General features: G+C 41.7%; 4 protein-coding genes, 1 non-coding gene and 2 pseudogenes across 6 annotated transcripts; 3 read left to right on the top strand and 4 right to left on the bottom strand.

The window, feature by feature from the left end:
* Positions 1-32,286: 32,286 nt before the first annotated feature.
* Positions 32,287-70,225, bottom strand: LOC130022816 (mitochondrial amidoxime reducing component 2-like). The gene is made up of 5 exons (XM_056113599.1): positions 70,084-70,225; positions 68,804-68,895; positions 53,428-53,481; positions 53,139-53,335; positions 32,287-33,162 (listed from the first exon to the last, which is right to left on the bottom strand). Exons 1-5 carry the CDS (start codon positions 70,223-70,225, stop codon positions 32,340-32,342), a joined length of 1,308 nt encoding a protein of 435 aa, XP_055969574.1. The 3' UTR covers positions 32,287-32,339.
* A 62,173-nt stretch (positions 70,226-132,398) lies between these two features.
* On the top strand, positions 132,399-367,106 carry LYST (lysosomal trafficking regulator). Its single transcript, XM_056113655.1, has 54 exons — positions 132,399-132,457; positions 160,518-160,580; positions 182,822-182,905; positions 189,809-190,007; positions 199,060-199,150; positions 202,014-204,090; positions 206,649-207,654; positions 209,870-210,031; positions 213,129-213,285; positions 216,594-216,820; positions 217,337-217,403; positions 219,688-219,797; positions 221,072-221,498; positions 228,031-228,175; positions 229,844-230,017; positions 238,808-238,968; positions 240,505-240,695; positions 243,464-243,709; positions 245,556-245,729; positions 248,240-248,389; positions 252,306-252,443; positions 255,543-255,741; positions 258,453-258,584; positions 263,412-264,012; positions 264,914-265,091; positions 278,058-278,227; positions 279,857-280,087; positions 283,647-283,813; positions 290,485-290,637; positions 293,456-293,647; positions 296,240-296,418; positions 301,055-301,261; positions 302,683-302,859; positions 303,378-303,454; positions 303,979-304,167; positions 306,352-306,497; positions 306,590-306,686; positions 308,859-308,920; positions 315,145-315,200; positions 317,595-317,747; positions 321,576-321,820; positions 324,386-324,452; positions 326,709-326,865; positions 334,657-334,797; positions 337,121-337,338; positions 341,489-341,719; positions 346,860-347,049; positions 349,581-349,717; positions 353,009-353,107; positions 357,469-357,608; positions 357,854-357,951; positions 363,684-363,840; positions 364,410-364,481; positions 365,091-367,106. Exons 4-54 carry the CDS (start codon positions 189,816-189,818, stop codon positions 365,227-365,229), a joined length of 11,352 nt encoding a protein of 3,783 aa, XP_055969630.1. The 5' UTR covers positions 132,399-132,457; positions 160,518-160,580; positions 182,822-182,905; positions 189,809-189,815; the 3' UTR covers positions 365,230-367,106.
* Positions 230,680-230,781, top strand: LOC130023038 (U6 spliceosomal RNA). The gene has a single exon (XR_008792363.1). It is a non-coding gene; the product is annotated as a U6 spliceosomal RNA (small nuclear RNA).
* LOC130022959 (ubiquitin-40S ribosomal protein S27a-like) lies at positions 247,365-247,914 on the bottom strand. The gene has a single exon (XM_056113654.1). The coding sequence runs from the start codon at positions 247,881-247,883 to the stop codon at positions 247,413-247,415; it is 471 nt and encodes a 156-aa protein (XP_055969629.1). The 5' UTR covers positions 247,884-247,914; the 3' UTR covers positions 247,365-247,412.
* A 16,389-nt stretch (positions 367,107-383,495) lies between the features above and the next one.
* LOC130022945 (ubiquitin-conjugating enzyme E2 B-like) lies at positions 383,496-385,271 on the bottom strand (annotated as a pseudogene).
* A 4,343-nt stretch (positions 385,272-389,614) lies between these two features.
* On the top strand, positions 389,615-452,149 carry GNG4 (G protein subunit gamma 4). Of its 2 annotated transcripts, none has more exons than XM_056113623.1 (4): positions 389,615-389,755; positions 428,836-428,942; positions 431,245-431,353; positions 451,889-452,149. In XM_056113623.1, the coding sequence occupies exons 3-4, from the start codon at positions 431,255-431,257 to the stop codon at positions 452,015-452,017; spliced, it is 228 nt and encodes a 75-aa protein (XP_055969598.1). In that variant the 5' UTR covers positions 389,615-389,755; positions 428,836-428,942; positions 431,245-431,254; the 3' UTR covers positions 452,018-452,149. The 2 variants fall into 2 exon arrangements, with proteins under 2 accessions (XP_055969598.1, XP_055969597.1); XM_056113622.1 differs by lacking the exon at positions 389,615-389,755 and adding an exon at positions 389,890-390,023.
* Positions 452,150-455,968: 3,819 nt separating this feature from the next.
* On the bottom strand, positions 455,969-478,643 carry LOC130022815 (GTP-binding nuclear protein Ran-like; annotated as a pseudogene).
* Positions 478,644-501,256: the final 22,613 nt, after the last annotated feature.

Below are 501,256 nucleotides of genomic sequence, written 5' to 3'. Positions count from 1 at the left end.
AAGGTTCCGTCCCAATGGAAAACCAGCAGGACCGTACTACTGTTCAAGAAGGGAGACATCCATGACATTGGCAACTATCGCCCGATCTGCCTATTGTCTGTCATCTACAAGTTGTTCACTCGAGTCATCCTAAATAGGATTGGCAGAACACTAGATGAAGGACAACCATGCGAGCAAGCAGGGTTCCGCAAAGGATTCAGCACCATCGACCATATCCACACAATAACCAAGCTCATTGAGGTTTCTCGGGAGTTCAAGATGCCGCTCTGTTTAACGTTCATTGATTTAAAGAAGGCCTTTGATTCTGTTGAGACGGAAGCGGTCATTGAAGCCCTAGCCAATCAGGGCATTCAAGCCCAATACATCAGGATCCTCCGTGAGCTGTATTGCGGATTCACTACCAGGATCTCACCATTCTACAAAGAAGTGACCGTTGATGTCAAGAGAGGGGTGCAGCAGGGTGATACCATTTCACCGAAACTCTTCAGTGCCACCCTTGAGAACATCATGCGACGACTGGAATGGGAAGGAATGGGAGTGAAGATAGATGGTCGGCAACTACACCACCTCCGCTTTGCTGATGACATTGTTTTAATAACACCAAACATCAGCCAAGCGGCACAAATGCTGGCCGACTTTGACCGTGAGTGTGGAAAGGTAGGACTAAAGCTGAATCTTACGAAGACAATGTTTATGAGAAACAGCCTTGTTCCTGACGCCCCATTCGCTCTCAATGTAACGACCATCTCCGAATGCAACAGCTATGTGTACCTAGGTTGAGAGGTCAACATGACAAATGACCTGGCACCCGAGCTGCGCAGGAGGAAGAGAGCAGCTTGGAACGCCTTCAAGAACGTCGAAGAAATAGCTAAGAGGATGAAGAACCTCCGGCTCCGGGCACATCTCTTTGATTCCACTGTTTTTCCTGCATTAACATATGCCTCAGAGACCTGGGCCCTACGCAAACAAGATGAGAACGCTATTCAGGTCTCCCAAAGAAGAATAGAAAGAGCTATGCTTGGAATATCACGTTTCACTCAAATGAGAGAAAGAATCCGGAGTTCTGACATCCGTCGACGATCAAGGATCAGGGACGCTGTCTCATTTGCCAAGGTGTCGAAAATCAGATGGGCTGGTCACGTAATGAGATTTAAAGACGACCGTTGGACTAGAGCTGTTACTGATTGGATTCCACGGGATGTCAAAAGACCACGTGGCCGCCCATCTACCAGATGGTCAGACTTCTTCGTCAAGATCATGAACGATCGGTTTGAGGCCCTTCATGTTCCCGGAGCGAACAGATGCCATTGGGCTACACTAGCACGCGACGGGGACAAATGGAGACGTTACTGGCGCCCGCTCGAGCAAATCGACGACTAACGGGAAGTTAAGTGATTAAGTGATAAGTGATGTTGACAAACCCTTGGTCTTGGATCCAGACATATTACTAACTAAGGGTGAGGGAAGTCAGAAGAAGATGATACACTAGGAATACACTGTGGAGGGTCCTGGGCATTTGGGTGACGGTGAGGTTAGGTAGGAGACCACCGAAACCATATACGTTAACACTATTATAAACATGTGGCCTAAACTATTATAATTTTTTTTTACTTAAAGAAAAACCAAGGTTATAAATTCTTGTTACTAGTTGCTACTACCAATCTTTAGGGGGGTCCAGCACGTGAAGGAAATCTTTTAATATTGGATTTGGTAAATGATTTCTTGGGGATGACATTAGCGCTGTAACACTGTCCTCCTGTTGTTCATCGATTTGCTTGAGCAGGCACCAGTAAGACTTATTGTTAATGTTTTTGGCATATCAAATACACCATGGGGAGCTTGCCAGGCTCTGCCGTGCGGGTGGGATAATCTCGGTAGCTTGCCAGGCTCTCCGGGAGGGATGGAGGAATCGAACTCGGGTCGATTCCTGTTGGCTACGTGCGAGGCAAACGCCCTACCCGCTGTGCTATCATTAAAAACATAAAAAAAAAAAAGAAAAATTAGTCTTCATCAAAATTCAAAATGTTTGGGACATTTGGTGGCTGGGGAGATAGTTCACAGGGCTGGAACAGATGTTCTTCTGCAGGCAGAAGCCTTGGGTGCGACTCTGCACACTGCAAGTTCTGCTGAGCACTGCTGGGTGAGTTTAAAAACAAAACAGGATGATGAACCTTTGTACATCAAAGGTTACTCTCGGGAGAGAGAAAAGACCAAGGGCTCCTGGGAGGGGAGAAAAACATATAAGAGGAAACATGAATTTTGCAAAAATATCTATCTTTAAGGCTTACTGGAGCTAGCTTGTTTGAAGAAAGTAAGTCCAGGAGGGAGGAGGTGGGGGCAGAGGAGAGAGCTGGAGCCCCCGGGCCAGGATTTCCAGATGAGCTGCTCCCTGAAGCACTGATTGCACCTCTTTCTTCTGTAGCCAAGAGTGGGGCGTAGCTTAAAGCTGCCGCCCAAAGGAACAGGGTCTTTTCGAAAGAAAAAATTTCCCCCATGTGGTGCCTCTGTTACAACTAAGAGATGGAAGCCTCGAAGATTGTCTTCCTTGTTGCTTAAAGTATACGTGAGGATCAGTGAACTCAGTGTTACAGAGTTACATGACAGCCAGTTCCCCAGCTGGAAAGTTCTAATCTGGGATGGCTCTGAGCAAAGGCAGTTCCAAAAGGAACCTCTAGAGGGCAGAAAAAGCCTCTCAATATCTCTTGGGGAACCGGAGAGGAGGAGATCGAAGCACCCCTACAGGTCCCCCCAAAAGCAAACTGGGTTTTCCCATCTTGCAAATTGTTACACGTGCATGGAACTGGGGGATATCGTGTTAAGCAAAATAAGTCAAAGAAAGACAAATCCTGGATGATCTTTAATATATAGGAAGAACAAGGAAATAGACAGTATCAAATGCTGACAAATCCTTGACTTTTGAGTACAAAATAGATGACCAAGCACTGAAGGGAGAGGGCAAAGAAGAGGCAGAGTAGGAGTGGCAGAGGACAGTGGTGGACCACCTTTGTGGCCTTTGGTGATGGCGAAAGTGCAATAATTGTATACATCAAAGACAAACATTAATATTATGATAGCCATGCTATCTAAACATTAAATGAAAAATTTAAAAATCCACTTTCTAAATAATGAAGAATTTTCTAAATCTAAAATCTAGAGTTTCCCAGAAGTATTCATGCATGTTCAAGCTAATGCAGATTTCCCTCCAAATAACCCATCACTTTTTCTCCCAAAGTGAGCACTCTCTCAATGAATATTTAGGAACACAATGGTATTGCATTCAGAGCTTTGTGGTCCGCATTATGAGGAACAAGACTCCTACTGTATTTAGAGGAGGACAGCAGATTCCAGGAAACACGGGCTTTTTACCAAAAGGCTGAGCCTCCAGTCAGTAGGGATCTGGTTGCTTAGTAGATACTAATACCCTGTGATGCTAAATGATTGTTTCAGATCTGAAGGACTTCCGGAGATGAGAGAAGGGAGATGGCTCAGTAGACATCCTGGGCTTGAGAAGCTTTCATTTGCTGAACTTCAGTGGGAAACGGGGTTCCTTCTCATGAGTCGTGTTCCCCTTGTGCAAGTCAGGAAAGAGACTTGGCTAAGTCCCAGAGACTGTACAAATCCAGGTCTGGCTTCCTCCACAATCCACACTGGACACATCCTCCCATTCATTTCCCTTTTCATGAAATGTTTTGTGGAGAAATTTATGTTTATATAAAAATATATAAAATATTTTATATTTAGATGTTCCACACATTTAACACTCACAAAATTAGAAAGTCAAGATGCAAAATATCACCAGAAACCTTATCAACCAGCTATCATATCATTTACCCAATGATTCTTACCCCAGAAATGTCAACATCCACATGCAGCGTCACGTTTATATATCATACAGAGGGTAGGAAAAAACCTGCTAAATGTAGTTTCAGGATTTTTGTTTCCCATTTAAATAAATGTGCATCTAAACAGCAACTTCAATAACTGCATTGTGCTGTATGCTATGAATAAATAATAAAAATCACTAACTTTCTTATTGAAAACACTTAGAATATTCTGCTGTGGAAAATCATGCCTCATAAGCACCTATGCACTTATAGTAAGGTAATCTCATTCATTTCTCCAGGACAAATTCCAATTTGCCATTATTCAAATTGCCAAGGCTTTTGATAGATTCGGTTCAACCACCCTCCTAAAAGGATGTAGCGATTTATATTCCCATCAGCTTCTGAGAGTTTGAGTGCCCATTCGATGTAACAGTAACTTTGGGAGAGCTCGTCCTTTTTCCTTTTCCATCTTTGTCTATCAGATAGATAAACATGGAGTGGTGTTTACTCAGATTTACACTTTCAGGGCTGGAGAGATAGTGCAGCGGGTTAGGCACTTGCTGTGTATCATCAGCCCTGAGTTCAGTCTCTGGCACCACCAGGTTAGGAGTGATCCCTAAGCACAGAACCAGGGGTAAGCACTGAGCACAGCCACGTGTGGACCCCCAAGTATCTCCCGCAATACTGCATTCTTCTAGCTCAGTCAAACTTTTTAAATATATACTCACTGTAGCACTGTCCTCTCATTGTTCATCAATTTGCTTGAGCGGGCACCAGTGACATCTCTATTGTGAGGCTTGTTGTTACTGTTTTTGGCATATTGAATATGCCATGGGGAGCTTGCCAGGCTCTGTCATGAGGGCGGGATACTCTCAGTAGCTTACCGGGCTCTCCAAGAGGGGCGGGGGAATCGAACCTGGTTCGACCGCGGGCAAGGCAAATGCCCTACCAGCTGTGCTATTGCTCCAGCCAAATATATACTCATCATTTTAATTTGCTTTCATTATTTTTAATCATTCTTCAAGTCCTTTTATTTTTTTAATTAGGACAGATCAAATTACAGGGTGAGGCTGGCAGGGAGGGGTTGGGGGGGCATGTAGTCTGGGGATAAAACACTGATGAATTGCACACCCTAACCCCTAAAACTGTCTCCCGGGTTCTGGATCTTGTAATATTGTAAAGTTAGTAGTCTTTTGTCATAGATACTGCAAATAACATATACCAGGGTCTTGGGGCACCTGTTTTGGTTTGTTTGTTTGTTTGTTTGTTTGTTTTTCACAAAAACAACTTTTTTGTTCTTTTGTTTTTGATCACACTTAGTGATGCTCTGGGATCACTCCTGGTTCTGCACTCAGGGATCACTCTTAGTGGTGCTCAGGGGACAATACAGGGTGCCAGAGATAAAACCTGGGTCATCTGCATGCAAGGCTAGCACCTTACCCATCCGACCCTTCATGTCCTATGGGATCAGTTTCTGTTTATCCAGCTACACCTCAGGTTTCCACAGAGCAACCCAGACTTAGAGGCAATTCAGGTTTTCCATGACAATCTTTCCCCTGATTACCCCAACAACTTTTTCCATCCCACATATTACTCCAACAGTGCTGCTGACATCCCTTCAATCGAGAACTAAGACCTACATTCCTGTCTTTGGTTCTAGGGGGCTGGGTCAGGGTGCTGCCACCACAGAGGGACCCCCACTGTAATTTCTGAAGGAAAGCTGCGCAAGGTGAGACAGCTTCCGGCCAACCAAGACCCTTGAGTCCTACTGGGGAAAAACCTGATTTGAGCAGAAAGCAGCTTGGCAGCCCTGAGACATGACCAGGATTCTTTTAGAAAGAAAATTCAGAAGCCATTTGTGAAGCTTGACACATAGCAGCAATTGGCATGGTTAGCGCTCAGTGGGATTCAGACTTGAGTAACTCATGGGTGAGCATTTGTTGGTCACTCCTTTCTTTTAGCCAGCCCAAGAGCAGGCATCCGGGGGGTGGGGGTGCGGTGTTCTCCAGCTCCTTATTCCCCTGTAGTCACCAAGCATTTGTTTTTCTGTCGGTAGAAGTGGGAAGGACTAGTGTATAAATCCTGGGTCTATGTATTGCAGGCAAGTTCCTTCACCTTTCTGAATCACCCTTTTTTTTTCTGGATTTTTTCAGGGTTGCTGGCTGGCCAAGTGTCACAGGGAGTAGAATTCTAATATTAGCTGCAAATGTGAGGAGCCCCAGACCAGGAACCTCCACATTCTAGAGCTTACTCAGGGCTCAGGGTCTCCCTGAGAATGAAGCAGTTCCTGCTGTTTTCAGTCATACACTTGGCGGATCCCCACAAGTGGCCCTCCACAACACCATTCCTTGTTGGTACTCCAACAGTGAGTACATAAGGTGACAATGTACAGCAAGGTGACAATCCATTTATATTTGCAGGGGGGGGAGGGGAATCTAATGGAATTTGAATAGGGATTGAGATGCATCTGCTAATTGGTTTGAAGAGAATGACCCTCTTTTTTTTTATTTGTTTGTTTGGCTTTTTGGGTGACTGTCAATTATGCTCAGGGGTTACACCCAGCTTGGCACTCAGGAAGTACTCCTGGAAGTATTCGAAAGTACATATGGGATGCTGAGGATCGAACCAGGGTTGGCTGCATGCAAGGCAAATGCCCTACCCACTGTACTATCTCTCTTACCCCTGAGAGTGACCCTCTATTAACAGTGAGGACTCTGATCTATCAATATGGAAATCTCTCTACTTACTTAAGAAGAGCTACAATTTCTGAGCATCAGTTATACTGTGGCCCTTGTCCTAAATCCTGTAACATTTGCATTAGGCTGAGCCCAGAGGGAAAGAAACCTACAAAACCAACAGGGCTAGCATGCTAAAATTCAACGTTTGATGTCTAAAACCGTTTCCACTTCACACAGTTTATTAAAGTGAATTATAGACTCCTAATACAATATAGTTTAATGTGTTTCATTTCAATAGTCAACTTAAGAGAGATGGGTGTTATTCTTGGTAAACCAGATAAATACCAGGAGGTTTAAAACATATGATCACTTAATCTTTGATAAAGGAACAAGAAATGTGAAGTGGAATAAGGAAAGCCTTTTTAACAGATGGTGCTGGCAAAACAGCTACGCGCAAAAAAACTGGGCTCAGATTTCTGCCTAACACCAAGTAAGATCAAAATAATTAAAGACCTCAGCATCAGACCTGAATCCATAAGGTACATTGAAGACAAAGTCAGCAAAACCCTCCATGACATTGAAGCTAATGGTGTCTTCAAAGATGTCACGCCACTGGCTAAGCAAGTGAAAACAGAGATAGACAAATGGGACTATCTTAAAATAAGAAGCTTCTGTACCTCAAAAGAAACGGTGACCAAAATACAGACAGTCTACAGAATGGGAAAAGATATTCGCCGAATACACATCCAGGGCTGGAGCGATAGCACAGCGGGTAGGGCGTTCGCCTTACAAGCGGCCAACATGGCCGACCCGAGTTCGATTCCTCCGCCCCTCTCGGAGAGCCCGGCAAGCTACCGAGAGTATTCGATATGCCAGACACAGTAACAACAAAGTCTCCAATGGAGACGTTACTGGGCCCGCTCGAGCAAATCGACGATCAACGGGAGGGCCTTTACCTTTACCTTTACACATCCAACAAGGGGTTGATATCAAGGATATACAAAGTACTGGTTGAACTCCACAAGAAGAAAACATCCAACCCCATCAGAAAATGGGGCGATGAAATGAACAGTAACATCCTCAAAGATGAAATTCGAATGGCTAAAAGGCACATGAGAAAATGTTCCACATCATTAATCATCAGGGAGATGCAGATCAAAACAACGAGATATTTCACACCACAGAGACTGGCCTACATCCAAAAGAACAAAAGCAACCAGTGTTGGCGAGGATGTGGCAAGAAAGGGACCCTCCTTCACTGCTGGTGGGAATGCCAACTGGTTCAGCCCTTTTGGAAAACAGTATGGACGACTCTCAAAAAGCTAGAAATCGAGCTCCCATTTGACCCAGCAATACCACTCCTGGGAATATACCCCGGAGAGGCAAAAAAGTATAGTCAAAGCGACATCTGCAGTTGTCTGTTCATTGCAGCACTGTTTACAATAGCTAGAATCTGGAAAAAACCTGAGTGCTCGAGAACAGATGACTGATTAAAGAAACTTTGGTACATATACACAATGGAGTACTATGTAGCTGTAAGAAAGGATGAAGTCATGAAATTTACATACAAGTGGTACTACATGGAAAGTATCATGTTAAGCGAAATGAGTCAGAAAGAGCGGGATAGACACAGAAAGATTGCATTCATCTGGGGAACATAAAGCAACAAAATAGGAGACTAACACCCAAGAATAGCCGAGATAAATACCAGGAGGTTTACTCCATGGCTTGGAGGCCAGCTTCACAGGGGTAAAGGCAGCCCAGATGTAGAAGGGAACACCAAACGGGGGGTGTTGGGAGGATCCCCCCAGGATGGGAGAAGCATGCTGAAAGTAGACTCTAGACCGAACATGATTGCCACTCAATGCCTTTTTTGCAAACCACAGCACCCAAAAGGAGAGAGAGAACAAAAGGGAGTGCCCTGCCACAGAGGCAGGGTGGGATGGGGGAATGGGAGGGTGGGAGGGATACTGGGATTAGTGGTGGTGGAGAATGGGCACTGGTGGAGGGATGGGTACTCGATCATTGTACAACGGAAACCCAAGCACAAAAATTTGTAAGTCTACAACTGTGCCTCATGGTGTTTCACTAATAAAAATTTTTAAAAAATTAAAAAATACAAAAAAAAAGAGAGATGGGGGGTGGAGCTGGAGAAGATAGTACAGCAGCTGGGGTGCTTACCTTGCACACAGTCAACCCAGGATGGATCACCGGCATCCCATATGGTACCTGAGCACACCAGGAGCGATCACTGATGGCAGAGCCAGGAGTAATCCCTGAGCATCACCGGTTGTGGCAAAAACAAACAAAACAGGGGGAGAGAGAGAAAGAGACAGACAGACAGACAGACAGACAGACAGAGATATGGTATATGGTATAATAATTTTTTGTACTTATATTATAAGATAATGGCTGGAGCGATAGCACAGCGATAGGACGTTTGCCTTGCACGCAGCCAACATGGCCTACCCGAGTTCGATTCCTCCGCCCCTCTCGGAGAGCCCGGCAAGCTACCGAGAGTATCTAGCCCTCACAGCAGAGCCTGGCAAGCTCCCCGTGATGTATTCGATATGCCAAACACAGTAACAACAAAGTCTCCAATGGAGATATTACTGGGCCCGCTCGAGCAAATCAACGATCAACAGAAGGGCCTTTACCAGTATAAGTCTACTTATTATTTGTCACCATACAGAGTTCCAAATTTTCTTCTATTGTGGTGAAAACCTTTAAGATCTCTCTGGTATCAAAAAAATATTTGATGGGGGTGGTAAAAAGCACTTTTCTTCATGCTGCTGACTCTGGATTGGTCACATATGGGTCCCTGAGCACTGAGCTGATGAAGACAAAACTTGCAGCATCAGGTGGGTATCCCAAACTAAACAAAAACCGATTCCCAGAAACCTTGCAATATGCTTGACAGTACTATTAACTATAACAGTTATTCTGTATAATACATTCAATGTTATTTTGCTTTTATAATAAACTATGTGAAAAATTTTTTAAAAAGTTCGTAAGCATCAGACTTCAAAAATTTCAGAGCAACCATCTGTTCTGATGTGAGTTCCTCAGATAACCTGTTCTGTGTGAGTTCCTCAGATACCCTGCGGCGACTCCCTGACCGAACCTGGGATTCGCAGCCAGCTGTGCTGATGAAGGTGACAAAGAGCAGGCCCTGACCCCGAGCGATATAAAGAGATGATTTGCTCCTATGTGAAGTCTGGCTGTAACTGAAGTTGAGCCTTATCAATGCATGTCTGCAAACCATATTGGGTCTTAAACATAAGTAAAAACTGTAATTAATCTTGCATGATTTTTTTCTTTTTGGGTCACACCCAGCTATGCTCAGGAGTTACTTCTGGCTCTATACTCAGGAATTACTCCTGGTGGTGCTTGGGAAACCATATGGGATGCCAGGGATTGAACTCAGGTTGGCCGCATGCAAGGCAAATGCCCTACTCACTGTACTATCTCTCCAGCCCCAATTTTTCATGATTTTAAGTGACACTTTGGAATGTAATTTCCGAGTACTAATGCAACCTCAGTTTTTGAATCATTGGTCAAATGGGTTAGAGTCCCACAACCCATCATGATCCCTGGGCCCGTCAGGATGAAATAAGCTTTTGTTCTTTTCCCTTTCTGTATCTCAACCCTCTCACTGACTGATGAGAATTCAGGCATAACACCCTGAGCACTTCAGTGACGGATCCCTAAACACAGAGTCAGATGTAAGCCCTGAGCACCAATCAGTTGCAAACCCAAAACAAATATAACCCCCTTCCAAAATAAAAAGAGGCTAGAAAGATGAAGAATTGGTAGTAACAAAAGAGAGACAGGGTGATCTATTAAATATAAAAATATAGCTCAAGTGCAGATATAAGAATACAGGAATCGGGGCTGGAGCAATAGCACAGCGGGTGGTGTGTTTGCCTTGCATGCAGCCGACCAGGGTTTTATTCCCAGCATCCCATATGGCCCCCTGAGCACCACTAGGAGTAATTCCTGAGTGCGGAGCCAGGAGTAATCCCTGTGCATTGCTGGGTGTGACCCAAACATCAAAAAAAAGAGAGAGAGAATACAGAAACCATGGACCTTCACATCCTGTAACTTAGCTTTGTAGAGCCAAAGACACAATGAGTATTTGCACTTTTTTTTTGAGTATTTGCACTAAGAAGAAAAGATATTCTTCACAGTGGTCCTTGCTGGGGAGGGGGACTATGGTGGGTTAACCGTTTGTTCTCCTCATCCTCTATAGCCATGAGAAGGTTTCAACTGTAAGCATTGTTACCTTTATGATGGGAAGAATTTCTAGTTGAGAGTGAGTGATGGGGAAAGAGTTCCCCATATTGCCCATTGCAGAATCTTGAAAGTGGGAAGTTCACACGGGTCACTGATCACTTTTCAGAGCTGCTTTTCCCGGGGCTGCTGTGGGCCTTGCAGCAATTCCTGTTGCAGGGTGAAGGCACCCAGTTAAAGTGACAAAGAGGAAACTGTGGCTGTGATCGAGAGAGCAGGGCAGGGCTCAGGAAGTGCCATCTGACCTTTGCACTCTGATCATGGAAAGTTTCTGGGCACCCCTACCAAAGGTCCAGGAGCATAAGGGGTGCTCCCTGGTGCTGTGTTAGGAGCCCCTGGAGACCATGGAATTGCTGAGACCTTCATTCTAATCTCTCTGTCATTGTCCTCCACCCACAGCCTTCTTCATGCCCCTCCCCCCCACACCACAGCACCAATTCTCGCCTCATTGGAATGCTTCTCACATTGCTCAGAATTGACAGACTTCTCTGTTAGCTTCCCAGAATAGTCTGTGGGCTTTTTGAAGACAAAATCTTTGCCTTGCTCATCTTTGTGCCTAGAAATATATGGGGTACATGATAGAGCTTCCTTAAATACTGGTTATTCAGGAGGAATAAACAGATAAAGTGAATATAATACCTCACCTCCAAATGTGGTGTTCCTACAACTCTACATCCCATTGCCTAGATACGGCCCTGGATATCTATGCTAGTTACAACAGTGTCTGTGTTCATTGGTTTCCCCAGAAGGTTAATGAGAAGCAAAGGTCAAGTCACAGATGGAAAATAAAAAGAAAAACCTGCTGACAAATACACAATACACAATGAAATCTTAAAACTCAATAGTGTTAGGGCATGGATCGAAATCTTCCTTTAACGACAAAGAGACTCAAGAGACTGCAAACAGCAAGCAAGGTTTATTGTAAGACTGGCTAGCCAGGGTGCAACCGCCTACACAGACACGCAGGTCTGGCAGGTTGGGTGAAAGACCCCCGAACTTCTTCAAAGGAGATCTTATATAGGCCTTCACCGACCGTTACAGCAGAGCCCGCGCATTTCATAGCCAATAGATTTGTAATAATAGATACTTTCCTAACCAATCCAATTAAGGGTACATCACTTCTTAGCCTATAGTTTAAAGATCAGCATTTATGTCAGTGCTTAAGAACGTCCTGGGTTTTAGGGCAGTCCTGGGTCTTGCAACATAGCTCTTGTGAAAGACATCCGGTTGTCTGGTCTGACCTCCACCCTTCGAGTACCTGTATCTGAATTTCTTGCTCAGGGGCAGAAAAACCAGTTATTTTGCAATGCAGGTTCCTATTAAGCTAAACTAAATTAATTTTGGTGGTGGTCCATTTTGGGCCTATCCCTCACAATAATAAGAAAACAATTAATTGACGTTTTTGTTTTCTTAAAGGTAGAGACCAGAGAGACAGTATAGTGTGTAAAGTGCGTGCCTTGCTCGTAGCCATCCCAGGTTCAATCCCAGACACCAATCAGGGATACCCTGAGTACCACCAGGGGTGATCCTTGAGCACCAAGTCAGGATTAAACCCTAAGTATCACTGGGTGTGACCCCAAAACAAAACAAATGTTTTTACTTTTGGAAACTGAGCAAAAGATTGAGAAAGAACCAACAAAGTCATGTGATAGGCCGGTAGGATATGGAAAGATGCTCAACATTGTATATAATCAGGGAATTATAACTCAAAATGATGAGACACCATTGCATATCTTTTAGAATGTTCCAAATCCAGAAGCTTGATAACACCAAAGGTTGCCCAAGGTGGGCCCAATCGAAATTTACCTTCACTGTTGTGGGATTGCATCATAGTACAAACACTTTGAAAGATAGTTTGGTGTTTTCTTACAAAATGAAACATACTTTTGTTTTATGTATAAGCCAGGAGTTATTCACCTTGCTATTCATCTAAGGGAACTGGAAACTTATGTCCATCTAAAAATCTATGTGCAGGTTCATAAACAATTTATTGATTGATAATTGCTAGACCTAGGAGGTAACTGAGAGATTAAGTAAGCAACAAAGAAATAAATCATGATACAGGCACACAAAGAAATATTCAGTGCCAAAATAAAAAGATGAGCTACCCAGTCATGAAAAAAGACATATGCAAGTGACTAAGGAAAGACTCTAGAGGTATCTAATTTTCACCATGACATACTGGATAATGTTGCATGATGTTATGGGAAGGAAAAACAATAAAAACAATAAAAATATTCATGATTTTTGGAGAGAGAAGGGCGGAAGATGAATGGTGGAGCATGAAGGGTCTTTCGAGTTTTGTAATGCTCTGTCATCATAAGTGCATGTCACTGCATCTGGACAAAACTCATTAAACAGACCAACACTAAACTCTAATGAAAAATATGACTTTAGCTTTTGGTTTTGTTTTTTCAATATTGCCTCATCCTTGTAAAAATATATCAGACAGATGCAAGATGTTAATTATTGGGGAATCTGGGTATGGGTGTGGGTATGAGTGGGAACTGGGGGACCAGATCTTTTCTGCTCACTTTTTTCCTATAAGCTTAAAACCAAAAAGATACACTGAAAAAGAGCCACAGAGAGAGAACAGTCCTTATGATTCATTATTAGCTGTGGTAGCCCCAGTCCTGAACATTAAAATGTACCAATATAGGATCTCATGAGCACTGGGGTTTCCATTCTAGGAGAGGCACAGGAGTGCAGGAGAACAATATGGAAGGACAGAACTGCCCATACCATGTCCAGTCTATCTTCTCAGGTCGGCTCTGAGTCTGGCTTTGCTCCAAGGCAAGCAACAGAAATGGCATGGACTGAGCAATCCCTCTCAAAGTGCAAGTTACTGCTATAAACAGCATAAACTGTTTACAGCACTCTTGATTTCTCAAGAGGGCAGATGTCTCCTTTGTCTTTCCCTGGGGGCTTCTTGTCACACTCTCAGTGAGAGACTCCCTGGAACAGGGAAGGAACCAGTACCTGCTTTGCTCATTATACTCAGTTGTGTCCCTGCAGAGCTAAATGCAGGGACAATTTTCTTCTGGGCAGTGGGACAGAGCTGGGGTGGGGTGGGGGAGGCAAGAAGCAGGAATTGTTGCCTTCTGAAAATAAACCATTGGCATTTAAAATTGTACACAGGAGAAGTGCCTCTGTGGTGTTAGCATGCTTACCTTGTATGTGGGAGGTCCTGGGTTCAATCCCTGGTACACCCAAACAACAACAACAGGAAATGAAAGAAACTAAATAAGCTAAAAAGTAGAGGCATACATTCTTGGCTTCTAGTCTCAATGCAACAAAGAACAAACTATGTGACACAACAAATAATTTTGTTTTAGGTTGAACGCGTTTTAAAATATTAGTTAAATTTTGGGGAATTAAAATTTTCAACATGATACTCCTGAAATGTTGAAAAACAACTAAAGTAAAATACAAAAATGAAAGGTTTTAAGGATTGGATGTTAAGATGCTGTATGTTAGTAAGACATGGGCCTTTGTGGGTTCAGAGGGGCCGGAGACCAAGTACACCACAGCAGCCCTGACAAATGCTCACAGACTTTGAGCAGCAGAAACAACAGAATTTTTTCTCTCTAACTTCTTTGGTCTGAAGCCTGAGTTTAAGGTAATGCAAATGTTCCTTCTGAGGGTGGTGCAGGAAGGCACTTTACCCCCTCTCTTTCTGAGTGTGTCTGACCTGCTCTCTGTGTATGGACTTGTGTTCAAATGTCCCCCTTTTGTACGGACACCTGTCATCTGGATTAGGACCCACCTGATAATCTCATGTCAACTTGATTACTTCTATACAAATCTTATTTCACTCATCTGGAAAATGTGCTAACTGATACTGCATTTAGAGGGTCATTGTAGAGCTCTGTTTGCAAAGAGCCAGGTGTGCTGAAGGCATTTCATCAGAGATACCCACCCTGAAACTCAGTCTTCCTTCTCAGTGCCTGTTTAGGAGGTTTAAACCCCAGAGATCTTCCAGCTGAGTGATTCCCAAACTTTAGCATGTACCAGAACTCCCTAAAGAGTGTATTCAAACATGAGTGTCTGGGTGTCTCCCCAGGAACCTCTGATTTAGTGTGTCTGGGTAGGGCTTGGAATGTGTTTCTAACAAATTGCAGGTCCTGTTGCTGCTGGCCTGAGGTCCTCACTTTGAGAACTGCTGAGCTGGTTCCAGCTTTGGGAATGTAGAAATGGGAATCCTGAAAGCTCGAGGTTTGCCTCTTGTTCATAGTCCCAGAGTCTAGGGTCCCAGCTCCTGGCCATGACCAAGGGTAAGAAGCAGCAGACAATGCCAGGCCCCCAGGGAGTGGGAGAATGCAGGTGGTGGACTCCAGGCAGAGGATCTCATATGGGACCAAGGTTATGGAGAAAGGAATGACCATGATTGAGCGAAGCAACACCACTGTTTGGGAAAGAGAACTACCTCTCTGTGGGTCTAGCCCCAACTACCCAAGTTTCTGGCCTCAGAAAGTGTGTGAGAAAGTCTAAAGGCAATAAGTATGCATGTATGTGTGTGTATGTGCCTGCATGCATGCGCGCATGTGTGTATATGTGTGTGTATGAAAGAGAGAAAGAGAAAGAGAATTTGTGGGAGTGGATGTATTTGTCTACTCAGACTACCATAACAAAGTACTGACATAGGCAGGTAAACAAGAAAGGGTCCCCGTGACAATGGAATTCCTAGAAAGTAATAAAATCAATAGCCCAAGGCTGCCAAGATCCTACCTGTGAGCTCAGGCCTGATGATAAGGCTCCTAGCGCACCAACAGACTCAGAGGAGGCTGGATCCCCCATCTCCAACCCCACCCCCACCTCCCACTTCTCTCTCAGAGAAGGAACAGGGCCAGGAAAGAAATTTCAAAGAGGACCACCAACCTTTCCCAATTCTAACCCCTTGGAAATCACCCTAGAACAGACTCTTACCTTAGGTAGAAACCACACATGGGGTAGCTTGGGAAAAACCCTGCAAGAGCCATTTTAAGCAAAGGAAGGACACACACATATTCTGCCTGAGCCCATGTGCTGGTTGTGCCCATGTGGCCAAGCACAAGTGGTGTCTGATCACATGTGTTGCCGCATCTCTTCTCCTGAGGTCTGTACTGGGGCTCTCTCTGTCTTTGGAGAAGCCCACATTCTCTCTATTTTTTTAAAAATTTTTATTAATGAAACACCATGAGGTACAGTTGTAGACTTACAAATTTTGTGCTTGGGTTTCAATTATACAATGACCAAATACCCATCCCTCCACCAGTGCCCATTTCCCACCACCACGGATCCCAGTATCCCTCCCACCCTCCATCCCCCCCATCACCCCTGCCTCTGTGGCAGGGCATTCCCTTTTGTTCTCTCTCTCCTATTGGGTGCTGTGGTTTGAAAAAGAGGAATTGACTGGCAATTATGTTCAGTCCATAGTCTACTTTCAGCATGCATCTCCCATCCTGGGAGGATCCTCCCAACACTCTTTATTTGGTGCTCCCTTCTCTATCTGAGCTGCCTTTTCCTCCAGCATGTGCAGCTGGCCTCCAAGCCATGGAGTGAACCTCCTGGTACTTATCCCACATTATCTCTTGAGGGCATTACTCATTGTCCCTTTGCTCTCCCTCCTTCCCATTCCTAAAAGCCTCCAAATAAAATCTGTTCTTACTTCACTGCTTGTCTACTCCTGAAATTCCTTTCTGTGAGATAGGGAAAGACCTGAAAACCCTGGGTAAGGTCTAGGACTGGCTCTCCTTTCCTGCAAAGAACAATTCCTCACTCCATCCTGAGTCCACAGCTCCCAGAGAAATTGGGTGGTAGGGATTAACTGAGCAGATCAAGCGGACATCAGGAGTGGCTTGATGGCCACCTCATGGGGCTGGCGGGGCACTGGCCCATGCCTTGCAGTGGTTCATCTGCAGATTTTATCAGTCCCAGCCTTCCCAGTTGATTCAGGAGTGGCAGAAGCAGGTCGGGACAAAGTGACCATCTTTCTCCTCTCCGCCTCATATAAACCACTTGTGGGAGTCCGTTGACTTCAGTACCCTGGGTTTATTAACTTTAAAACAGAAACGAATTTTCTCACAGATGGGGAGACTAAAAATCTGAAAAGATGGTGTTGCAGACACCTCTGAGATTGCAGCGATCACTTCTGGCTATTTTGTTTCAGGCTCCTTTCTGTGTGTTTGTGACTGAATCCACTCAAAGGGGAAAAGAACCCCCTCTTCACCTCAATATTCTTAATGTCTTTAAAGGCCGAGTTGCCACATAAAGGCACATCCTGAGGTGCTGAGGGCTTCGAAATTCAATCTGTGAATATTAAAGTGACACAATTCAGCCTCTGACAGTGTGCATGTGTGTTTGTATGAGCGTGTGCATAGCAAAATCTGGCAGTCCGGCCATCTGCCCCGCAAGAGTCCTGGCACAACATGTCAATGGCAGGAATAGACCGTCCTTTCTTATCTCTCTGCCCCTTTGGGGTCCAGACTGTCACAACCAAGAACTGCCTCCAGGTGCCACTTAAGTGTGTCAATGGCCTTGACACAGAAACTCAAAAGTGAATCTTGGACTGGATTAGCTCACTACAGAGATGTCTCTGGACCCCAGTCATATACAATTTTATAAGTCCAGGAGTGTGCAGCTGCTTTTTTTGGTTGTGCAACATCTCATGATATTCATAATATGTAATAGAAAAAATTATCTAACATTTTCCTGTGGCAGGCAGGCTTCAGTGGTGGTGGGAAATTTCGAAATAATGGTGGTGGGTGGTGAAATTGGTTCTGAAATATTTAATGTAATCGATTAATGTGAACAATCTCATGAAAATAAAACTTAAAAATTAAAAAAAAGAGTCCTGGCACGTAAAACAAGCTAGCTTTCAGATGTTCACCAACACCCCACAGCTGAATAGAGAGGGGAAGAACTTTCTTTTGTGGGTTGCCCAGAGGAAGAAGCCAACACCAGAGTTTAGACCAGCTGCTTTCTCCACTCCCCACAGCCTTCAGGGGAATACCAGCTTACAGACTGTGGAACAGGCAGGCAATTCTCACCAGAGGGGAAGCAGTTGTCTTTGAAAGACATGTGGCAATCTTTGACAACCTGGTTGAGCAAGGAAAGGCATGCTGTGAACCAGAAATAATTATCACTGGAGCAGGAAGCTTTTTAGGTGTGAAGAAATGTAAATCAAAAAGAGAAAAACATGAGATGTTTGATTAGGTCTCCTTGTCTGCTGAGTTACCTGGGACCTGGGTGTCCTTGTGTCCTGGAGTAGGGGGCTGGAACGCAGAAGGGCTGATGACTCACACACATAGAGGAAAGGGTTTTTGCTCCATGACTCTCTCTCTCTCTCTCTCTCTCTCTCTCACACACACACACACACACACACACACACACACACACACACCACAATACCCTCAAAATCTCTACAAATTGGGGCTGGAGCAATAATAGCACAGCAGGTAGGGCATTTGCCTTGCATGTGGCCAACCCAGGTTCAGTTCCCAGCATCCCATCCTATGTGGTCTCTCGAGCACCGCCAGTAGTAATTCCTGAGTTCAGAGCCAGGAGTAGCCTCTGAGCATTGCTGGGTGTGATCCAAAAAGAAAAAAAAAACTCTGCAAATTTTCCTCCTCTGTGCTCTGTTTTAATGCCCATTGTCCTGCTTCAGCCTGAGGAAAGACTGAAGAACTTTGACTAAAGTATCATGTCATAGATTCACATGACTCTTTAGTTCTCAGGATTCAACACAAAATCCCCCAAAGCCATGCAATGCTCAGCCTCTCTCCAAGCAATGCCCTTCTTCAGAGCATGTGATACCCATCCTTCTAGCCCGTCTCCCTGGCGTCAGGAGCCCAGGCAAAGTTGGAGAAACTCGGCTGTCAGCCAGAGACCTCAGTGCTTGTCTTGCTGCCAGCCTCCTTGCTGGACTCTGCTCAACCCTCCCTCCATCATCGACATCCTCCAGAGGGCTGTGAGGTCCCATTTTCTTTGCATTTTTAGCACTTCACTGTAGCACTGTCCTCCCGTTGTTCATCGATTTGCTGGAGCGGGCCCAGTAACGTCTCCATCATGAGACTTGTTGTTACTGTGTTTGGCATATCAAGTACATCACGGGTAGCTTGCCAGGCTTTGCCGTGCAGGCGAGATACTCTCGGTAGCTTGCCGGGCTCTCCGAGAGGGGCGGAGTAACTGAAGGGCCGGTAGCGTGCAAAGCAAACACCCTACCACTGTGCTCCAGCCCTTGCATTTTTAAAACAAGAAAAAATTTTCTTTAAAGAAAGAGATTCCATCTCGTTGGTGTAGCGTGTTCAAACAGATCAGTTTGTGGGCTTCGAGTCGGATGTGGCAATGGCTAAGTCTGGCCCTTACAAAAGGGGTGCTTTCCATTAGGAATGGATGATTACCCAATAGACAGTGTTCACAGTAACTGAACAAAGACTCGCTGACACAACCTCAACTGTTGGCTCTTTTGGGGCAGCTAGACAATGACTTTGCTTCTGGGTGCCAGAGGCACAAAAGACAGAGCCCAGGGACGCAAGCGCTTTTCTTTTTAATTCCTCTTTCCTTCCCTTTCCGTTGTTGCTGCTGTGATGAGCAGGATTGCACAGTGTGTGTCAGAGACCACACACTTCATTGTGGGCTGGGACCCTAGTGACAATGCTCCTGAATTGAGTTTGTCACATGTGGTGTACTGCTGGGGATCAAACGTCCAGTCTTGGACTGGAGATATAACTCGAAGAGCCCTGGGTCCTTGGTCCTCATAGCACTCCTAGGAATGACTTATGAGGTCCATGGTCCTCATAGCACTCCTGGGAATGACTCCCAAGCACTGAGCTGGAAGTAGCCCTGAAGCATTGCCAGATGTGTCCCAAAAACCAAAAAATAAATAAGTAAAAATCCTCTTCAGGAGGGTGGAAAGATAATACAGGGGTTAAGGTGCTTAACTTTCATGAGGATGACCTAGACCCAATCCCCGACACCCCATATGGTACCTGTGTCCTCAAAGAGTCATCTTTAACCCTGGAGGGTTAAATAAACAAACAAGTAAGCAAACAAAAACTCCTGACCTCGAATTTGCTCTGCAAGGAGCTATTCCTACCTCTTTACCCAGGGAATTTGAAGGGAAGTTCTCTAGACTGGACTCAGGGGGCCATTCTCAGTGTTACTTGACCTGGCTGTGTGGTCCTCATGCTACTTAGGTTGGGGATCCTGGGGCTACCAGGGACACCTCAACAGTACTCATGGCTACCAGGACTAAACCTAATAGTAATGTAGTAGCAGGAGATTGAACTTGGGGCCTCACATATGCAAGACATGTGTGAATACAATAAGTGTGGGTGTGCGATGGGTGTGTTCAGTGGCCCAGAACCTCCTCCCCAGACTGGTCAATGGCAACAGACAAATGAAGGAATTGGGAATGAAGGAACAGGACCACAGTCTGGTTGATAATCAGTGAGCATTTATTTCCTCCTTCTCTTTTACAGCATAGTGATATAAAAATTGTGAAAGTTGTAGGTACACATAGGTGGGGTTGAACATTATCATAACAATAAACAGATGTTTGGACAAACTAGCAGGCTACCGAATGTAACCTGCCCACACGGCAGAGTCTGGCAAACTCCCCGTGGCGTACCCAATATGCCAAATACCAGTAACAATGATGGGTCTCATTCTCCTAACCCTGAAAGAACCTTGTATATGGCACTTTTAAAAAAATCTCTGGGCTAGGATGAAGGAGACATTACTGAGGCCTGCTCTAGGCAATCGACGAACAACAGGATGGTCGTGATCATGAAACAGATGTAAAGCCCTTCCTTCAGGGGAAGTTCTTCTTGGAGATTAATTCTGGACAAAATCTTATCTGGGGCTTCAAAACTCTAGATTACTAGGAGATCTACTCAAGGGCAGGACTCCATCCTTTCTCCTTTTCTTAGCTAGTAATTCATGTAAACAATCATATTAAATTTACTTCTTACTAATATTTCTAGTCATTTTCTATGTACACAGTAAGAGATATATTGAGCCTAAAGATTGGCTCTTCCTGGGGATATCTTGCTATATATTCTGGACTATAATCCTCAGGCCAGTTTAGTCTTTCTTAACCCCAGCAAGGTCTTTATTCAGTTACTTCTTTTTGGGTCATGACAGAGTTTGTTCCATGACCATGCTCTTAACTTATTATACTTCTTATGGCACTTAGCCTGTCCCTTTCTGATGCCAAGGTAGCTTGTGGCTTGCCCTTGCTCCATCCAAGTCCCTTGCCAGGACCCTCTTTTGGAAGTAAGGGCAACTGAGGCTTCAGTCAAGTACATATGATGGATGCACAGGAGTAAATATTATTCAGTGTCAATTAACTCCCATATTACAAAAACATAGCATTAACTGCCTTCCTGTATCTACACGAAAAGGACTTTGCTCTAAAGTCACGGTCATAGTCCTCTCGTTGTTCATCGATTTGCCCGAGCGGGCCCAGTAACGTCTCCATCATGAGACTTGTTGTTACTGTGTTTGGCATATCGAATACATCACCGGTAGCTTGCCAGGCTCTGCCGTGCAGGCGAGATACTCTCGGTAGCTTGCTGGGCTCTCTGAGAGGGGTGGAGGAATCGAATTCGGGTTGCCATGTTGGCTGCGTGCAAGGCAAATGCCCTACCACTGTGCTATTGCTCCAGCCCAAATGATAATTTACAAACAATAATTATCATGTATTGACTTCCTATTCCAATAACCATTATATCCAGATTTAGAAATAACTCTTATGCAAAGAGAAGTTAAGTTACTCTTCCAGCTGCAAAAATACTCCATTTGGGGGCTGCAGCAATAGTACCGCAGGTAGGCGCTTGCTTTTGCAGGAGGCTGGTCCCTGACATCCCATTTTGTCCCCCCCTGAGCAATTCAGGAGTACAGAGCCAGATGTAAGCCCTGAACACCACCAGGTGACAAAAAAGATTGTTTTTTAAAAAATTGCTACATCTGCTATTGTTTGTTCATTGCAGCACTCTTTACAATAGCCAGAATCTGGAAAAAACCTGAGTGCCCAAGAACAGATGACTGGTTAAAGAAACTTTGGTATATTTACACAATGGAGTACTATGTAGCTGTTAGAAAAGAGGAAGCCATGAAATTTACATACAAGTGGTACTACATGGAAAGTATCATGTTAAGTGAAATGACTCAGAAAGAAAGGGATAGACACAGAAAGATTGGGGAACATAAAGGAACAAAATAGGAGACTAACACCCAAGAATGGCCGAGATTAGTACCAGGAATTTTGCTCCATGGCTTGGAGGCCAACCACACATGCTAGTGGAAAAGGGAGCTCAGATAGAGAAGGGAACACCAAATAAAGGTGTTGGGAGGATCCTCCAAGGATGGGAGAAGCATGCTGAGAGTAGACTATAGACCAAACATGATTGTCACCCATTGCCTCTTTTGCAAACCACAACACCCAATAACAGAGAGAGAACAAAAGGAAATGCCCTGCCACAGAGGCAGGGTGGGATGGGGAATGGGGGGTAGGAGGGATACTGGGATCCGTGGTGGTGGGAAATGGGCACTGGTGGAGGGATTGGTATTTGATCATTGTATAATTGAAACCCAAGCACAAAAATTTGTAAGTCTACAACTGTACCTCATGATGTCTCACTAATAAAAAAAAAAGCTACATTTTTCAAGTCAGGATTCAAAAAGCCAGATTTCTTGTTTTTTCAAGCATTCTAAAGTAAGCTATGCAAAGGACATAAAGGAAAGAGAAAAGCAACATCAGATTATTAGTGCCTGATGGAATTGGGTATGCTTGAGGAGCATTGTGGTGGGAATAACTCAATAAACCTATGGTCCCTGCAGAAGGAACAAGGACAAACTAACATTATGCAACAGCATGTAAAACCCTTTGAGACATCTTCGACACAGGGACTTTAAATTTGAATTGGAAAGTAAGTACTGAAACTGGCCATTAATAAAGGGTTTCGGGAAGCTCTGGCTTGCGGGACTGTCAGAGGGTGAACACAAGGCCATAGGCTGAAATGCAGCTGGGCAGTAAGTGCAGGGTCCAGTGCTCATCAGACACTTGTTGACTGAAGTGCTAAAGGAATGAAAGGGAAGATCCACAGGGAGTAAAATGTTTTCCAGGCAGGAAAGGGAGTGCTGGAAAGATGCTAAAGTGCAGAAGTGCTGGAGAGATGCTAATCCTGGCTGCCTTCTGGAGAGAGTCATGGAATGTTTACCAGAGCCTTTGAGGATAGCTTTCAATCAGGATATAACTCATTCTGCTTAAAGTTACTTATTAAGCACTTACTGTATGCCAGGCACTGAGAGGCAGGTAAGTCGTCTCAAGAGTTTTGCTTTTCCACCTCTATGTTATATTCTAAAAGCCATAATTGAGATTCTAGATATGTATTAGTCAGAGTTCTCCAGAGAAATAGAATCAAGAGGATATCTAGAAATAGATGTATAGAATGTGATTTTTCTCCTAACTTCATTGACATATCCTTGGCATACAAATTTTGAAAGTTTAAGGTGCATGGCACATTGATTTAGAGGGATTATTTTTTATTAACAGTGTTAATGTTTTTATCATATTTTATATGCAATCATAGCAGCTGACAAGAGCCCCCAATCTGTCATCTGCAGCCCAGAGGCTCCTGGGAAGTTGGTGGGGTAGTTCTAATCCAAACTTAAAGTAGCCAAGAGGCCTGGTTGCTGAGATTCCAGACCAGATGGAGGAGGATACAGCTGGAGAAGAGAGAATTCACTCTTTCTCCACCTTTTTTGTTCTACTCAGACCCTAAAAGGATTTGTCCCTTACTGTGGTCAGGCGGATCTTTCTAAATGTGGTCCACGCAGACACGCTCAGAATAGCTCACCAACTCCAGTGTGTGTCCAGCCCTTAGTCCTGTCAAATTAACACATAAAATGAATCACAGTAAGACATAAGGAAAATAACTAGAAAGGAAATGGAAAATTATTAGTCATTGATTGCATTGACGTCATAATAGTATGGCTAAATTGGTGCTTATCTTCCTGTCTATGTTACTTTATTTTGGCTTTTAACACCAAAATCAGTTTTTTTTGAAAATTACAGTTTTTATTTGGAGCTTTTGAAGGGAAGGAGGAAGAAAAAGTGGAAGAGAGTGGAGAGTACAATGCTCAAGAGAGAATGCCGTGCTGAAAGTAGACGATAGACCAAACATGACTGCCACTCAATGCCTCTTTTGGAGGCCACAGCATCCAAAAGGAGAGAGAGAACAAAAGGGAATGCCCTGCCACAGAGGCAGGGTGGGATGGGGGGATGGGGGGTGGGAGGGATACTGGGATCTGTGGTGGTGGAAAATGGGCACTGGTGGAGGGATGGGTGTTTGATCATTGGATAATTGAAACCCAAGCACAAAAATTTGTAAATCTACAACTGTACCTCATGGTGTTTCACTAATAAAAATTTTTAAAAAATTTTTTAAAAATTGGGATAGGCTTGTAACCCCTAAGGGAAGACATACAGTTCTATAACTCAGGACCAAACCGCATCTTTGGGGTTTGTGGAGATATAAATAATGGGATAGAATGGGTCTCTAGTGAAAGCCTGACACCTTTGTCACTTCTTCAGAACAACATGCCAGGAACAGAAATTCGTTTTAGAAAAACAGAACCAAGAGAAAGAAATAAAGTCCACTGTGAATAATACTTGGATCTAGATGTGCCTTTAATAAACAGACCAACATATTATTTTATTTAAAGAGAGAGAGAGAGAGAGAGAGAGAGAGAGAGAGAGAGAGAGAGAGAGAGAGAGAGAGAATGCGGGCTTCTCCAAGGGCAGAGAGCGCCCTTACACACACCTTAACATTAGACACAAAAGCATGAAAGTACGCATCTCAAGAGGGAGATGTGGGCAACACATGTGCTCGGGTGCCACATAAGCTCTGCCACAAGGGCACAAACAGCACAGGGGCTCAAGCAGCATATGAGTCCAAAATCATTTTCTAAGAATAGTTTATTGTATGTATTTCCCTTTCTCCTCCTTTGTTGTGATGTTGCAATATTCAGTGCTCGACACTTAGCTGCCAAGCTCCCATGCTCAGCTGCTGTGCTGGCATTGGTTGCTGTGCTCTTTTGGGGTCTCACGCTTGGTCCCAGTGTTCACACTCACTTGGTTTTGTTGGGTCAGAGAATACACTCTTATTGTGCAGGGGATCCCAAAATGCAGTAGTGCTGTGGGGAAGGCACTTGGCATTGTTTTGGGGTTTTGGGGGTGTTTTTGGTGCATGTCAGGAGGTTATCTACAGCATCTGTCACCTACCGTCTTCTGTGGTATTGTGTGGTGACAGTAGTGAAGTGGGGCCCTAGATGTGACATTAGAAGCCGTGGTCTTAAATTCACAATCTTAGGTCAATTACTTAACCTCTCTGCATTTCCATTTCCTCAGCAATGAAATGGCAAAGATTAATCTGTGGTTAACTACTGTTTACCTTTTAAGACACTGGAACTCATTTCAAAGGTGGCCCTGTTTTTGTGTAAAGTTGAAAGGGAAGCCACTTTTTTTTTTTTTGTAGAAATTCCCACCAAAAGCCAGCGAAAAATCAAGCAGCATACCTTGAGAATGGAAAAACACTGCTATATTATGCTTGTTGACCCAGTCGAGCTTGTGTTCCAGAACTAGGTTCAGAACAAAGGAGAGAACCCCATTTTACAGAATATATGATGGGGTGATAGGGGTTGGAACATTTGCAGGTAGCTGGCAGAAGAGGACAGAAGCAGGGATTCCAGAGCAAGTTATTTTGCAAAGCAGAGTCAGTGCCACCTCAAGAGCATAAGCACATTTGACCTACATTCCCAGGTTCCCAAGGTGACAAAACAAAACTAGGACCACCTCAAGGACATTATTTTTTTTAACTTAATTAAATTTAAAAACTTTTTTTATTAGTGAATCACTGTGGAATACAGTTACAGGCTTACAAACTTCCGTGCTTGGTTTCAGTCATACAATGATCGAGTACCCATCCCTCCACCAGTGCCCATTTTGCACCACCAATGTTCCCAGCATCCCTCCCTCCACCCCCACCCTGCCCTGCCTCTGCCTCAAGGGCATTCTTAATGTACTCAATGGTTATCTTCTGTGTCCCAGTCTCAGCTGCCCCTTGGTATCTCCTGCTTTCTGATATTAGCCCGCTTGAAGTTAGCCTGTTTGAAATGTGGGCAGAGGGCTCTTTTCCTCATCACTATAAACCAATATGCCTCCTCCTCCTTCTCTTCTTCTCACAGTAAATTTAAAGGAAAGGGAAAACTCCCAGATGGTTTCTTGAAATACAAACTTCCAATATTTAAGTACCTCCTTGGCTCCAGGATTCTTGACAGGTTGAATGGCTCTAGATCTGTGAACCTCTTAGGTCTAGACAGACTATCTCTGTTACTGTTTGGCTTCCCGGTTAAAACCCATGCTCACTAAATAGTGTCTAGAACGGTTTCCCCAAAATTTCTCAAGGAAACTAAAGCTAGGGTTTGGTTTCCACTTTGATTGAGTAACTTCCTTCCTGGGCACTCAGCCTCTTCACAAAACTTCTCTTTTGACACAGGCAGTCCAATCGCATACAAGGTTGTGACTGCACTTTTGGCGTAAATATGTAAATGCTTTGGCAGAAGGAAGCCGGGCCCATGGTAACTCACTCTGGTTGGAATGTTTATGTGAGTGTGATTGTCCACCTTAAGTGAGAATCAAAGGTCAGGACTGGGTTGAGGGCACAGTTTAAGGACAACACGGAACAAAAAAAAAAAATCTAACAGATATCTGTTAGATTGAAACTGAATTTTGCACATCAAGTCCCAGAGAACTTTTCACATGGAGTCACTTAAAATCTGTTACCTGAAACCTCTCTTCCACATTTTGTCTTCTCTGCAGAACATGGAGCGCTCCTCTCCCCACCTTCCCTCTGCTCCATGCAACTCATCTCCCTGGATAGGAATCTTCAGTCTAGCTGAGCTCTGAGAAGCAACAATTCCAATTTGCTAAGCTGGTTGCCTCAAAGTCACCGGCATTCCCCAGTTCACATTCCTCTGACCTGTTCTTAGTTGTGTCTGGACTAGTTTTGATTGACTGATGGGCTACAGGTGAAGTTTTCAGATTCTCAAACACTTTTCCCTTTTTTGTGGACACCTTGACCTAAACTTTCCAACCACTACATGATGATCATCCCTTTGGCTAAACTTTGACTTCCAGATTACTCTCTCTCTCTCTGTGTAAATATGCATATATTTATATAATGCATTTTGTACATATCCATAAATAGTTTCCAACTTCAGTCTTTTCTCTCCCTAAAAGGAACATCTGTGGTAATAGTCCGTTGAGCCTGTGTGTTTGTAAGCTGTGGAGTTCCTGTTCTCTCCAGAGGGGCAGCTCTCACAGGGGCTCTGGGCCTGCCTAGCCTCTGCCAGAATAGAGGTGGGTACTGCAGCTGGGCGGATGCTATGCTGTTATACTTATCTATGAGGCATTCAAACCCAGAGAGATGAGACCCAATCGTGAATGAGAACCTGGTTATTTATGAGCCACTTGCCTTCTTCCATGGAAGAGGCTGTTCAGGCTATAAATCTTTCTTACACAACCCAGAAGCAGTTAGAGCTCTAAACTCTCATGATTTCCTCTTCCTAGGGAATGTCCCTCCTGTTCACTGAGGCTTTTACACAGATGATTTTCCTCTATCAGATAAGCTTTCACTTGGCCAGCATCTCAGCTTTCAGGTCCATGGAACAGCAGTAAAGACTGTGGCTCTTGGCAGCAGCCTTCCTAGGCCTAAATCCCAACTCCTCAACATACAGACCCTGAGATCTTATATGACTCTTAATCTCCCTGGACCTGCATGTCATATGTGAAATAGGAATTATGATACCTACCAGATTGGATGCCTGAAAGGATCAAATGAATTAGGAGCAATAAAATCTCCACAGGTATAAGCATCACTTTCCTTACCCCTGGGCTCTTACCCCAACATTAATCAAAACAGATTGGGATGTGGTAGGGACTCACAAGCAGTGCTCATGGGATTCAGAGGACACTTCCAATGAAACGCAATGAACCAGGTGAATGCTAGGATACGTAACTGTGATGCTGTTTGGGCTCAGATATGCTGGGTCCACAGGACAACCCCAACTGTGTTGTGAGATCTGCTAGGCCACACCCAGCAGTTCTTAGAGGCTTCCAGCTGGGTTACACACAGCCATACTAAGGGGACTTATGGTACTGTGCTTAAATTCAAGTCCCAGTGCAAGTAGGCATGCCTCTAACCTCTTAGTTATCTTCCCAGCCACTAAAGCAGACTTTTATTTATTTGAGTGTTTTTGGAGGGGAGTCACACCAGCAGTGCTCAGGGCTTACTCCTGGCTCTATGCTCAGGATCACTCCTTATCGGGCTCAAGGACCATGTGGGGTTCTGAGATCAAGCCCATGTCAGCTGCATGCAAGGCAATGCCCTACCAACTGTATTATCTCTCTGGCCCTAGAGCAGATTTTTTAATTTTTCACTTGGGAAAATTTTTAACTTTATAGGAAAGTAGGAAGTACAATGAACTCCATATATATTTCAGATTCATGGGTTATTAATATTTCCCCACATTTGCTTTGTCTTTTTCCCTCTTTACCATTACTGAGTTTTTTGTTTTGTTTTGTTTTGTTTCTGGGTCACGCTTGTGGTGTTGGGGGAGCTATAGCAGTGCCAGGGATCAAATCAAAGAGGACCACACGTAGGCAAGTGATTTACTCCTGTACTATCTCTCCAACCCCTGTTACTGTTAATTTTGCTAAATCATTTGAGGATTTAGTTGTTGTATCTTGGCCTTTGCATCTAAGAACAAGGACATTTTCTTACAGAATCACAATATAATGTTCAGAATCAGTAGGCTTATCATTAATACAAAGTATGATCTACTATGAAGTACATATTCAAATTTTGCCAACCGATGCAATAAATGTCTTCGGAAGAAATTATATTTCCCTGTTCCCGAATCCAACCCCAGCATCCCACATTGCTTTCAGGTGCCAAGTCACATTAGTCTCCCCTTCTGGCCCTCTCTTATATGTGGGCACACAGCATTTACAGAATGCTCCTCCTTGGAGGCTGTCTAATGTATTCTTTGTAGTTAGGTTTACTTTATACATTTTGGCAGAAATACTACATAAGTGAGGTCTTCATAGTCATTATGCCAAAGAAATGTGAAGCTAGTTTTAATCAGTGGGAGAGAACATGAGACTATAAATATCCTGTTCCTTTCTTATTTTCCCCAGAGAGATTTCTAGAACAGACAAGAAAGCCATATATTCTATGACACAAGTGTGTAGATTGCACCTGACTGAACTCTTTCTCTTGTTGCATGCCCCTCTATGCATGTCCTCCTGCCTGGCTTAGGGAACAGGGCCTGCCCTCCCTTCCCACCCATCCCTGCTATCAGAGGTTTGCACAGAGCCAGAATTCTACACTTGCTGATCAGAAATGAAGAAAACTATAGGATCTCGGGCTTTGCTCCTTTTCTTAGAAATAAGCACCTCTACTCTGAGTCGTTCACAATGATTCTGCTTATCAATTGAACAATTGGTGTTCTTTGAAGTCTATGGGGGATTCAGCTTAAAGAACTGTGAATTGTACTATGTGTGAAAATGAAATGAAAGAAGAATATAGGGACTGGGATGGGTAAGGCACTTGCCTGGCATACAGCCTACTCAGATTTGATTTCTAGCTCCCTACATGGTCATCCAAGCCCCATCAGGAGTGTTTCCTGAGTACAGAACCAGGAATAATTACTAAGCACCACTGAGTGTAGCCCAAAAACAAAAGAGAGAGGGAGAGAGATAGAGAGAAAGACAAAGACATAGATAGAGATGGAAAGAGAAAGGGGAGATGAAGGAATAATGAGGAAAGCGATCAAAAGACAAGGAGAGGGAAAGAGACAAAAAGAAGAATGAAGGAAAGAAGGAAGGAAAAGAATGGGATGAAGGGGAGGAAGACATAAGGAAGACAAGGAAATAAAAGTGAGAGAGGGAGGAAAAGGAAGAGAAGTTAAATATGAATATATTTCTCACCTGAGCAACTCGGCTCCCTGTGGTAGTATGGCAATGGGATAGAAATTCATGTAGGTGTTTCTCTCACCAGAGAAAGAGATAAGAAAATGTGGTGTATGCACTTTCATTTATTTCTTTCAACAAATATAAATTAAGAAACTATTGTTTTCACTTTCTAATTGTTGAGAAAACAGCTCTGACTAACTCAGTCCCTCCCTTGTGAAGCTTACATTTAAGTAATGCTAACAGGTCATGAACAAATATCACCTGCCTGCTTACCCATACACATAAACACAAATACACACATGTACATGCATGTTTCAGGGGTGCAGTTTGAGGGCAGGGATGGACCACTACATGAACTGTCAGTAGTAATATACACGATTTACAATCTTATCTCTATACCTTCAAAACATAATCTATTGAAAGAAAATATAGAAGAAAATTGACACAATTACATTTTAAAGCTGTAAAGCACATGCACAAATGATGCTATATGTGTACAAGAATGAATGTGTGTACATGCAGAGATAAAAACACGTATGTAACTATGTACACATCTGGGTATACGCCTACCTTTAAGAACATATAAGTGAATGTGTTACTGCTTGAACAGAATGGAAACTTGTTAAATAAAACACAGGATGAGCTTTGTCTGGGTAGAAAATAAAGTGTCAGGAACTGAATAGTAAGATTATTTCAACTGAATGCACCAAAATCTAAGAAGTATAAAGAAGCTATATTTTGATGGGAAAAAATGAATGCACTTTCCTCTGCTCGACTGGGAGTTGATGAGGAAGGATCAGATTTGCTGTGTCCTAATGGTGGAAACATCATTTAGTAGAGCTTATCAGTACCTTGCCCACAGAATACCAACTGTTTCCATAAACTCAGGCAGGTGTTCTTGGACTAGGCTAGTTGGCACTAGATGTCCAGGAGTATCTGTGCTTCTGGATGAGTACAACCTGCAGCCTGGCCATTTCAGAGAAGCAAGCAATGGGGCTAAGTGTGGTACAGGAGGAGGTGGGCAAGCATGAAGATAGCCCCTCCCAGCCACCTTCCTTTAATCACACAGATCTGGTTTACATTTGAGCTCTGCCATCTATAATGGACACAGGACATTTGCATAAGTTCCTCACCCTCCTTCTCTTCCTAAATCTTACCTCTTTAATCTCCTGGATCTCAATTTCTCCCTCTGTGAAGTGGGAATGGTAACAGCCATCACTTCCAAGGGTGGTTGTAAGTAGCTGTTGGAGTACAAGGAGCTTAGGTTTATCAGGTTGCACCCATCACAGTGCTCCCGAGTCACTCCCATTACTTTGTCTGTCTGTAAACCACTTCTATGCTCTCTTCCCCAACCAATTTGTAAGGTTTCATCCTTCTTAAGACACTGAAGCTGTACTGTAAGTTAATATTGTCTTTCTCCTCTCCTTATGTCTTTTGAGCAGTTTACTTTAATGCAATGTCCTTTTGTATAGATACAGGAAGACAATTAATTAATATCATGCTTTATAGCTTAGGATTTAATTGACTTTGGATATTATTCACTCCCGGGCATCTGCTTTCTCAACTTCAGCCTCAATTGCCCTCACTTCCTAGCACCCCAAGGGCAGGGTCCCGATGAGGGACTGATGGAACCAGGGCAAGCCGGTAAGTTATGTGCTACCCTGGCATCGTGATGGGCCAGGCCAAGGTGCCACGATTCTTAACTATAGGTTAAGAGTTTGATCATAGGCAAATGCTGTCATGATCCAAAAGTAACGATGAGACTAGGACCCTGCTGCTAGGAATAGGAAAGATATCTGGCCTGAGCACTGCAGTCTGAGATTGAGATGGCCCTGGGAGAGCAATTCTATAAGCTCAAAGTATTTCTTACTGTGTCCATACAAAATGATTTATATTATGTATGCTTATATGTGGGCTGGAGCGATAGCACAGCGGTAGGGCATTTGCCTTGCATGCAGCCAACATGGCCGACCCGAGTTCGATTCCTCCGCCCCTCTCGGAGAGCCTGGAAAGTTACCGAGAGCATCTTGCCCGCACGGCAAAGCCTGGCAAGCTACCCGTGATGTATTCAATATGCCAAACACAGTAACAACAAAGTCTCCAATGGAGACATTATTAGGCCCACTTGAGCAAATCGATGAACAATGGGAGGACAGTGATGCTTATATGTTGGTCGGACAAGGAGAGGAGAAACACATCCAGGGAAATCTGTTCTAGTGTGAGTTGATCTGCTAAATGAGAATCTGCCCTAGAAGCAGTTTTCCTTCTTGTCCTCACTAGCTTGGATGAGACTGAACTTTCTCCCCTTCAGACTGCCTTCAGTAAATGATTTCAGTATATTGAGGCAGTTTCCCTTATCTCACAGGAACCTAGCTGGCCTTAGGTATGCAGATCCCAGGTGCTAATCCAGGTCTGGTCTTTGGGATGTAGATGCCTGGCTTTAGGCTGGCTGATTTTGGAGATGTAGATTCCAAAAAGGGGGGAAGACTTGTATATGGACTTCTCAGAGGAATCACACAGCTGCTAGCTCTTCAGGGTCTCCAGAGGCTCCTTCCTGTCAATCACGCCGGTGTCCGGGTCCATGGTGGTCATGATGCACCTGGGACATGACAGGACCTTCCTCATCTCCACGCTGCCAATGACCAGGCCTTCCCAGGTGTCCTCCTCGAAGGCGCCACACCCCATCACCACGATGTTGTGCCAGAAATTATCCATCGTGGCCTTCTTCTCCAGCCGGGAGTTGAGGTCAGCCAGGGAGGCATCCGAGAGAACCATGACTGGGCTGCAGTCTGGGTAAGCCACCTGGTATTTCTCCTTGATATCAGGGAGAATCTCCCTCCCCTTCCTGCCTTTCATGTTCTTTTCGAACTGGACCAGCCGGAAGGCTTCCGTCTTCGGGTAGCTGGTAAACCACTGAGCCACCTCACCGCTGCAGTCCCGGCCCTGGATGTCGAGGCCCAATATCCTGCAGTTCTGAATGGAGTTGGAAGAAGGCAGCTTGCTGGGCAGAACCAGCGGGTCCATGCCTGGGGCACTGAGGACCAGGCGGTCACCCTCAGCCGCGATGGAGACCAACACCAGGCGCGGCTCCTGCTGGGCTGTCACCATGTGTCCATCTTCCTTGATCATCAGCCAGAACCTGTGCAGCAGGTGGCTGCTGCGCAGCCCCAGGGGCGTGCACTCGGCCTCGCTCACCCGCACCCCCTTGCACGACTTGAGCGGGTAGATGCTGAGCTGCGCCACGGGCTTGCCCGGGCGAGCGCGGTGGAGCCGGTGGCGCCCATGGGCAGCTGCATGGTGCAAGTGGGCGGGCAGGGGTGCACGGCAGGCTCCCGGATCCGTCGCGCTGCGGGCCGGCCAGGCGCGGGGATAGGGATGCCAGTTGTGTAAACACACAAAAAATAAAAAGGCCGGAGGTCTATCTCTCCAGCCGCCCGCATTCGGTAGTCTCAGACCGTTTTCCCACTCCATGGAGGTCGATGGCGATGGTCAGGCGAAGGAAGGACATGAGGGCCAGGCTGGTTGGTCTTAGCAGCAGTTTATTACATGGAAGAGATGTATGTCATGGAGGCCCCAGGATCTCTCAAACACGTGTGCCTTTGTTCTCTCAGCTTCTGTCCTCAGCCCCATATTCCCAGGTTATCTGATGCACGTGTACCCCAGGGAGCCTTGAAATCTCCCTTATATAGATCATAGTACCTCTAAAGGGTGCGATATAGTGATGTCATCAAAAGGAGTTACAGAAAGAACACTGAGGCAAAACATACATTGTTTCTTTACATCCCTAGGCCAGTAATCCTGGCCTCACCTTTTATAAACTACAAGCACTTGGATTAGCACAACAAAAACCAGTCTGCTGGAGCTTGGAATCTACATCTCCTGGAGCCAGGCATCTATATCCCAAAGACCAGGCCTGGCTTAGCACCTGGGATCTGCATACCTAAGGCCAGCTAGGTTCCTGTGAGATAAGGGAAACTGCCTCAATATACTGAAATCATTTACTGAAGGCAGTTTGAAGGGGAGAAAGTTCAGTCTCATCCAAGCTAGTGAGGACAAGAAGGAAAACTGCTTCTAGGGCAGATTCTCATTTAGCAGATCAACTCACACTAGAACAGATTTCCCTGGATGTGTTTCTCCTCTCCTTGTGCGACCAACATATAAGCATACATAATATAAATCATTTTGTATGGACACAGTAAGAAATACTTTGAGCTTATAGAATTGCTCTCCCAGGGCCATCTCAATCTCAGACTGCAGTGCTCAGACCAGATATCTTTCCTATTCCTAGCAGCAGGGTCCTAGTCTCATCGTTACTTTTGGATCATGACAGCATTTGCCTATGATCAAACTCTTAACCTATAGTTAAGAATCGTGGCACCTTGGCCTGGCCCATCATGATGCCAGGGTAGCACATAACTTACCGGCTTGCCCTGGTTCCATCAGTCCCTCGTCGGGACCCTGCCCTTGGGGTGCTAGGAAGTGAGGGCAACTGAGGCTTAAGTTGAGAAAGCAGATGCCCGGGAGTGAATAATATCCAAAGCCAATTAAATCCTAAGTTATAAAGCATGATATTAATTCATTGTCTTCCTGTATCTATACAAAAGGACATTGCATTAAAGTAAACTGCTCAAAAGACATAAGGAGAGGAGAAAGACAATATTTGCAGTACAGCTTCAGTGTCTTAAGAAGGATGAAACTTACAAATTGGTTGGGGAAGAGAGCATAGAAGTGGTTTACAGACAGACAAAGTAATGGGAGTGACTCGGGAGCACTGTGATGGGTGCAACCTGATAAACCTAAGCTCCTTGTACTCCAACAAGTAGCCTATGCTCAGACAGCCTTGTAAGTGGCCAGTGCTCATACAACATTCTTGCAGGACCTGGAGCACAGTGCATTCTTTGGAATACTTAAGTTGTTAGCTCCCCTAAAAATACTACCAGACTTGCCTAGTACAAGGACACCTCCCTGCATGTATGGAACAGTTGGTATTCTGTGGGAAAAGTACTGATAACCTCTACCAAATGATGTTTGGACACAGCAAATCTGACCCTTCCTGATCAACTCTCAGCCTCAGAGGCTAGAGGTCACTCAAGAACAGACTCCACTGGGCATGTTCCCAGGAGAAGAAAAATCCACATTGCTCTATTGATCGTCTCTCCGGGAAACTACTGAATTGATTGCTCATGTTTATTTTCCAATGCACTGTGCTCAGGACAACTTCATTTTTCTAGAAACTTGGGACCAATTCACTTAGTAACTGAGCCAAAGCAGCAGAAAAAAGTGTATGTGTGTGTGTGTGTGTGTGTGTGTGTGTGTGTACCTGTGTATGCATACAGTTAAAATAAGCACTTATTTATTTTAAGTGCCTGACGATTTTCCACCTACAGTTTCTATTTTATGGCACCTGCACTCAACTTTTAGCCCATGCTGAACAGGTTGGCCGAGTTTATATATGATATTATAGGATAGCTTTGGCAGGAATTATAAGCACTGTTTTGAAATCTATAGTTATCAGATAGCACCAGGCTGTGGCATGGCAATAATTATAGGACAAACCTGAGTTTCAGCAGGACACAGGGTGGAGCAGTAACTAACTTGTGGTTGAGATTACAGAGCTGTCAAGGCTCCACCTTCTGCATGGTGGGGTGCAGAGGAGAGAATGATGAGGATGAGGGCGGGGGGGGGGCAGAAGCAACAGAGCCGCAGTGGGAGTCAGGCTGCCCCTGCCCCCTCTGCAGTATAAACAAGTGTTACTCTTGGGCTTGACTGCTCAAAGTTCTGTAGAAGATGCTAGACATTCTGCATTCCTCCTGGTCAGGGTCTGTGCCTAATTCATCTTTTTCTCCCAGAAGTTGGCATGGGACTTGACTCAAATTGGCTCTTCAGTAAATGTTTGCAAAGTAGTATGTAGGATTGAGGGAATAAAACTTAAAACAAAAATGTTTCTAACATCTTTACTGGATAAAACAGCAGACTTTTGGAAAGGAAATAGTGTCTTACTGCCATCTTACTGCTTTGATACTTCCCCCCACTTTTCCCCCTAGTTTCTGGACCATATGTGGCTCTGCTCAGAGTTTACTCCTGATTTAGGGATCACTCCTGGCTCAGGGGGCCATAAGGGATGCTTGGGATTGAATCCAGGTCGGCCGCGTGCAAGCCAAACACCCCATCTGCTGTACTATTACTCCAGTTCTACATTTTTTTCCATTTGGAAGGCAAGCACAGAGGATCTTATTCACTGGACTGTTTTAGCCAGATTAGCAATTTCTGGGTGCAGTGTAGACTTTTTCATCTGAAAAATGCTTCTGCCTGCAAAAGAAGTTACCTACAACCTGGACCAGAGGATCTACATGAGAACAAGGAGAGGGAGAGGAATCAGCTAGCTGTTCAGGGAGCCCACAGAGACCACTCACTTTCTCTCCAGGGTTCCCGTTTTTCCTTCCTAGACTCCCTGCAGTTTCAAGAAACACGAAATAAGTTTCTTCTCTCTGGCAGTTTGCTTCTGATTTTTCAAATCATTTCTTTGCTTTTAGAATTTCCAAGTAGCTGCAGATAAACTACAATCCAGCTTAAACTGATGGGAATCTTTTGAAGCTAGAGGGTTAAGCTTTGTATCTGGTAAACTTTTCACACTCAGTTTAATGCTGACTCCCTTATACAGTTGGCTGTGAGTCTCTCTCTCTCTCTCTCTCTCTCTCTCTCTCTCTCTCTCTCTTCTCTCTCTCTCTCTTTCTCTCTCTGCCCCCCCCTCTTAGAATGATAGCTTGAGCACACTGAGTCTTTAAGGTGAAAGAGCAAGGTGATCTGATTTATAACAGTTGATCGGGCAGGGCTAGGCAACCAGCCTGAAGTTACTGGTGGAGGGCACAGATAAAGGAGCATCTTTATTTAGGTAAATTTTTGGTGGCTCAGAAAAATGCTGGAACAGAAAGAGAATGGAAAGAGAATGAAGTTTCCCAATCATTTGCTTCACAACAATGGGAGTCTGCATCATGAGCATCATGCGACTTCAAGTCCTTATTGCTAGAAATCTTTGTGGTTAATACATTCTGTTTTAAGTTCCAAATAGATATTTACTAAATGTTGGCTATTAACCATAAGTGTTTCTGGCTTCATCAGTGAATTGACCTTTTTCCTCCTCCCAGAGAAACTTACTGTGCTTTTGTGAGCATCCTCAATCCCCTGAGTTTATCTTTAACTTTTCTTTTGTGTTTTACACCTCATTGCCACAGTTCCCCAAGTCAGGTCTGATAAGTCAAACTTTCTGGTAACTCTGGTATTTGTATTTATAGTGAATTACTTGCTTTTCTATTTCCTCTATAGCCATTTCATACTTTATCATAGAGCAATGTTCTTGGCTTAAACACAGAAAGACCATTAATGTTATGCTATTAATATTTGGGAGGTGATTGACTGAAATATATCTACTCCTGGGCATCCATCGTAATTATTTGACTCAGGCTTCAGTTGCCATAGTTCCTTACACCCCACAAAGGGAGATCCTGCCTTGGGACTGTGATGGACTCAGGGCTAGTGGTGAAGCTACAAATGGGACAGTCTAGAAAGCAAGAAAGCATGGTCTTGATGCAAGCTGTTATGACTTGTTATGACTTAAGAGACAGGATCCCCCTGGGGAAGAACAAGCTGGACCGGTCTGAGGACTTAGTCTGGGACTTACAGCAAAAGGCTTGCTTGCTCTCGGAGCCCAGAAAACTAAGTTTTGGAATCTACACCTCTCACTGTGTTTATCCAAATAACTGCAGATATTAATAAGAAATAAATTTAATTGTTTAATATGTTCAAGTAAGAGAAAAGAGAAAAGGAATATAGATGTCCCTGAGAGACAGAGCATCTCCTTGAGTTAACCCCGCAAGAGAATTGCCTCTGCCAAAATGCTTTACCTCTGTAAATGATCAATCACACCTATGTGCAGTCTTATACCTTGAACCCCTTCAGATGTTCTATAAGTACACTAGTAGCTCTGCATTATGCAGGCCATTTTTACCCTCAGTTTGTCTCTTTGTCTCTCTGCTGCTGGAGAGGCCTGGGAGGAGGTTTTCGACCACTGAACACATGCACACACGCCACTGAAAACCCACACTGTATGAACTCACAGCCCCGTTCCCTTCCTGCCCAAGCAAGCAGATAAGCCTAGTTCTTCTGTTCTAGTCATAACTTATGATTTATGACCCACTCATCTTTGCCCAGATCCCTAAATGGTCACTCAGAAATCCTGCTCAGTCACGTGCTTAATCACCTGTTTATGTCCCTAACTTTCCCACTGCACTCATAGGGTGGTGACCTTAGACCAGCAATATATCAAGATAGGGCATTTCTTAAGTCAAGAATTTCACAAGTGCGAGGAAGCTCTCAACAAAATGCAAAGACTATATGGAAAACAAAACTAAAATTTAAAATCTGCACACCACAATTACACAAGCATAATTCCCCTTAACCTCCTCCCTCAATTTTTTCTTCTTAGCTGTAGTAGGAGAGAAAGACAATAGTTCTGTTGATATCTCAAATATTGTAAAAGAAAATTTACAATTCCAAAAATGAGTAGTTTGTGGATAAATGAACACCACTTTATAGTTGCCTCAACCCTGAAACTAAAGTCATGATGAAAAACTGGTCAAGAAGAAGTGAAAAGAACGTGGATTTTCAAGTGCAATGTTTATTTTTATGTTTTTGTTTTTGTTTTTTGCTTTTTGACCACACCTTTCAGATACTTCAGGTCTTGTGTTTGGGGTGGCTCAGGCAGAGCTCAGGGGACCATCTGGTGTCAGAGATCGAACCTGGGTTTCTATATGCAAGGCATATGTTCCAGCCCTTTGAGCTATTTCACCTGCCAGAGTGTTTTGTTTTAAAATCTGTTCTCTCTTTTTCCTCAATAAAATTCAAAACCTCTCTGTAAAGTTCAAAGTAGAAGATGGTTTAGTTCAGTGTTCCACAAACTTTTCCATCCATGGTTGTTGTTGTTGTTGCTCTTCTTCTTCTTCTTCTTCTTCTTCTTCTTCTTCTTCTTCTTCTTCTTCTTCTTCTTCTTCTTCTTCTTCTTCTTCTTCTTCTTCTTTCTTCCTGTCACCATGAGATACACCATTACAATGCTGGTCGTGATTGGGTTTTAGTCATACAATGTTCCTACACCCATCTCTCTACCAATGCACATTTCCCACCACCAATTTCCCGAGTAGCCCTTTCATGCCTCTGACCCCTTAAAGCCTGCCTCTATGGCAGGTATGCTTCTTCCTCTTCTTCTTCTTCTTCTTCTTCTTCTTCTTCTTCTTCTTCTTCTTCTTCTTCTTCTTCTTCTTCTTCTTCTTCTTCTTCTCTTCTTCTTCTTCTTCTTTTTCTTCTCTTCTTCTTCTTCTTTTTCTTCTTCTTCTTTTCTTCTTCTTCTACTTCTTCTTCTTCTTCTTCTTCTTCTTCTTCTTCTTCTTCTTCTTCTTCTTCTTCTTCTTCTTCTTCTTCTTCTTCTTCTTCTTCTTCTCTCTCTGTCTCTCTCTCTCCTGCCCCCCTTTTGGGCATTATGGTTTGCAATAAAGGTATGAAGCGGTGAAGCGGTTATCATGTTTGCTCCATTACCTACTTTCAGCACACAGTTCTTATCCAGAGTGATCATTTCTAACTATCATTGCCCTAGTGGTCCCTTCTCTATCCCAGCTGCCTACTCCCCTTGCAGTTAAGGACTAATAAATTGTTGTATATCATCATGGAGACATTAAGTCCCTGTATGAGAAATTACTAACATGTTGTTACAGGTTAAGCCTCTGTGTTTATGTTTCATTAATCAAGAATGGTTGCCTTCTCCAATTTGGTGTGCTACTACTGATTTATCAGTGTTGTAGAGTATGAGATGCAGGAAGTTCAGTATTTTTACCGAACAGTTCCAACTGGAATTGATTTTTTTTAACTGAGTGGTAGCTTTGGGGTGTGGATGTGATTGCCAGGCATCTGGAAGTACAGGAAAGTTGTGAGAGGTAGCCCATCCAAACTCTGAGAAAGCTCGGAAATTTCAGTTACAAATTCTTCATACCTAAATTTTCAGCAGGTTAGTTTCTTGGTGAGGTCCCTCTCAAGATAATGGAGTCTTGCTGGGCAAATTTGGATTGTGGGCTGCCAGGAGCTTGTTTGTGCACACACTAGGCTAACCCAACAGCTCCAGAATGCTCAGATATGTCAGTATTATCCTCTTCTGACCTTGTTTCTTTCTTTTGGTATCCCTGTCCCCAGATGACCACCCTAGTCTTGTGCTTTTTAAAAAATTTTTATAAGTGAGACTTTGTTGTTACTGTGTCTGGCATATCGAATACTCTCGGTAGCTTGCCGGGCTCTCCGAGAGGGGTGGAGGAATCGAACTCGGGTCAGCCATGTTGGCCGCGTGTAAGGCGAACGCCCTACCCGCTGTGCTACCGAGAGTATTCGATATGCCAGACACAGTAACAACAAAGTCTCCAATGGAGACGTTACTGGGCCCGCTCGAGCAAATTAGTGATACACCATGAGGTACAGTTGTAGACTTACAAATTTTTGTGCTTGGGTTTCAATTATACAGTGATCAAATACCCATCCCTCCACCAGTGCCCATTTCCCACCACCACGGATCCCAGTATCCCCCCACCCCCCGTTCCCCCCAGCCCACCCTGCCTCTGTGGCAAGACATTCCATTCTGTTCTCTCTCTCCTATTGGGTGTTTGGTTTGCAAAAGAGGCAATGAGTGGCAATCATGTTTGGTCTATAGTCCACTTTCAGCATGCTTCTCCCATCCTGGGAGGATCCTCCCAACACCCGCCATTTGGTGCTCCCTTCTCTATCTAAGCTGCCTTTTCTCCTAGCATGTGTGGCTGGCCTCCAAGCCATGGAGCAAAATTCCTGGTACTAATATCGGCCATTCTTGGGTGTTAGTCTCCTATTTTGTTACTTTATGTTCCCCAGATGAATGCAATCTTTCTATGTCTATCCCTCTCTTTCTGACTCATTTCGCTTAACATGATACTTTCCATGTAGTACCACTTGTATGTAAATTTCATGACTTTGTCTTTTCTAACAGCTACATAGTACTCCATTCTGTATATGTACCAAAGTTTCTTTAATCAGTCATCTGTTTTCGAGCACTCAGGTTTTTTCCAGATTCTGACTATTGTAAAGAGTGCTGCCATGAACAAACAAGTGCAGATGTCACTTCGACTATACTTTTTTGCCTCTCTGGAATATATTCCCAGGAGTGGTATTGTTGGATCAAATGGGAGCTCAATTTCTAATTTTTTGAGAATTGTCCATACTGTTTTCCAAAAGGGCTGAACCAGTCGGCATTCCCACCAGCAGTGAAGGAGGGTCCCTTTCTCGCCACATCCACGCCAGCACTGGTTGCTTTTGTTCTTTTGGATGTGGGCCAGTATCTGTGGTGTGAAATGATATCTTATTGTGGTTTTAATCTGCATCTCCCTGATGATTAATGATGTGGAGCATTTTCTCATGTGCCTTTTAGCCATTCGGATTTCTTCTTTGAGAAAGTTTCTATTCATTTCATCGTCCCATTTTTTGATGGGGTTGGATGTTTTCTTCTTGTGGAGTTCAACCAGACCAGTACTTTGTATATCCTTGATATCAACCCCTTGTCAGATGTGTATTCGGCGAATATCCTTTCCCATTCTGTAGACTGTCTTTGTATTTTGGTCAATGTTTTTTTGGAGGTGCAGAAGCTTCTTAGTTTAAGATAGTCCCATTTGTCTATCTCTGTTTTCACTTTCTTGGTCAGTGGCGTGACATCTTTGAAGATATTATTAGCTTCAATGTCATGGAGGGTTTTGCCAACTTTTTCTTCAATGTACCTTATGGATTCAGGTCTGATGTTGAGGTCTTTAATCCACTTTGATCTTACTTTTGTACATGGTGTTAGGCAGAGATCTGAGCCCACTTTTTTGCATGTAGCTGTCCAGTTTTGCCAGCACCATTTGTTAAAGAGGCTTTCCTTGCTCCACTTCACTTTTCTTGCCCCCTTATCAAAGATTAGATGATCGTATGCTGGGGGGAAGATGTCAGTATATTCAACCCTGCTCCATTGGTCTACAGCTCAGCCTTTTTTCCAGTACCATGCTGTTTTAATTATTACTGCTTTGTAGTAGTGTTTGAAGTTAGGGAGGTTGATTCCTCCCATTTTCTTTTTCCCAAGAATTGTTTTAGCTATTCGTGGGGGCTTATTGTTCCATATAAATTTCAGGAGTGTTTACTCCAGTTCTTTGAAGAATGTCATGGGTGTCCTAATAGGGATCGCGTTGAATTTGTACAATGCTTTGGGAATTATTGCCGTTCTGACAATGTTGATTCTCCAGATCCATGAACGGGGGCTATTTTTCCATTTCCTCGTGTCCACTTTTATTTCCTGAAGTAGCGTTTTATAGTTTTCTTTGTACAGGTCCTTTGCTTCCTTAGTTACACTGATTCCTAGGTACTTGATTTTCTGGGGCACAATTATGAACGGAATTGTTTTCTTCATGTTACTTTCTTCTCTTTCACTATTTGGTATAGCAAAGCCATGGACTTTGGGGTATTGATTTTATAGCCTGCAACTTTACTATACAAGTCTATTGTTTCTAGGAGTTTCTTGGGAGAGGTTTTAGGGTTCTCTAAGTATAGTATCATATCATCTGCGAATAGTGAGAGTTTGATTTCTTCCTTCCCTACCTGGATGCCCTTAATATCTTTTTCTTGCCTAATCGCTATTGCAAGTACTTCCAGTACTATATTGGACAGCAGTGGAGCGAGTGGACATCCTTATCTCGTCCCTGATCGTAGGGGGATGGCTCTCAGGTTTTCTCCATTGAGGATGATGCTTGCTGTAGGCTTGTGGTAGATGGCTTTAACTATATTGAGGAAAGTCCCCTCTATCCCCATTTTGGTGAGGGTTTTCATCATAAATGGGTGCTGGATCTTGTCAAATGCTTTCTCTGCATCTATTGATTTTTATCTTTTCTTTTGTTGATATGATGGATTATGTTGATTGATTTCCTAGTGTTAAACCATCCTTGCATCCCCGGGATGAATCCCACTTGGTCATGGTGTATGATCTTTTTGATGAGTTGTTGAATTCTATTTGCTAGCATTTTGTTAAGAATCTTCGCATCCGTGTTCATCAGGGATATCAGCCTATAGTTTTCTTTTCTTGTGGTGTCTTTGTTTCCTTTTGGTATTAGAGAGATATGGGCTTCATATAACCTGTTTGGGAGAGTTTCTGTTTTTTTAAATTTCTTGGAAAAGCTTGAGAAGGACTGGCATTAGGTCCTCTTTAAATGTTTGGAAAATTCACTAGTGAATCCATCTGGACCTGGGCTTTTGTTTTTGAGAAGACTTTTGATTACAGTCTCAATTTCCTTGATGTTAATAGGTCTCTTCAGGTACTCTATATCTTCTTGATTCAGCTTTGGAAGTTTATAGGAATCCAGGAATTTATCCATTTCTTCTAGGTTTTCTTGTTTCATTAGCGACCACTCGGAGAGCCCGGCAAGCTACCGAGAGTATTCGATATGCCAGACACAGTAACAACAAAGTCTCCAGTGAAGACGTTACTGGGCCCGCTCAAGCAAATCGACGATCAACGGGAGGGCCTTTATTCTTGTTTCATGGCATACAGACTTTCAAAGTAGTCTCTGATGATCTTTTGGATTTCTTTGGTTTCTGTTGTGATATCCCCCTTCTCATTTCTGATTCGGTTTATTAGGGTTTTCTCTCTCTCTGTTTCTTCATGAGTGTTGCTAGTGGTTTATCTATCTTGTTTATTTTCTTGAAGAACCAGCTCTTGGTTTCATTGATTTTTCTGATTGTTTCTTTGGTTTCCATGTCATTGATTTCTGCTCTAAGTTTTATGATCTCTTTCCTTCTGCCTGATTTAGGCTCTTTCTGTTGATCCTTTTCTAAGGTTTTGAGCTGTGAGGTCACGTTGTTTATGAGCATCCTTTCTATAGACCTAAGATATGCTTGCAGAGCTATAAATTTTCCCCTTAATATGGCTTTCGCTGCATCCCATAAGTTCTGATAGCTCATGTCTTCATTCTCATTTGTTTCCAGATATCTTTTGATTTCGTCCTTGACTTCCTCCCTGACCCACTCATTGTTCAGCATTGAGTTGTTTAATTTACAGGTGTTTGATTTGGTTCTCCGTGTCTGTGTGTGATTCACTTCTATCTTCAGTGCATCATGGTCTGAATAGATTGCTGATACTATTTATATCTTCCTGATTCTGTGGAGGTATGTTTTGTGGCCTAGCACATGGTCTATTTTGGAAAATGTTTTGTGCGCACTGAAGAAGAATGTGTATTCTTTCTTTTGGGAGTGTAAAGTCCTGTATAGGTCTATAAGCCCTTTCTCTTCTATTTCTTCTTTCAAAGCCAATGATTTCTGGCTGAGTTTTGTTCTTGTTGATCTATCCAGAGGTGATAAGGCGATGTTGAAGTCTCCAACTACTATTGTGTTGCTAGCAATATCCTCCTTAAAATCTGTTAGCAGTTGTTTTAAATATTTAGCTGTTCCCTCATTAGGTGCGTATACATTTAAGAGCATGATTTTTTCCTGTTGTACGGATCCCTTGATGAAGAGAAATTAGCCTTTGCTGTTCCTTCTAATCTTTTTCAACGTGAAATTAATGTTGTTGGATACTACTATGGCCACCCCAGCTTTTTTGAAGGAGCTGTTTGCTTGCAGGATTGTTTTCCATCCTGTCACTTTGAGTCTGTGTTTTCTCTGACTGTTGAGATGAGTTTCTTGTAGGCAGCAGAATGTTGGGTTCATCTCTGTATCCGTTTTGCCATTCTGTGTCTCTTAAATGGTGAATTTAGACCGTTGACATTTGAGAGAGATTACTGTTATGGGGTTTTGTGTCATCTTTTTGTAAGGGTCTGTTGTGGTTGTAGGGTTTGTCTTGTCTTTTAGTAACCCCATTTAGCCCTTGTTTTAGGTTTGGTTTTGAGTCTATGAAGTTCCTGAACTGCTGTTTAACTAGAAAATAGTGTACCGTTCCTTCAATTTTGAGTGAGAGTTTAGCCGGATAGAGTATTCTTGGTGAAGCATTCATTTCAGTGAGTTTTTTCACTATATCTTGCCACTCCCTTCAGGCTTGGAGGATTTCCTCTGATAGATCTACTGTGAATCTAAGGGGTTCTCCTTTGTATGTGATTTCTTTCTTTGACCTTGCTGCTTGCAGTATTGTGTCTCTATCGGCAGCATCGCTCATTCTAACTATGATATGTCTTGGAGTGTTTTTGTTAGGGTCTCTTTTAGCTGGCACCCTCCGGGCTCCTTGAATCTGAATGGCTGCATTGTCGAGCTCTGGGAATTTTTCAGCGATGATTTGTTTCACCGTGTCTTTTTCATTGGGATTGTTTCCCTGAGCTTCTGGTAGTCCAATGATTCTAATGTTGTTTGTCTTGGAATAGTCTCCTAGGACTCTGATTCTGTCTCGAGCTATTTTGAGGTCCCTTGCCACTGTTTGTTGTTGCCTGTTGGCTTGGTGCAGCTGATCTTCAAGCTCACTGGTTCTTTCCTCAGCTGTAGTCATTCTATTTTTGAGGGCACAGACTGAGTTTTTTTATTTCATCTATGGAGTCTCATTCGTGACATTTCTGTGCGTAGCTTTCCAATTTCTGCTCTCATTTCTTCCTGTATTTTCTCGATTGTGTGATCCACTGTTTCTTTCATGTCCTCTTTCAATTTACTGGATATCTGTCTGACTGTTTCATTGAGTTGATTGAACATCTTCATGACTTCATATCTGAATTCTTTGTCGGACAGGTCCCTTAGGTGAATTGCACCTACTGAGGCTTCTGGACTCTTTTCATCGTCATCTCCCTGTGGTGGGGATTTGCGTTGCTTCTTCATGTTGGTGTGTATGTGTGGGGACTAGATTTCTTGGTATGAGTAAACTACCTGTGGCTGAGAGAGCGTTGGCCCCCCCAAAACTAAGCCACGCCCACTTCTACAGAAGCCACGCCCACTTCTAAAGTGGCCACACCCCCACGGGAACCTAGTGTGTGGGCGGGGGGAATAAAGACTGGGTGGGGAGAAGACAAGCTCAGCCTGGGGGGTGAAAAGGAAGAGGCAGAGGCTCAGAGCTGCTTTGTCTCCCAAGGTCCGAGAGGACACCTGGGGGCCTTGCAGGGTGAAATCCAAGTCCTGGGTTCGAGAAGCGGCAGATAAACTGACCTGGGTGGGGAGAAGACCCGCTCAGCTTGGGGTACGAAAAGCTAGTCTTGTGCTTTAACCACCTCTGCCAACCATTTACATTATTTTCATTGAAGCTCCCTTGAGGTATCTGGGGATGCACAAGGATCCATATGGCCCCAGGTTGTGAAACTATGATCTTTCTGAACAGTTAAGACCCTGGTCCCATCCCAAGGCACCTGGATTCAAATCCTGGCTCTCCGCTGTCCTTTTCAGTAACTTTGGACAAATTATTTAATACACCTAAGCCTCAAGTACCACAGTTATAAGATGAGAACGCTGCCTGCTTATAAAAAAAAAAAAAAGGCCCTCCCGTTGATCGTCGATTTGCTCGAGTGGGCCCAGTAACGTCTCCATTGGAGACTTTGTTGTTACTGTGTCTGGCATATCGAATACTCTCAGTAGCTTGCCGGGCTCTCCGAGAGGGGCGGAGGAATCGAACTCAGGTCGGCCATGTTGGCTGCTTGTAAGGCAAACGCCCTACCCGCTGTGCTATCGCTCCAGCCCAAAAACAAGGTAGCTGGTATGGAAATTTTTTTTTTTTTTTTTTTGCTTTTTGGGTCACACCCGGCGATGCTCAGGGCTTACTCCTGGCTAATGCACTCAGGAATTGCTCCTGGCAGTGCTCGCACTGGAGTGATAGCACAGCGAGTAAGGCGTTTGCCTTGCACGCAGCCAACATGGCCAACACAGGTTCGATTCCCAGCATCCCATATGGTCCCCCGAGCCTGCTTATAGTTCTAAGGATTTATCAAGTTAATGGATATGACTCTCTTAATGTATATGCCACAATAATCACTCTGAAAAACAAACTAATAAAAACCTTTGTAATATTATTTACAAAATAGAGATAATAATGCCTTCTTTATGGGAAAGAAATGTAAGAGATAAGAAGAGCCACCACCCACCACCCTGAGGCCCTCAGCCATTCTCACATGCCACCCTCCTGAGACTGGTGCATCTGGAACACTGACAGGAGCTTGTCCAGAGTGGAGGAAAACAGGAAGCAGAAATCGTGGGGAGGACATGTGGGAGCACATGGAGGGGCAATACCCACTGTTACCTCCATCTGGGGAGGCATCCACTTGTTATTTCCAGCAGGGCAGCTCAGTGGAATTCTGGTGCCAGATTGGATTCTCTCTCAGATCAGTCTTTGAAGGGTGATGAAAAGGGAGTCCATGGAGACTTCATTCTGTGCCTCTAACCATCTCCTGGCTGAAATCACAAGTTCCCAAGATCAGCTCCCCATGTTTGATGAGTTTTCTAGAGTATCCTGTAGAATTCAGAGATCTGATTTACTCACTAGACCTCTGATGAACTACAGAAATTTAGGAATAGTCCATTGGAAGAGATGCAGAAGGTGAGGTACAGGCAAAGGAGCAGAGTCTCTGTGCCCTCTCCTGGAGATCCAATCTCCCAGCACTGACAAAGGTTCACCATTGCAGAATGTCCACATTCTTTTTTTTCTAGACATTTTTGAGGTACTGTTAACATAAAATGACAAATGGTCTGAGTAATTACTGGTACAGTGTGAGGGAACAGAAAGATGGAGTGTCAGGTGAACTTGTTAATTTAGTTAGTCCCTCTAAATCATACATCAACAAGGAATCTGGTCTAAATAGATAATAGGATGGCTGGGGATAGGAGGCAACAGCAGGCAAAAAGAAGCCCCCAATCACACTCTCTGTCTGTACACACTCACTTATGCAAGAGAGACTGCAGAATAAGGCAGGGCTTACACATCCAAATAGAAGGCAGAATAAGGTAGGGTTCAGGGAACCAGATAGTCAGCAAGAACAGGGAGGGTTCTTATGCTCAGATAGATGGCAGGACAGCAGGGCTTTCATCCAGACACATGTGGCCATGACTGGAGATGTAAGGGGAGCCAAGATGCTGGGAAATTGCAGGAGTTCAGTTGGAAAGAGGCCAAGCCACAAGATTTAAGAGTAGGAAAGTGTACACTGAATAGATAATGGTAAAGGGAACAAAATTTATGATGTACCCTGGACTGGGCATCAAGGGATGGGACAGGGTGAGTGACATAGTACATGAGTAGAAAGAAAAAAGAGTCCTTGACATTGGGACAGGACTTGAATGAGTCTACTTGAACTGTACAAATCAAACTCCAATTTCTTAACCTTCTGAGTTTTATATGCAAATCTTTCATACATTCCCAAGAACCCATTAGCACAAAAAAATGACTTTAACATTACTGGTGCTATATCCATATGAGTTATTAATTCTACTCTGTGGAAAACAGCCATTCATTTAATTCACTTAAAGACTTAATAAATGCTGTGAGCTCTTGTCTCAATATCTGATTTCTCTAATTCAGGCATGTTAGCCTAGTGCAGAAGGTCGACTGTGAAAATGCACTGATGCTTATTTTGGTGACAAAATCCCCTTGGAGGGTATATAAAACTGAGTTACAGTTCTATCAGTGAAGAGCTTCAAGATAACATGGAATTCAAAAATCCTTTTGGTGGTTTTTCTTGTCTGAGAGAAGGCACTAGAAGGTCATGTCCCTGACAGGCCCCGTTGCCAGTTGTCTAAGGGCTCAGTTTCTGTTTCTTTACATGAGAGAAAAACAGACTTTCTGAACCATGTGACTTGACAAATCCCAGAGAAGGAACCTGAGATCTGTACTCAAGCAATTTCAATCCTTGGTCACTGGTGGACAAGGGTCAATCCAACTTTTCTCATCCAGGTGAACTGGAAACTGGATGGAGAAAAATGAATTTATTACATCTTGAGTACATCACCTACCCTCAAGTAAATAATTACTGACTAAAGTTGCTTCAAGCTACCATAAATCTTGTCAGTCTTCTAGAAAAATAAAATAATATGCATGTAAATACTTGCAAATAACTTACCTACATAGGTAAGTTATTTGGAGATTTCAGTCTCATCCCAGTAAACCCTCAAGTCTGCCACCACACAGGCCCTCTCTATATCACTGTATCACTGTCATCCCATTGTTCATCGATTTACTTGAGCAGGTGCCAGTAACGTCTCTATTCATCCCAGGTCTGAGATTTTAGCAGCCTCTCCTTACTCATCTTTCCCAATGATTGGAGGCTCTTTAAAGGTCAGAGGAATGAGACCTGTTATAGTTACTAGTTTTGGCATATCGAATACATCACAAGAATCTTGCCAGGCTCTGCCAGTGCAGGCGGGATACTCTCGGTAGCTTGCCGGGCTCTCCAAGAGGCATATATATAAATTTATATGCCTATATATATAAATATATATAAAGTAAAGTAAAAGTAAAGGCCCTCCCGTTGTTCATCGATTTGCTCAAGCGGGCCCAGTAACATCTCCATTGGAGATTTTGTTGTTACTGTGTTTGGCATATCGAATACATCATGGGTGGCTTGCCAGGCTCTGCCGTGTGGGCGAGATACTCTCGGTAGCTTGCCAGGCTCTCCGAGAGGGGCAGAGGAATCGAACTTGCATCGGCCATGTTGGCTGCGTGCAAGGCAAACGCCCTACCGCTGTGCTATATATATAGGCATATATAAAAATCTATATATTTCTCTCTATGATTTGTTTACTACTGTCTGAATTCCATCAAACATGGTGTGGTAATTATGTAAAATGGGTAGGAAGTGTCTTATGATGTGTCTAGAAAGCGGCCTGGAGCGTGTCGGCGGTTGGGTAGTGGAGGTTGACTGCTGGGGCTGCGTCCCTTGGGGCAGGGAGGGCTCTCAGCTATCCCACTCTGGGGTTCCCCGAGTGAAAAACAGCCTGGTGCGAAATCATATCTATCTATCTATCTATCTATCTATCTATCTATCTATCTATCTATCTACACACATATACATACACATATGGAGAGAAGGAAAGAACGCAAGTAAGAGAGAAAAGAGCAAAGAAAGAAAGTTTAAAAAAGAAAGGAAGGAAGGAAAGAAGGAAGGAAGGAAAAAAAGAACAAGAAAGAAAGAGAATGAGAAAAAAGACAAAACTGCAATTCTGAAATATAGGCTAACTATAGGCATACTTCAATACTTCTGATCACTTCAATTTTTTGTCTCCAGATGGGGGAGAGAACAAAACTTTTTGCTTAGCTTCTTGAATTTAACTGGAGAATGTTTTTCTGCTTGAAATCTAGTCTCAAGAAAAAGTGCTACCAACAATGTGCTTGTCAAGGCTGCAGACTAGGGGGCCGAGAGGAACCTGGGGACATTGGTGGAGGAAAGTCAATGCTGGTGGTAGGATTGATATTAGAACATTGTATGCCTGAAAACCAACTATAGTTATATAAACCATGGTGCCTTAATGAAAAAATTCTTAAAAGTGGGGGGAAAAAAAGAGTTACAACATCACAGCATGAATCCAATTACTGAGTTGCCATTCTGCTTACCTGCCAGCAATTCTGTACGCGACAGAAAGAAAATAGACCCATCAAAACAGACAGATGAGAGTTGATTTCTGGTGTTCAATGATTTGAAAACCCTAGAAAAATCCTGACAGTGGTGAGCTGCACCTCTCCTGCCAGGAACTATTTGTAGTGTGGATGCAGTGTTTGTTCCCCTATATAAATGACTTTCTCCCCTTTAAATGATAGTCAAACTGTGGTCTTTGCCTGGACCCAGTTATGGAAGTTGATAGGAGAACTCCTCTAATTGAATTGTTAGACATGGACTTTGGGGGTGTTTGCTTGTCTTTTGGTCGATTTGTCTGGATCATTTTCTTCATAATCCCAGGGTGTTTTTAGCAGTGAGAATGAAAAACTTGACTTTGACCCACCTTTCATGGATCTTGTCTGGGCTGTTTCACCCAGGGCAGGCATCACATATTCCAATACTAATCCCAGTACCATTACAACTTCTCTCCACCATGGTCTCCAATTTTCCCAATAAACCCTCAAATCTGCTACCACAACAGGCCCTCAGTAATTTATTTCATATTGCTTGTTTTCAATAATTTGCTAAGAGAATAGTCAAAAAATGTTTCCTTAGAAGAAAGTTAGTGAAAATTATTGTCTCTCACCATGGAGACATTAAGTCCTTGTTTAAAAGGTTTGATAAGATGTTGTTACAAGTTAAGCCTTCTGTGTTTGTGTTTTGTTAACTGAGATTGATTACCTTCTTAGTTACATCCCATCCAATCTGGTATGCTACGACTGATTTATCAGTGCTGTAGAGTTTGAGAAATACAGGGAGATGGGGGGAAGTTAGCCCTTCATCAACTCCTTGAAAGACTGGAGATTTCAGTCTCAAAGCCTGCACACCTGAAGTTCTTCAGAGGATTAATTTCTGGGTGAGTCAGCGGAGTCCAGCTTTGGGCATGACGGCTATTGTGGAGTGTTGGAGTTTTAGGCTGCTGTGTCAGTTTGAGCAGGCACGGGGCTGACCCACACCTCCAGTGTGTCTTGTATAACTCAACTATGCACAGGGTGTAAGGAAGAATCCTCTGCAACTTGTTCATCTCTTTCAAGATTGATTTATGAGCCTCTAGATCATAGTTGGTAAATGAACTTACATAGCTCTAGAGGTGGTTTATGAACATGACTGTCGAGGTCCTAAAAGTACAGGGAGATGGGGGGAGGTAACCCATCACAGACTCCATAAAAACATGAAGATTTCAGTCACAAAATCTGCATACCTGAATTTTTCAGTGTTGGAAAATCCACTTTCATGCTAACAATTTTGCTTTGCTTTTGGTTTTAATCAGCTTCCCACCCCTTGGTTCCAGAGAAGCTTTCACATGACCTGCCCTGACTTGACCTGGGCCTGAAGTTGGAGCCTGGCTTCCCTCATTTGATGTTGAAATGTTAATTCAGAGATTGCAGACTTCCCTTCACCTCTTGTTTTTTTTTCCCACTGTGCTTACTTCTGTGTAAATTCTCTGCCACTCCAGCTTGGACTGCCAGAAGCCAAACCTCAGCAGTCCCAGCCTTCAGGGATCTGTGAGCAAATTTTATTCATACAGAAGATTTTGTACCTTTGTTTAAAAAGTTTTTTACATTGAGTCAAAAATATACTTCCTTCTAAAGCCTACACTTTTTCTGATACATGTACTAGATTTCTAATTATTGAGTCAACAAGTCAGTTCATTAAAAAAATAAGCTTCCCAAAATTAAGCATGTCTGTGATAGTAGAAGATATTAAATACTACTTCCTTTGAGTAAAACATCAAGCAATATGTCTAGTTTTTGCTCAGACATTCCTATCCAAACAGCTCCCTCAGACTTTCTTGTGAACCCTCTTCACTAGACCATACCCAAACTCCCAACCTCTCGGTTTTCTTAGACTTATCAGATGCATCTATGTACGGTTCTTGGTGAGATTTCTCTAATCCTATTATCCCTCCCAGGTATCCTTGAGGACTGACAGTTTATTTTGTGGTGACGAAAGTCTTCCTTAAAATCTTTGTTCACTGGTTTCTGCTTTCCTACCCCTCACATTACACGTCATGCTTTACACTTTTCTCAGCTCAGGTTATATTTGTTTTGATCATTCCCTAGGTATGTATACTGCAATTAGTCTCCTGAACAGTAATGCAGCCATTTATAGCAATGCTTTCTTTTCTGAGACCACCGCTTCTAATATCTGTGGTGTTCTTCATGTTCTCTCCTGGTCTCTATCTCTCATGATCTTCCTAGACCTTTGCTCAAAGCAACACCAAGTCCTTTGTAAAACACCCTATTACTACATATATTGCTCTGTGTGTGTGTGTGTGTGTGTGTGTGTGAGACTCATACCGATAATTACAATGAATTTGACCCAGACATGACCACTTGTCCTACATTCGTGTCCTAAGGTCAACTGAAGTTTAGTTACACTGTAGGTTAAGTAACAGTGTCTAAGAGCTGCGTTGTCTGGTGTCAGTTCATTTTCTACTCCAGGGTTCATTAACCTGATGGCTTTTGAACCTGAAAACTCATCAGAATCACTCAAATGATATCCCCGCCCCCCCCCCCCCCGGTATATTCATCTAAGATAGCTAACTAGAGACTTGGAGAAATAGACCCTGCATAATTTAATTAATTTTAAAACCAGAGAGTTTATTGATACCAGTTTCTGAAATCCTTAAGATGAGCCCAATGCTGCAACAACTGCTCCCCTGGGTTCAGGCGTTGTTCCCTCATGAAATCCATGCCTGAACCTTCGGTACACAATTTTCAGGTGTTTCATGTAACTGGTCCCGGTTCCTCCTCTTGGTCTTGTTACTCCAATTATACTTTCTCTTTCACTTGGTGGGTAGCCGCATTTGTCCAAGGAGACTTCTACAGGCAGATCAGCCTTGGAGCCATAGTGGTGGCACAACGTATACTTCTTCAACACTTCCTGAATGATGACATCCTATTTGTCCAAAAAGGACCCTAGCTACTTTAACAGTTCCACAGTTAAAGTAGGACCAAGTTTTAGAATCATTGTTCCAAAGAGCAGCTCACAATCTCCCAGACATAAGCCATGGAAGTGACCTGGGTGAGCATCAGTTCATCACCCTGCCATAGAGCAGGTCAAAATTATTATCCCAATTTCAAGGTTGCGGTCATGAGAACTTAGGAGAGTATGTGAGTTGTCCAAGAGACAATATTAGGGTGCTCAGACCTGAAGACTCTCCTTTTCCACTGTCCCTGGCACTGCTCACACTATGTGTGGCCGGAGAAATCTACCAGTGCTCATCATGAGCTTGCGGTACTGCATTCTAGATGATAACCTTGAAACTTACTAGAGCACACAGGCTACATCCAGTCACATACTGTTTGAAGCTGCTCTAAATCCTCCTGTCCCCATTACAATCCCTACTCTGTGTCTCCAGGGTCTCTGGAACTGTTGGAGAACTGTGAGATGATCTTGTATTTACCTTACTGTCCACTCACATGGGCTCCTTGAAATGATCACTGTGGTATTTTGGGTTTCTGTAGTTTCTGTTGTGATGTCCCCTTCTTCATTTCTGATTCTGTTTATTAGACTTTTTTTTCTCCTTTTCTCTATGAGTCTTGCTAGAGATTCATAGATCTTGTTTATTTTCTCAAAGAATCAGCTCTTGGTTTTATTGTTCTTTGGATTTTTTTTGGCTTTCATCTCATTAATTTCTGCTCTAATTTTTATTGTTTTCTTCCTCCTGTCTGTGTTGGGCTCCTTTTATTGATAATTCTTCAATATCTTAAGCTGTGAGGTTAGGTTACATTATGTGGACTTGCTCTTTCTTCCTGAGGAATGCTTGTAGAGCTTAAACATTCCTCTTCACACAGCTTTTGCCATGTCCTATACATTCTGGTAATCTTTTGATTTCCTCTTTGATTTCCTTTCTAAGTCACTCCTTGTTCAGTAGTTAACTGTTTAATTTCCAGGTGTTTGATTTGATTTTCTGTTTGTGTGTGTGATTCACTTCTATTTTCAGTGTATCATGGTCTGAGAAGATTGTTGATACAATCTCTATTTTCTTAATTTTATGGAGGTATGTTTTATGGCCCAGAATGTGGCCTATCTTGGAGAATGTCCCATGCACACTTGAGAAGAACGTGTATTCAGCATTTTGAAGATGGAGTGTCCTGTGATATATCTACTAAGCCCCTTTCTTCCATTTCTTCCCTCAGATAAAGTATGTCCTTGCTAAGCTTGTTTCTGGTTGATCTATTGAGAGGTGATAAAGCGGTGTTGAGATCTCCAACTAGTGTTGTGTTGCTATTGATGTTTTTCTTCAAGTCTATGAGTAGTTGCTTTAAGTATTTTGCTGGTTCCTCGTTAAGTGCATATACATTTAGGAGTGTGAGTTATTACTGATGTACAGATCAATAAGAAATGACCTTCACTGTCTCTTGTGGCCAGTGTCTCTTTAGTCTGAAATCAATTTGTTCTGATACCAGAATGGCCACCCCCATTTTTTTGAGGGAGTTGTTTGCCTGTAGAATTGTTTTCCATCTTTTCACTTTGAGTCTGTGTTTGCTCAGGCTATTCAGATGTGTTTCTTGTAGGCAGAAAAATGTTGGGTTCAATTTTCTGATCAATTCTGCCACTCTGTGTCTTTTAATTGGTTCATTTAGCCCACTGACGTTGAGAGAGATTATTGTTACGGGGTTTTATCCCATCTTTCTTCCTAAAGTTGGTATATTTGAGGGGCTTGTTGTCTTAACATAGCCCGTTTAGTTGTTTTTATAACCATGGTTTTGAGTCTATGAAGTTCCTGAGTTGTTTGTCTGTGAAGATGTGTGTTGTTCCTTCTGATATGAATGAGAGTCTAGCTGGGTAAAGTATTCTTGATGAAGCATTTATTTCATTGAGTTTTTTCACTATGCTCCTTTATAAGCAGTTTCTTCCTTTGATCTTGATGCTTTCAGTATTTTATCTCTGTTTATGGTTTTTGTCATTCTGATTAGAATGTGTCTTGGAGTATTTTTACTTGGATTTCTTTTAGCTGGCTCCCTTTGGGCCTCCTGAATCTGGGTGCATGTGCTTTTCAGCTCTGGGAATGTCTTAGCAATTATGTCTTTGGCAGTTTCTTCATCAGGGTTTTCTTCCTGTCCCTCTGGGACTCCAGTGATTCTTATCCTCTTGGTTTCATCCCCATTTTCTCTTGACATCTGTTGGTTTATTTTGCGGCTCTTTTCTATTTTCTGCTGTTGTCTGGAGACTCTCTGCACCTCATCTTGGAGCTCACTGATTCTGTCCTCAGCAGCTGTTATCGGCTGCTGAGGCCTTCCAATGAGTTTTTCAAACCACTTACTAGTTTTTTCAGATCTGTCATTTCTGTTTGTAATTTTGTTTGCATTTTCCTCATTTGTGCTCTGAAATCCTCTTGTATTTAATCGCCAGTGTGTTTCATTGTTTCTTTTAGCTCCCTACAGTAGTTCCCTTCTAAATTCCTTGTCAGAGAGGTTATCTAGCTCACTATTACTGATTGGGTCATCTGAGGTAGTTTCTTCACTAACTAAACCTGGTGGGCTTCTGTGTTGCTTTACCATTGTGAACTGTGTGGTTTGGACTTTGGCGCTCAGAGTTACTGTTGTGTTTTTGGTGTAATAGTAATTGAGGTAGAGCTAATGAATTATTGGCCTAAGGGGGTTTTGGTGATCAGGCTGCCCTAGTGAAAGTTTCATATATGAGGCTAATTTATGTTCTTATGGGATATGGAGGGGGAGAATAACTTGTGGACACGTTATCTGTGAATGGCCGAGACTTGAGATACCACACCTACCAGGCCTTTGACCTGGATTGAGAAAGAGATGGAGTCCCTGGAGCTTTGGTCCTAGTGGTCGCAGCACCCTACCTGGTCCCGGACTTGGAGACTTTAAAAACAAAACAAAATGGTACAACTTACCATCTCACAGTTCTGAAGGTCATAAATCTAAAAGCAAGCTGTCAGCAGGGTTTGTTCCTTCTGAAACAGTGTGGAAGAGTGTGTCCCAGGTCTCTGTCAGGCCCTGGTGGTTTGATTACCATGTTTCTATCCCTTGACTTTTAGAAGCATAACCCCAACTTCTGCCTTTGTGTTCACAGGTATTCTCCCTCAGTAGATATTTGTAACCAAATTTCTTTTTTTTTTCCATAGGTACAGCAGGAACACTGAATTGGAGTCTACCCTAATGACTTTATTTTAACCTAGTTACTTCTGTAAAGACCCTTTCTCCAAATAATCACATTTTGCAGTATTGGTGGGTCAGGATACCAACATGAATTTTCAATTCTTTTTTGGAAGGACAAATTTCACCCCATAAAAGCCATAAATGGTTTCAATACTTTTAGCAAGTAACAGAGACTCATTAAATCTCAGAGATTTTTTATTTTATCTGTGAGATCAGAATTAAAAGCACACAAAACAAAATCCCACTTGGCTAAACCTCTACCATCTCAGCAGGCCCACATCCACACCTCACATGGTCTTCTTGCTCATTCAACCTTTCAAGCAACAGTCGTATCTTACCCTCATAACTCTGCCTGCTGATGCTTGTACCCTGATCAGTGCTACTCATCACCACTCATACTGTACACGCTTATACGTCCTGTCACTGGGTGAAGACAGGTAGAGAAGGTAAAGAACAACACCCAGCCTAATCCCTCAGATAATTCCAGGGAAGCTAACTGAAAAGATTCATGCTCAGACCACAGCAACACAATGGGGAAACCTTCTAGAAGTCCACTAAGCTCAATGAGCAAAAATAATAACATAGAAGGCGTTAGCAGTACCAAAGAGCTTTGGAAACTCTGAGAGAGTTTAGTGACACCATATTGAGAATGTCTAATAAGCCAAAAGAAATGATAATACAGGTAGCAAAGCAAAAGAAAGTATGAGAGTTGAACTGAAAAAATGACTATCAGATGAGAGAGAAAAGGAAAATCTGGGAGGAGGTGTAGGTGTCAAAGAGATAGTATAAAAGGTAATGTATTTGTCTTGCATGCAGCTTCATTAATCACAATCCTGGTTGGAATTCCTTCATTTACATGTGGTCCTCTGAGCATCACCAGATATATCTCTTGAGCACAGAGCCAACACTAGCCCTTGAGCACTGCCTAATATGACCAAAAACTCCACCCTCACATTTAAATTGAATATTAAGAAATGCAACAGAAGGTTTGAGTAGCAGAATAAGAACAGTTGAGGAAAATATTGGTAAACTACAAAATGAGATGAGATGTAGAAATCCTCTAGAAATCTACAAAAGATTGGGGGGAAATGTCTAAAAAGAAATGAACAGCATACCAGAGAACTATGGGATAAGTTCAAGAGGAATAATATAAGTTTAAGCAGAGTTGGGGCTAGAGATATAATACAATAGGTGGGACACTTGTCTTGGATGTGACCAATGTGAGTTCTATCCCTATACTCCGTCTAGTCCCTAAGTGCACTAGAAATAATACCTGGGTGTAGAGCCAGGAGTAAACCCTGAGCAGTGCTAGATGTGGCCCAAAAACTAAATCAGAAAAAAAAAAGACTCAGTGGATTTGAAGAACAGGAAGACAAATCTGACAAGGAACCACTAGTTAAAGAATAGATAATAATTTAATATAGTTAAGGGATGCAGTCACTTATATCCAACAGACATGAAGGGTTACAAGCAAATAGAAAAACTCCAAGGCACATTGTAATTATAATGACAAAAGCCAAAAATAGAGACAGAATATTGAAAGCAGAAAAATTGAAAAAGAAATTTGCATACAAAGCATTGCCCATAAAAATCACAGCAGATCTATCAAATGTGAGTCTACAAGCTAGAAGAAAATGATGAGATATAATAATAACAAACAAAAAAATTTCAGTGAAATAAACACCTCATGAAACTTCAACCAGAATATTTTATCCAGCTATATTACCATTCAGATTTGAAGGAATGATGCAAGGATTCGTGGATAAGCAACAGTTTAGGCAGTTCATAGTCTTGAAACCAGTTTTGCAAGAAACATCAGAGGAACTTCTTTAAAAGACAAGACAAATTTCTCAACACTCCATTAAGTATGGCATTTGCTCATGGCTCTTAAGGTTGTCCTCTACTAGATTAAAGAAGATCTGTTTATGAGATCAATATAGTATATATGGGAAGAAGAAAGTGGGCACTCTGGTGATGGCTATAGTATTGGAACTATGTATGCATGAAAAGTGTAATTAACAGGGGCTGTAGCAATAGCACAGTGAGTAGGGCATTTACTTTGCACATGTCTGACCTGGGTTTGGTTACAGCACTCCCAAGCATCACCAGGAGTAACACCTGAGTACAGAGCTAAAAGTAAGCCCTGAGCATGGCCAGGCATGACCCCCAAACAAAACACAACAAAAAAGTACAAGGAACAGCACTGTAAGTCTCATTATGTCAATAATAATGGTAAAATAACAATAAAGCCTAATTTAGGGGTCAAGAAGATAGTACATGAAGCTAACCCCAGTTCAAATCCTGGCATTGCATATGGTTTAAGGAACACTACTAGTAGTGTTCTCTTGTGAGTAGTCAGGAGTAAGCTCTGGGCACTGCTGGATTTGGCCCCAAAATAAAACAAAATTTTTCTAAAATAAAATGTGGGTAAAAGGTGTCCAGGGATGTGACTCAGTGATAGAGCATGTCTTGTGTGTGTGAGATTCTGGGTTCAAACCATAATGCAGCATGGTCCTTCACAATCTCACTGGATGTGGCCCCACACAATAGGAAACTGTGGAAGGCAGCTGACCAGGGAAACAGCACCAAAGCTGAACAATGTCAGTCCAGTCTTTTCTCTAAAGCTGGGGAGAGATTATTGTACTCCAGCTGGTGGACCAGCTGCAGATATTTGCTTTAGGTTCAACTTTTAACAGGCCCTATAAATGAAGAGTTATTTAATGCCCTTGCCAACTCAGTGTTCTATAATGAACAAATTATTTTGTTGATCTTGTTTTGTTTCCTTAGATGAAAGAGAGAACTCGAGTCTCATTCACCACTGATGTGGATGTAAAATGGTGCAGGTTCTTTGGAAAACAGATTTGCAGTTACTTAAACTATCAACGATATGGCCCTATAATCCAACATTTACCTTAAAGCCTCACAGTTTCTTTTTATATGTACCCTCGGTATATACCCTAGAGAAAAGACGTATGTATAAGGGATGGGTTTGCATTCATTAGCTCTAGATTTGATCCCTGGTAATTTATGTTCCTCTGAGTGTTGCTGGAAGTGACCCCACAAAAGCCATATGACTATATAGAAATTTGTGTATGAATGCTTATAGCAGCACTCTCCGTAACTGCCCAAAGGTGGAAACCACCAATTTGCTCCTGAAACAAATGCAATTTTTAAAAAGTTAATTCAATTATAAAAGGGGGGGGATAAAACTAAATGGTTAGGTGAAAGATGCTAGACATAAGACAGACATTACACAGTGTCTGATTCCTTTTTTTTTTTTTTTGGCTTTTTGGGTCACACCCAGTGATGCACAGGGGTTACTCCTGGCTCTGGACTCAGGAATTACCCCTGCCAGTGCTCAGGGGACCATATGGGATGCTGGGAATTGAAGTTGGGTCAGCCACGTGTAAGGCAAATGCCCTACTGGCTGTGCTATTGCTCCAGCCCCTGTGTCTGATTCCTTTTATAGAAATGTTAAGCAACTCTACAGGAACAGAAAGTAGATTAGGGTAGCTGTCAAGGGTTCATCAGGGTTGCTGGGGGAGAAAGAAGAGATGACAACCAAATTCATACAGGAGATCTCTCAGGGGTGAGAAAAAAAATTTTTAAGTGAGAGAGAGGTAATGGTTGCCCAATACTGTGAATGCATTAAATGCCAGAATTATGACCTTTAAAATGGTTAATTGTGTATCATATGAATTTCGCATCAATAAAAATAGATCAAATGTGTGGGAGGAGGAAGGGGAAAGAGAGAGACACACACAATATTATGATGTTGATGTGAGTTGCCTAGTTTAAAGGGTATTGTGACCTTTCTATCACTGAACTCTAACAGTATTCTCTAGTTACGGTGCCCACAGATCTCCTCTGTGGGCTGCACATACCATCATTTCCTTTCCAGCAGCAGCAGTCTTTGACATCTAAAGTCATAAGATGTAGTAAGCAGCTGGCATTCAGTCTTGGGTTGACTGGCTAAAACCCTTTTAACATTTTCTCAATGCAGCATCTCCAGCTCGGAAGCTGAGCCATGCATGTTTCTTTCAGCTCAGTGGCATGCAGCAGACCATAAGAAATGTGAGCCCCCAACACCCAATAAGAGAGGGAGAGAACAAAAGGGAATGACCTGCCACAGAGGCAGGGTGGGATGGGGGGATGGGGGAAGTGGGAGGGATACTGGGATCCATGGTGGTGGGAAATGGGCACTGGTGGAGGGATGGGTATTTGATCATTGTATAATTGAAACCCAAGCACAAAAATGTGTAAGTCTGTAACTGTACCTCATGATGTCTCACTATTAAAAAATTTAAAAAATAAATAAAATAAAAAAATAAATTCCATATTCTGAAAAAAAAAGAAAAAGAAATGTGAGCCCCTCTGAACTATAGTCACCAGTCCACATAGAAGACTCCGTGTATGTGTGTGTTGCGGGGGAAGGAAGGGTGGGGGTTTAAAGAAACACAAAGAAGGGACTGGAGAGTCCATACAGAGGCTAGGACACTTGCCTTGCACACGGTCGACCCAGGTTCAATCCCTAACATCCCATATGGTACCCTTAACCACTGCCAGGAGCAATTCCCGAGTGCAGAGCTGGGTGTAATACCTGAACATGACTGATGTGGCCCTTAAACCAAAAAGTAATAAAAAAGTTAAACTAAAAAATTAAATAGAGAGGCCCAGAGATTAAAGTTGTCCAGAGAAGACATATTGATTGATCAAAACCTGCATTTTTCAGTGGGAGGTTACATGGATATTACAAGGAAGCCACAAGTGAAAATCAACAAAATAGGGAATCACGGTAAGAAAGTAGAGGACAACCAAGATGAGATGGGAAACAGAGGAAGAAAAAAGGTCAGAAGGAGGCATGGTGGGGGGAAAGGTTGCAATACACTGGTCTAGAGAAAGCAGTGGAGAGATTCAACATAAGACTTCACAGCTGAGCTCTGCGGCCATCAGCTACTGGACTACCCTTTAGGCAGGTCTGGAAGAAGGGCTCTGGAAATACTGAGCAGATCATAAAACCAGTTCAGGATGAGAACAGAGTTCAAAAGTCTTAGCTCACAAGTCAGATGTTCATGGGTTTCCTACAACGGCTGATCTTGGCTGCCCATCTGGATTCACATCTCCAGAACCACTCTGCTGAGGGGTTGGTTCTACGGATGGACTTTCCCCACTAACACCCAGCATTGCCTTTAACTAAGGACTGAACCTAAGTCTTGTTACTGAGCACTCAGCTCTATCTGACCATTCCTACAGACAGGGGCTGCTGCTACTTAATTCCAGCAAGGAATAATTTGAAAGGAACCATTGGAACTCTGAGCATAGATTTGCCATTATCAAAGTGGCTTGTGGTGAGTTTCCTTTCAAATGAGAAAGTTTCCACAGCTGAACAGTTGAATATACTTGGTTGACCACCACCACCAGGCTCTGCCATCATGTCCATTACTGTCAGTCAGCTACCTCCAGCAAGCTAGGACACTTGCTCTTGAGTCACCCTACTGATCCCTGGTTGTAGTGTCTTCTTAAATGAGAGAGAAGGAAATGACTATTAAAGGGACAATAGATACACGGCCCTCTTTAGAAGTCCTCCCTGAATAGAACCTGCTCTAATGTAAAACTCTCAGTTCCCTTTGAGTCTAATTATTCTTGCTATTTATTTTTTCTTCCCTTTTTCTTTTCTTCTTCTTCTTCCTGTTGTTATTTTGGTTTAGGGACCACACCCAGTGGTGCTCAGGGCTTATTCTTCACTGTGTACTCAGGGTTCATTCCTGGTGGAGCTCAGGGGACCACATCGAGTCCCAGGGGAGGTGGCAGTGGGGGATCAAACCAGTCTGGCTGCATGCAAAGTAAACACCTTTATCCATTGTACTATCTCTCTGATCCCACTATTCATTTCTTATTTAGATACTTTGATAAATAGTTTTGTTATTTTCCACCCAAGCCTTTCAAAAAAGCGTCATATTTTTATTAAATTAAAATTAAGCATTTTTAGGGACAAAGCACAAGAACTGAGGCAATTTCCTTACATGCGGCAGATAACCTGGTTTGATATGGGTGCAGTCAGGGGCAACCACCTAGCAGGTCCAGACTGCCAGTTGTGGCTAAACATTACCCTATCTTCACAAAATTATATTTTTTCATTTATTTGTATTTAAAAATAAATTTTAAAAATCAGTATTTTTTAAAATGTTGTGAGCCTAGAGTTCTGACCTACTTTTGTCCCCCTGATGGTCATCCTGCCTGAAATATCTTCGGCCCCACCAGTGACAGAATCTGTGCCAGGCTGTGTCTCCAGGGCAGCCGGTTTCCGCCTCCTGATCACACGGCAGGGCAACTCATGCTTCTTAATCAGAGCATCAGATGATTCTGTTGCTGTGGCTGTGCTTTTTATTTTTACAAAGCGTCTCCCCAGGGAGGCCCACTCTGGGCTTCTGGGCCTTTCCTTGGCTCTGCTCCAACCACTTGACTAACTTCCTCTGCCGTAGGCGCTTTATGTCAAGACTTCTCACGAGAGCCTCCTTATCAGAGCCAGAACATCTTTCAGAGCGCTCCACAGATGAAGAACTGGTGCATTTGGGTGCTGTGAACCAAGAACTCTAAAATAAAAGAGCCAAGTTGGACTGGAATTCCATCGTGTCCCCTTCTTAGTGGCTGTGTGACTTTCTGCAAGTTGTCTGGCTTGTCTAACTTCTCCGACTTTCTCTTCTAGATTTCATGAAACAGGAATTATGAACAGGATGCACAGAAGTAACTGAATTCAGGCACCAGAGTAGGAGAGAGGCAATCAGCTCCCAACCATGAAGCTTGATTGTTTGGGGGTCTCCACAGCTCCTAGGTGACCAGAGTATCAGCTGTCAGTCATCTGAGACTCTATCTGCCTCTTGGAGTTCTGGAGAGACTAAAGAGGAAAATGTAGGCACAGTGCCTGAGACGTGGTTAGGCCCTAAAAAATAGTTTATTGACTCTAACTTAAATGAAAACACTATCTGCCTCAAGCTCTTGAAAAGTTCAAATTAACAATATACGTGAAAATACACTTCCGATGACATAATGTATGTTTGATCTTACATAAATGTATGGTTTATGAAAATTTTTACCTATTTTTTCTTTTCTCGGACCTTTTATTTTATTTTTTGGGTTTTTTTTTTTTTTTTTTGCTTTTTGGGTCACACTCGGCGGTGCTCAGGGGTTACTCCTGGCTCATGCACTCAGGAATTGCTCCTGGCGGTGCTCGGGGGACCATATGGGATGCTGGGAATCGAACCTGTGTCGGCCATGTTGGCTGCGTGCAAGGCAAATGCCCTACCCGCTGTGCTATCGCTCCAGCCCCCGGACCTTTTATTTTTATTATTTAATTTTTTTATTTTATAAGTAAAGTAAGTAAAGTAAAGGCCCTCCTGTTGATCATCGATTTGCTCGAGCGGGCCCAGTAACGTCTCCATAGGAGATTTTGTTGTTACTGTGTTTGGCATATCGAATACATCACGGGTGGCTTGCCAGGCTCTGCCGTGCGGGCGAGATACTCTCGGTAGCTTGCCGGGCTCTCTGAGAGGGGCAGAGGAATCGAACTCGGGTCGACCATGTTGGCTGCGTGCAAGGCAAACGCCCTACCGCTGTGCTATCGCTCCAGCCCTAGTTCACAGTACTCGATTACATTTAATATTCAAACACCAATGCCACCACCATTACACCTTCTCACCATCATATTTTGGGTGTTTCCATCCCAGATCCCAAACCCTGCACAAAGCAGAACCAAAATAATATAATTAGTATTGTTTGTTATGAAAAAAACGCTAAAAATGCTACAAAAAAAGTATCCTTAGAGGAAAGAGTGTGAAGATTGTTGTATTTCATCCAGGGGCCATTAAGCCCTTCTATAAGAGATCACTAACATGTTATAGGTTGAGCCTTGTATGATTTTTATATATGAATCTGTAAATAAAATGTATAGATCCCTCTAAGATTGGTTGCCTCTTACTTTGGATCCTATTTAATGTGGGACGGTAATCTTGCAGTGTGGATAGGGTGTGTGGTTTGAAGTATTGTGAGGCCGCATTTGCAGCCGTGCGGCCCAGGAATAGATTCACTTGTGGGTGAGGCTCACTGGAGCATGTGGAAAGCAGCTATGAGCATGGTGGAGGCTGGATTCTGAAGGTTTTTGGCTGCCAGGGCTGGGTCCCTTAGGGTGAGGAGGGGTCTCACCTGACCCCCTCTGGAACGCCTCAAATGAAACAGTCTGGTGCTAGGTCCAGTGGCATGGTTATGGCAAGCATCATGTTATGTTCCCTTCCGGGAGAGAAGGATATGCGATCTGGATGGTGTCCAATGACGAGATTATCTGGCGCCAGCCAGAGGTGGCTTATGGTCTCAGACCTTTAACATCTTAAAAAGAAAACAAGGCAACAAAGCAAAACTTGCAAGACTAGAGTCTTAACCCCCTTGCCATCTCTCGGTCTCTATTGAACCATTTGAAAGTAAGTTGCAGAAAACCTACTTTACACTTAAGTACTTTAACATATTCTTATGTCTCATAAGAATAAAGTTATTCTCCTATGTAAGTATTATTATTAAGGTGTCAGCATATATAGATACGTGTGTATATTATTATATTATTTAGCTTGTAGTCAAAATGTAAATTTTCCCAATTATTTCCTCATTCTCCCTTATAGCTATCTTTTATGCCAGTGCACAATTCCAGATTTTGTTTTGTTTTTTTGTTTGTTTGTTTTTGTTTTTAGTTTTTGGATTACACCCTGCAATGGCTTGCTCTTGGCTCTGTACTCAGGAATCATCCCTGGCAGGCTTGGGGAACCATATGGGATGCCAGGGATCAAATCTGGATCTGCTGTGTGCAAGGCAAATCTGGATCTGCTGTGTGCAAGGCAAGGTCTCTACAACCACTCTGACCTCAGGATACAAGATTTTGCTTGTTTGGTGTCTCTTTAGTTCCCTTTAATGTAGAACCATGGGAACAATGTTGAAGCCCTCAGTTGTAGATAGTTATGAACCACTTGATATATGGCTAATTCAAACTGAGTGTATTACAGATTTAGATGTGTGCATCATGCACATGTTCGCGTTCACACACACACACACACACACACACACAACACCTACCTTGCTTGTAATTATTTAACTTGATTGTATATTGAAGTGATTGTGCATGAAATGTATTGTGATAAAATACATTATTCAAACCAATTTCCCTGTCTCTCTAGCCCTGAATTTGTCTTTTTTACTTTTTAGTAGACTATAGTTAAATCTATGTGACAACAATACAACTTGGATGATTTTGGTGTCTCATCAGAGGTTCCCAGTATCAGTTTGTTGCATAGTGTGTTGGCGGGGGCGGGGGGGGGGGAGGTGGGGAAGAGGAGGGGATTCAAAGTCTCATTATTTCGTTAAAGTGGCATCTTCCAGTTCCCACCAATTTAAAGGTCACTCTTGCCAATTAGAGTCTATAAATAACTTCAGAGATGTTGCTTTGAGATCATGTGAAGATCCTTCTCCAATAAGTTTTGAGCCAATCATTTTAGAACCTTGTGATGGTCTTAGCCGCTAAACATCAGAAGTGTCTCAACTTTTCACTTTAACTCATTGGTTTGACTAATTTCCTTTTTGTTTCCATTATGTGATGCAATATGACCAATTTATCACTTTCTAAATCTCACTGTCTTTCTTGGTGCATAGTGTTCCAGTACATAAAATCTATAATATGTGATTCTTATTGATGATTATTTAAGTAATTTCTCACTTTTTCTATTAAAATATAAATTCCATGAGTATAACCTTGCACTCTATATATTCATTCTCTTCTTTGAGAACTACTCATTGAAGTAATATTGCTGTGTATATTTAATTTTTGACACACATAATGATATTTCTCTCTAGAAACATTGTGCAGTTTGCCATTTCAGTGAGTCAATTCTCTCTCTTTCAACTGAAAATAAGCAATCCCAATAGAAGTTGACACATGAAACAAATATATCTATTTTCTTATACATACAGAACTCCAGATTAAAGGTTCAGTTCATTCTCTTTTCTAGTCAATCTCACTTTTTAAGAATGATGTTAGTTGTAACCAATCGAATGGACCTAGTGTTCACAATTTGAAAAATCTTTGCCTAAGAATTCTTGTTCCACAAAGGCAACCAGTGCTGGCGTGGATGTGGCGAGAAAGGGACCCTCCTTCACTGCTGGTGGGAATGCCAACTGGTTCAGCCCTTTTGAAAAGCAGTATGGATGATTCTCAAAAATTTAGAAATTGAGCTCCCATTTGACCCAGCAATACCGCTCTTGGGAATATATCCCGGAGAGGCAAAAAAGTACAGTCGAAATGACATCTGCACTTGTATGTTCATTGCTGCACAATAGCCAAAATTTGGAAAAAACCCGAGTGCCCAAGAATAGATGATTGGGTAAAGAAAATTTGGTACATCTATACAATGGAATTCTATGCAGCTGTTAGAAAAGATGAAGTAATGGGGCAATGAAATGAACAGAAACTTTCTCAAAGAAGAAATCCGAATGGCAAAAAAGCACATGAGAAAATGGTCTACATCATTAATCATCAGGGAGATGCAGATCAAAACCACAATGAGATACCATCTCACACCTCAGAGACTGGCCCACATTCAAAAGAGCAAAAGCAACCGATGCTGGCGTGGATGTGGCGAGAAAGGGACACTCCTTCACTGTTGGTGGGAATGTCCACTGGTTCAGCCCTTCTGGAAAACAGTATGGACGATTCTCAAAAAATTAGAAATTGAGCTCCCATTTGACCCAGCAATACCACTCCTGGGAATATATCCCAGAGAGGCAAAAATGTATAGTCGAAGTGACATCTGCACTTGTTTGTTCATTGCAGCACTCTTTACAATAGCCAGAAACTGGAAGAAACCTGAGTGCCCAAGAACAGATGACTGGTTAAAGAAACTTTGGTACATCTACACAATGGAGTACTACGTAGCTCTTAGAAAAGATGAAGTCATGAACTTTACATACAAGTGGTACAATATGGAAAGTATCATGCTAAGCGAAATGAGTCAGAAAGAGAGGGATAGACATAGAAAGATTGCATTCATCTGGGGGATATAAAGTAACAAAGTAAGAGATTAATACCCAAGAATAGCTGAGATCAGCACCAGGAGGATTACTCCATAACTTAGAGGCCAGCCGGGTATCCTAGAGGAAAGGGCAGTTCAGATAGAGAAGGGAGCACCAAATAAAGGATGTTTGGAGGATCCTCCCAGGAGGGGAGATGCATGTCGAAAGTAGACTATGGACTGAACATGTTTGCCACTCAATGCCTCTTTTGCAGACCACAACACCCAAAAGGAGAGAGAGAACACAGGGGATTGCCCTGCCACAGAGACAGGGGGGATGGGGGGATGGGGGTGGGAGGGATATTATCCATGGTGGTGGAAAATGGGCACTGGTGGAGGGATGGGTATCTGATCATTGTATAATTGAAACCAAAGCACAAAAAATTGTAAATCTACAACTTTAAAAAAAAATAAAATACAATAAAGGGGGAAAAAAAAAAAGAAAAGATGAAGTCATTAAATTTACATATAAGTGGTTCTACATGGAAAGTATCATAGTAAGTGAAATAAGCCAGAAAGAGAGGAACAGACATAGAAAGACTGCATTCATCTGGGGAATATGAAGTAACAAAATGGGAGTCAAACACCCAAGAATAGTTAAGATAAGTACCAGGAGATCTGCCCCACGGCTTGGAAGCCAGCAGCACATACTGGGGGGAAAGGCAGCTTAGACAGAAAAGGGAACACCAAGTAAAGGATGTTTGAAGGACTTGATCGGATTGCAAGATGTGTGCTGAAAGTAGACTATAGACTGAACATGATGGCTACTCAATACCTCTATTGCAAACTACAACACCCTAAAGGAAAGAGAGAGCAAAATGGAATGCCCTGCCATAGAGGTGGGGTGGGATGGGGGGATGGGGTGGAGGGTTGGCAGGGCTACTGAGATCATTGGTGGTAGATAATGGGCACTGGTGGAGGAATGGGTACTCAATTATTGTATAATTGAAACCCAAGCATAAAAGTTTGTAAGTCTAGAACTGTACCTCATGGTGTTTCACTAAAAAAAAAAAGAAGAAGAACTCTTGTTCCGTTTTGGATTTGCGACTTGGTGACTACCTGGTCCCATGCTGACTTATTTTAGGGAAGGAGAATGGCTGTCTGCTAACTCACCTGTACAGGGTAACAGAACAAACCTTCCCACACATTCTCACTTTAAGCTGCTCATCATGCAGCTTCCATGTCTCTAACACCCCAGTGACAACCGCCTCTTTTTCCTCTTCTTTATCTAAGTGGCAGTGAGATTTTAACAGAGATTTCAGCAATATTGTGTAGTGTAGGCTCTGCTGAGTGACCTGCCTGTCTTGCAAGCAGGGGCTGTGTGTTTGGTCCCTGTCACCATCCTGCATGTAGTTAGCAGGATCCCCATGACACTGCCATTTGGGATCTCAGCACCACAACAAAGTGTGTGATATCTCTGATGTACCTGCAAGCAGGTGTCTGCAGGACCACCACTAATGTGTTTGACTCCCAGTAAGCACCTCAACTAAAGTCTATAAGCATTACAGACAAATTTGTGCAACCTCTGGCCATGAGGTTGTAACATGGGAAGAGAATTAAATGCACTTTTGAAAAAAAGAGAAAAACAAGGATTTTGTCCTCTAACATCTTACATGAACAAAGGAAAACAAACATGAAGAGAGAGTCTTGTTTTCCATATATTAAACACAGCTCCTTGTCTTTGATTCCTTAACTTCTGTTCAGAGACTGATGGCAGCCTCATCACCAAGTCTAGTATCTTGAGTTCTGTAGGATCCATTTTGGTCTGAACACCTGGAACCTTGTTTTCCCATCTTTGGAAAGGTGCCAACATCATGTTGGCAACATAGTAGACACTCCATTGATGGAATAGAAATGGCTAAATGAATAAAATTTATAATTATTTCTTGGGAGACACTAATGTAACTGCAGTATAATTTTTCCTTGTATCATCAATTTTCCTTCTGGGATGCATGGGAGCTTATATACAAAAATCTCCTCATGAGAACTGGGAGATGGCTCAGAGGATTGGAACATGTGCTTCACATGTAGAAACTCCAGGTTTGATCCCTAGTACTGTACAGCCTTGAGCAGTGCAGAAGTGACTTCTGAGCACCAAGCTGGTAGTGTCCCCTCAGCAGTGCAAGGGTGGCCCAAAAACAAACAAAAAGAAAGGGGAGATTACAATAAAACAAAATCTAGAGGCTGAAGGTATAGGACAGCAGATAAAGTATTTGCCTTGCACATAACAGACCCAAACCTGATCCGGGGACCCCATCTAGTCCCCTGAACCCACCAGGAGAGATCCCTGAGCACAGAGCCAGGAATAAGCTATGAACACTGCTGAGTGTGACCCCCAAACAAACAAAAACCAAAATAAATTAAAAACAAAATCTCATGGTCAATGTGTCTTTAGTGAAGGCAGGAGTCCAGTTACAGTGGACTCCCTCTTCCTTATCCAAGGGCTCTGCATCTTTGATGCAAAGAATTGCAGTTTGATATACATAGTTTGTAGTTATATCTATGACAATTATATCTTTGTCGGGGGGAAGGGGCAGCGGTTGGGCCACACTTGACATTGGTTCTCATCTCAGAGATCATTCCTGGCAGAGCTCTGAGGACACTAAGTAAGTGGTGCTGGGGATCAAGCACTGGTCAGCCACATGCAAAGTAAAGACTGTAACTCACTGCACTCTCTCCAGTTATGTCTTTAAGTCATCTAGAAGTATTATAAGCAATCTTAAAATGACTTAAGTATAGATAAAGATGTGCATAGGTTATATGAAAATACTGTGTCATTTAATTAAATTTATTTATTTTGGTTTTGGGCCATACCTGGCAGGGCTTAGGGATTATATTTATGGCTTAGCACTCAAGAATTACTCCTGGTGGTGCTTGGGGAACCATATCAGATGCCGAGGACCAAACCCAGGTCAACCTTATGCAAGGGAAACATCCTACTCACTGTACTATCACTCTGGCCCTTACTGTGCTATTTTAATAAGGGGCACGGGAAGATATAAACTCTGAGAGCTGGAACCAATCCTCTGTGAATGCTAAAGGATGACTCTATTTATAGAAAACAGGAAGTAGCTAAAATATTAAGAGGAGGAAAAAAAGAAGAGTTGAGTGTTCGTGTGGAAGAACTGATACAGAGAGCAAAAACCTGTGAAACTTTGATAAGCAAATATAAAGGGACCTTTAAAACCCAGGGGTCAGAACAAAGTAGTAATTGGCCTTCCTCACATTATCTGAGAGACTTCAGATGTTGCTGTTATATGACTGTGTGCAGGGAGAGTTCAGTGGATATTTGTAAGATGTGACACTGGAAAGTGAACCAATGACAAGAACAGTTAAATAAAAGAAGAAACACAAATCAGCCCAGAAGAAGCAAAACTTTTGGCTTCTGGCTGACTCTAGTCACCAAGACCATGTTAATAAAGGATGCCATCATTAAGTTGATCAGTGAACAAGATGGTTCTAAGGGTCTATTTTCTGGAAGCAATTTCCCATGGTCTATTTTGCCACATGGGCCGAAAAGCAGTTTTGCCATTAGAGAGAGTGTTAAGAACAAAACATTAAAAACAGGCATTCCAAAAGACACAAAGAAAACCATGAAAACAATAATAAAATTAAAAATATAAAAGTCAAAATATTCAAATGTGAATATATTGCAAAAATTCCCCCAATATTCTAATATATTTAAAACTATCCATATATATGTATTATATATATGTATTACTTCTATCACTTGTCTTCCCCTTGCTTATCGATTTGCTCTAGAAGGTGCCAGTAACGTCTCCATTCATCCCTGTCACATGCTAGTGTAGGCCAATGGCGTCTTCTCGCTCCAGGAACACGAAATGAGGCTCTTTATTGTTACTGTTTTTGGCATATCAAATACCATGGGTAGCTTGCCAGGCTCTGCCATGCAGGCAGAATACTCTCAGTAGCTTGCCAGGCTCTCTGAGAGGGACGGAGAAATATATGGAGGAATATATACATGAGTATATATAAAGGTAAAGGTAAAGGCCCTCCCGTTGATCGTCGATTTACTCGAGCGGGCCCAGTAACGTCTCCATTGGAGACTTTGTTGTTACTGTGTTTGGCATATCGAATACTCTCGGTAGCTTGCCGGGCTCTCCGAGATACATGAGTATATATACATATATATATATGTATACATATGAGTATCTTACAGGGGATTTTCCCGTTATGGATCGTACCTAACTGTTTAATTCATTCATTCTACCATATATTTTTCAGAAACTTCACAAGCAGAGCTCAAGGGGTTTAGAGGCCACTCTTGGCAACAAATGGTCAACTAGTCTAGAGAGTTCCACCTGCAGTCCCAGTGATGAGCTGCAGCTTGGATCCAGATGTTCTCAGGAGCCACCAGGACAATGCCCAGTAGTGCTGGGGCATGGGGACTCAAGCAGTGCCAGAAATGCACCCCTGATCCCTGAGCTATTTCTCCAATTCCATATTATACATTTTAAAACTGTTTTCAGTTGTCAAACTTACTGAAAGTGTGAAACCAATGTGTAAAGCCAGCTGGTGTGCTAGAATACTTGAAGATGGTATCAGCAGTAGTCTGCAAAGAGTTGATTTCTTATTTAATCAATGAAGACACGAAACCATACTGTCAACCAGTTCTTTTCTCTTTTATGGGAAAATTGCCTGACATTCACTATAGAAATGCTTGCCTATGGGAGGCTTGTGGCAATACCACCCTGAACACAATGTTGTTTGTCTCCATGACTTCTTTTCTCTGTGTGACTTGATCATGATAACATGCCAGGAATCCACAAATGAAAAAAAGAATTCCTTCCCTAAATGCTTTTTCTGTGAGAGGCATTTTTTCCTTAAGTATCTCATCTAAGGTTCACAGCAAGTCTACAAGGTAAACATTTCTATCTCTATCTAACAGGAAGAGCCTAATGCCTCCATCACACAGCTAACTTGCTCAATGTCACACAGCAGATACATGCTGGTTCTGCAAAATGCAGTCAGGTTTCTCGCTGCCTGCACTGTGGCACACTATGAGAATCTCACTGCTTCACAGATGGATTGAAGAACCTTTGCTTTCTGAACTCAAAGCACACTCTAGACGGGCCTCCTAAACATTTTCCATTCATGACCTTTTTTGCCAGAGAAATGCAATATGAGCTAGCTCTACCGCCACATTACATGGTGGATTTTGAGTTAATATCGGCCGTGGCGTGGTCAAAGAAACTTCATCAGTGCCAACGTTTTTCACAATTTTCTCCTCTCCATTGTCCAGTCACACAACCAAATAGGGGGTTGTGATCCACACACAAGATGACAGACTCTTTTGCAGTAACTCATAGTCTAGAGATGCCCCTCGGCTCCCACCCCATGCAAATCCTCTTCCTGCCCCCACCTCCTCCTCCCCAGATTGGTGATGTGAAGTTTCCAGTGACCTAAAAAAATAGTTGGGGGTTGGAGAGCCACATCTTCAAAGTTGTGGGTAGTAATCAACCTAAGATGTCTCCTCCACTGTGACTAATATGCTTTTTGAGGGCTGCTCCATTAAGCTACAGAGCCCCTGCAGTGACTAAGACATCAGGATCTCAAGTTCCTTTCTAATGGCAGTGCTGCACCCCACCAAATTCTATTAAATCAGCACTTGAGTGTGCGCCTGAGGAGAAATTGTCTCTAGTTTTGAAAACTAGGCTAAGAAGGACAGCTACTGCTAAAATAATTAACAGGATGTGGCTCCTAAATAGAAAATACAAATGAAGAAAAAGTAAAAGATGAATTCTGCCAAGTAATACAAATTAAAATAAAACCAAGGCATTGATGAATTGCCTTGGTTCACCAATGTCTCCTTGCGTCCTGAACCCACCTCCACCAATTCCTTCTCATCTATTCTTGAACCTTTCAAGCTCACTTTAAGGAGTTCCTCACAACCTCAGCTGAGAAGTGGGGGTGTGGGGACACATCAAGCCTAATCTCCACTTCTAGTTAGTTCGCATTGCTAAAAATACCAAGGAAACAGGCAGAGTTAATTTAAGGTAGCGAGTCAGAAAAAAAAAAGGGAAAGATATTGTCATTTAGTTCAGACATGCATTGGTTTTACTTTAATTTGTAATATTTGAACAAATTTTCTTTTTTCTTTTTCTTCACTTGTACTGCTTCATGCTCAGAAGTCACTCCTGACAGTGGTCAGGGCACTATGTGATGTCAGAGATGGAACCCATGCCTCCTGCAGGCACATTAAGCCATTGGACTATCTCCCAGAACCTCATTGAGAATGTCATTTCATTCTCAATTGAAATGGCATTGCATAGAAATAACATGATAGAAATTTTATGTGTGCATTAATGAAAATATTAAGCTCTTCATGAAAAGACCAATTCACTTCATCATACAAGAGCTCTCTGCGCCTCTATTTCCCCACTTTTAGAACCAACCCCTTCTGAAATCTTGCCTGACTTTGACATTTTATAACTATAATCCTAGGAAGAACTTAACTAGACAGCAGTACCTAAATCACTTAATAGCTTACTTTCACTTTATAAATGGCAGGTGTCATAGGTGTGTACCAAGAGCTTTTATTAAGAATCTTGAATTTGGGACTGGAGAGATAGCTCAAAGGATCAAGTAGATGTTTTGCATGCAAGGGACCTGGGTTCTGTGGTCTCATAGTCTGCTGAGCACTGTCAGAAGTGACCCCAGAGCACAAAGCTCAGAAAGGCCCCAGAGCACTGCAGACTGCACCCCCCACACACCCCAAAAAAAGAACAAACAACAAAAAATCTTGACATCAAAACTGCTTTAACCGTTGAAATGAAAGTACAGAAATTATTTGTATTCTAATTATTATGTACGTAACCTTTTCCAACCCAAATACTGGCTTTTCTCTTAACTTCTGAGCATTTAGAAAATCTGTTGGAAGTATTCTCTGCTTAAAACTTCCATGATAAACTAAAGCTCTTTATCATGATTGAGTTCTTCAAAATCTGTCCCTTTTCCCTGTTTACTTTATTTCTCAACCTCTCAGCCACCCCCTTCTCTGACTCAACCCTCTACACACCAAGGTGTCTGTCACTTGATGGGCCCAGGGAATCCCTTTTTTAGTTGAATTGCAGGAAAGGTATGCATACAAATCTCAAAATGCTTTTTATGTTGTTGGTTTTGGAGCCACACCTGGCTGTGCTCAGGGCTTACTCTTGGCTCTGTGCTCAAGGATCACTCCTAATGGGTAAGGGGACCATGTTTGGTGCCAGGGATCTAACCCAGGTCAGCTGAGTTGCAAAGCAAACATTCTACTCACTGTACTATCTCTCTGGCCCCAAAACTGATTTGCTAAAGAAGTTAGAGTTTATTGTGCAGTTCTAGTAGATGGGCCTAGGTACCTCCCCAATGTCCAGGTTGCTACTTTACCCCACGTACGATGTCACTCATTCTGTCCCTCGATGTCCAGACATAATATGACACCCTGAGACTGTCCTTGACCATTTGCTTGCTCCAGTGTCTGATGGCCGGGTCTTATCCCTGCTCTATTCTCTGCTCAGTGTACAGGTTCCTAGTCCAAAATCTGCAGCTGGAGCCCTGTCACCTGTGTCCCCTTCTTGGGACTTGCTGCTCTGTAACCTGACATGGACATCTCCAGGTTTGTACCCAGCAACTCCCTGTCCCCCTAGTTTTCCTTAGTCTGAAGTCAAGGCTGCCTGACTGGTGGCTTCCATTTATCTGCTACTATCTCCTACTCGCAGCTATCTCATTATCTGTTGTGACCCCACACCTTTCTGTGGGCGAGATTTAAAAAGAACTGATTCACCTGGAACTCCACCTTCTCACTCAACTGTATCATACTTGTCTTGAAAGCCCCCGCCCCATGTTATCTCTTTTCCCCTCATCCGACTGAATGGCTCATGCTTCTATCTCAGCTAACCTCTGACTTCCTCCTGGAATCTTGTCTCTCATTACACCCGCCCTCACACACACACATACACAACTTGGGTGCCCCTCTGGAGTGTTCCCACAGAAAAGCAGTGTGATTTTCATGTTATGTTACCATAGTCAAGAGCTTTCCCTGTCTTCTCTTACTGTAAATCCTTAAGAACCAAGACCAAAGACCATTTTACCTTCATTCCTCTTTTCCAACATGTGGTCATGGTGTCTGGGACTTTAGGAGATGCTTGGTACATATTCATGATTGAAAGCTCTCATATCCGTAAGATTTTTTTTTATTTTGGGACTGTGTAGAATGTACTTATCTATTATCTCTCTGTGTTCTCTGCCACTCGTCCAGAACAACCAAATGACTCATCTTTTCTCCCACCCCCATTTCACGCCTACTCTGTCATCTGGAAGGCAGTTTTCTCCCTACCTCTCAGACACTCTGAGCCAAGCCTCACTCCTACCATGGGGGAATTTGCATGTTACATCGAGGAATTGACCTTTATTCCAGAAAAAGGATGAGTCAGTGGAAACTTGTTTTAGGACTAAAGAAGGATGCAGCTTCAGCTCTAAGCCAAGATGAATTAGCGAAGTGGATTAGCGCAAGAAAACTGTGAGAGTCAAGGAGATTGAGGAGGGAACCAGGACAACTCAGCTACGGGGGAGAGGAATGCAGAGGAAAACCCAGGTTGTAACTGAGAGGGAGGATTTAGCAATCCTTAGACACAGAGACATAGAGACAGAGGCACAAAGGGGATTGGAACTCTTGGGGCCAGAAAGTGAGAATGTAGATGATATCTATGAAGATGAGAATCAACAGAAGGGAATGTATGAGGCATTTTATTTAGTAATTTTAGGGAGAAGGAGGTGTGTATGGATCCGCTAACAAAATACACACACACACACACAAAATACACACACTGGAAAGTTCAATTATTCAATTAATAATGACATACAACATGTATTAAGTTATATGACAGTTGCCCTACAAAATTAATGCTTACTGCAACACTATGAAGTACATTTGATTATTCTCCACTATTTTGTAGATAAGAAGATTTGGGGTTATTTTGAAATTGCATCTGATGATACTCAGGGGCTATTCCTAACACAGCAGAGTCTCCTGCCCCAGCGCCTGGCTGTCCTTATTGGGGCCCCTTGGAGGGGGGCGGGTTGAGTTTCCCTCCCCGCCCCGAGCAGAGCTCGGGCAGCCGAAGACCTCCAGAACCAACCATGCTGAGACCACTCTCCACACGCATGAAGGTACCGACAGAGAAACAAAGGCATACGGGTCCCAGGGCTGAGATCTCCAAGCCTTCTCGGATTGGGGCTGAGCATCCTCCACCCAGATCCTCCATCTTCCAGTAGGCAGGGGTCACACGCACCAACTGGTCCCCGTGTAATCCCATCAATGGCCAAGACCTAGAGACTAGAAAACCGAGCTCCCGGAAGCACGCGGCCGCATTCGCCTCCTCCTGACATCTTATTATCTCATTCTTACTTTGGACAACCTGGCAGGCTACCGAATGTAACCTGCCTACACGGCAGAGTCTGGCAAACTCCCCATGGCATACCCAATATGCCAAGTACCAGTAACAATGATGGGTCTCATTCTCCTAACTCTGAAAGAGCCTTGAATATGGCACTTTTTAAAATCTCAGGGCTAGGACGAAGGAGACATTACTGTGGCCTGTTTGAGGCGTAACACATTGTTCAGGGGTCACATGTAGGAACCACATGATGCCATAGCTTGAACCTAGGCCTCCAGTGTACAACATATATGCACAAGCCCTTTGAGCCATCTTTCTGATTCTGAGGAAACTGAGTCTTAAAACACTGGTGCATCTTCACACAGCTGTTCTTTTTTTTTCTTTTAATATTTTTTTGTTAATAGGTTATACCAAACAATGGGATTACTCAGGGGTTACTCCTAGCTCAGTATTCAGGAATTACTCCTGATGATGCTCAGGGGACCATACAGAAGGCCAGAGATTGAATCCAGGTTGACTACATGCAAGGCAAGTACCTTACCCTTTGTAATATCTTTCTGTCTCTCTTTTAATGATTTTGTTTGGGGGAGCCTCACTCAGAAGTGCTTATGACTCACTCCTGGATCTGTCAGGACGGGTTCATGGGCCCATATGTGATGCTGGGGATAGAACCCAGGTTGTCTGTGTGCAAGGCAAGTGCCTATCTGCTATACTATCTCTCTGGCCCCCGCACAGCTTTTCTAGGGGAAAGGATAGCATGCACATTGGGTTCCAGGACCCCCATACTTTCAGTGTGGAAATTGACACCTGAATTTATACGCAGAGACTCAGCACTGTCTGGAAAATTCAGGACATGCGGTATTGAGATGATAATCAAGGGAGTTAAGAGTAGGGAACCAACAATGTAAATGAGAACTAAGAGTGAGCAGAAAAGGGGGAAAAAGCAGAGAGGGACTGCAATGAAGGAGAAACCATTTGTGGGTAGAGCATTACAGAGTAAGGTTCTAAAAATCTGTTCGAGAAAATAGTAATGTGTTTTAAGAAAAGAGTCAAGTGCTTTATAAGAGGTCAAGAAAGAAAGATGCTTTAATATGATGGGCTTGTTTATTACTTGTTGATTATTCAACATTAATAATCAGTATCATTTCCTGAGTATTCCCAGACATCTCCAAGATAGAAAACAGAGAGAAGTCAAGGAAGCAATTAGGGTGACATCAGCATCATTCATAGAGTTGTGTCTGGAGCAGCACAGAAAGACAGAGGAGGGGGTATGGTGCCGCCAGCAGGTCAATCTGTACCTGTGAGGCGAGTGCATCAGCAGCTTCATGGAGCCTTCAGACTTCCAAATACCCCAAAATTGCTGCTGTGCCTTTGGCCAGACCCAAAAAACTTGGGACAAAGTTTACCAAGAAAGTAAACGGCCAAAAGTTAGGTATGTGGGAAACACACCCACAAACCACCTACTGCTCAGCTATATAATTGGAGGCAAGGCCTTTTTGGTTCCTGATTGAACTGCTTAATGGCCATGATCCCAGAGACTCAGAAATGAATCTCGGAACCCAGCGGCTTTAGGTAGAAATGCGTCTGGTCTCTGCAGTAGGCTACCGGTGCTGGGCCAACCCAGGTGGGAATAGGTTTTGTGCCTTGACCTGTTCCCCCTGGTGGCCCAGTGGCCGCCATCCTTCTGAGGCCAGTGGATAGTCACATTTGGGCCCCCAGTGACAAGACACACAGGACCTCATGGGACGGGGGTGGAGCCGGGTGTGTCCTCCCCACCACAAGGAGACCCCAAGTCATCACCCACGAATAGCCTCTCTGGCTCCTGATCAAGCTGCTTAACAGTCATGATCCCAGAGACTCAGAAACAAATCTCAAAACCCAGTGGCTTTTGGCAGAAATGCATCCAGACCCCACAGTACATTACTGTCGCCAGGCCACCCCAGGGAGGAAAGGGTGTTGTCCTTCCGCCTGCTCCCTCTTGACGGCTTGGTGGCCGTCATCCTCCAGAGGCCATTGGACAGGCTTGGGCCCGCAGTGACGAAACTTGTTGTGCCTCATGGGATGGTGGGGGGAGCCAGGCCTGTCCTCCCCACCCCAACGAGACCCCAAGTCATCGCCCACAAACGGCCTCTCTGGCTCCTCATCAAGCTGCTCAACGGCCTTGATCCCAGAGACTCAGAAACAAATCTCAAAACCCAGCGGCTTTTGGCAGAAATGTGTCCGGACCCTGCAGTAGGTTACTGTCGCCTGTCCACCCCAGGGGGGAAAGGGTGCTGTCCCTCCGCCTGTTTCCTTCTGGTGGCTCAGTGGCCATCATTCTCCAGAGGCCATTGGACAGTCAGGCTTGGGCCCGCAGTGACGAAACTTGTTGGGCCTCACAGGATGGGGTGGAGCCGGGGCTGTCCTCCCCACCCCAATGAGACCTCAAGTCATCGCCCACGAATGGCCTCTCTGGCTCCTCATCAAGCTTTTCAACGGCCATGATCCCAGAGACTCAGGAGCAGATCTCGAAACCCAGTGGCTTTTGGCAGAAATCCCTCCAGATTTAAGTGTTAAAATTTCGGAATTTCAAAACCACATGACCCTACTGCAGCCACGCGACATCATATGTTATTCATAACCAGCAATAGAACACAAATTGTCTATTGTTGCCTTTTCAGGGGTTCTGAGTGTTGGGGTAAAATCTCAAATTATAATGGGGGGGTCTGGTGTCGAAATATTGAAAGTGATTAAAGTAGAGAGAGAGTAATGTGGAATTCATCTGCTCCACAGGCAGGGGGAGGGTGTGGGATGGGGGTATACTGGGGTTTTTGGTGGTGGAGAATGGGCACTGGTGAAAGTACGGGTGTTTCATTGTATGACCGAGACTTAGACCCAAAAGCTTTGTAACTGCTCTCACGGTGATTCAACAAATAAAATTATAAAAAATGAAAAAAATGTAACGTGGAATTCATGCACAATTCAATCAGCTAATCAGTGGCTGAATAAATAGCAGTACTCCTACAAAAAAAAAAAAGAACGACAGAGGAATATTCGTGATAAGTTTCCAGGATGCAAAGATGCAACACTGAGAAACCTCAAGCATTACTGGTGCTTGAACCCAAGACATGATTCCCCTCAAAACTAAAACCTAAGAATTGCTCTAGGTGAACACACAGGTATCTAGTTTGAATACATAATCTGAGACAGCCTTGACCCTGCTGTTTTGGGGTCCCAAGGATCATGTTGCTAAAGATCCGGATCTTGTTTCCAGCTCTCCTTTCTGTGTCCAGCACAGGATAGCAGGCTAGTATCACTGTTTCCACAATTAGCTAGAACTATTTCATTTAGAACTATTCAAATGATACTTTACATACTCGAGTGACAGAATTCACAAACTCAGCCCTCCCCACTTTAGATTTTATTAATAGGGAAGCAATTGCTCTGCTTGATGAGCAAGAGTTTTCAAAAACTCAGGGGAATTTAAGATGTGTTCTGCTACACTGGCCCCTTTAGAAGAGGTCCCTTCCTCTCCCGTGGCTAAATAATAAATGAACTGTCATTCAAGCCGCTAAGACTGAACTCCCAGCAGGGGCTTAATGGCTTCAGAGAGTGTATGTTGGAGAAGAGGGCTAGAACCTATTGTTCGTTTGAGAAACATGAGGGTGGTTAAGCTAAAGAAATATCAAAAACCATCAACATTGGGGTCAAAGGGGTAGAACAGCAGGTAAGGCATTTGTCTTGCATGTTGCCAACCAGGCTCAATCCCCAGCATCCCATCTGATCCCTGGAGCTCTGCCAGGAGTGATTTCTGAGCGCAGAGCCAGGAACAACCTCAGAGCAACCTTAATTGTTTTGTGGACCCAAAAACAATTAAAATATCAACCTCAAGCCTCATTTTGCAACTAAATAAATCCTGATGTAATCCTAATGTGTGGCATTGGACACTTTGTTACCTAAAAACTTCATCACTTTCCAGTGCTGCTATAACAGCATATCACAAATCTAGTGACTTAAGGTAACACAATTTACTCTAATGCAATTCTAGATCTAGTCCAAAATAGTCTAGGCTTAGAATCCAGACTAAATGGTGGATTCCTTTGGGAGACTCTAGAGGAAATTTTTTTTCCTTGCCTTTTGCAAAATCTAAAGGCTCCCTGTTCTACTTGGCTTGTGGCTCATGGTTTGTGGCTTCTTCTCAATGACCTCTTCTCTTATTACCTTATCATATCCCCCACCACTATCATTAACCTTCTTGTTTCCCACCTCTCAAGAGATTATGTGTAATTACATAGGACTCATGCAGGTATGCAAAGAGAATTTCCCATTGCAAAATGCCTAATTTAGGACTGGAGCGATAGAGCGATAGCACAGCGGGTAAGGCGTTTGCCTTGCACGCGGCTGACCCAGGTTCCATCCCCAGCATCCCATATGGTCCCCTGAGCACCGCCAGGAGTGATTCCTGAGTGCAGAGCCAGGAGTAACCCCTGTGCATCGCCGGGTGTGACCCAAAAAGCAAAAAAAAAAAATGCCTAATTTAAAAACAATAGCAAAGTGTCTTTTGACAATATATGATAACATATGATAGCATATTTGCAAGTTCTCAAGATTAGAATGTGGGTATCTTTGGGAGCCATTGTGTCATCCAAAAATCTAGTGATGATAGCTGATAATTCTGGGGGTAATAATTTCCATCAAATAGAGCTCAGCTATAGTTGCCTAAAAGAAAACATCTTTAGCCCCTCAAAACTAGGTTGAATGTCCTACCATCTTGATTCACCTCTCTGCCCTGATAACAATCTTTTATAATTCTTTTATCATGATTTTATCTTCCATATCAGAATATCAACTCTGAGAAGTGGCGCCTATGCCCAGTTCCTTTTCTTTTTTTTGTATCTCCTCTTTTCAACACAGTATAGCAATATGGTAGTTGCTAATATATATTGTCATGAGGATCAAGTGAGATCAAACAATACTCTCAGTGGTTCCTAGCTCAAATAAGCATTCCATAGATGGTGGATGCTTTTGCTAATATACATTATAACTAAGCTAGTGGGAGAATTTCTGTGGATGACTAGTAAAATGTCTGTTACTAACAGGGTTGTGTGTCTTTTAAGTTAGGGACAAAGAACTTTATTTATTTATTTTGCTTTTGGGGTCACACCCAGAGATGCACAGGGGTTACTCGTGGCTCTACACTCAGGAATTACTCCTGGTGGTGCTCAGGGGACTATATGGGATGCTGGGAATCAAACCCAGCTTGGCCTCTTGCAAGGCAAATGCCCTACAGGCTGTGCTATCACTCCAGCCCTGGAACAAAGAACTTTAGGGAGGAAATAGAGCCAATACCAATGTTCTTTTTTTTTCTAAATTTATTTTAAAGCTGTTCTAACACATTTGCTAAAGAAGGTGCTGGTTGACTTCCAGAGGTCAAGTGGAACAGTGACAGGTGAGAAGGATAACACTCACTAACTCTGTTTCTTGACACCAACAAAATACAGACTAGAAATGAAACCTGTGTCGCTCTTTACCCTTAAGATACTGTGAGTTGCTGGCCTCTGTCTCTTTTCCCCACAGGCCATACTTGTTTTTTTCCTCTAGTCTGTACACCTGGCGTGGTGGTGGATGAAATGAGCAACATGTCTAATAAATAGCTTTAGGCAGCTGGTGGTGCTGAATTCACGAATTCATAGCTTCTTGGACTTGCTGTCTGGCCTGACACAAATCTTCTACAAGACACTATTCGTCCAATTCTTGCCTCTCTAAAATGCATGACTCACCTCACAGATGCCAAGAAATTCAAAGACTTCATGTTCTCATCATTAGAAAAAAGTTAAATAAAAAAAACTGATGTTAGCATATCTATTGAACTATTATTAGACCAAAGCTAAAGCCAAAGTGAAAGCAAACTTTGAATTTATTTCAAAGCGCAGAGCAGGGGATCTAGTCCAGAAATTTAAAGGTGGATGCTGTTTGGAGATCCTGTCTATCCAACTTGGATTCCAATTTTCAAACATCGTCAGCTATAGGGGGCCTGGCTCCCCTACAGATACATACAATAGTACCGAACCCATCAGTATTCATTTCAAGACAGCCAGAATCTGATTAGAATACCAATCACATTAAATTAAACACTAATCCTGTAGTCTATTTGAGGGTTTTAAAGAGGGCACAAGAGGGGCCAAAGCCATAGTGTAGTAGGTAGGGCATTTGTCTTACTGGTGGCTGACTCGGATTTGATCCCCAGCATCCCATATGGTCCCCTGACATCAGCAGGACTAACCCCTGAGCACCATAGGCTGATCCAAAAAGCATATATATATATATATATAAAGGGGGACAAGAGAACTGACTTTGTCATCCATAGTAAGCATTAGCAGTGTGGACCTGGTAATCCAATACTCAGTCTAGGTGGTGCAATGCACTCTCAGGACCAGCAGTGCTGGAGGTAGGCATGTACTCCAGCCCTTTGAATGTCTCTCTGGGTAGACTCCCAGATGATACACAATTTTTTTTTCCATTTTATCATCGCAACTTTGAGCATTTCTTTGTTTTTTTCCCTTTATTTTTTTATTAGTGAAACACCATGAGGTACAGATATAGACTTACAAATTCTTGTGCTTGGGTTTCAGTTATACAATGATCAAGTACCCATCCCTCCACCAGCGCCCATCCTCCACCACCGTGGGTCCCAGCATCCCTCCCACCCCCCATCCCTCCATCCCACCCTGCCTCTGTGGCAGGGCATTCCCTTTTGTTCTCTCTCTCTCCTTTTGGTACCTGTGGTTTGCAAGAAAGACATTGAGTGGCAATCATGTTTGGTCTATAGCCTACTTTCAGCATGCTTCTCCCATCCTGGAAGGATCCTCCCAACACCCTTTATTTGGTGCACCCTTCTCTATCTGATACACAATTTTAATAAGTTACCAGGTGCTGCTGACTACACTTTCAGAAAAAAAAGACTGGCTTAGTGTTCTACAGAGAGCACCAGAGAGGACCAGACTGGAGAGAGGTGTGGGAGCATTCGCAGGTAACCAGCCTTTCACCATATTTAAGATCATTCAAGAGGGAGAGGAGCCCCTGACAGTGAGGTTAAAAGGTGAATTGTGTCTCTGAATCTGAAATCTCTCCTCTACATGTGTGGAGAAGACAAGTCAAGTGAAGACAGACAACGCTTGTATATGTTTTATGGGGCAGCATATGATCTCTGACAACTTGAATGAGCAGTTTTAAGAGAAAGGAAGATGCCAGGGCCAAGTGGAGTAGGCTGAAGGGAGATAGCTAGATAAGGATGCATACAGTTTCCTGGGGGTGGAGAAGCAGAAGCAGGTACCAGAGCCAGAGGACCATGTTGCTCAAAGATGGAGCTCAGAAAAAAATGTCCATGCTCAGAAACTGGAGAAAGGGAGAACTGAGGGAAAGCCCATGAAAAAACTGGAAGCTTCTCAGGGTCTGTGATTCAGGGCAGCAAAAAGAAAGGCTGAGAGTAATAGGTCAAGAGGCTGTAGGATTTTGATTCATTTCTTGTGCTCTCAATAACTGAACAGAGTGTAAACAGAACAAAAAAAAAGATGTTTAAACAAATAAACAAAAACCAACAGCTTGCAAATGAATCATTGCAGGTAGACTCTAGAGTGGAAAATGTGTGCTTGCTGCAGAGAAGAACAGCAGGGGAGACATGTAGATTGTGTTGTTTGCAATTGTGAAATGGCCATGCAAGAGAGAGATGCAAAGGGCCTGGTTTGCCAAACTCCATGAGTAGCAGGCGCAGAGGCAGGCACCGCCCCACCCCCACCCCCACCTCTGCCCCTGCCAGCTATGATTCCAGATGACTCAGGGAGCTGTCCCTGCTGTCTTCTCTCATCCAGCTCAGCTGATGGGGAAAGCCAGACCATGAGACATTTTGAAGATAATTCAAAATCTCTCTTGCTTAATTTGCTGGAGTAAATAGAGACCCTGTGTCCTTTGTTCTCCCTCAGATCTAAGGTTGAGAAGAAAATTCTGGGAGGTCAGTAGTAGCACAGGGATGCACTTTTCTTTACAGCCTCACCAACTCTATTTCTTGTCTTTTTGGTAATAGCCATTTAGATGTGGAATGATATCTGACTGTAAAAATAATGTAAAATACCTGAAATATATATGAAATATTTCAGATTTTATTTCCCTGATGATTTGTAGTGTGCCAAGCACCTTCCCACCACCGTTATTTTGAATTTTCCCACCGCCATGCAAGCCTGCCTCAATAGCAGGCCCTAAATAATTTATTTTGTATTGCTTGTCATGAATAATTCACTAAAAATGATCGAAAAATAGTTTCCTTAGAATAAAGTGTGTGAAGATAGATGCATCTCACCCTGGAGCCATTAAGCCCTTGTAAAGGAGATTACTAACATGTTGTTACAGGTTGAGCCTTGTGTGCTAATACTTTTTTCGTGAGATCGGTTGCATTCTACTTTACACCCCATCCAATGTGGTGTGTTACTCCTGGAACATCAGTGGTGTAGTATATAAAATTTTGTGGCTATAAATCCAGAAATTCTAAAATATTAAATAGAGGGATACAGTTGGAGGTAAATTTTTAACTGGATGGTGACTTTGGGGTCTGGAGACATCTCTGCTCTTGTTGATCTCTCCAAGATTTATTTGTAAGTCTCTGGATCATGGCCTTTAATGAGCTTATATGGTGCCAGAGGTAGTTCATGGGCATGAGTGCCAACCTCTCAGAAGAAAAGAGAAATTTTGATGAAGACTGCATTTAGGTGGTGTGGATATTTTAACAAAATTAATTCTTACAATTCTTGAGCATTGGAATAACTTTCAATTCGTATGGGCTCTCTTCAGTTTTCTCCACAAGTGTTTTATAGTTTTCAGTGAATAGTTCTTTGACTTCCTTGGTTAAAAATTTATTCCTAGATATTTTACATTATTTTTATGCCATTTTTAGTTGATTTTTTCTTTCCTTCTCCTCCTTTCCCTTCTTCTTCTCCTTCTCCTTCTTCTTTCCTCTTCCTTCTCCTTCTTCTTGTCTCCCAATCAGTTCACAGGCACTTGGTGGGTCACTCTCAGTGATACATCCAGAATTTGCTGCTCAGTACTAGTACCCAATAATGCCATGCTGACCAGGTCCAGTGCCACTTAAGGCCCTCTAGATTGCACCAAATGGTACTTAGAAAGGTTATGTAGGATCAGGGACTAAACTGGAAGGTTCTGGGTCAGAGAGTTAGTTCAGCTGGTAGGGTGCTTACTTTGCATACATCCAACCACATTGGATCCCCAGTAGCCCATATAGCCCCCCAAGTCTGCCAGGTGTGATCCCTAAATGCAGAGCCAGGGGCAAGCCCTGACACCACCGGGTGTGTCCCTCAAACCCAAAAATAAATAAATAAACAGAAAGAATCTGTGCATACAAGGGAAATACCCCTGACTACTGAGTTAACTTCCCAGCCAAATGGGTTATTTTTAAAACACTTCGGCAGTTTATTTTTTAAAAAAATCAGTGTATAGAAAGGCTACAAATTTTCATTCATTTTGTATCTTACAATATTGCTGAATTTATTTATGAATGCTAACAACTTATTGATAAAGCTTTAAGGTTTTATATATAAAATCATATGCAAATAGAAGTAGCTTTATTTCTTCTTTTCCAATCTGGATTTCTTTAATTTTTTTAATTTTTAATCCTTAATTGCTGAAAGTCTGCCTTTAACTTTATAACTATGTTAAATAAAACTCACAGGAGTGTGGTTTCTTATCCTACAGGAAAAGCTTCACAATGAATAATATTTTGATGCATTTTTTTAAAAGTCAAACTGAAGGATGATGGCCTTTGGGTAGCACATGCTTTTGTAAAGAGCATTTTAATTTGTAATTTAAAACAGAACTCTGATTTCTGTTTAACTCCCGGCACCACTTGCGGTCTCCTGAGCACCACCAGTAACCCCTGAGTACAGAGCCAGGAGTAATCCTCAAGCACTGTGTGGCACAAAATCCCCCAAATAAACCATGATGCTCAAAATAAGAATTGTAGAATTTTTGCAAATTTCCACTGATATATAGCTTTAAAGTTTATGTCCCCAGTGTTGTGTATTTTTTCCATTGAATGCTGTTAGGTTATTACCCATATCTGCATCTAACTTTAGAAAATACACCCAACACTTATACAGAAAATTCCAGTGAAGTAGCATCTGATCATCTGAGTCTCAAATTTATCTGCACAAGAAGGCAGCACAATTGAGCTACCAAATAATAAATTTTACACATTAGTATTTTATAATGCTATTCAACCTCAGGAGTCAGGAAGATAGAATGACTCTCTCAGCTTTGCTGTGTTCTTAGATGTAAAGTAGCTATTAAACATGTGAGAGATTTATTTGTGTCTTTCCTAATATGCTTTTTCTTAAACAATAAATATTTATAGGAATCATGTGCATTAGAGCTACAACACCCTGCTATATTCAGCAACATTAATTCAGTTTGAACACTAGTTCTTAAAAGGAGAAAACTGAAGTTGGGTCCATGGAGAAGGTTCAAAAGGCTAATGTGTTTGCTTTTCATGTCGGGTACCCAGGTTAGATTCCAGCATTGCCTGGTCCCTCGGGAACCTTTGGGCACTACTCCTGAACAGCAAACCAGAAGTAGTCCCCATCCCGGCTTTTCTGAGTGTGGCACCAAAACAAAAACAATCGAACAAAAGAAACAAAATTAAGTTATGATAAAACTGATTGGAATTGGAATCTAAACTTCACTAAAAAGCTATTTCTCTCTTTCGTGAGTGTTCAGGTATACCAAAAATAATAACAAACAAAACTGTGACTTCCCTTGAAAGGAAATGAAAGGAAGTGTATGCATCTGATTTAGAAAGATCAATCAGTTTTGGCAGCTTCCTTCACACCCCTATATACACACACAAGGAATTGTCCCCCACTCAGGATGGCACTCTCTACTTACCAAGCCTGACCTTGGTCAAGTCACTTTCATGTGCATCAATTTGGTCATCTCAGCAAATGGGGAGAACTGCCTAAATGGGATTATGAGGAATGACAAAATCAATACTGCACATAGGAAGTACTTACAAAATGAGAGCTATCATCAGCTGTTAGAGATTAGCGAGCCAAACCAAGGGAGGTCTAATGGAAATGGGAACAAGATTGACAAACAGAGGAAACTCTAACTGCATCTATCTTTCTCTCCCTAGAGCTGAGAACTAATGTTGGAGCTTCATTGGATCTCATCCTGGGTCCAGTGCTCATGGAGGATGGTGGGGGGGCGGGTGCCTCCTATAGCTAAAGTTCTGTCCCTGATTTCTGAACTTCATTCTCATATGCTCCTCAGAGCATCTCAGATTATAAACCTGATAGATTTTTTCTCTGTCCCCACCTCTCTCCAGAACACCAAACTTCCTTTCCAAGTATTCTTTCCCTTAGTTGAATTCTATCATTAGAACATCACCCGAGCTGTTGAATTTCCTCTCTCAGCAACCTTTCAGCCAACCTGTCTCACATTTAATAACTAACCAAGTACCACTAATTTTACTTCTTAAAAATTCTTGAACCTGTTTCTGATCTCTGTCTCTTTTACTGTTGCTCGTATTTCATCAGTTTCCCTGTTTCCAAATATTTCCTCTCACAAACAGCATATAGTACACTTGCCTTGATGTGATCAACCCTGCTTGATCCCTGGTATCACATATGGGCTGACTGCATGAGCACTGAGCCAGGGGGTCACTCCTGAACACAGAGCCAGGAGTATACCCTGAGCACCATGAGTATTTCCCAAACCACCTCCCAACCTTTTCCCCAAATATATATCCTCCTACTTCCCCACCCCATCAACCGTTGTGGCTCATTAAAATTTTTAATAATCTCTTTCTACTATATTCTCCAAGCTCCTAGCCACGGCTTCCAGTTCTCTGTCTAATTGGGTCCAAGTCCCTTTTCCTGGAATACTATTCAGTATTTTCTGACCTGTAACTTATCATCTAACGATGCTAAGCTTTTGACAACATTCCCATTCACAGAACATTTCTTTTCAGTTCCATGTCTGGGCGCATATAGTTTCTAATGCTGTGATGTCTACCTTCCCTTTACGTGGTTCAGATCTGGTGGCATGTTCTCTGGAAAACCTGTGGACATCTTCACTCTTAAACTGGGCTTAGGCAATCCTTGGGAAAAAGAATATGGGTGGCATCACCCTCCTCAACTTTATATTATATATTACAAAGCAGTAGTAATTAAAACAGCATGGTACTGGGCTAGAAACAGACCTGCAGACTCTCAAATATATGACCACTTAATATTTGACAACAGAGCGAGAAATGTGAAGTGGAACAAGGAAAGCCTCTTCAACAAGTGGTGCTGGGAAAACTGGATAGCTACCTGCAAAAAAATAAACTCTGACCTCTGTCTAATACCAGGCACAAAATTCGGATCAAAATGAATTAAAGACCTCAATATCAGACACGAATCCATAAGGTACACAGAGGAAAATGTAGGCAGAACTCTCCACGGCATTGAAGCTAAAAGCATCTTTAAGGATGAAACAGAACTGACCATGCAAGTGGAAGAAAACACAAACAAATGGGACTACATCAAACTAAGAAGCTTTTACACTTCAAAAGAGAAACAGTGACCAAAATACAGAAAGAGCCTACAGAATGGGAAAGAATATTTACCTAATACCCATCTGATAAGGAATTAATATCCAGGATATGGGCTGGAGCGATAGCACAGCAATAGGGCGTTTGCCTTGCACTCAGCCAACATGGCCAACCAGAGTTCGATTCCTCCGCCCCTCTCGGAGAGCCCGGTAAGCTACCGAGAGTATCTCACCCTCACCGCAGAGCCTGGCAAGCTACCTGTGATGTATTAGATATGCCAAACACACTAACAACAAAGTCTCCAATGGAGACGTTACTGGGTATACAAGACACTAGTAGAATTGTACAAGAAAAAACCTCCAACCCCATCAAAAAATGGAAAGAAGAAATGAACAGAAGTTTCCTAAAAAAAGATACAAGTGGCCAAAAGGCACATAAAAAATGCTCCACATTGCTAGCCATCAGGGAGATGCAAATCAAAACAACAATGAGATATCATCTCACACCACAGAGACTGGTACACATTCAAAAGAACAAAAGCAACCAGTGCTGGCGTGGATGTGGGGAAAAAGGAATGCTCTTTCACTCTTGGTGGGAATGCCCACTAGTCCGGCCTTTCTGGAAAACAATATGGACAGTCCTTCAAAACCTAGAAATTGAGCTTCCATATGATCCCACAATAGCACTTCTTGGAATATATCCCGAGGATGCAAAAATGCACAGTAGAAGTGAAATCTGTACCTATATGTTCATTACAGCACTGTTCACAATAGCCAAAATCTGGAAACAACCAAAGTGCCCTAAAACAGATGACTGGTTAAAGAAAATTTGGTACATCTACACAGTGGAATACTATGCAGCTGTTAGGAGAGATAAAGTAATGAAATTTGCTTATAAATGGATAGACATGGAGACTATTATGCTAAGTGAAATGAGTCAGAGAGGGACAGACATAGAAGGACTGCACTCATTTGTGGAGTATAAAACAACAAAACGTAAGGCTGACACTTAAGGATAGTAGATACAGGGACAAGAAGATTGCTCCATAGCCGGAAGCCTGCCTCATGAGCAAAGGGGAGAAGGCAACTGGAATAGAGAAGGGATCGCTAAGAAAATGGTGGCTTGAGGAACTGGTTGGGATGGGAGATGTGTGCTGAAAGTAGATAATGGACCAAACATGATAATCTCTAAGTATCTGCATTGCAAACCATAATTCTCTGCCATGGAGGCAGGGAGAGGGTGGGAAAGTGGGTGGTATACGGGGGATATTGATGGTGGGGAATGTGCATTGGTGGAGGGATGGGTGTAACTATCTCACGATGATTCAATAAAATTATAAGTAAATAAATAAACTGGGCTTAGATATCCTGCTCCTGTGAAACTTTTATGTAGCAAGTGCGATTATGCATCTAGTATAATTTTATACTTCCTGCCCTGGCCTCTGATCTCCTTGAAGTTAGAAAATGCTGAATCTTACTCATCTTTGTATTCTGAATGCTTAGTATAGTCCTGGGCATTTAATAAAGATATATCAAAAAATGGATACCTCTTGATTCAGTCTTTGTTGAACCCACCTTGAGACCAAGTACCATTTGCAGAAACAGATTAACAGAGCATAGAATTCCTTAAGGTGTGAGAAAGAGTATAGGGATTATGAGGGTTTCAGTCATGTGAAACCCTGAATAAAAAGCAAAAAGTAGCAGAATATTCATTTCAGAGTTGCAGATGTGAGGCAGAAAACAGGAAGTATGGGGTGGTTGGAGGGGAGAGGTGAAAATATTGTTGAGAATCAGGTTTTGATCAGAGAGAGAACTACCACAAGGGCAGGTCACAAAGACATGGTAGTTCACTTTCATGTGGCAGTGCTGTGGTTTATAATGTCAAACTAGGGAGAAACTATTAATCAAGTTAGCTTGTGTTTATTGAGCAACGCTAATAAGGCAAACATGGGGATATAGCAATGAACCAAAAGAAGGTCTTGTCTCATTGAGTTTGTCTCATTGGTGGTGGGAAATGTACATATATACATGACTTAAGTCTCTAAGACAAGCACCCTCCTCACTGCACAATTGCCTTGGCCCCAAGATTCTGCATTTTATTCTAGAAAGACTTAAGCAATTCCCATAGCAGAGGATGGAATCCTTTTTCCCTTGCCCCAAATAAATACTATTATTCTTTTTTATATTTACCAGTTTAGAAGTTTGATGTGCCTTTCAAGCAAGACTGAAGAAGCAGTCAGACTGAGAGTTCTGTTGGGGTGAAGAAGAAAATTTCCACTATTCCTTCAGTGCAGTCTCCTGCCCCCGCGCCTGACTGTCCTTGCCGCTGGGGCCCCTTGGAGGGGAGCGGATTGAGCTTTCCTCCCCGCCCCGACCAGGGTTCCAGCAGCCAAAGACCTCCAGGACCAGCCACCACCATGCTGAGACCACTCTCCGCACACATGAAGGTACTGGCAGAGGGACAAAGTCACGCGGGTTCCGGGGCCGAGATCTCCAAGCCTACTCGGATTTGGGCCGAGCATCCTCCACCCAGATCCTGCAAATTCCAGTAGGCGGGGGTCACACCCACCAACTGGCCCCCTGGCGCCATGTAATCCCATCAACGGCAAAGACTATAAAAACCAGCTCCCGGAACCGCGCAGCCGCATTTGCGGCCGCGCGACATCCTATTATGACATCTTATTATCTCATTCCTACTTTGGACAAACTGGCAGGCTACCGAATGTAACCTGCCCACATGGCAGAGTCTGGCAAACTCCTTGTGTCGTACCCAATATGCCAAATACCAGTAACAATGATGGGTCTCATTCTCCTAAAGAGTCTTGAATATAATCTCAGGGCTAGGATGAAGGAGACGTTACTGGGGCCTGCTTGAGGCAATCGACGATTAACAGGATGATTTGTGATTTGATTTGATTCCTTCAGTTCTTCTGGGCCAGGAAGAGCAATCAAATTAACATCAGACAAGTAGCAGGTAAAAAATGCAATTATATATGTGTGTACATATGAAATAACACAGATGTGGATCCCAATTCCAGTGAAGGAAAGGACTGTGTTGGAACACTGTATGTCTGTAACCCAAACATGAACAATTTTGTAACTGTATCTCACAGTGATTCAATTTAAAAAGAAGAAGGTCTTGTCTCATTGAGTTTGCCAAGTGGTGGGGAGAAAAATTACCCAAGTAAGCTAAAGTATGTATAATTACATAGGATAATAAGAACTGTGGTGGGACTAAACAGGATGCCATGAGAGAAAATAGCAGGGAGGGCAGGGAAGGGCTCTTTGAGGATGTGGTTTTCGAGCTATAGTGGGCAAAGATAGGAAGGAGAGGGAGGAAGAACAGTTCAGGAAACAGGCCTGGGGTTTTGGTTTTGCATAAGGAACTAAAAGAGGCCAGAACAGCCGTGAAAAGGTGGCTGAGGAAAAGCAAACTCTGACCTCATTTGCTAAGGAGAAAGCAACAAAGCTTCCTTAACTACCTAAAAGAATGAAAATTTATGGGGAAGGAGGGATTGTGGGCAAATATCCAGTTGCCCCAAAAGCTAACTGTAGTAAATGGTTAATTTCATGGGAGAGATGGGAAGGCAGGAAGGCAGAATGAACATTATCTTTGAAGTCATGTATATATAAACACTTCCCTTAAGGCAGAATTCGTTTACTGTGCTTTGCAACAGTTTTCTTAAACTTCCTTTTCTTTTTCCCAAAGTCTGCATATACTAAGCTACTGAAAGATGATTTTTTAAGACCTTTGGTCTCACTCATTAGTCAGCTTTACTAGGTCTGTCCCATGTATACAACAAGTATGCATGCTATTAATTACCTTATAATGACTCTCATATCAAACTACCTCTTGCTTGTTTGATGATTTGTCCAATTCCTGAAGAACTTAGAGACTTAAAAGATGATTTCTTTAGTGTCCCCACAGCAGAATTACCCAGAACTAGGATTTTTATCAGAAATAAACTTTCTACCAGAGAAAACTTCCTATGTGGTAGGTGTATATTTATTACAGAGCATCTGGTCTACCTTTTTTGATTTACTTTTATCTTGTCATATGATCCCTTCCACTAGCCTTGAATCACCCAGGACCCTGTCCTATTCCTTAGTTCAGGATATACATCCTTATTTTCCTCACTGGAATTGGGATCCACATCTGTGTTATTTCATGTGTACACACATATATAATTGCATTTTTTACCTGCTACTTGTCTGATGTTAATTTGATTGCTCTTCCTGGCCCAGAAGAACTGAAGGAATAGTGGAAATTTTCTTCTTCACCCCAACAGAACTCTCAGTCTGACTGCTTCTTCAGTCCTGCTTGAAAGGCACATCAAACTTCTAAACTGGTAAATATAAAAAAGAATAATAGTATTTATTTGGGGCAAGGGAAAAAGGATTCCATCCTCTGCTGTGGGAATTGCTTAAGTCTTTCTAGAATAAAATGCAGAATCTTGGGGCCAAGGCAATTGTGCAGTGAGGAGGGTGCTTGTCTTGCATTTTGATGCCTTGCATCAACCAAATTTGATATAATCCCCTGAGCCCATCAGGTGTGATTCCCGAGTGCACAGTTGGAGTAAGCCCTGGACATTGCCAATTGTGGGCCCAGAACAAACAAAACAGAATCTAGAATGACAGAATCTGTCCTTCTGGAATCAGTGTTTCCCAACTGGGCAGTACCTGGAATGATTCAAGGTAGATGGTATATTTACATAGGATATAATTACATAGGATATGTATAATTACATAGGATAATAAGAACTGTGGTCCAATTGGGGGACACTTTCTGTTAATTCACTTGTCTTGCATGTGTGGGGTACTGGGTTTGATTCCCAGTTACCACTTGATCTGTCAATCACCACCAGGAGCAACTTCTGAGCACAGAGCCTGAAGTTGCTCCTGAGAACCACTGGATATGACTCCAAACCTTTCCAAAATGTGTATGTGTAAAAGTTTTGTACTCAAATATTGAGTTTCTTTCTCTGGAAGGTGGGAGTCTGAAGTCGGGATTTTTGTTGTTCTGCTACAATTTTAGTGTCCAATTTTTCTAAACTAAAAATACTAACATGGGGTCAGAACGATAGTACAGCAAGTAAGATTTTTACCTTCCGTGAGGCCAACTCAGTTCAGTCCCTGGCACACCATATGGTTTCCCAAGAACTGCCAGTAGTAATTCCTGAGTGCGGAGCCAAGAGTAACCTTTGAGCATTGACAGGTGAAGCCCACAAAATAAACAAAAACATTAACTTTCTATTTACTCTTTTAATTTGGAGGTATACTTGGCAGTACTGAGGGAGCTGTTGGAGTACAAGGAGCTTAGGTTTATCAGGTTGCACCCTCACAGTGCTCCCGAGTCATTACCGTTGCTCCATTTGTCTGTAACCACTTCTATGCTCTCTTCCCCAACCAATTTATAAGGTCTCATCCTTCTAGGACACTGAACTTGTACTGTAAGTTAGTATTACCTTTCTCCCCTCCTTATGTCTTTTGAATAGTTTACTTTAATGCAATGTCTTTTTTGTATAGATACAGGAAGACAGTTAATATTATGCTTTGTAACTTAGGAGTTAATTGGCTTTGAATTATTATTCACTCCCGGGCATCTGCTTTCTCAACTTAAGCCTCAGTTGCCCTCACTTCCTAGCACCCCAAAAGCAGGGTCCCGACGAGGGACTAATGGAACCAGGGCAAGCCGGTAAGTTATGTGCTACCCTGGCATCGTGATGGGCCAGGCCAAGGTGCCACGATTCTTAACTATAGGTTAAGAGTTTGATCATAAGCAAATGCTGTCATGATCCAAAAGTAACAATGAGACTAGGACCCTGCTGCTAGGAATAGGAAAGTTATCTGGCCTGAGCACTGCAGTTTGAGATTGAGATGGCCCTAGGAGAGCAATTCTATAAGCTTAAGGTATTTCTTACTGTGTCCATACAAAATGATTTATATTATGTATGCTTATATGTTGGTTGGACAAGGAGAGGAGAAACACATCCAGGGAAATCTGTTCTAGGGTGGGTTGATCTGCTAAGTGAGAGTCTGCCTTAGAAACTGCTTTCCTGTGTGTCCTGACTAGCTTGAATGAGACTGAACTTTTCTCCCCTTCAAACTGCCTTCAGTAAATGATTTCAGTATATTGAGGCAGTTTCCCTTATCTCACAGGAACCTAGCTGGTTTTAGGTATGCAGATCCCAGGTGCTAAGTCAGGCCTGATCTTTGGGATGCAGATGCCTGGCTCCAGGCAGGCTGATCTTTGAGATGTAGACTCCAGGCTCTAGCAGACTGGTCTTTGATGTGCTAATCCAAGTGCTTGTAGCTTGTAAAAGGTGAGGCCAGGATTACTGGCCTGAGGATGTAAAGAAACAATATGGATGTAAAGAAACAATGTATGGTTTGCCACCTCAATGTTCTTTCTGTAACTCCTTTTGATGACATCACTATATTGCGCCCTTTAGAAGTACTATGATCTATATAAGGGATATTTCAGGGCTCTCTGGGGGACATGTGCATCAGAGAACCTGGGAAGATGGGGCTGAGGACAGAAGCTGAGAGAACAAAAGAGCACGTGCTTGAGAACTCCTGAGGCCTCCATGGCATACATTTCTTCCATGTAATAAATTGCTACTAAGACCAACCAGCCTGGCCCTCGTTTCCTTTCTTCGCCTGACCATCGCCATCGACCTCCCTGGAGTGGGGGAAATGGCCTGAGACTACCGAACACGGGTGGTGAGAGAGATAGGCCGCTGCCGTCCTTTTGCCCGTCCTTTTTTGTGTGCTTACACAGGGAACTATTTAGCAACAGGGATCAAATCCAGGTCTCCAGCATATAAAGTGTGTCCTCAGCCCATTAAACAATCTCCCTGGCCCAAAGTGTTAATATTTTCTCAAAGAACAGCAGACTTACAAAAAAGGCCATGCACATTCTGTCCCTATTTTGATGAGTGATCACACACCAAACTCACCCATGCAAACAACAAATAGATCAAGAAAGACTATTCCTAGCTCTGTCAAATCATATAGAACCCATTTTATATTATACATGAGTTTTTTCATTCCACATTATTTTATGTCAATCTTTCATGTGGTTTCTCTGGAGTAAATTAATCATTTAAAAACCATAGAATTCTTTAAAGAAACTTTGGTACATCTATAATTGAATGCTATCTAGCTGTTAGGAAAGATAAAGTCATGATATTTGCTTATAAGTGGATGGTCATGGAGAGTATCATGCTAAGTGAAAGACAGGGACAGACATAGAATGACTGTACTTATTTGTGGAATATAAAATAATAGAATATGAGACTGACACCCAAGGTTAGTAGAGACAAAGGCCAGGAATATTGCTTCATGTTTGGAAGCCTGCCTCATGAGCTGGGGAGAAGGCAGATGGAATAAAGAAGGGATCACTAAGTCAATGATGGTTGGAGAGATCGATCGGGATGGGAGATGTGTGCTGAAAGTAGATAAAGGACCAAACGTGATAGTCTTTCAGTATCTATATTGTAAAAATAATGTCCAAAAGTAGAGAGAAAGTATGGGGGAAAGTGTAAGCCATAGAAGCAGGTGGAGGGTTGGGATTAAGGCGGGGCGGGGGGGGGGGGGATACTGGGGATATTGATGGTGGAAAATGTGCACTGGTGGAGGGATGGGTATTCGATCGTTGTATGACTGAAACTCACATTAAAGCTTTGTAACTGTTTCTTATGGTGATTCAATTAAAAAAAACTCTTAGAATTCTAATAATATCTTGTCTTTTTAAATTTTGACACACTAGAATTTATAATCATGAACAGTTTTGATTTAATAAAGCATGGGTATATGTTTTGAACATTATCATTGTCTTCATTTACTTGACAAAGTGCTCACTGGGTAATTTTTTTCCCATTCAACTTTACACACACATCTAGTAGATAGCAAAGTCAGGATAGGCTCATATCTAAATCCATAACCTTTTTTGCCCAACTTTGTAGGGTTAAAAGTAAAGGTAGCAATAATGACCGAAAGTAGAGAGAAAGAGGGAAATTGTCTGCCATAAAGACAGGGGTGGGGTGGGATAGGGTGGGGTGATGGGAGGGATACTGGGGGCATTGGTGGTGAAAAAATATACATTGGCAAAGGGATGGGTGTTCAATCATTATATGACTGAAATTCAATCACGAAAGCTTTATAACTATAGCTCATGATTCATTAAACTTAATAAATAAATTAATTAATAAAGGTAGCAGAGACTTAAATGAAAAAATTAATTTCTCACTTTAGTTCTTTAGACATTGAGACAATTACTGGGGAAAGTTGTTTAAGTTTCTTTTTAAAAAGTATTTCACATTTTCTCATGACTTGAAAGGTGAACAGTCAACCTATTTCAACCCAGTCAATCTATTTCATATTAAACACAGCAACATTTCTCAAATAACAATCATAGTACCTGCATTATATATGTAACATAGTATATGTATTTTTTCCGTATGAAGCTTGTTTTTGCAAAATTCCACTTTCTTCACCATCTTTATAAATAATATTAATCCACATTAGTATAGACATCTCAGCTAATACTTAGATGATAAAATTGATTACCCCCTATCAAATAGCCACAGTAGGTCTGGGGCAAGACTCTAGTCTGGGGCACAGAGTCCAGGGTTCCTTGGACCAGATGCCATTGCATGGGGTGAGAACCTTTTCTCTTTTTACTTGGAAACATAAACAATATAATGGTCATGAATGCAATCAAACATAGTCTTATTTTTTTTTTTTTGCTTTTTGGGTCACACCTGGCAATGATCAGGGGTTACTCCTGGATTTGCACTCAGGAATCACTCCTGGCAGTGCTCAGGGGGCCACATGGGATGCTGGGAATTGAACCCAGGTCAGCTGCATGCAAGGCAAACGCCCTACTCGCTGTGATATCACTCCAGCCCCATAGGCTCATTTTTAAAATGTGAAACTCAATAGCCAGAATATGGAAACAACCTGACTGCCTGAGAACAGATGACTGGATAAAGAAATATGGTATATCTACACAATGGAATACTATGCAGCCATTAGGAATAATGAAATCATGAAATTTGCTTATAAATGGGTGGACATGGAGAGTATCATGCTGAGTGAAATGAGTCAGAAGTAGAGGGACAGATATAGGATTACTGCATTCATTTGTGGAAGATATATTAGACTGATAGCACAGCGGGTAGGGCGTTTGCCTTGCATGAGGCAGACATGACCAACCCAAGTTCGATTCCTCTGCCCCTCTCAGAGAGCCCAAAAAGCTACCGAGAGTATCTCAATTGCATGGCAAAGTCTGGCAAGCTCCCCATGATGTTTTCGATATGACAAACACAGTAACAAGTGTCACAATGTTACTAGGCCCGCTCAAGCAAGTCGATGAACAATTGGAGGACAGTGACGGTGAAATATATATATATATATATACACTCATACATATGCATATGGGCTGGAGCGATAGCACAGGGGTAGGGCATTTGCCTTGCACGCAGCCAACATGGCCGACCTGAGTTCGATTCCTCCGCCCCTCTCGGAGAGCCCGGCAAGCTACCGAGAGTATCTCGCCCGCACGGCAGAGCCTGGCAAGCTCCCCGTGACGTATTCGATATGCCAGACACAGTAACAACAAAGTCTCCAATGGAGACGTTACTGGGCCTGCTGGAGCAAATCAATGATCAACGGGAGAGCCTTTACTTTTTACTTTTACATATGCATATATTTACATATATTATATATATATATGTACATATATATATACATATATGGAGAGAGTATGAGCCTAATATCCAGGATCCAAAGCCAGAGAAAACAGGGGCCAGGAGGAGAACTGGTCAATGGTTAGAAGCTTGTCACAAGAGTGTGTGTGTATGTGTGTGTGTGTGTGTGTGTGTATGTGTGTGTGTATGTGGTGGGGTGAAGGGCAGTTAGGATAGAGAAGGAACCAACATGACAATAATAAATGGAATTGATTATTATTATTTATTATTATTATTTATTATTATTATTTATTATTATGCCAACCTGGGTTAGATCCCTGGCATCCCCTATGGTCCTCCATGCACCACCAGGAATGATTCCTAAACACAGAACCAAGAAAAACCTCTGAGCATAGTCGGGTGTCCACCTCCCCGGAAAAAAAAACAACCCCAAAACATAAAACAGCCCAGGAGAAAACGGATTGAGTGCTCTGGTACCCACCAGCATGCAAAACAATCTTTCTGAAAAGGTGCTTTCCTGTTCTTTTTCTCAATCCCTTCTTGTCACTGAAAACTTTGAGGATAGGAATCTACCAACTTCCAAATATCGGCTTGTTACCAATAAGGCTCTTACACCTCCCCACCGCTGTCTCCCCATTGAGCAGCAGAGTAATGAAATCTTGGAAGTTATGAAAGGAGAATTTCATGACAACTTAATGAACAACAAGATCATATTGTGCTATGAATCCCATGATGAGGAGCCAGAGAGATAGGTAGCAAGGGGTTAAAGCACATGTCACATATATGGCCAACCTCATTTCATTCTCAGGCATCCCTTTGTCCTCTGGCATTACTCTGAGTGGCCCTTCAAGGCTGGGCACTTCTGAGATGGCCCTGATAATCCAGACACTGAATGGCCTGATTGGTACCATATCCTCAGGCTCCTTGTGGGGCCTCTGGCCTGGTTGTCTAAGAATCACATGGAGAGGCACCCCAACCTCACAACACCTCTTTAATCCTTTGCACCAGAATTTTTTAAAAAAAGATCCATAATGATCCTTTTTTAAAACATTGTCATTCTAGGTTATAAAACAAAATTATAAAACAAATTTCTCTGTGAAGTACACATCCTAGAAATTCAAAAGAAAAATAGGTGAGCCTGTAAAGAAGACAAGAACATATTTCCTCAACTATTTACTGAAGCACTAAGACAAGTATCCTTGTCTCACTGAAGTAAGGTGACAATAGAGTTTAGTCTGAACTTCTCTCATTCCACAATCCATGCTTCCCCTCCTCTGGTTGTTCACTATTTCATGTTAATATTAGAAAACCCCCACAAGCATGTGATTCATGTGCTGTCATTCTATCTCTGAATCCAGTACTGGATACCCTGTGTATGAGAGAATCTAAGAGATTGTTTTTCTGGAAAAATGAGTTCTGCATTCCACTGTTTATTTTTGAGTTATCAAAAAAAAAAAAACCTGGGAGTTTCTTTTTTTTCCTAACAAATGAATAGTATCTGCATGGCAAAGGACCACAGATAAGCCCCTTTATTTAACTTGAGACTTTACCCAGGAATTTCTGTATCTCTGTCTCTGTCTCTCAGTCTCTCCTCTCTCATGTTCTCTCTCTCTCTCTCTCTCTCTCTCTCTCTCTCTCTCTCTCTCTCTCTCTCTCTTTGTAACTTCCACATCCTTAACCAGGTCCTGATGTCCTGAAGTTGGGAGGGAACGTGGGAGGGGAGGAAGGAAGGTGGGAGGGAAGGAAGGTAGGAAGGAAGGGAGGGAGGGAGGAAGAGATCAGGGTAGGTAGGCCAGAATAGGTTATTTATGCCAGGTTGCACCATGACTAGTCTCACCTGCTTTCTGACTACAAAAGACTTCCAGTTTGTGTGATCTCATACAATATCTTTCTATTTGCTAGGTAAGTAATTTCATTCATAAGACTATTTAATAAAACCAGACAGATTTTAACCATTACCTTGGTTGTAATTTTGGCTGTACTTTGTCTGGAACCATACCCAGCAGTGCTCAGGGCCTTGCTCCTGACAATGCTGTGGGACCAGAAGCCATGCCAGGAACCAAACCTGAGTCAGTTGCATACAAGTGCTTGACCCACTCTACTACCTCTAGGCCCCTATTTCATTGAATTTTTGTTACCTAAGAACCATTACATTTTTATAACTGTATCTTGGAGGGTAAAAGTCTTTAAATAGAATGAGGTCTCTAAGATGTTCTAATGACTTTGAGATATAAGGGATACACCTTAACTTTAGGATTAATATAAGAAATACTTCAGACCTTTCATCACCCTCTCCACTTATTCCTCTTTAGTTTTGTAGGATTAACTGTGGTCTCGTACAAAGATTGAGTTTTGAGTAAATGGAGGGCCTTCTGGGTACTCAGAAGTCTGTCACTTACCACATGACGGTTGATCTGAGTATTCTCTCCTACCAAAAAATGGCTAAGCCTTGGAACTCTTGTCTGATGACCTGAACTATAATAGAGATTGACAACAGAAGTCTTCGCTTGTTTCCAGGTACAGAGAAATTCAATGTCCAGTGCCCAGGAAAGGTTGAATGTGTAGGGGAGAAGTTGATTTCTGCCCCCCCACCATCACCCCCTGCCTCTTGGAATTCTACTGCAGAGGATCAAGTAATAAAATGAACAGCAGACAAATTAGTAGGAGACAATTATTTTACATATATGAGGAATCTAAATGGGTTTGGATTCTCAAAGTTATAGGACAAAATAGAGCCTACATCCTGAACTTTAAAAAATGGAGATGAGGGAAGGACCAGTCCTGGTGCTTTGAGGTGAGAGGAGGTTGACTCACATGAGGATAGAGTGACTCAGAATATGAAGACCAGATGATCTGTAATTAGATTTTGAGTCTGCCATATAGATAGGCTTTTCTGATAAAAAGTGTTATTTCGGGTAAAAATCCTAATTTTGGGTAATACCCAAGTTTTTGTTTCTCTAGATAGGTAATGAAACGGTGAAAACTAATCTCTAACACTTATTAAAAATTGTAGCTTAATTTTGTTTATCAATCTTCCCCTGATTTTTTCTCCTTTCCTGGAATCTCAGAACTAACCATCTGCTCTACCTAGCTGGTCCCCAACATCTTGGTTTTCAGTGCAAGTTATTAAAAAAGTTTGGGTGAGTTATAAGCCATTCAATTACCTTTTCTGAGTCAGTTTTTTTTCCGAGTCTTTCTCAGTTTGCAGAAGGCAAATGTGCTATTAAAGTTCTATGTGGACTTTCTCTTTCGTCAATCTGTCTGAGGGTTATTTGATTACTTTCCAGTCATGAGGAACTAAGATGGGAAAGGGAAGTGTTTCCATTTCCCCCCACAACAGAAAAGCAACAGAAACAGTGCTTAATAAGTAGTTACTGTCACTGTCACTGTCCCTGTCCTCCCCTTGTTCATCCATTTGCTAGAGTGGGCCCAGTAACATTGTGAGACTTGTTGTTACTGTGTTTGGCATATCGAACACATCACGGGTAGCTTGCCAGGCTCTGCCGTGGGGGTGAGATAGCTTGCTGGGCTCTTCGAGAGGGGTGGAGGAATCCAAGGAGGAGGAACAGGGGTGGGCCCGGTTGGCCAGTCACATTCAAGGCAAATGCCCTACCCGCTGTACTATTGCTCCAGGACTAATAAGTAGTTATTCTTATTAATTAATCTATACCTGGACTGACCCTGCGTGAACAGGCCTGAAGCAAGAATACTATAAGGATTAAGAAAAGAAACAGAGGGAGAGAGAGTAGAGTGGGTAGAGAGCTCTTGACTTGCACATGGTTGTCCTAGGTTCAATTCCCAGCATCCCATATGGTTTCCCTGAGCCCCACCAAAAATAATTCCTGAGTGCAGAACCTTGCACTGGTGTGATCCTCTGCACACTATCCATCCTAGTACTGCTGGTATTGGTCCTTGTGGTCGCCAGAAGCACAGGGCCTGGGCACTGAATCATCTAGTCTGGTTGACTAAGTATCACCAGGAGTGTCCTCCACATTCCGAGTAATGCTTGAGAGCCCCAAGAATAAAGATTACCCAGAATCAGAAGCATCTTCAGGAATAGTGTTTTAATGGAGAAACTCTTTCTTATAGAAGGGCAAACATCTAGAGCATCACTCTCTTCATCTTGTGAGACCTCCACCTCTCTTCTCCATGTCCCAGACTCTGATTCTACTTACTGGCCTATGGATATAGACCTTCACTCTGGCTCATTTACTCTAGAATTTGCAGGCATGTACATTTGCAATAGAATGTAATTAAATTTATTCATTCTCTTTTATAATTCTGATAAAATTTGTCTCCTTGTCTAACCCCAGAAGAGCTCAGAAAGATAAGGGAATTTTCCATCTCTGCCCCTGCAACTCAAAATAACTTAATCACTTAATCACTTAACTTCCCGTTAGTCGTCGATTTGCTCGAGCGGGCGCCAGTAACGTCTCCATTTGTCCCTGTCGCGTGCTAGTGTAGCCCAATGGCATCTCTTCGCTCCGGGAACATGGAGGGCCTCAAACCGATCGTTTATGATCTTGACAAAGAAGTCTGACCATCTGGTAGGTGGGCGGCCACGCGGTCTCTTGACATCCCGTGGAATCCAATCAGTAACAGCTCTAGTCCAACGGTCGTCTTTAAATCTCATTACGTGACCAGCCCATCTGATTTTCGACACTACTTCCACTACCCAGCCGTCGCCACACTCCAGGACGCTTTCCGGACCCACGCGGCAGCTCCGGCCGAGACCCACGCACAACTGAAGACCCACAGAACAAGGTAAGTGGAACTCTCTGAGACCTTGGACTCCAGGCTCGGCGGACCCAGGGACAGAGCTTCTCTGCTTGCTCCCACCACCACAGGTGACAAAGGGATTCTAATCAGAGCCCCACCCTACCCTGCCCTGTCTGCTTCCATCAACCACCCAGGGATCGAATTGTGCACAGGAGACCCACCCTACCCAGATAAATACCCCACTGGCAGATTTCCACTCTCGACACTACTTCCACTACCCAGCCGTCGCCACACTCCAGGACGCTTTCCGGACCCGCGCGGCCGCTTGCGGCCGCGCGACACATCATAAGGCACTAAATACCCATCTTCTGGAATTGTCGTACCATATTTGATAGGGTTCAAATATGGTAACACCTACAAGGGTGATTAGAGGCCACCCCAAAAGCCTCTATACCTCTCGGAAAGACTGGCAAGCTACCGAGAGTATTCCGCCCGCACGGAAGAGCCTGGCAAGCTATCCGCTGTGTATTCGATATGCCAAAACCAGTAACTACAACTGGTCGCAGAATAACATTTACTGGAAATAATATTTCTACGGGAGAAACCTGCCTATAGGTAGAGTAAACATTTAATTACAGAACATCTGGTCTCTATCAAAGGAATGACCTTATTTCCTCATTAGGTGAGTCACTGGACTGTCACTTTGAAAGCCTAGGCCTTGGGCTCCTATCCAATCCCTTATTACAAATTTGTCCCTCTGTCTGAAATTCACATTGATATAAATTTTCCATAGATATATAATTAATTTTCCCCTACTAATCTATTTGGTGGGGGGGGGGCAAAATCAGCAATGCTCAGGATTTCATCTTGGTTCTGCACTTAGGAATCACTCTTGGTGGGATTCAGGGGAACACCTAGGATGCTGAGGATTGAACCCAGGCTGGCCATGTGCTAGGCAAGTGTGCTACCTGTTGTACTATCTCCCTGGTCCCTCACCCCTACTAATCTTAATATTAATTTGATTGCTTATCCAGTCTGAGAAGGGCCCTTAGGTGGAAATGGCCCCTCATCCTCTATTAAATCACTATTTATTACTAGTTTATAAAACATAAGTTAAGGTAAAGGCCCTCCCGTTGATCGTCGATTTGCTCGAGTGGGCCCAGTAACGTCTCCATTGGAGACTTTGTTGTTACTGTGTTTGGCATATCGAATACTCTCGGTAGCTTTATAAAACATACCACTGGTTTTATCATTATTTATTTCTGCAATAATGGACTCCTCTGAATTCATCAACATACAAGTAGGATTAAAATGTGTGAATGTGTTAATATGAAAGGAGGAAATAATTGGCAGGAAAGCAAGTTGGCTGGCTAGGCAACCCAGCAGCTTCTGTCCAGTGGAGGAGAAACATGGTTCAGAATTGAGGAGCTACACTTTTCAGTGCAAAGGTTTAGACGGGCTGAGATTTTGGAAAAGTAACATGGGAGATTCTGCCGGGTGCCAAAGAGAGACTGTCCCAGAATATATACCAGAATATATATATATATGTATATATATATATATGCATACCTGAGTGGCAGACTAATTATTTTGAACTGAAAACAGAAAATCAAGATAGAAAATTCAAGAATGATGGGAATAGGGGCTAGAGCAATAATACAGCGCGTAAGGTGTTTGCCTTGCACACCGCCAACCCAGATTCTATTCCCAGCATCCTATATGGTCCCCGAGCACTGCCAGGAGTAATTCCTGAGTGCAGAGCCAGGAGTAACCCCTGTGCATCACCAGGTGTGACCCAAAAAGGAAAAAAAAAGAATAATGGGAATAATAGGAAGCTTATCATTGTAGGAGGTTGGGGTTTAGGTCAAAGAAGAGACAACTACAGCAATGGTAAAGGGAAAACTTGGAGGGTAGTAGGGAAACTGGGGACACTGGTGCAGGAAAGTGGACACTGGTGAAGGGACTGGTGTTGTATTGTAACCTGAAAATTAATCAAGAATAAGTTTGTAGTTCACAATGATTCAACAAAAATTTCCACGATGGTGGGTCTTGCCTGAGTTCTAGAAATAGAAATACATCTCCATTGGCTGGGAGAAGAAAGAGTGTTAGAGGTTTATCACACCAGACAAGGATTTATGAAATATGCTTTTGATGCATACATATATAGATAAATCCTTCAAAATGCCTTTTTCTTTAAATTGCAAAGTTCTTTCTTTCGTATTTCCCTTCCAAATACATTGTCCCCATTCTAGAGCTTATACAACTGACTGGAATGAGTTATTCTGTAGACCTCCTGGTGCGTAAATAATTTAAGTCCCTTCACTTGCTAATCTCTATGCCTATTTTATTGTTTTTAACTGTAAGACCAAAGAAGAATAAAGGAAAATTAGCTTCTTTCCCCAAAACTCCTAGCACAGATCTGAGTGGCCTGGATATGTGGGAAAAGATGTGAAGAAAGAACTCTCTGTACAATTCTTTCTGAGAGCATGTATAGTGCAGAGGCCTGGAAGGACTTTTCATATCCAGGGTTGAAACTGGAAATTCCACTGTACTTACTAAATGGAGCACAGCAGGGACAATGCCCACAGTCTCTGAGCTGTGACATTTGGTATATTTACAATGTTATGCAACCGTAATGACTGTCCATTTCTCTGACGTTTTCATCTTCTCAAACGGAAACTTTGTGTTGGCCATTTATATGTCTTCTATGGAGAAAGGTCTATTCAGCTTAGATATTGAATAGATTAGATCTGGCAGAGCCAGATCTGTTTTTTTCTTCAAGATTTTTGTTGTTTATTTTTTAATGAAAAATTTTAATTTATATTTATAAAAAAGCATTCTTTACAAAGTTATTCATAAACAGATGTTTCTGGCATATAATGTTCCAACGCTAATCCTGCCACTAGTGTGACTTTCCCTCCATCTGCTTCCCTCTCATCCCCAGCCTGCCCCCCAGCAGGCACTTAATACATTTATTTCATATTGCTTGATCCAAGAAAACTTAAAGAGATGGAAAATGTAATTATTAGAAGAAAATTAATAAAAGTCAATATGTGATGATTGATTGTAATATGATTTTAACTTATGTAAATAAAGAAATGAAAATCATTTAACACAATGTAATGCCTACTCTTATTTATATAAATTTATATAAATTTAGATAAGTTTTCAACTGGGACTTAAAAATATATTGCATTTGGGACTGGAGCGATAGCAGAGTGGGTAGGCATTTGCCTGGTATGCAGCTGACCCAGGTTTGATTCCCAGCATCCCATATGGTCCCTTGAGCACCGCCAGGAGTGATTCCTGAGGGCAGAGCCAGAAGTAACCCCTGTGCACCGCTGGGTGTGACCTAAAAAGCAATATGTGTGTGTGTGTGTGTGTATATATATATATATATATATATATATATATATATATACTGGAGCGATAGCACAGTGGTAGGGCATTTGCCTTACAAGTGGCCAACATTGCCGACCCGAGTTCGATTCCTCTGCCCCTCTCGGAGAGCCCGGCAAGCTACCGAGAGTATCTCGCCCGCATGGCAGAGATACAGGCAGAGCCTGGCAAGCTACCTGTGACATATTCGATATGCCAACCACAGTCACAACAAGTCTCATGATGGAGACGTTACTGGGTCCGCTCAAGCAAATCGATGAACAACGGGAGGACCGTGACTAGTTGCGTGACCCTGATGTATATATATGTGTGTGTGTATTGCATTAACTTCTATTTTGTACTTTAGTCTCATAATGGCAACAATCTTACTTTTCTATCATTAATAAAACTATTTTTTTAATTCTTAGATAGTATATTCCAGAGTTTTCATGAAATAGTTAAAGACCACAAATGTAAAATATAGTAAGAGTAAAGAGCAATAAGATTTAGGGAAAATCTGAAGGGCCTATAAAGAAAGAAATATTAAAAGACTAATAAGACAGAATATTCAATGTAAGTGACACATGCATTATTGAAAATGTATAAAATTCCTTAGCAAGCTAGGAATAAACATATATTCCTCTATCTAGAGGCGAAGAACCAGATGCACCATGAGTGAGTGCCATACTAATTGCCATGTGTGGAGAAGTTTCTCTTGTCCTTTAGAGAAGCTCCATTAACAATTCTTATAAAACTGGTTTCAAGAGTATGAATCCCCTAAGTTTTGGCTGTCCTTGACAGTTTCTTTTTTTATCATTCATTCAAATCTAAATAATAGTATAGCTGGACAGAGCACTCTTGGTGAGGTGTTCATTTCATTAAGTATTTGTACCTTTAAAATTTTATTTTGTAGTTTTCATTGTACAGGTCCTTTACCTCCTTAACCTGATTCCAGGATACTTAATTTTCTGAGGTATGTTTGTGAACAGGGGTTTTTTTTATGTCACTCTCTTCTCTCTCATTATCTGCATATAGGAAAGCCAATACTTTTGGGTATTGATTTTATAGCCTGCTATTTTACTATATAAGTCTATTGTTTCTAGGAGTTTCTTGGTAGAGGCGTTAGGATTCTCTAAATATAGTATCATATCATCTGTGAATAGTGAGAGCTTGATTTCTTCCTTTCCTGTCTGGGTGCCCTTAATATTCTTTTCTTATCTAATAGCTATTGCAAGTACTTCCAATACTATATTGAACAGAAGTGGTGAGAGTAGTCATTCTTGTCTTGTTCCTGATCTTAGAGGGAAGGCTGTTAGTTTTTCCCCATTGAGGATAATGCTTTCCATGGATGCTGGGACCATTTGGTGGTAGAAAATGGGCATTGGTGAAGGGATGGATACTCGATCATTGTATGACTGAAATGCAAGCACGGAAGTTCGTCAATCTGTAAATGTACCTCATGGTGATTCACTAATAAAAGAGAGAGAGAGAGAGAGAGAGAGAGAGAGAGAAAATGGATGAGAAAAATTTATTTTGTTTTTTATTTATTTGTGGGACTTTGGGGGAGTCAGATCTGATTGTGCTCAGGAGTTACTTCTGATTCATGCTTGGAAGTCACTCCTGGTAATACTCAGGGGACCATGTGGTTGGGGGGATAGAACCAGAACCCAAACCTCTGGCACACAAAGCACGTACTTTAGTCCTCAGAGGTACCCCTTTGCCTCCACCTCTTATTTTCATTTTAATGACATTTTTATTCTGCATCGCAGAAGTCTTTTAATTTGATGTAATCCTATTTATTTTTGTTTCTTTTTTCTTTGACATTGGAGTCAAATCACTTGTTACCTCTGAATTCGTATCATGGCGTGCTTTGCCTATGTCTTTTTATAGATTTTCAATAGATTGAAGACTTTGCCTATAAGCTTTCAATGTATTCTTAACTAACTGTTGTGCAATATGTGAGAAAGTGGTCAAATACCATTTAATTTTAGAAGAGGAAATGCAAAAAACAATTTGGGGAGAGGGACGCAGAGATATAGTACAGAGAATAAGGTGCTTGCTTTGCACGTGTTCAACCCCAATTCAATCTCCAGTACTGTATATATTCCACTGAGCTTCACCATTTATCTGACTTAGAGCATCCATCCCTACTTCTTTCTATGTTGGTTTTCTAGAATCAAGACCAAAATCAGAGTCCAATTATAGTAACCAGCTCATTTAGACAACTGGACAGAGTCATCCTGTTTACTTAGACTTTATTTATTTCAATCTTAAATCATTCTAAGTCTGTATTTGAGTTCCATTTCATGCCCATTTAGAAATAGCAGTGTATACATTCTAAATAAGTGAAAGTAATTCCACACATTCAAGAAATTAACTCTTCCACTAGGAGGATTGTAGTCATAGAATAATAAAAATTCATAGGCTTTTTGAGTTGAAACTGTTTTAAAGAGAATATAGCTTACTATTTGTGTTGCCCTACCTTTCTTGTTTATCTGGCAAAAAAAGCAAGGACCTATAAGAGCACTATGAGAGGATCATCCAGAATGTAAATTGGGTGTCTTGGACTCTGCATCAATTTTTCAATTAAATTATCATCACTCTGTACACTAGAGGAATGTTTAACAAAATGACAGCAACCAATAAAAAGCTTTCAAATGAATCATTTGCATCTTATTCATTAATAGGAATCTCTATCTCATTATCGGACCAATATATATTTTACACCCAAAAACTTTCAAGAAAAAAAATAGTGCAACACATCAGTGTGTAGTGGGTAACCAGACAATGGTAAGATAAAACAAGGCAGGAAAAGTCAAGAGAAAAATGGGTAACATTTAGAAAGGTAAGTTTTCACGGGCAATCATAATACTTCAGGGCATTACGTGTGTGTGTGTGTGTGTGCATGTGTGTGTGTGTGTGTGTGTGTGTGTGTGTGTTACAAAGTGAACCAGAACTTAAAAACATTTCAAGGCAAATGGACTTTTTTCCACTAGAAGTCTGTATATTGACTTCATTTTCTATAGTGTTCAGTCCTTTTACTTATTGTAAAGATAAAGAAATTTTATTTCCTCTGACCCTTACAAATCTGTTGAGTTTATGTCAATGGGTTAAGCTTTAGCTGACACAAGAACAGTAAAGGCTGGTATCTTTTCACTAGTTTGATGTTACTATGATGTTAGTATGATGAGGATGTTACAGATATGATCTGAAGAGTAATAGTCATTAAAGGAAAAGATTACAATTGTTTGTTGCTACAATATTTGTTGAAGACTTAACACAGACATAGAATATCATATCTAAGAATGCATTTATAATTGTTTACTAACTAATTAACTATACAAGCACTTTAGTGTTCAGCCAGGTGTGAAAATTGTGAACCATATTGTAGCCATGATATTTATTATAAGAATTTAGTTAAAAGTCATTGGGCCAGACCCACAAAGTTGTTATAATAAAAATTTCTTTTGGGTTGGAGCGCTAGCACAGCGGGTAGGGCGTTTGCCTTGCAAGCGGCCAACATGGCCAACCCGAGTTCGATTCCTCTGCCCCTCTCGGAGAGCCCGGCAAGCTACCAAGAGTATCTCGCCCACACAGCAAAGCCTGGCAAGCTACCCGTGATATATTCGATATGCCAAAACACAGTAACAATTTTCACAGTGGAGACGTTACTGAGTCCGCTCAAGCAAATCAATAAACAACAGAGGACAGTGACAGTGATAGTATGTGCTCATCATATAATATGATTAGTATTAATTTCAAGGTATAGCAATAACACTGAGAATTCAGAGTAAATACTTATATAGTAATCATTTAACAAAATTTATTTAACATCTATCATGTAGTATACATAGGTGCATACAAATTGCACACATGCACAACAGTTCCCAAGAGTATGGAATTAGAAATAAAACAGAAATGGTACTATCATTTATAAGCAGTATGGCACTGGCTAAGTCTCATTCCTTACCTGTAAAGTGAGAACAAGATAGCAACTTGGTGGAATTGTTGTTCAGGTTAAATACAATAATGTTCATAAAACACTAACTCGGGATTTCGCTGAAATGCTCAATGAAAGGTGTTACTTTTACACAAATGTGTTTATGCACATGGTAGTTAATAAAAATTAATACTAATTCACAAATCCATAACCAACATAGAGTTAAAAGAGATAATGGCAGTTTATTTTTAAAAATTGAAAAGGAAATACAGCTCATCAGAAAAGGAAAAGAGGTAGATCTAAGCACAAAAGCACTACAACAATGAATTGATTGAAATTTACAAGTATATAGTGGTAGTGGATAATCTTGGGGATCATCTGGTGTTCAGTTCTATGTTCTCCAAGGACAGCAGAATCCTCAATCAAGAATTCTCCTCATAGAGACAAACTTAGCTCCTCCCCCTCTGCTGGAGAATCTGGAGGCTATGACTCATAGGAGCCACCACAAAATCATTAACTGGAAATCCTTGCTGCAGACACACTGCAAAGGAATTGAAATTGATTTGCCAAATTCTCCATGTGACCCCAATTTGGCCCCCTGACAAAGAGTAAGAGGGAGAAAAGACTGCTCATCTTCTTGGCAACATGATGATTCCTCGCTCCATCACTGAATTGAAAATGCAGCAGAGTGCTTACTAAACACCACTTCCAATGATGATTTGGCTTTAATGATAGTTGCATAGTGCCAAAGCATTTGGTGCATTGCCTCTTTCAGTTGTTTGTCCATTCTTCTGAGGGAAAATGGAATTCTGAGGTTCTTGTGGTGCCTGAAGTTATTACCTTCACCATCTGCCTCTGCATTTTCCTCCAGTGATGTCAGAGATACAATGCAGTAGGATTTGCCTTTTGCACTGAAAGGAATTTCAGGCTGTTATGCTCAACTGGGCAAGTTCCTGTAACAACAGGAGAATGATTCTGCTCTTAGTTGATTGAACAGAAGCCAGAAGGCAACTACAAACAAGCAAGCCAGCTTGCTTAACAGCGTGGAGGAGACAAACTTGACTGCAGCTAACATAGAGTAGATGGTTGCTAATTAGCCTTCAGTGATGCTGTCTGCAGCCTGACTGCCTAGGGGAACAGTTCCTTTTCAGGAAGAAGGCCATCACTATGCAGGTATGTTAAAATGATTTTTTAAAAAAAATTTTATTGGTGAATCACCGTGAGGTACAGTTACAGACTTACAACTTTCATGCTTGTGTTTCAGTCATACAATGCTCAAGTACCCATTCTCCACCACCCATGATTCCAGTATCCCTCCCATCCCCCCCATCCCCCCCACCACCACCCTACCTCTGTGGCAGGGCATTCCCTTTTGTTCTCTCTCTCCTTTTGGGTATTGTGGTTTGCAATAGAGGTATTGAGTGGCCATTGTGTGGTTCCAACTAACCGTGGGTAGCTTTGGTGGGCGGGTAGGGTATAAACTGAAAGCTATAAAATGATTGAGAAAGATTCCTTAGTAGGGGATTCAACAGAATACTTTCTTGGAGACAGGCCAGAGAAGGATCAAGAAGGTATTCTTCTGAAATGGGCTGAAAAACCCTCACTAGAGGTTTCAGGTCTTACTCTTGGGTATGAATAAAGTGAGTTTTGGGATATGACTAAACTGATATATGGCAAAGTTATAAGGGTTCTTTGTTAATGGGTGCATTTGGGCTGATACGAGGTTATTAGAGAAAAGTGGATATATCTCTGCATATCCCAAATGGACTCAATTCTTACTCTCTCACCTTATAATACTAGCTTTCTCTAAGACTTTGGCATCTATTATATCAGGGAATTATGTAATCTCAATTGCCTTCTTTCCCTTATATCTTGGAGACTACAGATTGGTTGGGATGAAAAGAAAGATAGCACCACCTAAAACTGGAGTGAGGGATTATAAAAGAATGAATAAGAAACTCCATGATAAATTTATAAGGGAAGTAAGAGACTGTGGAAGAGATCCAAAAGAATCTCTAGGAGGAGATAGAGTACTGATGAAACTGGAAAGAAAAATTGAGGATCATATGGAAATCATGAATTCAGAAATCAAAGAATAAACCCATGTAGTTTTGAAACTAGAAGAGGTTTTGCATGATTGTTGAGACCAGAAGACCATGTTGATGGGTCAGTCCTGGCTGGGAGGATCAGGAGTGGATGAAAATTCATCTGCTCAGAACCCAAGGCTATAGTCAGGGAGCTATGCTCCCTTCCCTGAACCTTTTCACACCCCATCTCCCCAGGTCCGATAAGCTCCTAAGTAGCCCTATCCAGGTCCATATCCTCTCACTATTGGCTTTCATTATTTCTCCTGAACTACTGTGAGAATCTCTTTATCAGAATCCCTGACTCCACACTCTTTCCCTCCAATCCTTTTCTCACATTCCCAGCATTATCTTTCTAAAGTATCAACATGGTCTTGCTTCCAAGTTTTGAGAGCTCCAACGAGCCTCGTTACTGCAGAATAAAGAAACTCCAAGAGCTTGACTAGCATGTCACAGCCTTCAAGGTCAGTTCCCACTGCCATTTTGGTTTTTCCTCTCCAATTTACCTGTAGGGACTCAGTCATCTGCATCTATGGTCAACCTGTATTACTGAATGTTTCTTTAAATATGATCTTACTTCTTGGCATTTTTCCCCAGCAAAAAATAGTTTTTTTCTTTTATTCTTCCCAACAAACTTTTCATTAATATGACAAAGTTTTCTTATCTGAGGCGCCTTTTCCATTTCCTATTTTGACTATTTGTTAGTCATTAGAGAGTTGGATTGCTTCTATCATTCTGATTATTGTGAATAAAGCTATTGTGAACGTCAGTGTTACAAACATTTGTTTGAGTTCATGCTTTTAGTTTGGGGTAGACATACATACCTAGAAGAATTGCTGGATTATATGGCAATTATAACTCCTGTTCTTTTCCCTCAAAGGTATTGTACAAGTTAAGTGTGAATCTTCAATATAGTAATGCAATGACATGTAAATTTTGTTTGGATAATGTTAACAATTAAAGAACATAAAAGCTTTGCAAAGAATATTTGACTTTACTTTAGTAAAGGTAGATTTACTATAAAGAAGTCACGCACCAGTTGAAATATGATAATGTTAATAACACTTGAACTCTAAGATTAGACCAGAAAAAATATTCTATTAAAATTCTTTCAAGGAGTCCAGTGTGTAAACCTTATAATTATTTGTTATTTTATTATATTTTGTGAGAATCTAAAGTCAGGAAATGCAATTTTTCCATCCCTGCCCATCGTTACCTGTAAGTTACTTAATTCTCAAGGCCCATCAGTAAAACAGAAACTGTGTCGATACGTTAATGAGAAAAGAACAATATAGATGAAAGCAGTCTTGTAACTAAATTGTTCTGAATTATCATGACTAACAACCCATGCAAAACAGAGACATTTTCTCAACAGATTTGGATGACAATGCATGGGGATCTATTTTAAAGGGTCTCCCTCTCTCTCACTCTCTCAAAAGAAGCTAAATGAAATTCTTTAAATAATAAAGTACAGGGGCTGGAGGGATATAGCACAGCGGGTAGGACGTTTGCCTTGCACGTGGTCAACCTTGCACATGGGTTCGATTCCCAGCATCTCATATGGTCCCCTGAGCACCGCCAGGAGTAATTCCTGAGTGCAGAACCAGGAGTAACCTGTGCATCTCTGGGTGTGACCCCCCAAAAAAGGGGCATAAATGAATAAATAAATAAATAAATAAATAAATAAAGTACAGCAAATTTGAAAATCTCCCTTTGAGTAAAAAAAATGTTTGAGTAAGAAATAGAATTCTAGGAGTAGTTTAAGGATGATAGGAAAGTTTGTGGTATGATTTGAAAGCACAGCAGTTGGCAAGACAGTTTTCCATAACATAAATTGGGCACAGAGAAAGAAACCATGATTATTAAAATCCTCTTGGCAAAAGTATCCAGTATTCCTGTACAATGTGTGTGCATTCCATTCAGGTTGGATCAAAGTGAGTTTATATGAGAACCTGTAGGCAAGACAAATACTCTTAACTTCTTCCCATGGTTATTTCCAGCTTACAGTGTACATTGGGTGTGACACAACTATATTTATAGTCACTATAAGATGCTGATGCCAAATTATGATGTTCTCATAGAATAATATATCAACATAGATGCCTTGCCTTATGAAAATGGATAAACTGTTTCAGATCCTGTGCCAGGCTGTTTTCATGGAAGGCAGCTCGAGTGGGTTTGGTTGAATTTCCCTCCTGGCCCCAACAGAGCCTGGGCTCCAAAAAACCTTTAGAGCCCAACTGCTGCCATGCTCACTGCCACTCTCCACAGACTCAGAGGAGCCTCATCCATGAGGGTCTACTCCACTGATGTACTAAGAGTAGGACACAACATTTGATTTGGTTTAACAAACATGTTTATAGTCTCTTATACAAGGGCTTAACAGCTTCAGGATGAAATACAACAATCTTCACAGACTTTCTTCTAAGGAAACTTTATCGGACCATTTTTAGCAGATTATTCATAACAAGCAATATAAAATTAATTGTTTTGGTTCTGCTCTGGGGGGCACGATTTGGGATTTGGGGTGGAACTATTTGAAATAAGGTGGTGGGAAGGTGCAGTGGTGGTGGGATGGGTGTTTGAATATTAAATGTAATGAATTATTGTGAACAACTTTATAAAAATAAAATAAAATTTAGAAAAAAATAAAAATAGATAAACATACTGTTAGATCTTACAACCTATGCTCTAGTCTTCCAGGGTTTCAGAATGTCTGTGCTAATTAACACTCCAGAGGGAAGGCAGTATAATAATTTAAGAGCACTGCTTTCTTTTCCTAAGTGGCCTGATAGTTAATCCACTGAGTTGGATAATTTTTTCCCCATTCGTTCCTCTCTCTTTAGTCCATGACCAGTAAAAAGAATAAATGTTTATTGGAAGAATTACAGAATTTGGGTGGTAGAATCAATCATTTATAGATAGCACAGAATTACATAGCAAGTAAAGCAAAAATGAGACAGCAGTTTTTCTGAAAACTGAGGTCCATTTCAGATCTATCAGTATATGGAACTTTATTGCTCTATTCAAGAGTTTAATCCGGAGAATAGAAATGAATTTAATAAGGAGACTAAGGACAGTATTTCTAATTGGGGAGAAGATGAGAATGATGCCTGTTTTAATATAAAAATATTTCTATTTGAAGGAAACTTTTCTTTCCTTTTCCTCTTTGCCTTTAAATAGAGTTTTCCATGTTTATTCTTGGTACCTAACTAGGAGACCAGTAAATACAGATGGCATTAAGCCTGAGATGAACATTGTTGAGTCAATTAATTTCCACCCTATGTTCCCCATAGTCAAACTATACTCCAGTGACTAGGAGTCTTATTTTCTAAGACATTTATTATATGCCTGCATAAATAGATCAGATTTCAAGAAATGACCACATATTTCCTGAATTCTCTTGAGGGATAAGTGGCATTTCTCTCTTTTTTATGAATCAGTCATGCTGGATAAGATGCTAAGCTGCTTCTTCGATGTGTGAACTGAGTTCACTAACTGCTTGAGTTGAACATGTTGGGTAGCAAATATATGGTTAAAAGCCAAATTTTCAACAATTAACAGGGTCACAGCTGCCAGCAAATGTGGTGCTGTCTGCATCCCATCAGGGAACTCTGGTTCTCTGTTAGACCTAATTATCAGCAAGCAACCGAGTTCTAGAAATGGTGCTACTGACTGGGAAGAAAATAAGTGAAAAGAGATTATCCTAAGAGGCAAGTGGCCCTGTGATGGTACTTTACAGTACATTTCCCAATAATCTTCGATTAGATTACCCAAATTCTTGACTGATACTTTTAATGCCAGGGAAGAACACATTATTTTTTTTTTGTTAATTCTACTTTTTTTTTAAATTTATTTATTTATTTTTTTACAGTTGTAGATTTACAATTTTTTTTTGTGCTTGGGTTTCAATTATACAATGATCAGATACCCATCCCTCCACCAGTGCCCGTTTTTCACCACCATGGATAATATCCCTCCCACCCCCATCCCCCCATCCTCCCCTGCCTCTGTGGCAGGGCAATCCCCTGTGAAAGAACACATTATTATATGAGCAGAAATAGCAGAAGTTGGACTAAAATCATTGTCTTGATTTCAGGTTGTTTGTATCTGGTTCATAGGTATCTCTAGAAAAGAGATTCAGGAGAAAGGAAACTCAGGAGAATTCTCTAGATTCAGGAGAAGCTGAGCCTAGTGGTGACTTGCACATGGGCTACAAAGTCACTTGATGCAAAGCTACTTTCTCATTGACCAGGGAGGCAAAGCAATTTGGATTATCTACTGACCTGAACTGTTCATTCCACAAGAAGACTTTGCTCACTAGTTCCTGGGGTGTTGCCTGGGACTCTTTTGAGAGCATCCCATCCTCACTTTATCATACTGATGCATAAGAGATGGCAGGAACCCATGTCTGACTTGCATAGGACCCTGAGTTCAATCCCCAGTCTCTGCCCAGTCTCTCTAGTGCAGCTGGGTGTGGTGCTGGTGACCTCCAGCTTCACTAAGGAGTTTCACTCTCCCGTCCAAACAAATGACAGAAAGGTTTTCAAAAAAAGGTGCGCATAGGACCTGAGAGATAGTACTGGGGTTATGGAGTTTGCCTTGCAAGCAACTGAATTTGGTTGGTTCCTGAGTACCACCTGGAGTGGTCCCTGAGCATGGAACTTGGAGGAATCCCTGAGCACTGCTGTGTCTGACCCAATCCCTCTTCCTGAAAAAAAAAAGAGGGATGAAAATCAAGAAGTTTACATTTTTAAATAGGTCCATTATATTTTTTAAATAACTTGCTTATTTAAGTTCACTTATATTTTAAAAAGAATTGCTTTAAAATGTCTTTTCTGGTAAACTGATTTTCTCATCTATAAATTCATGGATATCTAAGGATCCCCGCCCTTCATCTTCACCGACATTTTAGTGATTCATGTTCCAACATAACATCTGCATTTGTTACAACATGACTGTGTTTCAGGCTTCTTTTCCACATCAGATGTTTTTGAAATTTAAAGCAGTTACACATTTTATCTTCAACAAGATGGCACATCTGGGTTGCATCTGTTTGACTGTATAGCCTTTCGTGTGCAGAACAGCTTCATTGAAAAGACAAAACTTGCCCCTAAGTCAGTGGTTTACCAAATTAATTTTGTGTTCCTAAGGATTCTTAGTATCAGTCTAGTGTAAGAATAAGCTGGGCAGGGAAAAGGAGTTTTAGTTGAGTTCAAAGCTCCAGATCCCATACATCTGATGAAGTGAGTGACCTCCCTCATCAGGGGCTGTTGTAAACTGCCGGTCCCTCCATGTGGCACAGTGGTTCCACTTGCTTCTCTTGTGGGACCACAGGGCTATATGGATACTGAGTCTATGGATCCTGGATACTGACTTATGGATCCTGGAGACATTTTTAGTGAAAATGCAGCTCTTTATTTTATGTTCCCCCCTTTCTTTTCTTTTTTTAGGGGTAAAAGGTTGCCATTAAGATGATCAGGGGTTGCACATGAACATGACTGTGGTGCTGGCAGGGGTTCACAATTGTGTTTGAGTGCTCCCACACTCTACCCTTATACTCTGTAGCCATGGTGCTCAAGTACTTGGTGTTTATAACATTCCCAGAGGTCACTCTGCAGTTTACACACATGCTTTCTGGGACGCTACAGCCTGAGGTGCTCTCACATCTTTCAGTTGTGGTATTTGTCAGGAATTGCCCACACCTGATTGGACACCAAAAGTGGCACATAGTCATAGCACTGGGGAGTTATAGACAGCAGTTGTAGGCAGTTATAACTCTATTATAGACAGATGAGCTGCAGAAACTGCGCTTGGCCTGTGCAAGTGGCACCAGGGGTCAAATTCACAGTCTGATACCTGCAAGGTAGATACTATTTGTCACAGAACCATCTCTGTCCCCTGCTCCAGGTCTTTTAGACTTTAATATCAAATTTCTTTGAAATATTGTATCTTAGAAATAGCCAGGATACTGCTGGAGAGCACATATGGATGCCAGATACCTTGCTCTGGATACAGTAACCCACTTTCTGCTACCCAAATGTTATCATTAGATTAACTTGTATATCAGAGAATCTGAGTCACCCTTAAAAATCCCCCCCACCTGAATTCAAGGGTAAACATAGTTTAGGCAGGGCCAAGAGATAGCTCAATGGGTTGAGTGCAGGCTTTGAACATAGGAAACTCGGGCTTCATCTGCAACCCTGTGTGATTCCTCTGAACATTGTGGGGAGTCATCCCTAAGTACGACCAGATGTGCCTTCACCCCACCACCAAACAAAAACACCCTCACTATACTTAAGGCAGAATATGAGACTATGCCACATTAATATCTGACTTCAAATATATGACAAATTTGTCCTTTGAAATTAGTTTGCACACTGAAGTAGGGAAACAGTGATGCTTTTACAAATTTCTCTTTGCATAGAACAACACTCGACTAACAAATAGGATCATGCAACATCATAGTGCATATATCAGAGACAAAATGAATTCAGGCTTATTTTAAAATCAGAATTGAGAATACATAACTGAGAAATTGGTGATCGCATTACTAAAGGTCATTAGATTTTTTTTCAGCTATTTGTAATGTTTTTATCATCGTATTCATAATTTATTTACTTATTTTTGTTTGGGGGGCCACACTTGACAGTGCTCTAGAATTATTTCTGGTTCTGTACTCAGGGATCACTCCTGCCAGGCACAGGGGACTATATGTAGTGCTGGGGATGGGGTTGGTCACATGCAAGACAAGTGCCCTACCAGCTGTACTATCACCCTGCCCCCAAAGTATTTTGTTGTTGTTGTTTTTGGCTTCTACAACACACCTATGGCTCAGGGCTTACTTCTGACTCTGAACTCAGGGATCACTTTGGCACTTGAGGAAATGGAGTGCCAGGAATTGAAACTGAGTCAGCCACGTGGAAGGCAAAAGCTATACTATATCTTCATAATTTATTTTTTAAAACTTACAGGACCACCAGTATTTCTGAGTGCGACATTGGTATTCCCTCTCTTCCTCCCCTACCCCTGCCATTACAACTTTGAAGATCATTACACTGACTTGGAATATTTTGTCTCTTCTAGCAGGTAAAAAAAAAATGAAAACTTTAAGTACTAACATAAATACCAAAGAGGCAAGGCAGTGCACTCTGTCCATTCAATGCAGCCTTATGCTGGTATACAACAAAAGCTAACAGAGACATTAAAGCAATAGGTTGGGATGCATCTGCAGTGATGTAGCAGCACAGCAGCTTAGAGTAATCTTTATTTTTTAGTATCTGGTTCATATTTGAAAACTACCCACTAGCAGTTTTTGAGAGCCAGAATAATCTATGAATAACTTTAACTGTGAAAAACTCACACATTGATCACATTTTTTTAAAAATTGTCCTAATATGGAGGCACTAAAAGCATTACTGACAAAATAGCGTGTCAGATTTCAGAAGGGAGAACATTGGGAATGACATATCCATCCTGTGGAATTTGGTATGTCGGCAAGTGGACATGGCTATCGAAGAGATTTGAGTAGAAGTCATGGATAATCTTCTCCATTGCCATTCTGGAGGATGTGATGGATCCATCAGGACGTCGGAGGGCAGTCATCTTGGTCTTGTAGTTGGCGAAGGACAGGCAGGCATTACAAATACTTTTCCCGGCTTCTGCCGGATCTACCAGCACTTGTGCTCTTCTCTCTTTGAGGTCTTCCTTGATCGCATCTCTGCACTGCTTTGCAAGCTCAGACGTGAGCTTGCAGTTGCCTGAGGCATGCGCCAAACCACGTTGGCGAATAAGCTCAAGAGTTTTCGAAGACAGGCGTTTTTTTGTGGCTATCTCTCTCTTGGCGTTCCTCGCACAATCATGGAGGTGCTGAACCAGTCGATCGTATTCCTCGTCAATGTTGTCAACAATGGCATCTTCCCATGTTGCCGCAATAGTGCCAAAGAACTCCCAGTTGGTGGTCATTCTGGGAGTTCTCTTTTTAAACTTTTCAGCCCTTTCTCCCCACTCTGTGAAGTAGAATTTTGCACGAAGGAGACATGGTCCGATCCCGTTTGGAATTTTGGGACAACAGCGACATTGGTCAGGCAAAACCGTCGATTGAATATGATGTGGTCTATTTCGTTGTGGAATCGTCCACCGGGAGACTCCCATGTCCGACGTTTAGATTCAGCCTTCTGGAACTGTGAGTTACCATGGATGGTCTTGGTCGACATGATGAACTCAGACAGTCTCTCACCCTGTTCGTTCCATTCTAGGCCATGGGTCCCAATGTGAAGTTCTTCAGCTGATCTTCTCAGTCCTATCTTGGCATTAAAATCACCCACAATGATCTTGTAGAAGGTGTGGTCTTCTTTATAGAACTTCTCCAGCTCCATGTAGAACTTCTCAATTTCTCCTTTATCATAATTAGATGTTGGTGCGTAGACAAGTAGACAGCGAAGATAGAAACTGCCGGCAGTCAGCCACATCTATTCAAATGTAAATGTCCAATTCGGGTTGTTAGGCATTCGAATGAATCAATGCTCATGGCCAAGTTTGTGTTGACAAGGACACCGACACCTCCGACACCTCTTTTATTGCATGTTCCGAGGATCAATTCTTCTCCAGTGTCGAAAACGGCATGATGAGATTGGTGCCTTCTTGTCTTAGTCAGACCAATGATGTCGTACTTGATCTTGCGTGTTTGTACCATCAGGTCCTCAATGGATGCATCTGATGCTAATGTACATGCATTGAAAGTACAGACGATCATTTTTGTCTTCTTTCGTTGTGGCAGCCTAGTTTGGCCTTGAGATTTTATTGGCGTCTCCTTTCTCATCCTTCTCACTGCTGCCATGTTGGTGAAGCCTTCAGGGTCAGGTGAATGAGACCCATTGTAATTACTGTTTTTGGCATATCGAATACACAATGGATAGCTTGCCAGGCTCTGCCGTGCGGGCGGAATACTCTCGGTAGCTTGCCAGTCTTTCCTAAAGGGATAAAGGCTTTTGGGGGACCTCTAATAGCCCTCGTAGGTGTTACCATATTTGAACCCTATCAATTATGGTACGGCAATTCTAGAAGATGGGTATTTAGTGTCTTATGATGTGTTGCGCCATTTCGTCAGTAAAGAAACGAACAGCACCTGGCCCAGACAAGGTCAGACCTGAACACCTGAAGAATCTGCCATCAGTACTCATCAATACGCTGGCGTGGCTCTTCACACGCTACCTGTCTGAATGCAAGGTTCTGTCCCAATGGAAAACCAGCAGGACTGTACTACTGTTCAAGAAGGGAGACATCCATGACATTGGCAACTATCGTCCGATCTGCCTATTGTCTGTCATCTACAAATTGTTCATTCAAGTCATCCTAAATAGGATTGGCAGAACACTAGATGAAGGACAACCATGTGAGCAAGCCAGGTTCCGCAAAGGATTCAGCACCATCGACCATATCCACATGATAACCAAGCTCATTGAGGTTTCTCGGGAATTCAAGATGCCGCTCTGTCTAACGTTCATTGATTTAAAGAAGGCCTTTGATTTTGTTGATATGGAAGCGGTCATTGAAGCCCTACCCAATCAGGGCATTCGAGCTCAATACATCAAGATCCTCCGTGAGCTTTATTGCGGATTCACTACCAGGATCTCACCATTCTACAAAGAAGTAATCATTGATGTCAAGAGAGGGGTTCTGCAGGGTGATACCATTTCACCGAAACTCTTCAGTGCCACCCTCGAGAACATCATGCCACGACTGGAATGGGAAGGAATGGGAGTGAAGATAGATGGTCGGCAACTACACCACCTCCGCTTTGCTGATGACATTGTTTTAATAACACCAAACATCAGCCAAGTGGCATAAATGCTGGCCAACTTCGACCATGAGTGTGGAAAGGTAGGACTACAGCTGAATCTTACGAAGACAATGTTTATGAGAAACAGCCTTGTTCCTGACGCCCCATGCGCTCTCAACGGAACAACCATCTCTGAATGCAACAGCTATGTGTACCTAGGTCGAGAAGTCAACATGACAAATGACCTGGCACCCAAGATGTGCAGGAGGAAGAGAGCAGCTTGAAACGTCTTCAAGAGCATCGAAGAAATAGCTGAAAGGACGAAGAACCTCCGGCTCCGGGCACATCTCTTTGATTCCACTGTTCTTCCTGCATTAACATATGCCTCAGAGACCTGGGCCCTATGCAAACAGGATTGAGAACACTATTCGCTATTCGGGTCTTCCAAAGAGGAATTGAAAGAACTATGCTTGGAATATCACGTTTCACTCAAATGAGAGAAAGAATCCGGAGTTCTGACATCCATCAATGATCAAGAATCAGGGACGCTGTCTCATTTGCCAAGGTGTCAAAAATCAGATGGGCTGGTCACGTAATGAGATTTAAAGACGACCGCTGGACTAGAGCTGTTACCGACTGGATTCCACGGGATGTCAAAAGACCGCGTGGCCGCCCACCTACCAAATGGTCAGACTTCTTCATCAAGATCATGAACGATCGGTTTGAGGCTCTTCATGTTCCTAGAGCGAACAGACGCCATTGGGCTACACTAGCACATGACAGGGGCAAATGGAGACGTTACTGGCACCTAATCGAGCAAATTGACAATTAATGGGAAGTCAAGTGATCAAGTGATCAAAAGCATTAAGAAAATTTTGGCTCTTTGAAGCTTACTATGACTTAAAGTCTCCTAACTAGAATCTGTCAAATCTCCTTTGATCGCATATGTGAACTGAAACATTCCACCTTAGGGTGTCTAGAGAGCTCTGTGCAAGATATTATCCTAAGCCTCATCATTAGCCACTGTAATTACTTAATAGTCTGCCTGATGTTCCCAACTATTTCAGAATGTCTTTGATCTACCTCTGTATTCACAAGCCTCAAATGTTGCAAGTAAATAGAAAATTCTCCATCAGTGAATAAAGGCCAGAAATAATGAATCATTGTACCAATCTTACTTAGATCCTGTGTGTGATTACTGTCACTGTCCTCCTGTTGTTCGTCGATATGCTCAAGCAGGCTCAGTAACATTGTGAGACTTGTTACTGTGTTTGGCATATGGAATATGTCACGGGTAGTTTGCCAGACGTTGCCTTGCAGGCGAGATAGCTTGCCAGGCTCTTCGAGAGAGACAGAGGAATTGAACTTGGGTCGGCCAGGTTGGCAATGTGCAAGGCAAATGCCCTACCCGCTGTGCTATCGCTCTTGGGTAGAATTACATTTTTCAAGAGGTCCAAAACTGGGGTGTGTATAGAAAAAGTGCGCCTATTAAGAATCATATTATGTAGTATAGTCCTTTTGTTTCTTGTTTTGAATAGGCAGTGAAAAACATATAACACACACACAAACACGCACACATATATGTTTTACATAGTCCTTATCTTGAACTTGTTTGGCCTTTTCAACTCTGGCCTTGTACAAATCAAGCAATCTATTTTGGGAAACTGCTATAACTTGAACTCTTTGTTTTCTAGTTTTCTGAATAAGCTACCATGAGATTTAGAGGTTTCTTGTGATTTTTAATCTGTTCTGATCCCCTAGGTCTTCACTTTGTGAATATGAATGACTAGCAAGTAAGCAATTCAAATGATAACATTTCTTAATTTCTGTCCACTTCTTAGCCTTTTGTGAAAGACAAAAGTTCATTCTTCCAAAATAAACAGCACATGCAGGTTATAGCTTAAAGTTAAATATAGAATTGTTGATCATGGAAATACATGGAGGATTAGGACAGATAAATATCAATTATTAAAGTTAGAAATGACAAATAAATCCCTTGGGTAAGAACCATGCTTCTTATAACAAATACAAATCCATTTTTCTTTCAGTGGTGCTGACAATGACTTAATATATATCTATGTGCATCTGCCAATATCCACATATTTATATATAATTTATATATCTATGTTTATATACACTTATCCCTATGTGATGTATAGTATACATATTAAAAATCTGTGAGCTTGTGCATGAGTTGCTGCCTTTATTATTGGGATAAGATTGTAGAAGATTTCTGTTTACAAAATTCTCTTTTTATCTTAACATTTGAAATTACTATCACATCATAATTTTCTGTTCTAAGCAAAAAAAAAATTCAGCATTTAAAAAGATAAGGATCAGGGATGTGGCTCAGGTAGAGTACACACCACACATGTGTGAGATCCTGGGTTCATCTTAGCATTTCAAACAAAACAAAACAACTAAAATTTAAAAGAAAAAAACTTTTATGAGAATTAAGGACCCTGTTCCCTGTTACATATGTAAGAAATCTTTCTTACATATCAAAGCAGGACATTAAAATACATACCAACATATTTCCACAACAATGGAGGAACTTTGAGTTGAGCACTTTAGTTTGTTGTAAAGATGATCTCATAAAATTAATTTTTCCAATTTAATATTTCAGTGCAATGACATAATAAAAAGGTCTTGGTTTTGGTTTGGGGGTCACATTTGACTCATGGTTTATTCCTCTTTGTACTCAGGAATCACTCCCTGTGGTGCTTGGGGCAACATATGCAGTGTCAGTATCTAATTGGGGGTTGGCCTCATGCAAGAAAAGCACCTTAACCTCAATATTATCTCTTCAGCTCCTTGAGTTTTAAGTATAAGCATAAATACTTTAAGAAAATTTAAATCATTATCGGGGGCCAGAGAGGAAGTATAATGGACAAGGTGCTTTGCTTTGCTTGAAGTCGACCCCAGTTCTGTCCCCAGCACCAAATATGGTCCCCCAACCAATGCTGAGAAAAGCTCTAAGAACTCATGGAAGTGGTCCAATCCTTCACTTCCCTTCCAACCCCAGGCATCCTATCTCCAAACAGTTAAATTATGGGTTAAAACTCCAACATACAAAATTGGGGCAGGGTGATCAGTTCTATTCATAACATAGCATTGGTGATATGAGAGACACATTAAAGTGACTGGGATAGAGCAGGCAAATCTCCTCTTGAGCAGTTTTAGGAACAGTGTCAAGGTAGATTTCATTAAAAAGGTCAAATCTGAGTAAGGACATAAAGGAGATAGAGGAGTGACCTATGTGGCTATCTGGAGAAAAAGTATTTCAGCAGAGAAAGCAGCTTGTACAAAGGCTTAAAGTAAAAAACATTTTTGGAATATTTGGTGAATAATAAAGAAGTCAGTATGCCTGCAGAAATGGAAACGAAGATGCAACAATTTAAATATCTGTATAGTCATGTAATTATTGCTCTTCTGGGGAATAAGCAACGTAAAATTACACAAATATGCATTTAAAACATTGATTTTATTATTTCAAATTAGAATGTAATTTTTAGGGTCAAATTTATCTGGAGAACTTCTCACTTACAAAGTTTTCAAGTATATGATATAAACATAAATAAGATCTTAGTTTTATACATTTGTTACTTTTTAATTCTTCTATTGCATGCACTTAATCACCATTTTCGTGTTCAATTAAAATCTTTAAAACTAAATTACTATCTCTGTTCTAAGATACTCTTGAACAAAATCAATGCGTTAGTAGCTCAGTTAAAAACACTTAATGACTCAGATAAAACATGGCCGACCCGAGTTCAATTCCTCCGCCCCTCTCGGAGAGCCCGGCAAGCTACCGAGAGTATCTCGCCCGCACGGCAGAGCCTGGCAAGCTCCCCGTGACGTATTCTATATGCCAGACACAGTAACAACAAAGTCTCCAATGGAGACGTTACTGGGCCCGCTTGAGCAAATCAACGATCAAATAGAGAGAATAATAATTGAAATTACATTACTTTGTCTTTTTACAAATAAACTAAATTCTTGAGGGCCATTTGAATGCCATTGTCATATAAAATCTAGTTCATTCTCTTTGGTTTTGAACTAATTATGATAATCTTGTCTTCTATTTAGGAGAAAGAGAAACTAGCTTGTTACTTAACATTTATGACTTGTGGTCAAAAAAGTCATTTTTATAATTAGTGGGGAGAAGTAGTTGTGTTAATAGTAGTTCTGAATACTAGGTAAAGCCATTAAAAAACCAAGTTTGGTTTCCTTTTCCTCTGTGAGTGCAGGGAAATTCTCAGAATATCTTCGTCATCTAACACAGTATATAACACGCAATAGGTACTCATTTATAGATTTCTTCAATGAACAATGATTTATTTTCTTGAGGCACCCCTTTTCAACTTTTTAAGATTTTAGCATATTTTAACTTGTAGTTGTATGGAGTATTTAGACTTTTTTTTTTTTGGGTCACACAGAGAAATGCACAGGGGTTACTTCTGGCTCTGCACTCAGGAATTACTCCTGGCGGTGCTCGGGGGACCATATGTGATGCTGGAAATAGAACATGGGCATGCAAGGCAAATGCCCTATCCGCTATACTATCACTCCAGTCCCAATGGAGTATTTAGACTTTTTTTTTTTTTTGCTTTTTGGGTCACACCCAACAATGCTCAGGGGTTACTCCTGGCTTTGCACTCAGGAATTACTCCTGGAGGTGCCTGGGGGACCATTGGGATGCCGGGGATCGAACCTGGGTCGGCTGTGTGCAAGGCAAACGCCCTACCCACTGTGCTATCTCTCCTGCCCCGAATATTTAGACTTTTAAAAGCAAGACAAATTGGGCAACCTCTTCCCAAAGGTCTGAACTGCAAAAGACTGAACATCAGACATCAATGGAGAGATTTTTTAAAAAATTTTTATTAGTGAAACACCATGAGGTACAGTTGTAGACTTACAAATTTTTGTGCTTGGGTTTCAGTTATACAATGATCAAGTGCTCATCCCTCCACCAGTGCCCATTTTCCACCACCATGGGTCCCAGTATCCCTCTCCCCCCATCCCCCCCCATTCGATCCTGCCTTTGTGGCAGGGCATTCCCTTTTGTTCTCTCTCTAATGGAGAGATATTTTTAAGTGAGGAATTTCTCCTAAGAGCCCCTTTAAACCGCTCACAAGACAACTATTTACTTTGCTTGCTGTTGCATCAGAACGGAGTTTGAAGTATTAAAATTGCATTTGGTGTACAGTCTTAAAATATAGTGTTCTGAAAAAGCAACCAGTGCTGGCGTGGATGTGGGGAAAAAGGGATGCTCTTTCACTGTTGGTAGGAATGCCCACTAGTCCAGCCTTTCTAGAAAACAATATGGACAGTCCTTCAAAAACTAGAAATTGAGCTTCCATATGACCCTGCAATATCACTTCTGGGAATATATCCAAATGTGCAAAAAATCAGAGTAGAAATGACATCTGTACCTATATGTTCATTGCAGCACTGTTCACAATAGCCAAAATATGGAAACAACCCAAGTGCCCTAGAACAGATGACTGGTTAAAGAAACTTTGGTACATCTACACAATGGAATACTACGCAGCTGTCATGAGAGATGAAGTCATGAACTTTGATTATAAATGGATAGAAATAATAAATGGATGCTAAGTGAAATGAGTCAGAAAGAGAGGGACAGACATAGAAGTACTGCACTCATTTGTGGAGTATAAAACAACATAACATGAGGCTGACACCTAAGGATAGTAGATACACGGGACAGATAGATTGCTCCATAGCTGGAAGTCTGCCTCATGAGCAAAGGGGAAAAGGTAGTTGGAATAGAGAAAGAATCACTAAGAAAATGATGCTGGAGGAATCAGTTGGGATGTGTGCAGAAAGTAGATAAAGGACCAAACATGATATTGCAAACCATAATGCCCAAAAGTAGAGAGAAATTATGGGGATTCATGTCTGCCATGGAAGCAGGGGGAGGGTAGAAAAGGGGGGTATACTGGGAATATTGGTGTTGGGGAATGTGCACTGGTGGAGGGATGGGTGTTTGATCATTGTGTGATTGTAACCCAAACATGAAAGCTTGTAACTATCGCATGGTGATTCAATAAATTTTTTTAGAAAAAGATTTAATGTTCTGAACAGATTCATGTACAAAAATGCCTAGTGGATTGTTGTTGATTATAATTTTATTGTTTTAGCAGTTTCAGGTAGCCAACCCAGAGCCTCACTTGTGCAATGCACACTTTCACTACCCAGCCCCCTGGAGTTGTTTATACTATAGCAATTTATTTCAATTGATAAATTTGCTTATCTGTTTTTTGGCAATACTTGAACCCTAGATCCACAAACCTCATAGTTCAGGTTTATTTTCAAAATCTCTGACATTCCCTGGATAGGTCTCTCAGGGACGTGTAGTGAAGAGCAGGTTTCTCAAAACAACAAGCAGCCAGCTGCCTAAGGGACCTAGTGTTCTATGATGTAGCTTGCTTAAAAACAAAATTCACCTTAGTAAAATCGAATGGTTTTAATAGCTTTGTGTAAGGATTCATGAATCAGATCGTATCCAATTCATCAGAAAATAACATCCAGGAGATGTACAAAGAGAGGCAGAAAGGTGGAGAAATAATGAAATTACAACATCAAAAACTGAATTGGGGGACCAGATAGATAGTACAACGGTTAGGGCATTTGCCTTGCATGAAGCTGACCTAGGTTCAATATCTGACATTTCATGTGGTACCACAAGAATCACCAGGAGTAATTCCTGAGCATTGTTGGGTGTGGCCCTAAACAAAATCAAAATCAACCCCCAAAATTGGAATGTTTGAAGTCACCTTAGAGGATGGCAGAGTCTACTGGGCAGATTACCTCTCTAGGGATGACCAAATGACTTTTGATAAACTGACTTAAGATTGCATTTCTAAGATTGGCCAAAGTGTTTCAGTAATAAATCTTTTGTAATGGGGCTTCTAAGACATGTTGGGTCTCTTTGATTGATTGCCTCCTAAACCGGACTTAAGGGAGCTCCTGACTCCCAGAAAAATCTCAGCAAACTGAATGGTACAGTCCAATGCTAGGGTATCCCCTAGGTCAATACCCACCCATCCACCCCCTCATACACATGCACATACACACACTGTGTTAAACATACTACTCATCGATGCCCACTGGGTCTCCAGAGCTACATTCTGTGATGCTAGGGTGGTGGTGATGTAGAAGCTATGACCACAAGTCTCTACCTTTGTCCACAGTTCCCTGGTTCTTATTTAATTAAAATTAAAAATTAATTAAAATTTTAATTTTCAAGAATTAAAATAATGAATAATGAAGATCCTCAGACTCAGAGTTGGAAAAAGGGAGCGAAAGAAACTCCAGCCCTGGAGGAATTTAGTATAGGACTAAATGTGGTTCATTTTGTGTTTATTTTTTGCTTACATTACTATCATTAATGGTTTCTCACAGACATAATTCCTACTGGGTCTTTATGTTACTTCACTGTATCACTGTCATCCTGTTGTTCATCGATTTCCTCGAGCAGGTATCAGTAACGTCTCCTTCGTCCTAGCCCTGAGATTTTAGAAAGTGCCACATTCGAGGCTCTTTCAGGGTCAGGGGAATGAGATCCATCATTGTTACTGGGTTTTTGACACATTGAATACGCCACAGGGAGTTGGCCAGACTCTGCCATGCGGGCAGGATACTTTCGGTAGCCTGCTGGGTTCTCCGGAGTAAAAACTAGATAATAAGACATCGTGCAGCTGCAAACACAGCTGCGCACGCTTCCAGGAGCTGGGTTTTATAGTCTCTGGGTTTTGGCTTTTGATGGGATTACACAGCGCCAGGGGCAGTTGGTGGGTGTAATGCCTACCTATTGGAAGGTGGGGGATATGGGTGAGGAGGCCCAGTCCCAATCCGAGCAGGCTTGGAGACCTCAGCCCCAGGTCCCGCATGCCTGGGTTCCTCTGCCAATACCTTCATACGTGAGGCTCCTTATTTATGTTACTTACCAAATAATAATGTTATAGAGAATGGGAGGGTTTTACAAACCTGGCTAGTTTAGGGCCTTTTAGATGATACACTTGACCATCTGCCTAGGTATTGGCAATTATCTCTTAGTTTCCTTTGAGTCTAAAGCCTGGGCAGAATCTATGATCTTGGGAAATTGCTAAACTTCACTTCCTGAGAAAGTGCCTGGGTATTTGCAGGAATGTTTTAGATGTAGGATGGGGACAACTAAAATAGAGCTGCACAGCAGCTGGTAAAGGGAAACTGAGGCGTCCTCTTTTTAGTGGCAAGAAGTGGGAAAGCGGAAGACAAGTTGTGCTGGGTTGAGTACACACAAGGCATGTGTCTTAACCCCAGTACTATCTCTCCAACCCACTTTGTCTTATTTTTAACAAACCAAAACATAACTATTTCAGACCTGTTGCTTTATTTATAACAAACTGAAACATCTTTGTATTTAACCCCTGGCGCCCATCCCGCGGAGGTGCTACTATTTTAAGGCAGATAACAGCCTGGGCTAACTATACAGGTGTTTGAAATTCACAAAGCTCGAAGACACACGTTGGTTTAATTCTACAACGGCTTCCTAAACTTTTGTACGTTTTTTGAATGAAGCTACAATAGCCTTTGCAAAAATAGTTTTTCCAATCCTCAGAGAAAAGCTCCGGCTTCTCATGGGATAACCCTATTCCCCTCTCCAATCCCTTCCCATATTGCTTTTATCTTCATCTACTGACTGGATCCACATACGGGGGGTGGTTAAGAGGAAAGTCTCTGCTGAATGGTGGAGGAGGATGCTGAGCACGTGCTACGCGCTTTTCAATGCTCTCTCCGCCGACGGGGAGCAGGTCGCCTCTTGGCACCTGGCTGAACTGCAAGGATGCCAGGGTGCCCAGCGCACCGTGCTCCACCTCCGTGCTCCACGGCCCTAGGGCCCCACGGTTCGGCCCGCCTCCCTCCCTCGCCGATTGGCTCGGCCGCAGCACGCGTCACGCCTGCGACGCCCGCGCTGGCTTCCCGGCGGCGGGCGGGGCTTCGGGCGGCCGCGACTGGGCGCGCGCGCATGCGCAGGGAGCGGGTCCGGCTCCGGACGCGGGGAGGGAGGGGGCGGTGATCCCGGTTTCCTGGGTTACCTGAGGGGCGGGGGTGGTGGGGAGTTCTGGGCGACCACGGCGGCGCCTACGACTCTGGATCCTCCCGGGGTGGCGGCGGTGCGCGGCGGCCAGCCAACAGGTAAGGGCGGGCGGGTGGGGACTGACGCTGTCAAAGACGGCTGGGGCTCGGGGATCCTGTCAGCGGTCTTGGGGAAGAGGAGGGTTCGGGGTGGGGGCAGCGAGCCGCGGCGGGGTGGAGGGGGCGCGGCGAGGGGCGCCGGGGACTGAGCCCCGCGCGCCGGCCCGGGGCTTCCTCTCCCGCTCCCGCTCCCGCTCCCGGGCGCGGGCAAGTGTCCTCGCGGCGCTGGGGCCGTCGGTGACAGTCCGCTGAGGCGCGGCGGGAGCTCCGCCCGCCCCCCCCCCCCCCCGGACCTTTGCGGCCGCCTCGCGGCCACCCGCCACCAACTTTCTTCCCCGGCGCGCGACCGGGGCGAAGGTGAACCGGCTGGTGGTCGTGACTGCGCGGGTGCCGCGGCTCTCCCTCCACGCCGCCGGGCCCAGATGGCCGGTGGACGGCGGGAGGTGACGGTGGCCCCGCCACCCCTCCCCTCCCCTCCCCTTCACCCCCCCCCCCCGCCACCCCCTCGACGGTCTTTCCTTGCGTTTTTGCAGGTGGGGCTTGTGCCCACCTGCCGTCCCCGTGGGCCCTGGGAGGTCCGAGTGTGTCTTCTGACGGTGACACCTTCCCCACCCCAGGGGAAGAAACTCTCGGGGCTGGATCTCTGAGCCATCTGCTGTCAGTCCCAGGCATCCTCGGCCGAGATGCCCTTTCGCTTCTGCTGGGATTAATGCCTATGGGAAATAACCCAGGAAATGACCCGGGCGCCACAGTCGAGAGGCGGACGGGCCGTTCAGCAGCCGCGGGAATTAGCCCAGGGACGATGCAGCCCGACGCTTCCCAGCCCCAGATTCTTATCGGGTTCTGCAAAACAAAACCTCTCTCCGCTCAGCCTATTCTATACGTCCAGGGGCTGCACTTGGTAATTGATGAGGTGGTTTTTATTTTTTATTTTTTGGGGTTGTCGTTGTCTAAGGCGGCAGAAATTTTTTTCAGGGAGTTGACGTCTGTGTCGGCCTATGTTCAAGTTAGATTCTTTCAGACCCATGTTTCCTTGAGTTTAGGTCGCATTTTCCTGGGATTTGTTTGCTAGATTGATCCGGACACCCTGAATGGTACTGCCCCTCCCACCCCTATCACTATTCGTAAGCTGTTCTGCTGTGTTACTTTAAATTTCCACACCCAGGAACCTTATGCTAATAAAAATGTTTACTCTGGGTTCTCGGCTTATAGGTGTAGTTAATGAACATGGAGTTATCTGTTTTAAAAAGTCTTGCAAGGAGTCTGTAGCTTTTTTTTTTTTCTGTTCCCTCTTTGCAGTCATCTGAATTGTTAGGTCAGTGATTGGAGAAGAGGGAGTAATTAGGAGAACGTTCATTATTGCAGAGTTAAATTTACATGATAGCAATTTGTAAATTATGATAGATATACATATATTTAATTAACATCACTTGCTATATGTTAGAGAATTTTCTTTTTTTTCTTTTTGGGTCACACCTGGCAGTGCACAGGGGTTACTCCTGGCTTTGCATTCAGGAATGACTCCTGGAGGTGCTCAGGGGACCATATGGGATGCTGGGAATCGATCCTGGGTCAGCCGCGTGCAAGGCAAATGCCCTACCTGCTGTCCTATCACTCCAGCCCCATATGCTAGAGAATTTTCTAAGTAGATAAATACACCCTCCATCGACATCGAGCTTCATTCTGGTAATATGTGGCATGTCAGATACTATTAGGGGCTCTAGAGAAAAAAAAAACAGTGATGAGGCAGATAGAAATGGGGAAGAGAGGGTTGTTATTTTAACTAAAGGTAGCTAGGGAATTCCTCCCATAGAAGATGTCATCTGAGATCCCAAACCAGAGGCATTTAAGAGGGTAATGTGCAGTCCGCTGGGGAAAGGGGGTTGGAGTGAAGGGAGCAGCACTTGAAAAGCTTGAAGGCACGAGTGTACTGGGCAGTCTGTGGACAGTTGAGAGACTGATTTTCCTGTGGTGATGCGAACAAAGAGTAGATGAGAAGTCAGGAAAGTGGGAATGGGAAATCAGATTGAATTAGGCCCAGAAAGGATTTGTTTTCATTTTGAAAGGGGGCACATTCCTTGAAAAAAAATAGTGAATTATAATTAGATTTGCCTTTTAAAAGAGCCGCTCTGGTGGCTGTCTACTCTAGAAAATAGATTTAGTGGGAAAGTCTGGGAAGGTAAGGAGCAGAAGCAGGAATACCAGCTCTGGTACTCTTGCCATGATCCAGGCCCGAGATAATGCAGTTTTAATCAGAATGGAAGTGAAATGTTTGAGTTCTGAATAAATTGGAGTAGGGTCAACAGGAGACTTAATGCATACCAGAATTTTTGTCTTGAGCAAGTAGAGAAATGGACGAGAGGTACAGAGATTAAGGTTATGATATATTTGCTTTGTTTTGGGGTCACAGTGGTTGTATGCAAAGCTTAGTCCTGGCTAAGTGCTCAAAGATCACTCCCGAGAGGTGTAGGGGGACCACATGGGGTGCAGGGGATCAAACCTAGGTCTGCTGTGTGCATGGCAAGCACAATAAATGCTATACTATTTCTCTGGCCCCAAGAGAGACAGTTTGAAGGGAGGCTAGGCGCTGGCTAGGAGAACAAATTAAACATCCTAGAGAATAGTAACAGTACACTTTTGTGACTTTATAGTGAGCACTCTTTTTATAGTATCTTACAATTATAGAAAAGTCTGGCGAGCTACCCATGACGTATTTGATATGCCAAACACAGTGACAAGTCTCACAATGGAGATGTTATTGGGCCCGCTCGAGCAAATCAATGAACTATGGGAGGACAGTGCTGCAGTGCTACAATTATAGGAATTTAATATTTTCTTCTAGGGCTGGAGCGATAGCACAGCGGGTAGGGCGTTCGCCTTACAAGCGGCCAACATGGCCGACCCGAGTTCGATTCCTCCGCCCCTCTCGGAGAGCCCGGCAAGCTACCGAGAGTATTTGATATGCCAGACACAGTAACAACAAAGTCTCCACTGGAGACGTTACTGGGCCCGCTCGAGCAAATCGACGATCAACGGGAGGGCCTTTACCTTTACCTTTTAATATTTTCTTCTATAAACTTTTTATTTTTTTTAGTAGTTAGACCAAACTAGTCATTACTCCTTATTCTTTTCACCAAATGTAGTTCTTTTTATTTGCTTGCACACAGAGCATCTGTTTTGGTTGTAGATAAGGCTATATAACCCAGAATTTCTAAGTACCTTTTTAGTTTGTTATTCTGTTTAGCTTAAATACCTTCATTTGACTAATCTCTTTTTGAATAGTATTTAGATACCTGGTTTAAATTTAATTTCAAGACAAACATTTTTTTTTTGTAGGGGCAATATTCAGGGATAATCAGGTCTGGTGTTACTTTGAGGGGCATGTTGCATTAGGGATTACATTCATGGCTTTCACCTGCTAGGCACGTGCTGCTACTTAGAGTATTCCCAGCTCAGATCAAGAATTTTTTTTAAGCCTTATAAATCTTGTTGTTAAAGGTGGCTTTAGTTTTCCATTTGTGAAATCATTATGGAAATGACATATATGTTTATTTCATTACTAAATGCTGGGATTAGCCTAATTCTTCTGTTTTATGAATGAAGACTTGGAATACATAGGTTTGTAAGGGCCAAAAAAGTGTTCCCTTTTGCCCTTTGAGCTTGTTTGGCTGGTTGGTCTAATAAACAAATTGACATTAATCAGATTAATAGGAGGAGAGCCCGGCAAGCTACCGAGAGTATTCAATATGCCAGACACAGTAACAACAAAGTCTCCAATGGAGACGTTACTGGGCCCGCTCGAGCAAATCGACGATCAACGGGAGGGCCTTTTTGTAGTGATGGAAGCCCAAAGATGGGCGATTCAGTGGCAATTCTGGTAGTTGTGTATTTTGTTAAGCTAAGGAACAGGATAGGGGCCTGCCACTTCAAAGATGAGGGTAATGTACGTGAGGTTAAGAAGAGCAGAGATTGGGTAATTAGATGTTTGCCATGCCATGTGATAGCTGTTTCTAAAACACCTCTTACAGGCATGCTTTTCAAGCCCACAGTTATCTCTTGTTTGTCTCTCAGTTTCTTTGCTTGCCTATTTCCACTCTGGCATAGCCCATTTTTTCTCTTGAACATATACTTTTCCTTTTTTCCTCCCCTCACATCTTTCTAAATAAGTTTCAATAAAACTATCTTGCTTCATCAAAAAATAATAAATTATCTCTTATAATAGCTTTTTAAATATATATATATAAATTTAAAGAGAAGGAAAGTTTTCCTTTAGACTATTTGAGTTCCAAATTATCCACATATGAAAGTGGTACCTGTTCTGCTTCTCCTCTGTGTTAATGAAATCTTTTAAATTAGGTTAAGCAATATTTAGAACAGTAGAACTATTTGACCTGTAGGATGTATTAAAATACCTCAGGCTGGAGTGATAGCACAGAGGGTAGGGCATTTGCCTTGCACATCCCCGATCCCGGTTCGATTTCCAGCATCCCATATCATCCCCCAGCACCACCAGGAGTAATTCCTGAGTGCAGAGCCAGGAGTAACCCTGTGCATCGCTGGGTGTGACCCAAAAAGAAAAACAAACAAAACAAAACAAGAATACCTCAGGCTCAAAGAGTTTAAATTAACCCCTTATAATAAGAGCCCAGTAGTAAGTTAATTTTTAAAATAGACTTTAAAAATGTACATATATCCTGAAAATATTTAAAACTGTTAGATTAGAGACCAGAGCAGTCTTACAGTGAGTAGATTGTTTGCTTTGCATATGACCAATTTCAGTTTGATTCCCAGCACCCCATATTGTCCCCCAGGCCTGCCAGGAGTGATCCCTGAGCATAGAGCAAGGAGTAAGCCCTGAGCACAGTAAGGTGTAGCCCAAAAGAACAAAAAACAGATTAGTAACTGATTACAAACTGATCTTAGAGTGCATAGGGATACTATTTTCTCTTTCATACCACTTCTACTCCCTGTTCTTTCTTGAACCTTCTTTATCTCCTTACCTTCTTTTACAGTCTTTGAGAGAGATTTGATTTGAAAATTTTGAATGCTTTCAGGTCTAACTACAGGTGGTCATGTGAGTGAGTGGAGAGAAGAAGGGGGGATGGGAAACAGTGTATTCTTAGAATAAATATAAATTTTCTTAGAATATAAAATTAATTCTTACAGCATGGTCTTCTTAATAAAGAAAGTAATAAAAAGTTTTTCAAAGTTTAGTCATTGTTCCATTCCCATGTGATACCTTGACACTCACATGGATAAGGAAATAAGAAAGCATCTATCCATTTTAAGTGAGTGGATGAAATAGACCAAGGTAGCAGTATACTTAAAAATGTTTATAATGTTTATAATATTTCTGCTACTCATCTTTAAAAGGTAAGGAAAACTGAAGGGTTTTAAAACCAGAAATGTGTATAGTTATATATTTTATTATTTATTTTTGGGGGGGTCATGGAGAGTTTGGGCCATATCCACAGCAATGCTCAAAAAACAATGCCATGTGCTTTGACCTCTGTGACAGGGATGAACCCTGATAGTGCTTAGGGAGCCAAATGGGATGCTGGGGACCAGATAGGTGTCAGTTATGTGCAAAGCAAGAGCCTAATCTCCTGTACTATCTCTCTGACCCCAGGAATAATTATGGATTTTAAATTTAGAATATGTATATATATGAGTTATTTTTTAATTAAAATTTTAAGTTTTTTAAAACTTTATTTTAATAAATAAAAATTGTTATTGATAATGGTTTCATGCATAAAAATTCCAGCACAGTCCCAGAATGTCCACCTCCCTTCACCATCATCCCAGTTTCTCCCACTCCTCATCTCTCAGTTCTCTCCTATGGTGAGCTGCCTACTGGAAACCAGTTCTCAGTTTTGGTTTCCTTTGTGCATCTGTTGTATCCCTGCCCTATTATTTGTATTCCACATAGTGGTGAGATCATCCTGTGTCACTCCTTCTAACTTCACCCAGTATGGTACTCTACAGATTCACCCAAGTTCTGCAAATTGCATGACTTCATCTTTTCTTATAGCTGAGTAGTTTTTTTTCATTGTCTATTGAACCATAGCTTTTTCATTCAGTCATTTGCTCTTGGATGCTGTGGCTATTGTGAATAATGCTGCAATGAACATAAGGGTGCATATGTCTTTTCTGCATAGAGTTTTTGAATGCATGGAGTAGACGCCAAGAAGTGAGATAACTGGGTCACATGGAATTTCAATTCCTATTTTTTGAGAAGTGTCCATGTTGTTTTCCTAAAAGGCTGGATCTTATCATGGTAGTCGAACCTGGATTGACTGCGTGCAAGGCAAACGCCCTACCCGCTGTGCTATTGCTTCAGCTCCTGGCCCCATACTTTTTAAAGTGAAGTTCTCTAATTTACATTTATATAGATGATCTGCTATATACATTGAATATCTGGACACTTGATTCCTAGAATAATAGTAGACCAAATTGCCAAACAGATGAATCATGATTTGTGATTAGAAAAGAAAGCACCAATTATTAAACCCCAGAACTGATTTTTTTCTTTTGAGCCACATCTGGCATGCGCAGAGCTCACCCTGCATCTCCTTTTAGGGATGGTGGGACCGCATGTGGTGCTGAACTGGGGTCTGCTAAATGCATGTTACCCTCATGCAAGGCAAGCTCCTTCCTCTCTATACTATCCAATCCTACAGAACTGTTTCTTAAGAACAAATCATATTTCACCAATCTCAGTTAGTGAATGACCACTCTCCCAAAGAAAAAATATTAATCTATGTAAGTATACACATTTTATAATGTGCATTCCCATTTATGCACTTATTTTTAAAATTATTCACCTATTTATTTTGGTTTTTGGTCCATATCCTGTGGTGCTCTTCCCGGCTCTATGCTCAGGAGATTACTCATAGGGGATGATATATGATGGAGGATCAAACTGGAATCAGTTGCATGCAAGACAAGTGCTTTTACCCTTGAGCTGTCCCTTTGGCCCCCGAATGGAAGCTTTGTTTTTGTTCTTGTTGGTTTTTGGTGCCACACCTGTGCTTTGTAGTGTTTTTCTTTTTTTTGTGGGGGATAGGGGGTTTCCTCAGTTATTTATGACTCTGTGCTCAGGGGGCCATATGTGGTGCCAGGGATTGAACTGAAATTCACCACATGCAAGACAAATGCCACACCTACCCAGTATTATCACTGGCTCCTATTTATTATTCTAATCCTCATAACCTGCATGTGAGATAGTGTCCGGTTAGGAGGCCTCAACAGAGCCCTGGAGAGAAAAAACGGGGTGGGGTGGAGAAGGGTAGATGTAGGAGTTATTTGTTAGTTTGTGGGCCATACCCAGCAGTTTTCGGGCTATTCCTGGTTCAGTGCTTGGGGATTCTGGTAGTGTTTAGAGAACCGTGCAGTGCTGGGGACTGAACCTGGGCATTCTTTATGCACAGCATGTGCTCAGCATGTTGAGCTGTCTCTCTGGTGACTGCAGGAGATTTTAGGAGGCACTTGCTTAGATATGGAGAAAAGGAGAGGGAAGAATCAAAATGGACTTTAAAAATTCTGGCTTGAGTGAATAGTGATTTTGGCCATTGATTTAATTATATAGTTGGAGGAGTATAATTGGTCATGTGAAATTCATTTGATCCTATCAGTTTGGTGGAAATATTTGTTTAATTTTCTCTGTTGCAATGGAGTGAGAAATAAGTAACTTTTTAATAAATCTGCAGTTCAGAAGAGCTACCAACCAAATAGAACCAAAACAGTTCTTCATTCATTTAGCAAATACATTCTTTCAAATGCATTTAGTGGGGCTGGAGTGATAGCACAGCTTGTAGGGCGTTTGTCTCTGTGAAGCAGGCTTTCTGCTAAGGTTGATAAGGAAGAGCATGGATTATATATATTAAAGGGAAAAGGAAATTTCACTATTATAATTGGAAAAGGGACAAAGGATCATGTTACTAAATAATGATAAACATCTAAGAAAATAATTTAGCTCTTTAAAAATTGAAATTACAATCAGCTAATCAGTGGCTGAATAAATAGCAGTACTCTTACAAAAAAAATTTTAAAAAATAAAGTAAAGTAAAGGCCCTCCCGTTGATCATCGATTTGCTCGAGCGGGCCCAGTAACATCTCCATTGGAGACTTTGTTGTCACTGTGTCTGGCATATCGAATACTCTCGGTAGCTTGCCGGGCTCTCCGAGAGGGGCGGAGGAATCGAACTCGGGTCGGCCATGTTGGCTGCGTGCAAGGCGAATGCCCTACCCGCTGTGCTATCGCTCCAGCCGGGTTAAAAAAAATAAAAAAATTTTTAAAAAATTTTTAAAAAAAAATAAAATTTGAAATTTCAGATGTAGAAAGAGGTGGGTCAGGTGCAACTTCTGCAGCATCTCCCCATAACAGTGCAAACAGTCATGGTCACGGTTCTCCCGTTGTTCATCGATTTTCTCGAGCGGGCCCAGTAATGTCTCCATCGTGAGACTTGTTACTGTGTTTGGCATATCAAATACATCACGGGTAGCTTGCCAGGCTTTGCCGTGCGGGCGAGATACTCTCAGTAGCTTGCCGGGCTCTCCGAGGGGGCGGAGTATTTGAACTCGGGTCGGACATGTTGGCTGCATGCAAGGCAAACGCCCTACCCACTGTGCTATCGCTCCAGCAAATTGTTAAGATTGAGCCTGGATATTAGAAAAGGAAAGTATGATGGAGAACTTACCTGGAGGGGTTTGGAGGCAGGGATAATGAGAAGTCAAGGAATTGAGAATGGTAATAAGGTCACTAATTATAGGACTGAATACTAACTATCCACTATAACGAAAAGTGCTAACCAAGATAAGACCAATTAACTGTGGAGTATGAAGGGATGAAGACTTATCAAGACTATCAATGACCTCTAGGATTAATGAAAGTAAGGCACATGTGTAATGAAAGTCCTAAGTTTAAGAGTTTGGAGTTGGAGTAGTTGGAGGTGGTGATAAGGACTTCTTAGTCCCTATAACTAATGGATGATAGTTTGTAACCAAGTTTAACACTGCTGATTATAATTGCAACAATAGTAGTATTATTAAAAGATACAAAGTAGTAGTAGTATTAAAAGATACAAATTATTGAACACTGAGTGCTAGTTGCAAATGCTTTTCATTGGTTATTCATACTTATTTTTCAATGATACTGTGAGGTGTATAGAGGTGAGGAACTAGGATTCAATGAGATTGAGTAATTTTCACAGGCATTCAGCTAGGAAATACTAGAGTCTTTCCTTAAAGCCTTTATGTCAAACTACTAAGCCATGCTAGCTTTTTACGAAGTAGGGACCATTAACAAAGAAAGAAGCAAAAACCTCTAAATGAGTTCGTTTGGATTAGTTGTTCATTATAAATAATGAAACCCCCAGAATGAAAAACTTGTATGGAGAGGTAGGACAGGACTTGTCCAACAGAGTTTTCCTGTCATTAATAACTACTGTAGGACAGTATATATAAACCAGCATGGTTCTGGACAAATTGAAATGTTTAGTCTTCTAGAGATTAGTGAGAGGCAACTGGAGGAGCTATTTCCTTGAAGAGAGGTTGTGGATATTGACAATGAATGAATTGAGCCTTAAATTCTATTTTACTAAGCTGAGATGATTCTTTCTAGACCTATGATACTGCCTTGAAATGTTTTGGGTACCTCTTATTACATGAAGGTTTGGAAATTTGAAAGAAGTTCCAGGTTCATCTCTAGATGGATATTTAGAAGCCACAAACAGAGAGGTGTATTTGAAACCTTAGAAATGGATGAGATCACCTAAAGAGAATCCAAAGGAAGAAGTGAGGAGCGAATCTTTTGGCACACTAAGGAGCTAACAAAGAGACTTGAGACTGAGACCTTGATCAGGACCAGAGGGAGATAGCTCAGTGGGAGAGCACTGCTTTGCCAGTATGAAGTCATGACTTCAGTCACTGGCACCACCCCACATGCTGAATGCAGTTCTTGTGACAGTCTAGTGGCACTGCTGTTTGTTCTGGCTGTACACCCAAGTGAGTGATCTCCAGTGATCTCCACAACCAAATATGCTTGAAGCTAAGTTGTGTGACCCCTGGTGAGTTCTGCTACACCAAACATGTGAGCATTGCGCTCAAATGTGTGTGACCTCTAGCCCATTGCAGCAAAGGGAAAGAAGATGGTATTAGTGGTGGCGGTGGGGAGTGGGGGTAGGAAATGAATGCTTTATAGTTCCATATGTTCCATATTCTTAGAGATGTAGAATAAGATAAGAGCTGGAACATATCCACTAGATTGGATTTTGCAGTTAGAAAATTATTGTTGCCCCAGCAGTTTCAGCAATTCGGGCAAAGACCAGGTTGCTGTGCAGAAAAAGGTGAGGTGAGAAGACGACTTTCACCTCTTTTATAGTTGAAAGAAGAGGTGTCAATAGGAATTTGAAACATTTTTTTGAATAGTAAAGATGCAAATGGAGAAGAGGTTAAAAACTAAAAGTGAGCCAGTAGTCATACCAGTTCCTCATGTCTTACTTTAATTGTCATTGAAATGGAGAAAGTAAGAGAAGATTTTAAATTAAGTAAAATAAACTGTCAGAAGGTGGAAGGGATAGGATGTCTTTTTTGAAAATATATACTTCTTAACTTGGATGAAATATTACAAATACACATCTACAATGTGTACAATTCTAGGACTCTACTTTTTTTCTCTACTTTTAAGCTTGTGTTCCAATTTGGAATATTTTTTCCCATCTGTTACCCACAAGATTGTTGTGATGCGTTTGCTCCTTTGTGATAATTTATCCTTGTCTGATTTTTTTTTCAAATTAAGCACCTTAATTTACAAAGTTTTTTATAGTTAAGTTTTAGGTATACAATGTTTACTGTAAACTTCCCTCTGCCATTCTCCCCAAGTGCTCTCCCATTCCAAGGCATTTTGTTTTGTTGGGAGGGTACCATTCTAGGTGGTGCTCAGGACTTACTCCTGGCTCTGTACTTAGGGATCAGTAACTCCAGATGGGCTCAGAGGACCCAGATCAGCTGCATGCAAGGCAAGCACCCTACCCATTGTGTACTTTCTCTCTGGTCCCTTCTCTCCCCCCCCCCCTCTCTTTCTCCTCTCTCTCTCTCTCTCTCTCTCTCTCTCTCTCTCTCCCTCTCTCTCTCGCTGTCTCCTTTTTGGGTCACACCCAGCAATGCACAGGGGTTACTCCTGGCTGTGCACTCAGGAATTACTCCTGGCGCTGGTCTGGGAACATAGGGGATGCTGGGAATTGAACCCCAGTTGGCTGTATACAAGGCAAATGCCCTACCCTCTGTACTATCGCTCCAGTCCTATCTCTTTTTTAAAAGTTAATTGTGTATCTTAGAAATATTTTCTGATTAAATATAATTAAATTTTGTAGTAGTGATGTTTGATTCTTGGCTGAATTTACCTTTTTTTCTTAGTAATTTATATTAGATTACAGTAAGTAAAACTACATTACATACATGTTTTAGTATAATTTGCGATAGCACAGCGGTAGGGCGTTTGCCTTGCCCGCAGCCAACATGGCCGACCTGAGTTTGATTCCTCCACCCCTCTCGGAGAGCCCGGCAAGCTACCGAGAGTATCTCGCCCGCACGGCAGAGCCTGGCAAGCTCCCCGTGACGTATTCAATATGCCAGACACAGTAACATCAAAGTCTCCAATGGAGACGTTACTGGGCCCTCTCAAGCAAATCAATGATCAATGGGAGGGCCTTTACCTTTACCTTTACCTTACCTTTAAATAGTAATTTTCCTTTTTCTCTTCTCTTTTAAAGTTTCCCTGATCAGGGGTCAAGATCAGGGCTCAATTGCAGAGCCTGCTTAGCATGTAAGAATGGGTTTGATCAATCCCATCCAAATGAATATGATCACACAATTCACTACAGTAGAATTAATTTTAGTTCTGTGGCATCATTTGTCTTTGTTCCTTTGATGTGAGATTAATAACCATAATTACATATGTATTATTTCAACAGTGTAATTGTATGGAGTTTGGATGAGTTTGAAAACAATGGTAAAGAAGATTTCCTCTGTAATTATAATTATGCTGCATATTTGAAAGGACAACAAAACACATTTATCAGTTCATAAAATGCATTCATTGTTATTGCTTCTGGGTACTCATTGAAGTGCAAAATTCAGTGTATGTTGGCCAATGGTAAAAGGAGGTTCTACTGGAATAACTTGTAGAACAGCTGCTTTTATCCATCAGCTTATTCTTACATAACTTTTAAAATATTTTCTTGTCTTAATTTTATTGGACTTTCAATGCATTATGATTTAGAGTTTATTAAAGATTAAAATCATTTGCCATTTTCTGGATTTCCTCTTAGTGATGCTTCCAAATACACTAATGCTGGTATCTGTTCTTAAAATTTTTTTTCTATTAAGCTTCTTAAATATTTTGGAGAACAGTTCAAAAGTTACACATTTTGCACTGCTAAAATATTAATTTTTTTGCCTCATTTTTAAAAGATAGGATTCCAATCATTTTCACAGAAGCTGATTATGCACAATTTAGAGAAACATTTATAATGTGTAGTTTTAATCTTAAATTGATCCTGATGTTTACTATATCTCTTAATGTTTATAGACCTAAGATATTTATTTTTTAATACTTACGTATTTAAACACAGCAGAGCCTGGCAAGCTCCTCGTGGCATATTCGGTATGCCAAAAACAGTAACAAGTCTCACAATGGAGATGTTACTGGTGCCCACTCAAGCAAATCGATGAATGGGAGGACAGTGCAGTGCATTGTATTTAAAACCATTATGACCTTCAAAAATAGAAATCATCTAATTTTGTTTTGCTTTTCAAATTTATGTAAGAATGGGATAAAAAAAAAGTTAAGGTCTTTACTTAAAATTCTTAAGACAGTATGAGGTAAAACAAAACCAGTAGTCTCTTGACTTTTATTTAGGGCTGGAGTGATAGTACAGCAGGTAGGGCGCTTGCCTTTTTGGCAGTTGACCTGGGTTCAATTCCTAGCACCCCAAATTGGTACCCCAAACCCCACTAGAAATGCATTGAGTGCAAAGCCAGGAATAAACACTGAGCACTGCTGGATGTAAGTCTCCCACCCTCCAAAAAAAAGTCTCTTAACTTTTTTTTTCCCTTTATTTTATTTTATTTTTTTTTAAAGTTGTAGATTTACAATTTTTTGTGCTTTGGTTTCAATTATACAATGATCAGATACCCATCCCTCCACCAGTGCCCATTTTCCACCACCATGGATAATATCCCTCCCACCCCCATCCCCCCATCCCCCCTGTCTCTGTGGCAGGGCAATCCCCTGTGTTCTCTCTCTCCTTTTGGGTGTTGTGGTCTGCAAAAGAGGCATTAAGTGGCAAACATGTTCAGTCCATAGTCTACTTTCGACATGCATCTCCCCTCCTGGGAGGATCCTCCAAACATCCTTTATTTGGTGCTCCCTTCTCTATCTGAACTGCCCTTTCCTCTAGGATACCCGGCTGGCCTCTAAGTTATGGAGTAATCCTCCTGGTGCTGATCTCAGCTATTCTTGGGTATTATCTCATACTTTGTTACTTTATATCCCCCAGATGAATGCAATCTTTCTATGTCTATCCCTCTCTTTCTGACTCATTTCGCTTAGCATGATACTTTCCATATTGTACCACTTGTATGTAAATTTCATGACTTCATCTTTTCTAAGAGCTACATAGTACTCCATTGTGTAGATGTACCAAAGTTTCTTTAACCAGTCATCTGTTCTTGGGCATTCAGGTTTCTTCCAGTTTCTGGCTATTGTAAAGAGTGCTGCAATGAACAAACAAGTGCAGATGTCACTTCGACTATACATTTTTGCCTCTCTGGGATATATTCCCAGGAGTGGTATTGCTGGGTCAAATGGGAGCTCAATTTCTAATTTTTTGAGAATCGTCCATACTGTTTTCCAGAAGGGCTGAACCAGTGGACATTCCCACCAACAGTGAAGGAGTGTCCCTTTCTCGCCACATCCACGCCAGCATCGGTTGCTTTTGTTCTTTTGAATGTGGGCCAGTCTCTGAGGTGTGAGATGGTATCTCATTGTGGTTTTGATCTGCATCTCCCTGATGATTAATGATGTAGAGCATTTTCTCATGTGCTTTTTTGCCATTCGGATTTCTTCTTTGAGAAAGTTTCTGTTCATTTCATTGCCCCATTTTTGGATGGGGTTGGATGTTTTCTTCTTGTGGAGTTTAACCAGTATTTTGTATATCCTGGATATCAACCCCTTGTCAGATGTGTATTCAGTGAATATCCTTTCCCATTCTGTAGACTGTCTTTGTATTTTGGTCACTGTTTCTTTGGCGGTGCAGAAGCTTCTTAGTTTAAGATAGTCCCATTTATCTATCTCTGTTTTCACTTGCTCGGCCAGTGGCGTGGCATCTTTGAAGATACCATTAGCTTCAATGTCATGGAGGGTTTTGCCAACTTTATCTTCAATGTACCTTATGGTTTCTGGTCTGATGTTGAGGTCTTTAATCCATTTTGATCTTACTTTTGTACATGGTGTTAGGCAGAGTTCTGAGCCTATTTTTTTGCATGTAGCCGTCCAATGATGCCAACACAATTTATTAAAGAGGCTTTCCTTACTCCACTTCACATTACTTGCACCTTTATCAAAGATTAGATGAGCATATGATTGAGGGGAGATGTCAGTGTATTCAACCCTGTTCCATTGGTCTGCAGTTCTGCCTTTGTTCCAGTACCATGCTGTTTTAATTATTACTGCTTTGTAGTACAGTTTGAAGTTCGGGAGGTTGATTCCTCCCATTTTCTTTTTCCCAAGAATTGCTTTAGCTATTCGTGGGGGCTTATTGTTCCATATAAATTTCAGGAGTGTTTGTTCCATTTCTTTGAAGAATTCATGGGTATCCTTATAGGGATTGCATTGAATTTATATAATGCTTTCGGTAGTATTGCCATTTTGACAATGTTAAGTCTCCCGACCCATGAGCAGGGGATATCTTTCCATTTCCTCATGTCCTCTTTTATTTCCTGAAGTAGCGTTTTGTAGGTTTCTTTGTACAGGTCCTTTACTTCCTTAGTTAAGCTGATTCCTAGGTACTTGATTTTCTGGGGCACAATTGTGAACGGGATTGTTTTTTTCATGTTGCTTTCTTCTCTCTCACTGTTTGCGTATAGGAAAGCCATGGACTTTTGGGTATTGATTTTATAACCTGCAACTTTACTATACGAATCTATTGTTTCTAGGAGTTTTTTGGTGGAAGTTATTGGGTTCTCTAAGTAGAGTATCATATCATCTGCGAATAGTGAGAGCTTGATTTCTTCCTTTCCTACCTGAATGCCCTTAATATCTTTTTCCTGCCTAATCGCTATTGCAAGTACTTCCAGTACTATATTGAACAGCAGTGGAGAGAGTGGGCATCCCTGTCTCGTCCCTGATCTTAGAGGGAAGGCTCTCAGTTTTTCCCCATTGAGGATGATGCTTGCTGTAGGCTTGTGGTAGATGGTTTAATTATGTTGAGGAAGGTCCCCTCTATACCCATTTTGGCTAGGGTTTTCATCATAAAGGGGTGCTGGATCTTATCAAATGCTTTCTCTGCATCTATTGATATGATCATATGAAAAAGTCTCTTAACTTCTTAACTTAACTTTTTTTACTTTTCATCTGTTGTTCCTCCTGCTATATCAGTAACTTCTTGAACATTTTAATGCTTTTTGATCAAGTAAACCTGTAGCCAAAAGATGCCTTATACATAGAGGAAAATATAGTGTTTGGTTTTGTAATGGAAAAACAAAAACAAAAACAAAAAAACACATGTCTACATTTAGGTCACAGTGATGTATGATACTCATTGTGCTAGAGGGGAAAAAACTAATTGTAGGTTGAATTTGAAATGCATTTACTCAGAGAGTAAATATATATTGCCTTTGTTATTTCTGTTCTCTAATCCTCCAGTCCCTATGAATACTGGGTGGGTATTCATCTTCATGAATGGTTAGAGAGCTGCAGGTTACACAGCTGAATCTCAATTTGATTCCACTATTATCTTTCTTGATGTGAAGTATTTGTATTAATAAACATTTTTGTCTTTTGATCAACTAGTGTATTCCTTTGAAGGGAAGCAAGTTCTCATTGTTTGTAAGAATTTTGAATAAGAGGAAACTTGATTTCTCTGTACTTTTAGAACTTGTAAATATCTATTCAGTATTTCTAAAAGATTCAGTTCTTTACCATTTGCTCGAGCGGGCCCAGTAACGTCTCCACTGGAGACTTTGTTGTTACTGTGTCTGGCATATCGAATACTCTCGGTAGTTTGCCGGGCTCTCCGAGAGGGGCGGAGGAATCGAACTCGGGTCGGCCATGTTGGCTGCGTGCAAGGCACACACCCTACCCGCTTAAAGAATACTGACCATTATGGTGTTACAGAAATTATTTTGATATTTTCTTGTACTTAAAATAAGACTCTATGCTGTGTTTTTGGTTCTTAGGAGATATAAAAAACCTTGAGACAATGCACTTTGAAGAACTCTTAAATGATACTCAGAATTATATTAAATGTAAGAAGAATAAACACTCAAGATTTAAAGCTGATTCTTTTGTTTTTAATCTAAGAAAAAAAGTTGCTAAAATGTTTTGGTGTTACTTTCTTCCCCTCACTCCATGTCACATTTTTGTACTTGTTGTGGAAAGGAGGAATGACTTTTTATAAATGCTCCTATTTATTTTTCAGAGCTTTATATGTGAAAAGAATTTCAAAAGAAATTTGAATGTTAAAATGTTTAAATTTTTTTCATAAAATTTTTTATTGTTCTTACTTTTTTATTGAATCATTGTAAGATAGGCCCTTACAAAACTGTTCATGATTAGATTTCAGTCATACAGTATTCCAACGCCCATCCCTCTACCAGGGTACATTTGTTACTTGTTATTCCCAGCACACCAGTGTCCCCAGATTCCTTCCCATCACCCCCAACCCCCTGCCTGCCTCTATGGCAGGCACTTTTCTTTTTCTCTCTTTCTCTTTCCTTATCTCTCTCTCTCTCTCTCTCTCTCTCACACACACACACACACACACACACACACACACACCTTTTGGGCATTGTGGTTTGCAATACTGATACTGAAAAGTTATCAAGAATATACCTTTACCTACTTTTTAACGCTCAGATCCTGTCATTCCCTGCTATTATTGTCATACTATTCTCTTCTCTATCTTACCTACCCTCAACCCCCCACACACTTGTGGTTAGTTCCAACCATTGACTGGTCCACCTAACCCCTGATTTCCCTGGCCTTCTACTATATATATATATTTTCTATATTCCACAAGTGAGTATTGTCATTCTATATCTGTCCCTCTCCTTTTGACTCATTTTCACTCAGCATCATACTCTCCATGCCATCCAATTTTAGGCAAATTTCATGACTTATTTTTTTTCTAACAGCTGCACAGTATTCCATTGTGTAGATGTGCCATAGTTTCCTTATCCATTTGTCTGTTATTGGGCACTCAGGTTGTTTTTAGATTCTGGATATGGTGAATAGTGCTGCATTGAACATAAGAATGCAGACGGTGTTTCTGCTGTGTGTTTTTGGACTCCCATGGTATATTCCCAGGAGTGATATTGCTGGATCAAATGGGAGCTCAATTTCTAGGTTTTTTTTTTTTTTTTTAGAAATGTCCATATTGTTTTCCAAAAAGGCTGGACCAGTTGACATTTCCACCAGCAGTGAAGGAGAGTCCCTTTCTCCTCACATCCACACTAGCACTGGTTGGTCTTGTTCTTTTAGATGGTACCAGTCTCTGTGGTGTGAAATGATATCTTGTTTTGATCTGCATCTTCCTGATGATTAGTGATAAAGAGCATTTTTTATGTGTCTTTTGGCCATTCAAATTTCTTCTCTGAAAAAGTTTCTTTTCATTTAATTGCCCCATTTTCTGATGGGATTGGAGTTTTTTTCTTGTTCAACCAGTACCTTGTGTATCTTTGATATTAACCCCTTATCAGAAGGGTATTGGGTGAATATCCTTTCCCATTCTGTAGGCTGTCTTTGTATCCTGTGCACTTTTTTTTTTTGAGGTGCAAAAGCTTTTTAAAATTTTCTTAAAAATCAAAAATTTGCTGTCTTTTTTTTTTATCTCCCCTTTCTTTTCCCTTTACTGTTGTGATACTGGGGTTGCACATGCTTAGATGTGGTGCTTGTCAAGGGTCACTGTGCTCATGGGATAGGGAGCAGAGGTGCATTTCTGGCCATAGTTTTCACACAGCTTTAGTTGTGGTACTTGCCAGGAGTCACATGCTCTAATTTTACACAAACTGCAGTGCTTGCACATACTTTGCTGTGCACTGGAGATTGCATACTCTTTTGTGGCATTGGAGACCCCAGAGAGTGGAACTGTGGGGACTGCTGTGGGAATAAGTGGGCAGCACTGGAGATCTAACTTAACTTAGATCTAACTCAGGCTTGCAAGGGAGGTACTTTTAGCCATGAAGTCAATTCTGGGACCCTATTAAAATCTTAAATAGATATATCAAGCTCAGGGTGCTAGGGTTAGAACCCAGATGGGCCCCATACAAGGCAAGTGGCTACCTGTTGTATCGTTACTCTGCCCTCGGTGTAAGTAATAAAACAACAACAACAAACAACAAAACATGATACTGGTATAGTATGAGGAGAAAGGCACTTAACTTGCCTTACATGAAGCTCTAGTAGCCATGACCCTTTTCCTTTAATAAACAAACAGGGCAACCTGATATCTCAGAAGATCCCTAAGCACCACATATGGTCCCTGAGCACTGCCATGGGTCACTCCGAAATACAAAGCCAGAAATAGTCCCCAAGCATGACCCCCAAATCCAGAAACATCAAAACTGGAAAATAAAGAAAGTATGATTGGACTTGGAAAGAAACAATGTAATGCTTACACAGGCTGGAGCGATAGCACAGCAGTTAAGGTTTTTGCCTTACACGTAGCCGACCTGGGTTCGATTCCTCCACCCCTTTGGGAGAGCCCGGCAAGCTACTGAGAATATCTTACCCATATGGCAAAGCCTGGCAAGCTACCCGTGACGTATTTGATATGCCAAAAACAGTAGCAACAAGCCTCACACTTTGTTATGAGATGTTACTGGTGCCCACACAAGCAAATCGATGAACAATGGGAGGACAGTGCTACAGTTCTAATGTTTACAATGTGGTGCATCCTAAAATAGAGGCATATAGAAAAGTAATTGGTGGTAATTTCTGTACTAGCTAAAATATGCTCTAAAAAATTGTGAAATACAGTGAAAAAGTTGATGAGAGATGTATTGAGAGACTAGAAAGGATAGATGGTAGAGGGAATTACACAATAATAATGAATTGGGCTGGAGCGATAGCACAGTGGGTAGGGTGTTTGCCTTGTATGCGACCGACCCAGGCGACTTGACTTCGATTCTTCAGCCCCTCTTGGAGAGCCTGGCAAGCTACCGAGAGTATCTTGCCCACAAGGCAAAGCCTGGCAAGCTACCTGTGACATATTTCCCATATGCCAAACACAGTAACAAGTCTCACAGTGGAGACATTACTGGGCCCGCTCGAGCAAATCGATGAACAATGGGAGGACGGTGTGCTACAGTGTGCAATGAATTGGGATCTTGTTCCCTAGGAATTGGAATATCATTTCTGATTTTAAGGAATATAAATCATATTTCTAGCATTTTTTAGAATTGGAATTGGATGGAAGATAGAATGATTGCAAATGAGAGAAGTGGACTGAGAAAGCATTTGGATAAGGTAGAAAGGTGATACTCAATGATAATAGTAATAGCTAATTATCTTTCTGCAGTCTGCGCATCTTATATATGTTATTTAATTTTTCATGCTTATAACAACTTTTTTAGATGCTATTCAGAACTTCATTGTATAGATAAGAAACTAGGACAAAGAGGAATTCAAGTACCTAAGGTCGTAGCATTAATGAGTAGTAGATGCAGTGGTGAACCAGCAGACTATCAAGAGGAAGAATTAAGTAGGCTTCCTATTAAGTGCTGTTTTATTTTCTCAGTGAAATAGCCTTTCTGCTCATGGCAGTTGCTTTTATGGGTAGAAGACGTTTCCTGAAATAGGAATAAGGAAAAGCTAGCTAGTTTGTTGGAGAGACTAGCCAATGTTTGGAGAAAGTAAATTTGTATACAAAGCACAGAGAAATTTCTTGTATCTAAATTCTGCCTCTGACATCTAAAAACTCTGTGATTTTGAGCAATTGTGTAACCTCACTATAGTTTCCAGAATATGACAAAGAGGCATAATGATTATATTTATGAGATTACTATGATTATTACTGATTGCTTACAGTAGTGCCTGATGTGTAGTAGTCATCATTGTAGTTGTTAGCTGTATCATTATCATTATTCCAGAAGAATATAGACATCTGTTTTGAAATAGATGTCTATATAAAAATTCTAGCACATTCCTGCCAGCTGGGATGTAAAGGCATGAGAGATTATTTACCTCATTAATCAAGTTCCTTTCAAATGCAGCCTCATGGGACTGGAACAGTGGTACTGTGAGTAGGACACTTGCCTTGCACACAGCAGACCTGGGTTCAATCCCTCTCTCCCCATGTGGTCCCTGGGTCCCCCAGAAGTGATGATTGAGCACAAAGCCAGAAGTAAGCCCTATGTACCACTGTGTGTGACCCCCCCCCCCCGGTCTAAATGATAGTGGATCAAATGCAGCCCCACTATTCACTACTCTCTCAGAATTTTTATTTTTATGTTCAAGGTCAAACAGGTTCTTCTGAGATATCAGGGTGCCCTGTTTGTTATAGGAAATGAATTGCTTGCTAAAGGGCTTTTACATTTGAGGAATTTTGGTATGGCTTCCTCTGAATTTTCTTTAAAGTTCTGCCTTGCTGCAGTCTCCTTATTTCCTATTTTTGTCATAAGAAGAGCCGGGATGATCTTTCCTCTGGGCCAGTTACAGGTTTCAAAGGAGCAGCAACAGAGTGACTTCCTAAGCCTAGGAAAGTGGAGGGAAATATGCAGTGTTGTTTATCTATTCTTTGAAATATAGAATAGTATTGTACACTTTCTGGTATTTCTACCCCTCCCCCAAACCAGCTGTCCTTTTTCAATTTGAGTTTTCCTTATTTGAACAGCTTATATGATTGCAAACAAATCGAAAATGCTTAATTGAACCTTTGTTTGTACGTTGACTCAGCCTAAATGATTATTCAAGAATAAAAGTAGAAATAGTACAACCAAATTTCCCCCCCACATTTTCTAGTCAAGAATTACTGACTTTTTCCACTCTAGGAAGTATTAGTTCTCTCTTGAACATGTATTTATCTTTCTGTCACATCTTTAAGTTAATTTCATTCAATAAAGAAGTCTTGGGGCTGGAGCAATAGCACAGTGGGTAGGGTGTTTGCCTTGCACACGCCTGACCCAGGTTCAATTCCCAGCATCCCATATGGTCCCCTGAGCACCGCCAGGGGTAATTCCTGAGCGCAGAGCCAGGAGTAGTCCTTGTGCATCGCAAAAAGCAAAAAAAAAAAAAGTCAATTTAACTGGAAAAAGAATTATGATATTGCATTTTTAATATGGAACAGCTAGTTCAGAGCTAGGCAGCTTTATGTCCCAATTCCAGTAGAGCTGGAGGTGTTACTTATTACTGAAAAATAAGTCCTTCTAGAAGGAATAGAATTTTTTTTCAGGTAGGTTACTTTCATTATATAAATGAAAACTGTGGAACATATAAAAAAAACCCAAGAAATTAATAGAATTTGAGAAGTTTTCTGTAGTAGGTATTGTTGCCTGGAGGTGAACAGTATAGAATAGAAAAGCAGTATCTCTGCTTAATTGCATTTTCATTTAGTACTATACCTAATCGTTAGAGTGCATTTAACAGGTAGCTTTTTAAAGACATAATTTGAGAAATCTCTCAAAAATTTAATGCATATTTGAATGACTATTGGAGAGATTACCTGAAGATCTATGCCTTATAGAAAATCTTTTAACCCCGTATGTCGTAGTGGTCTTTTCTGTAAAAGTTAACACAGCAATACACAAGGTAGTGGGCTGGAGTGATAGCACAGTGGTACGGCATTTGCCTTGCATGCTGCCAGCCCAGCCAAGCCAGGTTTGATTCCTCCGCCCCTCTCGGAGAGCCCGGCAAGCTACCAAGAGTATCTCGCCCACACGGCAAAGCCTGGCAAGCTACCTGTGATATATTCAATATGCCAAACACAGTAACAAGTCTCACAATGGAGACGTTACTGGACCCGCTCGAGCAAATCGATGAACAGGAGGACAATGCTCAGTGCTATACGAGGTAATTTAATATCTGAGTTTTCAGTTTCTTTTTAAAGTTTTGTTTCTTTTTTTAAAGAACCATAATGGGGGCTGGAGAGATAGCACAATGGGTAGGGCATTTGCCTTGCACGTGGCTGACCCGGGTTCAATTCCCAGCATCCTATATGGTCCCCTGATCACCGCCAGGAGTAACACCTGAGTGCAGAGCCAGGAGTAACTCCTGTGCACTGCCAGGTGTGACCCAAAAAGCAAAAAAAAAAAAAAAAAAAAGAACCATAATGTACAAAGTTATTGATAATCAAGTTTCAGGTGTACAATATCTCAATACCAATCCCATCACTGGTCAGTTCCTTTCCACTAGTTCCCATGCTCCATTCTTCCTCCCTTACAGCCCTTACCCACTTCTGTCACCATGATAGGCACATTACTATTAGATCTCCTTTTCAGTGCTTATGAGTGTGTACTTTGGATATACAGCTCTCCCACATCACCAGTGTAATTGAAGCCCTGACCCCTGTCCCCAATTACTTACTCTTTTCATCTTCTTTCTCCTCTTCCCCCGGTCCCAAGTTATTTCTTTCTGTGTCCTTCTCCTCCCTATAGTCTAGGGTCAAAGATAATCTTGGCATCCCCCCACACCCCTTAATGCATTATATTTCCTCATCCAGTTATTCTGTATTCCATAGATAAGTGAGATCATTTTGTTTGTCTTTTTTCTTCTGGCATACATCACTCAACATGACATCTTTCAGTTTCAGTGAGGTTGCAGCAAATTGCATGATTTTATCATTCCTTGAAGCTGCGTAGTATTTTGTTTTGTATATGTACCACATCTTCATAATCTGTTCATCTGTTGTGCAGCAATAGTAATGGTTTGTATATGTGCCATAGAATAATTTCTTATTCTGGAATAAGTTCTAAATTGAGAACTCCTTGGCAGTTCTCTTTTACTAGTAGTCAAGTTGCTTCTCCAGTGCTAGTTAAAAATCTTGTTTTATTGGGGTAGAAACATTTGAAATGTGCTGGGAAGGTATAATGGTGGTGGGATTGGTGTTGGAATATTAAATAATCATTGTTAGTAACTTTATAAAAATAAAGTTAAAAAATAAATTAAAAAAACTCTTTGAAAATGGCAGTTACTTTTTATAAATGCTTCTGTCCAGATAACTTTAACAGATAGTAATCTGTGAAGTATTTATAGCTAGAGGTCTCTTCACAATGTTTAAACTACATGAAGTAAATATACCTGAATGTGGCATTATAAGAGAACCCTGTGAAAGTTTGGTGAAGTGGTGGGATTTTTCTCACGATCACGATCACGACCACCCTGTTGTTCGTCGATTGCCTCGAGCAGGTGCCAGTAACGTCTTCTTTGTCCTAGCCCTGAGATTTTTTTTTTTTAAAGTGCCATATTCAAGGCTTTTTCAGGGTTAGGAGAATGAGACCCATCATTGTTACTGGTATTTGGCATATTTGGGATTTTTCTCATCGAACTTAATTCTGTTACTGTTTGTCTAACATGTTCCTACCCTAGCCAGATTATCAGAGCCACCATAAATGACTCAGAGGCATGAGTATTCTGTCTCCCCATGCCTGATAGAAAGGGTGCTGCAGGAGCATGAGGTAATGTATTGTTAGTTCGAATTGGAATTCATTTATGCAATTTGGCAAGGGTTGTTATTCAGATTATAATACTCTGAACTGCATGTAGAATAGCATGTTGACCACCCAGATGTCTTCAGTGTTAGATCTCTGAATACATACATGCACACACTGTCACAGTCACTGTCATTGTTCTCTGTTGTTCATCGATTTGCTTGAGCGGGTCCAGTAACATTGTGAAACTTGTTACTGTGTATGGCATATAGAATACGTCACAGGTAGCTTGCCAGGCTTTGCTGTACGGGCGAGATACTCTCGGTAGCTTGCTGGGCTCTCCGAGAGGGGTGGAGGAATCGAACTCAGGTTGGTCATGTCGGCCGCATGCAAGACAGACACCCTGCCCGCTGTGTTATCACTCCAGCCCACATGCACACACACATATATACATATACATATTTATATATATATATTTGTGAGCTCACGTTTGATGTAATTATCTGAGGCAGCAGCCCCAATTACCACTTTTCTTTCTTTACCTTTTCTCCCTCTTTTCTCTCTCCTTCTCATACATCTGTGTCCACCTGTGCTATGTATCCCCTCCCCTTAGTTGTTTATCTGATAGCATATTTTGTGTGGGTTGCACTATGTGTAAAAGAGAATCATTTGATTAGAAAGACCAATAGGATTGTATATGTAAATGAGGGCATGCAGACTGATTATGGGGTAACATGCCTTTATAATTGTTTAGATCACTTACGTCCTTAAAGTGATTTAGATGATTGATTTGCTCGAGCGGGCCCAGTAACGTCTCCGTTGGAGACTTTGTTGTTACTGTGTTTGGCATATCGAATACATCACAGGGAGCTTGCCAGGCTCTGCCGTGCGGGCGAGATACTCTCGGTAGCTTGCCAGGCTCTCCGAGAGGGGCAGAGGAATTGAACTCGGGTTGGTCATGTTGGCTGCGTGCAAGGCAAACACCCTACCGCTGTGCTATAAGATAATGGCATGTGCCCATATGCTAATTATGCTGAGTGTGTGTAGAACAGCCAGTAAGATTACATATACCTGTTATAAGGGTTTGTAAAGCACTTGCATATAATTTTAATGTTGAAGGATGACCAGTTGGATTGCATATGTCCTTGCGAGGGTTTGTAAGAGGATCCAATGGATCACGTAAGATGTGTATGTAATGGATGTAATGGAGGTTTGTTGAATGACCAGTCAGATTGCCTATTCTCTTATAAAAGTTTGTAGGATGCCAGTCAGATTTTGACTATCTATTCCCCTCCTTATTCTATAATATTCCTATCTCTAGCAGTGGGTGCTCTAAATGCTTCTAGGGATATAGGGTAAGGTCCATCTTCTGAAGCTATTCCCTATTGGGTTTTTTAGGAAATCCCACCCTGTTTGTCAGGGTATGGAAGGGGAGGGCAGACCATAGCATGTGCTTGGTGATTCTGAAGAGAATAGTTGGTAATGTGGTTGAAGGACTAGGTTAATTTTGGAGTTCTTGGGTTCTGGGGAGACAGTACAGTTATGAGGAAAGGGGCAAAGTTGTTAGGACTATAGATTCCAAGGACAGCTGTACAGTAGTGGATATATTTCCATTACGAGGCATTCCCTTAATGTGTGAGCAAGGATGAAGGCACTACTTACAAGTAGCAGATGAGACCACTGCTCATATGCTTACAGGGAGATTTTGAAGAAATACTTTTGGTCTTCTAGATGTTGGGACTGGTATTCTCTATGGGAGCATTGGAGCCAGAGTCCTTGGTCTCCATTAAGGAATAGCTCAAGTCAGTTTTCGACCTTCAGGTATATATGGGATGAAGTCTGTCTTTTTCTCCTGAGACTGATTAATCCAGTTACTTTGCTGGCTGTGGGAGTAGAGAGGACCAGAAATAGGCCCTTCCAGAGATTTTGTGAATCTGGCGAATGTTGTTGCTAAACTTCATCTAAAACCAAAGCATCTGGGAATAAAGAGATTACCAGAACACTTGAGGTTCAGGGATTACTTGCTAGCCAAATGTTTTGAGCCTGTTGGAATGAGTTGAGGGAAAGAGTATGCCTTTGCAACAATGAATACTCAGTAAAATAATAGGTCAGTGTGGATGAGGGGTGTTCCATAAGAGCTTTGAAGGGAGACTAAGACCCATGTGAGTAGGAGTATTATGCATTAGAAACAAATCCAGAGGACTTTCCTGTTGCAAATTTTAATACATTTTCTTAGCTTTCTAATTTGTGTCTTTACTATCTGATTTACTCTTTCTGCTTTTCCTCATCTCTTCTCTGAAATCCACATTTACTGATGATTGACATCTCTTGGCAGTGTTTTAGTATTAATTCTCAGAGGTTTAGCACCTGACAGCTTACCTATGCAGTGAAAGAGGGATTATGGTCTGTATGGAGGTAGTCTGAATTTGGGAATTATGTCCCAGAGATGTGCTTTAAATACTTACTGTACCCTTAGGGCCTTGGTGGAGAATGCCTCTGTCCATCTAGTAAAAGTATCCAACTAAGATCCGTAAGTATTTGAATCCACCCTGTGTATAAAGTCCAGTTACCAATTCTCTCCAGGACTTTTGCCATGCCTTGTATATTGCTTATTAACTTGGGAGACTGAGCTCCTTATGGCTTGTTGTGAGCTCAGGTTTCACAACTCTGACACCACTGGTCTAGAACTATAGTTAGTCCTTTCCCTCTAAAGTTAGAATGTCTGAGGATGTAGACTGTGTGCCTGCCCAAATGACAGGAGTCATGTAGACCCTTGATGACCTTCCACAGCAGAGGTTGGGGTAAATGCAGAGTATTACCCTTCCAGAGTCATCGTCTCATATCTTGGGCATTCATATTCAGTGTCCAAGATTACTCTTTTCAATAAAGGGCAGGTGAGATCTTAGTTCCTCAACTTTAAGATCTAATTGAGGGACTGATACCAAGACTCTGCCAATGGCATGTGTCATTTGGGCCATCTCTAGCTTCCTTATCTGCCCTTTCATTTTCTAGTTTTATCATGTTATCAGCATGACTTATTGATTACCTCAGCATTACATAATTGTTACCCTTATTCACTTATGTACAAGTTTGAGTAGTTTAAGTATCTGAGTGCCATATTTTATGTGGCTTTCTCTAATAGTCAGAAAATCCCTTTTCCTTTCAGATAACAGCTTCTGATGGAAGATCAGGAAAGCATGCTTGGGGTCTGTGTAGGTTTGACTTGTTGTCACTTAGTTCCAAGACTCAGAGTCAAGACTGAGTTGGGGTAGTTGGACTGAACATCCTGTGGGTAGAGAAGACCACTTTCCATCCCTACAGTGTGGGTGATTACTGCACATCTGGACTTATGGGTACTCTTAGTGCTTGTTCTATCTGTAAACAGAATGAGTTCCAGATTTTCCTGGGGACTGTTGGGTACATCAGATCTGCTGGCATAAGTGCGCTCAAGGATTTGGAGACACAGTGTTCCAATTGTGGAGAGGGTCCTGGCATAGAAGTAAAGGAGCCAGATTTAAGACAGTACAGGGATTCAGAGTCATGTCTGAATTGTCCAGTAAAATATCCAATAAAGTACTTGATGCCCGAGGAGACAGCTGTCAGTCATTCAAAGGCTTTCAGGCATGGCATTCTTTGATGAAGGGTGTAGATGATAAAGACCCCACCCAAACTCACTTTATCCCTGTTGACATCAGCATACACTGGTGTGTTGTATTGGACAGAGCATACCACCAGCAGCACAAACTGTTATTTTGACATATCGAATTCGTCATGGGTAGCTTGCCAGGCTCTGCTGTGCAGGTGAAATACTCTCGGTAGCTTGCCCGGCTCTCCGAGAGGGGTGGAGGAATCAAACTTGGGTCGGCCATGTTGGCCGCTTGCAAGGCGAATGCCCTAGTAATAATGTAGTAGGGGAATATTGGGTCAAGGAATGACACCCGTTATTGTTACTGTTTCTGGCATTCCCCTGACCCTGAAAGAGCACCCCCTGTATGCCATTGGGCTATACTATCCCGCGATGGGGATGATTGGAGATGTTACTGGCATCCGCTTGAGCAAATCAACGAACAACGGGATGACAAGTGACAAGTGACAAAAATGCAATAAACTAACAGCCAATATTCAACAGCAAATGTAGCAACAGAATTGATTATTATTGCCAAAATTTCTTATTTTACTTCTCACTGTCTTGCAGAACAGAACAGACAAAAACAGCACTAGTTATGAAGCCACCAGATGATGAGAGACAAATTGTAAGGTCTGTGTCCTGTCCAAGTCTTTAAAGCATGACAGTTACTATTCTTAAGCAAGTAGCCACCTAACTGCAACCAGATCAGGTCACTTTTTTATATCTAATGATTGAGTCACTTAATCACTTAATCACTTAACTTCCCGTTAGTCGTCGATTTGCTCGAGCGGGCGCCAGTAACATCTCCATTTGTCCCTGTCGTGTGCTAGTGTAGCCCAATGGCATCTGTTCACTCCGGGTACATGAAGGGCCTCAAACCGATTGTTCATGATCTTGACGAAGAAGTCTGACCATCTGGAAGGTGGGCGGCCAGGCGGTCTTTTGACATCCCATGGAATCCAGTTGGTAACAGCTCTAGTCCAGCGGTCGTCTTTAAATCTCATTACGTGACCAGCCCATCTGATTTTCGACACCTTGGCAAATGAGACAGCGTCCCTGATTCTTGATCGTCGACGGATGTCGGAACTCCAGATTCTTTCTCTCATTTGAGTGAAACGTGATATTCCAAGCATAGTTCTTTCAATTCCTCTTTGGGAGACCCAAACAGCGAATAGTGTTCTCAATCCTGTTTGCATAGGGCCCAGGTCTCTGAGGCATATGTTAATGCAGGAAGAACAGTGGAATCAAAGAGATGTGCCCGGAGCCAGAGGTTCTTCGTCCTCTTAGCTATTTCTTCGACGTTCTTGAAGGCGTTCCAAGCCACTCTCTTCCTCCTGCGCAGCTCGGGTGCCAGGTCATTTGTCATGTTGACCTCTCGACCTAGGTACACATAGCTGTTGCATTCGGAGATGGTCATTCCATTGAGAGCACATGGGGCGTCAGGAACAAGGCTGTTTCTCATAAACATTGTCTTCGTAAGATTCAGCTGTAGTCCTACCTTTCCACACTCACGGTCGAAGTTGGCCAGCATTTATGCCACTTGGCTGATGTTTGGTGTTATTAAAACAATGTCATCAGCAAAGCGGAGGTGGTGTAGTTGCCGACCATCTATCTTTACTCCCATTCCTTCCTATTCCAGTCGTCGCATGATGTTCTCGAGGGTGGCACTGAAGAGTTTCGGTGAAATGGTATCACCCTGCCGCCCCCCTCTCTTGACATCAACGATCACTTCTTTGTAGAATGGTGAGATCCTGGTAGTGAATCCGCAATACAGCTCACGGAGGATCCTGATGTATTGGGCTTGAATGCCCTGATTGGCTAGGGCTTCAATGAGAAGGATTGAGTCAGTACTCCAAAATTTATAACTTAAGTTTTCTGAAACACAAATGGGCTTGTTGTGACAGACCTAAAGCTGGAACTTGTGTTAAAGCTTGTTTTAAGGCAGCTCTCTGTTCTTCTTCCCAAGAGTAGAATGTTGTCCTTCAGACTTTTATAGAGGCGCTCAGCTATTTTCCCACTTCTCAGAATCCACAATTGACATTTTACCATTGGACCTCTGAAAGCTCAGACTTATCTTTTGACTGGTGTGGGAATGTCAAGCATAGCCTGAATTCTTTGTGGTCCGGAGGTCATGGTTCCTTGGGTGAAAATTACTTCCAGGTTGTTGCTTAAGCATGACCTTACTCTTCGTAACTTTGTATCCCCAAGTCCATGGAGTTTAGGGTCTCAGTGATATTTTCTTGTGACTTCGGTTTTGTTGGGAAAGTGGTTAACAGATCATCCATATATTGAATGAACTGTCCTATATGTGATCTTCCAGATCTTCACTCAGAGCTTGTCCATATGAATGGGGACAATCTGAAAACCTTCAGGAAGTAATGGTGAGATGTGTAGACCACTTCCCCATGTTCCACTCAAAAGTAAATAGGTATTAGGGGCTCTTCTGTTACAGGAATGCAGAGGAAAATGCATCTTTTGCATTCAAAACTGCAACCCACTGAGATGAGGGAGCAATGTGCCCTAAGAGCCTGTATGAGTTGGGGACTATGGATGGGTTGGAAAAACAGGGTTGTTTATTGCTTTTAAATCTCATATCATTCCCATTTGGGTTTTCTTACAACCACAACCGGGGAATTACATGGGGATTTTCTAGCTCTCAAAAGGTCATGAGCCAAGTGTTTGTCAGTGATTGGCTGCAGGCTTTCCTTTGGTTCAGGTTTTACAGTATAATGCTCTTTGTTTGGGGAGTGTTTGGGTCCTTAGCTGGATACTAAATGGTTTTGCTTTTATGGATCTTTCTGGTGTTCCCTTGCCCAGACAGCATTGCCTACCCCCTCTAATTCTCTGGCTTGAGATTGGACAAAAACTGGCAGTACCAGAAGTTTTTTTATGCATTTAAGAATGTCTCTTCCTGATAGATTATGTGGACAAAAAATTGATGATAAGTATAGTCATTTCTGTCTTTATATTTTCAATAAAATAAAAGTGCCTGCCATAAAGGCAGGCAGGGACAGGTGGTGGGCTGGGGGATGGTGGAGGGTAAACTGGGGATATTGGTGGTGGAAAATGTACACTGGTGGAGAGATCAGTGTTGGGTCATTGTATGACTAAAACCCAATCATAAACAGCTTTGTAATGGTCTATTTCATGGAGATTCAACAGAAAATTAAAAAAAGAAAAAGATAGTCATTTCACAAACAACAAAGGGTCTGAGTATAGCATCTGGTCACTTAGCTACCTGTGGCCCAGTAATTTGACAGGTTGTTGGAGGGCAGGGATCCCAAGCATGAATTTAAAGCAGACTATGCTGCTCCTATGTTCTTTATTAACTTACCTGCCACCTCATCATTACCCTCTGGTCTTCTTCCAGAGTTCTGGTAGCCTGTCTGGGAACCACCAGAAGTCCTGCTAGTCTTTCTCTGCTGGGATCACCTGGACTGTGACCATCCTACCTTTGTCTTTCCTACCCCCACCGCTCCCCAGACAGTGTCACAGTAAAATAGTGATGCTTTTTATACCACGGTCAGGTTCTCAGTAGGCCGGTTTCTGATTGTTTGCACTCCAGCTTTCAGTACCTTTCCTGGTGGCACTAGTGGCATTTTCTATTCCTCTGAGTAGCTGAAGGGAAGACCAGAGTGTTGGAGTGTTTCTATGAGCTGCAGCCAAAAGATCGGTTCTCCCTCTTCAGGACCTTATGCTCCTCTTCCTGTTCTCGGTTGTAACAGACAAAGTTCATTTCAGTAGCTCACTAGCTTAGCCCCAGGGCCCACAGTTTTTGAAGCTTTTCCTTGATATCTGGGACAGCCTGCATTAAGGATTTATAAACACACAAGCAGAAAAGGCATCTTGGTGGTAAGGTTTCCGACTCTCACTTAGCCTGATGCTGATGTTTAGTGTGTGAAAAACCATGTGTGAGGTGTCCCTGCTGCTGTGTGGGTGCAAATCTAGGATGGAGCCCCTGTGAACCCGCGAAAATGAGAGAAATATTTTGGTGACTGCTAAGGCACGATACTTAAAACTCTTGTTAAGAATAGTATTTTGTGTGTTTTAAAATATAGTAAGTTGAAAATGAGTTACTTAAATTTAAAATTACTGGTAACAAGCAGTAAATAAAAAGGCTAATAATAGAATGTTTTGAACTTGTGCGAAAATATTATTTAACTCAAATAATGTTAGTATGAAATCTGCTGCTGCTTCTTTCCTAGAATATTTTATAACCATATCTGTAGCATTGCTTTAGAGAGACTAACAATTGCATTGCCATTAATGTTGCAGACCATATGTTAAATAGCACTTAGACTGGTGGGAAGTTTCCAGCCTGGAAGAAATTTCAACCAGTGTTTGAAAATGACTAATCTAAACTGTTTTAATTTTTCTTCTCTTTCTGGGGCCGGAAGTTTGGATAGTGGCTAAGGCACTTGCCTTGCATGTGGCTGACCTGGGTTCAATCCCTGACACCCCATATGTTCCCTTGAACCCACCAGGAGCAATCTCTTATCACAGAGCCAGGAGTAAGCCCTGTGTATGTGCAGGGGGACAGCTGGGTATGTTCCCCCCCCACACACACACACCCCATGCACAAAAGTTTTCCTTCCTTCCCTCCCTTCCCGCCCTCACTTTCTCCCTCCCTTTCTCCATCCTCGTGCAATATTAGGGGTACCATATGTAGGTGCACTGGATTCAAACTGGTATTGGCCACACTATTGGGCAAGCCTCTTGTATTATCTCTCCCTTGCCCCTTTAATTTCTTTGCTTTTTTCTTTAGTGAAGCAAAGTACTTTTATTTCAGGAAATTTAGAGAAACATGAGGGAAGAGAAAGAGAAGGGTCAAAAGGATCAGGAGAGATACACTGGCTTCTCCAGAATGGAAAAAAGCATGCTCCTTTAATTTCTTTAATGATTATTGACAGTAAAAGTTGAACATCTCCCCGAAGTATAGCTTCCTGTTAATATTTATGGAATTGTGATCTGTTTTATGAAAATTTTCAGGTTATGAAATGATTTTAACTTGTTGTAAAAGTGGTTTTCATAGAATTTTTCTCAGTTAACTTAGAACTTTATTAAGGTGTGATAGCCTTCCCTAACCAGCATTGTTCCAGAGAGGCCACACCCAGTTGTGTTAGCGTGTTGGTGCTTGAAAGTTGCTTAAGGCACCATGTGTGCTAGGGATTAGGGCTTAAACTCAGAACTCCTGCCTGCAAATTATGTGTCCTGGTCCTTTAGCCAACTCCCAAGCCCTCTAACTCACATTTAATTTAATTTTTATTTATTACGTTGTGGTGGGTGTTTAAGCTACACGAGGTAATGCTTAGGGCTTACTCCTAACTCTGTGCTCAGGGACAATACTTAGTACCAGGGCTGGAACTCGTGTCGGCTGCATACAAAGCAAGCACCTTAAACTCTGTAATTCACATTTCATCTCCAGCCGTCTGACATTTCAAATTCCAAGAGGTATGTATGAAAACAAAGCCCATTTAAAAATATTTTTTGAGAGAGATAGTGCAGCAGGTAGAGTGTTTCCGTGCACACAGCTGACCCATGTTCATTCCCCAGCACACCATATGGTCCTCTAAGCACCTCTAGAAGTAGCTTCCAGAGTGCTAAGCATCACTGGGTGTGGGCCCCAAACCGAAAGATTTTAAAAATATATTTTACATTCGGGTAGGGCGTTCGCCTTACAAGCGGCCAACATGGCCGACCCGAGTTCGATTCCTCCGCCCCTCTCGGAGAGCCCGGCAAGCTACCGAGAGTATTGGATATGCCAGACACAGTAACAACAAAGTCTCCAATGGAGACGTTACTGGGCCCGCTCGAGCAAATCGACGATCAACGGGAGGGCCTTTACCTTTACCTTTTACCATAATAATTGACCTCCAATTGACAGCCCACAAATATACATATATTAATAAAATTATTATGCACATATATAGGGCTGAAGCGATAGCATAGCGGGCAGGGCGTTTGCCTTGCATGCGGCCAACCCGGGTTTGATTTGTTCGTCCCTCTCGGAGAGCCTGGCAAGCTACTGAGCATGGCAGAGCGTGGCAGGCTCCTTGTGGCATATTTGATATGCCAAAAACAATAACAAGTCTCATGAGATGTTACTGTTGCCCGCTCCAGCAAATCGATGAACAACGGAGGACAGTGATACAGTGCTGTAGCACTGTATTATATATGTGTACATATATAATAGGAACTTTCCATCTGTAGTTGGAAAATGTTATGATGATTTTTGCTTACCACAAAAATTTACAGGTTAAAGCTTAACAGATATTTACTTTCTTAAATATTGTATACTTCAACTAGAATGCCTTAATTCTGGCTTATTCCTTAAAGCAATTTTTTTTCTTCTCTTGTTTTTTTAAATTGAATCACTGTGAGATAGACAGGGCTGGAGTGATAGCACAGCGGGTAGGTCGTTTGCCTTCCAAGCAGCCAACATGGCCGATCCGAGTTCGAGTCCTCCACCCCTCTCGGAGAGCCCAGCAAGCTACCGAGAGTATCTCGCCTGCACGGCAAAGCCTGGCAAGCTACCCGTGACGTATTCGATATGCCAAACATAGTAACAATTGTCACAATGGAGACGGTACTGGGCCCGCTCGAGCAAATCGATGAACAACGGGAGGACAGTGACAGTGAGATAGACCATTACAAATTTGTTCATGATTGAGTTTCAGTCATACAGTATCCCAACACCCATCCCTCTACCAGTGTACATTCCCAGAACCAGTGTCCCCACATTCCCTCCCATCACCACCACCCTCCTGTCTGCCTCTATGCTCTATGGTAGGCACTTTTCTCTCTCTCTTCTCTCTCTCTCTCTCTCTCTCTCTCCCTCCCCCCCCCCCCCCTTGGGCATTGTGGTTTGCAACATTGATACTGAAAGATTATTAAGAATATCCCTTACCTACTTTTTTTTCCCTGCTTTTTGGGTCACAGTGATGCACCGGGGTTACTCCTGACTCATGCACTTGCACTCAGGAATTACTCCTGGCGTTGCTCGGGGGACCATATGGGATGCTGGGAATCTAAATTCTAACTCGGGTTGGCCGCGTGCAAGGCAAACACTCTACCCGCTGTGCTATTGCTCCAGCCCCGCCCCTCCCCCTTACCTACTTTTAATTCTCAGATCTTGTCTAGCGTTTCCAGCTATTATTGTCATAGTGGTCTCTTCTCCATCTTACCTACCCTCAGCTCCACATATACTTATGGTTAGTTCCAACTACTGACCAGTCCTCTTAACCCCTGTTTTCCTTAGCCATGGATATTATTCTTTTTCTATATATATTTTTATATACTGTAAATGAGTGTAGTCATTTTATATCTGTCCCTTATATCTGTTCCTTTCCTCCTGGCTCATTTCACTCAGTATGCTGTCTTTATCTACCGTAAATGAATGCAGTCATTCTATATCTGTCCCTCTCCTTTTGACTCATTTCACTCAGCATGATGCTCTCCATGTCCATCCATTTATAGGCAGATTTCATGACTTCATTTTTCCTGACAGCTGCATAGTATTCCATTGTGTAGATGTGCCATAGTTTCTTTATCCATTTGTCATTTCTTGGGCACTCAGGTTCTTTCCAGATTCTGGATATGGTGAATAGTGCTGCACTGAACATAGGCGTGCAGATGGTGTTTGTGCCGTGTGTTTTTGGGCCCCCAGGGTATATTCCCAGGAGTGGTATTGCTGGGTCAAATGGGATCTCAATTTCTAGGTTTTTTTTTTTTGAGAAATGTCCATATCATTTTCCAAAAGGGCTAGACTAGTTGGCATTCCCACCAACAGTGAAATAGAGTCCTTTTCTCCCCATGTTCACGCCAACACTGGTTGCCCTTAAAGCAAATTTTGACCAGGATAGCTTCATATTCTCTTTCCCCCATCCAAGTTAGTTGCATTTCCAGCATATAACTGGAAACATACATATGTTGCAATCATAGAAGTTTACATAGAGGTTTTTAAATTTTGTATCCAGGTATGTAGATTACAACCTAGTAGATTTGAATAAAGGTCTCGGTTAAAATTTAGAGATAATAGTGTTAAGGAAGCTTCTTTTCCCATTTCTAGCTTTTCTTTATTTTTGTCTCTTGGATTATAGAGCTCAGGGGCTACTTCAGCAGTGCTTGGGAGACTGTTGTGTGCTTGGCATTGAACCATCTGGGATTCCTGCTTGCAGAGCATGCTCTCAGGCTCTTTGCATTACTTCCCAGCCCCCTCCGTTGTCTGTTTAAATTGAGTTGGCAGAAGAAGAAAGGCGGTGACTTCTAAACCAGGTTTTTAAAGTCCTAACTAGCTCTCAAATTGTATAATTTTGAGTCAGCTAGTTTGGGTCCTAACCAGCTCTGGAACTTTGGACCTATGGACCAAAGTTTTTATTACCTATAGAATGTGGAGATTGAAAATATGATATCCAAATATTTTTGCCTCTGTGAAATATATTGTTTTAACTTATTCGTGTTTATCTCTGTATCTGTGCTAGTAATTAAATGGTAAAAAATAGTGTCTTTTTTTTTATAGTTTTTAAACTATAGAGTATGAGACCTTTGGGAAAGTCACTACAAATCAATGCTCTATACATACTAAACTCTGGAGAAATGGGATTTAGCATAGGTAGAAGTCTATATCAACAGACCTCTATTTTCAGGAAGGCTGCTTCTGATCATAGCTGAGTCTGATACAACAGAATTTGTATTAATAATAAATAAATATTTGTTATTCTGTAATTTTGTTTAGTCCTCACAGTAATCCTATGGTTCCTAGCCTTCTCTTTTTTGGCATATAATACTCTGAAAGAATTGTTTCTTTCTAGTGGTTATTTTAAGAAAACTGTTGTAATTAAGAGATTTTAAGACAACTGTGTAGTATTATTTAACATATTTTTATTGTTGTTTGACATTTGATTACAATTGTATTATTAATGGTTATACTTTTGGTGCACAAGATATTTTACCGACCCTTCACCACTGTCGTGATGAAACTTCTATTTCACCTCTTCCCTTCCCCTTACTGTTCCCCACTTGCTAAAACTCAGTTGTATAATCAAAGTCAGCATTGTTTAAAAGGGGAATTTACCAGGCTTTAGGCAGTTGGTGAAGATTAGGAATTGAGTACTTAATGTATTTCTGTTGGATGAGGAAGAGGTATGTTTTCTAATCTAATTTCTATAAGATTTGACAATAAGAATTAATCGATATGGTCTTGAGAGATAATACAGTGGACTGGGCATTGGCACTGCATGCAACTGAGCCGAGTTCTATCCCCAGGGCCCCATATGATTCCCAGAGCCCTGCCAGGGGTGATCCCAGAGCACAGAGCCAGGAGTAAACTCTGAGCACAGTTAGGTATGGCTTCCAGTATCAAAATAACTAAATCTATAAGCTCAAAAATTTAAGCTATATAGACTCTAAAATATATAAATTATAAGAGTAAATCTAATTTCTGTTATAATTTATTTTCTTGTTCCACCTCCCTTTTACAACCTCTAATTTTTGGATGTCAGAAAATAGAGAAAAGACAAGAAAACAAAGTCAAAAAACTCCAGAAAATCCTACTTTCATTTTCATTTTATTCTTCCTTGAAAGATTGCATTCATCTGGGGAACATAACCTAACAAAATAGGAGACTAACACCCAAGAGTGGCCGAGATTAGTACCAGGAATTTTGCTCCATGGCTTGGAGGCCAGCCACACACGCTAGGGGAAAAGGGAGCTCAGATAGAGAAGGGAGCACCAAATAAAGGGTGTTGGGAGGATCCTCCCAGGATGGGAGAAGCATGCTGAATATAGACCAAACATGACTGCCACTCAATGCCTCTTTTGCAAACCACAACACCCAAAAGGAGAGAGAGAGAACAAAAGGGAATGCCCTGCCACAGAGACAGGGTGGGATGGGGGGGGGCTGGGGGGTGGAAGGAATACTGGGACCCGTGGTGGTGAAACATGGGCACTGGTGGAGGGATGGGTACTTGATCATTGTATAACTGAAACCCAAGCACAAAAATTTGTAAGTCTACAACTGTACCTCATGGTGTTTCACTAATAAAAATTAAAAAAAAAAGATTAAATTCTGAAGAATAAAACATAATGTAATGTAAAAAAAATAAAAAAGAAATAAATAAAGTATACAGTGAAAAAAAAAAAGGAAAATGAAAGTAAGATTCTTCCTTCATTATTAAGCAGAACATCAACAATTGTTCACAGTTTTTTGAGGAAAGGCTGCAGAGAGCTTTTTCTTCCACCTGATGGCACTCTCTGTTGCAACATGTTCAGCTAATGCTGAACAGTAAATGACCTGTAACTTTTATCAAGAATGTTTGCTGACATTTTATTTCTTTATTAAATTAATTTTAATTAAAAACACTAATTAACAAAATTGTTAATTATACAGCTGCTTTAAGCATTTGGTGTTCCATCACCACCAGTATGACCTTCCTGCCACCAATATTGCCAGTTTCCCTTGCAGTCCCAACTGCCCCTATTGGCACATAACAAATTTAGTTTATATGCTTCTTCCAATAAAACTTTAGAAATGGCTAATAGAATGGTCATAAAGTAAATCGATAAGAGCCAATTGTGATTACTATATAATTTTGACCTCTGTAAATAAAAAAATTAAAACCATTTAATAGAATATAAGAAAATGCCTATTTTTATTTACAGATATAAGTTTTCAACTCTGGAATCTAAAATATATTGCATTAAATTTTATTTCATACTTGGGTGTCATTCTGGTAATGTCTCATCTGCCATTAGTGTTAATATGTTTTGGAGTTTACATGAATAGGTAAGCCCTACCTATGTAAATATGTAAATTTTCTAAATATGTAAATTTTCTCCCTGCCCTCATATAAACACTGTGGCTTACAAAGTTGTTCCTGATAATTTGTTATAAGCATTTAATATTTGAACACCAAATACCACCACCATTATACCTTCCCTGCACCACTGACTCCCAATTTTTCCAACCACCCCTTAAGCCTGCCCCTATAGCAATCCCTCAGTAATTTATTTTATATTGTTTGTTATCAATAATTTGCTAACAGAATGATTTAAAAAATGCTTAAGAATCTTAGTGAAAATTGTTGTATTTTACCATGGAGTCACTAAGTCTTTGTATGAGGGATTACTAAAATGTTGTTACAGGTTAATTCTTCTGTGTTTATATTTTCGTAATTGAGACTAGTTACCTTCTACGTTACATCCCACCCAGTCTGGTGTGCTGCCACTGGTTTGTCAGTGTTGTTAGAGATTAAAATGTCCAGAATTTTTAAGGGAGTGGTATAGCTGGAGTTAAATTTTTAACTGAGCAGCTGCTCCGGTATCTGGACATAACTGGAAGGGCTTCTGGAAATACAGGGAGTTGGCCTTCCCTACTCTGAGACAGCCTGGAGATTTCAATCACAAAACCCGCAGATGTGAATTTTTAAGCCGATTAATTTCTGGGTGAGGCTCGGTCCTGAGAGTGTAGTCTGGCCAAGGTGAGGGCAGAGATTTGGAGTGTGGAAGCAAGCGGCTGCCAGGGCACTGTGTTGACATTTTATGATCTCCGACAATACCCACTGCAGGGACTGGAGCCCTAGTACAGAAAGTGCCTTGCACATGCTCAACCTGACTTTGCTCTTAGCACCCCATATATTTACGTGCACCTCACCAGGAGTGATTGCTGAACACCGTAGGGTTTTGCCAAAAAAAAAAAAAGCCCAAAACAAAAAATACCCATAGTGGCTCCAACGAATAGACATTTTATAAAAAAAGAAACTGAACTTAATAGCACTCTGTAGTTAGATTCCCCTGTAACTGTTAGATTCCTCAATCAGCTACCTTTGTTTTCATGAATGCTTTGGTACTACTTGACTCTTCAGAATAGATTCTGAAGTAGTGAAAATAGAATGAGTAACTACATTAGTAAAATTAAAATATTATTGAAAATGTAATAAATGGTGATTGAATTAATGAATGCATTAATTAATTAGTGAAAAAGGAACTGGATCACAGTGGTCTTGTTCTTTTTTGTACCCTGCATATCTGGAGGAAAATTACTAACCTAGGGAGCTCTTCTTGCACATTTTTGAGCTTGAGATTCCATTTTTAATGGTAAATATGGTGTCAGTGATAACAGTGACAAAAAGTCATTGTTTTCATTTTCTACTGAATTCTCAGTGCACTAGAAAATTCTCTTTTTTATCTTTGGTCACAATTTTCTCTCTTTTTTTCTTCTCATTTTACATTTTGATATGAAACTTAATTTTATTTTCTCAAGCACTTTGACTTTCTTTCTGACCTCATTATGGTCTCCCAAGTACTGCTGTGGTTCACTCCTGAGCACAGGATCATAAATAGTATGTAAGTTTTATATTATATTATTTTATACCTGGACACCACCAGGTATAATGACTCAAAATTCCAAACAAAACAAATGAACCAAACAGAACGAATAAATGAAATTTCACAGCATCTGTTTTCTTTCTTCTCTGTTATTAGGAATGTTTTCCAGAGACTGACAAGAATGAAATTAAACATAATAGATGAAGAAAAATTAAGCTCAAGATTAGAGAGGAGATTGATTGAATTAGACTTTCTGTCTGTCTAAATGAATTCACATCTCAGATTCAGATTCTAGAAAATGTGTTAGTCATTGCTAACTCTGGAAATCATTGCGGAAATAATGATGTACTTGAAAACTTTCATATTATTGAAGAATAGTTTCTAAAATTATTTAGGGAAAAATATTTGTCTAAATATAAATACTATTTGTCCCACACCTGGTTCTGCTTAAGGCAGAGAGTCTGTTATCAGGGAGCACTCTTGCCATGCTCAGGGACCATTGGTGTGGGAGTAGGGGAATCAAACCAAGGACAGGCTATGTGTAAGGCAAGCACCTTAACCTCTGTACTATTTCTTTAGCCTCCTGAATTTCCAAAATTATAAAAGAATGTAGACTCCATAGGTTTTAGGTAGCTTTACACACAGGGATCTAGCAATAATTAAAAAATTTTAAAAAATATTTATAGAAGAAAAGATGAGAGCAATATAGTTCACAGAGGGCTCTCTAAGAAAAATTTATTCCATATAATTCAGGTTCCAGTTTTGACTGGAATGCTATTTGGAGAATGCTATTTGGAGAATGCTATTTGGAGTTGTCGTATATCTATATTTTCATTGTGTGTTTTTTTTTTGATGTCTGTGCCATCTTTATGTTCTTGAGGGACATGTTAGAGAATTAGACTATATTATAGCAGAGTAACTGAACATCAGAACTCAATTATTATTACTTCCTGGCAGCCTGCTGGGAAATCTCTTATAAGCTAGCAGTTTGTTGTTTTTTTTTAAATTTTATAGAACTTACCAGGTTTTTTTTAACCTAATCTAATTTATTAATCATTGGTTTATAATGCTACAATATTTCAGGAGTATAGCTCTTAGACCTCCCTCTGTGTATCTTAACCATACTTACTACCAAAGTTTTGGCATCATCACATAATTAAAATGACCCTTTCTAACCCCATTCGCTGCACCTCCCTTTCCTTCTGGTAATCACAATGTTTCCCACAGTCTAAGATTTGTTTTCCTTGTGTTTGGCAGTTTGTTTGCTTTGCTTATTTAAATTCCGCAGGTGAGTGAAACTGCTACTTGCCTTTAACTTTCTGATTTATTTTGCTTAGCATAGGCTCCTCAAGTTTCATTCACATTCTTATAAAAGACATAACTTCATCTTTTTTATTAGTTGAGTAATATTCTACTGAATATATACACCATAAGTTCTTTATTGTGGTGTATAGTAATAATAATTTTTTTAATTTTGGGGTAAAGAAACAGTTCCAGTACAGCATTTTCTCTGTTACTTACCTTTCACTGTGAATTGCCCTCAGTAATCTGAGTTTTTTAATGTTCATAAATAACCAGATCCTGCTTTTTAAATATCTTTGGATTGTTTAATTACAACCACTCATACATAGGGTGATTATTGACATGTGAGGCATAATAACTACCATTCTACCTTTTTTCTAGTTTTATATTTTTAGTGTTTCTTTTCCTACAAGTTCTGACTTTGCCTGGTCTTTCTGGATAATTTTATCAGTTTCTTAAATTTTTCTTCTAAGTATCTCTGCTCCAGAATTTTTTTTATAGTTACCATGAGGCTTGAAACTATCTTTTTTTTTTTTAAATAAATAGATTTTATTTGGAGGATTTTTAAGGTGTGGAGGGGGAGAGAGTGAGAGAGTAACATACTCAAGAGAGAACACGGGCTTCTCCAAGGGCAGAGAGAGCCCCTACACACATCCTAGCATTAGACACGAAAACTTGAAAGTACACACTCAAGAGGGGAGATGCGGATGACACGTGCTCACGCACCATTTGTGTGCTCCGCCACGTGGGTGCAAGCAGCACATAGGCTCAGGCAGCATATGCGCCTGAAACTATCTTTATATGATAGTCTTGGGGGGAGAAAGGGGGCGCCACTGATAGTAACTCATTGCTTTGGGTTTGATTCTTTTTGCTTTGTTTAAAAGTTTGTTTTGTTGCTGGAGCGATAATGCAGCTGCCTTGCACATGGCCAACCCAAGTTCGATTGCCGGCCTCCCATATGGTCCCCTAATCACCGCCAGGAGTAATTCCTGAGTGCAGAGCCAGGAGTAACCCCTGAGCATTGCTGGGTTCACCCAAAAGAAGAAAAATAAATGAATAAATAAATAAAAGTTTGTTTTATCGTAATATCTTGATTTACCAAATTGTTCATAATCAGTCCTAAAACATTCCAGCCTCATCTCACCCCCAATGTGGCCTTCCCTCCACCAGTGTCCCCAGTTTTCCACCTACTCCCCAGCCTGCCCTCTTAGCAGGCACAAAAAAATTTACTTCCTATTGCTTCTTACAACACAAAGGCAAATAGAATTACTAAAAATTAGATCAATAAAAGTCAATTTATGATAGTTGTTATATCTCATAGTGGTGTTAATGAAGTCATTGAGGATACTGGGCTGGTTGGTGCTGGTTGAGCCTTCTGTGTTACTGTTTAGTCTCGTTGAGCTTGGTGGTCTTCTGTACAACTTTCCAATCAAATTTGTTATGTCCCGATTAGACTGATATACTATAAGAATTGGGATATGTTGCACACATGCGTACATAGCATTGGGGTCCAGAAACTAAGCAGCTGGAACAGTTTGGTGACCTGACAGCTTGATGAGGTTCAGTTGTGGAACTGGCTCATTTCTATGTCAGAGGGAAGGAGGGTGTCAGGTATAGCTGTAGCCTTCTGTACCTTCAGGCAAAAAGGTAAAAAATCTGCCTGCCACATCTCAGAAAGTTCCCAGAGTTTTCAGCCCAGCCCAGTCTACCTGGGAAGATTCTGTGGTATCATATTCTTTTTGAGATTAGTTGCGGAAGTAGACTGTTCCTCTGCCAGAAAGATCGTAACTCATTGTTAGCAAACATTCTGCCCTTTTCTCATTTGATGTTTTCTTGTTTCATTTTATTTTTTAATTATGTTTCTATCATACTGTTTATCACCATATTCAAGAATTTTTCTTTTGTTTTTTTCTTTTTCTATTAAGAAAACCTTTCAGTATTCCTTGCAGTGCTGTTCTGGGGTAGAAAAATCCCATTAGCTTTTGTTCATTTAGCAAAGCTTTTATTTCTTCACCATATTTGATTAATAATTTTTCAGGGAACACTATTCTTGGTTGGAAGTTTTTATTTTTTAGGATTGTGGCATTCTGTATTCTTACTCTGTTTTTGGTTCTGCTGAGAAATCTGATGACAGCTTGATTGAGGTCTCTTTGTATGTTACTTTTTCTGTAGAAGCCTTTAATATTTTTTACTGTTGACTTCCATCAAATTTAATTTTTTTAAAGTACCATGATTTAAGGGCTGGAGCAATAGCACAGCAGTTGGGCGTTTGCCTTGCACATGGCTGACCTGAGTTTGATTCCTCTGCCCCTCTCAGAAAGCCCGTCAAGCTACTTGAGAGTATCTCACCCCCCCCCCCCCCCCCCGTGTCAAAGCCCGGCAAGTTCCGCTTGACGTATTCAATATGCCAAAAACAGTAACAAGAAGTCTCATAGTGGAGATGTTACTGGGCTCACTCGAGCAAATCAAACAGTGGGAGGACAGTGCTACAGTGCTACCATGATTTAAAAGCTATTCATAGTTGGGTTTTAGACATACAGTGTTCCATCACTGACCCTCCCACCTGTGTCAACTTCCCTCCACCAGTGTTCCCAGGTTCCCTGTCCTCCCCATTCCCCAGCCTGCTATATTGACAGACACCTTTTAAAGTTTGATTATTAAAGTTTGGGTCTCATGATTTCAGTATTGTCTCTGTGGTTTGGATATTTGGTACTGATGTACCTGGACCCTTGTACCTGTTGCTTCTCATCTGTTTCTTCTCTCCTACCCCATTCACTAACTCTCTTTTCTTATCTTCCCTATACTTTGAGATCAAGAATGATCTAGGTATCCTCCTTTTATGCCTCCCTTTATTCCATATCCAGTTAGAAAGACCATTCCTTACAGCTGCATAGCATTTTATTGTGTATATCATATCTTCATGATTCACTGGTCTGTTATTGGACATCTAGATTGATTCTAAATCTTAGCTATCGTACTAACCGCTGCAATGAATAATGGTGTGCATATGGTCTTTCTAATGAATGGTTTTTCTGTCTTAGGGGTAGATAACCAAAAGTGGAATTGCTTGGTTATATAGCAGCTCAATTTTAAGTTTACTAAGACTCCACATTACCGTTTTCCATAGGTGTCGAACCAGACAACGTTCTCACCAGCAGTGGATAAAAGTTCATTTTTCACCACATCACTGCCAACATAGATTGTTCCCATTATTTTTAATATGTGCCATTCTCACTGGTATGAGATGAGATGGTGTCTCATTGGTTTCTTGATTTGGATTTCTTTAATGATAAGTGATGATGAGCATTGTTTCTTTGGAGATGCAGATCTTAGCTTGATGTAATTCCATTTGTTTAGCTTTTCTTCTTTAGAAAAAAAAAGTGGGCTTTTGCTTTGGGGGAAACTTGATTTTGGGAAGAGTGTTACAATTTCCTTGGTAGTAATTGGTCAACTGACGAGCTGTATTTCCTCTTGATTCAGACTTGGAAGACTGTAGGAGTTCAAAGATTTTACATTTTCTCTAAGTTCTCTAGTTTCCTTGCATAAATATTTTCATAGTTATATCTGATAATCCTTTGTATTCTCTTCTATCTGTTGTGGTACATCTCCCCTCCATTTTTTTAAGAGGTGGGGGTGGCACAAGCCAGAAGGAAACTTTTATTCATAGGGAACAAAAGTTTTAAGGGATTACTTCTATTTACTTTCACTTTTTGCTATTTACTTTATGAATTTTAGTGTTTCTTCTTCTCTGACATTCATTAGCCACGGCATCAAATCTTCCTGGTGTTAACATCTTAGTATACCTTTTAACATGGCCACATGATCCATTTTCTTACTTCATTTAGTTTATATTTTATTTTATATAAAACACCTCTAGAGGTTCTTTGTCCACCCTTTCTAAAGTATCACTCCTGTATACTTTGTTTTACTATTTTTTCCTTTTCTTAATTAAAAATTTTTATTTTCATAAAGTTGTACACAATTGTTTACTTCAGCATTTCAGCACCAGTCCTGCCACCACTAATTTGAATTTTCCCACCACCACTCAAGCCTGCCCCATAGGCAGATGCTAAATTATTTTGTTTTGCTTGTTATGAATAGTATGAGATGTTATGCAGTCATGAAAGTGGCTTAATGCTTCTGAAATTCTAAATTTTCTTTCTTTTTTTTTTTTTTTTTAAATATTTGGAGTCTGGAGGCATCTCTGTGGAATGCTGCTCTCTTCCGGGATTCATTTGTGAGTCTCTGAATCATGGCTGTTAATGCACTTAAATGACGCTCAGAAGCAGTTCTTGGGTGGGACTGCCAGGAAACCGGAAGTGTGGTGAGATGGGGGGAGGTTGCCCATCTCTGACTCCGTGAAGCCTGGAATTTTTAGTCACTGGTCCCGTATACCTGGGTTTTCAGCAGGTTCATTCTCATGCATGGGGTCTCAGGATGAGCCTGTGAAGGTCTGCCGTGAACGTGGCTGTGATTGGGTCTGGAGGTTTGTGGCTGCTGGGGTTTATTTGGGACAGGTGGAGGGACACACCTGCCCCCTATCGATGTGCACTAGTGAAATCAGGCTGGCTCGGGTTGGGGAGACATCTCTGCAGCATGCTGCTCTCTTCCGAGATCCGTTTGTGAGTCTCTGAATCACGGCCATTAATGCACTTAAATGTCCTGATTTTGATCTCTTTTGAGATTTATTTATGGGTCTCTGAAGCAAGGCTGATAAATGAACTTGTATACCTGGGCCGGAGGTGGTTTGTGGGCATGATTCCCACATACATAAGTTTGGCATTTAATTTCTCAGGAAACTTGGTCCCAAGTTGTTGGGGTCTGGCCAGAGGCACAGCAGCAGTATTGGGGTTTCAGGAAGTCTGAAGACACCATCAGACTGCTGATCCTCTCACCCCACAGGAACACATTGACCTGTTGGGCAGCACTGTACCCCTGTTTTACTTTTTTTAAAAAGCACTTAGTTATGTCTTTCTATGTTGCAGTGTTTGATTTTTCTTCTCCATCCCTCTAGAATCTATGAGGGCAGGCTATTTGTCTTTCCTCTATACTAGGTGACAAAAATAGTGCTGCTCTATAGTAAATCTTCAATAAATATTTCTTGAACTGAATGACAGTAATGAAGTTTCTGATAATATAAAATCAGGAGGTGCAGTATTTTTCTGAGGGTCCAAATACCTATAATCATAATAATCATATTTAGTACAATATGATGTTTAGTATGGCATTTTCATTAAAAGTTAAAAATTATAGTAATTCAGATTAAATTTTGTTCTTGAAGCTATGGTGTGTAGAAAGTAATATGACATTTAATTCTTGGTGAACTTATGACCTAAGATTAAGACTCACAAATTATTAACTGTTGGTGTTTATGTTTTGGAAATAGGCAATTATATATGCTGCTTTAAGGACATCTTTATTAAAAACACCCACAAATATTTTTTTGATACCAGACTTTTTTGATACGCAATATAATATAGAGTGATAGAAATTAGAACAGAGTCATAAAGCAGTTGCCTTGCATGTGTGCGATGCTAGGTTTGATCCCCAACACCACAAAACAATAGTAGTAATAATAATAGTATGACACAGACTTAAAGAGGGCAAAGATCATTGTGCTGTCAGAATTATGATCTCAGATACAGTCACACTATGGATATACAAATAGGAGTTTCAAAATACAGTGATAATGAAGCCTGACAGTTAAAGGAGCATAGAGTAATACTTCAGCTTGACCTATAAATGTCCATCAATAAGAAACAAATCGTTCCAGTTGTCTGTCAGCTTCTACTTCTAATTACTATGCTGAGTTAGCTGAAATCATTTTCACATTACAAGAGAAATGTCTCCACTTTGTAAGTTGGTGGGTGCTAGTATTTACATTAATGCAGTACCATTTTTATGCTCAAAATTTTGTTGGTTAATTTCTCCTCCATGATTTTACAGTTAAAAGTTTATGTGGAGGTTTTTGACTAACTCACAAGGCAGCAGAAATAAGAATTGAGATGACTTTCCAGGGCTGTTAAATAATTAGGTGAGCCCTATAAAAGTGTTGGTGCTCAGCCCTTGAGTAGATGACAGAGGCTGAGATCATCTTAGCTTTGTACCTGTACCGGGCTGCATGGGCCAGAAAGAAACGCTTCCTCCCCTCCCTCCCATCCCTACAATTCACATAAAGCCCTGTGGAGTCTAATAGCTTTATTCCATTTACTGCCTACTTGAAGTATTCCTAGAATAGTGTATAGTACAAGGATTGTTTGCCAAACTGAAAGAAATTAAAGACTATTCTCTTGATACAAGCATTTTGAAACAAGGTTATCCCAATTAAAAATCTTATGGTTCAAATTAAATCTTTATATTTGTCTTATAACTGTAAACAGCTATTATTTTTACCAGCTGCTTGGTAAAAACTATGAAGAATGAGGAAACAGGTTACTAAGAGACATATTGTATTACCACAAAATGAAATTTATTCTGTAGTATATAAAAATCATTTCATTTTTTATACACAAAAGATTAAACACTTTTTTAAAATTCAAGAATATGAAATTTGGTGGTAATTTGTTGGTTTGGTTTGTTCGTTTTTTAGTATTTAAGAAGTTGTTGTAGTTCATATAATTTGTTGTTATTTGTTTACTGTTTGTATTTTCTGAATTTTTATGTTCTTTTGTTTCATGGACCACACCTGGCTGTGCTTAGGGGACCGTATAGGGTACTGGGAATCAAACTTGGTCAATTGCTTGCAATATAAGCATGCTACTTGCTCTATGATCTCTTTGTCTCCTGTTTGACCGTTGACACTTGCAGGAGAAAAATAACTTGGCTAACCATTTGTAGATCCTAGATTCTCATGTTAAGACTAATACATATCAGGTCTGACTCTCCGTTCTTTATAACTGGTTATTTATCTGGAAGTTGGGAGAGGAGAGGTAGTGAGTTATAAACAAGTTGTTTATTCAGATAAATATACTACATGACTCCTTTCAAGATCCTATTGTTGAAGCTGTTTTTAAAGTTTCAGTTGTAAGGCTCACGACCTGTGGTGTTCTGGGGGCCAGGTAATGCTAGGAAATCAAACCTAGAGTCTTGACTTTGCATGTGTTCTACCAGTTAGACTAACTCTCAGCCCTCTTAGAACTATTTTTGAGACATTTTTGAGGGGAGGGCATACCCAGCAATGCTCAGGGATTATTCCTGACTCTGGACTTAGGGATTACCCTTGGCAGTGCTCAGGTGACCATATGGAGTGCTGGGGATCAAACCCAGGTCAACCACATGCAAGGTCAGTACCCTACCTGCTATACTATCACTCTGGCCCCTACTTTTGAGACTTTTTTTTTTTAATGTTCTGTTGAGATTCAAAAATTTTGTGGACTACTTTCTTCATATTCAAATTTCTTTAAAAATTTTAGTCTACTTTCAGCACGCATCTCCCATTCCAAATGAGCCCTTTAACCATCATTTACTTCATTGATGGCTGCTTAGTACCTGTATTGCAAACCATAGCACCCAAAAGGAGAGAGAGAGTAGGAGAAAATGTGCCTGCCACAGAGGCAGGGAGTGGGAAGGGGTGGCAGTGGTGGGAGGGATACTGGGAACAGTGGTGGTGGAGTATGGGCACTGGTGGAGGGATGGGTACTCCATCATTGTGTGACTGAAACGTAATCACAAAAGTTTGTAAGTCTGTAACTGCATCTCACGGTGATTCATTAAAAAAAAAAAAGAAGGGAAAGAAATATTCAAGAAACTAAATGCATATATTTCTTTTATTTTTTTCATTATTAAATATGTATAAAATCATTTAAAAAATTTTATGTAGGAATACTGCTATTTATTCAGCCACTGATTAACTGATTGAATTGGGCATGAACTTCACCTTACTTTTTTTTCATTTTATTTGTTTATTTTTCTTCTTATATTTATTTATTGAATCACTGTGGCAAAAGTTACTAAGCTTTCAGGTTTAAGTCTCAGTCATACGATGATCAAACACCTTCCCTTCACCAGTACTCATTTTTTGCCACCAAGAACCCCAATATACTCCCCTTCCCACCCCTCCCAATGCCTGTGAGGCAGATGATTTCTACTTAACTCTTCTCTACATTGATTACATTCATTATTTCGACAAAAGATGCACCATTGTTGTTTAGAATCCCCGCCCTGCCCCCGCCCAACAATCAAAATTGCTGAAAAGGCATTGTGAAATACTTTGTTTTCTATAGCTGGTTATGAGAATTATATAATGTCACGTGGCTGCGCTTTTGGATTTCTGCAAAGAGCCAGATAATTATGAGATTGGTTTCTGTACGTCTGGTGTTATGGCTGTGCTGGAGAGGCGCTGGGGGTGCAACTTGTGACCTCGGTATGGAGTGAAGGACGAGCCAGTACCGCCCCCCTTCCCATGAGACTGAAGTTGCCCTGTCACTGCAGGCTCAGACCTGGCTTTCCTATAAGCTCTGAGGCAGCGGCCACCTTGCTGCCAGGGGGGAAAAAGGCGGAAGGGAGCAACACCCTTTCTCTCCCGGGGAGGCATGGCGCCGTAGTTTTAACGCATAGCCCATTCACTTTTCTGCTGCAAGCTGCTGCCAGGCTCTGGACTAAGTCCTTTTGCCTCTGGAGCCATGGCCATGCCAGAGAGCCACTTGTGGGGGGCAACTCATGACCTCAGTAGGGCATGAAGGACGAGCTGGTACCATCCCCCATCCCATGAGACTACAGTTGCCCCATCACTGCTGGCTCATACCTGGCTTCCAATCAGCTCTGAGTCACCGGCCACCTTGCTGCGGGGGGGGGTGGGGGGGGGGGCAACACCCTTTCCCTCCTGGGGAGGCATGGTGCCGTAGTTTAACAAATGGTCCATTCACTTTTCTGCCGCAAGCTTAAATGCATATATTTCTAATCCAAAAAATAATTATGGGTTATGGTCAGTGCTTTGTCATAATTTCTTCTGTTTATACTCTGTTACACTACATTTGAATTTTGAGTAATGGATATAAACATGTAGAAGACACCATGGAGGCAAGAAAAAAGTCTGCACGAAAAACAATTTTCAGCTGAAAAAGGTCACCATTTTTAATGATTTTTTGAAATATGGATAAAATTATAATTTTACACAAAAAAAGTTTGTGGACTGTTTCATATACCAAATATGAAGAATTGGTTATTGTATTTTTATATCAGAATACATTTGTTTAAATCATTTGCTTTTTACTATAGGCATTAATATGTTTATTTTGTTTTTGTAGGTGAAGCTTTTTTTTAATATTTGTTTCACCCCACTGATGAGTTCAAACCAAGATTCTAAATGTTACTAAAGAACTGAAAGATTGGTAAGTATTTAGTGTGATAAATACTAACCGTCAAAATACTTATACAAATAATGTTCTGTTCAAGGCTTTATAGTTGCGTGACATTAATTATCCTCTAAAGTAAAAACAATTAAACTTTCTATAATAAAGTTGGATATGTAAACTCACTGAATGGCATATTGCACAGTGGTTGAAAGGAATGAATCTGTTGAAAAGGGAAAACAAAGCTGTAAAAGATTTTTAAATATTTTAAATATGTAAAATAGTACAAAATGGTTTATGGTTACAAATATAAAATAATAACACATGAAAATGATAAATACTGGCTAGGGAAGGGAAGGAGGTATGGGAGGTATAGTTAGGATACAATTCTATATAGTTTACACACAAACTGACATAGAGTAATGTTAATACTTGTTATATCTTAGTTTTAGCTATAACTTCATCTTACATAGCCTTCTTTTCTGGATATTTGAAATATTTTAAAAATATTGAAAATACCATACAACCATCTTTAAATTTCTTTCAGAATCACTAAAAAGGGATGACATTCAGAATGACTGAACGACACTCAATTAAATTCAAAATTCTCCTTAGAGGAGTAGGGAGAAATGTACAATTCCAGAGTGCCTCTGTCACCCTTTTAAATATTGTTAGTGTTGACTAGTGCATGTAGACAAAACAGTGAAAACTGTATGAACAGTAAAAAGGATAGCTTAGAATTAGTTATTTTTTGATAATAGGCTCTTATAGTAGGATATTCTAAGAAAATATGAGTTCAGTAAGAGTGTGGATCATGACTGCTGTATCAAACAAATATTTCATGTATGCCAGTGTTCTATTCTAGATAAGAATATATAAAGGTAAAGTAAAGGCCCTCCCATTGATCGTCGATTTGCTCGAGCGGGCCCAGTAACGTCTCCAGTGGAGACTTTGTTGTTACTGTGTCTGGCATATCGAATCCTCTCGGTAGCTTGCCGGGCTCTCCGAGAGGGGCGGAGGAATCGAGCTCAGGTCAGCCATGTTGGCTGCGTGCAAGGCAAACGCCCTACCCGCTGTGCTATCGCTAATGAAGACAAAATCCCATTCAGAATAATGGCAAAAACTGAAAAAAATCCTGGAAAAAAACCCTGAGTTTCACTAATAAAAATTAAAAAATAAATAAATAAAAAGTAAAAGTACTCACCATCAAAAAAATAAATAAATTCTAATTCTAGGTGTAAAAAAAAATACCTGAAAAGAAATACATAAAACCTATTATCTAGAGTTATTATATAACAGCAATTCCAACTTTAAAGACATAGTAGGATAAATGTGCATGAAAGGATGTTTTCTTCAGCTTTGTTCATTATTTTTAAAAACTAGAACTAGAGCCAGAGACATAGTTCAGGATGAGGCTGATCCCAGGGGTGATGTCCAGGAGTGATCCCTGAGCACAGAGCTAGGAGTAAGCCTTGATTATTGTTAGGTGTGACCCAACCCTCCCACCCCCTACACCAAGAAATATTCAGCAGTGAGAGATTAGCTGCACATCAAAGCCATGAACTATATGCAGTAGGTAGCATCATAGATTTATCTATAAAATGCCATGTAGCTATTAGAAAAAGGAGACTGAAAAAATTGTCCAAAATGTCTAAATGACTATCTAAATGACACAGAGCAAGAATAGGTTATTTATGTATAGTACCCTATTTATATAACTATTAAAATGTACATTTTAAATCAGTCTAAACATATATTTTTTGCATGTATAGTAATGCTTTTATTAGAATTTTTCTCATATGAATAAAACTAAAACATAAGGAAAAAAATCTTTTTGTGGTGAGAACTTGTAGGATTTAATCTTTTAATGACTTTTCTATTTGACATAAAGCAGTGAGCAGTATTGGCTAGAATCATGATGTTGGATGTAATACCCCTACGGTATTTATCTTTTAGAAATTGTACTTTTAGATTTCTCTCCCCAGTTTTCTCCTCTTCTTCTCTCCCTAAGGACTGGAGAGATAGCACAGTGAGTAGGGTGTTTGCCTTGCATGTGGCCGACCCTGGTTCGATTCCTCTGTCCCTCTTGGAGAGCCTGGCAAGCTACCAGTAGTATCCTGCCCGCAGGGCAGAGCCTGGCAAGCTATTCATGGCGTATTTGATATGCCAAACACAGTAACAACAAGTCTCACACTGGAGACGTTACTGGTGCCCGCTCGAGCAAATAAATGAACAATGGGATGACAGTGCTACTCTCCCTGGAAATATCAAGTATGATGTCTCTCTCTCTCTCTCTCTCTCTCTCTCTCTCTCAATATTCCACATAAAATGAGATCTGCATTTCCTTTCCTCTGATATATTTCAATTAGTATAATGCCTTCAAAGTTCATCCATATTCCTATAAATGGTAGAATTTCCTTGTTTTCATGGCTAAATAATATTCTTTCAGTGTAGAGGACCTTTACTTCTTAGTTAAGTTTGAACTAAATATTTTTGGTTTTTGATACTATTATAAAATAAATTTATTTTTTCAGAAATTTTGTGTTTAGTGTATCGAAATACTATGAATTTTTACATATTAAATTCATTGTTCACAACTTTACTGAATTCATTATTTAGATCAAACATTGTTTTGATCTAAACACTGGTTGAGTCTTTAGGATTTTCCAATTCTGGTTCCTTTTATTTCTTACCTTATTGCTCTAGGTAGAACCCTCAGTACTGAGTTGAATAAGACAGGTCAAAGTGGGCATCCTTGACTTGTTCCCAATTTTAGAGGAAAAGCTTTCAATCTTTTACCACCGAATAGGATATTAGCTATGAGCTTGTTACTTACAACCTTTATAATATTGAGATATGTTCCTAATATATACCTAATTTGTTGAGTTTTTACTATAAATGGGTGCTAAATTTTGTCATTTTTGTCTATTTTTTTTAGATTATGTGATTCTTTTCTACGTTATATCAGTGTGATACATCGCATTGATTCATTTGCATTTTTGATAGCATTTATTGATACATCGTGGCATTCCAAGGTTAAATCCCACTTCACGATGGTGAAGTGTTGTTGAATTTGGTGTCCTTGTGTTGAGAATTTTTGCATCCATATTTTCTTTGGGGATATTGGCCTTTGGCTTTCCTAGCAGTGTATATTTTTATTTGGTACCAGAATTATGCTGACCTTTTACATAAAAATTGGGAGTATTCCTTTCTTTTTCCATTTTTTTAAAAGACCTTGGGAACAATGTTAATTCTTTAAATGTTTGTTAAAAGTCACGTGTAAGAGACCTGGGTTTGATCCTCCAGCAGGTCAAGGACAAGAAAATTTCCCAGTGAAGCTAAGGTTTGCTCATTGGAAGACTTTGAATCTATTTTTTGAGGAATTATTTTTTTATTTAACACCCAAGGATGGCTTATTTTTGGACTAATAATTCTTCCTCCATTTTGTCTAGATAATCCTTATGTTGGTAAATAAAGCCTATTGTACTTCTTTGAATTACTTTGGCGTCCATTGTACTGTCTCCTCATTTACAATTTTTTATTATTTTATATAAATATGTTTATATAAATACATAATTTTATAATTCATTTATAATCTTTTCATATGAATCCTTTCTCATTTTTCATTTCTTAGTTTAGCTAAAGTTTAGTTAATTTTTTCATTTCTTTTCTATTCTCTTTTACTTATTTTTGTCCTAATCTTTATCACTTTATTTTTTCTGGAAATAACTTTGATGTCAATGTATTACTACACTGCGGGTCACACTTGTGCAGGGATTGCATTTGGCAATGTGAAATGGTGTTCAAGAGCAAATACAAGACCTCATGCATGCCAAGAAGGCTCTCTGCCTTTGGCATCCCTGGGCCTCTCCTCTGGGTAATTTTATATGTCCTCATGATCATCTTTCTGCATTAGGTTTTCATTTGAAATTCTCCATTGAATCATTCAGTTCAGTAATTGTATTTTTCATCTTTAAGATTTCTGCTAGTTTATTTTTTTAATGGTTGCTCTTAGTTTCTTCAGGCCAGTTTCATTTCAGTTGTGTTACATATTTGTTAGTACTTTGTCTAATCTGTTTATATATGTGCCTGGTTGTTGTTTTTTTGTTTTGTTTTGTTCTGTTTTGTTTTTTAATTTTTATTTGTGAGGCACCATGAGGTACAGTTGTAGACTTACAAATTTTCATGCTTGGGTTTCAATTATGCAATGATCAAATGCCCATCCCTCCACCAGTGCCCATTTCCCACCACCACGGATCCCAGTATCTCTCCCACCCTCCACACCCCCATCCCACCCTGCCTCTGTGGCAGGGCATTCCCTTTTGTTCTCTCTTCCCTTTTGGGTGTTGTGGTTTGCAAAAGAGGCAATGGGTGACAATCATGTTTGGTCTGTAGTCTACTTTCAGCATGCTTCTCCCATCCTGGGAGGATCCGCCGAACACCCTTTATTTGGTGCTCCCTTCTCTATCTGAGCTCCCTTTTCCCCTAGCATGTGTGGCTGGCCTCCAATCCATGGAGCAAAGTTCCTGGTACTAATCTCAGCCATCCTTGGGTGTTAGTCTCCTATTTTACTTTATGTTCCCCAGATGAATGCAATCTTTCTATGTCTATCCCTCTCTTTCTGACTCATTTCGCTTAACATGATACTTTCCATGTAGTACCACTTGTATGTAAATTTCGTGACTTCATCTTTTCTAACAGCTACATAGTACTCCATTGTGTAAATGTACCAAAGTTTCTTTAAGCCTGGTTGTAGCCTGGTTATTTTTTTGAAAGTTTTGGGCTGTTCAAGAAAGAACCAAGATCAAAGCTTATAGAATAATGTTGGCATTTTTGGAAGAAGATTCTAAGAACAGTAATATTGTAAGAAGTGTTTTGTAGAAGGCTGGGGAGATTGCTTAAAAGCCTGGAGCACACCATGGCTTGGAGGCCAACCACACACGCTGGGGGAAAGGGGAGCTCAGATAGAGAAGGGAACACCAAATAAAGGTGTTGGGAGGATTCTCCCAGGATGGGAAAAGCATGCTGAGAGTAGACTATAGACCAAACATGATTGTCACCCATTGCCTCTTTTGCAAACCACAACACCCAATAAGAGAGAGAGAACAAAAGGGAATGCCCTGCCAGAGAGGCAGGGTGGGATGGGGGGGATGGGGGGTGTGAGGGATACTGGGATCTGTGGTGGTGGGAAATGGGCGCTGGTGGAGGGATGGGTATTTGATCATTGTACGGTTGAGATCCAAGTGCAAAAATTTGTAAGTCTGCAACTGTACCTCATGATGTCTCACTAATAAAAAAAAAAAGCCTGGAGCACAAACTTTTCATACAGGAGCCCTGAGTTCAGTCCCTGGCACTGTATGGTCCCCTGAGCACCACCACCTTTTGGGAATGGCCCCAAAAGGACAAATATTGCAAGGTAGATCATCTTAAATAGAGGAAGGCAATTTTATGTGGAAAACTTTAAGGAAGTGTTGTGTTAGAGTTAATTGTCAGTAACCTCCCCCCCTTTTTTTGTGAAGCACTAAATATGTATCTAAAAATTAGTGAGATTAGGAAAATAAGTTAATAAATTTAAATATGGAATATAAGTAAGTTATTTGTTGGTTTCTTTTACTTTGTGAAAGCTTACAAAGAACCAGTATTATATATATTTGCTCTATATTTAGATAATGATTGTGATTTTTCTATTTTTATTTTTTATTTTTACAACGGTGGGATTGTTAAAATAATACCTAGAAGTCTAATAGGAACCAGAAATTAAACTATCAGGCTCTAGAATGTACAGGAAGGAAAAGAGTAGTAGGAATTTGTGTGCTCTCCCTTTCATATTTATCTGTTTCTTTTTGCATCTTGTTGAATTTTTGCCACCTCATTGGTTTCTTCTGAGGCTCAATGACCTCATTATGACAACAATGTCACTTTTCATTTTATCAACTTATGTATTTCTTTTAATTTAAATTTCTGTGCAAGAGGGAAATAAAAATCCCTGATTGGCCCACCACCTCTTAGAAAGCTGCACCATGTGAAGCAGTATTTTTTGATCTGTATGTTTGTTTGCTGAATCGGGTGGAGTTCAGTTGATTACAGAGACTGGCTGTTCCTCTTGCAATGGGCATTGTCATACAAACAGTTGCTTTTTCAGTAGGGACAGTGAGTACAGAAAAAGTCTGTGATACACATTTAATTTAAGCTCTCCTAGTGAAAAAATATTATAAAGACTACTGAATGTGTCAGTATTACTTTTTAACCCTAATTTTAAACTGTTATGAAACTCTTTGGGACTTTGTTGCTCTTTGGGGATTTTTCTTTTCTGAATATTTATACATTTTTAAATATATTTTTATTTTCAGCTTTTTGTATACTTTCCCTTACTATTTTCTTAATTTTAAAAATGTTACATTGTCTTGATTTGATTTGTGTTTAGTTAAAAATTGAATTGGCATAACTTAGGTTGCTAAAATTTTTTATGTTAATTTATCTGATGGGACATCCTTATTTTAGTTCAGTTACCTCTGGTAACTGAATTCTGGTGTTTGGGGAGGGGGGTATTTGGAGCTGTGAGTTCTACAAATGCAAATAGTTTGTATTGTTAGAAGATGCTTTTATCTTTTAAAATATGTAAACAGGAATAGTACGGTTTTCTTTTAATTGTATGTGCGTCTATTTAAGACAGACAGGATCTACCTGAAGAGCCACCACTTTCTGTATCCATGCCTTCATGTATTCAGTTTTGATTGTGCTTGAGCATTGCAGAGCCAGACTGATTTTTTTTTTCTGTACAATAATGTTTAAGAAATCCTTCACTTGGTTCAGACGAGAGGTCAAAAATACAGGGTTAAGTCCCAGTAATTTAAAGCCAATGTTTAGTTAAAAATAAAGACCTAACCACAAAGTTTTTAAATGTAGGCTTTTCTAATATTTTTTGTATTTTTTGTTTTATAGCTCGGTCATGAGCACTGACAGTAACTCACTGGCACGTGAATTTCTGACTGATGTCAACCGGCTTTGCAATGCGGTGGTTCAGAGGGTGGAGGCCAGGGAGGAAGAGGAGGAGGAGACACACATGGCAACCCTTGGACAATACCTGGTTCATGGCCGAGGTTTTCTGTTACTTACTAAGCTAAATTCTATCGTTAATCAGGTAACATTTTCTTGTTAAATATTTTATTGATATTGTATACCTAATTATAGATATGTATATATAACTTCTCAGTTTCAGATTCTGAGAAGCTCTCACATTACCCAACAGGGAAAATTAGTTGCATTTATAAAATATTATTTACTTGGAAAATTTTCAAATGTCAGAAATATCGTAGAACTATAAAAACCCTAAATTGGTTCTTCTTAAATGGTTTTCCTTTATGCTATACCTTTTAGCTTAATATCAGTGATTATTGTTAGAAGATTGCAATTGAGAAATATATACTTTAATATCAAATATGTTTTTAAAAATTCAGTGTCAGTTATATTAGGGAGCTTGCTAATTGAGGAGTGGAAAAAAGAGAACCCTTTGTGTAAACTAATAATTGCTATCCTTTAGCTTATATCATCTATTTTTTAAATATATTTCTGTTTATTTGAAGTATGCTATAGCCATACGTGTTTTGATTTATTGTTACCATATTTCCTAGTCATAATCATTTATATTTACTATTGATCATAATTATCTGACCTGGATACTAGAATAAAAACATAGTACATACAAAACTATATAATACTATAGGAGACATTATAGAATTTTAAGGCTAACTTTAATTCTAACCTTTCACAGATAAAAAACTGAAATCCAAAACACATTTACTAACTTAGCCAAGGTTAACTTAAAGCCTAAATGTGAATTCTATCTATTTCATTTTAGTTGAAAATAAACATAAATTTATTTGGGAGGTGCCTCCCAAACAGTGCACAGAGGGCCCCAGGGCCACTGATGGTCCTTAGCCACTTGAGTCAGACAGACAGGTCAGTGCTTGCACTGACAGTTCTATGCTTCCTAGGCCCAAAAGTTCACACCCAGTGGGCTCAGGGAGCCAGTGAGGGTGGGGTTTGAACTTGGGTCCCAGGGCATGCCATAAACTTCCTTATTCTGTTTTCCTGGCCCCACAGATATTTAATTGATGAAAGAAAATGTCTTCCATCTACTTTCAGGAGAATAACTAATGTGGTTAGATAATGTTTTAGTTAACATCTATTAGTCACGGAAGAGTATCATGCTGAGTGAAATGAGTCAGAAGGAAAAGGATATAGAATGATTGCATTCATTTGTGGTATATATAAGTAGAAGATGTATATATATGTGTGTGTATATATGTATATATAAATATATATATATATATAAAAGAATATCCATGGCAAGGGAAAATGGGTTAGGAGGACTGGTCAGTTGTTGGAACTAACCACAAGTGTGAGTGGGGCTAAGGAGAGGTAAGCTAGAGAAGAGACCTCTATGACAATAATAGCTGGGAATGGTCATCTTGGACAAGATCTGAGTGTTAAACATAGATAAGGGATATTCTTGATAATTTTTCAGTATCAATATCACATGGCCGACCCGAGTTCAATTCCTCCACCCCTCTCGGAGAGCTACCGAGAGTATCTCGCCCGCATGGCAGAGCCTGGCAAGCTCCCCGTGACGTATTCGATATGCCAGACACAGTAACAACAAACTCTCCAATGGAGATGTTACTGGGCCTGCTCGAGCAAATCAACGAACAACGGGAGGGCCTTTACCTTTACCTTTTAATATTGCAAACCACAGTGCTCAAAAGGAGGGAGGGGGAGGGAAAAGGAGAGGGAAGGGGAGGGGAAGGGGAGAGAGGGGTGGGAGGGAGGGGGGAGAGAGGAGAAGAGGGGAGGGGGAGAGAGAGAGAGAGAGAGAGAGAGGGAGGGAGGGAGGGAGAGGAAGAAAAGTGCCTGCCAAAGAGGGGGTTGGGGTGGGGGGCGATGGAGGAAACCTGGGAATACTGGTGCTGGGAAACATGCACTCACTGGTGGAGGAATGGGTGTTGGAATACTGTATGACTGAAATCCAACCATGAATGGCTTTGTATTGCTCTAAAAAAAGTAATTAACTAAAAAATTTTAAATAATAAACCAAAAAAATTTGTAGACATAAAAGTCTTTCCTTCTTAGTTGTGTTAGTAGGTTATTTTTACTCTAATTTCTACCAAATATTTATATACTTTGGAAATTAATCTTGATAGATACATGGTTTGTAAACTTAAAAAGTAAATAAATGACATCTGTTTTCTCAAGCTCTATAGATGCCAATTAACTGCAATCAGAATTTTAGTATCTCTTTGTTCTAGTCTCTTTAATGAGTTATACTTCAGTTTTAATAGAATTAAACCAATTTTATATATACAGCTTATTGGTTTTTAGTGTAGTCGCATTTATGTGCAACTATGATCAGTTCTAGAACATTTTCATCATCTCAGGTTTCTGTTTGAGGCTTTTTCGCTGCCATTCTTTATCCCACCGATACCTCTCAGCCCTAGGCAAACGCTAATCTACTTCTAACCATTTTAATAATAGAATTTATCAATTAATATTAATAGGGCTTATTTGTTTAACCAGAAAATGGAAAATGGTCATTGAGGGGCTCATTAAGAAACTCATAACAATGATTCAGAGCTGTTTAGGAGTAATGTGGGGGTGGGCCTTCCCAATATGTGCTCCATAGGAGGCCTCGGGAAGCTCACTGGCAGTTCTTGGCCAAGCAGGCTGGTGGATCAGTGCAAGGGCCAGAGGATATGGTGCTTCTTGGTTGTCCCCAGTAGTACCATGAATTACTCAAGCCATCCCAGCAGTGCAGGGGTTCGCTAAGCCTATAGTGGGTGATGCTCAGGGCCCTCCACGGCTGTACATAAGACACTTGGCATATGTCCTAACTGCCATACTATCCCCTCCCCCATTTAAATTAAAATTTTAACTAAAAAGTTTTAATTATGATTCTCAGTACTATTAATGATGGTTTCTCATGAATAGTTCATACACCACACCCATCACCAGTGTACTTACCTCCTTCTCCCAAGGACCCCATGTCTTTCAAACCCCATCAGTTCTTCAATTGTGTTGGTTTTGGCCCTATATTACTACCTTGCTATATATCATTAAATCCCACATATGAGAGAGATCATTTTGTATGTCTCCCATTTTTTTCTGACTTTACTCAACCTATTTTTTAGTTTAATCCATGTTGTTGCAAGTTGCATGTTTTTTTTTTCTTTCTTAAAGCTGCAAAGTATTCCATTGTGTATATATTCTACAGCTTTTTATCCATTTTTCTGTATTTGGGCATTTGTGTTGTTTCCATATCTTAACTGCTGTCCTAAGTGTGGCGAAGAACATAGGTATGCATAAATCCTCTTGAATGAGTGTTTTTGTGGGTTTTTTTTTTTATAGATGCCAGCAAAGAAGTGGTATTTCTGGGTCATATGGTAGTTCTATTACTTTTTTGAAAAAAATAGATCTCCATATCGCTTTCCATAGCAATCATGTGACATTCCCAGCAATAGTAGATGGGGGTTCCTTTCTTACCACAGCCTTGCCAGCACTGTTTCCAGACTTATTGTGACTGGGTATAAAATAATAATAGTTTTCCTCCCCTATTGTATTTTTGAGCAGTGTGTGAACTAAGGGGTATCCTCCTCTTGCATGAAAAACAAAACCAGCACTGGCTTCAGTCTCAGTATTTTGAAAACTCATTCTTTCCCAAAATGAATCCCCTTTGGGTGCAACAGGAATGAAGCTCTGAGTGGAGAAGAACAGTAATCTTGAGTTGATATGTAAGGAAAAGCCTCACAAAAGAGCTAATGCAGGAGTTCTGCTTCAGCAGTAGGGAGGGAGCCATGAGCTCACTGGGAGTGAGAGAAGTTGAGCCCCTGTGTTAGGCCTGGAGGTAGGATCTTGTCACATAGCAGTGATAGTTTGCCAGTGTACTGTTGTAGTGAAGGGCAGTATTATAAGGACAGCATGTCTGAGGCACTTCACACACCCTGCAGTTTCTTCCTGGCTCATTAGGATGTTCTTAGTTCCAGAATAAAGGCAGATTAGGAGAACTTGGCAAAAATTAGCTTATATTTTTGAAAGGCCACACACATTTTGTTGTACCCTTAAAAATACGTTGAACTACACGCTGAATAGAACTTAGGCATGGGGATGTTGTTAATTTTTAAGTAAAGCACATAGAAATGAACCCTTTTATATAACGCTCATTTTGTGTCAAGAATTTTCAGTTATTGCTACAGATCATGTTTCTTAAACCATTCAAGTATATTTTGGGACAGAGGGTGGCAGAAAAGAGATGTGATGGTAAAGGACTAGAGTTCTTCTGTTGATAGAAGACTGGGAAGCATATTTGGAAGTTTCCTCTCATGTTTAGAAATGAATTTGAAATTCTCCGAATGCCCTAGAAGATCACATTAGATTTCTTACTGTCCACCTCACTGACCTAAACCCTCGGGCTACAGTTTGTAATACTCCCCTCACTTGCTGTGCTCCAGCCACACTGTCTTGTGTACTGTTCTACGAGAAAACCTAGTCTCTCTAAATTTCTTCCCTTTTATCACTCAGTAGCCCCTTCCCCTTCCCTGTTTAATTTACTTCCTCATTAAGTGTTCTGATATTTTCTTTTTTCTCCATATTATTTTCAGTCTTCCTTCTTAGAATGCTCAGCTTTGTGAAGATGTAAATATAATTTTTCTTATTCACTAATAACCCAAAATACCTTGCACAAAGTAGGGGCTTCCTAAGTATGGATTGAATGGGTCGAAGAAGAAAATGGGCACTTAGACATAAACTGTTCAGTTGTTTGCTCCACTGGAAGTAAATCTTAATGAAACTTAATTTTACTGAAGATTTAGAGATATCTCCCTACCTAAAAGAACTGACTCACAGTAACAGTAACAAGACTCACAATGGAGATGTTTCTGGTGCCTGCTCGAGCAAATTGATGAACAATGGGAGGACAGTGCTACAGTGCCCTACCTAAAAACAAAGACTGAAGTTAGTGTTTGACAGATGGAGGGAAGATGATAGGGGAGTTGCAAGAACAGTATGTGTGGTTACAGTTCTGCTTATTTCTTTTTTTCTATAGGGCCTAGGCCAGCAGTGCTTGAGGCCAGAGCTTTACTCAGCAGTGTGTGGCACGTGGGGCTGGGGATTAAACTCAGGGCCTTGCAGGTGCCAGGCTTGAGCTCTGCCACTTGAGCTGCTTCCCCAGTTTGCAGTATAGGTGAAGACCCACGTCTACAATGTTTTTCTGGGAAAAAAAAAAAAAACTTTGGTTCCACTTTGAAGAGTTTTGATCCTTTTCTATGACGAGGGCACTAATAGGAACAGTGTAAGTGTTCCTGCTTTCTCATTCTCTCTGGCTCTTCAGACTATAGTCATCTGACTTGCACCTTAATCACTCCATTAAAACTGTTGAGGTTCCTAGTGACTCACTATATTCAATACGCCAAAAACAGTAACAGGACTCACAATGACTGCCCCTCCTCACCACCACCAGTTACCCCAGGTTCCCTCCCATCCCCAAACTGAATACTTAGCAGGTGCGTTTTTAAACGTAATTATAGTAGTAGTCTGATTGCTCTTGTTCTTCCTTTTGGGGAAGCTTTTCAGTTTTTCTTTGCAGACTTTTCTTCAGCGTCTGCCATCCTTAAGTCTTAAATGCTATAGCTCTCAGTGCTCTACCTTCATTATTCTGCTCTCATTATTCTGCATATTTCCCTTAAGAAATCTCACAGGTCCTTGACTTCTATCCTGATGTATCCCAGTTCTTTTTATTTACTTCACTTTTTTTTCTTTAGCTGCTGATATCCTGCTGGTAGATCAAACTCAGTATGTTTAAAAAGTGAGTTGATCATTTTTAACTTCACTTAATATCACCTAAAAATTTTTGTCTTCCTGAACATTACCAGTCACTTAGTTGCCTAAAATCAGAAATTTTCAAGTTCTTTATGATATTTTCTTCTCTCTGATAAGTAATTAGCTGCAGATACATTTCGTTTCTCTCTTAGATTTTCTTTTTTTGTGAAGTAAATAGATTTTATTTGGAGGGTTTTTGGGGGGAGAGAGAGAGAGAGTGAGAAAACCGCTCTCAAGAGAGAATCCAGGCTTCTCCAAGGACGGAGAGAGCCCCTACACACATCCCAGCATTAGACACGAAAGCATGAAAGTACACATCTCAAGAGGGGAGATGCGACATCTGCACTTGTTTGTTCATTGCAGCACTGTTTACAATAGCTAGAATCTGGAAAAAAAAACTGAGTGCCTGAGAACAGATGACTGGTTAAAGAAACTTTGGTACATCTACACAATGGAGTACTATGTAGCTGTTAGAAAGGATGAAGTCATGAAATTTACATACAAGTGGTACTACATGGAAAGTATCATGTTAAGCGAAATGAGTCAGAAAGAGAGGGATAGACATAGAAAGATTGCATTCATCTGGGGAACATAAAGTAACAAAATAGGAGACTAACACCCAAGAATAGCCAAGATAAATACCAGGAGGTTAACTCCATGGCTTGGAGGCCAGCCGCACACTCTAGGGGTAAAGGCAGCTCAGACAGAGAAGGAAGCATCAAATAAAGGGTATTGGGAAGATCCACCCAGGATGGGAGAAGCATGCTGAAAGTAGACTATAGACCAAACATGATTGCCACTCAGTTCCTCTTTTGCAAACCGCAGCACCCAAAAGGAGAGAGAGAACAAAAGGGAGTGCCCTGCCGCAGGGTGGGATGGGGGCATGGGGAGTGGGAGGGATACTGGGATTAGTGGTGGTGGAGAATGGGCACTAGTGGAGGATGGGTACTCGATCATTGTATAACTGAAACCCAAGCACAAAAATTTGTAAGTCTGCAACTGTACCTCATGGTGTTTAACTAATAAAAATTAAAAAAAAAAAAAAGAGTGGAGATGCTGGTGACACATGTGCTCAGCCACGTGGGCACAAGCAGCACATGGGCTCAGGCAGCATATGCACCTCTCTTTCAGATTTTTACATATATTTCTCCTATCCAATTTTACTGTCAGAGTCTTTGTGTTATCATTATCATCATCTCTTATCTGTATCATTGCTTTTTTATTTTTTATAATTTTATTTATTGGATTACCATGAGAGCAGTTAAACAAAGCTTTAGGGTTTAAGTCTCGGTCATACAATGAAACACCCATACCTTCACCAGTGCCCATTCTCCACCCCAAAAAACCCCAGTATACCTCCATCCCACACCCTCCCCCTACCTGTGGGGCAGATGATTTCCACATTACTCTCTCTCTATTTTGATTACTTTCAATATTTTGACACCAGATCCACCATATTATTTGAGATTTTACCCCAACACTAAGATCTGCTGAAAAGGCAACAGTAGACAATTTATTTTCTATTGCTGGTTATGAATAACATGATGTCGCCTGGCTGCAGTAGTGAGTGGCCTTGAGATTTTGAAATTCCGAAATTTTAACAATTAAATCTGGAAGGATTTCTGCCATAACCTGCTGGATTTCAAGATTTGTCTCTTGGATCATGGCTGTTAAGCAGCTTGATCAGGAGTCAGAAAGGCCGTTAGTGGGTGGCGACTCGGAGTCTCATTGGGACCGGGAGGAAAGGGCCAACTCCACCCTAATCCTGTGAGGCCCCGCATGTCTCATCACTGAGGGCCCAAACCTGACTGTCCAATAGCCTCTGAAGGATGACGGCCACCGAGCTGCCTAGGGGAAGCAGGCAAAGGGACAGCGCCCTTTCCCCCCTGGAATGGCCCGGCGACAGTAACCTACTGCGGTTCCGGACACATCTCTGCCAAAAGCCACTGGGTTCTGAGATTTGTTTCTGAGTCTCTGGGATCACAGCCATTAAGCAGCTTGATCATGAGCCAGAGAGGCCTTTAGTGGACGGCGATCAGGGTCTCGTTGGTACCAGGAGGAAAGGGCCTGCTCCACCCCCATCCTGTGAGGCCCCCCGTGTCTCGTCACTGCGGGCCCAAACCTGACTGTTCAATGGCCTCCAGCAGATGGCAGCCACCGAGGCACCAAGAGGGAGCAGGTGGAAGGACAGCACCCTTTCCCCCCTAGAGTGGCCCGGCGACAGTAACGTACTGCGGGGCCCAGATGCATTTCTGCCAAAAGCCGCTGGGTTTCAAGATTTGTTTCTGAGTCTCTGGGATCATGGCCATTAAGCAGCTTGATCAGGAACCAGAGAGGCTGTCCTTGGACAGTGACCCAGGGTCTCATTGGGATGGGGAGGAAGGGGCCGGCTCCACCCTCATCCCGTGAGGCCCTGCGTGTCTCGTCACTGTGGGTATCGTTGCTTTTTTACCTGTACCAGATCAAATCATTTTCTTTATACCCACTTTTGTCTGTAGAGAAATTAGTAATCTTTCTAACAGTAAATGTGATGGTATCACCCAGGCTCCCTTCTCACGTATTGAAGTGATTTGATCTTGATTAGTTGTAAATGCCTTGACTATGGATGTTCCAAGTTTCTCCTCCATTCTTACTTCTACAGTTCTAATAATGATCGCTCCTTTTCTGATTCCTAAGCTGAATATTTATAATGCTCCTGGGTACTTATTCATACTATATACCTTTTATTGTTCTTTAATTGTATGTTTATATTTGATGGACCAAAATGAGGGACCCTCTCCAGGGCTTATTGGACCATATCCTTCAGAAAGGGTAAGACAGGGAGTGCTGTGGAAAATAGTGTGCAGTCAATAAATATTTATTGGATTACCTTAACTAATAATCCTCACACTTTCATACTATGTATTAATGTCAGTTTCTCTGTTGAAAGTTGTGTTCTCAGTTTTACATTTAATTGCATGAAGACTACATATTTCTAGTAATTTTATGTAACTGGTTTGCTAATTAAACAGGGCTTAACTTTTCATTTAGTTTGCTTTTACATAGGTGAGGAATTCTTGCAATGTGCATGGTACAACTGTTTTTTAAAAAAATTATCAAGCATGTGCCAAATACCATCAAGTACTCTTACATTCTACTGTCACTGGAAAGGTTTATAAACTGAACAGTGAAAAGTTTTAGCTGGATTTAAGATAAGTTCATTTGGTTCTTAGCTTCTCAAATGCAGCCTTTTAAGATAAGGGGGGAGGGTTAATTTAAGATACAGTATTAGGAATTAATGTCTCATCACTTCAGAAAATGAAGGCTTCTTTTGTTTCTTTATATAGACATTAACGTGTAGAGAAGAACTCCTGACTCTTCTCCTGACACTCCTTCCACTAGTATGGAAGATACCTGTTCAGGAAGGAAAGGCAGCAGGTATGTTTTGTTTCTTTGTCATATCACTTGTGTTATTAACAACCCACTGGGGGAAAAGTCATATTTAAAGTTACTTCTGCATTAATAGTTGATTGAGTTCAATTTAGAACAGCTCATGTAACAGTCATATTTAGATGAAAAATTCTTTAGGCAAGCACGTTTTTATTCTAATAATACAAAAACTTGTATTATTCTTCATAGGAGATTAGCTGAGTTCTTCATAGGGGATTGCTTGACTGTCATGATATCTTAAAAATACCAGAATCTAGGTGTATATAGGCAACTTAAAAATCTAAGTGGAATTCTATGTTTGCAACTTAACATCTGAGAAGTGAATAGTGAAGAGTTTTTGGTTCATTTTTTTGTTTGTTTGTTTGTTTTTTAAAATCACACCTGGCAGTGTTCATGGGCTATGTCTCCACTTAGCGGTGGGGTTATTCCTAATGGTACTTGGGAGCCTATGTGGCTACCGGAATTGAACCTGGGACTCCTGCCTTGTAGAGCATGCATTCGAACTCTGAGCTATCTCCTGAATCCAAATAGTGAGAAAAGCTTGAAGAAGTTGAGGTTCCTTTGCCAGTATATCAATAACTTTTGTATTATTTGTTTCAGTTTAGTTTGTCTAATGTGGCTTTTATTTTTTATTTTATTTTTTTGGAAGTAAGATAGGTTTGGGAATTTTGTGTTTTGGGTGGTGTGTGTGTGTGTTTGGATCACTTGGATCACATCCAGTAATGCTCAGGGTTTACTCCTGGCTCTGCACTCAGAAATTACTCTTATTGCCACTTCAGAAATCAGGTGTTGGTGCTGGGCATCAAACTCAGGTTGTCTACTTGCAAGACAAGTGCTGTACCCACTGTACTATCACCCTAGACCCTGAAGCAAGATAATTTTTATTGAACAGAAATTAATTTAAAAGATGGGAGAGAAACAAAGGAAATAGATCTTTGAGGGCGTGGAGAAAGCTCAAGAAAGTGAATTACATGTGCAAGGGAGGGAACAGGCTTGAGCAAGACTAATGCACCTTTTAAAGGACAGGCTTGAAGTAATACTTTGTTTCAACTCTGGATAGAATTATTATACTTAAGTTCAGTGCTGCACATATTTAAAATTTTTGATTTAAGATATGTTATAATATTAAGTATATGAAACAGTTTAAATATTTCAGTGGGGGGATTAAAAATTCCCCCTCCCTTGACAATTTATGGGATATATAAGCTGCCAGATCTTTAACAATTCCTTAAGTTAAAAACTTCTTTTGTGTTTGGCAGTGGGTAGAGAGGTGATTAAAGGGATAAGGCATTTTATTTTATTGCATTTAGTTGCAGTTGACCCTGGTTTTATCCCTGGTGCTGCATATGGTCCCCTGAGCACTACCAAGAGTTACTCAGGATTAGATCAGTTCAAATCATGATCAGAGCTGGGAAGAGCCCTCACCCACAAATTCTTTTTTTAAATTGTATTTTAATATCATATGCATTTAAAATGTGTTTCAGGTTGGGTTGAGGGGGGTTGCACACCAGTGATGCTCAGAAGCTACTCCCAGCTGTGCTCAGGAAACCATGTGGGGCTTATGCCAGGGTTAAAACTTGGAGCTTCTACTTGCAAACCCAGAGTTCCAGCCCTTTGTGCTACCTCTCTGGTACAGAGTTCTCTTTTTCAGGGAGTGATTGAAGCTCCTGTAGTGTTTTCTAGTTTGTTTATTGGTTTATAATTCTCTGCTCTTATTTTCTTCTAAATCTGTAGAATTCACAAATTAATTATTAGTCATTTCAGAAATCTAATTGGGGATGTGAAAAGATGACTGAAGAGATAGAACCTGAGCTTAGCATGTGTGAGGTCCTGAGTTCAATCTCTTAACCTATATTGTCCCCTGACCACTGCCTGATGAAATCTGGTGGCCTCAAAGCACCAGCGGGATTGGTCCAAGGTGGGGAGTAGGAGGAAAGGGATAATAATCTGATTTTTTTTCTTTGGGGAAAGTTGTCTTTGTTGCTGGTTCTTTTGCATAGACAGACTTTGTCAGATTTCTTTTAATTTTCCATATTGAGGAAATTAAAGTCCGTATCTTTAAAGACTTTAATTTATTCTAAATTATAAAAATATTTTATATTTTGATTTATTACATATTATTACAAAGTAAAACTCAATTTCATTACCTTTTTAATTATTGAGAGGATTTATTCATTCCTCACAAGAAATGATCATTGAGTGTTGACCATGTACCAGGTGCCAGATTCTAGACACAAAGAATGAATCAGTACCTATAGTAATGTCAGATTTGTATCTAGTTAGGTGCATAGCACATTCACTAAGTATTTTGAATGAATATCTCTTTAAACCTCTGTCTGAGAGAATATATGTATCTGTTGAATGGCTTTTAAGTAATTTTAGAAAGCATTCAAGTTACTAGTTATATCAAGACATTAAACTAAGGTAATTCTTTTTTTATTTAAACTTTTTTATTGAATCACTTGATAAAGACCCTTACAAAACTGTTTATGATTGGACTTTATATACTCCTGTATTTTAATTGTTAACCCTATTGGACATTTTCAAGTTGGGATGAAATATAAATGCAGAACAATTTTAATACTCCTATGTTGATTTTTGAATGCACTCTATGATTTTAAATCATATTTACTTTCCTAATTGCTTTTCTTTATTGTTTTCACAATCAGTTTGTATCCTTTGAACTAATACTATATGAGAAGGGTCATTGTAGGCAAAATCAAACCAGAGACAATAAATTTCTAAAGAAAATCAGCCCTGTCATGTAAATATACTGAACGTAGTCTCCTAAAATGAATGATGAATAAGAGTTTAAAAACCTATTTTAAATGTTCTTTCTTCATTTCAATAGATTTTCATCTGCCATTCTCAATTGATATAATCCTGACCAAAGAAAAGAACTCAAGTTCACAAAGATCTACTCAGGAAAAACTATATGTAGAAGAAAGCGCCCAATCTGGTCAGGTTTCTGCCAAAGTCAACACTTTCCGGAAAAGCAGACGGCAGCGTAAAATTACTCATCGCTATTCTATAAGAGAAGCAAGAAAGACTCAGCTTTCCACCTCAGATTCAGAAGCCAATTCAGATGAGAAAAGTATAGCAACAAATAAGTATAGAAGGTCCCATGTGATGCAGCATTTTGTTACACAGTCTCCAAAAGAAGACCACCTTAAAACTAAACTTGACCCCTTAGTAACCAAAGAACAGACTCCTCCTGATACCATGGCTTTGGAAAGTTCCAGAGAGACTCTTTCAAGACATGAGTCAAACACAGACATTTTAAGTGAGCCAGCTGCCTTGTCTATTATCAGTCAGATGAACAATACACCTTTTGACCTATGTCATGTTTTGTTATCTTTATTAGAGAAAGTTTGTAAGTTTGACATTGCATTAAATCATAATTCTGCTCTAACTGCCAGTGTAGTGCCCACATTGACTGAATTCCTAGCAGGCTTTGGAGACTGTTGCAATCAGAGCAACAACTTAGAGAGTCCGATAGTTCCAGGTTGGACCGAAGAGCCAGTGGCTTTGATTCAACGGATGCTTTTTCGGACAGTGTTGCATCTTATGTCAGTAGATATTAGTGCTGCAGAGATGATGCCAGAAAGTCTTAGAAAAAATTTAACCGAATTGCTTAGGGCAGCTTTAAAAATTAGAACTTGCCTAGAAAGACAGCCTGACCCTTTTGCACCACGACAAAAGAAAACACTACAGGAAGTTCAGGAAGGCTTTGTGTTTTCCAAATACCGTCATCGAGCCCTTCTTTTACCTGAGCTTCTGGAAGGAGTTCTGCAGATCCTCATCTGTTGTCTGCAGAGTGCACCTTCAAATCCCTTCTTCTTTAGTCAAGCCATGGATTTGGTTCAAGAATTCATTCAGCATCATGGTTTTAATTTATTTGAAACAGCAGTTCTTCAAATGGAATGGCTGGTGTTAAGAGATGGGGTTCCTGTTGAGGCTTCAGAACACTTGAAAGCACTAATAAATAGTGTGTTGAAAATAATGAGCACTGTCAAAAAGGTGAAATCAGAGCAACTTCATCATTCAGTGTGTACAAGGAAACGGCATAAACGATGCGAATATTCTCACTTTATGCATCACCACAGAGATCTCTCAGGTCTTCTGGTTTCTGCTTTTAAAAATCAGGTTTCCAAAAATCCCTTTGAAGAGACTGCAGATGGAGACGTTTATTATCCTGAGAGGTGCTGTTGTATTGCAGTGTGTGCTCACCAGTGCTTGCGCTTACTGCAACAGGCTTCCTTGAGTAGCACTTGTGTCCAGATTCTGTCAGGTGTTAATAACATTGGCATATGCTGCTGTATGGACCCCAAATCTGTAATCATTCCTTTGCTCCATGCTTTTAAATTGCCGGCATTGAGGAACTTTCAGCAGCATATACTGAATATCCTTAACAAACTTCTTTTGGATCAGTTAGGAGGAGCCGAGATACCACCAAAAGTTAAACAAGCATCTTGCAATATTTGTACTGTTGATTCTGATCAACTCGCTAAATTAGAAGAGACACTGCAGGGAAACTCACATGATGCTGAACCTTCCTCGAGTTTACCCAGCCCTTCTTACAGGTTTCAGGGGATCCTTCCCAGCAGTGTATCTGAAGACTTGTTGTGGAAATGGAATGCCCTGGAGGCTTATCAAAACTTTGTTTTTGAAGAAGACAGATTACATAGCCTGCAAATTGCAAATCACATTTGCAATTTAATCCAGAAAGGGAATGTAGTTGTTCAATGGAAATTGTATAATTACATATTTAATCCTGTGCTCCAAAGAGGAGTTGAATTAGCACACCATTGTCAGCATCTTAGTATCACTTCAGCTCGAACTCATGTGTGTAGCCATCATAACCAGAGTTTGCCTCAGGAAGTTCTTCAGATTTATTTAAAAACTCTGCCTACCCTGCTTAAATCAAGGTTTGTATATGTGTCTCTGTGTGGATTTTTTTTTTGTTTATTATATGTCTTGGAATGTATGGTAAAATGAATGTTTTGAACTTGCAACCCTTATTATTCTAAGACCTTATTAGTAGTGTAATTATTTTACCCCTCCTTCTTTTTTATTGTGGGGGAGGGTGTTTCGGGCCTCAACTGTCAGTGTTCAGGGGCTACTCCTGGCTTTGTTCTTGGGGAACCATGCACTGGCAAGGATTGATACTGGGCCTGGGCCTCCTTACGCCCCGCCCCCTCCCCCATACACACACATACAAAGCATGCACATTGAGCTATCACCCAGTCCATACTCATTATTTTATATTAGAAATTAATTTTAGTTTTATGATCCAAAATGTCATTGTTCCAAGACAGCTTTAAACACAAACCAAAAAACCCACTGGGCAGAAAGGTAGTACATCTGCTAGGGTGCTTGTCTTGCACACTGCCAATCTGGGTTCTATCTCCAGCACTCTGGATGATTCCCAATCCCTGCCAGGAGTGATTCCTGAACCCTGAGCCAGGAGTAAGCCCTGAGCATATCCAGGTGTGGCCCAAACACCTAAATGAAAGAAGAAAACCAAAACCCACATTTATTTATTTATTCTGGGGTGTTTGTAATAGAGAGTAAAGCCATTGATTTTAATTTCTGTTGAAAAGTTTTAAATATATTTCTGAGAAAAAAATGAACACAGTACATAGATATACAATAGCAGGAGCAGGGTTAATATATTAATGGAGCATTATTAACCATTGAAAATAGTTTTTGTAAAGATCTCATTGGAACATGAGGAAAATAAAAGATTTTATTAATAAGATGGAGAAGATTTAAGATAGCCATTTTTTACAACTCTACATAAAATAATTATTGGTTGAGACCGTACAGTAAAGAATTATAAGAATCAGGGGCTGGAGCAATAGCACAGCGGGTAAGGTGTTCGCCTTGCACACGGCCAACCTGGGTTTGATTCCCAGCATCCCATATAGTCCCTCAAGCACCGCCAGGAGTAATTTCTGAGTGCATGAGCTGGAAGTAACCTCTGTGCATCGCTAAGTGTGACCCAAGAAGCAAGAATTATAAGAATCATTAAACATAAGATATTCACATGTATCACCTAAGCAGTATATATATATATATTTATTTGTTTATTTTATATTATACATAATATAAAAATAGGTAAACAAAAAGAAAACAATTAAAATTACTTAGAATTCCACCAATGCATTTTCCAGATTTTGTGATCTACAAGTCTCCTTTATTTTCCTTTTTCAGTTTTCGGCTGACACCCTGCAGTGCTCATGGGTCTACTCTGTTCTGTTTGGGTATTGCTCTTTTTGTAACTCAGTAGATCATGTGATAAATCCAAACTTATACTTGCAAAGCTTATGCATGTGCTCAGTCCATTGTACTTGCAAGTCTGGTTCTTCAGAATAATTTTATAAATGATATTTGCTCTAAGGATAGTCTGGTCTTCGAAATAAATCCATATGCCACTTTAAACCATTGTAATAAGGTCACAGATGTGGTAGAGCTCATGCCTCACATGTGTTTGACCCTCCATTTGATCCCCAGCACTATAAAACAGCAGCAACAAAAACTTGTAATTAAGTATAACACATTATAGTTTGTTATAGTATTTTTAAAAACCTGGATATTCTAACATTATTCAAATAGAGCTAACTTTGATTGGAAAGTTCTATAAAACCTAGGTATATTTGTGGACCTCATTGATTTTTGCTGCATTGGTATATATTTAAATTATTACTAGGATTCCTGGGCTGGGGGAGTAACAAAGGGGGTAGGGTGTTTGCCTTGCACGTGGTCAACCCGGGTTTGATTCCTCCGTCCCTCTCAGAGAGCCCGGCAAGCTACTGAGAGTATCTCGCCCATACGGCAAAAGCCTGGCAAGCTACCATGACGTATTTGATCTGCCAAAAACAGTAACAACAAGTCTCAATTTGTTATGAGACGTTACTGGTGCCCACTCAAGCAAATCGATGAACAATGGGAGCTACAGTGCTACTAGGATTCCTGATCCAGACCTTTATTCTCACCTGAGACTGAGCTGAAAAAAATCTCAATTTCCAATTTGGTTCTTTTCCTTCACGAAGTACACATTTAACAAACAAGAATCCTGAGTAAACTGTTAGGCAGATAAACGAATGCCCATGCCTGCTTCCCGGGTGTGTAACTTAAATGTAGTAGAGGTAGTGGTATTTAAAATTTATATAGATTTTTCCAATTGCAAAAAGAATACTCTTCCCTCAATTACTTTATTAACATTAGGATATATAATTTTTTTTTAATGTTACTGGGGCCAGGTATGCAGTGTTTGAAGAAGGATGTTAAAGTGATTAAAAAATTCGAGATCCTGGTCATACCTATGAACTTCAACCAGAATCACTGATGAGTTCAGTTAGGTATTATTAAATATACATTACATACATCTATAACATATTATTATATGTTAACTATTATAGGTATCTTTACTAATAATGTTATATTTCTTTATGTAAAATCACTCTTTTTTTCTCTTTCACAGGGTGATAAGAGATTTGTTTTTAAGTTGTAATGGAGTAAATCAGATAATTGAATTAAATTACTTAGATGGTGTTCGAAGTCATTCCCTAAAAGCCTTTGAAACTCTAATAATCTGCTTAGGGGAACAACAGAAAGATTCTTCAGTTCCAGGTATTGAAGGGATAGACACTGAACAGAAGGAGTCATCATCTCTAAATGTGGGTACTTCTTTTCCTAGCCAGCAGTCTTACTCAGATTCTTCTCAGAGTCTTAGCAAATTTTATGCTGGACTCAAGGAAGCCTATCCAAAGAAATGGAAGACTATTAACCAGGATATTCATATCAACATGATAAACCTATTTCTCTGTGTGGCATTCTTATGTATAAGTAAAGAAGGAGAGTGTGACAGGGAGTCAGCGAATGATTCAGAAGATACATCTGGCTATGATAGTACAGCCAGTGAGCCTTTGCATCATATACTGCCGTGTTTATCTCTTGAGAGCCTCGTCCTGCCTTCTCCCAAACACATGCACCAAGCAGCAGACATTTGGTCCATGTGTCATTGGCTCTACATGTTGAGCCCAGTTTTCCAGGAACAGTTTTATAGGCTTGGTGGTTTCCAAGTGTGCCATAAATTAATATTTATGATAATCCAGACATTATTCAGAAGTTCTGAAGTGGAGCAGGGTACAGTGGATGGAGATAGAAATGTAAATGAAAATCAAGATTTAAACACAACTTTTCAGTCTGAGATCACAAGAGAGAAAGATTTGTCTTTGGCTGTAAAAAGTGACTCCTTGCCAGTAGAACCAGACCTCTCTGAAAGGAGTGAGTCACTATATATTTCTTCTGTAAATGGGGAACAAATTTCAGTTATTGAGGAGGCTCCTGAGGAAGTGAAGTTATTTACAAGTCAAGAAAGTGAGACCTCATTTCAGAGCATAAGACTCTTTGAAGCTCTTCTGGCCATTTGTCTTCATAGCACCAGAACTAGTCAGCAAAAGATGGATTTGGAGATACCTAATCAGGTAATAATTTTCCCTTCACTCAGTGCTATTTATATATTGATCTAGCAATATGTATATATGTACATACATATAAAGTTATATTTAGTACTATTGTTGTTTGTTAATTATATAGGAGCCTCTCCAAATTTAGAAAAGCAAGCAATAGTAGTTTGCTATTAACTTTTAAAACTTTTGCTTTTTGCTATTTTAAAACAACAAAAGCAATCAAAAATAGTTCTTTTGGTTTTAGAAAAGCAAACAACAAAAGTACTAGGGATGATGAAGAACCAAAGGACTACATGTTTAACGTGAGACCAGTTCTCACCCTAAACAAATTTAACTGGGGCTGGAGAGATAGTATTATTGGGTTCAGTCTCCGGCACCACATATTGTCCCCCTGAGCCTGCCAGGAGTGGTTCCTGAGCACAGAGCAAGTGCTGAGCACATCCTGGATGTGGCCCCAAACCCGTCTACCCTCCCTCCCAGAAAGCCTAATAATGACAATGAAATTGAGTTCCATTTGGAATGCAAAAGCCACATGTGGCAAAATTACTGCCTCCGAAATACATATTTGGAGTACATGTCTGATGAATGATAATAGATAATCAGAGTTTAAATTTATAGTCTCTTTGTGAGCCCTTCCCACATCCCCTTTAGGGGCCTCATGCTTCTGCAGGTTTGAGCTGTTCAGGACTCATGTCTGCAACCATCTCTAAAAGAAGTAGACTATTTAGAGATGGTTGGGGAAGGTGCTCATAGCCATTGAATGATGATTATGACTCGGGTGGAACCATCTCTGGTGCTGTTCAGTCTTTAGAGCTTTCATGTAATTCGGCTAGAGTTAGACATGTATTCTGAAAGTGCATTTTTATGTGGATTTTCCTTTGACATGTTCTGCTTCCTTCATACTTATACAAATTCTTCCTGAGATCACTCAATAAAAAGATTTGCCAGTTCCAGCCCTTCTAAAGAATCCTAGAAAGTGACAGATCTCTTCCTTCTTTAACAACTCACCTTACCTGTTCTGCCAGTTAACAGACTCTCCATACTGCACTTCCATTCTCCATATTGCTTCCTGTCCAAAAAAATATTTTTGTTTTGATTTTGTGCCACAACTGGCAGTGCTCAGAAGTATTAGTCTTGGCTCTGTGTACCAGGGATCTAACCTGATCTCCTCTGCATAAGGCACAAACTCAGTCTTTGAGCTATCTCTTTGGTTCCCAAAACACCTGATGATTCCACATTATAAGATTATGAGTCTGTGCTCAGTCAGACAAAATGCCATACAGTCTTGCTCTCGCTTCCTTGTTTAGCCCCATTCCTGACATCTCTCACATCCTGAGCTCCTGGTTTAAGTTATGGACATTCTTTGTTATCCTTTCTGTTCTTATACTTGTTTTCTTATGAGTCTATTCTTAGACTTATTTTCTCCTTCCTTTTTTTTAGGTATGCTGTTTTCTATCTTTTCTTCTTTGTCAGTCTCATATAACTCTTCCTATGAAGCACATTTAACAGATCTCAGGCACCTTCTTCCTTTTCTGTTCCGAGTACTTTGTTTCAAGCTCGAGTATCATCTTCATATCTCATCTGATGTTTCAGTGTCTTACATTGGACTGGGAGAGTTCCTTACAGGAGAAATTGGTTTCATTTTTATCATGTCACCCATATACCCAGAGCCTCACATAGTAAGACAAGTACTCTACCATTGAGCCATATCCCTGGCCTAAGAAGGAAGTTTCTTACCTCCTTTTCTGGTTTCATCATCTGACAGGAGATATTAGGAAATAGCAGCTATTCCCTTCAAGGACGGACAGAAGAGAATAAAGGAAGGAAAAGAAAGAATTGCAACATAAGTGCTTTTTAGAGTTTCAAGGAATCTCTAGATAGGATTTTATAGACTCTATGGTTAATCAAAATGGAAGTTTCAGTTAATTTTTGTTCACTGAAATTCATCGAAACCAAAGATGAATAAAGCATTCCATAATTTTAAATGTTACTAATTTTGACAATAGGGTATTTGTACAAGAACTAGAAACTCACTGTCATTTTATTTTTATATAAAGCAAATAAATGGACTGGATCCCTACTTGTGGAATATTAGTAGCAGAATATTGGCTAATATTCTGCATGTATCTTAAATACATGTACATATAAATACCATGAATTTTGTCATTGTTCCTTTTACTTTTAGAGAATGTTAAAACATTTTTCATATCTCTCTCCTTTTTAACCATAGAATGTATCTGTGGAAAGTATATTGCTTGAAATTAAGGACCATCTTTGGCAAGCAAAAGTGATTGAAACAGAATTAGCAAAGCCTCTCTTTGATGCCCTGCTTCGAGTTGCACTGGGGAATCACTCAGCAGTTTTTGAACATAGTGATGCTGTGACTGAAAAGGTATGACTAACGTACAGTTGTGGTGTTTGAGTATAACTAGCAGAAGCACAAGTGTGGGAAGTGGACTTAGAACATTGATGGATGTGGTTTGATTAGGTCACGATTTGGTTAGGTGAAATGAATGGGTCATATCTTCACCACCTAAGTTTTGCTCATCTCAAATACAGGAAAGCACTATGACATGCTTTACACCATCTGGAAATTGACTGAGAATACTCTCAGTAATTCATAAAGACAACTATTTGGTGTAGTATGTGTAAATGATTGTTTATCAAATAATAATTTGGGGATTGTGATAATGCAGCTATCTAGTATTTGCAGAGCTTTTTTCACCCACTGGGATTTTAAATCACTCAATATGAAAACAACTAGTTTTCATAATATAGTTACTTATGATTACATTTTATTCTCAAAGAATTTTTCAATTTTTTCCTAGACCATGATGCTTTTTCCTTCTTTTGTTTATTTGTCCCCTGTTCTTTTCCTTTATATAATATCTCTTTCAATTTCTTAGTCTAGCCATATGGATGACATTCTCTAATCTGCCATAATATTTCACGTTAATTTTGTCATGATTTTAGGAGTTCCTGGACAACTACTTCATATTACTGAGTCAGGTGGTTAGCTGGAATATATTTAAATTCCTACTTTATTCTGTGGTGTATTCGATATGCCAAAAACAGTAACAACAAATCTCACAATGGAGATGTTACTGGTGCCCGCTCGAGCAAATAGATGAACAATGGGAGGACAGTACTACTGTGCAGTGCTACTTTATTCTACTTTTATTGGTGTTGCTGAACTTCTTTACATGACAGTATTTTTATTTTTAAATTTTATTTTCATAAGGTTGCTCACATTAATTGATTACATTCGATATTTCAGCACCAATCCCACCACCATTACACCTTCCCAGCACCATTATTTCAAATTTTCTCACCACTGTTCAAGCCTGCCTGCCACAGGCAGATTCTAGATAATTTATTTTCTCTTGCTTGTTATAAATATCATGAGAGGTTATGCAGCTGCAAAAGTGGCTACGCACTCCTGGATTTCTAAATATGTAAATGACTGGGGTCCAGAGACATCTCTGTAGGGAGCGAATCCATTTTGAGTTTCATTGTGAATCTCTGGACCAAGGCCATTGGTGCGCTTAAATATGGCCCAGAGGCAGTTTTCGAGCATGGCAGCCAGCACCCTGAAGGGGTGGGGAGATGGGAAGGGATGAATCGACTCTGCGCCATGTGGCCTGGCATCTTCAGACCCTGTTCCCATGTACCTGGGTTTTTCTTCTGAAAGTTTGTGGCCATCGGGGGTTCATCTGGAGTGGGCAGAGAGGGGTCACCACTCCATCGAGCCCCAGTGATATCGGCTCAGCATAAGGTATGGAGAAATCTCCAGCAAGCTACTGTCTCTGGGATTCACTGCTGTGTCTCTGACGTGACATATTATTTAAAGTGCAGATAGGATAGTAGCATTTTTATTAGCATAGGAAAATTTTATGCATTGTTATTGCATAAAAATAAAATAATAAAAGTAAATTTGAGATGCTGGTGTATAAACAATTTCTGAAGTCTTAATATTAATTCCTTTGAAAGATTTTATGTCTTCTCTGATTAATCTCTGAAGCATTTTATTTATAAAATCCTATGACAGAGTTCTGTGAACAAATATGTTAATATTTTTACTAGCATTATTTTTTTGACTTTTTTTAAAATTGAATCACCGTGAAATAGACAATCACAAAGCTACTCACGATTGAGTTTCAGGCATACCGTGTTCCAACACCCATTCCTCCACCAGTGTATGTTTCCCAGCATCAAATGTCCAGTTTCTTTCCCACCCCCACCCCACCCCCATCTGCCTCTGTGGCAGGCACCCTCTCTCTCTTTCTCTCTCTCTCTCTCTCCCCCCGCCACCTCTCTATCTCCACCCCCCTTTTATTTTTTTTGCTTTTTGGGTCACACCCAGCAATGCACAGGGGTTACTCCTGGCTCTGCAGTCAGGAATTACTCCTGGCGATGCTCGGGGGACCATATGGGATGCTGGGAATTAAACTTGTGACAGTTTAATTTCTTGAGAAACTTGTTTCTGATTTGTTGAAGTCTAGTCAGAGGCACAGTAGCAATTTTGGGGTGTCAGTAAATTTAAGGGCACTATCAGGCTGCTGATATACTTGCCTGGCGGGTTCAGGCTGACCCGTTGACAGGGCTACGCACCTTGGACCTCAGCAGGGACCAGAGCAGAGTCCAGGGCTGCAGCAGAATGCATCTTAGGCATTCAGTCCAGCAGAACCTGCCCAAAGGGCACACGCCCCCGTCTTCTGTCTCCAGACAGTTGATTCTCAGGGAGGTTTTTCTTCATAATATGTTGTGGGCAACACAGCCCAGGCTAGGGAGGAGGTAGCAGTGGGGCTGCCCCATCAGAAGTGAGCTGGATCAAAGCGCCTCCTCACCTCCGGGACCTCAACACTAGCATCCACAGTGGTGCCGAGTTGCACTGAAGAGCCCTGCTCAGACCCCTGAAAACGCTGCCACGCACTGAGTGCTGATGTCTCGGCACTGCCACCTTCACGTAGCCCACTCCAGGCCGGCACTCCGAAGTGCGCATGGTATGCATGGGCTGTGTTCACTTATTCTCCCTGAGCCAGAGTATCCAAGGGCCACCCATGTTCACTCATGCAGAAATTTTATGACCCCGTGGGCTGTTGAGCATGCTGATTGTTACCGTCCCTTTGGTGCTTGCTGCCACTCCTCTGCCATCTTGCCTCCTGTAGCATTAACCCTTCATGTGGATGATTCCCCCTGGTAGTGGTTTGCTATTATTTCTTTGTATAACTGACATGAAATTTCTTAGTTATTTTTCGGTAAACCTGAAAACACCTAAAGCTGATTTATGAGGTGTTAATCAAATTGTCTAAGAGATTCCAGAAAATTTTGCTGTGTGAAATTCACAGTTTGTGATGGTTACATTGATTGATATTTTTTTCTTAAAGGGAACACTGAAATTTTCCTATGATTTTTTGAGAAATAAAGATTTTACTACTAAAGTAGGCAAACATTGTAACTTCTGTCTTTGAATTAAACTGATCTTATAGAATCATCAATCTGAAGAAGAATTATCATCCCAACCTGGTGATTTTTCAGAAGAAGCTGAGGATTCTCAGTGCTGTGGTTTTAAGCTTTTAATTGAAGAAGAAGGTTATGAAGCAGATAGTGAAAGTGATCCTGAGGATAGTGAAACCTGGGAAGATGGTAAACCATTGCTAAATACTTGTTGTTGGATTTGCATTTTAGATTATTAACTAGCAAAATGGTTTTTGTGTCAGTTTAGAATTTTGTGTTGCCTTACATTTTGTGCATTGCATTATCTTTATATTTGATTTTCACATAAGTGTTGACTTTCGTATATGCAGTTTAAAATAATCAGGTATATTTTGTCAACACAAACATTGAATGCCTAAGTATACAAGGTGGAGAAAGTGCTTGTATTTATAAATGGTCTAATGGAGAAGACAAGTATTTCAGATAAACAGTATGAAGAAAATAAAACATTTTGATGTGATAATGGTTGGTTTGTCAGGTAAATTTTCTCTGAAAAGTTTATATGTACCTTGAAGCCTAAGAATAAAGGAAAAATAATTTACCCAGACATTGGCAGGAAGAGAATTTGTTGCAAGGGTAATGTGTTACGTAGATTAAGTAATCTAAGAAAAACAGACATCTTAGGCTAGAGAGATAGCACAAGGGTTAAAGTGCATGCCTTACATGTAGCCAACCCTGACTCAATCCCAAGCATCATATAGTCCTCTGACCATTGCTGGGTGGAGCTCTGGAGCCATTGACCACGTCTGGGGTGGCCTGGGTGATCATCTGCAACTCAGGGCCCAAGCAGCACCACATGTTCTGGTCCTTGAGGCCCCAGTTACTCGAAAATTACCAGAAGCAGTTCCTTCTGTCTCCCACTCCCCAAAGTAAAAAGGAATAGAAGTGCAGATGTTTTTATTCTGACATCCAAGAGTGTTTTAGCATAGATTTCTTCTTAGATTATTGTAATATAACATGTGCATATTCATAGGAGGGTGGTACTACATTGCATATGATGAATTCTTTGTCTCTGGTTTTAAAACTTAGGTGAAGTGCTCAGGGGTAGCTCAGTAGAAGAGTACAGGCATGAGGCCTCAAGTTTTATTTATTTATTTTTTAAAATTCTTTAGTGAAACACCATGAGATAGAATTACGGACTTACACATTTTCGTGATTACATTTCAGTCATACAATAGTCAAGTACCCATTCCTCCACCAGTGCCCATTCTCCACCTCTACTGTTGCAGTATCTCTCCCACTATCCCCATCCCCCCCCCCACACACACACACCACTGGCAGGCCTCTGTGGCAGGCACATTCCCTCTCTCTCTCTCTCTCTCTCTCTCTCTCTCTCTCTCTCTCTCTCTCTCCTTTTGGGTGTTATGGTTTGCAGTGCATGTAATACACATGGCCATCATGTTCGGTCTATAGTCTACTTTCAGCACACCTCTCCCATCCCGAGCGAGGAGGCCTCAAGTTTTGATCCAGGCACTTCTTCACATGTCTAGCATAGTCCCTGAAGCTTAGAAAATATGCAACACACAGTCATGGCAGTAAAACTCAAAGGTGAGGAAATAGGAAAATACTCAGAATTAAAAAAAAAAAAACAGATGATGTGAAGCTCAAAGATTTCTGAAAAGCTCAAAGAGAGAAAAAGCCCCATCTTTTTCTCTCTTTTTTCTCCATATGTAAGGGCTATATCCAGCAGTGCTCAGGTGCCACAGGGGCTGCATGGTAGTGGCCACCAGAGCTACAAACCTGGCAAGGCTGGAGGATCATACCGTATCTGGGACTGAACTCAGGGCCTTACACATGCTAGGCAAGTACTCTGCCACTTTAGATATTTCCTCAGTCCGAAGGCTCCAATTTTTTGGCCTTATGACTACCCCAGACCTGCTACTAAATTCTGAATTTACAATAGTTTGTCTTTCTCAATCTATTTTCTCTTCCCCCTTAAGTGAATAGGGAATCATCACCAATAATCTGACTTAGTTTGTTGGACACATTATAGGTGATCTTCAGGGAAAAAAAATTTTGATTTAATAATGTTGGTTTTGTCGTAATACAAGCATGATTGTATAATGACAGTATCCTTTCTGGCTAACTAGATCTTAAAGGATTTTGGTGTGGGTAGGATTTAAAAGTACACAGAAATCTTTCAAGAGCTTACCAAATTTTCCAAAATGTAATACCCAGTAATACTGTTTTTGCTTCTCACTTGGAAGAAGGATACAAGCACAAGCACTGTCCTCCCATTGTTATCTATTTTCTCGAGCAGGCGCAGTAACGTCTCCATCATGAGACTTGTTGTTACTGTGTTTGGCATATCAAATACGTCACGGGTAGTTTACCAGGCTTTGCCCTGCGGGCAAGATACTGAGAGGGGCAATGAATCGAACCCGGCTCTGCCAGGCCGGCTGTGTGCAGCTGTGCTGTCGCTTCAGCCCTTTGAAGAAGAAAAAGTATAGAAATTATTCAGCTAGAAACCATCAGTAGCCATGCTGACTATTTTCACCAGGGTAAGGGCAGGCAAATTAACTTCAGGTATTTTGGTGTCAAAAAAACTTTTTGACATTGTATTTTTTTCCGATTTTATTAAAGGAGTGTATCAAATCTGTATCTCATTTTCATTGTTCATTTTTCATTTTTCAGTAGGCAGGGGTCACACCCACCACCTGGCCCCCTGGCGCCGTGTAATCCCATCAACGGCCAAGACTCAGAGACTATAAAATCCAGCTCCCGGAACCGCGCGGACGCGAATGCGTCTGCGCGACATCTTATCAGGACATCTTTTATGACATCTTATTATCTCATTCCTACTTTGGACAAACTTGCAGGCTATCGAATGTAGCCTGCCCACAGGGCAGAGTCTGGCAAACTCCCCGTGGCGTACCAAATATGCCAAATACCAGTAACAATGATGGTCTCATTCTCCTAAAGAGCCTTCAATATAATCTCAGGGTTAGGATGAAAGAGACATTACTGGGGCCTGCTCGAGGCAATCGACGAATCCCTGTATCTCATATTTGTAAAAATTACTTTTAATATCATTTGTAGTTTTATTGATACCAAATTACTGTGGCAGAGGTGAGGGAGTGTTGGAGTTTTAGGCAACACCCAGCTGTGCTTAGTGTTTTGTGCTATCATTCCTGGAGGTGCTCCGGGGACTTTTTTCTGGCGGTGCTCAGGGCACATTTTCTGCATTTGTTGGATGTGTGGTGCTGGAAATTAAACTCAGGTTAGCTGTATGCAAAGCAAGCACCTTACACCCCTGTACTATTTCTTTGGACCATCAACATTAACTTTTAAAACTGCTTTTGAAAATGTCCATAAGATTAGATGATTCAAGATCTATAGAATCAAAAGGCTTTGTATCATCTTATAAATAAGATGCCACTAGATGTTCTTATCAAGAAATAAGAATTGAAACCTTAGTATCTGAGGAACAAAAATATTGTTTTCTTTTCCCCTTTCAGGGACAGACTTAAAGCCTGAAGCAGAAGGTTTCCATTTACCAAACAGCTCAAATGACTTGCTTGAAAACCTAACTCAAGGGGAAATAATATATCCTGAGATTTGTATGCTGGAATTAAATTTGCTTTCTGTCAGTAAAGCTAAACTTGAGGTACTTGCCCATGTATTTGAGAGTTTTTTGAAAATCATCAAGCAGAAAGAAAAGAATATTTTTCTGCTCATGCAACAGGTAAAAAATCTACATTTAGTATTTTTCTATTTATCAGACTCATGCCCCAATTTCTCATCTCCTAATTTATAACCTAACTTCCCTTAATATTATTTGACAAGAGTTTTTTGTATTTTAGATATGATTTTGCCTATAAGTAGCATTATAAAAATTCGATGTTGTATAAAATAGTGTAAATATTGATGTTGTCATTCACTAATAATGAATACTATATTTCTGAGAATGAGTAATTATTTTAAATTGCATATAGTTTTAAATATGGCTATTATTGTTAAAAATCTGAAGATAACTTCTATGAAAAATGAAAACTGTGTAATCTGCTCATAGTGTTCTTTCAGTGCCTTGAAAATATTTGTGTGTGTGTATATATGTATATGTGTATATACATATATGCATATGTATATGTATATATACACACATATGTGTATATCTTAAATTGTGGAGTTATTGACAGAGTTTCTCTATGCTTTCTTTCATGAGCCAGGAAATTTATTATGTTTGCTTTTTGATCTTCAGGGAATTGTGAAAAATCTCTTGAGCGGATTTTTCAGTATTTTAACACAGACTGATTCTGATTTTCATGGTGAGTTGGACCTATTAATAAGTTAAACTTGTTTTGTTATTATGTGATAGTTAAGTGTTGATAATGATGATTGACTTTGGTATAGTATTCTTTGATTTCAGAACGAGCCTTATATGAATCACCTCTCTTGTTCCTAAGACTCATCCAGTATATTAAGCATAGTACAGATATCTGATTTTTAATTTTATAAAGTACTTCATGATATTTTATTACATTTAATATTCAAACACAATCCCACCACCATTACACAGTTCCACCACCATATTTTGGGTGTTTCCATCCCAAACCCTTCCCCAAAGCAGAATCAAAACAATATTTCCCTCTAAGGTTGGTTGCTTCCTACTTTGAATCCCGTCATATGTGGTGCAGTACTCTTGGAGTGTTGGTAGGGTTTGTCCTATGAAATGGCACATAGCTGTAAATGTGGCCACGCGGTCTAGGAAGAGGTTCACTCATGGGTGAAGCTTGGCCGGAGCCTGTGGAGAACTACTGTGAGCATGGCAGCAGTTGTGTTCTGGAGATTTTTGGCTGCCAGGACTGGGTCCCTTGGGGCAGGGAGAGGTCTCTCCTGCCCCCCTCTGGGGCGCCCCGAGTGAAACAGCCTGGCATGGTGTTCGGTGGCATGGTTATGGCGAGTGTCATGTTAAGCTCTCTTCCAGAAGAGAAGGACATTCGATCTGATATCTTGATTTTCATAAAAAGGAAAATATGGGTTCCACAGAACTAAGAGTTGTTTAGGGCCAAATACATAAAAAGTGGCATTGGGGAATGTATAACTCAATCTAAATGCTATTTTGCTGCATTGCTGCTTTTTTAGTTATCAGTAGAATGCCTTTGTAGACAATTGAAAAATTTATAGTGAACATGTTACATGATTATGTTCCGTATACTAGAAACCTAATTTTTTCTATTTAGGCTTATTGATGAATTAGGGGTACATACACAAAACATTAATTGGAATTTATCTAATGTTCCTTCAGAAATTCAGGTTGTATACTTTTAGCACACATAACTTAGTAGTAATGTTTTTCTTTCTCACTGCGGCATAGATACATATGTGTGTATATTTATATATGTAGGTATATCTTATTACTGGTAATGTTGACTTTCTTGCCTTACCAAGATGTTTTCTACCATGTTTTTGTTTCTTCATTGTAAGACACTATTTTCTCTTTATAATTAGTAATTCCCTTATAGGGAAATAAGTTGAGACAATGTAAATATCTTTTTTTAATTATACTTTAACCCATTAATTTTCACATTCATTAATGAGTCTTGACCTAAACAGTTGATACTGTGGTATTCACCAAATAGTGATTTTTTTTAAAATTTTGTTTCTTTTTAAGTAGCCATTTTCTATTTTTGTTATGCCTTCTACATTTATTAATTGGGATTGTACTGTAAAAAGAACTTTCTCTTTCATTTATTTAATGTATTCTTATATTTTTACTTACTGTGCTCAGCACTTAGACCATTTTATTTTTTTATTTTTTTACTTAGACCATTTTAATCTGAAGACATTTCTAGCTAAATTCGGAGAAATTTGATTCATTATACTTTAATAAAATATTTATGGAGATACATAATGTACTCTATAGTGCGTATAATGTAAAACTTAGTTTCAAGTTTTTAAGTCATTTGCCTACAGTTTTATTTTGTATTGATTGCTTTAACATTCTTAGAATAGATTTCTTTTTAGAAAGAACAGTTTGAGCTGTACAGAGAAATTGAACAGACTACAGAGTTCCTATATCATGTCTTTATCCCAGCCCATTACTGCTCTTGTTAACATTTAGTATATTGTATTTATTATAATTAATGAACCTATATTAATTCATATTATAAACTAAAATTCATGTTTGTATTGCCTTTTCCTGTTTAAAGACTTTGTCCAGGAAATCCATCACATTTATTTGTCAGATATCCTTAGATTTCTCTTGGTTGTAACAGTTGTTTAAGCTTTTCTTGTTTGGTGCTCTTCAAAATTTTGAGGAATCTTGTTCATTTAAATTGTATATGCCCCTCTGCTGAAAACTGCCAGATGTTTTTCTCACTGTGATTTTTAGTTGCATTTCCAAAGAAATGGTGATTTTTTTTTTTGTTGTTCATGGTGGTTGGTTTACGTTTAGTTATATTGTTATTTATTAAGCAAATTTTTGAATTATTAGGGTTGTTTATGATTCGTTTAAGATCTGTTGATATCTTGATGTGAAATTTGTGAAATTACTTATCCAGTTCCTTAGTTATAAATTGGTTTTAATTTATCTTTTTTGTTTTAATTTAGTGTGCCAGAGGGTATTGGTCGATCTTTTGGTATCTTTGATGAGTTCAAGAATATGTTCAGAAGAGCTAACCCTTCTTTTGAGAATATTTCTGGAGAAGTCTCCTTGTACAGTAAATATTCTACAATTTATTGTTTTTCCACTGATAAAATATTTTTAAAATTATTTGGAAATCACTGAACTCTCTTAGTTTGCCATCAGCTGTATAGTATGTGTGAAATTCTCAGTAACCATTTCATTTTTGTTTTGGCCCACTAGATATTTCACTGGAATCCTATTTCCTTTATTCCCTCCCACCTCCAATCTTTGTGCTTTTGAAACACAAAAAAATTTTAATTACTAAAAAGAGACTAATTTTAATGATAGTTATTTTGATGGTTATGCTATTTTTAGAAAATTATCACTTCATTGTTGGTATAGCTTAGGGACTTTTAGTTTGTTCTCTGCTGAGAAACTCATTGTTATAATGAAGTCTTGACTAGAAGCATAATCAAACCAAACAGAAAACCTCAGGGCTATTTTCTTTGCAGCATGATTGTTCCTCTGAGGTCTGCCCATTTTATTACCCCATGTCAGAACTGTGGACCCTGAGAGAGCTCTGGGGTGCACTGACTTTAAAACATTTGAGAAGTGCCTGCATACTTAAGGTATTTTTGTATTTTTTGGAGTACATTTTTCATAGCTATAATCAACATTAGGTGTTATTTTACATATGAGTAGGACATTGTATTCAGTAATCTCTTCTATTTTTCATTTGTTTCCTTAGTCATTGTTCTTTCCTTTACTTAAAGGCTCGTGTCCTCTCATCTTTTCCATGCATTCTACATTCCAGTTGAACCAGAAACTAAAATTACAAATGAAACTTTAAAGTATATTTTTAGTGTACCAAACACAGATGAAAGAAAATTTATTTTAGAGGAAAAAGAATACAAAGTAAATTAAAATGTGATTGAACATTCAGTTTTATGAAGTATGTCTTATGAAAATATTCAGAAATTTGGAGGATTTGTAAGTGTCTGATTTCCTCAATTTTAACTAGTTGTGAAATGTAGTAAACATGTTTCTTAGGTAGATATTATTCCTGATATAGTTGTACTTAATTTTTAATACTTGAATCAATTCATAACTTCTAGGTTCGTTCAGAAATTCTAGGTTTTACGATAAAAGCCTCCAAATCTATTAGAAATTAGAGATTATACATTTTAAGAATGAAATTTATCTCATAACTGCAAATAAAAAAGGAACATTTTCATGATATGGTAGCTAGGGAAATATTTAAATAGGAATACTGATATCTATATGGGTGTTTTTGGGTTTTTTATTTGAAACCTGAATTTCAAGATTATTATTGATTGTAATTCTGTCTTTGGTTTTCTTTTTCTCTAGGAAATTCTTCTTCTGGGTATTCTGAAAATTGTTGAAAGTGATATTTCTGTGAGTCCTTCACAGTATCTCACCTTCCCTTTACTGCATACCTCAAACTTAAGTAACGGTGTTCCATCACAGAAGTGTCCAGGGATTGTAAATAGTAAAACTCTGGGACTGTTGAGAAAAGCGCGAATTTCAAGGAGCAAGAAAGAGGCTGAGATGGAAAGTTTCCCTGAGCAGCTGCTTTCCTCATGGCATGTAGCCCCAATCCACCTACCTTTGCTGGGACAAAACTGCTGGCCACACCTGTCAGAAGGCTTCAGTGTTTCGCTGTGGTTTAACGTGGAGTGTGTCTATGAAGCTGAGAGTACTAAGGAGAAAGGAAAGAAGATGAAGAAAAGAAACAGATCATTGATTTTACGGGATAGTAGTTTTGATGGAACAGGTATGATGATGGCAATACCTAAATTGTACAGTAAGATTTCAGGCTATCTTGGTAGAATAGAGTGAAGTTCTAACTTAGTCTTAAATTCTCATTTGCATCTGTGCTTTTTTTGTGTGTGGGGGGAAGGTGTGGGTGTGGTATAGGATGTGTGTGTGTGTGTGTGTGTGTGTGTGTGTGTGTGTGTGTGTTGTTTGGGAGTGGATAGCTAAGACTATTTCCCATTTTTTTTTCCTGGTTTCGTTACTGGCTTAGGGTGGTTCTAGTGGTTGAAAAGAAAAAGTTAACATAGTAACACATTTCTGTTTTGTTTGCTAAGCAGATTCAAGCCCCTATGAGTCCACCCCCATTCATTTTGTTTTTTTAATCTCTCTTATTTCAAAATCTTCTCATGCAGTATCCAAAGACAGTGCCCCTCCCAGTCCTTTCATAGTTCCTATACAGGATATTTAAATGCATTAGCCATTTCCAAAGTTACATTTCATGCTAGACCTTTCTATAATTGAAGAATTGCTATTATTCTGCTATGAAACCGCATCTTGTTTCTCCTCTGATTAGGACAGAAACATGCTTTCTAAAAAGTAGTTTATGAGTTAAAGAAATAGACTTGAGCCAGAGAGAATAGTACAGGTTTAAGGCACTTCCCTTACATTCGACCAATCCTAGTTTCAACCCAGTACCACATCTGTTCTTCCAAGTACCACCAGGAACCATCAGGAGTAAATCCTGAGCACAGATAGTTGTGACCAAAAAAAAAAACTAAGTATATAAAGCACTCTCATTCTTCACATTCATCGATGAATGAAATGAGTTGATGAAAAAAGTTTAGAGGTGACTGCTGGCCTCAAAAGCATTCACCTCTAAACTTTTTATCCTGTAAAACAGTCTGCTGGAGCTTCTGGCCTCAGGACCCTAGGCCTTCACTCATTTCTGCTTTCTAGAGAGGTCTTCTATCTCTAAAAAGGAAAATTCTAAAAGATACTGTCCAAATTGCTTGGTGGGAAGTACAGCCTGCTCTCAGTACTCGGAATTCTGAATCCACATTTTCATAGCATACTTAATAGTTTTATGGGTTAGCTTGGGAAGCCAAACTTCCAAATTATCTTAACAAAATGATCATAATATTTTAGATAGCTATAGAATTTTCTGTGCATTGAATTTTATAAGCCAAAAATTGGTAACTCTGAAACATTGATGATAATGCTACATCAAGCACTTTTGTCATTTTTGGGAGGGGGGCCACACCTGGCGATGCACGGGGGTTACTCCTGGCTTGGCACTCAGGAATTACTCCAGACTGTGCTCAGGGACCATATGGGATGCTGGGGATGAAACCCGGGTCAGCCTCTTGCAAGGCAAATGCTGTTCTATCACTCTGGCCCCTCGAGCACTTCTATATGTGTGTCATTTTGCTCAGCTTTTTTCCAGTATTAATGTCCATTTCTTATTTTTAAAAATTAAAAACTTTGGGGCCGGAGCAATAGTACAGAGGGTAAGGTGTTTGCCTTGCATGCCGCCAACCCAGGTTCGGTCCCTAGCATACCATATGGTCCCCTGAGCACTGCCAGGAGTAATTTCCAAGTGCAGCCAGGAGTAACCCCTGAGTACCACCTGCTGTGACCGAAAAAGCCAAAAAATAGATAAAAATTTAAAACTTTAAGATAAATACTGTTCTATTTACAAATGAAGATAAGTAGCATAACCAATTTCTATAGAGATGAAAGGGATTTAATCCCATCTGTATTTAATTCCAGAGTTTAGAGGTCACTGCTAAACTATTAAATTGTAAAAAATGTGCTCTCATATTTACATCAGGCATTCCCAATGAAAAAAAAATCTCATGAAATAATTAATATACACAATGACCTAATTAAAATGTTAATTATAAAATGGATTTACTAATTTACTAATGCTTACTAGCATGGACTTTAGGGGGGTGATTTTGTATAAATATTTAAAAATATAGTTTAATAGTTTAAATATACATGAAGTTTTAAAGAGAGGGACAGAAAATATTAGACATCCTTTGCCACTAGGTTTCCTGTGTGTCATTGAGCAACTTACTAAACCTCTTGCACCTCCAGTCACACTCAAAATGGAGATAGCAATATTCACTTCATAAGATTGTTATGAAAATTAAGAAATAAAGAGAGCCAGAGTGATAGTCAGTGAGTAGATCCCTTTGTATGCAGGTTGTATGCAACCAATCTGCATTTGATCTCCAGCAGCCCATATGGTCTCGCTGAACCCAGCCAGAAGTGAACCCTTGAGCACAGAACCAGGAGTAATCTCTGAGCACCCCAGATGTGACCCTAAAAGAAGAGCAAACATAAAAACAAAAAACCCAAGCAAGTAAGAACAGAAACAGAACAGTGGGGGTGGATAAGATGGAGTAGGGGAATGACACTGGGACATGGTGGAGGGAAGCTGATACTCTGGTGGAAGATGCAGAATTAGAATGTCTTCTGCATGAAGTCCTGCTGTTAATCAGTATTGCAAATCAAGGTGCATAAAATAAAAAAATTTTAAGTGAAGGAATATTTAAAATAGCATTACTTTATAGTTCCTGTGTACACTCACATTTTGTTTTAATAGTTTAAATTGTACCAGTTCAGATTCAATATAACATTCTTTGACTATCGTATCAGATATAAATTCTCTACATGTTAGTTCTTATAACATGTTATTTCAGAATAATCAGTGAGGGGCTGGAGGGATAGCAAAGTGGATAAGGTGTTTGCCTTGCACACGGCCAACCCAGGTTCGATTCCCAGCATCCCATATGGTCCCCTGAGCACCGCCAGGAGTAATTCCTGAGTACAGAACCAGGAGTAACCCCTGTGCATCACCAGGTGTGACCCAAAAATTAAAAATAATAATAATAATAAGTGAATTTGACTATTTTAAAGAAACTTGTCATTTACTAGGGGCATTATTCTTCAAGGGAAATGAGATCCATTTATTACTGGATTTGGCATATCAATTTGGTCTATTTGGCATAGACCACGGATAGCTTGCCAGGCTCTGCCGTGTGGGTTGGATATTTAAGGATATTTAAGGTACCCTGAAAATTTAGAGAAAATTAAATACATAGTCGCGCGGCGGCGAATGCGGCCCTGCGCTCCCGGGAGCTTGTTGTGATAATCTCTGGATCCTGGCCTTTGTTGGGGTTACACGGCAGTTGGAGGGTGTAACTGTCTAGCTACTGACAGGTCCAGTCCCAAACCGTGCAGGCTTAGAGATCTCAGCCCCGGGTCCCACACACCTGGGTTCCTCTGCTAGTTCTGTTATGTCTGAGGCTTATCCAAGTGTGTGGAGAGTGGCTCCAGTAAGGCCTTGGTTGGGGCCTGGAGGTCTTCAGCTGTTGGGCCCTGGCGAGGATAGTTAGACACAGGGTAGGAGACTTCAAAGGCTGAATCTAAACGTTGGACATGGGAGTCTCCCGATGGACGGTTCCACAATGAAATAGACCACATCATATTCAATCGGCGGTTTTGCCTAACCGATGTTGCTGTTGTCTCAAAATTCCAAACGGGATCAGACCACCGTCTTCTTCGTGCAAAATTCTACCTCACAGAACGAGGAGAAAAGAATGCAAGGTTTAAGAAGAGGACTCCCAGAACAACCACCAACTGGGAACTCTTTGGCTCTGTTGCGGCAACATGGGAAGATGCCGTCATTGACAACATTGATGAGGAATACGATCGAATGATTCAGCACCTCCATGATTGTGCAAGGAATGCCAAGAGAGAGATAACCACAAAAAACCGTCTTTCTTCGAACACTCTTGAACTTATTCGCCAACGTGGCTTGGCACGTGCCTCAGGCAACCACAAGCAAACGTCCGAACTGGCAAAACAGTGCAGAAAAGCCATCAAGGATGACCTCAAAAACAGGAGAGCAGCAGTACTGGTAGATGCAGCAGAAGCTGGGAAAAACATTCGTAATGCCCGCCTGTCCTTCACCAACTACAAAACCAAGATGACTGCCCTCCGACATCATGATGGATCTATCACATCTTCCAGAAGGGCAATGGAGAAGATTATTCATGACTTCTACTCAGATCTCTTTAATAGCCACATCCACTTGCCCACATACCACATACCACATGATGGATATGTCGTTCCCAATGTTCTCCCTTCCGAAATCCAACATGCCATCTCGTCGGTAAAGAAACAAAAAGCACCTGGCCCAGACAAGATCAGACCTGAACACCTGAAGAACTTACCATCAGTACTCATCAATACATTGGCTTGACTCTTCACACGCTACCTGTCTGAATGCAAGGTTCCATCCCAATGGAAAACCAGCAAGACTATACTACTATACAAGAAAGGAGACATCCACGACATTGGCAACTATCGCCCAATCTGCCTATTGTCTGTCATCTACAAACTATTCACTTGAGTCATCCTGAATAGGATTAGCAGAACACTAGATGAAGGACAACCATGTGAACAAGCTGGATTCCGAAAAGGATTCAGTACCATTGACCATATCCACACAATAACCAAGCTCATTGAGGTATCTCGGGAGTTCAAGATGCCGCTCTGTCTAACGTTCATTGATTTAAAGAAGGCCTTTGATTCTGTTGAGACGGAAGCAGTCATGGAAGCCCTAGCCAATCAGGGCGTACAAACTCAATACATCAGGATCCTTCGTGAGCTCTATTGCGGATTCACTACCAAGATCTCACCATTCTACAAAGAAGTAATCATCCATATCAAGAGAGGGGTTCGGCAGGGTGATACCATTTCACCAAAACTCTTCAGTGCCACCCTCGAGAACATCATGCCACGACTGGAATGGGAAAACATGGGAGTGAAGATAGATGGTCGGCAACTACACCACCTCCGCTTTGCTGATGACATCGTTCTAATAACACCAAACATCAGCCAAGCGGCACAAATGCTGGCGGACTTTGACCGTGAGTGTGGAAAGGTAGGACTACAGCTGAATCTTACGAAGACAATGTTTATGAGAAACAGCCTTGTTCCTGACGCTCCATTCGCTCTCAACGAAACCACCATCTCCGAATGCAACAGTTATATATACCTAGGTCGAGAAATCAACATGATGAATGACCTGGCACCTGAGTTGCGCAGGAGGAAGAGAGCGGCTTGGAATGCCTTCAAGAGCATTGAAGAAATAACTAAAAGGACAAAGAACCTCCAGCTACGAGCACATCTCTTTGATTCCACTATTCTTCCTGCATTAACATATGCCTCAGAGACCTGGACCCTACGAAATCAGGATGAGAATGCTATTCGGGTCTCTCAAAGAGGAATCGAAAGAACTATGCTTGGAATATCACGATTCACTCAAATGAGAGATAGAATCCGGAGTTCTGATCTTCGTCAATGCTCAAGAATCAGGGACGCTGTCTCATTTGCCAAGACATCAAAAATCAGATGGGCTGGACACGTAATGAGGTTTACAGACAACCGCTGGACTAGAGCCATTACTGATTGGATTCCACGAGACATCAAAAGATCACGTGGACGCCCACCTATAAGATGGTCAGACTTCTTCGTCAAGACCCTAAATGATCGGTTTGAGGCTCTACATGTTCCTAAAACGAACAGATACCATTGGGCTACGCTAGCACGCAACCGGGATGAATGGAGACGTTACTGGCACCCGCTCGAATAAATCGATGAATAACGGGGATTAAGTGATTAAGTGAATAATCACTTAAGTGATTAAGTGATTATTCTTCAAAACTGTCAATATACATGTAGTATTGCAACTAGTTGTATACATCTTCTCAGGCTTCTCTGAGCCTTTGCGCATGTATTTTGATATATTTTCATTAGCATAACTATACATAAAGTCATGCATCATAGTAATAGGTAGCCTAAAGAGGCTTGTGTATGCCTGCCATACATGCTCACATTTTATGTGATGAAAAAGGGAAGTAAGAAAGAATAATCAAGGAGAAAGCCCAAAATATTTGGCAGTAACATCAGCTTGCCTTAGAGAAACATTTTAGAGTTTCGGAATCACCTAGCAGTAATGTTCAAAGTTCACTCAGTAGAGTTTAACAAAGACAACATCCAATACTACAATTTTTTAAAAAGAAATTTTAGTATGATTAATTTTTTTTTAATAAAACATGCTATCATAATAAGAATAGAATGATTTTGTTGATGTCAGTCTTATGATGATGGTAATTTTCTTTGGCTACATCCATGATGCCAGTAATCTAATCCAATAAATAAGGATTAATTATAATATTCACAGATCATAATAAATCTTTGCAGTGATATCATCATGTTTCAAGCCAATTCACCCAGTTAGTATATACTTTTAGACATTCCATAACTTTTAAAGAAATGTCTTTGCTGTTTTTGCTTTTTTTCACTTACCGTCTAAACTTGAATGCTGTTATTTGAAATAAATCAGATTCAGACATTTCAGTAAATCACTTTAAATAATTTATTGCAAATGAATTATGCTTTATATTCTTTTAAATTTACTTTGCAGTCAGTTTATAAAGGTCTTTACTGATCATCCTAAAATCTTTTTGTGACAGAGAGCAGCAGACCCAGAAGTGCAGAGTGCAGAGATCCTGGGGAAAGACTAATCGATGAAGGCTGTGTGCATGTGATTTCATTGGGATCCAAAGCTCTGATGATCCAAGTGTGGGCTGACCCTCCAAATGGCACTTTTATCTTTCGGTATTGATTATCCTCAACTCCTCATGAATAGATCCTGTATTTAAATAATTTCTGTAAGAGTCATTTAATGTGAAGTCTGTGTATAAGAAAAAAAAGTGGCTGGAGTGATAGCACAGCGGGTAGGGCGTTTGCCTTGCACGCAACCGACTCTCGTTCGATTCCTAGCATCCCATATGGTCCCCCGAGCACCACCAGGAGTAATTCCTGAGTGCAGAGCCAGGAGGAACCCCTGAACATTGCCAGGTGTGACCCAAAAAGCAAAAAAGACCACAGTGCATAGGGCACTTTACTTGCAGGTGCCAGACCAGAGTTTGATCCTGGCACCCCATATGGTACCCCAAGTCAGCCAGTCATGTGCCCTGAACACAGCCAGATATGGCCTAAATCCTGCACTATCAATAAAATAAAAATATTTTCTTAGTACTAACTTTGTAACACTACCTAAAAATTTATAATTAAACTCTTAAAAGTATATTAATTCCTAGTTAATTAATCGAGTTGGGTTAGAGAAATAATACAGGGTTAATGTGCTTGCCTTGCATGTTGGCCAATCTTGTTTCAGTCATCACCATCGTATATGTTCCCCCAGGGTCCACCAGGAGTGATCCCTGAACACAGAGATATATGAAGTATTCCATCAGATTGCAGTGATCATGGGTTTAAGAGCCCATGATCTGCATGTAAGTCATTTGCCTTGTACACAGCCAACTCAGGTTAAATCCCTAGAACCTATATGGTTCACTGAACATCACCAGGAGTGATCCCTGAACACAGACAGAGCCAGGAATAAACCCTGAGCACCACTGAGTGTAGCCCCCAAACAAACAACAACAACAAACAACAAGAAGCAGAGTGCAGTGATCTTAGATGTTGCTATTACTACACAACTATTTCCATGCAGATTATATACATAATAACCATTATTCAGATTATATGCATAACAGCCAGTATTTTATAAGGTTTGGTTCTCTTGCCATCGTGTCCTTTCTTCCTTCTTTATTAGCTAGCACAGATACTACTCTTCTATTTGTATTTTGTGAATGTAGATTGTTATGATACGGTTTTTACAAAACTGAACAATATGTTTTTGGGATATAAACTTTGTAAAGATGATAAAGACTACAGAATACTTTATAATCACTGTTTCTCAGTCTCTCAGTAACCTGACATATTTATGTATAATGTATTAAAGGTTGTATGAACGAGATATTTCTTTATAATTTATTGCTCTAAAAGAGCAATGATACTTCCTTGCAAATTGAACTCTGAAAATGATTCCTCAGTTAATTCCAGTAAATGAGACCAATCTTTTTTAGTGCATGAACTGAGTTGATAATGTAAAATAACTAAACAGATTATAGTAGATAACAAATAACTATTGACTTTTCTAATGATTTTTAAAATAGAACTGATTTGGAGGTAGGGAGACAGCACAGGGGTCATGAATACATTTTGCATAATTAGCTCTGGAGTTTGACTCCAGGACCAGAGTACTTTCAAGCCTAATATTGAACTTCCCGATCCAGTTTGCTAAGTATGGTGGGGAGAGACCCCCTGAGTACTGCTCAAAACAAATTGAACTTAAATATTTAGAATTATAATTTTATATGCATTAAATACTAAGATCAGAATATCATGTTTTCTCCCTATGTTTTTTCTCTTATGTAGTGTGTGCATGGATTCAAATGATGATACGAAAGCTGTTTTACTAGAACAGGTTGAATCACAGGAGAATATTTTCCTTCCAAGCAAATGGCAACACTTAGTATTCACCTACTTACAGCAACCTCAAGGGAAAAAAAATATCCAGGGGAAAATCTCCATATGGATTTCTGGACAGAGGTATGAATTGTTTTTCATAAATACTAACCTGAGTTAAATTTAAGTGTAGTAAATTTAGTCTGCTGTAGTGTCTTAAACAGGTTACAGAATTGATTGATTCTATATTAATTGATTCTATATTACAGTAGAAATTTATGTCAGTTGAATGTTTTTCCTATGTATTTAATACAAAATAAATTTCCCGTAGAAATAATTATTAAAAATTAATATTTTGGTTTGAGAAAGCATGCATAAATTTGGACATTTATGTAGGATATGATTAGATTATTGGATAGAATTTATAATTTGGAACTTCAAATCTATGTGCTATCCAGTGAATACACAAGGAATTATTGTTATTATCATTTTATTATTGAATCACCATGAGATAGACCATTAAAAGCTATTTATGATTGGGTTTCAGCCATGTAATGTTATCCCTCCACCAGTGTACATTTACCACCACCAGTGTCCCCAGTTTCATGGTACCATTTCTCTCATTCCTCTCTCTCTTTCTCTATCTCTGTCTGTCTGTCTGTCTCTCTCTCTCTCTCCTTTTGTGCATTATGGCTTGCAGTCAGGTACTAAGAGGTCATCGTGTTTGTTCAAGCATTCGGTATTTTTATCAGGAATGCACAGCTGGAGTAGCTTTATTTAAAAAAAAAAAACTCAGTGACAGAATCTCACTTTGGCAGCACATATACTAAAATTGGAATGATATAGAAAAGATATATTATGGCCTCTGTGCAAGGATAACTCAAATTTGTGAAGCGATCCATATTTAAAAAAAGAAAAGAAAACTAGGTGTGTGGACGTGAATGCTGGGGCTTCCAGAGGTACAGGGAGGATAGCCCATCCCGACCCCCAAGAAAGCCTGGAGATTCCAGTCACAAAACCCATATACCCAAATTTTCAGCAAATTAATATCTCGTTGAGGTCTGTCTGAAAACAGTGTAGTCCTGCCTGAAGCATGGTAGCAATTTTGGATGTTGGGAGCAAGCAGCTGCCTGAGCTCTATTTGGGAAGGCACCAGGCAAACCTGCCCGGCTCAGATCTGCCCCAGTCTGTTCAGCCTTGCAGGGGTCTGAGATTAAATGCAGATTTTGATCTCTTTCAAGATTTATTCACGGGTCTCTGAAGAAAAGCCAGTAAGTGAACTTGTATGGCTGAGCCAGCAGTGGTTTGTGGGTGCGACTCCCACATAACTAACTTTTGGCAGTTTAATCTCTCAGGAAGCTTAGTCCTGAGTTCTTGGAGTCTGGCTAGAGACACAGAAAATTTCCGCTATCAGGAAGTCTGAAGGCACCATCAGGCTATTGATGCATTTGCCTCAGAGCTCCAGGTTGACCTGCTAGCGGCACTGCATCCCCTGGGCTTCAGCAGGGAACAGAGCCAGGGCTATACTGTTGGCCGTCAGGGCCCTCTGGGTGGACAGTCTAGCAGAACCTTAACTGAGAAGCACACTGAGTCTGCAGGCGGTTGGCGCTCAGGGAGGTTTTCCTTCATAATGCTTTGCTGGCGCTGCAGGCCAGCCCAGGGAAGAAATGGTGGCATGGCTTCCCTGCCAGTGGCTGAGCCATGGGAGCAGCAGCAGTTTTTATTCTTGGTGCGGCTTCTGGGCCCAGAGCGGGTGCCTGGCCGGCCATGAGTTTCTAGAGTGCCTGAGCCACCCAAGTCGCCCGCACATGGCAGGCACTTGCGGTCCCGCCTCAGGTCCGCAGTCTGTGCCCTGAGCCACAGCAGCGGGCACCACAGCAGTTTCAGGCACTTCTTAATAGTGCCTTTTTAAAGAATTGATACATTCATCCCCACGAAATTATCGAGAGTTTCTGTGCCATCACGCTCTGCAGTTCAGAGTTCTGAGAACTGCCACCATCCACCCATCCTGGCATCTGCCTCCGTACCACTGCCAGCTTCCACAAGGAATTACTTAAATGGAGTGGTTAATAAGGCCAATGTCTAAGTTAAGTCAGGGTTTCAAATGAAATTAGATTGAGTAGAGAAAATATGTCAAAATATTGGGTTATAAGTTAAGATTGGGTCCTAGAAATAATGGTGATATTAAGTGATAAGACAACAGATTCTTGTGTAGTATTAATGTATGATTTGTTTTGACTAGCAGAATTGTGGGTCAAGGAATAATTTTTCAACTTGCTTAATTTAATATTTGGTTCCAAAAGAGCTAGGAGGTACCTTGGATTTTTTTTTAAGTTGTAAAGTACTTTATTGAAAAGCATGAAAGGGTAGATATATAGAATTGGAGGCTAATGGAGGGTGGAAAGAATCAAACTTTCTTTGATTTACTTTGAATAATAAGAAAAAATGGGGGGAGGACTGGAGCAATAGTACAGCAGGCAGGGCTTTTGCCTTGCATGCAGCTGACCCAGGTTTAATTCACAGCATTCCATATGGTCCTCTGAGCACCACCAGGAGTAATTCCTGAGTGCAGAGCCAGGAGTAGCCCCTGTACATTTCCGGGTGTGACCCAAAAAGCAAAAAAAGAAAAAAAAGAATGGGCATAGTGAAGCTATCTACATGGAGACTTGGAAAATCATAACTAGTCTAGATTTTAATTAAATGGAACATAGAGTACTACATCATTCCTATGCTGCAAAACTTTTGCCAGGTGTTTTATAGACCTTGTGCCTGAGTCTCCTAAAAGATGTCTAAGTAGATTTGACCATAGGAATAGCATTATGAAAACATCATATATATATATATATACATATATATATCCTTAGCAGAAATTAACCTATTTTCCTTATGTATTCATTTATCATATTTATTAAGCTATTATTATGTGTTGGACCATGCTGTATTAGATTTGGGGGCAGTGATAAATAAGCTGATAATCTCTTCTTTGAATTTGCATACTAATGTGAAAGTAGCACACAAGTCTCAAGAAAAAATGTCAGGTATGGTGGATCAGGATATGTCTATTTAGGAAAGGAATGTTGGAGCTAAGACCTGAAAAAACTGATGAAGTTTGCCATGAGCAGTATGGAAAAGAGTATTACAGGTAGAGGATAGTGCCTGTGGAAATTCTGGGAAAACTGTGCCAGATCACTGCTCAAAGGAAGGAGAGAGGAAATAAATGCTTACAGTTTCCCATCCTAGAGAAGGAAAAACTCCATGAAAATACATTAATAAAGCATTATTTCCGTGTTTCATCATTTCTCAGTCTAAACTTGAATAGAAGCAGTATGAACTCCATAAATTTGCTTCAAGAACTTTGAGTTTTGTCATTGGATTTGGGAGACTGTCAGCAGAGAACCTCTTTTTCCTCCTGATCTCTGTACTCATTTCTTGAGCCCTTAACTTGTACCAGACACTGTATTAAGAACTTTATACTGACTTTCTCATTTAGTCCTACCAGCAACAATGTAAAGTAGGTGTATTATTTTATGTCTGTTTCACTTCTGAGCAAATGAGACTCAGTGTTGTAAGGTAGCTTATTCAAAGTCATGCCACAAGTAAGAAATAGAGCTGAAACTTGAACCTAGATACATTGACTTTAAAATCCTATGTTTTGGGACCAGAGCAATAGTACAATGGGTAGGGCCATCAGCCTTGCATGTGGCTAGCCCAGGTTCAGTCACCGGTGTCCCATATCGTCCCCTGAGCACCACCAGGAGTAATTCCTGAGTGCAAAGCCAGGAGTAATCCCTGAGCATTGCCAGATATGTCCCAAAAAGAAAAAAATAAAATCCTATATTTTACTGTATATATGTAGCCTTTTTCTGAATCAGACCAACTGTCAGGTATGGAAACTATAATTATTAGACATGTTTAAAATGAGAGTTTAGCTATTTGTTGTAGACGATTATAAAGTTATTAAACATAGTCATTGGAGCGATAGTACAGTGGTAGGGCGTTCGCCTTACAAGCGGCCAACATGGCCGACCCGAGTTCGATTCCTCCGCCCCTCTCGGAGAGCCCGGCAAGCTACCGAGAGTATTCGATATGCCAGACACAGTAACAACAAAGTCTCCAATGGAGACATTACTGGGCCCGCTCGAGCATTGAGCAAAACATAGTCACTAACAGTTACATTCACATACAGCTTTTTTACCCATTTTTTAAAAATTTTTTATTTTCAAAAGTTTTTCACAGTAATTGATTACATTCAATATTTCAACACCAGTCCCACCACCATTACACCTTCCCACCACCATTATTTCTATTTTCTTATGACTACTCAAGGCAGATGCTAAATAATTTATTTTGTATTGCTTGTTATGAATAATTGACTGAAAATGATCCAGAAAGGTTTCCTTAGAGGAAAGTGTGTGGAAATTGTTGTATCTCATCTTGGAGCCATTAAAGCCCAGTATGAGATCACTAACATGTTGTTAGAGTTTGAGCCTTGTGTGTTAATATATATTATATATGTGTGTAAACATATGTGTGTGTATGTATACATATGTACATATACATATTAATCAAGATCAGTTGTCTTCTGCCTTACACTCCATCGACTAGTGTGCTACTCTTGGTATATCAGTGGCATAAAGTATGAGATGTCATGGCTGTGCACTTCTGGAACTCTTAAAATTTTAAATAGGGTGCTTGAGCTGGAGTTAAATTTTTTAACAGGATTATACCCACTTTTTTATGGTACTTTGTTTCTATTTATTGATATAGATATAGATATATCTTTTGTTGCTATTTGGTACAAGTTAATGCTTTAGACTGTTAATATAGCAATAAGTATCCAACTTTGCCTCTTTCTAAACTATTGGGATAATTCCTACAAATAATATATTTCAATGGGTCATTTTAATAATATAATGACACTTAAAAGCAACTTAATATTATTTTTGTATTTTTATTTGATACACAGCATGTAAGTCTGGTAGGAGTCTCTGACATATAATAAACTCCTAATATTGATTGAATTCTTCATTGATCTTACAATGGATTTTCTTTAGCCTAAAAGATACTTGCCAAGTTGTTGGATTCGTATATGGTGTAAAAATAACTAAAACAAACAAACTGGCAAAAAAAAATAGAAAGAAAGAAAGAAATTAACTCCTTATTTAAGTGAAAACCTTGAAAACCTTATTTAAGGTTACTAGAGGAAAAGGGGTTATAGGTTGGAAAGAATAGGAAAGCATTTAAGAATATGGTCTGACAAGTGGAGCTTTGGTTTGTGTGTATGTGAACATTTATATGGGTGAAACTATCCTCCTGAGACTCCATAATATTTTAAACCTATGATAGATAAATTAAAATTGAGAAAATAAACTGTAGTAAGCCATTCTGCCACTAGGTGGGATGAGTGTTTCAGTCATTTATTTGCTCCAAGAAAGATGTACATATCTTTTCTTCATTTAAGAAATCACAAAATCACAAATCACAAATCATCCTGTTATTCGTCGATTGCCTCAAGCAGGCCCCAGTAACGTCTCCTCCATCCTAGCCCTGAGATTATATTCAAGGCTCTTTAGGAGAATGAGACCCATCATTGTTACTGGTATTTGGCATATTGGGTACGCCACGGGGAGTTTGCCAGACTCTGCCGTGTGGGCAGGCTACATTCGGTAGCCTGCCAGTTTGTCCAAAGGAGGAATGAGATAATAAGATGTCATAATAAGATGTCGCGCAGCCTGGTTTTTATAGTCTCTGAGTCTTGGCCGTCGATGGGATTACACGGCGCCAGGGGGCCAGTTGGTGGGTGTGACCCCCGCCTACTGGAATTTGGAGGATCTGGGTGGAGGATGCTCGGCCCCAATCCAAGTAGACTTGGAGATCTCGGCCCCAGAACCCGCGTGGCTTTGTCCCTCTGCCAGTACCTTCATGTGTGCGGAGAGTGGTCTCAGCATGATGGTGGCTGGTCCTGGAGGTCTTCGGCTGCCGGAGCCCTGGTGGGGGTGGGAGGGGAGGAGGGGTGGAAAGCCAACCCGCTCCCCTCCAAGGGGCCCTGGCGAGCACAGCCAGGTGCAGGGGCAGGAGACTGCACTGTTCTCTTCCGGGAGCTGGTTTTTATAGTCTCTGAGTCTTGGCCATTGATGGGATTACACGGCGCCAGGGGGTCAGTTGGTGGGTGTGACCAACCAACTATTTAAGAAATAGTGCTATTAAAATAATTACATGTAAAAAATTAAATGTGTCATTAAATATGATAAATACTTACCAAAGTAAAATTTCTCTCTAAGAATTTTGTTAACGTATCATGTTTTTATCTTCCTCACAAACTGTATTTAGACTTTGCCAGTATTTTAAATGAAGTTTAAAACATTTTAAAATAGCATGAAAGCTTAAAGAACTGGGGCTGGAGAGATAGCACAGCGGGTAGGGCGTTTGCCTTGCACGCGGCCGACCCAGGTTCGATTCCCAGCATCCCATATGGTCCCCTGAGCACCGCCAGGAGTAACTCCTGAGTGCAGAGCCAGGAGTAACCCCTGTGCATCGCCAGGTGTGACCCAAAAAGCAAAAAAAAAAAAAAAAAAAAAAAAAGAAAGCTTAAAGAACTGCAGCTTCAACTAAATGATGCCCTTTCATCTTATGTGTCTTATGACAATGCCGTTATTGCCTTTTCTTTTTCTGTTTTATAAAGATTTCTGTATCCTTTATCCATAACTAAATGCAAATACTAATTTTTTTTAAAAAAAACCTCTATAACTTAACCCTGAGAAGAAAAAATGCAAAAATTATTGACATCTTAGTGGTTGGTCAAAACAAAACCTGAAGACAGCCATTATTTTTCTTAGTAGTCCAATGTCCTCATAAAAGACACAAGATTTTTGAAATTGTTTAACAAGAAGGGATAAAATTAATGGAAGGTGATTGGTTTGTATCTATAAAATAGGAAGGTACTTTGTGGAAATCAAATATTAAAGACAACTTGGAGCAAAATAAGAGAGAGAGAGAGAGAGAGAGAGACCCTGCCATAGAGACAGGCGGTGGGGGGTGATGATGGGAGGAAAACTGGAGACAAAAGTGGTGGGAAATATAAACTAGTGGAGGAAAAAGTGTTGAAACCTTATATAACTGAAACCCAATCATGAACAACTTTTCTAACTATCTCACTGTGATTCAATAAAATGAAATTTTATCACGATCATCCTGTTGTTTGTCGATTGCCTCGAGCAGGCACCAGTAACGTCTATTTCGTCCTAGCCCTGAGATTTTAAAGTGCCATATTCAAGGCTCTTTCAGGGTTAGGAGAATGAGACTCATCATTGTTACCGGTATTTGGCATACTGGGTACACCACGGAGTTTGCCAGACTCTGCCGTGTGGACAGGTTACATTCGGTAGCCTGCCAGGTTGTCCAAAGTAAGAATGAGATAGTAAGATGTCACGCAGCTGCAAAGGCGGCCGCACACTTCTGGGACCTGGGTTTTATAGTCTGTGTCTTGGCCGTTGATGGGATTACACGGTGCCAGGGGGTCAGTTGGTGGGTGTGACCCCTGCCTATTGGAAGACGGAGGATCTGGGTGGAGGATGCTCAGCCCCAATCCGAGCAGTCTTGAAGCTCTCAGCCCCGGGACCCACGTGCCTTTGTTCCTCTGCCGGTACCTTCATGCATGTGGAAAGTGGTCTCAGCATGGTTGTGGCTGGTTCTGGAGGTCTTTAGCTGCTGGAGCTCTGCTTGGGGCGGGGATGGAAACTCAACCCACCCCTCTCCAAGGGGCCCCAGTGAGGACAGCCAGGCACAGGGGCAGGAGACTTGCGCTGTTCTCTTCCGGGATTGGGTTTTGTTGTCTCTGTGAACAGGATTGTTTTTTAAATATTACTTTCTTCTCTTTCATTACTTGTATATAGGAAAGCCATGAACTTTTGTGCATAGATTTTGTAACTTGTCTCTCGACTGTACAAATCTATTTTTTCTAGGAGTGTTTTGCTAGAGGCTTTAGGATTCTCTTAGTATTCATTTATTGTACAGAACATATATATACATATATATTAGAAGACATATCCTTGGCCATAGGAGGACTTTTCAATGGTTGGAATCAACCACAAGTGTGTGGGGGGATAAGGGTAGGTAAGATAGAGAAGGGACCAGGATGACAGTAATAATTGGAAATGATTGCACTAGACAGGTCCTGAGTGTTAAAAGTAGGTAAAGGGATATACCAGATAACAGATAACCTTTCAGTATCTGTACTGAAAACCACAATGCCCCCCCCCCAAAAAAAAGAGGTGGGAGGAGAGAGAGAGAGAGAGAGAGAGAGAGAGAGAGAGAGAGAGGAGAGAAAATGCCTGCCATAGAGGTAGGCTGGTGGGGACGGGGGGTGGTGATGGGAGGGAAACTGGAGACATTGGTGCTGGGAAATGCACACTGGTGGAGGATGTTGGAACACTGTATGACTGAAACCAAATTATGAACAGCTTTGTAAAGATCTATCACATAGTGATTCAATAATAAAATCTTTAAAATTCAGTAAGGAAAACTTGAAGCAAATATGTAGTCATCTTTCCTATAGCCTAGTGTATCATTACCAGGTATCCCTGTTTTGCTCCTTTCTTTCTTGGCTTATTGGTCACTGGCTTTTTGGATCAGGAGGCAACACAGCCTGTCCTTTCCCCACTACCTGACAATAAACCAGGAAAATTTCTCAAGCAGTTGCCATTATTGTGTCTGGGCATAGTTCAGAGGTCTAGAGCAGCTTTGCTTGCAGCAGGCCTGGCTTTGCTGTCTGGCATTGCATGGTTCCCCAAACACCAGTAGGAGAGATTCTTATATAATGTACCAGGAGTAACACCTGAGCACCACCATGACCTCAAAACAATAAAAGAAGGGGGGGAAAGTTGCTATTATTAAATATTCATGGTAATTGAAGTAATTGATTTTTTTAAATTATAGGAAATCTGATGTTACTTTGGATTTTATGCTTCCAAGAAAAACAAGTTTGTCATCTGACAGTAATAAAACGTTTTGCATGATTGGTCATTGTTTATCCTCTCAAGAAGAAGTTTTGCAGTTGGCTGGAAAATGGAACCTGGGAAGTTTGCTTCTCTTCAATGGTAAAATTTTCTTTCCTAAAGCATTTCCAATTTTTTTTAGTAAAGTATTAAATGAAGTAAATTATTCTTGATAAAATATCAATCCTTATTCCTTAATTTATACTTTAGTAAGCACTATATATTCTTGATTCCAAAACATACTTAAAAAAATTGTTAAGGCTAGAGGTCGGTGGTTTAGTCAGTCATGAGCACATGATTTGAATGCAGGAGCCCCAGGTTTATGCCCTGGCGCTTTATAGTCCCTCGAGCACTGCTGGAGAGAACCCCTGGTTGGAGGTCAGGTGTGACCCCAGAGCATCACCAGATATTTCCCAAAATCTCACACATGTACAAAATATTTGCTAATAATTTTATAATCTAGATTTTTTTACAATTGAATATACTTTTTTAATGTAGTGGTATACAGCGTGTCACCAACTGTCAAAAAAAAAAACTTACATTAAATCAACTTTATTATAATCCTGGAAAATGCAGTATTATCACAGGCAAACTTAACATGACTGTCAATTTTATTTATACTTTAGTATATTCTCTGAAAGTACTAAATTTTAGATTAACTTGATACATAAAGCTTTATGTACTAAATTTTAGTTAAACCTGGTACACAATAGTATTCAAGCAGTGATTATTGAACAGATGAGTCAATGCATGAGGGAGCTAAACATGTCATCATTTTTCACTTAAAATTGTAATTTGTAGTGGAGCCAGAGAGATAGTACTGGGATTGAAGCACTTTCCTTACATGTGGGCGACCCTTGTTTGATCCCCATATACCATCAGGAGTGATCCCAACTGAAGTGACAGGAGTAAACCCTAAGCACAGCTGGATGTGGCAAAAAATAAACAACAGAACAAAATGGAATTTGGACATCAAAGAGATAATCAGCTGAGTGTATTGTTTGCAAACAGGAATCCTGGGTTCAATTCCCAGCACCACCTGAATCCCTGAGAACCACAAGCACCGAGCCAGACTCCTATGCATGGAGCCAGAACAGACACTGCTGGTGTGGACCAACAAACCAACCAACAGACAAATGAAAACAAATGAAATAAAATGGAAATTGCTGATATGAAGTTTACATTTATTAAGAAAAAAAGAATATTGCTTAAGGATAAAATTTCCAAGATTTTTTAAAAAATTTCAGTTATCTTTCCGGCCAGAGAGACAGTATAGCAGGCACTGTATATAGTCCCCTGAAATATATATATATATATATATATAGAGAGAGAGAGAGAGAGAGAGAGAGAGAGAGAGAGCGCACGCGCGTGCTCCAGGACTGATCACTGAGCAGTGTAAACCCTGAGCACCACTAGGGGTCGCTCAAAACAAAAGATTTTTTTTAGGTTGCCTTTATAGACACATTAATTCATCTTCCACCTCTAATTGACAGGTTATTTGCTTACTAAACCAACTTGGAAATAAGGAGTATTAAAATTATAATATATTATGAATAGCTATAAAAAATATGACAAAAAATGGACTTGCTTTTTATGAAAAATTCTGGTTCATAACTTATTTTGTTATTTGCTATTTAGGAGCTAAGATTGGTGCACAAGAAGCTTTCTATCTATATGCTTGTGGACCCAACCATACATCTATAATGCCATGCAAATATGGAAAGCCTGTGAATTACTATTCAAAATATATTAATAAAGAAATTTTACAGTGTGAACAAATCAGAGAACTTTTAATGACCAAAAAAGACGTGGACATTGGTCTCTTAATTGTAAGTCTTCATTTTGGGTTTTTTCTTTATAGTAACAGTACATATGTATATTGTTGAAGATATGATTAGCTATGAGGTAGACTTTTTAATTTCTCTTTTATATTTTGTTTTTTTAACATTTTTTTCCCTGAGATCCTTTTGGGATTTTTCCCTCGGAAAATAATCGGGAAATACTTTGACCTCAGAATTTGTTTTCAGGGACCAGAGCAATAGTACAGCAGGTAGGATGTTTACCTTGCACATGGCTGACCTGGGTTCGATTCCTGGCATGCCATATGGTCGCCTGAACTCTACGGGGACTGATCCCTGAGCAGAGAGTGAGAAGTAAGCCCTGAGCACTGCTTGGCATGACCAGTGCGGGGAAAAAAATTTGTTTCCAGATTTCAAATGTTCATCTCCTTTTTCTTGACTAATATTTCTATACTGTCAAGTTTAGTTTATATCTATTAATGTATAAGTTCTATGAGATAGTGAAAACATGCTAAATGTTATTTAAGAAATATGCTTCTTTTCAAGCATATACTAAGATTATTTTCTAGTTGCAATTACATAATGTTCATATTTTAGTATATCAGTTACAACTAAAAATTTCATATTCATAAATAGTGCTAACTGCTTCAGTTAGATTGCTTTTTATAATTTTTTTTACTAGTTTGCAGTTAGGAGCTAATATATATTTTTCCTGACAGCAGTTAGAAAACTGAGGCTAAAGTCTTGGCAGTGCTGCTATAACTGATCTGTGTTTCTCTTTTTGTTTAATTCTTCGGGAAGCTACAATTCAATTGGAGATAGTACTTGAAGGAAATCGTTGCTTTTGGAACTCGTTTTTAATGACATGTATATTTCACATCCAAAGTTATATTCAAAGGCTATAAAATTTGACTAAAGGGAAGAAATTCTAGTACAGATTTTTTGGTAAAATATGTCTTAAATGGTGTTAAGTATTTTTCTATGGTACATTATAAAGTGGGCACTTCTAAAACTGTGGAAAATCTGTTATTTAGCATACAGTTTTCCCCACTATGGTGTATTTAGGAAATGAGGGGAGGAGACCTTTGGCCTCTCAACTCTCATTGAATTGACTCCAAGGATGTTGAATTTTCTATAGCAATGTTATTCAGCTAAGAATTATTCCACCCTTAATGTCCTACTACTGATAGAGCATGCTGTAGGGAAATAGTTTTGAAACTCGAATGTGTGTCTGAATCACCCAGAGAACTTTTAAAACAGATTTCTGGAGCCAGACTTTTGAATTCTGAATGTCTTAAAAAAAAATTTAAATTTTAAACAAATTTCCAGGTGGATCTGATGTTGCTGTTTGGGACTATACGTTGATATTCTCTGCTTTAGGGAGATTATGGAATTTTTATACCAAATGTTTTTCTTAAAAAAATAATTTTGAATCTTTAGTTTTTGAGTAATTTCTTTCACATGCTAAAAAAAGTCATTAATTCTTTCATATCACTGAAAAGAATGTTCTATACTATAAAATTTAGCAGAAATTATCACAAATTAAAACTCTAAGAGTTTTCATGTGAAGAACTTTTTTTAGAAAACAAATTCTTTAAGCCTTATTTAGTAATTTGGGGTCAGAATTTCATGCAAGTTAGGCAGAGAATATGCATCCAATAAGGCATTGACATCAGATAGGACTTGATTCATGTAAGTGAACATCTTGTCAGATTTTTGCAAAATTAAAATTTGTTTTAAAATTTTTATTTAAATTTGTTTTTCCTTGACAATCCATATATATATTAAAGTGTGTAGTTGGTGTAATTGGTTACAGATATGTTAGTGCAGTCTGATGAAACTACAGTTTAACAGTGGGATTAAAAAATGTTCAAGCACAAAGTCCTTCCAGCTTCTGTAAGGAGGCACTGAGTGTACATTACGGGCCTCTGATCCCAAGTTCCTATAGGTGCTACCACTAAAATCACCTCAAAGTACAGAGTGCTGTATCTAAAATTTATCTTCATTTTTTAAAGTAGTTAATGCAAGTTTGACAGGGATTCTGAAGCTGTTCCAAATTATCCTCTACCTCAAAGAAATTTTTTAAGTTCTACTCAATTTTATTCACATTATATTCTCATAGAAACGGGTAACCAGCATAAGAGCAAATTTAGAGCAAAAAATTTTTTTTCTTTATTTTTTAAAATTTTTTAATTTTAATTTTTTTAAATTTTAATGTAAAACACCATGAGGTACAGTTGTAGACTTACAAATTTTTGTGCTTGGGTTTCAGTTATACAATGATCAAGTACCCATCCCTCCACCCCTGCCCATTTTCCACCACCATGGATCCCAGTATCCCTCCCATCCCCCCCCCAACCCCTTCATCCCACCCTGCCTCTGTGGAAGGGTGCTCCCTTTTGTTCTCTCTCTTCTAAGCAAAAATATTTTTCATATTATGATTCATTCAGAATTGCCACTTCACAGGGCAGTAAATAATTCTATTTAAAAGTGTATAGAGCTTCCTGATTGTATATAGAGTACCACTTAGCTGATATTGTATTAAGTCTAAATCCATGGTTATTCTAAAATGATACAAGTTGGAATGTTTTTCAGTCTTGATTTGGTTTGTATCATTGTCACTGCTAAATGAAATGAATCTTCCACCTGTTTTTCATATTTATTTACGTTTATTGTAGTTTCAGTCTTTTTTTAAAAGAAAGATTTGTTAGTATCTTTTCACTTTGAAATAGCCCTTTGATTGTTGATAGCTTGCTTTATAAACTTTCAGTAACTGAAGGGAACTATTTGTGTTTCAGGAAAGTCTTTCAATTGTTTATACAACTTACTGTCCCGCACAGTATACCATCTATGAACCAGTTATTAGACTTAAAGGTCTAGTGAAAACCCAACTCTCTCAGAGACCATTCAGCTCAAAAGAAGTTCAGAGCATCATATTAGAACATCATCAGCTGAAGAATCTTCAGCCTACTGAATGTCAGACTATCCAAGGCATTCTGCATGAAATTGGTGGAACTGGTATATTTGTTTTTCTCTTTGCTAGGGTAAGAATAATTGATTATATTGTTTATTTAAAGAGGAAAAATTGTTGATGAATTTCAGTGTTTCTGATTTATAAATGAATACATCAACTGTATTAAACCTCTGAGGTTAAAACTCTCATTGTTGGGACTGGAGCGATAGCATAGCGGGGAGGGCATTTGTCTTGCATGGGCCGACCCAGGTTCGATCCCCAGCATTCCATATGGTCAGTCCGCTGAGCATTGCCAGGAGTAATTCCTGAGTGCAAAGCCAGGAGTAACCCCTGTGCATCACTAGGTGTGACCCAAAAAGCAAAATAAATAAATAAATCACTGTCACTGTCCTCCCATTGTTCATCGATTTGCTCGAGTGGGCCCAGTAACGTCTCCATTTTGACATTTGTTACTGTGTTTGGCATATCGAATACATCACGGGTAGGTTGCCAGGCTTTGCCATGCGGGCGAGATACTCTCGGTAGCTTGCCAGGCTCTCCAAAAGGGGCAGAAGAATGGAACTTGGGTTGGCAGTGTCGGCCGCGTGCAAGGCAAACACTCTACCTGCTGTGCTATCACTCCAGCCCTATGGTATCACTCCAGTCCATATCGCTCCAGCCCATATCGCTCCTATAACATTATTGAATTTTCATTCTCTTGTTAACTGGTCTTTCTTTCATAGGAACCACTTTTGATTATTTTTACAAGAAGGAAAATAGTGTTTGTTATTACTGTTACTGTTTTTAAAGCATATTTGACCCACCATTTCCTACCACAGAAAGCCCTGTTTTTGCTTTCTCCTTTCATTTTTTTCTGACATCAAATATTCAGTTGAATAGATTCCCCTCCCACCAGTGTTTTAAAGCTACAAACTCTTTGAGTAACTACTTGTCAGTATTTTGTGATCAACTTTAATAATTTCAATTTCAAATGTAAATCCATAATCTTTCCTTTGATATAGTTTTAAATATAATTTATTATTGTTACTATTACACAGGAATAAGAAAAAGGGTTTTTTTTCATTATGTAAAAAAAGGGTGATAGAGTGGGATAGGGTGAAATTGGGAGTGTATACACTTGGTTCTATTGCTCACACATTTGATTGTATGTGTGTATGTGGGGGGAGGGGTTGTTCCCATTTATCCTCAAGCCAAGAATAACATTGGAAGGGGGGAATCATATTTGGCAATGTGGGGTAGTGTCTGTGATCCAACTTTGGATATCAAGCATTATAAATGCTTTTTTGCCCTTGTATTCTTATCAAAGTCAAACTTTCAGGCAGGCCCTTCGTATCTTATCTTTTGACTGAACCAGAAGTTCCCAAACATAATTGGCTCGCTTCCCCACTTTGAGAAAATAAATCACACCTCACTCTCCTCTCCCACGTCTACCTCCTTTCAGTAAACAGAAACCATCTCTCAATTACACTTGAGGTTATTGCCACCCCCTGATCATCCCTGCACCCCCTGGTGAGACAGCATTTCCCCACTTTGGAAAACATGGGACTTGATAATGGGCCCCTTTGAGAGCAAGAATTAGGCTTTATGCTACTTTTCCTCTCCCATAAGATATATCATGGGAGCCTATTTGTTGATTGACAAGTTACCAAAATTTTGAGTCATTTTGCTGGCATTTAAATTACTAATGAAAATAATAGTGGCTTCTGAAATTCCTAATGTTACTGTATTTCATTGATTGTATACTTAAGACTAAAGAGCATGGAATTTCTGTCTTGTTTCATTTATAATTCTTAAATAATTGCAAAGTATGCACAATAACATTTTCAAATGAAATGTGTGATTATTACATAATAGTAGTAAAATCACACATTTAATTTTTCACTCTGAAGTTAGTAAGAGAATCTATTCACTTTTAGGTTGTAGAACTCAGTAACAGTGAAGAAACTCAAGCATTAGCACTACAAGTTATACTCTCACTGATTAAATACAACCAACAGAGAATACATGAATTAGGAAATTGTAATGGACTCTCCATGATTCATCAGGTGTTGATCAAACAAAAATGCATTGTTGGTTTTCACATTTTGAAGGTAAGTCCTTGTAAAATTTTTTTTCTCAGAATTTAAATGCAGTAATATTTACCTCAGAGTTTTCCTGCATAAAATTTATGTTTCAGTTATTTCTGAAGAAAATGCAAGTAAATCAGTATGTATATTTATTAAACAAGGTATTCTTCTGCTTTTCATCATTGAAATAATTTAAATTTTTAAAGATTTTCAGAGTAAGAAAAAATTAACTTTTAGATTCTTATATTTGGATAACCTTATATTTAGATATCTTATTTTGTAGATTGATGAAACATGGACACTATTGTTTATTTCAGCTCCCACAGTTATGGAAAAGAGTCCAGTTCTTAAGATATCTACTGCTATGCCATTTTCATTAGCCAATACCACTGTCATTTTTAAAGCCATACTAGCTACCATTAAGAGCCAACTTTATATATTTTGATACTTTTTCTAGCTAAAACATTGGTAGAAAGGCAAAAGTATTTATTTTATTTTTTATATATAATTCAACCACCGTGAATAACAAAGATATTTTTGATTGAGTTTTCAGGTGTATATCGTTCCAACACCATCCCTTTCACCAATGCTCACTACCCTTCACCAGTGTCCTCAGTTTCCTTCCTGCCCTGCATTCTGCCTCTGTGGCAGGCACTTTTCCCCTTCCGCCTTATGTTAGTGTTCCCTTCCCTAACTTTTCCTCCCCACCCCTACACCAGTGCCAAGCATCCTACTGAAGACCAGTTCTCCAGCTCTTCATTTCTATTGCCATTGGGCATGATATTCCCCTGTAATATTTCTATATATCCCACATAAGAGAGCGATCATTGAGTTTGTTCCCCTCCCTCTGACTAATGTTTACTCAACATTATACTCTGGATCTACCCACATTGCAGCACATTGCATGAAAGTATTTTTAAGGTTGCTTGTATTAAAACAAAATACCCTGCTCTGTGTCCCCTTAACTCTTAGAATCAGCAAGACATATTTGTGATTTAAATTCATGCTGTCCTTTGCAAAGTACATGTTTCTGATTGCAGTGACATTGATTTACAATACCTGTAAGTTTGGGGAGTTTAGCTTTACTACTTTTATGGTGTGATGCCCTATCACATGTACCATCAAAGTTCTGCTTCCAATCAACTACCGTCCATCCAGTCACCATCCTGTTCTTGTACAGCCTTCTTTCTTTTCTGGAAACCATGATACTTTGTTAGATTGTCTTACCTTTTGCTGTTTTCCTTTCTATTCTACATGAGTGTAGAATATTGTACAAAGTGTATTGTACACTTTGTTTCTTTCTGATACATTGAATTTAGCATAGTCCTCTCAAGATCTAGCCACACTTTTACAAATGGCAAAATTTCATCATGGTGGGGGAGGGGAGAGGCAGTAGTGACTATTGCATTTTTTTTTGTATATACCACCTCTTTTAAAAAAAATTCATGTAGTCATATTGACTATTGTAAATAGTGGTGCATTAAGGAGTGCATGTATCTTTTCAAATTAGTGTTGTTATATTCTTTAGTTACGTATATATAGAATTAGAATTGCTGGATCATATTGTAGTTCTATTTTTAAGAAACCTCCACATTATTTTTTGTAGTGACTGGTTCAATTTTTATGGTTCAGTTTATAATTCCACCAGCTCACCAACACTTTTTTTTTTTTAAGAGTTCATGCCCTTTATTAACCCATACAGGTAAATTATTTGTCTTCTGGTTTATTGAAACAGTATGTCAGACAACATTTGCCACAATAATGTCTGTCAAAGTGGCTGGCCATAAAAACTCCAGCACCACATTCATCTGAAGGGCATTCCCGGCGAAGGCGGCTGATTTTGCCATTCTCATCCACCTTGTAGTATTTCAGGACAGCCAGCTTAACCTTCTTTCTCTTATGCTTGTTCTTCTTGGGAGTGGTGTAAGACTTCTTCTTCCTTTTCTTTGCACCACCCCGAAGTCTCAAAACGAGATGAAGAGTGGACTCCTTTTGGATGTTGTAGTCAGACAAAGTACGTCCATCTTCAAGTTGTTTACCAGCAAAGATCAATCTTTGTTGATCGGGAGGAATTCCTTCCTTATCCTGGATCTTGGCCTTGACATTTTCTATCGTATCCGAGAGTTCGACCTCGAGAGTGATAGTCTTCCCCGTAAGGGTTTTCACGAAAATCTGCATCGTGGCGGTGGGCCCACCACGGATGGCGGATCGGAAAAAACCAACACTTGTTTTTTCCTTTTTAATGTGAACCATTAAAGCTTAATAGATTCAATGAATTTAAAAATTGAAATAAATATGGTTTATTATACCCTATATTTCACACTAATAATTTATTTACAAATATTTGAACATTTACCATTTTCTAGTTATTGAATTGCTTTGAAAAACAGATAATTTGTGAAATGTTGAATTATTCACTAATTTTCCTTTGAATTTAATGCTCCAACTGCTAAGATTAAAAGTTTAAAGTTTCTGTTGGATTTTTGGACTGCTGGATTATTTATGCATCTTGTATTAATGTTAATTTTCTACAGACCCTTCTTGAAGGTTGCTGTGGTGAAAATATTATTCATATCAATCAAAATGGAGACTTTAAGTTGGATTTAGACTCTAGTGCTATAATCCAAGATGTTAACCTGCTAGAAGAGCTATTGCTTGACTGGAAGATATGGAATAAAGCAGAGGCATGTACTTAATTTTTTGTGGTAAAAAACATATGACACAAATATATCCTAATAACATTTTTTAATTGTACAGTAATAACTATATACCCTCTGTTGTACCTCATATCTCTAAACCTTTTTTATCTTGCTTAACCAAAACTATACCCATTGAATCCAAAACTCCTCTTTTCTCCTACCTCCCAATCTCTGAAATGGCCATTCGGCTTTCTGTTTCCATGAATTTGATTACTTCCAATATTTTAATATAAGTTAAATCTATCAGTATTTGTCTTTTTGTGATTGCCTTTTTTCATTGCATATTATGCCTTCTAAGCTTTAAAAAAACTTTAAGACTGAAAATTATCCCACTACCATATTTCTTTTATCCATCATCTGTTAATCAATGGATAATTAGATGTCTTCCACATCTTGGCTATTGTGAATAATGCTACAGTGAACATAAGTGTCAAAATACTCCTTTGAGATCTGGTTTTCAGTTCTTTTGAATATATACTCAGAAGTGGGATTGCTGAATCATATGGTAGATCTTTCGTTTCTTTCTTTTCTTTCTTTCTTTCTTTCTTTCTTTTTTCTTTTCTTCCCTTCTTTCCTCCTTTCTTTTATTTTGGGGCCACACCTGCCATTGCTCAGGGCTTACTCCTGGCTTTGTATGCAGAAATCACTCCTGGGGGTCTCAGTGGACTATATGGGATGTCGGGGATTGATTCAAGGCAAGCACCCTACCTAATGTACTATCACTCCAGCCCCATCTTTTAAATTTTTTAAAGAAACTTTCATATTGTGTTCCATAAGAGCTGAACTGGTTTATATCCCCATGAACAATGTACAAGAGTTTGAATTTTTCCGTATTTTCTCCAACAGTTGTTATTTTTTTGGGTTTTGACCAGTAGACTTTCTATTATATGTAAGGTAATAAATCATTTTTATATGCATTTAGTTGATGATTATTGATGATAAACATTTTTTATCTACTTGTCCGTTTATATATCTTTTTGGAGAGATGTCTATTTAAGCATTTTGCCCATTTTTATTTTTTATTTTGTTATTTTGCTTTTTGGGTCACTCCCAACTATGCACAGGGGTTACTCCTGGTTCTGCACTCAGGATTTACCCCTGGCAGTGCTCAGGGGACCATATGGGATGCTGGGAATCGAACCCGGGTTAGCCGCATGCAAGGCAAACGCCCTACCTGCTGTGCTATTGCTCCAGCCACTTTGCCCATTTTTATATTGAACTGTTTTGCTTTTTTGTTACTGAGTTGTTGGAATGTTTATATATTCTGTATATCTGTAGCACTGTCCTCCCATTGTTCATCCATTTGCTGGAGCAGGCACCAGTAACATCTCCATTGTGAGACTTGTTACTTTGTTTGGCATATCAAATAAACCTCGGGGAGCTTGTGTGCGGGATATTCTCAGTAGCTTGCCGGGCTCTCTGAGAGGGACAGAGGAATTGAACCCTGGTTGGCTGTGTGCAAGGCAGATACTCTACCTGATGGAGCTATTGCTGCATTATTTAATTATTAATCAATCCATTGTTGATGGATTAATAATTATTGATCCATTATGAATGAATTAATTAATAGACATTCTGGACTAAATCCTTATTTGATACTCAGTTTGCAGTATTTTCTCCCTTTATAGGTTGTCTTTTTACTTTGTAGATTATTGCCTATGCTGCACATAGACACGTACTTTTTTTTTTTACTTTTTTATTGAATCACTGTGAGACTGTTACAAACCTGTTCATGACTGGATTCCAGTTATACAGTATTCCAACACCCATCCCTCCACCAGTGCACATTTCCCAGCACCAGTGTTCCAAGATTCCCTCCCATCACCCCTCACCCTCACCCCCTGCCTGTCTCCCTGCTTTTCCTCCCTCCTCCCACCTGCCCACTCTCTCTCTCCCCCAGCTCTCTTTCCCTCTCTCCCCCCGTCACCTCCTCTCTTTATTCTTTCCTTCTCTCTCTCTCCCCACTTTCCCTCTTTCCCTCTCTCCCTCTCCCCACAGATCTTGTCCAGCATGATCATTCCCAGCTATTATTGTCATAGCATTAGACGTGTACTTTTAAATATACATCTCATCGTTTTTCTAGAGAGCAGAATAAACTCACTAGTTTAATGTAATATTGATTGTAACTGGAAATTTGGAGGTTAATTTCTCTGCAAAGTGTAGAGTAACCATGGATAATTCTGAGACTACGGTAGCATGAATCATGATTGAGAATAATTAGAGTAGTCTCAGCCTGGAAAACAAAGGGCTCATTTGAATGATTTGGGAATTTGCATTTGGCATCAACTTAGAAAGGAACCTGCTAAAAGTGTGGGGAGTCTGGTGATTAAGAAGAAAATGTTTACACTACTGAGTTAGGGGGCCAGAGTGCCCAAGAGTCATAGAGATGTGGGACAAGGCTATGAAATCTTTACTTTGTCATAGTATATGTATAAGCTAAGGAATTGTTTGATCTTGGTCTAGATGCAGTATTGAGGTGGTCTTGACAAGGACCCAGCCAGGGGATGAATACAGGACTTTTTCCTTTCTATCCTAGCTTTGAACAATGTTGGTATAGACTCAAAGAGGTTTTTTAGTTCTAGTGTAGAATATAGATTTTCTAAAGTATAACAACTTTATCATCAAACTTAAACACCAATTTAAAATATATACTTTTAGAATTCTTCCAAAATTTGTTATGCCCAAATTTGGCAACAATTCCACATTTTTTTTTATTATCAGTAATGGGTTGTGAAGCTTAAAGAAACTTTTCAAGTCTATTATTTATAAAAATGAAATTTTCACCAAACATGCTAGAGGAAAGATCATTAGTTTTCTGTTCCTTATATAGTAATTATCATGCAAATTATCGATAATTTGAAGAAACAGTTAAAGAATGTGCAATTACAAAACATGGGAGATATTACAGAGTTGTATCCACTAGCTAAGTAAACTATCACTTTTTTCTAGGGTTTAAAGTATTTGCCTGTTTTTATCTTTGTGACTTTGTATGATTTCTCATTCTGAATACTCACATTCAAAGTTTAAAAACCCAGATATGTGCTGGAGAGATAGTATAGCAAATAGGGTACTTGCCTTATACCTGACCAACCCAGGTTGGACCCCCATCATTCCATATGGTCCTCCAAACCCCAGGAATGATCCCTGAGCACAGAACCAGGAGTAAGCCTTGAGTATTGCCGGGTGTAGCCCAAAAATCAAAATTTAAATTTAAAAAACACATACAGATATATGTTGCTATAAAATACATTTCATGCCACAGTGAGAGAAAAACAAATGAGACACCATGTGTAAACAGAATCAGCCTTGGTCGACTCAGTCGTAGACTGACATACAACCTGCAGAATGACAGTTTTTTTAGTGATATTTCAGAAAGAACGCTGATGTGGGAATGTTTTATTTAAAAACAATTTTGAGCTGGGAATATAAGTCATTGGTAGAGAGCATGCTCCATGTGTTTAACCCTGAGTTTTATTGCGAGAGCACACACATACAATCACACAATCACACATATACAAAGTTACCTTTAAATTCAGAACTCAAAATTGATACAAATAGGTGTGTGGGATTAAAGTGAGATTTTCTTTCTAATTTTAAAAATTTTATTGATCACTGTTATATTTCAGAACCTTTCCTCATACCTAAATTCGGCGTTCATTTGTAGACCATTTTGTCTTCTGTTTCTCCTATGCCTTTGTCATTTGAGGCATTTTGTCTTTACTTTGTGAAGAAAGCGGTCTTAGTTTAAATAGTATAATTAAGTTATTTTGTCTTTTATATTATTCATTGCCCTCAGACAATGGGCATAAAAATAGCAAGACCTGATATTTTGTGTATCTTCTAAAAAGCAAGCAGAGTGTTTTTTCAGTAACTGTGTGCTAATTGATGTTTTTTTTTTCAGACTGGTGTTTGGGAAACTCTGCTAGCAGCTCTTGAAGTCCTCATCAGAGCAGATCACCAGCTGCAGATGTATAATATTAAGCAGTTATTGAAAGCCCGTGTGGTTCATCACTTTCTGCTAACTTGTCAGGTTTTGCAGGTATTTTTAAAGTCATTCTTAAAGATACTTCTATTTAATAACTGAATACTATAGATTCACAGTTTTTGTAAGATTTTTTCTCTTTTCCACCTTCCCTACTCTCCAGGAGACTTTCAACAAATACAAAAGGCATTTTTAAACTTCTACCTCTGTTAGCTTGATCTTCAGTCAGTATTCCTAACTCATTTACAAAATTAGAACTGCTAAATTTTTGAAATGCTTTTTTATGTTGGGATATATTAATAATTTTATTAATAATGTCTTGAGCATCAGTAATTATGACATTTAATCTGTTTTGTATTCGTTAACGCAAATGTGTATTTTGTTAAATATGTGTTTACTAAAATTTTGTGTGCTAGAATTGACATTGAAAATATATCAGAATGGCTATATTCAAAGTTACACTAATGCCATCAGTTTTATTATAGTGCTTGTGTTGTGACATGTCTTCTAAATTTTTTTTATCTGCCTTGACAGATGTCCTTTTATCAGTTTCAGTAACTATTGGATTATTTCTCAACTTTGTTTTCTCAGTATCTGAGTCATCTAGGTCATTTGGTCAGGAATATTTTCTTTGATTTGAATGTTGTTGTTCAGTGGTACTAATGAACTTCTCATTGAATTTGCCATATAGAAGGGTGTGAGTTTGGGCTACAGGACCAGCCTCATATTCTGTCACTGTGGCCTCCCTGAGTTTTATTGTTTTTCTTAATCAAGTGAATATTTGTCTTATCTCAGGACACATAGTATTCTTTCTGACAGAGAGTTTACTACTGATCCTATTCTTTTCATCTGGTCAACTCCTTTTTATTCTATGGGCTATTTTGCCTCATCATCTCTTGCTTTACCCTTTCTGTCACTTTTCACAAACATAATTTTGTTAATTTTATATTGTTTTGAGGTTATGGTTCATTTTACTTTGCAAAACATTCTGAGATCAGGGATAAGATTCTTTTTTATCATAATGTAGCCCCAATATGCATTTGTACCCAGAAAACCATTGTTTGAATAACTGAGTTCTAAATAAATAAAAAACATGCTTCTTTTCTTAGCCCCAGTGATAAATATAATAGAGTGATCTCTCAGATCACTTCAAAACGAAATTTTTTATGCATCATTAATTGGCAGGTTTTCGCTAAATCAATTTCTTTTTATATTTTGAAACTGGTTGACCAATTTTTAGTGAGTTCATATGACATTTTGAATTTGTTCTTCAGTTTTTACGTCTCAGAAAAGTAACACTGTAAATTGGGCACTTCAGTATATTATCACATGTATATAATAATTTACTTAAATGCTGGAATGATTGAAGTAGAATTTCTTTTTCCTAAAAAGTATATTTCTTTACCTTCTTCACTACAATAACCCATTTAGGGCTGGAAAGATAGATAGTACAGGGACTAAAGCATTTGCTTTCCATGTCGCCAACCCATGTTCAATCCCTGGCTCCGTCAGGGTCTCAAAGCACCACAGAGACTAGCTCCTGAGCAATATCAACAACGCCCCCCCCAGGACCCCACATAGTTTCTATTTATCAAATTAACAGATATTTTAGAAAGTAGCTTTATGTTAGGTAGTGTGAGAAATATATAGAAAAATCCACTTAGTGATTTTATCCACTTACCTATTTCCATATTTAAGAAAAATTAATAAATTGGTAGCATATTGAATTAAGGCAGTTTTATTATTCATGAGTGCCATGATAGGAATGTAAAATAAAATATTAAAAATAGGATCTTTAAAGTAGAAAGTACTAAGAAGACTTAAAAAATGTTAATTAAAAATTAAAAAATTTTAAAAGAGTTAAAGAATTAAATGAAAGAATTAAAGAACTAAAAAAGAATTAGAGAATTAAAAAATAATAGGGTTTAAAAAAATTTTTTGTTGTTGTTGCTTTTGAGCCACATCCAGCAATGTTTAGCTGTTACTCCTGCCTCTGTGCTCAGGAATTACTCCTGGAAGTGCTCAGGGACCGTCTGGGATGCTGGGCGTTGAACCCAGGTTGGCTGCATGTAGGGCAAGTGCCCTATGCACTATAGTTTATGTCCAGCTCCTAAAGAGAATTGTGAGATCTCTGCAAAAAGAATTTGTGCTTTCTTCTGTAATCTTATAAACTTGATGTTAAATTCAGTGTTCTTTTCTTAAACCTGAGGTCATCAGACTAAACTGGTGTGAAGTTATCTTCTAGATTTCAAGTTTTCTGATTTAACAATGCCCAAGAGTAAATGAAGGGCATGGAGATATATCTATATCTAGACAGGATGAAGGAAGATGAGAAAATTTGATTTAGAATGCAGCTGCTACCATTGGGGAGGTAGAATTGAAGAATATAAAGTATCTAAATTTATCTTTCTAATAATTTCTTGACATTCTGCCAAGTCTCATTAATTCGGGCAGTTGAAAGTGGCATGCAGTGAGCTCAGACTGTGAGAAAACTTAGTTTTTTTCTATGTGGATTTAGTGGATCATGTAACCAACTCAAGTGTAACTTCTAATGAGTAATAAAAACTTCGTACAGGAGCTATGAGAAAAAGCTTTGGGAGACACCATACTAATGTCATCAATTTTATTTTTAGAAATTTTCCCTCTGATATCATAGTAGTAATAACTGTAGTAGTAATAAAGACATTTAATAATTATATCAAAAGCTAACATATATGGAGCTATTATATGTGAGGTACTCTTTGAAGTATTGTCATTTCATCCTTTATAATAACTGTATGGTATAGCTTTAGTCCTCTATTATAGATAAAAGAAGCCAAATCATGAAGATGTCAAGCAACTTGTCTAAGTTCATACAATTGATGAGTGGAAGAGCCAGAATACAAACCTAGACTTCTGAACCGATGCTTATGAATACTATAATAGAGTTTTGCCTCAGCTAATTAAGATAATGAGCGAGAATTAAATCACCATCTGTTTTAATTTTTAATACCGGAAGTGATTCAATTGAGAAATAGCAACTTGATTTAATGTTAAATGTGGTCAGACTGGAGTAGTAAGCCAACTCAATCTTATCTTTAAAGAAGATTCTCTTAAATAAAAAATTGTTAGTTGATAGCTATCTTTAAAATCTAAAGTGAATAATTTTTTTTTCAGGAACACAAAGAGGGGCAGCTTACATCCATGCCCCGAGAAGTTTGTAGGTCATTTGTGAAAATTATTGCCGAAGTCCTTGGATCTCCTCCGGATTTGGAATTATTGACAATTATCTTCAATTTCCTTTTAGCAGTTCACCCTCCTACTAATACTTATGTTTGTCACAATCCCACAAACTTCTACTTTTCTTTGCACATAGGTAGGTATAATCATTTTTTGTTTTATCTTGACTATTTGTTTTTATATTTTCCTTTCCCATTTCCTCCATATATATAGCAACTGTGTGTTCAAAAATAGTATCAAGAAGGAAAAGGAAGCCAAGAATAAAACCACCAGTAATACTATGTTAAAGTATAAGATGTGAAAGGTGAATAAATAAATAAATACTTCTGTATCACTATCCTTTCCAACAATCTAAGTATATGTTCTGTCTGGCTCTCTACTGAGTTCTTTAAGTGAGGAGAGAATTTTTCTCATCTCTATTACCACTCTGGGTCCCAGAATCTTGCTAGTACTTTTTTCTGTGATTCTAGATGGCAGCCTCTTTCAGGAGAAAGTACAGTCAATCAGAATTAAAAAAAAAAAAAAAAAACTAGGAAAAAATACCGTAGTGAAGAAACTAAGCAAGAGTGCACCTAAGAGAAACCTACGTAGCAAATTTAGAAAGAAATACCGGTTTAAAATAATCATTTAACACAATGGAGTACTATGCAGCAGTTAGAAAAAATGAAGTCATGAAATTTACATACAAGTGGTACTACATGGAAAATATTATGCTAAGCGAAATGAGTCAGAAAGAGAGGGACAGACATAGAAAGATTGCATTCATCTGGGTAACATAAAGTAACAAAATAAGAGAATAACACCCGAGAACAGCTGTGATAAATACCAGGTTGTTCACTCCATGGCTTAGAGGCCAGCCGCACACTCTAGGGGTAAAGGCAGCTCAGATAGAAAAGGGAGCACCAAATAAAGGGTGCTGGGAAGATCTGCCCAGGATGGGAGATGCCTGCTGAAAGTAATCTATGGACCGAACATGAGTGCCACCCAGTGTCTCTTCTGCATACCACAGCACCCAAAAGGAGAGATAGAATAAAAGGGAGTGCCCTGACACAGAGGCAGGGTGGGATGGGGGATGGGGGGGTAGGAGGAATACTGGGATTGGTGGGGGTAGAGAATGGGCACTGGTGGTGGAATGGGTACTCGATCATTGTATAACTGAAACCCAAGCACAACAACTTGTAAGTCTACAACTGTACCTCATGGTGTTTCACTAATTAAAAAAAAATCATTTTGAGGAATAAAGTAAATGAGTTAGGTGATTCAACAGCAGTAGAAACCTAAAAGAAATTGAACAGCTTTATTTAGTGTTAGGTTTATCACACATTTATGAACAAAGTAACAAGCAGAGGGACTGAAGAGATTGTACCGGAATTAAAGTGTCCTCAGTGTATCAACCCAATTCAGTATTATATATAGGTCCCTGAGCATTGCTGGAATGGACCCATCTGCACCAACAGGAATAGCCCATCTGCACTTTCAGGTGTGGACAAAACCTTACCCCAGCCTTCTTGGGGTAAACCCCCAAGAAAGAACCAACAAAAAAGTACCAGCAAGATTCTGGGACCCAGGGTGGTAATAGAGATGAGAAAAATTCTCTCCTCCCTTAAAGAACTTAGTAGAGAGAGACAGAACATATACTTAGACTGTTGGAAAGGATAGTGATACAGAAGTATTTCAATTTCGGATAGTATTGAGCAGGATTTTGGGGTGTTTCCTTAGAGAAAGTGATGCTTGTTTTTGAGTCTTAGAGATTGAGTAGCAGTTGAAGGGAAAGATATTTTAATCAGAACAGTTTTATAGATGCTGTGAGAAGGTGGTATTGCTAGCAAAATGTAAGAATCAGGAAAGGAATCTGAAGATAAATTGTGGAGAGTCTTATGGACAAGGAGCTTAGATTTTATCCATAATTGTAAGGAGATGAGAAGAATTCAGGTCACCAGGATTTGAGGATGTCCAGATATCTTTCACAGATATTGTTTAGAAGTCTGTGACAATCCAAGTGAGAGATGGTAAGAAGCAGAATTATAACATTGTGCTGAGAGCATGAAGAGTTAAAGAAATTGGAAATAAATTCAGCAGAACCTAAACACAGGGTGAATAAAGGAAGATAGTTTTTAAGTGTGACTACAAGTTTCTACATAAAATGAATGCATCTGCTAAAGGAGGTAGATATCAAGACTGAATTTAGGGCAGAAAGAGGATTCATATTTATATTTGTTGCATTTATGGTGCATTTAAGAAATCAGTTGAATTTTCAAATAGTAAACTAAAAAGGTTAAGCTGGAAGTGTCCATTTCAGAATCATTAGCATTAAAAACAATGTATAAAATTATAAGACATTGTCATTCCCTCAAGTAAAGAGTGCAATTGGAATTGAAAGAAAATTTGAATAAGTAGATGTGCCCAGAAAATGGGCTGGAGCGATTGCACAGCGGTAGGGCATTTGCCTTGCACGCAACCAACATGGCCGACCCGAGTTCAATTCCTCCGCCCCTCTCGGAGAGCCCGGCAAGCTACCGAGAGTATCTCGCCCGCACGGCAGAGCCTGGCAAGCTACCCGTGATGTACTCAATGTGCCAAACACAGTAACAACAAAGTCTCCAATGGAGACATTACTGGGCCCATTGGAGAAAATCGATGAACAACGGGAGGACCATGACCATGACTGTGACCCAGAAAATAGATTTGCTATAAGAAATTGCAGTGTGTACTCTAACCAAGTGTGCATTAATTGAGTGTACCATATTTCTTCTTCTTTGAACTTATTTTCATAAGATCTAATGATTTGCTTTTCAGAATTGCTATTTAAAATTTATTTTCCTATGAAACTTTTTTCTGTGATTCTAGATGGCAGCCTCTTTCAGGAGAAAGTACAGTCAATCATGCACCTGAGACACTCCAGCAGTGGAGGAAAGTCTGTGGCTAGCCCTGGATTTATGGTAATAAGCCCATCTGGCTTTACTGCTTCACCACCTGAAGGTAAAGATAACAGTGGAGGCATAACTCTTCCAAAAACAGTTATATGTATTAATAAATACTTTACCAATGTTCATCCGCTTATCTTGAACCTTCATCATTGTAAAAATATCTCTCACTTCTCAAACTTCAGTATCCCAATTTCAAGTAGCCTCCTTGCTGATTCTCTATCCCAAGTTTGTCACTATCCCAAGTTCTTTTTTATATGTTTTTATAGCCTATTCTAGATTGTATTAGCCACTGATTTTCTTCACAGTATCTTCCATTTTTCTTGTTCCATTCCCTTTTGACATCCTTGACCTAAAAAAAAAAAAAAACTATAACTTTCTCGGTTTACCTAATCTCATATTCTGAAAGCTGGTAAAGAAAGTCATTCCTGATGGGAGATATGTGCTGAAAGTTAAAAGACCAAACGTGATAACCTTTCAGTATCTGTATTGCAAACCATAATGTCCGAAAGTAGAGGGAGATTATGGGGGAAATTGTCTGCTATGGAGGCAGGGGGAGAGTGAGAAAAGGGGTTGGTATACTGAGGGCATTGGTGGTGGAGAATGTGCACTGGTGGAGGGATGGGTGTTTGATCATTGTATGATTGAAACTCAAACATGAAAGCTTATAACTGAATCTCACGGTAATTCAATTTAAAAAAAGAAATTTCTGTGATAGCATCATACACTATAATGAGCTGAATAAAAATAATGGCAAAAATTTTTTTTTAAAGTCATTCCTGAGAATTCCTGCCATTAACCTTTGAATGCTGTCTTATAACTCTTCTTGATGTTCAAAATTAGTTTCCTCTTTCCATAACAAGTATATTCCGTTCTTTAAGCTAACCATATATTCCTACTTTTTAAATTTACTTTCTTTGTTGGAGGGCAGGGGATGGTCAGATGGTCACTATTATTGTAGGGGCATACCCAACTGAACTCAGGGAGGGAGCATGGATGCTGAGGATCAAATCCAGAGCCCACACCTGCAAGGCATTTGCTTCACCTCTTGAGCATCATCGCAGTTACCTCATTTGTGAGTTTCAAAGGAAAAGCACTGGCACACACAGGAACTTAAGCGTTCAGTGGCTGAGAACTGTTCCCCTGGCCAGCCCACAGTAACAGACAAAGGACCAGGAGAATGAAGAAACAGGGCCCCAGGCTGGTCGGTAGTCAGTTTATTTCTTTCTCCTCCCCATCGTCATCCAATATCTCTCCTTATAGCACAATCATAGTCATAGTTTTGGTCATAGTCCCAGTCATCATAGTTTTCTCATCCTAGTCTCCTCCTAGTCCTCGACTTTCTAGTCTCTGTCTTATAGTTCCTATGTTCATAATAGTCCCTAATCCCTTCTTACAGCATAGTTATATAGAAATTATGAAGGGTGGGGTTGAACATTGTCATTGTCATTGAACATTGTCATTACAAACAGAGTTTAAAGCTATTCCTTCAGGGGAAGTTCTAGGAGATTGCCTCAAGGACAAAATCTCATCTGAGGGTTCAGCACTCTAGATTACTAGGAGATCTGCTCAAGGGTGGGATTTCATCTAAGGTGTATTGCTTTCTCCTTTCCTCAGCTAGTAACCCATTTAAACAATCATAGTAAATTTACTTCTTAAAGTATTTCTAAGGCCCTCCCGTTGATCATCGATTTGCTCGAGCGGGCCCAGTAATGTCCCCATTGGAGACTTTGTTGTTACTTGTCTGGCATATCGAATACTCTCGGTACCTTGCCGGGCTCTCCGAGAGGGGTGGAGGAATCAAACTCGGGTCGGCCATGTTGGCTGCGTGCAAGGCAGACGCCCTACCCGCTGTGCTATCGCTCCAGTATTTCTAGTCATTTTGTATGAACACAGTAAGAGATATATTAAGCTGAAAGGTTGGTTCTTCCTGGGGACATCTCCCTATATATCCCAGACTACAGTCCTCAGGCCAGGTTAGTCTTTCCTAACCCCAGCAGGGTCCTTATTCAGTTACTTCTTTTTTGGTCATGACAGAGTTTGTTCATGACCATGCCCTTAACTTATAGTTAACTATTATGGCATTTGCCCTGGCCCATTTCGATGCCAGGGTAGCTCACAGCTTGCCCTGGGTCCATCCAGTCCCTCACTGGGACCCTGCTCTTGGAATGCTAGGAAGTAAGGACAACTGAGGCTTAAGTCAAGAAAATATGGATGCCCGGGAGTTAATATTATTTTGGAGTTAATTAATGTTACATAGCATAGTATCAACTGTCTTCTTATGTCTACGCAAAAAGCACATTGCTAAATAAGCCATGCAAATGATATAAAGGAAAGAGAAAAGCAATATAGGATAACTAGTGCTTGATAGAATTGAGTAAGCCTCAAGGGCACTGTTGTGGGAGTAACTCAATAAACCTAAGCTTTATGTCCTTGCAGGAGGAGCAAGGACAACCCACTGTTATCCAACACTAATTCACTTTTTTTATTTTGGCTGTTTGTGTCATACCCAGCGATGCTTAGGGGTTACTCCTGGCTCTGCACTCAGGAATTACTCCTGGTTGTGCTCCGGGGACCATGTGGGATTCTGGGGACTAAACCTGGATCAGCCACATGCAAGGCAAATGCACTCCGTGCTGTGCTTTTGCTGCAGCCTCAGATTTACTCTTTTCTAATCTCTCTTTCCCTTTTTCCCTTCGTAACTGGTTTACTTTGTTTTGTTTTGGGGCCACACCTGGCAGTGTGCAGGGTTTACTCCTGACTCTGTGCTCAGGGATCACGCCTGGCAGCGTTTAGGGGACCACATGGGGTGCAGGGGACCAAGCCCAGGCCAGGCAGGACCAGATCTGGGCCGGGCACTTGTCAGGGAATGTCCCTGCCCACTGCCCTGTGTCACTCCAGCACCCTTTCTGTTGATGATGTTGCGAAGACGCTGACTGGCTGCAGCGGTGTTTCCCCGACATTTTATCATTGGTGCTCACAGTCAGGTGTTGTGCTTGCACACTCGGCCATGTGTCTTACTGAGCTGTGCCTTCCTGTAGTTGCTTTGCTGAAGGTCATATTCCTACTTGAAACCTAGAAGCTGTAGTTGTGGGGCCCACCAGAAGTTGCTGCTGTGCTCACAAGAGTATCCCCCAAAGTCACATTTCCTCCCCATGGAGCTTGTACTGCTTCTCAGTTACTGTGTTCACTGGGGATCATAGCTCTTTGTTGTACTTAGACACACTTGGCCGCAGTATAACCAGGAATTGTGGTGCCAGGGAACACAGACAGTATAGCTCCAATGATAGGACACATGTACTCAGTACATGTGAGACACCAGGGGACTGAACTTATGACCATATGTTTTCAAGGCTCACTCACTTAGCCCCTGTGATATTTCTCACATCCTCTATCTTTTAACACCATCTCTACTATCACAGAGGAAACATAGACCCATGTCTCTTGTTTGTGAATTGTCCATAATATCTTTTCCCTTTTTTTCTTCTTTTCCAATATGGTCTCTTCCATATTGAAGCATAGCTTTTATTACCAATCCATCCTAGTCTTACTCTAGCTCTAGTAAAGATTACTAACTTGACTAACTTTAGTAAAAATTATTATAATAGGATAGCTTATAGAGATAGGGGTAGAGAGAACAAGATATATGGGTATTCTTTTCTAGTTTTGTTTCCCCAAATGTTTATTCTCAAACATATTTCATGGCCTCTTGTTATAAAACTTTAAAACTATGTTTTAATTAGTTTTAGTTGTATTTTTATACTGTCTGTTTTTTTTAAATCATGATACCACTCTGAAGCATTTTCAAATAAATCATTTCAGCATATTTTCCAGTATTTTTGCACAAAATCTTTTGGGAGCCTTATACCTCTAGCCAAAATCCAGAAATAATATGAAAATTTCCAAGTTCTATAAAGTCTGTGTCCTATAAAAGTTCATTCAGTCCCTGTTTACACCATTCTAATGCATCTCAAATTTTAGCATTCAAAAAAATCACCTGGAAATCTTGTTAAAAACAATCCTTGGACTCTTCTCTCATATATTCTGATTCAGTAGCCCTAGGGTAGGGGAGTATGAGCATTTTTTAAAATTGCTAACAGGTGCTGATGCCTTTACTCCTGGTCAACAAAATCACACCTTGAGCCCCCCATGTACTTACACTGAGGATCACTTTTCTGCTTTCATTCTACATAAACTGTCAAAAATAACACATTGCAGAGCTATACTTAAAAAATACTTCTTATAACAGCAACAAGAAGTTACAGAAGTAGAAAACTGAGAAAGTGGTTTAAGTCATTTAACTTAGTAATAATAGCAACAGGTATGAATATTATTGCCATTTATTGAGCTGACACTACTGTGTATCTCTCAGGTAATGTCTCATTTAGTCCTTAATTAAAGCAACCTTGCATAGTAGATACTTTAAATGCAGATGTGCAGAAAACGCTCACATAAACAGATTTACTCAAGGCCATAAGACAGAACTGTTACTTGAATCTGTTTAATGTGTAGTTGCAAAGTCCACATTCCATTACATTCCTCTCTATCCTAAGCACTTGTTTCCCTGAGGTAAATTGTTTCACTTAATTTTACTACCGTATAACCAGTTTTCATAACTCTAAATCGTTGTCATCAATATTGTGTTTTGTTAAGGATATGGGGAAAGATTTACATCCTGGAGAGGTTTTAAATAAAAAGTCATTTTAAAAAATATAGTTGTCACATAAGAATTTTAACCATTAGCAACTAGGGACATTAACCAATATGAAGTCTTCAGTGTTACTTAATAAATGCTTAATTAGTGTATGGTAAGAACTGATAATACAGAAATATTCCCACTTACTGGATTTTTAAGTAGTATTTTTCGGTCTATTCCCTTTAGCAAATGATTCCTCTAGTCTTATTCCACAACGGATAACTGCCAACATGCAACGTTCTAGGAGCCTACCAGCGTTTCCTACTTCACCTCTAATGCATCCACAAAAATGGACTAGAAGTTTGGGTTGTGGTGTTAACAAATTAGAAAACATTGAAGATAATTATGTTACTTCACAGACAGAGAAATGGAATCTTCTGGAAAGTTCTGAGACTCTGAAAAAAGGCAAAGATGATGCACTCATCAGTAGCTGTGAGTCTGCAAAAACTGTTTGTGAAATGGAATCTCCCTTGTCAACCCACACTCCTGACGATAGTGTCCCAAAAGGAACTTTGGGATTTAAGGAGTTGGGAGCAGAACCCAGATCAGATGATGACAGTCCTGGAGATGAGCCCTGCCCCCACCGACCTGATTACCTAAAAGGACTGGCCACAGTCCAGCAAAGCCATACCAATCTAGCAAGCTTAGGGCTAGCTTTTCCTTCACAGAATGGAGCGGCAGCTATTGGCCTTTGGCCAAGTCTTGTTGATCGAAACACTGATGACTGGGAGAACTTGGCCTTTCCTCTCGGTTATGAGCCAAACTTCAGCCAAACTGATGCTCACAGGTATTTGTGCATTTTTTTTCTTGATACCCCTTCACCCCCCACCTTTTTTCTTTTTAATACTTTTATTTGCTGTTTCTGTGCATCTACAGTTGTCTTTATTATGTCACATCTTCCAATACAAAATATATGTAACAAACATAAGGGATCTTTTATCTTAATATTGAATAATACTGAATTCCATTGTATTTTATCTTATTTTGAATTGCATTTTAATCAAAGGCTAAGCCATAAATTGCTCTCAGAGAAAAAACATTTTTTAAATTTCTTACGATTATTAGGGAAAAATTTTCAACCCAGGGAAATGGTAAGATGTTTTGTTTCCCAGAAAAATCGAATTAAATTCTTTGTAATGAAATGTACCTGTCTGAGATGAAAAATGTTTTATCAGTCTATTTCTATAATAGAACCTCATCATATAAACCTATTAAGCACACAGAATGTTAGTAGTATAAGAAAATTAGTTACTTAATTTTAAAAAGTTCTGATAGTACAAGTGACTGGTGACTACCATATTGGTCATCACAGAAATAGGTTTTTTATATATTAAATGCCAAAAATTAAAATCAGTGATAAAAAATGAGGGAAAAATTGTAAATCACAGTTAAGAAACAGTCCTCATTCTTTCAACCTTATTAACATATTAAAGTTATTATTGGACTGCAGTTTTGTGGGAGGACAGGAGCACACCCAGTTGTGCTCAGTGCTCAGTGATCACTCCTGGTGTAGTGCTCAAAGAACTATATATGGTGCTGGGAATCGAACCCAGGTCAGCGTGTGCAGGGCAAACACTTTTTAAACCCTGTACAACTTCTCCAGCCCACTCATCACAATTCTTAAAAAGAGTATTATGTACTTTTTACTTTGAGATTTATGTTCTAAGACTTATTGGTCTCTGTTTTAGTGTGATTGAAGATTGTTTAATTCCTATATGCTGTGGATTATATGAACTGTTGAGTGGAGTTATTCTCATCCTGCCTGATATTATGCTTGAAGATGTTATAGACAAGCTTATTCAAGCAGATGTACTTTTAGTCCTTGTTAATCATCCATCATCTGCTATACAACAAGGAGTTATTAAGGTAAATACAAAAACTAGATGTGATGTGTAGATTCAAAAGATAAATATATGGGTAATTTAAGTTTTGAATAGATAGGTTAAAGTAGACTTGAGTCTTATTTTGTTAATTTTTTAAAAACAAAGCTAATATCTGAACCTTGTGAATTTTCCTTAAAAATTAAAAAAAATGTGCTTGGGATAGTCTGGTTACAATTGTATTCATGTTTATGTTTTTGATGTACAAAGTTAGTGCATCTCCATCGCCACCAAAGTGCCAGAGACCCTTTAGCACTGTCCTGATGTCACTTTTATTCCACTTCCTTCCACCTCCCACCACTTAGTTAACCTTGTAGTTAAAGTTCCAAAGGCTGTTATCACCTGATACTCTCTATTGCCTTGCTTTGTTTCTTTATATACCACACATGGGTGAGACTATCCAGTATTTGTCCTCCCTCTGACTTCTTTAAACATGCAACCTGCTACTTCCATAGCTGCATCCGTGTTTCAGCAAAATGGTGTTATTTCAGTATCTCAGCTACTGTACAGAGCACTGTTGTAAACATAAATGTGCACATTTTTTCATGCCAGTAAGTGGAATTGCTCTGTCATGTGATAGTAATATTTAATTGCTTGAGAAGTCGCTGTTTTAGAGACTGAGCTAGTTTACATTTCCAGCAGCAGGGAACAGACATTCCCTTTTCACTCTATCTCCACTAGCACTGGTTGTTTCTAGTCTTTTTTATGTAAGCCATTCTCACTAGTGTGTTACTTTATTGTCATTTTGATTTGCATTTCCCTGATGACAAGTAATGATCAGCTTTTCCGTATGCAAATTGTCCACCTCTCTCTTCCACAAGGAAGTACTTATTCATCTCCTCTCTTCATTTTGTGACGCCTTTATATAGTTATTTGTTGTGGAGTTTGTTCGTGCTTTATATATCTTAGATATTAGCCTTTATGTTGTACAGATAATTTTCTCCTCTACAGTTGGTGTCTTTTAGCCCAAGTTTCTTTCACTGTGCCTAAACTTTTTAGTTCGATGTAGTTCCATTTGTTTGTTTGTTTGTTTGTTTTTCCTTTGCAAGTGGAATAGAATCATTGAAAAGACCTCTGAGGTCAATAATATGAAGAGTTCTATCTGCTTTCCTCAATGTATCCTGTACATTTGTTTCCAACATCTGTGTTTTTTATCCATTGTAATTTTTTTGTTTTGTATAAGAGAGGGGTTTGATTTCATTTTTTGTTTCTTTTGAGGCCACAGTAAGTAAGTAGCAGTGCTCAGGGCATACTCCTGGCTCTGCACTCAGGGATCATTCTTAGAGACAGAACTCAGTTGGCCATGTATAAGACAAACACACTATCTGTTCTACTGTCGTTCTAGCCCCTAGAGCGACATAAACTATGCACTAGTTTAACATAAACTATCCACTATCCCCAACACTTGTGAGAGACTTGATGTACATAGCTCCTTTATAGGTAATTTTGTAGTTAAGGTTTTAAACTTTTCATTTCTGTTTTATTGTTCTGAAATATTTTGTCTTTCAGTTCCAGTGCCACTCTACACTCTTTTCAGTACTCTCAATGTTGGAAGAAAAAAAGCATTATAAATACAAGTGAAAATTACTGAATGCAGTACCTTCCATCTCTTTTTCTTAAAAGTGCTTTGGTGATTTAGGAAATTGTACTATGTATATATAAATTTTAACAGCATTTGAAATTTTTATAGAAATTGCGTAAAATCTAATGCTTTGGGTACAATGGTCATTCTGATACTGTTCTCTCAATTATAATCTTGAACTACCTTTCCATTTTATTGTGCTCTTCTATTTCTTTTAATAATAACATTTTTTTCTTTAAGTATATCCTTTGTTAAGTTCATTTCAAGGAACTTAATATTTTTATGTGCTATTCTTAGTGTTTTTTTCTCTCCTATTTCTTTGTCTTCATATAGAAATGTCACAGATTTTTATATGTTGATTTTGTAGCCTGCTAGCTTTACTTCATTGACCTATTATTTTTAAATATTTTCAGTGAAGCCTTTAGGGTTTTATTTGCATGACATATGCAAATAGTGATCAGTTAATTTCTTCTTTTCCAATTTGAATGCCTTCAATTTCATTTTATGCCTGATTGCTGTGAGAATTTCCAAATTATCATGAATAATAGTGGCAAAAGTGGACATCCTTGTCTTTTATCGCAGAAGGAAGACTTTCAGTTTTTTGCTATTAAGTTATGATGTTGGGCTGGAGCAATAGCACAGCGGTAGGGCATTTGCCTTGCACACAGCCAACATGGCCGACTCGAGTTCGATTCCTCTGCCCCTCTCAAAGAGCCCGGCAAGCTCCCGAGAGTATCTCACCCGCACGGCAGAGCCTCGCAAGCTACCAATGACGTACTCGATATGCCAAACACAGTAACAACAAGTCTCATGATGGAGACGTTACTGGGCCCGCTCGAGCAAATCGATGAACAATGGGAGGACCGTGAAGTTATGATGTTAGCTGAGAGTTTGTTCCTACTGTGCTTTCATATCCTGGGATATGTTACTTCTATTCCCTAACCCCCACCCCCTTATTTTGAGAATCTTTATCATGAATAATATTGACTTTTTTTATCTTTACTTTTATTGACATCGTGTACCATATTAATTGATTTACATATATGCAGTCATCCTTGATCCTTAGAATGAATCCCATTTGATTACTGTACGATCCTTTTAATATATTGCTGAATTCAGTTTGTTAAGAGTCTCTGTTTCTGTAAGTATCAGGAATATTGGTCAGTAATTTTCTTCTTTGTGCCGAGCGATAGCACAGCGGGTAGGGCGTCTGCCTTGCACGCAGCCAACATGGCCGACCCGAGTTCGATTCCTCCGCCCCTCTCGGAGAGCCCAGCAAGCTACCGAGAGTATTCGATATGCCAGACACAGTAACAACAAAGTCTCCAATGGAGACGTTACTGGGCCCGCTCGAGCAAATCGACGATCAACGGGAGGGCCTTTACCTTTACCTTTAATTTTCTTCTTTAGAAAAAAAAAACGCTGCTTTTGGTTTTAGGGTGACATTGGCTTTAAAACTGTTAGAAAGCTTTGGTATTTCTTCAGTATCTTGGAATAGCTTGAGGGGTATGTAAGGGTAGTGATAAGAGGGTAAAACTGGTAAAAAAAATCTATGGACAAAATATGCTTCTAGACTTCTTGGAGGGAAAGGATTTTGATTGCTCCATTTCTTCTGTTTTCTACAGTTTAATAGCATAAAGTTGTTCATTGTAGCCTCTTAGAATCTTATGTATTTCTGATACATTTGTTGTTAGTTCTCCTTTTTCTCCAATTTGATTTATTTGTATTTTCTCTTTTTCCTTGCAAATCTAGCTAAAAAATTTGTCAATCTTGTTTAACTACAAGCCAGTTTCTGGTTTGTAGTTTTTACTTTTTTTTAAATGTATATTCCATTTTTTTTTATTTCCTTTTTTCTTGGAATTCATTTGTTGTTCTTTTTCTAGTTTCTCAAGCAGTGAGAATAGGTTATTTATTGAAGATTTTTCTTATTTCCTGATGTAAGTCTGTATAGCTGTGAACTCCCCTCCTACTACTGTAAGATTTATTTTATATTTAGTAAAATAATGAACTAATAGAGCCTATTACTTTCTACTCATTTTTGTGTATGTCATACAGTTTTAACCCTTCTTCATATATTGATTCATACCAGTGTGTTTATTACATCTATAAAAAACACGAGTCATTGGAATGAACATTTTAAGAACAATGAAGAACAGTCGCAGCCAGGAGGTAGCCTTCATGTCCATGTATGTGTGTGTGGTCTTCCCGATCTGAAGGATCTGAAGGTGTCACCGTTAAGAACTGTAAACACTTAGAAAAAGGAAAATGTACTTACCTAATGAAATCATCTGTGTCCATGGAACGGGCCCGCTTGTCAGTGAAACCTGTACTGGTTAGGATTTGCTGTATTTTATCTGCTATGCTGAAATCTTCCGGTATTATCTATCAATATAAAATTCAGAATAAATGAAAACATCTTTAAAAAAAAAACACAAGTCAAAATTCTTCCTGAGGCGCCAAAGAAATGAATGAAAGGACTGGAGTGGATGCTGTGGTCCCCAGTCCAGCCAGAAACTTGAAGTTGCACCCAAGTACTGCAGATGTTGCTCAATTTCTCTTCCCCAAAAGAAAATAATCTCGTGAATTATAGTATCAAATCATTAGATATGTAATCCAGAATTCAGCTCAGATGTCACCTTTTTAGAGAAACTTTCCCTGATCACCTTCCACAAAAGCATCTCTGTATCCCTTTATCTCATTTATTCTATCCTAGCATCTATTTTGGGTCTGCATTTATTTAAAAATTTATTTTAAGCTTGTTTTTATTTTCTTTTCTCACCTCCTGGTGGTGTTCAGAACATTCACAGAAGTCATAATACTTGACCCTGTGATGCCAGGTCTAACTGGTAGTTTCTTGGCTAGTTTCTTGATAGTTTCCTGGCTTAGATACAGTGCTACTCTCAAGCCCATTATTGCCATTATTGCTTGGTGCCTCCCTTTTTGTTTTGTATAAGAGAGGGGTCTAATTTCATTTTTTGTTTGTATCTCCAGGCAGTGCTCAGAGATAAGTGGCTTTGTTTGTTTGTTTTTGTTGCTTTTGTTGTTATTTTGGGACCACACCCTGTGGTGCTCAGGGTTTATTTCTCTCTCTGTGCTCAGGGATTACCCCTGGTGGGACTGGGCCATTTGTGGTGCTGGGGATCAAACCCCAGTGAGTTGAGTTGCAAGGCAATCTCCTTTTGTACTAGATTATTTCTCTAGGCTGGAGGTGCTTGTTTTTTAAACCTATCACACTAAGGCATCTGTGTCTTCTATAAGTACTGAGTGTTGTTAAATGAATAGATAAGTTATGTAATTACAAAACAGCCTGATACTGAAATGCTCTTTTAAGATTATCATTTTCTTTAGTTTGTCTTGGAAGTAGAGTATTTTTTAATCACTTACAATTCAACAAGTATTTATTTTATTCAACAAACTCACTTCTGTGTATGTGTATAACGTGGATTATTTTTTATGTGGCACATAAGCAGAAGTAGTATTAACCCCTGCATTCAAGGTGTTTTATAGTCTAATAGGAGAGAGAGACATATTCAACTAAGTAAAGTATAAGAAATTTTGTGATGAACACATTAATGGCCGTATTAATGAAGAGTGGGACTATAAGAGGAGCAGTTAACTCATGGTAAGGGAAACCAGGGAAGGATTCATGTGAAGGAAATTTTTTTTGTTTTTTTTTTTTAATTAGTGAAACACCATGAGTTACAGTTGTAGATTTACGAATTTTTGTGCTTGGGTTTTGATTATACAATGATCAAATACCCATCCCTCCACCAGTGCCCATTTTCCACCACCATGAATAATATCCCTCCCACCCCCATCCCTCCCTGCTTCTGTGGCAGGGCATTCCCTTTTGTTATCTCTCTCCTTTTGGGTGTTGTGGTCTACTGCTTCTGTGGCAGGGCATTCCCTTTTGTTATCTCTCTCCTTTTGGGTGTTGTGGTCTACAAAAGAGGCATTGAGTGGCAAACATGTTCAGTCCATAGTCTGCTTTCAACATGCATCTCCCCTCCTGGGAGGATCCTCCAAACACCCTTTATTTGGTGCTCCCTTCTCTATCCGAGCTGCCGTTTCCCCTAGAATGCCTGACTGGCCTCTAAGCTATGGAGTAATCCTCCTGGTGCTGATCTCAGCTATTCTTGGGTATTAACCTCATATTTTGTTACTTTATATCCCCCAGATGAATGCTATCTTTCTATGTCTATCCCTCTCTTTCTGACTCATTTCGCTTAGCATGATACTTTTCACTTGTTTGTAAATTTCATGACTTCATCTTTTCTAACAGCTACATAGTACTCCATTGTGTAGATGTACCAAAGTTTCTTTAACCAGTCATCTGTTCTTGGGCACTCAGGTTTCTTCCAGTTTCTGGCTACTGTAAAGAGTGCTGCAATGAACAAACAAGTGCAGATGTCACTTCGACTATACATTTTTGCCTCTCTGGGATATATTCCCAAGAGTGGTATTGCTGGGTCAAATGGGAGCTCAGTTTCTAATTTTTTGAGAATCGTCCATACTGTTTTCCAAAAGGGCTGAACCAGTCGGCATTCCCACCAACAATGAAGGAGTGTCCCTTTTTCACCATATCCGCGCCAGCACCGGTTGCTTTGTTCTTGTGGATATGGGCCAGTCTCTGTGGTGTGAAGTGATATCTCATTGTGGTTTTGATCTGCATCTCCCTGATGATTAATGATGGGGAGCATTTTCTCATGTGCCTTTTAGCCATTCGAATTTCTTCTTTGTGAAAGTTTCTATTCATTTCATCTCCCCGTTTTTTGATGGGGTTAGATGTTTTCTTCTTGTGGAGTTTAACCAGTACTTTGTATATCCTTGATGTTAACCCCTTGTCAGATGTGTATTCAGCGAATATCCTTTCCCATTCTGTAGACTGTCTTTGTATTTTGGTCACTGTTTCTTTTGAGGTGCAGAAGCTTCTTAGTTTAAATAGTTCCATTTGTCTATCTCTGTTTTCACTTGCTCGGCCAGTGGCGTGGCATCTTTGAAAATACCATTAGCTTCAATGTCATGGAGGGTTTTGCCAACTTTGTCTTCAATTACCTTATGGTTTCTGGTATGATGTTGAGGTCTTTAATCCATTTTGATCTTACTTTTGTACATGGTGTTAGGCAGAGTTCTGAGCCCATTTTTTTGCATGTAGCCATCCAGTGATGGCAGCACAATTTGTTAAAGAGGCTTTCCTTACTCCACTTCACATTTCTTGCACCTTTATCAAAGATTAGATGATCATATGATTGAGGGGAGATGTCAGTGTAGTCAACCCTGCTCCATTGGTCTGCAGTTCTGCCTTTGTTCCAGTACCATGCTGTTTTAATTATTACTGCTTTGTAGTAGAGTTTGAAGTTAGGGAGGTTGATTCCTCCCATTTTCTTTTTCCCAAGAATTGCTTTAGCTATTCGTGGGGGCTTATTGTTCCATATAAATTTCAGAAGTTTTTGCTCCATGTCTTTGAAGAATGTCATGGGTATCCTTATAGGGATTGCACTGAATTTATACAATGCTTTCGGTAGTATTGCCATTTTGACAATGTTAAGTCTCCCGACCCATGAGCAGGGGATATCTTTCCATTTCCTCATGTCCTCTTTTATTTCCTGAAGTAGCATTTTGTAGTTTTCTTTGTACAGGTCCTTTACTTCCTTAGTTAATCTGATTCCTAGGTACTTGATTTTCTGGGGCACAATTGTGAACGGGATTGTTTTTTTCATGTAGCTTTCTTCTCTCTCACTGTTTGCGTATAGGAAAGCCATGGAATTTTGGGTATTGATTTTATAGCCTGCAACTTTACTATACAAGTCTATTGTTTCTAGGAGGTTTTTGGTGGAGGTTATTGGGTTCTCTAAGTATAGTATCATATCATCTGCGAATAGTGAGAGCTTGATTTCTTCCTTTCCTACCTGAATGCCCTTAATATCTTTTTCTTGCCTAATCGCTATTGCAAGTACTTCCAGTACTCTATTGAACAGCAGTGGAGAGAGTGGGCATCCTTGTCTCGTCCCTGATCTTAGAGGGAAGGCTCTCAGTTTTTCCCCATTGAGGATGATGCTTGCTGTAGGCTTGTGGTAGATGGCTTTAACTATGTTGAGGAAAGTCCCCTCTATACCCATTTTGGCTAGGGTTTTCATCATAAAGGGGAGCTGGATCTTGTCAAATGCTTTCTCTGCATCTATTGATATGATCATATGCTTTTTATCTTTTCTTTTTGTTGATATGATGGATTATGTTGATTGATTTCCGAACGTTAAACCATCCTTGCATCCCTGGGATGAATCCTACTTGGTCATGGTGTATGATCTTTTTGATGAGTAGTTGGATTCTATTTGCTAGTAGTTTGTTTAGGATCTTTGCATCTGTGTTCATCAGGGATAGTAAAGTAAAGTAAAGGCCCTCCCGTTGATCATCGATTTGCTCAAGCGGGCCCAGTAATGTCTCCATTGGAGACTTTGTTGTTACTGTGTTTGGCATATCGAATATGTCACAGGGAGCTTGCCAGGCTCTGCCATGTGGGCGAGATACTCTCGGTAGCTTGCCGGGCTCTCCGAGAGGGGCGGAGGAATCGAACTCAGGTCAGCCATGTTGATTGCGTGCAAGGCAAACGCCCTACCGCTGTGCTATCTCTCTAGTCATCAGGGATATCGGCCTGTAATTCTCTTTCTTTGTGGTATCTCTGTCTGCTTTTGGTATCAGTGTGATATTTGCTTCGTAGAAACTTTTCGGAAGTGTTTCTTTTTTGTTTGTTTTTTTTTAGCTACTTAAACATGATTTTATCATTATTATTTTTTTAATGACCTTTCATTTTATTTTATTTTTTTCATTTTATTTTTTTTAATTATATTTATTTATTTTTTAATAGTGAGGCACCATGAGGTACACTTGTAGACTTACACATTTTTGTGCTTGGGTTTCGATTATACAATGATCAAACACCCATCCCTCCACCAATGCGCATTTCCCACCACCATGGATCCCAGCATCCCCTCCCCCCACAAGCCCCCATCCCACCCTGCCTCTGTGGCAGGGCATGTCCCTCTCTCTCCTTTTGAGTGCCATGGTCTGCAAAAGAGGCATTGAGTGGCAATCATCTGGTCGACAGTCTACCCTCAGCATGCTCTCCCATCGTGGGCGGATCCTCCCAACACCCTTTATTTGGTGTTCCCTTCTTTTTCTGAGCTCCCCCTTCCCCTAACGTGTGGTTGTCCTCCGGGTCATTGAATAAAATTCCTGGTACTAATCTCTGCCATACTTGGGTGTTAGTTTCCTATTTTGTTACTTTATGTTCCTCAGATGAATGCAATCTTTCTATGTCTATCCCTTTCTTTCTGAGTCATTTTGCTTAACATGATACTTTCCATGTAGTACCACTTGTATGTAAACTTCATGACTTCGTCTTTTCTAACAGCTACATAGTACTCCATTGTGTAAATGTGCCAGAGTTTCTTCAACCAGTCATCTGTTCTCGGGCACTCAGGTTTTTTCCAGATTCTGGCTATTGTAAAGAGTGCTGCAATAAACAGACAATTGCAGATGTCACTTCGGCTATACTTTTTTGCCTCTCTGGGATATATTCCCAGGAGTGGTATTGCTGGGTCAAATTTCAATTTCGTGGAAAAGCTTAAAGAGGATTGGGAGTAAGTCCTCTTTAAAGATTTGGAATAATTCACTAGTGAATCCATCTGGGCCAGGACTTTTGTGCTTGGGAAGACTTTTTATTGCCATTTCAATTTCCTTGATGATGATAGGTCTGTTCAGGTATTCCAGGTCTTCTTGGTTCAGCCTTGGGAGTCTGTAGGAGTCTAGGAATTTATCCATTTCCTCGAGGTTTTGATGTTCCGTGGCATAAAGCTTCTCAAAGTACTCCCTGAGGATCCTTTTCTGATTTCTGTAGTTTCTGTTGTAATGACCCCCTTTTTATTTCTGATTCGGTTTATTTGGGTTTTCTCTCTCCCTTTCTTTGTGAGTTTTGCTAGAGGCTTATTGATCTTGTTAATTTTCTCAAAGAATCAGCTCTTGGTTTCATTGATCTTTTGGATTGCTTTTTGGGTTTCCATCCTGTTAATCTCTGCTCTGAGTTTTATTATTTTCTTCCCTCCTGTTCAGGTTGTGTTCCTTTTGTTGGTCCTTCTCCAAGCTCTTAAGCTGTGAGGTTAGGTTATTTATGTGTGCTCGCTCCTCCTTCCTTAGGAATGCTTGTTGAGCTTTAAACTTTCCTCTTAACACAGCTGTTGCTGTGTCCCATAAGTTTTGGTAATTCGTGTCCTCATTTTCATTCGTTTCTAGGAATCTTTTGATTTCCTCTTTAATTTCCTTTCTAAGCCACTCGTTGTTCAATAGTGCACTGTTTAATTTCCAGGTGTTTGATTTAGTTTTCTGTTTTTGTGTGTGATTTACTTCTAATTTCAGCGCATTATGGTCTGAGAAGATTGTTGATATAATCTCTATCTTCTTAATTTTATGGATGTTTGTTTTGTGGCTCAGCATGTGGTCTATCTTGGAGAATGTTCCATGTACGCTTGAGAAGAATGTGTATTCAGCTTTTTGAGGATGAAGTGTCCTGTATATATCTACTAAGTCCCTTTCTTCCATTGTTTCCCTCAGATGAAGTATGTCCTTGCTAAGCTTGAGTCTGGTTGATCTATCAAAAGGTGACAAAGCGGTGTTGAAGTCTCCCACTAGTATTGTGTTGCTATTGATGTCTTTCTCCAAATCTATGAGTAGTTGTTTTAAGTACTTTGCTGGTCCGTCATTGGGTGCATATACATTTAGTATTGTAAGTTCTTCCTGTTGTACAGATCCTTTGATCAATAAGAAATGGCCTTCACTGTGTCTTAGACCTTCTTCGCTCTGAAATCGATGTGGTCTGATATTAGGATGGCTACCCCAGCTTTTTTATGGGAGCTGTTTGCCTGTAGGATTGTTTTCCAGCCTTTGACTCTGAGTCTGTGTTTGCTTTGACTATTGAGATGTGTTTTCTTGCAGGCAGCAGAATGTTGGGTTCAATTTTCTAATCCATCCTGCCACTCTATGTCTTTTAATTGGTGTGTTTAGCCCATTGACATTGAGAGAGATTATTGTTACGGGATTTTGTCCCATTGTTCTGTTGAAATTTGGTGTATTTGAGAGGCATTTCTTGCCTTAAAGTAGCCCATTTAGTTGTTCTTGTAACCATGGTTTTGAGTCTTTGAAGTTCCTGAGCTGTTGTTGTTTGTCTGTGAAACTGTGTGTTGTTCCTTCTATTATGAATGAGAGTCTCACTGGGTAAAGTATTTTTGGAGAGGCATTTATTTCATTGAGTTTTTTCACTATGTCCCACCACTGTTTTTGGGCCATGAGGGTTTCATCAGAAAAATCAGCTATGAATTTTAAGAATGCTCCTTTGTAAGAAATTTCTTTCTTCGATCTTGCTGCTTTCAGAATTTTGACTCTATCTAAGGTTTTGGTCATTTTGATCAGGATGTGTCTTGGGGTATTTTTATTCGGATTTCTTCTAGCTGGTACCCTTCAGGCCTCCTGAATGTGGTCACAAGTTTTCTTCAGCTCTGGAAACGTTGTAGCAATTACGTCTTTGACAGTTTCTTCTTCATCAAGGTTTTCTTCCTGTCCCTCTGGGACTCCAGTAATTCTTATGTTAACCCTCTTGGCTTCATCCCGATCTTCTCTTGCCATCTGTTCCCGAATTGTGAGTCGCTTTTCTATTTTCTGCTCTTTTCTGGAGAGTCTCTGAACTTCATCTTTGAGCTCACTGATTCTGTTCTCAGTAGCTGTTACTCTGCTGCTGAGGCCTTCCACTGAGTTTTTCAATTTGCCTACCAGGTTTTTCAGGTCTGACATTTCCGATTGCATTTTCCTCATTTCTGCCTTCAAATCCTCTTGTCTTTTATTGGCCTTGCTTTCCATTGTTTCTTTTAGTTCCCTAAGCATCCTAAGTAGCTCCCTTCTGAATTCCTTGTCAGAGAGGTTGTCTAACACTACAGTACTGTTGGTGTCTTCTGGGTTAGCCTCTTCAATAAGAAAGTTTGGTGGGCTTTTGCGTTGCTTTACCATTGTGACCAGTGTGGTTTAGTCCTTCACGTTCACTGTTACTATTCTGCTTGATATGCAGTGTGAGTTGAGATAGGCTTGTGAGTTATTGGCTACTGTGTTTCTAGTGGCTGAGCTAACCTAGAGAAGGTTCCATCTAAGAGGGTAGCTTATGGTTCCTATGTCATATGTTTGGCATATAATGGTGCTGCAGCTCCGGAAAGGGTCCCTGGCGCAGGGCGCCGGGCTGTACCTGGTTGAATGAGGAGAGAGTGCCCGGAGACGTTCAGTTTTGTTGCCTAGAGATGGGCCTCAGTTCCCGTCCTGCACAGATCAAGGGAGAAAACCGGCTGTTCTAGGGGATCGAGCTAGCTGCGCATGCCCAGAGAGAGTCCCGGGCCCTGGGGGCAGGCTGTACCTGGTTGAATGAGGAGAGAGTGCCCGGAGACATTCAGCTTTGTTGCCAAGAGATGGGCCTCAGTTCCTGTCCCGCGCACATCAAGGGAGAAAACCCGGAAATATTTTGTTTTATGCTCTAAATTGAAAGTTTTTTAAGTAGGGCAGTAAATTGATATGTGTTTTAGGAGGAATAGACTATCACCACTGTGAAGGAATGATTGCAGGAGAGAAAGAGTTGAAATTTTTCTGTTAATACAAGTTTTCTGCCAACACAATAGTGAAGGGGAGTACCTGATATGGGAAAGAGAGAAATCAAAGAACAGACAAACTTGAGAGATATTCATTGAAATTCTTACTGAGAACTTGAGCGGTATCTTCATAAATACATGTGAGAAATTAGGACAAAAAGTTCCAAAAGTTAAGTTACCTTAATGTTTAGGAGAATGATACTGTGTGTTCTAAGGGCAGAACCATGGAAGAAGTAAAGTTATAAGAAAAAGTGAGTAATTTCATCTTATACATGCTGTATTTAAGATACTAGGGGAGGGCGGAAATTGAGTTCTGTGCTAAGGATGAGTAATCTGTCAAGTCTGGAAATAGAGGTTTACACATAAAGACCTCTTTACCTTAGTAGACATATATATTTGCAGAAAGGAAAACAATTAGTGTCCACTATTTTTACCTTCAGAATTAGGCACAAATATTTTGTTAATACTTTCAGACATCTAGATCGATATGCTCAGTAAAACACTGGTTTCCCCATCACAGAGTTTTAAGATGTCCAAGGTAGAGTCCACAATAATCAGATATATTTATTTTTTCTATGAAGAGAGCATTTAATTTTCTGTTTATAGTTATGAAATTAAATAAGCACAGTACACTGATTTTTATATGTTACATGAAATTTTTATACATTTTCTAAATTGTCAATTTTTTTCTTAGCTGTTAGATGCATATTTTAATAGAGCATCTAAGGAACAAAAAGATAAATTTCTGAAGAATCGTGGCTTTTCTCTGCTAGCCAACCAGTTGTATCTTCATCGGGGAACCCAGGAATTATTAGAATGCTTCATTGAAATGTTCTTTGGTCGGCGTATTGGCCTTGATGAAGAGTAAGTGGGTTCTTCCCAACATCGTAATTAGAGATCTTTTGTCATAAGTGTAAATTTTATTCAATTTACTTGTAAGAAAATTATCTGGTCACTTTTCGAAAAAAGTCTGCTACCAGTGATTTTCCAGGTGAATGGACTCTTACTTTCCATATAGTATTCTTTCTAGTGTAAATTTTCCCTTTATATTTTGTTCATTATAAACAAGTAACTGCTGCATCTAATATGTAGAAGTCATACCTAAAATTTGGCATGTAATATTAACACAAGAAGGTTAACTTAGTTTTCAGCAACAAATTACCTGGGTCATCTTCAGAGAAGCTTTTCACTTCCCTCAGCACCTCAGATTATCTGAGAGAAAGCAGATCCCTCACCTGTTGTTGGTGGCACAGTGATAATGAGATTTGGTACACTGATAATAAGATTTGACCCTGGTGTGATGCTAACAAATTAGCAAAGAACTCAAAAATAATTACTCTCTTTAAGCCAAAAATTTACCCATAAAATTAAACTGACTTTGATAAAATACAGACACATTTATATCTCTTTTTAGGAAATATCTCCTACATATTATTTAATTTAGGTCTTGGAGAATTTAATTTCAGTAATGGCAATAATACTTTCTGTTTGCATGTGTCTGTCAAGGCTAGGTGGGGTAAGAGGGAACTTGGGGACACTGGTAGAGGGAAGTTGATTCTGGTGGTGTAATTGATGCTGGAACATTGTATATCTAAAACTCAGCTATCAATAACTTTATAATCATGGGTCTTTAATATTTTTTTATTTAATGAAATAGTTACTAATTTCCATTCATCTCAGAGACACATAGAATTTGATCAAAATACCAAATTTATCCCCTTGATAACCTGTTTTTACTAGCTAAATATTTCTCAGATACTGTGAAAAATAATTGTTAATAGTATTGATGTTATTATTTCATTATCATTTTTGTATAAACTTAATGTGTAGCCCCATAAAGTAGAGGTGCCAGTGGACATCTAATGGGCCCAAGGCCAAACTAAATGAGTTCATTAAAACCATGAAATTGGAAGCCTAATTGACTCAGTGGTTTAAAGCAACTTGCCTAGTAAGTATGATGTCAAAAGTTCAAACCCTCCTACCACATCAATGCACTGAGGCAATCAGACCATCCCACTTCTTGTGCTCCCTAATGAGAAGACTTGGAATATGGTTCAGTGGTTTAAAGTGCTGACCTGGTAAGCATGAAACCAAAGGATCAATACCCGGTGCCCGTATGTGTTTCTGATATAATCCTGACAATTCTGCTGTTTGGAATGGTCAGTGAAATAGGTGCTGGAAGACAGCTTAGTGGCTTAAATAGTGCCCAAGACTGGTCTGCAGCCTTAAGCTTAATTCCCAGTGCTGCTGCATGCTGCCAGGTAATCCTGACAGCACTATTGTCCAAGATCCTGGCGAGAGGCAAACAAAGACTTCAAGCGACTTCTTTCATCATATTAATGGGCAGATTTCTGATCTTAGAAATGGGGCTGAGAATATGTACCATATTTTCGTCTTGCTTCAAAATCAGATAAAATGGTGCATATTGCAGTAAACATTTTTTATCTCATGATTAATTTTTCTAATACACTTTTAACTATTATTTTATTACAGACTTGATTTGGAAGATGTGAAAAGCATGGGACTTTTCCAGAAGTGGTCTGTCATTCCTATTCTGGGACTAATAGAGACCTCGCTATATGACAACATGCTCTTGCATAATGCTCTTTTACTTCTTCTTCAAATATTAAATTCTTGTTCCAAGGTAGCAGATATGTTGTTGGATAATGGGCTACTCTACGTGTTATGTAATACTATAGCTGCCCTGAATGGATTAGAAAAGAAGTAAGTTTTAGATCATTATTTAAAGTAAATCTAATAAGTACTTTGGAAAGGGAAAACTTTAGTAATAGTTTACATTAAAGCATCTGAGTTTTTGTAATGCTTTCAAAGAACTTATTTCCTATAAAATTGGTTAAATTAAATTGAGTTCGTGGGTGGGGGCATGTTCTTCATCACTTTCAATAAATTTTGGCTTAAAAAGATGCGTTTATATTACAGATACTGCTTAAGTGTCTATATTAAGTAAAAAAATGTAATAAAAATTTAAAATACCTGATCAAAGAAAATTCAGTATAAAGGGAATGCTAATTCACTATTGAAACTGTATAAAATCCCTAAGCAAGCTAGGAATAAGCATGCCTTTCTTAGTCTAGTCAACAGCAATCAGAAGAGCCATGAGTGAATGCCATATTCATTGCCAAGTGTGGAAAGTTTATCTTATCTTTTAAAGAAGCTTCTTTCTTGCAAAACTTGCAAGGCTATGATCTCAATAAGTTGTTGCCTGTTCATGAAGTTCTGTATGATTCCTTCAGAAATGAACAGTATTCTAGCTGGATTGACTATTCTTGGTAACATTCTCATCTCAATGAGTTTTTGTACTATATCCTTCCATTATCTTTTAGCTTGGAGAGTCTCATTTGATAGATCTGCTGTAAGTCTTACAGGCTTTCCTTTGAATGTAAGTTCCTTTTCTTGATCTTGATGCTTTCAGTATTCTGTCTCTAGCTTTGTTTTTTTTTTTTTTTTCACTCTGAGCACAGTGTGTCTGGGAGTTTTTCTATCTCAGTGTATTCTCAGTGTATTTTTTACTGGTACCCTTCAGGCCTTTTGTATTTGGTTGCCTATATTCCTCAACTCTGGGAAATTCTTGCCTATAATTTCTTAACTATTGATTCTTTATCAAATTCACCTTCCTGTTCCTCTGGGAACTTATATTATTCTTCTTGAGCTCATCCCATAGTTCTCTGGTGTACTGTTCTTTTCATACTTCTTTTCATTTTCTGTTGTTTTCTACAGATTTCTTCATTTTATCTTAGATTTCCTCAATATTTTCCTCAGCTGCTGTTAATCGACTGCTCAGACCTTATATTGAGTTTTTTATATCACATACCATATTATTTATTTCTATCATTTCTGCTTGTAGTATTTTCATTTCCATGCTCATACTTCCTTGTGCTTTGCTGACTACCTGTGCCATGATTTTTTTGAACTCATTAAACATCCTCACGACAAATAACTTTGTCTGAGAATAAAGTTATTCTCGGAGGAGTTACAGAGCTGGTTTGACATTGATTGAAACTTTCATGTTATTATTCTAACTAATTGAATTTGATGGATTTCTACACATCTACCCCACTGGGTTTGCAGTGTTTCTGCTGTGCTGCTGATGAAGTTTTATACTTAGGCCCCTGGGAGACTATTAAGGATCAGACTGGGAGTTGCTCTTTTCATTCTCTACCTGTCTTCACCCAATGACAGGAAGTCTAAGTGTTAGCAGTATGAAATTAGATGAGTAGGACTATTTAAAAGATGTGGAACTGGGGCTGTTGATATGGTGGAGGTTGGACATGGAGACTGCCTCTAGTTCCTAAAAGGGTCCAGAGATGTCAGCCAATAGAGTAATCTCATTTGGATGGTGTGGGAACAGAGGATCAGGAGATATGGTGGAGGTCAGATATGGTCTAATAAAGCCAGTATTCTCTTTTCTAATATAAAGAAATTAGAGTTTCTAACTCAGTATTCCCTTCCTCATTTGGGAGTGTAGAAGGGGTGTCATACCTGGTAGTACTCAGAACTTACTCCTAGCTCTGCACTGAGGGAATCACTCCTGGGGTGCTGGTGATGGAACCCAGGTTAGCCATGTGCAAGGCAGGCAAGCCCTTTACCAGCTATATTATCACTCTCGCAACCAAAACACACATTTATATTTTTATAGTCCTGTTCATATTTTCCCCTTGAAATTTTCTTAATCATCTTCACACTTACTAAATTTTACATTTTTTGGATTTACCTAGTTCATGTTATTTCCTCAAAACAGTTATGAGTATAGGCCAGAGAGATAGTGCAACAGGTAGGGAGATTACATTGCATGTGGCAGATCCAAGTTCAATCCATAGCATGTCACAAAGTTCCCCAAAGACCCCTAGGTTCCTTGAGCATAGAATCAGGAGTAAGCCCTGAGCACACCTCATAAAGTTGTGATCACTCCACAGTGCTTGAAATTAGTAAAACAAAGTTTAAAATGAGGGATAGAAGAAACTAGTTCATAATGAGTATTTTAAATGGCTAATATATATTTAAATAGTTTTTAAGCTGTAAAGGTAAAGGTAAAGGCCCTCCCGTTGATCGTCGATTTGCTCGAGCGGGCCCAGTAACGTCTCCATTGGAGACTTCGTTGTTACTGTGTCTGGCATATCGAATACTCTCGGTAGCTTGCCGGGCTCTCCGAGAGGGGCGGAGGAATCGAACTCGGGTCGGCCATGTTGGCCGCTTGTAAGGCGAACACCCTACCGCTGTGCTATTTTAAGCTGTAGAATCATTTTAACAAGTAAACTCTAGAGAAATTCCTTTATTCAAGTTCACCTCTGAGAAGCTTTCTTAGACTGTTCTCACTCATCCCCACAAAATCTTCACTTTTGTTGTGGGCTTGCAACCTGAGTTCCTGTAGTATTTTGTGCTAATCTCTAAAGTGTTACCCTTTACGATCACTTTCTGTGTATATTTCTTTTTTTACTGATCTGGTCCTCTGCAAGACTAAACTTTGTTTTTTGGATCACACCCAGCAGAGCTCAGGACTTACTCCTGGCTCTAGGCTCCTGGAGGAGCTTGGGCTCAGGGGACCATGTGGATTCCAACTGGGTCGGGCTCATGCAAGGCAAGTGCTTTACCTGCTGTACTCTCTCGAGCCCCAACACTAAACTTTTTGACAGGAGTCAAAGCAGATCTTCTTTTTCTTTTTCTTTTCTTTTGTTTTTTGGTTGTGTTCTGTTTTGGGGCCATACCTGGCGATGCTCGGGGGTTACTCCTGGTTCTGTACTTAGGAATCACTCTGAATGTGCGTAGGGGACTTTATGGCATGCCAGGGATCGAACCAGACCTGTCACATGGGATGCTGGGGATCAAGTCAGGGTCAGCTGCATGCAAGACAAATGCCCTACCCCCTACCCTACTGTCACTCTATCCCCAAAGCAGGTCTTCTTTTAATTCCTCATGTGCAATTTGTATTACATGCCATGCATTAAATATGAATAAATATTGAATCAGTATACTAATGATAGCACAGCGAGTAGGGCGTCTGCCTTGCACGTAGCCAACATGGCTGACCCGAGTTCATTTTCTCCGCCCCTCTCGGAGAGCCCGGCAAGCTACCGAGAGTATTCGATATGCCAGACACAGTAACAACAAAGTCTCCAATGGAGACGTTACTGGGCCCGCTCGAGCAAATCGATGATCAACGGGAGGGCCTTTACTTTACTTTTATACTAATGAAAATGTGTTGATATAACAGGAATTTAAACTAGTACTCTTTGACTTAAATCATTTACTTATTCTTTTTCCTTAGCATTCCTTTGAATGAATACAAATTGCTGGCTTGTGATATACAGCAGCTTTTCATAGCAGTGACAATTCATGCTTGCAGTTCCTCGGGCTCACAGTATTTCAGAGTTATTGAAGACATGGTTGTACTCCTGGGGTATCTTCAAAATAGCAAAAACAAGAGGACACAAAGTAAGATTTAATATTTATGAATTTGATGGGAGTTGTATAGTAGTCAAAAATATTATTTGAATTTAATCTCTTTTTTCTTAAAGACTTTCTTGAAAGATTTATTCTTAATTTTGTAATAGCTATCAGCATTGGAAAGATGACGTTTTATTTTTTATTAGTTCTTTAGTGAAGCAAAATACTTTTCTTTTAAAGAAATTTAGAGAAATGTGAAGAGGGAGAGAATACACACTTAAGAGAAAACACAGCATTGCAGCACTGTTTACAATAGCCAGAATCTGGAAAAAACCTGAGTGCCCGAGAACAGATGACTGGTTAAAGAAACTTTGGTACATCTACACAATGGAGTACTATGTAGCTGTTAGAAAAGATGAAGTCATGAAATTTACACACAAGTGGTACTACATGGGAAGTATCATGCTAAGCAAAATGAGTCAGAAAGAGAGGGACAGACATAGATTGCATTCATCTGGGGGATATAAAGTAACAAAATAGGAGACTAACACCCAAGAATAGCTGAGATAAGTACCAGGAGATTTACTCCATGGCTTGGAGGCCAGCCGCACATGCTAGGGGAAAAGGCAGCTCAGATAGAGATGGGAGCACCAAATAAAGGGTGTTGGGAGAATACTCCCAGCATGGGAGATGCATGCTGAAAGTAGACTATAGACTGAACATGATTGCTACTCAATGCCTCTTTTGCAAACCATATCACCCAAAAGGAGAAAGAGAACAAAAGGGGGGGCTGGAGCAATAGCATAGTGGTAGGGTGTTTGCCTTGCACGCGGCCAACTTGGGTTCAATCCGGGTTCAATCCCTGGCATCCCATATGGTCCCCCAAGCACCGCCAGGAGTAATTCCTGAGTGCAGAGCCAGGAATAACCCCTGAGCATCGCTGGGTGTGACCCAAAAAGCAAAAAAAAAAAAAAAGGGAATGCCCTGCCACAGAGGCAGGATGGGATGGGGGGGGGGGGTTGGAGGGGGAGGGGTTAGGGGGGGAGGGATACTGGGATCAGTGGTGGTGGAAAATGGGCCCTGCTGGAGGGATGGTTACTCGATCATTGTATAATTGAAACCCAAGCACAAAAATTTGTAAGTCTACAACTGTACCTCATGGTGTTTCACTAATAAAAAATTTTAAAAAAAGAGAGAGAGAGAGAGAGAGAACACAGGCTTCTCCAAATAGGAATAAAAACTAGAGACTGACTTTTAAAAAGGAGAAAGTTATGTGTAATTTCTCCAACCTGTCTTATCTAGAGTTCTTTGCATGCATAAAAGTTAGTCTGGGAATTGTCGCAGGAAAAGCCTCAATAGTCCTAATGACATTTTAAAAAGGAAAAAATAATTAGGTAATGTCTAATGTAATTAGTAGCTGCTGACATATCTTTAACAGAAGTCAGGGGGCTAGGAAAATAGTTGAAGTGGTAGAGTACCTTCTAGCATGTGTGAGGCCCTATGGGCTGGACCCTGGCACTGCGTGAACCCCAAACACATTAGCTTGTGACCTTCATGGGGTCACGAAGTTCCAGGTTGGCCCTTGAGTTCCATCAGGCCCAAGTACTGAACTGTCAGCCTTTCCTGGCAAAGCAAAACCCAGAGTGACTGCTGGACCACCAAACATTACTGACGGTGTTTAAAACAATTCTATTGAAAAAAATAAACTTGTGATTTAAGACACATTAAGAGGTTTATATTAAAAAATAATTCCCTGGGGCTAGAGCAACAGTATAGCCAGAAAGGCATTTGCCTTGCACATGGCCATCCCGGGTTCTACCCTGTGTCCCATGTGGTCCCTTCAGCACCACCAAAGAGTAGTTCCTAAGTGCAGAGCCAGGAGTAACCCCCCAAGTAATGCTGGGTGTGACCCAAAAAGATATAAATAAAAATAAAAAATAATTCCCTTTAATTTATTAGTTTTCCTTAATAAAATATATGAAATAAGGAAATATGAGAATTTCTAGTTAAATGTTTACTTTAACTGGTAAGAAGCATGTTCTTTAAAAAAATTAAATTTGGGCCAGAGCAATAGTACAGCGGGTAAGGCGCTTGCCTAGAATGTGCCTAATCCAGGTGTAATCCTCAGTACTACATACTATCTCCCAAGCCTACCAGGAATGACCACTGAGTGCACAGCCAGGAGTAAGTCCTGAGCACAGCCTGGTGTTCTTCCCCCCAAAAGTAATTTGTTAGCTAATATTTTTCCTTTGTTTATAGTGACCATTTGGGAGTTTGCTTTAAAATTGTTTAGGGGCGGCCAGAGAGAGAGAGAGAGAGAGAGAGAGATCAACGGTCTGAGTTCATACTTTGTGTAAAGAATTTGATCCTAAGCACCACATGATTCCCCTAGTATTGCAAGAGCAACCCCTGAGCACAGAACCAAGAGTAGCCCTGAAATACCTCCAAAGGTGGCCCCAAAACAAACCAAAAAACCAATTAAAAAAAATTTTTTTAGAAGTAGTTAAAAAAATTTAGGCTGGGGGTGAGACTTAAATGGTAGAGTACCAAAACAAAGATAAACAAATGGAACTATTTAAAACTAAGAAGTTTCTGCACCTCAAAAGAAACAGTGACCAGGATACATAGACAGCTACGGAAGGGGAAAGGATATTTATCCAATACCCTTCTGATAAGGGGTTAATATCAAGGATACACAAGGCAATGGTTGAACTCTACAAGAAAAAAAGCATCCAGTCCCAACAGAAAATGGGGCAAAGAAATGAACAGAAACTTTCTCAAAGAAGAAATTCAAATGGCCAAAAGGCACATGAAAAAATGCTTTTCTTCACTAATCATCAAAACAACAATGAGATATTATCTCACACCACAGAGACTGGCACACATTCGAAAGAAATCAAAGCAACCAGTGTTGGTGTGAATGTGGGGAGAAAGGGAATCTCCTTCACGGTTGGTGGGAATGCCAACTGGTCCAGGCTGTTTGGGAAACAATATGGACATTTCTCAAAAAACTAAGAATTGAGTTTCCATTTGACCCAGCTGTACCTCTTCTGGGAGCCCAAAAACACACAGCAGAAACACCCATCTGCCCTCCTATGTTCATTGCAACACTATTCACCATAGCCAGTACCTGGAAACAACCTGAGTGCCCAAGAACAGATGAATGGACGAAGAAATTATGTCACTTCTACACAATGGAATACTATGCAGCTGTCAGGAAAAATAAAATCATAAAAAATGGCTGTAAATGGATAGACATGGAGAGTCTCATGCTGAGTAAAATGAGTCAAAAGGAGAGGGACAGATATAGAATGATTGCATTCATTTGTGATACATAAAAATATACAGTAGAAGACTAACATCCATGACCAGGGAAAACAGAGGTTAGGAGGACTGGTCAGTGGTTGGAATCAACCACAAGTGTGTGTGGGGCGGAGGTCAGGTAAGATAAATTAGAGACCAGTATGACAATAGCTGGGAATGATAATGCTGGACAAGAGTGTTACAGGTAATAAAGGGATATTCTTGATAACCTTTCAATGTCCATTTTGTAAACTACAGTGCTCAAACAGGGGTGGAAGGGGGGAAGGAGACAGAGAAACAGAGACAGAAAGAGTGCCCATAGAGGCAGGTGGGGGAAGGGGGAATGGGAGGGAGCCTGGGGATGCTGGTGCTGGGAAATGTACACTGATGGAGGGATGGGTGGTGGAGTACTATGTGACTGAAGTCCAATCATGAACAGCTTTGTAAGGGTCTATCACAGTGATTCAATAAAAAAAAAGTTTGAAAAAAAACATGGTAGAGTATCATGTGCAAGACACTGGATTAGGTCACCAGAATCATATGCCACCATTCCAGCATCAAAGAATTTGGGCCCCCACAATTAGAATAAAAATAGTTATCATTTGATCACTTGACATCCCGTTACTCATCAATTTGCTCAAGTGGGCGCCAGTAACATCTCCATCTGTTCCTGTCACGTGCTAGTGTAGCCCAATGATGTCTGCTCGCTCCAGGAACACAAAGAGCCTCAAACTGTTCCTTCAGGGTCTTGATGAAGAAGTCTTACCATCTCGTAGGCCACGCAATCCTTTGATATCCCATGGAATTCAGTCCGTAACAGCTCTAGTCAAGCGGTCATCTCCAAATCACAGTATGTGTTCAGCCCATCTGATTTTCAATGCCTTGGCAAACGAGACAGTGTCCCTGATCTTTGATCATCAACGGAGGTCGGAACTCTGGATTCCTTCTCTCAATTGAGTGAAGCATGATACTCCAAGCATAGCTCTTTTGACTCCTCTTTGGGAAACCCAAATAGCGTTCTCATCCTGTTTTCGTAGGGCCCAGGTCTCTGAGGCATATGTTCATGCAGGAAGAACAGTGGAGTCAAAGAGATGTACCTGGAGCCAGAGATTCTTTGTCCTCTTAGCTATTTCTTTGATGTTCTTGAAGGCGTTCCATGATGCTGCTCTCTTCCTCCTGAGCAACTCAGGTCCCAGGTCGTTCGTTATGTTGAGTTCTCGACCTAGGTACACATAACTGCTGCATTCAGAGATGTTTGTTCTGTTGAGAGCAAATGGAATGTCAGGAACGAGTCCATTTCTCGTGGACATTGTTTTCGTGAGATTCAGCTGCAGTCCAACCTTTCCACACTCACAGTCGAAGTTGGCCAGCATTTGTGCTGCTTGGCTAATATTTGGTGTTATTAGAAAGATGTCATCAACAAAGCGGAGGTAGTGTAGTTGCTGACCGTCTATCATCATTCCCATTCCTTCCCATTCCAGTCGTTGCATGACGTTCTCAAGGGTGGCCCTGAAGAGTTTCAATGAAATGGTATCACCCTGCCGAACTCCTCTCTTTAAGCTGATGATCACTTCCTTGTAGAATGGTGAGATCCTGGTAGTGAATTTGTAATACAGCTCATGGATGATCCTGATGTATTACATTTGAATGCCCTGATTGGCTAGGGCTTCGATGACCGCTTCAGTCTCAACAGAATCAAAGGCTTCTTTAAATCAATGAACATTAGAGCAGTATCTTGAACTCCTGAGAAACCTCAATGAGCTTGGTTACCGTGTGGATATGGTCAATCGTGCTGAATCCTTTTTTGGAACCCGGCTTGCTTGCATGGCTGTCCTTCATCTAGTGTTCTGCCAATCCTATTGAGGAAGACTCGGGTGAACAGCTTGTAGATGACAGACAACAGGCAGATTGGGCAATAATTGCCAATGTCATGGATGTTTCCCTTCTTGTACAGTCGAACAGTCTTGCTGGTTTTCCACTGGAACCTTGCATTCAGATAGGTAGTGTGTGAAGAGCCGAGCCAGTTTATTGATGAGTACTGACGGCAGGTTCTTCAGGTGTTCGAGTGTGACCTTGTCTGGACTGGGTGCTGTTCACTTCTTTACCGACGAAATGGTGTGTCAGATTTCGGAAGGGAGAAAGTTGGGAACAACATATCCATCTTGTGGAATTTGGTGCATGGGCAGGTGAACTCCACTACCTCCACTACCCAGCTGCCGCCATGCTCCAGGCCACTTTCTGGATGCTCCGGCTAAGACTCATGCACCATTGAAGCCCCACGGAACCACATAAATGGAACTTTGTGACTTTGAACTCCAGGCTCAATGTGATCCAGAAACAAAAATCCTCTACCTGCACCCACCAGTCTCCAGCGACCCAGGGATCACACCCAGAAGTCCCACCCTACCAGTACCAAATAAATACTTCATCGGCAGACCTCCACTATCTCCACTACTCGGCTGCTGCCACACTCAGGCCACTTTCAGGACACATCATAAGACACTTAATACCCATCTTCCAAGATTACCGCACCTTATCTGATGGGGTTCAAATATGGTTTGAACTATGGGAACACCTGCAAGGGGATTAGAGGCCTCCCTAAAAGCCTCTATCCCTCTCGGAGTGCCTGGCAAGCTACCAAGAGTATCCCACCTGCACTGCAGAGCCTAGCAAGCTATCTGTGGTGTATTCGATATGCCAAAACCAGTAAGTACAATGGGTCTCATTCTCCTGACCCTGAAAGAGCCACCAACATGGCAGCATTAAGAAGGATGAGGAAGTAGAGACTGATAAAATCTCAAAGTCAAACTAGGCTGCCAAAATGAAGAAGGACAAAAATGACTGTCTGTACTTTCAGTGCACATACGCTGGCATCGGATGCATCCATCGAGGACCTGATGGTGCAAGCGCAAAAGATCAAGTATGACATAAGTGGTCTGATGGAGACAAGAAGGCATCAACCACATCATGCCCTTTTTGACACTGGAGAAGAACTTTTCCTCAGAACATGCGACAAAAGAGGCACTGAAGGTGTCGGTGTCCTTGTCAAAAATAGTTACAAAGAAATAATATAAAAAAAACCCACATTATCAAAAAATTTTAACTTGTCTGACTCAATATTATTAGGGTTTATATGTCATGTGACTATAAAGGTCAGTTCAGTTTTTGTTATTGACAAGGGTTGCTTTGGGGCCACTTCCAGTTGTATTCAGGAGCTACTTCTGGCTCTGTGCTCAGGATTGAACCCTATCAGTGCTTGCAAGACCATATAAATGCCAGAAATTGAAGCAGGGTTCACTGCATTCAAGGCAAGCTCTTGCATTCTTTACTATCTTCCAGCCTTTAAATGTCAATTCAGTTAATAAAAAATTTAATAACCCATAACTTGAAAACATTCTAGTATTTTCTTTTCTTAGATATGGCCATTGCACTGCAGTTTAGAGTACTCCAGACTGCTATGGAATTTATAAGGACTACAGCAAATCATGAGTCTGAAAACTATTCAGATTCATTCCATTTACCTTCTGCTTCCCATCAAGCAATAGTTCAAAAACGGAAGAGTATTGCTGGTAAGTATTGAAATAATAGTTTAATGATTGCATATTGAAGTAACTTGACATTCCTGTATTCTGATGCCATCCCACTTGAAAAATATTTCTTAATTTAAAAACTTAAGCTATATGGTTTTCTTCCTCTCGGAGGAAATATTCTATTGCTTTCTTTAGTACCACTCTCAAACAGATGTCTTTCTGTTATCTACCATATGCCAAGCACTGTTAATTGTTAAAGATTCAGGGATAGGAAAAAAAACCTAGATTCTCCTATACAGAGATTATATATCAGATAATAGAATAATGAAGAATGTGGGAATAGAGACCATCAAAGTGAAATCCGATTTACATCAGGAATCAGGGTAGTCTGTAAAGAAGTGATGTAGATATAATATAGATACAAAAGACAAGAAAGGAGGTATCAAAGTAGAAAGCTAGAGGAAGAATATTATAGAATAAACAGCTTATGTAAAAGTTATTAAGAAGAAAAGAAATAAATTTTACCAGAGTATGGAAAGAAAGTCATTAAATAGGAGTTGGAGTGATAATACAGTGGGTAGGACTTTTGCTCTGCACACAGCTGACCTGGGTTCTAAAAAGAAAAAAGAAAGCCATTTAGTTAGAGGATGACATGAGTCAGAAGTTTAGGGTTTTTCCTAAAGGGTTGTCATTAAAGACTCTTTTAAGTTTATAGTACTGCGTAATCATATTTTTTTAAAAAAATATGTTGCTAACTTTTGGGTAGAGTGGAGGAACAAGAGGTAGTGCGAACTATAGGTGGGAAACTACCACAGTCATGGCAAGAAATGATGATTCAGATGTGGTTAGAATGCAGATGACATCAGAACTGGCTGTAGTACAGATCAATAATAAGTATCAGTATTATTAGCTTTTTCTCTTTTTCTATAAGATCTGCTGTAACCTTTTATATATATATACATATATATACACATATATATGTATAGATAGATTCCAAATAGAGTACTTAGTTATTTTAGCTTAGTCCCCTTCTGGTCTTCTTACCCCTCTTCCTCCCTGTGGTGCTGGGGATCACACTGAGTGTCTTAAGAACTTTTAAGTCCAGATCTTTTCTTTACCTGTGTTTAAGTGTTTCATTCTATTTGACATTATACCCAATATTTTTTAAAAATGTGGGCAAAAGTTATTCACTCCATAATGTTTTGCTATAGCACATTTAGATCAGGCTTAATAAAAGTTTACATAAATAAAATGGCTAAGATATCTGCATGACTAAACTTCTTGCTCGTGCATATTCTTTTACCTTCAAATGCAGCTTCCCCTCTTGAATTGCCATCTCAGCTACACTGCTTTGGTCAGGGTAGAATTCTATCTTTTACTGAATCTGCAATATGGCTTCCTATGGGACAAAAAAAAATGACTTTGGAAGCCCCTTTTCTTTTGCAAGAATCCCTATCTAAGTTATTGCTTGCTTAGATGAAATTCACCACTTTCTTATCATAGGAAAGTATATCTTACTACTTCCACAAATTCCTACTATTTCTTGTTGACATTTCTTATTTTTGTTCCTATTTCTTCTTTGCTTCTAGATAGCTGGCTTCATTCAAATCTCAGATAATAATTTTTATTTTCTTCATTTTTGTCTCAAAAGTGACTCTTCACAAAATTTATTAACTGATTAAAAGTGCTACTCTTACCTATAATACTATAGACTCTAAAGTGCTATAAATATACTATCTTACCGGGTTTAAATATAAGGTTTATGAAAACCTACCACAATTGAATTATAAGTAAATATTTATAGAGGCTATTTATGAAAATTGATGTATGTTTTCATAATTTAAAACAAGGTTCAATTCCAATGAAGCCTTCCATTATTCCTCACCTCCCAAGACGTCATTTCGGTTCCTATGGTCAGCTTCCAATGCCTCTCTCCTTCAATCCATTAAATCAAGACTCATTTTCCCCGTTTTCTCCTGGATCCACTACCTGTGTGGTGCCTCTTGGAGCAGGTGCAGTAATAATGCAGGAATGCCACACCTGCCTGTTCAATCTGAGGAAACATTTCTCAGGAAATGCTTTTATAGGATTGAATTTCAAATTATACATATGCACCAATCATCTTAATTACAAATCATTGGAATATTTGCTTTTCTGATTTTTTCACTTTTGTTTCACTGATTTCTACTATTTCACTATAAATCCTATAATTACTTTATAAAATTTAACAATGGTAATTATTCAGAAGTAGTAATATTAGTAAAACAATGATTTTAAAAATATGTTGATTATTTTAAAATAAAAGGATACTGGAATTATTGGTGGTGGAGAATGGGCACTGGTGGAGGGATGGCGACTCAATCATTGTATAACTAAAACCCAAGCACAAAAATTTGTAAATCTACAATTGTACCTCATGGTGTTTCACTAATAAAAAATTAAAAATAAATAAATAAAATAAAAGGAAGTGAAGCAATATTTAAAACATTTTGTCAAAACATTCTTAATGACTTTTATACTTTGTTGGGTTTTGCAGAAAACTCAAATTTTGCCAAATAATCACCATCTTATTAAGCTATGTCACTAGCTTTACCATTTTAAATGGACCTCAGAATATTAAGTACTGTTTTCACTTCTTTAAAGGGAGAAATGACTGATATTTCTTCTTAGTCACTTTTTTTGTATAAATTGACTTTTATTTAAAAGTTATTTTATATATGTATATTTTATATATGTATAAATTGACTTTTACTTAAAAGTTAATTTTTTGTGGTCTGATAATCAAAAAGCTTTAGCTAAAAGTTTCCTTGATTCTTGTTATTACTGGCATTTGATGTTTTAATTTATATACTTGAAGGATCTCGAAAATTTCCCCTTCCTCAAACTGACTCTCTTCTGATGAAAATGCGTTCAGTAGCAAGTGATGAACTTCATGTGATGATGCAACGAAGAATGAGCCAGGAGAATCCAGTCCAGGCAACAGAAACAGAGCTTGCACAGAGATTGCAGAAGCTAACTGTATTAGCAGTTAACAGAATCATTTACCAAGGTAGGACTAGAGAATATGTATGTTTTCTCTCATATATTAAAAGAGAAATAACTGGAGGAGATTGAAGGGGGAAACTCATGGAGGGAGTGGTGTTGAAATATTTCATTTATGAAACCCTATCTATCATGAACAGTACTGTAAATGCCTCAAAAACAAAATGAAGGGAAAATGACTTGAAAGAGAACTTAGTAGATTTCAAACTTTTGAAAACATTATTTAGAATAGTCTTGAATAAAGGTCCGTATTTTAATGCCAAATGCTTATTTAGATTAATCATTAATTTGAAATAGTATAATGCAGCCAGTGTTTAATAAACTTTTCTTTGAATAATTTTAGAATCATATGCAGTTGTTCAAAAACTATTAGACACGGGTTGGACGGATAGTACAGTGGTTAGTTGTTTTACTTGCATGTGGCCAACCTAGGGTTTGATCCAACACCCCATATGGTCCCCCAAGCCTGCCAGCAGTGAGTGCTGAGCCAGGCGTAAGCCCTATGCACAACTGAGTGTGTCCCAAAAACCAGAAAAAAAGAAAATTTTTGGATAACCCATTACCAAATTAGCTCTTACACAATTTTCTCCAGTGGATTGTGCCAAATTAGAGTCCAGTATCCCTACCAGGATTTTGACATTGATGTAGTTAAGTAATCCATGACCATAAGGATTTCTTATGTTGCCTTTTTACAGCCTCACCCACTTTTCTTCCTGGCAGCCTCTAATGTTTTCATTTCTATGTTTTCATCACTTTAAGAATGTTTATATAAGTGAAATTATGCAAACTTTTAGCATTTGCTTTTCTCACAATAATTTCTAATGATTAATACTGGTTGTTCCAATTCAATCAGCTTAATCAATGGCTCAATAAATAGAAGTACTCCTATATTTAAAAAAACAATAATAATACTGGTTGTTGCATGTATCAGTAATTTTTTTAACCACTCACCTATTGAAAGGCTATCTGGTTGTTTTAGAGTCTTGTGGGTTTTAAGTTAACTGCTAGAAGCATTTATGTGCAGGTTTTTGTTTGAGCTTGTCTTTGTTTTTCTGGGATAAAAGCCCTGTCATAAGATTTTTGGATTGTATGATAATTATATATCTAATTGTATGTCTAGTTCTTATTAGGAAATTGATAGAATTAGGGGAGATGTGTCACAGAGGTAGAACACACTTCTTGCACATATGAGTCTCTGACTTTAATACACAGGCACTGCAACAAAAAGGAAGAATGAATTTGGCAAAATGTTTGAGAGAAGCAGTATAGTTTTTCAGTCCCACCAGGGATATGTAAGCAATCCAGTTTTCTACAGTACTTACCATTTTTTAACCCTGTGATAAAAGTACAGTGATCTATCTAAGACTACCTTTCAGTTTCAGTTTGCTTTTCTGTTAATAAGTGTAGATAAGTAGGCATTTCTACTTAGAGGAACCACTAAAAAGCTATGCAAAGAAATATTCTCAGAAGTACAGAATAGGCAAAATGAAATTCTAAATGTGTTCAAATAGCCCCAAGAAGAGACCACAAATGTAAAATAACTTAATTAGAGACTGATACCCAAGGACAGTAGACAAGGGGCCAGGAAGATTGCTCCATGGTTGGAAGCCTGCCTCATGAGCTGGGGGAAAAGGCAGCTGGAACAGAGAAAGGGTCACTAAGTCAATGATGGTTGGAGGGATGATTCGGGTTGGGAGATGTGTGCTGAAAGTAGATAAAGGACCAAACGTGATAATGAGTTTTGGTCATTACACAAACCATAATGACCAAAAGTAGAGCGAGAGTATCTTGCTTGATGTACTATATTTCCAGCCCCTATGTATGCAGCAATGGAGTAATACATGTCATGAAATAGTACTGTTCATCCATCCAATGTAAATACTGTGTGTTTTTTATGTTTGATTTGTATATGAGCCTCATGACTTTTAGTAATTTTGTAGTTTAATTTCTCATTATTAGTAAATTAAATCTTAAAATTTCATGGCTTACATATGTTTAAATTCCTGTCCTCCCGTTGTTCATCGATTTGCTCAAGCGGGCCCAGTAACGTCTCCATTGTGAGACTTCTTGTTACTGTGTTTGGCATATTGAATATTCTCGGTAGCTTACCAGGCTCTCCGAGAGGGGCAGAGGAATTGAACCCGGCTCGGCCGGGCTGGCTGCATGCAAGGCAGTTGCCCTACTGCTGTTCTATGGCTGGTCCGATGGTAGTGGGTTATCAGAACTATTAACGCTAGGATCACTAAAGTTTAAATTCCTATGCTTCTTTATTTTGTTTTAGTTTAAAAGTATGAATTTATTTGAAAAAGGCAAAGGAGCAACCACTTGTTACAGTTGAAGTGAGATGTTTATATAAGGAAAAGAAAAAGTAGCAAAAACATATCACAAGTATGGAAACTGAGGGCCCAAAGCAGAACATTGCCTATAAACCTTTAAATGAATTCAATTTTCTAGTGTCTTTTACTAAGACACAAATTACAGATTTATATTGTAACTGTCATAATAATTAAATATTTTACCAACTTAATAGAATAATAATGCCTTCAAATAGTTAGGAGTATCATTGATTTGACTAATTTTGTACTTTTTAAATTCAAAGAATTTAATCCAGATATTATTGACATTTTGAATACTCCTGAAAATGCAACTCAAAACCAGACTTCAGTTTCCCAGAATGAAAATTCTGAAGAAAGTATTCAGCATGAACAACCTTTGATTGTCAATCCATTTCAGAAAGAAATATTCACATACCTGGTAGAAGGATTCAAAGTTTCTATTGTAAGTAGATTAATTGCATGGAAAATGTGTATCACACTAATTTTTTCCCCTTCCCTTTATTTCCCTTTTGTTGTTACTGTAATGATTAGGGAAAGAACACTTGGTTGTGGTGCTCACCTGGGGTCATACATATGGTTATAGTGCTCCTGTTGTTGGTTGGAGTATTTGCTGGGAGTCAGGTACTTTAGGTGCAGAACTCATATGCAAACTTAATCACAGTACTACAGAGGTTGCATATTTTGTTTTGGTACTGGGGATTATAGCAGATTCTTCAGGTGTTCGGGTCTGACCTTGTCTGGGCCAGGTGCTCTTCGCTTCCTTACCGACAAAATGGCATGTTGGATTTCGGAAGGGAGAATGTTGGGAATGACATATCCATCCTGTGGAATTTGGTATGTGGGCAGGTGGACGTGGCTATTGAAGAGATCCGAGTAGAAGTCATGGATAATCTTGTCCATTGCCCTTTTGGAAGATGTGATAGATCCATCAGGACGTCGGAGGGCAGTCATCTTGGTCTTATAGTTGGCGAAGGACAGGCAGGAGTTGAGAATACTTTTCCCAGATTCTGCCACATGGGCTAGCACTGCTGCTCTTCTCTCTTTAAGGTCTTCCTTTATCGCTTCTCTGTACTGCTTTGCAAGCTCGGATGTTAGCTCATGCCCAGCCTTCTTGGCGAATGAGCTCGAGAGTTTTTGAAGACAGGTGTCTTTTTGTGGCTTTCTCTCCCTCGGCGTTCCTTGCACAATCATAGAGATGCTGAACCAGTCGATTGTATTTTTCATCAGTGTCATCAGCGATGGCATCTTCCCATATTGCCGCAATAGTGCCAAAGAGCTCCTAGTTGGTGGTCGTCAGTACTCATCAATACACTGGCTCGGCACTCCACACACTACCTATCTGAATGCAAGGTTCCATCCCAGTGGAAAACTAGCAAGACTGTTCTACTGTACAAGAAGGTAGACATCCATGACATTGGCAACTATCGCCCAATCTGCCTGTTGTCTGTCATCTACAAGCTGTTCACCCGAGTCTTCCTCAATAGGATTGGCAGAACACTAGATGAAGGACAGCCATGCAAGCAAGCCGGGTTCCAAAAAAGGATTCAGCACGATTGACCATATCCACACGGTAACCAAGCTCATTGAGGTTTCTCAGGAGTTCAAGATATTGCTCTGTCTAACGTTCATTGATTTAAAGAAGGCCTTTGATTCTGTTGAGACTGAAGCGGTCATCAAAGCCCTAGCCAATCAGGGCATTCAAACTTAATATATCAGGATCAACTATGAGCTGTATTATGGATTCACTACCAGGATCTCACCATTCTACAAGGAAGTGATCGTCAACTTAAAGAGAGGGGTTCGGCAGGGTGATACCATTTCACCGACACTCTTCAGGACCACCCTTGAGAACGTCATGCAAAGACTGAAATGGGAAGGAATGGGAGTAAAGATATGTGGAAAGGTCAGACTGCAGCTGAATCTCACGAAAACAATGTTCACGAGAAACAGACTCACTCCTGACGTTACATTTGCTCTCAACAGAACAAACATCTCTGAATGCAGCAGTTATGTATACCTACGTCAATAACTCAACATGATAAACAACCTGGCACCTGAGTTGCTCAGGAGGAAGAGAGCAGCATGGAACGCCTTCAAGAACATCAAAGAAATAGCTAAGAGGACGAAGAACCTCTGGCTCCAGGCACATCTCTTTGACTCCACTGTTCTTCCTGCATGAACATATGCCTCAGAGACCTGGGCCCTACGAAAACAGGATGAGAACGCTATTCAGATCTCCCAAAGAGGAATAAAAACAGCTATACTTGTTGAGTATCAGGCTTCACTCAAGTGAGAGAAGGAATCCAGAGTTCCAACCTCCGTCGACGATCAAAGATCAGGGATGCTGTCTTGTTTACCAAGGCATTAAAAATCAGATGGGCCGAACACATACTGCAATTTGGAGATGACCGCTGGACTAGAGCTATTACTGACTGAATTCCACAGGACATCAAAAGATCGCATGGCCACCCACCTACAAGATGGTCAGACTTCTTCATCAAGACCCTGAAGGAACAGTTTGAGGCTCTTCGTGTTCCTGGAGCGAGCAGACACCACTGGGCTACACTAGCACGTGACAGGGAGACGTTACTGGCGCCCACTCGAGCAAATCAATGAATATCTGGATGTCAAGTGATCAAGTGATTGAGGATTACAAGTAGAAGTGCATCTCGGGGCACACTGAACATGTGAGATGGGCCTGGGGATTAAACAGTCTCACTCTTAGATGGCAGGAATCATTATACCAGGGTTCAAAATATGAATATATACTACTATTGATAGCATACATTTTCAAAATCATGTTTTAATTTTTCAGAGTTTTCTGAAACTCAGCTAGATTTTTTAATAATGGTGTGATATATATTGCTAATTTACCCTTTCTGGAAGATTTTCTTCATTCATCAATGGGTCTTTTTGTTTGTTTGTTTTTGTTTTATTTCATTTTTCTTTTTGGGTCACACCAAATAGCTCAGAGGTTAACTCCTGACTCTGCACTCAGGAATCACTCCTGGTGGTACTTGGGGGAGCACATGGGATGCTGGGGATTAAACCCTGGTTGGCTGTGTTCAAGGCAAATGCCCTACCCACTGTACCATCACTCTGGCCCCATCATTGGTTTTTAAGTGTGCAATCTGAAAACGATTCTCTAATATTGTAATTTCAGTAAAATTAGAAGAGTTTTAGACTTTTGATGATTCCTGTAAGTTTAATCTAGAGCTTGTTTTTTAATGATTTTACAACTATTCTTGAATTATTATTATTATTATTATTATAAAGTCTTGGCTTAAATGTTTTAGGTTATCTTCAAAATGACAGAGTGTCAGACTCCAGTTTTTATTGTCCTTATTTAGAAACAAATTTTCAGTTCACTCAGAGATAACAAAGGCCAGTCTAATTCTAACAGATCTTAGAAATCCTGATTACCAAAACCTAAATTAGATTTTGGTGTCTTTGGGTTCCGTTTAGAACTGAAATCACTTACCCAAAGCACTCAGAACTACGGAAATAAGACAGCCTTTTCTAAAAATCTCCCCCTCCCCACCACCAAAGAAATTGCTGATTCGAGTTTTCAACCAGATGCAAGAAATTTAATCAGAATTGAGCTAGAAGGGTGGAGGGTACAGTTTAAATAGTGTATTTGGTTCCATGTTAGAGAACATTGGTGGTCATTTTCTAAGCAGTTCTTAATTTGTCACTGCAGAGTTCAATGTTTTAGTACAAATCCTAGTGTAATGTTTTAGTACCAATCCAAGTATTTGCTATGAATTCTTTATACATAGTCACTGTGGGCTTATATTACCTTTATTATGTTCTATTTTTGGTCCATCGGGGCTTTCTCCCTAGTACTCAGAGGACCATGCAGTGCCTAGGATCAAATGGAAGACCACCATATGCCAGACATGTGTTCTAGCGCTTTGAGCTGTTTCCTTACCCTTGTTTTGTGATGGCTCATTTTTTTTTTAGTTTAAATTTTATAAGCCCTAGGTAAATTTACAGAAATAGCTTCATTCTTCACTTTTTTTTTTTTTTTTTGCTTTTTGGGTCACACCCGGCGATGCTCAGGGATTACTCCTGGCTCTTGCACTCAGGAATTGCTCCTGGCAGTGCTCAGGGGACCATATGGGATGCTGGGAATTGAACCTGTGTCGGCCATGTTGGCTGCATGCAAGGCAAACGCCCTACCCGCTGTGCTATCGCTCCAGCCCCCTTCACTCTCTTTTGAAGTTATAGTAAAACATAAAATTTTCTATTTAAGTCATTTGAGGGATTGAGATTTGTTTGGTGTTTTGTTTTGTTTTGTTTGGGGGGGGGTTGTTTTTTGTTTTTTGGTTTTGCTTTTTGAGTCACACCTGGCGATGCTCAGAGGTTACTCCTGGCTCTGCACTCAGGAATTACCTCTGGCAGTGCTTGGGGGATATGCGATTCTGGGGATCAAAACCAAGCTGGCCACATGCAAGGCAAATGCCCCACCCACTGCACTATCTCTCCAGCCCCTTCAGTCATTTTTTCAGAGTAAAATTCAGTGATGTTAAGTACATTCCCACCATTGTATAACCATTACTATTATTCTTCCCCAGGACTTTGTCATTATCCCAAAACTAAGACTTTGTACTCATTAAAGAGTAATTTCCTATTCTTATTTCCCAACCCCTAATTATTACTATTTTATTTTGTGTCTCTGTGAATTTGAGTTTTCAGATACGTTTGTTCATCGTGCAATATTTTTCCTTTTATGTGTGTTTTATCTGATTTTTTTATGTTTTTGAAGTTCATTCCTCTATCAGTTCAGTCTGAAGCAGGTATTAGAATTTTGTTCCTTATTAAAGTGAAGTAATACTACTTTATGTGGGTATATGCTCCATTTGTCTGTTCATCCTTTGACAATAGTTTGGCTGTCCTACTTTGGTATCCATTCATCTGCATTAAATACCCACTTATTTCAGTGTGTGTGTCTTTTTACTTTTTACTTAAGTTTTTTAAAATGAGACTAAACTACATTCCATGAACTTCAGGGCTATATCAAGGTTAGTTTTACCGCTTAAAAGCTTGATCATAATTTATTCCTATTTTGATTTAAGGGTTCAAGTAAGACCAGTGGTTCTAAACAGCAGTGGATTAAAATCTTGTTGCATTGTAAAGAAACCTTCCGAATGCAGCTGGGGAGACTACTAGTACATATAGTTTCACCAGCTCACCCTTCACAAGAGAGAAAGCAAATTTTTGAAATAGTTCTTGAACCAAATCATCAGGAAATTCTACGAGATTGTCTTAGCCCTTCCCTGCCAGTAAGTATTTTGTCATTTAACAAGATTGTAAAAGCCTTTGGTGAAATACAAAAATTCTATGAATAACTGAATTGAACTGTATTTTCTGCTTAAAGTTACGAATAGAATCTTCTTAACAATCTCAATCTGATCTTTCTTTAGATTCTCCATGTCCCTCCATTTGACATCTTTGTTTGCTTCCCACTTCGTTCTTGTTTGCCTTTGTTTTTGTCTTGGGCCACACCCAGTGGTGCTCAGTGCTTTCTCCTGGCTCTGTGCTCAGGAACCGCTCCTGGCAGGGCTCAGGGAACCCTGTAGGGTTCCAGCAATTGAACCCAAGTCAGCCGTGTGCAAGGCAAGTGTCCTATCCGCTGTACTATTTCTGTTCACTGTCCTATATCTTTGTCTGTTTCCCTATTACTAATTTTTTTTTTACACCTTTGAGTTTTTTATTATCTTCTAAGGATTTTTGTCCAAGGATTTAAATCTTTATCAGTTTTCAGAGATGAATACAATACTATATTTTACCTTTTATCTTCAGTAATATCTTTTCTTATTCCAGAAACTATAATCAGAAGATTGATCAGTGGGCTGGGACAGTGGCACAGCGGGTAGGGCGTTTGCCTTGCACACGGCTGACCTGGGTTCGATTCCCAGCATCCCATTTGTTCCCCTGAGTACCGCCAGGAGTGATTCCTGGGTGGATGAGCCAGGAGTGACCCCTGTGCATCGCCAGGTGTAACCCAAAAAGCAAAAAAAAAAAAGATCAAATCAGAGGATGTTATAAAGAGATGTTAAAACAACTTTAGTGTTTAAGAACATCATGTGTTTATTTGGATATTCAGAATAGCTATTTCTGATAGTTTTTCAAGATGATTTTAGAATGTCACTGAATACTAAACTGAAATATTTTTAGTGACATCAAGAACATTACCTTTAAGATACACATATGAAAATAATCTAGCCATTTACGATTTCTGTTTATTTGCCAACTCCTTGGGCTTTTTACTCGTAGAACATCTGTTCATTTTTCACTTTTGGTCAGATAGCAGCTGTCTCCTAACTAATTTAAAATGTTGAATTAAAATGAGCTTTTCTATTTTCATCATTGCATATGTTCAGCTTATGCTTGGGGAAATGGCATGATGTGATTCAGCATGTTAATTTAAATATCACCCAAAATGTAATAGTTTCCAAATCTACTTGTTGACATTTAATACTTTTCTCAGTTTAAAATGTTACCAAGCCAAGTACAGTGGCATTTGCATCAATGTAAATTTATAAAATTATTCATATTTAACTTGTCTAAATAATTTACAGTATGCAGTAGAAATTGTATACAAAATAAGACTACTAATCTAATTTAATTATTTTAAATAAGTGTGAAAAGTTTTTTACTTTTTACTAAATGCATTTTTTTTATTTAAAAAAATTTTTTTAAGCATGGAGCCAAGTTAGTTTTGTATTTGTCAGAGTTGGTACATAATCACCAGGATGAACTGACTGAAAAGGAACTCGACACAGCAGAACTGCTTATGAGTGCTCTAAAACTCTGTGGCCAAAAGTGTATACCTCCCAAAGCATCAACAAAATCAGACCTTATTAAAATGATCAAAGAGGTGAGTGAGTGAAGTCATAATTGTTTCTTAGAAGATACCATCGAATACAATTAAAGAACAAGCAAAATATTTTTTAAGTTACAGAGTGTCACTAATGATAAATTTGAAATGCTTTTTTACTGTATGTTGCTCTTTTACTACAAGAAAACAAATAGGCCTTTTATTAAGGAGTATGTACTTTATGCTCATCTTTACTTGTTATCAGTGGCTATCAGTGAAGGAAAGAATTTTAGTGACAAGCAAGTTGGAATATCAACCTTAAGTTATGAGTTCTGTGATTAAAAAGCAAAATAGAGAAGTGGACAGCTATGTAAGCTAACTAGGGTTGGCAACTTTGGTTTCTCCACCATAGTTTTTCTTGAACCCAAGTGTGTAAGAACAAAAGGAATTATAATATTGAAGTTGTATTTTATATTCTGCTTTGGGTTGGGAACATTTTTCCATCTGTAGTGTTTAACTCTATGACAATGTTACATGAAAAGCAATGTTTATAATGTATATTATCTTAAATTTTTTAGGAACAAAAAAAATATGAAACAGAGGAAGGTGTGAATAAAGCCACCTGGCAGAAAACGGTTAATAATAATCAGCAAAGGTAGGACTTTTGTTTGGGGGACACATGTAGCAGTTCTCAGAGGCTATTCTCAATGTACTGCTCGTGATTCAGCTCCCGAGAGTGCTTATGCCAGGGACTGAACCCAGGCCTCCTTCATGCAAAGCTTGCACACGGCCCCTTTGAACAACCTTCCCAAACCAACAAAAGTTGGATTTTTGTGTGTATATTCTGAAAATCTTGTCTTTTAGGAATCCACTAGATTCCACATGCACTTTGTTTTATTGTTTTGTTTTTGGGTTTTTTTTTTTTGTTTTTTTTTTGGCATCACACCTGGCTATGCACAGAGGTTACTTCTGGCTCTGCACTCAGGAATCACTCCTGGAGGTGTTCATGGGAGCACATGGGATGCTGGGAATCTAACCCGGGTCAGCCACGTGCAAGGCAGACACCCTACCCGCTGTGTTATCACTCTAGCCCCCACATGTACTTTGTTTTAAAGTATAATTTTTAATGTGAATTCACTGTTCCATATGCGTAATTTATCAACTGTCTTGTTTATATAGTCTTTTTCAGCGTATTGATTCAAAATCAAAGGATATATCTAAAATTGCTGCAGATATCACCCAAGCAGTGTCTCTCTCCCAAGGAATTGAGAGAAAAAAGGTGATCCAGCATATCAGAGGAATGTATAAAATAGATTTGAGTGCCAGCAGACATTGGCAGGAGCTTATTCAACAACTGACACATGACAGGTAAGCAAGGTGGTAGAACATTACATGTTAGTAGATATACATGAATATTTTATATTTGCTCTAGTACTATTTTTATTATAAAATATAGCATTAATTTGTTTAAATATATTTTATTTGATAATCTGTGATTTATCTCCAAGAATAATTCTATAAGAAAGTTATTTTAAATTTGGTGGTGGTTTGGAAAGCAGGGAGGTAATAAGAACTATCTCTCTTTCAATAGAACAATCTATATAGTAACTGACCATTGAGCCAGGAATAAGCCTTGAGCACAACTGAGAGTGAGCCAGAAAATAAGAACAAAAAAATAATAGGTTATTAAAATTCACCAAATATTATACACTAAATCAAATTCTAGATTAATAAAAGAATTAAACCCTAAAAGCTTCTGAAGTAAAGAAAAATAAGGTATTATCTTTTTTTATGGACATATGAGGTGCCAGGGCTGGAGCGATAGCACAGCAGTAGGGCATTTGCCTTGCAAGCCGCCAGCCCAGCCGAGCCGGGTTTAATTCCTCCACCCCTTTCGGAGAGCCTGGCAAGCCAAGGGTATCTCGCCCGCACGGCAAAGCCTGGCAAGCTACCCGTGACGTATTCAATATGCCAAACACAGTAACAACAAGTCTCACAATGGAGATGTTACTGGGCCCGCTCAAGCAAATCAATGAACAACAGAAGGACAGACAGTATATTAATTCTTCCAGTATATTAATAAGTGTAATAACAAAATGAAATTTTGTTTTCAGCAAATATATGTAAATATTTTTATTGTTTTGAAACTTCTTACAGGATTTGAAAGTAAATATTAAGTTCCCAAAGCTTGATTGAGCAAGACATGAAATAAGTCAAGTAGAATCAATAAACACATGAAAAAAAATTCCGTATTCCTAAGGCTAGTTTGTTTCTTTAAAATCTTCCATATAATATTTTACTTCCCCCCACCAATATTTTACTTTTATATTACACATTTTCTAAGTGTTAATATCTACCATTCAGGAAGTAATCCATCCTAATCCCTGGTTAGTGGTTTGGTGATATTGTATATTTGACAGTATATATCAAGACCCTGCAGACATTTCATATCTAGTTTCAGTTTTCCCCTATTTTAGAGATTCTGTTCTAAGGAGAATATTTAAAAGTATGGGAAGGCAATAAACATAAATGTTTTTACTCTGTATTATTTATCAACTGAATTAATTAGCAACACTTTAATATCTAATAATAGCAGTAGAGTTAAATATATTAATATGCATCCAACTCAGTGTTGTATTAGCCAGTCATTTGAAATGATGATGAGTATGTGTTTAGTGAAAGAAGGAAAGAGAGAGAAATGTGGATATATAATAATTATAACTGTACTTGTTAAAAACTGGAATAGTTACCAGTCTTTTGGTATGTTTAAGGTTAGGGTCTTTTGCTCCCCCACCTCTTACTCTATTTCTAAATTTATTTACATTATGGCTTGTTTATTTTTCTCACTTAAAATAATTGTTTTAAAACTTTTTAAGAAATGTGATTAATGGCTGGGGAGTTTCTATAGTATCCTGGTTCAGTCCCCAACACCACTTGGCACCTTGGGAATTGCCAGGCGTGGCTCTTCAAACTCCGTAGCACTACCAGTTGTGACCCTGATGACCCCAGCCCAAATAGGTAGTTTTTACTACAAAACTGACCTAATTATGTTGCACTAGATATTGGCAGAAATGGGAAAAACGTTTTCTTTCTCTGCCTAATCACAAGTCTGCATACATCTTGCTACAGCATTCATGGTAGTCATGATATATGTTTTTAAAATGTAATAGAAAAATTCTGTGACAGAATTTGCCTCCATGGTGGTTTTTATTTAAATAGAGAAACTTTGACTTATTTGTTGTGTATGTGATGATTTTTTTAAACTGCAAGTACCAAAAATAATTTTTTTTTAAAAAACTACACTCTCACTGTCCTCCCATTGTTCATCGATTTGCTCGAGTTGGCCCAGTAACATCTCCATTGTGACAATTGTTACTGTGTTTGGCATATCGAGTACATTATGGGTCACTTGCCAGGCTCTCCGGGAGGGGCGGAGGAATCGAACTTGGGTCAGCCATGTTGGCCGCTTGCAAGGCAAATGCCCTACCCGCTGCGCTATCACTCCAAGTACTTCAAATTACTACTTAAAGCATTTTTTATTTTCATCTGCAGAGCAGTCTGGTATGACCCCATCTACTACCCAACGTCTTGGCAGTTGGATCCAACAGAAGGTCCAAATCGGGAAAGAAGGCGTTTACAGAGATGTTACTTAACTATTCCAAATAAGTATCTCCTTAGGGATAGACACAAGTCAGAAGGTAATAGTGTCTTCTCCATTCAACATAGAAACACAGTACATAACTCTGGTCCCTAAAAAAAAGGTAATGTATATACTTCTTTGCTCCAACAGATGTGGTCAAACCACCACTCTCTTATCTATTTGAAGACAAAACTCATTCTTCTTTCTCTTCCACTGTAAAAGACAAAGCAGCGAGTGAGTCAATAAGGTAAATTTTAATCATTAAAGATATTCTTTTTTGTTGAAGGAGTTGAAGATTTTAATAGTTAATTGTAGTGCTCATGCAGTATTTATTTTAGTTAATGCTATAGTTTTAGGAAAGATACCAAAAAGCAGATGAAGAAAATACTAGGTTATGGGGCTGGAGACATAGTACAGCAGGTAAAGTATTGGCCTTGCACACTGCCAGCCAAAGCTCTATCCACAGAACTATATGTGGTCCCTCCAGCACCACCAAGGGTGGTCCCTGAGTGCAGAACCAGGTGTGACCCAAAAGAAAATAAAAGAGTACTAGGTTAAATCTCTAAAATGCAAAAAAGAAAGGATGTTTCTTAAAGCTAAGGTTCTTTGGACTTCAGTCATTATACCTTAACCGTTGTTTGCGTACAGATATTTTTGTAGTTGACCTTTCCAGGGGGATTGGAGAGGGAGGATATAGAGAATGGGCATTATCATCAAAAGAAATGTAATATAGTGATTAAAGTTTCAAACCTTGCTTTCTCTTACTATCTGATATTACCATGTCATTTGGTCTATCTCAGATATACCCAAGGAGCCATAGCATTGTTGAATATTGAATAGATTGGTATATCTTAACTGTTGATAGCATTATAAATGACAATATCATGTCCGTTTTATAAAGAACAGATGCTCAAGAAAGATAAATTACTTGACAAAAGTATAGAGGAACGTGGGTCAGAGAGATAGTACAGTGGGTAAAGTACTTGCCTTGCATCCAGCGAGTCCAGATTTAATCCCTGACTTTGCACATGATCCCCTGAGCTCTGTTGGGATGATCCCTGAGCACAGAGCTAGGAATAAGCCTTGAGCACTGCCAGGTGTGCCCTCCACCCCACCCCATCCCCAAAAATGGGGGGGAAAAACACTAACAAAGGAGGGAAAAACAAACAAAAATAGAGAAACTTCTCGGGCTCAATACTACATTTATTTTCCTAGAATACTAGGCTTCTTTTATGTGTTTGTACTATCAGAAGGATGAAACAATCTTTACCTTTTTCTAGAAAATATAAAAGTTGAAGTCTCTTACAGATGACTGGTTAAAGAACATTTACACAATGGAGTACTATGTAGCTGTTAGAAAAGATGAAGTCATGAAATTTACATACAAGTGGTACTACATGGAAAGTATCATGCTAAGCAAAATGAGTCAGAAAGAGAGGGATAGACACAGAAAGATTGCATTCATCTAGGGAACATAAAGTAACAAAACAGGAGACTAACACCCAAGAAAGGCCGAGATTAGTACCAGGAATTTTACTCCATGGCTTGGAGGCCAGCCACACATGCTAGGGGAAAAGGGACTCAGATAGAGAAGGGAACACCAAATAAAGGTGTTGGGAAGATCCTCCCAAGATGGGAGAAGCATGCTGAAAGTAGACTATAGACCAAACATGATTGTCACCCATTGCCTCTTTTGCAAACCACAACACCCAGAAGGAGAAAGAGAACAAAAGGGTATGCCCTGCCACAGAGGCAGGGTGGGATGGGGGGCTGGGGGCTGGGAGGGATACTGGGATCCGTGGTGGTGGGAAATGGGCACTGGTGAAGGGATGGGTATTTGATCATTGTATAATTGAAACCCAAGCACAAAAATTTGTAAGTCTACAACTGTACCTCATGGTGTCTCACTAAGAAAAATAAAAAGTTGAAGTCTTTTGAAGTAATTGGATTCCTGTATTCTGCATAGAAAGGGTAGGGATTATTAGTCTTGTCTATTAAGTATCAATTATTCTGTTACCGACTAGGATGTTACAAAATGAGATAAAATAGAGCTAGTGAGACAACTGAAAGGGGTGGAGACATTACTGGGTATGTGCAAGGCCCAGGTTTGATCCCAGTTCTTTGTGGTCCTGTAGTATCAGCAGGTGTGCTTGGAGGTAGGAGTAGCCTCTAGATTTGTGGGAGTAGAGAATGGTCCTGCTCCCTAAACACCACTGCCCCACGATGTTTCTAAAATGGAGCAACTCTGGTAACACTGCAGAAATAATTCATTAGATAAAATAGTTTTATACTTTCCAATTTGGCCAAAATATTGGGGTGGGGACAGGCATTGCACTCAGGGCCTCCCACTCATTTGAATTACCTTTAAGACTCCTGGTCAAAACATTTAATCACTGTAACTTTATCAATGTTTTGGCAGAGTGAATCGGAGATGTATCAGTGTTGCACCTTCTAGAGAGACAGCAGGTGAACTGTTATTAGGTAAGTTACATTGTTAAAAGTTTTACATATTTTTCCTTTCTTAGATAATGCTTTGATACACTGCCATTAAGTAATTCTCTGATCTCTTTTCTAGTAAAGGCCCACCGAGAGTATTCGATGCTTGCCGGGCTCTCCGAGAGGGGCGGAGGAATCATGTGCTTTGCCTTAACATTATATATATATGACTTATCACTGTGTGACTGTCCTCCCATTGTTCATCAATTTGCTTGAGGGGGCACCAATAATGTCTCCATTGTGAGACTTGTTTCTGTTTTTTGGCATATCGAATACACCCGGGGAGCTTGCCAGGCCCTGCGGGCAAGGCACTCTCGGTGTCTTTCCTGTCTCTCCGAGAGGGATGGAGGAATCAAACCCAGGTTGGCCATGTGCAAGACAAACGCCCTACCTGCTGTGCTCTCGCTCCAGCCCGTATATGTGAGGGCAATCTGACTGTGACATTTGTCACCCTATTGATTGCCAGGGTTGGCTCGGCTGATCTGGCTGGCTAGGCGGGAGTCCCCTTCCTCCCTCACCACTCTATGTGCGTCTCTCCCAAAGCTGCGCTCTGGGTCAAAGAGGATGGCCTTCTCTAAATAGAGATGAACTGGTCTTTGGTAGAGGGTATATGAGTAGTTGCGCTCCCCTGCTAGAACCTCCATATGACTCATAAATTAAAGAAATGACCATTTCATTTTCTAAAAAGCATATGAGTAAGGTAAAGGTAAAGGCCCTCCCGTTGTTCGTCGATTTGCTCGAGCGGGCCCAGTAACATCTGCATCGTGAGACTTGTTGTTACTGTGTTTGGCATATCGAATACGTCACGGGGAGCTTGCCAGGCTCTGCCGTGCGGGCGAGATACTCTCGGTAGCTTGCCGGGCTCTCCGAGAGGGGCGGAGGAATCGAACTCGGGTTGGCCATGTTGGCCGCTTGTAAGGCGAACGCCCTACCGCTGTGCTATTGCTCCAGCCCAAAAAGCATATGAGTAGCTTTTTAATTTTTATAAGATTGACTTCATGAGTTTACATTTTAAGCGTTCTTTTTATGATAATTTCAATTTTTTAATGTGAAGAATAGGGATGTACTTATATGCCTACTGTTTTTAATAATCTGGTAAGAAATCTAATTTGAGTTTGTATTTCTCTACTGTGCCTATGAGAGAAAGGCCAAGATTATTAATTCAGTTATACTTATATACTCAATAGGGTTAAATTTGAAAGAATTTTTATTCCTCAAGAGTCAGGTATACCAATCTGTCTTAAATAAAGGACCAGTTTGTATGCTGTAGGCCAGTTGTTCTGAAACATGATCCCAGAATCAGCATTAGTATCACAAGGGAGCTTCTTAGAAATGCAGATTTTCTGACCCCAGCCCAGATCCATGGAATCTGAAACTGTGGGTGGATCCAGCAGTCTACTTTTTTTTTTTTTTGGATATCACTAATTCTGTATATTTAAGAGGTAAAAAAAAAAACAGTTGGTGCCAGCCGTTGGACTACGGATTTCATATACCTGTCCACATACTCTTCTTTTTTTTTTTAATTTTTATTAGTGAAACATCATGAGGTACAGTTGTAGACTTACAAATTTTTGTGCTTAGATTTCAATTATACAATGATCAAATACCCATCCCTCCACCAGTGCCCATTTTCCACCACTGCAGGTCCCAGTATCCCTCCCCATCAGCAGTCTACATTTTGATGCATCCTCCAGGGAGTCTGATGCAGCTGCTATTTATAGAGTCACTGGTGTAGACTAAAACTGTTACTCCCAAGGTCCAAAATGAAAAGCTTCAAGCTTGCCAGGATGAGTCCCATTGTCATAGGAATGAAGATCCAGCCAGACCAGTGCTCAAGAGTGAAGAGCTCACTTAGTTCACAGAACCATGGGATAGTTCCCATTATTTGGATGTATGACACAGGAACAAATAACATCCTGTGAAGCAGAAAGTTTGGGGAAGTATCTTTTAAAGACTATTCTGTTCTTCTGAGTGGTTAAGTCAGCACAAAAATTAAGATTTGGGGGGTGGGGGGGGCGGCTGGAGAGATAGCTAAGCCAACTGAGGGTATGCAACATATGCAAGAGGCCTGGGTTCCATCCCGCAGGCTCCACTGGGAACAAGCCCTGAGCATAAAGCCAGAAGTAGCCCTGAGCACCACCAAATGTGGACCAAACACAAATTATCTTAAGCAATGTTTTTATAAATTTTTTTATTAAAAAATTTTTTTAGATTTTGGTTCACATCAGGTTGTACTCAGGGCTTACTCCTGGCAGACTTGGGAGTGCCAGGGATTCAACCCAGGTTAGCACCTTGTAAGATAAGTTCCCTACCTATCTTACAAGGGAGCCAGTTCTCTTCCCTCCCCAAACAATTTTTTTTAGTTTTTTTATTTTATAAGTTACTTTACATTATTTGATTACTTTTAATATTCAATCACCCATCCCACCACCATTACACCTTCCCACCACCGAATTCAGAATCCCAAGCCCCAATCCCTGTCCCAAAACACAACTGAAAGAATATATTATGTATTATCTGTTATGAAGAACTTCTGAACATGCTTACAAAAAAGTGTTCATATAGAGAACAATGTGAAGATTGTTCTATTTGGGCAGAAGCCATTAAGACATTCTATAGGGTATCACTAACATGTTGTTAAAGTTTGGGTGATGTGAGCTTTGGTGTCTGTGTCTGAAAAAAAAAAAAATATATATATGCATATATTTTTTTTCCTCTATGATTTGTTGCCTACTGTCTGAACCCAATCAAATATGATGTGATAATTATGGAAAATGGGTAGGGAGTGTCTTATGCAGCTTTTGCGGCCCAGAGGCCAGCAAATACTTTCACTCATATGTGAAGCTCAGCCTAGAGTGTGGAAGGTGGCCTGGAGCGTGGCAGCAATTGGGTTGTGGAAGTCGGCTGCAGGGGCTGGGTGAGGACTCTCACCCGCCCCCCTCTGGGGTGCCCTGAATAAAAGCAGCCAGGAGCAGAGTCTGGTGGCATGGTTATGGGGGTCTCATTTTATGCTCCCTTCCAGAAGAAGCAGCCATGAGTTCTGGAGGGTGACTAATGAGGAGATTTTCTGGCAGGAGGTGGCTTTGGGTGTGACCCCTGGGTCATTGGAGACTGGGAAAATCAGGCAGATAATCTCTACTTCCAGTACCATTGAGCCCAGAAAAATTTGTTTTTAATCTCTTTTTGCTACAAAAGTTACTTTGCACCAGTGACTTCAGTTAATGACAAAATAAAGCAAATAAATATGCTGGTAATATAAGAATATTGGTAATAATAAATAACTAGTATTTGTTTAGAGCTGAGTGCCAGACCGTATTTTACATATATTCTAATTAAATTCCCACAGTAGGAATTATATGAAAGCCCCTTGGGGAAATGGTGAGTCAAAGCTGGTCAAAGCTGGCACTCTGGTGTTGGACTGACATGTTGAGGAAACCAACAGTATTCATGAATCATTAAGAGTATTGTAAATCACGGTACCTCAATAAAAATGGGAAAAATAAGATTTTTTTAAAAGTTTAATTCCCACAGAAACCATGTGAAATAGAGTCACCCCTCTCCATTTCCCGTCTTTTCTTTTTATAGGAACCACGCCCTGCCATGTGAACCCAGGGGTCAAATTTGGGCTTTTGTACATACTAGGCAGCTGCTTAACCTCTTGAGCTGTTTCCCCACACACCCAAACCCTCTTTTATTAAAACTTTTTTTTTATTTGAATCACTGTGATATGGACCCTTACAAAGCTGTTCATGATTAGATTTCAGTCCAATAGTCCAACAAAGGTTATCAAGAATATCCTTTTACCTACTTGTAATACTCAGATCTTGTCCAGCGTGATCATTCCCAGCTATTATTATCATACTGACCTCGTCTTTATCTTACCTGCCTTCCGCCCCGCACACACTTGTGGTTGATTTCAACCATTGACCAGTCCTCCTAACCCCTGTTTTCCCTGGCCATGGATGTTAGTCTTCTACTATATGTTTTTATATACCACAAATGAATGCAGTCATTCTATATCTGTCCTTCTCTTTTTTGACTCATTTCACTCAGCATGAGACTCTCCATGCCCATTCATTTATAGGCAGATTTTATGACTTTATTTTTCCTGACAGCTGCATAGTATTCCATTGTGTAGAAGTGACATAATTTCTTCGTCCGTTCATCTGTTCTTGGGCACTCAGGTTGTTTCCAGGTTCTGGCTATGGTGAATAGTGCTGCAGTGAGCATAGGAGTGCAGATGGTGTTTCTCCTATGTGTTTTTGGGCCCCTGGGGTATATTCCCAGAAGAGGTACAGTTGGGTCAAATGGGAGCTCATTTCCTACTTTTTTGAGAAATGTCCATATTGTTTCCAAAAAAGGCTGGACCAGTCAGCATTCTCACCAACAATGACAATGAAGGAGATTCCCTTTCTCCCCACATCCATGCCAACACTGGTTGCTCTTTTCTTTTGGATATGTGCCAATCTCTGTGCACACTCTTTTTTTTTTAATATACAGTTTTTTATGGGCTGGAGTGATAGCATAGCAGGTAGGGCGTTTGCCTTGCACACGGCTGACCTGGTCGGCTCAGATTCGATTCTTCTGCCCCTCTCGAAGAGCCCGGCAAGCTACCGAGAGTAACTCGCCCACATGGTAAAGCCTGGCAAGCTACCCGTGACATATTCGATATGCCAAACACAGTAACAACAAGTCTCACAATGGAGACGTTACTGGGCCTGCTCGAGCAAATCAATGAACAATGGGAGGACAGTGCTACAGTGCTACAATTTTTTATAAAGTGATTCACAATATTGCATTTATATTTAATGTTCGAACACCAGTCCCACCACCATTACACCTTCCCACCATCATATTTCAGGTATTTCCGTCTCGAATTCCAATCCTTGCCCCAAAGCAGAACCAAAATAATATGTTCTGTATTGTTATGAACACCAGCTGAAAATGCTACAAAAAAGTATCCTTAGAGGAAAGAGGGTGAAGATCGTTGTATTTCACCCAGGGGCCATTAAGCTCTTATGTAAGAAATCACTAACATGTTGTTTGATGTTGTGTACTTTTACATATATATATATATGTATGTGTGTGTATATATATATATATATATATATATACATATATATATAAAATCTTTTAAAAAATATTTCCCTCTAAGATTGATTGCCTCCTACTTTGAACTCTGTCAAATGTGGTGCGGTACTTTTGGAGTATGGATAGGGTGTGTGGTATGAAGTGTCCAGTTTGTATATCTGTAATACATTGGCCACACAGTCCAGGAGTAGGTTCACTCATGAGTAAGGCTCGGCCCGAGGGTGTGGAGAGCAGCCGTGAGCATGGATGCGGTTGAGTTCTGGAGGTTTTCAGCTGCCAGGGCTGAGTCCCTTGGGATGGAGAGGGGTCTCACCCAACCCCCTCCAGGGTGCCCCAAGTGAAACAGCCTGGCATGGGGTCCAGCGGCATGGTTATGGTGAGTGTTGTGTTACGCTCCCTTCCAAGAAAGGAGATGAGATCTGGATGGTGGCCCATGATGAAATTATCTCGCACCAGCCAGAGGTGGCTTATAGGCATGGCTGATTTGTTGCTGGAACAGGGGTATACGGGCAGGGGAATCTCCGTTCCTGGTCCCGTTGAACCCAGAGTTCTCAGTCACAAAGTCCCGCACACCTGGTTTTTCCAAGGATTCACTCATGGGTGAGGCTCAGCCTGAGCATGTGGAGAGAACCGTAAACTGAACCCTCTTTTTCATAAGGAGATTGAGAAACAAAGAGATTAAGCAACTTGACTAAAAATCATGATTGTTCAAAATCATTTTACCGAATATCAGAAATTGTTTCTGGTTTCAGAAATTTAAATTCTGATTGACACCAGCAGCCCCTACTTTTAAACATATAGGGTAATAGTGGGATTGGAGCGATAGCACAGTGGGTAGGGGTTTGTCTTGCATGCGGCCGACCTGGCTGACCCAGGTTCGATTTCTCCATCCCTCTCAGAGAGCCCGGCAAGCTACCGAGAGTATCTCGCCTGCACGGCAAAGCCTGGCAAGCTACCCGTGACGTATTCCATATGCCAATAACAGTAACAAGTCTCACAATGGAGACATTACTGGGCCCACTTGAACAAATCGATGAACAAGGGGAGGATAGTGACAGTGACAGTGATGGTATTGGTGTACATTTCTTTAAAAAACTCACACCAGTTATCTTATGCAGGTAAATGTGGAATGTATTTTGTAGAAGATAATGCGTCTGATACAGTTGAAAGTTCGGTGAGTAGAGACTAAAATTTACATTTATGTCACTTATTGTCACTCTGTATATAGATTTGTGTGAATTCTAAATAATTTTTAAAGGTAATTTTTTAAAAGAAGTTGAATTTCCTTAATGTAGGGTCTTAGTCTCAGAGAATTATTTTAAGTCAAATTCTAAAGTATTCATGTTATTTCAGTTTATATCCATTCTTTCATATTCCAACCCTGAGTTGTAACAAATAAATGCCCCCTTCAGCTCCTAATTTACTAAAATTTACCAAGTACAATTTCCTTCAAAAACAGGAGAGACCTTAAAGGAGGGGCACACGTGCTTTGCACATGGGAAAGTTAGGTTCAGTCCCCAGTACCAATACCAGGTGGGTCCCGGAGTACCACAGAGAGTCTCCCAAAACTGAAAGTCTTTCTTTTCTTTTTAATGAAGCAAAACAGTTTTTATTGAAAGAAATTTACATAGAAAGTTGTGAGGGGAGAAAATGAAAAGAATACCTGTTCAAGTGAGAACACACAGTTATAATTCTTAAGAGATATTTTTCCTAATTAGTCCAGACTCTTGGCCAAAAGAGAAATGTTTCCCAATTATTCTTCTCAATTGATGGGTGCATTTGTTCACCTACTTTCAGGGGGGTCAGTGGGTATATGTCCCATCTAGGATTTGGACTGTCTGAAGGAATCTCAGTTCCACATTCTGATTTAGAGAGCCCAAGGCCTCATCTTTTGTTCTCAAGTGAATGGTGACTTAAGTTACTTCATTTCTGAAACTGTGTATATGTGCATGTGTGTGTACATAATAGATGACTGGATGGTTACAGTGTCACTTCACCCAAAGTGCTGTTTGGTTTTGGTTTTGTTTTGTTTTCTAATTTCTGTATTTTCTAATTCTGTCCTGGAAGTTCTATTTTTCGTCATTGCAAACTCAGCTCTATGCGTAAGAAGCTATTTGCTTAGTAACAGAAATTGGTCTTAAAAGTCCATCTACTATTTGATATTCCGGAAAATGGAAAATAAGGAGGTAGTAAAAAGATCAGTAGGTTTAGAGGGAGAGGGGTCAGAGAGATAGTACAGCAGGGAAGGAACTTGCCTTGCATATGGTCAACCTGAATTCTATGTCCATCACAACCTATGGTCCCCTGAACCCTGCCAGGAGTGATCCCTGAGTACAGAACCAGGAGTAAGCCCTGAGTACTGCCAGCTGTGACCCCCAAGAAAACAAAGAGAATTAAGATACCTAGTATTAGTTCATCAATACTAAAATGAGTAAAAAATGAGTCACAATAATAATATAAGATGTTAATAAGAAGACTGAAGGCAGAGAGGTTATACACATGGGAATTTTATACATCAGCTCAGTTTTCTATAAATGTAAAACTGCTCTAAAAAAAATAAAGTATCAGAGAGATAGCCCAAGACCTAAGCATGTGCAAAGCATGATTTGTATATTGGAGTCCCAAGTGCAATTCCCAGCATCACATGATCTCCCAGTCACTGCTGGGAGTGATATCCCACCCCAAGTCCTTAGTGGGCCGTAGCTCAGAAGCAACAAAATAAAAGTCTAGGACCAGGGATGTGATTCAGCAGTATAGTGTGTGTGAAGCCCTGGGTTCAATCCTCAGCATTGTTAATAACAATAGTAGTAGCAACTATAGTAAATAAAAATAATTTGGGGGGGCTAGGGAGCAAGTACAGATTTAAGCCTTGCTTGTGGCTGCAGCTGTGACAGTGGTTCAGATCTCAGCACTGTCCATGGTCCCCCAAGCACCTTGCTGTGTGGCTCCCAAGCACTTCTGGATATGGCCCAAACACCCCCCAAGATAATAAAATGAGCTTTCATTAAGATTTTTTTCTTCCATTTTATTCAGCATTTCGAAGTGTTTTCTAGTAGCAGAAGTAGAGAATTTTAACTGCCATTTTCTACAAAAAGAGTATTTCCAATTTCATTTTGGTATCTCTTTTGATTTGTGGTTTTTGCCACACCTGGTGGTGCTTGAGAGACCATGCGGTGTGAGGAATTGAGCCTCCCACATGCAGAGCCTACACTCCTATCCTTTGAGCCTTCTCCCTGGCCCCATGGCCCTCAGTTTGACATCTTATTTTGGGAGGTCTGCCAACCTGTGCTCAAGAGTCTGGGGAGTCCTCCCAGTGACTCTTGATCAGCTGGGCCAGCTGCTCAATGCAAGGGCCCCAGGATGTGGTACTGCAAGGTATTACCTGACCCACCCAGTAGTGCTTATGATGCTTGGGGCACTATGAGGTACTGAGAACACATCCAGGGCCAGTCTCATGTAAGACATGTACTCTAAGCACCAGGCTGTTCTCTCCTTTGATCTAAAAATAAAATGATTGTTTATATAACTTATGTAAAGCAAATATTTGTATCTGTTTTGTTTGTCTTAGAGCCCTCAGGGAGACTTGGAACCAGCATCCTTTTCCTGGACATATGAAGAAATTAAAGAAGTTCACAAGCGTTGGTGGCAATTGAGAGATAATGCTGTAGAAATCTTTTTAACAAATGGTAGAACACTCCTGCTAGCGTTTGATAACACTAAGGTAAATTCAGCTTTATTAATGGAATCTTTTTTAAATGACCATAGGCCCAGTGTAAGTAATACTCATGCTGACTATATGAAAATTTTAACTTTAGTTCACTATTTTTAAAATCAAATAAATATTGCCTTGAATCCTAAAGCAAACCATTGGTTATGTAAGGATTATTTCTTGGGACCAGAAAGGTAGTGCAGCAGGCATGGCACCTGTCTTGCACAGATTGAGGGGGCAGATCCCTGGCATATACATAAGCTCTGTGAGCACAGTCTGGTGTGACCCCTGTCACACCAGGCTGTGCTCAGGGATTATTTCTGTCTAAAAGGGATTATATCTGTCCTCCAAAACCATATGAAACTCCGATTTAATACAAAATTATTATATCTGTAAAAAGTAAGCTTCTTAAAAAGTAAGCTAACTTATTTTTTAGTTTAAATTTAGTAGTAGATTCCAGGTTTTTTACAAACTCTTATTGGCATCCACATGCCTTCAGCATTTGTCTTCTCTCCTTCATTGAAAAACCAGTCTCTTGGGGAAAATTGTGTACTCTTGCTGCCTTCTCTCCAGTTCTCATTTGAAATGTTGAGCTTCATAATTCATATTGTCCTTACTCTTTTATCTAACAGTCATTTCTTCCCAATGTTGTTTGCAGAAACTTCTTTTAAGTGTCTCAGGGTTTGTTCTTCAGATATCTTTTCTTCTCAGCCTTTCTTGTGACATTATAAGTTACCTATAGGATCTGGAGAGATAATACAGTGGGTGTGGCTCTTGCCTTTCACACAGCCAACCCAGGTTTTATCCCCAGCACTCTATATGGTCCCCCAAATCCCTCCAGAAGTGGTCTCTGAGTGCAGAGCCAGGAGTAAGCCCAGCAACTCTGGGCCACCAAAAACCAAACCTTGAGTGGTTTGGGCTGGTGTTCAGCCCAAAACTAAAAATAAAATAAAAGCTACCTGACAGTAATCTCGCAGTCTGCAAATTTGTAACACAGCCCAAACATCTCTCATGAACATCACACTCAAATATATCTCTACTTAGCATCTCCAGTGAGGTCCCATTGCCAACTTAAATTTAACATGACTGAAAATTGCACTTCTAAATCTTCCCCGAGTATCTCATTTCGATTTCCCCAGCTTAATGAATGGCAACTTTAGCTTGTTTTTGTTTTCGAGGCCAGAACCTTAGGATTATTTTAGAATCCTCTTATTTTCTCATCCCTCACTTCCCAGTAAGTTCCAGTGACTCTCCCTGATATTATTTATCATTCAGAAACTGGCCATCCCCACTACTGCACTCCTAGTCTACAGCACCACCGCCTCTTGCTTAAGTCATAAAAAATAGCCTCACTGATTTCACTGTTTCCATATTTCATGCCTTTCCTCTGCTCAAAATCTCAGTTAAAGCCAAAGAGTCCTTAGGATAATCTATTGCATTGAATAATCTGGTACCTTGTTACTTCACTGGCCATGTCATCTATATTTTATCCCTTTCTCTCTGGTTTCCTTATTAAATGCCTCTGGCTCTTGGCACTTACTATTTTCTGGAGTGCATTGCTCAGCCCCTCATTTTTTTTTTCACATTCCCTGACCAAAAGTTTTCTGAGACGTTCCCTAGGTATTTAGAATGAGAGCAGACCTCCTCTTTAGTACTTTCTCAGATCCCTTATTTTTTTCATTTGTGTCTGTTTTCTCTATGACTTAATAACGTCGGGCTGGGAGCAATAGCACAGCGGGTAGGGCGTTCGCCTTACAAGCGGCCAACATGGCCGACCCGAGTTCGATTCCTCCGCCCCTCTCGGAGAGCCCGGCAAGCTACCGAGAGTACTAGATATGCCAGACACAGTAACAACAAAGTCTCCAATGGAGACGTTACTGGGCCCGCTCGAGCAAATCGACGATCAACGGGAGGGCCTTTACCTTTACCTTTTACCTTAATAACGTCCAACATTGCCTCCCTACAGAATACAGTGATTTTCCTTTCCTTTTTTGGTTTGGTTTTTGATGTTGAGCCATACCTAGCAATGTGCATGGGTTACTCCTGGCTCTGCACTCAGAAATCACTCCTGGCGCTGCTCAGGGGATCATATGCTGGGGATTGAGCCTGGATAGGTTATATGAAAGGCAAGTGTCTTACCTGCTGTATTATCACTCCAGCATCCTGCAGTGATTTTGTGTAGTGTGTAGCTTTTGCTACATTGAGTACTACTGAACTATTCAATGGTACTTGAACCTCAGTATTTCAGCACAGACATACAGGTGTGTATATTTATGGTGCTGAAATATTTGAGCAAATATTTGTTGATTGGATGAATGGTTACTTTTTCTTGTGGAGTTTAGTGCACAGTCATATCACGTCTGTCCTATCAAATTTAACTTCAGCAATTGGCAATCTTCATAGAGGTTGGGTTATTTGGTTTGTTTTTTTTAGTGTTCCAGAGCTGAGGGGGTGCTTTCTATGGCACTCAGAGTACCAGGTAGTGCCAGGGATTGAACCCAGGCATCCAGTTTTCTGAGCTATATTTCCCTGGCCAAGATACAGCTTCTTAAGCACTCAGTGCTTTCTTGTTTTATAACTGTAGCTTTATTTTTTTCCATTCTTCTCTTTTACCTTGTCTTTGTTTGGAGGCCATATCCAGCAGCGCTCAGGGTTACTCTTGGCTCTGCACTCAGGAATCATTCCTGATAGGCTTGGACTATATTTATTTTCCCATTATAACAAATCACTGTCTGTATAGCACTGTCCTCCCGTTGTTCATCAGTTTGCTCGAGCGGGCACCAGTAACATCTCTATTGTGAGACTTGTTGTTACTGTTTTTGGCATATCGAATAAGCCACGGGTAGCTTGCAGGATACTCTCAGTAGCTTGCCGGGCTCTTTGAGAGGATGGAGGTATCAAACCTAAGTCAGCTGCATGCAAAGCCAATGCCCTGCCCACTGTGCTATCACTCCAGCCGATTATAACTAATCAGTAGTGAAAGTCAGATATCCTATATTACATGGGATAAATATTACCCCAGAATTGCCAATATAGCTGTAGCGCATAGGGTGTAAGCAGGTCTGTTTAATTCAGAAAATCATGATATATATCTATGACAGGTTGTATTTATTTAGATGGAAACTTTTTTTTGCTTTTTGGGGTCACACCTGGTGATGCACAGGGGTTACTCCTGGCTCTGCACTCAGGAATTACCTCGGCGGGGCTCAGGGGACCATATCGGATGCTGGGAATCGAACCCGGGTCAGCTACGTGCAAGGCAAACGCCCTACCCGCTGTGCTATTGCTCCAGCCCAAGATGGAAACCTTTTTTTTTCTTCATTCAAACAAAAAATCTTAGGATCGATATATAAATGATTTGTTCATGCAAATTTCCTTAGTTTTTCATTAATAGATTTCTCAAATGACAGAATGTACTGATTCCAACATTTGCAAAAAGTTCTGGATTTGAATCATTAATATTGATCATCAAACTATTAATATTATTAGGAAAAAAGGTGTTTGTTTTTAATTGGTATTAGTTGGGGTCAGAGATGGAGTTCAGGGATTAAAGTTCTTTCCTTGCGTGATGCTGACCCCAATTGATTCCCCAGCACCACGGATGGTGCCCCATGCACTGCCAGGTACATAGAGCCAAGAGCCCCTGAGTTTTGCCAGGAGTGGCCTAACCCCCCCAAACACATACACACACACACACACACACACACACACACACACACACACACACGGGAAAGAAATTGATAGAAATTCCATAATAGTACAGATTTCAGGGAGAAGTGTGTCAATAAAACAGTGTCAATATTACTAAAAATAATATCTGGGTTTTTTTTTCTCTTGTAGGTTCGTGATGATGTATATCACAATATATTAACAAATAACCTTCCTAATCTTTTGGAGTATGGCAATATTACTGCTTTGACAAATTTATGGTATACTGGACAGATCACTAATTTTGAATATTTGACTCACTTAAACAAACATGCTGGCCGATCCTTCAATGATCTCATGCAGTATCCAGTGTTCCCCTTTATACTTGCTGACTATGTTAATGTAAGCCTTGACCTCAGTGATCCATCAGTCTACAGGTAACTAAAAATATCATCACCTTTTGGCTTTGTTAATATGTGTATTCATTTTGTTAAAGTTCTTATATGAGAATTTTTAAGAATGTTTAAAAATAGAATGAATAAATATTGATCTACAATGTCTTCCTACTTCAGCTTAAAAATGTAAAAATATTTGCCAAACTCACAACTTCTGTTTTATTTTTTTTTCTTTTATTTAAAATAAATAACAAACATCTTTTATGCCACTTCAATTCACATCTCTTTTTTTTATTAGATTTATTTATTTATTTATTTTGAATACCCATCCCTCCACCAATAACCATTTCCCACCACCACGGATCCCAGTAACTCTCCCACACCCCATCCCCCACTGCCTCTGTGGCAGGGCATTCCCTCCTGTTCTCTCTTTCCTATTGGGTGTTGTGATTTGTAAAATGGTTAAGCCCGATTTTCAGGGAGAAACATTGGATAATTTACTTTCCATTGATCACTTTACATATAAGGAGATGTCACACAGCCACTTATGCGGCTGCACGGTTTGGAGTAAGAGTTCTGGTTCCTGCATAACCGAGTTATGCTTATAGAGGCTTATGGTCACCGGGGTTCCCTCTGGAGGAGGCAGGATGCGGCACCTACCCCATCTGGGACTTCCTGTTGATCTTGGCCCTCTTCGGGACCTGGAGCATTCTCCGAGAGCTGTGGAGCCCTCCCCCCCCCCACCCCTTTCTTACAATTCACATCTCTTAAAGAAAAAAGGAAATTTGTTTTTAGGGGTTGATGTTCACTATTGGTGCTTCGGTTCAGGCAATTCCCAATGGTATTTGGCCTGGCAGTACAAGTTATGTTTAATATAGCCATTAAAGTTTTTATGCCCCACCCCAAATTATTCCATGCATTTTACTTGGTATTTTAGTTTTTTAACAATATACAAAGTAGATTTAGTTTCTTTCTCATATTGTAATCAATGAAAACTGAAATTTTGTTTGATAAACTTGTATTCAAATGCTAAAAAGCAAGTCAATACAGTTTTCAAGAAATCAGATTCAATATATTCATTAATAAAACAACAGTGGTGGGTCTGAGAGATTAGTACAGGAGGTAAAGCACTTGCCTTGCCTCCCTGGTTTAATCCCTGGCACCATATATGGTTCCCCTGAACACAGCTAAAGATCACTCCTGAGCAGAGCCAGAAGTAGCCCCTAGGCATCCCCGTGTGTGACTCAAATCCCCCACCCAAGAAAAAATAGCAATGATACTTGAGACACTTTTGTAAGCATTAAGCAATTTACTTACTACTGGCATAAATAGATGCAATAATTTTTTAGAAAGGCAATTTGACATTAAGAACCAAAGTGAAAGATAAAGCAGAACAACTGTGGAAAATACAGTAAAATGGGTTTGCAGCCAATTTTCAGTTTATCTGTTTAACAGTAATTTCTGATTTTTCATCAATATTTTTTTAAAAAAACATTCAATATCATTAGAAAATTATTTTTATATAGTCTCTGAAACTTTTCACCTTTTAGGGAAAGATTTTTAGCATTTTCAGAGTATCTTTGAGTGAGTTTTTTTGTCATTTCATTTCATGGTTTTATGTAACATGTAACATATGGGGATGGAGCGATAGCACAGCGGTAGGGCATTTGCCTTGCATGCAGCCAACATGGCTGACCCGAGTTCGATTCCTCTGCCCCTCTCGGAGAGTCCAGCTAGCTACTGAGAGTATCTTGCCCACACGGCAGAGCCTGGCAAGCTACCCGTGATGTATTCGATATGCCAAACACAGTAACAACAAAATCTCCAGTGAAGACGTTACTTGGCCCACTCGAGCAAATCGATGAACAACGGGAGGACAGTGGTTGGTTTATGTAACATATAGGAACATGTGAAATGAAGAATTACATCTTCACAGAAGTTGGTAATATTACTTTAGAATTTTAGACCTCCCTAAAATTACTTGGAGAATCACTAATTCATTGTGTTGCTCGAGTGATAAATATGTCTGTGAAATACCATTACTTGCAGTTTGTGGTACCTGCCTTCCTGCTTTCGACTGTGAATTTAGTTGAATCACAACTTAATCCACTGCTTATTTTCTGTGTCCGTAGTTTTTTACATGTAAGTTCTGATTATCTGTGTAGAGCAAATAACTCCAACTTTTTTTAATCTAACCCTAATAATTACATAATGTTACCCATAGTGATCAAATTTTCTGTTCCAAATTTCCAAATTCCTGCCCTTCTCTGCCTGAGTATAGAATGTGGGAAATGAAGGCAGAAATTTCAGGAGCTTTGTAGGAATCACCTGCTAGAGAAAGCCTTTGTGTATTTCAATTCTGAAGGAACTAGAGGAGAGGAAGGAGAGCAGCTTCTCTGCTTGTAGTCACAATTTAGGAATATGAGATGCCAGTGTGAATCTGTCCAGAAAATGTTCTGCCGCACCAGCTAATGAAGTCAGGAGTTTAGGTAAACAGCCCCAAGATGCCAGGCCTTACATTGATCATGTACTGTATTATGGGATGCAGTTATCTCAGCAGTCTAAGCCTAACAAAAAATTTCATATTTTCTACATCATCTCTCATAGAAATCTCTCTAAGCCTATAGCTGTCCAGTATAAAGAAAAAGAAGATCGTTATGTGGACACATACAAGGTAGCTTTGTTTTTCTTCATACTTAAAAAATACCCTAGAGTTCTGATATATATAAATATGAGTTTTACCTAATTTAAAATGTAAAAGTACTGATTTTTCTGGTTATTACTTGTGCCTTGGTTGTCAGTCGACAAGAGATCGTTTTTATAAATATGATTCTGTACTAATGCCCTGTAAACCCTTTGTTCAGGAAAGGAAACATATAATGGCATAAATTAAAAGCTAATACACTTTATATTAAAAATACATCATCATATGTCTCATAAAAATTACAAATGACTTCCAGGTCCTGCTACTTGCATTCCCAATTTAATTTATATGACTATATCAGTGTATTTTTCTGTGCCATAACCTGGTTTTATTCATATTTTACAAAATTTGCAGTTGTGTATTGACAGTATAGGACTTTAAATTTTGAAATAAAACCTATTTCTGTAAATTAATAAAAATTTGAAAAAAATATTTTTTTTCTGGGCTTTTTGGGTCACATCCAGCAATGCTCAGGGGTTACTCTTGGCTCTGCACTCAGGAATCACTCCTGGCGATGCTCAGGGGACCATATGGGATGCTGAGAATCAAACCCGGCTTGGCTGCATGCAAGGCAAACACCCTACCCACTGTGCTGTCGCTCCAGCACCTGAAAAAAATCTTGAAAAAATTCTTTAGCCTCCTGTTGCATTCTTCAAAACAGTATCTTCAGTGCAGCTAAAGCAGTTTTCTCATATTTCATCATATTATTTTATGCCACTTCCTACTAGGATGTAGACCTGGGTGTATATCCTACAAAGAGTCCCCCCAAACATCTTATAAACATCACTGTTTGATTTTTATGCAGCTGAAAATGGAGCATGCTGTAAGGATTAAGAAGTGACTCTAGAAAATATACTGTCCCCTGACTTTGTTATCAGAGCCAAAAGCAGCTATGGACGATAAGAATAGGACGGATGGGAAATATTTGACTGTGTTTCCTACTTTATGCTGGAAGATAGGAGCGGTGGGGGAAAAAAACACTATATATTATATATGTGTTGTTTTTGTTTTGTTTTGGGGTGATTCTCAACCAGCTGGGCCTGCAGTTCAACACAAGGACCCAAGACAGAAGGATGTCATACTATTTGGACATATATCCTGCAGTGCTAGGATTACCCCAGCTAGTCCTGGCAGTGCCCAGGGGTCTTCAGGGCTGCACCTGGTGATATTCAGGGGATCTTGTACTGACAGTAACTGAACAAAGTTCTGCTGCATGCTAGGCATGTGCCTTAACCCCTGTACTATTTTTTCAACCCTGTATTTTTTTTCAATCTTTACACTCAAGGAGCTCTGCTGGCAGAGATAAGCGAACCGTATGTGGTTCTGGGGATCAATCCATCAATCCCTTATACAGGAAATAAGGTGCTTACTTTATATGAGGTTGACCCTGATTCAGTTCCAGCACCATATGAGGTTCCCTGAGCTCCGTCAAGAGTGACCGCTGAGCACAATGTCAGAAATATCCCCTGAGTACCACAGAAGGGGAACCTAAGGGGAGTTGTCATACCCGGCAATGTTCAAGTATAACCCCTGGCTCTGCACTCAAGGATAACTCCTCATGGGGCTTGGAGGACCATTGCAATACCAGAGATCAAACCTTGGTCAGCTGTATGAAAGGCAAATGCCCTACCCACTGTATGTGTCTCTCCAGCCCCAAGAAATTCTTAAGTTGTAGACATTTCTAGTTATTATAACGACTCTAGTCTGAGTATTTGATCACCTGAACATTATGAGCTCTAGGTAGCCCAAGTTCTGAGAAGTAGCATGGTTCCACACATGAGTTTTCTCTGTGAAATAAGAGAATTAAGGAACCCACTGTGAACTGCTCCTTGAATGGTTAAAGCCTCAGCAGAGCATCAAGGCAGAGACTCTCAAGGTGGCTAAGATTTAAACACAGACAGATGGGCAAACCATGAACAATGAAATCAAGGGGTGGATAAGTAAAGACAGGTTAATAAAGATAACTGGGCAGGGCGGGGCAAGGTGGAGAGATAGTACAGTGGATAGGGCATTTGCCTTGCACGCGGCCGACCCGAGTTCAATCTCCGGCATCCCGTATGGTCCCTCAAGCACCGCCAGGAGTAATTTCTGAGCACAGAGCCAAGAGTAGCCCCTGAGTATCACTGGGTATGACCCAAAAAGAAAAAAAAAAAGGTAACTGGGGAGGCTCTTCCAGCTTTGCCTAAAGCACATTATGGTAACTTCTCTTGATTCCATTCCCTGCAGTACTTGGAGGAAGAGTATCGAAAAGGAGCACGGGAAGATGACCCCATGCCACCGGTGCAGCCCTACCACTATGGTTCCCACTATTCTAACAGTGGCACTGTGCTTCACTTCCTGGTCAGGATGCCTCCTTTCACAAAAATGTTTCTAGCCTATCAAGGTAAGGGTTGTTTCATACTATGTAAAACATCATATTGAGTCATCAGGAACTTAAACCTGACTTCCTGATTCTCACTGAACCAGGTGGAAAAGGATTCTATTTATGGGGCAGAGTGATAGTATAGCAGGCACAGTACTTCCCTTGTACACAGCCAGCCTGGGTGTCATCCCCAGCACCTCATATGGTCCCCCGTGCCCACCAGGAGAGATTCCTGAGCAGAGAGCTTGGAGTAAGCCCTGAGCACTGCCAGTTGTGCCTCCAGGGGAGGGGGAAAAGGGGAAAAGGAAATTAAAAATTTTTTTAATTTATCTCTTCCATAAAATTCTTCTTTTGGGGATGTGATGCTCCCAAGCAGTGTTCAGGGGCCCAGGAGCCACTTCTGTTGATATTCGGCTGGCAAGGCCTATAAGTTCAGTCTAGGGCCTGCAGATGCATTGTTGCTCAGGCCCTTCAGTCCTGGGGTCACTAGGGCTAAGCTGGCAGTGCCTGGGAGCCTCCAGTGCCACACCAGTGATGATCATGAGATCATGTGGGGCCCGGATTGCACCGTACTAAATTTTCAACCCTCTCCCACAATATTCTCTTTAAAAACCTGCCCTTATCTAAATCATCTCGTCAATGTCAAGTTTTAGCTTCAGATTAACGTGCCTAAACTTATATAAAATCATTTACTTTTTAAATATGACACATGGGTGGGAGGAGCAGTAGTGGCTGCACAGCTTCCAGAAGACTCTCCATGCTCTAAAGGTGCCTTAGACAGCAGGCACCTGGCACTCTCCTGCCCTGTGACATCATTATACCCAAGAGGAAAGTCACTGGGCCAAGAGATCAGCCAAGAAGAATCCAAGAGGAGATTTGTGGGTCTGTCCCCCAAAACCCTTGGTCCAAAGTAGAAATGAAGTCCCAAAAGGTGACAGGAAAAGATAAGTTTTCAGGTTAAGAAGTGCAAGGAAAGGTGGAGACAGAGAAAAGCAGGATGTCATGGCTATCCAATAGACTCACCTGCAGAGAACAGGGAGGCTGAAAGCCAGGGCAGTTCAGCAGAGGAAAAGAAGCAAGACCTGATTCAGAGGAATATTTTTATTATCCATTTTGTTAAATACAATGGTGTTTGTTTGTTTTCTCTTTCGAGATTTTTTTTATGGGTGTCTGGAACAAGGCCGGTAGAAGAGCTTACATGGTGGCACTGGAGTTGGTTCATAGGGGTGACTACAAGTGCTTCCAGGAGGATTGGGAAGTTGGGGGAGGTAGCCCAGCCCAAGAAAGACTAAAGATTTCAGTCACAAAACCCACATACCCAAATTTTCAGCAGATTGTATCTCAGTGAGGTCTGTCCAAAGATGGTAGAGTCCAGCCACAGGCATGGCAGCAGGTTTGGATTGTGGAAGCAAGCTGCTGCTGGGGGCTCTACTTGGGTAGGCAACTATGAGTTTCCAAAGAAAAGTGTGAGCGCATGAAACTTGGGTGTTCGATGGCCGAGAGCCACCTCCCCAAGCTAGTTAATGGCGATGGACAGACAAAGGGCTGGGGGAACGGAGAAACAGGATCCCAAACTGGTTGGTAGTCAGTTTATTTCTCTCTCCTCCCCAGCGTAGTCCAATCTCTCCCTTTACAGCACAATCGTTGTTGTAGTTTTGGTTGTAGTCCCAGTCGTCATAGTTCCATTATCCTAGTCTCCTCCTAGTCCTCGACTTTCTAGTCCTCATCTTCTAGTCCCTATATTCATAATAGTCCCCACTCTTCCCTTACAGCAGAGTTATACAGAAATCATGAATGGTGGGGTTGAACATTGTCATTGTCATTAAACATTGTCATAACAACAAAGAGAGGTAAAGCCACTCCAGGGGAAGTTCTAGGGAATTAATTTAAAGACAAAATCTCATCTGAGGGTTCAGCACTCCAGATTACTAGGAGATCCACTCAAGGGCAGGATTCCTCATAGGATATATTGCTTTCTCCTTTCCTTTCCTGGTAATCCATTTAAACAATTATAGTGAATTTACTTATAATATTTCTAGTCATTTTGTATGAACACAGTAAGAGATATAATAAACTTAAAAGTTGACTCTTCCTGAGGACATCTCGCTATATATTCTAGACCACAGTCCTCAGGCTAGGTTAGTCTTTCCTAACCCCAGCATGGTCCTTATTCAGTTACTTCTTTTTGGGTCATGACAGAGTTTGTTCTATGACCATGCTCTTAATTGATTATACTTATGGCGCTTAGCTTGTCCCCTTTTAATGCCAGTGTATCTTACAGCTTGCCCTGGGTCCATTCATTCCCTTCATTGGGATCCTCCTTTTGGGAGTGTTAGGAAGTAAGGGCAACTGAGATTTAAGTCAGGTAAATATGATGAATGCCCAGGAGTAATATTATTTTGGAGTCAGTTAACTCCCATGTTACAAAAGCATAGCATCAACTGTCTTCTTGTGTCTACACAAAAAGGATATTGCTAAACCATTCAAGTGTCATAAAGGAAAAAGAAAAGCAATATAGAATTATTAGTGCTTGATGGAATTGATTGTGCCTCGGGAGCACTGTTGTGGAAGTAACTCAGTAAAGCTAAGCTCCCTGCGGGAGGAGCAAGGACAACCCAATGTTATCCAGTAAGCAACAGGCTGACCCCACCCCCCATGATCTACCCCTGACTGTTCAGTTTTGTGTGAGTCCAAGATTAACTATGACTTTTGATCTCTTTCGAGATTTATTTATGGGTCTTTAAAGCAAGGCCAATAAATGAGCTTGTATTGCTGAGCTGGAGGTGGTTTGTGGGTGTGGCTCCCACTCACTGAACTTTTGGCCATTTAATTTCTCGGGAAATTTGGTCCTGTGTTGTTGTGGTTTGGCCAGAGGCACAGTAGCAATTATGAAGTATCAGGAAGCCTGAAAGCATTATCAGGCTGCTGATGCACTCACCCTGCTGGTACAGAGTTACCTGCTGGAAGCACTGCACCCCCAAATGAAAAGTTTTGAATAACTCTAGAAGCACTTTTAAGAATGTAGGAATTCCACATCATCACATTTTTTAAGGTAAATGCTTTTTTTTAAGAGTTGGAATCATTTGCCTATTGTTTAATTTTTTGTCACAACCAAAAGTACTGTAATATTAAATTAAGGAGGATTTTTAATATCGTGTTCACAGCATAACATAGCATTGGTGAAGGTGCTCTTTATATTGTATGTAAGAAAAAAAAGAAAAAGCACAGTGTTGCAGTTTGGAGTCACTAACATTCCTTTAATATGTTGTAAATATTTACAGTGATTTCTATTCTGTGCTGGATTTTGGTAGAATTGTTCCCTAACATCATTTACTTGTTGATATCGACTCTTCCTATCAGAATTTCATGGGCTCAGTGTAGCGTCTTTGGTGGTGTAGTGCAGTTTTCCTAGTTATGTTCATGTGCTGTGAAAGATTGAAAATAGTGAGTATGGAAGCAGGAGAGATAATTCAGTGGACTAAGTGCATACTTTGCGTGTGGGAGGCCCAGAGTTGATATCCAGCACCATTTGGGCCCTTGAACAACTCCAAGCATTGTCAGGTGTGGTCAAGAACAAAAATGAAAAGAAAAAAATTTGATACATAGTTTTTTTTTGTTTTGTTTTTTTTTTTTTTATTAGTGAAACACCATGAGGTACAGTTGTAGATTTACAAATTTTTGTGCTTGGATCTCGGTCATACCACGATCATATACCCATCCCTCCACCAGTGCCCATTTTCCACCACCAGGATAATATCCCTCCCCCCCCTCATCCTCCCATCCCCCCATCCCCCCCTGCCACTGTGGCAGGGCATTCCCTTTTGTTTTCTCTCTCCTCCTGGGTGTTGTAATCAGCCAATGAGGCATTGAGTGGCGAACATGTTCAGTCCAGTCTACTTTCAACCTGTATCTCCCCTCCTGGGAGGATCCTCCAAACACCTTCCACTTGGTGTTCCCCTCTCTATCTGAATTGTCCCTTCCCCTAGAATACCCAGCTGGCCTCTAAGTTATGGAGTAATTCTCCTGGTGTTGCTCTCAGCTATTCTTGGGTATTAATCTCACATTTTATTATTTTATATCCCCCAGATGAATGCTATCTTTCTATGTCTATCCCTCTCTTTCTGACTCATTTCGCTTAGCATGATACTTTCCATATTGTACCACTTGTATGTAAAGTTCATGACTTCATCTTTTCTAAGAGCCACATAGTACTCCATTGTGTAGATGTACCAAAGTTTCTTTAACCAGTCATCTGTTCTTGGGCACTCAGGTCTCTTCCAGTTTCTGGCTACTGTAAAGAGTGCTGCAATGAACAAACAAGTGCAGATGTCACTTCGGCTACACATTTTTGCCTCTCTGGGATATATTCCCAGGAGTGGTATCGCTGGGTCAAATGGGAGCTCAATTTCTAATTTTTTGAGGAACGTCCATACTGTTTTCCAAAAGGGCTGAACCAGTCGGCATTCCCACCAACAGTGAAGGAGTGTCCCTTTCTCGCCACATCCGCGCCAGCAACGGTTGCTTTTGTTCTTTTGAATGTGGGCCAGTCTCTGAGGTGTGAGATGGTATCTCATTGTGGTTTTGATCTGCATCTCCCTGATGATTAATGATGTAGAGCATTTTCTCATGTGCTTTTTTGCGATACATAGTTTATATGATAGAAAAATATGGAATTTAGTGGGAATTATGATGTATCAGCTAATCAACACTTGAAGGGTTTTTTTTATAGTTTTTGATTTCCATTAAGAAAAATTGCTTCCAAATTTTAAGCCAGCAGGATAGAAGTGGGTGGAAATGATTCGAAAGAATGGAGTTAATGCTTTGCAAATGGGAGCTCCAGGTAATAACCCTAGCACCAGCACAGCAGCATGTGGCCAAAAGTGATTTTAAGGAATAAAACCAGCAAGATAGTACAGGAGCTAAGGCACAACCTTGCATGCAACTGCCCCTGGTTTGATCCTCAGCACCACAAGGTTCCCTGGGCATTGTCATGGTCTCCTAGTGCATCCCTGGACATTCTCAAGCACAACCAGAGTGCCCTAGTGGTCTCTAGCACCGCAGGGTCCAAGCAGCACCACATCTGTGGTCCTTACATTGAGCCTCTGGCCCATTTGGCTGGAAATGACTAAGAGGGTCGCAGGTCTCCTGAGTACCATTTGGAAGTGCCGCCCCAAAAAAGAAAAAGTCACTGGAGTAGCTATTTACCAAAGAATCACTGTTCCATTGGCTTTTAGAATTTCATGATATGTGTTAAGATTTGTATCCTCAAAACAGTAAAATCTTAGGAAAGAAAAATTAATTTTAAAAATAAAAATGTGTAATGCACATGATAAGAACATTTTTATACTTTTTTAAAGTATAGGCATTTGACTCTGTAAATAGGTTTAATTTCCTAATTAGCGTGCTGGAGAAGTAGTACAGGGGTTAAGGTGCAAAACTGCTGACCTGGTGTAATCCTTGGCACTGCATATTGTCCCCCACATACCACTGGGCTCACTCCTGAGGTCAGAGGCAGGAATAGCCCCTATGCACCTGGAGTGTGGCCCAAACACACTCCAGAGATTATCTTTGTTGTTGTTTTTGTTGTGGTTATTTTAAATTATTCATCTTTGGACCCTAAAGAGGAATAACATTTTATCATAATTAGCTATATAATCAACAGCCACACTGCTACCTTCACCATGGTAACTTTCTAGTTAAATAATCTTCTGTCTCAGTGTTGTGGTTAATCGCTTACTAAAGATAAATAAAGCTGAAATTATTTATTTGCAAATAGGAACATTCTTGTCTGTCAGTTTCTAATGAGAACCATGATTTTAGCTCTGTAGTTAATCATCATGATGTCCAGAATCCTTTGTGGAATCATTATTCATTTACTCAACCCTTCTGGAACTTCTTTATGTATTTTTACTCATGTGAGCCTAAGAGGAATTAACTTTGTATTTTCTTATGTTTGTTCCTCTGTAAGTACACAAGTGTTTCACATGACAGCTATTCAAGTATTTGAAGATTGTTGCACTGTACCTTTTCTCCCTCAGTCTTATTTCCCCCAGGCTAATAGCACAGCGGGTAGGACTTTTGCCTTGGCATGTGGCCCACAGGGGTTCGATTCCTCCATCCCTCTCGGAGAGCCCGGCAAGCTACTAAGAGTATCCCACCTGCATGGCAGAGCCTGGCAAGCTCCCCGTGGCGTATTCAATATGCCAAAAACAGTAACAGCAAGTCTCACAATGGAGACATTACTGGTGCCCTCTCAAGCAAATCAATTAACAATGGGAGGATAGTGCTACAGTGTTACAGTTGTCCCAAGTTAATTTGATAGCCTCCTAAATGCAATGTCTATTCCAAGTACTTCAAGGAATATTTAAAAAAAATGCTTCTGATCTGAGTAAAAGTCTTTAAAACTAAAAACTAAGATTTATACTACCTTTGTATATTCAAGTTTCCAAACCTATCACTGTTTTGATTATCCCTCTGGATTTATTCTGATTTGTGAATGCTCGTTCTTAAAATAGTAGTCAGAATAGAAAAGAATATTTTAGATGGTAGTTGGAGCCATTCAGGTTTATAGAAGAATTGTTGCTTGGCCTCCTCTTACAGTAGCTCAAGAATCTATTAATATAAGACTCCCTGTCAAATAAAAGTTCTTAATATATAATGCTGTTACACTAGTTTTCATTCGCTGTACTTGTGATTTAAGAATAAAAACAAGGTGGCCAGAGAGATGGTACAGCACCAACCTGAGTTTGATCTCCAGCACTGCATATGGTCTCCCAAGCCCCACAAGCTGTGGCCCAAAAGCAAACAAAAACAAGAGTTATATTCATTTTATTCACTTTGAACTGATCAGTTTTAAATGATTCGTGTTTACACTTGAATTTATTTCTAGACTTCTGATCTAACTCAGGGTTTCTCAGCCCTGATATGATAGTCATTTTGAGCCATTTAATTCGTTGTTGTGGTAGCCAATGTCTGCTTTGTAAGACATTTAGCAGAAGACCTCATGTCAACTCACTGGACACCGGGAATAACTCAAAAGCAAAAAAAAGAAAATTCTTTATTATTAATACCGAGAAAGCTTAATGAAGGAGTGACTATGCAAAGTCTTATATTTATGGATAGGACATTTTGCTTAATTTCATAGAACATTTAAAAAGCAGTATACATCTTCTATTCCCCAGAAGAAGAAGAAGAAAAATTTGTTTTAACAAGAACTAATTTTTCTCCCTGATGAAGGAAAAAGTATTTCACTACTTTAATTTTAATTTCTTTCCCTTATTCATTCAAAAATCAATTATTATTAAATACCTACGTATTAGGCAGATGATAGCCTCAAGCCATGCTTTGGTACAGTTTATGCTTGGGAAATATCAGTTAAATAAATGATTTGATCACTTGAGATCCCGTTACTCATCAATTTGCTGGAGCGGGCGCCAGTAACGTCTCCATTTGTCCCTGTCGCATGCTAGCGTAGCCCAATGGTGTCTGCTTGCTACAGGAACACAAAGGGCCTCAAACCGTTTGTTCAGAGTCTTGACGAAGACGTCTGACCATCTCATAGTTGGGTGGCCATGCCTTCTGACATCACGTGGAATCCTCGGTAAAAAATGATATAAATTCACCAAGTTATATATAAAATTAAAACAATAAAAATTTTTAATTATGTATTTTTTCAAGAACATGAACCTTTTAATCTATGAACAAAAGGAACATTTTTTATCTTTTTCAAGTAGTTGAGAGTATATAAATTATGAATCTTCAAATAAAATTAGTTCTTTGTGACTTAATTGTATTATTTCTATTTCTTTATAGATCAGAGTTTTGACATTCCAGACAGAACTTTTCATTCTACAAATACGACTTGGCGCCTCTCATCCTTTGAATCCATGACTGATGTGAAAGAGCTTATCCCAGAGTTTTTCTATCTTCCAGAGTTCTTAGTTAACCGTGAAGGTATAGCTATTAAACCATTTCTAATTTTTAATTTCTAAGGGTTTGTAGTTACTTATAATTTTAAAAATACAAAAATAACTTTTATAAGTCCTAACAATCTCGTTAGTGCCCTTATAAAGTGTATCATTACTTCCTTGTGCCTTGAAGATTTTAAATATTTCATGGGGCTAAGTATACTTGGGAAATTATTGCTTTCAACTATTAAAACTTTTTTTAAGGCCCAGAGGGAGTACAACAGGTAAGGTACTTATCTTAGTTGTCCCATGTGGCTCCCAAGCCCACCATGAGGTGTGATCCCAGAGTTCAGAGCCACCAGAGGTAAGCTCTGAGCACTGCCAATTTGGCCAAAAAAAAAATAGTTTTTGTAAAGTTGTATTTTAATTTTATTTGAGAAATTATTCTTTTTTCAGAGGACAGACTGTAATTTGCTCATTGGGTGAAAATAAGTCGGGAATTTTTTGAAAACACAATATAAACTAATCAAAAACCTTTATGATTTTATGACATATTCCTGCTATAAATAAAATATTTTAACCAGAATTATCTAACAACAAAAAGGGATATCAGAGAATAAAATCAAATTTTCTTTGGTACTGGTGACCAACAATCTTGGACAGTTTTACCTATTTAGGGAAAGATTATTTAGCACTTTCAGAGTATCTTTGAGTGATTTTTTTTGTCATTATTTCATTTCATGATTTTATGTACCCTATAGGAACATGTGACATTAAGAATTACGTCCTTATAGACTATAGACTAAACATGATTGTCACCCATTGCCTCTTTTGCAAACCACAACACCCAATAAGAGAGAGAGAACAAAAGGGAATGCCCTGCCAAAAAGGCAGGGTGGGATGGGGGGGATGGGGGCTGGGAGGGATACTGGGATCCATGGTGGTGGGAAATGGGCACCGGTGGAGGGATTGGGAATTTGATCATTGTATAATTGAAACCCAAGCACAAAAATGTGTAAGTCTGCAGCTGCACCTCATGATGTCTTACTATTAAAAAAATTTTTAATGAAAAAAAAAAAAGAATTACATCTTTACAGAAATTGGGCAGATTACTTTAGAATTTTAAACCTTCTTAAAATCGCTTGGAGAATCACTAATTAATTGTGTTGCTCGAGTGATAAATATGTCTGTGAAATATTATCACTTGCAGTTTGTGGTACCTGCCTTCTGGTTTTTGACTGTGTGTTTAATTTAATCACAATTAAATCCACTACTTGTTTCCTGTGTCCATAGTTTTTTATACTATATGAAGTTCTAAATATCTGTATATAGCAAGTAACTCCAACTTTGTGATTCACAACAAAATTCACAACAACATCTTACAGGACCACTTGTCCAGTTTTGTGGTTTCAGCCAGGTCTCTCATGAGTTTCATTCCTATTTCCGACTGCTGGTACATCCAAGTAAATGAATTTGTTGGGGACTGGCAGGCACCTTGCTCTTCTGTAGTGTTTGTTCTTTTCCAAGTGTCTTAATTTGGGCTTCCTCACAACATGGCAGTCTTCAGCATCATACTTGGCATCTCAGGGTTGTAAAAGCAAGTGTTCCAAGAGACATATAAGCAGAAACTGCCACCTTTTCCAGTCTCACCTTGGAAGTCACTCCCATTGCTTTCCGGTGTTGAGGCAGTCAGTCACAAGTGCCTGTCTACATTCTAAAAGGAGCATAGATTTTGCCACTTGACAGGGGAGTCACAACAGTCTGGAAAAGCATGCAAAATCAGCAAGGTTCTTAAATAAGCATATTTGGAAAATACAGTCATTGGTCTGGGAAATGTCATCAGACTATTTCATCATTTGAGTTTTTAGGTGGCACCACCACACTCCCCCACACTCCCTGTTGCACGGCCCTCCCCACACTCAGCCCTTAGATGCCCCCTTCTCTTTGTGAAATCGGTACCAAAATATTTCTCCTGAGGATTCCCACAGAGAGTTCTCTTTGCACTCAGCTAGTTCACACTGCAGCTGAATATGGAACTTTGGGGTGATCCACCACGTTACTTTATATACATCTTTGATTTATGGTTCACATGATTTCAGAATACTTTCAGTATTAGTTAATTTTCTTTTAACTGTTTTTACAAGACCAAGAAGTAGACAGACATCAAACTTAATTTAATATGGGGTTTCATCAGCATTAAGTAACCCTTTTATTATAATTTTCAAATTTTTCTGTTCATGAAAAATAGCACCCAGAAAGTTAATTCTATTCAAAAGGAAGCATTTCTTTAGGACTTTTCAGTCTCTTAAAATAAACACTTCTTAATTTTTATTCATACTAGGAGACTAATGAAACAAATTCTCTTTTAGGTTTTGATTTTGGTGTACGTCAGAATGGTGAACGGGTTAATCATGTCAATCTACCTCCTTGGGCACGGAACGATCCTCGTCTTTTTATCCTTATTCATCGACAGGCTCTTGAGTCTGATTATGTATCCCAGAACATCTGTCAGTGGATTGACTTGGTGTTTGGATATAAGCAGAAAGGGAAAGCTTCCGTTCTAGCCATCAATGTCTTTCATCCTGCTGTGAGTGATTTGTTTTAAAATAACTTGCATTTATGTAAGGTTAGTTGACTTGAACATTTAAAAGTCAACTATTAGGTTCTTTCTTTTAAATTCCCACATTATCATTAAGATTTGTCAGTGATAAGAAACCATTAGCTAAACTTTGACATTACCTGTTTATTTTGTTTACTGAAGGAAGGTTTGGGACATTCAAAGGGTTGCTCCCAGCAATACTCAGGGGCCTATGCAATGCCAGTGATGGAACCTGGGATGCTGATGTGTGAAGCATGCACGCCAGCCATTTTCTCTCTTTAGAAATAGTTAAAATATGGACCGGAGAGATAGTATAGCAGGTAGGGTGCTTGCTTTGCACACAGCCAACCCAGGTTCCAACCCTAGCATCCCATAGGGCCCCCTGAGCACCACCAAGATTGATTTCTGGAGTAACCCCTGAGCATCACCAGGTATAACCCAAAAAATAAAAGTATAAAAAATAACTGAAATAATATCTACCAGGGATTTCCTAAGACTGACCCTCGGATTGGATGAGAACTTAAGGACTCAGCATAGAGTAACTACATCTTAGTTTTATTACACTGAGGGGTAGGAAGCAAAAGGGAAAGATGCTTGTGGCAAGCTGGGAGAAACCAGACGTGAGCTTCCAAGGATCAACCAGTGAATGACAGACACATTTACTTCTTCCAGCAGCAGACATTGGCATGTATGATATTGTCCACCAAGAAAGCTCTTTAGAGACTTTCTTGTTGCCCAAGGTTCTTTTGGGAACTGGTGGTGTGGGCACCCTGTCTCACACATTCTGAAGTTCTAGACTCCCAGAAAGAAGCAGGTGTCAGTATAAACAATACTGTGCAAACTGTTTAGGCCCAGTGAGCCATTCCTAGCAGTTAAGGAAACAGTGCTAGATCTCCAAGTCCCAGACAACTAGCCCAGGGCTGATACTGCGAGCAGGCCTTTGCAAGGAGAGCAGTTCAGACCTGCCATGTTAGCACTTCTCTGCGGACTATCCTCTGCACCTAGCTACTTTGAAATTACATCATTCTCCCTTTAGGTTTTTTTTCTTTCCTTTTTTCTTTCACTTTAGGGACCATGATTTATAGTGCCATTAATTGTAGGGTAGGGTTTCATGCATAAAGCATTCCAGCACCTTACCCCCCCATTATTGAACCCCATTATTGTCAATCCTCCCCCATCAGTTTTTCTTAGTATAAAAATAGCGATTGTGCCTTGGCATATAAATTTATAAAATATAGGCTCTATTACAGAGGAATTTTAAAAACTTTGAGATTACCTTTCACACATAAAATCAAAATCTTTTTTATTTTATTTGCATATTTTTGTTTGGGGACCACACCCAACAGTGTTACAGGTTCATTCCTTACTCTATCCTCAGGGATTACTCCTAGTGACTTTCAGGGAACAACCATGGTGTTGCTCAGGGGTAGAACCAGGACCAGCTGCCCCCAAGGAAAGTGCCTTAACCCCCGTGCTATCTCTCCGCTCCCACCCCATCTTTTATCCTATTTTATAATATTAATGTTACCCATTCTAAAGTTTCTCTGTATAATAATTAATCAATCCTGGTTGTTGGATGTTTAATTTAAATATGTATTAAAATTAGTTTTTCTGAAGTTAATTTCTTTATATACATTTTTGTTTCCTTAAGATGAAGTCCTAGAAGTAGAATCCTTTTTTGTTTCCGCTTTTATTTGGAGAGTGAGGGGCAGTGGCCACACCCGGCAGACCTGGTACCACTCCTACCTTTATGCTCCCTGTATTATTTGGGGGACCACGTGGTGCTGGGAATCGAACTTGCACTTCTTACTGTGCACACATGTGCTCAACCCTTGTAGCTGTTTCTCTAATCCTAGAGGTAGAATTGTTGTACCACCATACATACTTCTAGATGTTTTATTAGCTCTATTGCCTTTTGGGAAAATACCTGGAGCGATAGCACAGCGGGTAGGGCATTTGCCTTGCACACAGCAACCTGGCCAACCCAGGTTTGATTCCTCCGCCCCTCTCGGAGAGCCCAGCAAGCTACCGAGAGTATCTCACCCGCACGGCAAAGCCTGGCAAGCTCCCTGTGACATATTCGAGATGCCAAACACAGGAACAGTTGTCACAATGGAGACATTACTGGTGCCCACTCGAGCAAATCGATGAACAACAGGAGGACAGTGAAGTGACATATTAAGGAAACATTTATTTTGCTAGACTGTGAGGTTGTGAGGTTAATAAGAGTCAAATAGGGAAAGTTAGTTTAGCAGGGAAGGTAATCTACTTGAATGTTAGTAGAATTCAAATGAGGTCCTTGAAAGGAAATTCCTTAAAGAATGAATGATATAAGTAAATTATAAGGAGCAAGTTATTCCATGGTATTACATAGTAGCTACTCAAAGACAAGTACCACAGATTTATAGGATAAAGTTAACAACTTGTCAGTGCATAAAACATTTAGCTTTTGTGTTTTCCTAACTAAATTTAGAAGGTTGGAAGAGATGGAGAGATCGTTTAGGGATTAAGCCCATGCCTTGCATGCTTTCAATCCCAGTTCAATCACTAGCATTACTTGGTCTCAAGCATGGCCCCATATAGCCCTGAAGTTCTCACACACACACCACAATACAGCTGGGTTGATAATCCCCAGCAGCACTGCTTTGTCAGTTTCTCACACTGAATGGTAGCCCTAGTTGGCTGAGAATCATAGAATGGACACCCGGGGGCCCCACAGACACCACTTCGGAGGCCTTCCTCTGAAAAAATTAGAAGGTTTGGGTGTAATAAAGGGAAAAGAGAGTGAAAGGGAATGCCCTGCCACAAAGGCAGGGGGGTGGGGGGGATGGCGGGGAGGGCTACTAGGATCATTGGTGGTGGAGAATGGGCACTGGTGGAGGGATGGGTACTCGTTCATTGTATAATTGAAACTCAAGCACAAAAGTTTGTAAGTCTACAACTGTACCTCATGATGTTTCACTAATAAAAAAAATTAAAATAAAAAAATTAAATTAAAAAAACAGGTTTGGGTGTAGAGAGATAACTTCCAGGAATGGCATATCTGCTTGACATATTATGAGGCCCTAAGTTCTATCTCTGATGCCTCTTGGTCCATGAATGGGGGCTAAGCATGCCATGGAAGGACCTTTGCTAAAACAAGGAATAGAGGAATGCCTTTGATTTTAATTTGCTAGTAATCAGGTTCAGTTAGAAAATGATATTGCAGAATATAAAGAAGCACTATATTTTTCAGGTATGTTAAGTGTGTTTTTTTAATAAAAAGTTTTGTTTAGAGTTCAGTTTTATTTGAATTTTAGAATATGTTAAATCAAGCAGCCGTTATCCTCTTTATACAAGGATTATAACATGTTTTTGTTCTGTTGTAGAATTAGTAGTGAAGGGATTAGCATTAAAGATTATTTAGCTTATGGAGAACCATTGAAATTTTATTCAGACACTTATAGAAATGTTATATTAGATATATTAGTGGGATTTTCTATAACTTACTAAATGCTAAAGCCTAAATTATAGGTGTGGGTAAGTAAAAAATACGTCAGATATGTACCCAACTACTGACTGCTTGTTTAGAAGTGAAAATGTAAATGCATTTCATTCTATATTTGATTCCAAGGATGACAACACCAAGAAGAAAAGTGTAATAGCATCCTTTACATTAAGGAGCTTGGAATTTCACTTGTTGCTCTTTCAGATTCATTTACAATTCAACATGAACCTAAATGATACTCTCTTTTTAGTTACTACTTAGCAACAATATATCTCAATTTTGTTTTGCCATTTCTTCTATCACTTCTGACAGATTATTTCTTCAATGACTTAGTGTTTTATTTATGTAGTATTAAATGGTAGTCTGTTCTTAAAATAAATTTCATAAATACACCTGAGTAGCATTAATTGTCCATGATAATATATTCTTTTATTTAGTCCACCTGTTCAGAAACACTAATTTCTCCTTTACTGTGAGATCAGTGAGATCTTTAATGATTGTTAATCTTACCAAAAAGATTGTCAAATCGTTTCCATTTGAAATAGAGAAGTTAAGCTGTTGTCTTGAAAATGAAACAAGCCTTGTTTTCCCCCTTTGGTGTTATTGCCAAATTTTTCTTTGTCTATACCTCTATTCTTTTTTACTCTCCAGACCTATTTCGGGATGGATGTCTCTGCCGTTGAAGATCCAGTTCAGAGGCGAGCACTGGAAACCATGATCAAAACCTACGGCCAGACCCCTCGGCAATTGTTCCAGTCAGCACACGCAGGCCGACCTGGATCTAAACTCAACATTGAAGGGGAGCTTCCTGCTGCTGTGGGCTTGTTAGTGCAGTTTGCTTTCAGGGAAAACCGAGAGCCAGTCAAAGAGATTACTTATCCGGTATGTCATTGGAATTTCAATAGAGTTCAGCAAATACTGATTCAACTCCTAATGTCAGGCACTAGAGATACCAAAACGATTATCAGAGTCCCAGCTAGGGACTAAGGTGTGTAACTGCCAGTGAACCAAGTTACAAGGGACAGTCTATATATATGTATATATGTAGACTGTACCTCAGGGAACTCTGGCCAGACTCTAACTTCCCGAAGGTTATTATTAAGGAAAGCCTCTGAAGGCCATGACCTTTTTTAAATCAGAGTTTAGCATCTGCCCAGGAATAGAGAAGTCTGACATAGTTACACCAGGACCCTGGCTATCCTCTTGCATCAACAGTATTGACTAGAGGTGTGAAAGTTTCAGTTTACACTTAAAGGGTAAACTTACCTATTTCCCTGCCATTTCCACATTTAAATGATAAAATGTAATGACACATAAAGTAGCAAGTAGATATCAATTTTAAATTGAAATGGAAAAATAGAGCAAGCAAGCTCTAAGAATGGAATGGATTCTAACCCTTAAATTCTTTATTACATGAGACAAGAAATGATAAAGCACTTGCCTTGCACATAGGTGACTCAGGTTCAATTCCCGGGACCCCAGATGGTCCCCTGGGCTCTGCCAGGGATAATCCCTATGCACAGAGCCAGAAGTAAGCCCTGAACACAGCCAGGTGTTACCCAAAAACAACAACCCCCCAAAAAAAGTTCATCATTAAATCAACAAGATGGGAGATCATGAATTGTAAAATGTTTAAAACAAAGGGGGGGGTTGCAGAAGGGATTATCAGGAAATGAAAAGGACCTTAGAGGTGAAATAAGTAACTTATTAGAAATTACAGTAATTAAGAGAAAATTATTTTCACAGATTTTGGTTAGACCGTCCATTGGGGTTTTATTGATACTAGAACAGGTCTGTTTTCCTGCCTCATGGGGATGGCAGACAGCAGAGCCACCAGGCTTGAAGAGCAGAGCTGCCAAGCTCAAGCTCATCGCATGTAGAACACCAGGGATTCAACCTCCTGGCCATATGCTTACAAGGCAGAAACTCTAAACCCACATACTATTCCACCGAGTCCTTGACTATCTTGTTTCTCATTTTAAAAAAAAAAAGTTAAATGTGTTGAACAAAACACTAAATGTAAATTTTTTATACTTACTATGCTCGAATCTCACATATCAAATGGTGAAATACAAATAAAGTCTATACTACCAGTAGAATTTAAATGTAAAACATCAGTATAATAGACGATGCAGTTTAGCAAACCACATCACCAGTGTGTGTTATGTTTCATCATTAAATCTTTATTTTTGTTTGTGTTTTACAAATCACGTAATCCTTATTATTATCAGCATCTTTTAACTAAAATTCATTTGGGGAGGTGGGGGGCACACTCAGTGGTGCTCAGGGCTTACTCCTGGCTCTGCACTTAGGAATCATACCTGGTAGGCTTAGAAAATTATGTGGGGTACCTGGGATGAGTCTGGTTGGCCACATGCAAGTCAAACACGCTGCCCAATGTACTATCTCTCCGATAGAATCCATAATTTTAACATGTCAAAAGTGCTTCTCTGAAAAGTAGCTATGTTTATATATAGCTGTCTTTTACCAAAGGTTTGAGCAGACTCTGTGCTTGCAGTAGGACTGTGGTAGCAACCTCCTCATTCCCACTTCAGCAACTTCACACTGCTGGTTTCCTCAGCCGAGAATGGCCTGTCCCCAAATATAGCACAGGTTTCACTCAGGTCTCTGCTCAGAAAGCCTTCCCTGACTCGGAGCATCTCCCCTCAGGGAGTCTTCCCTGACCTTTACAGACCTGTGCCCCACATTGAGAATAGCAGCTTATCATTCTCAGCTCCTCCCCTTGTTTGTTTTTCTTCATAGCTCTCAGCACCTGGCATACTGTCTATATGTTTATTAGGTTCTTGCCTCCCATCCCATCTAGAACTCAGCTCCACAGAATTGGGACTTTCCTATCATGTCCTTCACTATCTTAGCTCCTGGAATGATGCCTGGCATATAGTGAGCATTCACTATTTCAAGAATTAATAGATAAGTTCTCAAGTTCAACTTCGGATTTCCTGAAAGTCTGTGTGACATGTGATGAGTTTATTTTTCTTTATATTAACCATGAAACCTTTTATATCCTCCTGCATTTGGACTCCTTGCCCTCCTCATTTGGCATCTTCATAAATTGCATGATCTGGATATAACTATGTGAACTTCCATTAAAATTAAAAATAATAAGTAATGAGGCCAGAGAGATACCTCAACAGGCTAAAAGTACCAGCTTTGCATGTGAGAGGTTTGGATTAAATCCTTGGGACCCTGTGGTTCCCCAAATACCCCTGTACTTCAGCACCAAGCCAGGAGTAGTCTCAGAGCACTGTCAGGTATGACCTAAAAACGAATCATCATCATGATCGGAACTGCATCAAAAGCATATAAATAAGGTACTACTCATGTAGGGCTGGAGTGATAGCATAGCGGGTAGGGCGTTTGCCTTGCATGCGGCCGACCCAGGTTTGATTCCTCAGCCCCTCTCAGAGATAAGAGTATCTCACCCGCATGGCAAAGCCTCGCAAGATACCCATGACATATTCTATATGCCAAAAACAGTAACAAGTCTCACAATTTGTTGTGAGACGTTACTGGTGCCCACTCGAGCAAATCAGTGAACGGGAGGACAGTACTACAGTGCTACTATTGCTATATATACTATGATGTAAGATAGTTGCCACTGACTTTTTTTTGTATATTTAGAAAACTGAAAGTTTAAACTCTGCAATTCATAGAACAAAAAGTTTCTTGCAAGAAATCATGATGATAAATATAGTTATATTTATATTTTATATATTTATTTTATATATAAATAAAATATCTGTCACTGTCACTGTCTTCTCGTTGTTCATCAATTTGCTCGAGCAGGCCCAGTAATGTCTCCATTGGAGACTTTGTTGTTACCGTGTTTGGCATATCGAATACATCATGGGTAGCTTGCCGGACTCTGCCATGTGGGTGAGATACTCGGTAGCTTGCCGGGCTCTCCGAGAGGGGCAGAGGACTCGAACTCGGGTTGGCCATGTTGGCTGCGTGCAAGGCAAATGCCCTACCACTGTGCTATCACTCCAGCCCATGAATAAAATATATTTTATATATTTATATATTTTGTATATTTATATAGCTAATTTATATTTTATATAAAATATATTTGATATATTTGTATATTTTGTATATTTATATAGTTAATTTATGTTTTATATATTTATATTATATAAAATATAGGTATAGTTATATTTATATATTTATATAGCTATAGTTCAGCACATATTTTCTCTACTTAAACATGCCTCCCAGAGAGTCTGATAGAATTATTGGAATCCATAAAGTGCCACGGATTTGTTTGAAAAGTGATGTATAGGTCAGTGACACCTGTTTTATTATTCACTTGGAAAAATGACATGGACAGATTTTACTGAAAATAAATTTAGTACTTTCTGTTTGTTAGATTTTTATAGAATTTTTATAGAATTTTTTTCTGAAAAGCTGAAACTAAATAGCTAAACATTTAAATCTCTAAAAAGAAAGTCTATAAATGAAAGACTAGTAGAGAATAAAATAATAATAAAAGGGAGAATAAGAGTAGAACTCTGAGGAAAAACTCTTTGAAAGAGCATAATTTCTTTTATTTTCTTCTCTTTTGGAGGATGCTGAAGATTGAACTCTTGACTCCCTAAGTGGAAAGAATGTATTCTACCACTGAGCTACCTCCCCAGCCCTTGGTTTTCTTCTAGATACTTATTTTTACATGAAAAGGAGGAAATCTCCTAATCACTCTTCATGGGCAGGTGTATATGTATCGTTGACTTCAGAATCCTTACTCACCTTTCTGATTTTTTTTTTTTTTTTTTTTTTTTGCTTTTTGGGTCACACCCAGCAATGCACAGAGATCACTCCTGGCTCTGCACTCAGGAATTACCCCTGGCAGTGTTCAGGGGACCATATGGGATGCTGGAAACCGAACCCGGGTTGGCCGCGTGCAAGGCAAATGCCCTACCTGCTGTGTTATCGCTCCAGCCCTGACCTTTCTGATTCTTATAATGCTGTTTTTCATGCCTTTTCTGCCTTTGTTCTTTCCTGACAATTTCCTTTTCTTCTCCAGTTCTTATGTGGGAGTCATGCTTCTCAGATCTTTTTCTTTCAGTGTGCTCCAAAGATAAACAATTTCACTTATCAAACATCTATCTTTTTAAATTTTTTTCCTTTTTTTTTTAAATTTTTATTAGTGAAACACCGTGAGGTACAGTTGTAGACTTTCAAATTTTTGTGCTTGGGTTTCAGTTATACGATGATTGAGAACCTCCTCTGTGCTGGGCATTGTGATTGATGTTAGGAATACAAAGATGAGAGTTATTCCAGTCTTCTCAGAGCTTATTATATTCCAATAAGGGCTGTTGTGCTACATGGAGGAATATGATTTTTAGTTGCTTGATGACTTGACATGCTACCAATCATAATCCTGTAAAAGTCAACTTTAGATATTTCATCTAACCTAAAAGAAATAAATGCATACAGGGCCAGAGAGAGTGCAGCAGGTAGGGCTCTTACCTTGCACATGCCTGACCCAGATTTGATCTCCAGCATCACATATGGTCTCTGAGCCTACCAGAAGTGATCTCTGAGCACAGAACCAGGAGTAAGGTCTGAAAATTTCTGAGTATGGACCAATACCCCAAAAAAATAAAAATAAGTGTATATAGTAAATTATTTTTCTCTGCTCAGAGTTCAAAGAATTTGTAATAACGAATATATATTTTCCTGTAATCTAGATCAGAACCCAAGGATAAAATCAAACAAGAAACATGCATGCCAGATACAAATATCAAAGAAGTAAAAAAGTATAAAAGGGTTCTTGCCCACTGAATTTGAGAGTATCTCGCCTGCATGGCAAAGCCTGGCAAGCTACCCATGACATATTCGATATGCCAAACACAGTAAGAAGTCTCACAATGTTACAGGGCTTGCTCGAGCAAGTCGATGAACAAAGGGATGACAGTGACAGTGATTTGAAATTTAAATTAGGAGTAATTCTGTATCTGTTACCTTAAAAAAAAAAACTTCTTTTGACTTTTCTTGGTTTTAGAGCCCTCTGTCATGGATTAAAGGCTTGAAATGGGGGGAGTATGTCGGCTCCCCAAGTGCTCCGGTGCCTGTGGTTTGCTTCAGCCAGCCCCACGGAGAAAGATTTGGTTCTCTCCAGGCTCTGCCCACCAGAGCGATCTGTGGTTTGTCCCGAAATTTCTGTCTTCTGATGACATACAGCAAAGAACAAGGTAAAGTTGAACAATGAAAATCAGTTCAGGTATATCGTTCATGAGATTTGAATATTTGAAATTTATCCATGCTATTTTACTCTATTTTTTTAAGCTTCTTGAGTTCTTGGTAATTAAAACAGATCATATGTACAAGATGGGAATTAAATACAATGCTATGTGAAATAAAAGTTTGAAGAAGCTAAGAATAAATGGTTATGAGACCAGGGATGTAGCTTCAAGTCTATGAAAATATATACTTTGATACTCTTGAATCCCTATATAGACAGATTCATTTGGCTAACAAATGTAGTACCAGAAGCTGGTTTTAGGATTGCAACAAAAGAAGGCAGTATGAGAGCCATGAATATAGATTTAAAGCACATGTAGGGACCACCAGTCTCCATTCCTGGCACCCCATATGGACCCTCCAATCCCACCAGAAGTGATTCTGAGTCAGAGCCTAAACATCACTGGGCGTGGCCCAAGACAAAATGAAAACAATTTTTTTTCATAAATAGGAACATTATGCCTGGAAAGCAATTATTTTCTCTCTCTGCACTCACTAAAATCAATACATGGAAAAGTGTTATACTGTAGAAATCCTCTTCATCTTTCTAATTGTTATCTGGATACTGAAAATCTAGAAATGGTTTCCAACCAAGGATTCCCTTACCCCTTTCAATTTAATCATTTCACTCAAGAACTCTTCCTACTAGGCATGAACTTGGGCACATCAACATTTACTTGTTCACCTGTTCATACTGGGGGTGTGCATAATTTGCCATTATGTGGACGAGATGTAAGTTGGCCTAACACTTCATCTAGCTTCACAGTATAAGGATGCTAGTGCCCATTCCAAACATCTGTCATTCAGAGAAGTCCTGTGCTAGTGGGGCCATGCAACTTTTATAGACTTATAAAAGTTAATTCTATCATGAAATAAGTTACTGTCATTATGGTTAGTAATTATGAGAAACTGCTTACCATTTTTCTAAGTTTAGTGAATTCATAGGATAAAGTAAATTTTTTGACAATAGTCTATACTCATTAGTATGTTACAGTAGTGAGATATGTCATGAGTAATTTACTATTAGTGATACATAAAGTACTTTAAAATTTATTAATGTTTTATCTTCGATTAAAACTTAATAGAGTGCTCATTTGATACTGGGTTTGATCCCTAGTAGCACTGTAGCACTGTAGCATTGTCATCCTGTTGTTCATCGATTTGCTCTAGTGGGCACCAGTAATGTCTCCATTGTGAGACTTGATCCCTAGTACACATAGAAATTTTGATTTAAAACTTTGTATAATAGTGGACAAGAGCAATAGTACAGTAGGTACTATCAGCATGTACAGAGTTTGCCTTACAGGTGGCGGACCCGTGTTTGATTTCTGGCACCCAGTATGGTCCTCTGAACCCAACCAGAAGGATCCCTGAACACAGAGTCCAGTATACTACTGAGCACCACCAGATGTGGCTCAAAGCCAAAAACAAACAAAACCATTTGCATGATAGGACCAAAATGTCCATTGTCCAATGTCAACCCATCATATTGGCACTACTCATCACATGCCTGGGATTTGTCAGAAGCTAGGGAAATGATACAATAACAGTTAATAGCTATGCTGTTAGTGGCTAGGGTGCCAGATTTTGCTTCCCAGCACTAGTACTTAATAGCTATGTAACCGTGGAAAAAATTACTCCTTGAAAGTCTGGCTTTCCATGTATACAGTGGGAATAGCAATCCTGTATTTATATCATTAATTAATTTATTATAAACACTCAGGGCAAGGGATTCTGATAGTATATCCTACCATGCTCAGCATATAATGGTTCATAGAGAGCTTGAATAAATGAAAGTGTGACTTACTGATGTATGTGCAAAATACAAAGTAAATAAAGATGGTTTGAATTACTTGAGTCCAGTATAAGCCAGTTACTTGAGAACTGGTTTCCTCATGATTGCCCAAGCTGCCTTTCTTGGGTATATTTGCTTGGGCTCCAGTCCCCGCACCTGCATCAGAATTTCTCAGGATTGTTAATGTTAAAAAAAAAAAAAAGTTTCCTTGCAAACTCCAGTGTAAGGTCCACTGTTCTAATAGGTAAAGTTTTTTGATCTTTTTCCAAAAAAGAATGGTGCTGGGCCAAAGAGATTGCACAGGGACTAAGGTGCCTTGCATGCAGCTGACCCAGGTTCCATCCGCAGCATCCCAAATGGTCCCCTGTGCACTGCCAAGAGTAATTCCTGAGTGCAGAGCCAGGAGTAACCCCTGAACATTGCAGGTGTCACCCAAAAACAATTTTTTTAAATTAACTCCCATACTACGAGTGAAAAAGAGTACAGTACTACCTTATCCTGTTAACACTGAAAGAGTTAAATGAACATAAATTGGTCTGTCTTATGGGTAGAAATGATTTGCAATGAAATAATACTGTTCTGCTAGATAAATTTTGGCTTTTAGCATGGTATTTTTTTATGCCTGGCAAAAAAAAAAAACAGTTGAGCAGTGGCCATCTGATATTTTAATTTCTTCTTCTCTTGGAGGTGTGAGAAGCATGAATAGCACTGACATTCAGTGGTCTGCCATCCTGAGCTGGGGATATGCTGATAACATTTTAAGATTGAAAAGTAAACAGAGTGAGCCTCCAATAAACTTTATCCAAAGTTCACAACAGTATCAGGTAAATACTTTTATGGACTGTTTTCTAACAATAGCTAGGAATAATGCTCTAAGAGGCTGACTTTTGCTGTTAATAATCCAGTCAAGCAGTTGATGGTACTGGATGTATGCATCCTTTGAAGTGCTAACTTCCTCGCTGTTTCTACTCTGTATCTCCGATTTATTTCCTATCCACCATATTGAGAGATTACTATAATCTACTTAGCATTAACTAATGGTACAGTGTTTAAATACTATTTTCTTCTCGGTCACTTTTGTCACCGTCATTTTCTATCACCATAGTACTATCTTCTATACCAAGTTTTTTCTTTAACAGGCCACATATTTAAACATTTTGATATGATAAAGGGAGAAATGTACCTAATCAGAGTCCTGGGATTTGCTATTGACTGACAATAACAATTAACCTTACTTTTCCAAAGTTGAGTTTCCTTTTTCCTCTTTAAAACTGGGATAGGGGCCAGAGCGATAGTACAGCAGGCAGGGTGCACTTGCCTTGCACATGGCCGGTTTGAGTTTGACTTCCAGTACCCCTTATGGTCCCTGAGTCCTGTCAGGAGTCATCCCTAAGCACAGAGTCAGAAGTAAGCTCTGAGCACCTGCCAGGTTTGACCCCAAACCCTAAATGAATTAATTAAAATTAGAATAATAGATAATTGCAGTGGGTCAGGCACTTGCTTTGCAGGTTGCCAACCCTGCTTTGATCTACAGCACCACATATGGTCCCCTCAGCCCCACCAGGAGTGACCCTTGAGCACAGCCAGGTATGCCCCAAAATCAAAAACGCTAACAAACTAGAATAAAACTTCTCTTTCATAAAGCTGTTTTTGAAAAAGTAAGTTTGAGTGTTTGTGAAAACCACTTTGTTAGCTCTCAAAAACACACACACACACAAGCTAAAATACTACCTGAACTTTCTCCATAAGTAATTTTACATAAACCTTTCTTTTACTATTTCCATGGAAGGTTCTTTTCTCATTTTCTTCCTTCCATAGCTTGCATAACACCTGCCTCTATTCATGTGTTCTAACATTTATACCCTTTTCCTGAACACTTTAGAAATGAAATAAGCTACACTGGGAGGAAGAGGGTCACGGAGATTCAAAGGGAAGAAAGGAAAGAATACTCTTTGCTTAATCTTCAATATGTCTAGAAAAAGTTCATTGTTTTTTAAAATCTGATTTACTGGTAAACCAACAGAATAAAGACAATGTGGCTGAGAATGTGCTTGGCAGAGGAATGTATATCTCGCATGTGTTAGTACTTGGGTTCCATCTCTGCCATTGCAAAAAAAAAAAAAACCTCATTTTGTATATATGGATTGTAGCACTGTAGCACTGTCCTCCCATTGTTCATAGATTTGCTCAAGCAGGCACCAAAATGTCTCCATTGTGAGATGTTACTGTTTTTGGCATATAGAATACGACACGGGTAGCTTGCCAGGCTTTGCCGTGCGGGCGGGATACTTTCGGTACCTGCCAGGCTTGTTGGCTGCATGCAAGGCAAACACCCTACCCACTGTGCTATCGCTCCAGCCCATATATGGATTAAAATGAAAAATTCCTAATTTCTTGGGACTGGAGAGCTGTTGCAGGAGTAAGGCTCTTACTTTACATTAAACTGACCCAAGTTCGATCCTTAGTATTACATTTGGTTTTCCAAGCACACCAAGAGTAATCCCAGAGCACAGAGCCAGGAGTAAGCTCTGAGCACTGTCAGGTGTGGCCCTATCCCCTCTTAAAAAAATTAAGAGTTGTGATTCCCAGGAAAGGTCACAGGGAACATGCGAAAAAAAGGCCATTTGAAACTCTAAGAGAGGACAAGGACTCTATAAAATCCTGGGCCTGGGGTAGTCTGACCATGAAACAGGAGCCTGGACTAGAGCAATAAGCCAACAGGTAGAGCACTTGCCTTGGATGTGACTAGACTAGGTTCTATCCCCAGCACTGTTCATGGTCCCAAGAGCACTGGCAGGAATCATCCCTGACCACACAGCCAAGAGTAAACCCTGAGAATCGCCAGGTATGGCAAAAAAGAAAACCAGAAAACAGAGGCTTGCTGGTCACATCAGAAGATAAAATTGAGGAGCTGCAGAGATAGTACAGCGGGACAGTGCTTGCCTTGCACACGGTCAACAGGGGTTCAATCCCAGGCACCCGATATAGTCCCCTTGGCTGCCAGTAGTGATTCCTGGTTGCAGAGCCAGGAGTAACCCTGAGCACCATTGGGTGTGGCCCCCAAACAAAACAAAAACAAAAAGAAGATAAAATTGAGACATTTTGAGGCAGAGTGGAGAGATGACCAAGTCTGAGACCACTGACTTCTGTCTTCTTGTGAAGTGGAACGTGTCAGCTCTAGCAGAAACAGAGTTGGCAGAGGTCCGCAAGAGGAGCAGGGCACTGGACACGGGCCGGGGGGGGGGGGTGGGGGGGGTGGAGTTAAGCGGTGCCCAGACAAAGATCTGTCTAGTCAACTGATCTGGAATTGTGTGTGCCTTCATAGTCAGAGGCAAGAGTTTATTACCCCAAGGGAATAATCCCAGATTTTCCCTCCCTGGGTTTATCTTTCCTTCTCTTAATAATTGTTAGAACTATTAAAAGCAGTGCTTCTATTTATAAATACCCTGGCACGCCACCAAAACCAGAAAAAAATAAAAAGAAAATAGATACTAGGTAAATGTATAAAATATACAGAAATGTATAAAAACACACTCAACCTTGGATTTAGTCATTCCTGGCTCATTTTGTGTCTTGGTGGCAGAGCCCATGTGTGAGACCCTGGGTCAAATCCCCTACATAGCAAAAAAGGTTTTCAAAAGTCTAATAATTAAATTTCTGAGGATCAAATGGCTGCATGGTAGAAATGGATTTACAGAAAAACTAGCATCGGGGCTGAAGCAATAGCACAGTGGGTAGGGCATTTGCCTTGCACACAGCAGACCTGGATTCGATTTTCAGCATCCCATATGGTCCCTCGAGCACCACCAGGAATAATTGCTGAGTACAGAGCCAGGACTAACCCCTGTGCATTGCCAGGTGTGACCCCAAAAAGCAAAAAAAAAAAAAAAGAAAAGAAATACTAGCATCATAGACAGTAGACAGTGTACTGAAATATACTTAAATGTGTGGTAATGGCTTTTCTGCTCTGAGAGTTATAACATGTATCTTATATAATTTGAATTCAAGTATACTGTTTCTTTTAAATTTTGTGATCATGTATTTTTAAGTAGTTGTCAGAGAAGTCAAGCAATCCTTACCCTAATTAATAACCTATGATTTGTCCATTTTCAAAGGTGACTAGCTGTGCTTGGGTACCTGACAGTTGCCAACTGTTTACTGGGAGCAGATGTGGGGTCATCACAGCCTACACCAACAGATTTACAAGCGGCACGGTAGGTCCTGCTTTATAATCTTTAATCCACATACACTCTCAGAATGTCAAAGGGCACAAATCAAACTCTTAGTTTCAGGTTTATTAAGATGGGGAGGTCTTTTAAAATAATTTAGAGGTTATATTTTTGGCATAAAGACAGGTAATATTTTTTCTTTTTTTTTATTGAATCACTGTGAGATACAGTTACAAACTTTCATTTCCCACCACCAATGTTCCCATTATCCTTCCCGCCTCCCTCACTCCATCCCACCCCCTGCCTCTGTGGCAGGTAATTGACAGGTAGTATTTTTAAACTGTGATCCTTTCTGTGTTTAGGCTGTTTCACAACATGCTTGAATTCTTACCTGCCTGAATTCTCTGTATGACCTGACTGCTCTTAGAAGTGTACCACAAAATACTACAAAATGTGGAAGATTAGTATTCCTAGTGGGTTGGAGCGATAGCACAGCGGCAGGGCATTTGCCTTCAACACAGCCAACCTGACCAACCGGGGTTCAATTCCTCTGCCCCTCTCGGAGAGCCCGGCAACCTCCCAGGAGTATCTTGCCTGCATGGCAAAGCCTGGAAAGCTACCCGTAACGTATTCAATATGCCAAACACAGTAACAACAAGTCTCACAATGGAAACGTTACTTGTCCCACTCGAGCAAATCGATGAATAACAGGAGGACAGTGACAGTATCCCTAGTGTTTAGCATGCCTATAGGTAAATTAAATGAAAACAAAGCTAAGTAGTTTGTCTAGACTTCTGCCATTTACTTGAAGAAATTTTTTAGCCATTCACTAATATCTAGGACTTGAGAATTAAATCATAAAACAGTCTAATAAAGAAAAGTTACATTTTGCTGTAGTCCTTTGAATTTGCCAGGATAATCTTCCTGTTATGTGCACAGGAAATATTTTCTGATCCACAGGAAATTATCAAGTGACACAAATTCTTGCAATCCTTTAAAGTATGGAGTCTTTAATATGATAATAGTTACTATATGGCCCTATGTTATATTTCCCTGTAAATATTATTTATTAAAATAAAGTACATACACATACTTGAAACACACATTTTTGTTGGGGGGGGGCACTTTTGGGGTCATACCCAGCAATGCCCTGGCTCTGCCCTCAGGAATTAACTCCTGATGGTGCAAGGGGCCCATATGGGATGCTGAGGATCCAACTCAGGTGTAAGGATCAAACCCGGGTGCAAGGCAAACCCCCTACTTGCTGTACTATTGATCCGGCCCCATAAGCACACATTTAAAACATCAAATATATGACAAATTCATAAAGAACTACTACAAAATGAGAGGTAAATAAACAAGAAGTAGGTGCTAGCCATGATATCGTTTGCCCGTCCTGAAACATTGTCACTGAACTGCCTCTAGTACAGCAGGTAAGGCACTTGCCTTACATACAGCTGACCCTGTTTTGATCCCTGGCATCTCATACGGTCCCCTGACCACTGCCAAGAGTAACTTCTGAGCATCACTGGGTGTGCCCCCCCCAAAAATAATAATAAGTTTTGGAAAAAAACAAAGAAACCCACCCCAAAACTGACCAAACGAGGGGTTTCCAAGAAGGGCCTTCTCAAAATGACTGGTTCCTAAGACTAGAGGCTAGAAGGGAAGGGAAGTCAGGTGGTGCCTGAGAAACATTTGTGTAGAATTAAAGCTTGGATTGCTCTTCCCTAGTTTCCCAGGATTCTCATGCTTCAGTTTGCACACACTGTCCTAGATCAGCATGACGGTCTGATCTGGCCAAAAGTAGGAAGATACCTGCATTCTTTCTATAATGACAACAGTTCTTAAAAATATTTTCAGTTATCGTAACAGAGACACATAGGAGGCCCACACATTTACAGATGAAAAAACACATAGGGAAAAGTTACACTTGTTTGTAATAAGGGAAATGCAACTGAAAGCATTTTGATTGCCATTTAAAACTTGGAAATTTTTCAGTTTCCAAATAAAAGGTGGATCTCAAATGCTGCAGAGCTCAAGCTGAGAAAGAAGGGTCACAAGCCCTTTTGGGGGCAGGGAATCCCTGAGCACTGTCAAGTGTTTCTGTGTACCACACAAATGTGGTTTCTCTGCAACAGAAAGGGCTCTGTGGACATTGCTTGGCCCTGCAGGGAAGGGTACCACTCCTGGAGCCAGAGGAAGCCCAGGACTCTAACTCTCCATGGAAATCCAAAAGTATATCTGGTCACTATATTTGTTTTGGGCTTCTATACCCTGCCTAGCAAAAGCTATTGCTACCCAGCTCAAACCAGTTATTCCAAGGAAGAACAAATCTTGTATTGCTTGGTTGTTTGATTCTTTAAATTACCTATTCTTATATGAATAAAACACTGGACTATAAAATAGATAATCCACAGATAATATATTAACATGTCTTAAAAGCATGGTGAACAGAAAGGGAAAGTGTGGAATAAATAAAGAATAATATCGGGGCTGGAGAGATAGCACAAAAGATAGGGCATTTGCCTTGCACGCAGCTGACCCGGGTTCAATTCCCAGCATCCCATATGGTCCTCGTGCACCGCCAGGAGTAACTCTTGAGTGCAGAGCCAGGAGTAACCCCTGTGCATCATGGGTGTGACCCCCCCTCAAAAAAAAAAGCAAAAAAAAAAGAAGAATAACACATCCTTATATAAAATTTATCAAATCACAGACACTGTACTATTTTTGTGGTCTAAATAATATGTATGAGAAGCAAATTCAAAATTCAGGATAGTGATTTCTCACAAGAGAGGAGAAATAGGATGTATAACAGTTCACACACTAATGTTTTCTTTTAAAAAAAAAATTAAATGAGCCGAAAAATATTTTTAATGAACTGGTATTAGGATTAATTTAACTGAGTGATCAGCATGTAGCAATTTGTTATTCTTGCTGCTTTTCTGTACTCTGTGAAGTAGGAGTGTTGAAATACTCAAAATACTGTTTATTCAGGACAATAAACAGCCTAATGAAAATAGGAGTCAGCCTTTGTTTGGACATCTGGCATCTGTGAGCCAACATGGACTTCAGAACATTAGTTTGTACCTTCAGAAAATCAGTTCATAGCCACTGATAAGCAATAGTGACACTAAATATTGGTGTGATGCCTTAGAAAAGTACACTGTTAAGAACTATAAGGTGCCAGAGAGATGGTGCAGGGATGAAGGTACTTGCCTTGCAGCCAAATCCTGGGCCTGGTTTGGTCGCTGGCACGACGTATCCCCCAAGCACTGTGAGGAGCCAAACCCCCAAGCACAAAACCAGGAGTATCCCCCAAAACAGCTTGGCCTAAATTCCCCTCCATTAAAAAAAAGAAGTTATGAAATTAACCATATTCACTGACCCACTGCTAGGTTTCTGGAAATTTTTTTCTAAAGAAATAATTCAGGGGCTGGAGCGATAGCACAGCGAGTAGGGCGTTTGCCTTGCACGCAGCCAACATGGCCGACACAGGTTCGATTCCCAGCATCCCATATGGTCCCCCGAGCACCGCCAGGAGTGATTCCTGAGTGCATGAGCCAGGAGTAACCCCTGAGCATCGCCGGGTGTAACCCAAAAAGAAAAAAAATAATAATTCAAAGGAGGGGCCAGAAAGCTAACTCAAGGGCTGAACGCACTTAGCATACAGGAGGCGAAACTTAGCACTATGTGGTTCCCTGAACATAGAGTAAGGTAAACCCAAGGATTGCTGGATGTGCCACCTCCCACCCCCACTCCAAAATTATTCAGAGGAGGAACAAAACTTTTATATATGAAGTATTTAATTATGGCTCATAATAATTTTGAAAAAAGGTCAGAAACTTTTATTTGGGTGCTTGGGGGCCAAACCTGCTATGCGCAGGACTTATTCATGGCCTGGTTCTGCCAGGCAGTGCAAGGCAAGGCTTATCTTGTGTACTGTCTCTGCAGCCCCAGAAACTATTTTAAATATGTTAGTAAAGGATGCTCATGTAAGTAATTTTTCTCATTACAGCCCAAATTAAGCAGACTTTATGCCTTTTTGTACCTGAATTATGGCATACAGAATGCACAAAATACGGTAATATTACTAGAGATCATTTTGAATACTTAAAGAGAATGCATATAAGAGAATGTGCAAAGTAGAAAATTATCTTGCGGCAATAATTTACCACTATAGAAATACCTATTTATCAGGACAAAGTCTGTGAGAAGCATGTTAGTTAATGAAATTGGTTGTTATAACTTTTAGTTTTGCTCTTCAGGAAAAAAGTTGAACTGAATTGGATTAAAAATTGTTTGAGAAAAATGTTTTGAGTCACTTCAGTTGATTTTATTTCTGAGAAATATACTAGGATACTTTCCTTCAATTTTTTTGTGGTGTTTTTTCTTTTCTTTTTTTTTAGCCGTCAGAGATAGAAATGGAATCTCAGATACATCTCTATGGGCACACAGAAGAGATAACAAGCTTATTTGTTTGCAAACCCTACAGTATAATGATAAGTGTGAGCAGAGATGGAACGTGCATCATATGGGATTTAAACAGGTAAGGGAGAAGGTTTCTAACTCAAGCTTAGCAGTTAGGATCTTTGCGTTGGGTTCATCATCTCAAGGATAAAATCAAACCTTATCTTTGTAATCTAACTGAAATCAAAAGATTAGTTAATTAAGAATATTGTTAGAAATGCCTATGGATAGTAAATATATATCTGGTTTTTTAAAAAAAGCACAGATAAAAGAATATAGTTATGTTTTACTGTAACATGCAAATTCATGTCTTTGGGTTTTCAGGTTGTGCTATGTACAGAGTCTGGCAGGACACAAAAGCCCAGTCACGGCTGTCTCCGCCAGTGAAACAACAGGTGACATCGCCACGGTGTGTGACTCAGGTGAGCTAGCAACGAAACCAGAGAGCTGGGTCAGTGTACTGACAGTGCCTTCAGCTAGCTGGTTATGGCATAGACCACGCTATGATTAAATGTCTCTCAGGTCCCTGCCAGATCTGAATGCTTTGGTAATAGCAGTTATATCTATTAAAAATACATGGTTGAGTTGTGTTAGTCACCAACTTGTGCAAAAGCTAATATTGTCAAAACTATTCTTATACCCGTAAGATTGCATTTTTAGCAAGTTAAGCAGTTAGTGTTTCATAATTACCTGCGTTTCCTTAGGTTTTCCTACCATTTTGCTTTTGCTTTTGGGGGGGAAGGGCCACACCCAGCTGTGCTCAGGGCTTACTCCTGGTTCTGTGCTCAGGAATAGTTGACAGGGTAATACAGAGTAACAATTTTTCTTAAACTTATAATTTAAGGAGTTACAATTTTCTGTAAAACTTACATGATAAATTACATCTCCCAATCAGAGGTCTTGTTTTGGATTTCCACGAATACAAATTTTAAAAAACTGATACACCTACCAAAAAAGATGTTAAAAAAAAATCATGAACTTTAGATTTTTGTTTCAGTGTAAATTTGGATACCCACGTTCAAATTGAGCATCTCAAACCTGAGGAGCACGAGCTCTACCACTGAGCTATGTATCGCCCCGGCCCAGTTTACATTTCTACTTTTTAGTTTTTGGACCACTCCCAGCAATTTTGAGGGTTATTCTCAACTCAAAGTAGGGAGCACACTCATTGCCAGGGGCCTAACCCTGACCTCCAAAGCATGCACGCCAGCCTTTCAACCATCTCCTCAGCTACGTATTTCTGTTCTTCAAGACTTTTAAATCTTTTGAAAACCTACAGTGAGTAGAAAGAAGGAAAAATAGAAAGAAAGAAAAATAAACTTTTTTTCCTTTCCACTCAATGTAAGACATAGTCCAGGGATTAAGGCATTAAGGCACTTGCCTTACACACATTTGACGCTGTTTTAATCTCTGGCTTACAAAAAAAAAAAAAATCAACCCCTCAAAAGTTAGAAACAACCAGATAAAGAGATATCTGAAGTGAGGATCTGCCTGTATGGAATCAGATTGTGCCACTCTTCAAGCACATGAATGTGTTTGCCAACTCAGAAATTCTCAGACGCTGTTGAGCGTTTTTTGGTGGGGTTTCATTATGTAGGCCTGATTGATTAGATCTTGGCTAATGGGGATTGATTTCAGTCTCCAGTCTTTCTCTCCCCAAGCGGTAGTGACATACAAGCAGCCATCTAGTCACACAGTTGGTTTTCTGGGAACCAACCCCCATCCTCAAGCTCCCCAGGGTTTTCCTGGAATCAAACTTGTGTAGTTAAGGGTAAGTTACACAAGAGTTTAGGAGCTCAATTCTCAAAGTCTAGGACAAAAACCAAATGCTTGTTTTTTTAATTATATGACAGATACAAAGCATTCATTTATTCTTTATTTTTTTTAATAGTATTTTCAGTCCTGAGTAAAGCTTTCAGGGGCCAGAGCAATAGTACAGAAAGTAGGGCACTTTGCTTTCATGCGACCAAGCCAGGTTCTATCCCCAGCAAACCATAAAGCCCTCCTGTGCACCACCAGGAGTAATTTCCGGGTGCAAAGCTAGGAGTAACCTCTGAACATCTCTGGGTGTGCAAAAAAAAATATTTCAGGGATGGGGCTGGGGGTGATAGCCCAAAGGATTGGAGTGCATGCCTGGCAGTTGCTGGATCCTGGGTTTGATCCCCAGCACAAGGTGCCTTACATCCCCTCCTGGGGATGGCCCTGGTATGCCCCAAGCATTGCAGTGCCTGAGTGGCACTACATTGCAGGGCCCAAATATGAACTATCTGATCTCTACTGTCACTGAAGTAACTCTCGGGCTTAGCAGGCCGCTCTCCAAAACAACTTCATGTGTAATGTTTTTGCCGTTATAATATAAAGTCATGAAAAAAAATTTTTTCTAATCATAACTAAGGAGAAATATCTTAAACAGCTTTTGTAATAAATGATGGACAGATGACTGATGACTTTGCTGTTTGTTCTTCCTTGATTTGCACATTAGCAACTTTCAGTTTGTCAAATCAAGAGGGAATCTGAGTGAATAAGATAATGGTTGTTTATATAGAGAGTTCTCTACTTTCTTGTTTTAGCAGTGTTTGAAAGTTAGGACTGATCCTAAGGGAGCTAGATCTTTTAAAGTTAATTACTTTCCTACTGCCAGTAGTGATTTATATCTTTGATATTATATCAGCTAGTCGTGTGGGAACAAGAACCAAAATTACTTTTGCTGCAATTACCAGCTCACTACTAGGGCATTCAGGTGTCCCTAGACAGTGCACCATATAGTAGAGTAATAGCTAGAACTGTTTTTCCAAATAGGAACAAATAGGCTTTCTTGACTTTTTTAAGGCCTTTTGATACAGGTAGAATTCACAAAAGAACATTTGGTCTATAGAGAACAAACTTTTTTAAAAAAATTATTCTTTAAAAAGTGTCAGTTTTTTGTTTACCCAGACTAGAGTTTATCTTTCTTTGCTTATAGTTCAGGAAGGGAAGCAAGTTACCAAATTTGGGGTCACAGCAAAATACAGCAGGTAGGGTGCTTGCTTTCCATGTAACCAACCTGGGTACAACCTCCAGCACCATATATGATTCCTGAACCCACCAGAAGTGATCTCTGAGCACAGAGCCAGGAGTAGTAAGTTCTGAGCACAGGAAAGAAAAAAAGGAAGGAGTGTTTGTGTGTGTGTGTATGAGAGAGAGAGAGAGAGAGAGAGGGAGAGAGAGAGAGAGAGAGGGAGGGAGGGAGGGTGGGAAGGGAAGGAGAAGAGAGAGAGACCAGATTGATCCTACAAAAAATATTGACCCTTGGGAAATTCCATCCAAGTAATATTAAAATCAGTGAATGGAATGTACAATGTATATGTGTCATCTTCTCAGAAAATTCCTCTATTAAGACTGAAATTACACAGTTAAGCTCAGTCTGCTGGATCAGAACTCCTTAGTTTTTGTTATATGAAATCTGATTTTATAGTGATAAGATATGAAATTGCTATAAACATTAAACTATGTAAATGTTATCATGGATTTTATGTTTTTAAGTTGCTCTATTTCTGGACCAGAATACATACAATTGAACTTAGTTTCCTAACCTTTTTAAGTCATGTGTGACATTATAAAGTTAATGTAATATTCTGAGATTCATGGTAGGGGGTGGTTCTCTTATTTTAGTGTCAATGAAGAAAATTAAATGAATAGGAGAAGTAGAGGTTTTTCAGGAATACCCAACTTTCTGACTTTTACTTGATATGCTGGGTTGGAGAAATAGCATAGCAGGTAGGGTGTTTGCCTTGCACGCAGCTGACCTGGCCAACCCAGGTTCGATTCCTCCACCCCTCTCGGAGAGCCCAGCAAGCTACTGAGATTATCTAGCCTGCATGGCAAAGCCTGGCAAGCTACAAGCCTGGCAAGCTACACAAGACGTATTCAATATGCCAAACACAGTAACAAATGTCACAATGGAGACGTTACTGGGCCTGCTGGAGTAAATCGATGAACAACAGGAAGACAGGGACAGTGACTTGATATGCTAAATTATGTATTAAATCATTCTGGTACTAGGTAAGGTCTAAATTTGTTGTTTTTGGTTTTGGAGCCACACCCAGCAGTGCTCAGGGCTTACTCCTGGCTCTGTGTCAGAGATCACTCCTTGTGGTGCTCGGGGGACCATAAGGGGAGCCAGGAATTGAACCTGGGTTGGCTCTGTGCAAGGCAAGAGGTACATTCCAGCCCAGGGGCCTAAATTTTTGAGTCTTAGACAAATGAATAGTCACTTTGTATTATAATAGCCCAAGTTGCTGCCTGATCAGCCAGCATTATTCTTTATTTAGGTTCACAACCTACTTCAGAAAGTACAGGGCCGTTTTAGATTTTTATTTTTAAGGGGTACAGGATCTGATTCATACCAAATAGTGCTTGGGAGCTACTCCAGGCTAGTGGGGATCGCTCCTGGCATTAATGGTGGACCATGTAGTGCTCAGGATCAAACAGAAGTCAGCCACATGCAAGGCAAGTGCCTTAACTTCCCCTGTACTATCTCTCTCTGGTCCAAGATTTTTTTGTTTTTAAAAAACTAAACAATGCAGTGTCTATTGTTAGACATTGCTGACCAACCTCTAGGTCAGTATTTTATAGATATGGATCCAATAATTTTAAATCTTTACCCTGCATGAGGTTAATTTATTTATTTTACAGTATTTTTTCAAATATTAAATTAAAAGTAAAAAGTTATCACCTCATGTAAAAGATGAGTTCATTATTATGTATACTTTCTTTAGTATATTGAGTGTCCCACATGTAATACTTCTTTCTTTAGATTTAGTATTATACACAAGAAGGTTTAGATGAACACTGGACATTAAAAAAAATCTTTTGTGTATGTATAAAGTGTGATAAAATCTGTTTAACGTAAGTTCCCATTTAAACTATCTTAAGGTAAATAATTCATTCTCAATGTAGTACTATCATCACCTCTGTTTCAAAGTTGTTTTATCATCCCAAACAACTGTAACCACAACACTCAATTCCACTTTCTTCTTGCAATTTCTAGTAACTTCTGTTCTGCTTTCTCTTTCTGTGAGTTTGTCTGTCCTAGAAATCTCATATAAGAAAGTGATACAGTATTTGCTCTTTTGCATCTGTGTCAGAACTCCCTAACTTTTTAAATAACTGAATAATATTCCACTATTTGGATATAACACATTTTGTTTACTCGTTCTTCTGTTGTTGGATATTTTTTTTTCTGCCTTTTGGCTGTTGTGAATAATGTGGAACATATTAGGTATTTTAAGATATGGTATTTGAAGGTTTTTAGGATATCTTTTAAAAAAAAGTATTTCAGTGTTTCTGTGCTATAATATATAAATTCTTTTTATTGCCTTGATATAGGACAGAAATTATCTACTTTTATATTTCTTCTGATAGATAATATAAAATTGAAGAATTTTTTTTATTTTTTTAAAAAGAACTAGTTGTTAACTCAGCTCATCATTAGTATAACTTTTTTTTCTTTATAAGTTACATAAAGCACGTCTTTATCTTGTTGTTGCTGGGGCCACACCTGTGATGCTTGTATGCTCAGTCTGAAGTGCTTGGGGCTGCTGAGAGTAGAACCCAGAACCTCACACATGCAAAGCATGTGCTTTATTGCTCTGAGCCACATCCCAGGCCCATAAGTCTCTTCTTATAGATGGTTTCACAGTAGAGTTTCTCTTTTTGGAGATTGTTTGCCTTTCTGATAACTTTCAAATTCAGATTTGGCAATTCATATGCTGAAAATTACAATTCCTAAGGATTTGTGATAAATTTATCTCATTGTTCCCAGATAAATATGCATAGTTCTCTACAATTTATAATGTAGTGGCTTCATTTATACAGTCTTCAGTCATGAGTTGCCTATTAATTTCATCATTGATTGAGTTAGAGCAAATGTTTTCGTTTCAGAAATAAAAATCATTTGGTTATATGAATTTTTACATTATAGGGTTGCTTAGGTATATTATGTTTGAACACTTAAGCACATTTTGAAAAATGTTTAGAAATAAATATTCTTAAATTTTAAAACAAAAAACTTTATCACTGAAACAGTTATGGTCTTCTGGGGCCTAGTGTTGAGGACACTGATGTACGCTCACTCACACTCGAGTGACCTGCAGGGTGATTTTGGTGTTTTCAGCTGGTGGAGGCAGTGACCTCAGACTCTGGACAGTGAATGGAGACCTTGTTGGACATGTCCACTGCAGAGAGATTATTTGTTCTGTTGCTTTCTCTAACCAACCTGAGGGAATATCCATCAATGTCATTGCCGGAGGATTAGAAAATGGCATTGTAAGGTAAGAGGAGTTTTGATTCAAGGTAACCTTTGGATATGGGTTCTTAGTTGTTCCTGCTTTATTTCTAAATTATAGGCTTAATGTCATTTTAAATTTTTACACTGTTAACTATAAAATATTAACAATGTAAAATTACAAACTGCAGATTTGTGCCACACCTAGAGCAAGTCTGTCAGGACTGTTATTCCAACAGCTCAGATCATCGTTTGCATGTTTTAGCAATTAAATATTTTTAATTAAGGTATATGCATTTTTCTGGAAATATTATACATCTAATATGTAGACTACAATCTAACGGAAAGAGCTTTTATATACACTTGGAAACAGAAAGTTCTTATAACTCCTGGGACGCTCTGTTGGCTCTTAACTGCCGTGCCCAAGAAGCCAACCTGCAGACTCTCCCAGACATCCCACTGGGGCGAAGCGACTTCCTACAGGCTGTCCCCAAGTAACTATCAGTGCGTCATTGTGTTTCCTTCCAGCTGATTTTTAACAAAAAGACAAAGTAGGTTTTTCAGTGAAGGAAATTTTAATTTGCACACTTAGACAATTATATTTTTCCCCTCTAGGTTGTGGAGTACCTGGGACCTCAAGCCTGTGCGCGAAATTACCTTTCCTAAGTCAAATAAGCCTATTGTAAGGTAAACTCTTTCCTCTTCCAGTCTTAATGATACACTTTGTGATGTATTTTTGTTAGAGGTTAAAACACATAAGCCTATTTATATAAACAAACAGTTGTCGGATGTATTTGATACATAAGTTCTCACTTTATGTTGATAGGTTCTCAGAAACTGAGTTTGATGTATAAGGAAAACCAGGCTCTCATCTTATTTGGTTCAGCATTGGCCATTAAATGTTAGTGCTGCATTTTTTGATTTTTCAGGGAAGTAAAATATGTCCAAAACATAATCAATTATTTCTATAAAGAGAACGTGTTTGTGAAAGCTTCCTATTTCCAAATATTTAAATAATAAAATTTAAACCAGTAGAAAAAAAATATGCAAGCTGCGAATAAAATAGAATGTACTGATTGCTTTGATTCTGATTTTATTCTGTAGCACCTAGTTAAAATGAGTTTCACAAACTTGTCTGCTGTGTGATTAACTGTGTTTGAATTACAATCAAAATCAGTGAATTATAGGCATTTTACTTGCTTCTGCTCCAGGAAAGATTTCTTTACACTAATTTCTATCTGACCATTAATAAAATGTTCACAGCTAAATTATATAAAAGACTTTTTTTTTCAACAGCCTTACATTTTCCTGTGATGGACACCATTTGTATACAGCCAACAGTGATGGAACTGTGATTGCCTGGTGTCGGAAAGATCAGCAGCGTTTGAAACAGCCAATGTTCTACTCCTTCCTTAGCAGCTATGCAGCAGGATGAATTAGTGAACTTCACATTCTGCAAAGCACTTTAATTCCAAAATAGATTTATTGATATCACTAATTTTAGGAGACTGAACCTGAAGAAATGGATGACCAAGCAGATTATTTAAATCATACCAAGTCTATTCATCTACATATAACTTATAACTCTGCAGCATCACAATGTTTGACAGACAAGTTTTGTTCAAATATAGGGATAATCCGGAGACTTGACTCAGTAAGCATTAACCAGCAAGCTTGAAGTCATTGATGGTAAATTAAAATCATATTCATAAAGTTTTTTCCCCACGAGAGTATTCTAAACAAAAGACTGGAATCTACCCCCCCCCCTTGTTCCAAAAGGCCAGTAGAATTTAAATCAGTTAGCTACTTTGTTTGTAGAAAATACTTTATAAAACTCTATTTAAATTTTATACCAAGATTCTCCCCCAACACCCCAACAAAAATAATGAGGAAAGAGAATAATAAAGAATTCAGGACTTAGTAATTGCTTTCTTTGAGAAGTAAATTATTCAGTAGGTGCCTCTGCACCACACATTTTAATGGAATATCTGAATACTAAAAACAAACTGCCTTCTTAGCTCAAAGTAGAAACAGAATCCTTTAATAGCCCTCAACAAAAACAAGATATCTTTGAGTTCAGACACATTTTATCTTCACAAAAATTGCTATTTAAAATACATAATACTAGAAATTAAATATCTTTTGTTGAGTCCCTGAGATTTAAAACACATTGGTCACCTCTTAAAATCTGCTATGTACAGAGTACTGAGTATTGAAAAAAATGGTAAGCCTTCCATTTAAGCAGAAAATTTGGCAAAAATATTACTAATACAGTCTAGACAAGGCATATGATTTTACAGGAAGACTTTTCTTCCTCAAAACAATTAAAAAACCAACAATGAGATAGATTACTTTATCATAAACAGGAGGTAAAATAATTTCTGAGTAAAAACGATCTCCAGTTCTTTTCTACTAGCTTACACCTGGAATTCTAGGAACAACAGAAAAATCCAAGTCTATGCCATAGCAAATTCACATGCCATAAAGACAAAATTCATGAAAATCATGGCATAGTCCATCTCTACCATGATTTATGGCTATATTTTTACTTAGGGTGCTGCTTTATTAGCTTTGAAAACACTGTAAAAAACACTTTGAAAAGTTCAGTTATAATGTTACTATGGGGTTAAAGTATGTATTCTTGCCTAAGAATAACTTGTGCAGTTGTTATGAAAACTCAATTCATATGGTGTTTACACAACTTTTGTAACCTCCAGACTTTCTAAAACATTTTGCTTAAAGATTATTTAAAACAATTCCAAAGTCTCTGCTGTCAAGATAGATACAAGAGAAAGCAAGTGACCACACATGCTTAAAACGTAAATTGCATACACAAGTCCAGAAATACTCGGCTGCCTTGAGATCATAGTATGCACAAGCCAGATTTTACTTCTGAGGTTCAAGGTGCAGAGATGAGATTATTTCTATTCACGTTGAAGTGATTTGCTTTGTTTAAAAAAAAAAGCAGCTATTGTCTAGCTTTCATTTTTCTACCAAGAACTTTAAATAGTCCCCTAATAGAATAGGGTTGCTACTCTGTCTTTTTTTTTTAGGCCGAATTTCATCATCTAAGGAGAAAATATGCAAAATAACTAGTCTTGTTAAGAGTGCAATATTATATTTTTATGTAAAAATTAATTGGGGGATTATTTATTCAGCATGGAACTTAATATGTATATGTTTGGAACACTTCTTAATGTGCATGTAAAAAACATTTCTGTAAATTATCACAAACTCTGTTATCTTTGTATACACTGCCACTTCAACTTGGGAATAAATTTCATAAAAATAAATGTAAAGACCTATTCTTCATACAGCCTAAATATTGATGCAGGCGACTTGTGAGGAAGGGAGATGGGGAGATAGTAGCCTCCAGAAGGGGGCACCATCTACCATGGTCACCCAGGAACATGGAGGGAAGGCTAGGACCATAAAATCTGCCATGAGCACCTGTGCTACATGGACACCAGTCCCATGCCATGAGTCAGCTGCCAGACTGCCTGAGTTCCACTTGGCCTCTACAGTGCAAGAAATTGTTCCCCAAACACAATTTATGGGGTGATGGTTGGCTTAGAACTCAGGCTGGAGTGAGTAGTTTGTTTTTTGTAGGAATGGAAAAATCAGTCTCGACTTCCACCCAGGTTGTGTTTTCTCAAAGAAACGAGTTTTAGGATGGGGCAAATAGTGAAAATAAGAATAGTTTATTTAGGAAATAACGAGGAGTGAGAGAGAGGTAAAGAAAAGCGTTTAGGGGAGCACCAGGTGACTCCAGGCAGGAGCGAACTGAGAGTGCTAGAGAATGTGCCTCACTTACCTCTCTTAACTTCTGTAAGGTTTTCCCAAAGTTCCCCCAAAAGGTCTGTGGCTAGGGTGTTGTTGAGGGAGAGAAGGAACTTCTCTAACATTCTTTTTTTTTTTATTTTTATTAGCAAGACACCATGAGGTACAGTTGTAGACTTACAAATTTTTGTGCTTGGGTTTCAATTATACAATGACCAAATACCCATCCCTCCACCGGTGCCCATTTCCCACCACCACGGATCCCAGTATCCCTCCCACCCCCCTTCCCCCCCCCCCCCCCCCCCCATCCAACCCTGCCTCTGTGGCAGGGCATTCCCTTTTGTTCTCTCTCTCCTCTTGGGTGTTGTGGTTTGCAAAAGAGGCATTGAGTGGCAATCATGTTTGGTCTGTAGTCTATTTTCAGCATGCTTCTCCCATCCTGGGAGGATCCTCCCAACACCCTTTATTTGGTGCTCCCTTCTCTATCTGAGCTCCCTTTTCCCCTAGCATGTGTGGCTAGCCTCCAAGCCATGGAGCAAAGTTCCTGGTACTAATCTCAGCCATCCTTGGGTGTTAGTCTCCCATTTTGTTGCTTTATGTTCCCCAGATGAATGCAATCTTTCTATGTCTATCCCGCTCTTTCTGACTCATTTCACTTAGCATGATACTTTCCATGTAGTACCACTTGTATGTAAATTTCATGACTTCATCTTTTCTGACAGCTACATAGTACTCCATTGTGTAGATGTGCCAAAGTTTCTTTAACCAGTCATCTGTTCTCAGGCACTCAGGTTTTTTCCAGATTCTAGCTATTGTAAAGAGTGCTGCAATGAACAAACAAGTGCAGATGTCACTTTTTTCTTTCCTTTTTGATTTTGTTTTGTTGGGGGCCATATGCAGTACTCGAGGATTACCTCTGGTTATGTGCTCAGGGATCACTCTGTCAGTGTTCAGGAGGAAACCCTTGTCAGCTGCTCGCAAGGAAAGCACCTTCCTCTCTACTATCTCTGCAGCCCCACACAGTGACTTTTCCTAATCCACATCTCCAGAGCCTCACCTGTCTGCTACAACATTATGACTAGAACTCAAATTGGTGATTTTTTTTAAAAAGTAATCTACGTAACTCTAGCCCCTAAATAAACTTCTGTCACTAGGAAAGGAAATCTTTCATTGTGGCTTTTGTGAGAAATTCTATATTTTAACCTTTACTCACATTAAATAAGTATTAGATCTCAATGACAAGGTAAAACCCTTCATTTAAAAGAACATCAGTGGGGCAGAGCAATAGTACAGTGGGTAGGGCACTTTCCTTGCATGTGGCCAACCCAGGTTCAATCCCTGGCATCTTATATGGTCCCATGAGCCCACCATAACTGATCCCTGATCACAGAGCCAGGAGTAATCCCTGAGCCCGGGTGTGGTTCCAAAACAAATGAACAGGAGCACACACACCCCACCCCACCTCAAAAAAGCAGGGCTATATTGAGTTCCTACTGTGTGCAAGACACTACCCTGAATGTTGATTCAGTTATTCACTGTACTCCTCGGGGCTGAGAATTGCTGAGGAAACATAACCATATCACAATACATCATGTAGTTTAAAATGTGAAAATAGCACTATAAAAAGAATGGAAGTGTTATGAAGCTGGAAGGTAGGATTCACTGAGAGAATATAATAGAAAAAATTCCATTTAGACATCTGGGAAAACCTCCAGAGAAAGTTAGATTTTTGTGAAACCTAAAAGATGACGAGAAATTTGGCAGGTGAACACAGGAGCAAATGTGTGCCAGGCAGGTAGATCAGAAAGGGCCTCGATGGCGTTGAATTCCTGGAAAGTAATAAAACCAATACTCCACGCTGCAAAAAAGCTCATTGTAGACACAGGAACTAAAGCCTGACAAGACCTTTTCTAGCACCAGCACAGACCCAGAAAAAGCGGTACTCCCCACTCCAAGAGAAGCTCCAGCAGGAACTGCTAGCGTCTGGAGTCAACCACCCCTTAAGGACAGAGAACAGAGCTGATAATGCAAGTCACATAGCGAGGTTTTATTGCTCCAGCTAGCTGGGGTCCAAGTATCCACCCGGCACAGCAGGTTTCAACAAGGACCCCGAGCACTAAGTTCAGCAAGTTCTTATACTTTCATTTTGGCAAGTGAGCATTACTCAGCAAAATTTCTATTACCTACAGAGTACACATACATATTTTTTGTTGTTTTGGCCCACAATATCTAGCCCACCTCCTGACAGTTGCATTCCGGAGACCTAATCTTATTCTGGAGATGTAATCTTTGACAAAAGCATCTGGGTTTTCTGCTTTTCTTGTCCCTGGGAGAGGCCTAAGTCACTCAGAGCCTGTCATGGCAGTTCTCCAGCTATGTTCTTTGTTCTAACAGAACAAAGGCCAGGACAGGAATATCAAAGAAGACCATCAACTGCTCTTACCTAGCTCGAAAGCCCCACCTCGGACAGGCTGGTATAAACCCTCTAAAAGCCAATTTGAACAAAGGAAGTGCACACATATGCTGCCTGAGCTCATGTGCTGCCGGTACCCATGTGTGGCAGCCAGGTGCATGCGATGCCCAAGCACATGTGTCACCTGCATTTCCCCTCTTGAGATGTGCACGCTTGTGAGTTCACAAAGTAAATAGCGGGGGCTGCTGCTGTGAAGTGTGTGTGTGTTCGGTGGCCCAGAGCTGCCTCCCCGCCTCCCTCCCTCCCTCCTTCCCCAGGCCTCCCCAGCAGAGAGACGGAGAGAAAGGGACATGGGGAGGGGGGAGACCAGAGCCAGATGGTGAAAATGGCCTGTTTAATGCAGAGTTGCTAGCATACTTATAGAACATCTGAGGGGCTTGAGGTAAGGACTTGGGTGTGATTGATCATTTACATGGATAAACATTTGGCAGAGGAAATTCTCCTGGGGAGATGAACTCAAGAGGACACTCTGTCTCCCAGGGACATCTACATTGCTTTTATCTTTCCCTCTAGTTGTAAAAGTTATCAACACTTACAGTTGTTTGGATAAACACAGTAAGAGACACTTAGTTTCCAACACTTAGTTTGCTGGGCTGAGCACAAGCAAGGCTTTTTTTTTTTTTAATTTTTATTAGTGAAACACCATGAGGTACAGTTGTATACTGACAAATTTTTTTTGTAGGAGTACTGCTATTTATTCAGCCACTGATTAGCTGATTGAATTGTGCATGAACTCCACCTTACTTTTTTTTTTCATTTTTTATAATTGTATTTATTGAATCACCGTGAGAGCAGTTACAAAGCTTTTGGGTCTAAGTCTCAGTCATACAATGAAACACCCGTACCTTCACCAGTGCCCATTCTCCACCACCAAAAACCCCAGTATACCCCCATCCCACACCCTCCCCCTACCTGTGGGGCAGATGATTTCCACATTACTCTCTCTCTACTTTGATTACATTCAATATTTTGACACCAGACCCACCATTATCATTTGAGATTTTACCCCAACATTCAGATCTGCTGAAAAGGCAACAGTAGACAATTTGTGTCCTATTGCTGGTTATGAATAACACATGATGTCGTGTGGCTGCAGTAGTGGTTGTGGGATTTTGAAATTCCGAAATTTTAACACTTAAATCTGGAGGGATTTCTGCCAAAAGCCACTGGGTTTTGAGATCTGCTCCTGAGTCTCTGGGATCATGGCCGTTGAGCAGCTTGATGAGGAGCCAGAGAGGTCGTTCGTGGGCGATGACTTGGGGTCTCGGGGTGGGGAGGACAGGCCCGGCTCCACCCCATCCCGTGAGGCCCAACAAGTTTCGTCACTGCGGGCCCAAGTCTAACTGTCCAGTGGCCTCTGGAGGATATCGGCCACAGAGCCGCCAGAAGGAAACAGGCGGAGGGACAGCACCCTTTCCCCCCTGGGGTGGCCCAGCAACATTAACCTACTGCGGGGTCTTGGACACATTTCTGCCAAAAGCCGCTGGGTTTTGAGATTTGTTTCTGAGTCTCTGGGATCAAGGCCATTAAGCAGCTTGATCAGGAGCCAGAGAGGCCGTTTGTGGGCGATGACTTGGGATCTCATTGGGGTGGGGAGGACAGGCCTGGCTCCCCCCCCTCCATCCCGTGAGGCCCAACAAGTTTCGTCACTGCGGGCCCAAGCCTGACTGTCCAATGGCCTCTGGAGGATGATGGCCACCAAGCCGCCAAGAGGGAGCAGGCGGAGGGACACCTTTTCCTCCCTGGGGTGGCCAGGCAACAGTAACGTACTGTGGGGTCCGGACGCATTTCTGCCAAAAGCCACTGGGTTTTGAGATTTGTTTCTGAGTCTCTGGGATCATGGCCGTTAAGCAGCTTGATCAGGAGCCAGAGAGGCCGTTCATGGACGATGACTTGGGATCTCATTGTGGTGGGGAAGACAAGCCCGGCTCCACCCCCATCCCGTGAGGCCCTGTGTGTCTTGTCACTGGGGGCCCAAATGTGACTATCCAGTGGCCTCTGAAGGATGGCAGCCACTGGGCCGCCAGGGGGAACAGGCCAAGGCACAAAACCTATTCCCACCTGGGTTGGCCCAGCACCGGTAGCCTACTGCAGGGAACGGACGCATTTCTACCTAAAGTTTCTGGGTTCCGAGATTCGTTTCTGAGTCTCTGGGATCATGACTATTGAGCAGTTCAATCAGGAACCAAAGAGGCCTTGCCTCCAATTATATAGCTGAGCTGGAGGTGGTTTGTGGGTGTGTTTCCCACATACCTAACTTTTGGCCATTTACTTTCTTGGTAAACTTTGCCCCAAGTTTTTGGGGTCTGGCCAAAGGCACAGCAGCAATTTTGGGGTATCTGGAAGTCTGAAGGCGCCTTGAGGCTGCTGATGCACTCACCTCACAGGTACAGATTGACCTGCTGGTGGCACCATACCCCCTTAGACTGACAAATTTTTGTGCTTGGGTTTCAGTTATTATACAGTGATCGAATACCCATCCCTCCACCAGTGCCCATTCTCCACCACCACAGATCCCAGTATTCCTCTCACCCCCATCCCCCCATCCCACCCTGCCTCTGTGGCAGGGCATTCCCTTTTGTTCTCTCTCTCCTTTTGGGTGCTGTGGTTTGCAAAAGAGGCATTGAGTGGCAATCATGTTCTCATGTTGGTCTATAGTCTACTCTCCGCATGCATCTCCCATCCTGGGAGGATCCTCCCAAACACCCTTAGCGAAATGAGTCAGAAAGAGAGGGACAGACATAGAAAGATTGCATTCATCTGGTGAACATAAAGTAACAAAGTAGGAGACTAACACCCAAGAATAGCTGAGATAAGTACCAGGAGGTTTACTCCATGGCTTGGAGGCCAGCTGCACATGCTAGGGGAAAAGACAGCTCAGATAGAGAAGGGAGCACCAAGCAAGGCTTTTAACACTTAGTTCTGAGGGCAAGCAAGGCTTTTGCCGTAAATCCCAGACTAAGTCCTCAGCCAGTTCAGCTCGTCCTTCCCCATTCGGAAGGGGAAGTCTCATACAGTCTCTTAGGCTGTAACAGTTTGCATCAAGACCATGCATTTATGCTTTCTAGAAGGTCCCATCTCGATGCCGGGTAGCTTTACCACTCACCACGGGTCCATTCCAGTCCCACCCCAAAAGGGGCCCCCCTTTTGGGGTGTTTTAGGAACTACAGCAACTGAAGCCTGAATCAAGCTACTATAACCAAATAATTATGCCCAGGAGCAGATATATTTCAGAGTCAATCAACTCCCAAATATTAGGAGCATTAGTGGTCTCTCTGTGTTTAACCAAAGAACATTGTGCTATAGCAAAATATTAAAAGGATATAGGGGAAATAGAAAAGCAGGTACAAATATAAAGCACTTCAAATATAAAGCAGTATAAATACAAAGTTCTGAATTACCAGAAAGTTTTGATTTATAAGTAATCAAGGCTGATTTGGGGAACTGTGACAATGAGAGGTAAAATACAAGGGAAAGGTTAAAGATAAATAACTAAATTAGGGATGCTAGCAAGGAACTAGCTAGCAAGAGCATGTTAAGGTTCTGGGGGTGGGGGGAAGAATGGGGAAATTTACCCGTGAAGCCTAAAACACTTAGGGTTGATATCCAACAGACATTCATAGTTTCCTATCTAATGCTGGTGATGCCGGTAGGATCCCCAGGTTGAGGAGCAAGGCAGTAGCCTCAGGAGGGGATCTACCTTTTTCTATCCACCTCTGCCACCCGGGATCTGCTAGGGGAATCTAGGACTGATAAGAATCTGCTGTGAGCCTTGTTCCTTGCAGGAAAGGAAAGTCAGTCCTAGCCCTTACCCTGGCCTTTGGGGCCGTTCGCCTTTCCCTCACAAAAAAGAATTTTTGGAGGAGATGAGCAGTGAAGTATAACCAGTTTATTTGGAAGTTTTGAGGAAGGAGAGAGAGGGAAAGAAAGAATAAGAGAGGGAAAACACTCAAGAGAATGTGTGTTTCTCCAGAGTGGAGACAGAGCCCCAGTCCACATCCCACATCCCAGTACTCAACAACCTGGGGAAGGAAACACATCCAGGTCAAGGAAACCCAGAATGTGCAAAAGAAAATTAAAAGAATAAAAAAAAGACACCAAGACATATTATAATTATTACACGATAAAAAAATTGAAGGAGAACTACAAAGTTAATGTTCAGAAAGTGAGGAGTATAGAGATTAAATTGTTTGACATACTGAGATTGGAACTATTAGAGTCCTGAATTATCCCTAGGACAGCCCCCCTCTTTGCCAGTTACCCTACAACCAACCGTTCCCAGTTATTCTAGCTTGGGGGCAAAGGTTGGATGTGTTCCCATTATGTCCCAATTACTGTATAGCTATATATTTTTTCAATTCACTCCTCAGGATAACACTCCAGATACACTGAAGCCAAAGCACTCCAGAGTTTAACAGACTTAAAACTGTGAACCAGGAAAATGAATATAAAAAGTGTCAGCAGTTTGGGGTAAACAAAACACAGAATAGCCACTTGGAATTGCTCAAGACTGAGGTCAGAGAGAAGCAAAAGAGGTTTTCAGTTCAAAACAAACAGATATTTTGGTGTGTCACACAAAGGGTAACAAACGCAATATTCATCAGATAGTTCCCCTATTTTTGTCTAATTTACATATGAAAAAAGACATTTTCTAATACAAAATATTCATGGAAATGTACATTCACTTGGGACTTATTTTTATCCTGTATTATATGTCCTTAACAGAAAATACATCTGTTCAGAAAATATGCCTGTCACTCTGGGGACACTCAGTTGCAACTCAGCTATTGGAGAGAAATAACACAATGTGTCCTTTGAGGCCAAAATGACTAAAAGATCATTTGTGACCAGGCTACAGTATTCTTGCTCAAGTGCTGAGATTGGTTTTTCTCTTGTGAACAAAATTAATGAGAGATGAGCTTAGAAAACAATCAGAGATAGAATCTTAAAAAAGATTGTTTTGTGGTAGTTTGGCATATCTCCAGTGTGAATTAAACTGGCCTTCCCAGAATTCTGCAGACTATTAAGAAGTTATTCTCAGATTTTAATTTTGTTAAAGAGTTTTAAAATCCTTTCAAATCCCTGGAGTGTTGTACCTTTCGTGCTTGAGAGGCAAGTTTCATCCCAGCAACACATGGACCCCTGAGCCCCCCCTGGGTGTGGCCCTGGAGGTTGTATGACCAGAGGCCAGCTGTCATGTCAGGTCACAGTAGCCCGTAGGAGTGACCCCATGCCCCAAGGACTGCAAGGGAGCTCTCCCCCAAATCTCTGGATCCTAGTTTCAAGCATCAAGAAAAAAAGAATTTTCCGAGATTTTAGAAATAATTTGTCTCATTTAAAAATTTTTTTAATGGAATCAACATGAGGTACACAGTTACTAAGTTATTTGTGATTAGATTTCATTCCTATAATAATGTTCCGACACCGTTCCCTTCACCAGTGTGCATTTTCTGCCACCAAAGTCCCCAGTTTCCCTCCCACCACACCCCAACACTGCTCTTGGCAGAAACCTCTCTCTCTCTTTCTCTCTCTCTCCATCTCCCCCTTACTCCTTCCCTTCATCTCTTCTTTCTCTCTCCCTCTCTTCTGTCTCCCTCCCTTCATTCCTTTCTCTTCCTCTTTCTCTTCCTCTTTTTCCTTAGATGAATTATAGTTTTCAATACTGTTACTGAAAGGTTATCGTGTATATCCCTTTACCTCCTTTCAGCACTCAGTTCTTGTTCAGAGTGATCATTTCCAACTGTCATTATCATAGTGGTCCCTTCTCTGTCCTAACTTCACTGCCCACAACTTGACGCAAGCTTCCTACCATGGACCAGTCTTGGACCTCATTTCTACTGTCTTTGGGTATTATTCACATACTATGGGGGATTATTAGTTTGGGGGCCACACCCAGAAATTCTCAAGGGTTACCCCTGGCTCTGCTCTCGGAAATAATACCTGATGGTGCTCAGGGAATCATTTGGGATGTCAAGGATTGAATCTGAGTCAGCCACATTCAAGGCAAGTACCTTACCTGCTGAACTCTCTCACTAATCCTCTCCAAGGATGGTGTTTTTATATCCTGCAAATGAATGCAATGACTCTTTGTCTGTCCCTCTCCCTCTGACTCATTTCACTCAGCATGATACTCTCCATGTAAATCCAGGTATAAGCAAATTTAATATTCCGTTGTGTAAATGTACCACAGTTTCTATACCCATCTGTTCTAGGGTACTTGAGTTGTTTCCAGATTCTGGCTATTATGCATATTTTATTTTTGAAGTTCTGGAATTGAACTCAGGGCTTAACTCTCCAAGGCCAATGCTGCGCCACTAAGCTGTGTCACTGGCCTGTCACTGTCACTGTCCTCCCATTGTTCATCGATTTTGCTCAAGCAGGCCCAGTAACGCCTCCATCGTGAGACTTGTGTTACTATGTTTGGCATATTGAATACGTCATGGGGAGCTTGCCAGGCTTTGCTGTGCAGGCGAGATACTCTCGGTAGCTTGCCGAGCTCTCCGAGAGGGGCGGTGAAATCGAACCCAGCTTGGCCGGGCTGCGCACAAGGCAAAGGCCCTACCGCTGTGCTATAGCTCCGTGTTGTCCCTGGCCTAAACAATATATATGTGTGCTTGTTTTCTTTAAGGACCACCCAGCAATGCTCAGGGCTTACTCCTGACTCTGCACTCAGGAATTACTCCTGCTGCTGCTCAAGGGACCGTGTGGGATGCCGGGGATTGAACCTGGGTCACATACAAGGCAAACGTCCTATGACTATCACTTCAGACCCTAAGCCATAATTTTTATACTTGTGGATATCATCTAAATAAGAGTAATTAATTTCATGTACTTTCCATAGATAATGTACATAGGAGTTTATGACAAGTAAAATCTACACATGTGTGCTACTAATAAGATAGGAACTGGGCTGTTTACTACAATGGCCTGGAGAACACAGCCATGAGGAATGGTGCTGTATAGCCCACAGTTACAAGTGAGCAAACAAGTGGCCGGCATAGCCTTCCTACCACAGGCGTGTTTGCACACAGCATTCTTCAGCCCTCGGCGCCGGCATCTGTCCACAGACCCCTTTTCTACTCTGCCTCACGGATTATGTGTTTGATGCTTCACTCCCTAGTGGACGTTGCTCCTCCTCCGCTTTGTATTTAACTGTGGGCTCCCTAACGGCAATGTTCTCCTGCTTCTTAAAATTCTGACAGTTGTCTTTCAGGCTATTCATTGTTGGAAAAATCTATCTCCTATGAATAAGTTTGCTGCAGGTTGACTTTAGGTTGACCTTGCGACCACTCACTATCTTGAAAACAAACACAAGTCAGAGCTGAATCTGGTAAAATATTCGATGAGGTGGCTGGAGAGACAGTACAAGCTTGCCTTGCATGCAGGTCACCTGGCTTTGACCCCCAGCATTAATATGATCCCCCAACCCCCAGGGTGATCCCTGAGTGCAGAGCCAGGAGTAAGCCCTGAGCACCAGGGGGTATGTCCCCCAAGCCAATGACTTTAAGGCAAAAACTACAACTATAAGGTATTTTTAAATGTGTGATTTTTATTAGTAATCTGTGCAAAAGAGAATTACAAAAGGTAATTACAAAAGAGAACTTGATTAACATTTTCAGGACTTATATGGAGCGATAGCACAGCAGTAGGGCTTTTGCCTTGCACGCAGCCAGCCTGGCCAAGCCGGGTTGGATTTCTCCGCCCCTCTTGGAGAGCCTGGCAAGCTACCGAGAGTATCTCGCCCGCACAGCAAAGCCTGGCAAGCTACCCGTGATGTATTCAATATGCCAAACACAGTAACAACACATCTCAAAATGGAGACGTTGCTGGGCCCGCTCGAGCAAATCTATGAACAACAGGAGGACAGACATAGTATTATTGCACCGCAGAGCCTGGCAAGTTACCCCGGCGTATTCGATATGCCAAAAACAGTAACAGTAATGGGTCTCATTCCCCTGACCCTGAAAGAGCCTCCAGTGTTGGGAAAGACAAGTAAGGAGAGGTTGCTAAAATCTCAGGGCTGGGACGAATGGAGACTTTACTGGCGTCCGCTTGAGTAAATCGATGACCGGGTGTTACAGTGATAGTATTACAGTGATAGTATTATTGGAATTAGGTAGATTAAGTGAAACTGGGGAAAAATAAGCGAAGCTGGCTGTCTGGAAAGGTGGGGAGGAGGAGGGATCAATGAATAGGTGTAGACAGGATGTTTCATTTGTTTCGGTTGTTTTTGTTTTGGTTTGGTTTTAGAAAGAGGTGTTTGAGCCACAAGCAGCAATTCTCAGAGATTACCCCTGGCTCTGTGCACAAGGATCACTCCAGAAGGTGCTTAGAGAACCATATATAGTGCTGGGAATCAAACCTGGATCAGTCTTGAGCAAAGTGAGCAGTATGCAAGGCAAGCTGCTATGCTCCATGCTTGGGGTTTTTTGTTGCTTTGTTTGTTTTTGTTTAATTTTATTGAATCAATGTGAAACTAAGTTACAAGCTTTCATGTTTGGGTTACAATCACACAATGATCAAGCACCCATCCCTCCACCAGTGCACATTCCCCACCACCAATCTCCCCAGAATACCCCCCTTCCCGACCCTCCCCTGAAAGAGCCCACAGAATGGGAAAGAATATTTACTCAATACCCATCTGATAAGGGCTTAATATCCAGGATATACAAGACACGAGTAGAATTGTACAAGAAAAAAACCTCCAAAGCCATCAAAAAATGGGAATAAGAAATAAACAGAAGTTTCCTCAGAAAAGAAATACAAATGGCCAAAAGGCACGTGAGAAAATGCTCCACATCGCTAGCCATCAGGGAGATGCAAATCCATGCTTGATTTCTTTTTACGAAAGCCACCTCTGAATAAGCTACAAAGTCCTGAATTGTCTTTGCCTTTGTCTCACATCTGGGTTATCATCACGCCCTTTCCTCGAGTGTCTTCTTTGCTCAGAAACTACTACCTCTACTACCTTGGACTAAATTTATTTGTTGTCCCCCAGACAGTCTCTTACCTCTTTTCTTGTCCTTTTCAGCAGCTCAGGGTCCTTCCATGTTACCTCAGGAAAAAATTATTTTAAAAAACAAATTAAAACAGGTTAATAATGATAGACTTGTGTTAGAAAGATAGCAGAGGGGTTAAAGTGCTTGCCTCGCACTGTGGTTTATCCCCAGGACCACATATGGTCCTCCAGGTCTCTCCAAGAGTGACCCCCAAGCACAGATCTAGGAATAATCCCCGCACACCACATGTGACCAAAAACAAGCATAAAAAGAATTACAGGGTTGTGTACACATGCACAGGGCTTGTGATAGCTCCTCAAAGATCCACTGAGAAAGACTTAATTCAGCCCCAATTTAATTCTGCAAATTCAGTTCTCACTCACAGATGATCTGTTCCAGTAGATATGAGTCTGTCTTTCAAATTGGCCTTCCTGGTCTTTTATCTACTATTTCTCTTAATAAATCTTTCCCTATCAATGTTTCACCCGATGAATTAATCCTGAAAAAGATTCAAGAATCATGTTTAAAAGCTGAAGTATTTTCTAATTTTCCTCCTACGTGGATTGGTCATATACCTTAGCCAAATATTTAAAGTTAAACAAAATAGGGGCTGGAGAAATAGTACAGTGGGTAGGGAACTTGCTTTGCATGACTCGGGTTTTATCCACGCCCACCAGTAGTGATCCTTGAGTGCAAAGCTATGAGGAAGCCCTGAGAACAGCCCTATGTGACCCCAAAACAAAAAAGAAAAATTAAACAAAATAATGCCTTTTTCTTGATGTCCCATCAATCTTGGGGGTCCTTTAAACATATAATGGAAGACTTTTCAATATACCAGACCAAAGATTGATTGGAAAAAAATCCTACTCTAAGGAACTCTGAATGGGCTGGTTAGTAGGTACAGGGGTAAACAAAGGTGCTTTGCATGTGGCTGATCCCAGTTCAAACCCTGGCATTCCATGGTCCCCTGAATTTCACAGGATGTAGCCTGGAGACCCCAAAGTGCCCCTGCTGTGACTTCAGTAATCCCCAACACCCCGAGTCCAAGCAGTATTGCACCATTCAACAAGCATTGAACAGTTGGCCTAGCTTGGGTCCCTGGGCCTCCAAAGCACCACTTGGCAAACACCCCACCCCACCCCAGATAAAACCCTTCCTGATAGAGTAAAGCGTTTTTTAAAAATGAATTATGATAGTTTCTTATAGATGTTTCTACATATCAGCATAAATTAGAAGCTGGGGAACAGTCTATTTGAGGTCCCAAAGACACCAGTGATGTAGCCAAACATTGAATGTACCTGAAATTCATTGGATTTGGGCCAGGGTAGAAAGAAACCCAGACTTTAAGGTGTAAGGGGAAGGGAAGTGGGGGTGGAGGATGGGAGGACAGGCCATGAGGCAGGTTCAGGAGACAAAGTGGGGGCTTGGGTGAACATGGACATTAGAGCCAGACCCAGGGCTTCCGTCCCATCAGTTAGGGAACCTGGAGTCAGACTCACATCAGAAGTAATTGGAAACTGCTGTGATGTTGCAGAAGCCCCTTGGATAGGTTGGAGCCAGTCAGAGAAGAGCCAGTGCAGGAATACACCCCCGATGGAAACTGTGGACCATATGTGAAGCATAGCAGCAGGTCAGCCTCACCTGGGACATGGAAAAGCCACAGTATGAGAGGATCTCAAGTGAGTCCAGGCGCTTGCAAAGACGAAGAGCGAGGGATCAGAGCGGGGGGGAGCTGAAAAACTGGAACTTGAGAAAGTTGCTGCTCACATCAGGACCCACCCTGAGGTGAGTTGAGGGACCTGGAGGTGCTACCTTTTGGGAACTTAATCCCAAATGTGCAAAACTCCACAGGTCTAAACAAAGATTTCCCAGAAAGCTCAAGAATTTCAACCAGATGGGGCTGAAGCGATAACACAGCCGGTAGGGCGTTTGCCTTGCACGCAACCAACCGGGGTTCAGTTCCCAGCATCCTATATGGTCCCCCAGCACCACCAGGAGTAATTTCTGAGTGCAGAGCCAGGAATAACCCCTGTGCATTGCCGGGTTGTGACCCCCCAAAAAATATTAGCCAGAAATTCTAGAATTTCAACCTGAACAAATTTTTTTCAGTTGAACCCCGAAACAGTCTCCTTCCGGTAGCTTCCTCATAGGAAATCTAGACTGATCAATGAACAAAGACTGAAAACCTTTAGCATAACTACCGAGTACCGGGAGACAGAATGGAATGGTGGCTAGGATGTGTGCTAGGTAGACACGTGACTTGGGTTCTATTCCCGGCACCACAGGGTCCCCCAAATGTCCCAAGGTACAGCCTTGGAAACCCGCTAAGCACCCCTGAGTATGACCCAAGCAAATCTCATCCTCAGGCCCTTGCCTTGATCTCCTGCTGGTTGGCTGAGACTCACTAGTAGAACCATGCCAGATCTCCTGAACGCAGCTTGGAGTGCTCCCACAAAGCAAAACTAAATGTAAAACTATTAAATGAAAAGAATTAACAAGAGCCTGGGAGCTTAAAAGGCTAGAGAGCATGCCCTGCATGCCAGCACTCATAACCCCCAGGGAACCACCAGCTATGGTCCTCAAACAAAAACTCAAAAACTCTCAAAAAAAAAACCAGACTGGCTCATCAGTAATTTAATTGACCAACTAAACAAAGTCCCCACTCCTTAAGAAAACAAAACCGGGCAGGGGCTGGAGAGAAGTAAAGCACGTAAGGCACTTGCCTTGGACACAAATGACCTGGACTCAATCTTTGGCACTGCATACCATCCCCCAAGCCCTGCCAGGAGTGATCCCTGAGTACAGAGCCAAGAATAAGGCCTGAGAACCACCAAGTGTACCCCCAAAATCTGGGCCTTTCAGTATGCTACATACAATGTATTCAATTCGAACACTTCTGACTGTCAAAAGATAGAAAAATGAGACTCAAAGGGGAGAAATCTCATCTGACAGGTCAGTTCAAAAAAGGAAGAAAATGATGGGACTCATGAAAATCCATATTAAAATAACTATTATAAGTAAGTTCAACTTGTTCAAGAATTTAAAAAGAAGTGAATGAGAAAGTTGGAAGATTAAAAATCTGAATAGGAATTCTAGAGACAATAGCTAAAAATAGCTGTAATGAATTTTGTCTTCCCACTTAAGAAGTAAAGAGCGAACTTGATGACATAAAAGCAGAAACTGTCCAAAAGTAAACAGAATTAGTTTAAATGAACAGATCTCCAGGGACTTGTGATCAAATAGCAAATAGTCTATCATATATGTGACTGAAATCCTAGAAGAACGTCAAGAAGGGATTTAGGAAAAGGCTTAAATCAATATGGATGGAGATTTTTCTAAATTTGATTAAAAACTACAATTGTAAAAACTATAAATGTGTGCCAATAATATTCAATAACTATCATGCATTGGACCCAGAAAGATAACGGACTAGAAAAATGAGACCAAGTTTGAATCCCAGCAACCACAGGACACTGAGAGTTGCCAGGTGTGGCCCCAAATCAAACAAAACTTCATAATAAATGAGAGATAGGGCTGGAGTGATAGCACAGTGGAAGGGCGTTTGCCTTGTATGCGGCCAATAGGCCAATGCGGACGACCCAAGTTTGATTCTTCCCCTCCTCTCAGAGAGCCTGGTAAGCTACCAAGAGTATCTCGCCCACATGGCAAAGCCTGGCAAGATACCTGTGGCATATTTGATATGCCAAACACAGTAACAACAAGTCTCACAATGTTACTGGGCCCACTCGAGCAAATCGATGAAGGAGAATAGTGACAGTGACAGTGACAGATGTTATTTACATATAGACTGTGATTAATTAAAGATACTTAGTATAAAGTCTAGAACAATGAAGAGAAGGAGGATAAAAGCCAAGAGCTGAGATGAAAATAATACTAAGGGTATGCTTATTGAATCAAAAAAGAGACAGGAAAAAAGAAATGATAAATAGGACAAACAAAAACAAATAGAATTGGAGTGATAGTACACTTGCCTTGCACACAGCTGATCCAAGTTCCATCCCCAGCAACACATATGGTCCCCCGATCCCAGCCAGGAGTGATCCCTACGCACAGAGTCAGTAGTAAGACCTGGTGTGGCCCAAAACACAATTTCTTTTCGCTTTTTGGGTCACATCTGGAGATGCACAGGTGTTACTCCTGACATTGCATTCAAGAATCACTCCTGGCAGTGCTCAGGGGACAGTATGGGATACTGGGAATTGATGTGCCATGTGCAAGGCAAACCGGGTTGGCCATGTGCAAGGCAAACACCTTACCCGCTGTACTATTATTACTCCAGTCCCCCAAAATACAAATTATTTTTATTTATTTATTTTTTTGAAAAAGTACAGATTTACAAAATGTGTATATTCAGTCATGAATTATACACTTGGAAAAAAACATTATAAACTTGGAAAAAATACAAACTGGATATATTTATTACAAATTTATGTAAGCAATAACTTAGTTCACACCATGCAACAGAAAGTACATTACTCAAAATACACAAGCTTTTGTACATTCTAAACTGAAGGACTTTTTCTTTTTCTTTTCTGCAGAATTCTTAAAACCTGCGGCACTTAAAATTTGTTAGCCTCTCTACTGAGAGGTAAATTATACACAACAATGATGAAAAAGATTAACAGACTAGTTGTCTATTATGAATCATTCCAGCTTTGTTCAACAATGGCCGAAACTCTTTTCTCATATTCTTGTTTGTTTTCCTGACCACTGGACTAGAGCCGTTACCGACTGGATTCCATGGGATGTCAAAAGATCACGTGGCCTCCCACCTACGAGATGGTCAGACTTCTTTGTCAAGACCCTGAACGATCAGTTTGAGGCTCTTTGTGTTCCTAGAACGAGCAGACGCCATTGGACTACACTAGCACACGACAGGGACGAATGGAGATTTTACTGGTGCCTGCTCGAGCAAATCTCAGCCCAGGGACCCACATGCCTTTGTTCCTCTGCCGGTACCTTCATGCGTGTGGAGAGTGGTCTCAGCATGGTGGTGGCTGGTTCTGGAGGTCTTCGGCTGCCGGAGCTCTGGTCGGGGCGGGGAGGGAAACTCAACCCGCCCCCCTCCAAGGGGCCCCAGTGAGGACAGCCAGGCGCGGGGGCAGGAGACTCTGTGCTGTTCTCTTCCGGGAGCTGGGTTTCCTGCCCCCGTGACTGGCTGTTCTCGCCGGGGCCCCTAGGAGTGGGGCGGGTTGAGTTTCCCTCCCCGCCCCGACCAGAGCTCCGGCAGCCGAAGACCTCCAGAACCAGCCACCACCATGCTGAGACCACTCTCCACATGCATGAAGGTACCAGCAGAGGAACAAAGGCATGTGGGTCCTGGGGCAGAGATCTCCAAGCCTGCTCGGATCGGGGCTGAGCATCCTCCACCCAGATCCTCCATATTCCAGTAGGCAGGGGTCACAGCCACCAACTGGCCCCCTGGCACCGTGTAATCCCATCAACGGCCAAGACCCAGAGACTATAAAACCCAGCTCCTGGAAGTGCGTGGCTGCATTTGCGGCCGCGTGACATCTTATCTCATTCTTACTTTGGACAAACTCGACAGGCTACCGAATGTAACCTGCCCACACAGCAGAGTCTGGCAAACTCCCCGTGGTGTACCCAATATGCCAAATACCAGTAACAATGATGGGTCTCATTCTCCTAAGCCTGAAAGAGCCTTGAATATGGCACTTTTTAAAAATCTCAGGGCTAGGACGAAGGAGACATTACTGGGGCCTGCTTGAGGCAATCGATGAACAACAGGATGGTCGTGATCGTGATCGCTCGAGCAAATCAATGAGTAACAGAGTGTCCAGTGATCAAGTCTTTCCTGATAAAGCTGTGCTGCCTGGCTATTGACTGGACTGTTTGGATTCAGTTCATCCAGCCAAGACTGAATTGATGTTAGGATAGAAGATACATCATATGTCAGACTCGATTGATTCTGAAGTATATCTAAACATATGCTACCATCAGCACATTTGGATGAAACATTCTGGATAAAAGCCTAAGAATTGGTGGTTTATTTGGATATTCTTCAGAAAATTCTATTACTAGTTTAAAAGTACCATCTTCAAAGGGTGTCCCTTCTGGTCCAAATATAACCGCATTCCACTGCATGATGTTGTTTTCAGATGGTACGCCCCTAACAACCACATGTGGGTCCTCTTGCAATCACTTAAAATCCCGCATGAGCCTCCTCCAGGCTGGGGTCGACATGCTCCTCCCCAAAATACAAACTTTTTTAAAATTTATTGAATCACCATGAGAACAGTCGCAAAGCCTTTCAGTTCAAGTCTCAGTCAGTCATACAATGATCAAACTCCCGTCCCTTCACCAGTGCACATTTTCCACCACCAAGAGCCCCAGTATACCCCCCCTCCCACCTACCTCCCACCTGTGTGGCAGATTTCCACTTTACTCTCTCTCTCTGTCTACGTTAATCACATTCAATATTACGACAAAAGACTCAACATTGTTATTTGGAATTTTCCCCAATATTCAGACCTGCCACAAAGATATCATTAGAAAATTTGTTTTCTATTGCTGATTATGAAGAGCATATGATGTCATGTGGCCACAATAGCGGCCATGCGAATTTGGATTTCTGATATTTTAGTAATAAACCTAGAGGGATTATTGCCAGAGCCCCTGAGTTCCGAGATTGGTATGTGTGCCTCTGGGATCATGGTTGGTCAGAAGCCAGAGGAGTGTTTGAAGGTGGAAACCCGGAGCATTGTCATGGCGGGGAGCAGGGCAAAATAAAATTTTTAAAAATACATGTAAGACTGTAGATTTAAATCTTATTACATGGTAGCTACATAAGAAAAGACCTACACACTCCAATTATTATTGCTTTTTAAGAGAGTCTAATTTTAGTTTTTTGTTTGGGGCTACACTCAGCAGTACTCAGGGGTTACTCCTGGCTTTGCACTCAGGAATCACTCCTAGTGGTGCTCAGGGGACCTTATGAGATACTGGGGAATCAAACACGGGTCAGCTGCTTGCAAGGCAAGTGCCCTTCCCACTGTATTATCACTCTTCCCTACACGCTCCAATTAAAGGGCACATTTGACTGGCTTTGAAAAGGCAAGAAATCAACTCTATGCTATCTATCTAATCTCATGTTGAGAACAAAGACACCAGGGTAGACTCAGAGGCAAAATGCTGCCTTCCAGTTATTAAACCAGCAGTTCAACCCCTGTGTTCAGTTGGCCCCACAGGGTTCAGGATGGCCCCACATAACTGAGCATACCTCCAGTCTTTTTCTTCCCACTTTATTTAAACACTGTAGTTTACAAAATTGTTCATGGTGTTTTGTTACAGGCATTCAATATTCCAACTCCCATCCCACCATCACTGGTGTGATTCCAGTCTAGTCCTGATAACCATTCTAGAATCAATAGCATACATACAATGAATGGCCCTCTTCTTTCTCTTTCAAATGTACATCATCCTACCTCAAATAACTGAAATTAGAAAAGTTTTGACTTCTTCTGAAGTTAAGTAGGACTGATTGAGAGGGGAATAATAGAAAACTGTGAATTCCACCCTAACCAACCACTGAGGAGTGGGGAGAGGGACACTGAGGTAGAATTCAGAAGAAATAGAACTGGTGATGGATGTAATGAGACCAATCTTTTTATTTACTTATTTTATTTACTTATTTATTTTAAATTTATTGAATCATTGTGAGAACAGTTACAAAGCATTCAGGTTTAAGTCTCAGTCATACAATGATCAAACACCCATCCCTTCATCAGTGCATATTTTCCACCATCAAGAACCCAAATATATCCCCATCCTACCCCTCCCCATGCCTGTGAGGCAGGTGATTTTCACTTAACTCTCTCTCTGCTTTGACTACATTATTTTGACAAAAGATGCACCATTATTATTTGGAATTTTTCCCCAACAATCAAACCTGCTGAAAAGGCATCATGAAATAATTTGTTTTCTATTGCTGGTTATGAAGACCATATGATTTCACAATGATTTTTGGATTTCTGATACTTTACTAATTAAGTCTGGAGGGATTTCTGCCAAAACCCCCATAGTTCTGAGATTGGTTTCTATGCCTCTGGGTCCATGACCATGCCGGAGAGCTGCTTGTGGGGGTGCAGTTCGTGGTCTCAGCAGGGCAGGAAGGACATACCAGTTCCGCCCCCCCATCCCATGAGGCTGCAGTTGCCCGGCACTACCAGCTCATACCTGGCTGTCCAATAAGCTCTGAGGCGGTAGCCACTGTGCCACAGGGGCAGGATAGGCGGAAGAGACAGTCACTCTTGGGGGAGGGAGGGAGTCACGCCACTGCAACTTAATGCATAGTCCATTCACATTTCTGCCGAAAGCTGCTGGGTTCCAAATTAGGTCCGTGTGCCTCTGGGGCCATGGCCATGCTAGAGAGCCACCCGTGGGGGGCAACTCGTGGTCTCGGCCGACCGGGACGGACGTGTTTTGAATCTTTTTTTTAATTCATTTGTTTTTATTTGTAGATATCATGAAATTTATTGATGATTGTGCCAAGCACCATACAAGTGAAAAACCTTTCTCCAAGACTTCTGAAAGTAATAAAAACAATCAGGGTTGAAAATCCTTGCCACCTGGTGTGGATGACTAGAAGTTAAAATAATTACTTTAAATTCCCCAGAATGGAGGAGGAAGAGTTTTAAGGATTGAGTGTTTTCCTGAAAAAAAAAAAAATCAGTTGAGGCTGTCAAATTTTAAGCGCAGTAACCGTAAATCTTTCCCACTTACAAAAAATAGGTCATAGAGTGAATATTTGCCATATTTGATATGGTCAAATCACCTAACCATAGTTTAATGTTAAACTTAAGTTTCTGTGACTTAAAAGGGCATTTGTAATCTGTGGGTAAAACATTTATGTGAGATGTTTGCTGGCCCCAGGTGAACCTTTCTGGAACCCTGCATATTCAAATACTTGCTTGGGCAAAGGCGCACAATTGTTTGGGGCAAACTTCAATCCACTGGAATCAGAGATCTGAAAAAATAGTGGTCGTCGGATGTTTAGGTCAGAAATGGTTGCTGGTGGTGGAGGATGGCCCAGAATGTCTGGGGGGAATTTGTACTTTTGTGAGCCGGGATGGACCCCAGGCCTTTACCCACGCCAGGCATGTGCCACTGAGCCACATCTCACGCTGTTGCAGATTTTAAAGAAACATTTCCTGCCAGCCAGAACTTTATGCTTTATTTTAGTTGGGGGCCTCCAAAAGTGCGCAGGTGGCCCAGGTGACCTTCTTGGTGTTTCTTCACCAACTGGGCCAGTGGTTCGATGCATGGAGTTTGCAGTGCTGCTCAGGCCCCTGAGTGCCGGAATTACCAGAGCACCCCTGCAGTGCTTGGGTGTCTCAAGGTCTGCACCCAGTGATGCTGGGATAGATCCGAGTTATTCCCGGTCTTCTTTCCCTACCAATCTTGCCAGTATCTCTTGCAGTATGTTGCTTCCCCGTTCCAAGGTTTGGTGTTGTTTTTCACCAGGCGTTAGAAATGGACAGCTTTTATGCTGCTGTCTCAGATTGTAGAAATCACAGCGTAAAGATCTGAAATCTCGCCAATGATTTCCCTGGAGAAACGGTTTCCCTCCGGAACACGGGGAAATTTTTGCCGCCTTCGTGAACGCTGCCTGGGATAGAGCCGGCGCCCCGCTCCGGCCCCCCAAAAGTTGGGCTCCTCGCTGGTCCTCCCTTTCCCGTTACTTAGCAACGTCAGCGGTCACTAGGGCCTGTAAGTGTGGACAACGCCCCGGGGATTTTTGACACGTTTTAGGCAGTATTAGGCATCTCCCCACTCACTGCCCTCTTGGGGGCAGGGAAATCTTCTGTATTCTCAGGAGACAGATAGGTAGGTGGACGGGAATTGGCCGCGCCCGGCCTGCCTCGCCCCTGCAACAAGAACGTTCTGGTCCCCAGAAGGACCAGGATGCGGGAGACTCAAGCCCCAGAACCCCGCGAGGGCAGTGACCGCAGGACCCTCCCCCTCGCCCTTCCCCGCAGCGCCCAGGAGACGCGCGCTCCAGACCCACCAAGTGCGCGGCCGGGCGCGGGGCGCGGAGCGGGCGGGTGAGGGAGGGGGCCGGGGGTGCGGGAAGCCAGCGGAGCCCCGTGCGGGAGCCCCGGTGACGCACCAGTGACGTAGGCGGCGGCGGGCGGGATTTCCCGGCCCCTCCCGGGCGCCAGACGAGACCCCGCCGCGGAGTGGGCGCGACCAACCTGGAGCGAAGGAGGCGGGGGTCTCGGGGGTCCCTCGCTGCATCTCCCGCCGGACCCCGACCCGCTCCGGGAGCTCAGCCCCGGGCTTCTGGCACAGCCGGGAGCGAGCTGAGCACTTCGCGTCGCGGGGACTTCACTCTTCGGGGTGCCCCGGGCGCGGCCCGTGCGCCTCCGCCCACCCCCCGCCTGGCGTTGTCTTTCCCGGGACGGGGCGGGGAGGCGCGGGCCGGGGCGGGGCCGGTGACGCGGCCCGGAGACCCCGGGGCAGCGCCGGGCGTCCGCCAGCCCGCCCCGAGCCCGCCCCCACGCCGGACCCCGAGCCCGGCGCGACCCCCCCCCCCCCGCCACCTCCCGCCTGGGCCCCGCGTCCCGCGTGCGGGGCGATGCCGCGCGCTCTGGCTGTCCCCCGCGCGGGCGGCGCCGGAGACAAAGCCCGCGCGTGAGCGGCGCCCTCGGCCCGTGCGCCCCCTCCGGGTAAGTGGCAGCCCCGCCCGGCGCTCCGGGAGGGGGTGTGTGTGTGTGCGTGTTGGGGGGCGGAGGGAGCGACGGCTCCGCTCGGGCTCCCGGAACTCGGGGCGAGCCCGCATCCAGAGGGAGAAACTCGGCGGGGAAAAGTCTCTGCAGCTGGACACGGATCCGCTGCGAGCTCCGTCCTGCCGCCGGCAAGTGGGGACGCGCGTCGCCAAGACCCGCGATTTTCGGGGTCGCTCGCCGCGAGCCCCGCCTTCGTCTGCCTGCACAGGTGGGTGTCGGCTGCCTCGTCGGACCCGGGCCCACCCCCCACCCCGGCGGTTGGAGGAGACCCGCGCGCGAAGGTTTGGGCACCGCGCTCGGAGAGCTCAGGGCTCGCTCGGGGTCCGAGTCCCCACCCCCCCGGGCTCTCCCGGGGGCCCCGTTTCCATCTGTGAGTCGCCACGCGTTGGCTCTTCCCCGGGGCAGAGACGCCCCCCGCGGACGAGGGCCGCGTTGGAAGGGGCAGAGCGTGGGGCATTTGGGAGAGAGGGATGCTTGCGGGGGGAGCGAGAGGGGGGATTCCCTGCACCCTGGCTCCTGCTTCGGCGCGTTTCGGCTGGGCCGGTCGCCGACGTGGCGAGGGTGGCTTATGGCGTCTGTTGGAGACGCTGGTGCTGAAACGGACAGCGCTGCGCTCGCGCCCCGCTGCACCTACTTGGCGCTTGGCTTAACATTGCCCATCGCCCCCTCCCGCCCCCCCCCCCGAGAAATATTCTAAGGATCGGTGGTCAGAAAGGAATTCTTAATTTTTAAGGGTAAGGATTTTAACCTCACCCCCATCCTCTAGACTTTTTGGGCTAGGGTGTTAAGAAATCTCAAAATGCCGAAGTTCCATCAAGTGATAAAGTGGCAGACCTGGGGGACCCTGCCCAGTCCCCGCGCTGCTGCCGCAGGTTCATTTCTGTTGCTTCCTGGGACTGTAAAAGGCTGGCGCGGGCCCGGTTTCGCTGAAAGCAAAAGGCCTCCTGGGCCGCGGTGTAGTCCCCGTTGGAACGTGTCGGCTCCCTCAACTCTTCTGGAATCGAAATTGCGGAGGATTCCTTTCCGAAAAGGGAGGCAGGAAAATTCAGTGGCAAGATTTTGCCAAGCGGGGGACCTGGGCACAGCGAGGTGGTGGTCTCTGGATTCGCTGGAGAGATCGTTTCCTGTTTGCACGCCAGGGGGAGTGGGGAATGCCACCCCCACAGTGCCGTCTGGGAGGTGGGGGGACTCCGCTCTCCAGAAGCTTCTGTGGAACGGCAGAGGTGAGACATGGGAATGGCTAGAGTCATGTTCCTCGGTCAGGCCTGAGAAACGAGACCCTGTTCATGTAAACGCTGGGCTAATTTTGAGTGTGTTGTTGGTCCAGTGACCATCAAGACCTGGTAAAAGAGGGATGTGGCACTTAATTAGTACTGGGTGTACATGTAAATGCAAGGCTTATTATGATGGTTTTCGAGTTAATGAGTAGCTTCCCTGGAAGGTTTATTAGGCTGAAATGACTATTTAGGACAATAGACTTCCTGTTTGCCTGTCCACCCACACAGGCTCCAGTCTTCAGCCTCTTTTAAAATACAGTTGGGCAAAGGGAGCAGGTGAAAGATGGCTGGTCAGCTGAGAAATAGCCTGGCCACGGAGCCTCATGACTGACTTGGGCAAATGCCTGTAACATTTCTCATGGAGGTGGGTAAGCTGGCAGAAAGCTTTCCCCACACTCATTTTACAGTTTTCAAAGCCCCTGCAGAGCCTCCTCCTCCCCCCCCCCCCCCACCATGTCCGGATATTCTTTGAAATGTCGGGAGAAAGGTGGGATCAGCTGGTCCCTAGGGAACAGGTACCCTGTGGCTCTTTCAGCAGGATTGGGTGGGGCTCTCAGAGTGATCTTTGTACTGGCGCCTTCCTTACAGGAGGCCAAAGAGCAGCCAGCTCCCCACACAGCTCCTGCTTCCTGAGGAAGGAAGCCAAATGGCAGGGAAAGACTGGAGTCTACAAAACAAATCCTTTCATTTACTTAAAGCCCTGTCTCACTATTGCATCTTTCTTCGCTTGTTTCATTTTTTTTTTTGTTCCACTGAAGGGGAAAATATCTAAGACTATCTCATTGTGTTTCAGTTGATTGCCCTTTATCTATGGAATTTTGAAGCCCTGTCTTAAGATATCGCTTTGTTGATCTTGTATATATTATTGGCTTAAGAGTGTATATTATCATTTAATCTTTCTGATACTCTTTTTATTTTTATTTACTCTAGACATTTTCAGACTTAAAGAGACTTACTATTCAGACAGATAAATTATTTGTTCAGTGTTCTTAAACCAGAAATCAGAATTTGAATTTTTTCAAAATACACCAAAAACACCAGCAGAAATAAGCTCTTGTGATTAGACAGATATCTAATAAGTAAGACACCTTGCACACAACCAACCTGGTTTTGGCCCCCAGCACCCTGTATGCTCTGAACTGTTGCCATCAAAGTATTTTAACTGAAAATCATAGAAACTAAAGATTGTTAGAAAATGTAAACAAGTACATTAATTAAAACCTAAAAATTAGCATACTACTACTGAAAGGTTTTAACTGGCTTGTTAAAACCACATCAGAATAAATCATCAGAGGTGAAAACAAATGCAAATGGGATTTCCATTTATGGAAAGAAGCAGAGGCAAGAAGTACTGCTAAGTGAAAAAAAATACTGCAGAGAAAACAAAGAATGCTTTAAAAAGAGATCAATTCGATGAGCTAGCTGGAGCATTCCAAATCATTTTATTGTTGGATAACTTGTTAGGTCAAATGGTAGCTGGTATGAAATTAGTGCCAAGTGGAAGAGACAAATGGCAGGTCTTGCAAAATGGGGAGGGCGGTGCAGGTGTGCTGAGGATGCAGCGCTGGCTGAGGGCATCCAGGGAGAAGTTGTGCGGGCTAGGGGTTGGCTGTGGAGAATTGCTCGATCTGTGATCCTGAGGTTCCTCAGTATCTGCAAGCATGTCGCCAGTGACTCAACCTTAGTAGGCCCAGACAAGGAGACCAGCCCAGGCCAGCCTAGGCTCAGGCTGGGCGAATCATGCCTGTGATTGCTTCCAGTTCTGACACCGGATCCACAAGAATTCTGTTTAGAAAAAGAAAAAAAAAATTCTTGATCTCCTGCATCTGTGCTATCCAGGGGATATTGTCAGGATTTTGTGGGAGTGATGGTGACACTTTGGGGGTTATTTGTTATTGTTGTTTTTGGTTTTGGGGTCACAGCTGGCATCATGGCTTACTCCTGCCTTTTTGCTCGGGGAACACTTCTGGTGTAGGGGGTGGTAAATGTGCAGGTAGTAGGTGGGGTGCTGGGTGTCAAACCCAGGTTGACTCCTCCTGTCCTGATGGTGACTTTCTTAGCTGACCAAAGAAAACGCACATACAAATGGTGGCAGTGAGGGCTGGAGAAATAGTACAGCTGGTGGGGTACTTGCCTTGCATGCAGCCAACCAGGGTTCGATCCTTAGCATCCCATATGATCCTCCTGAGCACTGGCCGGAGTAATTCCTTATTACATAGCTCAAAGTAAGCCCTGAGCATCGCTGAGTATGGCCCCAGGCCAAAAAAAAAAAACCACCAAAAAAAAATTGCGACTGTGAGATGTGCGGCAGAACTGAACGGCCAGGTACTGTGCATACGTTCCTTCCCCAGGGAGTGGCTTCACTTAAATTCCTCTCACCATCTAACCTTGGGCCACACCCGCTTCTCTGGTGTGATACGTGCTGTGAGGCTGAGGGAGATGATTGAGATAGGAAGAAGCACTTTTCACGGCCCCCTAGGGCCCTAGTGACCGCTGTGCCCACAAGGAGCAAATGTCCAGCCCCGACAAGCAGCCCCATCTTCTCCAGCTCCACCTCTCTGCTCTGCTCCTGTCTCTGTGCTCCTCGCCTCTGTGCTCCTCAAGCACTCACATCAGTTTCCCAGCTGCAGACTCTCTCTCCCCTTCCCTGGCCCCTCACTAAGGGAAGAGTAGCAGAAACATAGCAGTAGAAAGAAGGGAAACATTGACTCATTTTCCAAAAATTTAATGTTTGATTTTTTCCCCTTCTGCTGGGGGAGGTGGGTGGGCCACATCTGGAGATCATTCCTAGTGGAGCTTCAGGGGACCCTGTGCAGTGCTGGGGGTCAGACCCAGGTCGGTTGCATGCAAGGCAACCGCCTTACCCACCGGACTATCTCCGTGGCCCTGTTTTTAATTCCATTTCTGTAGAGCCCACACCAAGTGGGGATGGTCATGCAGTGCTGGTGACTCAACTCAGGGCCTGGAATTGAGTCAGCCCTCCTCCCCTTTTAAATTGTTTCGGTGTTTTAATTTTTTACAAACTTTCACAATTACAGAAAAAGGAGTTACCATGAAAAATACACTCACTGCTCTGGGTACCACGGCCACAGATCAGCTGTGCTCACTTCCTTCCTTGTTTTACCAATAAATGCAGAAAGTGGGGAGATGGTGGACAAGTGTGAAGATTGTCGTAGTGATACAGGTGAGGCAGAAGTGGTGGCGGCAGGTCTTGTTTGGTCATGAGTCCCGGGTTCTTCAATATTTTCAAGAACGAAAATAGTGAATAATATAGATGCTCAGACTCAGAGTTGGAAAGTAGAAGAGTAAAGAAATGGAATTCTGCAAGGTGGAGAGGAACTTAGGATAGGACTAAGTTAAAAGGAAGGGTTTGTGTAGGCCCTTTTTAAAGGCCCTTTGCATTTCTTATCAATTGACAGGTATTACAGAGAATGCAGGGAATCTACAGGGTGGTCTGGCTGGATTGTCTTTCTGGCGATCTGCATCAGGTATTGTTCATTATCTTAGTCTTGTGACTCCTAGTTCTGGGACAGAACAATAATATAGTCCTGGGGAAAGCCAAATAATATGGTCCTGGGGAACTCCAGGGATGTTAAAGATAGGGCCTTGGGAATGAGGTGTGGTAGGTCGATGGGGAGAAATGGAACTGCTGGCGAGGGGAAAGTTGGCAAGGGGAAACAGAGACTTCCTCTTTCATTAGGAAAGGTGGAGTGTAAGAATGGAGGAAAGTACCTCACACCACCCAGGTTCCAAGAGAACCACACCACATTTGGTGGGGTTTAAAGTAGGAGGCAACCAATCTCAGAGGGAAATTTATTTTTACAGACATATGTATGTGTGTGTGCATATATACACACACCTATATACATATATATATATATATATGCACACAAGGCTCAACCTTTAACAACACGTTAGTGATCTCTTATAGAAGGGCTGAATGGCCCTGCGTGAAATCCAACAATCTTCACACTTTTTGCTTTAAGGAAACTTTTCTGTAGCATTTTCAGCGGTTTTTTCATAACAAACAATACAAAATATATTATTTCGGTTGTGCTTTGGGGCCGGGGTTGGGGTTCAGGATGGAAACATCTGAAATATGGTGGTGGGAAGGTGTAATGGTGGTGGGGTTGGTGTTTGAATATTAAATGTAATTAAATATTGTGAACTACTTTATAAAATTTTAAAAACTAAAAAAGGGGAATGGAGGAAAGGGTGCCACAGCCACAGTAGAGTGGATAAGGGGCTTGCCTTGCATGCAGCTGAGCCAGGCCTGAGCCCACCAGGAGTGATCCCTGAGCAAACCCTGAGCATCACTGGGTGTGGCCCCAAAACAAAACAAAAAGGAGGAGAGAAAAGGGGATTCTCATGGTGAAGGGGGTGATGCAGAGTGGTCCAGGGAGGTGCCTGGAGACCTCCAGTCACTCAGGTTCTAGAGTGACTGGAGGTGCAGAGGCAGCCAGTGGCTGGCGCTGCCTCATGCGAGCACTTTGTCTTCCCCGGGGTCAGGCTCTGGAGACCGGGGTCCGAGGCCTCACAGCAGTGCACCTGGGCCCCCTCCAGATACTCACTATCCTCTTCACCTGCCCCATCCAGCAAGGTCTGTTTTGCAGCTCAGGGCAGAGCGTGCATTTCCCCGTGCCCAGAGTCAGATCCTGAATGTACCTGGGGAAGAGTGTTTCCTCTCTTGGCAGCCCAGGACTCTCCCAGACCAAGTTGCTGGAGACTTCCTGACCCATGGACCCTCTATCTCGTGGACTCATCTTCCTGTCTTGACACATCTGAGGTTCCATGCACAGCAAGATGCACTATCCTCTAGGATGTTTTTCTAGGTTGGCTTGAGGTGGCATCTGCCCTTCCCTCTTGCTCTGCCCTGCCCTGCGCAGCCCCCCAATACAACTGCAGGGAGTTAGGGCGGGTGAGGGGGGGAAGCTTCCTTTTGTGCTCAGGTGTTTGGTGACTAGGACCTATGAATTTTATAACAGATTAGAAGGGAAACGAGCCAGATTACCAGGAGAAAGAGTTTATTAATAATAAGCAAGCACACACCCCAAGGATACAGTTTGAGAGTCTTACCTACCACTTTTCACGTAGGGCCATGAGTTGTGGGAAAGTGAAGAAACACAAAGGTGTTGCTTCTAGGGACAATGAATTGTGGAAAGGTGAATGCAAGGGAAAGCTGGTGAAAGATACTGCTTATTGTCCGTGGTTTGTACAGTCGCATTTCTGTGCTGAATTTTACAGCCCAGTAGAAGTAGTTGTTTTCCTCCTCCTGGCATGGAGTGGAGAGGAGGCAGCCCTTCATGAGGGAATTTTGGTGGGGAGTCTCACAAAGCAGTGTTGAGGGATTACTTCTGGCTCTGTGCTCAGGGGTCACTCACAGAGGGACCTGGAGGATTCTGTGTTGCGCTGGGGATCAAACCAGAGTCAGCCTCATGCAAAGCCACTGCCCTACCTGCTGAACTAGAGCTCTGCCCCATGCAGGGAATTTTATGGCTTGCATTTGGTTAGAAATAGGGAGGCCAGATCATTCCTTTAGTGTCTCCTGTCTCTTCATTGCCTTGAGCTCAAAACAATCCTGATGTAAAGGTGGCATTTTTGGTGGGTAGTATATTAGGTTCTGCTTCAAAGTTCCCAACAAAGTCTGGAGCCTGGAGCCTGTGGATGCCAAGCTGTGAATGATCCATATTTGTTTTTGTGTTTCTGGTCATCAATCTTGGGGCAAGTGTTGTTGTTGTTGTTGTTGTTGTTGTTGTTGTTGTTGTTGTTGTTGTGGCTCATCATCAGATTTAACAGCATTCAGACCCAGGAGGCTCCAGGAATCTATAGGAATGTTCTCCAAGCACAGATCCTCAGATGATGCTGGTCCACAGGTGGAGAAAGGTTGAGGGTGCTGCTCTCTAGAAGCTGCTTTACCCCTCAACACCTGCCATCCCACATGAATCGGAAGTGAGTCAGCCCAGGAAAGGGGAGCAAATTACCGAAGTGAACAAATACCTGTTTGGTGATGTTCATAGGGGGGAAGCAAATGTTAGAACCGGGGGAAGACAGAGTCAGGCTTCTGGACCCTTTAAGTGTTGTGGTGGGTGGAGGGGCGATGATGGAACCTGAGTGGAGAATCTAGCCCTGACTCTCAAGGGAAGGCACCAGAACCAGTTGAGGAATAGGTACCGAAGTTGATCGTCAGCCTCAAGCCTTCCATTCTCCAGCCAAAGTTTTCCTAACAGGGACAGTTAACTGTAGAACTCTGCTTACCTAAAAGCTTCGGGTACCTGGAACCCCACCCTGACTGACTAGGCGCTTCTCCTCCCCTCTGCGTTACAGCTTGCTCTTTCAGCATCAGTCCCCTTCATGGGATTGATCTTGTCAAGTTGTTGACTTTTCTTTTTTTTTGCTTTTTGGGTCTCACCCGGCGATGTACAAGGATTACTTTTGACTCTGCACTCAGGAATTACTTCTGGTGATGCTCTGGGGACCATATGGGATCCTGGGAATCAAACCCAGGTCAGCCACGTGCAAGGCAAACGCTCCATCCACTGTGCCATTGCTCCAGCCCTAGTTGTTGACTTTCTTGGTGAACCTTTCCATACAGGGCTGTCTGTGTGGTGGCAGGTGTGCCCAGAGGCACCATTCTGCCACATCTTTGCTCTCTCGGACCTGTCTCAGAAGGTAAGCAGAAGCATGGGAATGGAGCTCAGTGGTGCAGTAGCACTGGTGTCCTTCAGACCCGCCCGTGTGCCCTCATATTCACTCCCACTCGGTGCTTACAAAGGGGTCCCACCACCCTGAGTGCCCCCAGCATCTCCCCCGGCCCTCTCCTTGGGATGGGATGTGTGATTGTCAGTCATGTCCAAGTCAAGTTGATCCTGCTTCTGTACTCAGTCATATTTCTGATTAAATTCATTTTCTTTGTTTCAGGATTGCCAGCCACCATCCTTCCTGGGGGGTCACCCTTTCTCTGTTTTTTTCTGAGCATTAGGACTACAAACCATGTTCCCCTTAACTGCTGGACATGGTGGCAGAACCCATCCTGGGTTCCATCCCCACATCCCAGATGGTCCCCAAGCACTGCCAGCAGTAATTCCTGAGTGCAGAACCAGGAGTAACCCAGAGCATCGTCAGGTATAACCCAAAAGGAAAAAAAAGAGGGAGTGAGTTTGGCATGTGGAGGACTGGGAGTGCCACTGAGGGGTTGCCATGCAAGGTGCAGAAGTCTGGCAGGAGGAAACAGGGAGCCCTGTATGCAGTTGGTGAGTCAGGGTGGAAAGGTCAGTGAAGGGGGGCAGGGAGGCTGGGCTGGTGAGAGAGAGAGAAAGAAGGCAGCAGGTAGGGCGCTTGCCTGGTTGGTACACAGCTGACCAGGCTGATCCCTGTATGGTCTCCCAAACCGCACCAGGAGTAATCCCTGAGTACAGAGCTAAGAGTAAGCCCTGAACATAACTGGGTGTGGCCCAAACACCAAAACAAAAACAAAAAGAAAACACACTAATCCCCCAAAAAAAACCAAGTGGGCAGGCTTTGGAGGCAGAATCTGAATCCTTCTGTCAGCTGCGCGCTCTGGAATACAGCTCTTCCAAGTGCTGAAGTCCCTTCAAAGGGACCCTGTTGAGTCTCTCCTCCAGGCGACAGCAAGCAGCAAGCGGCACCCCCACGCTGCCCTAGATGACTCATTCTGGGTTTAAGTGCTTGCAGCTCTGCCTCCTGTTTATGATTCTTTTGTCCCCTGAACGCTTGGGGGTCTGTTCCGATGCTGCACGCCCATGTGTGGTCACAGTGGAGCCTTGGTGTGTGGTCTCCACCCTGGGGCAGTTTTGTTTTCTGTGTTTTCCAGCCCAAACCTCAGCTCACCCTCGACCCACTCCTACCTCTGGAGGCCTGAGGCAGAAGACTTGCCTGACCCCTGCATCTTGGTGGGAGGTTGCAGGGGGGTGGGGAGCAGAGTGGTCCTGTTCCAGTTATCCTTTTTTCTTTTCTGTCTGTTCCCAGAAACTCTTTTGTCAGTGGTCTTTCTGTCTCTCTCTGTGTCTTTGTCTGTCTGTCTGTCTCACACACACACACACACACAGAGTTTTCTTTCTTTTCCTCCACTCCTTTCTCTCTCTGCTCTGCCGGTTTCCCTCACTTCCCTTCTATGTTTGAAGGACAATGAACAAAATGCAAGCACTAGAGGCATAATCGGTGCCCTCACAGAACATGCATTTCAGTAGCAGGTTCAGACCAAGAGGCTAGAAACTCACAAGTAATTTAAAAAAGCAGATGAATTCACAGGCACACCTTAAAATCACCTCAGAGCTTGGGAGAAGAATCAGTGGGGGCATACAAATGGTATGTATGTGGGGGGTGGGGGCGCTGGGGAGAGGTATCAGCGGAGAGGTATCAGCCTTGGGCGGGACATGGTGTTGCTACCAGAGGCCCTTCCCATACAGAACCGAGAGGAAGAGAGGGAGGTAACTAAAAACAAAACTTTTTTTTCTTTTTGGGTCACACCTAGCGATGCCAGGAGTTACTCCTGGCTCTGCACTCAGGAATTATACCTGGCAGTGCTCAGGGGACCATATGGGATGCTGGGAATTGAACCCAGGTTGGCTGTGTGCAACACCCTATCTGCTGTGCTCACTCCAGTCCCTGAAAACAAAACTCTTGAGCTAACACAGAAGGTGGCGCTGAGGTGAGGGCCTCTGGATCGTTCTGGACAGCACAGGGTTTGCATTCTCCCTGGCTGCTCCTGTCACACCCCCGGCTTGCAGGGGAGCTTCATTTGACAAGATTGTTGAGCAGTTGGGGCTGAAAGATGTAGACCCAGACTTTTGTCCCTCCTGCGCCTGGAGGGACACAGGTCAAATGCAGAGAAGGGGCAAATGAGCCGAGGCAGAGAGCCAGAGTGGTGAGGAACTTGGGTTCCCAGCAAGTTGGCTTAGTGATGACAGCCGAGCGACACTGCTCCTCCCATTTGGGAACACACGGCTTGGTGGCACAATCGGCAGAAAGATGCCCTTGGCTTCAGCAGGAGTCTCGCAGCTGTCAGCAAAGCACAGTGTCTGGGTGGTTTCCAGAAACACCTGCTGCGTTTTGCCTCTTCCCTGGCCATTCTGCTATTAAAGGTTGAGCCTGGGAATTGGGCTTCTCCAAACCACTGATGCGGTGATTTCCGTGGGTCCTTCCTCCTTGGATCTGGTAACTCCCCTCCTTTGCTCCTTGTGAGACAGGTCTGCTCTCCCCATAACCAGCCTTGCCTGGTATCAGGTATACATTGTGCTGTTTGCTGAAGCCAGCGAGATTTCTGGAAGGTATAGCCGAGTGAGAGGTGACTTGGAGGCCACTCACCCGTCTGTCAAGTCTCAGACAGGCGTCCACGAAGAGCCCATGATGGAGGTGCGTCGGCCAGTGGGGTGTGGGTCATGATTCTGTTGTGGGGTGTGTGTCTACCAGTGGGGTGTGGGTCTGCTGGTGGGGAACAGGTCATCTGTGGGATGTGGGTGTACTGGTGGGGGGCATGGCTCTGTTGTGGGACATTGTTCTTTTGAGGGGTGCAGGACTGCCTGCGATGTGGTGGGTACTCTGCTTCCCGGGTACCCCAGACAGAAAATGTGCAGGTTTCTTGGTGCCACCTGCTCTCCTTCTGCCTGGGACTGGCACATCCTGATCCCAGGCCTCACCCCAGACCCCTGGTGGGGCTCCTCCCTTTTTGAGAGTCTGCTATCAACCCAAAGCTCTGGTCTCCAGAAGTTGTGCCTGATGAGGCTTTGAGAACCTATTTTGGAAATAAAGAGCAAAATTTCCAAATTTGGTCCCGTCTTTCTATTCCAACTGCAGTCAGCCCAGCTCCCCTGCAGGCAGGCCGGATGCCTCTGGCTGGCGGGGGTAGACCAGAGAGGAAGCGCTGACCCCCATGTCAGGGTCATCCTCTCTGCTCCGAGTCGTGCCCACCCCACTCTCTGTGAGGCTTGCTTGTTTGCAAAGAGAAAGACCCTCGGGGCCTCCAAGGTGAGGTGAACTGAGGGTCTCTGACTGTTCCCTGTGTGTTCCCCAGCAGTGCGGTGATACCAGATTCCACACTACTAGCTACCTGGCCAACGGCGGTGATGGGACCACCCCTTTTCCAACCTTCAGCTTCCTCAGGGTGATGCCAGAATTACCTCAAGGGTCCCTGACTCCAGAGCTGCACCAGGATAGAGCACAGACTGAACCAGAACATCAGGTCCCAGCATGCCACTAAACTGTGAGCGTGCAGAGAAGTCTTTGGGGTTAGTAAGACAAAAATGAACCAAAGTCTTTGTATGATGTCAAATCAATAGATATTTAAAGTACTGCCATAGAAGAGGCTGCTTCTAGGGTTTTGTTTTCTTTTTGGGTCACACCCAGCAGTGCTCAGGGGTTATTCCTGGTTCTGCACTCAGGAATCACTCCTGGCGGTGCTTGGGGGACTATATGGGATGGTCAGGGATTGAACCCAGGTCAGCCGTGTGCAGGGCAAATGCCCTACATGCTGTACTATCACTCCAGCCCCTGCTTTTTGTTACTTATTTTGATCTCAAAAGCAATTTTCATGCTTTAAAACCAATTGGACCATTGTCACGAGATGCTACCCATTTCCAGGATCTGTTTCACTGATAGAGTAACATAGCTTTCCAAAGAGCCCACACATCTATCTGCTTTTTCTGCATCACCTTCCACTGTAGCTGCTGCTTTCAGAGCATCAAGAGCCTCAGAATCCCCCATCCAGCCTGTCTCCTGCTCCCACCGCACAGTTTCAAAGGGATGGGGCTTCCTTGTGCCATAGCACGGGGCCCTTGTGAGAACTGGCTCTTGTCCCTCAGGCTCCATGGTAAGGTGAGGACTGGTTGGTGACCACAAAGAACTTCTGCCTCCGTGCTATGTAGTTTTGAATCTTTACCGCCTCCCTGGGCCGGAGTGATAGCATAGCGGGTAGGTCCTTTGCCTTGTACGTGGCCGACCCAGGTTCGATTCCTCTGCCCCTCTTGGATAGCCCAGCAAGCTACCAAGAGTATCCCGCCCACACAGCAGAGCCTGACAAGCCCCCCGTGGCGTATTGGATATGCCAAAAACAGTAACAAGTCTCACAATGAAGACGTTACTGGTGCCCTCTCAAGCAAATCGATGAACAACAGGATGACAGTGCTACAACCTCCATGGAACCCTTTCCTCAAACCAACCCTTGTCTTATTTGCTTCTCAGATTTTGATACTGGTCTTTGTTTCCCACTTTACTTCCAGACACCATGTATGTGAGCTGGGCCATATGTATGTTGTCCCTGCTTTTTCTTGCCTTCTCTCGTTGGACTTTTCCCAGCTCTGGTGTCTCTTCACAACAACAAGTTGACTTCTGGTCAAAAGGCAAACTGAGGGCAGGAGAAATGACTCAGTGGGCTGCGGTCTATGCTTTGCACCAGAAGACCAAGATTCAATCCCTGACACCTGATAGACTTCTCAGAACCATCAAGAGTAACCCCTGAGTGGGCGGGAATTATAGTACAGTGGGTAGGGCATTTGCCTTGAATGCGGCCGACCCAGGTTCGATTCCCAGCATCCCATATGGTCTCCTGAGTACCTCCAGGAGTAATTCCTGAGTACAGGGCCAGGAGTAATCCCTGTGCATCTCTGGGTGTGACCCAAAAAGCAAAAAAAAAAAAAAAAAGAAAAAAAAAAAGAAAAAAAGGAGTAACCCCAGAGAACAAAGTCAGGAGGATCCCCTAATACTACCAGGTATGGCCCCAAAACAAAATTTTAAAAATGTAAGGTAAAGGTAAAGGCCCTCCCGTTGATCGTCGATTTGCTCGAGCGGGCCCAGTAACGTCTCCATTGGAGACTTTGTTGTTACTGTGCTTGGCATATCGAATACTCTCGGTAGCTTGCCGGGCTCTCCGAGAGGGGCGGAGGAATCGAACACGGGTCGGCCATGTTGGCCGCTTGTAAGGCGAACGCCCTACCGCTGTGCTATCGCTCCAGCCTTTAAAAATGTAAAGGAGAAAAAGGGCCAGCCTCCCTAGCCGTTTGCCTTGCTCAGGGAGTTCCTGCGACCGTCCAGCAATATACTGGGGAAGTCTTAACTCAGAGGTGCATAGGTCACAACATCTAGCTCCATAGTGGGTGGTAACGTGTCCAAAGGGGACAGGAAGACTCAGTGGTAGCCTGGGGTGCAGTTAGGGGTTAGCACTGCACTGGAACACTGTTGTTCCGTTGTTCATGGATTTGCTCAAGCCGGGCACCAGTAACATCTCCCTTGTGAGACTTGTTACTGTTTTTGGCATATCACATGCCACGGGTAGCTACAATTAGGGGATACTTTGTTGAAAGAAGGTAGATTTTTCAGGGGGCACTGAGTGGTGATTTTTTGCTGGTTCATTTGTTTTTGTTTTCCTGAAAGGGGCTCTAGGCCAAATAGTTTGGGCATCTTTGATCTAAACCTTCTGTGTTCTGCAGCTCTTTTGAGTTCTGGGAGGATGCGGGCTCTTGCCTCTGCTTGCCTCCAGCCCTCACTCAGCACCGCCTCTCAGCCGCTGTTCACTGCAGCAGCGCCTTTGAACAGGCTGTTTATGCATGAAAGAAAAACTCAAGTCAGACTATGTTGTTTTTTTCTTCCCCTGGAAAACCTCCAGATTATTTTCTGGCTTATTTAATGCATCTTTTTTCCCTGGTGCTGCTAAAATATTCTCCTCCAGGCACAGCTCACTTGAGCAACACAAATCAGTTTTTCTGCAGAGTAGTAATAACTCCCTGGGAGAATCCCTCTTATGTCTGTGGCAAATGATCAGTTGTTAATAGGAGACATCAGCTTTTCCTCTTTTTAAGATAACTGCCTTTGAGTAGTCATTTGATTTAAAAATCAGAAGTGAAAGCTGCAATACTCTTTGGGGGGTGGGGGCTGGGGAATCAGACCCAGGCCAAGGCTTGATCCCCAGTACCACCGACGGTCCCCCAGCACTGCAGGAGCACTGAACACTGCCAGGTGTGACATCAAAACAAAATGATCAAACCATTATGCTGTTACCTAATCTCAAAAAAATCAAGTGGCAATGTCTAATATTCTATGAATGTGCTAAACCAAGCTTGTTAGTTTGTTCCCCCTGAGGCATTTTTCTTGAATTCAGATCTTTTTTGAGGGGATATGGAGATGACAGATGACCCCCTGACTGAAGATGACAAAGGGAAGACCAAAATGCTGAGGAATAGACCCTTGTTCAAGTCACAGAAGTGATGGAAATGGATATAGCATTAGAGAGAAATCTCCGCCCCCCCCCCCCCGACCTTTGTCATTCACCCTTCTTATCTGGAAAATACTTTATCCTGTTAGTTTTTTTCTGACTTTATTTAAACATCATGGTTTACAAAATTGTTCATAATACAGTTGTTTTGGGCATTCAGTATTCCAACCTCAGTCCCACCACCATTGTGGCTTCCTCCCACAATTTTCCCCAGTCCCCCCCATCGCTTGTCCTGTCAAACCTGTCCCCTTAGCAGGCACAAAATAATTTATTTTATATCCCTTATTACAACAAAGAGGTAGGTGGAATTGTAAAAAAAAAATAGTTCAGTAAAAGAAAATTTGTGAAAATTGTTCTACCTCACAATGGTGTTTTTAAAGTCATTGAGGATTTACTGATTTACTGAGGATATTTCGCTGGTTGAGCCTTCTTTGCAATTGTTTTTTGCTTACTGAGCTTAGTGGGCTTCTGTGCTACCTTCACACCTGATTTGCTGTGCTCCTGACTGGGCTGTCCTGTGGAATTTGGAGGTACCGCATAACTGCATATGCGGCAGCGTGCTCCAGGAGCTTCAGGATCCGTAGAACTGGGGTGATTCTTGGTTCTCCTCCCTTACCAGGGAGTCCCAGGGTTTTCAGCCCCGAAGACCTGTGTTCGTGTGACTTTCATCCACTTGGCATCTCTTTCTAGATTATTCGTGAGGCTCTGAAGCTGGGCTGTTTACATAGTGGAGACTGTTTTCCTGGTAGTTTTTAAGTTTCTGCTCAAGAACTGACCTCGAGAGCACTATAACTATTGCTCCTCTCGGTAGGAAAACCATTCTCCCTCCCACGTGGTGGTGTTTTCGTTTGGGTCATCAGGGAAAGGAGAGGTGGGGTCGAACCTGCCCCACAGCCTGCCCCTGCCTCACCCTCTCCCTCCCACCGCACCATCTTGGCCCTAATGGTCAGCTCTTTGGAGGATCAGCACATTTTCTTGGTTTTCTTTTGTGTTTGGGGGACAGGCACAGAGATTGTCATGGGTAACTACTGGCTCTTCACTCAGGAATCACTCCTGAGGGGCTCAGGGAACCATATGAGATGGTAGGGACTGAACCCAGGTCAGCTGCGTGCAAGGCAGGCTCCTTACCTGCTATACTGTCTCTCCAACCCCAGCACATGTTTTCTTGCCACAAGGGCCATGTTGTATTTAGCTGAGAATTGGTCTGACACCCACCACACCCAGGGAAGAATCAAGACTGAAATCAGAGAGCAGCTTCCAATCCACCAGGCCTCTTCCCTTAAGCCCTAGCATCAGTCCACAGAAGGATTCGCCCCAAGAGTGGTTTTTTATTTTTCCTTTTTGGGTCACACCCAGCAATTCTCAGGGGTTACTCCTGGCTTTGCACTCAGGAATTACTCCTGGCAGTGCTCAAGGGACCATATGGGATGCCGGGGATCAGACCTGGGTTGGCTGCCAAACACCCTACCTGCTGTGCTATCGCTCCAGCCCTGCCCCAGGAGTGTTGATCAATCAAAGATTCTGGGCTGTGCAGTGCTACAGACTTCTTGATGGAACTGTGTCCCTCTAGTGCACAGATTTGGGCCACATTCCCCTTGTTTGTGTCACAACCCACCAGGCCCCAGAAGTGTTGTCAGGGTCTCATAGACCAGCCGGTACCCCTCAAACACAACACCAAGTTTGGACAGCTCTGCCGCGTGGCTTTCACTCTGGTGGCATTGTTCTGTTGGATTTCTCCCTCTGTGTGTGCATGTGCGTGTGTGCGTGTGCGTGTGTGTGTGTGTGTTTCTTGGTACCTCCCAAGCAATCAATATTCAGGGGGTCCACCAGGTCCATTCCAGCAATGGGGGTTGGGGGTGGGTGGGGGTGCTCCAGGATTATACCTAGCATGAAGGGCCACGCAGTGCCAAGAATCAAACTCAAGTCTCAATCTTGCCAAGTCTGTGTCATTCTGTAGGTCTTAACTGAGCATGGCTGTGGGCACCCAGAGCAGAGCTCAGGTTTTCACAGTGCTTGGGGGTTGATTATGACCGTTGAGGATTTGAGCATCTTCCTCCTGAAACTTCCTTACAAGAGCAATTTTAAATTTCTTGAATAGCATTTTGGCCATTTTCTTGAATGTCTTTGGTTTCTGTGAAGTTATGACTAATGGAGGCTTCAAACATGAGCTGCTGCCATCTGTTTTCAAGACTGTGAAGATGCACCGGTTTTTACCATCCTACCATAAACTTATGCTTGTAGCATTGGCCCTGGAGAAGTTATCGGCAATGAAATGGTTTTTTGCTTCGTTCTGTTTTGAAGTAGCCAGGCTGCTGCAGGGACATAGAAACATGCTCCCACACAGAGGACTGGGCTCATTCCAACTTTTCATGAGTTCATGGATTTGTGCAGATGGGTCACCCGTATCTGGAAGAAGTTGAACAAATGTGCCCTCTCACCTATTCTCCAGTCTTCAAAAGTCTAAAATCCATCCACTCAGTATCTTTCTTGTTGTTTTTGGTTGGGGAGTACATCCAGTGGTGCTGAGGACTACTCCTGGCTCTGTGCTCAGGGAGCACTCCTGGAAGAGCTCCAAATATGGTGCATGGAGTTGTACCATCAGTAGTGTGCAAGGCAAGCACCCTGCCCACTTTATTATCACACTGTCTCCTCAATACTGATTTTTAGAGGAGACAATAATGCAGTTACTTTTCATTCTTTTAATGGAGTCAGTTGAATATACACCCATCTTAATCCTTAATCGTTTTATTTGAATAACAAATTAAATTGTCTCATTTGAAAAAATGTAGGTTATGAAAAATAAAATTTAGGCACTGTTTAAAAAAGACATCAAATTATAGATGATTTTAGTTTTACAATTTCTGGTGGAGTTTGGCGATTTTTATTAGGAGCACGTAAGAGTGGAGGGAAGAAACCACACTGCTTCCTTTTCGAAATAACCCCTTCAGAACAATCAGTATTTGCAGCTCTGAAGAGGCTCCTGTGGCATTGGCTCTGAGGGAGGAAGGAGGCAACGCTGGGCTCTTGTTAGTGCTTTGTATTCAATTCAATTAATTAAATATCTACTGAGTGGAAAACCCTTTCCTAGGTTCTTTGAGAAAGGAACCTGGCTGATTCCTGCCTTCCAAAGAGTGGTCTAGAAAAGAAGGAAAGACCTGACACCCTGTGTGATTCCCCCCAGCCCCTACCACAGCCCATCAGGACTGATCCCTGAGCACTGCAGGGTGTGGCCCAAAACAAAAAAAAATAGAATAAAAAAGAAAGAAAAGATACACTCGGTTATTTGAACACAAGATTACATGCTCTGTTGCTGTGAGGACAATGAGGAGCCTTGAGTCTCCTGAAGCAGAGAAGAAAGGGCCATCCTGGTAGCCCTGAAAGCTTTGATTGTGAGGGTGGAGGCCGCTGAGTGGAACCTTGACGAGGAGAAGTGGTGTTGTTGGAGAGGAGAACAGAGTGGAAGCAAAAGTTTGACAGTTCTCAGATCTCAACGCAGACTTTGCAGACTGTAGGGCTACGGGGAAATGATTTCATCTGAACTGTTACGTGGAGGAAGTTTGGTGTCATTTTTACCAAGTCTCTTGTTAAATGAACTCTGCCATTATAATGGTTGTTTTGTTTTATATTTTGGCTTTTTGGTTCTGCTGGTTCTGCACTCAGGAATCATTCCTGGCGGTGCTCAGGGGACCATATGGGATGCTGGGAATAGAACCTGGGTCGACCGCATGCAGGACAAACACCCTATCTGCTGTCCTATTGCTCCAGCCCCTATTATAATGTTTTGTTGGGTTTATCTGGGTTTATTTAGACATTTTATTATCTAGGTCTTACTCTGGAGAACCTGGCAGGCTACCAAAAGTATCCTGCCCACACGGCAGAGTCTGGCAAACTCCCCGTGGTGTATTCAGTATGCCAAAAACCAGTAACAATGATGGGTCTCTTTTTCCTGACCCTGAAAGGGCCTCAAATGTGGCACTCTTTAAAATCTCAGGGCTAGGACGGAGATGTTACTGGGGCCTGCTCGAGGCAATTGATGACCAACAGGATGACAGTGATACAGTGATCTGGGTGGTGGCAGTGGAGGGGAAGGGGATTGGCTCCCAGCCACACTCGGGGCTCAGGGGCTACTCCCAGTGATTTTGGCCATCCAGCCAGTGCTTCACTGTGGAGGTGGTGGTGCTCAAGCCCTGTGGTGCCAGGGATTACCTGAGCCACCTCAGTGGCGCTTGGCAGCTTTCAGGACCATACAATGGTGAGACCACGTGGTGCTGGGACTCAAACTGGGGTTAGCCTCATGCAAGGCTTGTGCCTTGACTTTGGGGTTACACTGAGAGTGCTGATGTTTGGGGTTGCTCCTGGTATTGCACAGGGAACCATGCAGGGCCGGGTCGAACCCATAATGCCCAGCTTCCACACGCAATGTGTGCACTCCAGCTCTTTGAGTTATCTCCTACACCCCATTATATTTTTGTATGCCGGCTACACCCAGCAGTACTGAGGGCTAGAATTGGGGCACACGGTACCTAGGAGGGAACTCGGGATGACCTCACACATGCTAGACGTGTGCTCTACCACTTGAGCTATCTCCTCAACCCCTCAGCCCTTACATTTTAACTACTGATGTGGCTGGTTTGTTTTGTTTACTTTCGGGGTCACACCCAATGATGCACAAGCTCTGCACTCAAGACTTACTCCTGGGGCCATATGGGATGCCGGGGACCCAACATGGGCCGGCTATATGCAAGGCAAGTGCCCTACATGCTGTACTATCTCACTAGTCCCCTGAGGTTTGTTTTTGTTTGTTTTAAATAAACTTAATGACTTTGTCTGGACACCTGCTTTTCTTCCTTCATATAAATGTCATCCTCTCCTATTTACTAATGAACTTCCTGCCTGAAAGATCAAGCAGGTGTTTCACTTAAGTCGCTTCCAAGAAGAGCCAGTGACTGTTTTGTTCAGAGCGGAATTGCACGGTGCTGGTCCACCCTGTGGGCTGCTGCTCAGTAGTCAAGGCCAGTGCTTGCCCCAAGGATCCATCACACTCCAGATGGCCAGGAGTGGCACACCCTAAGACTTGTAAAGAAGCCCCGGAATGTAAGGCCAGAGGGGTCTGAGGTCCCTGAAGTGAGGAGAAGCAGCTCCCAGGGTGGGAGACAGGACTTGTTGGGAGGGGCCCACGGTAGCAGGGATCCCCTGCAGCCAGGAGGGTCAGAGCAACTGGGGCTGGGGTGACTCCCAGTCTGTACACAGGGAGAAAACTCTGCCCCCTTGCCTGTCACTCAGCTTCAGTAGAATCATGCCTCCTGTTGACTGAGAAAGGACATCAGTCTTGGTTTCTGCAGGGTGTCCCCTACCTCCCCAGGATTACGTCAGCACCCCCATCCTGAATTTTTGCAGGGTGGGGGTCCTGGGAAAGGTGGAGCTCTGCAGGCCCAGAGGCCTGAGGCCAGGAGGTAACTCAGGAAATCCCACCCGCTGGGTTGGGCCCTCCATGGTGAAGGTGCTCGGTTGTTCGTCTGGAGGCACAACACACTCCCCCTGGCTGCTCTGGGACCTCTTTGCTGGGCAGCCAGCCAGGCAGCCACTTGGCTTTAGGGACTTGCCAAGCCCTCCCCGTTCCCCAGCACAGTGGCAAGGGCCTTGCTCTGCGGGGAGCAGCAATGTTACTGTCCCTCCTGGTGCTGACCAAGGCAAGTCCCCTCTACCCAGAATCCTTTCCCATCTCTGTGCTTAGATCTTTGGAAACAGGAGCCAGAGGTGCACTGACTGGTTTTTTGGGCACCAAACACGTCTCTCATTGAGCGGGGAGGTTTGGCTTAATGAAATGCCATTTAGTCATGAGGGGTGTGTGTGTGTGTGTGTGTGTGTGTGTGTGTGTGTGTGTGTGTGTGTTTTGGGCCACACTTGGCTATGCTCAGGGCCTACTCCTGGTTCTTTGTTCAGGGATCACTCCTGACGGTGCTCAGGGGACTATCTGCATCTATGGTCCCCCATGCACTGCCAGGAGTAATTCCTGAGTCCAGAGGCAGGAGTAACCCCTGAGCATTGCTGGGTGTCGCACAAAAACAGAGAGAGACAGAAAGACAGACAGGCAGACAGACAGGCACAGAGACAGAGAAAGGGGGGAGAGGTAGAGAGGGAGAGGGAGAAAAAGAGGGAGACGGAAAGGAAGGAAGGGAGGGAGGGAGGGAGGGAGGGAAGGAGAGAGGGAGGGAGGGAGGGAAAGAAAGACAGAAAGAAAGAAAAAAGAAAAGAAAAGAGGGAAAGGTCTCTTCAGGAATAAGCCTTGTCAGCCCTGGACTCTGGCTACATTGGGACGGTCATGGGCAGTAAGCCATCCAAAGGTTACTTGCACCAACGAGGGAGAAGGAGTGGGTAAGTCAACATGCATGCACGCAGGTCTGAGCACTAGGGCAGGCCCAGGATTCAGAGGGTATTTGAGACTCCAGATCTCCGGGTCAGGTGAGTGGCATGTGTGCTTGCTGCTGACTTGGAGGGTCTCTGCAATTCATGCCCCAGGAGCCTGGCTGGTCTCCCACTGGGCAGCCCTGTTTATAAACTTGGAAGTGGGACGATCAAGAAACTGAGAAGACAAACCACAGATTGGGAAAAATATTTGCAAAGTGGAGCCGGGGAGATAGTTCAGTGGCCTGGAACACTTGCGTGCATGCAGGAGTCTAGGTTCAGAGGTACCATCCAGCTAGGTGTAGCGCAAAATTCTAAAAAGTATTTTTTGCACAATATCCTGGTTAAGGGCTGTTATCCTAAAAGTATAAAGAAGCTAAACAGTAAGAGTAAAGATATGAGGGATTTGGAGACCAAATGGGCAGTAATAATTCCACTATGATAACAAACATAAATTTGGACTCTCCTTGGCAAATGTAGGTCATTCTACTTATAAAACCACCTGACATTCTCAAAAATTGAACAAAAACTCTTTGGAAAACCATATTTCTGAAAAGTGAAGACAGTTCAAATGTAGATCAGCTGATTAATAAACAAGAAAGTGTGTATCTAGACAATGGGATGTTAATCATTAAATTAATACAGTGCTGATATATATTGCAGTATAAATAATCTAAAAACATTGCTAAGCAAAAGAAACCAAACACAAAATCTGTAGTATATGATCCTATAATATATGATTGTATTTATACTAAACAATCACAACAAATCACAAATCATCCTGTTAATCGTCGATTGCCTCGAGCAGGCCCCAGTAACGTCCCCTTCATCCTAGCCCTGAGATTATATTCAAGGCTCTTTAGGAGAATGAGACCCATCATTGTTACTGGTATTTGGCATATTGGGTACGTCACAGGGAGTTTGCCAGACTCTGCCGTGTGGGCAGGCTACATTTGGTAGCCTGCCAGTTTGTCCAAAGGAGGAATGAGATAATAAGATGTCATAATAAGATGTCCAGGAGCTGGTTTTTATAGTCTCTGAGTCTTGGCCGCTGATGGGATTACACGGCGCCAGGGGGCCAGTTGGTGGGTATGACCCCTGCCTACTGGAATTTGGAGGATCTGGGTGGAGGATGCTCGGCCCAAATCTGAGTAGGCTTGGAGATCTCGGCCCCGGAACATACTAAACATCCACTGTAAATAAATTCATAAATTAAATTATATTAGTTGTTTTCCAAGAACTCATTGTAGGCAAGACTGGGGAGTTAATGGGTACAGGTTTTGCTTTATTTTGGGGTGCCAACTCTGGAATTTGATAGCTATTATGAAATATACTTCATAAATATAGTAATACCTAGTAAATTCTGTACCTTAAAATAATTTTATTGTATGTGCATTATATTTCAATTACAAAAGCAGATACTAACAAATTACAAATAAACATTTTTGCCTTGATTCCCAAAAAAGCTAAGCCACGAGAAAACTATCAATCCTGTTACATTTATGTATTTATTGACCTGCCATGAGGTACACAGTTCGAGTGGTTCTTCATTGGGTTTCAGTCATACAGTGTTCCAACACCCGTGTACATTTCCCATTACCACTGACCCCAGTTTCCCTCCTACCACTCCCCTGCTCCGGCCTGTCTCTGTGGCAGGAACTTTTCTTCTCCCTCCCTCCATCCCTCCCTCTCCTCCCCGTACTCCTTTTGGACATTATAGTTTGCAGTCACGGTCACGGTCAAGGTCCTCCCGTTGTTCATCGATTTGCTCAAGCGGGCCCAGTAACATTGTGAGACTTGTTACTGTGTTTGGCATATCGAATACGTCACGGGGAGCTTGCCAGGCTCTGCTGTGTGGGCGAGATACTCTCGGTAGCTTGCCGGGCTCTCCGAGAGGGGCGGAGGAATCGAACTTGGGTCAGCCATGTTGGCTGTGTATAAGGCAAACGCCCTACCCGCTGTGCTATCGCTCCAGCCCATGGTTTACAGTAGAGGTACTTAAAGTTTAACATGTTTGTCTCTTCCTAACTGCTCTCCCCAATACCACTTGTGGTAACCTCACTTTAACATGGAGAGAACTGGGGATGGAGAGACAGAAGTGGGACTGAAGAGATAGGAATCAGGTAGGGCATTTGCCTTGCAGGTGGCAGACTCAAGTTTGATCACCAGCATTCCATATGGTCCCCTAAGCTCTGCCAGGAGTGATTCCTGAATGTAGAGCCAGGAATAACCCTTGAGCATTGCTGGGTGTGTCAAAAAAACAACAGGGGCTGGAGCAATAGCACAGCGGGTAGGGCGTTTGCCTTGCACGCGTCCGACCCGGGTTCAATTCCCAGCATCCCATATGGTTCCCCAAGCACCTCCAGGAGTAATTCCTGAGTGCAGAGCCAGGAGTAACCCCCGAGTGTTGCTGGGTGTGACCCAAAAAGAAAAAAATGCTTCTTAATAAAATAAACAGAAGTTCTGAACTTACAGCAGAAGTTTGGGTGTTTCACAGAACATTCAGATGGTGTATAAGCACATTACAAGATCTCCATATAGAATGTCATCAGGACATTGACTGCAAACAACAACAGCAGGCTACTTCTTCAAATAGCCAACAAACCACAGAAAAATCACAAATTCTGGTTTGAGAAAGTCAGCCCTGACTTAGATTTTCTCAAGAATTGCATTTGACAAACTAATTCTCCTGTGGTTTTGAGAAGCCTATTTGCAATTTGCAGTCTTGACCAAGACACAGAATAAACACTTGCTCAAGGTGAAAGGAAACAGAGGCACCAGAGAAACCAAGAAACCTTATTTGATCTTTCTTATACCTAGAACTTTCGTCAAAAGCAAACGGTAAGATAATTTCTCCCTCCCCTTCCCCCCTCGTCTCTCCTCTCTCTTTCTCTTCTCTCTCTCTTTCTCTCCCTCTCTCTCTCTCTCTCGTACACACCCCCCGCTAATATCATAAACACACACATATACACAATGTAAAGTAAAATCTTGATATTTTGGAACAACTTACTATTCTTCTAGAGAATTAATTGTCAAGGAATGTGAAAATTAATGTTTTCCCTGAGTTGAAAATTGAAGATTCACTCTCTTCAAGTAATGCTAGGAGCTCAAATTATAGTGTTTGTCCTTTTCAATTAAAAGGACATGGAAAACTTAGGTATCTTTGCGAGACACATGAGGTGTCTCAGCAGTTGAGTGTCTGGCTTACAGGCGTAAGACTGAGAGTTCAGTTCTCACGGGGGTGGGGGCGGCAGGGACCTCATGGGAAGGGGGGCGTTCCGGTTCGTCCTTCACACCCGACCGAGGTCACCAGTTGCCCCCCACGAGCGGCTCTCCGGCACGGCCACGGCCCCAGAAGCACAAGGACTTAGTGCAGAAAACCAAATGCTTGGAGCAGAAAAGCGAATGGACTATGTGTTAAACCGTGCCATCATGCCTGCCCGGAGGGGAAAGGGTGTTGCTCCATTCGCCCTGGCCTCTCTGGAAAGAAAGATGGCGGCCGCACAGGAGCCTTGTGGACAGCAGGTTTGAGCCGGGGGTCTGGGGGCGGCAGGGACCTCATGGGAAGGGGGGCGTTCCGGTCCGTCCTTCACGCCTGACCGAGGTCACCAGTTGCTCCCCACGAGCGGCTCTCTGGCACGGCCATGACTCCAGAGCACAGAAACCAATCTCTTAACTATCTAACTTTTAATAGAAATACTTCCAGGGTTAATAAGTAAAATAGCAGAAATCCAAAACATCATTTAATTCTTAAACCCAGCTGTAGAAAGCAAATCATTTCGCAATGCTTTTTCAGCATGTCTGATTTGGGTGGGGGGGGGTCGTAAACTCTAAATAATAATGGTGCATCTTTTATTGAAACAATAAATCTAGTCAAAGTAGATAGAGTGTTAACTAGAACTCATCTGCCTCACAGGAATTGGGAGGGGTGGGAGGTGGGGTTCTATTGGGGTTCGCGGGTAGAAATAAGTATTGGTAAAGGGAAATGTGTTTGATATTTACATGACTGAAACCTAAACCTGAAAGCTCTGTAACTTTTCCCACAGTGATTCAATAAATAAATTATATAAAAAAAAAAAGAACCTCTGAATGTAATCTGGGTGGTCCTGACAGTTGTCATCCCTGGCTCCTTGGGCCAAATGTGTGACCTTCTGGTCATTGTATCAACAACAAAAGGGAAAGAAGGGGGGGGGGAATAATAATAAATTTCTTGTTAAAGAGTAATTTTCTTCTCGAAAAGTCATTTTCCACTTGGTTAAAAGCTTTCTAGGGGCTGGAGTGATAATGCAGCGGGTGGGGTGCTTGCCTTGCATGTGGCCGCCCCTAGTTTGATTCCCAGCACCCTTCAAATGCCCCCCCAACCCTGTCTTCAGTGACCCAGTAGTTCAGAGCCAGGAATAAGCCCTGAGCACCACTAGGTGTGTCCCTCCCCCCCCCCCAACAAAAGAGTAGTTTTCTGTTGAAATACTGTTACATCAAAACAAGATTTGATATAATCTAAAGCAGTGGTCCCTGAATTTATATGGCCTACCATCCTCTTTTCAGAATAAAAAACAACTCAACAATCAGTACCTCTCTATAAATGAACAAATGAACAAACAGTGCCCCCAAGTTGCTTCTGAAGCTATCATTACCCCGCCCTAGAGGGTTCCAGTATCCCCCGCCTCTGCCCCCATGGAAACACTGGTCATCATGAAAGTGTCACCTGGTCACCTGAAAGTGTCATCACTCACTTTCAGGGGACTTGCGTGGGATCTCTAACTCGCCTTTTCTTTCTGATTTCTCCTTTTCTTTCTGAATTTCTGATTTCTGATTTCGCCTTTTCTTTCTGATTTCTCCCCTTGGAGTGGGGGTGCATGCCCTTCTCCCCTTTGTGTTTAGAAGCAGATGACTTGTCTGGTTTCACAGCTTCACAGCTGGAGAGGAATTTTTGCGTTGGGATGAATCATACTCCAAGTCTCACCCACACTTGATGTAGATGATGTTTAGATGGGACTTGGAATTTCGAATTGATGCTGGCTTTGGGACTGTCTGCAGGAGGCTGCATTTAGTTTTCATGTAAGGAGGATATAGATGTTTGAGAGTCCAGGGGTGAAGTATTGTAGGCTAAATTGGGGGGCTTCCCCTGCCAATAAATCCATAATGGTATAGAATGAAACAGAATGGAGCAAACAGAATGGTATAGAATGAAAAATAGAATGGGGCCATGCGAATGCACCCTCATGAAAATGAGACACACATACCTTCCCCCACTTCCCTATATTCCTGGAAGCACTGGCAGTTACCCCTATGAACCAATTCTGGTGCCACCATGGAAACTCTTCTTCTGGTCTTGCTTTAAAGACCCATAAATAAATCTCGAAAGAGATCAAAAGTTACAGTTAATCTCCAACCCATGCAAGGATGAACAGACTGGGGTAAATCAGAGGGAGACACGTTAGCTCAGAGCCCCAGCAACCACTTGTTTCCACGACCCAAAATTGCCGCCATGCCCCCCTGTCTCAAACCTCAATGAGATATAATCTGCTGAAAATTCAGGTATGGAGGTTTTGTGACTGAAATTTCCAGGCTTTCTCAGGACCTGGATGGGCTTCCTTCCCCCACCTCCCTGTATTTCCAAAAGCTCTGGAAGTCATACCAACATCCCAAAGCTGCCGTCCAGCTAAAAAACTACTCCAGTCTTACCTTCCTAACAAAAGTACTGAATGTCTTAAACAAACATAATGACCTCTTACTACCTGTATTGCAAACCATAATGCACAAAAGAAGAGAGAGAAAGAAAAGTTCCTGCCATAGAGGCAGACTGGAGGCAGTAAGGGGGTTGGGGGATGGTGGGATGGAAACAAGGGACATTGGTGGTGGGAAATGTACATGGAGGAGAGATGGGTGTTGGATCATTGTATGACTGAAACCCAATCATAAACAACTTTGTAGTGGTCTATCTCATGGATATTCAATTAAAAATAATAAAAGAGAATCAGACACACACAATGACCACCAGGGACACAGGAAGAAGAATGCAAAGCCCAGGAGCAACAAGGCTGACTGAGCCCTTGAGCTTGGGTTTCTGGCCTCCAGAACTGAGAGGGAAAATGTGTGTGACTGGGCTGGAGTAGAGGGGGTAGGGTGTTTGCCTTGCACATGGCTGACCCAGGTTCGATTCCATATGGTCCCCTGAGCACCCTGAGCACTTAACCTCTGTTTTGTTAGCACCGCCAGGAATAATTCCTGAGTGCATGAGCCAGAAGTAACCCCTGTGTATCCCCAGGTGTGACCCCCCCCCAAAAAAAAATGAAAAGAAAAGAAGGAGAAAATGTGTGTGGCTGAAGTCTCTCCAATTGTAGTACTTTGCTGTGCCAGTGCAAAGAACCTCCATTATTTATTTACTCATTCACTGTATTGTTTAATTGGCTGAGAACCACTGGTAGGGCTCCTGGACCTTCGGAATACTGTTTGGAAAGTTCCCCCCAAACAGACAATACCCCATTCGATGAGGGCTCTATTTTGATGACTTCAGTTTTATCTTAACTACCAATAATGTGGGTCTTTGTGTTTGTCATGGTTCCCAGTTTCTTCAATAGCTTCAAGAATGAAAATACTGAATAATAAAAGATATTCAAGCTCAGAGTTTAAAAATAGAAAAGTTTATTGAAAATTAAGTCGAAGAGAAAGAAACTCCCCAGTAGGGGAGAAACAGTGTAGGACGAAATTACATATGGCTCGTTTTATAGGGATTTTATAGGAAAACTGGGTCTTTGTGTTGTTTATCAAACAGAATTGAGAGGAGTATGAGAGAATTCCCATCTGTTTGCCAGAGATGTCTTGTTAATTTAGGGCCCATCTGTGTTGTTAAAATAAGACTAACACCCTTTATGTATTTAGGGTCTTTTATGTAATTTATTCAAACATCTTCCTGGGTATTGTTGATCATTTTTTGCTCTTTTGTGAGATCAAGGCCTGGGGAAAATTTTTATAGTCTTGGGAAAGTATAAACTACCCAATCACAGAGACTCCAAAAGTATGCCGGAATGGCCAAGATGCGGTTTAAGTCAACTAAAATGGAACCGCAAGCAGCAATGGGCAAAGGGGAAACTGAGGCTTCCTCTTTCACCACCCCTTCTTCGTGCTAAGGAACTAGCTCAAGAGCGCTGGACTTTAGAGACATACTACAGAGGTTGCCTCGCATGCAGCTGACCCCTGTTCTAAATGGTCCCTGAGGGCCAGAGCAATAGTACAGAGGGTAGGGCTTTTGCCTTGCACCCAGTCTTGATCCCCAGCATCCAATATGGCTCCCTAAGCACCTCCAGAAGTAACCCCTGAGCATCGCTGGTGTGGCCCCCAAACAAAAGTAAACAAAAAAACAAAAACAAATGGTCTCCTGAGCCCCACCAAGAATGACCCCTAAGCACCACCAGGTGTGACTCCAACCCAATGATAATATAGAATGTTAATCTTAATTATCCCTTGAAAACTCCTTTCTCCGAGTGTGGTCATGTTGTGGGTTAGAATTAGAGTCACTTTGACATCTGCACTTGTTTGTTCATTGCAGCACTCTTTACAATAGCCAGAAACTGGAAGAAACCTGAATGCCCAAGAACAGATGACTGGTTAAAGAAACTTTGGTACATCTACACAATGGAGTACTATGTAGCTCTTAGAAAAGATGAAGTCATGAAATTTACATACAAGTGGTACAATATGGAAAGTATCATGCTAAGCGAAATGAGTCAGAAAGAGAGGGATAGACATAGAAAGATTGCATTCATCTGGGGGATATAAAGTAACAAAGTATGAGATTAATACCCAAGAATAGCTGAGATCAGCACCAGGAGGATTACTCCATAACTTAGAGGCCAGCCGGGTATCCTAGAGGAAAGGGCTGTTCAGATAGAGAAGGGAGCACCAAATAAAGGATGTTTGGAGGATCCTCCCAGGAGGGGAGATGCATGTAGAAAGTAGACTATGGACTGAACATGTTTGCCACTCAATGCCTCTTTTGCAGAACACAACACCCAAAAGGAGAGAGAGAACACAGGGGATTGCCCTGCCACAGAGACAGGGGGGATGGGGGGATGGGGGTGGGAGGGATATTATCCATGGTGGTGGAAAATGGGCACTGGTGGAGGGATGGGTATCTGATCATTGTATAATTGAAACCAAAGCACAAAAAATTGTAAATCTACAACTTTAAAAAAAATAAAATAAAATAAAGGGGAAAAAAAAAAAAGAATTAGAGTCACTTCAGCCTAAGTATTTGAGGGAACACGAGTCCTTGTACAATGGGTGCCGCCCCCCTTCCGTTTTGTGAGTACTTCACATTTGCTGCCTCTTCGCCTGTGCTGCCAGTGCTCAGTTAACATTTGTAGCTGAGACTGTGGGTGGTGTGGTAATTTGCCAGAGATTGTCTGGGAAGCTTGTAGTAAATCAAGGCTCTTTCCCCCTTCTCAAACATGCTTTACACATTCCCTGTGCTTGGCAGCCTCTATCTGACATGCATGTGAGCTTGCTACGCAGAGGTTCTTTGGAGAGACTAAGCCATAGACTTTCAAGCCTGCTTCTGCGTGTGGCGCCTAAGCCCGCTACAGAATGGGTGCCACATATTTTGGAAGATCTGCCTTGTGCCTTTCTATGCCCTTTTTGGGAGTTGGGGGGTGGGGAAGGTGTGGGCCACACCCAGCAGTGCTCAGGGTTTTATTCAAGGCTCTGTGCTTGGGGATCACTTCTGGCGTATGTGGTGCCAGGGATCAAACCGAGGTTGGCTGCATGCAAGGCAGGTGCCTTAACCTCTGTACCATTTCTCTGGCCCCACTATGCTCTTTTATCTCTTACAGTGCTTACTTTGACAGAGACTTGTGTCCAGGAAGAAAGGTTTGAGAGCAATTTAAATCAGGAGTGTGGGGTCAAGGTGGTAGTACAATGGGTAGGGCATTTGCCTTGCTCGCAGATGACCCGGGTTAGATCCCATTTGGTCTCCTGAGCATTACCAGGAATAAGTACAGACAGAGCCAGGAGTAAGCCCTGAGCATTGCTAGGTATAACTGCCCCCCCAAAAAAAATCCATAAAATAGGATTGTTGTCCTAGCACCTTGAAAAAGTCTTAGTCACAAAGCAAGGAAGAAATCAAAGAATGATGCAGATGTGCAAGAAAAAAAGTGCAATTAAGGACTAGCTTGAAGGTATCCAACTAATCAAAATCTGGGACAGTTTATGAATCAAAATTGATACTTAATAAAAAGCATATGTTTATATAGTTTCATAGCCCATTGAATAAACAGAATGCCCAAGGTTCTCTACTGATACTAACCAAAAAGTGAACACATTGAAAGTTTTCTGAGAAACAGGGTATTTTCCCCAAGTTTTATCTTATTTTAGTATTATTTTAATTTGGGCAGAAGGGTTGGTCTAGCCAGTGCTACTGTAGGATATTCCTGGCTCTGTGCTTAGGGGTAACTCTTAGCAGTGCTAGAGAACCGACCGTATATGATGCCAGAGATCTAAGTGGGATCAGCCATGAGCAAGGCAGGCATCTTACCTCCTGTACTTTCTCTCCAGCCCCTGGATACCATCCTCAATGCCTTTTCTCCAGAAGTCTTTTCTATCCCCCCTTAGACTGGTACCTCATTGACTTTCCTTCTTATTTTAAAATTTTATTTTAGGCTCCATGGTTTGCAGAACTGTTTCTGATAGGGTTTGGTAAGTGAACATCCCGTCATTATACCTTCCACCTTCCACTGTCGTCCTCATGCTGTTTCCACCCGTCGTCCCCGCTGAAGCTTCCTACTGAAGACTGGTTCTTGGTTTCTGTTGCCTTTGGACGTTTGTGATTCCCCTACTCTGTTTCTTTATGTCTGGCATAGGAGAGAGATCATTCTCTCTCTGTCTGTCTCCTAACATTACTCCCCATGATACTCTCCAAATCTTTCCACGCCTGGTTTCATCTTACAGCTGAGTAGTATTCCATTGTGTGGCTGTACCATAGTTTCTCTATCCAGTCATTCAGTCATCTGTTCTTGGACATTTGGGTTGTTTCCAGATTTTGGCTATTGTGAATAGAATTGCATTGAGCATAGGAGTGCAGATATCTTTTCAGAATAGTGTTTTGGAAGAAAAGCACTTTAACATAGTTTCAAAGTGCTTTCCCACAAGTACAATAGAATCTAACAAAGTATAGAGGATAATTTTAGAGTCGAAAACCTTAGCAGATGCCACCTTAACCAAGTGATGAAAATTAAGTATGAATTACGGGTCTCACTGAAATCTTTTTCCTTTTTGTATTTCAATTTTAAACAGAATTTATTCTTTCATTTTTATTTTTAACGAATCACCGTGAAGTACAGTTACAGACTTACAAACTTTGGTGATTACGTTTCAGTCATACAATGATTGAGTACCCATTCCTCCACCAGTGCCTATTCTCTGCCAACAATGTTCCTAGTATCCCTCCCGCCCCCCCCCAACACCCCCTCCCCACCTCTGTGGCAGGCACATTCCCTTTTACACTCTCTCTCCTTTTGGGTGTTACGGTTTGCAATACGGGTACAAAGTGGCCATCATGTTTGGTCCATAGCCTATTTTCAGCATACATCTCCCTTCCCGAGCGAGTCCTCCAAGCATCATTGACTTGGCGGTCCCTTCTTTCTCTCAGCGGTCTTTTCCCCCAGCATGTGATGCCGGCTTCCAAGCCATAGAGCAATCCTCCTGGCCCTTATCTCTACTATCTTTGGATGTAGAGATAAGGGCCAGAAGGATTATTATCTCTACTATCCTTAGATGTTAGTCTCCCATTATGTTACTTTATATTCCACAAATGAGTGCAGTCATTCTATGTCTGCCCCTTTCTCTCTGATCCACCTGGTGTGAAACAAGTGACATGAACACAGCATGGATTCTGTAATATTCCTCCAAGGGAAGAGAACATCATATGTGCCCCTACAGTGGAACATAATTCCACCACAAAAAGAAGGGAAGAGTAGATACATACACAACAGGGATTAACCTAAAAAAAACCCTAAGCATAAAAGGTCTTTTATATTATTTGCTTCCACATATATGAAGAGTCCAAATAGGCAAATCTGTAGATATGAAAGTAGGCAGGTGGTTTCTAGGGACTGTGAGGAAGGAGAAGTGAGAAGAACAGCTTAAAAAATAGAGTTTAACTTTTTTTTAACCCCACGTTTATTTTTATTTTTTTATTTATATTTTTATTAGGGCTGGAGCGATAGCACAGCGGGTAGGGCGTTCGCCTTGCATGCAGCCAACATGGCCGACCCGAGTTCGATTCCTCCGCCCCTCTCGGAGAGCCCGGCAAGCTACCGAGAGTATTCGATATGCCAGACACAGTAACAACAAAGTCTCCAATGGAAACGTTACTGGGCCCGCTCGAGCAAATCGATGATCAACGGGAGGGCCTTTACCTTTACCTTTACCTTTTTTATTAGTGAAACACCATGAGGTACAGTTGTAGATTGATGTGGGGGCTGAATTGCAGAGTGATGCAGCTTTGAGCCACACCCAGAAGTGCTCAGGAGTGACCCATGGTGATGCTCAGGGGACTAGATGCAGTGGTAGGGTTGGCCATATGCAAGGCCAATGCCTTACCTGCTGTACTATTCTCCAGTCCCCAGAGATTTCAATGGGGAGATAGAAATGTATTGTAATCCTGTAGGCATAGTGGTTGCTCAAAGAGCTATGAAATGGTTAGTTTCAGGGGCAGAGAAATAGTACTCTGCCAACTGGGGTTTAATCCGTGACACCCCATATGGCCCCTCAAGCATCACCAGGAGGGATTCCTGCAGGAGTAATCTCTGAGTATCACCGGTGTGGCCCCCAAACCTAAATCAAATTAATTAATTATAAATGATTAGTTTGGGGTCAGAGAGGTAGTTCAGTGAATATGGCTCTTGTGTTGCATGGTGCGAATCCATGTTTGATTCCCCAGCACCACATATGGTTCCCGAAGCACCACCAGGAATAATTTCTCAGCATAACTGGCTGTGCCCACTGCATCCCTCCCCCCCCCCCAAAAAAAACAGAGTGTGCTTTAGGGGACCAACCTTTGAAAGGACTTTTAGAAAATGAATAAAACGGTTGATTTTATTGTATTAATTTTACCTCATTTTATTTAATCCAAGCATTTAAATGTAAGTTTTGTATTTTAAAAAGTGAACAAGTGATAAGAGCTAAAACGGCATTCCCAGCAACTAGTCTTTGGAAACAGAATTTCCCGTAACAGGTCCCAGAGAGTGGAACCACCTTATCTTAATTAGACAGCTTGGCCTGACTGCCAAGACTGCCGGTTCCCAACAGGCCCAGCTGAGCCAGATTGGAAATCCACATCAGGGACAGAAAAGGGGGCTGGTCCCTGAGGGCAGAAGAGACCCTGAGAAGAGGCAGTGCACAGAGGTTTGCTGGCTACTAGTTGGGTCCACACTCAAGCCCTAGCAAATTCATTTTCTTTGGTGACTGAAAAACAGCTGCTGGGCTGGAAAGGTGCTCAGCTGGACAGGGTGGCTGGATGACCTGCCGTGACCTCATTCTCACCAATCAAGTACACGACCCGTTAGACCTCTGCTGGTGTTTCTGGTGCCACAGTGTGTGATGGGCTGTCATGTGTCTTGCTTTGATGGGTGGGGCTGTCAGCATGCTTAGCTGCAGTTTTTCTTCCTTCCTCCCTTCCTTCCTTCTTCCTTTCCTCTTTCCTTCCTCTATCCTTCCTCCTTCTCTCCCTCCCTCCCTCCCTTCCTCCATCCCTTCTTCCTTTCTCCTTCCTTCCTTCCTTCCTTCCTTCCTTCCTCTTCCTTCCTTCCTGCCTTCCTTCATTCCTCCCTTCCTTCCTCCCTTCTTTCTCCCTCCCTCCCTCCCTCCCTCCCTCCCTCCCTTCCTCCATCCCTTCTTCCTTTCTCCTTCCTTCTTCCTTCCTTCCTTCCTTCCTTCCTTCCTCTTCCTTCCTTCCTGCCTTCCTTCATTCCTCCCTTCCTTCCTCCCTTCTTTCCTCCCTCCCTCCCTCCCTTCCTTCCTGCCTTCCTTCATTCCTCCCTTCCTTCCTCCCTTCTTTCCTCCCTCCCTCCCTCCCTTCCTTCCTGCCTTCCTTCATTCCTCCCTTCCTTCCTCCCTTCTTTCCTCCCTCCCTCCCTCCCTCCCTTCCTCCATCCCTTCTTCCTTTCTCCTTCCTTCTTCCTTCCTTCCTCTTCCTTCCTGCCTTCCTTCATTCCTCCCTTCCTTCCTCCCTTCTTTCCTCCCTCCCTCCCTCCCTCCCGTCCTTCCTGCCTTCCTTCATTCCTCCCTTCCTTCCTCCCTTCTTTCCTCCCTCCCTCCCTCCCTTCCTTCCTGCCTTCCTTCATTCCTCCCTTCCTTCCTCCCTTCTTTCCTCCCTCCCTCCCTCCCTCCCTTCCTGCCTTCCTTCATTCCTCCCTTCCTCCCTTCTTTCTTCCCTCCCTCCCTCCCTCCCTCCCTTCCATTTACTTTTTCTTCTTTCTCCTTCTTTCATCTCTTTTTTCCTCCTTTTTTTCCTTTTTTTTTTGGGCCACCTCCAGCAGTGCTCAAGATTCACTCCTGCTCTGCGCTCGGAGATCCCTCCTGGCAAGGATCTCTGATTCAGGGGATCATATATGGTATCGGAGGTTGAACCCAGGTCAGCTGTTGTACAAGGCAAGAGCCCTACTCACCGTACTGTGTTCCAGTCCTGCAGATAGTGTTTTCTGAGTATAGGCACCACCTTTTCTCCAGTGTCAGGGGTATCCCCAGGTGCGTGTAAGACCCTCAGCACCGCCTGAGAGTATGAAGACAGTTGTCGCTCCCCTGTTCCGTGAAACTCCACCCTAGGCAGACGCAGGAGCAACCTGGCAACTTTGTGCCATTCGATGTAAAGAATAAATGGTTTTACGGTTCCTGGAGTTCTTAACCTCTCCAGGTCCGAAGGGGCACAGAAGAGCAAACCAACTAGTGGTGAGCATGGAACGTCCTCCCTCTGCCTGGCCGGCTCCACCACACTGGTCTGGACAAGGCTCTGAGCTCAGCCCCCTTCTGCCTTGCTCACAGTTCTGAGATCTTTCATGACACAGACTTCTGCTCCGTCCTGTAGGTCCTGAGTCGCAAAGCCTTTGTCTTCCTCTCAGTCTCCCTGCTGAGCTGCATCCCCCTTTACACCATCCTAAAGACACCAGAAATTCAACTTGCTTCTCTCCCCAGGAACTAATTGCACACCTCTGCAAACCTGCTTCTCTCCCTCAGCCTGGTGCTTGTACATGTCCACCTTCCACAGGGCCCTCAACACTCAGGTCCAATCTCACCCTCTCCCCTCACTCCGTCTCAAGGCTTCTCCACAAGGTCCACCCCACTTGCCACCAGAGCTCTGCTTTTCACAGTGAGTGTCTTGTCAGGCCTTGGCACTTCCTAACGTGTCTGCTTGCTTCTCTGGTTCACCTCTGATCCATTCTCCTCACTAGGTAGAAGCAGATTTTCTTTTCCTGCAAATCCACTTGATGTAATTCTCAGTTAAAAATAAAACAAGGGGTTGAAGCAATAGCACAGCAGGTAGGGCATTTGCCTTGAACGCGGCTGACCGGGGTTTGATTCCCAGCATCCCATATGGTCCCCTGAGCACCGGCAGGAGTAATTCCTGAGTGTTTGAGCCAGGAGTAACCCCTGTGCATTGCCAGGTGTGACCCAAAAAGCAAAAAATAAAAATTTAAAAATAAATAAAACAAGGGACCAGTAAGGCACTTGCCTTGCACACCACTGACCCAGGTTAGATCCCCAGCATCCCATATGGTCCCCTGAGCCCCGCCAGGAGTGATCCCTAAGTGTAGAGGCAGGAATAAGCCCTGAGCACTGCTGGGTGTAGCCCCAAAACAAACCATCTCCGAAATGGGGCTGGATAGTGCAAAGGTTAAGGCTCTTGCCTTGTACACAGTCAACACTGATTTGATCTCCAGCACTGCATATGATCCCTGAGCACCGTGCCAGGGGTGATCGCTGAGCACAGAGGCAGGAGTAAGTCCTGAACACCAGGAAGTGGGGCCCAACCTTTCCCCCAACACACACACACACACACACACGTGCAGACTGTTTCTCTTACCCTCTGAGACCAGGCAGCTCAGTTGTGGATTTTCAGCAATACCTGTTCTTTACTCTTGGTTTCTCTCTTCTTCCCTAGGACTCAGTCTTTGGTCTCTCCTGAGTATTAGAATCCCTCTGCCCCCCAAATCTTGTTAAACCCCACCTTCCACTCCTCGTCTTGGGCTTAGATCCCTGTGTGAAGTGATACCAAACTTTCGGCCCAGCCTCGGGCTTCTCCAACTCCGATGATCACACGAATCACCCAGGCAAAGTGCAGGTGCTCTGAGGTTCTGTATCTCCAGCAGCTCCTCCCAGGGCAGCTGCCACTCGTTCCCTCCGTGTGCTCTGTCAGGATCAGTTGAATAAAAATGCCAGATCTTGGCAAGACACACACGCATCCTAGTTTGGGACACACCAACCGAAACAGACTGAGTGGTGATTGGCAATCACCTGGGAAGATGAAGCACCATAGACAGACACATGGGCCTTAAGTTATGTGGGCGGGATGGGGGTGGGGGTGGGGGTGGGCAGGGATCCACCTAGGCTCCTTGTCTTTAATCCACCTGTCCCCATGACTTGGATGCTCAGCCACATCTGAGAAACACTGAGCTGGAGCAATACTGGGAACAACTGTGAGGTCTGAATCCCCTGGAATGAGCACTGAGACCCAGGCCCGTTGAAGCTGGTGTTGGTGGTACTGGTTTTGGTTGATGTCAGCATCACCTCTGTGTTTTTCTGGCTCTCTCCTAGTCAGCCTCTTCTCAGCATTGGTTGCAAAATGTCGGTTGGGTGTCCCCTTGCTGTTGCCTTCGCACTGCGGGACACACAGCAGAAGTCAGCCTTTCTGCTAGGAATGGGGATGGTGTTGTGGGGGTGTTGTTCAGTGGTCAGACGTTTGCTTTCCTGTCCGAGGGTCTGGTTTCCATGGCTGCAGAAATAACCACAATAGGGGGCTGGAGTGATAGCACAGCGGGTAGGGCGTTTGCCTTGCATGCGGCCAACCTGGGTTCAATTCCCAGCATCCCATATGGTCCCTCAAGCACAGCCAGTAGTAATTTCTCAGTGTATGAGCCAGGAGTAGCCCCTGTGCATCACCGAGTGTGACACACACACACACAAAACCCACAATAAAGAATAAAGATGGTGGGGGTAGAGAACAAGAGAACAGAGACTAGATAGCCAGTTTAGGTGCAGGATGGCGTCTGGGGTGAGGGGGCTGACGGGGACTGCTCTGGTTGCCCCCTCCCTCCTGCCCAGAGTTCCTGTCAGCTGGAAAGGCAGGCTTCAAAGCACTTTCTTGGGAGGTCAGGGTTTAGGCTCTGCCATGTGCACCCAGCTTCTGGCCCAGTAAACCTTTTCTCCAGTTCTTGTCTCTTCGGGACAGGGAAAAGATAACCCAAGGTGGAGGACCTGTTATGGTTCACCAGCATCCACAGTCAGCCCCCACGGGTGCCCCTACAGCAGCCTGAGACTGTCCAGACCATGTGTGTAACATCAGTGAGTGGAGAACAGAACTCAGGCGTTTTCAGCACTATTTGCTTTTCATGTAGAAAGAAATGAGTTTTTTAATAGGACATCTAAAAGGATTTTCTAATAGAAGGATTAAAAAAAACTTGGAAGGAGATTAGGCTAAGACTGTAATAAAGTCTAACTGCTTTGGGGGGTGGGAAGTATCCAGATGCACTGAGTTACTGGCAGGAAGAAGGACTAGTCCATTGGAAGTGGCTGCCATGCAGTGGTGCAAAAACATGCAGCTTCCAACCTTCCCCAACAAAGATAGTGTGTACAGCAGCTAGGGTGCTTGCCTGCACGAAGTTTTCGTGGTTTGATACCCCAGCACATTGTAGAGCCCTGCTCAGTAGATAGTCCTGAGCACAGAGCCAGGAGTAAGCCCTGAACATAGTCAGATATGGCCCCAAAACAAAACAAAACAAGACAAAAATGCCTCTGATCTACCTTCTGCCATGACAGTTAAACCAGCCCAGTCTGGGACACATACAGGGATGTCAGCCCAGTCTTGTTGGTTTTCATTTTCACACAAATTCCTTGGGATCCCTGGGAGAGAAGGGCTGCAGGGTAAGCTCTGTGTGGAAAGAACCCATGCTCCCCAGAAACCATGCTCTCCGCCCCTCCAGCGTCTCTGCACCAGGAAGGCGCCTGTGTATTTGCCTCTCATTGGAGAAACAAGGCTCCAGAGACGCCTTTAAAGGCATTGGTGTAAATCATCTCTTCTGTGATAAAATATTCTTTGGTTAAAATCAGATTATTTCTAAAAAGATATGATTAGTTTGTGCCAACACCATTATTTCTGGGGGTGTTTTAATTACTCTGTTTTTTATTATTTTTAAAAAATTTCTTGAACTCTTTTCTTCAGTGGACATACACTTTTTAAAGCCAGAGAGATAGTACAGTCAGCAGGGCGCTTGCCTTGCACACACCTGACTCAGGTTTGATCCCCCACACCACATATGGTCCCCTGAACCCCGCCAGAAGTGAGCCCTGAACACAGAGACAGCAGTAAGCACTGGAGTACCTCCAAGTGTGGCTCTGGGGGGTAAACCCAGAAAAAGAAGAAAGGAAGACAGGGGGAGAGAGGGAGGAGGGAAGGAGAAGGGGTAGGGGAAGAAGGGAAGGAAGGGAGAAAGAGAGGGAGGGGGAAAGAAAGAAAGAGAGGGAGGGAAGGAAGGAAGGAAGGAAGGAAGGAAGGAAGGAAGGAAGGAAGGAGGGAGGGAGGGAGGGAGGGAGGGAGGGAGGGAGGGAAGGAAGGAAGGAAGGAAGGAAGGAAGGAAGGAAGGAAGGAAAAGGATGGATGGATCTGAATAGTTTGGCTTTCTGCTTGGCAGATACGTGGGGATCGGGCATACAGGTTGGGGCAAGCCCAGGATGGTCAGAGATAGTTCCCTGTTGCAGATGCTTTTTCAGCCTTTGCTTTTCATCTCCCCTGGAGTCTGATACATGAGTCCCCAAGCTTATGGATGTGGTCGCTGAACCGAGGAGGGGCACTGGGGGACACCCACCCTCTCTGGTACCATATGACCCTGCTCTGGTGGTGTTTACAGGTGAACCTCAAGGCAGGAAGCCTGAATCAGCCTCTCATCTGACAACTGTCAGCTGCTGCTGCTCGCCTGCCCGCATCTGGCCCTGCCACTGCACCACCTCTCAGAAGGTAAGGAAGGGGACAGTCCCCCTGGGCTCTTTCAGGATAGCAGCAGGAGTGGGACCTGGGTTATCAGGATCTTCCAGGTGTGGTCAAGTCCCCAACAGTCAGTTTCTTCCTATCACAGCAGTTATTGCCCACCCTCCACAGCACAGCAAGGTCTTCATGCGGTCTAGGTTACAGATCCCACCTCCCCACACACACACACACACACACACCATGTGCTCCCTCTTAGGAAAAGTATTAAGCAATATGAGTCAGGGGAATAACAGTTCAGTGGCTTCACATACCTGCCTTGCAAATCTGAGGTCATGAGTTCGACTCCCTGAGTTGCCTCATGCCCCAGCTCGGGCCTAGCAGCTCTGCTCTCTGTGATCCCGACATCACAATTCCAGCCTCACATCTGCCAGGTATATGTGAACATGAATTAAGAATGAAGGACGGCAACCCCACTGAACCCCACAACTGAAAGATACACGAGCGTCATGCCCGGGAAGTGCAGCCCCTGGCGAGTGCCTATGTGGGTACAACAGTGACCCCCGCAAGCACTAAACCAGAATGGGCCTGAACACACAGCTAACAGAGTACTCATGCATGGCCCACACTGAGCTTGTGTGTGTATGTGTGTGTGTGTATGTGAGCATGCACGCGTGAATGTGAGAGAGAGAGAGAGAGAGAGAGTGTGAGTGTGTGTGTGTGTGTGTGAAGGGTGGGGGGAGATATCCTAGTCATCATAACAAAGAAACAACTATTACAAGGAGAAAAATCATAACATCAAGTTAATCGCCCTTGTTCACTAGTCAGTGTGAGAGTTAATCATTCTTGTTCGCTAGTCAGTGTGAGAAAGGGGAGCTTCCACCAACACCTCAGCAGCATCTCAGGCCAGCCCAGCCTCAGCACCGATCTAGCCCTGTGGACTGAGGGGCTAAATTCACCCCATAGCTGCCTTTGTGGCATTCTCCAGGGAGACGCTGCAGCGCTCGGCCAGCATACTTCCGGGAGCGCAGTCATTAAAGGGAGGCTGCGTAAAAGGCCTGTGAGATCCATTCAGCCAGAAACCCTCTACACTGTCCGCACTCAACACAACACTGAGGAATGAACGGTCTTGTATCCAGCCTGACCCCCAACACTTACAGTCTTACACACCCCCAAATGCCTCCCATCATATTCAGCCTGGAGATGAAAGCAAAGGTCGTGGCGGGGCAGGCCAGCCCCTGAGCAGGCCCTCACTCTCCCTTGGACTTTGTCTCCTGCAACATCGCGCCTAACTCACAGACCTGCAATGACGAAGCACTGGCTAGCCATTTCTCGGAGGCTGAGTAACTGCAGTATCCACTGTTGCGTGGGTAACTGTGGAGGAATTAGATCAAAACCATCTCTTCCCCGCCCACTGCCATCTTATACACCAGGTGAAGGATAATTTATTTTCTAGAAAATTAAATGTGCAGTTAGGAGATGTGTGTCTTGCTGCTGTTTAAAAACAAACTTCCATAGTCAAGTCTATCTGCTTTCTGGAATGACATCAAATGAAAATTGCTGATAAAAGCAGCTTTCTTCATGGGAAACACGTGTTTTGAAACTGAAGCTTGCTGGGGGGATGCCAGGCAAGACGGGAGGAGGAACCCTTAGTGGAGCTTCCGAGCTTTGAGTTTCGGTTCTGGATTCACACCTTTTGGCTGTGGGATCTTTGGCCCTTGGCGTGATTCTCCGGGCTTATACTTTGTTTTCTTACAGAACTAAAATTAAGATTGTTCTGCCACTGTTATGGCCACTAGGGCAAGGAATGAACAGATGTATCTGAAAGGATTTATTACTAGCCAAGCACTGGGCTAATGCCAGGGTTTTAACGTACAGTGGGTGAGGAGTACAGTAACCTCAGGTCAGCAGTTGACCTGTACACCATTCCTCAGGGTTGACTTAGTCTTTCCAAACACAAGCCAAAGAATGAGGAAGCCTTTCTTTCTCTTCTTCCAGCAGTTTGTCCCCCAGTGCATTTAGGTTTAGACAGAGGGGTAATGGGCAAGGAGAAAAAACTGGGAAACATTCTGCCTTCCCTTCCCTTGCCAACCTCCTGATGGACGCTGAAAAAGCAACCCTTCCAGGGCTGGAGCAATAGCACAGTGGGTAGGGCGTTTACCTTGCATGCGGTCGACCCGGGTTCAGTTCCCAGCATCCCATATGGTCCCCTGAGAACCACCGGGGTAATTCCTGAGTGCAGAGCCAGGAGTAACCCCTGTGCATTGCAAGGTATGACCCAAAAAGGAAAAAAAAAAAAAGCAAGCCTTCCAACCTTTCATTTCGGTTGTTTCAGGGGCAGCAGGATGAAGGAGGGTATGTCCAACAACAGCACCACAAGCATCTCCCAAGCCAGGAAGGCTGTGGAGCAGCTGAAGATGGAAGCATGCATGGATCGGGTGAAGGTAAGTGGCACAGTCAGCCTCCCCGAGTCCAGGCCACTCCCCCACCTCCCACAGCCTTCCTAGTAAGAGTTCACGGCCACCTGGCCAGGCCTGGGCAGCTGCACAATGCGAGTGTTGCCTTTAGAGTTCTGCTTGTGCCAGAAGATACACTTTGTATCCTGAGGATACAGAAAGCACAGTGCAGGAATTCCATGAGGTGTTGCCAAAAATAGACTCATATTCATCTTGGCTCTGTTGAGCTCCATTGTCAGGCCAATATATGAGAAAGAGAGTTGAACGATGAGCTCCATCAGTTGTCCTGCCCCAGCCAGTAAGACAACACGGGCTGCTTTGACAGGGGCACTGTCGGAAAGAAGTGCTGAGCTGTGCCCCCATGTTTGTCAGCTGCTCCTGGGGGAAGAGGAAAGACAGTGCCAGCCACCACCCACTGGGTCTACTTTGCAGATGAGCCCAGATTCCTTCAGGCTGGGAGAGCTGAACAGATCGAAGCCACCTGGTCTGCAGGTGCACCAGGAAAGGCGGCCGTGAAATGCAATTCAGGGTCACAGGCTCTATAATAGAGGAGGAACCCTATCAGGAATTTAATATCAAGGCTCTCCAATCTAATAGCTCTGCTCTTTTAATTTTTTTAAATTTTTATTTTGATTTTGTTTGCTTTCTGGGTCATACCCGGCAATGCACAGGGGTTACTCCTGGCTTTGCACTCGGGAATTACTCCTGGCAGTGCTTCGGGGACCATATGGGGTGCTGGGAATCAAACCTGGGTCAGCTGCATGCAAGGCAAACGCCCTACCCCACTGTGTTATCACTCCAGCCCCATAGCTCTGTTCTTGACTGTTTTTAATTTTAAGGGTTTGTCCCCTGAAGTGGGGTTGCTGGATTCTATAGTAATTTAGTGTTTGACTATTTGAACAAGCTCCATACTCCTCCCCGATAGTGCTGTACCATTTCGTCATCTCACCCCTAAGCCAGCGATGCACAGGGCTTCTAAGCCAATACTTAATGTTTCTTGTCCCTATGTTTGTTTGATTGAAGCCATGTTTGTGATCTGATACTCAAAGAGTCTTGCTGCAGAGAATAGTGTGACTTTGGGGAGCAAATCTACCTGGTATAATTCTCAGTTAAAAAAATAATAATAATAAGGGGTTGGAGTAGTACAGATCCTTATTTGCCTTGCATGTGGCCAACCCCATTTTAATTCCCGATATCCCATGTTGTCACCCAAGATCCACCCGGAGTAATTTTTGAATTCAGACCTAGGAGTAACCTCAGAGCATCACCAGGTGTAGCCCAAAAGCAAACAAACAAAAAGAAAATATTCACCATCATTTAAAAATAATAATAATTTTTAAAAAGGACCCAGAGAGATAGTACAGTGGCAGAAGACACTTTCCATGCATTCAGCAACCCAGGTTCAATCCCAGGCACCCCGTATTGTCCCCTGAGTACTGCCAAGACTAATCCCTGAGCCCAGAGCAGGAGTAAGTCCTGAGCACCCTTGGGTGTAGCCCCCGAGAACCAAATCAAACCAAGCAAAGCTGTATACTGATGTCAAATAACTGGACAATAAAAACAGTGGCAGGAATGAAATATCAAGGCCACTGGCATGGAAGGAAAGAGCAGAGTCTCCTAAGGGAAGAGCCACCTCTTGGTAGGTGAGAGGTCAGTGCTGGGGAGGAGAAAGGGCAGTGCACCCTGGACAGCAAAGGACAGAGGGAAACCACATAGGTCGTGACAAGGAGCCATTTGTAGAAGTCACTGAACCATTGTGTGAATGGTGGTGGGGATGCCGGGATCTCAGGAAGGGCAGGTCAGGCTAAGAGTGGTATCACAAAGGTAAAAACGCAGAGAAGGCATTGAGGAGACTGGAGGGAAGCTGCTGGTCACTCCAGGGAAGAAATCATTGCAATTACTAGTTCCTAGAGCTTGCTCCCAGGTGGAGAAAGACATGGGACCCAGAAGACAGCTGGGCGGGTGCAGTGCTTGGGCATGAACCAGGAACGGGTATGAAATATTTAGCTCACAGCAAGCATGGAGCCCTCCCCCAAGCTCCATGGTTCCCCGGGGTTTGGATGAGTGTTTTGAAGCAAGGCAGGGGCAAAAGGGAGTATTTGCAACTCTCAAGTGCAAAGGGAAGTCTATAAGCGGGTAAGCAGAGGCAAAACCCTTGCAGTGAGCATGTGTTTGGGCTGCCAAGAAAAATAATAGTGTGGATGCAGAAAGGTTCAGCATTTCAGAGAGGGGAAGTGGACACCTGTCCACTCTTGTCTCTAGATCTTGTTCATCTCCCTCGAACATCAGTTGTACCAAAGCTCCAGTGCCTCCCTGCACAGACTTTCTTTCCAGGAGACATTAAATGCGGGTCTGTACCACATGGTTGACAGCCAGCACTCAGACCCACATTTGTTTGGCTCAGAGACCTCCGACAGCCTCAGTGCCATCCCTTTGCCTTTCCTTCACTCATTTAGTATCTACTGAGCATTTCTCCCCACGCACCCCTCCCCAAATTACAGCCCACCCGCAGCCCACTGTCCATGGGCTCTTCTCTATCCTATCTGGACACACATGGAACAAAAATTTTACAACAAAGGTAGGAGCTCCTCGTTGACAAGCTGTATTAACTGCTTTTTTAGTACTGTCCTCCCGTTGTTCATCAATTTGCTTGAGCGGGCCCAGTAATATCTCCATTGCGAGACTTTTTGCTACTGTGTTTGGCATATTGAATACTCTCGGTAGCTTGCCAGGATCTCCAAGAGGGGCGGAGGAATCGAACCCGGCTCGGCCGGGCTGGCTGTGCACAAGGCAAACGCCCTACCACTGTGCTATCACTCCAGCCCCTTTAAATAAAGGTAAATGTTTTTTCCTTAGCACTAGGAAATTCCAACATAGACTTCTGTGATCTCCCCCAGAGTAACAAGCCCAAGAATAATGCTCTAATTCTTTTCAAAAAGATTAAGAGTGTTTGAAAGATGACTATTTTTGGTAACTATTTTGGTTCGGAGAGTGGGGTGGGGATGGGACAATGCCACCCCGAACACTGCTCTTTTTCTTGACATTGGAGGCTCATGTGGGTGTGGGTGTTGGGGCGGGGCGGGATTCTATTGGATAAGATGTTGGTGGGCAAGTAGGGAAAACTCATGGAGCAACTGTGGCAGAGACGAGCAGAGCAGAGTCTCGGAGAGAGTCCTTGGATCCAGTCTGTGCAGTCGAGAGCCAGCTGCAGAGAGAGTCTGTGCAACCAGGACACAACTCCCAGCCAGGCTTTGGGGACCTGTCTCTTCCTTGGGTGCTCTGTGGTATACCCAGGGTCTGACCCAGAGGAAAGGGGCATTGGGCCATTCCGGGGTAGGGGGTGGGGGGAGAACTGGATGGGATGGAGGTCCTGTCCACCAGGGAGCAGGAAACTCTTACTGAGGAAAATTGGCCACATTGTGTCTAGTCTCTTCCTCCTTTGCACCCCAGCCTGTGACACACAGCTTCAGCATCTATATGACAGGTCAAGAGCCCCTGAAAGGACTGCCGCAGGACTGATATGAGTGTTTCACAACCCGATTTGTTGATTATTGGCACACCCACTCCTTCTCCATCCACCTGCATTCTGTGGACTATTGAAAAGAGGAAGGCAGAAAAGAATGTCAGCAGCACATATGCTGCCCGAGCCCATGTGCCGCTTGTGCCCATGTGGCCGAGCACATGTGGTGCCTGAGAACTTGTGTTGCCCAAATCTCCTCTCTTGAGATGTATACTTTTTTTTTTTTTTTGCTTTTTGGGTCACACCCAGCATTGCACAGGGATTATTCCTGGCTCATGCATTCAGGAATTACTCCTGGTAGTGCTCGGGGGACTATATGGGATGCTGGGAATCGAACCCAGGTTGGCCATGTGCAAGGCAAACTCCTTACCCGCTGTGCTATTGCTCCAGCCCCGAGATGTGTACTTTCATGCTTTCATGTCTAATGCTGAGTTGCGTGTAGGGCTCTCTCCACCCTTGGAGAAGCCTGGTTCTCTCTTAAGCATGTTACTCTCCACTCTCTCCCACTTTCTCTTCCTCCTTCCCTTCAATAACGTCCAAATAAAATCTGTTATACTTAAAAAGAAGTCAGCAGATCAAGGTGCTAAAAGTCAAAGCTTAGGAACTGGAGAGATAGTACAGTGGGTAAGGCAGTCAACCTTACATGCAGTCAACCTGGGTTCTATCCACAACACCACATAAGACCCCCAAAGACCACCAGAAATGATCCCTGAGCACAGAGCTAGGTGTAAGCCCTGAGTATGACTGAATTGACACACACATACAAACAAACAAAAGTCTAGGAGATTCGCTTAAAAAGAAAAAATAAAGTAGCAGAAAATGAGCATTTAGAAAGAACACTAGTGTAGAAAAGTATTTCATAAGACAAGAGATTAAGTTGTTCAAAATCCTTCTATGCCAAAGTGAAGCAGATCTTGAGAAAACTTTGAAAAATGGAAAGTACTTCAAGGGAGGAATGAATTATTCACACTCTTTGCCACTGAGCTTTATAATTTGGTATTAAAAGAGAATAGGTGAACAAAGAAGTATATTGGTTCAGAAATGCCAGGGCATTTATGAAAATGAACTCTAAGTGTTGTTCAAAATATGGTTTTACATATACTCCCTTTACATTTTTTTCAGGCCATCAATACAGCATTAAATAAAGCCCTAAGCTGCAGTACACTTAAAGCTGTGTAGAGAAAAGTGGAATATTTTGTAGCTTTTAGCAGAAATGTGAGAAAATAGGTATCTTTATTTGAGAGCTTCAATTCTTGTTATGAAAAATAACATTACTCATTTATTTTAAAATTGTTTGGAAAGTATAGAAAAGCACAAACAAGAAAACTTAAATGATCTATAACCACTATAATTTGGGCAAAATTGGCGGTGATCAGGGCTTACTTCTGGCTCTGATCTCAGGAATCACTCCTGGTGTGCTCACAGGACCATATGGAGTCATAGAGATTGAACCCAAGTCAGCTACATGAAAGGCAAGTGCCCTACCCACTGTACTGTCACTCAGGTCCTGTAGCCACTATATATGTTTTTTAATTTCTTTGAATTTCTCTTTATGAAGGTGTGATTATAATATATATTTTGTTTTACAGCCTGATTTGTCTCGGTTAGTAGTGTTCTCCTGAAATGTCACTTTTTATATTTTGTTTCCCATCCTCTGGTCTACAGTAATTTGTTTAAATGGTATTTCATCCTTGAACATTCCCATCATTTTCAATTATCTTCAACATTATATCTTTTTTTTTTATTAGTGAAACACCATGAGGTACAGTTGTAGATTTACAATTTTTGTGCTTAGGTTTCAATTATACAATGATCAGATACCTATCCCTCCACCAGTGCCCATTTTCCACCACCATGGATAATGTCCCCCCCACCCCCATCCCCCCATCCCCCCCTGCCTCTGTGGCAGGGCAATCCCCTGTGTTCTCTCTCTCCTTTTGGGTGTTGTGGTCTGCAAAAGAGGCATTGAGTGGCAAACATGTTCAGTCCATAGTCCACTTTCGACATGCATCTCCCCTCCCTCCTGGGAGGGACCACCAAACACCCTTTATTTGGTGTTCCCTTCTCTATCTGAGCTGCCCTTTCCTCTAGAATGCCCAATTGTCCACTAAGCTACGGAGTAATCCTCCTGGTGCTGATCTCAGCTATTCTTGGGTATTAATCTCCTATTTTGTTACTTTATATCCCCCAGATGAATGCAATCTTTCTATGTCTATCCCTCTCTTTCTGACTCATTTCGCTTAGCATGATACTTTCCATAACATTATATCTTTTAAAACACTATAGTGAGTGTGATTTTCCAAAGAACAGGAGGTGTGGACATGTGGGGGACTTGAGCATTTGGTGGCCGAGAACCACCTCCCCAGGCCGGACGATGGATGGATGAAGGACTGAGGAATGGAGAAACAGGAACCAGGACCTAGGCTAGTCAGCAATTAGTTTATTTTTCTCTCCTACCCAGCGTAGTCCAGTCTCTCCCTTACAGCACAATCATAGTCAGTTCTCAGCCCATCATACTGTTTTTTTGATTGCTGGTTCCTCATTATTTTCATATTTATTTCATTGACTCATTGTGTGTCAGCTGATTTCTTGTATTGTGAATCTTGTTGGCCTGTTCCTAACCTGGGCACAATTTTTTTATTGTAATACTGAACTTTTTTGGTATTTGACATTTTTATAAGGCAAAACTATCAGTATTTCCTTATAGACTCTTTTGTTTTAACATATTAACCTTCTATGCTGAAATTAGACAATAGTGTTTCTGGTTCTTTCATTATTTCATTTTTGTTGCATTTAGCTCGGCTCCATCATAATCTACTATGTCATTTTGTGAAGACACAAGATAAGAATTATTCCAAGACTGTGGGGTCTGGAGCGATAGCACAGCAGGTAGGGTGTTTGCCTTGCACGCAGCCGACCTGGGTTCAATTCCTCCATCCCTCTTAGAGAGCCCGGCAAGCTACCAAGAGTATCCTGCTGCACAGCAGAGCCTGGAAAGCTCCCTGCAGCATATTCGTTATGCCAAAGACAGTAACAACAAGTCTCACAATGGAGACATTACTGGTGCCCACTCTAGCAAATCGATGAACAATGGGAGGACAATGCCACAGTTCTATTCCTTCACAGTATAAACCAATCCATACTTAACAACCTGAAATTCCTCCCTCCTGATGGAAAATGTGGTGACTCTGATTTTGTTCTCCGACATTTAAGCAGCTCTTTACTAGTGCAGGGTATTTCTGTGTTTATCTCTGATCACTTGTTATTCTGTCTAGGTCTGTTTTTTTGTTTGTTATGTTTTGTTCTTATTCCACTTTTTGGATCTCTCGTGGTGGTACTGGGGTCCATGTGATTCTGGGAATTGAACCCAGGGCTCCTGCAAGCAAAACCTATGCTCCAACCCTTTGAGCCTTCTCCAAGCCTGACCATTTGCCTTGTTGTGCTAGTGGACTCCAGTGTTCAGCCCTGAGCCTGTTTCTTTTTCACTCCTTGAGCTTCTTCCTGGGTAAATTAATTTATTCCCATGCCTTTCTTATAATCTGTATCTCCAGCTCAATTCTGTGAGCTTTTTGTCTCTTTACCCAAGTGGCTACTAATTAATCCTCCCAAATCCAAATGTTAAATAACTCTAAAACTGAAATTTTTTTTTAGAAATTAAAAAAATGGCAGAGGGCGGATTCACACCCTTCGATGCTCTGAGCTTACTCTTGACTCTGAACTCAGGGATCACTCCTGGAGGGCTCAGGGGACTAGATGGGGAAGAAATACAAGTTGATTGCATTCAAAGAAAGTACCCTACCTCTGCCCTCCTAAAACTGATTGATTTTTTTTTAAATTGTATTTTATATCTTCTTTGACTAGACCTTTATCACCCAGTCTCTCAAACCAATAGCCCTTTCATCCCATATCTGACATACACTGATGTTATCTGTTGGGATTTTTTTTTGAAGGAGGGTCACACCTGGCAATGCTCAGGGGTTCCTCCTGGCTCTGCACTCAGAAATTACTCTTTATGGTGCTCGGGAGACTATAAGGGATGCTGGGAATTGAACCCGGGTCAGCCGCATGCTAGGCAAACATCCTACCAGGTGTACTATTGCTCAGATCCCTGATTTTTCTAACATAATCAAACCCTAATAATTTTGTTCCCTGAACATTTCTGAAATCTATTCCCTCACCTCCATCCTTGTAGTCATTTTATTGCCTAGCCAGCAACAGATTTTGTGGTTGACCTGCCTTTTCTAGTCTTCCTCAGACCCCTTCATTCTCTTTCTCTAAGTTATTCTAATAGGAAAAAGTCCCTGCGTAACTAAAAGAGAACAACTCCAGGTGAGCTTGTATGCAAGCATGCAATTAGAGTATAAACAAAGCAGTCATGTGTGTGCATCCCAAGACCCCTGTCATGTTAACGACAATAAAGAAGGGAAGAGGAAGTATTTCTAAAATATTACTGTACTGTACTTAAAACTCTGCAGTATGAGCTCTTTAAAATGGCACAGAAGGTATAATTCAGCCACTCATTATTTTGGGGGATTATCAGTACTCCTCCAGCCTCATTCCTTGTACTCACTTCCACATATTTATACACATACTCTTTCCAGCAATTTCACAAGTATGTCATGCTATAGCATGTTCCTTTGCCTTTTCACATATTTTCTTTACCTGGAACATTTTCCTCGTATATATATATAGAGAGAGAGAGACACACACATATATACATGTATATTTGCATATATATGTGCATATTGTTATTATTTGCTCATATAATATACATTCATATTTTATGTCATACTGATTATCCATAAAATCACAGTTGATAGAGAAAATTACGTACTTCAAAGTGGGAATTATCTAAATAGTCCAGTCCTCCCACTCTGGAGTAGACGTATTGTTCGGGGAGGTATGAGACACCTTGGGAGAAATGTGCTATAGAACAGCCTATCTGGGTATGACTTCCCAGGACACTGCTCTCAGACCTACTCAGAGAACCCAGTGCAGGTGCGCCAGCCCACACTGGAAAGAGCATTCCCACATGGCTTCAGCCAGCAAGGAGAGGGGTCCAGGAATATCTCCCCAGAGTTCTTACAGAAAATGCACATGAGATACTTCTAAGACGAAAAGAGAGGGAAATATTTGACCATTGTAAATACTTGGTCTCAAAAATCAGGGAACAAGTAATAGCACATAGAAGTCTAATTGAGCACTCATGGGTTTGATCCCTAGCATCCCATGGCACTGCCTGGAGAAATTGCTGAGTGCAGAGTCAGGAGTGACCCCTGAGCATCACTGTCCATGGATCAGAAACCAAAATAAATGAATAAATAATTCATTGTTAAACTTTAGGTAACTTATAGTCTTTTTAAAAGTGTGAAATAAACAAGAACTCAAAGGAGATATTTCTATTTTTAAAAAATATTTTTATAGAGTTGTTTACAATAATTTATTATATTCAATATTCCAACACCAATCCCACCAACATTACATCTTCTCACCACCAATATTTTGAATTTTCCCAAACACTACCAAGCATGTCCCAAAAGCAGGCCTAAATAATTTATTTTGTATTGCTTCTTATGAATAATCCTCTAAAAATCATCCGAAAAAGTTTCCTTAAGAAGAAGTATGTGAAAATTGTTGTATCTCAGCCTGGAGCCATTATGCCTTTGTGTAAGAGATTTACTTAACACGTTGAGCCTTGTGTATTTGTGTGTATATATATATATTTTTTAATTGGGATCAGTTGCCTTCTTCTTTACAGCCCATCCAATGTGGTGTGCTACTCCTGATACAGCATAGAATATGAGATGTCATGTGGTCGGGCACGCCAGGAATTCTAAAATTTTAAATAGGTTGATACAGCTGGAGTTAAGTTTTTAACTAGATGGCGACTTTGGGGTCCAGAGGCATCTCTGCAGCTTGTTGATCTCTTCCAAGATTTGTGAGACTCTGGATCATGGGCATTAATGAGCTTATATGGTGCCAGAGGCTGTTCATGGGCGGGACTGCCGGGTTCCCAGAAGAACAGGAAGATGCGGTGAGATCGCTCATTCCTGACTCTGTGAGCCTAGAGATTTCGGTCACAAAACACACGTACCTGAGTTTTTTCAGCAGATTCATTCATGGTCCGAGCCTTTGGAGCTTGACTGTGAGCAAGGTGGTGATTGAGTTCTGGGGTTTTTCGACTGCTAAGGCTCTGCTGGTGCAGGTGAGCCCCTTTACCTGCCCCATTCTGAGCTGGTCCAGATATGAGGTTCAGCCTGGGCAGGGTCTGGAGGCATCTCTGCAGCATGTTGCTCTCTTCTCGATTTATTTGTGAGTCTCAGAAGAGATTTCTTTAAATGAGGGGGAGAGAGGGTAGAAGAATTAAGAAAAGAATTTGAGACTGAAGAAATGGTACAGTGAGTAGGGCACTTGCTTTGCATGCAGCTGACACGGTCCTCCATAAGCCCTGGCCCCGCCAAGAGGAAGCCCTGAGCACTGCCAGGTGTGGCCCAAAGACCAAAACAACAATAATCATAATAATGATCTGAGGGGTGTTTCGAAACAAAATATTAATGACAGGCTTAAAATCACCCAGAAAGCAAAAAGGAAAAGGTGAAGAGTCCATGCAAATCATTTAGAGAGAAGGCAATCGAAGTAAGACTAATGATATTCCCACATTTAGCACAGCGGTAGGGCGTTTGCCTTGCACGCAGCCAACATGGCCGACCCAAGTTCGATTCCTCCGCCCCTCTCGGAGAGCCCGGCAAGCTACCGAGAGTATCTCGCCCACACAGCAGAGCCTGGCAAGCTCCCCGTGACGTATTCGATATGCCAAACACAGTAACAACGAAGTCTCCAATGGAGACGTTACTGGGCCCGCTCGAGCAAATCGATGATCAACGGGAGGGCCTTTACCTTTACTTTACTTTTACTTTGGATATTAATGTTTCTGGCAGAGAGAATAAATGGATTTAAAAAAATGTTCTTAAGGATCTGTTGTGAAAGGGTTCATTAAATAAAGGAAGATTTGGATTCAAATAACTCCTCATAGTCCCAGGAAGAATATAATGGAAAGTGACCAAGCCTGAGATACCTGTACTGCTGGAGTTACTTAAACACAAAGACAGAAAGACTCCATCAAATATGCAATGAAAAAGCAGTCACTTAGCACATGTACACCGATTCAGTATATGTCTGGTATTTAAACTAGCCCTAAGGTATTGGTGCCACAAGTACCACACTCATGGACACAAAACCCTAGTCCCAGAGTTATGTGATATAGTGGTGATACCAACCTACACCACAAGCTTTGCTATTGAAATTATGCAGAGTTGAGATACCATCTGGACAACACTGCATCTCAACTCAGAGCATGCCAGCCTAAAATTCTCTAAATATTGTAAAATAACAAAGAACTCTTTACCCATCCCAGTGGTCATTTATATCCCAGGCAACATAAATATATTCCAAAAAATGCAAAAAGTTCAGTGTAGCACAGCTGGAGAGATAGGATAGAGGCTAAGACGCTGGCCTTGTACACAGTTGACCCTGGTTTGATTCCTGGCACTACATTACATCTCCCCAAGCATTTCTAGGACTGATCCCTAAGCCTTACACCAGTGTGGCACAAAGCCCTCCCCCAAAATAATAAATCAGTAAATAAATAAAATTATTTTTGAAATGTTAAATAAAGTGGTCAAAGTGATAGTACATAGGGTAGGGCATTTGCCCAGAGCTCTAGTGAATCAGATAACTTCACCCCCACCCCCATAGTCAGATAACTTTTTGTAATCAAATTTAGAAATAGAGTCTAAGAAAGGTGGATTGCAATGAGTAATTCTAGAGCCGATAAAAGAAGATCTTTGCATTAAGTCCCAGAGTAGATCACGATGGTAGAAGATAAAGGGTGCATTTGAAAAAGGAAAAGGGGGGCACTGGAAAGATGGTACAGCAGGTAGGGCATTTGCCTTGCACATGGCTGACCCGGGTTCAATCCCTGGCATCCCATATGGTCACCAGAGTCTGCCAGGAGTGATCCCTGAGCACAGAGCCAGGAGTAAGCCCTCTGTCACGAGGTGTGGCCCAAAAGCTAACAGAAAAAGAGGGGGGTGGGAACTCTTGGGCTTCCAGGTGCTGCTGTGGTTAGGGGCACTCAGTGAATGTAATGGCCCTGATAATTTCTGAGAACTTTCTTCATGTCTGTTTCTCAGACGTTCTTTCTGCCCCACCAGAGAGTGGCCCGATGAATAATGAAAGAGTATGTCTTGTGGCCCACAGCCTCCATTACAGTATCTAACCACAAGCCAGTGCTGTTCTTCCTTTTCAGGAAGGGACCCAAGGTGCTGGGGTGTTGGTTTGACCTGGCCAGACACAGCTCAGGAGCAGAGTGGGGCTCAACCAGGGGATAGAGTCTGGAATATACTGAGCGAGGCCATGGGCCCTCCACGCTCTGTTTGGAGTAGAGCCTACTTGTCATGTTCATCTTTCCCTTCTAAGTCTCAGAAACCTCTTGAGTGACTCATTGGTTTCGATCACCAAATACTAAAGGTAAACTTGCTAACTTTTTATAATCAAATTTAGAAATAGGGTCAAAGAAAGACAGCGATGAATAATTACAGAGCTGATAAAAGAACATTTTTGTATTAAATCTCAGAGTAGAACTGATGGTAGAACAAGAAGATAAGAGGGGCATTTGAGGAAGAAAAGGTGGGGAGGGTGAGATAGTACAGTGGGTAGGGTGTTTGCCTTGCACATGGCCAATCCAGGTTTGATATGTTATCCTATAAGCCTATAATATTCAGATTGTAATCTATGCAGTGCTTTCCTTTACCAGGTCAGATTTATCTAGCACTTCCTTCTAAGAGCTCTTATTTCCTTTACCAGCTCTTATCTTCTAGGATTTAGTTCAAAGGTCTTCTCTTAATGGCTCTAGCATTACTCATTGCCATCTGGAAAAGTAATACTTGTATCACAGCTAAAACTAGTATTAGGCCCAGTGGTTCTGGATGAGTTTCAAACCCCACCACCTTTATGCTACCCACAGTGAGTCTACTACTGTGGATTGTTGATGTCAGAACTCCCAGCGGGACTCTTGTTATAATGTCCATTTAGTCAAACATACCTTCCTTCACCTCTGGGTCCCCCAGATGTAATTTTGCCCTCTCTCAGGTGGGGTCAGAGAGAAGGTACAAAAGTTACGGTGCTTGCCTTGAATTAGTTGACCCTGATTCTGTCCCCCCAAGCACTGCCAAGAGTCAGCAGAGCCAGTAGTAAGCCCTGAACACCACCGGTGTGGCACCAGAAATTTGGGGGCGGGGGGATGAGACTCACCAGGGGGTCCAAAAGATAGGGACCATTAGCCAATAACAGAATTGCCTGCATTGATCTGTATGGCTGGGTTTACTGGAAGCCATATGTCTTGGAAGTGCATGCTGCTATGACAGAATGCGTTTCTGTTGTTTATTCTAAACATAAAATAAGTGGCTGAAACAACAGCAGCTTATTATTTAACAGATCTGGGGACCAGGAAACCCCAGGTCAGGCTACCAGTATGTCAAATTTTGAAGAGAGCTCCCGCAGGTTGACAGAGGACCCCTCCTTGCCACAATGTCACACAGCAGGGAGAGATCCCCACCCCTTTCCTCATAGCTCTTTGATAAGGACATTAATCCCATTCATGTTCTGATTTCCTCCCAAAGACCCACTTTCAGAAATAGCTGGATATTTCAACTCATACATAGGAATTTTTAGGGGGTCCCTTCAGTCCATGGCAGTATCCTGTGGAATTATCTAGGGATTGCCCTGAGGAACTGTGTTAACACTTCCCAGTGTGAAAAGAAAACATTCACAAGGAGGCACCCTTCACATTAGAGCAGTGTCTAGAGTGAGGCAGAGAGCTCTAGGAGTTACGCCAACTACTGGATGCCTTCTCTGTGTAGACCAAATCAGACCTGGTAAAGGAGACCATCACATCGAATGCAACCTGGCCACTCTCTCCACGAGAATCCTACTGTGTTTATTCATCATGAAGGACCAGCAGCACCATCAAAAATGCTTGTATGCTGCCAGAAAGATAATACAGTGGGTAGGGCCCTTGCCTTGCATGCAGCTGACCCAGGTTCAATCCTCAGCATCCCATACTTTCCCCCGAGCACTTCCTAGAGTAATTCCTGAGTGCAGAGCCAGGAGTAAGCCCTGAATGTTGCGGGTGTGCCCGCCCCCACCCCACGCACCTCCCTCCCCCTGCCCCCACACACACAAAATGCTTGTAACTGATTCCATGTTGTATTGTTAAATAGACGGACAGGATTGCTGAGAAATAGGTGTGAGTCTCTCTCCTTTAGTTCCAAAGGATAAAGGCAGTGGGTGTCTCAGCCAGAATAGTAATTATGTCATCTTGTCTTAAAATGTGACTGGAGTAATTGCAACATCTCCCCCACCCCCACCCCATTGAAGCTTGTAATTATAGTGCAGCTAACGGGATTATGTGCTAACTTGGGCTTTTTTAATCACCTCTTTTACTCTGAAATGTAATGGTAAAATTCCAGAGTTGTTCCCAGGCTGCCGATTCTTTTCAACATCTGTTATGTTTGGAACTCAACAACTCAATACTTCGGAGAGGAGGCAGGCCTGCTTGCTTCTGAGCGTTTCCCAACCAAGACCTTTTGGTAATGCTGACTTATACTTGATGCGAAAACAAAGAGAAAGGGAGTTTTCAACCTCCAGTCAGAATAAAATGTCAACTTTCAAAGCAAACCGTCTGCTCTAGGTTCCAAAGATGGCAGGTGTTGTATGAGATGGCACTGTTTTATATGCATATAAAACAACCATAAAAAATCAAACTAGAAAACTCCCTCACTCAGCCGGAAGAAGAACAGGTTTAGTTTAATTACTGTCTTTATACTACAGTTTCTGGATCGCACTTTTTATGTAGAAGGATCATTCACATGTTTATTTCAGAACGCACTGCAAACTTAAGGAGTTTGTCAAAAATGTTAACTATTCAGAAACAAAGGGACTTTGGATACTATGTAAAATAAGGGAATTCCTGGCTAACATGGAAAATTCTCTTCCTTTAAAAAAAAAAATATATATGCTGTAGCAATAGCACAGAGGATAGGGCATTTGCCTTGCACACAGCTGACCCGGGTTCAATTCCTCTGTCCCTCTTGGAGAGCCCAGCAAGTTACCGAGAGTATCCCACTCACACAGCAGAGCCTGGCAGGTTCCCCGTGGTGTATTCAATATGCCAAAACCAGTAACAACAAGTCTCACAATGGAGACGTTACTGGTGCCTGCTCAAGCAAATCGATAAACAGCAGGAGGATAGTGCTACAGTGCTACAGTCACTGTCACTGTTCTCCCGTTGTTCATCAATTTGCCCGAGCGGGCCCAGTGACGTCTCCACTGTGACACTTGTTACTGTGTTTGGCATATGGAATACATCACGAGTAGCTTGCCAGGCTTTGCCATGCGGGCGAGATATTCTCGGTAGCTTGCCAGCCTCTCCAAGAGGGGTGGAGGAATCGAACTCGGGTCGGCCATGTTGGCCGCTTGCAAGGCACACGCCATACCTGCTGTGCTATTGCTCCAGCCCACAGTGCTACAGTATATACATATATATATATATTTTTATATATATTTATATATAGTATATATATGCAGTGCTGGTACTCACACATTCTACCACTGAACAACATCTCCAACTCCCTTTATTATTTTTTTAGGGGTTGGTACATATCCAGCAGTGCTCAGGGGTTACTCCTGACAGTGCTCATGGGACTATATGGAACGCTAGGATTGAACCTGGGTCAGCCACATGCAAGGAAAATTACCTACTCACTCTTGCCCCTCCAGCCCTTTTCAATTCTTTCTCTGCCACTGAGCCATATCTCTGCCCCAGCCTTAGTTCTTTGGTTGTGGGATGATTTACAATGTCATAGTTCCACTTTTACAGTGCTTAGTGTGTTTTTTTCTCTCCAATAATTTAACTGCACCTGGAAAATGAATGGTGCATGGAACCATCCAGGACAGCATGTTTGAAATGGATGCTGATTACTTTACCTGGTTACCAGCTTCATTGCCTTTGTAGCCTAGAGAGGACTCTGCAATCCAGAGGAGTCTTATTCTGTCCAAGCGAAAACGTATGTGATTGTAAAGCAACACCAATAACTACAGAGGCCATTTATGAAGAGCTGATTTTTCTTGAAAGAAAAATTGTGGCATTGATTGCATTATCACCATGGAGGTGCTACCAAAGTCCTAAGAGCCTCCTTGGAACCAGCAAGACCAGACATAGTTATTAGGATGATGTAGACATGCGCCGTGAGAGAGGCAGATCAACCCAGTCGCCCTCTCCAACAGAGGGTCTCCCCAAGCCCTACTTTCTGCACCTCCTCCGAAGTCTTGGCTAGATATGCAGGTTGACAGCCACCGCCCACAGTGAAGAACCCCTTGGGTAGCTGTCATAAAATTATATTCTCTGAAGTTACCTCCATGAATGTAGACAAACAACTGATGAGAAGACAGGCATCTGACTAATGGTTGCAGAGCATTTACCCTGCTGGTGTGAGGCTCTGGGTTTGATCCCTAGCACCACAAAAGAGAAAAAGAAAAAGGAAGCAGTCATAATTTAGCAAGACAGCTTTGGAGTTTGTTTTGTTTTGTTTTGTTTAGGACTGAGCAATAGCATAGCGGGTAGGGCGTTCACCTTGCACATGGCCGACACACATTCGGTTCCTCTGTCCCTCTCAGAGAGCATAGCAAGCTACCAAGAGTATCACGCCCACACAGCAGAGCCTGGCAAGCTCCTCGTGGCGTTTTTGATATGCCAAAAACAGTAACAACAAGTCTCACAATGGAGATATTACTGGTGCTCGTTCGAGCAAGTCGATGAACAATGGGAGGACAGTGCTACAGTGGAGAGTGTTTTGTTTAATATTTTAATTGAATCACAGTTACAAAGTCATTCATGGTTGGGCTCCAGTCATACAATGTTCCAGTACTTGTCCCAGTTTACATTTCCCACCACCAGTGTCCCCAGTTTCCCTCCCACCCACCATCCACCCAGGCTTACCTCTATAGCAGGCTTTTTTCTTCTCTTCTTCCCTCCCTCCCTCCCTCCCTCCCTCCATCCATCCCTCCTTTCCTCCCTCCCTCGCTCGCTCTCTCTGTCGCTGTCTCTGTCTCTCTGTCTGTCTGTCTGTTTCTCTCTCTGTCTTTTTCCTTTTGGACATTATGGTTTGCAATACAGATGCTAAAAGGTTATCATGAATATCCCTTTACCTACTTTCAACATTTTAGCATCAGTTCCTGTCCAGAGTGATCATTTCCAGGGCTGGAGTGATAGCACAGCGGGTGGGGCGTTTGCGTTGCACGCGGCGCGACCCGGGTTTGATTCCCAGCATCCCATATGGTCCCCCAAGCACGGCCAGGAGTAATTCCTGAGTGCATGAACCAGGAGTGACCTCTGTGTATCGCTGGGTGTGACCCAAAAAACAAAAACAAAAAACAGTGATCATTTCCAACTATTATTGTCATAGTGGTTCCTTCTCTAGCCTAACTGCCTTCTGCACCACCACCCCCACACACACACATACACACACACACACTTGTGGCTAGGCAAGACAACTTTGGGTCAGAAGGATTATATTGTTGGAAGGTAAACTGAGGGAGGTGGCATGGTACAGCAGGTAGGGCATTTATGTTGCACGTGGCCAGTCCTTGCACACGGCTAACCTGAGCTTGATTTCTGACACCCCACATGGTGACTCAAGCACCACCAAGAGTGAGCCCTGAGAACCACCAAGTGTAGCCCCCAGAAACTAAATAAATAAATAAAATTAGAACTATATAAAAAATACTGGCCGCAGTGCTATAGAAGGTAGATTTATAGACTGTCCATAAAAGGGGCCTTAGAGATATCTGGTTCTTTCACTTATTACAAATGAGGATAGTTGAGTTACTTGATTGCACAGCACGGGGGATGAAAGGAAACTGGACCTTTGATGCTCACTAGCACCCCTCTCTCCCCCATCCCACGTACCAAAAAACTTTAGAGTTTGTCATCGCTATCACCCCGTTGTTCATCGATTCACTCGAGCGGGCCCAGTAACGTCTCCATTCATCCCTGTCACGTGCTAGTGTAGCCCAGTGACATATTGGGGGCTCCTTCATGATCAGGGGAATGAGGACCATTCATTGTTACTGTTTTTGACATATCGAGGATGCCATGGTTAGCTTGTCAGCTCTGCTGTGTGGGCAGGATACTCTCGGTAGCTTGCTGGGATCTCCGAGAGGGATGGAAGCTTTTGGGGCAGCCTCTAATCACCTTTACAGGTGTTCCTAGTCAGGCATATAGGCGGGTATGATATTCTCAGTACCCTGCCGGGTTCTCTGAGAGTGAGAACTAGAGAATAAGAGGTTGCGCAGCCGCGAATGCCTGGAGCTTGGTTTTAGAGTCTGGATCCTGGCCGTTGATGGGGTTACACGGCAGTTGGTGGGTGTAACTGTCTAGCTACTGGAAGGTGGGGGAGCTGGGTGGAGGAGGCCCAGTCTCGAACCGAGCAGGCTTGGAGATCTCAGCCCCGGGTCCCACACACCTGGGTTCCTCTGCCGGTTCCTCGTCTAAGCGTGTGGAGAGTGGTCTCAGCATGGCTTTGGCTGGGTCCCGGAGGTCTTCAGCAGTTGGGGCTCTGCTCAGGGCGGAGAGGGAAATTCAGTCTGCCCTCCTCCAAGGAGTCCCGGTGAGGACAGCCAGGCACGGGAGCAGAAGACTCTGCCTTGTTTTCTTCCGGGAGCTTGTCATAATTCAGATTCATTCATCTGCTCAAATACTAGTTGTTTTGGGGCCAAAATTCATATATATCCCGATACTGAAATTGGACCAAGCGATAGCACAGCAGGTAGGGTGTTTGCCTTGCACACAGCTGACCCTGGTTCGATTCCTCCATCTCTCTTGAAGAGCCCAGCAAGCTACCAAGAGTATCCCGCCCACATGGCAGATTCTAGCAAGCTCCCTGTGATTTATTCGATATACCAAACACAGTAACAACAAGTCTCACAATGGAGACATTACTGGTACCTGCTTGAGCAAATCTATGAACAACAGGACAGTGCTACAGTGTTACAGTGCATACTGAAATTATTTGTTGGATTGAACCAAGTGATTCTGGACTGGAAATCAGAATTGCTGTAAAATTTTGGTAGCTGGGCCAATTAGAAAAACTTAGAGAGGAAGGCAGGGGAGCTTTCTCAAGCTCAGAGTACCATGTGAGTTACCCTGAATTCCATCCCTCCACTGCATTTCTTCTTTCTTCCACCCCCAGCTCCGCAACATCACCCCCGTGTCTCTGAGCACCGCTGGCCTTGAGCGCTGAACCATTAGACCCACACCAACACACTTAGAGGGACTCCTATTTTAAAAAAAAAATCCTGTGGATGATGGGCGTGTGGGGGGTGGGAGGGATACTGGGATTCGTGGTGGTGGGAAATGGGCACTGGTGGAGGGATGGGTATTTAATCATTGTGTAATTGAAACCCAAGCACAAAAATTTGTAAGTCTACAACTGTACCTCATGGTGTCTCACTAATTAAAGAATCCTATATGTGTGACTTATAGGCACTGGAAGATTTAAACATTTCCTCTCCCCCCATTCATTTGTGGAATGATTTTATCATTCTAGAGAAGATTTAGGCATTGAAAACACTAAAAGTATTTCATTTGATTGATATATACTTAGCCCTGCTTATAGCCGCTAATAAGCACTTGCAGGCGGAACAGCCTAATTGGCAGGATGAGTTAATGCCGAGGCCTTGCCTTTGCCAAGCACATGACACAGACCCAGAGTGGAGTGAACTGCAAACTTCATCTGCCTTTGAGTGAATGCTTCTCTGTACCCCGCCCTCCCCCACCCAACTCCACCTCCTCAGGAGCTGCTGGCATTGGCTAGGCAGACAGTTCCATGCACAATGGCCATGTGTCACAGTCTTCAGATAGGCCTGGGAGGAAGTAGGGAAGAAGGAGCTTTCTAACCAGGAGTTACCTCTGCTCTGATAGGAGTAATTGTTTCAAGGTAGAATGTGCATACTTTAAAATTTAGTTTAGGCATGATTGCCACTCAATGCTTCTTTTGCAAACCACAACACCCAAAAGGAGAGAGAGAACAAAAGGGAATGCCCTGCCACAGAGGCAGGGTGGGATGGGGGGGGATGGGGGGTGGGAGGGATACTGGGATCCATGGTGGTGGGAAATGGGCACTGGTGGAGGGATGGGTATTTGATCATTATATAATTGAAACCCAAGCAAAAAAAATTGTAAGTCTACAACTGTACCTACCTCATGGTGTCTCACTAATAAAAATTAAAAAATAAAGGCCAGGAAAATGGTTCAAGGGACTGGAGTGCATGCTTTGTGTGATGGGACCCTGGCTTTGATCCTTTGTTCTGTTCGACCCCCAGCACCTCTGAATGTGACCCAAAACCAAAAACAATATAGAACTAATAATAGTAACTATTATGATGATGGTGAATACAATCGCTGGCTGTATTATGATGAATACACTTCAGTTGGCCAGCTTTATTCATCTGGAAATGTTTGAGCAGAATACCGGGGAGAAAACTGGTCTGAAACACCCACTCATCACTGATTGAGAGTGGAGCAAGGCTGTCTGGACCTTTTATTCCTCTTTTTTGGGGGTGGGAAGGGGTGTCACACCCGGCGATGCACAGGGGTTACTCCTGGCTCATGCATCATGCACTCAGGAGTTACTCCTGGCGGTGCTCAGGGGACCATATGGGATGCTGGGAATCCAACCCGGGTCCGCCGCGTGCAAGGCAAACGCCCTACCCGCTGTGCTATATCGCTCCTCTTATTCCTCTTTAGACATTGATCTAGCACCCTTTTTCCTCACCAGCCAATTGCTGGGAATGGTCCTGTGTGTGCACAGCGAGCTGTGAGCTGCACTGTCTCCCTCCCAGCCCTGCACCCTTTGACCTGGTGCCCCGGTGCTGTGTCCCCACAGGTCTCCCAGGCAGCCGCGGACCTCCTGGCGTATTGTGAAGCGCATATGCGGGAAGACCCTCTCATCATACCAGTGCCTGCGTCAGAAAACCCCTTCCGTGAGAAGAAGTTCTTCTGTACCATCCTCTGACACCCTCAGCCACCGGACCGCCTCCTCTCCAGTCCGTAGAATCCCTGGTAGCGACTACGCATGCTCCCTGCTCCCGGCAGCAGCCCCGGTCCCCTCCCTCCCGGCCCCATCCCCAAGACTGCTAGGCCGGGCTCCCCCTCTTTTGGGTTTTCCTCGTGGCCTTTGATTTCACTTTATCTTCTTTCATGTTATTTTCATTCCTAGAAAATAAATAAATAAATAAACATCTTTGTAGTCAGATAACAAATGTGCCAAGTAACCCTGAGTATGGATTTAAAGGGCTTGTAATATTTCAACATCAACCCCACCCCTACCCCCACAGGTAGATTTCAAAGCATCTGAGTTATATTTCAATGGAGACATCATCAAAAATATAACTCGTACCTAGGAATTCACCCGTTCACAATAATTCCATGTCAGTTGAGAAAATTCCGACTGACTGAAATGTTGAGGTAAAATTTTCATGGCTCTTTTTGGAGAAAGTTCCGGAAGTCCACTGATTCCTGCTTTCTCCAGCATCCTTTTTCAAAAGGAAAGTACAAACAAAATCCAAGCCTGGTGTGCTTAAAGTAGGAATTCCTGGGATTTGGGGGTCCCATGGTTCAGATCTCGATAGAGCATTTTCCATGGGTTGCCAGTGACCCCTTTGGAGGCTTCTACCGTGCTGATGCCGTGGATAGCATAGAAGACTGGCCCTCACACAGCTGCTTTCCTGCACCCTTCCTGCTCCCAGATGCCTCCAGTACCTGCTCCCTCCCGCTGGCTCTTCCCTTGGCAGTTCCCTGAGTTGCCTACAACTGAGGGGGGAGTGGGGGGGGGGGCTTATGGGGTGTTGCTGCTGCTCCAGAGGAATAAGTCAGAATAGTCCTCTCACTTTGTGCCATTCACAACTCTGAACATTGATCTGTATCTGCTTAATCCTCCAACATTAAATCAGTGCCAGTATCTGTTTTAAAGAGAGGGAAACTGAGGCACGGCCTTTTTTTGTGTGTTTGTTACCCAAAGAGTGTAATGAGTAAGTAGGAAATCTGGGACTTGAGTGCAGGCAAGCTGACCCCCCGCGCCCTCTCTGAACCCCAGGATTTCGTGTTTGTAGTTAGGAAGACCCTGAAGTCCATGTGCCCAGTTCTCAGGGCTGGGGCCATCTGAGCACATTTCTCTTCTGCACCAGCACAGGGCATGATGGGCCCATATTGTTTCAGCTTCTGGTAGAAGGTGCTAGGAAGATGCTTCCCCAGAAGGCTAGATAGCTCTAGCTTTTCTAAACACATTTGCAGGCCCCCTCTAAAACCAATGCATACCACCCAGGATGGAAGAAGTGAATAAATCATGGGGGCAGAGAACCCTTTGTCTAAGTTTTCTTCTGTTTGTTTGGAGACGGCCCCTCTCCATGCCTCTGCCAGCAGCTTGCTGGGTAATATAGGCTTGCTGGGTAATACAGGGCAAGCCATTGTGTGCTTGAAATGCTCAAACCTGCAAATTGGGGATGATGGTAATTACTCCTGCCTTTCTGTCTACTCCTGCCTCTTTCTGACAGAGAGAGGCACTGCCATGATGAAAGCTCTGATTACCATTAGAACAAATAAATGCACTAAATGCCACAGGAGACTATAGGGAGGAATTTTGACTTCAAAGATAACATGGTTCATTTGGAGGGATAATGCAAAATGGCTTAGAAGGAGGCAAGCAGAACTTTCAGGTCAATTAATGACTTGCTTCCCTTGCGAATGCTTTTAGTGCATTTTTATTCTTTGTTCCTTTTGTTGAAACACAGTCTTGGTTTCATTAATGCACCCACAATAGCAGTGTTGTTAGGAAGCTGTGCACTTGAGCTACAGCAGAATCTGTACTGTTTGTGATCATCATACTTCAGAACCTTCTCCCTTTGGTTTGATGACCAGGATCTCTTTATTCTGCTGTCTGTGTCAACACCATTAGCCAGCCTGGCAGAGCACAAGCCATGAAAGTACAGGACAGGAGCTGAGAAAGTGGGGCAGCATGGAGACCAGCAAAAGCAGGGCAAGAAAAATATATTTCTTAGGGCCAGAGTGATAGTACAGCGGGTAGGGCATTTGCCTTGCATATAAACGACCCGGATTCGATGTCTGGCATCCCAGATGGTCTTCCAAGCACCGCCAGGAGTAACCCCTGAGCATCGCCGTGTGCAACCCAAAAAGAAAAAGAAAAGAGAAAAATATATCCCTCCTGCCTTCTGCCAAATTTTGCCCCCTCGGGTTTGGCTTTCCCTACCCCTCCCTATGCAGCCTGGCCTTTCCCCCTCCTTTCTCTCATCCTTCAGCTCTCCTGTTCCTTACAGCCCTCCATGACATGTGTTTTGGTCCATTGCTACACCTCTTCTTCCCCAACCTAGGGCTTGTGGTGAGTTTTCTCCCTTCTGATAGTAGTTGGGGTTGGTAATCCCACTGCCCTCTGACGCAAGTCAGCACCTGCACACATGCACTGAGGTGTGCTGACATGTGACTGAGGCCTTACCCCCTTCCTCGCTGTCATCCAAGCTGCATGAAATGGGAGTGGCCAGTTGTCATTTTGTGTTTCCAGTACCTGACCACTTCCCCTTCCGTATCCATCTAATGGGATGTAGTGCCCCTCCCTCCATGGATGCTGACAGGGGGAAGCCTTCCCTGTTTCCTTGGTCTGTGCCCCTTTCCTGGACGGTTAATGGGGGGTGGGGGGAGGCATTGGGCAGGGGAAGCGTGTAGGACTGGCAGGGATGGTGTGTCTACCTTAAGTTTCCTGAATGGCAAATCATGAACAAATGTTTCTTCTCTGCCCCTCTTCTTGGCTTCTCTGAACTGTATTGCCCCCCAGCCCCCCTCTCATCTCCCTAAACCTTCATTCTCTCCATTCTCCTGCCTCCAGAGTCTCACCCTATATATGCCTTGTTTTTCCATAAAATAATTTACCCGCCAACTCCATTCATGGGTACTTGCCCAACAGAAGTGTGTCATGCATCTCTTCATCAAAAGGAATGGATCGACTGTCTATAGAAACTGCAACTCCAAAGCCAAAAGCACCAAACAGCTATGCTGAGTGGCAGAACAAATGATGGCATGTGCCCGCCGATGCCATGGCAGGCTGTCCAGCGACGATGATGACGGGCCACAGCTACATGCCACAGCTCAGAAGGGACCTCTACAGCTGTTGTCACATGTCTGCTATGGGACTGTCCTGTGGGTGTGGCGAGTCTGGGTGTCAACTAAGGAAGGGATGGGGGCGAGGGGTCAGGAAGGGAGCTTTGGGGGCTCCTAGTTCTTCTGGTGGCTGGTTCCCTGGGTGTGTTCAGTCTGTGGAAACCTTAATTGACAAGCTGCGCCTTTCTGTGTATGTTATTCTTCAATAAAAAGTTGGATTTTGTCACTACCAGTCCAAAAAAAAAGGTTTTTTTTTTTCATTTTGCACAACTTTCTACTTCTCTTTAGGTATAATGTCATTTGTGGATATCGTGGATTGTCATCGTGGGATATTGGCAGCATTTTGAAGTAAGAAATACTTAGAAAGCACAGCCATCTGGACATAATATGGGCTCTCAGCAGCAGGCAGTCTAGGCGCTCCAGGTTGTAGAATTTGTATTCTGGAGGGGGAGGGGGGGAGCCTCCCAGGATTTCCCACTTGGTTCAGCTGCTCTATAAAGGAGGCGGGTGGTATCCTCAGCAGTGAGTGGAGGAGGACACCACCTCCAGGCAGGGCGCCCAGACCACCTTCAGGCAGGATGCTCAAGACACCACCTCTGGGCAAGGCTGGGTCTGGGATGACATGTCTGAATGCAGTCTCTCCTGAATGCAAACCTCGCCTCCCAAGCTGCCCATTAGGAGGGGCCACTGAGGCCCACGTGGTTGCTTCAAAGGCTCTGAGACTCCTTCCAAACCTCTGATGATTTCCGCGGGTCCCCCGCTGTCCCTGTGCTCACTGCCCCCAGGACGGCCATTCTTCTCACAGTCTGACATGCAGCAACCCATGGTGATCATAGAGCTGCTTCCTGCTGGGCTCCTGACTCGTGAGACCAAAGGTCTTACCTCTGATTCTGAGCTCCAGGCCCCCACTCACTTCACCTCCTGTAATGAACAGTGAGTCTCAGTTGTTAACAGCCTTCCTCTGAGGGAGCCACAGTGGGGAAGCAGATCCAAGGTTAGAAGGAATTGTTTCCGGTGTCTGTTCGGATTCAAGGCGAAAATAATAAGGCCGATAACAGTGAATATTTGGACCCAAGACCAGAGTCTATGGTAATAGACTTTATTTACACTTCTATTATTGGCAGGCGGGGTGGTCTTTGGTATGAAAAGATCCTTGACATATTTCGTTGTTAACTCAGCACCAGATCCCTGACATATTTCGTTGTTAACTCAGCCTTATGAGTTACAACTGTATCAATATTAATATTTTAGGTGAACAGTGTTACTGTGCTACACCCACCACCAGCTAGGTGGTTTTTGTGGAGAATCTGAATGATGTTTCCTTTTAGCACCCCAGATTTCAGCTAATGCTTCTGGGCAGGTGGGCATGCCACACTGCTCTCCCCAGGAACATAAACTGCTGTCGTTCCCATTGCTGTGTTTCTGGAGGTATAGGTGAGCTCGTGTCAAAACCCCACATCCCATCCCATGTCCAACAAAAAGCTTCTACTTAATTCGTAGCAAAAAAAAAATAATCTACAAGGGACGAAGCAATAGTACAGCAGGGAGGACATTTGCCTTGCACGCAGCCGACCTGGGTTCTGTTCCTGGAATCCCATATGATCCTGTGCACGGCCAGGAGTAATTCCTGAGAACAAGCCAGGAGTGACCCCTGAGCATTGCCAGGTGTGACCCAAAAAGCCAAAAGAAAGGAAAAGAAAAGAAAAAAGAATCTACAAACTTAGAAAACATTCAGGGTCATGCAGGGTTATTAAACAAATTCTGGGGTTTTGCGAACCACCTACCTTCAAAGATTTCCAAGTGACGGAGACTGGTCGCCCAGACCCCGTCCACTCCAGGGTTTGGGTCTCTGCTCAGGGGTCACTCCTAGACAAGCTCAGGGAACGTTCACATTGCTAGAGATGGAAAAGAGGTCAGCTGCATGCAAGGCAAGTGCCTTACCCACTGGATTCTCTCTCCAGCCCCCTGAGGGGCTCTTTAAAAGCTGGTGTGAATGAACCCTCAGAAGACCCCACCCAAGAGTAACTGGTAAATAGTAAAATCCAATCAAGTTCATTTGAAAGATGCGATTGAGTTAGTATGGGAATCAGCCAAGCAGGCTGTCATCTAGTATCCCGTCCCTTTCTCCAGAAAGGCTCGGAAAAGTTGTACAAAAGGAGAGATCTCTGTAGGCAGAAAGCAAGCAAGCTGAGGGAAGAGGGAATCTACCTTTGGAGAATGGGAATAGGTCTTAGATAACCTCTTTGGGGGAATTTGGAAAAGATCATGGATGTTGTTAGTGCTGACTAGAAAATGCTATGCTGATCAGTTAGGATTACATTCCTGGGCGGGGTGGAGGTGGCGGCGTATATAGTTGAAACCACAGGTTAGGTACGAAATCTTGGTGGGCGTAGCACAAGTACCTCCGTTTTAATACATTCATTTTCTCTTTTTTTTTTTGCGGGCGGGGGTGCGGGGGAAGGGCGCACGCAGTTGTGTTTGGGTCTCACTCTGGCTCTGCACTCAGGAATCACTCCTTGTCTGAAATCGAATCCAGGTCAGCTGTGGTCAAGGCAAGAGCCTGGTCCCCTGTACTATGGCTCCATCCCCTCATTTTCTCTTTAACATAAACACGGAAAGGGGAGGGGTGGGAGAAAGCACAAGGTTCGGGTACCAAGCAAAAGCACCCACTCCTTGCCCCCCACCGGCCTTCCCTCTCTGACTGTTGTTGTTCTTTGTTGTTTCCCAGGGTCACACACGCTTGCTTGCAGGACTTGCACCTTTGGGTACATGCCTCGTTATGACTGTAAAATTGAGGGAGTGGGGAACACCTCATGGCTGTGTAAGGAAGTTCAAACTAATTTGTCCAAGGGGAGAGAAGGGCTGTCACTGTCACTGTCCTCCCCTTGTTCATCAGTTTGCTTGAGCGGGCCCAGTAACATCTCCATTGTGACACTTGTTACTGTGTTTGGCATATTGAATACGTCACGGGGAGCTTGCCAGGCTTTGCCATGAAGGGAGAAGGGCTGAGCCTCTAGATTTGAATCCCAATCGTCCTCCCTTAGCGCCAGCACTCTGCCAGGTCTGCAGAGCAAGAAATTTAGGAGCCAAATGGCTTTCACCCACCCCCTGTTAAGGGGTGGGGTGGGGTGGCGAAGCTACTAGAAACTCCTGAAGCACATTCTTGATTTACTCTTTCCAACAGTTTAAAAACCAGAGAGCACCTGTGTGCTATAAATGCACCTTCAGTATACAGCTAACAACGGATTTAACCATGATCATTAAGGCCAGGGGAGGGGCCACTTCCCAGGGGCAATTAAGGAACAGCTTGAAAAGGAAAGAAGCATTGTCCCTGGAAGCAGGAAGTTAACAGTTTATTTCACTCCTAACGCCCCTGTCTGGAGAAGGTGGCAGCATTTCTGGAAGATAGCAGTCTACAACACCCAGGGCCAGGTGTGAGTGCTGGTACTCGCGGGTTTCTCTTTCCAATTTGTTTGGGGAAACTGTCATCATCTACTTGGAACTTTTACATGTTCGTTATATTGGATTGTTTTGCTTAAATAGACTTCAACAAATTTTAGCCAATCCCTGGGGCATCAGAGACAGCACCCACTGTCTCTGATGAAGTGGGAGCTTTGTAGCTAAATGTCCCTCTGAAGTTAACCATTTCCTGATCGAATGCTTTAATAGATCATGTTAACTTACCTCACTGCTCTAACACTGGAAGCACACACATTCACACTGGTGTGTCTAGTTTTAGGTTTATTATTTGTTGGTGGTATTGAGAAGAAAATGCAAGTGGAAAGGAACATCCCCCTTAGTAAGCACAGATTGACACAAGAGGCATTTAGGAGGCAAAACACCTGGGCTTTGGTGTCAGCAGGACTCAGTTGGTACAGTGGATAGAGCACTTGCCTTGCTTGCAACTGACCAGATTCAATCTCTGGCACCCCAGATGGGTCCCCTGTGACCCTCCAGGAGTAATCCCTGATTGCAAAACCAGGAGTACGCCCTGAACACAAAGCAAAGAGAAACTCGGGTTCAAATTCCAGCTTGCCACTGAGAAGTGTCAGCACTCCAAGTTTTCACTTCCTTGTCTAACAAAATAAAGGTAGCCACACTATGCCGTCGAGGCTCCTGAGAGTTCAGTGAAATCAGCTCTATTTTTAGCATCGCATGTGATTGGATGCATGCTCAATAAAAAGAGACGAACTATATTTCCTTATTAACAACTACCAGGGAGGCCCCAGACTGGAGCACAGTGGGAGTTCGGCAGTCTCAGCCCAGGCTCTGCCTCCTCTGCTGCTTCCTAGGCAGATTTCAGCTCTCTCAGGGTGCTGGAGGGTGGCGGCAGGGCAGGGCAGGGCAGGGCACGGTGGGAGCGGGAAAGCACCCCAACAATCGAGGTTTCCAAGAACTCGGATACAAGTGGCCCGAGACCCCTGTTCTGCTTGTACTTACACTCACCAGTGCACCCTGCTCCCCAGGTTCAAAGACAAGCAACCACAAGACAGGAGAGAAGGAGGAATCTGGCAGGGTTGGGGGTGGTGTTGGGAAGGCCCGAGTGACCCAGTGCAGCGGCGAGAGGAGGACAGGGGCGCTTCGCCGGCTGTCGAAGTGCCAAAGTCCCGGGGCTCTCGCAGCTCCCCAAGGCTGGACTCTGCAGCTGGGCCGGCGCTCACTCGGGAAGCTCAGGGAGCAAGCGGAATGGATAGGAGCAGCTCTCCAGCCGGGCCAGGTGCACCTGGCCAGGACCCTCCCAGGAACAACTTGCACAGGGGCTGGGAGGATGGGGGAGGGGTGTAAGAGGGCAGGGGGAAAAAAGAGCGGGGTGGGGGGAGAGAGGAGGGGCTGGAGCGATAGCGTAGCAGGTAGGGCGTTTGCCTTGCACCAGGCCGACCCCGGTTCGATTCCCAGCATTTTATATGGTCCCTTGAGCTCTGCCAGGAGTAATTCCTGAGTGCAGAGCCAAGAGTAATCTCTGAGTATCGCCTGGTGTGACCCTCCCCCCCACTTCCCAGAGAGAGAGAAGAAAGAAGAGTAAAAAAAAAAAAATAACTTGGGAAACAAGACCAGGCAAAGCCTTTGACTTTAGATTTTGAGGGCCCCAATACAGCTCAGTTGCAAAAGTGCCAGTTTGGGGGCTAGAGTGATAATACAGAGGGTAGGGCTTTTGCCATGCCTGCAGCCAACCCAGGCTTCATCCTCTGGACCCCATATGGTCCTCGGAGCCCGCCAGGAGTGAGCCCTGAGTGCAGAACCAGGAGTAAAGCACCACCGGGTATGGTCCAAAACCCAGAAGGAAAAAAAAAAAAGCCAGTCTTGCTGCAATCCTGAGACTGAGGAAGCCGAAAGTTCAGTCCTCAGCCGCCCTGTTAGCTCGCATGTAATCCCAGTGGCTCTACAGTCTGGGAACCCAGCACCACAGCCAAGTGAGGTCTTTAATGCACAGCAGCCAGCGTCTCTGAGCACAACTAAAGTGCGCCCCCCAGCGGGCATCACAACTGAAAGGAAGATTGCAAATGAGTGTGCACCATCTCCAGCCGTCGCAACAAAGGGAAGGATGGGGAGATAAAATAATTGTTATTTTTCACCCAAAAGGAGAGAGAGAACACAGGGGATTGCCCTGCCACAGAGGCAGGGGGGGATGGGGGGATGGGGGTGGTGGGGATATTATCCATGGTGGTGGAAAATGGGCACTGGTGGAGCGATGGGTATCTGATCATTGTATAATCAAACCCAAGCACAAAAAATTGTAAATCTACAACTGTACCTCATGGTGTTTCACTAATAAAAAAAAAATTTAAAAAAATAAAAAATTAAAAATGCAATACAAAAAAAAAGAAGTAAAATTACTTCATTGTATTAATTGAAGAAAAGTAATGGAAAAGACAAAAAAGAGAAATAAAGGAATGATAAAACTGCAAAAAAAATAATTGTTATTTTTAAAGTAAAATAAAAAGGGACTGGAGATTATGGTTTGCAATTCAGATACTGAGAGATTGCAAACCATAATGCTCAAAAGGAGAGAGACAGAGAAGAAAAGTGTCTGCCATAGAGGCAGGCTGGGGGAGGGGCGGGGGGGGGCGTAGCAGGAGGGATACAGGGCCATTGGTGGTAGGAAATGTACACTGGCACAGGGATGGGTGTTGAAACATGTATGACTGAAATTCAATCATGAAAGCTTTGTAACTGTACCTCACGGTGACTCAATATAAAAAAGGGTGGGGCAGGGGCTGGAAAAATAGTACAGCAGGTAGCATGCTTGCCTTGCGTGTGGCTGACCTGGGTTTGGTCCCCAGGACCGCTTATGGCCCCTGGAGTCTGCCAGTAGCCCTGTGCACCACCCAGTGTGGCCCAAAATACAAAAGCAAATAAAATAAGGAGGAGTGGGGTTGGTGGGTGGAAGGTGAAGGGTGGGGGCAGAGGGAGTGGTGTTGGAATGTTGAATGCACGAAACCCTACCAATAGTAGTCTTGTAAATCATAGTGCCTACATTTTTAAAAAATTAAGCTAGAAGTATCTGGTCTATATCTCATATGAGCCCTGCCAGGAGTGATCCCTGATTGCAGAGCCAGAAAAAAGCCCTGGGCACTACCAGTGTGGCCCAAATTTTTTAAATGTTAAATTAAAAATATAGTAACACCAGGCCTCATGGGGTCGGGACTGGGCCATCCTTTCCCTTATCCCCGCCCTTCCGGGGTCCTGGTTGTCACACCCAGTAACTGCCTCTGGGTGCCCATTTAAGGGTATTAATTGCCATGATCCAGAAACTCAAAAATGAATCTCAGAACCGAGCAGCTCACTGCAGAAATGGCTCCGGATCCCAATTATTTAAATTTTTACAATCCCAGGATTGCTTTTTTGTAGAATCACTGTGAGACAGACTCTTACAGATAGCTTATACGATTCATAACTGTAGCACTGCACTGTAGCCCTGTCCTCCCGTTGTTCATCAATTTCAATTTGCTCGAGCGAGCAGGCCCAGTAACGTCTCCATTTTGAGATTTTGTTGTTACTGTGTTTGGCATATTGAATACATCACAGGGAGCTTGCCAGGTTTTGCCGTGAAGGTGAGATACTCTCGGTAGCTTGCCAGGTTCTCCGAGATGGGTGGAGGAATCGAACCCAGCTCAGCCGGGCTGACTGCACAGAAGGCAAATGCCCTATTGCTGTGCTATTGCTCCAGCCCATTGTGAACAACTTTATGAAAATAAAATTTTTAAAAATTTTAATTAAAAATTAAAATATAATGAATAAATAAAAATAAACTTTGATATCAACCTAAAATCTCCCCCATAGAGCAAAGCCTGTCAAGCTCCCTATGATGTATTCGATATGCCAAGAACAGTAACAACAAGTCTCACAATTTGTTGTGAGACGTTACTGGTGCCCCCTCGAGCAAATAGATGAACAATGGAAAGACAGTGCTACAGTGCTACACTGAAGGAAGGAAAGAAGAAAAAGTTTATCAACCAGGATAAAGAAGTTGTGACCCTATGTACTCAGTGAAGACGGCTCAGCAGTCAGCTCTTCCTCTGCTTGCTCCTCCAACCCCCAAGCGAGGGAAACAGATTCCCTTACTTCCAGCTGGGAAGTGACAGGCTCCGCGCCTGATGCTCTGCTGTCTTCTCAGCCTGCCTCCAAATCTCTGAATTGGAGAATTTTTAGAATATTTTAGGGGTTTGGCTTTGGGGTTTTTTTTGAGGGGGCCACACTCAGCAATGCTCAGGGCTTACACCTTGCTCTGCACTCAGAAAGCACTCCTGGCAGTGCTCAGAGGACCATATGGGATACCAGGGATGGAACCCAGATTGGCCAAATGCAAGACAAGCACCCTATCCACTTTCCTATCGCTCTAACCCCTGCCAATAGAATATTTTCTATCATAAATCCTGTATTCCTTTTTTTTAGGATAAAACACACTTTTATACTTTTATCGGCCTATTCAGATTTCCCTTAAAATTTCTTTAATTCTCCTCTCTCCCCTCTTACTGAATTGTCTATTTGTAGGATTTTCATGTTAATTTTAAAGTGTATAGCACAGAAATATTCACACTGTTGATGTTTTAAGTTGATATGGCATATAAGAGTGATACAGAAAGAGAAAGATGCAGCATTGAAAAAATGTTTTCCAACTTACCTTATTTACAATTTTGTGAAATTTCAGTTTAGCTTTAATCATCTATATATGTGCAGGTGTCACTACCTCCACGAGAAATTTTAAAAAGATTTTCTCATATGTGGAATATAAAGAAACATTGAAGGGAACAAGTGTCAGAGTCATCAGACCTAGAGATTTTGTCTATAGGACTGAAGTTACATGGGACAGGGTATGTACTGATGGACAGAAGTAGGCACTCCAGTGATGCGTGTAGTGTTGGAATGATGCATGCGTAAGAAGTACAACTAACAGTACTTAAATTCTGACTCTTCTGGAACTGGAGCAATAGTACAGTGGGTAGGGTGCTTGTCTTGCACACAGCTAACCCAGGTTTGATTCCTAGCACTCCATCTTGTCCCCCAGCCTTCAGGATTGATCCCTGAGCACAGAGCCAGGAGTAACCCTTGAGCACTACTGGCTATGGCACAAAAACAAAAAAAGAAAAAAATCCCAGCACTTCAGTAAAAATGTTTATTTTTTTTCCAATGAGAAAAAAATAGGAATTTTTATGGCATACTATTTTGCAATTAAAAGATACAACATGATGCAATTTGGGACAAAATAGACGGAACTTGCAGTAAGTGTGCTAAGTGAAATAAGTAAGGAAATAAAAAATGTTACCAAACAGTTTCAGTCATGTGTTAAAAATTAATAACTAAAGCAAATGAACTGACAAAAATAAGCAACAGAACTAACTTCTAGGCTTGTTGAGAATGATGGTGCTTTCTGGAAGGAAAGTACAGGTGGGAAGAATGTTGGAAGGGCTTTGTTCCTGGTCGCAGTGCTCAGGAATGGGGTGGTAGATGCAGCGAGTTCTGAAGTCAGAAAGGGCCTAAGGTCTACCCTGAATTCTATAATGTTAGAAACAAATGATCTTTTTTTAAAAAAAAAAAAAAGACACACAGGGATGTAACTCAGTGACAAAGTTCATATTTTAATGCATGAGACCCTGGATTCAATCCCATAGCAAAACAATCCAAAACTCCTTAAGACAAAAAAAAAAATTACCAGCCAATAGCTGGACATCCAGCCCATACATGCTAACCTCTTACTACAAAGTTACAGGCTTTGTAACTCATGAACACAACCAAGACCCTCAAACTCCTGGAACTGTCTTACAGAGAAGGGAACCTGCGATGTGCCAGGAGTATAAAACCACACAATCACCAGTCATGAAGCAGGAGGTCAAGCCTTTAACAAACGTAAAATTGCTCCTCAAAGTGGTGGTGATAATATTCATTTGAAGGAGGTTAAATATTAGTCCAGTGACTATCTGGAATCTCTAGAGAGATTATCACATCACCTGCCTCTCCAAGCAAATTAGGGTCAAAGTGACTGAAACTTCATTTAGAGGGTGAAGAGAAGTCATATCCAGACTCTGCACTCAGAAATACTCGTGGTGCTCAGGAGACCACATGTGGTGTCGGGGAATGAGTCCAAGTCAGCTGCATGAAAGGCTAACACCCTACCCTCTGCACTATTGCTCCAGCCCCTGGAACTTCATTTCTTTTTTCTTTAATTTTTTATTTTATAAGGTAGTATACAACATTTGATTACATTTCATATTCAAACACCAATCCCACCACCATTACACCTTCCCACCACCATAATTGGGATGTTTTATTCCAAGCCCCAATCCCTGTCCCAAAGCACAATCAAAATAATATATCTTGTATTGTTTGTTATGGGCAGGAGCGATAACACAGCTGGTAGGGCATTTGCCTTGCACGCAGCCAACATGGCCAACCCGAGTACAATTCCTCCGCCCCTCTCTGAGAGCCTGGCAAGCTACCGAGAGTATCTCGCCCACACGGCAAAGCCTGGCAAGCTGCCCGTGATATATTCGATATGCCAAACACAGTAACAAGTTTCACAATATTACTGGACCCGCTCAAGCAAATTGATGAACAATGGGAGGATAGTGATAGTGATAGTGATAGTGATAGTGATAGTGATAGTGATTGTTTGTTATGAAAAAACCACTGAAAATGCTACAAAAAGATATCCATAAATAAAACAGTGTGAAGATTGTTCTATTTTGGCAGGGGCCATTAAGACATTCTTTAGGATATCACTAACATGTTGTTAATGGTTTTTTGATGTGAGCTTTTGTATATATATTCTATTGGCAGGGGTTAGAGCAATAGAACAGTGGGTAGGGTGCTTGTCTTGCATTTGGCCAACCTGGGTTCCATCCCTGGTATCCCATATGGTCCTCTGAGCACTGCCAGGAGTGCTTTCTGAGTGCAGAGCAAGGTGTAAGCCCTGAGCATTGCTGAGTGTGGCCCCCTCAAAAAAAAAACCCAAAGCCGAACCCCTAAAATATTCTAAAAATTCTCCAATTCAGAGATTTGGAGGCAGGCTGAGAAGACAGCAGAGCATCAGGCGCGGAGCCTGCCACTTCCCAGCTGGAAGTAAGGGAATCTGTTTCCCTCGCTTGGGGGTTGGAGGAGCAAGCAGAGGAAGAGCTGACTGCTGAGCAGTCTTCACTGAGTACATAGGGTCGCAGCTAGATTCCTTTATTTTTTTTTAGGATAAAACACACATTTATACTTTTATCAGCCTACTCGGATTTCCCTTGAAATTTCTTTAATTCTCCTCTCTTCCCTCTTACTGAATTGTCTATTTGTAGGATTTTTATGTTAATTTTAAAGTGTATTAGCACAGAATTACTCACACTGTTGATATTTTAAGTTGATATGGCATACAAGAGTGAAACAGCCTGGCGTGGGGTCCAGTGGCATGGCTATGATGGGCGTCATGTTGCTCCCTTCTGGGAAAAAAAGCCGTGTGGAACTTCATTTCAAATGATTTCTAAACAGTGTGGTCATTTTGTGGTGAGCTAATTTCCTCGTTACCTTCTTTGAGTTCATTGTGAATAAACAGAGGTTTTAAAGGCTGGGCCACGGCTCTGGGATGCCGGGTCATGCAGGGAACTGAAGAGCAGCGGTCACCTCTCATGCTGGGAAGAATATCCATGTGCTTCCCCAACCTGGTGCCTGGATCAGGTGCCTATAGGGGCCCTCCGAGGCTGTGCCAGAGAAAGACAAAGAGCATATGGCAGCTAGGCCTTGTTCAGGAATAAATTGTTTCATTATGTTGTAAGCAATAATGTGTCCCCCTATAATTCGTATGTTGCCATCCGAGCCAGGAGTACCTCTGAATGGGACTGTGATCAAAAATGGGATCTTTCAATCGTAGAATTGTACAAGAAAAAAAATCCAACCCCATTAAAAAATGGAGAGAAGAAATGAACAGAAACTTCCTCAAGAAAAAAGTACAAATGGGCAAAAGGCACATGAAAACAATGCTCTACATCACTAATCATCAGGGAGATACGAATCAAAACAACAATGAGATATCATCTCACACCACAGAGACTGGCACACATCAAAAAGAACAAGAACAACCAGTGCCAGCACAGAAGTGGGGAGAACATGCCCCCCTCTTTCATTGTTGGTGGGAATGCTGACTGTTCCAGCCATTTTGGAAAACAATATGGACATTCCTTCAAAAACTAGAAATTGAGCTTCCATATGACCCAGCAATACCACTTCTGGGAATATATCCTGAGGGTGCAAAAAAGCACAGTAGAAATGACATCTGCACCTGTATGTTCATTGTAGCACTATTCACAATAGCTAAAATCTGAAAACAACCTGAGTGTCCAAGAAAGGTGACTGGTTAAAGAAACTTGGGTACATCTACATAATGGAATACTGTGCAGCTGTTAGGAAAGATGAAGTCATGAAATTTGCTTATAAGTGGATGGTCATGGAGAGTATCATGCTAAATGAAATGAGTCAGAGAGGGACAGACAGAGTATCTGCACTCATTTGTGAAATATAAAATATCAAATATGAGACTAGCACCCAAGGACAGTAGAAACAAGGTCAGGAATATTGCTCCATGGTTGAAAGTCTGCCTTATGGGTTAGGGGAGAAGGCAGCTAGGATAGAGAAGGGATCACCCAGGATGCGAGATATGTGCTGAAAGTAGATAAAGGACCAAACATGATGGCCTCTCAGTATCTGTATTGCACCCATAATGCCCATAAGTAGAGGGAGAGAGTAAGGGGAAATTGTCTGCCATAGAGACAGGGGGAGTGATGGGACAGGGAGGGGGGGTGGGGATAGGGATTCTGGGGACATTGGTGGTAGAAAATGTACACTGGTGGAGGGATAGGAGTTTGATCATTGTATGACTGAAACTCAAACATGAAAGCTTTGTAATTCAATAAAGAAAAGTAAATTTTTTAAAAAAAGAAAAGAAAATTGGGTGTTTACAGAGGTAACAAAGTTAGAGCAAGATCATTGGGACTGTTCTTTAACCACAGTGTGATTGAGTTCTCATATAAAGAAATTAGGGTGCAGAGAACACTGAGAGAGAACCAGGAGAAGTCATAGGGAAGAGCATCAGGAGAGAGTCTTCCCCACGACATGTCAATCTTGGGTTTCCATTCTGCAGAGTTGTGAGGAAAAGAATATCTTTCTTTTGCTTAAGCCCTCCAATTGAAGGAACTTAGTGATGCTACTTAGAAAAATGAATACAGGGGATAGAGGTACAGCAGGTAAGGCGCAGCTGATGCAGGTTCAATCCCTGTACATATATAGTACCCCAACTGCAGAGCCAGGAGGAAGCCCTGAGCACAACTGGATGTGACCCCAAAACAAAACCAAAAGAAAAATGCAAACAATTTTCACATCCTGACCAGGTGACAGCTATCATTCTAAGTATTTTGCAAATACAATTGTAAATGCTCCCCTTAACAATCCTGTGATTAAACCCACCAAAAGGGGCTGGAGCAATAGCACAGTGGATAGGGCGTTTGCCTTGCACGCGGCTGACCCGGGTTCAATTCCCAGCATCCCATGTGGTCCCCCGAGCATCAACAGGATTAATTCCTGAGTGCAGAGCCAGGAGTATCACTGGGTAACCCCTGAGCATCACCGGATGTGACCCAAAAAGCAAAACAAAACAAAACAAAAGAGAAAGGAAAAAACAAGACACAGAGAGATCTTTCCAAAGGAAGGAACTGGCAATGCTGGCACCCAGCCATCCAGTGCCAAAGTGCATGCTTTTAGCTGCTTCACCTCTGGGAGAAGGTGAGAAATAGTTGATACCCAAAAGAGCAAATGAAAATAGAAGGTATTTTGTCAGGGAGCTAGAAGAGTATTGGTCAGTCATAGTGAAGAATTCCAACAGGTAATGCATCATTTTGGGGACCAGGAGATATGAAGAGGTAAGACCGTTCAGATACCTGGGACAAAAACCATAGGGCAAGCTCAGGAGCCAAACCCCAGTTGTGATGATTGTGAGTGGAGCAAGATCCAGATCCATGTTATGTCAGGAGAGCTAGAATGCTTCAGAGAAGATCTTGGAGTAGATAAATTGGGTATAACCCTGATAAGCCTTGCTTACCACTGGAATCTAAGCAGCATGACATTGCTGAGCGCAATACCTGAGCCATCAGGCCTGTAACTGCACCCCTCAGTCCCCCAACAATTAAAAAATAGAACATGGGGTTGAGACCATAGTAGGATTGATTCTAATATTACCAACTGGACATGTAATGGGCAGGAGAATCAGACCTCGAAACTCCAAAGCAGAAGCAGAAAAGGTGGCAAATGGTGGTAAGAAGCACACTGCGAGTCTATTTGCTCAGGGCTGGAGTTACAAATAGTACAGCAGGTAGAGCAGTTGCCTTACACACATCCAACCTGGGTTTGATCCCTGGCATCCTATGTGGTCCCCTGAGAACTTCCTGGAATGATTCCTGAGTACAGAGCCGGGAGCAACCCCCGGGCATGGCCAAGTGTGTCCCCTGCCTCCCTCCAAAAAACCCCGAGAGTTTGAAGAAAGCAAGAGTTTATTTACTCACCAAATCCCTATTAACTTGAATATACTTAATGTGAAATATTTAGCACATGCTTTATTTCAGCTCAGCTCTTTAACTTTTCTGGAGCATGTTTGTTTATGAACTGCCAGCTGTTGTAATGAAATGCCTTTACAATCTTTGACTTGAGAAAAGGAAAATAGAAATTCTAAGGAAATTCTTCCAACAGCTAACCATATGAAATGGATATAGCCAAAGTAATCAATTCTAACTTTAGTATGTATGTACTATTGGTGTCTACCTTCTAAGCGACATTAGGCCACACATTTCCTACCAATTATGAATTAGTCTGAGGATCCAATTACCTAAGCCATTTTTATTCATTTTTATTTAGAATTTTGGGCTTCTCAAGAGGTGCTGAGGAAGTCCAGGGGCCCCACCAGGAATTCACCACCAAACTCTTGGTACAGCACAAGGGCCCAAGGATCCGATGCCGCTTAAGTTCTTCAGAGCCTGGGATACCCAGGTCACCCTTGGTAGTGCTGGGTCCTCAAGAGCTGTACCAGGAGGTACTTGGAGGACCATTTAATGCCAGGAATAAAACCTGGGTCAGTCATATGTCAGGCATACACCCTGACTGCTGTTCTATCTTCCAGGAAAAAATAAATGTTATTGGGGCTGGAGTGATAGCACAGCAGATAGGGTGTTTGCCTTGCACACGGTCGACCTAGGTTCAATTCCCAGCATCCCATTTGGTCCCCTGAGCACCGCCCAGGGTGATTCCTGAGTGCAGAGCCAGGAGTGACCCCTGTTTATCGCCAGGTGTGACCCAAAAAAATTAAATGTTATTAACAAGGTATGTGTTGAAATTACAGCAGAAAGTGTTACATAAAGCTAAAATACCTTGATTCCTATAGAAAATTAGATAAATACAAAAAGCAGTTCAACACAGTAGGTAAAGGGATATACCTGGTAATCATTCCGTATCTGTATTGTAAATCATAAGGCCCAAAAAGAGAGAGAGACAGAGACAGAGACAGAGAGACAGAGAGATACAGAGAGAGAAAGACTGAGACAGAGAGAGAGAGAGAGAGAGAGAGAGAGAGAGAGAGAGAGAGAGAGGTGCCTGCCACAAATGCAGACTGTTGGGGTTGGGGAGGGAAGATATTGGTGGTGGGAAATGTACACTGGTGAAGAGACAGTGTTGGAACATTACATGACTGAATCCCAGTCGTGAACAACTTCGTAACTGTGTATCTCACTGTGATTCAGTGATATTTTTTTTAGATATTTGAAATACGTTATTCTGATTCTAAATGAAAAGAACCAGGAATGACAATAACAAACAAGATTTCACCACTGAATATTATGATGTGATTGCAGCAGTCTTAGATCTGAAACTTAAAGGAGACAACTGCAGTTCCAAAACAGCTAAATATTCAGTTTAAAAAAAAGTTTTTTTTAAAACTCCCACATTCACTTGAAGTTCATTCATCTCCTTCAGCATCCTAAAGATGAAGCATGTGTTCTGTTTAGCTATATAATAAAGTGGAAAACGCACTGCATCACTGACATCACAGGATAGTGCCCATAAAACTAGACTTCTCACGTCCTTCACGCCCTACCGAGGCCACGAATTGCCCCCCCACGAGCGGCTCTCCGGCACACCATGGTCCCAGAGGCACACAGACCTAATTCAGAACTCAGCAATTTGCAGCAGAAATGTGAATGGACTATGCGTTAAACTACAGTGCTGTGCCCCCCCCTCCCGGGAGGGAAAGGGTGTCTGTCTCTTCCGCCTCCCCCCAACCCCGCAGCCCAGGGGCTGCCACCTCAGACCTGACTGGACAGCCAGGTATGATCCAGCAGTGACAGGGCAACTGCAGCCTCATGGGATGGGGGGGCGGAACCGGCACAATCATTCACGCCCTACCGGCCACGAGTTGCCCTCCATGAGTGGCTCTCTGGCACAGCCATGGCCCCAGAGGACACAAACCAATCTCGTAATTATCCGACTTTTGGTAGAAATCCCCCCAGACTTGATCACTTGATCACTTGACTTCCCGTTAATCATCGATTTGCTCGAGCAGGCGCCAGTAATGTCTCTATTTGTCCTTGCCACGTGCTAGTGTAGCCCAATGACGTCTGTTTGTTCTAGGAACATGAAGAGCCTCAAAATGATCGTTCAGGGTCTTAACAAAGAAGTCTGACCATCTTGTAGGTGGGTGGCCACGCGGTCTTTTGATGTCCTGTGGAATCCAGTCGGTAACAGATCTAGTCCAGAGGTCATCTCCAAATCTCATTATGTGTCCAGCCCATCTGATTTTCAACACCTTGGCAAACGAGACAACATCCCTGAATCTTGACTGTCTATGGAGGTTGGAACTCCGGATTCTTTCTCTCACTTGAGTGAAGCGTGATACTCCAAGCATAGCTCTTTCAGTTCCTCTTATTCCTCTTTGAGAGACCCGAATAGCATTCTCATCCTGTTTTTGTAGGGCCCAGTTCTCTGAGGCATATGTTAATGCAGGAAGAAGAGTGGAATCAAAGAGATGTGCCCAGAGCCAGAGATTCTTCATCCTCTTAGCTATTTCTTCAATGCTCTTGAAGGTGTTCCAAGCCGCTCTCTTCCTCCTGTGCAATTCAGGTGCCAGGTCATTCATCATGTTGACTTCTCGACCTAGGTATACATAACTGTTGCATTCGGAGATGGTTGTTCCATTGAGAGCGAATGGAACGTCAGGAATGAGACTGTTTCTCATAAACATTGTCTTTGTGAGATTCAGCTGGAGTCTGACCTTTCCACACTCACAGTCAAAGTCAGCCAGCATTTGTGCCGCTTAACTAATGTTTGGTGTTATTAGAACGATGTCATCAGCAAAGTGGAGATGGTGTAGTCGCCGACCATCTATCTTCACTACCATTTCTTCCCATTCCAGTCGTCGCATGACGTTCTCAAGGGTGGCACTGAAGAGTTTTGGTGAAATGGTATCACCCTGCTGAACCCCTCTCTTGACATCAATGATTACTTCTTTGTAGAATGGTGAGATCCTGGTAGTGAATCCATAATACAGCTCATGGAGGATCCTGATGTATTGAGTATGAATGCCCTGATTGGCTAGGGCTTCAATGATCACTTCTGTCTCAACAGAATCAAAGGCCTTCTTTAAATCAATGAACGTTAGACAGAGCGGCTTCTTGAACTCCTGAGAAACCTCAATGAGCTTGGTTATCATGTGGATATGATCGATGGTGCTGAATCCTTTGCGGAACCCGACTTGCTCACATGGTTGTCCTTCATTTAGTGTTCTGCCAATCCTATTCAGGATGACTTGAGTGAACAGCTTGTCGATGACAGACAACAAGCAGATCGGGCGATAGTTGCCAATGTCGTGGATGTCGCCCTTCTTGTACAGTAGTACAGTCCTGCTGGTTTTCCATTGAGATGGAACCTTGCATTCAGACAGGCAGTGTGTGAAAAGCCAAGCCAGTGTATTGATGAGTACTGGTGGCAGGTTCTTCTGGTGTTCAAGTCTGACGTTGTCTGGGCCAGGTGCTGTTCATTTCTTTACCGATGAAATGGCATGTCAGATTTCGAAAGGGAGAACGTTGGGAATGACATATCCCATTGTTCATTGATTTACTGGAGTGGGCCCAGTAATGTCTCCATTGTGAGACTTGTTGTTACTGTGTTTGGCATATCGAATACGTCACAGTAGCTTGCCAGGTTTTGCCATGTGGGCGAGCAGAATTTGGTATGTGGGCAGGTGGACGTCGCTATCAAAGAGATCTGAGTAGAAGTCATGGATAATCTTCTCCATTGCCCTTCTGGAAGATGTGAGAGATCCACCAGGACGTCGGAGGGCAATCATCTTGGTCTTGTAGTTGGCGAAGGACAGGCGGGTGTTACGAATGCTTTCCCTGGCTTCTGCTGCATCTACCAGCACAGCCGCTCCTCTCTCTTTGAGGTTTTCCTTTATCGCATCTCTGTACTGCTTTGCGAGCTTGGATGTTCGCTTGTGGTTGCCTGAGGCATGCGCCAAACCACATTGGCAAATAAGCTTAAGAGTTTTCAAAGACATGGTTTGAACCATGGGAACACTTACAAGGGCAATTTGAGGCCGCCCTAAAAGCCTCTATCCCTCTCGGAGAGCCTGGCAAGCTACTGAGAGTATTCTGCCTGCATGGCAGAGCCTGGCAAGCTATACGTTGTTTATTCAATATGCCAAAACCAGTAATTACAATGTGTCTCATTCCCCTGACCCTAAAGGAGTCACCAATACTTCAGTGCTGAGAAGGATGAGGAAGGAGAGGCTGATAAAATCTCAAGGCTGAACTAGGCTGCCAAAACGAAAAAAGACAAAAATGACTGTACTTTCAATGCACGTACGCTGGCATCAGATGCGTCCATCGAGGACCTGATGGTACAAGCACAAAAGATCAAGTACAACATCATCGGTCTGACCGAGACAAGAAGGCATCGATCACATCACGCCATTTTCGACACTGGAAAAGAACTGTTCCTCAGAACATGCAACAAAAGAGGCGTCGGAGGTGTCGGTATACTTGTCAACACGAAATTGGCCATGATCATTGATTCATTCGAATGCTTAACAACCCGAATCAGACAATTACACTTGAATAGATGTGGCTCACTGCCAACAGTTTCTATCTTCGTTGTCTACACACCAACATCTAATTATGATGAAGGAGAAATTGAGAAGTTCTACATGGAGCTGGAGAAGTTCTATGAAGAAGACCACACCGTCTACAAGATCATTGTCGGTGATTTTAATGCCAAGATAGGACTAAGAAGACCAGCCGAAGAACTCCACATCGGGACCCTTGGCCTAGAATGGAATGAACAGGGGACAGACTGTCGGAGTTCATCATGTCAACCAAGACCATCCATGGTAACTCACAGTTCCAGAAGGCCAAATCTAAACGTTGGACATGGGAGTCTCCCGGTGGACAGTTCCACAACGAAATTGACCACATCGTATTCAATCAATCGTTTTGCCTGACCGATGTTGCTGTTGTCCCAAAATTCCAAACGATGGATCTGATCACCGTCCCCTTCATGCAAAATTCTATTTCACAGAGTGCGGAGAAAGGGCTGCAAAGCTTAAGAAGAGAACTCCCAGAACAACCACCAACTGGGAGCTCTTTGGCACTATTGTTGAAACATGGGAAGATGCCGTCATTGACAACATTGACGAGGAATACGATCGACTGGTTCAGCATCTCCATGATTGTGCAAGGAACATCAAGAGAGAGATAGCCACAAAAACTACCTCCAGACTTAATTAGTAAAATATCAGAAATTCTTTGCTGTGCGACATCATACGATCTGCATAACCAGCAATAGAAAACAAATTATTTTACAATGCCTTTTCAGCAGTTCTGATTGTTGGGAGGAAATTCCAAATAATAATGGTGCATCTTTTGTCAAAATAATGAATGTAATCAAAGTAGAGAGAGACTTAAGTAGAAATCATCTGCCTCACAGGCATCAGGAAGGGTGTGAAGGGGGGTATATTGGGACTCTTGGTGGTGAAAAATGTGTACTGGTGAAGGGATGAGTGTTTAATCATTGTATGATCGAGACTTAAACCTGAAAGCTTTGTAACTTTTCTCATGGTGATTCAATAAATAAATTTTAAAAAAAGAAAACATTAGACTTCTAATGTTGTGCTCCAGGTTCATCTCCTCCAGGTCATTGTCCTCATCAGGAGAATAGTTGTCTAGGCAACCTCTAACTCATTCTCATGCTGTGCTGCCAAGGCCAAGTCCATGAACACATCAGGGGAAGGAAGGGGGAAGCAGGCGTGGCAAGAAACTCCAAGTTTGGATCGCTGATGAATTTTCTTTTTTGGCTTTTTTTTTCTTGATTTTATTTTGGTGCGGGGTCACACCTGGTGATGCTCAGGGTTACTCCTGGCTTTGCACTCAGGAATTACTCCTGGCAGTACTTGGGGGGTCGACCATATGAGATGCTGGGAACTGAACCCTGGTCAGCTGTGTGCAAAGCAAATGTCCTACCCTCTGTGCTATCACTCCAGCCCCAATTTTCTAGCAAGCTTTTCAAAGTTGTAGTTACTTTTGGCAGAAATGTACTGAAGATTCTTCTTTCGGTGGAAGACAATAGATTTTGTCTTAACTTTCCTGTCCTTAATATCCACACAACACATGGGGGATATTTTCACATACTCAAATGAGATCTCTATGCCAATTAGGCACATTCTTAGAAGTAACTCTTGATATCACATTATAATGGTACACTGGGCTTTGATGTAGTAGCCATCCTGCAGGCCTCTGAACTTCTCCTAGCTGGCCGTGCCCCACACGTTGAACCTGATGGGGTCGCAGTTGGTGTGGAAGATGAGCGGGTGCACCTCGATGCCCAGGTGGCAACATACATCTTGAACTTGCCTGTCAGGTGGTATTTCATGAAAGTGATCTTGCCCTTGCTGCCATCGCATACCGCCACCAATTTGAACTGCACTTGGGGCTCTCCTTGGGCGGCTGTGCCTTGCTACTGTGTGAGAGACGCATCAGGCCTGCCCGCCTCTGACACATGTGGCCATGATTCAAAGTTTAACGCTGCTGAGTATTTATTTGCTATGCCCAAGTAAGCACATTTCACTCAACTCTCAGATTTCATGAGCTATACCCTATGATTAGTTCTGTTTTATAAATGTGGAAACTAAGGAGAGATGAGCTGGTCCATGGTGATCACCAGGAAAGAGAAGGGGCAAGTGCCAGTGTGCAGTATTTGCCAATTTCCATGGTGTGAATATTTCTACCAAGGTCAATTTCAATTATCAGTGTGACAATACAGGTCTGCAAAGTTCCTGAAAATTTCACATTCAGCAGTTGCTTGCTCGTGTTCACAGAACATGATGGGTAAGACCTGTGGTTTAAACCCAGAAAGTCTGACTTCAGAACCTGTATCCTCAACCTCTGTGTCATACAGTCCATGAAGGGAAAAGAAGACAGAAAGGAGACACACCACCCACCGCTGCTGAAGCTGAACCTGAGAGAGAACGGTGTTGGGAGTAGGTAGGTGCTCAGTTGCTGGAATTGAAGACTTTATCAGCAAAATGGAAGAATAAGTAAGTTTCAGGGCTCAAGAGATAGTACAGCAGAGAAGGCATATTTCTTGCACATATTTTACCTGGGTTTGATCCCCGACGTCACAAATGGCCCCCTAAGCACTGCCAGGAATGATCCCTGAGCACTTCAGGGTGTGGCTCAAAAGTTGAAAACCAAAGAAAAAATGTAAATTGTATAATATGATGAACTCAGAGGAAGAAAAATTTAAAAATTAGACAACTCCAAAGTTTTGAGGAATTATGTTTTTTGTTTGTCCTTAATAAAAATGTCCTGTTCCAGAGATCCCTAGGCGATAAGGCAATTAGCCTGTCTTATTTGGTAGTGTTACTACAAATTCCTTCAGCCTCTGAAAAGTGAGACACAGTCAGGAATGGCAGCACCCTATAAACATGTGTTGAGACAGTATTCCGGAACTGTCTTCTGGGCTAGTTCTTATTCCTTTGAGAAACATAATAAACACAGCTTTGCGTCCCCAAATCAGTTTATGAAATGCATAGACTCGCCACATTTTGATTTACCATCTACTGTGGAGTTTGTTCCTTGTTTCTCCAGACACAGACAGATTAAATTCCTTTTCTCTCTGAGTTTCACTTCTAAAACTATTGACTCTGGGCTGCTGCAAGAATGTGGCTGAGAGGCCGGAGCTATAATACAGCGGGGAGGGTGTTTGCTTTGCATGCGGCTGACCCGTGTTCAATCCCCATTACCCCACATGGTCCCTGAAGCACTCCCAGGAGTAATTCCTGAGTACAGAGCCAGGAGTAACCCCTGAGCAGTTCAGGTGTGACCCAAAAATAGAGTGTGGCTGAGTATTCCCAGGGAGAATGGGCTTAGTTGTTGCATACAGAGATTCAGATTTCCGTTTTAAGGGACGGAGAGATAGGACAGTAGATAAGGTTCTTGGTTTGCATGGGGCAGACCCAGGTTCAATCCCCAGCACCTTATATGGCCCCAGGGACTTCGCCCAGTGCTGAGAATAGGGAGAGAGATCCTGACTCTCAGGGGTCAGGAGCTGGAGGTCTATTCATGAGAGCAGATCCTACCTTCAGGAGAATTGTAAGCCGGATGAGAAAGCATCCGGTCTCCTGCCTGTCTCCCCAGTCCTCTCTGTGTAAGAAACAGTTCCTCCTGCCAAACACATGAGGAGGTCTATTGCAGAGTCAGTGACCTGCTGTGAAACCGACATGTTCCAGTAAAAAATTCAAAAAAGCAGCCAGACTGGGCTCAGGAAAACAGAGTGTGCCTTACATATTTTGAAATCCTGGATTTGATCCCAGGCTTATAAACACACACACACACACACACACACACACACACACACACACAGAGTACTAACTGCTTCTTCTTCCCTTGATAAGTGGAGGGTAGGGGAAGAAAAATGAAAAAATCATTTATGACACTATTACAGAGGTAAGTCAGGTTTTGTTTTCTTTTGGTTCGGGGGCCTCACACCATGGTGCTCAGGGCTTATTCCTGGCTCTGCACTCAGGGATCACTGTCACTGTTGGCAGGACTCAGGGAACCATATGGGTTCCTGGGAATTGAAGCCATGGCAGCCACATGCATGACAAGGGCTCTACCCACTGTACTGTCACTATAGCCCAGGTTTTATTCGAGTCAGATTTTATTTATTTAAGTCATATTTTATTCAAGGGGGTCATGGCATTTGGTGAAGAGATCACAACAATGGAGTTTTTGAGTGGAAGAGAGAAAATACAGTGGGTGCAAAAGTGGGAGTTTGTACGAGTGAGTTGGTGGGAAATGACTATGAGGAGACATCAGGGGCAAGGGGAGTTAAAGCCAAACCAGTGGTCTTCAACCATAAGTGCATATTTGAGGGAAGGGGAAAGTCTGCAGGTATAGAAAGGTTGTAAAACAAGGTCTACCACCTTGGTTATAACTTCAGATCTGTGTACCATATACAGGATGATATAAAAAAAAGGTTAAAGAATGCTGGACTAAACAAACCCAGTAAGATTCTTGTTGAGGCAGTCTGGGGTTATCAGACAGAGATTTGGAGGGTACAGCACAGAGAATCTGACTTAATAAAATCAGAATAAAATTTATCAGAATAAAATCTGACTTATATTAATAAAATCTGACTTGAATAAAACCTGGGCTATCGTGATAGTACAGCAATCATATCTCTGTGGTAAATCCTTGATAAAATAATTTAGCAAGATTCTTGCTAAAATGGGACCATGAAATAAGAGAAAGGCCAAGATTCAGGTCTAGAGAACATGTAGTTCCAGGGATTGAATTCAGGCCTCATACATGACAGGTATGTGCTCTTACCACTTGAGCTATCTCCCCCAGCCAAGATTCCTTTTGCAAAGACTCCACGCATTGGTCAGAGTGGAAAAAGCTGTAGGTCACCATGGTAATCAGCACAATATACTGATAGTCTCAGTTTCTCTCTTTTGGACCACAACCTACAAAAAGAAGCACATTTCCCATCATAACTCAAGACATACTTGGTGCTGTTGTGTGAAATGTGCGTGTCCCACTCCACATTCATATGTTGAAATACTCCTTTATTGAAATATGCTGGTATTATTGCCACTCTCCTTGGAAAAGGCTATACCATCAAGTGAGGTAGCTCCTCCCTTGCTTCACTCCTGTGCAGTTAGGGGCCCTTCTGGCCTCCCTCCCCTTTCCAGGATCAGACACCAGACACATTCCTTTCCATATCTCACATAGGTAGCACTCGTACTAAAAAGAACACTATTTTCAGGTCAGAGAGATAGTGCAGCAGGGAAGGCGCTTACCTTGCATGCAGCCATCCCAAGTTTGATACCCAGAATCACACCTAGCTCCCTGAGCACCAACAGGAGTGATTCCTGAGCACAGAGCCAGGAGTAAGCCCTGAGAGCATGACCACATGTGGCCCAATGCCCCCCCCCAAAAAAAACCCTACAAAAATTTCTTTCCTTTTCTTAGTCTTTCTTTTCCTCTGTGGAAGTTGATGTGATGACCAGGGGTTGCACACATGCTTAGTCATTCTAGTCACTGGGCATTGCACTCTTTCGTTGCTGTGCTTATACACTGTGGCTAAGCTACAGAGGGAACTTGCGTGTGGTGCCCAGGGTCTCAAACAGCTGAGCTGCCAGAATCACATATTCAACAGCACCAGGGACCAAGCTCATGGTTTCTAACACAGAGGCACTGAAGCCGCTGAGCCATCTCCTGGCCCCAGCACTATTGATTTTTTTTAATCAAATGCATCAATTCATTTACAGGTTTGGGAGTTCTCCCTTCAGAAAGGGAATATCAGGGACCTGATAGTACAGTGGGTAGAGTTCTTGCCTTGCATGTAGCTAATCCAGAGCCAGGAGTAAGCCCTGAACACCACTGTGTGTGGCCCCCAAGTAAACAAAAAGTATAAAGAGAATATCAGAGTAGCCACATGAAAATGCACATAAAACTATGCTTTGCAACATGCTCAGAACTTAAGATTTTCAGGGACGGCGCTGTGAGCAACTGGGGAAAAAGACCTTTGGGAACTCAGCAAAGGTTGACTTGATTCATGAATTTTCTAGTAAATAAGTGATGAGGGGAGCGTTACCCCCATGCTATAGTTTGGGAAATGATGGTTCACTGACTAAGTGACTTGGACTGTTCTATCAGTGAACCTAGAGCCCATCTTCAATCAAGCCCATGAAGGAGGATTCAAATCAAATCACAGCCACAAACTGGCTTTTTCACATGTCTTTTTTTTCACATGTCTTAATAAAGGGAGGATGATATCAATACTACCCTACTCTAAGGAAATGAGGATTTACAAATCATTTTATCTGTGCCTAGTAGATCATTAGTATTGCACACAAAGTCTCTCTCTGGGGAAATACAGAAAAAAACTGTGACCTCATCCAGTGCTGTGTTCCCAGACTGACCACAGCTACAGTGGACACATTAGGGCTACAGCTGCCCAATTAGGTCATGAAACTATAATGTTGAAAGAGAAGAGCAAAATGTAGATCACATACCACATACATACGTAACATCATGAGTAAATTTTAAAATCAAATCAAGACTACCTAGTTTATTGAATATGAACACATAAAGAGAAAGAGGCAAAGATAATGTGTGGAACTATGGGCCAGATGATAGTCCCCAAATTCAGTAGGCATGTGATGACAAGGAAAGAGAAGGGGGCTTCCACTACATCTACAGAAAAGTTAACATCGCATCAAGCAGAGGCTTATAATCCTGTGCAGAACAAGCCTTGAAGTACACTGGAGGGGATCCCAAATTAGAGTGGCTCTGCCTTTATTAATGTATACATACAATTTTCCACTTTGCAAAAGTAAGTGGCCATCCTTCAAACCACTGCTAAGCATGGCAGGTGTTTTGGTTGGGGTTTTTTTGGTGGTGGGGTGGGGGGCAGTTGGTTGGTTTTGAGGCTATACACTGTGGTGCTTGTTGGGATGGAGTGATAGCACAGTGGGTAGGGCATTTGCCTTGCATGCGGCCGACCCGGGTTCGATTTCTCCGCCTCTCTCAGAGAGCCCGGCAAACTACTGAGAGTCTCTCGCCTGCACGTCAAAGCCTGGCAAGCCACCGTGACATATTCGATAAGCCAAACATAGTAACAAGTCTCACAATGGAGACATTGGAGACATTACTGGGCCCGCTCAAGAAAATAGATAAACAACGGGAGGACAGTGACAGTGACAGTGACAGTGACACAGTGATGCTCAGGGCATACTACTATCTGTGCTCAGGGATCACTCCTGGAGGGTTCAGGGATACCACATGGAATGCCAGGGATAGAACCCCAGAACCATGTGCAAGACAAGCGCCTTAGTCACTGTACTATTGTTCCAGGCCCGTGTGGGAGGTGTTGTGTTTCTCTCTTCTACCATTAGACCCCAGGGCCAGCTTTTCTGGCTCTGGGTATACTTACCAATCATTTGCTAAGTTTAATTTTAAACAGAAATATACCCAAATAGAATAGAACACTATGCAATTTGATTGTCAAGATATTTATACATTGTAATAATAACGAAGCAGAAATATTTGATACTCTGTACTGCTTTGTGAAAAAAGCTCTGAATTAGTTATGTGTGCTGGGTTAGTCACTAACATGTTGAGGGGATTCCTAACAATGAAGTAGGTCTAAGTATAATGGATTTTCATCTATTATGGAGACATGAACAACTGAATACTGAAAGGTAATGATAGTGGAGGAGTTATTAGGTTGATTCTGAACCACAAACGCACAATTCCTTCAAAGATATATGAGCAACATGAGGCAAAGATGAACTGGTGCTTCCTAAAGGCCCACATTCAACATTTCACTCCATAGCCCCTCAGCCTCTTTGCAGGTTATTCATAGCATGTTCATCCACCCTCGTCCTACTAAGGGTTCCAGAAGAGGGATTCCTTTCTGCCTCCTACGCACACGGCCCTTTCTTTTCTTCCTATTTCTCACCCCAAGAAATTATAGTTGAGCAAGTGAGATAATACAGTGTAAGTCATTTGCCTTGCATGTGGCAGACCCTGGTTTGAGCCCCTGCACTGCATACGGTGCCCCAGCACTGCCAGGAGTGATCTCTGAGCACAGAGCAGAAATGACCACCAGGTGTGGTCCAGAAACAAAAGGAGGAGGAAAGGAGAAATGTGAGCAGAAGGGAAGGAAGGGGAAGAGGAGGGGGAGAAGAAGTAGTTAGAGTTTATTGATACATCCCTTCAACCTCCCTCTTGCAATTCTTCAGATTCTCCTTAATGGTCACCTGGAGGAACTTGAGGCTATTGAGCTCCAGGAAAACTCACAAAATATGATGTGATATTGGGCAATATCTTGATGATATGGTAGCCCCCAATATATCACCAAGCAGACTATTCCAGAGTTCTCAGAGACAGAAAATTTCATAGGCCATACTTAAAAAAAAAAAAAAAGGCTTGGCTGACGTGGGTTTGTCTATGGATTTAAAACACAGTAACAAGAGCTGGAATAATAGTACAGCAGGTAGGGCGTTTGCCTTGCACGTGGCTGACCCGGGTTCAATTCCCAACATCCCATATGGTCCCCTGAGCACCGCCAGAAGTAATTTCTGAGTGCAGAGCCATGAGTAAACCCTGTGCATTGCTGGGCGTGACCAAAAAAATAATAATTCAATAAAATAAAAAAAATTTAAAAAACATGGTAACAAGCCAGAGTAAAGATAAAAAGGTAGCTTATCTTTGCAGAAAAATTGTGGTCACGTGACATTATATGATTCTCATAACCAACTATAGAAAACAAAATATTTCACAATGCCTTTTCAGCAATTCTGATTGTTTGGGGGGAAATTCTAAACAATAATGGTGCATCTTTTGTCGAAATAATGAATGTAATCAATGTAGAGAAGAGTTAAGTAGAAATCATCTGCCTCACAGGCATTTGGAGGGGGCGGGTATACTGGGGTTCTTGGTGGTGAAAAATGAGTACTGGTGAAGGGAAAGGTGTTTGATCATTGTATGACCGAGACTTAAACCCTAAAGCTTTGTAACTTTTCCCGCAGTGATTCAATAAATAAATACAAAAAGAAAAAATAAATAAAATAAAAAATAATTAAGGTGGAGTTCGTGCCCAATTCAATCAGCTAATCAGTGGCTGAATAAATAGCCTACAAAATCGTACTCCTACAAAAAAAAAAGAGGTAGCTTATCACACTGAAATAGGAACCTGTGTTCTGTAAAGTTTGACTGTTTTGTGTGTCTCTCTGCCACCCCAGTCTTCCTCCATGATAATGGGGTTGGGCTGGGATTGGGGTGGGCAAAGAGGGCGAGTAGATAGAAAGTTCCTGGAGCCAACACATACACTTGATCCATCAAGAGGACTGAGGGGCAACCCACTCAGGCAGTAGGGCTCACCTATGGCCTGCCGAGCTGTCTCTGGGGACAGACAGAGCAGACCTGGGATAGAAACTGGAAGGATAAGTGATGCCAAGTGTGGTCAATAGTAGGAATGGTATCAACCTGGCTGTGTTACTATGGAAGGTCTATTTAGATGTTTTCATTCCTTCTTTATATGTAATTCACAATCTCACTGGATCCATGCTTTTCATCTATGTTTCGGCTACATGACCTTCATTTGTTCTAGCTTTAACATGTCTTAAAACATCGAGTGATTAATTACTTATTATTGCATTTGCTTTTCTTATTCTTTATATGGCATGATTGAATTCCCTTATGGAAGATTTCAAACACCCTTAGGTCTGACCACCTAACTACCCCATACTTCCTGTGTCAACCTTTCTCAACCTCTAGAATTATCATATACCCTTGCTAAGGGTTTTGTCAACACTGCCTCCTTCCAGGGTCAACAAACATCACACTGTCCTATCATGAAGAAAACATAAAGGCCGGGGCCATGTCAGCCCTACACATTGTTGAATTCAGCACACAATATTTGTTGATGACCACAAACTAGTCAAGCCAGTTGAGAAGTAGTCAGGAAACAGATTCTTATTCAGGTGTTTTTTTTTCCTTTCAGCAAGATATATAAACAGGGTGTACTGCAAGTGAGTCCCTGCTCATTTTTTTTCTTGTCTTGTATTTATTAAAACTTTGAAGTGGGGGCTGGAGTGATAGCACAGAGGGTAGGACATTTGCCTTGCATGCAGCCGACCTGGGTTCGATTTCCAACATTCCATATGGTCCCCTGAGCACTGCCAGGGGTAATTCTTTAGTGCAGAGCCAGGAGTAACCCCTGTGTATTGCCGGGTGTGATCCAAAAAGGAAAAAAAAGCTTTGGGGTGAAACTACACCGGTGATGCTCAGGGGCTCTGTGCTCAGGACTGACACTGACAGAGCTCAGAGGACCATATGTGGTGCTGGAAATTAATCTAGGGTTGAGTATATGCACGGCAAAGTGCCTTAACCTCTGCACTATCCCTCCAGGCCCTTATTCTTTTTTCTGTTAAATCTTATGCCCCTCTCATCCTCTCATTTTCTATATGCGTGAGCTGTGTTTGGAACCTGCCAAAACATTTCACCTTTTCTTCTTATGAACTAGATCTCCATTCTCAAATCTATTAGGGATCATACCTCTGCTGGGAAGCCTCTATTAACCTTCCCAGGTCCAGTTAAGAACCCAACAATAATTGGGTGCTGGTAGCATTCTTTTTTTTTGATTGTTTATTTATTTATTGACTGCACCCAGTTGTGATCAGGGATTACTTCTGGCAGTGCTTTGGAGACCATATAGGATGTTAGGCCCACTGTACTATCTCTCTGAGCCCTTTCATGGTTGTTTATTAATCCATCTCCCTAGATTTTGCCCTGTGGGTAGGGCATTTGTCTTGCATGTGGCTAACCCGGGTTCGATTACTCCATCCCTCTCGGGGAGTCCAGCAAGCTACCGAGAGTATCTCGTCCGCATGGCAAAGCCTGGAAAGCTCCCCGTGATGTATTCGATATGCCAAAAACAGTAACAACAACAATGGAGATGTTACTGGTGCCGCTCGAGCAAATCAATGAACAATGGGAGGACAATGCTACAGATTTTTGCACAAAGCCTACTATGAGCATGTAGACGCTCCAGTAAACATTTGTGGATGACATAAGAATCGGAGGTGCAAAATGATGTTTTGAATCTGCTTTCAAATAGTCAGGGACTGAAACTCAGAGTTCATAGGAGAGATAAAATTAATTGGCCTGCTACCAAGAATTATTTTCACTTATTGAAGCTCATTTGTAATAGTCTTTCTACTTAACGTATGTATGAAAATTGTATTAATGAGAACAGAAAAAACAAATGAGCAGAGGAAGATTTAGCCACAAAGATTTCTTTTGAGGAGGGCTTCCCCATGATCCTATTTGTCTTCTAAGGGCACAAACCTCTCCTGAGCAGCTGAGGGCCCCAGCCTGGCCTCATCTCTCTGAGAAGTGGGCAGCTCCGGAGAAATGCAAACAGAGGAAGAGAATAGAGACTTTCCCTCCCCACCAACCCTCTGCCTCTCCTGAAAGTCACCAGCCCTTTTCCTTAAAAAACTTTTCCTGCCTTGATTTCTCCTCAGCTCCCCTAACATTTCCCTCTTGGCAAGTAAAATGAGAGGTCAGGAAGAGAATCTGTGTGCTCATTTGTAGTTCACTCCTTCAGAAAATAGCAATCCCCACCAAATTCTTTGTCAAGGCAAATAATAGGTATTACAGCAGAGATGATTTTCATTTGTTCTTTTTATTTTTTTTCTCTTTTTGGGTCACACCTGACGATGCTCAGGGGTTACTCCTGGCTCTGCACTTATGACTTACTCCTGGCGGTGCTCAGGGAACCATATGGGATGCTGGGAATAGATCCCGGGTCGGCCGCGTGCAAGGCAAATGCTCTACCCGCTGTGCTATTGCTTCAGCCCCACATTTGTTCTTTTTAGACCAAAAACCTTTTCTAATATTTCAGAGATTCCTGTACTCTGCCAACCTCCCTGTCCTTCCCAATTCACTCACTCTGTTCACTGCCAACATGAAATGGTTAATGCGTTAATGCTACCGTGTCCCTTCACACCGCATAAATCTCCCTCCATTCATTGAACTATAGCCCCTGGCATTTTATTAGTCTCATGACAGGGGACTATTCTTGCTTCTGAGAAAGTACATGCATTTCCCTGGTCTTACCCTGCTAGACCTGTTGCCTTTGCATGTAGGCTGCAGCTTCTCCTGCTGGGATGAGACATATTTCACTGTATCCCAGACACTGGGTTCAGCCTGAGCGGAAATGACATCAAACCCAAGCCCTAGCCTTAAGATACCTTGTATTTGCTCAGTTTTCCTGTGCTCCTGCCTCTGCCATCAAGACATGTCAAAGTGGTGATTCTCCCCTCAGTGTCAGCCCTGGTACAAGACAAACAATACAGAGCCACCCAGGCCAAGTCACTGTCCACAACTGTCACCACAGCAGACTTGCAACTTCTTGCTGGAGAAAGAAGGAACCCTGAGCTTTGGTATAGGCCATTAGGCTTCAGTAGCTAAATATTAACAGGTCTCTAGCTTTGCCATTCTACAGCCTTAGAGAAGAAAAGAAAACGACTTTTTTGTGTGTGTATGCAGGGTGGTGCATGAAGGGCACAATAGCCTGTGCTCCAGACTTACTTCTGGTTCTGAACTCAGGAATCATTCCTGGAGGGCTTGGGGAACCATAGGGTGTTCCAGGGATCAAACCTGGGTTGGCAGCATGCAAGGCAACTCCCTATCCACTGTACTATTGCTCTGGGCCCAGAAGCTAATATTTTCTGCCCATCAGTTTGTAATAAGTACTTTGATAATAATATTATTCTTAACATTTTGGACAAGTGTCATTTTATTAAGGGACAGAGTTAAGATTTCCAACCATGTCCTTTGATTTCCTGCGAAATCTGACATTTGCTACTGAATATTTTATCAAGATCAGCTGAGGTTGCTGGAGTACCTGACTTCTATCTATCTCCAAGAAGATAATTATAAGCTTAGAACCAATACTAGTTGATCCAGAGAAAGAAATATTCACCTTATTGTGTAGAAACCATAGAAAACTCTTTGATAGTATGTGAGAGTGGGATCTGGCATGGATATTACAAAGAAAACTTATCCAACACTTAGGGCAACATGGATAATGAATTCTATGAATAATTAGCTATTTGAAATTAAATTACCTTTTATCTTTTAATATCAAAATATCATCCTGTTCTCTGACTCAAAATGGCTCTAAGATATTTTTAATTAACACAATGCCATTTTAGAAATTTAATGCCATCCTCTCTGTTAGCATTTTAAATTAATTTCATATTAATTAGCTCTACAATTTGCTACAAGACTTCTCTATACACATTTTGGTCAAAACTCTTTGAAGTAATTTTAACAGTATATCCTGGGCCAAGTTGATAAAATCGACATTGATTTTTAACCTTAACAAAAGAGAAAAATACGGGAACGGTTTCTTTTTCTTTTCTTTTTATCTCCTAAAAAGCAAGATTCCTAATATAGCTCAAGGTACGGAATAACTAAGGGAAGACAAGATTAAAAAAAATAAAAAGACAGGAGCGGGGGCCAGAGTGATAGTACAGCAGGTAGGATGTTTGCCTTGCATTCAGCTGACCTGGGTTTGGTCCCCAGCATCCCATATGGTCCCCCACCCCAAGCACCGCCAGGAGTAATTCCTAAGTGCAGAGCCAGGAGTAACCCCCAAGTACCAAGTATCACCAGATGTGACCCAAAAAACTAAAAAAAAAAAAAAAAAAAAAGAAAAGAAAAAAAAGGACACAAGGGAAGATTAATTCTTCACATGTACATAGACCCAAATCTCTCTCAGAATATCAAGTTATATAATTTTATAATTTGAGAAATGTAAGCTGTAAAGAAGTATTATGTAAAACTAATACTCTGCATATTATAGTTAAAAGAAGTATGAAAGAATACATTTTCACCGGTTCTGCCCCAGTTTCCAGTCAGCCCCTGATGCCGAAAGTCACACCCACAAACCTGCCCCCAGCGCCATCTTACAGCACACAGCATCAAAGAAAACTGGCCGGTGGGCTCCGCAATTCTTGGAGAATTCTCTGGGCCCCGTACTGAGGCAATATCACCAGGAGGTCCCAGATGGGGTAGGTGTTGTCTCCCCGCATTCTCCAGATGGAATCCTGGCAACCATGAGCTTCTATAAGCATGGTTCCAGTATGCGGGTACCAGGACTATTCTTCCAAACCGTGTGGCTGCTTATGCGGCCACATGATATTTCCTGATATGCAAAATGATCAATGGAAAGTAAATGATCTAGTGTTTGTCCCTGAAAGACAGGCTTGAATGGTGGTTGAAAAATCTGAGCAAAATATAATGCCCAACCGAAATGCGTCTGGACTGTGCATCTAACTACAGTGCTATGCCGCCCTGGGAGGGGAAGGGTGTTTGTCCCTCCGCCTGTCCCCCCTTGCAGCAGCGGCATGGTGGCCTCCATCTTTTAGAGCTAATAAACAGCCAGGTACGAGACTGCATTGACGAGGCACGTGGGGCCTCGTGGGATGGGGGGTGGAATTGCTCCTGCTCCCCACCTTGACAATGCCCCGGGTTGCCACCCACAAAGGCCTCCTCTGGCTCCTGAATGACCATGATCCAAGAGGCACACAAACGAATCTCAGAACCCAGGAGCTTTTGGCAGTAATCCCTTTAGGCTTATTACTAAAATATCAGAAATCCAAATTCTGACTGTCTGATTGCTATTGCGGCCACACAACATCATATGCTCTTCATAATCAGCAATAGAAAACAAATTATCTAATGATGTCTTTTTGGCAGGTCTTAATGTTGGGGAAAATTCCAAATAATAATGTTGGGTCTTTTGTCGTAATATTAAATGTGATCAATGTAGAGAGAGAGAGAGAGAGAGAGTAAAGTGGAAATCTGCCTCGCAGGCGGGAGGTGGGTGGGAGGGGAGTATATTGGGGTTCTTGGTCATGGAAAATGTGCACTGGTGAAGGGACAGGAGTTTGATCATTGTATGACCGACCGAGACTTAAACCGAAAGGCTTTGTGATTGTTCTCACAGTGATTCAATACAAAAATAAATAAATAAAAATACACTTCCTATAAGCTTTCAGATGAGCAAGTTTTCTGAATGTTACCTTTTTTTTAATGACATTAGATTCTGTCAAAATTGTTTGAATATTGTGTACTTCTTGTGTACTTTACCATTCTGAAGATGTAAAAAATTTTATCTTTGAAAAACTTATTTTTGATAAGAAAAATTTTGGTATTATTTGTAATGGGCTTAAATATTTATAATTGTTAAAAAAAAATTTATAATGTTCAAAAGTATGATCCGCAAATATCTATCAAAATGAAACTTGACAAAACTTTTATATAAACAAATACAAAATGTGTATATGTTTTGTACAATTTTATAAAATTCACTGAAGTGGTAAAATTAATTGACAATATTTTGTATTAGAAAGAGAACAGAAGTTAGTTTTTCTTTTAAAGGTAAGATGGTGGGGCTGGAGTGATAGCACAGCAGGTAGGGCGTTTGCATCGCATGTAACAGACCTGGGTTCTACTCCCAAGAATCCCAAGATTCCCTGGTCCCCCGAACACTGCCCGGAGTAATTCCTGAGTGAAGAGCCAGGAGTGACGCCTATGCATAGCCGGTGTGACCCAAAAAGCAAAAAAATAAATAAATAAAAAATAAAAATACAGCACAACTAATATTATTTACAAAAGTTCAAAGAGTGATAAGAATGATAGGGATGGGGGCTGGAGTGATAGCACAGCGGGTAGGGCATTTGCCTTGCATGCAGCCAACATGGCCGACCCGGGTTCAATTCCCAGCATCCCATATGGTCCCCCAAGCACCGCCAGGAGTAATTCCTGAGTGCATGAGCCAGGAGTAACCCCTGAGCATCTCCAGGTGTGACCCAAAAAGCAAAAAAAATAAAAAGAAAAAAAATGATAGGGATGGAGGCATGGTACCATCAACAGGTCAACCTGTACCTGCGGGGCGAGTGCATCAGCAGCCTGATGGTGCCTTCAGGCTTCCTGACACCCCAAAATTGTCACTGTGCCCTTGTCCAGACCCCAACAACTTGGGACCAAGTTTACCAATAAATTAAACAGCCAAAAGTTTGGTATGTGGGAGTCATGCCCACAAACCACCTCTGGCTCAGCTATACAAGCTCATTTATTGGCTTTAGTTCAGAGATCCATAAATAAATCTCAAAAGAGACCAAAAGTCACAGTTAATCTCGAACCCATACATGGCTGAACAGACCAGGGAAAATCGGAGGGGGGCAGGTTGGCCTGTGCCTGCCCAAGCAGAGTCTCCAGCAGCCACTTGCTTCCACGATCCAAAGTCGCCACCATACCTCCGGCCTGACTCCACCGTCTCATGATGGACCTCACCAAGATATCATCTGCTGAAAATTCGTGTATGCAGTTTTGTGACTGAAATCTCCAGGCTTTCATGGAGTTGGGGTGGGCTACCTCCCCCACTTCCCAATACACATGGAAGCACTGGCAGTCACCCCCACGAACCAACTCCAGTGCCACTGTGTAAACCGTATTACTGACTTTGCTTCAGAGACCCATAAATAAATCTCGAAAGAGATCAAAAGCCAGAGACACAGCAGTGAGTCCCAGAAGACACCACAGAACAGGAGATTTCTCTGGGCACCATACTGAGTCAATTTCACCAGGGCACCCCAGAAGGAGCAGGTGCAGTCTTTCTGCCTACTCCAGATGGAATCTCGGTGACCAAAACTTCCACAAGCAAGGCCCCCGGTATGTGGGTTCCAGGACTAAATCTCCATGCCGCATGGTGTCAGAGGCACCGGGCTGTCTCTCCCTAGCTCCTCGCCCACTCATCAGCCCAGCTATCACCCCACAATGATTCCCGGGGAGTCATTTTAGCGCACCAACAACCCTGGTCCAGAGACGCCTGATTGAATCCCAAAATGGATTAGTGCCCTACAGAAATGTCTCTGGAACCCTTTACAATCTAGGACTTCAGAAGCACACAGCTGTAGCACCCAAGATATTCAAAATGAGCAAGAGATAATAAATGACCTAGCATCTGCCACTGGCAGGCAAGCTTGAATGGTGGTGGAAAAATTCAAGCAAAATATAATACCCAAAAGTAGAGAGAGAGTATTGGGTAAATTGCCTGCCATGGAGTCAGGGTGAGGACTGGGATGGGGGTGAAGGGTTAACGTACTGGAAACACACTGGTGGTGGAAGGTGTGCACTGGTGGAGAGATGGGTGTTTGATCATTGTACGGCTAAATCTTGAACATGAAAGCTTTATAACTGTATCTCAAGGTGACTCGACTAACCTGTCACTGTAGGTCAAACACTGTCCTCCCATTGTTCATCAATTTGCTCGAGCGGGGCCCAGTAACATCTCCATTTTGAACTTGTTGTTACTGTGTTTGGCATATCGAATACGTCACAGGGAGATTGCCAGGCTTTGCCGTGCGGGCGAGATACTCTTGGTAGCTTGCCGGGCACTACGAGAGGGGCGGAGGAATCGAACCCAGCTCAGCAGGGGTGGCTGCGTGCAAGGCAAACACCGTACTGCTGTGCTAACGCTCCAGCCCCACTCAACTTAAAAATAATAATAATAATAATAATAATAATAATGTGGCGTTCATGTCCAATTCAATCAACTTAATCAATGGCTTTAGGGTTAGGGTTAGGGTTAGGGTTAGGGTAAGGGTTAGGGTTAGCAGTACTCCAACACTGAAAAAGAAAAAAAAAAGAATGATAGAGATACATATTGTTTATTTTTGAGATGCTTCTTTTTATTTAAAAAAATTATGTTTCAAAATGTGGCCCAGGGAGATAACGCCCCAGGATGGGAGTATTTGTTTGCATGCAGAGGCAACATGGTCCTCAGAGCACTGCCACGAGCAACCTCTGAGCACCAAGCTGTGTGTAGCACCCTAGTGCTGCTTGATGTGGATGGAAGAAAATAAATAAAATTAAAATATGCAAAATTACCCCCCCCAATCTAAACTGCAGTTTTTTGTGGTCAAGCTAACCTTTACCAATAACTTAGTTGTGACCCAGACCTACTACCACCACTACTGGAGTGTTGTGTGTGGGGGGTGGGGGAAGAGGAAAGAAGAAAGGAAGCTTTTTACTGCCACCTACCATTAGAATATACGAGCCAGGTGAGAGCAAAGGTCTTGCATAGGGAACCTGAGCTATGCTAAGGCAACAAACATGGTTTGTTTATAAGACGTCTGTTGTCTTGGATTCTATTCAACTTAGCATTTGACCTGTCCTCTTTATCTCAAAAAAATACTGATATGTTAATGTTTTATCATTATTTCTATTTCTACACACCAATTAAAATACCCGTTAGACTTCTTTCCCACCTAGAAGCAGAGACACTTCAATCTTCATAGCCCACCTTCCAGCTTGAATCCTTCCTCTACTTACAACCAAGCTTACTAAAAAGTAACCTGTATACTATTTCCACTACAGAATCATTTGTGCACTTTTCAAACAAACCCATTAGCTCCCTATTAAAAAGTGTACAGAAATTGTAAGTGATATGGGCTGGAGTGATAGCACAGCGGTAGGGCGTTTGCCTTGCACACAGCCAACATGGCCGACCCAAGTTCGATTCCTCTGCCCCTCTCGGAGAGCCCGGCAAGCTGCCGAGAGTATCTCGCCCGCACGGCAGAGCCTGGCAAGCCACCCGTGATGTATTCGATATGCCAAACACAGTAACAACAAAATCTCCAATGGAGACGTTACTGGGCCCGCTCGAGCAAATCGATGAACAACGGGAGGGCCTTTACTTTACTTACTTTATGGTCTAGAGCAATGGAGACTGAGCGTGATAGATGTGGGAAGAGATTACCATTTTCAGTGGAATGGATAAGAAAGGCTTAATTCTGAGCATCACTGAATGTGACTTAAGAGAACAACAACAAAAAAAAATAGCGACCCCGAGTGTAGATCCAGGGGGAAGCCTTGAGCACAGCCAGATATGAAAGAGATAAAAAGAGAGGGAGGAAGGAAGGAAGGAAGGAAGGAAGGAAGGAAGGAAGGAAGGAAGGAGGGAGGGAGGGAGGGAGGGTGGGAGGGAGGGAAGGAAGGAAGGAAGGAAGGAAGGAAGGAAGGAAGGAAAGAAGAAAGGAAGGAAGGAAGGAAGGAAGGAAGGAAGGAAGGAAGGAAAGAGGGAGGGAGGGAAGGAGGGAGGGAGGGAGGGAAGGAAGAAGAGAGGGAGGGAAGAGTGGAGGAGTGAACCATGAAACTGTCTGACGGAGAAGCAGAAGAAAGAGTGTAAAGATTCTGAGGTAGGAAAATACCAACTATAGAAAAGGGATGGCCAAGAGGTTCTGAAATAGTGAACGAAGATGACGGTAACTAGGCTGTGGTTAGAGAGGTACGTGGATACATATTACCACGATAAGGACTTTCGTTTCCCTGTGAATTAACTGGAAGTCATTTGCAGGATATGAGGTCAATAAAGGGCATTGTCTTATATTTTTACTAAGTCCCTTTCTGTGAATTAACTGGAAGTCATTTGCAGGATCTGAGGTCTAGGAAGGGCATTGTCTTATATTTTTACTAAGTCCCTTTCTTTGGTCAATTTCCCACATGAAACAGACTCAGAAACTCAGGATATGTGCAGGTGTGCTCGGACCTGCTCTTAGAGACATCTGCCTAGAGGGGACTGAGGAAAGCAGAAATGGGCAGCAGGTGAAGCTGAACTGTGACACAGTCGCAAGAGAAGCCAGGGATGGCGCTTCAAAAAGTTATCTCATCTCTTAATCCTGTCTAACTAGTCTTTGAATTTGGGTTGCCTCAGGGAATGGGATTGTATTCTGGGGCAGAGCAGCTCCCATCAGCCAAAATCAATTCCCTAAAGGACTTCAAATTTGAGTCATAAATAGTTCTCACCCAGATCTGCAAGGGGGAGTGGATGGGGTACCACCCATCTACTCAATCCCTCTTGCACATCTCAGATAGACCTCGCTCACTTAGTGTCTGCAAACAGTCCCATCTTCCAGCTGGCCCCACTGCTGAAGGCAGTAGAGTGCACAGACAATTCTTATCATTTCCCTCTTTTACTGCCCATGTGGATCTCCTCACACTCACTCAACCTATTCTCAGCACAGTGATGTGAACAAGTCTGCTAAAATATAAGTTGGATCAGATTACTCCTCTGCTTAGAAATTACACTCCATTCATTTTAGGGTAAAACTCAAAATCTTTACCATAATTTAGATCACATTCTTGTTGAAAACTACATCTCTAATTTTATTCCAATTTGTCTCCTCATTCACTTTGCTCCTATTAAACCAGCTTCCATTCTCTTCCTTGACATTTTTCCCCCTTTCCTTTCTTCTTCTAGTTGTTGGGTAACCTCGGATTATGTATTCATGGTTGTAGCTTTTGCTCACTTAGTTGGGGAGCCTGCTAGGGGTCATACACTTTATAGTGGTAATGCTTGCACACATACCGACCAGTGCTTGCACTTCTTTAGTTGTGGTGCGCGTGCGCGCGCGCACACACACACACACACACACACACACACACCTCTTACTACAGATGAGCAGACACTTTTTTACCACTAAACTATCCCGTAGGCCCTTTGAACTCTTTTATTCTAGAGCTGTTTGGCAGTGTCTAGTTTCCTACTGCTCATAGCCCTGAACTAATCACATAACCAGAATATACGAGTCTAGATGGTTTAGGCTCAGATGTTAGGAGTTCTATCTAATGGCATAAAAATGAGCTTTTCTGAAGATTATTTTATAGCATATATACACACTTAGGGCTGGAGCGATAGCACAACGGGTAGGGCGTTCGCCTTACAAGCAGCCAACATGGCCGACCCGAGTTCGATTCCTCCGCCCCTCTCAGAGAGCCTGGCAAGCTACCGAGAGTATTGGATATGCCAGACACAGTAACAACAAAGTCTCCAATGGAGACGTTACTGGGCCCGCTCGAGCAAATCGACGATCAACGGGAGGGCTTTACCTTATATATACACACTTAACAGAATTCAAAATAGCACTATACCACAGTCCTCCCGTTGTTCATCAATTTGCTCGAGCGGGCACCAGTAATGTCTCCATTGTGAGACCTGTTGTTACTGTTTTTGGCATATTGAATATGTCACGCGTAGCTTGCCAGGCTTTGCCTTGTGGGCGAGATACTCTTGGTAGCTTGCCGGGCTCTCCGAGAGGGGCAGAGGAATTGAACTCGAGTTGGCCGGGTCGACTGCTTGCAAGGCAAATGTCCTACCAGCTGTGCTATCGCTCCAGCCCCATACAGAATTCAAAGAAGATCACATTATCTACGTAGTGTATGCCCTAGGCATAGGGTGCCAGTTGACCTGAAACAACTGAAAAGATAAGTAGTTTTATAGACTTATCAATAATTTTTAAAAGGGGGAAAAATTATTAGGTTTTTTTTTTATTGAATCACCATGAATTACAAAGTTACAAAGATATTTATGATTATCAGGCATACATTGTTCCAATACCAATCCCTTCACCAGTGTTCACTACCCTCCACCAATGTCCCCAATTCCTATCCACCCCTAGCCTGCCCCCGTGGCAGGAACTTATTTCCTCCCCCATTGTCCTAGTGTTTTCTTTCCTAACTTGTGCCCCCCACCTCCTTCCCAGTGGCTAGCTTCCTGCTGAAGACCTGTTCTCCTGCTCTTTGTTTCTATTGCTGTTGGGCATTTAATAGGCCCCTACAAAATTTCTTTATAGCCCACATGAGAGAGACTATTCTGAGTGAGTTCCTCTCCCTCTGATTTCACTCAACACAAGATACTCTCCAGATCCATCTACAATGAAGCAAATTGCATGACTTTATCTTTTCTTATGGGCAAGTAGTATTCCATAGTGTGTATGTACCCTAGTTTCTTTATCTAGTCACATGTTTGTGGGCATTTGGGTTTTTTTCATATTTTGGCTATTGTATATAATGCTGCACTGAATATAGGCATGCAGATGTCCTTTCTGCATTGTGTTTTAGGCCCTTTGGGTATATTCCAAAGAGTGAAATTGCTGGGTAATATGAAAGCTCAATTCCTAGTTTTTGGAGGAATGTCCATATTGTTTTCCCGAAAGTCTGAACCTGTCAGCATTCCTACCAACAGTGAATGAGGCTCCCTTCCCCCCCCCCCCCATATCCTCACCAGCACTGATTGTTCTTTTTGATGAGTGCTAGTCTCTGTAGTGTGAGGTAATAGATATATCATTGCTGTTTTGATTTGCATTTCCCTGATTAATTGTCGCTATTTTGGGGGGTCACCAGCCCACTAGTGCTGACCTAGTGGTCCCCTGGTGCATTTGGAACAGATCACCATGCCCCCAACAGCGACCAGATGAATGAAGGAACGGGGACCACCAGTCTAGTTGGTAATTAGTGGCTATTTATTCAAGTCTCACGGTGTTATAGAGAAATCATGAAAGTTTGAGAGTAGCAGTTACACATAGGCGTGGTTGAACATTATCAGAAACAATGAACATTTGTAAAGCCTTTCCTTCAGGGGAAGTTCTTCTAGGAGATTTAAGCAAGGACAGAACCTCATCTAGGTACTAAGCACTCTAGATTCCTCCTAGGGAATCTAGACAGAATTCCATCTAAGGGCATATTGCTTTCTCCTTTCCTTAGCTAGTAATCCATTTAAAGTCATCTTAAATTTACTTCTTAATAAGCCTTCTGTGTTAATGTTTTTGTTAGTTGACATTGGTTTCTGTGTAACATACCATCTAATCTGTTGTGCTACTATTGGGATGTCAGTGTTACAGACTTTGAACAAGTTGCACAGCCGCAAATGTGACCAGGTGCTCTAAAAATCCAGAATATTTAACTGAGCAGTTAATTGGGCAATTAAATATTTATTTGTGCATGGTTGCTGGGTCTTCTGGAAATATGGGGAGTTTAGGGGAGGTTGCCCACCCTGACTTTGAGAAGGTCTGAAGTTTTCAGCCACAAAATTCCATGTACCTGAAATTTTCAGCAGATTAGGCTCTCTGTAGCGCTTATTTCTGAGGCAGTGGGGTTTTTCCAGAGGCAGGGGGGCAGCTTTGGGGTATGAGGGTAACTGCTGGTGCTTTACTTGGGATACTGGCATGTCCCACTCCAGGATTGCCACAGAGGTCTCAACTGGGTATGGGTGTCCTAGAAACTTTGGTGGCTAGTTGTGAATGCAAATTTTAATGAAAAAATAGGGGTAAAAATAGGATTCATATTTGGTATGTTTTAGTTTCTTCCTTATATTCTACATTTTCAAATCCCTTTTTGTAATGAAGTAAAAGTATTTAGGATAAGTAATTATTCTTTGAAGCCTCGGACCTAGCATATGAACATCATCTGCCTGCTGCCTTCTGCTCACCTCGTCAGCAGCCCCAGCTCTAACTTCTTAAAGGTCACACCAAATTGCTGGTTTCCCTAATTACCAAGTCATCTATCACCTTCTTGGGTTTGTTTTTATTATTTCTGTTTAAGGTGCTTCCCACTCTTCCTTCTTCCTTCCTTCCTTCCTTCCTTCCTTCCTTCCTTCCTTTTTCTTTTTCTTCCTTTCTTCTTTCCTTTTTTCTTCCTTTCCGTCTTCCTTCCTTCCTTCCTTCCTTCCTTCCTCCCTCCCTCCCTCTTTCTCTCTCTTTCTTTCTTTCTTTCTTTCCATTTTTTGGACCACACCTGGCAATTTTCAGGGCTTACTCCTGGCTCATGTATCACTCCTAGTGGACTTAGGGGACTAAACGTGGTGCTGGGGATAGAAACCAGGCCATATATTATGGCACCAAATTGGAGTTTTTTAATTTTTCCTTTCTATTCTGCATCATGAGTCTCTTATGATCTCTACCCACGATAGTCTTGAGTTTATAAGGGGATAGTAGAGAAAGAGTAAACAGGTCTTTAGCAATAAGTTACACAGGTGTTTTCCATGGTGGTTATAACTGCAGAGACTAAAAAGTTCTTCCAAACTGTTTCTGGGGTCTATTCAGATAGCTCAAATGCCTGGCATGTGAAGGCCTCAAGTTGATTCTCAGCACACCTGCCCCTTCCCACACTCCCTGCTCAGCTGGTATCAAGCAGAGTGACCCTGGGGACTCGCAGAATACTAGTAAAACACACCTTCCTAGTTTTTTAATTAAAAAAAAAAACTTTTGGCACATTCTCTGCTGCCTGCATCACAGTCTGGACTGTATACTATCTCTCTCTCACTGTCTCCAACTACCCTTATTTAATTATTTTTTTTAAAAAAAACTTCCTATTTCTCTTGTAGTCTGATAGGATGCCAATGACATGCTCTGTGTAAACTCCTCTTGCTCAAGTGGCACTATGAGTTTACAGAATGCTCCCTATAAGTTAAAGCATTTTGATAATGGAAAGGAACAACATTTTAATTAGCTAAATACTATCATGGTTTTGTTTATCACCCCTCTTAGTGCTAATTTTAAGTCTGAACAGTTGCCTAAGCACTTCTATTTGATACTGCAATGTGCCCATTGCAGTAAGTGCCATATTCCCAATTTCCCACTCTTCATATTTTCTGTATCTTCTACAAGCTGGTAAAATGTATTTATTATATTAATAGCCAATAGACAGCTTCTACCCTTATTAACATGAAACAGGATCTTTGTTTTGTTCATCTATTTATTCTAAATACTTACAAAAATGCCTGGGACGTAATAAATGCTCAGTTAAGCATGTGTTATTGTTATTTGCGGGCCCGGTCTAGAAGTATTGAGGGGCTCCTTCTGGCTCAGGAGTCAAGGGGGGAAGCTCCCTGTAGTACTCAGGACATTGTTGAACTGTCTCTTTAGCCCAAGATGGCAAGTTGGAAGATGAAGGACTCAGGCCTACCATCTTCACAATTAAATATTTGTTGAATGAACTGATCAACTTAAAGTTGACTGCTATTTTTGAACTAATTCATATAATTATTTAATTACAAAAAGAAAAATATATCAAGAGAGGTCATTTACCACTTCACTTACAGATAAAAAACAAAAAACAAGATTCATTTAAACCCCCAATTCAGTGCCATCAAGATGTGACCCGGGTTTTATCCCCAGCACCACATATGGTCCCCTCAGTCTACCTAGTTATATCCCTGGCACCCCATATGGTTTCCTGAGCCCCGCCAGGTGTAGTCCCTGAGAATAGAGCCAGGAGTAAGCCCTGAGCACTGCCAGATGTGCATCACCCTCCCTCTCAGAAATAAACAACAACAACAACAAAATAACAGGATCCTTAGGAAATTTGTTGGAAAGACCTCTTAGAGATAACAAAAGGTCCACTGACTTACCAACCATGTTAAGTGAGTCACACAAGAAGCAATTTTCCAGCACCAGAAAGGCTGCAGTTGATCAGCATGCCCAGACATCTGCCTATATGCACTTTTATGGGAGACCCTCAGCTAGAACTTAGCAAATTCCTCACCCACTGAAACTGTGAGGGCGAACAAATATTACAGAATTTGTGGGTAATTTATTAGAAAAATATTTGGTTATTTTTATTATTTTAAGTATAAGTGTATATATGAACTCCTTGGACTTGTTATGTTTATTCAACAATTAAACTGAAATAGGGTTAGTTTTGGGGGGTTTGTGTGTGTGTGTGTGTGTGTGTGTGTGTGTGGTGCCAGGGGATCAAATCCAGGGCCTCACACGTGCAAGGCAAGTGCTCGGCTGTTGAATTATATCCCTGCCAAAACCAAAGCAGATTTAGAATTAAATGTAGTACAACAAACATAAAACAAAGCAGCAAAAGGCCAAGAAATAGTACAGTGGTTGAGTTTCATGCCCAGCTTGTGCCCCATTGGTCTCGTTTCCCTATACCACGCAGTCCCTGAGTTTCGCAGGGTTCTGTCCAGGAGGCACCCTAAACCCCACTCTAGCACCACTAGGGGTGCCCCTGGAGTTCCCCAACCTCCTAAGAGGTCTGGGTATCTCTGGCATGGGCACTGCAGGCTTCAAGCAGCATCTCCTCCAATGGAACCACCCGCGGGGTACTCCAAGGTCTCCTGAGTACCGCCTGAGAGCCCTCCCCCCAAATAAAAATTAATTTTACTAGAAGGTTATTTTTGCTGAAATGAAATTGCCACTTCATTGAAACGGTGTTAAGGTGTGTGAGTCAGCTCTTACTGAACTAGTTACTTTAATAAATGGGGCTGGAGCGATAGCACAGCGGGTAGGGTGTCTGCCTTGCACGCAGCCAACATGGCCGACCCGAGTTCGATTCCTCCGCCCCTCTCGGAGAGCCCAGCAAGCTACCGAGAGTATTTGATATGCCAGACACAGTAACAACAAAGTCTCCAATGGAGACATTACTGGGCCCGCTCGATCGATGATCAACGGGAGGGCCTTTACTTACTTTACTTTTGCCCCCTTAAGCTTCCCTTTCCTCTCACTTCCTGTATTATGTAGTGCTTTGGGAGTGGGGACGTACCTAGGTACTGGGGGACCACTCCCAGACCCGAACTTGGGGGACCATGAGGACTAGGGTAGGGGGGCTTGACTTAGACACGGAGCCCTGGGGAAGCGCTATTAATTTTTTGGGAAGGGGGGTGGGGCGCACACCCAATAGTGCTCAAGACCAACTCCTGGTTCTTCATTCAGAGATCTCTCCTGGAGGAGCTGGGGGGAAACCATATGAGGTAAAAGAAATCAAACCAGACCCAGCCAGGGGCAAGGCAAGTGCCTTAACTTCTATACTATCAGGCCCTTTTAATTTTTGTTTTATTAATTTTTTTTTATTTTGGCCCATAACGGGCTGGGTTCTGATTCTGTGCTCAAGGATGCCTGGGTGTTCAGGGAACCACATGCAGTGCTGGGTGTCAAACCCTGGTCAGCCCTAAGCAGCCTGCTGTATTATCTCTCTTGTCCTCCAGCCCTTTGAAGAGGCATTTCTGTAGCTTCCAACCATAACTTTCTCTGGCAATACAATTACCTGTTTCCACAACACAGAAAACAAAAGTATAATCTAGGCACTCATTCTTCGCTGTTCCTCCTAACCTATTCACACAAGTGCCCTAATGGCCCACCTCTTTGCCCACCAGGCACTGAGGCATTGGGCCGAATGTGAGCAAAGAGAACTCATGTTCTGGGGCTGCAGCTGCCCGTGGCTGGGTCGGTATTTTACGTAGAAAGGAGAGCAGAAGTCCGCACAGCACGTTGCAGCCCGCAAACGCAGTTCTCACGGTCCAGCCTCGAGGAAGCATGCACCTGTCCTACGCCTCCACAAAACGGGTCGAAGTTTCCTTCGACCGGCACGTCGCTGTGGTGCTCCACGGCTCCCTCCTTGGAGCGCGGTTTTACTTATCCTGTACGCCTAGATGAAAGCACCTGGCCAAGAACCGGTGCTAATCATGCACCCCAGAGCTAATCATGACTCATGCCAAACACAGGGTATTAGGCTACTTCGTGCTACTCTTCAGGCCAAGAAGAAGACATCGTTGGATTCCGCCTTCCACTCAAAGCGATATCTCGCATAAAAGGGAGGGCTCTGTGCTATGAAAAACAAGTTACTCCGGTAAATCTGAGGACTCATAACTGGCA

This window comes from Sorex fumeus, unplaced genomic scaffold (assembly GCF_029834395.1).
Source record: "Sorex fumeus unplaced genomic scaffold, SorFum_2.1 ptg000021l, whole genome shotgun sequence".
NCBI lineage: Eukaryota > Metazoa > Chordata > Mammalia > Eulipotyphla > Soricidae > Sorex > Sorex fumeus.
Note: the sequence above shows the minus strand (reverse complement) of the source record. Positions and strands in the feature narration are given on the sequence as shown.

Coding starts and splice junctions, on each gene's coding strand:
- GNG4 (XM_056113623.1), top strand. CDS start 431,255: ATGAAGGAGGGTATGTCCAACAACAGCACCACAAGCATCTCCCAAGCC. Junction 431,354..451,888: donor CATGCATGGATCGGGTGAAG/GTAAGTGGCACA, acceptor GTGTCCCCACAG/GTCTCCCAGGCAGCCGCGGA.
- LYST (XM_056113655.1), top strand. CDS start 189,816: ATGAGCACTGACAGTAACTCACTGGCACGTGAATTTCTGACTGATGTC. Junction 216,821..217,336: donor TTTTTCTGCTCATGCAACAG/GTAAAAAATCTA, acceptor TTTGATCTTCAG/GGAATTGTGAAAAATCTCTT. Junction 280,088..283,646: donor CTGAATGGATTAGAAAAGAA/GTAAGTTTTAGA, acceptor CTTTTTCCTTAG/CATTCCTTTGAATGAATACA.
- LOC130022816 (XM_056113599.1), bottom strand. CDS start 70,225: ATGTCAAGTGTGGCCCAACCGCTGCCCCTTCCCCCCGACAAAGATATA. Junction 68,896..70,083: donor TAAGGAAGAGGGAGTCCACT/GTAACTGGACTC, acceptor ACTGCCACTTAG/ATAAAGAAGAGGAAAAAGAG. Junction 53,482..68,803: donor AAGTGAGAATGTGTGGGAAG/GTTTGTTCTGTT, acceptor GCTCTATGGCAG/GGTGATGAACTGATGCTCAC.
- LOC130022959 (XM_056113654.1), bottom strand. CDS start 247,883: ATGCAGATTTTCGTGAAAACCCTTACGGGGAAGACTATCACTCTCGAG.